The sequence below is a fragment of the Pseudophryne corroboree genome, chromosome 5, assembly GCF_028390025.1.
Source record: "Pseudophryne corroboree isolate aPseCor3 chromosome 5, aPseCor3.hap2, whole genome shotgun sequence".
Lineage (NCBI taxonomy): Eukaryota > Metazoa > Chordata > Amphibia > Anura > Myobatrachidae > Pseudophryne > Pseudophryne corroboree.
In genome coordinates, this window is record NC_086448.1 from 699,721,917 (window position 1) to 700,298,632 (window position 576,716).

At 45.2% G+C, this 576,716-nt stretch overlaps 2 protein-coding genes and 1 long non-coding RNA gene across 6 annotated transcripts; 1 reads left to right on the forward strand and 2 right to left on the reverse strand.

Annotated features, from left to right (window-relative positions):
• Nucleotides 1–41,617: 41,617 nt before the first annotated feature.
• LOC134929350 (uncharacterized) lies at nt 41,618–72,496 on the reverse strand. The gene is made up of 3 exons (XR_010178499.1): nt 72,243–72,496; nt 70,909–70,981; nt 41,618–41,716 (listed from the first exon to the last, which is right to left on the reverse strand). It is a non-coding gene; the product is annotated as an uncharacterized LOC134929350 (long non-coding RNA).
• Nucleotides 72,497–72,973: 477 nt separating this feature from the next.
• Nucleotides 72,974–223,331, forward strand: SULF1 (sulfatase 1). Of its 3 annotated transcripts, XM_063923883.1 has the most exons (21): nt 72,974–73,295; nt 97,776–97,871; nt 141,444–141,690; nt 144,040–144,279; nt 147,036–147,187; nt 164,592–164,761; nt 169,441–169,591; nt 171,463–171,638; nt 175,278–175,406; nt 176,626–176,682; nt 178,007–178,136; nt 188,206–188,422; nt 197,976–198,252; nt 200,123–200,219; nt 201,075–201,169; nt 202,998–203,063; nt 204,560–204,732; nt 210,026–210,168; nt 212,959–213,082; nt 213,869–213,902; nt 221,447–221,563. In XM_063923883.1, exons 3-21 carry the CDS (start codon nt 141,519–141,521, stop codon nt 221,475–221,477), a joined length of 2,634 nt encoding a protein of 877 aa, XP_063779953.1. In that variant the 5' UTR covers nt 72,974–73,295; nt 97,776–97,871; nt 141,444–141,518; the 3' UTR covers nt 221,478–221,563. The 3 variants fall into 3 exon arrangements, with proteins under 3 accessions (XP_063779953.1, XP_063779951.1, XP_063779952.1); XM_063923881.1 differs by lacking the exon at nt 213,869–213,902 and having other exon boundaries at nt 221,447–223,331; XM_063923882.1 differs by lacking the exons at nt 72,974–73,295; nt 97,776–97,871; nt 213,869–213,902 and having other exon boundaries at nt 141,603–141,690; nt 144,051–144,279; nt 221,447–223,331.
• Nucleotides 223,332–227,023: 3,692 nt separating this feature from the next.
• SLCO5A1 (solute carrier organic anion transporter family member 5A1) lies at nt 227,024–478,083 on the reverse strand. Of its 2 annotated transcripts, none has more exons than XM_063923884.1 (10): nt 477,830–478,083; nt 441,881–443,307; nt 344,989–345,121; nt 341,829–342,055; nt 338,967–339,131; nt 311,179–311,377; nt 279,771–279,930; nt 267,046–267,287; nt 247,943–248,007; nt 227,024–237,751 (listed from the first exon to the last, which is right to left on the reverse strand). In XM_063923884.1, exons 2-10 carry the CDS (start codon nt 442,863–442,865, stop codon nt 237,294–237,296), a joined length of 2,634 nt encoding a protein of 877 aa, XP_063779954.1. In that variant the 5' UTR covers nt 442,866–443,307; nt 477,830–478,083; the 3' UTR covers nt 227,024–237,293. The 2 variants fall into 2 exon arrangements, with proteins under 2 accessions (XP_063779954.1, XP_063779955.1); XM_063923885.1 differs by lacking the exon at nt 477,830–478,083 and adding an exon at nt 464,532–464,637.
• Nucleotides 478,084–576,716: the final 98,633 nt, after the last annotated feature.

Below are 576,716 nucleotides of genomic sequence, written 5' to 3' on the forward strand. Positions count from 1 at the left end.
ACTAAAGTGTGTGCTGTGTCCCCCCCTCTAACTAAAGTGTGTGCAGTGTCCCCCCCTCTAACTAAAGTGTGTGCCATGTCCTCCCCCAGGCACATAAAGATGGGATCCAGACCCAGCCCACAGTCAAGAGCTTTGCCGGTGGTGAGCGGAAACCACACTATCAGCTCCGAGTTCTGTCCTGCACAAATACTGATAGAGACCCACGTGTGACAGACTGAAGAAGTGAGGAGGCACTGCACATATCTGGTAAGTGACGGTTGGGGGGATTTAGAGCATTTGTTTATTCTAATCTATTTTTTAGGCCCCTGTCCTCACCCTCCCTGTAACTCCCTCTTCAGTACTACTGCCCTTACCCTCCCTATAACTCGCCCCTCATGATTCCTCTAACTCCCTGTCAGCGTCCCTACCCTCACCCTTCCTCTAACACACAGTCAGCGTCCATGTACTTACTCTCCCTATAATACCCCATGAGCGTCCCTGCCCTCACCCTCCCCATCAGCATTCCTACCCTCACTCTCCCCGTAACTCGTCCCTCATGATTCCTCTAACTCCCTGTCAGCGTCCCTACCCTCACCCTTCCTCTAACACGCAGTCAGCATCCATGCACTTACTCTTCCTATAACACCCCATGAGCGTCCATGCCCGCACCCTCCCTGTAACTCCCTCTCAGCATCTCTACCCTCACTTGCCCTCTAACTCCCCGTCAGCATCCCTGCCCTCACCCTCCCTGTATCTTCCCCTCAGCGTCCCTGCCCTCACCCTCCCTGTATCTCCCCCTAAGCGTCCCTGCCCTCACCCTCCCTGTATCTCCCCCTCAGCGTCCCTGCCCTCACCCTCCCCATCAGCTTTCCTGCCCTCACCCTCCCTGTATCTCCCCCTCAGCGTCCCTGCCCTCACCCTCCCCGTCAGCTTTCCTGCCCTCACCCTCCCTGTATCTCCCCCTCAGCGTCCCTGCCCTCACCCTCCCCGTCAGCTTTCCTGCCCTCACCCTCCCTGTATCTCCCCCTCAGCGTCCCTGCCTGCATAAAGTGTAATGTGAATAAGATTGCACTACAGTGTGGCGTAATTTGAATTGGAGGTACTGTTCTCAGGTGCTATTGTGTTCACGCCCCTTCCTTGGGAGACCACACCCCTCTTTTGTGATGCACGCTGTCCCTTTATGAGTTAAGGGAGGAAGGTGCAGAACACCCTTGCACCGGCCCTGAGCGGCACCTACACTCTGGCCTGCACACACATCTCAAGTGAGAGAGGGGGCAGATGGAGATATATATGTGCCTCCCCAGCCAAAGACCTCACCGCACGTCACTGCCTTTAGCTATGTCCAGGGACACTGTGTCATATGCTGCAGAGGATTTCTCCTCCCGGGATGATCCCATTCCATGTAATCAGGATAGCACTAGTTTAGCACAGATACCAGCAAGGGAACCAGAGTGGTTTTCCTCTATCAAATCTTGGATTTCTCAGATTTCTGACAGGGTTGCATCTTGCAAGTAATGAATCTGCAACTCAGGTGTTACAGAGCTCTATGGCAGTATGGCCTGGTTCTGGAACCTCAGGTCACCCCGTTATATACTCCCACAAACGTGCGCTTGTGCATGTCACACAAGACGACACGGATACCGATTCTGACACTACAGATGGTGATGGGGATGTGTTGCGGGGGTCCGCATCTCTTGCAAAGGGGGTGCAATTGTTGATAGAGGCTATCAGGGATGGGTTAAATGGTAATGATACCACACCTGAGCAGGTTGAGGAGGCTTTTTTCACTGAAAATAAAAAAGCCTCGCTAACCTTCCCTGCGTCAAAGTAATTGAAAGCTATATTTGAAAAAATTCCAGATCCCTAAAAGGGTCCAGGTGGCATTTCCTTTCCCTGAGGAGGATAGGAAAAAATGGGAAAACCCACCGATTGTTGACGCCTCTGTGTCCAGACTCTCAAAGAAGGTGGTTTTACCTGTTCCAGGATCTACCGCCTTAAAGGAGCCGTTTGGTAGGAAAATTGATAACACGCTTAAATCAATGTATACTGCTTCAGGGGCCATATTATGGTGGTCATTCCGAGTTGTTCGCTCGTTAGCTGCTTTTAGCAGCATTGCACACGCTAGGCCGCCGCCCTCTGAGAGTGTATCTTCGCTTAGCAGAATTGCGAATAAATAATTCTTAGCAGTTTCTGAGTAGCTCGAGACTTACTTCTACACTGCGATCAGCTCAGCCCGTTTCGTTCCTGGTTTGACGTCACAAACACGCCCTGCGTTCGGCCAGCCACTCCCCCGTTTCTCCAGACACTCCTGCGTTTTATCCTGGCACGCCTGCGTTTTTCCACACACTCCCAGAAAACGGTCAGTTTCCGCCCAGAAACACCCACTTCCTGTCAATCACACTCCGAACACTTCAACAATGAAAATTCTTCGTTCGGAGGTGAGTAAATCTACTAAGTTTTGTGCTAAATTACTTAGCACATGCGCACTGCGTACCATGCGCATGCGCATTTTTTCCTTAATCGCTCCGTTGCGAAAATCGGCAACGAGCGAACAACTCGCAATGACCACCTATGTCCCACTATTGCTACTGCATGGATTGCAAAGGTAATAGTAAAGTGGTCAGCTACCTTACTTGAGGATTTGGATACGATGGATAGGGATGACGTTGCATTGTATTTACGCAACATACATGATTCTGCAGGTTTTATGGTAGAATCCATTAAATGCCTGGGTTCCATGGCTGCGGGAATATCTTCCACGTCTGTTTCAGCTCGTCGGGGACTGTGGCTGCGCCAGTGGCCGGCCGACGTGGAATCCAGAAGAAGTGTTGAGTCCCTACCCTGTACAGGTCAGGCTCTCTTTGGGGAAGCTCTAGATGCGTGGATATCCACCGCTACAGCGGGTATGTCTCCGTTTCTTCCCTCAGCAGCACCTGCTCTGAAGAAATCTTTCTCTTCATCTGCAACGCAGTCCTTTAGGTAACAAGCCTACAAAGGTCAATACTTCCAATACCTTCTTTAGGGGAGGTCGGGTTAAGTCCAAGAAATCTGCCGCTGCAGGTTCCCAGGAACAAAAGCCTGCTTCGGGTACGCCAAAGTCCTCTGCATGATGGTGGACTGCACGCCCCGGTGGTGGGGCCAGTGGGAAGACACTTCAGTCATGTCTGGGTATCGTCCGGCCTGGATCCCTGGGTGGTAGATGTTGTGTCTCAGGGATACAGGCTGGAATTTCAAAGTCTCCCTCCTCATCGCTTTTTCAAGTCAGGCTTGCCAACTCTGTCGGAAAACAGCACTGTACTACAAGACGCTGTCCAAAAGCTGGTAGAGGCACAGGTCATTGTGCCAGTACCACCTTACATGCTGAACAATGGTTACTATTCAAACCTTTTCATGGTACCAAAACCTGATGGTTCGGTCAGGCCCATTTTGCACCTAAAATCATTGAACCCCTTTCTAAAGGAGTTCAAGTTCAAGATGGAGTCTCTCAGGGCGGTGATATCGGGTCTGGAAGAAGGGGAATTCCTGGTATCCCTGGATATCAAGGATGCATACCTCCACATTCCGATCTGGCAGCCGCATCAGGCTTATCTCTGCTTCGCATTACTGGACTGTCATTTCCATTTCCAGGCACTGCCATTCGGCCTCTCCACAGCACCGAGGGTGTTTACCAAGGTGATGGCGGAAATGATGACTCTCCTCCGCAAGCAGGATGTGAATATCATTCCATATCTGGATGACCTGTTGATAAAGGCATCGTCCAAGGAGAGGCTGCGGCAGTCCATTGTTCTCACAACGCGACTGCTCCAGAGTCACGGCTGGATTCTGAACCTTCCAAAGTCACATTTGGAACCAACCCAGAGGTTATTTCTGGGAATGATCCTGGATACGGAAGTGCAGAGGGTGTTTCTTCTGCAGGAAAAGGCGTTGGTGATACAAGCCATGGTCCGGGATGTCCTGAAGCCACCCCGGGTGTTGGTTCATCAATGCATTCGCCTATTGGGAAAGATGGTGGCCTCTTACGAGGCTCTCCAGTACGGGAGGTTCCACGCTCGGACCTTCCAACTGGATCTCCTGGACATTGGTTGGGATCTCACCTCCACATGCACCACAGAATTCGTCTGTCGCCAAAGGCCAGGATTTCACTCCTCTGGTGGCTCCAATTGCCTCCCCTTCTGGAGGAACTCAGGTTCGGGATTCAGGGCTGGGTCCTTCTAACCACGGATGCGAGCCATCGGGGCTGGGGAGCAGTCACTCAAGGAGTAACCTTCCAAAGACGGTGGTCAAGCCTGGAAGCCAGCCTGCCCATCAACATCCTGGAACTAAGAGCCGTCTACAACGGACTTCTTCAGACGGCCCCTCTTCTCAGAAATCAGGCCATTCAAGTGCAGTCGGTCAACGTAACAACAGTGGCTTACATAAACCGACAAGGTGGAACAAAGAGCAGAGCGGCAATGTCAGAGGTGACAAGAATACTCCTCTGGACAGAAAAGCATGCGTTAGCACTGTCAGCCATCTTCATTCTGGGAGTAGACAACTGGGAAGCAGAGTTCCTCAGCAGACACGATCTCCATCCAGGAGAGTGGGGACTCCATCCGGAGGTGTTCAAGGAAATAACAGATCTTTGGGGTTTACCCCAAATAGACATGATGGCCTCTCGTCTCAACATGAAGCTTCAACGTTATTGTTCTAGGTCGAGGGACCCATAGGCAGTGGCAGTGGACGCCCTGGTATCTCCGTGGGTGTTCCAGTCAGTGTACGTGTTTCCACGACTGCCGTTCATCCCAAGAATCCTAAAGCTCATAAGGATAACAAGGGTTCAAGCGATCCTCATTGCCCCAGACTAGCCAAGAAGGGCTTGGTACGCGGACCTTCTGAATCTACTGCAAGAAGAGCCGAGGCCTCTTCCTCTTCGGGAGGACCTGCTGCAGCAGGGGCCATTCGCCTACCAAGACTTACCGCGGCTACGTTTGACGGCATGGAAGTTGAGCGCCTGATTCTTGCTCGGAAGGGCATTCCGAAGAAGGTTATTCCTACCCTCATACAGGCTACGAAAGGGGTAACGTCTAAACATTATCATCGTATTTGGAAGAAATGTGGTCTCTTGGTGTGAGTCAAAGAAGTTTCATATGGTGGAGTTTCAACTGGGACGTTTCCTCCTCTTCCTGCAAGCAGGAGTGGATATGGGCCTGAGTTTGGGTTCTGTGAAGGTCCAGATTTCAGCCCTATCCATTTTCTTTCAGAAACAATTGGCTGCCCTCAATGAGGTTCAGACCTTTTTGAAGGGAGTTCTGCATATCCAACCTCCCTTTGTACCGCCTACGGCGCCTTGGGACCTTAACGTGGTGTTGTAGTTCCTCCAGTCAGATTGGTTTGAACCTCTACAGGAGGTAGAGGTCAAATTTCTTACATGGAAGGCGGTCACTTTGTTGGCCTTGGCTTCTGCTAGATGTGTGTCCGAGCTGGGGGCTTTATCCTGTAAAAGCCCTTACTTGATCTTCCACGAAGATAGAACTGAGCTCCGGACTCGTCAGCAGTTTCTTCCGAAGGTTGTGTCGGCATTTCATATCAACCAACCTATTGGGGTGCCAGTGGCTATTGACTCCTCAATTACATCAAAGTCCCTGGATGTTGTAAGGGCTCTGAAGATATATGTGAAGAGAACTTCTCGTCACAGAAAGTCAGACTCTCTGTTTGTCCTCTAAGATCCCAAGAAAATTGGGTGTCCTGCTTCTAAGTAGACTATTTCTCGCTGGATTAGGTTCACTATCCAGCACGCTTATTCTACGGCAGGGCTGCCATGTCCAAAATCTGTTAAGGCCCACTCTACTCGTAAGGTGGGGTCTTCCTGGGCAGCTGCCAGGGGTGTCTCGGCAGTGCAACTTTGCCGAGGTGCAACTTGGTCTGGGTCGAACACATTTGGAAAGTTTTACAAGTTCGATAGTTTGGCCTCTGATGATCTGAAGTTCAGTCAATCAGTTCTGCAGGAGCCTCAGTGTTCTCCCTCCCATTCTGGGAGCTTTGGTACATCCCCATGGTACTAATGTGGACCCCAGCATCCACTAGGACGTAAGAGAAAATAGGATTTTGGTTACCTACCGGTAAATCCTTTTCTCGTAGTCCGTAGAGGATGCAGGGCGCCCGCCCTGCGCTTCGTTCTCCTGCAAATATTATTTGGTTGAGTACAACTTCATTTTAGTTGAGTACTGCATTGTTACTTGGTCAATAATGTTTCAACTGTTGCTGAGTAGTTCAAGCTAGTTGACTTGACGTGCCTTGTATGTGTGAGCTGGTATGAATCTCACCACTATCTGTGTATAATCCTTCTCTCGAAGTATGTTTTCTCCTCGGGCACAGTTTCTAGACTGAGTCTGGTGGGAGGGGCATAGAGGGAGGAGCCAACCCACAGTCTCAAATTCTTAAAGTGCCAATGGCTCCTGGTGGACTCGTCTATACCCCATGGTACGAATGTGGACCCCAGCATCCTCTACGGACTACGAGAAAAGGTTTTACCGGTAGGCAACCAAAATCCTATTTTCTGTTACTCATGTGCTGTGGCTGCCCCACAGCTCCTGGCTCCTCCAGTGTGCGCACAGACAAGTGTGCCTCATGTGACTTCCTGTTCTAATCAAGAAGCAAGCTCAGCAGAATTTCGGGATTCGGAGGTGGCTAACCGGCTTCTGCCTTGAGCATAGTGCAGAGGCAGGGACAGACAGATGGAGTTGCCTGTCTGTTATCCAGATTGACAGGGCAGTGGGGAGGAGCAGGTAGGAGAGAGAAGGGGGAGCGCCCAACATGTGATCATCAGACTGGAGGAAAAGGTGTCTTTAATCTGCTGGCGCCCCGGCGCTGCCTGTCATACCTGCCTGTGACAGGAGCAGGCTGCGGCAGTGTAACACTGCACAACAGCTTAGCAAGGTGGCAGAGCGGGGAGAGTGCGTCTCTAGCCCAGCGCCAGTGCCGTAACTAGACATTTTTGCGCTGTGTGCAAGAAACCGCATCGGCGCCCCCCCCTCCCCCCAATATTCAAAACAGAGCCAGTGCGCATCGTAGGTGTGCGCCAAAAATGTAGGGGTGGCTTCATGAGGAAGGGACGTGACCACAAAATAATACCAATTCATATTACGTTGCACAGTAGACTCCATTATTCAAATTACGCCAAACAGTAGTGCCACTTACACACATTACAGCAGGTAGAATCCCCTCTAACACATTATGGTGTATATTTAACCAACACTCCCCCCTGAAATGGCCTGCATTTGCCCCTGTGCCTGCCCACCTTCCCCCCTCTTCCATGCTGTGCTGCTTGTTTATGCTGATTTTACCTTTTGTCCTGAACTGGGCGGCTCCTCAGCTATAAGTCCCTTCAGCCTGTCACAGCAGGAGCCGGGGGAGAAGGCGTATCTCATCTGCCACGGCCCATGGGCACTGCAGCACAGATCATCACTCTGCACAAGGGAGTCTCCCAGCGCAGCTGTTAGCGCCTGCGGGTGGGGGGTTCGGGGGTTGCGCAGCTCAGTGTAACTATGATGAGGGGATGGGGGGTGGAGGACGGACATTGATCACAGCTTTCCGCGCGGCTGTACTATAAGTTACAGCTTGGCTGGGAGAGGAGGCGGAGATTATTGCGGCTCTGTGTTGGCGGGGGGCGGGCATTACTCGCGCCTTCATCCATCTGATAGCTCCGGCTTTGGGGTGGGGGGAGGCGGAGCTGACAGTTGCTCATCACCTGAGTAGATTGTGCGGCCGGCTGATTGCGCCCCAGGTCATCCTGCGTTGTGTGCAAGGTACACAGCGCACATACCTAGTTACGGCACTGCCCAGCGCCTCCCTTCTTTGCAGACCTTGCTGAGCGGTAAGTGCCAGGCCTGCATGTACATACATGAGAGATTTCCCATGGGTACATTATGGGCATGTAGCCAGAGTTTTCACCTGTCCTGGGTCGTCTTAACAACATTATAGGTCCTGGGCAAAGCAATGCACTGGGGCCCCTACACACTCATTCATGGCAACCAATAAGTAAAAATGATTACATGCCCCTCCATCTCTCCACATGCTTCCACAGGGGCACCGACAGCTCTTGTGGGTAGCATTTGTGGAGAAGTAGGCAGCGGTGGGGGAAGGTGTGCGGGTACGATCGCTCCTATCCCTCGCACATCACGCAGGGTGAGAGAGGACTGACTGCTTCTGCAACTGCTTCTCTCCCCAGCACACAGCAGCGTGGGATATGTGCTGGGTTGGGGATATAGACTGCTGCAGCAGCAGTCATACCTCTCTCTCTCCTGCACAAAGTGCCAGTCAGCATGCTGACAGCCATTCACTTTCTGGCTGCAGGCTGGGAGGCAGATAGAGACTGCTGCCTCACAGCTCTGATTGTGTGACCACCACCCACCCCTGCTCAGAAGCCCCTAGAATTGTGAGGCCCTGGGCAGCTGCCTAGTGTGCCTATACGTTTCGATGGTCCTGATTCTGAGTTTTGCATTTGGGATGGGCAAGTCATTTTTTGTCACATCTTCTGCACTGGATGTAGTTATGTGACCAGCGGTCGGGATACTGATCATCACGATCCCGGCTGCCGGTAACCCATACCCAACCCTTCTGCACTTAGTATGGAGTAGGTGTAAATGCCATTACTAGTGATGCCGGCTGCTCTCACGGCCACAGGTGGCTGTTTGATTGCATAGATGTGTCAGACTGCATAGCTGCATAGGACTTAAGGTGGGTACACACTGGCCGATATATCGCGGGTCCACTGGCAAGTGTGTACGGGCGATATGTCTGTGAACTCCGTCTACCGATATATTGGCGCATCGCTGTGTGTCAGCGATATATTGGCGCATCACCAGCCGGCCACCCGTACACATGCTGCGGCGGCCGGCGGTGATTGATAGTTCATGACGTCAGTCCCCAACGGATCCGGCAGTGTGTATGCACAGCACACTGCCCGATCCGTCCATAGATATATCTGCAGATCAATTGATCTGCAGATATATCTAGCAGTGTGTACCCACCTTTACACTCGATGTACTGTATTTGTCTAAAATTGCGACCACGTTATGTGCAAATCAGGCCCATGGAAATGACCACTCAAACAGGAAATTAGTTATAAGAAATAAACATGTCCTCTTTTATTTGAGTCACTTTTTTCTTGATGCGATAAGGCTAAGCTCCCATCCACATCTTCGTTATTCTGAATAGACTTTCCCAATGCTCGCTGCAGGTCTCCTGCTGCAATAAGTGAGCTACAGCAGCATCCGCAGCCAGAACAGAGAAACAAATTGTGTCTCTTTACCATTAGTCAGTTCTGCTTTGTCAAAGTTCAGATCCTATGATTTCAAAGCATCTGTAAGATGCTCAAGGACAACCCAAAACAAATAGACCCCTATGCAGGTACTGGTACAAACAACATTTATCTTAAGCAACATCAAAGAACGTTGTAATGCAAAGAATGACATCATAAAATGGAATATTCTTTTATGTAGTATTCAGCCCTGCAATCCAGGATCCAACACAGTCTTTCCACACCAGTTTAACAAAAAGTTAATATACAGTGATTAGAAAGTGTTATTATGCTTTTCCCTGGTGTCAGGATTTTAAGGATAACTAAAGCCCAAAATAGGAATTTTCCAATATGAACCACGGAAATAAAAGACAGTGTTATCCTGGGTATTCCATTTCAAGCCCTGCTAATAGGACCTGGTACAAATAGAAGAGACTTCAATAATTGCAGCTCTGTGATATCATCCGTGGTCCTGCCCCTGCATAGACATCTACCAATGGGGGTCATTCCGAGTTGTTTGCTCGTTATTTTTTTGTCGCAACGGAGCGAATAGTCGCTAATGCGCATGCGCAATGTCCGCAGTGCGACTGCGCCAAGTAAATTTGCTATGCAGCTAGAAATTTTACTCACGGCATTACGAGGTTTTTTCTTCATTCTGGTGATCGTAATGTGATTGACAGGAAGTGGGTTTTTCTGGCCGGAAACAGGCCGTTTTATGGGTGTGTGCGAAAAAACGCTACCGTTTCTGGGAAAAACGCGGGAGTGGCTGGAGAAACGGAGGAGTGTCTGGGTGAATGCTGGGTGTGTTTGTGACGTCAAACCAGGAACGACAAGCACTGAACTGATCGCAGATGCCGAGTAAGTTTGGAGCTACTCAAAAACTGCTAAGAAGTGTCTATTCGCAATTCTGCTAATCTTTCGTTCGCAATTTTAATATGCTAAGATTCACTCCCAGTAGGCGGCGGCTTAGCGTGTGCAAAGCTGCTAAAAGCAGCTTGCGAGCGAACAACTCGGAATGACCCCCATTATACACAGTGCCTTTCTACAGAGTAGACCTGAGAAGCCATTAATGTTATATTGTGGCTTTACTGCTCCTTTGCACCTAAACCAGGGCACAACAAAGTGAACATCTAATCTTTGGAAACACCTGGGCTAATAAGAATGTGTCTATTAAAAGCACATAATGAAATGGAGAGGAATATCCTTAAAATTCCTCCATCATACTTTCCTGCTCTTCCTAAACATCTGGGGAACTCTCCAATTCTTGGGGAGTCACACAGACTAGTATAAGAGTAGATGACCACGCTGAATCCCACCCACTTCCTATTGAAATGGACAGGAAGGTGGGATTGCAATGACGCGATTGTCATAGAGTAGTGTCTTCTTCACCCTGCCTCCTCTCCTGACCCCCCACCCCCTTTCTTATGCTGCCCCAGGATTGCCTAGCAAAGCCCTTGTCATTAGAGCTTACAGTCTATCAGCAATTCCGACTTGTCGTAAACATGTGGATCGGCGGATTAGCCGCGGATCCACGTGTTTTGTTGAATTAGCGGCCAATTCCGACAAGTCAGATCAGCATTGTCGGAAAAGGGCAAAACTCGTCAGCTAATTGGATACTGCACTGTCGAACATGATTCCACATATGGCCTAATTCAGATCTAATCGCAGCAGCAAATTTGTTAGCTAATGGGTAAAATCAAGTTCCATTACTTGTCTCAATCTAGAATCATGTTCTTCCTTTGTAGATCCCCAGACAATAATGTCATCCATCATTGTTTCAACACCTGGAATATGTTCAAAAATCATGTGTATCTTTTTGTGATATACTTCTGGAGCAGACAATATTCCATATGGTAGTCGAAGAAATCTGTATCGACCTTCTGGTGTATTAAATGTACAAAGCTTTGAGCTGGCCTCATCTAGATTCATTTGCCAGAATTCTGAAGATGCGACCAATTTACTGAACCATTTTGCTCCCGCAAATTGCGACATGATTTAATCTCTGGTTGGTAGTTTGAAATGTTCTCGTTTAATAGCTTTGTTTAAATCTCTGGGGTCTAGACATATTCTGAGTTGTCCATTTTTCTTTTCAACAATTACTAAGGAGCTTACCCATTCAGTAGGCTCATCAACTTTCTGTATCACACCCAAGGCTTCCATGCGATTTAACTCTTGTTTCAGTTTTTCTCTCAGCGCAAACAACACTTTTCTACAGGGGTGTATCACTGAAGAAACTTGCATGTCTATATTTGTTTTATGCTCTCCAGGCATACAACCTAGACCTTCAAACAAGTCTCTGTATTCTGTAAACATCGATTTGCAGTCATCTTCTACTTGTGATGTCACCATAAAAACTTTCTTTAGCAAGCTTAGTTTCTCACAGGAACTTAATCCTAGAATCGGTTGCACATTTTTATCCACAATCAGTAGAGATGTTTTAAACTGTTGTCCCTTATATTTCAGTGTCACTGAGCATGTACCTTTCACAGGAATTTCCTCCCCAGTGTACCCTGTAACTTTCACTTTGGCTGGATGAATTTTAGGTTTTACTCTAAAAGTCTTATAGTCTTGAAATGATATTAAATTCACCTGCGCACCAGTATCAAGCATAAAGAGAATGACAATCTCGTTCACAGTTAAAGGGACAATCCATTCTTTATTATCTGCACTGCAAAGTTCAATGCAATCCACAAAGAATTCCTCTGTTTGTTTAACAGCATGCACTTTGGTTGTTTCACTTTTCATTTTACAGCATTTGGAAAAGTGATTTAGTCTACCACATTTCATACAGGTTTTACCATAAGCAGGGCACATTTCAGGATTGTGAGCATTTCTACATCTACTACAAATTTCCTTATTTGACTGTGGCTTAGACGGCTTCATTCTTGAGAATGGAGGTTTGCTTGGCTCTGTTTTCTGCACTACATGTACAGCACCATCAACTTCCTTGTGTAACATTTTGGCTTGAAATCTAGTTATTTCTGCAGATCTGCACATAGTCACTGCCTTATCTAGTGTTAGGTCTTGCTCTCTCAGCAGTCTCTCTCTGAGTCCACTATCAGGTATTCCACAGACAATACGATCTCTAATCAGTGAATCCTTTAAATCACCAAACTCACAGGTTTTACTGAGTGATTGCAGCTCTGTAACATACTGATCAAATCCATCTTCAGACTTCTGATCACATGTGAAAAACTTATATCTTTCATATGTCACATTTTTCCTTGGCACAAAGTAATCTTCAAACTTTTGCATTATAGAAGATAGCACCATATTCTGCCCCTCATCAAACTGAAAACTATTATAAATGTCCAGCACATCCTCTCCTATCACATGGAGGAAAATGGATGCCTTAGTTTTGTCAGCCTCTGTATCAGCTCCACAAGATATATATTAAACCTTTGCTTAAATCTTTTCCAGTTTTCAGACAAGTTACCACACATCAGCATGCCGGTTGGAGGAGCCAGTTTATCCATGGTTACTCACTGTTTGAAGAGAGGAGCACACGGCAGGCTTTGCAGACACGGAGTATCACAGCCTTACAGACTGCTGCAAGATTCTTTCACACTCTGAGAGCACTAGCAGTCCAAGTTAAACTTCTTCTGACACCATGTTTTGTTCACATGTTTGTAAATCCAGTCATAAGAACACAGAGACATGCGAGTTAATTGCTGTGCTGTTTTATTCCATCACAACTCCAGGCACACTGCACACTGGACCACCCACTTCCCAGCATCCCTCTGGTCCTAGGGACCATCACTGAAGATTCAGTCTTATACATATTAGTAAGGGAGTGTCTACAAATATTAAGCATTCTAATGCACTAACATAACACAGACCTACTCCTAGATTGAGATCACTGCAGACTGTTTGGTTCCTGGTTTGACGTCACAAACACGCCCTGCGTACGGCCAGCCACTCCCCCTTTTTCCCAGCCACTCCTGCGTTTTTGGCTGGCACGCCTGCATTTTTTAGCACACTCCCGGAAATCGCTCAGTTACCACCCAGAAACACCCACTTCCTGTCAATCACTCACCGATCAGCAGAGCGACTGAAAATCGTCGCTCGGCCCTGTGTAAAATTGCATCGTTTTGTGTAAAAGTACTTAGTGCGTGCGCCCTGCGGCCCATACGCATGCGCAGAACTGTCGGTTTTTAGCCTGATCGCAATTCTGCTAAAAACGTCAGCGAGCGAACAACTCGGAATGACCCCCATAGTCATGGGTTAAAGTGAGCTGGAATGGGGCGGAACTGCGTTCCGTCAATTCCACTTGGAGACGGAATGCAGTTCTGCCTCCTCCAGCTCACCTAACCCGATGTGTGCTCGGTGCCGCAGGGAGATTCCTGGCGCCCGCTGAGATTGTGTTACCAGCAGGCGCCCGGCTCTCTCTCCACAGCAGAAGCCGGCGGCAGGAGCTAACTACTGAGCTTCGGCTTCCGGCTCCCGGCTCTTTCAGTGCGCGCTATGGGAGAGACGTCATGACGTCTCTCTCATAGTGCTGGTGAGCCGGACGCCAGGAGGATCACAGCGGACGGACGCGGGAGCGGGGCTTGGTAAGTACGGTGTTTTGTTTTTTTAAAGTCTGTTAGTGGCGCGTCTACTGGGGGCAAACTACAGGGGTGAATTACTACTAGGGGCATAACTACAGGGGCTAAACTACTGGGGCATTACTATTTGGGGGCTAAACTGTAGGGGGGCTAAACTGTAGGGGGGCTAAAATACAAGGGGGCAAACTACAAGGGGGCTAAACTACTGGGGGCATTACTACTTGGGGCAAGCTACAGGGGCAAGCTACTGGGGGCAAACTACAAGGGGGAAAATACAGGGGGCATTACTACAAGGGGGCTAAACTACTGGGGGCATTACTACTTGGGGCAAGCTACAGGGGCTAACTAATGGGGGCAAGCGACTGGGGGCAAACTACAAGGGGGCAAACTACAGGGGCGCATTACTACTTGGGGAAAACTACTGGGGGCATAACTACAGGGGCTAAACCACCAGGGGCATTACTACTTGGGGGCTAATCTACAGGAGGGCTAAATTCTAAGGGGGCAAACTACAGGGGGCATTACTACTGGGGGCTAAACTACAAGGGGGCTAAACTATTAGGGGCTAAATTACTGAGGGCATTACTACTGGGGGCATAACTACAGGGGCACATTACTACTGGGGGCATAACTACAGGGGCATTACTACTGGGGGCATAACTACAGGGGCATTACTACATGGGGGCTAAACTACAAGGGGGAAACTAGAGGGGGGCATAATTATAGGGGCTAAACTACTTGGGGCATTACTACTTGGGGCAAACAACATGGGGCTTAACTACAGGGGCTAAACTACTAGGGGGCTAAACTACTGGGGGCATAACTGCAGAGGCTAAACTATAGGGGGCCTTACCAATGGGGGCTTAACTACATGGGGCAAACTACTTGAGGACTAAACTACAGGGGCTAAACCACTGAGGGCATTACCACTAGGAGGCTAAACTACTGTGGGCATTATTACTGTTGTGTGACCACGCCCCTTTCTTTTTTAGACCATGCCCCTTTTTGGGAGAGCGCGCCTACGGCGCACGCAATACTTTTATTGCATGGGCGCCGGGGGAGGGGGGGTGAGTTCCACCACCTCTCTAGGACCACTTTAAGCACTGCATATAGTATTCTACTGCTTCACAGATTCCGAAATTCACATACGTAATTCGATTTTATTTGCTCCTTTTAGTTTTGTTTCAGTGCTTCAGCTTTTTACTTGTAAATTCCAAACTTCATCACACTAAGATGCCTATTTGTCAATTTGTCATGGAACTAGGTGATTCATCGCGCCCTACGGGCGCTCTTCACACCGTCATGAGGGGCTATGCCCCCTTAACTCTTGCACGCACTTGTGGCGTGCAATAGTTGTATTACATGGAGTATTACCTCCAATCATAATTGTGTGAGTGGTTAAATACTGCACGGACAAAGGGTGTGCGATGGATAAGGGGCCCCTTGCAACGGCGTGAACAGCACACACAGGGCCTGATGAATCACCTAGTAGGTGCTTTGGTTGGGGGAGTGGCGGGTGCGGGGAAGACGCAGATGGGGGAGGGGGGCCGGGTATGCTGCGGGTGGGGGTGGTGTGGGTGCGGGAGGGGCTGGTGCGGTGGTGGGGGAGGGGAGGGGAGGGTGCCGCGGGTGGGGGTCCAGAACCACAGCAGCTGCGGGGGTGCTGAGGGTGGGGGAGAGGGTCCGGAGCCACTGTGGGTGGTAGAGGGCAGAGCCGGCCCTAACCATTATGATGCCCTAGGCAAGATTTGGTCTGGTGCCCCCTAGCACCACCGCTATTTCCGCCTCTGACACTGTACCCCTTTCCCAGCACCATCACCCCTCACCCATAGCATTCCTCATTTTGGTGTTCCTACCCCCTATATTTAAAATAGAAACAGTGTGCATATTCGGCGCGGCGCAAAGAGGGATGTGTTTTGCTGGCAAGGGGCTTTGGCACACAATAGTAACCTCAATTCAAATTATGCCACACAGTAGTGCAACTTTATTCGCATTTTATTATGCAATAGTGTCCCTTATACACGTTACATCACACCGTAGTACCACTTTACAATATATACGTTACTCCACACAGTAGTGCCCTTTATTTACATTACACCACACTGAATTGCTCCTTATTCACATTACACCACATCATATTGCTATTTATTCACATTAGACCACACAGTACTGCCCTTTCTATACATTATGCCACACATTAGAGCACTTTATACACATAATGCCACACATTAGTAATGCATTATTACACATAATACCACACAGTAATGCCCCTTACACATGACACACATTATTAATGTCCTTATAAACATAATGCGCCTTACACATTCTACCAACCTTTACTAATGCCCTTATACACATTATGCCCCTTACACATTTGCTGCACATTATTAATGCATTTATACACATGACACGCATAATGCCTCTTATGCCGAACACTATTGCACAATCAACCTACCTGCACACAGCATTTACATGGCTGCTAACACTGTGACCTCTGCCTCTGCTTGGATACAAATGTGTCCTCATACATCTTGCTTCAATGCGCCATGCAGCAGGAGATGCCTTGTGTGAGTCAGTTGGCAGCTCTGCTAACATTGGGCACCTTTTTTTTAATGAAAATGCATCTTATTTGCATTTCTGTATGGCTAGGATGCACAAGCAGCTTCTGCTGAATAAAATGATATGCAGCATGCCTATATACTGTGTGCGACTGTGGCTGTATCTGCATACAAAATGCTATACACAGAATATAGGCATGCCGCATATCATTTTAATCAGCAGAAGCTGCTGGTGCCTCTAGGCATACCAAATGCCCTAGGCATTTGCCTAGTTTGTCTATGCCTAGGGCCGGCTCTGGTGGAGGGTGTGTGCGCGGGTGCCGCGGATGGGGCCCGGAGGTACTGCGAGTGGGGGAGGGGCGGAGACAGAGGTGATCGCTATGCAATGACAGCCGTCGGCTGTCAGCCATGTGCCGGCGCACTGCGGCGCCAGCGCATGAGCAGTTCTGACCTGATTGCTGCACTGCGATGAACTGCAGCGAACGATCAGGTCAGAATGACCACCGAAGGATGCTGCAGTAAAAGGATTTTTTTTCCCCTATCTACAGTGCAGAGACTTGCTGCAGATGCAATGGCATACCCAGTAGCGCACGCAGGGGGGGGTTCTGGTTGCACAGAAACCCCCCCTGATGGGCTGAATTTGCTTTTTAGAGACGGAGACAGCTGTGTCTCCGTCTGAAGAAAAGCCGTGACCGTGATCGCATTCGCTCTTGCCAGCAGTCTCCCTACAACGTCAGTCAGTAAGAGGGAGCTGCTGCTCATGCACATATGTCCTCCTGGGGGTGGCTCCCTGGTAAGTTAGCTCTCTGTCTGGAAATGTTTTAGTATTGACCTTTATCATGAGGCGTACTGTGACAAATTACATGGCCCAATGTGGGCACTGCTATTAAGTAGTTAGGACTGCTGTATCAGAGAAGCCGTGAAGTGGCCAGCAGCTTAAACATGTGTTTGCAAACATTTGTGACAAATTCTCTGAATTTTATTACCAGATAGATTCAGGGATGGTTACAGGTAATTTTCAGTGTGCGGAAGGGAATTTGGGGGTGGGGATTTGCACCCCCCTTCCTCTTTGTTTGTTTGTCTACATATGTCCTCCTCACTGTGTCCTCTGCAGCTTCCAGGTACCATATGTATACTATTGTGAATCTTTTTATATATATATATATATATATATATATATATACAACAGTCCTCACCATGAGGCTCCAGCCGGGGCTATGGTTAGGAAGAACCAGCACTCCATGCAGCAAATTGAGGGTAGCTTTTAATGTCCTTATTCTTTAGACAAGTCACATATGAGCAAACGTGAAATATGTACAACTACTTATCAGCCTTGAAGCTCGACATAACCTGGGGAATGCAATCCTGACCAGGGGTGACTCCCAACAGCCGTTTCGGGCAACGCCGTCATCTGGGGAGAATCCAACATACTAACCACATGTGCATCCTTATCTACCTTTACTAATTACCCCCACACTATGATCACCTGTAGTCTGGTGCTCCGAAACTTCCCGCCACCAAACTTACCACTCGTACTCCACAGCCGCCTGCAGCCCCGGGGCGCATCGCGATGACGTCACTGACACGCGACGCTCATGATGGTATCCCCGCGTTGCTAGGCAACCCGTGGTGAGCCTCCCATCTGCACTATGCACCACGGCATCCGGCCTCGCCGTCATCACGCTGTGACATGGCGGCGCCGGCACCCGCGATGCCAGGCAACAGGCACGCTCAATACGACATGGAGCGTCACATATGTAAACAGTGACGCTGGAGGTTACCTCCTCTTGTTGCTTAGCAACGAGGACTCGCTCCCCCCTGTCGGTGTTACGGAAAGGATCAGTGCAAAGCAGTAATATAATCTAACAATTTAAAAAAACACCACATAAAATCCACAAACTACCTGATACTCCCTAACACCACATGAAACAAAGGTCATTGGTTTTAATGTTCTATCTATTAGCCCCATCCTCAACCATCAGTGACAAGAGTAAATCGGGGTATGTGTACATTGTCTGAATTAGACCAGAGGTGCACAGTAATGTACTTACATCTAATTTAGCCACAGATAACACAACGGTATTAGTTGACACTGTGCAACTCTGGTACCAATTCACGACATGTCTATTATGCTAAATAAACATAACATATATAAAACCACAACATATAAAAAAACAGCACATCATGAAATACATAGCTACATGACAACCAGATAAGAGACACAAAATAATCTATATAATATAAAGCCGACTATATACACTAGTCTCTTCATTATACCGGGCCCGGATCAATCAAAGCACCCACCACACAGCTAACCTATAAATAAGATGTCAACAGAAACTCCTCATTTAGGCCTTCCGGAGCAAGTGATTTCAGTTGGTAAATCCATCTACTTTCTTGCCTTAGCAAGATCTTGCCTCTGTCAGCTCCTCTCCTCAAGGGCGGAATATGGTCCAGAGGTATACATTTGAAGTCTTTCATAGTATGTCCACTCAAAGCAAAATGTTTAGCTACCGGAGGAGTGCTTGGTTCTATTTTTACTATAGCCTTCTTGATCGAGGATCGATGCATTGATATTCGCTCCTTGAGCATGCGTATTGTCTTGCCGACATACAATTTCTTGCAAGGACATACGATGGCATATGTGACAAATTTCATCTCGCAAGTCATTCTGTGCTGCTGTGAGTATACATCACCCCTGGTCGGATGAACAAAATTCTTCTCTGTCATCATATAACAGCAATTGGCACAAGAGCCGCACTTGTATGATCCTACTTGTAGATTGAGCCAGCCCGCATTGGTTACCACCCTCGGGCTAATGTCGGAATATGCTATTCGTTCCTTGAGGTTCTTACTCCTCTTGTAACTGAACAAGGGAGTCCTCTCACATACTCCGCTCAGCGCCGGATCAGTTCGCAAGATGTGCCAATGCTTCAATATTGACTTCTTAACCAACCCAGAAGTGATGGCATACGTGCTGGAAAATACCAAACGGTCCACTTCCTTGTCCCTCTTGCGAGGTAACAGTAGGTCCTCACGCTTCTGTTCTAAGCATCTCGTGACCGCATGCTGTACTTCTTGTTGGCCATAGCCCCGATCAATGAAGGTCTGCCCCATCTTTGCCAGAGCCTCAGGTAACTTAGTGACGTCAGATGTAATACGTGCTACTCTCATTAATTGAGAGAATGGCAGTCCTTTTTTCAAAGGCTGCGGATGGAAGCTGGATGCCAACAAAAGTGTATTTTTATCTGTTGGTTTCTTAAAAATGTCCGTGGTAAATTTATCATTATCAATTCCCACTAATACATCTAAATAATCAATTTGCGTATCACTGTATTTGTGAGTGAACTTGATTGATCCAGGACCAGCATTGAGCTTATTAACAAATTCATTGAGTAGCTTTTCACCACCAGTCCACAACAAAAACAAATCATCTATGAATCGAACATAAAAATTAATGTATTTTGAAAAAACGGAATCCTGCATAATCTTATTACGTTCAAAATCGTACATAAATAAATTGGCATATGATGGGGCCATGTTTGACCCCATTGCTGTTCCATTTAACTGCAAAAAAAATGAATTATTGAACAAAAAATAATTTTTATGCAAAATTAATTCAATCAACAAAAGGAGAAAGTCTACAGGTGGACCCGAATAATGTGGGCTGGTGGTGATCGCCTGTCTCACTGCCTCCACCCCCTCACAATGCTTGATACTGGTGTATAGACTGGTGACATCAAGGGTCACCAGTAAACTACCACCTGGTGGAGGCCCAAAACCATTTAATTTGGTGATGAAATCTGATGTGTCCTTTATGAAATATGGAGTGTTCTGTACTACCGGTTGAAGGTAGTAGTCCACAAATTGGGACAGGGGCTGGCCCAATGAACCATTAGAAGAAATAATGGGCCTACCCGGAGGATCCACCAAGCTCTTGTGAACCTTTGGCAGGATATACAAGAGCGGAATCCTCGGGTAGTCCTGTATAAGAAAGTTCACCGTTTGATCATTGATCCAGCCATTAGTCAAACCCAGATTGATGACAGAATCTATTTCTCTCTTAAATTTATCAGTAGGGTCAAATGTAAGTTTCTTATAGCACGTCTCATCTGCCAGCTGTCTCATAACTTCCCTTACATAATCAGTTCTATTTAATATCACTATCCCCCCACCTTTATCGGCGGGGCGGACAACTATATTGGTGTTATCATGTAAAGACTTGATCGCTGCAACTTCATCCTTGATCAAATTAGAGTGATGAATCCTGGTTTTGTGAAGTAATGGCAGCGTGTCCAGACGGACTAATCTCATGAATGTTTCAATAGACGCATTTGACGAAGGTGGATCAAATGTACTGGGAACTCTAAATGGGGTACCCTCCTGATTACTAGTGATACTACTGGACATGTTGGCTCTTTTATTAAAGAAATCTTTCAAGCGTAATTGCCTATGAAATTTATATAGTTCAATTTTAAAGTCAAATGGTTTCTGTTGATGTGTCTGTACAAATGATAAACCTCTGGTTAATACGCTTTTTTCAGATTCAGTTAACATGTATGTAGAGAGATTATAAATCACTATTTCCAACCCCCCTTGGCCCCTTTTGGATTTTTTGTGTTTGATCCCCCCTCTCCTGCTGTGCTTTCTGAATCTTTGTCTGATGTTTTCTTGCTGCGAGTATACACTTTTGCCCCTAAAAAATGCTGTTTCTGTTTTCCTGAACAATCTGAATCACTTTGAGATGTATTGGATTCAATGTCAGTGAACTGTCTTATGGGTCGCCTCCATTGACCTTGACCTACTCTCCATTGTTTTCTATTAGTTGGTCCAAACAGCCAGGGATAAACCTTCAAATCCCTATAGTCCTCTTTTTCCTTTCTATACTTCACTTTCTTAAAGGACAACAGATCAGATTTAAACGTGGACAGGCTCTCATCAAGTTTTGATAACCAATCAGTGCTGGTATCTGCTTTTACAATCTCCAAACCAGCTGTTTCACAACTCCTAATTTATTTTTCTAAATTTTTCATATCAGTATTTACTTGTGGTGTTTTTTTAAATTGTTAGATTATATTACTGCTTTGCACTTATCCATTCCGTAACACCGACAGGGGGGAGCAAGTCCTCGTTGCTAAGCAACAAGAGGAGGTAACCTCCAGCGTCACTGTTTACATATGTGACGCTCCACGTCGTATTGAGCGTGCCTGTTGCCTGGCATCGCGGGTGCCGGCGCCGCCACGTCACAGCGTGATGACGGCGAGGCCGGATGCCGTGGTGCATAGTGCAGATGGAAGGCTCACCACGGGTTGCCTAGCAACGTGGGGATACCATCATGAGCGTTGCGTGTCAGTGACATAATCATGATGCGCCCCAGGGCTGCAGGCGGCTGTGGAGTACGAGTGGTAAGTTTGGTGGCGGGAAGTTTCGGAGCACCAAACAACAGGTGATCATAGTGTGGGGGTAATTAGTAAAGGTAGATAAGGATGCACATGTGGTTAGTATGTTGGATTCTCCCCTGATGATGGCGTTGCCCGAAACGGCTGTTGGGAGTCACCCCTGGTCAGGATTGCATTCCCCAGGTTATGTCGAGCTTCAAGGCTGATAAGTAGTTGTACATATTTCATGTTTGCTCATATGTGACTTGACTAAAGAATAAGGACATTAAAAGCTACCTCAATTTGCTGCATGAAGTGCTGGTTCTTCCTAACCATAGCCCCGGCTGGAGCCTCATGGTGAGGACTGTTGTGTATTCAATTGTGCTAACCGAGCACCCACGGACTAATAGAAAATACTTGGTGTTTGTGCGGTTCATTCACAAATATATTATTATCCTGGAAACTGGATTCGACCGCACCACGGTTTTAACATTTTTTTTTTATTTGTTTGTGTGTATTTGTGGTTTTTTGTGACTTGTGTATTGTTTTCACACTGTGATCTCATGATGGAATTCAATGCTGCTGACATATCTGGGACCAAGCGGTTCTTAGATAAGGATATATCTAAAATATTGTTTACAAATACTGAACAGTTGGCGTTTGACAAAGATAGCCCTGGTGAAATTAATGATGATTTATTGAGACTACGGAAATGGTTCATTGAGCTTGAACTACATGGGCTAACATTATCGCAGTATCATAAGGATGGTCTCATCCCCCGTGGGTTTAGGATTAAGAACCAACCCACTTTGGGACGCAACTGCAAAGAATTTTGTAAACAATGGTGCCTTATATTGAACCAATGTAGTTTTGATTTAATGTTATTGGTGATTCAACAAGTAAATACTGATATGAAAAATTTAGAAAAAGAAATTAGGAGTTGTGAAACAGCTAGTTTGGAGATTGTAAAAGCAGATACCAGCACTGATTGGTTATCAAAACTTGATGAGAGCCTGGCCACGTTTAAATTTGATCTGTTGTCCTTTAAGAAAGTGAAGTATAGAAAGGTAAAAGAGGACTATAGGGATTTGAAGGTTTATCCCTGGCTGTTTGGACCAACTAATAGAAAACAATGGAGAGTAGGACAAGGTCAACGGAGGCGACCCATAAGACAGTTCACTGACATTGAATCCAATACATCTCAAAGTGATTCAGATTGTTCAGGAAAACAGAAACAGCATTTTTTAGGGGCAAAAGTGTATACTCGCAGCAAGAAAACATCAGACAAAGATTCAGAAAGCACAGCAGGAGAGGGGGGATCAAACACAAAAAATCCAAAAGGGGCCAAGGGGGGTCAGAAATAGTGATTTATAATCTCTCTACATACATGTTAACTGAATCTGAAAAAAAGCTTATTAACCAGAGGTTTAACATTTGTACAGACACATCAACAGAAACCATTTGACTTTGAAATTGAACTATATAAATTTCATAGGCAATTACGCTTGAAAGATTTCTTTAATAAAAGAGCCAACATGTCCAGTAGTATCACTAGTAATCAGGAGGGTACCCCATTTAGAGTTCCCAGTACATTTGATCCACCTTCGTCAAATGCGTCTATTGAAACATTCATGAGATTAGTCCGTCTGGACACGCTGCCATTACTTCACAAAACCAGGATTCATCACTCTAATTTGAGCAAGGATGAAGTTGCAGCGATCAAGTCTTTACATGATAACACCAATATAGTTGTCCGCCCCGCCGATAAAGGCGGGGGGATAGTGATATTAAATAGAACTGATTATGTAAGGGAAGTTATGAGACAGCTGGCAGATGAGACGTGCTATAAGAAACTTACATTTGACCCCACTGATAAATTTAAGAGAGAAATAGATTCTGTCATCAATCTGGGTTTGACTAATGGCTGGATCAATGATCAAACGGTGAACTTTCTTATACAGGACTACCCGAGGATTCCGCTCTTGTATATCCTGCCAAAGGTTCACAAGAGCTTGGTGGATCCTCCGGGTAGGCCCATTATTTCTTCTAATGGTTCATTGGGCCAGCCCCTGTCCTAATTTGTGGACTACTACCTTCAACCGGTAGTACAGAACACTCCATATTTCATAAAGGACACATCAGATGTCATCACCAAATTAAATGGTTGTGGGCCTCCACCAGGTGGTAGTTTACTGGTGACCCTTGATGTCACCAGTCTATACACCAGTATCAAGCATTGTGAGGGGGTGGAGGCAGTGAGACAGGCGATCACCACCAGCCCACATTATTCGGGTCCACCTGTAGACTTTCTCCTGTTGTTGATTGAATTAATTTTGCATAAAAAATGTTTTTTGTTCAATAATTCATTTTTTTTGCAGTTAAATGGAACAGCAATGGGGTCAAACATGGCCCCATCATATGCCAATTTATTTATGTACGATTTGAACGTAATAAGATTATGCAGGATTCCGTTTTTTCAAAATACAGAAATTTTTATGTTCGATTCATAGATGATTTGTTTTTGTTGTGGACTGGTGGTGAAAAGCTACTCAATGAATTTGTTAATAAGCTCAATGCTGGTCCTGGATCAATCAAGTTCACTCACAAATACAGTGATACGCAAATTGATTATTTAGATGTATTAGTGGGAATTGATAATGATAAATTTACCACGGACATTTTTAAGAAACCAACAGATAAAAATACACTTTTGTTGGCATCCAGCTTCCATCCACAGCCTTTGAAAAAAGGACTGCCATTCTCTCAATTAATGAGAGTAGCACGTATTACATCTGACGTCACTAAGTTACCTGAGGCTCTGGCAAAGATGGGGCAGACCTTCATTGATCGGGGCTATGGCCAACAAGAAGTACAGCATGCGGTCATGAGATGCTTAGAACAGAAGCGTGAGGATCTACTGTTACCTCGCAAGAGGGACAAGGAAGTGGAAGTGGTATTTTCCAGCACGTATGCCATCACTTCTGGGTTGGTTAAGAAGTCAATATTGAAGCATTGGCACATCTTGCGAACTGATCCGGCGCTGAGCGGAGTATGTGAGAGGACTCCCTTGTTCAGTTACAAGAGGAGTAAGAACCTCAAGGAACGAATAGCATATTCCGACATTAGCCCGAGGGTGGTAACCAATGCGGGCTGGCTCAATCTACAAGTAGGATCATACAAGTGCGGCTCTTGTGCCAATTGCTGTTATATGATGACGGGGAAGAATTTTGTTCATCCGACCACGGGTGATGTATACTCACTGCGGCACAGAATGACTTGCGAGATGAAATTTGTCACATATGCTATCGTATGTCCTTGCAAGAAATTGTATGTCGGCAAGACAATACGCATGCTCAAGGAGCGAACATCAATGCATCAATCCTCGATCAAGAAGGCTATAGTAAAAATAGAACCAAGCACTCCTCCGGTAGCTAAACATTTTGCTTTGAGTGGATTACTGTGAAAGACTTCAAATGTATACCTCTGGACCATGTTCCGCCCTTGAGGAGAGGAGCTGACAGAGGCAAGATCTTGCTAAGGCAAGAAAGTAGATGGATTTACCAACTGAAATCACTTGCTCCGGAAGGCCTAAATGAGGAGTTTCTGTTGACATCTTATTTATAGGTTAGCTGTGTGGTGGATGCTTTGATTGATCCGGGCCCGGTATAATGAAGAGACTAGTGTATATAGTCGGCTTTATATTATATAGATTATTTTGTGTCTCTTATCTGGTTGTCATGTAGCTATGTATTTCATGATGTGCTGTTTTTTTATATGTTGTGTTTTTATATATGTTATGTTTATTTAGCATAATAGACATGTCGTGAATTGGTACCAGAGTTGCACAGTGTCAACTAATACCGTTGTGTTATCTGTGGCTAAATTAGATGTAAGTACATTACTGTGCACCTCTGGTCTAATTCAGACAATGTACACATACCCCGATTTACTCTTGTCACTGATGGTTGAGGATGGGGCTAATAGATAGAACATTAAAACCAATGCCCTTTGTTTCATGTGGTGTTAGGGAGTATCAGGTAGTTTGTGGATTTTATGTGGTGTTTTTTTAAATTGTTAGATTATATTACTGCTTTGCACTGATCCTTTCCGTAACACCGACAAGGGGGAGCGAGTCCTCGTTGCTAAGCAACAAGAGGAGGTAACCTCCAGCGTCACTGTTTACATATGTGACGCTCCACGTCGTATTGAGCGTGCCTGTTGCCTGGCATCGCGGGTGCCGGCGCCGCCATGTCACAGCGTGATGACGGCGAGGCCGGATGCCGTGGTGCATAGTGCAGATGGGAGGCTCACCACGGGTTGCCTAGCAACTAGAGATGAGCGGGTTCGGTTTCTCTGAATCCGAACCCGCACGAACTTCATGTTTTTTTCACGGGTCCGAGCAGACTCGGATCCTCCCGCCTTGCTCGGTTAACCCGAGCGCGCCCGAACGTCATCATGACGCTGTCGGATTCTCGCGAGACTCGGATTCTATATAAGGAGCCGCGCGTCGCCGCCATTTTCACACGTGCATTGAGATTGATAGGGAGAGGACGTGGCTGGCGTCCTCTCCATTTAGATTAGGGTTGAGAGAGAGAGAGAGAGATTGACCTGAGGCTGTGATACTGTAGAAGAGAGTGCAGAGTTTAGTGACTGACGACCACAGTGACCACCAGACAGTGCAGTTGTTTGTTTTATTTAATATATCCGTTCTCTGCCTGAAAAAAACGATACACACAGTGACTCAGTCACATACCATATCTGTGTGCACTGCTCAGCCCAGTGTGCTGCATCAATGTATATATATATATCTGACTGTGCTCAGCTCACACAGCTTATAATTGTGGGGGAGACTGGGGAGCACTGCAGTGCCAGTTATAGGTTATAGCAAGAGCCAGGAGTACATAATATTATATTAAAATTAAACAGTGCACACTTTTGCTGCAGGAGTGCCACTGCCAGTGTGACTAGTGACCAGTGACCTGACCACCAGTATATATAATATTAGTAGTATACTATCTCTTTATCAACCAGTCTATATTAGCAGCAGACACAGTACAGTGCGGTAGTTCACGGCTGTGGCTACCTCTGTGTCGGCACTCGGCAGCCCGTCCATAATTGTATATACCACCTAACCGTGGTTTTTTTTCTTTCTTTATAGTCATACTAGTTACGAGTATACTATCTCTTTATCAACCAGTCTATATTAGCAGCAGACACAGTACAGTGCGGTAGTTCACGGCTGTGGCTACCTCTGTGTCGGCACTCGGCAGCCCGTCCATAATTGTATATACCACCTAACCGTGGTTTTTTTTTTCTTTCTTTATACATACATACTAGTTACGAGTATACTATCTCTTTATCAACCAGTCTATATTAGCAGCAGACACAGTACAGTGCGGTAGTTCACGGCTGTGGCTACCTCTGTGTCGGCACTCGGCAGCCCGTCCATAATTGTATATACCACCTAACCGTGGTTTTTTTTTTCTTTCTTTATACATACATACTAGTTACGAGTATACTATCTCTTTATCAACCAGTCTATATATTAGCAGCAGACACAGTACAGTGCGGTAGTTCACGGCTGTGGCTACCTCTGTGTCGGCACTCGGCAGCCCGTCCATAATTGTATATACCACCTAACCGTGGTTTTTTTTTTTCTTTCTTTATACATACATACTAGTTACGAGTATACTATCTCTTTATCAACCAGTCTATATATTAGCAGCAGACACAGTACAGTGCGGTAGTTCACGGCTGTGGCTACCTCTGTGTCGGCACTCGGCAGCCCGTCCATAATTGTATATACCACCTAACCGTGGTTTTTTTTTCTTTCTTTATACATACATACTAGTTACGAGTATACTATCTCTTTATCAACCAGTCTATATTAGCAGCAGACACAGTACAGTGCGGTAGTTCACGGCTGTGGCTACCTCTGTGTCGGCACTCGGCAGCCCGTCCATAATTGTATATACCACCTAACCGTGGTTTTTTTTTCTTTCTTTATACATACATACTAGTTACGAGTATACTATCTCTTTATCAACCAGTCTATATATTAGCAGCAGACACAGTACAGTGCGGTAGTTCACGGCTGTGGCTACCTCTGAGTCGGCACTCGGCAGCCCGTCCATAATTGTATATACCACCTAACCGTGGTTTTTTTTTCTTTCTTTATAGTCATACTAGTTACGAGTATACTATCTCTTTATCAACCAGTCTATATTAGCAGCAGACACAGTACAGTGCGGTAGTTCACGGCTGTGGCTACCTCTGTGTCGGCACTCGGCAGCCCGTCCATAATTGTATATACCACCTAACCGTGGTTTTTTTTTTCTTTCTTTATACATACATACTAGTTACGAGTATACTATCTCTTTATCAACCAGTCTATATTAGCAGCAGACACAGTACAGTGCGGTAGTTCACGGCTGTGGCTACCTCTGTGTCGGCACTCGGCAGCCCGTCCATAATTGTATATACCACCTAACCGTGGTTTTTTTTTCTTTCTTTATACATACATACTAGTTACGAGTATACTATCTCTTTATCAACCAGTCTATATATTAGCAGCAGACACAGTACAGTGCGGTAGTTCACGGCTGTGGCTACCTCTGTGTCGGCACTCGGCAGCCCGTCCATAATTGTATATACCACCTAACCGTGGTTTTTTTTTCTTTCTTTATACATACATACTAGTTACGAGTATACTATCTCTTTATCAACCAGTCTATATATTAGCAGCAGACACAGTACAGTGCGGTAGTTCACGGCTGTGGCTACCTCTGTGTCGGCACTCGGCAGCCCGTCCATAATTGTATACTAGTATCCAATCCATCCATCTCCATTGTTTACCTGAGGTGCCTTTTAGTTGTGCCTATTAAAATATGGAGAACAAAAATGTTGAGGTTCCAAAATTAGGGAAAGATCAAGATCCACTTCCACCTCGTGCTGAAGCTGCTGCCACTAGTCATGGCCGAGACGATGAAATGCCAGCAACGTCGTCTGCCAAGGCCGATGCCCAATGTCATAGTACAGAGCATGTCAAATCCAAAACACCAAATATCAGTAAAAAAAGGACTCCAAAACCTAAAATAAAATTGTCGGAGGAGAAGCGTAAACTTGCCAATATGCCATTTACCACACGGAGTGGCAAGGAACGGCTGAGGCCCTGGCCTATGTTCATGGCTAGTGGTTCAGCTTCACATGAGGATGGAAACACTCAGCCTCTCGCTAGAAAAATGAAAAGACTAAAGCTGGCAAAAGCAGTAGCACCGCAAAGAACTGTGCGTTCTTCGAAATCCCAAATCCACAAGGAGAGTCCGACTCCAATTGTGTCGGTTGCGATGCCTGACCTTCCCAACACTGGACGTGAAGAGCATGCGCCTTCCACCATTTGCACGCCCCCTGCAAGTGATGGAAGGAGCACCCGCAGTCCAGTTCCTGATAGTCAGATTGAAGATGTCAGTGTTGAAGTACACCAGGATGAGGAGGATATGGGTGTTGCTGGCGCTGGGGAGGAAATTGACCAGGAGGATTCTGATGGTGAGGTGGTTTGTTTAAGTCAGGCACCCGGGGAGACACCTGTTGTCCGTGGTAGGAATATGGCCGTTGACATGCCTGGTGAAAATACAAAAAAAATCAGCTCTTCGGTGTGGAAGTATTTCACCAGAAATGCGGACAACAGGTGTCAAGCCGTGTGTTCCCTTTGTCAAGCTGTAATAAGTAGGGGTAAGGACGTTAACCACCTCGGAACATCCTCCCTTATACGTCACCTGCAGCGCATTCATAATAAGTCAGTGACAAGTTCAAAAACTTTGAGTGACAGCGGAAGCAGTCCACTGACCAGTAAATCCCTTCCTCTTGTAACCAAGCTCACGCAAACCACCCCACCAACTCCCTCAGTGTCAATTTCCTCCTTCCCCAGGAATGCCAATAGTCCTGCAGGCAATGTCACTGGCAATTCTGACGAGTCCTCTCCTGCCTGGGATTCCTCCGATGCATCCTTGCGTGTAACGCCTACTGCTGCTGGCGCTGCTGTTGTTGCTGCTCGGAGTCGATGGTCATCCCAGAGGGGAAGTCGTAAGCCCACTTGTACTACTTCCAGTAAGCAATTGACTGTTCAACAGTCCTTTGCGAGGAAGATGAAATATCACAGCAGTCATCCTGCTGCAAAGCGGATAACTGAGGCCTTGACAACTATGTTGGTGTTAGACGTGCGTCCGGTATCCGCCGTTAGTTCACAGGGAACTAGACAATTTATTGAGGCAGTGTGCCCCCGTTACCAAATACCATCTAGGTTCCACTTCTCTAGGCAGGCGATACCGAGAATGTACACGGACGTCAGAAAAAGACTCACCAGTGTCCTAAAAAATGCAGTTGTACCCAATGTCCACTTAACCACGGACATGTGGACAAGTGGAGCAGGGCAGGGTCAGGACTATATGACTGTGACAGCCCACTGGGTAGATGTATGGACTCCCGCCGCAAGAACAGCAGCGGCGGCACCAGTAGCAGCATCTCGCAAACGCCAACTCTTTCCTAGGCAGGCTACGCTTTGTATCACCGCTTTCCAGAATACGCACACAGCTGAAAACCTCTTACGGCAACTGAGGAAGATCATCGCGGAATGGCTTACCCCAATTGGACTCTCCTGTGGATTTGTGGCATCGGACAACGCCAGCAATATTGTGTGTGCATTAAATATGGGCAAATTCCAGCACGTCCCATGTTTTGCACATACCTTGAATTTGGTGGTGCAGAATTTTTTAAAAAACGACAGGGGCGTGCAAGAGATGCTGTCGGTGGCCAGAAGAATTGCGGGACACTTTCGGCGTACAGGCACCATGTACAGAAGACTGGAGCACCACCAAAAACTACTGGACCTGCCCTGCCATCATCTGAAGCAAGAAGTGGTAACGAGGTGGAATTCAACCCTCTATATGCTTCAGAGGTTGGAGGAGCAGCAAAAGGCCATTCAAGCCTATACAATTGAGCACGATATAGTAGGTGGAATGCACCTGTCTCAAGCGCAGTGGAGAATGATTTCAACGTTGTGCAAGGTTCTGATGCCCTTTGAACTTGCCACACGTGAAGTCAGTTCAGACACTGCCAGCCTGAGTCAGGTCATTCCCCTCATCAGGCTTTTGCAGAAGAAGCTGGAGACATTGAAGGAGGAGCTAACACGGAGCGATTCCGCTAGGCATGTGGGACTTGTGGATGGAGCCCTTAATTCGCTTAACAAGGATTCACGGGTGGTCAATCTGTTGAAATCAGAGCACTACATTTTGGCCACCGTGCTCGATCCTAGATTTAAAGCCTACCTTGGATCTCTCTTTCCGGCAGACACAAGTCTGCTGGGGTTGAAAGACCTGCTGGTGACAAAATTGTCAAGTCAAGCGGAACGCGACCTGTCAACATCTCCTCCTTCACATTCTCCCGCAACTGGGGGTGCGAGGAAAAGGCTCAGAATTCCGAGCCCACCCGCTGGCGGTGATGCAGGGCAGTCTGGAGCGACTGCTGATGCTGACATCTGGTCCGGACTGAAGGACCTGACAACGATTACGGACATGTCGTCTACTGTCACTGCATATGATTCTCTCAACATTGATAGAATGGTGGAGGATTATATGAGTGACCGCATCCAAGTAGGCACGTCACACAGTCCGTACTTATACTGGCAGGAAAAAGAGGCAATTTGGAGGCCCTTGCACAAACTGGCTTTATTCTACCTAAGTTGCCCTCCCACAAGTGTGTACTCCGAAAGAGTGTTTAGTGCCGCCGCTCACCTTGTCAGCAATCGGCGTACGAGGTTACATCCAGAAAATGTGGAGAAGATGATGTTCATTAAAATGAATTATAATCAATTCCTCCGCGGAGACATTGACCAGCAGCAATTGCCTCCACAAAGTACACAGGGAGCTGAGATGGTGGATTCCAGTGGGGACGAATTGATAATCTGTGAGGAGGGGGATGTACACGGTGATATATCGGAGGGTGATGATGAGGTGGACATCTTGCCTCTGTAGAGCCAGTTTGTGCAAGGAGAGATTAATTGCTTCTTTTTTGGGGGGGGTCCAAACCAACCCGTCATATCAGTCACAGTCGTGTGGCAGACCCTGTCACTGAAATGATGGGTTGGTTAAAGTGTGCATGTCCTGTTTTGTTTATACAACATAAGGGTGGGTGGGAGGGCCCAAGGACAATTCCATCTTGCACCTCTTTTTTCTTTTCTTTTTCTTTGCGTCATGTGCTGTTTGGGGAGGGTTTTTTGGAAGGGACATCCTGCGTGACACTGCAGTGCCACTCCTAGATGGGCCCGGTGTTTGTGTCGGCCACTAGGGTCGCTTATCTTACTCACACAGCTACCTCATTGCGCCTCTTTTTTTCTTTGCGTCATGTGCTGTTTGGGGAGGGTTTTTTGGAAGGGACATCCTGCGTGACACTGCAGTGACACTCCTAGATGGGCCCGGTGTTTGTGTCGGCCACTAGGGTCGCTTATCTTACTCACACAGCTACCTCATTGCGCCTCTTTTTTTCTTTGCGTCATGTGCTGTTTGGGGAGGGTTTTTTGGAAGGGACATCCTGCGTGACACTGCAGTGCCACTCCTAGATGGGCCCGGTGTTTGTGTCGGCCACTAGGGTCGCTAATCTTACTCACACAGCTACCTCATTGCGCCTCTTTTTTTCTTTGCGTCATGTGCTGTTTGGGGAGGGTTTTTTGGAAGGGCCATCCTGCGTGACACTGCAGTGCCACTCCTAGATGGGCCCGGTGTTTGTGTCGGCCACTAGGGTCGCTTATCTTACTCACACAGCGACCTCGGTGCAAATTTTAGGACTAAAAATAATATTGTGAGGTGTGAGGTATTCAGAATAGACTGAAAATGAGTGGAAATTATGGTTTTTGAGGTTAATAATACTTTGGGATCAAAATGACCGCCAAATTCTATGATTTAAGCTGTTTTCTAGGTTTTTTGGAAAAAAACACCCGAATCCAAAACACACCCGAATCCGACAAAAAAAATTCGGTGAGGTTTTGCCAAAACGCGGTCGAACCCAAAACACGGCCGCGGAACTGAACCCAAAACCAAAACACAAAACCCGAAAAATTTCCGGCGCTCATCTCTACTAGCAACGCGGGGATACCATCATGAGCGTCGCGTGTCAGTGACGTCATCGCGATGCGCCCCGGGGCTGCAGGCGGCTGTGGAGTACGAGTGGTAAGTTTGGTGGCGGGAAGTTTCGGAGCACCAGACAACAGGTGATCATAGTGTGGGGGTAATTAGTAAAGGTAGATAAGGATGCACATGTGGTTAGTATGTTGGATTCTCCCCTGATGACGGCGTTGCCCGAAACGGCTGTTGGGAGTCATCCCTGGTCAGGATTGCATTCCCCAGGTTATGTCGAGCTTCAAGGCTGATAAGTAGTTGTACATATTTCATGTTTTCTCATATGTGACTTGTCTAAAGAATAAGGACATTAAAAGCTACCTCAATTTGCTGCATGGAGTGCTGGTTCTTCCTAACCATAGCCCCGGCTGGAGCCTCATGGTGAGGACTGTTGTGTATTCAATTGTGCTAACCGAGCACCCACGGACTAATAGAAAATACTTGGTGTTTGTGCGGTTCATTCACAAATATATATATATATATATATATATATATATACACGTATATATTTGTCTATATATATATATTTATATATATATACACACGCACACACACACACACATATATATATATATATATATATATATATATATATACAGGTTGAGTATCCCATATCCAAATATTCCGAAATACGGAATATTCCGAAATACGGACTTTTTTGAGTGAGAGTGAAATGGTGAAACCTTTGTTTTTTGATGGCTCAATGTACACAAACTTTGTTTAATACACAAAGTTAGTAAAAATATTGTATTAAATGACCTTCAGGCTGTGTGTATAAGGTGTATATGAAACATAAATGAATTGTGTGAATGTAGACACACTTTGTTTAATGCACAAAGTTATAAAAAATATTGGCTAAAATGACCTTCAGGCTGTGTGTATAAGGTGTATATGACACATAAATAAATTCTGTGCTTAGATTTAGGTCCCATCACCATGATATCTCATTATGGTATGCAATTATTCCAAAATACGGAAAAATCCGATATCCAAAATACCTCTGGTCCCAAGCATTTTGGATAAGGGATACTCAACCTGTATATGTGTGTGTGTGTGTGTGTGTGTGTGTGTGTGTGTGTGTGTGTGTGTGTGTGTGTGTGTGTGTGTGTATGTATATATATATATATATTTATTTATGTATATGTACATATATATATATTTATGCATATGTATATGTAATATGTATGTGTGTGTGTGTGTGTGTGTGTGTGTGTGTGTGTGTGTGTGTGTATATATATATATATGTATGCATGTATATGTGTGTGTGTATGTATATATATATATATATATATATATATATAAAATATAGAAACCCCCCACAGTAAATCCTGTATATTTATGTATATGTAATATGTATATGTGTGTGTGTGTGTGTGTGTGTGTGTGTGTGTGTGTGTGTGTGTGTGTGTGTGTGTATATATATGTATATACATATATGTATGTATATGTGTGTGTGTGTATGTATATATATATATATATATATATATATAAACACGTGGAACTCTCCTAACAGAGAGAGTAAGAAGCGGCACTGCAGGTTTTTCAAATGCAAAAGTTTACAACCCGGGTTGAGGTTCAGATGTGAGAACATCAGACATTCATTGAAAGACATTATTGGATGAATTCATTTAGAATTTTTATGTCAGGTTGTGTATCAAAGTCTGTATTTTAAACTTTGTCAGGTACACATTACTCACTGCAAATGTACTGTTCAAGGACAATATGTGAATAAATTTATTTTAATGATTCTGTGGTCAAATAATCTTGGAAAAGAACCTACATCTAAAGTTACAATTACACAGCTCCCTTAGACATTTTTTTGTTTCATATATATATATATATATATATATATATATATATATAAAAATAAAATATAGAAACCCCCCACAGTAAATCCTGCGTTTGCCCCTGATACCCTCCAGCTGCACCTTTTTGGCAGGTACAGTACCTTTTTTTATGGTGTGTACCGATGTTTGGCTCTCCAAACGTCCAATGAAAGTATAGGAAAAGAGGCGTGGCTACGCCACTGTACCTGTTGCCACGCCCCTTTTTGAATTTGTAGTGATTTTTATGTGTAAATTGTTGGAGGGTATGTTGCTGCAGATGCAGTGGGCCTATTTTGGGGTGTGGAGCTGGAGCTGCAGCTCCATCAGCCCCACTGTTAAACCTGCTCTGAGAACACACAGCAGCCAAAGGACAGAGCCTCCTATTGGATGTAACCTGTGTGGGAGGGCGTTTCTCGCCCAATCAGCTGTGGACTGGGTGTGATAGACCTGCTGCTAACCCAATGACAGCTCCTAGCCACGCCCAGGGCCGGATTAATAATGGGGCTGATGAAGCTGCAGCTCCAGGCCCACACCCCAAAATAGGCCTTACAGTTTCTGCTGCAGCAAGTCTGTGCTGTGTCTTAGGCCCTGCTGTCAGTCCGCCCTGCCCGTCCAGCATTAATAACACCCACTCTCCGGCCGTGGCGCCAGTCTAACTAAAGCTGCTGTGGCCGCTGGCATATACGTTTATGATAGCGGCGCAGCGGAACGCTTTTATAGCCCTCCCTGCACCGCATACTCACTGGGACTCTGGCCGGCGCCTCCTCTGCGTGCTTGATGTCACATGGTGCCTCCCTGCCATTGGTGCGCCCATATCCCCTGACTCCACACTACAGCACCTGCCGCCTGGAAGCCCAGAGATGGGGAAGGGACGACCAGAGTGTATGAAGCTGCAGGAGGCAAAGCCGTAACTAGACTTTTTGGTGCCCTGTGGCAGAGAGAGAATTTGCGCCCCCCCCCCCCATTTTTCTAATAGGGGCATGAGGCACATGCCTCGTGAGGAATGGTCATGACAAGACTGATCCCAGAGAAAGCCCATGCTGTGATGCCCCTTCCCACAATATAAATAAATATATATATATATATATATATATATATATATATATATACTGTATATATGTATATATAGAATACGCACACATTTATAGGCCACTGCAAGAAAATGGATTTGGACACAAATCCTCTTTATTCCACATGCATACACTTAAATTGAGAACTTATTGTTATTCAGTTACAGTACCCTTTATTAAGTAACACATTTCAATATACTGCAATACCTATGATTCAAACCTGTAACCTGTTGAAGTCTAATCAAACAACCTACTCATTGAGCTATTTGATCCTGCATAAAAATTATGAACACTATATGAAGCTACTTGTACTTTATAAAAAAAAAATGGCATTGTAATTGAGCAGATCTAAGTAGTGTGCAGCCACACACCCAATCTTTTGCAGCCACACACTACATAGATCTGCTCAGCCGAAATGCTGATTTTTTCACAAAGTACAAGGTAAGTTTCATATAGAATTATCTAGCTTAAAAATATCTACCTTTCTATGCAAGGGCAGATAGCTCAATTAATAGATTATCTGACTGCAATGCCACAGGCGATGGGTTAGAATCCTGGGTGCGTCAGCATCTTGAAATGTAATAGAGGACAGTGTGATTGAATAACAAAGAAATCTCAAGTTGAGTTCATGAATGTTGCATAGGTATTAGCGACAGAAGGGGTCAGGGTAAGAGACAGGGGCTATCAGGAGATGTTGGGCTACAAAAAGGAGGAAGCTGCAAATGAAAGTAATTAAAACAGATAATTGACAAATGGCGCCAACAGCGCCCCCTAGCCTGCAGCGCTATGTGCGGTGCCCCCTCCGCACACACCTAGTTACGTCCCTGGCAGGAGGTAATGCCTGGATGCTGCACACATTTTACAGGTGAGTGTGCTCCACTGTGCAGTGTCCGGTGCAAGCTAGGGGCTATCACCTCCCTTCCCCCCAGCCCAGTGATGTGTGTGTGATCAGGGTGTCACCACTTCGCGCTGGTCACATCCACCGGGACCCCCATAGTTTAAGGGGCAGTGCACTGCCCTATCTATCCTCTTTTCTGTTAACTATGTCTCCACTCCCAGAGTCCACCTCCTCTCTCAACTCCTCACTATGGACTTTTGTCAGGCACACATCCCAACAAAAATACTGCATCTCTAAATCTCTATATTCCCATCTCTCTATGCCCTCCCTACCACACCACGTCTCTCTATGCCCTCCCTATCACCCTGCATCTCTATGCCCTCCCTGCCGCACAGCGTCTCTCTATACCCTCCCTATCACCCCGCGTCTCTATGCCCTCCCTACCACGTCTCTCTATGCCCTCCCTACCACACCGCGTCTCTATGCCCTCCCTACCGCACCGCGTCTCTAGGCCCTCCCTACCGCACCGTGTCTCAATGCCCTCTCTATCACCCCGCGTCTCTCTATGCCTTCTCTACCGCACCGCATCTCTCTATGCCCTCCCTACCGCCCGTGTCTCTCTATGCCCTCCCTATCACCCCGCGTCTCTATGCCCTCCCTACCGCATGCGTCTTTCTATGCCCTCCCTATCATCCCGCGTCTCTCTAGGCCCTCCCTATCACCCCGTGTCTCTATGTCCTCCCTACCGCACCGCGTCTCTCTATGCCCTCCCTACCGCCTGGTGTCTCTATACCCTCCCTGCCACCCCACGTCTCTCTATGCCCTCCTTACCACTTTGCGTCTCTCTGTCCCCTCCCTACATCTCTTTATTCCCTCATTACCACCCTGCATCTCTATAATCCCTGCTTACTATCCTGCATCATTATATTCCCTCCCTATCACCCTGCGTGGGTCCTTTTACATGCCAGAGGCAGCGTGGCCTGTGGGAAAGAGTGCGCGGCCTCACGGCAGTGCCGCAATCATGAGCCACACCCCTATTTTACGTTACTGTGGGGGCATGCCCAATGCTCTGTGAGATGCTGGCATGCCCCCAGTATCCCCTGTCTCCCATGAATAGGATGCACACCACGTTTAATCACCATGGCTCTGCTAACAGAGCAGCAAGTGGCAGGAGCCTCCCAACTGTTCCCACCCCCCCCCCCCCCCACCCCACCACCACCGCGGGACACTGCTGCCTGCGGGTGGGACAGCGGGACAGTCCCAAAAAAGGGACTGTCCCACAAAAATCGGGACAGTCGGGTGGTATCTAATAGGCCCTGCAGAAATTTGAGCTCCAGGCCATTGAGAACCTTAATCTGGCACTGGCCACGCCCAGCGTTAGCCACACAGTCACAGAGTGACAGATCTGGGCAATTATATAGTAGATATTTGCAGCATATAACCCAAAAACATCCGGTTTCAGGGGATACTCACAAATATTAAGGATCCTACAAATGTATGAAGGAGGGACTGTAGCAAATATCACCAATATCTGCTGTAGTCCCTGCATTTCCGATAGCAGCCACAGCCCCCATAGGTTTGTAGGGGGCACAGATCTGCGTCACAGTTACACAGCTATGCTCACCTATCAACTATTTTACTGTAAGCAGATGATTGTTTAAGTGTATGGTGGTACCCATGAGCCAGGAACCATGAGGAAGTTTATGTAGTTTATTAAAGCATGCTTTAATCCATGCTCTCATTATCTCCCGCATTGATTATTACAATAGTCTTCTTACTGGTCTTATCAAAAAGAGACTGTCACCAATACAATCCATTTTGAATGTAGCTACGAGGCTAAAGGCCCGTACACACTGGTCGATGTATCGGCCGTTCTCTTGAACGGCCGATACATCGCGGGACCGTCGGCCAGTGTGTACGGGCGATACGTCTGTGAACTCCGTCGTTCACAGACGTATCGCGTCGGCCGCGCAGCACAGCCGACAGCCAATATATCTAACGATATATTGGCCCGTCGCTGTGTGTGTACGGGGCGGTCGTCCGACCGCCCGTACATATGCTGCGGCGGCCGGCGGTGATTGACAGGTGAACTGGGCGGGCGCGAGCGCCCGCCCGCCCAGTTCATGACGTCAGTCCCCCGACGGGTCGGGTTGTGTGTATGCACAGCACACTGCCCGATCCGTACATAGATATATCTGCAGATCAATTGATCTGCAGATATATCTAATAGTGTGTACCCACCTTAAGCTTCCTCACTAGACATTCTTCGACTGCAAATCCACTCTGTCAGTCCCTCCATTGGTTACCTGTATTTTACTATATTCAATATAAAATACTTTTACTCACACACAAGGCTATTAACCAAACTGCACCTATGTACATTGCTTCACTTATCTCAAAATATCTCCAAACCCGACCTCTCCGCTCTTCACAAGATCTATGTCATTCACGCTCATTTGTTCCCATTCACGATTGCAGGACTTTCTTCGGACAGCACCCACTCTGTGGAATGCCATACCACCCACAATAAGAATCTCCCCTAGTCTCCAAACCTTCAAGGGTTCCCTGAAAACTCACCTCTTCAGGCAAGCCTATCAAATTCCAGAACCACTCACTCAACCTTCATAAGCTTTCCTATCCCTCCTCTGTACAGTCCACACATATCCTCACATATCTACGTTTTCTTCCCTTTGCCATCCTCCTGACCCAAGGCCAACATCACTCTGTGACCTTATCATACAGCCCACCAAGAACCTTTGCAATCTGGTGGACAAGTATGCAATAGTTAGCACCTATCCTTGTGTATCAATGCCTATTTCCCAATAGATTGTAAGCTTGCGAGCAGGGCCCTCCTACCTCTATGACTGTTTGTTATCACCCAGTTTTGTTTAATCGTTGTTCCAATTGTAAAGCGCAACAGAATACGATGTGCTATATATTAGAAACTGTTAATACATAAATAAATAAAGTATACAAAGAAAATCAACTTCAATGATCTATCTACAGTATGGTTAAAGCAACCCACAACACATGGAGACCATAGAGAATTGCCTTTAGATGTGCCCTGGGATATGAAGGGCCCATCAGGGAATGCAGTGAGAGGGGCCCATACTTAGGGCTGTGGCCCGAGGCTTGGATAACCATTAGAGTCAGAGTAGGTTTCGCCGAGGGTGAGAGTTTCCTTTGGCGCCCCCTCATTCAAAACAGTATGCGCTGAAGTCGAGCTGCAAAAAATAGGGATGTGGCTTCATGGGGAAGGGGCGTGTCCAACGAATTCACATTACACTGCACAGTAGTGTCCATCAGTTACATTACACCACACAGTAGTTCCCCTTATACACGTTACACCAGGTAAAGCCCCTTATACAACACAGGATAAACAAAAGCACGGGAAAAAAACAGATTTATGACCTTTACATTATTTGTCATTTTCCTCATATCAATGCCCCTTACATATTATGCCACACATCGTAATGCCCATTTCACATTATGCCACACACCTTAATGCCCGTTCCACATTATGCCACACACAGTAACACCCATTACACGTTATGCCACACACCATACAACTTATGGCACACATCGTAATGCCCATTATACATTATGCCCCACACCATGATGCATAATACATCTTATGCCCCACACCGTAATGCCCATTACACATTATGCCACACACCATAACGCCTATTACAACTTATGCCACACACCATAATGCCCATTACACATTAATAATAATAATAATAATTTTATTTATATAGCGCTCTTTCTCCAACAGGACAGTGCCAAACACTGTAATGCCAATTACATATTATGACCCACAGTAATGCCCATTACATGTTATGCCACATACTGTAATGCCCATTACATGTTATGCCACACCGTAATAATTATTACAACTTATGAAACACACCGTAATGCCCATTACACACTATGCCCGGCATCATTTTATGCTCCACACATAATAATGTCCCTTACAAACGATGCCCCACAGTAAGGCTTCTAATTACTTTTAAATTACCTGCTTGATGCCAGGGATCTCATGTTCATTGACAGGGATCTCATGCTTGTTGGTGCTTCCTGCTTTGGGTTCCATGCTCTTTGCCAGGGGTTTCCTGCTCATTGCCATGGGTCTTTTGCTCGTTGCAAAATGGTTTCATGCTCATTGTCAGAGGTATCATGCTTTGGGTTCCATGCTCATTGCCAGGGGTTTCCTGTTCGTTTCCAGAGGGTTTGTGCTTGTTGTCAGGGGTTTACATAGGAGAAGATGCATTTCTGCATCTTCTCCCACCACCAGCATTCCCGGAGCTATCAGATCTCCCTACTGTCCTCCAGAGTCCAGGCGCTAAAGGTCAAGTAAGACCACTAGCGTCTGTCTGTCTTCTTCCTTGTTGTCGGCTGCAGCAGGTGCCCACGCAGCCCCCCTGTGCCTGCTTCAGCCATTTTTGGTGTGCCGGCTGACAGCGGTCGCGTGTTCAGGCCACAGCGCCCCAGGCACCCACCCTGCTAGCCCACACCTAATGCTGCTCCTGATTAGAGTGTGCATGACCTGGGCCTCTTTATAAATCTACAGTGTGTGTGTGTGTGTGTGTGTGTGTGTGTGTGTGTGTGTATATATATATATATATATATATATATATATATATATAGTAAATACTGTTGGTGATGTATGAACATGTACGTACTTAATAACAGGAATGCCCTGTAGAAAACACAAGTCCTGTGCAGTATCATGTACCATATGTATAATGTTTAATTCAAGTGCATAGCCTGTATCCTGATTCCTGTAGGAGGGGGTGGTCTCTTAGGCAGTGGCGCCCACCGGGGAGTACCTCTGTGGTCCTTTGGGCCACTCCGATCCTGGCTGGAAATTGGCAACATTTTATCATTTTAATCCCCATCATTTAATGGTTATAGGCTATTTTCACATGAATACATTTCTATAAGTTACACAATACCCACCTGCTCACCTTACTCATTTATGAGTCGCTTCCACAGACCCCTTCTTGTGGATTATTGGTGTTCATGAGTCTATCCATTTGTAAAGTGCAATGGAATATGCTGCGCTATATAAGAATCTGTAAATAAATAAATAAATAAATTAATTAATTAATTAATAAAGATTGGCCAGAGGTGTAAGAAGACAGAAATCCGGGCTATACTGTATTTCTCATATGTCCTAGAGGATGCTGGGGACGACATCAAGACCATGGGGTATAGATGGGATCCGCAGGAGACATGGGCACTCCAAAGACTTTTCATTGGGTGTGATCTGGCTCCTTTCTCTATGCCCCTCCTCCAGACCTCAGTTTTAGAAATGTGCCCAGGTCGACTGGATGCACTCTGAGGAGCTCTACTGAGTTTCTCTGAAAAGACTTGTGTTAGGTTTTTTATTTTCAGGGAGATCTGCTGGCATCAGACTCCCTGCTTCATGGGACTGAGGGGGCAGAAGCAGACCCAACTTCCTCAGAGTTTCATGGCTCTGCTTCTGGCTGACAGGACACCATTAGCTCCTGAAGGGAACTGAACGCTAGCCGTGTCTAGATGCTCACTCCCAGAGCACGCCGTTACCCCCCTCACAGAGCCAGAAGTCAGAAGACAGGTGAGTATGAGAAGAATGATCTTCAATCAAGTAAGTGATGGCTGAAGTGCAGCGCGGCTGGCGGGAGCGCAGCGCGCCATTGCTGCCCACACACACAGGCACTGCAGGGTGCAGGGCGTGGGGGGGGGGCACCCTGGGCAGCAAGAAAAATACCTCAAACTGGCTAAAAGGGGGCATAAGATGCCCAGGCACAGCCCTACCCCCGCCAGTATAAATATTATAAAAAGTTTCTGAGGTAAAAAGGGCGGAGCTTCTTCCTCAGGCAGCCAGCACACTACTCAGCACCATTTTCTCTCTCTCCTCAGGCTGCAGAGAACACGCTGGTCCTCTCCTCCACTTCTGACAAGTAAAGGGTGCTATAAAGGGGGGGCACAAAGCGATTGTGGTGCATTTGATAGTGTATATTACTATTTAAAAGCGCTTTTGGGCTGTGGACATACTGTGTTCACAGGCAATACTGGCGCTGGGTTTGTGAACTGGCTGCTCCTATCTTGTGTCCCTCTGACAGATTTTACTGTGGGTCTGTCCCCAAAATAAGTCCCAGTGTGTCTGTGAGTGTGGTGTACACGTGTGAGGCATGTCTGAGGCAGGGAATTCCTCCCCGGAGGAAGCCATTTTAGGGACACAGAGTTGTAATGTGGTGGCGCTACCGGCACACCAAGAGCCTGCATGGGTGAAAGAGCTATGTGACAGTATGCATCTGATTAACCGTAGATTGGATAAGTCTGAATCTAAGGCTGCATGCTGGAGAAAATCTGTGGAAGATGTGATTTTTCAGGATGCTGTTATTCCTTATGCGGGCGGCCCCTCTGGGTCACATAAGAGACCATTTGCAAATGTTGTAAACACTGATACCAACACGGATTCTGATTCTTGTGTCGACAATAGTGAATCCAGAGAGATAGATCATAAATTGGCAAAAAGTATACAATATATGATTGTGGCTATAAGGGACGTGTTGGAGGTTACAGAAAGCACTCCTGTACCTCAGGAGAAAGCTTATTTATGTAAGGAAAAGAAATCCAAAGTCACGTTCCCTCCTTCACACAAACTGAATGCTCTGTTTGAAGGGATGTGGGTGAAACCTGATAAAAAAAAATTGTATTCCCAAAAGGATTCACATAGCTTATCCTTTCCCGGTTGAAGACAGGAAAAAATGGGAGTCACCCAATGTGTTAGACAGTGCACTTTCCAGGTTGACAAATAAGGTAATTCTCCCTGCTCCTGGCACGGCTTCTCTTAAAGGCAGACCGCAAAATGGAAACAACATTGAAATCCATTTATGTTACCAATGGTACACTGCTCAGGCCCACTATTGCCTGCGCATGGGTGAGTTGCGCTATTGAAAAATGGTCAGAAAGTGTGTCATCAGAAATTGACATGATTGATAAAGATGAGATACTCCTTAAATTAGGGAATATCAAGGACGCTGCCGCCTACATGCTGGAAGCAATGAAGGATATTGGACTCTTGAGTTCACAAGCCGCTACCATGGCAGTATCGGCTAGGCGGGCATTATGGGTTCGCCAGTGGAACGCGGATGCAGATTCCAAAAGAAACATGGAGGCATATAAAGGTGAGGCCTTATTTGGCGATGGCCTGGATGCGTTAGTCTCGGCGGCTACCGCAGGTAAGTCAACATTTTTGCCCTCTGCGCCTGCACCGGCAAAAAAGACCTATCACCCGCAAATGCAGTCCTTTCGGCCCAATAAATACAAAAAGACAAGAGGTTCCCCCTTCTTTGTAGGAAGGGGAAGGGGAAAGAAGCCCACACCGGCTCCAGGTTCACAAGAGCAAACGTCTACCCCTAATTCTGCCAAATCCCCAGCATGACGCTGGAACTCCCTTGCGGGAGGCCGCTCGGGTGGGGGCACATCTCAAACTCTTCAGCCAGGATTGGATTATGTCTGGCCTGGACCCCTGGGTGTTGCAAATAGTATCCCAGTGATACAAACTAGAGTTTCAAGATGTTCCCCCATGCTGATTTTTCAAATCGACCTTGCCAGCTTCTCCGCCAGAGAGAGAAGCAGTAACAGCGGCAATCCAAAAAATTGTCAAGACCAGGTCATAGTCCTGGTACCATTGTCACAACAAGGGAGGGGTTTTTATTCAAGCCTTTTTGTTGTTCCGAAGGCGGGCGGCTCGGTCAGACCGATTCTAAATCTAAAAAATCAGAATTTCTTCCTGAAAAGGTTCAAGTTCAAGATGGAATCACTTCGGGCGGTGATTGCCAGTCTAGAGGAGGGGGACTACTTGGTGTCGGTGGACATAAAGGATGCTTACCTGCATGTTCCCATTTATCCTCCTCACCAGGCTTATCTGAGATTCGCGATTCAGGATTGCCATTACCAATTCCAGACGTTACCTTTCGGTCTCTCCACGGCGCCGAGGGTATTCACCAAGGTGATGGCGGAGATGATGGTCCTCCTTCGTCAGAAAGGAGTCAATATAATCCCTTATCGGGACGACCTCCTGATAAAGGTGAGATCCAGGGAGCAGTTATTACAAAACATATCCCTCTCCCTGTCAATACTCCAACAACACGGGTGGATCATAAATTACCCAAAGTCACAGTTGCAACCGACGACAAGGTTGTCTTTCCTTGGGAGGATTCTGGACACAGAAGTTCAGAGAGTATTTCTTCCACTGGAAAAGGCTCTGGAAATCCAGAAAATGGTAAAACAGATATTGAAACCATCAAGTGTGTCGATCCATCAGTGCATTCGGTTGTTGGGGAAGATGGTAGCGGCCTACGAGGCCATACAGTTTGGCAGGTTCCATGCCAGAGTATTCCAGTGGGACCTGTTGGACAAGTGGTCGGGGTCACACCTACACATGCACAGAAAGATAATCCTGTCGTCAAAAACCAGGATTTCGCTCCTGTGGTGGTTGCACAGCTCTCACGTGCTAGAGGGACGCAGGTTCGGCATTCAGGACTGGGTCCTAGTAACCACGGATGCAAGTCTCCGAGGCTGGGGAGCAGTCTCTCAGGGAGAAAACTTCCAGGGACGTTGGTCACATCAGGAAGCCTGCCTTCACATAAATGTGCTGGAGCTAAGAGCCATTTACAACGGCCTTCAACAAGCGGTACATCTTCTTCAAGACCGTCCCGTGCAGATCCAGGCTGACAATGTAACAGCAGTCACATACATAAACAGGCAGAGCGGAACAAAAAGCAGAGCCGCCATGGCAGAGGCAACAAAAATCCTCCACTTGGCAGAAAAACATCTACAAGCTCTGTCGGCAATATTCATTTCGGGAGTAGACAACTGGGGAGCAGACTTCCTCAGCAGACACGATCTCCATCTAGGAGAGTGGGGCTTCCACCAAGAAGTCTTCGCAGAGGTGACAAGTCTTTGGGGAGTTCCTCAAATAGACATGATGGCGTCTCGTCTCAACAAGAAGCTTCAGAGATACTGTTCCAGGTCGAGAGACCCTCAAGCAGTAGCAGTGGATGCACTGGTGACCCAGTGGGTGTTTCCATCAGTGTATGTTTTCCCTCCACTTCCGCTGATCCCAAAAGTACTCAGGATCATAAGAAAGACAAGGGTTCAAGCAATCTTCATTGCCCCAGACTGGCCAAGAAGGGCTTGGTACCCAGATCTTCAGCAGTTACTCATAGGAGATCCTCGGCCTCTTTATCCTCGGGAGTACCTGCTGCATCAGGGGCCGTGTATGTACCAAGACTTACCGCGGCTACGTTTGACGGCATGGCTGTTGAGCGCCGTATCCTAGCCAGGAAGCGTATTCCTAAGGAGGTCATCCCCACCCTTATTCAGGCCAGATTGGGAGTAACGTCAAAACATTACCACCGTATTTGGAGAAAATATGTGTCTTGGTGTGAATCTAAGAAAGCTTCTACGGAAGAGTTTCACTTAGGACGTTTTCTCCATTTTTTGCAGGATGGTGTGGAGACGGGCCGGCGATTGGGATCAATCAAGGTCCAAATTTCGGCCTTGTCGGTGTTCTTACAAAAACAAGTGGCCTCTCTTCCAGAGGTTCAGACCTTTGTGAAAGGGGTGCTGCACATCCAGCCTCCATTCGTGCCTCCAGTGGCACCATGGGACCTTAACGTGGTATTGCAGTTCCTTCAATCGGATTGGTTTGAGCCTCTACAAGAGATAGAGTTGAAGTTTCTCACTTGGAAAGTGGTGATGCTTTTGGCATTGGCATCCGCAAGGCAGGTGTCGGAATTGGGGGCCTTGTCTCACAAGAGCCCTTACCTGATTTTCCATGAAGATAGGGCAGAGTTGCGAACTCGCCAAAATTTTCTTCCAAAGGTGGTTTCTGCTTTTCACATAAACCAACCTATTGTGGTGCCAGTAGTTACTGATACATTCACTGATTCAAAGTCTCTAGATGTGGTTAGAGCTTTGAAAATCTATGTTGCTAGAATAGCTTGTATACAGAAAACAGAGGCTCTGTTTGTCCTGTATGATCACAACAAGATTGGCTGTCCTGCTTCCAAGCAGACTATTGCATGTTCAGAGGCAGAACTCTGGGAGGCAATGGAGTCAACTGCCGCCAGGCTCCTGCTTTGAAGGGGGCACCTCTCCTCCTGTTCCGTGTGTTCAGCGACATTAATCAATTAAGTTAAATGACAGCAGCCAGTATCTCTTCCGTAGCCGACTACCCCACTAGTCACTACACCTTATTAATCACACCCTCTTTATTACAGATACACAGGAAGCAGACACCTTACTGATGAAGCTATTTGCTCCTATAAAGGAAGCATGAGAATTCTAACTATATGAAGTTATTTCTCTGACAATTACACGTAACTTCATATAGTTAGAATTCTCACACTTCCTATGCAAGAGCAGATATCTCCATCAGTAAGGTGCATGCTTCCAGTGTAATAGGTTGTGGGTTCTAATCCTGGATATGACACTTGCAAATTAATTGTCAGAGAAATAATCAGCATTGTGAGTGACTGAGCAGATCTATGTAGTGTGTGGCTGGACCCCTACATAGATCTGCCTAGTTGCAACGGTTTTGTAGTAGCTTCATATAGTTAGAATCTGCAGGCTAGGTATGCAGGAGCAAATATGTGTATATATATATATATATATATATATATATATAGGGGCACCAATATTTTTCTTGCCTCCGGGCAACTTGGACAAACTTACGCCACTGTGCACGTTGGATTAGAAATACGATTCAGCAAGCTCATACTACGGCTGGATTGCCGTTACCGACGTCGGTAAAGGCCCACTCCACTAGGAAGGTGGGCTCATCCTGGGCGACTGCCCGGGGGGGTCTCGGCATTACAACTTTGCTGAGCAGCTACTTGGTCAGGGTCAAACACATTTGCTAAGTTCTACAAGTTTGACACCTTGGCCGATGAGGACCTAAAGTTTGGTCAATCGGTGCTGCAGGGTCATCCGCACTCTCCTGCCCGTACTGGAGCTTTGGTATAGACCCCATGGTCTTGATGTCATCCCCAGCATCCTCTAGGACGTATGAGAAAATAGGATTTTGATAACCTACCGGTACATCCTTTTCTCCTAGTCCATAGAGGATGCTGGGCGCCCGTCCCAGTGCGTACTTTACCTGCAGTTTAGTTATTACAGTTACACAAGTTGTGTTATCTTGGTTTCAGCATGTTGCTGCAATTAGTTCATGCCTGTTGGCGTGTGTTATGTTGAATGCCATGTGTGCGGCATGGTTGAGGGTGTGAGTTGGTAGATATCTTACCACTAGTTAAGTAATTCCTTTCCTCGAAATGTCAGTCTCCCTGGGCACAGTTCATACAACTGAGGTCTGGAGGAGGGGCATAGAGGGAGGAGCCAGTTCACACCCAATGAAAAGTCTTTGGAGTGCCCATGTCTCCTGTGGATCCCGTCTATACCCCCATGGTCTTGATGTCGTCCCCAGCATCCTCTACGGACTAGAAGAAAAGGATTTACCGGTAGGTTATCAAAATCCTATTATCTACACTGCCTATTACTAATATTATGAAAGATTACACCTGAAAAGACACAATTAAAGGTCAGAAAGCATATCCAATATAGGACACATCTTGCTTCCAACCTGACCCTTAATTGAAGTAAGGGAAAGCAAGGTGGTAGTGGGTATTATAAAACTGATCAGCCTTTAACAAGCTTGAACACATGTGCATTTCAAATGTTCCATGTATATTTACTTGTAAAACAAAAAAAAATGAATAGATTATGAGAAATACATTCAATATGGTATCCGTTCACATGGTCGACCATGTTATGGTCGACAGTCATTAGGTCGACCACTATTTGTCGACATTGACATGGTCGACATGGACACATGGTCGACGCATGAAAATGGTCGACACATAAAAAGGTCGACATGAGTTTTTTAACTTTTTTTTCTTTTGGGGAACTTTTCCATACTTTACGATCCACGTGGACTACGATTGGAACGGTAATCTTAGCCGAGCGAAGCGGTAGCGGAGCGAAGGCACCATGCCCGAAGCATGGCGAGCGAAGCGAGCCATGCGAGGGGACGCGGTGCACTAATTGGGGTTCCCAGTCACTTTACGCAAAAAAACGACACCAAAAAAAGTAAAAAAAATCATGTCGACCATGTTCATGTGTCGACCATGTGTCCATGTCGACCATGTCAATGTCAACCAATAGTGGTCGACCTAATGACTGTCGACCATAACATGGTCGACCATTCATACCGGAACCATTCAATATACAGGATACCTGAAATTGCACTTAATATACAGACTAACAGTTTCAATATTGAACAATATGAACCTTCCTATGGACCACAATTTTAGGGGACAAATTCTTAGACCTTGTTACTGAAATTCAGGGACAGTTGACTATGACAATGTAATTGTGCTTGAAGCTTGCATGCATAGTGATCCAAATACTGGCAGTAATATAAACAAATATAACAAAATATTTTAATGCAAAATCTGCATTTATTTATATCCCATACTGGCTTTGTGATATTCAACATTATGGTATGTAGAGGACTGTTATTGTTTTTAATATAATTGTTAACATACAATGAACTGCTTTGTAGAGAACTCATAGAAATCAGTATACATCATCATATATCATATCTTAACCCTTACTAAAAAAAAAAAAAGATATTAAAGCACTTTTTGTAAAAAAAAACAACAACAATTGTTACATTCTGAAAACTGAAAATTCATATCAACCTATGGTACTTAAATTATACAGCCTCACCCTTTGCTGAATGGCAGCTGCCATCTAAATCTCTCTGCAGGCAAATAGGGAAAACAATTGTATTTATCATGTACAATAATCTTTATACATTTGCTTTATAATACACGAAAGTTGCTATTCGGACAACTCCGCCCTGTCTGGTGCATTGTATTAGGACAGTAATACGTACAATTTGTGTGTTGCCCATCTCCAAACAATAAAGAAAAGGGTAAAGTAATGCAATCCACAAAAAATCCAATCAACAAAAAAGTGTGATTTTGTGAACTAATCCTGGAGGTATGTCGTTTAACTTTATTATTCATCTTTTCAGTTTATGCCCAAAATATTCCTTCTTCAACTTTGGATTTCATTTAATTAATCTTGTTCTAAAATCAATGTTATTTTATTTTGTATGTGGGTGCATAACTAGGCACATTCATACCTCTACACTGCACTTAGTAAGTTAGATAGAACCCCCCATGATGCAGGGGCAAAGCTAGTCTTTCTTTCACCTCCTACCCTACTAATACTCCATGCCTCTCTCGTTGCCTCCTCCATAGCCTTCTCCTCTTTCTTTTGTCTTTCCCTACATATCTATCATTGCTCTTACAGCTCTCATTGCCCCTCCATATCTCTGTCATTGCCCTATCCCTCCAAATCACCCACTGCCCCTCCATATCTCTGTCATTGCCCTATCCCTCCAAATCACCCACTGCCCCTCCATATCTCTGTCATTGCCCTATCCCTCCAAATCACTCACTGCCCCTCCATATCTCTGTCATTGCCATATCCCTCCAGATCACTCACTGCCCCTCCATATCTCTGTCATTGCCCTATCCCTCCAAATCACTCACTGCTCCTCCATATCTCTGTCATTGCCCTATCTCTCCAAATCACTCACTGCCCCTCCATATCTCTGTCATTGCCCTATCCCTCCAAATCACCCACTGCCCCTCCATATCTCTGTCATTGCCCTATCCCTCCAAATCACTCACTGCTCCTCCATATCTCTGTCATTGCCCTATCCCTCCAAATCACCCACTGCCCCTCCATATCTGTCATTGCCCTATCCCTCCAAATCACTCACTGCCCCTCCATATCTCTGTCATTGCCCTATCTCTCCAAATCACTCACTGCCCCTCCATATCTCTGTCATTGCCCTATCCCTCCAAATCACCCACTGCCCCTCCATATCTCTGTCATTGCCCTATCCCTCCAAATCACTCACTGCCCCTCCATATCTCTGTCATTGCCCTATCCCTCCAAATCACCCACTGCCCCTCCATATCTGTCATTGCCCTAGCCCTCCAAATCACTCACTGCCCCTCCATATCTCTGTCATTGCCCTATCCCTCCAAATCACTCACTGCCCCTCCATATCTCTGTCATTGCCCTATCCCTCCAAATCACTCACTGCCCCTCCATATCTCTGTCATTGCCCTATCCCTCCAAATCACTCACTGCCCCTCCATATCTCTGTCATTGCCCTATCCCTCCAAATCACTCACTGCCCCTCCATATCTCTGTCATTGTCCTTATCCCTCCAAATCACTCACTGCCCCTCCATATCTCTGTCATTGCCCTTATCCCTCCAAATCACTCACTGCCCCTCCATATCTCTGTCATTGTCCTTATCCCTCCAAATCACTCACTGCCCCTCCATATCTCTGTCATTGTCCTATCCCTCCAAATCACTCACTGCCCCTCCATATCTTTGTCATTGCCCTATCCCTCCAAATCACTCACTGCCCCTCCATATCTCTGTCATTGCCCTATCCCTCCAAATCACTCACTGCCCCTCCATATCTCTGTCATTGCCCTATCCCTCCAAATCACTCACTGCCCCTCCATATCTCTGTCATTGCCCTATCCCTCCAAATCACCCACTGCCCCTCCATATCTGTCATTGCCCTAGCCCTCCAAATCACTCACTGCCCCTCCATATCTCTGTCATTGCCCTATCCCTCCAAATCACTCACTGCCCCCTCCATATCTCTGTCATTGCCCTATCCCTCCAAATCACTCACTGCCCCTCCATATCTCTGTCATTGTCCTTATCCCTCCAAATCACTCACTGCCCCTCCATATCTCTGTCATTGTCCTTATCCCTCCAAATCACTCACTGCCCCTCCATATCTCTGTCATTGCCCTTATCCCTCCAAATCACACACTGCCCCTCCATATCTCTGTCATTGTCCTATCCCTCCAAATCACTCACTGCCCATCCATATCTTTGATATTGCCCTATCCCTCCAAGTCACTCACTGCCCCTCCATATCTCTGTCATTGCCCTATCCCTCCAAATCACTCACTGCCCCTCCATATCTCTGTCATTGCCCTATCCCTCCAAATCACTCACTGCCCCTCCATATCTCTGTCATTGCCCTATCCCTCCAAATCACTCACAGCCCCTGCATAGCTCTGTCATTGCCCTATCCCTCCAAATCACTCACTGCCCCTCCATATCTCTGTCATTGCCCTATCCCTCCAAATCACTCACTGCCCCTCCATAGCTCTGTCATTGCCCTATCCCTCCAAATCACTCACTGCCCCTCCATATCACTCACTGCCCCTCCATATCTCTGTCATTGCCATATCTCTCCAAATCACTCACTGCCCCTCCATATCTCTGTCATTGCCCTATCCCTCCAAATCACTCACTGCCCCTCCATATCTGTCATTGCCCTATCCCTCCAAATCACTCACTGCCCCTCCATATCTCTGTCATTGTCCTATCCCTCCAAATCACTCACTGCCCCTCCATAGCTCTGTCATTGCCCTTATCCCTCCAAATCACTCACTGCCCCTCCATATCTCTGTCATTGCCATATCCCTCCAAATCACTCACTGCCCCTCCATATCTCTGTCATTGCCATATTCCTCCAAATCACCCACTGCCCCTCCATATCTGTCATTGTCCTTATCCCTCCAAATCACTCAATGCCCCTCCATAGCTCTGTCATTGTCCTTATCCCTCCAAATCACTCACTGCCCCTCCATATCTCTGTCATTGCCCTATCCCTCCAAATCACTCACTGCCCCTCCATAGCTCTGTCATTGCCCTATCCCTCCAAATCACTCACTGCCCCTCCATATCTCTGTCATTGCCCTATCCCTCCAAATCACTCACTGCCCCTCCATATCTCTGTCATTGCCATATCTCTCCAAATCACTCACTGCCCCTCCATATCTCTGTCATTGCCCTATCCCTCCAAATCACTCAATGCCCCTCCATATCTCTGTCATTGCCCTATCCCTCCAAATCACTCACTGCCCCTCCATATCTCTGTCATTGTCCTATCCCTCCAAATCACTCACTGCCCCTCCATAGCTCTGTCATTGCCCTTATCCCTCCAAATCACTCACTGCCCCTCCATATCTCTGTCATTGCCCTATCCCTTCAAATCACTCACTGCCCCTCCATATCTCTGTCATTGCCATATTCCTCCAAATCACCCACTGCCCCTCCATATATGTCATTGTCCTTATCCCTCCAAATCACTCAATGCCCCTCCATAGCTCTGTCATTGTCCTTATCCCTCCAAATCACTCACTGCCCCTCAATATCTCTGTCATTGCCCTTATCCCTCCAAATCACTCACTGCCCCTCCATATCTCTGTCATTGTCCTATCCCTCCAAATCACTCACTGCCCATCCGTATCTTTGACATTGCCCTATCCCTCCAAATCACTCACTGCCCCTCCATATCTCTGTCATTGCCCTATCCCTCCAAATCACTCACTGCCCCTCCATATCTCTGTCATTGCCCTATCCCTCCAAATCACTCACTGCCCCTCCATATCTCTGTCATTGCCCTATCCCTCCAAATCACTCACAGCCCCTGCATAGCTCTGTCATTGCCCTATCCCTCCAAATCACTCACTGCCCCTCCATATCTCTGTCATTGCCCTATCCCCCCAAATCACTCACTGCCCCTCCATAGCTCTGTCATTGCCCTATCCCTCCAAATCACTCACTGCCCCTCCATATCTCTGTCATTGCCCTATACCTCCAAATCACTCACTGCCCCTCCATATCTCTGTCATTGCCATATCTCTCCAAATCACTCACTGCCCCTCCATATCTCTGTCATTGCCCTATCCCTCCAAATCACTCACTGCCCCTCCATATCTCTGTCATTGCCCTATCCCTCCAAATCACTCACTGCCCCTCCATATCTCTGTCATTGTCCTATCCCTCCAAATCACTCACTGCCCCTCCATAGCTCTGTCATTGCCCTTATCCCTCCAAATCACTCACTGCCCCTCCATATCTCTGTCATTGCCCTATCCCTCCAAATCACTCACTGCCCCTCCATATCTCTGTCATTGCCATATTCCTCCAAATCACCCACTGCCCCTCCATATCTGTCATTGTCCTTATCCCTCCAAATCACTCAATGCCCCTCCATAGCTCTGTCATTGTCTTATCCCTCCAAATCACTCACTGCCCCTCCATATCTCTGTCATTGCCCTATCCCTCCAAATCACTCACTGCCCCTCCATAGCTCTGTCATTGCCCTATCCCTCCAAATCACTCACTGCCCCTCCATATCTCTGTAATAGCCCTATCCCTCCAAATCACTCACTGCCCCTCCATATCTCTGTCATTGCCATATCTCTCCAAATCACTCACTGCCCCTCCATATCTCTGTCATTGCCCTATCCCTCCAAATCACTCACTGCCCCTCCATATCTCTGTCATTGCCCTATCCCTCCAAATCACTCACTGCCCCTCCATATCTCTGTCATTGTCCTATCCCTCCAAATCACTCACTGCCCCTCCATAGCTCTGTCATTGCCCTTATCCCTCCAAATCACTCACTGCCCCTCCATATCTCTGTCATTGCCCTATCCCTCCAAATCACTCACTGCCCCTCCATATCTCTGTCATTGCCCTATCCCTCCAAATCACTCACTGCCCCTCCATATCTCTGTCATTGCCCTATCCCTACAAATCACTCACTGCCCCTCCATATCTCTGTCATTGTCCTTATCCCTCCAAATCACTCACTGCCCCTCCATATCTCTGTCATTGCCCTTATCCCTCCAAATCACTCACTGCCCCTCCATATCTCTGTCATTGTCCTTATCCCTCCAAATCACTTACAGCCCCTCCATATCTCTGTCATTGCCCTTATCCCTCCAAATCACTCACTGCCCCTCCATATCTCTGTCATTGTCCTATCCCTCCAAATCACTCACTGCCCCTCCATATCTTTGTCATTGCCCTATCCCTCCAAATCACTCACTGCCCCTCCATATCTCTGTCATTGCCCTATCCCTCCAAATCACTCACTGCCCCTCCATATCTCTGTCATTGCCCTATCCCTCCAAATCACTCACTGCCCCTCCATATCTCTGTCATTGCCCTATCCCTCCAAATCACTCACAGCCCCTGCATAGCTCTGTCATTGCCCTATCCCTCCAAATCACTCACTGCCCCTCCATATCTCTGTCATTGCCCTATCTCTCCAAATCACTCACTGCCCCTCCATATCTCTGTCATTGTCCTATCTCTCCAAATCACTCACGCCCCTCCATATCTCTGTCATTGCCCTATCCCTCCAAATCACTCACAGCCCCTGCATAGCTCTGTCATTGCCCTATCCCTCCAAATCACTCACTGCCCCTCCATATCTCTGTCATTGCCATATCCCTCCAAATCACTCACTGCCCCTCCATATCTCTGTCATTGCCCTATCCCTCCAAATCACTCACTGCCCCTCCATAGCTCTGTCATTGCCCTATCCCTCCAAATCACTCACTGCCCCTCCATATCTCTGTCATTGCCCTATCCCTCCAAATCACTCACTGCCCCTCCATATCTCTGTCATTGCCATATCTCTCCAAATCACTCACTGCCCCTCCATATCTCTGTCATTGCCCTATCCCTCCAAATCACTCACTGCCCCTCCATATCTCTGTCATTGCCCTATCCCTCCAAATCACTCACTGCCCCTCCATATCTCTGTCATTGTCCTATCCCTCCAAATCACTCACTGCCCCTCCATAGCTCTGTCATTGCCCTTATCCCTCCAAATCACTCACTGCCCCTCCATATCTCTGTCATTGCCCTATCCCTCCAAATCACTCACTGCCCCTCCATATCTCTGTCATTGCCATATTCCTCCAAATCACCCACTGCCCCTCCATATCTGTCATTGTCCTTATCCCTCCAAATCACTCACTGCCCCTCCATAGCTCTGTCATTGTCCTTATCCCTCCAAATCACTCACTGCCCCTCCATAGCTCTGTCATTGCCCTATCCCTCCAAATCACTCACTGCCCCTCCATATCTCTGTCATTGCCCTATCCCTCCAAATCACTCACTGCCCCTCCATATCTTTGTCATTGCCCTATCCCTCCAAATCACTCACTGCCCCTCCATAGCTCTGTCATTGCCCTATCCCTCCAAATCACTCACTGCCCCTCCATATCTCTGTCATTGCCCTATCCCTCCAAATCACTCACTGCCCCTCCATATCTCTGTCATTGCCATATTCCTCCAAATCACCCACTGCCCCTCCATATCTGTCATTGTCCTTATCCCTCCAAATCACTCAATGCCCCTCCATAGCTCTGTCATTGTCCTTATCCCTCCAAATCACTCACTGCCCCTCCATATCTCTGTCATTGCCCTATCCCTCCAAATCACTCACTGCCCCTCCATATCTCTGTCATTGCCCTATCCCTCCAAATCACTCACTGCCCCTCCATATCTCTGTCATTGCCCTATCCCTCCAAATCACTCACTGCCTCTCCATATCTCTGTCATTGCCCTATCCCTACAAATCACTCACTGCCCCTCCATATCTCTGTCATTGTCCTTATCCCTCCAAATCACTCACTGCCCCTCCATATCTCTGTCATTGCCCTTATCCCTCCAAATCACTCACTGCCCCTCCATATCTCTGTCATTGTCCTTATCCCTCCAAATCACTTACAGCCCCTCCATATCTCTGTCATTGCCCTTATCCCTCCAAATCACTCACTGCCCCTCCATATCTCTGTCATTGTCCTATCCCTCCAAATCACTCACTGCCCCTCCATATCTCTGTCATTGCCCTATCCCTCCAAATCACTCACTGCCCCTCCATATCTCTGTCATTGCCATATTCCTCCAAATCACCCACTGCCCCTCCATATCTGTCATTGTCCTTATCCCTCCAAATCACTCAATGCCCCTCCATAGCTCTGTCATTGTCCTTATCCCTCCAAATCACTCACTGCCCCTCCATATCTCTGTCATTGCCCTATCCCTCCAAATCACTTACTGCCCCTCCATAGCTCTGTCATTGCCCTATCCCTCCAAATCACTCACTGCCCCTCCATATCTCTGTAATAGCCCTATCCCTCCAAATCACTCACTGCCCCTCCATATCTCTGTCATTGCCATATCTCTCCAAATCACTCACTGCACCTCCATATCTCTGTCATTGCCCTATCCCTCCAAATCACTCACTGCCCCTCCATATCTCTGTCATTGCCCTATCCCTCCAAATCACTCACTGCCCCTCCATATCTCTGTCATTGTCCTATCCCTCCAAATCACTCACTGCCCCTCCATAGCTCTGTCATTGCCCTTATCCCTCAAATCACTCACTGCCCCTCCATATCTCTGTCATTGCCCTATCCCTCCAAATCACTCACTGCCCCTCCATATCTCTGTCATTGCCATATTCCTCCAAATCACCCACTGCCCCTCCATATCTGTCATTGTCCTTATCCCTCCAAATCACTCAATGCCCCTCCATAGCTCTGGCATTGTCCTTATCCCTCCAAATCACTCACTGCCCCTCCATATCTCTGTCATTGCCCTATCCCTCCAAATCACTCACTGCCCCTCCATATCTCTGTCATTGCCCTATCCCTCCAAATCACTCACTGCCCCTCCATATCTCTGTCATTGCCCTATCCCTCCAAATCACTCACTGCCCCTCCATATCTCTGTCATTGCCCTATCCCTACAAATCACTCACTGCCCCTCCATATCTCTGTCATTGTCCTTATCCCTCCAAATCACTCACTGCCCCTCCATATCTCTGTCATTGCCCTTATCCCTCCAAATCACTCACTGCCCCTCCATATCTCTGTCATTGTCCTTATCCCTCCAAATCACTTACAGCCCCTCCATATCTCTGTCATTGCCCTTATCCCTCCAAATCACTCACTGCCCCTCCATATCTCTGTCATTGTCCTATCCCTCCAAATCACTCACTGCCCCTCCATATCTTTGTCATTGCCCTATCCCTCCAAATCACTCACTGCCCCTCCATATCTCTGTCATTGCCCTATCCCTCCAAATCACTCACTGCCCCTCCATATCTCAGTCATTGCCCTATCCCTCCAAATCACTCACTGCCCCTCCATATCTCTGTCATTGCCCTATCCCTCCAAATCACTCACAGCCCCTGCATAGCTCTGTCATTGCCCTATCCCTCCAAATCACTCACTGCCCCTCCTTATCTCTGTCATTGCCCTATCTCTCCAAATCACTCACTGCCCCTCCATATCTCTGTCATTGTCCTATCTCTCCAAATCACTCACGCCCCTCCATATCTCTGTCATTGCCCTATCCCTCCAAATCACTCACAGCCCCTGCATAGCTCTGTCATTGCCCTATCCCTCCAAATCACTCACTGCCCCTCCATATCTCTGTCATTGCCATATCTCTCCAAATCACTCACTGCCCCTCCATATCTCTGTCATTGCCCTATCCCTCCAAATCACTCACTGCCCCTCCATAGCTCTGTCATTGCCCTATCCCTCCAAATCACTCACTGCCCCTCCATATCTCTGTCATTGCCCTATCCCTCCAAATCACTCACTGCCCCTCCATATCTCTGTCATTGCCATATCTCTCCAAATCACTCACTGCCCCTCCATATCTCTGTCATTGCCCTATCCCTCCAAATCACTCACTGCCCCTCCATATCTCTGTCATTGCCCTATCCCTCCAAATCACTCACTGCCCCTCCATATCTCTGTCATTGTCCTATCCCTCCAAATCACTCACTGCCCCTCCATAGCTCTGTCATTGCCCTTATCCCTCCAAATCACTCACTGCCCCTCCATATCTCTGTCATTGCCCTATCCCTCCAAATCACTCACTGCCCCTCCATATCTCTGTCATTGCCATATTCCTCCAAATCACCCACTGCCCCTCCATATCTGTCATTGTCCTTATCCCTCCAAATCACTCACTGCCCCTCCATAGCTCTGTCATTGTCCTTATCCCTCCAAATCACTCACTGCCCCTCCATAGCTCTGTCATTGCCCTATCCCTCCAAATCACTCACTGCCCCTCCATATCTCTGTCATTGCCCTATCCCTCCAAATCACTCACTGCCCCTCCATATCTTTGTCATTGCCCTATCCCTCCAAATCACTCACTGCCCCTCCATAGCTCTGTCATTGCCCTATCCCTCCAAATCACTCACTGCCCCTCCATATCTCTGTCATTGCCCTATCTCTCCAAATCACTCACTGCCCTCCATATCTTTGTCATTGTCCTATCCCTCCAAATCACTCACTGCCCCTTCATATCTCTGTCATTGCCCTATCCCTCCAAATCACTCACTGCCCCTCCATATCTCTGTCATTGCCCTATCCCTCCAAATCACTCACTGCCCCTCCATATCTCTGTCATTGCCCTATCCCTCCAAATCACTCACTGCCCCTCCATATCTCTGTCATTGCCCTATCCCTCCAAATCACTCACTGCACCTCCTATCTCTGTCATTGCCATATTCCTCCAAATCACTCACTGCCCCTCCATATCTGTCATTGCCCTATCCCTCCAAATCACTCACTGCCCCTCCATATCTCTGTCATTGCCCTATCCCTCCAAATCACTCACTGCCCCTCCATAGCTCTGTCATTGCCCTATCTCTCCAAATCACCCACTGCCCCTCCATATCTCTGTCATTGCCATATCTCTCCAAATCACTCACTGCCCCTCCATAGCTCTGTCATTGCCCTATCCCTACAAATCACTCACTGCCCCTCCATATCTCTGTCATTGCCCTATCCCTCCAAATCACTCACTGCCCCTCCATATCTCTGTCATTGCCCTATCCCTCCAAATCACTCACTGCCCCTCCATATCTCTGTCATTGCCCTATCCCTCCAAATCACTCACAGCCCCTGCATAGCTCTGTCATTTCCCTATCCCTCCAAATCACTCACTGCCCCTCCATATCTCTGTCATTGCCCTATCTCTCCAAATCACTCACTGCCCCTCCATATCTCTGTCATTGTCCTATCTCTCCAAATCACTCACGCCCCTCCATATCTCTGTCATTGCCCTATCCCTCCAAATCACTCACAGCCCCTGCATAGCTCTGTCATTGCCCTATCCCTCCAAATCACTCACTGCCCCTCCATATCTCTGTCATTGCCATATCCCTCCAAATCACTCACTGCCCCTCCATATCTCTGTCATTGCCCTATCCCTCCAAATCACTCACTGCCCCTCCATAGCTCTGTCATTGCCCTATCCCTCCAAATCACTCACTGCCCCTCCATATCTCTGTCATTGCCCTATCCCTCCAAATCACTCACTGCCCCTCCATATCTCTGTCATTGCCATATCTCTCCAAATCACTCACTGCCCCTCCATATCTCTGTCATTGCCCTATCCCTCCAAATCACTCACTGCCCCTCCATATCTCTGTCATTGCCCTATCCCTCCAAATCACTCACTGCCCCTCCATATCTCTGTCATTGTCCTATCCCTCCAAATCACTCACTGCCCCTCCATAGCTCTGTCATTGCCCTTATCCCTCCAAATCACTCACTGCCCCTCCATATCTCTGTCATTGCCCTATCCCTCCAAATCACTCACTGCCCCTCCATATCTCTGTCATTGCCATATTCCTCCAAATCACCCACTGCCCCTCCATATCTGTCATTGTCCTTATCCCTCCAAATCACTCACTGCCCCTCCATAGCTCTGTCATTGTCCTTATCCCTCCAAATCACTCACTGCCCCTCCATAGCTCTGTCATTGCCCTATCCCTCCAAATCACTCACTGCCCCTCCATATCTCTGTCATTGCCCTATCCCTCCAAATCACTCACTGCCCCTCCATATCTTTGTCATTGCCCTATCCCTCCAAATCACTCACTGCCCCTCCATAGCTCTGTCATTGCCCTATCCCTCCAAATCACTCACTGCCCCTCCATATCTCTGTCATTGCCCTATCCCTCCAAATCACTCACTGCCCCTCCATATCTCTGTCATTGCCATATTCCTCCAAATCACCCACTGCCCCTCCATATCTGTCATTGTCCTTATCCCTCCAAATCACTCAATGCCCCTCCATAGCTCTGTCATTGTCCTTATCCCTCCAAATCACTCACTGCCCCTCCATATCTCTGTCATTGCCCTATCCCTCCAAATCACTCACTGCCCCTCCATATCTCTGTCATTGCCCTATCCCTCCAAATCACTCACTGCCCCTCCATATCTCTGTCATTGCCCTATCCCTCCAAATCACTCACTGCCTCTCCATATCTCTGTCATTGCCCTATCCCTACAAATCACTCACTGCCCCTCCATATCTCTGTCATTGTCCTTATCCCTCCAAATCACTCACTGCCCCTCCATATCTCTGTCATTGCCCTTATCCCTCCAAATCACTCACTGCCCCTCCATATCTCTGTCATTGTCCTTATCCCTCCAAATCACTTACAGCCCCTCCATATCTCTGTCATTGCCCTTATCCCTCCAAATCACTCACTGCCCCTCCATATCTCTGTCATTGTCCTATCCCTCCAAATCACTCACTGCCCCTCCATATCTCTGTCATTGCCCTATCCCTCCAAATCACTCACTGCCCCTCCATATCTCTGTCATTGCCATATTCCTCCAAATCACCCACTGCCCCTCCATATCTGTCATTGTCCTTATCCCTCCAAATCACTCAATGCCCCTCCATAGCTCTGTCATTGTCCTTATCCCTCCAAATCACTCACTGCCCCTCCATATCTCTGTCATTGCCCTATCCCTCCAAATCACTTACTGCCCCTCCATAGCTCTGTCATTGCCCTATCCCTCCAAATCACTCACTGCCCCTCCATATCTCTGTAATAGCCCTATCCCTCCAAATCACTCACTGCCCCTCCATATCTCTGTCATTGCCATATCTCTCCAAATCACTCACTGCCCCTCCATATCTCTGTCATTGCCCTATCCCTCCAAATCACTCACTGCCCCTCCATATCTCTGTCATTGCCCTATCCCTCCAAATCACTCACTGCCCCTCCATATCTCTGTCATTGTCCTATCCCTCCAAATCACTCACTGCCCCTCCATAGCTCTGTCATTGCCCTTATCCCTCAAATCACTCACTGCCCCTCCATATCTCTGTCATTGCCCTATCCCTCCAAATCACTCACTGCCCCTCCATATCTCTGTCATTGCCATATTCCTCCAAATCACCCACTGCCCCTCCATATCTGTCATTGTCCTTATCCCTCCAAATCACTCAATGCCCCTCCATAGCTCTGGCATTGTCCTTATCCCTCCAAATCACTCACTGCCCCTCCATATCTCTGTCATTGCCCTATCCCTCCAAATCACTCACTGCCCCTCCATATCTCTGTCATTGCCCTATCCCTCCAAATCACTCACTGCCCCTCCATATCTCTGTCATTGCCCTATCCCTCCAAATCACTCACTGCCCCTCCATATCTCTGTCATTGCCCTATCCCTACAAATCACTCACTGCCCCTCCATATCTCTGTCATTGTCCTTATCCCTCCAAATCACTCACTGCCCCTCCATATCTCTGTCATTGCCCTTATCCCTCCAAATCACTCACTGCCCCTCCATATCTCTGTCATTGTCCTTATCCCTCCAAATCACTTACAGCCCCTCCATATCTCTGTCATTGCCCTTATCCCTCCAAATCACTCACTGCCCCTCCATATCTCTGTCATTGTCCTATCCCTCCAAATCACTCACTGCCCCTCCATATCTTTGTCATTGCCCTATCCCTCCAAATCACTCACTGCCCCTCCATATCTCTGTCATTGCCCTATCCCTCCAAATCACTCACTGCCCCTCCATATCTCAGTCATTGCCCTATCCCTCCAAATCACTCACTGCCCCTCCATATCTCTGTCATTGCCCTATCCCTCCAAATCACTCACAGCCCCTGCATAGCTCTGTCATTGCCCTATCCCTCCAAATCACTCACTGCCCCTCCATATCTCTGTCATTGCCCTATCTCTCCAAATCACTCACTGCCCCTCCATATCTCTGTCATTGTCCTATCTCTCCAAATCACTCACGCCCCTCCATATCTCTGTCATTGCCCTATCCCTCCAAATCACTCACAGCCCCTGCATAGCTCTGTCATTGCCCTATCCCTCCAAATCACTCACTGCCCCTCCATATCTCTGTCATTGCCATATCTCTCCAAATCACTCACTGCCCCTCCATATCTCTGTCATTGCCCTATCCCTCCAAATCACTCACTGCCCCTCCATAGCTCTGTCATTGCCCTATCCCTCCAAATCACTCACTGCCCCTCCATATCTCTGTCATTGCCCTATCCCTCCAAATCACTCACTGCCCCTCCATATCTCTGTCATTGCCATATCTCTCCAAATCACTCACTGCCCCTCCATATCTCTGTCATTGCCCTATCCCTCCAAATCACTCACTGCCCCTCCATATCTCTGTCATTGCCCTATCCCTCCAAATCACTCACTGCCCCTCCATATCTCTGTCATTGTCCTATCCCTCCAAATCACTCACTGCCCCTCCATAGCTCTGTCATTGCCCTTATCCCTCCAAATCACTCACTGCCCCTCCATATCTCTGTCATTGCCCTATCCCTCCAAATCACTCACTGCCCCTCCATATCTCTGTCATTGCCATATTCCTCCAAATCACCCACTGCCCCTCCATATCTGTCATTGTCCTTATCCCTCCAAATCACTCACTGCCCCTCCATAGCTCTGTCATTGTCCTTATCCCTCCAAATCACTCACTGCCCCTCCATAGCTCTGTCATTGCCCTATCCCTCCAAATCACTCACTGCCCCTCCATATCTCTGTCATTGCCCTATCCCTCCAAATCACTCACTGCCCCTCCATATCTTTGTCATTGCCCTATCCCTCCAAATCACTCACTGCCCCTCCATAGCTCTGTCATTGCCCTATCCCTCCAAATCACTCACTGCCCCTCCATATCTCTGTCATTGCCCTATCTCTCCAAATCACTCACTGCCCTCCATATCTTTGTCATTGTCCTATCCCTCCAAATCACTCACTGCCCCTTCATATCTCTGTCATTGCCCTATCCCTCCAAATCACTCACTGCCCCTCCATATCTCTGTCATTGCCCTATCCCTCCAAATCACTCACTGCCCCTCCATATCTCTGTCATTGCCCTATCCCTCCAAATCACTCACTGCCCCTCCATATCTCTGTCATTGCCCTATCCCTCCAAATCACTCACTGCACCTCCTATCTCTGTCATTGCCATATTCCTCCAAATCACTCACTGCCCCTCCATATCTGTCATTGCCCTATCCCTCCAAATCACTCACTGCCCCTCCATATCTCTGTCATTGCCCTATCCCTCCAAATCACTCACTGCCCCTCCATAGCTCTGTCATTGCCCTATCTCTCCAAATCACCCACTGCCCCTCCATATCTCTGTCATTGCCATATCTCTCCAAATCACTCACTGCCCCTCCATAGCTCTGTCATTGCCCTATCCCTACAAATCACTCACTGCCCCTCCATATCTCTGTCATTGCCCTATCCCTCCAAATCACTCACTGCCCCTCCATATCTCTGTCATTGCCCTATCCCTCCAAATCACTCACTGCCCCTCCATATCTCTGTCATTGTCCTATCCCTCCAAATCACTCACTGCCCCTCCATAGCTCTGTCATTGCCCTTATCCCTCCAAATCACTCACTGCCCCTCCATATCTCTGTCATTGCCCTATCCCTCCAAATCACTCACTGCCCCTCCATATCTCTGTCATTGCCATATTCCTCCAAATCACCCACTGCCCCTCCATATCTGTCATTGTCCTTATCCCTCCAAATCACTCACTGCCCCTCCATAGCTCTGTCAGTGTCCTTATCCCTCCAAATCACTCACTGCCCCTCCATATCTCTGTCATTGCCCTATCCCTCCAAATCACTCACAGCCCCTCCATATCTCTGTCATTGCCCTATCCCTCCAAATCACCCACTGCCCCTTCATATCTGTCATTGCCCTAGCCCTCCAAATCACTCACTGCCCCTCCATATCTCTGTCATTGCCCTATCCCTCCAAATCACTCACTGCCCCTCCATATCTCTATCATTGCCCTATCCCTCCAAATCACTCACTGCCCCTCCATATCTCTGTCATTGTCCTTATCCCTCCAAATCACTCACTGCCCCTCCATATCTCTGTCATTGCCCTTATCCCTCCAAATCACTCACTGCCCCTCCATATCTCTGTCATTGTCCTTATCCCTCCAAATCACTCACTGCCCCTCCATATCTCTGTCATTGCCCTTATCCCTCCAAATCACTCACTGCCCCTCCATATCTCTGTCATTGTCCTATCTCTCCAAATCACTCACTGCCCCTCCATATCTCTGTCATTGCCCTATCCCTCCAAATCACTCACAGCCCCTGCATAGCTCTGTCATTGCCCTATCCCTCCAAATCACTCACTGCCCCTCCATATCTGTCATTGCCCTAGCCCTCCAAATCACTCACTGCCCCTCCATATCTCTGTCATTGCCCTATCCCTCCAAATCACTCACTGCCCCTCCATATCTCTGTCATTGCCCTATCCCTCCAAATCACTCACTGCCCCTCCATATCTCTGTCATTGTCCTTATCCCTCCAAATCACTCACTGCCCCTCCATATCTCTGTCATTGCCCTTATCCCTCCAAATCACTCACTGCCCCTCCATATCTCTGTCATTGCCCTATCCCTCCAAATCACTCACTGCCCCTCCATATCTCTGTCATTGCCCTATCCCTCCAAATCACTCACTGCCCCTCCATATCTCTGTCATTGCCCTATCCCTCCAAATCACTCACAGCCCCTGCATAGCTCTGTCATTGCCCTATCCCTCCAAATCACTCACTGCCCCTCCATATCTCTGTCATTGCCCTATCTCTCCAAATCACTCACTGCCCCTCCATATCTCTGTCATTGTCCTATCTCTCCAAATCACTCACTGCCCCTCCATATCTCTGTCATTGCCCTATCCCTCCAAATCACTCACTGCCCCTCCATATCTCTGTCATTGTCCTTATCCCTCCAAATCACTCACTGCCCCTCCATATCTCTGTCATTGCCCTATCCCTCCAAATAACTCACTGCCCCTCCATATCTCTGTCATTGTCTTATCCCTCCAAATCACTCACTGCCCCTCCATATCTTTGTCATTGCCCTATCCCTCCAAATCACTCACTGCCCCTCCATATCTCTGTCATTGCCCTATCCCTCCAAATCACTCACTGCCCCTCCATATCTCTGTCATTGCCCTATTCCTCCAAATCACTCACTGCCCCTCCATATCTCTGTCATTGCCCTATCCCTCCAAATCACTCACTGCCTCTCCATATCTCTGTCATTGTCCTATCTCTCCAAATCACTCACGCCCCTCCATATCTCTGTCATTGTCCTATCTCTCCAAATCACTCACGCCCCTCCATATCTCTGTCATTGCCCTATCCCTCCAAATCACTCACAGCCCCTGCATAGCTCTGTCATTGCCCTATCCCTCCAAATCACTCACTGCCCCTCCATATCTCTGTCATTGCCCTATCTCTCCAAATCACTCACTGCCCCTCCATATCTCTGTCATTGTCCTATCTCTCCAAATCACTCACGCCCCTCCATATCTCTGTCATTGTCCTATCTCTCCAAATCACTCACGCCCCTCCATATCTCTGTCATTGCCCTATCCCTCCAAATCACTCACAGCCCCTGCATAGCTCTGTCATTGCCCTATCCCTCCAAATCACTCACTGCCCCTCCATATCTCTGTCATTGCCCTATCTCTCCAAATCACTCACTGCCCCTCCATATCTCTGTCATTGTCCTATCTCTCCAAATCACTCACGCCCCTCCATATCTCTGTCATTGCCCTATCCCTCCAAATCACTCACAGCCCCTGCATATCTGTCATTGCCCTATCCCTCCAAATCACTCACTGCCCCTCCATATCTCTGTCATTGCCATATCTCTCCAAATCACTCACTGCCCCTCCATATCTCTGTCATAGCCCTATCCCTCCAAATCACTCACTGCCCCTCCATATCTCTGTTATTGCCCTATCCCTCCAAATCACTCACTGCCCCTCCATATCTTTGTCATTGCCCTATCCCTCCAAATCACTCACTGCCCCTCCATAGCTCTGTCATTGCCCTATCCCTCCAAATCACTCACTGCCCCTCCATATCTCTGTCATTGCCCTATCCCTCCAAATCACACACTGCCCCTCCCTAGCTCTGTCATTGCCCTATCCCTCCAAATCACTCACTGCCCCTCCATAGCTCTGTCATTGCCCTATCCCTCCAAATCACTCACTGCCCCTCCATATCTCTGTCATTGCCCTATCCCTCCAAATCACTCACTGCCCCTCCATATCTCTGTCATTGCCCTATCCCTCCAAATCACTCACTGCCCCTCCATATCTCTGTCATTGCCCTATCTCTCCAAATCACTCACTGCCCCTCCATATATCTGTCATTGTCCTTATACCTCCAAATCACTCACTGCCCCTCCATATCTCTGTCATTGCCCTATCCCTCCAAATCACTCACTGCCCCTCCATATCTCTGTCATTGCCCTATCCCTCCAAATCACTCACTGCCCCTCCATATCTCTGTCATTGCCCTATCTCTCCAAATCACTCACTGCCCCTCCATATATCTGTCATTGTCCTATCCCTCCAAATCACTCACTGCCCCTCCATATCTCTGTCATTGCCCTATCCCTCCAAATCACTCACTGCCCCTCCATATCTCTGTCATTGCCCTATCTCTCCAAATCACTCACTGCCCCTCCATATCTCTGTCATTGCCATATCTCTCAAAATCACTCACTGCCCCTCCATAGCTCTGTCATTGCCCTATCCCTCCAAATCACTCACTGCCCCTCCATATCTCTGTCATTGCCCTATCCCTACAAATCACTCACTGCCTCTCCATATCTCTGTCATTGCCCTATCCCTCCAAATCTCTCACTGCCCCTCCATATCTCTGTCATTGCCCTATCCCTCCAAATCACTCACTGCCCCTCCATATCTCTGTCATTGCCCTATCCCTCCAAATCACTGACTGCCCCTCCATATCTCTGTCATTGCCCTATCCCTCCAAATCACTCACTGCCCCTCCATTTCTCTGTCATTGCCCTATCCCTACAAATCACTCACTGCCCCTCCATAGCTCTGTCATTGCCCTATCCCTCCAAATCACTCACTGCCCCTCCATATCTCTGTCATTGGCCTTATCCCTCCAAATCACTCACTGCCCCTCCATATCTCTGTCATTGTCCTATCCCTTCAAATCACTCACTGCCCCTCCATAGCTCTGTCATTGCCCTATCCCTCCAAATCATTCACTGCCCCTCCATAGCTTTCTCATTGCCCCCATATCACTCACTGCACTCCATAGCTCTCTCACTGCCCCTAAATATCTATCTCATTGTCCCCTCTATATTGGATACCCCTCCATAACTTTCTCTGCGCTCCCTCCATATCTCTATCACTGTCCCTACACATCTCTCAATGCCCCCCCCCCCCCATATTACTCGCTCTTGCTGAGCACACTTCCTCTGTGACCACACAAGCTGATAACTTTCTGTGCAGCCTTCCAACATCCTTAGCCAAGGACACAAGCCCAGCCAGCCACATTAGTTTTGCAGCCTTTCCCTCCTCCGGTGCTCCGCTGCCCGCTCCCATATCGCTGCTCCCTGCAGCACCTCCTCTGTTGCTCGCTCACACATTGCCTCTCCATACAACAGAGGTCAGCTCAAGGGGCCCCACACACAGCAGACTCGTGCTATACACTCCTGTCCATTTTGAGGGGGGAGGTTCTGTATGTCTGTGCATTTCGAGGGGATTGGGGGGTTGTCAGCTATTTTAGTAGTGGGGGCCCCTATAATCTTGTTGCCCCTGGGCCCCCACTAGCCTTAAATCCGCCCTGCATGTGCTTTATTTTAAGAGAAGACACTGTCATGCAAATACATGTACAGCTGGGATAAGCACTGTATGCAGGCACATTTTGCACTTCATAAATTATCTTCATTGATACAAATATTGGAGCAGATGTTTCAAGCCTGGAGAAATGATAAAGCAGTAATAAAGCAGTTATAAGTGGAAGGTGATAACGCACCAGCCAATCGGCTCCTAACTGTAATTTTTCAAACCCGCAATGATTGGCTGTTGCGTTATCACCTTTCACATATCACCGCTTTTTCACTTCTCCAGGCTTAGTACATCTGCCCCATTGTACTTTTAGCTTCCTATAAGTGCTGCAGATTGTACTATAGGACAGTTTCTGCATGTCTACAGTTACAAATAACTGATCATTTACAAGTTTAAACTTGCTAGGGACGCAACTGTTAAGCTTAATACACACTATACAATGTAACAAACATTGCAACAATCATTCCAATTTCACTAATCCAAAACCCATAATACAGAGCAGGCATTTCCAACCTCAGTCTACAGGGCACACTAGCAGTCCAAGTTTTAGTGATATCCATACTTGAGCACAGGTGATTTATTTAGCACCTCAGTTAGTTTGACATAACCATCTGTGCTGAAGCCTTGATATCACTGAAATCTGCACTTGTCTTCCTCCATTGCCCACTCCTCCCCTGTGACAGGAGCCGGACGCTGCAGGGGAATGCCACACTGCAGCGCTGTCTCCCTGTCACTGTGGAGGAACCAGCATTTTTGTGTCATTCCCTCCGAGGGTGACACGGATGCAGTCCACACATCCCACACCCCCATAGTGATATGTTGCACTCAATTAATTGGTGCTCCTGTACACACCATGCACGCATCATGTACAACAGTCAGGTCCGGCGACAGGGTGGCGGGGGGGCGTCAAAAGGGGACACCTGTACCGGGCCCCAAGACTGAGGGGCCTCAAGGATATGCCACTTAGTGGCCGGCAGTGATGTAAGCCGTCTTCTCCAAATAGGGCAGAGAGCTGTAGGCGGAGTGTCAGGAGCCTCTCACACACAGTGACTGTGCGGCGCGAGTGTGCACCCACTCTTCTGGATCCAGCTCAGTTATGGGACATGGCAGCCCCCCTGGACAGGATTCCGGTACCCTGCGCTGGCCTCTTCTGGTGGGGTGTTAGGGCTGCATGGTATCTGCTGTGCGGTGTTCAGTTCTAGGTACTGGGGAGTGCAGCGCAGGTGAGTCTTTCCCCATGTTAAGAGTGGCTTATATATCAGGGGGGGACCCAGAGATATCACTGTACCGGGCCCCAAGATTTCTGTTGCCGGCCCTGACAACAGTCCAACATATTGTATTTTTGTGTGGTTCTGCGTACACAATGTTCACCATATCATACATCGCCTCATCCCATCTGACGTGCAACACATCAGATAGGACAATGCAATGAATGATGGGTTAAAATAATGAACCGAGAAAAGATAATAATCATTCCGATCCTCCTTGAGATGATATACCTGTATTGAATGACAGTTCGTATAGTGTGTACCCAACATTAGGTATATATTGGACAATATATCGTTCCAACATGGATCGGAATGATGTATCACGCATGACGCACAGCGTTTACTGGTGAGTGCTTGCTTCTGGCCATTGTCAGTGAGGTCATCTCATCTAATGTGTTGCACGTTAGATTGGCCAGCCCCTCTGACGACAGCATGCAGGTGAATGTGGCAGGCAATGATATATCGCACAGTCGTACACTGGATTGTGCAGTGTGTACAGCCGTGCAATATATCGGTCATTGGGTCGGCTGGGACACACATTGTTCTGATGTGTACCCAGGGAATACATATGATTTACCGGCGGACGGGATGCCAGCTGTCAATATCCCAACAGAATGCTGGCAGCGGGGTGAACGCTGAGTCCCCTTGCTGTGCTCGCCACAGGATCTATTCCCACTCTATAGGTGTCGTGGACACCCACTAGTGGGAATAGCCCTGGTGTGCTCGGATTCCAGCTTTCATTATTGTCGGCTGTTGGGATTTCGTCGTCGGTATCCTGAACGCCGGGATCCCGACAGCCGGCATTTTAAATGCAACCCATAACCAGCCTAAGTTTGGTTTTGCTGTAACATTAACATCCTGGGTTTTTATCATTGCTGCGTGTTAGGTACATCTCAGGGTTTCAAAATCTTATGATTCATCCACGAGTCCTTTGCTGTTATTTACCATTTAGATTTATTAACATTTAGCGTCAGCATACTTCACAGTGCTTTACACATGGGAACAAACACAGTAATAAAACAAAACTGCCCATTAAAATACTTACAGTTGTATTGTCAAAGGTTGGTCCTCTAGCTGCACCACCAGTAGCTATAGCTGACTGGAACACTTGCCATGGCCTATAATAGATACATGATCCGGCTCAGAATACTGGCACAAGCCACGTGCATGCACAGCGCATTACATCTGGCGCATCATGCGTATTTATGCAAAGAAAATGCACTGTTCAACTATAAATAATCCAGACGCTAATTATAGACACTTACAGTAAAATTGGATATAGGCTTATAATAATTTAGGCAAAGTCACCAACCAGGGTCTATTATGTACCCCACAATATTTTAAGCTTATCTAAATTCCAAATGATCAAAGATACATTTCAACAAAAGTCTAGTAAATGGCCTGGACACCACTATATATACGTGGATGGTGTCAGTTAGATAGATATGAAAGTGTGTGTGTGTATGTATGTACGTATGTACATATGTATGTAACTGTGTGTGTGTGTATGTGTGTGTGTGTGTGTGTGTGTGTGTGTGTGTGTGTGTTGGGCCTAATTCAGACCTGATCGCTAGCAGGCGATTTTTGCACTGCTGCGATCAGATAGTCGCCGCCTACAGGGGGAGTGTATTTAGCTGTGCAAGTGTGAGAACGCATGTGTAGTAGAGCTGTACAAACAGATCTTGTGCAGTCTCTGCGCAGCCCAGGATTTACTCAGCCGCTGCGATCACATCATGCTGTTCGGGACAGGAATTGATGTCAGGAACCCTCCCTGCAAACGCATGGACACGCCTGCGTTTTTCCAGACACTCCCTGAAAACGGTCAGTTGCCACCCACAAACGCCTTCTTCCTGTCACTCTCCTTGCGATCGCCCGTGCAAACAGATACTTTGCACAAACCCATCGCTGAGCGGCGTTCCGCTTTGTACCCATGCGACGTGCCTGCGCAGTGCGGTGCATACTCATGGGCAGTTTGGACCTGCTTGTCCGCTTTGCGAAAACGCACAGCAGTGATCAGGTCTGAATTACCCCCATGTACAGGTGTGTGTGTGTGTGTGTGTGTGTGTGTGTGTGTGTGTGTGTGTGTGTGTGTGTGTGTGTGTTAAGAAACAACTTGCGTCCATATGTACTTGCAGCATTACAGTGAGTATATAGCACTTGCATCACATCACAGTGTGAGTCTTCCATATAGCTATGGGACTATGACATTATAATAAAACTACACATAAGCAGCTTCTAAACAAGGGGGACCAATGTCAGCTTTGAAGTAGTGGCAAAAAAAAAAACCCTATAGAAATTGAGAGAAAAGCAATGATTGAATTGGGGTGATGTGAGATCCCAGGATGTCCAGCCCGCACACATCACCCAGAGACCACTCACATCTTCATCGCTGCTTGGGCATGCTGCACAGGGACAGCAGACAATAGCAGACAGCGGGATCCCATGTAACAACACATGGCCGGTGTATGCAAGTTCACAGTTCAGCTCTTTGAAATGATGGGGGAGTTTTCATTTTTCCAGAGACAAAGGTGCAGGGCTCCTAGCCTATAAGCGGCGATTTCCTCGAGTCCTGAGGGATGCACCAATTTCCAATCTAGGTCCCCATGACATAACACATTGATTGGAGAAGCAGCCAGACCATGTCACAGGGCACTTTCCCTTCATCTGCTACAAAATAAATACACAGTACTTTCATTTCCCCAGGAATGCTGGTAGCAGTAACCCGGGGAGAAGGGGAGGTGGTGCTGGGCTGCAGAAATACTCAGCACTGCTCTGCAAACTACTTGTACATTAGCACTTTATCAGCCCCACTTTAAAATAATAAATAAATGAATTGTCTCCTTTAGAAAGCGTGTCCCCACAGGAAATGGCCCTCCATGGCAATAAAAGCATTATTTGTAAATGGGATCTTTCTTATGTGTATCCCCCACTGTGTGTGAAGGTCCTAGTGGCCCCTGGGGATTGCAAGAGGGTTGCTGCTGTAAGAATTAGCAGCACAAGTGGTCATCAGATCTGATCACACCCTCTCCACCTTCCCTTCCCCAGCAGCCCAGCACCTCCCACTTGTACTCTTTTTATAGAGCTCCCCTCTCAAAATCTCAGGTTACTCGGGTAAGAGTTTGCAGACCTGCAGCTTCTTTCTTTTTACTTTTTTTTTTCTTTTTTTTTAAATATTTTTTCTTCCTGTGCCTGCAGCCTGTGCAGAGACATCCAGCCCCAGCCATTGGATTGGGCAGCCTGTCCTGACACACAGCACTGTGCTGAGTGCTGCGGGACGTGTTGCAACAGATGGTTGGGGTTAGAGTGTGTCATCACATTGGAGTGGGGATTAGGGCAGAAAGGCTGCATTGCTGGAGCTGTGTGGTCTCCTGCGAGTGATCTGCGAGGAAGAGGAGCAAAGGGGGACAACAAGGGTTCCTCTTGTCTGTTCAGGTATAGTCAATATGATACTATTCTGCTTGCTTGCTTGCATGTATGTGTGTATGCTTGTCAGTGACTGCTGCCTTATCAATGCTGTTATTGTGCCTGATAGATAACACTGAGGTCTCACTGGATGTTGCTCTGCAGTCTGCATGAGAGACAGAGAGTGAGAAAGACAGACAGAGAGAGAGAGAGAGAGAGAGAGAGAGAGAGAGAGAGAGAGAGAGAGAGAGGTGCTGAATAAACCCTCACTTTGGTGAGCATAGACTCGCATTAACTTTCCCCTGCTTTCTCAGAAGCTGCAAGGTTAGCTTTAAACTGAGCCTGGGTTTACCTGCTCCCATCCTGTGACATACCTCTCATCCAGCAGCTGGAGAGTTAATTCAGGATACTGTACTGGAGTGTCTGATCTGATTTTTAAGGGGTTAAAGAAGCACTTGTTTCAATTGGAAACGTTGTATCCAGGAAGAAATGATTTGCTGTGGATGTATCCGTTGCTTTCTCAGAAGACTTTCTAGGAAAAACTGTACCTTACCTTGATGCATGGTTGGAATACTCACTGTAAATGCAAGATCAGATCTATAGCATAAGGAGAATTAGTGCTTAATTGTAGTACACATTTTAGAAAACTCTAAATAAAATTTTAGCAGAGGTATTGAAAATGCTGGACAGGTATTAGAAGCATTAAACTATGCATGGAATGACACGATCCACTGAGCTTACACTCTATTTTATTGCTATGTAGTTTGGTATAGGTGTTGGATTGTAGTTTACATCTTAAATGACTATTTCTTCTCTATAAAGAAAGTTTACAGTTAAATTCATCCAGCAGTGACACTTGGATGGAGAGGAAATAGTTGCTGGTGTTTAGGCATTGCACATCATTAATAGTATTATGTTCCAGACCACAAATAACTAGACACAATTGGCGTTACTGCTAAGTAGTCATCATGTATTTATTTTTTCCTGTATAGCACAAACAAGCTCTATTACAATGTCAGATGCCTGTTTCCTAATTTGATATCAGTAATTGGGGCTCTCATATCCTTGATTGCTAAGGTGATTGGATTGCTTTGATGGTCAAATGTATTGTATGCATTGTCACGCTGTAACAATGTTACCTGACTTAATTAATTTTAAAAGACAGTGTTTACATTAAGCTGGTGTCTTGCTAGTCAGGATATGTCTTTGTGGGGATAGTGGTATTTATAATCCCTAAGGTTTCATTATCCAAAAATAACATTGTATGAACAAATGGACCGTAGCACATTACCTAAGCTTTGTAGGTAATCCAGCTGTATTATTTATGCCTGTCATTGGATATCCCTGCTTGTGCTTCTTTCTGTTTGTCAGGGCTTGTTTCACTATTGCTTAGGGGCTACTTCTGATTGCAGTGCAAGTAAAGATGAAAAAAAAAAATGTTATTAGTGTTTTAAAACAATATTATAAAATGAATTCTCTGTATTAGGAAGAGAAAAGTGATCCACTAATGTTGTCAGTTGTGGTCACTTTATTTTTTCTAACATGATATGTGTATAATGCAATTCACATGAAAATTCAATATCATTTCTTGTGAGTTTCAATACTGTGTAATGTAATCTAGGAGGAGGAGGATGGTTCTTACCCCGAAGTGCTAGCTATCACTATTGTGTTATTGCAGAATTATATGCTTGCCTCACTAATGTTAAATATTGTGTGTTTCTGTGAGGTGCTACTGAATGCAGTACTGACCACTAATTATAAGTAGTCTAATGGCTGCTGTTCTTGCAAAGTGAGCCCAGGTGTTTATTATCCTCCAATAGATCTGTACAATTTTGGATATACACAATGTAGGTAGTCACATACTTGTGCACTTAGACCCTGGATGTAGGTGGCTAATATTAGATGTAGTTGAGCCATACACTGTAAAGTGTATGAGTGTTAAACTGTGCCTATCCTATATGTTGTATATATGAAAGTGTGCACCTACACAGAACCCGATATTTACAAAAATATAGGTGGCCAAACCAATATTTACAAAAATACAGCCTATATTATTATTATTATTATTACCACCACCAGTGTAACACTTTTTAACACTCTAATTATTACCTCTCATCTATGTAACACTCTGATTATTCATTATTAGCTTCTTAATAATATAACCTTTTTTAACACTAAAAACTCTCACTAGTGTGATGTCTTGGGGCGATGGGCTTGTGCTTGGCTGGGGGGGTCCCGTGCACTGGAGTAGAACCTTAAGGGGGGTACACATGAAGAGATCTGTGCTTAAATTCTAAGCAATCTGACTAGACACAATTGGCGAAACGCTATCGCCGGTGCTAGATTGGCCTGCAGGCACAATCTAGCAGGTCGCTTATTTCACCGCTGTGTGAAATGAGCGCCCCCCCCCCCCCATCTCCCTCGCTCAGCACTGCCCGTGTGTACTGGCCTTATGTCTTAGGGACCCACCAGATGAGGTCAACTGGTTGTAGTTAGTGAACCCTTATTTTTTGCCTAAAATTACGCTAAGTACCTCAAATTGACTCTATGTGCAGAGTTTATTATAATTATTCTGATTAGTAGTGTTTAGTATTATATTTAGAGTGTGCACCTGCATTTTCTCTTTTTTTTCTGTGTGGCACTACAAACCTCACCATCATAGCACATCTCATTATATTTAGAATTAAGGTGCAAGCCCCCCCGCCCCCCTCACCCACACACACTCCATACAAAAATACGGCATATCAAGTTGCTAAGGACTTGTACCATATTTAAGGCACTTCAAATTAGTGACAGCACTGAGGCAAAGTGCCTTATGCCTCAGTACTAAAAACATTTCCTAGTGACTTAATGAATATTTGTTCCGCATTCAAAATAGCTACCACCTCCGCTGCATGTACAGTAATCCATGGGCACATTGTGAAATGATTGCATAGTAAATGTATCTTAACTGATATTAGACATATTGTGCGTGTCTGAAAGTACTTTATGAGTTCTTCCACTTGTTGCTGCAGTACAACCCCACATTCCATCCCAGTTAGCTCTGTTACATACTGTGCTCACCAAAGCAAGGCTAGGAAGCCTGCCAGCAGGAATGATTTTGATTGATATTTAAAAGTGTGTGGATTTGTCGATGAATTAAAAAAAGAACAGATACATTTACAGACAAATATTTAAACTCTCATTAAAACAAAGATCTGAACTTGAGTTATCACTGGTAATCATACCCCTGCATAGCTGCTAAATCCCAGACCACAGAGAACTGTCAGGTACTTATATGCTGATTTAATGGAGTTTGTTTTAAAGTGTAATTAGAAGCTTAGATTACTACACAATCTTCACGTTTCCACATCAGGAATAGAAGATCAACTATTACTCAAGATCATTACTACATCTCTTATTTTTGGCTATATACAGAATTATCATGTATTTTGTTACTGCAGTTATTTGCAGATATAAAGTACACATTATAAAGTACACAGACATCAGTAATCAAAAGATATAATTATCAGTTTCTGTGGTATTTCAATTCGTGATATGGCATTATTATAGGTTAAGTCTCTGTCAGTCATACTTAAGAAGCACAGATTGGGTTTCAGAAAGCGCCCTGCAGTTCACAGACACTGATATATGACACAAAATATGGATATGCATAGCATGAAGATCAGGAAGATTATGTATTTAATACTACAAAACACTTCAGGATTCTATTTATGCCTTAAGTGAAATGTTTTCAACACGACTTTTGGGCTGTGCTGTATAAATGCATTTAACACAACTGCTACATTACTGTGTCGATCAAATATGCAGTTCATACAATTTGTAATTGAATGTGTGTAAAATTCTGAATGGTATGTTTAATTCATAACTGCCATCCTGGAATGCTTAAATGCCACTGACAATGTGCAAGGGCTACTAGCAAATAACACCTAGTAGAAGCTAGCATGGATGGAAGATTATTTCTCATGTATTTTCCACATTTGACTACTTCAAAAAGTTCCAATGAGATTCTGTTGAAGATCTGTGCTGGTCTACTCAGTGTTCTTTTTAGCTGAAATCTCAAATATCAATGTGCAATTGTTGTTTTCCTACATGTATTTGTGTGCAATTTATTATGAACACAAAGAGATTGCCAGTGGACCCCAAAAACAGATTCTGGGACAATAGCAGTCCATTTCATTAGTTTGGACACCACAGCCTTAAATTGTGGCCAATATTGTATTACAGAAACATCAGCAAGTGCACTGTGCGAGATTTCCCTGTTAGCTGCTTGCATAGCAACTAACAGGGAAATCTCGCACAATGCACTTGCTGGTGTTTCTGCAATACAATATTCTTTGGAGGTAATGCATATGTGGAATTAACCATTATAACCAATCATCAATCTACCCCAAGTTATAACATGAGGGCTAGTTCCTACACACATATGCACTGGGAAAATGGTTAAATAATACTTACGAAAACTACTGTGCAGTTAATGATGTAGTTAAAAGTCATTTCCCATGCTCTATTAATTAACTCCTAAATTGCTTCTTTACCAATAGATGCTTTGTTCTAGTAGTGCACCCTAACACATGAGTAATAGGGCGTGCTGATTTTTAACACGCGGTTCTCAAATTTTAGACCTCAATGATGGGAATGGCAGAGATTACTTCTATTTTTCATATTCTTTTTTGGCTTTTATAAATGTGTGAATAGTGCAAAACTTCCCTAAATGGAAATGCCTGTCTAATTACTAGGGTTTTTGTTTTTTTTTTTACATTTTGCACTGATTTATGGTATTCTGCTAAAGCTGGACATGAGAACCTGAAAAACATGCACAAGACTGTAAGTGTAAGAGTGATCTAGGCTGTAACACGTTTTGCAGGTCTGTTTTAGTCACAGTGTATAATAATAATAATATTATTATTATAATAATAATAATAATAATAATAATAGGGAATTAAAAAAAACTGTTCATGAAGCACTTGGAACCTTAGGATAGGTTGGCCAGTAGTATGAGTCCATTAGCAGGACTGACATGGCATAGGCATTGATTGATATTTTCGCTGACATGTGGGTGCAGTGGTCTTACATTCTCTTATGTTCCTTTTGAGATTAAAAGATCAGACCATATGAACCATTGAATATCCTTACAAAGAATTAAGGTTCAAAAAGGGTTGAGATTGCCTAAAGGATAAAAAAAGGGGCAGACTAGATGGGTTCTTATCTGCCGTCAAATTCTATGTTTCAAATTCTGTGTAACCATGGATGAATTGCAATGCCCCTGCTATCCCCCCTCTCAGCACCCCTGGCTGTAAGATAGATATGGACAAAGAAGCGCAGATGCCTATATCCAGCCCAATATACTTGTGAAACTCTACATATTTTATTGTGATCTCATTTGGGCAGGGCAAACAGTACCCTCAGCCCAACGGTGTGGTACTGGGGGTGTCTGTATCAAGCCTTTCTAAAGAATTGAGAAAAGGAGAAGTGGAAGCAGGGCTGTTTCTAGCCAATTTGGCTCCCAGTGCGAGATTTAAAAATGTGCCCCCCCATGACATAAAAAAATGTGTGTCCCCCCACACACACACCTAGATAAAAAAAAAAAACATGCGCGCGCACCCGGCAAGGGGGCGTTGCCTCATCTAAATGGGTGTGGCCTCATTTAAATGGGCATGGCCTCATCTGAAAAGACTACCTCACAATCCCGTTTTTGACCCTGCTCCAACAGATCACGACCACCACAGGAAAAATTCTACCATATTAAGCCCCACACAGTAATGCCCCCTGCACCATATTTGGCCACACACCGCAATGCCCTTGATACATTAAATCCCCACACTACGGCAGGCAAGAGTCCCCATTTCACACATTACGGCATGTGTCCCCATTTTACACATTGATAGAGAGAGAATACTTACAGAGGCGATTACCGCTCTTCGGCCCGCCTCACCAGTCGCTCCTCGCGCCGGCATTTCCCTCTTCCTAACTTGGATCCCCCTCTGTACTCCGCTCGGGGGGAGGGGGGTTTCGCGGAGTGATGGGGTTGCGTCGTGACGTAACGGCGCAACCGCGTCATTCCGTGAAACTCCACCCAACGAACGGGTTACTTGGGGAGAAATAGAAGGGGGAAGCAGGGAGCCACAGTTAGTGCCGTGGCGGGCACCCAGTGCGGTTGCACTGCTTGCCTGCCCCAAGAAACGGCCCTGAGTGGAGGCGTTGCCAGTAGCAACCTATCAGCTTCCACCTATTATTTTATAGAATGTACTTGATAAATGCTAGCTGTAAGCTGATTGGTTTTCTGTGGGCAACTTCTCCACTTCTCCACGCTTGCTACAACTCCCACTTAGGAAATCTATATGCAACGTGGTAGTGCTTTCTAACTAACTAACTAAATAGAATTTCCACATTTTGTTGATGTCTCCAGTATGGGCTGTACTAGAGGTGTGTGAGTGGTGCTGTCACCCATGTCGCAGGGCACTGGAGGTGGCACAATTGCTGCTCCCACAACTTGCATTTGGCTTCCAAGGATGCCAGGAACAGTACCCTGCAGCCAGTAACATTGCTGCAGAGCCACATGGAGCGTTCAGAGGACACTCTGGGCACACACCCCGCAGTCAGTACAGCTGTCCGGTCCGGAGCATCCTAAGGATGTTGTGGGCAGTGCTCTCCCTCCCAGTGTTGGTGGCCCTGTCTCCTAGGCATGACATCATGATGATGATGATGATGATGATGCTGGTTCGGGAGTGGGGCTAGCATAGAACCCTTCTCTGGACTCGCCCGGTATACAGTGAGGAAAGCAAGATGACCACTAAAGCGGATTATTAAGAATAAAGGCAGCATAAGGGAGCGGATGAACTATTACATTTTCTGGGGGTAAAAAGCTGGAGAAATTTGTGTGGTGTATGGGCTACAAAAGGTTCTGTAGGTGGTCACAAAATAAGAATGTGAGGAGTTGTGTGCCTCAGACCATGAAATGAGTGAGGGCAGAAATAACTGTGTATGTGAAGCTACATCAGTACACTGGCAGCCATTTACATTTAGTTCTGGGATAAAAGCCTCAAGGCAACAGAGAGGGCAAAGAAGGATGGGTTATGCTAATTTACCAGCATTGTTGTTGCTGTGCAAATGTTCTCTTAACAAGGCTAATAAGACCAGGGGGTAAATGTAATGGGGTGTGAGAAGTTTGTGTGAGAATGCCTGTATTTTGAAAGCGCCAATCATTTACAAGGCAAAACCAATGATTGCTGCTTTAAAAATACAGGCAACTCTTGCACGTCCCCATATACATGGTCGTAGACAGTGAGGCCGGGCTCAGGTATATGGAGTGTGTGGTCTGATGTAAAGGGGCGTGGTCATGCCACCTCATCATTTTTTTAAATTAAAAATAGTAATTAAGGCACTGCACGCACCAAAGAGGGGCGCAGTTGTGCACCCCAGCCAAGAGCAGATCAGGAAGGGGGCGCGATCAGTGCGATCTCTACTCCCCCTCTCCCCGCACAGACACAGGAGGCAGCCCAGGGTGAGAGGTACAGGGGGGTGAGCGGGCAAGTGGCAGATTCAGTCCCCACCGTGCCCCTCCATCAGGCCCGGGCATGGGTAAATAGTACCTGCTCCCCCTCCCTTCTCGGTGCCACTGCCCATATATATATATATATATATATATATATATATATATATATTATCTGTTTATAGTTGGGTAGATTAGGAGCTGCCAATGAATTTCATAGGACCTTTGCAGTTCGCACACTGAGTCAATGTTTCCTAGGTTCCGTACCCAGGTGAAAGGACGCATTCCACCAGGCTCACTGTCTGTTACTCTGCTGACATCAAGAGGGAGCCAAATGGAGACTAATGTGGAAAATGTACAGTTTAGCAGCTTGTCAGCTAGATAAAAGCATATATACAGTATATAAAAGAGAAAAATGATGAGGGTGTTTCCATTTTATCTTTCTATAAATGATAAGAAAACTGTAAGGCATAAGTTATTTTTTGCAGAGAACCACATACTTCTTTGAATGTAATCTCTCTAGTGAGAACTAACAATTGAACTAAAAGTTCCAATGCAAATCAAGTTTTTTTTTATTCCATAGCTCTTCATATTACATATTATAGGCAGGGCTGAGGACTTGCAGTCAGTAGAAAAAATGTACCAGTTCTGGCCCCAGCTGTAAAATAAAAAGTTTTAATAAATATTATTGATATCAGTAATGCATGTACAGTTGTCTATGATACATCATTCTCCATTTCCCAGTCACTGCCTTGGATCAGCCTAAAGGTGCATACACACTGAGCGCTCCCCCCCCCCCCCCCCCCCCCTGCCCAGCAATGTCAGCGGGGGTGAACGGCTTTCCATAGCTGGACGCAATGGAAAGCCGCTCACCCCGCCGTTCATCTACTGGTAATACCAGTAGATGAGCGGCGGACGCTGGCGATGAAGCAGGAGCGCGCACCAGCGCTCATCGCTTGTGCATACACACTGGGCGGCTTTAAGCTGAAAGCAGCTCAACACGCCAAAAGTGAGCTGCTTTCAGCTCATAATCGCCCAGTGTGTATGGGCCTTTATGCATCTCTATAACCGAGCCTGAACATTATGTTGCAGAAAACAATAAGCTAAATGGCAGGAGGAAATAGATCAGTGGTTCCCACACTCCGACCTCAAGGCATCCTAACAGTCCAGGTTTTAAGGATATCCATGGCTGAGCAAGGTGGTTTAATCAAATTGACTGAGGTACTAATTAAGTCACTTGTACCAAGCATGGTTATCCTTAAAGCCTGAACTGTTTGAAGACTAAGTTTCGTAACCTCTGAAAATAGAGTGTAGTTGACCAAAACCAAAACCAAAAAAAAAAGACTAGCACAGCAGCATTTGTCCTCTCTTCTGAAAACAATAAAGTTTAGTTCAAAACAGTTAAAAAACACTATCCTTTCTGTTAAATCCATCTTTTCAATTTATTAAATACATAGCTTGTTGCATATTTAATATCATTGGAATTTAGCAAAGTTATATTTGTTTATAAAATTTAATTAGAGGAATATATTTTATGTTCATTCATTGTAAGTAGCCAGACAATTTAGGCAGTGGTGATGTAAATGCCTTGTGCAACCCTTTAACTACATTAAATTTGTTTTTATACATTTGACACTTATGAAGGAGATGAGGTTGGACAGTAGTAAAATAGAGAGGTCAGCGTCAAAGGTTTCCAATTTCACACAGTCCTGTTTATAGCGCTAAAGTAAAATGAACTATACTCAATAGCCTTTAATGCAACAGCAGCACCTCTATTGGCCGGATTTGTATGGCAAATAGAACAACAGACGTAGATGTATATGTGAATGATAATATATAATTAGTACATTTTTTACATCTTTTATTTTTTATTTTCAATTGACACAAGTGGGCCAAATAGTTGAAATCAGCATATTTAAAAGATCAAACAGGGTTAAACGGCCTGTGTTTACCACATACTGTAATATACTTTAACTTTGCATGTAATATAACAGTGAAGTTATACTGTTTCCAAGTAACTGTTCTAAAATGGTATTGTTATTAACACATGTCCCCCATAATGTAGCAGTGAACTCATATCCAGTTTCAAGGCCTGCAAGGAAAACAAAAAAGGAACTTATATGAGTTTTATTAATAGAATTACAGTAAAGTTGTGTGAACTTAAAAGAAATCAAGTAATTGTCCTCTGTGCAATAAATAGAGCAGTTAAATACCTCTCTGCCCCTGGGGAAGACCAGCTTGTTGTCAAAGTGTAATTTACTGTTCCAGGTGGTGAACACTCAGGCAAAATATTTATGGTGGGTTCAGCATTCCTTACATGTGTTACATGTGCTACTGCTGGCAAGTGTGTAAAATGGCCTATGCACATGTACATAAAATGGTATTTTGATTTCATTATAGTAAAAGGTCCCTAAACACATTTTCATTTTGTATTTCAATTACTATTTACATTGTCATGTAAATAAATGATCAAAGGCTTAGATGCCTGTAGATTCCACAGACTGGCACTTACAAGTGATTGACAGGCCCAGGGGCAAGCTTGTCAGGGAGAGCTGAATACTAGCTAGCAGCACTCTATCCTAGTTCATTCAGCCGCTGGTCACATCTAGCTGGGTGGCTCTAGTCTGTGTGACGGATGGCTCTTAGGACTGGGTAGAAGGACACATCACATGACCTGACAGCTCATTGTAAAAATAGCAAGAGGACATTAAAAAGAGAATCATTTTATAGGCACCACTGTTGCTGCAGTGTAAGGTTAACTGAACTTAAACATGTTTGCAGTGTCTCTTTAGGACAGCATGGTGTAAGTACGTTAAGGGAAATAGGGCCTAATTCAGAGCTGATCGCTACTCTGCGTTTTTTTTGTATAGTTCTTGCATCAGATAGCCTCCGCCCATAGAGAGTGAAGTGTGCAAGTGTGCAAATGCATGCGTACGCTGGCCGAAAACTTTTCCAGAGAGCGGACATCTGCAAATCCGTTCGCAACTCACTCCCCATCAAATGATTTTTCCAGTCTGTGCAGTCTGTGTGTAGCCCAGGACTTACTCCTACATTGCCATAGAATCAGGCTGTTCAGGGGATGGCGCTGACAAACCCACCCTGAAAATGCTTGGGAACACCTGCGTTTTTCCTGACACTCCCAGAAAACGGGCAGTTACCATCCACAAACATCTGCTTCTGTCAATCAACTTGCGTACGCCTAGCGATCAAAATTTTTGCACCATTCTGTCGCTGTTTGGGCTCGCGCGTGCATATTGCGCTGCATGCGCAGTCATTTCATAATCGCCCGCTGTGCGATTTCACACAACAGCGATCAGATCTTAATTAGGCCCATAGGCACAGAGATGGAAGGGGTTAATGATGTGAGATGAAGACGAGATCATGATATTATGGAGGAAATTGTAGCTTAAGTTAGGTGGCTAGTTGAGAAAGGAGAAAGATGTAGGTGGCACTTCTTAAAAATTTGTGGAATGGCACTACAGTAGTTATTTATATCCGTTAAAATAAAGCAGCATATTATTAAGCTGATTAGTCAAAGAGGAAATCTAAGTAGTCATTAAAATCACTACGGCCATATACATACCTGTCACATCGACTCATTTGATTTCCTAGAACGAGTGAGTATTGTCCTCATAGATGATGCAGTGTGTCATTTACGGGTATGGGTCGTTGGATAGACACAACTTAGGTTGACAGTCATTAGGTCGACCATGGAAGGTCGACGTGCATTAGGTCGACAGGGACAATAGGTCGACATGGTCATTAGGTCGACAGGTCAAAAGGTTGACATGAGGTTTTTGACTGTTTTTGTGTCGTTTTCTCCGTAAAGTGATGGTGAACCACAATTAGTGCACCGTGTCCCCTCGCATGTCCCCTCGCATGGGCAAGTGCCTCACTCCACTACCGCTTCGCTCAGCACAGATTACCGTTCCAATCGTAGTCCACGTGGATCGTTAAGTATGATTAAAAAATTTTTTTGAAAAATTCATGTCGACCTAGTACATGTCGACCTAATGGCCATGTCGACCTAATGGCATTGTCGACCTTCAGTGGTCGACCTAATGAGTGTCGACCTAAGTTGTAACGACCGTAACCCATCATTTATTTATTTGCTTAGGTAGTTTAGTTTCTTTCTGATTTGAAAATTATTAACCAATAGTATAATTGCATGTATGCTATAAAGTATATGACAGTGGGCTTGGATATGGCTTTATCCGTTTATATATTGTATGGATGTGTGCGGAGTCTCGTGTCTTGGTTTTGGTTCTAATTTCATTGCCATGTTTTGGGTTCAGATTTGGTTTTACAAAACTCCCTCTGTTTTGGTTTGGAATTTGGAATTTAAAAATCTGAATTATGAAACGCGGGAAGTTCCGAATCGGTACTCTGTTTGTTTAGATCTGCAAAATTCAGGTGGATTCAGATTACTAAAGAGCCAAACCATGTACGCCTCTAATTTACGGTACATGATAGATACTTTGAAAATATACACATAAGTTACAGAGAAAAATTACATTTACAGATTACTTTAGAGCTTGTTGTCATATTCATGTTACCTGTGATAGGTGGTTCAGTTATACAGTGGTCTACAAAATAACACAGAATAAGGGTGGTCATTCCGAGTTGATCGCTCGTTATTTTTTTTCCGCAACGGAGCGATTAGTCGCTAATGCGCATGCGCAAAGTCTGCAGTGCGACTGCGCCAAGTAAATTTGCTATTAAGTTAGGTATTTTACTCACGGCATTACGAGTTTGAAGTGGGTGTTTCTGGGCGGAAACTGGCCGTTTTATGGGTGTGTGCGAAAAAACGCTGCCATTTCTGGGAAAAACGCGGGAGTGGCTGGAGAAACGGGGGAGTGTCTGGGCGAACGCTGGGTGTGTTTGTGACGTCAAACCAGGAACGAAACTGACTGAACTGATCGCAGTGGCAGAGTAAGTCTTGAGCTACTCAGAAACTGCTAAGAACTGTCTATTCGCAAATCTGCTAATCTTTCGTTCGCAAATCTACTATGCTAAGATTTACTCCCAGTAGGCGGCGGCTTAGCGTGTGCAATGCTGCTAAAAGCAGCTTGCGAGCGAACAACTTGGAATGACCACCATGGTCTATTGATCCCACTGAGCCGTTGGCTTTGTTTATGGTTGTGTCTTGTGTAAGACTGTTATACTAATGATGAAACTGTGTGCCTAATGCAGACCTGAAACTTGTTAGCAGATGGGCAAAACCATGTGCACTGCAGGGGGGGTGGGGGGTGGGGGGGGCAGATATAACATTTGCAAAGAGAGTTAGATTTGGATGTGTTTATATTGTTTCTGTGCAGGGTAAATACTGCCTGCTTTATTTTTACACTGCAATTTAGATTTCAGTTTGAACACACCCCACCCAAATCTAACTCTCTCTGCACATGTTATATCTGCGCCCCCATTCCGAGTTGATCGCTCGCTAGCTATTTTTTGCAGCACTGCAAACAGATAGTCGCCGCCTATAGGGGAGTGTATGTTTGCTTTGCAAGTGTGCGAACGCATGTGCAGCCGATCGGTACAAAAAAGTTTTGCGCAGTTTTGGAGTAGCTCAGAACTTACTCAGCTGCTGCGATCACTTCAGCCTGTCCGGGGCCAGAATTGACGTCAGACACCCGCCCTGCAAAGGCTTGAACATGCCTGCGTTTTTCCAAACACTCCCAGAAAATGGTCAGTTGACACCCACAAACGCCCTCTTTCTGTCAATCTCCTTGCGATCGGCTGTGCAAATGGATTCTTCGTAAAATCCATCGCTCAGCAACGATCCGCTTTGTACCTGTATGCATGCGCAGTTGTGACCTGATTGCAGCGCAGCGAAAAATCCTAGCTTGCGATCAGGTCGGAATGACCCCCAAAGTTGCTGCTACGATCAGGTCTGAATTAGGCCCAGTGTGTGGCAGCAGTTGGATTGCATGTGCTTGGTATTGTGCAGTATACCAATTATGCAGGTGTACCTAGTTCTCTGTAGACGCACATGGGTTAGCAGGTCAACAATGGTGAAAAAGTTTGTTGACTGGCCCATGGGAAGAGTTGCTTGCAATATTAGTGTTCATTTAGAACCAATGCAATAATGAGATTTTGTTTTGCAAAGCAATATTACTAAAATATGATTAAGGATGAAAGGGGTATTTTAGAGGTGTTCCATTCATTGCATAAGAGTTGCTATATTAAGTGTATGTGTGCATGTGGATGGAAGATCCCCAATATTCAGAGCGCTCTTGCCACACATTACACAACATCACACAAATTTTGTTGTTTTTGAGGTCCCATGCTGCGGACCAGTGTGTTCCAGCCTGCAGTTCATTGAAGCTCCTTAACTGGGACATTCTCCCCCTCCATCTCCCCTCTCTACCTTCACATGACCTGCTGGCAGTCTAAGACCCTATGGGCTTTATTTAAGAAAAAGCCACCTCTTCCCGGCAAGTTGGAGGTGAATATTTAAACCCATTCACAGGTAGATTGCCGCAGGCTAATTGATCCCCTCGGCCTATCCAGTTAGCTTCAAAGCCAGCAGTTATCTGGGATTTATTTTGTACTTGCCTCAGCTGGTCGAAAAAAAAATCCTTGATAACCCGGGGATTAATGGGTGCCACGACTACGTCAAAGCACGAATTCGTGAACTGTTCACGGATTCTGTGTGTTAACACTGGATAACCCATGTTAATGCCTATTGACACGCTACTTTTTTGGACGTTAACTAGGCTATTGGGGGAATTTAGGACTCCAACTGAATAGCCCTGGGTGTTAAAGCCCGAAGCTACCTCTCGTTTTCACCTGTGGTAATTTACCATTGGTAATTTAATTCCCCACTTAGGGGGTAATTCCAAGTTGATCGCAGCAGGAAATTTTTTAGCAGTTGGGCAAAACCATGTGTACTGCAGGAGGGGCAGATATAACATGTGCAGAGAGAGTTAGATTTGGGTGTGGTGAGTTCAATCTGCAATCTAAATTGCAGTGTAAAAATAAAGCAGCCAGTATTTACCCTGCACAGAAACAAAATAACCCACCCAAATCTAACTCTCTCTGCAAATGTTATATCTGCCCCCCCCCCCCCCCCCCCTGTAGTGCACACGGATTTGCCCAACTGCTAAAAAATTTCCTGCTGCGATCAACTTGGAATTACCCCCTTAGTGTAAATCCCAAACATGCTTTACACTGTAAGTGCCACTTTAGATTTTTCTCTTCCAACTCACTTCATAAATCTAGCCCTATAGGGGGAATTCAATTGACAGTGAAACGTTTTCACGAGTGAAAAAGAGAGGTAGATTCAAGCTTTATCACCCGTGGCTATTCAATTGCACTCCTTTTTTTAACCCAACAGCCTTGTTAATGCCCATTAAATTAGCGTGTCAATAGGCCTTGGGTTATCTATTGTTAACACACAGAATCCATGAAAAGTTCACGGATCGTGTGTTATAAGGGTCGTGGCACCTGTTAAACCGTTAGTTATCAAGGATTTTTTTCAAGTCACCAAGACTGGTGAAAAATCCTTGATTAGCCCATGGTAATATACTGCTGCTAATTGAATTCTCCCCTTTGCCTGTGTAACAGTATGAGTGTGTCTGGCAGCCAAACGGGGATTCATGCAAAAGGTGTCAAGATGAACAAACCAGCATGATTTTTTCCAAGGTTCTCACTACATTTAAATAAAAATGTTGCCTTATAATTGATTGCTGAACAAAAATTACACTGTTTTGTGTCTGCACTGTGACATATTTTCCTGCTTCTCACCCCTCTGCTGTCATTGAGCTGTGACTCTGTGGCAGCCATATTTGATTGCTCACCAGAATTGAACTGAAAAGGAGAACATTGGGCCTGATTCTGGTGCAGTTGTTCTTGCTGCTGCTGTTGCTATCTTTTGCCAAACGCAATTGTGATTATATGCTAAGTTGGGCAGAAGCTAACCTGAGCATAGGGCTGTCCACTGCTCTCACATCATTTCCAACTGTGTATAAGTGCTGATACATCAGTACAATCGTCGCAAATTGGAACATGTCGCAGGGTCTGAGTGCCTCTGTAGACGCGCAGGCTGAGCTGCTCTCCTAGGACGCAGAGGGCTCTCCATTAGCAAGTAAGAACCATATGCATTTCTATAATGGGTGCAGTGTGTGCGGTGCACACGGGCTCCTAGGTCCGGGGCTGGGGGGGGCCCACACCACACACATTGCACCCATATTGTATACTTACCCCTCCGGAGTCCCGCGGTGGCGTACAAGCAGTGCGGGCACAAATCACTTGAAAAATGGAAGCCACAGCCATTTTCCGAGTGATTTGCCTATGCGTACTGGAGATGCCCTTGGGAACAAGTTGCGGGCGCCATGTTCCCGGAGACCTGCGCATCTGCAGTTCACAAACTGCCAGAGAGGATGGGGCCCGAAACAGTGGCTGCAAGTGGGTCCCCTTCTCTCTTGAAATGCTCCTGGTAAGATCGCAAATGCTAATTTATGGTCGCCCAGAAAACGCTGTCTGAACGGCCATGACACTCCTGCGTTTGGCCGACGACACCCTGTTACCACTGTCTTCCCGTCACTCACTTTCCAACTAATTCCTGGTGTGACTGCAATCACAATTCTGAATCAGACCCATTATCTGTAGAAAGATAACTAAAAAAATAATGATAAAAAAAAAGGCTACTTAAAACCACTTAACTGGCGTCGTCATATTTCATGTAACTGCGTCGTCCCACCCTGTCCACCCGTTTTTGACGAGGAGATCCGTTCTGCAGATGTGCATAATGTAATGTTTAAATATTTAAAAAAATACTTTTTTCAACTTTATTAAATAAAATACATTTTAAAAAACAATGTTGTTAACGCTTTTGAAGGGAAAAATCGTCAGTTAAGTGGTTAAAGCCACTGGAACACTACCAATTTCATAATGTCTAGTTTAGTGAATATGATAAGTTTGCTTTTTTCAATTGAAAATACTACTTTTTTGATAAATATAATTTCTGAAGCCTAGAGAAAGAATACAACATATTATAACAAATACGTTTAACATAACAGAAAAGTAGGAACATTTGTAAGGACCTATCATCCAACCCTGGAACTGTCCCTAGATTTTATGGGCAGGTGGTAACTAAATTTATATCTACAACTGTGAAAATGTAAAAAAAAAATATCTGAATTTTCTTCACCACATATACATACTGGTTATATACAGCACAGTATTGCTATAGCACTTCCTCGTGATAGTTCAGGGTAGGGCTCCAAAGATTAGAAATGCACACAGATATTTTATATGCTAAGATATGATATTTGCTTTCTGTCGTCAGTTATAATGTAAAAAGGTTTTTAAAAGATTCTCGCACAGCAATAGTAAATAGTATTGTCGCATGAACAGGTTAATAGTTACATATATGTCATAAGGATTTAGCAGTACTTGGATAAAGCAAGGATTTTTGTCTCTCTCGATTACAACAGGATTGTTGCCTGGCAATGCATCATTAAAAAGTTGTTTACACTGATGCTTTAATGCTTAGTATCACTAAGCCCTTGATCTCTTTCCATAGTTTGTACAGTGTCTTTGGTCATTTGGGAAAATGTCTTTCCCTTTTTAATAATTCTAAATCTCAGACCATTTATTTGTCATAGCCGACAGCCAAAACTGAAGCTGAATTTCACTTGAAACAAATTAAATTGGACTACATGGGTATCACTTTATTTAACTCCTGTAAATTGCTGTAAACATTGAACTGCAGCTTTCTATTGTGACACTTATACTTAGACCTTGAGCATTAGAGCAAATATATTGATGCATTTACACAAACCAACTGTGAGTTCCTCTAAAAAGTGGTGTACCTTTAAAGTATGTCCATTTTTGTCACTGCACTGTAGACTTAGCCACCTTTGCACCATAGCAGTCTCTGTGTCCTCTAGTGAGAATAATTGATCACCTTTGTTTCACCTTCAAGTATTTACAGGAGTTTTTAGTAGACCCTATTATCTATCCAAACTTAATCAAATTCAGTTTTCCCAGCTAGATAATCATATAAAAAAAAACCTTCTTCAGAATTTTTTGAAACCCTTCAGATTAAATAATATAACTCCTTTATCAGGTATCTTAAGACACTTAGCAGGAAATGTATGAAAACTTGGAGAGAGATTATTGGACAGAGATCAAGTACCAGCCAATCAACTACTGTCATTTTACAGGCTGTGCTTGAAAAATGACTGTTAAGAGCTGATTGGTTGGTACTATATCTCTCTCCAAGCTTTGATAAATCTTCCAATTATTCCATAAGCCACTCCTCGGGTAACTGAATGCATATTCCACTCTCTGGGAGCTTCTAGAGCATAGGAAGACTAACCCTAACACTAAACCTAACATTTCCGTGATTGGCTGGGTAGGGGCCTCAGTGCATTGCTTTGCCTAATGCCTACAATGCTGTTAAGACGGCCCTGAATATGTAGGCTATCCTGTTACCTAATCCCTCCTTGGATAGCCCATTGTGTACCCAATAACGTCTATACTTGCTTTAGAGGCAGCTGGACAGTGGTGGTATTCTCCAGATCTGGTGGTATTCTCTATACTAGGGACAATAGATTGTGGGTTTGAATGCTCCAAATGCTCTTTTCTTTTTTTTAACATCAAAACAACAGTGTTGATTTATGAACCTTAGATTCAAATTGTCATCAAATACAGACCGCATGCACTTCTGGTGCATCTCTCACCATTTAGCGAACCATTACAGTGGTTGGGAGACCTCAACGTGGAACATTAATGATGTATACAGGGATCAGTTTTAAATGGCCATTGAATGCTTTTAATGAAGCATTTTCATCAGGACACCATGGTGTTCTGATGAAAATGCTTCATTAAAACTAAAGCATTGAAATGTTGACAGTGAATCTGCTGCTGAGAGCTGTTTTTAAGCCTGGAGTGACGCACCTTCGTTTTAGATATCCATGATTTCTGTGGGGGCAACCAGCTAAGTATACATTTTAACATGGTGTGCCAGACTTGTGATTGATTGATTATATATATATATATATATATGTATGTATATAATGTATATTCCATTCATGGATCGTACCATTGTCTCCATTCCCTATATATTATACATATACATTTTTATTTCAGAACTCTCTCTCTCTATATATATATATCTAGAGAGAGAGAGAGAGAGAGAGAGTTTTGAAATAAAAATGTGTGTACTGTCTTTTATTTTAAATCACACATTTCTTAGCAGTCATACCTAGAATTAGAAGCCATGACCTGTTACACTGACAGCAGACAGTTTACTGATAGAGATATTTGCTCCTGTATGGAAAGCATGGGAATTCAAACTATATGAAGTTACTTGTAATTGTCAGAGAAGTAACTTCATGTAGTTAGAATTCTCATATTTCCTATACAGAAGCAAATAGCTTCATTAGTAAGGCGTCTGCTTCAAATGTAAGTAAGGTAGTAGGTTCTAATCCTGGGTATGGCACTTGTAAAATGTGTATCTATAATAAAAAGGGTGTGATTTGTATGGTGCAGGAACCAGTGAGGAAGTCGGCCACTGAAGAGATAGCAGTGGCTATCCATTAACTTAATTGAATGGTGTCACAGAATGGGAGGAGAAGTACCCCCCTTCAGAGCAGGAGCCCGGCGGCAGATGACTCCGTTGCCTCCAAGAGTTATGCCTCTGCCTATATATATATATATATATATATATATATATATATTGGGGGCTAAAAAGCTCATTATGTTTGAATTTGATTTTCAGCTATTTGGTAGCTAATTTATATTTAATTTTTTATTATTATATCCTTTGAAAACCTATGAAAGCACCCTGGAAAAACTAAGATGTTAGCAATTTGTCATTTTTTTTTTTCTTTCTTAACTGGTATATTTCCTACTTGTAGCCTACAAGTCTACAGATTTTGTCATCATTGTTATCTCTTCCAAGACAGCTGTTATGACAGCAACATCTGAAGGCTATAAGGAAGTTCTATAATCCACCAAGTTATACTGATGGAACAAAATTATACAAACTATGATTTACGTTTTTTAATTAAGTTTCTTTTTGAAAAATATTATTTTAATTCAACATATTAAAATATTTTGTTGAGTTTTCCTCTCAGGTAATTGTTTTGAAATATTACAATTGTTCATACATGATTGATTATCAGTTTTATTTTTGCCTGTTATACATCAAATAATGATTTACCATCAAAGTAGATTTGATTATAAAAATAGAGGAATTATTTCACTAACATTTATCATAACGTGTGGCATATTTATACATCCATGTAGGAGGTATATATTTTCAAGGAAAACTGCTAAGTGCAACTTACAAACATTACTTAAATATTTATTTTGGCTATACTAACTCTAGAGAGAACTAGTAGAATTATAAACAGATTCATATAATTAAAATCCAGACATCCTTTTTACAGCAGAGTGCCCTTGTTTGTTTCACAGTTTACTGCTGGTACGGAATTTATTAACAGTATATGTGGATGTTTAAAGAAATACTCTCAGCAATTGCCAATTTTTAATTTGAGAAAAATTGTCTGCTCCTGTTATAATTTTTGTTTTTGTTTTTTTTTAATCCCATTATTTGTTAATATGAGGATACTAAAATGCAGCTTGCAATTAGACAATGCGCTCTTCTATAAGCATAGTGCCAGCATTATTGCACTATGTCAAATATCTATGATTCCCAGTCTCTATAAATGTCCTTGTATTTCAGTATTGACCAACTGCATAACAGACTTCCTCTGTTCCTACCTCTTAGATGCAATTCATATAACTTACTCTATGTCCAGTCTTACATAAATCAATATTTATTGAAGAGGTGTAATTATTAAATAATATAACCATATATTATAATACAAATGAGGAAACCTGAAATGGCAGGGATTGTAGAACCAAGAGGTCTGCTGAGACAGTACGCCTGTGACGGGCTTCAGTTCCCTGGCTGTACGACAAAGCGTCTATGGAAAGTTTGGAAACTATTTGAAAATGTTTGCAACTATGTTAATGATAAATGTAAATTATTTTTTCATGTCAGATAATTATTTCTAAACATGTTCAATTTAACTTGAAGACTGAAGAGAGTTTAACTTTTCCTCAACTTTCAGGATTTTCCTAAGATCACTGTAAACAAAGGGCAGCACTTAATCATGGTAAAGTGGATCTCCTGGATTTTCCATAACAGTCCCTGGTATTGCCAATAATATTTACAAACTTAGAATGTTCACTTCACTGTAAAGGCCCATACACACTTGACGATAAAATGAGCGACGTCGTTCATTTCAGCCCTCATCAACGACGTCGCTCATTATATCGTCAAGTGTGTATGCATCCGACGACCACCGATGCGCGGCCCCGCGGGACGTTAACGACCCTCGCTTATCTGTGGAGCATGTATGCTCAATTTCCACTATGGTCGTTACCGACCAGAGACTTCGTTGAATGTGTATGGTGTGAACGACCAACGACCAAGCCACTGTTCACCAGCCCTGTTCCCAGCTCATTATTTTAATAAACTGTTCAGCTTGGATGCTTCAACGATGAATGATCTTTGGTCGTTGGTAGTGTGTATGCTCATGTCGTTTGCTCAGCTGTTCAAGGGAAGTTCAAGGGAAGTCGTTAATGACGGTCGTTAACGACGTGTGTATCGTCAAGTGTGTATGGGCCTTTACTCAGACTACACAAAATTGTTAGATTAAAAATATATTGGATTGATTCACATAACATTTTTGGTGCATGTGGTATTAAAATAAATAAATAAACATTATGTCAATGCTTTAGTAGTAAATAAACCAGAGATAAAGCTTTATTTCCTCCTTGCCTGATACATCTAATGACCCATACACATGGTGAGATTCGGGCTATGCCCGATTCTCACTATGCGACAGGGGCTAGGTCGGCACATAGTCAGTATCGCAAAAACAATCATTCTGTGCTTGCGATACGGACTATGTGCGATTTTGGCTAAGTGTCAATTTTGACTATCTCTTCTATAGAGATAGTCAAAATTGACTTGCCTGCACAGTCTATCTATTCTTGCGATGCCATCCACGCGGGACCGCGCATCGGCATCGAATCGGCATCACAAGGCGACTTTCACCTTGCCATCTGCACCAACTTTTCTTATGATTTTGACTATATAGTCAAAATCGTAAGAAAAAATCTCACCGTGTGTACACGCCATAACACCACTTTAGGATGGACTAGACTAGAATCTAAATAAAAATATTTATTAGTGCAATTGGTTCATTTCTCCACCCCAGAAAGCTTTTTTTTTTTTTATCTTGAGGATAAAAGCATTTAGGAATTGCTTCCAGACTCCTGACAGAGTACAATTAGAGAAAAGAGTATATGATTCTTCATCAGCCGTCAGGTTATAATAAGTAATCTTAAGGAGAGCAAAATCAACAGTGAATGGGATGCATCCCTGATGTCGTCAAATTGGTGGTGCACACAGAGTCAGTAATTATAACTGGGTTACAAGAGGAGAAGAAAAAGGAAGACTCTTTTTTTGAGTGCACTCTTAGAAAATGAAGGTTAATAAATTGGTAGAAATTAAGACGTAACTTTGAAATCATATCAATTAATAAATATCAGTGTATCCAAAAATACAAACAATACAAACAGTACTATAGCATTATTTGTATTGTTGTCTTTTTGGAATGCGGTCACATTGCCGGCAGTTGGGATGCCGGCGGTCAAGATACCAACGCCGGAATCACGACCACTGAAAATTCCGGGATCCTGGCTAACGGGCTATTCCCGCTCGTGGGTGTCCACGACACCTATAAAGGGGGGGTTTGTTGCGCTCGCCCCCTGCCGGTATGGCCACCGGCATACCATACCCAATGCATCTTTTTGTATACACTGATATTAATTATTTAATATGAATTAAAAGTTATGTCTTAATTTTTACCAATTTGGTAACCTTCATTTTCTTGACAGAGTACACCAGCCTCTCAAATCCACCCAGTTCCCGAGAGACACTTCTCGATGACTTGATTTGCGATGAATTGCATCATACTATAAATTGAGGATGCGGTGATGCAATTTGCATCACCACGGCCCCACACCACCCATCTGGGCCTGTGGCATCTTCTGGGTGGCTTGTGTAAAAAGTCAGTAAGAATGAGTAAAAGAAAAGAACAGAAGTTATGCATTAAATACCTACTAATATATACAAATTAAATGTATGTTCGTTGCTCAAACATGCCCAAACTGTTAAATTGACTGACTTGACATTTGGCGTAATAATAGTTTATTGGCAGGGTTAGAACATAGGAAATGTGTTTTTCCATACCTCCAACTTACATTTCTAGTATTTAGGGACTGGCGTCCCAACTCCAGCACACATGCCTTGCTCAGAAACCACCGTGCACAGCACATAATAGGGAGATCAGTAATGCAGTTAGCTTGTATAAGAGAGATACTAAGCTCAAGTTAAAAATATATACAAAACAAATACACAGTTTTCACACAATGTGCTGCAGAGCAGTTACTGTAAGTTAGTCTTAATTCAGAACTTTTGTATGGAGTAGCTGCACGTAGAAAAATCCACAATGTTTGTAGCTTCTAGTATGTTAGTGTTTTTGGTCAGAATGTATAGGAGTCTGCTACAACAAACATGTTATAGACCAGAAAACAAAAGGAAGTTATCTTAGAGATGTGCGCAAGAAAAAAGGAGCTTTAACGTGAATAATCCCCCTTAAGGGTGTCACCACACCCAATCAAGACAAATACAACAATATTGGCGGGAGAAAATCCTCGTATAAGCGCTCATTAATAGACAAATAGATGATACATTCCTTATATGTCCACAGTGATGTTCTTTTAATCCTCAGTCTTCAGTGTTGTCGAGGGAAATGTTTCCAATCCAATTCCAATGTATAAAACACAGAAAAAGCAAACAATGTGTAGAAATGCTTCAAGTATGTTCTAATGCAAATAGTTCACTGGACACACACAACGGGGATATTTCGTTAGAGACTATTTCGTACCCCAACTCACAATCAAGTATTGTCTATTGTACACGTAGCAGTTTCTTGATCTTAAGTCTCACTTTTGAAGCTTGTACCCTTCCTCTGTTGAAGTGAGTTGGGTACGCATCCGTTTATAAATAGTTGGGTAGATGTCCCATGTCAATCTCTTATTCGATATAAATTTTGGGAGATACTAGTACAAGTCGGGGACCCGATGGTAAAGGGTACACGAGACTTAAGATCAAGAAACTGCTACGTGTACAATAGACAATACTTGATTGTGAGTTGGGGTACGAAATAGTCTCTAACGAAATATCCCCGTTGTGTGTGTCCAGTGAACTATTTGCATTAGAACATACTTGAAGCATTTCTACACATTGTTTGCTTTTTCTGTGTTTTATACATTGGAATTGGATTGGAAACATTTCCCTCAACAACACTGAAGACTGAGGATTAAAAGAACATCACTGTGGACATATAAGGAATGTATCATCTATTTGTCTATTAATGAGCGCTTATACGAGGATTTTCTCCCGCCAATATTGTTGAACAAACATGTTATGTCTACTGAGTGCTGTTAATTATAGATAATCTGCAATCACAAATGAACTTTGCGATACTGTCTGAGACCGCTGTTCATAGCAGCTGGCAGACCTCACAATGCAGATAACTTGAAAGCGGCTCTAATTACACAGAAATCCTTAGGAGATGTTAGGATCTGTTTTAGAAAAACTGTTGACACAGTCCTGGTATTTTAAGGACTGCCGACTGGCAGATTACTTGCAGCTGCAGTCTAACACTATTCTGTTATCCAGGCTTGCTGCTCACATTGAATTTTGGAGGTATTGGTGTACCAACTTCAGTACACATGCGCAAATCCAACCCAGTCTTATCCTGTTCAATTTTAAATTCAGATTCAGATTGGAACTTATATTTTACATGTGTTTAAGCTAAATTATGTTCATTCGACCATTCTTCATAATATGTGAATATATCCATGTCTGCATTCTGTGTTCTGATATATACTTTTTTTTTTATTTTTTTTTATTTCTCTAGGAAAACATTCTACTCATTTGGGGATTTACTTGAGCCAATGGTTATACAAAAATCATGATTTTGTTTTAAAGCGTTCACTTGTCAGTGGGCAACCAGGTAAGTCTCATAGCTTTTATTGTCTACAATTATAATTAAGATGCTTTCTTCCATTGAATATTGAGAAAATATCTATACAGATGTGTCATATGGAGCCACATATTGGATGTGTGCAGGTATCTTGTGGGGTGGTCTTCAGTATGCCGACTGTCGGGATCCCGGCGCACAGTATACCGGCGCCGGAATCCCGACAGCCAGCATACCAACACTTTTTCTCCCTCGTGGGGGTCGACGACCCCCCTGGAGGCAGAATAAAATAGCGTGGTAAAGCAGAAGAGAATCTTGTCCCTCACCACATAACTCACCCTAAGGATGACATATAAACACAATTTACTTAATTTAATATTTTTTTCTGAATTTCTCAATAAGAAATTTTTGGTCTTGGGGAGCCCTGAAAAATATTCTGGGTGCCGTGATTAAAAAAGTTTGGTAACCACTCTACTAGGAGTAGCTAGGTGTTTACGTAAGGTGCCAGTGTGTAGGAGGTGTTTAAAACACTAAGGGGCATACTGAGTTGTGCACTCATTTGTGAAAAACCCTGCGGCGCAAGGTGTTCCCCTCAGTTGCCGGGTTGGACAGGAAATGAACCGCTTCTTTTTAGAAAAAATCAGTGGGACTTGCTCTGGAACTCCAAATGACTAATACCCCTTTTCCACTAGCTCTTTTAAACACGGGTAAATGCGCGGGGGCTCGCATTTACCCGTGTTTTTCCCTAGTGGAAACGGGTCCCCCGTAAAATTCCCAGATCAAGTGATCCGGGAATCCTACCCTGGTAGCTAGCCGGGTTGAACACGTTTTCAACCCGGCTAGCTGTCTAGTGTGAACGGGAGCCGTGTCGAGGCGACACGGCTCCCATTCACAGTGCATAGGGAGGGCGGCGCTGGGAGATCATGTGATCTCCCAGCGCCGCCCCTGCCGCCTCACTAGCGCGTCACCAACCCGACAATTGCCGGGTTGGTGAGTGCTGTCTGCAGGGGGCTGTAGCACGGGTCGCAGCCGTGTCAGACGACACGGCTGCGACCCGTGCTACGCTAGTGTAAAAGGGGTATAATTAAGCAATTGGAAGTTTCCAATCCGCTTAATTAGTCCTTAATTACTCATCCTTCTGAAATGGTGTCTTCTTCCTCCAGCCTGTCGGGATCCGGTCTTCTGCAGCAGGGGTGTGTGTGAGTATGTGTGAGACCACTGTCAGGTGTGTAATTGTGTGTGTGACCTCCCCATGTGTGTGTGACCCCCCCATGTGTGTCTGGAGGCAGCAGCAGGGAGAACCACATCTCCCAGCAGCCACCTCCCCTTACCAGCAGCCCTCTCACCCTCCAGCAAGCCACCTCCCCAGTGGAAAGCTGGAGGGGAGATGACAGAGAGCTGCAGTGACCAGCGGACCGCTAAGTATCTGACTTTTGTAGGGGGGCATGAGGTCCGTAATAAATTTTTATTGCAGGCAACACCACTTAATTGCAAGCTGGCAGCCTCTTAATTATAAAGCTGACGTCTGGACCCCCCTTCCCCATGTTTGCAGTGGGCCACTGGTGTGGTGCTGGGCTATGGTGTTACTGGAAGGGGAGGGGCATCTAGTGAGACAAGACAACCTGCCCTTGCCCTATTAACCAATGTGAAACTTTAACTTGGAATGTTGGAATGTCTTGAATCCTAGTAAGAAGGGGGTTTGAGTAAATGGTGTCATAAAAGTTTTGCCTAATCCCAGATTAAAAGTGGCATAAGCGGGGTATCTGTACCCTGATTTACAGCGCTGGCACTGCTGATGTTCACATGGTTGAGTTACTGTTTTTGTACTGTGCGTCCATAAAAATCCCTTAAAACTCCTCCGGTGAATGCATTACACAGAGTGTCCGCACAAAGATGCTGCTGCAATTGAGACGAACAGCATCAGATGTGTCCTGGAAAAGTCCTGAGTGTTTCCTAGGTGACTGGAAAATGGTAAACAGACGTATGGAGATGATCCGTGTTGTGGGCATGTTATAGTAGTGTCATGGGCGTGTTGTGTACACAGATGCTCAGCAGCTTACCTGGTAAGCCATACTCGGACAGAGAACCTGCACTAGCTATAGGGCTAGTATAAGCTTCAATGGTGCAACCAATGGTATGTCTCAAGACGCACCAAGTGGTATTTCAATGCCAATGGACACTGACAGTGAGCTTCTTAGTCTTTGCTCATTTGTATGCACGGGTGTTCACTAGGGAGGGACTTTGTGGCAGCATTGCAGATGGATGATCACCAATAGACTCTGCCGTGTCTGCCTCCACCTGTGTATTATCCCCTCTTCTCTTGGTTAGTTGTCTGACACATGATACAATCCAAACCTGTATCATATATTATACATCACATATTTATGTCTGTAGCATAATAAAAGCAAATACGCCCCATCTCAGAACTTCTCCCTGACTGAGCAATGTGTGTCTACATTTCATTTCTCTAGTTGTATAAGTCAGCGTTATATGATTAATATATGTTGAAGAGCTATAGCCGGGAGTACAGAAAGGGGAAGACCTAGTGATGGATTACCAGTTACTGGATTACACCAGTCTCTGGCATCCCCATGTCATGCTTACCTACAGTGAGCTAAAGGTCAGTCTAGTGAAAACAGGAATGAAATTGGCAAAAAGCAGAAGTATTGATAATGATATCAGCAGAACATAAGAGAGATGGCTGTTGGTTTTGTCATGGAAGAATAAAGCTTATTGTATTTGGACATCTCATTATGTGCGGGTGTGTATCAAGTTACTGGCGGCCCAGATCCTGGTGGTCAGCATCCTGACACTGGTGGGGGGGGGCGAGCGCAACAAGCCCCTTGTGGGCTCAGTTCTGTTCCTGAGTGGGAATAGTCCCTGTTGGTCGACCGTCGGGATAGTGAGGGGGCGGGATGTAGGGGGAGGTTTTGTGACCACCGGTCTCATAACTGTAACCCTTATGTGCATAATGTAAGGTGTTTTATATATTCACAAAATGTAACATTTCCATGTACCATTTATTGGACTAAAAATGTATCTCACATTAAAACATTACCCTTTGGGAATCTTTATTTGCTATATTTGTTTTAGATGAACATTATGTTTCTCTTATATATTGTGTTGTTTGGTCTCTGTACCAGTGGCAGGACACTTTTCTCTTGTCCATCTACTAGGATCCTCCGATTAGTAAGAAAGCCAAGAAATAAAACAAGGGGCACATATTAAAAAATCTACCCACAAATGAGTTCTAATTGAAAAGACCGCTCATAAGCCAGACCATAAATAATCTGAATGAAAATGGATTTATGTCCAAAAGATCGTTAAAGCTGTGCTACCACCAAAATTGTGCCAACTTGCTGGTTACCCTAGCCATGGAGGATGAGTCATTTGTTCCAGAGCTCAGTGGTTCCTCACACAGTGCCGGCTGTATGCCATTGCAGAGTGTAGGATTTGGTGAGCTTTATGGACCAAAGTTTGGAGACACAGTTAAAGTGGTCCACATTCGGGTCAGTACTTCCAACAACTAGGCCATATAGTCAATTAGAATCCAAATTGGGCATGATTTGGCCATTTAGCGCACAGCCCAAACATCTGGATAACATCTGGCTTCACTGACGCCTTTTAGTTTGTCCGGGAGCTGACTACAGGATAACAGTGATTATCTTCTGAATGCATTTTCTAACATCACTGTCTTCATTATTGACCAAGCTTGGGCCACATGTGCTACAATACCTGTGGCTATCTTTAGACAGCATGACAAAAGTAAATATTAAACACTCTGGGTAATTAATATTTATGCAGCATGTAGTTGCAATGTCTCTACTAAGGGTTAAGCATCTTTCGGGAGACAACATTACTTTCATAATCAGCAGAGTTATGGCTGTCTGTGATTTTATGAATACATTTTCTTGTTAGGGCTTTCCATGTATGTTAGTGGAGTCAGACTGCGTTGTTCTTCAGACAGATTTGTGAATGTTAAGGTCTAAATACTACTGTTAAATAAGGATAAATTGCGGCTTTTTAAAAATATGGTGCATGAAACAAAAAATGTCCTGTTAAGTTAACATGAGTCATGGGAACTTTTCTCCTTGGCTATATCCCAATATATTCCCAATATAGCTAGTTCTGCCAAGATCAAGAACGGGATGAAAAGTTGGTTGTGGGAAATACGATTTGGGATGCCCTTACTAATGCAGTGTGTTTTTTTGGTTTCTGTGGTTATGATGACTCCTTCTAGCCCATTGGAAGAGAGGATAATAATTGGAAAACAAAAATAGTTAGTCAGTATCTTCCTGCATTATCGATTATCCCTTTTTCACACTTGTTTTTATTTTTCTTGAGTCAAACAACAGGGATGCCCAAAGTTCAAATATATTTCTGACGAAGCAGTAATGTGAGATGAATTGCTTGAGTTGTTTTAGACAATGTATTGTTTCATGCCTGCGTAAAGCTAGGCATCTTCTGGCCAGCTCTAAATACATGGATGAATTGACACGAGATTGAACATCCAATATATCGGCAAGACCATTCTCACTGCCCACACCCTCAACTGATTCAAATAATGTCTAATGCATGTATGACACAGAGTGGGGGACCGAAACATTTTTAGAGAATAAGCATCCTAAACCTAACCATCCCCTCCCAACAGCATAACCCTAACCCCTCGTCTAGGGATGCCTAACCCTAACCCTCCCTTCCCCGCAGCCTCACCCTAACCCTCCCTTCCCTGCAGCCTAATCCTAACCCTCCCAGGGGGTGCCTAACCCTCCCTTCCCTGCAGCCTAACGCTAACCCTAAAGAAACAAAAAATGAGCGCTGTTCGTGAGGCTATTTTCATTAAAAAAAGTTATTTTATTTTTAACAAAAAACTCACATACCACATATATGAAGTGAAATTACAATTATTTAAAAACAGTTCTCACAGAATGTACATACATATAACACAATAAAACAACATACATAAATAAGTCGTTAGACGGTTGCAGTTTTAAATGCAATTTAAGCCACTAATTTGAAGGATTCTTCTTTAAACCTGAATGCTTTTAGCACATTGATACTTTTGCTCTCACATTCCGTTCATTAGATACATTGTCGCTTATTTTGGAAATGCTCCAAAGTAATGGAATAAATGTGGCAATGTGATTGTTATACATGTAGCCAGCTGATAAGTATCATGGAATGTTATAACAAAGTCACATAAAGTTTAAAGCACAGTCTCAGTATCGCTGTAACCCTAACCCTCCCCAGGGGTGCCTAACCCTCCCTTCTCTGTAGCCTAACCCTAACCCTCCCTTCCCCACAGCCTAATCCAAACCCTCCCTGGGAGTGCCTAACCCCAACCCTCCCTTCCCCACATCCTAATCCTCTTTGGAAGTGCCTAACCCTAACCTTCCCTTCCCCGCAGCCTAACCCTAACCTTCCCCCGCAGATTAAACCTAACCTCCCGCTCCCCACGGATAAAATGTAGGAGTCTCCGGTATTTTACGTTTGGGATGCCAGCGGTCGGGATTCCAAGTGTTGTCGGAGTTCCAGCGCTGTGATTTTGGCCATGTATCAGGGTGTCAGCGCCGTTATTTTGACCGCTGGCATCCTAACCACATACCCACTGCACATGTGCTGTAAAACAACACGGGATTTAGAATTATGATTAAAATGCAGTTGCAGTCCCTACTGACATGGACACGTACATACACTTTTCCCCTGGAGATGTGGCCTGTTCAGTTTAGAGATAAATAGAAACTACTTAAGGCTTTCTGTATAGGGACACGCTTATGATGATGATGATGATGATGATGATCAGCACCAGCACGTGCCTTTACTAGTAAAAATCTGCTGCCCAATTCCAGTCCCTCCTTTCTCCTCTCCTTCCTTCCCTGTTCACCAGTGAGTTGCCACTAATAAGGGGACAAACAGTGTGATGTCCCTGCACAGAAGCCACAGCCAGCAGCGGTCTATGTTAGGACCTCCTTATCTTCTATCCTGAAGTAATCCATTGGCAAAAATAAAAACCCTGTTAGATGATACAGGATTTACACCTAATTATACAAATGAATGTGAAGGTGTTTGGTTGCTTCTGATTGGCTAGGTGCAGGGCCATCTTAGCGTATGTGTACACTGGGTATCCAGGGCCTCACAATTTTGTGTATATTGTAGGTGGTAGTGCAGCTTTAACAGAAAGTTATTGGTAAGGGGTCAGACAACATCTCACTGATACTGATAGCTCCATGATACTTTATGACTTGCCCAGCCCTTGTGTGTTTCTGTTACAGTACAAAGGTTTCCATGCTGATCTTGAGTCATTGTAAGCGTATCACTCAGGGGCAAACGCAGGATTTCTAGAGGAAGGTTTCCAACAGAGATGTGCACCGGCCCATTTTTGTTGGTTTTGGGTTTGGTTCTAATTTGTTGGAGGGTTTTGGTTTTGCATAAACCTCCTCTCAAGTTATTTGTTTTGTTTTTGTTTTGTTTTTTATTATTTTTTTTTTTAAATGATACAGACAGCTAAAATCATGTTATTTTTGCAATCCAAACCAAATCCAAAACCCGAAATTCAGATTTAAAATCTGAACTCCGAACTGCGGGAAGATTCAAAACCAGTACTCGGATCTTTCCAGGGTTTTGGTTTGGTACGAATCCACAAAATTTGGGTTGCTATGGATTTCCGGAGAACCGAACCGCACATCTCTGGTTTCCAAATACATGATTTTACAGCAAGCGTGGACAGCACATGATGGTATCATGCTTTGCACATCATACAGTGCAGTGTATGTAATATTTCTGACATACCCAGGGCCAGTGATTACAGTAAGCCATTAGCTGTGACAGTAGAGCAAGCAATCTTGAGATTAATGTTTTATTTTCCGGGTGTGGGCACTGTTCCACAACCCAAGTTCCCTGCAATTGGAAACCCCCCCCCCCCCCCCCCCGTGTGTTTGCCTATGTCACTTGCATGTTTCAGGTATCTAAAAATCAGATAAAGGACTAGGCAGTATTGCTTGTGGACACCCCTCTAGTATCAACTAAAGACTAGCAGTCCCAGAGACTTGTCTAACCTGGCAGCCTATAAAAAGCAAACAGAATTCATTCAATCAAGAGAACAATAAAATAGAAAAGAAAGTGATGAAATAACTTCTGATTTAGAGAGTGACCTTGTATAATGTCTCCCACTGTTTATACTACTGTCAGAGTTAGCGATGCCCAATAAATACTTAGTAATAAAGAGTTAATCTTGACTTTGCAACAACAGGATGCGTTATTGAATGAAAGGATTTTCTATAAAGAAATTTCTTAAGGTTTTCTAAGTTTAAACATGTTTCTTTTTAATCTGAAAATACAGAGATAACATGTAGTTTTGTCAGAATGTTACTATTATCATGTGTATTCATCTTTCTGTGCTACTGACGGAAGGATACTATTTGTTTGCACATGTTTAAGTAGTTTTTGCTGGTTAATCTGTGCATAGACTTTGATAGCAGTTTCTAAATATGTGTTTTCTTTGCATCAGAATGACAAGTTGGTTTTGTGCTTGTGACTCAGCTGAATAGTGTCTATGGCGCTCTGGGTTAGAATGTCTCCCATTCATGACTTGTTACATAGTGTACTGAAGTTCTCTAATTAGGGAGCAATTAGCGATTTTGCAACAACCTAAAGCCATTTAAGGGCATATGTGTAGCCACAATGATATGGGATATGTACAATTATTGTACAGTATAGATCATTTTGTATATTTACTGTTGAGCGCACTCTTGAAGCTAAATTAGTGTTTGGTAGAAATATTCTCATGCGGTGTTCCAAGTGGGCCTAATTCTCTGTAATACGCATGTACGATTACTTCTCCCCCCCACTGGTTATCTCTCTGCAGATGCAGGTGAAATGTCAACGTTAGGCTTATTGTCAGAATGTCAACATTAGGCTTATTCCACGGATGGGATAGTTAGGATTAGGCTGCGGAAAAGGCTAGGGTTAGTCTGTGGGGGGGGGGGGGGGGTAGGATTAAGCGATGGGCAGGAATGTTACGGTTAGACTGCTGGGAAAACATTAGGATTAGTCTGTGGGGAGGGGAAGGTTAGGGTTAGGCTGTGGGCGGGAGGGTAAGGCTGCGGGTGGGAGAGTTAGGCTGTGGGGGGGTTAGGGTTAGGCTGCGGATTGGAGGGTTAGGGTTAGACTGCGTGGAAAGGTTAGGATTAGTCTGTGGGGGGGGGAGGTTAGGGTTAGGCTGTGGTCGGGAGGGTTAGGCTGCAGGCAGGAGGCTTAGGCTGCAGAGAAAGTATAAGGTTAGGCTGGTGGGGTAGGGTTATGCATAAGAGGGAAGATTAGGGTTAGGGATAGTGGAGAAATACCAGAATGAGGTCTGACCTGGAACTGATGATCACATGCAGCATCTAGGATAGGTATGTCATCACTGGGACACCAGGGACAATATGTCGACGTTCTAGCATGTCGGCATTTCACCACTGTCGACATGTTCAACATTATGACTATGTTGACATTCTCATGTCGGAATACTGAATGCTGACATTGTGGGTTGGGTATGCTATGTGGATATAGCATACCCAACTCATTTTAAGATGCCCACATCAAGAGTAAGCAATGTACTTTATTTACATAGAATGGGTTTAATTCAAGTTGCTTATGTATCAGACCAAGCTAATGTATTAATATTAGTTAACATGAGGTTAAAAGGTTTCTTGTGAATAAATGGGCAGCTTAATCTGCCAGCAACTACAAGAACGGATTTGTGATTGTACAGACCCTACCTTCTGGATTAATGTTTGTGTCAGTCGGATTCTGTGCAAAGTACATTCAGTGTAGCTGTGGGTCTGTAAGGTGCTATTCACCAGAAGCTAAGGTCACATGACTCCAGACCCTGACAGTGCATGCAGTGACAAGTTGCTTCTCTGTTGAGTAAAGGACTTTGTAGCATTCATCCAATAAAGCTGGCAAACTATCGTGCCTGCCCTGAGCAGCAGTATCCCTCCGAGCATTCTGCACAGGGGTTTGTGTAACCACCAGGCTTCAAATCTATAGCTTTATTTAGTCCAGACCCCTAAGGGAATCCTGCCTGCTGCTGCCCTAACTAGCAAAAATCTTTCGTTGACCACATGGATGACGGCTGTTTTCCCACAGATTTGTTAATGTATTGCAGAACATAATGACGGTAATGTTGATTATACAAAGCTAATGTACTGTCTAGTCAATGCTGATATGCAAAATCCATGTGTTTTTTTCTGATGACTTATTTATTTTGTTACTTTGACAATGAAACTGTTCAGTAGGGCTTTTATTCTTTGTAGGTGTGCTTGTTAGGGTCAAAACGCCTATTGTAATCATAAGAAAATTTGGTTCAGATATTTCCAACTATTGCAGACTTGCTTCTGGAATTCAAGAAATTAATTAACAATGTCTTCTGTGTTGTCCCTAATGCTATTAAAAGACCGTGGAGTTTCTTTTTCTGATTTTTGGATTTAAATTACAAATGTATAATCCCTCATAAACACTTTTATCAGTTTTTATAACACTTCCACAACAAGGTCAAGAACCAATTTCCCAGTTGACCACTGACCACATTTGAATCACTATATTTCAGGCAAGCATTGCCCAAAGGGCTGATGTCCACTTTATATGCAGAGCTAAAATATTCTGAATCTACCCCGTGGACCCTCCCAAGTTAGCATGGGAGTCAGAACTGGGAGAATCTTTGGATCATGAGATTTGGCAAGAAGTTAAAAAAAAACCTCTCTTCCAGCATAAATACACTTTTCCAGTTTAAATACAATTATTATTATTATTAATATTATCATTTATTCTATGGCGCCCCAAGTGTTCCCAGCTTAAATACAATTGTGATTGTTTATTTCTATGGCTCCACAAGTTTTCCGCATTGCCTACATACTGTACTACATGCTACTGGTACTATGGGCCTAATTCAGACCTGATCACAACAGCAAACTTTTTCTCTAATGGGCAAAACCATGTGCAGTGCAGGTGGGGCAGATGTAACATGTGCAGAGAGAGTTAGATTTGGGTGGGGTGTGTTCAAACTGAAATCTAAATTGCAGTGTAAAAATAAAGCAGCCAGTATTTACCCTGCAGAGAAACAATATAACCCACCCAAATAGTGAGGGCTAACCGATACGCTACCGTGGAGCAGCTCACCGTCAAATTGAACCTAGGGGCTACCAGACGTGTCCGAAATGACAGTTCAGCCTGTCTAGCTGCTGTCCGTGCTGCACACGGCGGTTACTCTGGCTATTTACCTGGTGGTCATAATAATGTGAATCGACTGTGTATATATTTTAAATGCAGTCACTCAGCATCACCTTGATATGTAAGGGTGCCAGATGCTCAGAGATCTTTCATCTAACCTAAACCCCTAATGCAACTCTAATCTCTAACCCTAAAAACCGCACCCTAAAAGGGCAGACAAGATGGGCCAAATGGTTCTAACCTGCTGTCAAATTCTATGTACTGTTTCTATCTATGTATGATAACCTATCACTAATGACAGAAAGGGTGTGTGGCTTCATCAGAATATTGGAATAGGAATGGCCATCGGTGGGTTATCCACTGATGGTCACTAACGATGGTACTATTGATGAAGAACATCGATGGTATAAACCCATCTGTCAAGGAAGCATTGATGGTTTCCCCCACAGATGGTCATCCCTGCTTTACTATGGAATGGGCTGCGGGCCAATCAGCTAATGGGGACAGATCTTCACAAGTGTCAGGGGCATGGCTGTGCCCCATGTCACAGCACATTGTACAAAGAAAATAATATCTGGTTGTTCTTTACCATCTGGTCCTTGGCATGGAAGGGAACATGGTAAAGTTTGGGTGGCTTGTATTTTGGGTACATGGTTTATTTTTGCCCCAATATTTACAATTGTGCTTCTTTTCAATATTGGAAAGTGTAATTTACAGGATTTGACTCCAGGTTCAGGTTGTGAATCCTAAAACATCATAGGACTGCAGACACTCTTAGGGAGAAGTAAAAACTGTTAAGTGCTTTAAACAGAATCTTTTTACATGTAAATATTTATTTATTTATGATTATCTTATTCTTGGATTTGTGTGGAAATATATCTTTCCTTACCATACTTGATACACAATTTATTTTATTTTGCAATAACAGGATCTGAGTGTGAATTTAAACTCGGCCTCCAAATCAAGACTTTGAAAACAAAATTGGGAAACCACATTCTTTTCCATTTTTTTTGTTATTTTTAAACAAAATACCAGAACCCAGGGGCTTCTAATTTATGTGGAGTTTCCAGTTCCTGACACTTGTTGTGTACACTGTAAACATGTTCCGAGTGAAAAGATTTGTTTGCAGACCCCCAGGGTCTACTGAGGGGGCATAATGAACTGGGGACATGCTCAGTTGGCAAGTAGCTTACCAATGTATATAACGCAGCAAGTTGCTATATAAATTCTTTGCCCACTGAATTCCTGGCTTTGATCATTCCAGGGCTGGTGGAAAGTAGGAATACAAAACAAATGTGGGCGCATTCAGCTTTAAGAAACATGTTGCGGCCTTTCCAGTTACTGATGTTGTTTTTGAATTGTCTCATCTTTATGCATGAGTTCGGCTTGGGCCTTGTGCAGACACAACCTATGTGCAACTCAATGACCCTACAAGGAAACTCTCTACACAAAGGAAACTGGGCTAGTTTATACATATATTACATGTTTTGTGAATGACTCTTCCCTTCCTTGGCCTCTTCATGGTTGTTTCACAATAAAGAGTGCAAAATGTGTCTCTTTAATCCTTCATTATTCTTGAAATACACCTAAATAACTTTCCTCTAAACCTAAACATTGGTATCACATGGAATGTGCATTCAGAAGCAGATGAGTTTGATAATAATTGGACAGAAAAAAACACACTATTGGTCGGATGTAATGACGCCCGAGTTGGGCGGTCGTGCAAGATGCCGGCAAACTATGCCTTGTAAGTGATTGCCCTTTAAAAAAACATCTGAGTTCTGCCGGCATCCCATACGACCGCCCAACTCGGGCATCATTACATCTGGCCCCATGTGTCAGTCACAAAAGCTGGGTACACACTTTTGCGATCACTCGATCAGCTGAGTAGTGTGTACCCAGCTTGACTCCCTGTGAACCCCATATGGTCTTCTATGTGATCGGGAGATCAGGTTCCTAGAATATTAAGATACGCATAAAATGCGAACTCCCAATCTGACAGTTGCAGGAATGATGCAGAAGAGTTTTAAGCCATTTATTGTGTGATCGGCCTATAGATTGTATAGGTGTGTACCTTACTTAAAGGTTTATGGTGAGGAGGAAAAATTGTAAGGCAAATCAAGGAGCTATCTTCTATTAGAGGCACCAAGCATGTTCCAAAAAGGATATAGTTCAGGTACCATGGGATAAGTACACTACAGACACAATTTAAATAATCCACAGTATGCCTAAAAGCAGGGGTTAAAGTGAGCCGGAACGGGGTGGAACTGCGTTCAGTCAGTTCCATTTGGACCGCGTCCTCCGGCTCACCTAACCCGATGTGTGCCCGGTGATGCAGGGAGATGCCGGGCGCCCGCTGGGATTGTGTTACCAGCGGACGCCCAGCTCTCTCTCCATGAAAGCCGGAGGCAGGAGCTCAATCCTGAGCTCTGGCAGCGTGCACTATGGGAGAGACATCATGACGTCTCTCCCGTAGTGCAGAGGAGCGGACGCCAGGAGGACTGCAGCTGTCAGATGTGGGTGCGGGGCTTGGTGAGTATTGTGTTTTTTTTTAAATGTTAATATGTAAGCGGCACGTCTACTGGGGGCTAACTACACTACATGGGGGCTAACTACTGGTGGTAAACTACACTACATAGAGGCTAACTACTGGGGCAAACTGCATTGGGGCTAACTACTGGAAGCAAACTACATAGGGGCTAACTACTGGGGCAAACTGCATGTGGGCTAAACTGGATGTGGGCTAAACTACAGGGGGGCTAATCTACTGGGGGCATAACTACAGGGGCAAAACTACTGGGGGCATTACCACTCGGGGGCTAAACTACAGGGGGTGGGGCTAAACTACTGTGGGTATAACTACAGCGGCTATAACTGCAGGGGCATTACCACTGGGGGCATAACTACTAGGGGCATTACCACTGGGGCTACACTACAGGGGACTAAATGACTGGGGGCATTACTACATGCGGCATCACTGCTGGGGGCAGTACTACACAGGGGCATTACCACTAAGGACATTACTACTGGGGGCATTGTATAAGGGGCACCGCTACTATGGGCTCTACATAAGGAGCACTACAGTGGACATTGCATAAGGAGCACTACTACTGTGGGAATTGTATAAGAGTCGCCACTGCTGTGGGTATTATGTGTATTAGGGGTGCTACTACTGTGGGTATTAGGGGTGCTACTACTGTGGGCATTATGTGTATTAGGGCCCTCCTTCCGAGTTGATCGTTAGCTGCCGTTGTTCGCAGCGCAGCGATCAGACTAAAAATCTGCATTTCTGCGCATGCGTATGGTGCGCACTGCGCATGCGTATGGTGCGCACTGCGCACGTGCGTCGTACTTTCACAAAAGCTGACGTAGTTTCACACCAGGTCTAGCGATGCTTTTCAGTCGCACTGCTGACCGCAGAGTGATTGACAAGAAATGGGTGTTTCTGGGTGGTAACAGACCATTTTCGGGGAGTGTGTGTAAAAACGCAGGCGTGTAAGATACAAACGCGGGCGTGCCTGGAAAAACGCAGGCGTGGCTGCCCGAACGCAGGGCGTGTTTGTGACATCAAAACTGGAACTAAACAGTCTGAAGTGATCGCTAGCTAGGAGTATGTCTCGAGCTACTCAGAAACTGCACAATCTTTTTTTGTATCAGCGCTGCGATCCTTTCGTTCGCACTTCTGCTAAGCTAAGATACACTCCCTGAGGGCGGCGGCTTAGCGTTTGCACTGCTGCTAAAAGCAGCTAGCGAGCGAACAACTCGAAATGAGGGCCTAGGGGTGCTGCTACTGTGGGCTTTGTGTATAAGGGACACTAATGTGTGTTATAATTAGAGATGAGCGGGTTCGGTTCCTCGGAATCCGAACCCGCCCGAACTTCATTTTTTTTTACACGGGGCCGAGCGACTCGGATCTTCCCGCCTTGCTCGGTTAACCCGAGCGCGCCCGAACGTCATCATCCCGCTGTCGGATTCTCGCGAGGCTCGGATTCTATCGCGAGACTCGGATTCTATATAAGGAGCCGCGCGTCGCCGCCATTTTCACACGTGCATTGAGATTCATAGGGAGAGGACGTGGCTGGCGTCCTCTCCGTTTATAGAGAAGAGAGTGAGACTAGAGTAGAGAGAGACACAGTAGTAATTTTGGGGAGCATTAGGAGGAGTCCTACTACTTGCTGAAGTGATAGATAGATAGATAGATAGTGTGACTGTATAATGTATATCTGACTTGTGGGGGAGACACTGACAGTGGGGAGCAGTTAGAGTCTGAGAGCAGGACTCAGGAGTACATATAACGTACAGTGCACTCTTTTGCTGCCAGAGTGCCACACTGCCATTGTGACCACACTGACCACCAGTATAATATATATTGTGATTGTCTGCTTAGGAGTACTACTTGCAAGTTGCTGATAGTGTGACCAGTGACCTGACCACCAGTTTAATAATCACCTCCAGTTTAATATATATATATATATATATATATATATATATAATTGTATATAATATATATATAATATTGTATACCACCTACCCGTTTTTTTTTCTTTTCTTTCTTCTTCTTTATACATACTACTATAGTAGCTTACTGTAGCAGTCTGCGGTGCTGCTGAGCTGACAGTGTCCAGCAGGTCCGTCATCAGTCATTACATAATAAATATATATACCTGTCCGGCTGCAGTACTAGTGATATTATATATATATATATATATTGATTTCATCTCATTATCATCCAGTCTATATTAGCAGCAGACACAGTACGGTAGTCCACGGCTGTAGCTACCTCTGTGTCGGCAGTCGCTCGTCCATCCATAATTGTATACCACCTACCCGTGGTTTGTTTTTTTTTTCTTCTTTATACATACTACTATAGTAGCTTACTGTAGCAGTCTGCGGTGCTGCTGAGCTGACAGTGTCCAGCAGGTCCGTCATCAGTCATTACATAATAAATATATCTACCTGTCCGGCTGCAGTACTAGTGTGATATTATATATATATATATTGATTTCATCTCATTATCATCCAGTCTATATTAGCAGCAGACACAGTACGGTAGTCCACGGCTGTAGCTACCTCTGTGTCGGCAGTCGCTCGTCCATCCATAATTGTATACCACCTACCCGTGGTTTTTTTTTTTCTTTCTTCTTTATACATACTACTATAGTAGCTTACTGTAGCAGTCTGTGGTGCTGCTGAGCTGACAGTGTCCAGCAGGTCCGTCATCAGTCATTACATAATAAATATATCTACCTGTCCGGCTGCAGTACTAGTGTGATATTATATATATATATATTGATTTCATCTTATTATTATCCAGTCTATATTAGCAGCAGACACAGTACGGTAGTCCACGGCTGTAGCTACCTCTGTGTCGGCAGTCGCTCGTCCATCCATAATTGTATACCACCTACCCGTGGTTTTTTTTTTTTCTTTCTTCTTTATACATACTACTATAGTAGCTTACTGTAGCAGTCTGCGGTGCTGCTGAGCTGACAGTGTCCAGCAGGTCCGTCATCAGTCATTACATAATAAATATATCTACCTGTCCGGCTGCAGTACTAGTGTGATATTATATATATATATATATATTGATTTCATCTCATTATCATCCAGTCTATATTAGCAGCAGACACAGTACGGTAGTCCACGGCTGTAGCTACCTCTGTGTCGGCAGTCGCTCGTCGATCCATAATTGTATACCACCTACCCGTGGTTTTTTTTTTTTCTTTCTTCTTTATACATACTACTATAGTAGCTTACTGTAGCAGTCTGCGGTGCTGCTGAGCTGACAGTGTCCAGCAGGTCCGTCATCAGTCATTACATAATAAATATATCTACCTGTCCGGCTGCAGTACTAGTGTGATATTATATATATATATTGATTTCATCTCATTATCGTCATGTGCTGTTTGGGGAGTGTTTTTTGGAAGGGCCATCCTGCGTGACACTGCAGTGCCACTCCTAGATGGGCCAGGTGTTTGTGTCGGACACTAGGGTCGCTTAGCTTACTCACACAGCTACCTCATTGCGCCTCTTTTTTTCTTTGCGTCATGTGCTGTTTGGGGAGTGTTTTTTGGAAGGGCCATCCTGCGTGACACTGCAGTGCCACTCCTAGATGGGCCCGGTGTTTGTGTCGGCCACTAGGGTCGCTTATCTTACTCACACAGCTACCTCATTGTGCCTCTTTTTTTCTTTGCGTCATGTGCTGTTTGGGGAGTGTTTTTTGGAAGGGCCATCCTGCGTGACACTGCAGTGCCACTCCTAGATGGGCCAGGTGTTTGTGTCGGCCACTAGGGTCGCTTAGCTTACTCACACAGCTACCTCATTGCGCCTCTTTTTTTCTTTGCGTCATGTGCTGTTTGGGGAGTGTTTTTTGGAAGGGCCATCCTGCGTGACACTGCAGTGCCACTCCTAGATGGGCCCGGTGTTTGTGTCGGCCACTAGGGTCGCTTATCTTACTCACACAGCTACCTCATTGCGCCTCTTTTTTTCTTTGCGTCATGTGCTGTTTGGGGAGTGTTTTTTGGAAGGGCCATCCTGCGTGACACTGCAGTGCCACTCCTAGATGGGCCCGGTGTTTGTGTCGGCCACTAGGGTCGCTTAGCTTAGTCATCCAGCGACCTCGGTGCAAATTTTAGGACTAAAAATAATATTGTGAGGTGTGAGGTATTCAGAATAGACTGAAAATGAGTGGAAATTATGGTTTTTGAGGTTAATAATACTTTGGGATCAAAATGACCCCCAAATTCTATGATTTAAGCTGTTTTTTAGTGTTTTTTGAAAAAAACACCCGAATCCAAAACACACCCGAATCCGACAAAAAAAATTCGGTGAGGTTTTGCCAAAACGCGGTCGAACCCAAAACACGGCCTCGGAACCGAACCCAAAACCAAAACACAAAACCCGAAAAATTTCAAGTGCACATCTCTAGTTATAATAACATGAATAAGGGACACTACTATGTGGTGTAATGTGAATAAGATTGTGCTACTGTGTGGCATAATTTTAATTGGGGATACTATTGCATGACCATGCCCCTTTCTTTATGAGACCACGCCCCTTTTTGGAGGTGGTACGCCTACGGCGTGCGCAAACCCTTTATTACATGGGCGCTGGTGGGGAGGGGGGGTGAGTTCTACCACCTTTCTAGGACCACTTTAAGCACTGCCTACAAGTAAATAAAAACTTTCACTCCAGACATAGGTGTTTTTGCCACTTCTCAGATGCACTCCCTTGTGAAGCAATGTATGCTCAGTAGTGACCAAAATTTGTGAGAACTGGGAACATCCAAATTTTTTGGAGGTGTTTGGAGATTGGGATTGTTATATTTCACCTTTGGGTGTTGTAAGCTTTTACATACAGACCCTGTTAGTTCTAAAAAAAAAAAAAGCAAAAATACACCGCAAACACTTAGCTCTATTTTCTCTAGACTATTAATACTTAAGTTTATAGTGTATCTTTTTTTTTCCCTGTAAAGCACTATGGGGGAATCCAATTGTGGGCGCAGTTCTCCCATCCACAAGTTAGCACGGGTCGGGTATGTTATCCCTGCAGTCGGGATACTGGCAGTCACAAGAGCAACAGCGACATCCCAACACTGACAATCCCGACACTGGACAGGGTAATTATTCTGCCTGTCCCCTACCCTGACCCTCCTGGGGTAGCAGCTATGGCTAATCTTGCGGGGGATGGCGGCTACAGCTAACCCTCGGGGGGTAGCAGCTATGGCTAACCACCCCCCTTCTGCCTAACCCTAACCCCCCTAAAGCCTAACCCTAAATCTCCCACACACACACACACACACACACACACACCCAGGGCCCTAACCCCTACTCTGCTACTCACCTTCGGAATTTTGGCTGTCGTTGTTCCGGTGTGATTGGTGTCAGGATTCCGGCTCCAGTCACATGATCGTTGGCATCCTGACCACCGTGATGCTGAATAGATTCCATTAGTGCGGCAACATCCACATTTTAGGGAGCCTTGTACTTGCACAGAACTGCAGGTCTACGAGTAAACATTAGCAAATTCCAGTTGAGATCAGACGGCAAGGGATGCGAGATGCAGGGACGTTGCCAGCGTTTTAACTCCGCTGCAATGGAAAACTCGCACCCTTCGCCCACAATTGGATTCCCCTTTGAGTCCTATTGGGAGAAAAATGCTATATAAATAATATTAGTAGGAAGAGTAGGAGTAGTAGTCCATAGAAAACCTTTTGTTGAAAGATATCATCCATTCTTTCTTACCATCAACTTTACAAGTATGTACTGTATGCTGACTTTCAGAAGTATAATTAAAATTACTTAAATTGCTTTGCAATAACAATCTATCGTAAAGTTCACTAGTGTGCCAATAATATTTAAATATGAAATTACAGCAGAACCTGGACTTTTTATAATCTCCTCTATAACATGAGGCTTTAATAAGCCTACGTTTGGTGGCCACATGTTCCTGAGACAGCCAGGAAACCAAATCAGTGCAAAGAAGGGATTACCTCAGATTCCTCTGAAATATGCATTGTTTGAAATGGCCTCTGGTGACCAGCATTCATGAATGGCTGATTTTACTTCAGTGACAAATCATCTGTTTTAATTATATCAGCCTCTTTTATGTGACAAGTATATTTTTAGCTGAATATGAGATGTGGAGTTTAACCAGGTGCACAAACTAATGCAAAAATAACGTGTAAATCATGACTCCATGCATGATAAGTAATTTACTGTAGGACAGCCTTTATATTTCTTAGTGTAACACTGACACATGCACTGCAATAAATGAATAATTCTTTCTGTAATTAGCAAGCTTCCTATTTTCTTAGCGTGTAATGCCAATTAGACATTAATGACACTGCAGTGAAATTTTATCCAAATCAATTTCCATGGCAGAACGGGTAATTTTGCAGAATTTTAAAGTTCCAGTGATGTGATCTTCAGTTTCAAGTAATAATGGTAATAATAACAATAATAATAATGTTTATTAGTATAGCACTTTTCTCCAAAAGCACTCAAAGCGTTTCACATTTTTTGGAAAGAAACAAATTATATAGAAGGCAGCCATCTTGGGGACATTCTAATAGTTACAGTGGGTGACAACATGTGAAATACAAAGTACAAGATACTCCCAGAATCCTCTGCTCCACATTCATCTTATCTACAAAAGTATAAGATGCATGGCTGTAACTAGGGGTGTGCAAAAGATGTCATCACCCAAGGCACAGGGTTGTAGTTGTGGTACCGACGTTGCCCCATGACACCAGTATATGGCTTGCAGGGTGAGTAGCATGGCACTCAGCATCCAGTAGGGCTGCTGCCCAGACTGTATAAAAGATGTACCGAGCAGTGTTATACTTACTAGTTCTGTCAGTCCCACTCCCCTGCTATAGGGTTGCTAAATGTAAAAAATAAAAAAGGGACAAATTTGTGGGGATCCCACTGGCTCAGTCAAACTGCACCTCACCCAATTATAATATCATAATATGGGTATTATATTACTGTCAAGGCAAAATACAGGCTACACAGGGGCAAACACAGTATTTTTGGAGGGGGGTTTCAAATGTTTGATTTTTGAGCGATGATCGCCAGCCCAAGAAGAATGCATAGTTAGCATGTAACAAACTATAGTCTGCCCCAAACAATGTGCAGACCCAATGATCACCTAAAGCCATTTACTAGATTCTCTTTCTGGTGCGATAATTGAGCACTAAGATCCACAGACACACACAGCAGATGTGGTAGGAAAATCTGCTGCCACTGGGCATGTGTAGCAGCTCCATTTTGACATTTATACTGCATGTAGTGGTCGCTGGCCAGGCTGCAGGGAAGAGGGGTTCCTGGCAACTGGAAACTCTCCCTGTGTTTGCCTATGCTATATATAGAGTTTGGACATTCAAAACACATTTTAATTCCACATTTTATGCTGACTTTATGCATTTTCAATAAGTTAAAGAGGTGCAAGTTTGTGTTCCTTGATTTCAAATGGTCTGTAATGTCAGACCTTCCACCATGGACATTTGTACACAGCACTGTACACTGAGCATAACTCAGCTTCACTGTCGTTCTCTCTCTTTCTTAATAAAAGGAAAGTAATTACACAATTTATCAGTTAACTAACATTTTCTCTTTGGTGTTGGCATTCTTAAATAATTAGAAATTATAACTATGAGCTTAAACACAATATAGGGTTAATATAAATGAGAGACAGTTTTTAAAGTCAGAAGACCCAAGACCAATTTGAACTACAAAGAAAAGTTGTTGATTTTTTTATCGTGCAGGGTAATACTGTACTTTATATTTACTAGAATATGGAATGTTTTTCATTGCACTTTGTAGGGTGAAAATGATTTACTAGACTCAGAGTAAAATTATGTAAGCCAAATATAACTTGAAATACAAACAAAAAAAACCTTTTATTTTATCCCTTATATTTTTCGGGGTAATATTGTACTTTATATTTACTATATGGAGTATTTTGTAGGGGACTAGCAGACTATGGGGTCTATTTACTAAGCCTCAGGTGGAGATAAAGTGGACGGATATAAATTACTAGTCAATCACAGCCTGTCATTTTTCAAACCCAACCTGTGACATGGCAGTCAAGAGCTGTTTTACTGGTACTTTATCTCCGGTCACTTGATCTCCACCAGAGGCTTAGTAAATAGACCCCTATATAATACAGTATTCAGATTAGTCTGTGTTGTTGACTCTGTTTTTAATTTTTCTATCTATCCTCTCTGTCTTTCTATCCTCTGTCTCTTTATCCTCTCTGTCTCTTTATCCTCTCTGTCTCTTTATCCTCTCTGTCTCTCTATCCTCTCTGTCTCTCTGTGCTCTCTATTTCCCTGTACTCTATGTATCTCTGTCTCCCTGTGCTCTCTGTCTCCCTGTGCTGTCTGCCTCTCTATGCTCTCTGTCTCTCTATCCTCTCTGTCTCTCTATCCTCTCTGTCTCTCTATCCTCTCTGTGCTCTCTTCCTCTTTATCCTCACTGTCTCTCTATCCTCTCTGTCTCTCTATCCTCTCTGTGCTCTCTATCCTCTCTGTGCTCTCTATTTCCATGTGCTCTATGTATCTCTGTCTCCCTGTGCTCTCTGTCTCCCTGTGCTGTCTGCCTCTCTATGCTCTCTTCCTCTTTATCCTCACTGTCTCTTTATCCTCTCTGTCTTTCTATCCTCTCTGTCTTTCTATCCTCTCTGTCTCTCTATCCTCTCTGTCTCTCTGTGCTCTCTATCTCTTTGTACTCTATCTCCCTGTGCTCTATGTATCTCTGTCTCACTGTGCTCTCTGTCTCCCTGTGCTGTCTGCCTCTCTATGCTCTCTGTCTCTCTATGCTCTCTTCCTCTTTATCCTCTCTGTCTTTCTATCCTCTCTGTCTCTTTATCCTCTCTGTCTCTCTATCCTCTCTGTCTCTCTGTGCTCTCTATCTCTTTGTTCTCTATCTCCCTGTACTCTATGTATCTCTGTCTCCCTGTGCTCTGTGTCTCCCTGTGCTGTCTGTCTCTCTATGCTCTCTGTCTCTCTATGCTCTCTTCCTCTTTATCCTCTCTGTCTCTCTATCCTCTCTGTCTCTCTGTGCTCTCTATCTCTTTGTTCTCTATCTCCCTGTGCTCTATGTATCTCTGTCTCCCTGTGCTCTGTGTCTCCCTGTGCTCTCTGTCTCTCTATGCTCTCTGTCTCTCTATGCTCTCTTCCTCTTTATCCTCTCTGTCTCTCTATCCTCTCTGTCTCTCTGTGCTCTCTATCTCTTTGTTCTCTATCTCCCTGTGCTCTATGTATCTCTGTCTCCCTGTGCTCTGTGTCTCCCTGTGCTGTCTGCCTCTCTATGCTCTCTGTCTCTTTATCCTCACTGTCTCTCTGTGCTCTCTATCTCTTTGTTCTCTATCTCCCTGTACTCTATGTATCTCTGTCTCCCTGTGCTCTGTGTCTCCCTGTGCTGTCTGTCTCTCTATGCTCTCTTCCTCTTTATCCTCTCTGTCTCTCTATCCTCTCTGTCTCTCTGTGCTCTCTATCTCTTTGTTCTCTATCTCCCTGTGCTCTATGTATCTCTGTCTCCCTGTGCTCTGTGTCTCCCTGTGCTCTCTGTCTCTCTATGCTCTCTGTCTCTCTATGCTCTCTTCCTCTGCTACTCCTCTCTGTCTCTCTATGCTCTCTTCCTCTGCTACTCCTCCACTTCCAGTAACCGGGACATTTGTTTGTCCCGAAGACAGTTGATTCCGGGACGGCATTCCTACCCTGGTGTGTCACCATGATGACAGATGCTCAGGGTGCAGGCCAGGGCTGGTGGGGCCCAGTACACATCATACAAGCAGGGCCAACACCTACATGACTCAACTGGGAACACTACATAGGTTGCAGTGGTTGGGATAGGCAAAATGTGGTGATGTGATTACACTTTGGGGAGATACAGAATCATATGTCCCATGGTTTGTTTAGCCTTCCTGATTTTTGTTATCCATTTTAAATGTTGATGCAAATAAATAGGCAATATTTGTTTGTCTATATAAATCTATTGTCTTCCTGAATATTATTTATTTATTTATTTATTACCAGTTATTTATATAGCGCACACATATTCCGCAGCGCTTTACAGAGAATATTTTGGCCATTCACATCAGTCCCTGCCCCAGTGGAGCTTACAATCTATATTTCCTACCACGTGTACACACACACACACATTCATGCTAGGGTTAATTTTGTTGGGAGCCAATGAACCTGCCAGTATATTTTTGGATTGTGGGAGGAAACCGGAGTACCCGGAGGAAACCCACGCAAGTACGGGGAGAATATACAAACTCCACACAGTTAGGGCCATGGTGGGAATCGAACCCATGACCTTAGTGCTGTGAGGCAGTAATGCTAACCATTACACCATCCGTACTGATGACTAATTAGACAATTGGGTGCAGGTGTGGGTTGCCAGCTAAAACTCGGATTTTTTTTTAAAGTGCCAATCATTTACAAGGCATGGTTTTGCTTTGTAAATGAATGCCATTTAAAAAAAAAAAAAGTCCCAGTTCGGCCAGGTACCCGCACCTTCGGCCAACTCAGACGTCCTTACATCTCGCCGTTGACCCTGTTACTGATTGCGGTCTATGGCTTACACTTGTACTTTATCCCTACATTGGTGATTACCTGCTCCGAGCATAAGTTTGTGTATCCAGTTAATTGATATAGAAAGAGTCGTTTTTCCTTTATTGCCTATGAGATATATGGGTTCGGAATGTTTTACCAGCAAACAGGATGCTGGCTGTCAGTATACTGAGAAATATACATTCTAATGTAATCATAGCTTTAACCTCACACATTGGAACACGCCAGTTACTGTATATGTAGATAACTATCTATAGATAACGATTCAGCCGTGGGCCATATTAATGCTGAAATTGCTGCCGTCATGGACATACATATTAGGATAACTACTATTTTATGAATATACTCTTTTGTATCTGTATCTTTCATATCAGATAGAGCAGTGGTTCTCAAACTCGGTCCTCAGGACCCCACACTGTTCACGTTTTCCATGTAACTCAGTAGGTGCACTGTGTATCACCAACTGTCACATTTTAAAGATCTACATGTGACCTGCAAAACATGAACCGTGTGGGGTCCGGAGGACCGAGTTTGAGAACCTGTGAGATAGAGCTATGGCCTAAGAACTAGGAAAGATTAAAGAAATCATACAGCTTTGGGTGATTTATATTTAGTTACATAGGATGCAGTTAAATGATAGGGAACTCCATAAGTAAGATCTTTATTTTTATGGGCAGCACAGTGGACAGCCTTGTTGCCTCACAGTACTGGGGTCATGGGTTTGATTCCGACCAAAGACCTATTGGTGTGTAAGTAGTCAAAGTCAAGGACAAGAGAGAAAAAACTTGCTGTAACAAATGTTAAAGAATTTAAGAGATAAATGTCATTACTCGCAGATAGTTATTTTACATGAGGACAGTGAGCGTTGTTTCATTTCATGTTCTCTTTACAGTGTGCTTGGAATCTATGAAAATTGTATAAGAGGACAAGTTCCTGGTTTACTCATGGTATACATTTACTGCACTCTCTAGCCTTCTGCCTGCACACTGGAAATCCTCCCGGAAATTGAACTAGGATTTGTTTCCATTACTTTGGATGTTCTCAGGGCCATCCTTAATCTCCTGTGGTTTAGTCCACAGTTATTAAGCCTATGTCAGTATATTTTTCTATGTGACAAAACACAGCACATTATTCTGATACCTGGCACTTATATGTGGCATAATAAAAGTTGTTTTTTATCTATATTGTCCAGATTAATATATTATTTATTGTAGCCAGATGTCCTGTACACAATGTTATAGATATAACATTTCAAGTGAAAGGCTAATTCCACCTAATGCTAAAACTAGAAAATCTATTTTGGGTGGAATCAGGTAACCTTAAATCAAATACAAAGTTTGGGGGGGGTGATTTAATTGACGGCGGGAAATATAAAAAAATCTTGCAGTGGCGGGTTTTGCTATTCTATTTTTTTATTTTTGCTATTGCTATTTGCTATTTGCAGGACTGAAAATGAGGCTCAGTGGTTTCTTTAGAAATCACTGCATCTTTTTTCGCGCATCTCCAAATCAAGTCTGATTTTTCCTAATATTGTTAATTTTAAGAAAAATCACTGGGACCTGCTCTGGCACACCAGTGGCCATTCTTAGCACCCAGCTAGCCATCATGTCTCTTCAATGTGCGAGACGGCACAGCCTTGGCAAGGAGCACGGGGCACCGATTATGTATGGGAGCGGAGGTGGAAGAGGGGGATTTAGATGAAGCAGTGACAGGGAGGAAAAGGAGGTGGATGACACCAGAGAGGGAGGCAGTGCAGAGCGGGGTGCGTGGAGACTTCTGTGACCCAGCAGCAGTTACCCTAGAGTATACAGTGTATATATATATATATATATATATATACGCAGCACACATATTTACTTATACATACACAAGCAGACATCAAAGCAGTATTCACCTTTGTGCTGCAGTAGTGGCTCTGGGTCCGGTCGGTCTTACTGGTTGGTGGCTGCAGTGCTGGGGCTGGCTGGGGCTTGCTGGGACTGGGCGCATCAGCAGACCCTGTCACTCCCTGGCCTCTCCCCTTGGTGTCTGCAGGCTCTGGGACCGCAGGTACGGTGCGTGACATCATGACGCACGTGATATCTGCCGCACCCGCAGTGCTCCTCTGGGAACGGAACTAGGGCGAGAATTTATTGGGGTGAGTCCATGGGCGAGGTTGCCTTGCCGGAAATCCAGCCTCGTGCCAGCACTGCGCCCCCCCCCCTCCCCCCCCAGGACCCAGCTCTCCAAGGTGCAGCCTGATTATTATTATTATTACATTTTATTTATAGGGCGCCACAAGTGTTTCGCAGCGCCGTACAAAGGACAGTACAGGGAGACAAAACTTAGCATAACAGTAAATAAATAACAAAAATGGAGTGCAGGTAACAAAGAGCAACACAGTTCTCAAAACATAATACAGCTTAGACGTAAGTAGCGAAGGAGTAATCATTGTACTACTTGGGGCTGGCGGCCATAGATAGAGATGAGCCTTTACCAGCAGGAGAGAAAGCAGGTAAAGATGGTCGCTGAGTGAAATGTGTCAAGAAGAGGGTTTAGACAAGAGGAAAGAGGGCCCTGCTCTAAGAGCTAACAATCTAGTGGGGAGGGGCAACAGACAGATGACATGAGGTGCAAGCAAGCAGGTAGAAGCCTGATGGTGGTATGCGAGCAAAGCAGAGATGTCCAAGGCATAGGGCAGGGGGATGGAGGAGCAGCCTAAGGACTAGGTTATGCATTGGAGGGGTACGCTTTGATAAATAGGTGGGTTTTCAATGTCTGTTTGAAGCTTTGCAAGGTCGGGGAGAGTCTAATGGAGCGGGGGAGCGCATTCCACTGAAGGGGTGCAGCACGGGCAAAATCCTGAACTCGTGCATGGGAAGCAGTGACCAAGGCAGAGGAGAGGCGACGGTCATCAGCCGACCGTAGTGGGTGGGAGGGAGTATGAAGGGAGAGGAGGTTGGAGATGTAGGGAGCAGTGGAATTAGAGATGGCCTTGTATGTGAGGGTGAGGAGTTTGAAGAGGATCCTGATCAGCCTATTGGTTGATCAGGCCCTGCTAGGTTGACTACCTAAAGGTTAAAAAAAGGGGGCAGACTAGATGGGCCAAGTGGTTCTTATCTGCCATCAAATTCTATGTTTCTAGTCGCCATCATCAGTGCGTACTTGCACCTGTGCTTTTCTATGTGCAAAAGAAATGCCTCCAAGCAGGCGTATTTATGCTTATGTTCATCTCTATATTCTGCCTCTGCGTCAGCCTCTATTTGGCACATTAATCCAAATTTGCAGATGTATCAATCCAAGAATGGACAAGTGGAGAACCAACCAATCAGCTCCTACTTGTCCTTTTATTGACTGTACTTAATTAATGCTAGCTAGAATCTGATTGGTAGCTGTGGACAACTTCTCCACTCCAAGAGGTTTGATACATCTCCTCAAAATGCAATGATGAGTCCTCCTTTAATTTTTATGTACGTACAATATAATTTCTAATAGTAAGTATAATGTTACAGCATTTCCAAGATTTGTATTTGCATTGTCACATGAGTGAAAGTCTAATAATGTGAAACGGAAAAACGTTACCATAAGTAACCGTATCCTACAAAACAATAACACAAAGTAAAGAGACAACAGCAACATCCTCAAAAAGAGTGAACTTCAAAAAATCTACCAACTTAAAAAGAATAAACTGGGTCATTGTGTTTCTTAATTATCTATAATGTTTCCCATTTCCCATTTTTTTTTAACATGTGGTCAAAACTCCATGAATTCTATGATACAGCTGAGGATTTTGTAGGATCTTGCCAATATTCTAGAGCAAGCATTACATTATTGTCTTACTCATCAAGTACTGCATTATTCCTGCCACCCGTTCCCTGGAAATCAGACCCGGAAGTCAGGGTGCAAGTGAGACAAAAGGTCGTAGCGACATAAAGAATTAACTGTATAAAAAATTTATACAGTTCCTGGAATTGTAGAATGAGCAACTTGTAGGAATGTCCCCGAATTTAGCACCATGTTCTGAGAAGAAAAAAAAAGTATTGTTCAGTGATCATTTAGAATTCTATGCTGTAATATCCTGCTTATATTAACACAAACATATATACAGTTCGCAATATGCTCATGCACTAACTAGAGTCATTACTGTCACCGTACGGAAAAGTCAAGAGAGTCACGTCTGCACCATAATGAAGTTACATGCTTGAATGCCTATTATTATATGTGAAAATGTTAGACGATAAATGCTGCTTAGTGACTTTAAACTTGGTAATAAAGGTGACAAACCAGACACATTTTACAGGTCAGTTTTCTGATGTTTTTTTGGAGACTCCTGTGATATTCTTCATTAGCAAAGAGAAACCTCGGCTATACAGTATACAGAGCAAAAGCGTAATATCCATGCTTTCAATTTAATGAAAAGGCAATGCAACTACGGATCAATTTACTAAGTGTACTAGGCACATGTCATCAGCAGCAGCTTCAATCAGTGTGCATGAGTCACTGCTGTCTTGCAGCACTTGATTGGAATACACTGTACATGGAGATCTAGGAAGGATGTAACAGATAAGTTATACATTTGGCCTGGTATATATGTTTATGCTCCCAACATCCGATTAGGAGGACACTTTTAGCAATTTACATTTTCTCCTAACCCTGTTGGAAAAAGAACAGGTACGTCATGCCAGATGTGAAGAATTCAGTGTCCTTTGCCTATGTGGAGTGCCTGGCAAAGTGTACTGTGTCTGGCTTGATAGACTGGACAGATGCCAGGCTTACTTGAGTAATCTTTTTAACAAGCCGCAAAAAGTCATATACTAGGCTTTGGAGAGAGATAAAGTGGACGGAGATAAAGTACCAGCCAATCAGCTCCTAACTGTCAATTTTCAAACATAGACTGTAAAATGACAGAAGCTGATTGGTTAGGCCTACTTTATCTCTATCCACTTTATCACCTATATTGGAGGCTGCAGTCCCAACAAACTACTCTGTCATCCACAACCCAAGACTGGACCGCAGGGGTGGCGGGGTAGTAATCTGCTTCAAAAAGACCTTAAACTTAGGGTCCACCCTATTGAAATTACTCGCTAATTCGAGTGCATTGCTGCCCGGAGTTCGACAGAATTAGGTTTCAGAGTACTTCTCATTCACCGATCCCCTGGAGATGGAAAGATATTTCTATAAGAAATTGCAGACACTGTTGCTGGCCTGGTTCTGGAACATCAAAGATGGCTCATCCTCGGAGATTTCAATGCATGGGTGGATGATGAGCTCTCATGCCTTGGCCAAGACCTCCTGTGCACAATGAATGGTCTGGGCTTCACACAGGTCATTCCTTCTGCCACACATAAAAGTGGTCACTCTCTTGATCTTGTCTTTCAGATTGGATTAGAAGTCACTGACCTAAAAATAAACCCAATCATCTGGTCAGACCACCACTCCCTTTGGTTCTCAGTTGCAACCCCTCAAATAAAATCTCTGCCCGTGGAGTTGACAAGGTATCGTCCAAGGAGGGGTATGACTCCCCAGGCTCTAACAGCAAATCTGGATCTCTCTGCTATACTGGGTGCCTGTGAAGATCCCTCTTCCCTAGTCCGTTATTATAATAGGGATGTTATGGCTGCAATTGATATTATCGCCCCTGTGCGTATAAGACCTCGTAAACCACAATGTCGAGCTCCCTGGTTCGACAACAGTGTTAGTGAGCTCAAGAAAAGGGGGCGTAGACTGGAAAGACGATGGAGGAAGACTAATCTAGTGGATGACAAAATAAAACTAATAAAGCATAATGAAGAATATCAATCAACAATCACCCGTAAGAAATCACAGTTTCTGTCAAATGAGATCACGGCAGCAAACAATAGGCCAGCTCAACTTTTCCACACAGTGGAGATGCTTTGCAAGCCAGCATGCCTGCAGACTGATGAAACCCTCTCCCAGGCAAGATGCAACGAGTTTGCAAACTTCTTTGCAGATAAAATATCCACCATTCGGGCTGGAATCTCCACAGTGCCATCAAAGGAATGTCAAACTACAAAACCTGCCAATATAAGCCACCTGCCTTCATGTACCAGCTTTAACCCAGTGGATGTAAAGGACATTGCTGAAATTGCTCGGATTTTGCGTCCCACCACCTGTGATCTGGACCCTGCCTCAACCAAGCTTCTAATAGGTTGTATGGATATAATTGGTCCTGTCTTTGCAAAAATTGTTCAATGCTCTTTGCAGACAGGCATAGTTCCTGGACCCCTAAAGGAAGCAATTGTTAGACCTCTTCTTAAAAAACCTAATTTAGATCCCGACTGCATGACCAACTACAGACCGGTATCAAACCTTCCTTTCCTAGGAAAGGTTATTAAGAAAGTGGCTGCAAATCAACTGGAAACCCGCCTGACAACCCATGATATCTATGATCCATTCCAATCAGGATTCAGGAGAAGACATAGCACTGAAACAGCCCTGGTGTGTGTGTTAAATGATCTTCTGGTGGCCAGAGACATAGGTGACTGTTCAATATTAATCCTTCTGGATCTCTCTGCAGCATTTGATACCGTGGACCATGGGCTTCTGATTGAACGACTGATACATTTTTGTGGACTGGATGGCACAGTCCTAAGCTGGTTCAAATCATTTCTCACAGGCAGGTCACAGGGAGTATCATCTGGATTATACTCATCACCACCAGTGCCATTGCCATGTGGTGTCCCACAAGGTTCTATACTATCCCCCATCCTTTTTGCAGTATACATGCTCCCGCTAGGTGAAATAATCAGGCGCCGTGGGCTAGTTTACCACTGCTATGCAGATGATACACAACTGTACTTGTCCTTTGCTCCGGGCACTGATAACCCAATAGTAACCCTAAATGGCTGTCTAGCTGAATTCCAGGAGTGGATGAGTGCCAGTTGGCTGCGACTGAACCCGGATAAAACAGAGGTCTTTATGATAGGACCGCAACATCGAAGGACAAGACTGCAGCATAGCCAACCAACTGGACTTACACTCGGGGATTCAGAATTACAAACCACTGATCGTGTGCGGAATCTTGGCGTTGTCCTGGATGGTGGCTTGACACTTAAACATCAGATATCAGCCACAATCAAATCCTCATTCTTTCACCTGAGGAACATAGCCAAAATCAATCACTTAATTCCCTCAGATGATCTGCCAAAAGTCATCCATGCATTTGTATCATCTCGATTAGACTACTGTAATGCCCTCTACCTTGGTCTCCCAGCAAAAGAATTGCACCGCTTACAGCTGGTGCAAAACACAGCTCCCACCTGTTAACCGACCAGCCCTGTTCTAGCCACATAACACCCATACTCTAGTCCCTTCACTGGCTGCCTGTAAGATGGCGAATCATCTTCAAGATTAGCTTACTGAGTTTCAAAGCACTACATGACCAGTGCCCAAGGTACCTGAAGCAGCTACTGACCCCATACTGCCCCACTCGATTACTGCGATCTGTAGATGAAGGACTTTTAGCAGTACCTAGAATCTCCCGTAATTCATCTGGGGGTCGAGCTTTTAGTCATGCGGCTTTGACTCTTTGGAACTCACTTTCCCGCACAGTGCGAGAAGCCCCAACTATAGAATCCTTCAAAAGTAGACTAAAGACTTTCCTTTTTACTTAAGCATTCCCATAAATGTCCCTTTAGTATCTACATGCTCCTGTATTTTATGAAAAGCTGTTCTGTACTTCATTATTTTCTGTACTATATTATGCTATGTATCTGTTAAGCGCCTTGAGTCCTATTGGAGAAAGAGTGTTATATAAATAAAATTATTATTATTATTATTATTATTATCTCTTTCCAAGCTTTGATAAATCTCCCCCTAGCTTTTCGAGGCTAGCTTATGCATCACAAATGGGACCACAGAATTCAGAAAGGCTATTCTGGATCCCTTCTGGGACAAAGCACTATGCCCATGGGTGGACATTAGCCCGCATGCGCATGGTTTAACCCTTCCTAGTGACAGGGAGATATTTGTGGACATAGTAAATTGCAGGAGTAACATTAGTGTCATCGTAAATGGACCCGAGACAGTATGCACCTTTATAGTAATATCTTAATAAACATAAACCAAACTGTTCCATCAATTAATGAACTATAAACAATACAGTTAAACCCCCTGTACAACATGTTATCCAGCTTTGCTTGTGCTTCAAATATCATCATTAGCTAAAAGTTCTTTTGTTAAACATGATTCCTTGATCCAATTGTAAGTAGATGTAACAATGAAAAGCGATGAGAACTAGAATATAATTATTTCTTCAGACGGTGAGTTTTGAAATGTAATAGTATAATTAACAAGTTGTATGGTAAGGGAACTTAACAACATAATTAGAGTGTGCTTCTGTGAGCACTGATTGTGGAATAGAAGAGAGGGAGAATATATTTAGCAGTTGTGGTAGATGGGTGTGAATTTTATTAACACTGAGGTGTAATTGTCAGCTGTCTCATACGTGGGGGGGTTATTCAAACACTCTCCTGCCAATGTTTGCTCAATGCAGTCAGGATGACTGCACTTTCTGGGTCAACAATGTCTGAAAAGTTTTTTCAGAACTGTGTAACAGAAAAAAAATGGTGTGGGACGTTCCACATGCAGTTTTACTGAGGTGAGTTAAACTCTTAACTTTTCCTGTGGGAATAATATACACTGTGTTTACTTTAAAATGTGAACGATGTTGTGGGAGATGTATATGAAGTGACTTTTTGGCTTCTTCGTGTGAAGCCTTAACGTCTTTAAATTCTGCTGAGTTTATTATATTTTATAGAGCATCAAAGCAGCTTAGGTTTGTAACGTGACTAACATATCCCGGGATGGCTTTTACAAGTAGAGCACAGGCAGCTAAAAGTTCCTGTTAATGTCTGTGCAGGCCCAGAGCAGATCTCTGGCAATTAATCAGGAATATACAGTATGGTAGAGAATGTTGTTTCTCTGACTTCTTCCTTTTTAGAAGTACAATATTCTATGTAAAAGAATTCTGAAGAAGTGTTTGATGTTGACCCAGCATTATGATTACCCTTCTCTTAAATCTGCTTGTGTGATGTTAAATAAATAATTGGCAAGCATGATTCAAAGAGAGACATTTATCAAAAATTGTAGCACACTGTACATTTGCTTACCGCAACACTGCTAAACTGTCCCGGCCACTTTGATCAGTGTTTCTTGCGCCTTGTCCACACTGACTTTTTTCCAGTCATTTTAAAATACGATGTGTGATGCGTAACTTCTTTTACATCTTGACAATCCAGTGTTGCCAGCTGGCCCCTCAAACAGGACATCACAGGGCACTTGGGTCCTGCAGGGGGGGCCACACGGCACACCCTAAACCCATGTTTTTTAATACTTAACTCTCAGCAGTCCCATGGCGAAACCACTATTCCTGCACAAATCATATGGAAAATGGTGCATCAGACATTTTCCAGGCGGCACAGCGCCAGAGTCTTCTCGCTTGTGCCGCTAGCTAGAGACTCCACATTGCTGCCCCCCCCGCCGCCGCCTCAATTAATATGCTCCTGGGAGAAACATAATAAAAACGTGCAACTGGGCAGTGTAAAAAGTACATATTTCATGCTACATGGACCCGGGGTTCTGCTATTATGGGTATGGGGCCCCTGATTACTTGCAGACCTTTACCCTCTGCTTCTTCTTGTTTAGAAGTCCTCTAAGTCACTTTTTAGGCAGAACCGATTTGGAATTCTTCCCTTATTTACCCTTACTATTGTATATTCTTTGCCCTTCAACTCAACTTCATCCCCTTCTGTGTTTTCTCTACACATTTTTGTGCTCAATAACTGTTTGGGACTTAACTTGACTTGCCTCAAATTTTAATTTATAGCGACTTTCATTTAGAAGCCAGTTGATTGTAATTATTACTATGTAATTGGTCTGAATATTTTAACTCTCCCCACCACCCACTCTTTTTCCATTATTGTATCCCTGCCCCAAAGATGTGTTCAAGATTCTTAATAAATTGTATTTTTTTAAGTAAATACAGTAAAGGCTCACTCGATCAATCAATAGATCTATTGCTCAAGCTTAGTTCAGAAGAGTAGTATAACTGATTTGGTGTTTTAGTCGAAGTTACATTTTGAATTACTGCCATCTGAGCATGAATATTTTAAGCATAGGGATGAAAAGGGATGTTGCCTACTTAATCAATTACAGGTTCCCCAGCTGAGTTAAGCTAATCTTCCTTGCAGTGTTGGACTGTGTACCATACCTAGTGCTTCAATATAATTCTGTTGAATACCTACCATGGAGCTTCAGGTAACTATTTTCTATAGGTGGGTGGTATGTTTCAACATCTGCCTTTAATCTTGGAAAGGACCACTTACATAGAAGCATAGAATTTGACGGCAGGCATGGACCACTCGGCCCATCTAGTCTGCCCAGTTTATGTTTTTTATTTAACCTTGTAAGACATGTAAATGTTGAATAGATAATATTTTAGCTACATTTATTGTTCTTGATATATAGAAGGGCCAGTCGTAGATCAGATAGAGCCTAATAAGTCCAGTGTTGCTGTTGCCAGCTAGACCCCAAAAACAGCTGTGTTCTTTGCTTCCCTTAAAAACAAATTCTATATGAGAGAGGATAAATGCCTGGGTGCCCTCCTAGTGATAATGCAGTAGTGAATCCTTCCAAACCTGTGGCTCAGGTGTTAGCAGCAAAGGAATAGAGGCGGCACTCCAAGGACTTGTAAAAAACTTGTATTCAAATCATGGTGACAAGATGGGCAAACGTGCTCATAATAAAAAAAATGCAGGTTGCTTACAAAGTTTCAAGGCATAGCAGCCTTTTCATCAGGTAAGAATAACCCTATGCAGTGGAAAACAAGTGATAAAGAACTAAACCAGAATGTGAAGCACTCACCTGTTAAGTAGCGTGCAGGAGAAGGTGTTCCCGGCGTCTGTGATTGGGACTTCCGGGTGGGTCAAGTGAGCCGCTCATAGGTGATGTATTAGTTGCTAGGCAACGAGTGCGCTAGATCGCAGGCACCGGGGAGACCTGTCAGTGAAAGTGTATGAATTGAAAACAAAGTGTTTAAGGCATGTGATATGCATGCGAAGACCCCGTAGAGTGCAAACAGCTTATGTGTAATAGTGAAACGACGAATTTAAAAGGTTTGTGATGAAGTTAAAAAGTTACTGATGAACAGCTGAAGAATATCTATTATAGTGGACAGTATCTGTAAAGTAGAGAATATACTAGCTACAACAGCATACAGTAAACATAATAAATTCAAAATAATGAGGCACATATCAATGGCGGATAACCAAATCTAACAAATATATGGAGAGTGGTATTTAGATGTTAAATGGTCACCAGATAGGTTACACCTCATCAAAGGAGGAGAAAAAATAAAAAACGAGTGGGGAGGAAAGGGAGGGAGAAAAAAGAAGGAAGGAAAAACAGAATTGGAAAGGACAGAAAAGAAGGGGGGACAAGATCGGAAAGCACAACTAATATAGTAGCCATATTAAAGAAAAACATTCCAAGTAAACTTTTAATTTAGTCCTTTGGGTGACAATGCATCTAATAAGAAGATCCATTTGGATTCACATTTGGATAAAGCTCATTGTCTATCACCACCTCTCGCAGAAATCGGGATGTGGTCGATAATTTTATATCGAAGGCTAGATAACGGATGGCCACTCTGTTTGGGTAGTTTCTGTTGTCATTATGATTTAAAAAGAGTAAACACAGTTGTTTGGCAATAAATGGCTTCACCCAACCACTAACCATGAGTGAAAGAAAAGTTTGTGAGTTATCATTTATATTCTCTGACAAATGGCCAGAAAATCACAAATTCTGCTAAGGTATATCAACTTATGAGCACAACTGTATATCACAAAATGCCGGCACTCCGTGGTATAAATTCTTACATGTCTTGGTGCCCTCCCGGGTCAGTCAGTCCCCATACGTAAAAATGCGTAGAGGGCAACATTTCGGTGTTGCCACCTTTATCAAGAACATGTTCTTGATAAAGGTGGCAACACCAAAACATTGGACAAGTGAACGGACTCAGTAGTCAATTATTTGTTTGTATGAAGACCCGTGAGTGCCACCCTCTACATAAATATATAAATACACAGTATGTATATATACTTGTTTTTTTCTGCGTACTACATAAAAATACACCTTTCCTATATGGTGGTTTCTCTGTAACGGGGAACCTCTGAGGAAATGTATCCTCCATGGACAGAACGTGAATTCAGTCCGTATTCACTATTCGGGCAGTAGATCACATGGTCTAGAAGATGCCTGTTGTGTAGGAAATAGGAATATAACCAATGTCATCATCATGCAAAAGAGGTTCAGCCAGACTTGTGCCCCCTGTGTCACCTCCTGCCCTGTATACTATCCAGCCTCCTGCCCCCTCTGTCTCTACAGCTTCCTGAGCCCTGTTACTCCAACCTCCCGCCCTCTGTCACTCCAGCTTCCTGTCCTCTATCACTCCAGCTTCCTGTGTCACCTTAAGATATAACCCCCTCCAATTTACCTTCGTTTCAACCTTTAACAAATGCTGATACATCATATTTTCCAAATATGCATACAGTATATTGACAAAATACATTGTATGCATAACCATAAAAGGCTACTAACATGTATTTATTACATCTCTAAAAATTAGCATAGGATGTTAGCACCATATAATTCACAACATTGACCAGATTTGTTAAAACTAAATAGGCTTTTTATTAAATCTTATAACCTACTACTTTATTAAGAAAATAACAACTAAAAAAACTCAGATAATACACTAAAGTGTCACAATAAGTATATGAATTAACATTATTTTAGCAGTACTGCTAAATGGGGGCATATGGGGATGGGGACTAATGATCCAATTTACATCAAGTGGGCGAAGCATATTATGGTGCATCACTACTTATACACAAATAAATGTAAAAATACACACACAAATCATGATAATAATAATAATTTTATATAGCGCTCTTTTTACAACAGTACTCAAGGCACTATAAGGTTTATTTAAAAATAACTTTTGTCACAGGTCAAGTCTGACAGACTGGTATGTAAAATGATAATGACGTGTTTCTCCTTAAATTGAAGATTTTAGACTGGGCTACAGCATGGAACCTGCTGTTTGAGCTACTATGTATGTGAGAAAATGCTGGTGCTTTCATTTAATGCAAAGATAACATTATAAATGTATGCTGAATGTAGATGGTGGGAGTTGCATCATTGCCATCCACAAGTTATACAACAAGTGTTTGTTTTACAGGAAGTGCCTCTGCAGCCATTGTTCAGTATAACTGCAGCTAGTAAAGACACACTTGTGCAGCCCTCCAGAGTCCTGTGGGGTTATGCACGCCAGGTTCCACTTTACAAACATGCATGAAGCCCTACATATGGGGCCAAGGGACGCTTTTGAAGGCCCCTTAAAAAATTATGTTGCCCAACTCTGAGTAAGAATGATTAGTATGTCAGTACCCAGTGTGTAGCAGTCTATGGCCCTCATTCCGAGTTGTTTGCTCGTTGCCGAATTTCACTATATTGCGATTAGTCGCTTACTGCGCATGCGCAATGTTCGCAGAGCGCATGCGCTTAGTTATTTTACTCAAAAGTTAGGTATTTTACTCACGGCATTACGAGGATTTTTCTTCGTTCTGGTGATCGGAGTGTGATTGACAGGAAGTGGGTGTTTCTGGGCGGAAACTGGCCGTTTTATGGGTGTGTGTGAAAAAACGCTGCCGTTTCTGGGAAAAACGCGGGAGTGGCTGGAGAAACGGGGGAGTGCCTGGGCGAACGCTGGGTGTGTTTGTGACGTCAAACCAGGAACGAAACTGACTGAACTGATCGCAGTGGCAGAGTAAGTGTCGAGCTACTCGGAAACTGCTAAGAAATTTCTATTCGCAATTTTGCAAATCTTTCGTTCGCAATTCTGCTATGCTAAGATACACTCCCAGAGGGCGGCGGCCTAGCGTGTGCAATGCTGCTAAAAGCAGCTAGCGAGCGAACAACTCGGAATGAGGGCCTATGTACTAAGCAGAGGAGAGGGAGAAAGTACCAGTCAGTCAACTCCTTACTGATATTTTGCAAACACAGACAGTAACATGGCAGTTAGGAGCTGATTGGCTGGTACTTTATCTCTCTCCACTTTATTTATCACGAATTCTACAGTTTGAATCTATTATAATAAGATACCAGATGAAAAGGAATAAATACATTTTACTTACACAGCTCCGTCAGTTTCCAAAACACCTATGCTGGGGAAGCTAAATTCACTGACCCCAAACAAGCTCTGTTATGTTTTTTGCACAAAATGCGTCTATGGGGCCGATTTCTCACAATCCATATCTGAGGACGCGGATGTGTTTTGATAAAATCTGCCCAATTCGCAATGCGATTATTGACTACATTGCATGGATGTATCAATAATTGCATGCAGGGACAGAGCTTGCAAGGAACCTCTGTCACCATTTTTCACATTATTTTAGTAAAGAAGTGAATAAATCTGCCCCTATGTGAATGTATTATATACGGGTGGTCTTCAGTTTGCCGGCTGTTGGGATCCCGGCGCACAGTATACCGACACCGGAATCCCGACACCCGGCATACCGACAGCTTTTCTCCCTCTTGGGGGTCCACGTCCCCCCTGGAGGGATAATAGATAGCGTGGTGCTCGTAGCGCACCACCATGCCCGCAGCGCAGCAAGCCCGCAAGGGGCTCATTTGCGCTTGCCCAGCTGTCAGTATGCCGGCGGTTGGGATTCCGGTGCCGGTATGCTGGCCGCCGGGAGCCCGGCCGCCGGCATTCCATACTACACCCATTATATACTATGTATAACATGCATTTTACAAAACCATCATTCCCCTTCTAACCTTAGTTAAGATAGGATTGGAATGTGAATGAACAGTGCTCCCATCCAGAACTGCTTGTATCTAGAGACATACAATGCCTAGCAGCAGCTTTCTCCAGGATTAGATGAAGCGGTGGGAGGTTCATTGATGTGGCCAAGCAGTTTGAGAGGATTATCTTATTTTTAATGAGTGAAACCTGGCTTTTATGTGTGAGTGAAACCTTTGAGTATTATAGCAATCTTCTTATGGCCCTCTCTGTTAATTCTGTGGTTCTCACCGTTGAGTTGTGCTAATATTTACATTGAGAACCTTGTGGCTCATACACACAGGTACTTGCTGCAGCTCTTATGGTACCTGACACACGAATTCTGATTTGTTCAGTGAATGCTGCCAGCAACAGTGCTGCTTTATTAGGAATCAGTGCTGAATTAAAAACAGGGTGGCCGAGGTTGTTCCCAGGGGCCCTCACACATCACTAAATCACCAGTGTGGGGGGCAAGGTGGTATAATGTGACCTTGCAGGGACTACAGTGTGTTTAACACATTTGCATCACTAGGAGAATGTCAACTATATATTTTTAATAACATTGCCAGTATATAATTTTGACAATTTTATTGGTAAGGGCCACAATAAGTTAGTTTCCCCGGGGCCCCCCAAGTCATGCTATGGTCTATCAGGGATTCAGCACTTGCTGCCTGTTCGGAGCAGGAAAACGCAGTGCAGAGTTGCCTAGTCGTTATATATATATATATATATATATATATATTTATTTATTTATTAGCAGTTTCTTATATAGCGCAGCATATTCCGTTGCGCTTTACAATTAGAACAACAATTATAGAACAAAACTGGGCAAAGACAGACAGACAGACAGACAGACAGACAGACAGAGGTAGGAAGGCCCTGCTCGCAAGCTTACAATCTATAGGGAAATAGGCATTGATACACAAGGATAGATGCTACCTATCACATAATGGTTCCCCAGGTTGCAAGGTTCTTAATGGGTTGTATATGATATGATCACCCAGCAATGTTGGAAGACAAAATGTGAGTTTATGTGGACTGTACAGAGGGGATGTAACTTGATAGAGAAGCTGTGAAGGTTATGTGTGTGGGTCTGAAATTTGGTAGGCTTGTCTGAAGAGATGAGTTTTCAGAGAACGTTTAAAGGTTTGGAAACTAGAGGAGAGTCTTATTGTGCGTATATATATATATATATATATATGTGTGTATATTAATAAATATATATGTTATAGGTTCTGTGGCTGATTTTAATCCAGGTCAAATGCAGACTTGGTCAGCCAGCCACAGAACCTGTGTAATTTATTAGTGTCCCAGTTTGAAGGGATAGTATTTTAAGCCTAAACATAGATCATACTTACCTACTTTCTGGCAGCCCTCTCCGGGAGAGAGCTGCCAGGTCGGCTCAGTGGAGGGGCTGTCCGGGACAATGACGAGAGGAGGGGGCGGGGAGAAGGCGGAATGGGGCGTGGTGGAGGAGGGTCGGAGGTGGTACGAGGGTGGGGTTACATTGACACCGCGTTTAAGCCACGCCCCCGCTCTGTAATGCCGCTATAACCATCATTTTACAGCAGGGGGGGCGTGACGACGATGACGCGATTCTTGTTGAATCGCGTCATCGAGTGTCCGGACCACCCACTTTACTCTCAAAGTGGGCGGCCGGGCAGGTGGGAAGTGAAAAGTCGGGAGACTTGTCTGCTCTTCCGGGGGGACGGGAGGGTCACCCAATTTTCGGGAGCCTCCCGGCCATTCCGAGAGAGTAGGCAAGTATGACATAGATATGACGTTGGCCTTAATGCCCTGAAACTCACCTGACACCCTACGGTCTTGTGTGGGCTAGTTTAGGCCTCTCTACAGTGTATGAAAGCAAATTGTGAATTTATAAAATTATTTTTGTTAGTCAGCTGTGGTGATTAATATATTTGTGTTAAGTAATTTATATTTAACAATAAAGATTTCCTTTTACACAAAAAGAAAAAGAAAAAATAAATAAATTTACATTTCATGCCTTTCTTCAAATTTAGGTTATTACTTAATTTAAACTAATTTAAGGAATTAAGGAAGTTTTAGGAAGACGCTTTTATTTTTAGATTTGTATTTCTTTGGCCCTGTTTTATTTTATTTTCTTTCTTTTGTCATCTCACTGACAGAAATCACCCACACTGATTCCTAACCCACACTGTCTAATAGTGATGGATATTTCTCACTTAATTAGTTCTGCTTGCTTGTCTGATTCAGGTTAATGTTGCATGTCTAAACACTGCTTTGCTGAATGTTCCAGGTGCCAAACTGCTGATCATATAATGAACACTGGGCAGTTTCTTTTTTAAAGGCGGAGGTAGACTATAATGTATTTCTCATAACATTTCTCCACGCTTCATATACACATATAAAGTGTGCTAGCTGAAGCAAGATATTCCAGATACAGGCTTATAACTATTGTATTTTTTTCTTACATATCTTTTGCAATGTGGAAGAATTATTTTCTATGAACTGTCTCTAACACGTACATTTAGCTAACCACCGTGTCCAAGATTTTCTTGTCACATCAGATTATAAATCTTCTTGAATGACAAGCACCACAGAATCTCGGGAGGGAAATGACGGGTTTGTATAGACAGCAGAGAGAGACTTGGGATCATATGCGGCTCAGTAGATTATGAATAGAGCGGAGTTTCTGCCAATGCTGATTGATGAGAAGCAGCTCTGGAACTTTGAGCTTCATACAGTGCTAAACCTGATCATCGATACTGTCAGTCAGTGCAAGGGCCGCACTCGCAGCTTTTCAACACAGGCATAGAATTAAATTGGCAGAATTTTTTCCCCCTTCTCTGAGTCGTTCAAATGTAATAGCTACCTACCCACTGGAGGTCATTCCGAGTTGTTCACTCGGTAAATTTTTTCGCATCGCAGCAATTTTCCGCTTAGTGCGCATGCGCAATGTCCGCACTGCGACTGCGCCAAGTAAATTTGCTATGCAGTTAGGAATTTTACTCACGGCTTTTTCTTCGTTCTGGTGGTCGTAATGTGATTGACAGGAAGTGGGTGTTTCTGGGTGGAAACAGGCCGTTTTATGGGTGTGTGGGAAAAAACGCTACCGTTTCTGTGAAAAACGCGGGAGTGGCTGGAGAAACGGAGGAGTGTCTGGGCGAACGCTGGGTGTGTTTGTGACGTCAAACCAGGAACGACACTGACTGAACTGATCGCAGATGCCGAGTAAGTCTTGAGCTACTCAGAAACTGCACAGAGATGTATTTTCGCAATAATGCAAATCTTTCGTTCGCAATTTTAAGAAGCTAAGATTCACTCCCAGTAGGCGGCGGCTTAGCGTGTGCAAAGCTGCTAAAAGCAGCTTGCGAGCGAACAACTCGGAATGACCCCCTCTGTAATTATAGTTGCTTATTTCCTTAACTAAGCATTTCTTTATTTATATCTAAAGTGAGCCCTCAATTGAAAACTAATTAACAAAAAAAATTGATTTGTGCATTGTGGAATTTGTTTTTTGTTTTTTTGGGGTTGGTTACACCGGATGTAAGGATTATGTATCACCATAGAAGTTTAAAGTGTTTGGGGCCGATTACTGAATGCAAAAGAAAAATTGTGCTTTCACCAGAACTGACATACTGGGGGGAATTCAAATAATTGAAAAGTCAGTTGAGTGTCTGTTTTTTCCTATCTAATAGACATGAAAAAAACAGACACCCAACCGACGTTTCAAACATTTGAATTCCCCCCACTGTATGTTTGCTTCACTTTATGAACTACCCTAGAAAAATGTTAGACCCCCTGATTACTATGGGTTGCAGCAACTTTCTTGTGCATCAGTTTTCATCAATGTTCCCAGTATGTACTGCTTAAGTGCATATGTTAAATAGGAGGCGGGGTCACCAGCAGAAAATAGTGTATAGCTGCCTGGATGCTCCAGATGGCTCTGCACACTGCAGGATGCATGCCTGGAGTATCCTGAATGCTTGGGGCAGCAGTAAAGCAGCACTACTGGTCACAGGGAACCATTCCAGGCACCCTACTAACCAGCTGCAAGGACCATTGGCCAGTGACAGTGCCAACCCAAGGGTCCTGCGCCCTTGGCAATGGCACCACTCGCACACCGCTCCCAATGGTCACACCCCTCCCAACGGTTCTGGGTAAGTGCTGATAATATAATAGTGATGACACCTACTCTATACCCCTTTCACATCGCCAAAACAATACCCCTTTCACACCTCACAAATAACCCGGTATCGACCCGGCATATTGCCGTGTCGACACGGGTCAGCGGGCGCTGTGAAAGTGCCATAGCCAAAATCCCGGGTCGCCTGACCCGGCAATTCAACTGGGGAATAAATCAGTGTTATTCCTGGGTTGAATACTGGGTCAGTGGCAGCGTAAAGGGGCTCCCGGGTCAATGCAACCTGGGACCCATTCACTGCAACAGGTAGAGGCGGCGCGAAGATGATCTCATCTCCCAGCTCCGCCTCCGCCCCTGCTGTCGGCCCACCCCCGCCACTATGGCAACCCACCCGGCATATTGCCGTGTCAGGGAAGCCAACACTAGTATTCAATGCCGGATCCCACGTGATAAGGACCCGTTTCCAATTCCCGGGTGGTATCCGGCATTGGCGATGTGAAAGGGGTATAAGTGAATAAGCCTGGTCGAGCAATCCTGCATTTCAACCCGGGTTAAAAGAAGGGTTAAACAAGTGTCGGACCCGGGGTCGTTGTGCAGTGTGAAAGCCTCTGACCCGGGATATTCAACCTGTGTCTCAGAAAAAGGTGCTGATTGGCTGTGTATATGTCTGCTCAGAGCAGCCCCTCCTTTTATTTCCTTTGAAACCTCATCAATGTGAGCCAGAAAAGTCCATTTTAAATCACATCACAGTGTTTAACATAGGTGATCCGGGTTCAGTGTGAAAGGCACTAACCCGGGAATAATCCGGGTCGAAACTGCAATATGAAAGGGTCTGAGCCTGCTCGGACCCAGGTCGGACCAGGGTTTAAAAGCCTGGTCCGACCTGGGTTTTTTATCTGAATGCGGTACAAGTGTACTAAGGGGTGGTTCAGTCGCAGAGAGCTGTGCAGATACTTCGTTAGACTTCTATTTTCAACTGGCGCACTGCATTTTGGGAGAGTTGCGTGCGGCTCAGAATCAGGTTATCTACACTTTCTTCGGAATCAAGTGACCCGTCTGCTCCCAGTTCTCTTTATAAATTTGTTTCTACAGATACATCATATAAAATATTAGTCTATGAAAATATATATTCTACTTGTGAATGTTATGTTCTCATGTTTTGTTGTGCTTGTTTCCCTTACTCCCCATTGTGTAAGCTATGCCTCTAGCTAACCATTGCAGATAATTATTTACTGGCCTGCTCTGGTGCAGTTCATTTATGCTTCATCGTAATGCATGTAAATTTATGCTGGTATTAATAGGCATATTAAAGCATGAAATGACTTTCTAATAATTTTGTTGCAGCCACGGGATTGCCTACAAATAGCAGAAGCGACACTGGCCCCATCTGTTTGCGGGGAAGACACCGGCAGACCGACAATGAAGTATTACTGTTTCACACTCGTTTTCTTATTACTGGATATAGAACTGCCTGCAAGTTATTGTTCAACTCTAAAAGCAGCCAGATTCAGAGGACGTATACCACCGGACAGGAAGAATATTAGGCCGAATATAATTCTGGTTCTCACAGATGATCAGGATGTGGAGCTAGGTGAGGTGTAAACATTTAGAAAAAGTGTGTGCATCAGGTCTGGTCACTCCTTATATTGTTCTGACAATCACAGCTAACGAACATTTCTGAGAGCTCATTTTGAATGAATGATTTCATCATACATGTGTACAGGCACTTTAGTGTTTTGTATATTGTTTTAGGTATTTCTAGTGTAGTTCTATAGTGTTTTGTACAGTGTAATGTTTTGTATACTCACAAATAAATGCAATAAAAGGGACTAAAATACTTTTACTGACATACTTTTTTTAATGTAATAACAATATCGCATACATTTTGTTAACATCTGTAAAATGTTATAAAACGTTCCTTTACTATATTTTACATTGTATTTTATTGTCCTTGGAGAGTTGAGCATATTTTTAAGTATACAACATACTGACCAACAATATAGCAAAGGTGATCAATCATCATATCAAATTAATGCATGAGATCCACAGTGGGCCTTTATAATACAGTCTGATGATTAGTGTTTTGTTGTTGCATCTATATATAGATGTGTACTCTTACATCCTTGCTGCAGTCACGCTAAACAGCACCTCAATTCGCGCCATGCAGCGCCTTTTATTGTGTATTTTTCTGCAAAAATGCGTATTAGCCACAAAATAATGCAATAGGATACACAAGCAGCTCCTGCTAATTAATATGATATGCGGCATGCCTATAAAAAATAGCAAAAAAAGACATTCAGAGCTACCGAGTCACATGGCACTCATGCGTTATGTGTAACGTGACTTGTAGCGCACAGAACAAAGATATAAGAGGACACATCTGTACAGTATTTGCAAAATAATAGTCCATTTTGTGTTTAGTGCGCATGCTGAAACTCCACCATTCACTTGCAATTTCCACCATGAAATATGGTTTCAGATAATCTCCACAATGCTTAAAGCTTCGGTCATTTCTAGTGTTCCCCTATTCTATCATTGTATTGATGTGGTCCATAGGATACATGTCAAAGGTTTAACATTTTAATATACTACAGGTTGAGTCTCCCTTATCCAAAATGCTTGGGACCAGAGGTATTTTGGATATGGGATTTTTCCGTATTTTGGAATAATTGCATACCATAATGAGATATCATGGTGATGGAACCCAAGTCTAAGCACAAAATTTATTTATGTTTCATATACACCTTATACACACAGCCTGCAGGTCATTTAATACAATATTTTTAATAACTTTGTGTATTAAACAAAGTTTGTGTACATTGAGCCATCAAAAAACAAAGGTTTCACTATCTCACTCTCACTCAAAAAATTCCGTATTTCGGAATATTTGGATATGGGATACTCAACCTGTATTTATTTTCTCAAATTTTTTATCCTTCCAATTGGAAACTGATAAAAAAAAAATTCCAACTTTGAATCTGCACCCAAAATATTAGTAAAAAAAGATAATTGGTAATTAAACAGTTTCTGCATATTCGGTATGTAATCGAAAATGATTTCTTTTATTGGAATTAATTTATTATTATGTACTTCTGTCTTTAAGTTATTAGAGAGGGTTTTTACCAAGATAGAGATTTATGACTTTAATTTTAGAGGAAATGGGCCACCTGCAAAAATCCACAGATTGGAAAATTGGGAAACTTTATTTGATGCCCCTGGTATACCCAATTCACTTGCAATGTTCCTCAGCCATTTCAAACCAAAGGTTACATCCTTTTTATCCACTGAAAATCAAGACTTTAACAGTTATGCAGCTTTCTCATTGGCTAAATTGTTCTTCTTAATAGGTGATCATCCTTAAGGAGCTGCTAACTTGTAATGCTTATATATAACTTAATTTTACTGTCAATTTTCCTCAGGGTCCTTCCCACAGAAATACCAGAATCAGGCATATCGTTCAAAAAATCCTCCAGTGTGTACCTAGCTTTAGCCCTGCCTACACCCCTTCTTGCATGTGATGTTACTGGGCCATTACATATACAGTATATCTGAATGTGGGTAAACCAGAAGGCCCATGTAAGCTGGCAGTTGTTCAGTCTGTGTTGTGCTACTTGTGATACTTGGTTCCTGTAAAACAAATACTGGAAGCTATTAGTACAAATTCTATTAATCTGGGAGCAACAGGAGTCTATTAACAGCTCAGTGTTACCAATTTCTTTCAAGAAAAATAGGGACTGTCCAGGGATAAAAAGGACAATGAGAACCCTAGTAGTCAGACAATTGGTAGGAAAATTGAAGAAACTGAAGGGAACGCATACATATACGCTTTTTTGAAAGATAGAATTATGCTTAGGTAAAGTTATTTATTAATCTGGGGGAGTGGGGGGGGGGGTTGCACGTGAATGACTTAAACATTAGCAAAGAGTATTATTTATTTCAGGTTCGTTGCAGGTGATGAACAAGACCAGGAAAATTATGGAGGAAGGAGGTGCTAATTTTGTCAATGCCTTTGTGACCACTCCTATGTGTTGTCCGTCCCGCTCATCGATGCTAACTGGGAAATATGTCCACAACCACAACATTTACACAAACAACGAAAACTGCTCCTCTCCGTCTTGGCAAGCCATGCACGAACCACGCACCTTTGCAGTATATCTTAATAATACAGGATACAGGACAGGTCAGAGGCTTTATTCAATCTACTATTGATATTGGTTTGTAAGCATGACTGTATAAAAATATGTCATTTGTATGATCATAATTGATAAGAATAATGGTCTCTACTTTACTTTTCATTGGTGGATTGGGACTGCAATTTCCCCTAGCGAATGGGACTTGCCTCCCCGACTGATGGGGACAACCCTGCCCTCAAATCGGGGCTATCTCATGAAAATTGGGATAGTTGGGAGCTACTGTATACTACAGTGTGATGCCCTTTGGCAGTCATTTTGTCTACAAAATACTGCAGGCAATTGTTATTACCAAACTGGAGAAAACTATTATCACTGGAGAAGTGATAAAGAAGTGATAAGTGGAAAGTGATAACGCACCAGCCAGTTAGCTCCTGTCATTTTTTAAACCCGAAATGATTGGCTGGTGAGTTATCACCTTCCACATATCACTTCTTTATCGCTTCTCCAGGCTTAATACATCTGTCCAATTGGGTCATATAGTAACTTATATGATCACCTATAAATGAACCAAAGTTAACTATTTGTAAACTGCAACTAATCCCCCCAATTCATTATCCTGCTAAATGTAATCTGAAGTCATAACTAAATAAGGAAGCAACTTGTGCATCCACTGAGCTTGTCTGCAAAATCCCTTGTCCCCCACTGTCTCCGTCTTGTCCTGAACTTTGAACCCACCACAGAGCTTTCATTCTTGAAGAGATAACATTCATCAGCGAAATCTGCATTCTGTCATTTATTGCATCAATGGTTCCCTTGGTACAATATTGCAAGGGGCATTAAATAGACCACTAAGTATTTTCACTGCTGAATAAAACAGGAAATTCCTTGCTAATTGCAAATGGATTTACATGGTTTAGGCCAGCATATGTTGTGATCTAAGCCGGTATTCATATAATATTGTTTGTATTTCATTGGATTCGGTTTAAAATACTTGAATTAAAAAATATGATAAGGAGTCAGTCTTTGTAATATTTATAGAAAATAGCTTTCTTTTAGATAATCTCTAGGGGCCTTTGCCAAAAGTGTTTAGCGGAAGATTTATTTAAAAAGGAACAAGTTTATTTAAGCATTAGAGAACGCCACTGTCCTGTGAGCTTTTAGGGATGAATTATTATTATTATTTTTGTTTGCGATGATTTAAATGAGTAAAATGCTTAAAATCCCATCAAATCTGGAACATAGGCCACTTTATTTTAAGACACAGTGAAGGCTTTCATAAATATATATTCAACAGTGACCAAACTTGGGAAAGTTTTGGGTGTTTAATATTGTATCTACATTTACCATGCAGAAGTAGAAGCTGTGTTTATGCTATCCGTCCTTTCAGATTATTAGGTAGTACATAATAACCTGGTTCTGAGTCGCACACATAATCTAATGCAGCAGCGTCTATTAGGGGCTGCCCGGCTGCGAGTTTATGTGAATGATATACAAACACCAACCCAGATCCCGATTAAGGCTATGGGGGGACCGGTGCACTTCAGCCCTAAAGAGGTAGATTCATTTTATATATATATATATATATATATATATATTATATACACACACACACACACACACACACACACACACACACACACACACACACATATATATTTATAAACAATGCAATATAGCCAGCCTTGCTTGCCCAGGCTGCTGTCTGCTGAGACAGGAGATTGAGAGCTCATTCCTCTGCCTCTGGTCTCCTCTAAGCACCAGGCAGCCTCTGCTGGCTCCACATGCTGCCAGGGATCAGTCTTTTCCTCCTTCCTGCAGCCTGCGTGCACAGCCAATGACTGAACCGCAGGCTGCAGTTTTAACCGCTGTTGGCGCTGCGGGGAGAAGGGAGCGCATCAGCACCGCAGAGCGGATCGTAAAAGCGATCCGTTCTGTGGAAGGAGGCCCATTTTAGAAAGGGGGGCCATTTTTAGCGTCCGTACACACTGCAATACTGATTGATGCCATCTTATACGCCATCTTTAGTGGCAGCATTGAAAACTGCACTAGCCTTATGACGGGTGCAGTTTCTCTGTCTGACTGTGGCTTCCTATTGTGGTGGCCGAGCTGATGTGAATGCAGCTGCTTACATTGAAACTCCTGTAATACGCCCACTGAACAGATCATTTTTCCATGCACTACTACTAGCCACCTCCCAGGAATGCATACTACTTTTCTGCCACACTTCTGATGGCATCTGCATTGATTGTAACAGCTCCTTGTCTGTACATTCAGAGCTATGCGTGTGCTGTAGAAGGTTTCAGAACTTTTCACACAGTTGCAAATAATCACTCCTTTACATCAACCTGGGCATTCATGTGGGTGTGCCTTACTGAATCAGGCCCTATAGGATTCCAATGAGAAGGTCTGGGAGCAAACACTAAATAGTATGAGAACCCACTGGGTCTTGGGCATGAGTAAAGAACCCCATGTAAAGGTTCATATACTCTGATATTGGTTACCAATCCATGAGTAGTCCACCTTATTGGCTACTGTGTTTCCTGGTGCTCAATCTTTAACATAATTTTTTTTTAAATATATTATTATTTATTACTATTATTATTATTACAGAATTAAATATTGCACTGCACTATCTAATGATATAACATATACACAGGGATTTCACCTACCCCAAATGGTGTATAACCACTGAAGAGCATGAAATGTAATGTGATCACTATTTTACTTTAATGGGATTCTGGCCTGTGAAGAGGAGCATGTTCTTACCCCTTGTTTATATAGTGTATGCCTTTCCTTTGTGCAGCATTTTTTGGAAAATACCTGAATGAGTATAATGGAAGTTATATTCCCCCTGGATGGAGAGAATGGCTTGGGTTGATCAAGAACTCCCGCTTCTATAACTATACTATGTGCAGGAACGGATACAAGGAAAAGCATGGATTTGAGTATGAAAAGGTAATTCATTTGCCATTGGCAGTTTATTTGGGTGAAAACTTGGTTGCTGTACAGTCATACAGAAAATCTCACAATCATAAAGGAAATGTCATTGTGTCCGAAACAAGATAATTGTATATGGGGTTGCATTGAGTTCATAGCATACTTACTTACTCTCCTGGAATGTCCAGGAGACTCTCAAACCTCCAGTGGTTTTCCCAGGCCCTGGGAAGCTTAGGGAAGTCTCAGGGCCCCACTGGCCACCCCCGTCCAGTGAAATGCTAGTCCGGACAGCTTGATGATGGGATTCCCTCTGAATCCAGTGTGAACCCATCCCCCACTCTACAGTTCCAAGTAATTTCATCATTATGGTGCCTTACCCATTACATTGCCCACTGGGCTGCGCAACACCTCACACACCATATGTATGATGGGGTGTCATGGCAAATCCCGGCGGTTGGGGTGACCTACCCCGACATCCCAAATTTTAGAATGCCGACAGGGGACGGGATAATTAATTTACCCCTCTCCTGCCACCTACCCTAACCCGTCCGGGGTGGCGGCTTGGGCAAAGATAGTGGGGGTGGTGGGTACGGCTAAGTCACAGGGGTTGGCGGCTAGGGCTAAGATTTGGGGGGTTGCGGCTACAGCTAACCCCCCCTCTATTGCCTAACCCTAACACCCCCCCTATCCTGGGCCCTATCCCTACCAGTCACGCCTAATACTTGCCTTCGGGATGTCGGCTCGGCAGTCGGTGTTCCGGCTGGGGAATGGTGGCACACTGCATGCTGTATCAGGACAGACAGGCCATCCTCAATTATCATATAGATATTTTTGTGTGAGTATAATAAGTGCTCTAATGGGTGTTTTTTTTCTCTTCACTAAGTGGTAAAAACCTGAAGCAGGGAAAAGTATGTGAAGAATGTATGTGAAGTGGAAAGCAGTGGCCTGTGATATAACACCTCCACATTTTCATAGTTAAATGATTCTCAAAGTAACTAAAGACTAATATTTAATGATACATCATACATACAGAATTGTTGTTCATCATTGTCTAGTATGTCTTCATAAAATGTAACTGGTGTTAATAATACAAAGAATAAACTATAGTGTACAGTAATGATTTCTAATTATATATTTATTTTAAGATCTTTACTTTAGATACAATCCAGAAGATATTTCTTTACTTTGCTCTCAGGAAACACTTATAAGTCAGGGGTATGGGATCTCTGTTATACACAGCCTCTTTGTGTATATAACTAACAGTGTGACAGATGCTTCTCCAAAATCTTTCCATACAGGTCATAAGTCCCAGAAAACCTCTGCTGCAGGGGTGGTTAATGGTGGCCTAGGGGTCACATGAGGTCATCAGTAATGTGTCCTTAATCTTCCTAGAAGCAGCAGCATATAGCATTTGTAGATATTTTGAATTAGTTAAAATGTATACAATCCTATCTGATAGTAATCTGCATATTCAGAGAAACCTGAAGTCTGAGGCTCTAAAATATATCACCTTGTGAACAAGATACCACTGAATTATGTGGGGCGGCCCATACATCTATGGCCCTGATTCCCCATTCTGCCGATCCAATCTGCTGAATAGCAGAATCGCTGAGTCTAGGAAATCCAACATGTTGGATTTCTGCGATCCCCCAAGCCAGCTGTCGACACCAATTAGTCACAGATATATGGGTTCCATTAGTTGGCTGATATTTTTCTACATGTGTGGGAGTCCACTACAACATGACATTTATTGTAGTCCGTAAATGAATGCACTTTCAGATATGGGGTGTCTATAAACATAGGGAAATAAAGAGTAAAGCTGTCCATTTACACTCGTTCCTCCATATTTGTCTCCTCTTTAACACTTTGTGAGATCTTCAGTCGGGGGTGTGCTTGGATAAGGAGTCTGAGTGGACTCCTGTTACAAATGGTAACAAGAATAACCATTAGTGTTACCACCATGTGGACAGTACTCCCTCCCCCACTCTGCAAAAAATTCATGAGCTCTGCTATAACTTTATAACAAAGCTGTATTGTATGCAATAATCAAATATTATAAATGACGCCACTCAGCTACAAAAACAGAGCATTGTAAATTGCTATCTGTACATTAGTACATAGAGCCATAGAAACCATCTGGGTTTCCTGTTTTATCTGTATAACTCTAATCCAATTTATTGAGGAGATTACAAGCTAATTATTATTATTATTATTATTATTATTATTATTTATTATCTGGTCAGTTTGGTGGGTTATTTTAACTGGATGGATGCACAGACTCACATTTTCCATTAATATAATTAACATCAGGCCGGTCTATGTTACATGTTGGATACCAGGGTGGTTGCATGGGAAACATGGCTTTATTGCCCACTCCTTAATGTTTTTATATATTAGATTATATATATTTCCAATTCAGTTCAATGCTGTTGACATGTGACCCCATGCTAACATGGCATGTCTGTAATGCAATGAATAGGTAGTAGAAAGCCAATACAATCTATATACACAAGAGGACGACACAGAACAGGGAATGATACATACAGCATAGGCAAACGCAGGGGGGATTCTGGTTGCCTGGAAACCCCCATTCTCTTGGCAAGTGGCTGAAATTATGACAACAATAGCAATGGTATATAATACGATTACTAGAGCTGCTGCCACATCATGCAGGTTTAGAGGCAGAACTGCTGCAAATGCCCAGTGGTAGCAGCTTCTTCTACCAAGTTTGCTGTGTGTGGTTCTGAGTCCTCAATCAGTGCACTGGACCCGAGAGTAGCTACCAGGAAGAAGAGACAGGAGCCTTACCATGAGGTAAGAGAATGCTTAGAAAGTGCAGTAGAAAGTGCAGTACTGGTTCCATTATGTTTGTGTATTTATTTATTTATTATAATATGTTTAACTTGTTCCTGACCACTTATCTTATTTATATTATTTAAATATGTTTGATACAGTTTACACTATAGACCATATTCTATAGTAGGGGTGGGCAAAATACCGCCCGCGGGCCGGATGCGGCCCGCAAACCGATCCTGCTCGGCCCACTGCCTCCCACCAGCAAGCAATGACAAGCGGCCCGACCAGCTGAGCTGCTTGTCATTGCTCTGCACTGCAGTACCTCCAAGCTGCCAGCGGCGCCTCTCTCCCCTGCTGCTCCTGCTGCTGCGTTGTAGCAGCTTCCTCCTCCCGCCTCCAGACTCCCCAGTGACAACGGCTGTGTTCAGCCGAAAAGGGGGCGGGGCTACGTGCCGATGAAGGGGCGGGGCTACACGGGACCTCAGGGGGCGGAGCTACACGGACAAGAGCCAGACTGCTACAGATCCATCCTTCCTGCCACTGCCAGCCAGATCAGTAAGTTACTGGGAAAAGTGAGTGAGAGAAAGTGTGTGTGTGTGTGTGTGTGTGTGTGTGTGTGTGTGTGTGTGTGTGTGTGTGTGTGTGTGTACTTGTGTGTGCGGGCAGTGGCGTCAGACTGTTTTTAGGTTGGGGGGAGAGATCTTTAGCTCTCGCTATACCAAACCCTCCTGTGTTCTGTCACCATGTCACCCCCCCCCCGTGTTCTGTCACTGTGTCACACCCCCCGTGTTCTGTCACCGTGTCACACCCCCCGTGTGCTGTCACCGTGTCACCCCCACCGTGTTCTGTCAATGTGTTACACCCCCCGTGTTCTGTCACTGTCACCCCCCCGTGTTCTGTCACTGTCACCCCCCCGTGTTCTGTCACTGTGTAACCCCCCCGTGTTCTGTCACTGTGTCACACCCCCGTGTTCTGTCACTGTGTCACCCACCTGTGTTGTGTCACTGTGTAACCCCCCCGTGTTCTGTCACTGTGTCACCCCCGTGTTCTGTCACTGTGTCACACCCCCCGTGTTCTGTCACTGTCACCCCCCGTGTGCTGTCACCGTGTCACCCCCCGTGTGCTGTCACCCCCACCGTGTTCTGTCACTGTGTCACCCCCCCATGTTCTGTCACTGCGTCACACCCCCCGTGTTCTGTCACCATGTCACCCCCATGGTGTTCTGTCACTGTCAACCCCACCGTGTTCTGTCACCGTGTCGCCCAGAGGCGTCACCGGGTGTGGTGACACCCGGAGCGCACTCTGTACTATTACCCCCCCCCCCCCGCTCAAGCCGTGTGGTGCCCAAAAAGGGGGTGCGGCTTAATTTAAAAGGGGCGTGGCCTGGTGGGTCTTTTCTCTTTCGCTCCGGGGGCATGTCCAGCTTCCCCGAAGATGCTGGCTTCCCTCGGAGACTGGACTGTGTGTGTGCCGACTCTTATCTGTGACCCCTCGCGTTCTGTCACTGTGTCACACCTTTCCACAGGGGCCATAAGACACTGGATAATTTGCTTGCTGCGCAATAATTATCCTAAATAAAATGTTAATGTGTAAAAGGGGACTCTACCTGCTTTAATGTGTAAAAGGGGGCTCTACCTTCCGTACTGTGTAAAAGGGAGCTCTACCTGCTGTAATGTGTGTAAGTGGTGCAATTTGAATAATGGAGACTATTGTGCAGCCTAATACAAATCTGTATTATTTTTTGTCCACACTCCTTCCACATGAAGCCACGTCCCTATATTTTTGGCAAGTGGGGGGAGCTGCTATTTTGTGTGTGGCCCTCGGATACTGACAGGAAATGTCAAGTGGCCCCTCAGCTGAAATAATTGCCCACCCCTGTTCTATAGTGTTACTTATTAATACTGTATTCCATGTTCTGCAGAGTAGGAGATTGTGGATCACAGTCGGAAACCCCCCTCTATAAATCCTGCGTTTGCCACTGTATAGTAACTTCCACACTGGTGTCACAATGCTCTGTGGATTAAGGGGGATTATAACTCTCCTGTAGATTGTAACAATATATAGATACAAACCATAAAGTCTGTAATAATGTTAATGATGTTAATGTGCATTCATAAATTACATTTCTCTTACGTCCTAGAGGATGCTGGGGACTCCGTAAGGACCATGGGATAGACGGGCTCCGCAGGAGACATGGGCACTTTAAGAAAGACTTTAGATCTGGTGTGCACTGGCTCCTCCCTCTATACCCCTCCTCCAGACCTCAGTTTGATACTGTGCCCAGAGTAGATGGGTGCACTTCAGGGAGCTCTCCTGAGCTTCCTGACAGAAACTATATTTGTTAGGTTTTTTATTTTCAGGGAGCCTGCTGGCAACAGACTCCATGCATCGAGGGACTGAGGGGAGAGAAGCGGACCTACTTCTGTAAGTTTCAAGGCTCTGCTTTTTAGGCTACTGGACACCATTAGCTCCAGAGGGAGCCAGAACACAGGTCTCACCCTGGAGTTCGTCCCGGAGCCGCGCCGCCGTCCTCCTCACAGAGCCGGAAAATAGAAGCCGGGTGAGTATGAGAAGAAAAAGAAGACTTCAGAGGAGGCAGAAGACTTCATGATCTTCACTGAGGTAACGCACAGCAGTGCAGCTGTGCGCCATTGCTCCCACACACCTCACACACGGCAGTCACTGTAAGGGTGCAGGGCGCAGAGGGGGCGCCCTGGGCAGCAATATAAACCTCATTTCTGGCAAAAGAGATATATATACAGCTAGGCACTGTATATATAAAGAGCCCCCGCCAGTTTTTATTATATTTAAGCGGGACAGAAGCCCGCCGCCGAGGGGGCGGTGCTTCTCCCTCAGCACTCACCAGCGCCATTTTCTCCACAGCACAGCTGAGAGGAAGCTCCCCGGACTCTCCCCTGCTTATCCACGGTGAAAGGGGGTTTCAGAGAAGAGGGGGGGGCACATAATTGGCAGCAAATAATAGTATTACAGCGCTACTGGGTAAACACATTGTGTGTTTTTCCTGGGGTATTAGCGCTGAGTGTGTGCTGGCATACTCTCTCTCTCTCTCTCTCTCTCCAAAGGGCCTTGTGGGGGAACTGTCTTCAGATAAGAGGATTCCCTGAGTGTGTGCTGTGTCGGTACGTGTGTGTCGACATGTCTGAGGTAAAAGTCTCTTCTAAAGAGGAGATGGAGCAAATGTGTGTGTGTGGTGTCTCCGTCGACAACGCCGACACCTGACTGGATATGTGGAATTAAGTGCTGAGGTAAATTTATTACACAAAAGATTAGAGAACAGACAGGGAATCTACCCATGTCTGTCCCTATGTCGCAGGGACCTTCAGAGTCTCAAAACGCCCACTATCCAAAATAATAGACACTGATACCGACACAGAGTCTGACTCCAGTGTCGACTACGATGATGCAAAGTTACAGCCAAAACTGGCAGAAAAGTATTCAATATATGATTATTGTAATAAAAGATGTTTTGCATATCACTGATGACCCATCTGTCCCTGACACGAGGGTACATATGTTTAAGGGGAAGAAAGCTGAGATAACATTTCCCCCCTCTCATGAACCAAATGAATTGTGTGAAAAAGAGCGGGAATATCCAGACAAGAAACTGCAGTTTCCCAAAAGAATTCTCATGGCGTAACCTTTCCCTGCTAGTGCCAGGATACGATGGGAATCCTCCCCTAGGGTGGACAATGCGTTGACACGTTTACCCAAAAGGTAGCGCTGACATACCAAGATACAGCTACCCTCAGGGATCCTGTAGATAGCATGCAGAAAAGTACTTTGAAGTCCATTTACACACATTCTGGTACACTACTCAGACCGGCGATTGTGTTGGCAGGGGTTTATAGCGCTGTAGCAGCGTGGACAGATACCTTATCAGCGGAGATTGAAACCCTAGATAAGGATACCATGTTATTGACCCTATGATATATAAAAGATGCTGTCTTATATATAAGACATGCTCAAAGAGACATTAGTCAACTGGGTTCTAGAGTCAACGCTATCTCGATTTCTGCTAGACGTGTCCTGTGGAACATGCAATGGACAGGTGATGCCGACTAAAAGAGGCATATGGAGGTTTTACCTTACAAGGGTGAGGAATTGTGTGGAGAAGGGCTCTCGGACCTGGTCTCCACAGCTATAGCTGGTAAATCTGATCTTTTGCCTTATATTCCCTCACAGCCTAAGAAAGCACGACATTATCAAATGCAGTCCTTTCGGTCGCAGAAAAACAAGAAAGTACGAGTAGCGTCCTTTCTTACCAGAGGTAAGGGCGCAGGGCACAGCTAGTTTCCAGGAACAGAAGTCCTCCCCGGCCTCTACTAAATCCACCGCATGACGCTGGGGCTCCGCTAAGGGAGTCCGCCCCAGTGGGAGCATGTCTGCGACTCTTCAGCCACATCTGAGTTCACTCACAGGTGGATCCCTGGGCAATAGAAATTGTTTCTCAGGGTTACAAGCTGGAATTCGAAGAGGTGCCTCCTCGACGGTTTTCCTTATCGGCCCTACCGGCTTCTCCCCCAGAAAGGGAGATAATATTAAATACAATTCACACATTGTATCTCCAACAGGTGGTGCTCAAGGTTCCCCTCCTTCAACAAGGAAGGGGATATTACTCAACCTTGGCTGTAGTCCCGAAACCGGACGGTTCGGTCAGACCTATTTTAAAATTAAAATCTCTGAACCTATACTTGAAAAGGTTCAAATTCAAGGTGGAATCGCTCAGAGCGATCATCGCTAGCCTGGAAGGGGGGATTTTATGGTGTATCTAGACATAAAGGCTGCATACCTTCATGTTCCCATTTATCCACCCCATCAGGCGTACCTGAGAATTACGGTACAGTATTGTCATTACCAATTTCAGGGTAATTGGCGGAAATGATGGTGCTCCTACGCAAGCAAGGAGTCACAATTATCCCATACTTGGACGATCTCATAATAAGGGCGAGATCAAAAGAGCAGTTGTTGAACAGCGTGTCACTTTCGCTGAAGGTGTCACAGCAACTCGGCTGGATTCTCAATATCCCGAAGTCACAGTTGGTTCCTATAACTCGTCTGCCCTTCTTGGGTATGATTCTGAATACGGACCAGAAATGGGTTTATCTTCCGATAGAGAAGGCCCAGGAACTAATTACTCTGGTAAAAAACCTATTAAAGCCAAAACAGGTGTCAGTGCATCACTGCACTTGGGTCCTGGGAAAGATGGTGGCATCTTACAGGGCCATTCCCTTCGGCAGGTTCCATGCGAGGACTTTCCAATGGGATCTATGGAACAAGTGGTCCGGATCACATCTACAGATGCATCAGTTCATCACCCTGTCCCATAGGGCCAGGGTGTCTCTCCTATGGTGGCTGCAAAGTTCTCACCTTCGCAGGTTCGCCATCCAGTACTGGATTCTGGTAGCCACGGACGTGAGCCTCCGAGGTGGGGGAGCAGTCACACAGGGAAGAAACTTCGAAGGTCTTTGGGTCAAGTCAAAAAACTTGTATTCAAATCAACATCCTGGAGCTGAGGGCCATATACAACTCCCTTCGGCAAGCGGAAACATTGCTTTGCGACCTACCGGTTTTGCTCCAGTCAGACAACATCACCGCAGTGGCACAAAGAGCAGAGTGGAAATGGCAGAAGTCACCAGGATTCTCCGCTGGGCGGAAAATCATGTAAGCGCATTTTCAGCAGTTCACTCCGGGAGTGGACAACTGAGAAGCAGACTTCCTCAGCAAACACGACCTGCATCCAAGAGAGGACTACTTTAGGAAGCCTTCGCACAGATTGCAAGTCAGTGGGAACTGCCACAGATAGACATGATGGCGTCCCGCCTCAACAAGAAGCTACAGAGGTATTGCACCAGGTCAAGAGACCCTCAGGCAGTAGCTGTAGATGCCCTAGTGACACCGTGGGTGTTCCAGTCGGTCTATGTATTTCCCCCTCTTCCTCTCATACCCAAGGTGTTGAGAATGGTAGGAGGGAGAGGAATGAGAACAATCCTCATTGTTCCAGATTGGCCACAAAGGACCTGGTATCTGGATCTTGTCACAACTGAGGGCTGAAGACCGTGACTGGGAGCCTCAGTTGTAGGGGTTGACGGGTACCTGAATGTTGGAGGAGCGATGGGACTCCTGGACATGCGTAAAGACAGTAGCAAGGATGCCCGAAGGCGTGACCACGACAACTGGAAATATCTTTCAGTGATTTTATTAAATGAAAGTCATAAAACGTGCAAAAACAACAGAAAGTCACAAGTGGAAATTTAGGTGTGCAACTGGTTAATACCAGTAACCTGGAATGTAGAGAAAAGTTCTGTAAACTGTAAATGATGCTAGGGTTCGCTGGAAAATTGAAATAGAAGCTGGAGTGCGCTGGAAAACTGTAATTGTTGAAGAGTGGCTGCTGGAAAGCCGGAATACAGACACAGGTGAGTAAGGTGATGTTGTAGAGGGTTAATCACAGTGGTGTCGTGTTACACCACAGAGTGTAACACAGAGGAGTCAGGCTTGAATGCAGGAGAGTTCACTGAAGAATCTGTAGAAGACTGCACACAGGAACCACTGGAGACAAATGAAGCACTGACATCTTTTGGGAGCTGGGACCGGATATTTATACCTGCTGCATAGCAGGGATTGGCTGAGCAATTATGACAAGGCTCCAGCACCGTGGATAGGAGGAATAATGTCATGTGACTGGAGTCTAACATGGCTGCGCCCATGAACAAACAAAGAAGGGGAATTAAGTACTACAGGAAAGGTGTAACACTGACGATGTAGGCCGCAGTAGCAGAATAACATGCGCCCAGCGGCGCGCGGCGGTCAGCGAGACAGGAGTGGCAGCAGAGGCCCATGGAGGACGTACATCCAGAAGGGAAAATGGTGTCTCAGTATCCGGATCGTGACAGATCTGCAGGAAATGCTCACAGAAGATCAGTGGCTTCTTCCTCTAAGACAGGACCGGCAGCAACAGGGGCCATGTCTATTCCAAGACTTACCGCGGCTGCGTTGGACGGCATGGCGGTTGAACGCCGGATCCTAGCGTTTAAGAGTATTCCGGATGAGGTCATTCCTACGCTAATACAGACCCTCCAACATGACCCGCCCCACTAGGTACAAAATGCTCTGTTCCTGGACTTCCCTCTTAATTTATGATTTCCATCACCTGTGTAGAACTAGTTAAACGATAAGAAAGCTGTTTCAGCACAGGTGATGGAAATCATAAATTAAGAGGGAAGTCCAGAAACAGAGCATTTTGTACCTAGTGGGGCGGGTCATGTTGGAGGGTATGCTAATAAAGGCTAGGAAGGACATGACATCTAAACATTATCACCGTATATGGCGAAAATATGTTTCTTGGTGTGAGGCCAGGAATGCTCCTACGGAAGAATTCCATCTGGGCTGTTTCCTTCACTTCCTGCAAACTGGAGTGAATTTCGGCCTAAAATTAGGATCTATTAAGGTTCAGATTTCGGCCTTATCCATTTTCTTTCAAAAGGAATTGGCCTCTCTCCCTGAAGTACAAACTTTTGTGAAGGGAGTACTGCATATTCAGCCTCCTTTTGTACCTCCGGTGACGCCTTGGGACCTTAACGTGGTGTTAAGTTTCATTAAGTCACACTGGTTTGAACCACTTAAAACGGTGGAGTTGAAAAATCTCACTTGGAAGGTGGTCATGTTATTAGCCTTGGCTTCGGCTAGGCGAGTTTTCGAATTAGCGGCTTTATCACATAAAAGCCCCTATCTGGTTTTCCATATGGATAGAGCGGAATTGCGGACCCGTCCTCAATTCCTGCCAAAAGTGTTTTCATCCTTTCATATGAACTATTGTGGTGCCTGTGGCTACGCGTGACTTGGAGGATCCCGAGTCCCTTGATGTGGTCAGGGCTTTGAAAATTTACGTGGCCAGATCGGCTACAGTCAGAAAAACAGAAGCACTGTTTGTCATGTATGCAACCAACAAGATTGGTGCCCTTGCTTCAAAGTAGACTATTGCTCGCTGGATCTGTAACACGATTCAGCAGGCGCATTCTACGGCGGGATTGCCGTTACCTAAATCGGTCAAGGCCCATTCCACTAGGAAGGTGGGCTCTTCTTGGGCGGCTGCCAGAGGGGTCTCGGCGCTACAGCCGTGCCGAGCTACTACTTGGTCGGGTTCAAACTCCTTTGCAAAGTTCTATAAGTTTGATACCCTGGCTGAGGAGGACCTCCTGTTTGCTCAATCGGTGCTGCAGAGTCATCCGCACTCTCCCGCCTGTTTGGGAGCTTTGGTATAATCCCCATGGTCCTTACAGAGTCCCCAGCATCCTCTAGGACGTAAGAGAAAATAAGATTTTAAACCTACCGGTAAATCTTTTTCTCGTAGTCCGTAGAGGATGCAGGGCGCCCGTCCCAAGTGCGGACTACTTCTGCAAGACTTGTATATAGTTATTGCTTAAATAAGGGTTATATTATAGTCTCATCGGTCTTGGACTGATACTATGTCGTTTTCATACTGTTAACTGGATAGCATATCACAAGTTATACGGTGTGATTGGTGTGGCTGGTATGAATCTTGCCCTTGGATTAACAAAAATCCTTTCCTCGTACTGTCCGTCTCCTCTGGGCACAGTTTCTCTAACTGAGGTCTGGAGGAGGGGCATAGAGGGAGGAGCCAGTGCACACCAGATCTAAAGTCTTTCTTAAAGTGCCCATGTCTCCTGCGGAGCCCGTCTATCCCATGGTCCTTACGGAGTCCCCAGCATCCTCTACAGACTACGAGAAAAAGATTTTCCGGTAGGTTTAAAATCTTATTTTTTTCTTGCAAGGTTTGAACTTCTTTGATGTAATTGATGTGCTTAACGCCCCCTCTTTATATTTTACCAGATGTTGCTAAATCTCCGTCATAGATGTCTACTTGGAATGTAATATTTTTAGAATGTTTGTTGTCATTAAGTAAGTTCATTTCAGTTGTGAAAGTCCTGGCCCATTCTGACGTCTGGAGAAAAAGGTTTCTGAGAAACTTCACTCAGAAGAGAAAGGAGCGGGCAACATATGGTGTCCTCTGCAACTGTAATCCCATGATAAATGATGTTACTATGTATTTCCATCTATAAAACGCATAAACAGGACCTCAGCCTGTGCTGTTTTATATTATGTTTTGGAAAAAATAGTGCTCTGCACTGTCAACTCTCAGGGTAGTACAATTGGAATGGATGTGTAAGAAATAACAGGGTTTTGGGAAGACTTTTGAAACTTAGAATTCGCTCCTAACAATAGCGAGGAATGTGCGCCAAGGTGACCTGCCCTCAGCTGTGAGATTTCACAGAGGCACTAACTGCTGCAGACCATGAGCCCTTTCTTTGTGATTATTGCATGCTGGGATGCCGACAGAAAGCCGTCAGCCTGTGACACAGACGTTCCAGTTATGGCATTTGACCCATGTAATGGGATTGCACATAAGATTACAAGTTTAGTGGTGCTCATCCCCTTAGGTCCTGAAAGATATATGGCTTTAAAATAATTCAGCATAACCTAGTGTTTCGTGATGTCTCTTATACATCATTTCATGTTTGGTTCTTCTGTTTTTTGTTTTGTTTTTAAATATAGTTAGACCAACTTCACTCATTCACCTCTTTGAATTCCTCCCTTAGTTTGATGAAGTTAAGTGGTTCTCTTCCACATTTTTCATTTTTGAAGGGAGTATTTTTGTTTGTTACAGGAACTAATCATAGTGGCTAGAGATGTTCAAAAATGTTAGACTAGAAGTAGAACTGCTTGAATGGCGACAAATATATTTGCAACATAATTGGCAATAAACCTGGAGTAGAAATTGCAGATCAGTTTTTTGTAGCACAGTTCAAAGTTTGTGGTTCACTACTCACATTTGAGATTAGCATTTGCGGTTGGTCCACTCTACCTAAAGACCAGGAGAACTCTACAGAACTTGGGAGACTCCTGGATATTCTCTGCTGAAGAATGGATATTTGCACCTCTACTAAATTAAATGCACCTGAGTGCCCCAGCCTGAACCACAATGCCCTTTGATCTGTGCAGTCTGCTGCTCCTCTTACGAGTGAAACTATATTCCTCTGCAAATCAGCGCACTTAACACTTGGCGTGATGTCAGTGAAGCCCATTGTATACTGTGATAAGCTGACAGAGTTATGTCTCTTGCAAACTAATAGTTTGACTGTCCGCAGAAACTCTGGAATGGTGAAAAGTTACTGTCCACATGTGCCCAACATGCAGATTGTGGAAGCCCTTGCACTTATGAATAGCTTGAAAGTGATAATTGTACTTTGGTGATAAAGTGTGAGCTTTTAGTTATTGTGGGCGCACTGTCAATCTACAGTAAGTAGTATAGTTTTACATTCATTAATTTATAGCAAATATAAAGGGGCCTATTTTAGAAAAATATTCTTCCCCTAAACTTATGCGGAAATGACAGAATGATTTAAGTATGTCTTTAATCTAACAAATGCCTAATGTTGGAGATAGTTTGGAAGACTTAGGGGTCTATTTACTAAGCCTTGGATGGAGATAAAGTCGATGGAGATGAAGTACCAGCCAACCAGCTCATAACTGTCATTTTTCAACCCCAACCTGTGAAATGTCAGTAAGGAGCGGATTGGCTGGTACTTTATCTCCGCTGAATTTATCTCCATCCAAAGTTTAGTAAATAGACCACTTAGAGTCCAAAAAGGAGGGAGGATGTCTCATAATAGCTGCTCACTGTGCAGTAAGAGTGGTGTATGTCTCATCCTATAGCCACATACTGTGCAGTTAGTATGGTGCATGGCTTGTCCTATAGCAGCACAGTGTGCAGTAAATGGGCTGTATGTGGCATTCTATAGCAGCACACTGTGCAGGAGAAAGGTGTACAGTATGTGTCAGTCTATAGCAGCCTATTGTACTGTGCAGTGAGCTCGGTGTACATGTCACCCAGGTGTGGATCCAGAACAAAATGACAGGGAGGACACCACGATAGGGGTAGGGTGTGGCCCTCATCTTCATAACGCTGTGGGCATGAAGTGCATACAATAACCAATGCAACTACCAATGGAGCCAGCTCCCATAGCAGCATACTGTGCAGGAGAATGGCGAATGCCTCAAAAATATATATTTTTGCCTATTTTTTACAATATAATATTTACATAAAATAGAGTGACCATATTGTCCCTTTTACCTGAGACGCTCATGGATTACACAGTTTCTGTGGCTGGCTGACTTCAAGTTCCGGGCTGATTAAAACCAGCTGAAATGTAGGCTTGAAGTCAGCCAGCCACAGAACCTGTGTAATCCATGATCGTCCTAGGTAAAAGGGATAATATGGTCACCCTACATAAAAAAAGGTTAGTAACTAAAAAAAAGTGTATTATCCTAAGAATAAACCATTTTTATTCATCTTCTACCGTTCTGGTCAGTCTGAGACAGAAGCATGGGGAAGCTGCTTGTTGCTGTCTTGACCCAATGAACCTTAGTGATTTTTGCCCTTTAATAAATAGACCTCAGAATGAGTTATGTCCTCTAAGGTTTTGATAACCAATAGGGGGGGAAATGCATGGATACATTGGAATGCAGGAGACCATTCTCCCTGTCACTCCCACCTACCATTATGGATACAAGGAAGGATCCACATGAAGCATATAGTTTGGGAATTAATGTAAATGGCAGGAGTGTGATATCTGCATTTTTACACATTTCAAATGTTCACAAACCAAAATAAGTGTTTGCAAATTTCAAATATTATTATGCTTTCATTTACATCAGAAATAGTGATATATATTTTTTAGCAGAAGGGGGAGTTTTATATCGGTGATTATCTCTATTAATAAGTAATTATCCTCCAAATGCAAACATTGCAGTGACTATGGGCCGGGGTTGATTCCGGCTTGGAAGCAAGTAACTATTTGTATCTAGAACAAACCATTATTAAATTTAATATTACCAGTTTCTTATATAGGACAGCAAATTCTGTTGCGCTTTACATTTGGAAACAACAGTGATAGAACAAAACTGGGTAATATTAGACCGTAATAGTAGTAGGAGGAAGGCCCTGCTCGCAAGCTTACAATCTATAGGGAAATGGGCATTGATACACAAGGATAGGTCTTATCTATTGCACAATGGTCGGGTGTAGTATGGTTACCGACGCCGGGATCCCGGCAGCATACGGGTTCTATTCCCACTCTATGGGTGTCGTGGACACCCACGAGTGGAAATAGTCCCTGTTGGTCGGCATGCCGACCATCGGGATACTGAGCTGGCGGGATGGTGGAGGAGGTCATGTGACTGTCGGTCAGCAGGCCGCCGGTCACATGAATACCACCCCAATGGTCTACCAGATTGCAAAGATTCTTGTTGGCCTGTATGATATTGTCACACAGCAATGTTGTCCTGGGAGGATGGGAAAGTGAAGAAAGAGAACATATGTGAGCATATGTGTGGACTGTACAGTGGGCATGTAATTGGATGGGAAAGTTTGTGAAGGCTACGTGGACGATATAACCATGCAAGAGGTGAAATACATTTTTTTTTTTTGCATACACCGTAAATACTGTCCGCTTTTGCATCTGGCCCCAAAATACTGGACAGCTTAATTTTTCCACTGCATTTTAGTTTGCAGTTTAGATACACCGGTCGCAAACCTAAATGTCTCTCCACATTTTAAATATGCCCCACCTGTAATGCAGCATGGTTTGCTTCGGGTACAGTACAAAGTTACTTGCTCTTTTGCTGTATTCCAAACTCTGAAACAGCAGCCCCCATTGGCACATTTCCAAAGCAAACTGACATGTGAGCAAATAAAATGATAAAAGTATTTTAACTTGATGATTTTATAGTGTTCACAAAATGTCATTTAGTCCTATACGATTCTGGCCGAATAGTAGCTGTGGCAGCTTTGTATTATAAAAACACCTGGCTCACGGAATACAGCAGTAGAAGAGAAATCCTGTTTCCTTGGCTCTGCTTTTGCAGCTGTTGTGAGCAATAAGCACACATCATGCGACCACTTGTGTTTTGCCGGCTTCCAAATGAGGCTTGCATGAGACTGCCGTCCAGCAGTAGTAGCAGGTGGTTTAATTTAAAAGTTCATCTTCATTCCCAACCTCCTCCTCTTTTGTTCCATTTCCTCAATTTCCCTGAGCCACACAATTTCCGTGAGCCATCTTGGCTACGGGTTAAGTCCACTTATTTGCAAATCAGCTTTCCCTTTAATGTGAGCACTGCAGCTGCGTGAACCCAATGATCGTGCCGGCCTTAACGATCTTAACTCGCACACTAGTGGCGCTTTTACAAGTCCCATTGGTACTGCTGAGGTTAAAAATCCAATTATCCCTAGCTATTTAAACCGTTAAATCTGAAAATCATAAAAAATATATATAAAGCTGCTATATAAATATATTAGTTTAGTGCTAGCATAAAGTATATATAGATGAGTGTATGTTGGTTTTTTCTGTTTTGTTAAATCCGCTGCACTTGCTTTTATACTGTTGCTGACTATAACTAAGACTAAGGCATAAGCCTATATCCTGTGTGCTTTGTTTTTTTAATATATCATATTTTGGATTAGTTTTCATTTAATTACAATGGAAACTATATTGTTTGCCATTAATTGATAATCCTTTCTGCAGATTAAATTGCTGTATGCTAGAGCAGTTTATAACATTTGTAATCTTGTGACGTGTGCGCCCTAATCCTGGGAGAGCCTCATGTAAGGCAGGTTATTTTGGTCTGAGAACTTTGCTGAAAATGCTTTTAGAAAGTAGGGCTGAATGAAAGAAGAAACTATTGTGACCATTAATCAACCAGCATTTCACTGACAACTTTTAAGCATTCTTTATAGCACTTTGCAGGATATCAAAGGTTTGTCTTGGCACATTATGTAGGTGTTGCCCGGAAAGGTATCTGGAAGCCATCAGGGTGGCATACATCCTCTCTCGTTAGTGATATCATTACACTCATTTGTATAAATAAGTAGCAGTGTTTTGCCATTTTGATGCCATTTTTAAAGTGAAAGCAAATGGATAAAAGTGTTTTGATGTTTCTAGAGAAGATTGAGGTGTGATATTTTACATTTAATGCAGTGGTTCTCAAACTGTGTGTCTAGGCACCCTGGGGTGCCGTGGGGAATTTGCAGGGGTGCTTTGGATTCATGCTACAGGGCCAATGCTAATTATTTATGGTCAATGTAATAGTCAAAACCAGTGCTGGTGGCTGTCAATCATAAAATATGACAATTGAACCCAAGGATGGCATATAAATTATAAACCCAATTTGCTTAATTTAATATTTCTTTCTAAATTTCTCAATAAGAAACTTTTGGCCTAGGGCTGCCGTGAAACAAATTCTGATACTCTAGGGCGCCATGATAAAAACAAATTTGGGAACCACTGATTTAATGGAATGAGAAAACAACTACTTCATACTATTTAAAAGCTACAAGTTTTGCAGTGAAGTGGGTGATTGAATGTGCCACTCCCTCTGCAGTTGCCCCTGGAATCACCCCCTCCAGGTCTTTTATGGTGGAATCCCACAAAATAAGTTGTCAGCTATTTATTTACTAATTTTGGACTGTTTTGTGATTCTTTTATAAACCCATAAAGGTATTCTTTATGTTTTTTTCCCTATATTCTAGGATTATTTCACAGATCTAATTACCAATGACAGCATTAGTTACTTTAAACTATCAAAGAAGTTGTACCCTCATAGGCCAATAATGATGGTCATCAGCCACGCAGCTCCACATGGTCCTGAGGATTCTGCTCCACAGTTTTCTGAGCTCTTCCCAAATGCTTCCCAACACATGTGAGTAGAATGCTGGAACTAAATACTGACTTTTACCATCCAAAGAAGTTTGGAAATGAATTTCCTGGAACAAATGTTTTGATTCCTTCAAGTATTTTTTTTTATTCTTCACTGAAACCAGTTGTTTGTAAATTGTAGAATTGTTTTAAATGAGTCCTAGAGATAATGTATGTATTAAAATATGTTGTTAAGACTTATTATCACTGTGATACTACTCTATCTCCATAATTTATTATTAAATCTTTCCAAGGTAACTGAGAGATATTCCGCTGCCTCGGAAATACCACTTTGCCAGCCCAGTCTAAGGTCAATGTTCGTGTATGATCCACAATCTTTTGCCATTGCCAGGAAGACCCAATGACTCTTACCACTGAAGGGGATAAACCGTTGATGTGTAGGGTGAAGGCATATCACTTGGTGCACAGCTGATGCTTTACAAATAGGAGGTGTGATCATGCCACGTTGGGGGTGTGCAGGGTGCTTACCAATCACTAGACCATTCCCAATTAACTTCCACTGAAAAGAGTAGAACCCTTGAAAAGGTGGGATAGAACCTCCCCAATTTGGGACTTAGGGGGTATGATATTGTTGTGCAATGTGCACTGAGAGCAATTCTGGAGTCTGTTTCATTAATTCAGAGGTTCTTGAAGAGAGATAGAAATAATATTCTATTCATATTCACTTTATGCTTAGAAAAGATTCCTTTTCAATGTACCTGTCCCCTACACAATGTGGAATCAGCGAATATATGGAGCCTAGCAATTCACAAAAAACTATCCTGAGTTCCTTATTACTGGCTCTTAGTAAGTTGACAGGCTTCTCCCCTTGAATAATCGTTCAGCCCACACTGAGGCATCCTCCATTGTTAGCTGAGTGATATACTTAGTTGAGGTGCCAGAAACACACAAGATCTTAAACAGTATGGGCCAAATGTATGTTACAGCCTGCGAATTACGGCAAGTGTCAAGAGTTTGGCAGTTTGGCCACTAAATCGCCCAAATCTCCGTACTTGCAGTATGTCACAGGCTGCTCCATATGGCTCCATGTCTGCCAACATTACTACAAGAGAATACTTTCTAGGTGAGGTGGTTAGTACTAGAAAATAGGACCTTTCCAGGGATGGTAAGAAAATATGCTAGTTTTGTCATGTTTTTAAAACATACATGTATCAATAAATGACATTTACATTAACTCACCATTTAAAAATTGTGCTTTGAAGACGGCCTATGGAATGTCAAGCAAGTTACATCTATATGAGAAGTTGTATGTAGTAGATGTGGCACTTGTCTAACATGCATGTCCTAGACATTTGCTAACTTAGCCAATTACAGAACATCATTAACATGAGCATACATACTGTAACTACCAATATCTTAAATTATATTTGCATGGGAACTTTTCCATAAATAACATATAAGATGATTTTTCATATTAAATCACTGTATATTTTACATTTTCTGTCCCTTTAAAATATTTGATACTAAAATAATACTTCTCTATCGTCTATATAGATTTCATAAGATTTATAAAAATTATCCGTCACAAGTCATGATGTATAAAGGGGTGACAGCAGCAGATAACAGATTTATATGCAAAGTCCCTCCATTTTCGCTATACTGTATGTGACAATTGCTCCATTTAGAGAGTTGTTAATAAACTTGTACTTCTGTTGAAAAATGTGCACTTTAGTTCTACTATTTAAATATAATTTGATAAATGCAAAGCTCGCTGTTGAATTTTCTAATCAAAGTTTTAAGTTCTTTGAATAATTTCAATCAATCCAAATAGCCACGATTCACTATCAAAGGGCTAAGTGCGGCTGTATGTCGCACTTAGGGTTCCGCTGAATTTGCTGATTTTTGGGTGCAGCCCCGTAGAGCTGTGTACATAAATTCAAGATCCTGGGATAGCCCCGCTAGGGGGGTGACTTCCGATGCCGTGTATGGGGCGAATTAATTGGACTGAGTCCAGAGAGTCAATTGTGTAAGTCAGTTTTTATAACTATTTTGACTTTTGATTACAAAAGACGTTCTTCCATATGAGCCGTGTTATTTTTTTTATTGTGAGATTAAAAAATAAATAAATATATTTTAAATGTCATTGGCTCAAAAAAACAGGAAAGAAATAAAAAAAAATAGTTTCCAAGAACGCTTGTCCAAATAAATAATGTATTTGGAATCCTGTGGTGCGGGTGGAACCACTTCAGGGTTCCAAAAGATGTTCCCTTTCGATTGTTAAAACAAGCACATTTTTAAGATGTTCTCATTTATTCTGCAGGGTGATCTCCAATTTTCTCAATTGAACTTGCAGATTATTATTCTTTTCACCAAGGCAACAAGGTTTACATCATTTAATGTTTCGTATCAGCCATACTCCCTAATATTTCTGTACTCGCTGCTCAGGACATTTGAAATGTGCTTTGGGCAATATGAGAACAGCTTTTAACAAGCTTATTTTATTAAGCGTTTGGGCTACTCCTACGACAAGGAGCTGGCTTTCTGTGCACAATGTATAATGTCGGGGAGTTGGACATTGTTTGTGTTATGTTCAGTTACATGAACGTCTCTACAGAAAGGTTGTTTGTTCTGATATATATTTTATTATAGTTTTCCAACTTGACATCAGCAAGTACAGTTTTTAAGTTTGCCTTCATCAACATAATGAGTGAACATTGATTTAATGAAATGTGTTATGTAACGTTCAAGGCTCACCTGCTTTCCATCCATCATTAAATTAAAACTTTCTGTGGCAGCATAGAAACCAGATATAGGAGAATATTCTTTAATTTAACAAAGAATATATTTGATGTGTCAGGCTATCTCTCATCAATACCGGTTCCTAACACTATAGGATTTATGATTTTGCCAAATATAGGAAAATGTACTGTGTATTACTTCTTCTGTAGGTCTGTAGCCAAAGACATCTAATAGATCTGTAAATATGTACTTAACAAACAGTTTTCATTAATGGTTCCTTATGGGAAAGTGCACTTGGCTTTGAACACTTTGGGCTGAACTAGGAGTAAAAAAAAAAAAGATGTATTTTGCCACCTATCCTGGGTTTACAGCAGATGTGAATTGAGGTCAACAGTAATTAGGAAGCAAATGGGACACCCTCCCTATTTAGATAGCAGAAGCATATGCGCCGGGAATATGATAGGAGTGGTCACTTATCTGTGAGTACAAAAGATACTTACAATCACACAATGCATACACATTACAGTAAACACAATGCATACACATAAAAGGGTGGAGAGAGTGTAGATAATAAGCCCCTGGTTCGATTGGAGTATGTGAGATGCTAATGGAACTCATCACACATATACAATTGAATCAACCCTAATGGACATACAGTATATGAAGCATCCCCTACCCAAACAGAGTAGGAAGCATAACTGAATTTTGAAAGCGAGTCTTCACTAAAATGTAATATTGCTTCTTAAACACTTGAACTGCAGCACTTGAACTTAATTTGCATTTATGGGGTGACTTAGACACATTTGACAATCAGATGAGGGCTGCAGCCATATCAGCTTGCGTTTTGCACCAGGGTTGCAGCACCTGTAAATCCCGTCCCTAGAGACACACAATTGGATCTTTTCATCCGCAATTTTGGCCATCAACCATAACGTCCTTACTGTACTTAGGGGGCTATTCAGAGATGACACAGTGTCCCGAAAATCGCAAATGGGAGATTTTTATGACACTGCACACGCATGGCCCCGCAACGCATGTGCACGACCCTTCACTATCCCAGAAAGGATGCGATCACATAGTGATTGACAAGCGGTGGGCATTCTGGGGCGGCGACATAGTGGTGGGGGGGAGGAGAGCAGGAAACACATTCATGTCATGGCCATTTTAGGGGCTGGCCGATGACATCACCGATGACGGTGCCCTTGCCTACACAGCCATACGTATGCAGGGGTCAACCTTTATTTGAGGTTTTTGTGATGCGACCACAATTCAATTGCGATTGCATAGTGGGGCCTGTGAATTTAGTGGTCGCAGATTTTTCTAAAATAGCAAAATCTGCGACCAACTCTGAATAACCGCCATAGGCCACATCTACATGTCCCTTCCAAACCCCCGACGCTGTGACATACAGAGAGGCAAATGCAAGTTTCCAGACGCACAGAGTAAAAGACGCATATGACGACTGAGAAACAGTAAGTTGTGGCTGAAAACAACTCACGTTTACATCCAATTCTCAATAAGGCCCTTGGTGTGTTTATATTTTAATATATCATTTTGTTACCTTACCCAATACTAAAAACCCAAACACAAAAGGTGTAGCGCCATGGTACAGAAGATAGTGGACTGTTTAAGTAATGAATGCACACTTCAGCACCAATTAAGGGAAAAATGTAACAATTTTGATATAGCAATAAATTCCAAAATGACCATGTGAGTCATAGAAACTCCTATGGAAATAAAACCAATAACAAAAAACAGAACTACAGTAGAAATATGGAATAAGCCAGTCATTCTGTATAGCTGTATATGTTGCCTGGGTGAAGAAAGACTTTGTGTATTGCACAAGGTCACAAGAATCTGAGGCTAGGGTCTCTAGCTGTTCTCTGTGCTTCTGTGTAATGAAAACATAGTACTTCTCCAGTAAACCTTTCATATAAAAAAATCTGTTTAAATGACAAATGTTTATTTTGCATTGTTCCTCAGAACTCCCAGCTATAACTATGCACCCAACATGGACAAACATTGGATTATGCAGTACACGGGAGCCATGCTACCTATACACATGGAGTTCACAAATGTGCTTCACAGGAAGAGGCTGCAGACACTCATGTCTGTGGATGACTCCATGGAGAAGGTAATGTTTTCCTTTAAAATAATAATTTACCTCCCATCATCATCTCCATTGTGGCATGTGTTCTGTAGGGGATGCGGTTACGATCCCGTAGGTTGGGATCCTGGCGGTCAGTATACCGACGCCGGGATCCCAGACGCCTGTACATTATCTGTGGTGGTGGGGCAGCAGGGACTGTATACTGTACATTATCTGTGGTGGTGGTGGGGCAGCATGGACTGTATAGTGTACATTATCTGTGGTGGTGGGGCAGCAGGGACTGTATACTGTACATTATCTGTGGTGGTGGGGCAGCAGGGACTGTATAGTGTACATTATCTGTGGTGGAGGGGCAGCAGGGACTGTATACTGTACATTATCTGTGGTGGTGGTGGGGCAGCAGGGACTGTATACTGTACATTATCTGTGGTGGTGGTGGTGGGGCAGCAGGGACTGTATAGTGTACATTATCTGTTGTGGTGGGGCAGCAGGGACTGTATAGTGTACATTATCTGTTGTGGTGGGGCAGCAGGGACTGTATACTGTACATTTTCTGTGGTGGTGGGGCAGCAGGGACTGTATAGTGTACATTATCTGTTGTGGTGGGGCAGCAGGGACTGTATACTGTACATTATCTGTGGTGGTGGGGCAGCAGTGACTGTATACCGTACAGTATCTGTGGTGGTGGTGGTGGTGGGGCAGCAGGGACTGTATACTGTACATTATCTGTGGTGGTGGGGCAGCAGGGACTGTATACTGTACATTATCTGTGGTGGTGAGGCAGCAGGGACTGTATACTGTACAGTATCTGTGGTGGTAGTGGTGGGGCAGCAGCGACTGTATACTGTACATTATCTGTGGTGGTGGGGCAGCAGGGACTGTATACTGTACATTATCTGTGGTGGTGGGGCATCAGGGACTGTATACTGTACATTTTCTGGGATGGTGGAGCAGCAGGGACTGTATACTGTACATTATCTGTGGTGGTGGGGCAGCAGTGACTGTATACTGTACAGTATCTGTGGTGGTGGTGGTGGGGCAGCAGGGACTGTATACTGTACATTATCTGTGGTGGTGGTGGGGCAGCAAGGACTGTATACTAGTGATGGGAGGAAATCTGTGAATCACTTGCAGTGAGGGACGAGAGAGGAGAGACACTGCTGCCTGTCTGCAGTGCTAAACCAGCCAGGCGGTCATATGACCAAATGGGGCATCCCCACTTTTAGAATTCCAACAGAATTAATTTACCCCTCCCTGGGCCCCTACCCTAACCGGCATGGGCTAAGATAGTGGCGGTGTTGGCTACGGCTAAGTCACAGGGGATGGCTTCTAGGGCTAAGACTTGGGGGCTGGTGGGTACGGCTACCCTCCCTCTGTACTGCCTAACCCTAACCCCCCACCCCAGTCCTAACCTCACCCCAATACTTACCTTCGGGATGTTCTTGTCGGCGTTCTGTCGCTGGGATTCCATGTGGTGTTGGGATTCCGGCGTCAGTCACATATGACAGCTAGCATCCAGGCAGTCGGAATGCTGACCGCATCCCTGTTATGCATTAATAGAAGTAAGAGCAGGGTAAAAATACAAGCACAGCAGCCGTCAGTACTAAGTAGAATAATTCTTGTGCTGGCGACCACAATAGCGCCCCCCAGGAGTGCGCCCCTAGGCAACTGTCTAAAGCTGCCTAATGGTAGCTCAGCCCTGAACACATACAATTCTAAATTACAATAATGTGTATGCAAGTGAATAAAATGTTCAGGAGTTTCAAAGAGGCTTATACACAATCAAGTGATTAATCTGATATTCTGCTTGGAGATTTTTGTAAACCAGACAGTTTGGGAATAATGATGTTGCATTATAATAATCTAATGCCTGCATTTAATTTTCTCTTTACCAGCTTTACAACATGCTGGTTGAAACTGGAGAATTAGACAACACGTATGTTATCTACACAGCTGACCACGGCTACCACATAGGACAGTTTGGGCTGGTGAAAGGAAAGTCCATGCCGTATGACTTCGATATCCGGGTCCCCTTCTTTGTGCGTGGTCCAAATGTGGAGCCAGGATCAATGTAGGTTCTCCCATCTATTTCCCAGCGGGTGTGATATGCTAGATAGACTAGACTTAGGTTGACAGTGTCTAGGTCGACCACTATTGGTTGACAGTAAGTAGGTCGTCATGGTTTCTATGTCGACAGGGACTCTAGCTCGACATGTACTAAGTTGACATGAAAAAAGGTCGACATGAGTTTTAAAAAAAATTGGTGTCATTTTCTTCGTAGCGTGACGGGGACCCTAATTAGTGCACCATATACCCTCGCATTGCGAGCGAACTTCGGGCACAGGTTACCATTCCAAATTGTAGTCCACGTGGATCGTAAAGTATGAAAAAGTTCAAAAAATTCAAAAGAATGTGAAAAACTCATGTCAACCTTTTGTCATGTCGACCTAGTACATGTCGACATAGAGTCCCTGTCAACCTAGAAACCATGTCGACCTACTTACTGTCGATCAATAGCGGTCGACCTAGAGAATGGATCACGTTCCCAGCTGTAGCATGGATGTCCATTCTCTGTCCTGGACTTTATCAGCAAAAGGTTAAAATGAGCAAATAATATAAACCATGAGGTCTGGGAGCTCACGGTGTCCGTGGTATAGACACAGCTGAGTCCGTATACTGAAACATGGATGGTTGAGAACATTGCATCAATGGATTTTAGTTACATTACCAGGGTTGTTTTCAAGATAAATAGCTACTGAATGTAGCCAGCCTCTCGGAGTAAAACATATGTTCACATTGATTAGTTTGCAGATTATTCTGTTTGTTTCTTCACTTTCCAGCTGGCCCCCAACTTAACTGTCCTGAGTGTGTATGTTCCACGGTTGTATATAATTTGTTGCTTTGCAGGAATGTGTTCAGCTTGTATGAAGGAAACAGATAGTGATGGACAATTTGGAAGTATTTTAACTTGCTGGCACTTGTGGGAATTGTCATTCGGGGAACTGTAGTACGGGTGTATTTCTTCTAATGAGCACAATAAATATCGGAGTAAGCCGCTATTGATATTTTGCTAATTCCAGTAGAAGAGAAGTTGGGATCAATTGTAGAAGCTCTATGCTCGGGGGATGTATATCATTGAGGCTGTTTTATGCAATTTTTAATACCACCATCAATCAGATGCAGATCTACAAACAGAAACCCCAGTATTTTTTAATCTGTGATTTGCGTAAAGTCCCGTTCAATGTTTTTAAAAGAGATGGTTTAGACACTACATGCAAAACGAATAGCAGGCAAAAACCGTCCGCTCCACCATTAAGTCTTTGCTAACATGTATGTTAAAGATACTCCTTTTAAAGGGCATCACTTTATGCATCATGCTGATTAGTGGTGATTATCACATCTGTGTTCTGGATTCACAGGATATGTACAGTATGAAGATGTATAATATAATAAGTATAGCGATCATCTGTAAATGAATCATGTTTGTATTCGCATCATACACAAAATGCATGTCTTTTCACCAGTCTCATGACTGAAAGGTTTCTGCGTGGTTTTTATAAACCTCCACTTGGTACTTTGCACCATTTGTATAGATCCCAGGTCACAAAAACGGCTGTGCCTTTTCCCACTTGTCAGTTGTGATGTGTGGATGTTCCCTTGATAAGTCTCAGGGTTTGAAAATCACTCAAAAAAGATGTATTTTAAATTGTTGCTTTAGAAAAAACACACTTTTATAATTTCTACTTAATGTCGTTAGATAAGTAAGAACTGTGCTGTCCTATAGGAATAACTAATCCTGAGCAGGACATTTTCAGGAAAAAGGACAACTATCCCTTGAACTTAAAGAACATGATGGTTTGAAACATGTAACATAAACTTGAAGGAATAGTGTGATATTATTATTTAAATAAATTGGATGTTGAGTTATGCATGACATACTGAGATAATGTAGGTGCTTGTTTCTAAGACCCAGAAGGAGTAATGTTTAATATCAGCATACATTGCCATTACAAATTTTCAATGTGGTGAAACAATTAGATTGTACTTTATTGGGCGATCTTCAGTATTCCAACTACTGCTTACTTGCTGTGGATTACAATTGTAATTCACAAAAATATGGTGGTTACCTTTACATGACTACTGTTGCAGACCCTTTGAAAAGAATTGTCATTTATCATAGTGCAAGGTAATGTAGTGTACTTAGCGCCACTAATACTTTAAGCAAGACATAGGGCTGTATTCAAGTGTCGGAAGCGACAGTCTTGTCGGAAAAACAGCAGCTTCCGACAGATTTAGGTCGGAAGGGGTTCCGACCTATTCATTAGGGCCCCATTTCTTCCAACAAGTCGGGAAATCTGACTTGTCGGAAGCCTGTCGGAATACACGCGGATCGGCGGCTGCAGCCGCCGAGCCATGTGTATTGTCGGAATCGCAGACAAACCCGACAGGTTTTAGCCCCATTTCCGACAGTGTCAATCCGACTTTAAAAAAAGTCAGACTGGTAGTGTCAGGAATGGGCCAAACCTGTCGGGTTTGGCCGCGGCACTGAATACTGACTTGTAGGATCCTTTCCGTCAGAAAGGATCTGACAGGTATTGAATATACCCCATAATGTCAAACACGATTCACTTTGTTGACATAGTATATAATACAATATATGTACAGTATGCTGGGGTCACATTCTAATAAACCAACATGACATCAACTTTAAGAAGGGCTCCGCTCTACACTATAGGCATGCCATGGTCCGGGCATGTTTAGAGCTGCAGGACAAGCACATCCATACCACAGAAAATAGCAAGAACTATATTAATGAACTGTATGTATGTACTGGTCATATGTAACTTTAGAGGGAATTATAACAAATGCTATGCAGTTATTCTCCATTATGAAAACAAAAGAATGTCAGCTTACAGTATGGACTATAAAGCCCAAATAAAATAGCTGACCTTGTAAGCACTGTTGTGCTGCATATGAAATTACCATTTTAAACAACAAGCCTCTCTAACTTATCCATAATAATTAATCGCAAACCTTTTTCTCAACATTAATACACAAAATGCTAGATGCTCAAATCAGTTTATTGGTCCATCCTAAGTGCATGTAAGAGAGGGTTTAATGTAGACTACGGGGGACGTGTACTAAGCAGTGATAAAAGTGGAGAAGTGAGCCAGTAAAGAAGTTGCCCATGGCAACCAATCAGCTGCTCTGTATACTTTTATAGTATGCAAATTATAAATGTTACGTCAGTGCTGATTGGTTGCCATGGGCAATTCTCCACTGGCTAACTTTTCATTTTTATCACTGGTTAGTACATCTCCCTCTAAAATACAAATTTCCCCAGCACACCATAATGGACCAACAATAGAAACATACATCCTACATGATAATAGAAATGCAGAGATCTCAGTAACTTACACTTGCAAACATATGGTAAGCCACCAGCCATAGCAAGGCATAACTGCTTTGGTGGTCCTATGTTACGTGATAATATTACCTACTTTGGGTCATACATTTATGTATTTCACATTTAGAGCCAAATCATCTTGTAACCACAGTATGTAGATTTTTTTTTAGATAAGTAATGATATTCAATTTCAATATAACAATGTACTGTGTAAGGAAATAGAAGAGAGTAGTCAGCAAATATACTTGTATGCCTCATTTTAGCATACAATGATATCACATAACATCTTCTTTATATTTGCAGTGTGCCTCAGATTGTGCTGAACTTGGATATTGCGCCAACTATTCTGGATATTGCTGGGTTGGACACGCCTCCAGACATGGATGGGAAGTCAGTCCTTGCTTTGATGGATATAGAGAGGCCAGGAAACAGGTTGTTCTCTATTCTTATTCCAAAGATGTCATCTGTGTTGTAATTGTGCTGATTCTGAGTCGGTGGCATCTGTGTCTACTTATCTGGACAGCCAGAGAGGCCTGCTTACTAGTTTATGCTAATACAAAATCCCACCCGTGTATGCAGAAAGTCCATTCAACCACATGTGGAAGCCTATCTCTGCCCACTGTTTTTTCTGTGTGCAGCCTTTATTATTAGTATGTGGACTTGCTAGGTTCAAAAGATCCTTCAGAAGCAGGCGTTCCACATCTAGCTTCATGCTACGATTGAAGGTCGGCCTACACAGCCACGACACTGCCATGACTCTCCCACGAGATGGAACAAATCCTTGCATACAAAGGTCGCTGCTCAGAAATGCCTATTTCACAAATAGTGTGATATGTCGAAGGACAGATCAATCTGTACAGACAAACAATCTCCATCCTTGTGCTTAAGTCTGGTTTTCCACATGTGTAGCTGCCAATGTCTTTTTTTGGAGCATACGCATTGTGCTGAAATCGGCTAGATCCATCCACGTTACCACTTGTGTCCGACTCAGATTCAGACCCATTGTAAGGCTGCCAGGGAAGCGGATTGGTCATCGGACACTACTTGTCCTGTTAGCTTTTTTGACAAGGTTGCAGATTACATTAAAGTTTACCTTGTGCTCTAGCCTGGGAAATGCACCAAGAGCTGCCCCAGCAGGGGTGATTACCACTTAAGACACTGAGGTGGAAATAAGAACATTAACTAGATTTTTCATTTTAATACGTATTTTTACATTTCTAATTCCGGTGTTCTCCATGAAGAGAGTACATTATGTGATATGGACAGCGAGTTATAGAGATGACAGATGGACCATGTATGGGAAGGGAGGTGTTGCTGACTCTCCTATTAATCACGGATCATTTACAGGAGTGACAGGGTGAATAGAGAGGGTAAGCCACTCCAGAGCAAATTATTAGGAAGTGATGCAGGGAATAAGTGCTGTGGTATGTTGCGGCCCGTACATGACGGCCTGTGACGGCCCGTGGCAGGCAATAGGGAACAATAGCAATGGTAAACATGTGATTGTTGCAAGATAATCTCTCATTACCACTATGTTATAGAGAAACATAATAAATGGGTCAGAATACAACAGGCTGTCACACACTATACTTTACTAATATGATCCAAAGAGCACCTGGTTCTCACTTGCACAATCTCCGCTTTATTTCAGATTACGGACAAGTAAGAAACACAAGATTTGGAGAGATACGTTCCTTGTGGAAAGAGGGTAACCTGCTATTTTTGGAATTTTGCATTTTGTTTTATGCTGTGACTGACATTCATTTTAACATAAGTCAACAATAAACATGTCATTTTAAAATATGGCATCTGGCACCAGGTCAGGGAGTAGATTATTGACGCTTTCTGATATAACTTTTTTTTTTACCTATGCCATGCAAGCACATTTTTAAGCTTACAAAATGCCAGTTAAAGAGTTGCAGGGCCGATCCCCACCATTAGGTGAGCCCAGCTGTTTGCCCCAGGCATCTTGAGTTACGGAGGTTCAGTGATTACGGCCACCTGGATTCAGATCTGTCTTAACAGCATTGCTTTGCTTTGCAGTCCTGTGTGGTCTCTCCACATGCTTCCATACACTGACTGTCTGTCAGCACTCTGATTGGTGGATAGGTTCAGGCATCCACCAATCAGCATGCTGACAGCCATTCACTGTCTGGCTGCAGGCTCGGAGGCAGGTAGAAAGTGCTGCACTCTGATTGGTGGATAGCTCCAGCCATCCATGCCATCCACCAATCAGAATGTTGGCAGCCATTCACTGTCTGGTTGCATGTCGATGACAGGTAGAAAATGATGCCTATCCACTCTAAAGGCACCAGCCCACCCCTGCTCGAAGGCCTCTAGAATCATGGGGCTGCCCAGTGTGCACTTATGTTAAGATGGCCCTTCCTGGATTTAAATTATATGCCCTCCTTCCTTATTGGCTGACAGTAGAGGAGAAGGGAATATATTTTTCAGCCCTGTCCTCAACTCCTCTCATCTGCCCTTTCTTACATTGTAAAGCAGAATGGACAGACGAGGGGAAGGATACATCACACTGTGCCTTCTCAGTGCCAGTGATAGGCTGGTGTTGTTACAGCGCAGTACCGCAAAGGGGGAGATGAAGTCAGGAGTCCTGGCCGGTGGTGGTACCACCTCTGGAGAGGCGCAACATGTGAAAACAGCATGAATTAAAATAACTACAGTACTTAGAAGCCTGCTGATAAAATCCTACATAACATCCCACAACAATACAAAATCAAATGAGTAATTTTAATGTAAAAATCTCAAATGCATAAAGAATACATAGCTTTCCAGTTTAATTTTGCCTATACAAATGTGCCATGGCTTATTTACTGTAAATGTATTCACTTTTGTTAAACTTTATATATATATAGTATCTTGCCATTGTTGCGGTTAATTATCACTTGCCTAAAATGGTAACTTTTAGTCCCAGAATATAATAAACTATTCCTTCAGACCATGGAACCAAAGTATTTCCCAATCCTTCAATAATGCACAGTCCTTTATTCCATCTCAACTTTTCTGCCTCACAGAAAGTTTATCAGAAAAAAAGAGGAACCAAGTAAAAGTACTCCGCAGTCCAACCACTTGCCAAAGTATGAGCGTGTGAAGGAGCTGTGCCAACAGGCCCGATACCAGACTGCGTGTGAGCAGCCAGGGCAGGTAAGGAAACAATGTGTTCTCTCTCTTTTATTGTCGTGCTGGTTGTGTTATCCTCATCAGTATGGAAAAAAAAATTCCTTTCCCCAATATCAATAGTAAACGTGCCAAGATCACAGAAATGTAAACCTCCGTGACAAGAAGCCATTGAACGTCTTCCCGTAAAGGACGTTGCTTGTTTTATAGCATATTCACATGCATGCTACCCATATGTGAACTATAGCCCACAATGAACTATATAGAAAGTGATGGAATACAAATATTCTGCATAATGTGTGTGAGATCCAATTGTACCATAAGAAATATGGTTGGGAATGAAGCAATGGTCAGCAACAGTAATCCAGTAAACAATGATCCCTTTGGGAAGCAAAACATAACACTGTGGTCTGATTGATGCCATGCCTGGATTTATATATGTCACTTATGTCACATATATACTGTAAGCACACAAAGGACTGGGTGCGGACCCTAAAAAGTCTGTAAGTCAGCCATAGGCACTGCTAAGATGCCAGACAGGTAAGCATCATACAGGATCAAGCTATTTGGGGCTCTTCATTTTACAGTAATCTCAGTAATAAACAATGGAAAAGAGTAAGGAGGTTTTTCCGGTACTAAACTAGTGACATCATGCGAATAAGTACGTAATTCCGCAAACAGGCCTTCCAATCCCTTGGTATTCAGAAGTATGAATGACACAGGCAACTACAGCTGCGGAATTCCACCTAGAGGCAGACTGTTTCACCCTTTCTTGGGCTCAGCATTGTGTTGCGTTACGTAAGTGTTCACAAGGCCTCACTCATAAAACTATTGTTGTATTTTTTGTTTATTTGATTAGTATAGATTCTACACAGCAGCTGCTCTTTCCTCTATGGATGAGGGGTGCTGCCGCTACCCATGCTGCCTGCAGTAGGAGGAAAGAAGGACTGGCCTACCAGCCTGGTCCCGGCACCTGTGCAATGGATCTGGCAGATGCAGGGACCAGCGCATGCGCATAAGCAGCCATAGGACACTGGCTTCTATGGACTGCATCAGCTGGAGCTCATAGATGCCAGGTAGGGCTACCTAAAAGGCAGGGAGTGGCTTCCTACAGGAAGCACGCTCTCTGTTAATTGCAGCCTGTACTGGCAGTCCCAGAGGGTGAAAACACCAATGGGAAGTCACTGCCAGTCCTAGTGTAGCCACTGCAATTGTGGACTGCAACTGGCTCACTGAGACGGCGACTGTTACAGGGCTGCAGCCCCTAGGTAAAATCCACCGCGGATTCTACATTAATGTTATGAGAATGCAATTTTTTAATGAGCTACATTGTTTTTTGCTGACAGAATAAAAAGTTATTTGTTAGCAAGTTTACTGCAATTGCCAGTCCTGCCCACAGATATGTATGTGTTATGTGTACGTGCTGTCTGAAATGTAATATACACCCACATAAACAGGACGTTATTCAGCAGCAACAATCTCACAGTAACTGATTGTTACAAATTAGGTAACGGCTGATGTAATACACTGTTTCAAAGGAAAGCATAGATTTATATTCTTGAGAATATTAATACAGGGCCAGAAACTATTATTTGGAACGTTTGGTTATTGATTTGAAGCATCGTACCTAAAATATACAAAATTACATTTAAAATTCCCCTCACTGCCAATGCATTTCCATCCATTAATGGGGAGTTTTTGCAGTGCTCTCAAATGATCATATCTCTGTGCATGAAATTGGGGAGAACAATTTTTATAGATCAATGGGTAACTTCTTCATTCGTCATCTTTCGAAGGTTTAGTACATCTTCCCCTTTAACAGATTAAAAGAAAAAAAAAGAAAAGAAAAACACCAGTAATCTGTAAACTCTCGAAAATGAAGTTTTACTTATTGAAAATAGTTTCCAGCTGCAGCATCTAATTTCAGGTTGCTGTATAGTCTGACATACACCATTATTAATATTTCCAGCTTTTCCTTGTTCTTATAAATTCCTCTGCAGATTAACATAGGATTGCATTCCAGTGGCCAATCGTAAACTTATTGCTGGGCGCAAATCTCCTAGCAAAGAATTTCCTACCTGCCACACAACTGATTAGTTGTTAATCTCTGCGAAAGTGCATACAGGGCAATTTCTTGCTAAACCTGAGAGATACATGTGAGCTTTGCTGAGTACAGGTTTCCTCTGATGATTGACCCCTATTGGCAGTGGAATTCTGCAGGATACAAAAATACTTCTCAATACATACTATGAGATTACCAGTACCTGGGAGTGGGAAATAAATGACATGTTACATTTAACATGACTTAGGGGCATGTATGCGTACATATATTGGAACATACCTGTTAACTGGTAAAAGAATTTACTTAGATTTTGTTAGTAGTTGACTTGTAAAAATACCAATCCCCACAGGTATTATCAGCCACGCACGTTTCACCCTATTAGGGTTTGCATTTGACATCAAACTATCAATCTCAAAAACGTGACTGTCACATTTATTGCACTGAGATTTTGCATATTTGTGCCAGCCTTAAACGTAACACTAATTACCGTGACATTCGCGGAATGCCACGGATGTGCACACCCTGACTCCATTTACTGCCATCCCCCTTTTAGCTACAATTAGATGCTCCCACGCTAGATGAGCCTGACACCATTGTGTGATGGTAAATAATAGCATATTATTAAAACTGGAATGTTCCCCATGAAAGGTAAGGCATTGGTATGTACTGCATGAATGCCTGTGGAAAGTGTCTATCCTATTCTTTGCTGTTGTATAAAATGGAACTTTTCCCCGTCATACAAAGCTCTGAATAATGTAAGGCTGGGCACTGATGTTGCTCAGTGGATTTTCACTTCAGCAGAGAAACGTGGTCTTTCTAATAATTCTGACAAAAGCTAATGCAGTCTGGTTTGGCTCAGCAATATGATTTTCTCATAAAATAAACATCTTTCCAACCATACATTTGTAAACTTCCAGTCTACGGCCAGCTGTGGATTCTGAATAAAACCACACACGTCTGGGACTGCGAGGTGGAGGTGTCAGATGGTGAAGCAGATACTGACAGCCAAATACCAGACATATATTCCGGTCTTATCATGACTGTGATTGATCCTGTACAGAACTGGTTGTCTCTGATCCGTTTACTTTTGTTTTAAATTTGAATAAATCTTTAAAAATAAAAAAAATAGGCTCACGTTTTACTTCTGATTCTCTTGTGCCATTTATGATGTCTGGTTATTCATCTCTTGCAAAGAGAATCTTTGTTTCTCATTGGACCTGTCTAAATAAATATTAATAATAATACATGGCACATTGTGGGGGAGATTTATCAAAGCTTGATGAGAGATAAAGTGGAGAGAAATAATGGGCTTTATTCAGGTCCTAAGAAAAGCAAAAAATCACACTAATGGACAAAACCATGATGCACTGCAGGTGGGGCAGATGTATCATGCAGAGAGATTAGATTTGGGTAGGGTGTGTGTTCAAACTGAAATCCAAATGACAGTGTAAACATAAAGCTGCCTAACTTTTGTGGGCTACATGCAAAAACAGCCAGTATTTACCAGGCACAGAAACAATATAACCCAACCAAATCAAAAGCTGGGTACACACTAGATGATATGCTGAAAGAGCGATATCTTCAGTGTTTGCCCCAGTGACGTCATCCTGCCTCCACCCCAAACATGCAGTTTCAGATGATATGGTTAAAATTGACCAGCATTGTATAGATGACAGAAGCCCTTGTCAACGCGCATCGTTGACAAAGCCGTTCATACACACTGGACGATATCTTTCAGAAATGTCACTATCATCCATATTGTTAAAAAAAATCACCTAGTGTCTACCCAGCTTAACTCTCTCTGCACGTTACATCTCCCCCACCGGCAGTGCATGGTTTTGCATTGTGTGTGCTTTTTTGCTTTGCTTACAAACTTGAATCAGGTCCCATGTACAAACTAGCTTCTAATTGCCATATTAGAGGCTAGTTTGAAAAAAATGAAATAGAAGCTGATTGGTTGGAAATCTTGCTTATAAATCTCCCAGCAGACAGACCTCTGCAGGAGGAAGGGAGGAGATTTAGCTTAAACTAAACTTGAAAGTTGGTAAAACAGAACAATGTTTCCATTTTTTCTGTTTTTGTAAAATACTGTAAAAAGAAAAGGTGAGTTCTGAAAAAGAAACACAAAAGTTTATTAAAATCTAAAATATCAAAATATAAAGGAGATGCAGAAACATTACAAGAGCTGCACTTAAATGTCTAATCAGGGCTGTTTCTAGCCAATTTGGCTCCCAGTGCGAGATTTCAAAATGCGCCCCACCCCCCCCAATTGACATTAAAAAAAATGCGCCCCCCCCTAGATATAAAAAAAAAAAAACATGGACGTGGTCAATTAAAATGGGCGTGGCCTCATCTGATATCATCACGGCCACCACAGGGGGGGGGAAAAAGTCCCCATTTTACACATTACGCAGGCAAGAGTCCCCATTTTACACATTGCGGCAGGCACGTGTCCCCATTTTACACATTACGCAGGCAAGAGTCCCCATTTTACACATTACGGCAGGCAAGAGTCCCCATTTTACACATTACGTTAGGCACGTGTCCCCATTTTACACATTACGCAGGCAAGAGTCCCCATTTTACACATTACGGCAGGCACGTGTCCCCATTTTACACATTACGCAGGCAAGAGTCCCCATTTTACACATTACGGCAGGCACGTGTCCCCATTTTACACATTACGCAGGCAAGAGTCCCCATTTTACACATTACGGCAGGCACGTGTCCCCATTTTACACATTACGCAGGCAAGAGTCCCCATTTTACACATTGCGGCAGGCAAGTGTCCCCATTTTACACATTACGCAGGCAAGAGTCCCCATTTTGCACAGTACGGCAGGCAAGAGTCCCCATTTTACACAGTACGGCAGGCAAGTGTCCCCAATTTACACAGTACGGCAGGCAAGTGTCTCCAATTTACACAGTACGGCAGGCAAGTGTCTCCAATTTACACAGTACGGCAGGCAAGTGTCCCCAATTTACACAGTACGGCAGGCAAGTGTCCCCAATTTACACAGTACGGCAGGCAAGTGTCAAGTGGGGGGGAAGGAAGAGAGAGAGACACAACTTAGATATGAAGGATCTTCCCGCTCTTCGGGTCGGCCGCCTCTCCTTCCGCGCGCCTCCTCCTTCCAGCTTCCTCGCGCCACCTCCTTCCAGCCCTCCTCCGTCTTCCCGAGTACTCCTGCTCGGGGGGCGGAGTTTTGCGGAATGACGCGATTGCGTGGTGATGTCACGACGCAGCCGCGTCGTTCCGCGAAACTCCGCCCCCCGAGCAGGAGTACTCGGGAAGACGGAGGACAGGGAAACAGGGACCAGCAAAGTGCCGCGGCGGGTGCCCCGTGCGGTTGCACGGCTCACCCGCCGCAAGAAACGGCACTGCGTGTAATCACCGGCCCTCTCAGCAGGTCCACTTTCACTAAAAGAATCTTTTCGTTTTCTCATAAAACTTACCACTAGGTTTAGTGTTTTTATGGGTTTATTTAATTATGAGGGTGTGTGGATGTTGGTGACTGTCTATACTACATGGGGCTAGGGACATTATTGTTTGCTTCTACAGATACGCTGACTGGAGCTTCGCTTCCCTTCCCTGGCTGACCCGGATCCCTCAAACCAGGCCACTGCCTAGAATGTGAAGAGATAGTACTATGGGGCTAATTCAGCAAGGATAGCAAATTCTGCTAATCAGCAGAATTTGCAATCATATTGGTGGCATGCTGTGGGTCGTCTCCCCCCCCCCCCCCCCCCTCCGCCTTCAACAAGTAGTAATTGCGATTGCTTCGCAATTTCTGCTTGTCAGCAGAAACTAAGGATGGCTCCTGCCGGCGCAGCATGGCTGCGCCCACAGGAGTCCCGGCACCATCTTACCCATCGTGGCAGCTGTGTGTGACATCACACGATCATGCGATCACGCCCCCGACACACCACACCACCCACTGTTTGCATTGCCCTTCCCCGCAACGCTCTGTCTCCTCCCTGGCAGAGGCAATCACATGTTCTGCACCCCCCGCCGAAAATGCGGGCGCATGCGCAGGATGGGCGCTACACATGCACCCGCATCTTTTCAGCAAACAGTCAGGCAGAGGCGTTCGTGGGGCGGGAGGGGGGTGGTGCAATCGCAGTGGGTGGGTTGTGGGCTGGGTGGCCTTACCCTGCGATGGGCGGCCCCCAGCATGTGAGCATAAGGATTGTAATTTCTGCTGTTTACAGAATTTACAATCCTTACTGAATAGGGTCCTTAGATCGCAGCTGCTGTCAGAAGACATGTCATTCATTCAGATGCCTCCTGCAGCAATTGCATTTTATCTGATTGTATCTGATTTGCAAATCTGAATCATGCCCCTAGTGTACATATCCACATTAAGTTAGTATGTGTGGAAACGTGGCACCTAGATTACAATCTGCTGTGATCTTTTTCCTATATTACAATTTATTTTTCTTCTATTTTTTTGGGTGGTGTTTATGTTTACACATTTTCTAAGAAATCTGTCTGTTTCAAAGAATGTGTCCTGTAGCCTGCGGTCTCACAGACATCTGTCCGACGGACAGAGTGTATTCTGTAATTCATTCGTCTTTATCGCACTCCCAAGGTGTAGCAGAGGAATAACTTCCATCCTCACCAAATGTTTCATTTTCCTCTATCAGACTATTAAATGCAAAACTCCGTAGCCTGGTTCCCAAAGCTGGGATAAGTTTAGATAAGATGTATCATTTCCGGCACTCTGTCTAGTTAACACACACTTCTGGGAAGCGCCATGAAAGCTGGGCTGTATACATGTAATGTGAGGCATGAGGATTCCTACGCTGAGTCATATTCCCCACCTTTCATAGACATCCGGTTACTAGACTCAGGTCTTTTTTACAAAACCCACATAGATTCTGATCGCTTGGTTTTCAAAAACTTTCTCTTCAACGCTGATCAATCTCTGTTGCTAGTTCAAATCTGGAAAAATAAGATGCTATTAACAGCTGATTTGCTGCAAGCAGAATGTTGTACATGTTAATCTGTCCATCAGATAAATGTGTCAGCTGTTGAGGTGACTGTCCCTTTCTTAAACACCATAGATAAATATATCATGACTGGCCAACACTTGATCTTAATGTGGTAACATGATACTGAGCTGGAAGAGACACTTTATCTGGTGTAGTGTACGGTAAGCTGATATTCCCTCTGTCACATCTATTTAGGAAACATCTGAAGGTATGCACGCCATTAATAAGATGTGACATGGAAGTCAAGGCACTTCTCTTTACATGTATGGTGTTTAATATACTATATGCCTACATGTATAGAATATATATACATACATAGTCACACAAACATTATATTAAAGAGAAACTGGCTATGTGTTTTTATTTTTCTATTATTGTCTGATCTGAGTGAGATGTTGCACTGAGGTACCATTGTGCTTTACTGCAAACATTATGGAGGAACTTGTTTATTGTTTACTTTGGGACTTATTCAGAGATGAGCGCAGTGTACACAGCATCTGTGCTTTTGCAGCAGTTATGCTAAAATATGCTAGTGTCGCAGGAGGCACCCTGTGTGAATAGACGCCTCCTGCCGGCATCTGCGATCCACTGCTGCATCCGAAGACGCAACATCGGATTACGCCTCCGTTTTCTGAAACCCTGGCCGTCGCCACCATTTCCCCGCCCCCAAATAGCTGCAGCCTGTCAATCAGGTTGTGGCTTAGGGGGCACGTTGAGTGATCTCGGAGATGTATATTTATTTATTTATTAAGTTTCTTATATAGCGCAGCAAATTCCGTTGCGCCTTACAATTGGAAATAACAATGATATAACAAAACAATGATATAACAAAACTGGGTAATAACAAACAGTCATAGAGGTAGGGCCCTGCTCGCAAGCTTACAATCTATAGGGAAGTAGGCATGGATACACATGGATAGGTGCTATCTAATTGCATAGTTGTCCACCAGATTGCAAAGGTTCTTGGTGGGCTGTATGTTATGGTCATACAGCAATGATGAACCGGGGTCGAGAGGAAGGATGAGAAGACATGTGAGGACATGTGAGGATATGTGTGGACTGTGCAGAGTGGATGCAACTTGATAGGAAGGTTTATGAAAGTTATGTGGGCGGTTCTGGAATTTGATACGCTTGCCGGAAGAGGTGAGTTTTCAGGGAACGCTTGAAGGTTTGGAGACTAGAGGAAAGTCTTATTTACGGGGTAGGGCATTCCACAGAGTGGGTGCAGCCCAATGAAAGTCCTGCAATCGTGAGTGGGAGCGAGTAATGAGTGTGGATGAGAGACGCAGATCTTGTGAAGAGCGAAGAGGTCGGGTTTGGAGATATTTTGAGATCAGCGAAGTGATGTACGTTGGTGTAGTTTGGTTAATGGCCTTGTGTGTGAGTAAAAATATTTTATATTGAATACGGTAGCATGTGCTGATCTGAAAACATCAGAGATGTCCACAAACCATCGGGTTTCTGTACATCTCTAAATCTGGCCCTTCTTCGATACTTGCGTATTGGTACAAAATGTCTGGGAGACTCTTCAATTTAGGCGGTTCTCCTGGACTTCTCCTCCATTGAAGTGGTCAGTTCAGGTGCCCGATGCAGTGTGATGCCGCCAGGGCTGCCATCAGAAATTGCAGAGGGCTCCTCTAGTATCTTAAATAACTGTCTCCTCTGTGGCGGTGGCCATTTTGGGAGGGAAGTTTTCAATACAGAGCTGCTGGAGCGTCGGAGGACAGCGGCAGAACAGCGGGGACGACCGCGGTACAGAGCGGACGGCGGCGGGCGGGCAGGTGGCAGCATGAGCATCCCGAGCCCTCCTCTCTCTGTCAGAGAGGCTGGGCCCGGGACAGCAGTGCCCCCAGCACCCCCCTGATGGCGGCCCTGGATGCCGCTATTCATGCCATTGTGCCACCGAGGCAGAGCTTTCATAAGTAGAATTGTACACCCAGCACCCGAATTGGACCTCCATTTTGAGAACTGCAGGAGGGGAGTCAGAAAGCATGGTTTTGTCTGTTATATTAATTTTATTTGTACTACCACATACAAATGCACTGTATTTGCTGGCCACATTGGTAATGTGATATATTAAATTATTAACCAGTTAACACTGTGTGCCACAAAGAGACAAGGGACCAAGTGGTCTATGCACTAAGCCTTGGAGAGAGATCAAGTGGACGGAGATAAAGTAGCAATCAACCAGCTCCTAACTATCATTTTTCCAACACAGCCTGTAACATGGCTGTTAGGAGCTGATTGGCCGGTACTTTGGGGTCTGTTTACTATGTCTTGGAGAGAGATAAGTTGGATGGAGATAAAGTACCGGCCAATCAGTTCCTAACTCCATGTTACAGGCTGGGTTTGACAAATTAATGGAGCTGGTTGGTACTTTATCTCTGTCCACTTTATCTCTCTCCATGGCTTAGTACATAAGTGTGCTCTATCCAAGTCTTGACTTTGAGACATCAGGGTAGATAGACTAAAATTCCAAAAGAGGAAAATGTGAGGTGTTTCCCATAGCAACCAATCAGATAAAGAATATACTACTAGCAGGGGCATTTTAAGAGAGGAGGGGGTACGTGTGCAGACTCCGGGTGGGCCCCTACTCTCCACGGCGCTGTAGGCTTTGTGCCGGAGTCTACCGCGCATGTGCAGGTCTCCAGAAACATGGTGCCCGCCATATTCCGAAGACAAAATTCATACTGCGCGGCGGCCATTATGGAAGTGATTTTTTTCCTGCAACGGAGAGGTGAGTATTAAAATATTGGTGCAATGTGTGTGGTGCGGGGGCCCCCCTGGACCCAGGAGCCCATACACCCATGATAGAAACGCCTATGACTACGAGATAAATAAGAGAATCTGATTGGTGCGGACGACCTTTACTTTTTAGAATTTTTAGAAATGTTAGTAAATCTTCCCCTTGTACTTGGTTTTACCAGCACTGTAGCATTATACAGTGGCCTGGATGTGCAGGGGGACCTGTAACAATATCCATTGACAATATTTGTAACGGACATCTAAATATTCCTTTTTTTTTTTCATTCCTCATAGAAATGGCAGTGTATTGAAGATGTGTCTGGAAAACTACGGATTCATAAGTGCAAACCATCCACAGACATTGTGTCACTGAAGAAGAGAACGCGAAGCATAAACTCAAGGGGCTATGGGAATAAGCACAAAGACTGTATCTGCCCCGATACGGATTATAGACCAATTAGGAATCACAGGAAGAAACAGAGGATTTTCTTGAGAACTCCTAACTCTAAAAGTAAGTGCTTTCTTTAACTTACTGAAGGTAATCTCTTACAGGTCTATTCATGAAGCAATGAAAAGAGTGGAGAAGTGGGCTAGTGGAGAAGTTGCTTATGGCAACCAATGAGCTTTTAAGTAACATTTATCAAGTGCCTTCTATAACATACGTAGCGGCTGATTGGTTGCCATTGGCAACTACTCCACTGGCTCACTTTTCCACACATTTCACTGCTTCCTGAATAGACCCCTTACTGTCTTATAGAGCTATTTGTTCAAATTGCTTCATAGCTTAATTAAAAATTTATAGAAATAATTTGACTTAAAAGCGTAGTAGTTAGTGTAGATTAGTGTGAGACTAATACACGGCAGGTTGCATGAGTGCTGCATAATGTGACTTTACTCAAGCATCACTAACTGCAGGGCCGTCTTTTCGTATGGGCTCAATGGGCTCTTGCCCAAGGGCCCCAGGAGTATAAGGGCCCTAGGCTGATAGCTGAGGGTCCCCTCTTTCCAAGGGTACCAGATTTTTGAAAATCGGCCCTGGGGAACCGGAGATATCTGACCTCAAAGTAGTGGTCCCCATCCAAGCCTGTTAATTGCTCTTTCCAGCCAGATATCTTGGGTTCTGTCTGATTTAGAGTTTTTCTGAGGGTATAATCCAAAATCTGTGATTCTCTCCTTTTGGTGGACATAGCAGCTTGTCTCTACTATGCCCAGAACCAGAAATATCAGCCTTCAAGCAGCTGGTCCCTGCTCCAGCTCCACACACCTAATATGCAGTTTTAGGTTTTCATTGGTGAATTGCTCTGGCACCTGAAATCTGAGCCCTAACTCCCCAGTACCTTGTGAAAAGTGGGACTCTCTAGTTTTTTATCCCGTTGAAAGCAGAGAAATCTATTTTCAGGAACTTGAGATATCTGTAGTCAAGCAAGCTGTCCTCTCACTGGAAAATGATAAATATTAAGCCCACTACACTATCCACTCCTCCCCTACATATTAAACACCCCCTACCACCCTAAAAGTCATGTACCAGGGCTTCTCCATTTAGCCCAATGCCCCCTTCCACAGTTTAGCCCCATCTGTGCAGTAAAGGAGTAATTAGCAGAAATCACTGCTCCAGGTCCTACATGCTGAGCGGAAGATAGACAACCCCCTACCACACACGGGACTTCAAAGCTGCCGCTGATAGCACCCCCTACCCCTACCACTGGAGGATGGGTAGGGGGCCCAGTGCATTGCTGTGCCAGGGGCCTACACTGCTGTTAAGATGGCCCTGACTAACTGTAACTAACTGCCTAATATGGGCACCAGCATACTTCCAGAAACAGTGGTGGCTGGCGTGATGCAGCTTCCGCCAACCAGTGTGTCGTACAGTTATCAAGCCTAGTTAGTAGGATAACTTAATTGTGTTTACATATGATCTGGCTACTTTGTTTTATGGACAATTAATCTACACATGTAGAAAGCCAAGCTGCTCAGATCTTGCTTCTTAGGCAATAGGTCCTCCTCACCATGAATAACAGAAATGCATATTTGCCCTCTATAAAGATTGGCATAGGCAAGATGGCGCTGCTTCTCACCAGAATACAGTGATAGGTGTGCAAAGCCATGTTCGATGACAATTACCGCATGACACTTCTTAATGCATTTTTAATAGTTTAGAGTTGCCACGTACAGTTTATGATGCAAACCAGAGGTCTCTGAATATTTACATAGATTTGTATGAGCAGATCTATGGTTGATAGTACAAAATAAAATTGAATTATATTCATAGGGGCCAATTATATTCTGAGCAATGATGCCAAGCTGTGCACATTATCAATTAATATCCAAGCTAATCTTTGTTCTTTTTCCTGCAATCAGGGAAGTGTGAGGGAAAATTAGGTGTGTGTGTGTGTGTGTGTGTGTGTGTGTGTGTGTGTGTGTGTGTGTGTGTGTGTGTGTGTGTGTGTTTGTGCATGTGTAAACTACTAGAACTAAAATTTCACACACTGTTTCTCCTAATGCATTGTGTACACATAACTGTTAAATTATCGTATTGGAAAAGTGTTCTAGAAATGAGACATGAATGTGAGAGATTTAACATTAATTTATTACAGATGTATTGGTTTAAAAATAAGCCTTATTTGTGTTTCCTTTTATATTTCTTTATTGCTGCATCTTAAAAATACATTTCGTAAATCCCATAAATTTATTGTGGCGTTGTTATATATTAACCCAATTAATCTGTAATACTCTGGGAGTCCATAATCACCAACGTGCTAAAGTCTTTGGTTAAATGAATTAAATCTGGAAGGAATAGCACAAAATACTGAATGTGTTCGAGAACCACATATTATACCACAGCAGCCCCTAGTGGATATGTGGAAATTAGTAAGTTAAGAATAATTAACATTTTCTCTTAAAAAATGTAAATGTTAATTTAAAAAAAAAAATAGCGGGCTTGTCATTATCCACAGAACACATTGCAATAGGCCAGATGTACTAAGCCTTGAAAAATGATAAATATCACGGTGATAAGGTACCAGCCAATCGGCTCCTGTCATTTTTCAAACACAGCCAGTGACATGGCAGGAGCTGATTGGCTGGTTCTTTATCACCATGAAATGTATCACTTTTCAGGCTTAGTACATATCCCCCATTCTCTTCTTCATATATACTGATATGGATTTTTTTTAAAAAGTTAAATATATCTTGGAGTGCTGGCGGAGAATTCCTTTTCATCTACTGTGTACTTAACCTGACAAACAGCAGACCATAGGAATGTTGATTTCTAAATACGTAGATTCTTAAGATGAATGGTAAAATTTTTGTATACTGTACATTAAGGCTGAAGTGTTACAAATTTATATCTATCAATAATCTATCTGGATGTGATTATATACAGTTTTTACCATTCAAGACGTAAATATTATACACAGTGCATTTTTTGGGGACTATTTATGTTTGCATCAGCGCCACGCCATGGCATATGTCTTGTGATATTGGTTTAGCTTATATTGGTACATTTGCTACATCTTCTATAAAGGAAAGTGGAGGTTTTTCCCAGAGCCAGAGGCGTAGCGTGGAGACATGACACCCGGAGCAGGGTCATGTTACGGCGCCCCCACCCACCACCACACACACATATATACATATGTACATACATAGATTCACACACATTTAGGCACAGACATACATAAACACACAAATACTGTATACACAGATATATAAACACACATATACACACACAGATATACACAGACATACACATATACACACAGACTTACATAAACATACACATATACTCACACATACTGTATACAAAGATATATATACACAAACACACACATACATGTATACACATTAGCACACAGACATATACACACACATTTACACACAAACACAGACATATACACATAAACACACAGTAAACACAGACATAAACACACAGTAATTCTCACCAAGAGCCCAGCAGCAGAGCAGCTCCTCGTTCCAGCCTGGAGAGGCGGAGCTTCGATGTGATTGACACTGACAGGCTGGACCTCCGTGGGTAGAAGGAAAGGACCGAGGAAAGGGAAGGGGTGGCTACCACACTGCCTGCATGTTCCCGATCACTGACTGCAGATTCCTGACAGCCAGGAAAGTTCTTCTGACAAGCCTTCAAACCTCCCCTCTTCCCTAACAACACACCACACTGTACTGCACTGCACTGGACTCTCTGCACTGTGCAATCAGTGATCTGCAACATGCAGGCAGTGTGGTGGCCACCCCTTCCCTCTCGTCTAGTCATTTCCTCCTACCCCTGCCCGAGATCCCGGCTCTCAGCTGTGCAGTGAGCCGGCGCCTTCTGTCCCTAGCGGCGCCTGGAGCTCGAGCTTCACTTGTTCCACCCTCCCTACGTCCCTGCCCATAGCAACCAAACAGATTCTAGCTACCATTTTAGAATGTACCAGAGAATGAAAGCTAGACTCTGATTGGCTGCTATATGCAAAACCTCCACTTTTCCTTGTAGGAAAATCTACTCCATAGTGTTTGCCTTTTTGTAGTGAAATATATGGTTTTAAATATCCACAATCTGGACTGAACCTATATTATAGCAGAGTGCAAGCTACTGCTGTTCTTGTTTTTTCCGTCTATGTGTAAACTGCTATGAAATGGGTTTGTCACTCAGAGGCAGATGTATTAAGCCTGGAGAAGTGATAAAGCAGTGATAAAGCAGTGATAAATGCAAGGTGATAACGCACCAGCCAATCATTACGGGTTTCAAAAATGACATTTAGGAGTTGATTGGCTCGTACGTTATCACCTTGAACTTATCACTTCTTTATCCCTGCTTTATCACTTCTCCAGGCTTAATACATATGCCCCTTAGTGTAATAGAACCACCAGAGAAATTTTTCTAGCTCTGATTATGGGGGTGTCTAGATTAGAACCAGTCAGGGTGCGAGCCTAAAGTCATCAATCACTACTTATAATGTTATCATGTTAACCCAGACACATCTTAAGTTATTTAAGTTAACCGTAACCACATAGCGCTTACCCCTGACACAGCTCTTCTGCCTCACACAGCTCTTCCCCCTTATGTATCTTATATTCCCTTATATGGCTCCCCTCACTCTCATGCAGCTTATCTTCCCTCTTCCCTCTTCCCTCATGTGTCCCCCCCCCCCTCCCCCACACACACACACACAGTTATGCAGCTTATCATCCCCCATGTGGCTCCCCCACCTCATACAGTTTATCTCCCCTTATGTGGCTCACCCCTTATGCAGCTTATCATCCCTCATGTGTCCCCTCCACCTCATACAGCTTATCTCTCCTTATGTGGCTCCCCCCTCATGCAGCTTATCATCCCCCGTGTGGTTCCCCCACCTCATACAGCTTATCTCCCCTTATGTGGCTCCCCCCTCATGCTGTGTATAGAACAATTATAATTATTGGATGGAAATATGTAAAACCTATAGTGTAGCAGATCACACTTCATATAATTGTTCAAAACTTGCATTGAAATACTTCAAAACCTCTCAATACATATAGAAAGCTTTATTAATACTTCCTTTAACCAATCATTTCTAGGTACTGTAATCTTATCCACCAGGATATCTATAAAGGTGGTTGATCAATGAAACAGAGCTTGCTCACGCCTATCCAAATTAATGATATTGAAAAGAGTGGAGAAGTGAACAAGTGGAATGGTTGCTCATAGCAACCAATCAGTGTTAAAGTAACATTTACAAAGTGCATTCTATACAATTATATGTAGCAGCTTCTCCACTAAAACCGAATGGTTTGTTACAGGCCTATTCCCACCGCTGTGTTCTAACATTTTAAGACTGTGTTTAAAATACTAAATTCCAACACAACCTATATCTAATACTCCACTGCATACTACTGGTACATTATATTGTAGTGATAAGAATGCAAGGAAGATATATTAAACATATGTGTAAAATGTGTCTAAAAAACATAGGGGGTAATTCAGATCTGATCACTGCTGTGCATTTTCGCACAGCGGGCGATCAGGTCCAAACTGCGCATGCGTATGCACCGCAATGCGCAGGCATGTCGGACAGCTACAAAGGGCATCGCCGGTCAGCGACGGGATGGTGCGAAGGATCCATTCGCACGGGCGTACGCAAGGTGATTGACAGGAAGAGGCCGTTTGTGGGTGGCAACTGACCATTTACAGGGAGTGTCCGGAAAATTGTAGGTGTGTCCAAGCGTTCTGAGGGAGTGTGTCTGACGTCAGCTCGGCCCCGATCAGCAGGATTCAATCGCACTGGAAGAGTAAGTCCTGGGCTGCGCAGAGACTGTACAAACTGATTTTTAGCAGCTCTGCTAACACATAGGAACGCACACTTGCACAGCGAAAATACACTCCCTCTGTAGGCGGAGACTATCTGATCGCAGGACAGCAAAAAACGCAGCCCAGCGATCAGATCTGAATTACCCCCATAGACTTTGGGCATATTTAGCCATTCTCCCAGTGCCTACATGAGAATGAGCCCTTAACTAAAGGAGAAATATTTGTATCTACCACAACCTGCCCTACGGTACACAGATTCCTCAGAAATTCATATCCTATGTGATGGAGAGAGAAAAAGTGAGGACGAAGGTGAACTTGAAACGTTTTCTCTGTTCTCACTGTTCAGTTTCCCATGTTTGTCTTTCCTCTTACAGCTGACACCATAAATCACAGTAGGTCTTTACATTAGACACATAAAACTGTGTTTTATTGCAGCTATTTTTCAATTAGTGTAATTGCCCCTTCTGATGTTTAGAGCATGGATGGGTACAAAGTTTGGCCTGGCTAATGACAGGGCGACAGATGTTCTACATTACAGATTTTATGTATACAGCATGTGAAATACTGGCACAAGTAGGCAGATGGAAACGAATGACTTCAATTAACCTATTCTACTACACATAAGGCTCTGCCAATATATTGTATACTTTTAATATTTATTATTTTTGTTTATGGTTAGATCCATTAGTATTCAAAAGAGGACAAATTGTGAAAGTATGGTTTCCTTCAAAAGTTTGGCCAAATGTGTTGGACTTTTTTACAAATAAATTGGCATGTTAGTGTCTTACCTAGTGTATTTTAATATTTTTTTTTTTAATCGACAGTATAAAAAACGTATTATGTGCCCGTTTATAACCTCCACTCAATGTCTATTGGACTTAAAACGTTTTACCAAGTTTTACCAAGTTTTAGTCTAGTGATCTGCCATTTAATTGTCAGACAGGGGTTTATTAAATAAAGTGCAGATTTTTGGTTTTGGGAGCAATATTTATGAAGGCAGAATTCGGCATGTTTTATTTTTGAACATGTTTGGTTTTGCCTATAAAATATTGCATCTTTATATCCTGCCATTGTTAGATAAACCACATAAAGTTACTGATGTGATTTTCGAAGCGCACTTCTTGCGCACTGCAGATGGTTTTAGGTTTTCATATTGCTTCCCTGTGCATGCTAACTCTGCATTCTTAGTGGGCGCACATTTAAATATAAGCAGAGGCGTAAAGTTCTGACGAGGTGCGAACTTTGCTAAACTGTAACACATAATGGTTCAGCCCACTATAATACTATCCCTTTCATTGAAATAAACATTTCTGTTTTTCTCTTAATATACTGCTCCTTAGTCTATTTAGCCTACTTTGTGGTTTAAATTAATCATGAAATTAGTAGAATATTGGAACTTTGTGCCTGATTCAGAGAAGTATGCAAAGCCTATGTTCCACGGCAGTGTCGGACTTGGGCATGAAGGGCCCACCGGGGAATGCAGTGGTAGGGGCCCATGTTTAGGGGTATGGTCAGTCTCCAGAGGGGGTGTGGCCAGCCGATACAACCATTAGTGAGTGCATGGGCTGGGCCCCTTGACAAATATATAAATACTGCTAGTGCGTGCATGATAATGTACCAGATAAATATTGGCAATGCACTGTAGAGAATACACCATAGTCCTGTGCAGTATAAGGTAACATATGTATAATGTATAATTCAAAAACACAGTCTGGAACCTGATAACTAGAGGATGAGGAGGGGCCCCAGGCAGTGGGGCCCACAGGTGGTTTCCCCTGTACCCCTGTGGGCCAGTCCGACTCTGTTCCATGGAACTGGGCGATTATTGGTGTACTGTGCATGTGCTGCATTTGCATTGCGCATGCGTCAAGGTGGCACAGCCAACCCACACGCAATGAGGATTGCTTCGCAAAGTGATTGACAGGAAGTGACCATTTGGGGGTGTTAACATGGTGTTAGTGGGGAGTGGTTGTTAAAACACAGGCGTGTCATGGCAGTTTTCAGGGCATGTATCTGACGTCAGCTGCGAGTGCTACCATACAAAAACATGGCACCTGCGTGACTACTGCTGTGTCCAGTCCACGCAGCCATAGGTCTACTATTAAGCCTGATGTTCCTTATTCTTGCGTATAGGCTAAGTATGTGTATATAATTGCAAATGAGTTGCAGTGTCGAATGGCTTCTGTTAAAAGAAATAACCCTAGCTTGTGCCACACACTTGGGAATATAGGATTGGGAATATAGATTGAAAGCTCACTGGAGCAGGGACTGATGCAAATGACTGAAATATTTTCTGTAAAGTGCTGTGGAAAATATATGCGCTATATAAATCCTTATTGCAGAATAGGAATGACAGTGTGCCCCCTATGCACGGCTTCCCCCCCTAGTAAAATTAATTTCCACCACCTCTAGCTCCTAATGTCAGTTAAAAGAATTCTTAGGTGTTCTCCAAAACTAGGCGCACCAGTGCTCGTTCCCCCAAAGCCTGTGCAAACTGTTACTGCTTTGTAAATGCTGTCACCTCTTTCACAAAACTGTGTTGGTGTGCTTGTGCAAACCGAGGCGCATAGTTTTAGTGCCTCAAGCTTGTCAGAAGAATGATGAACTCTTTAGTAAGGGTAAATAGACGTTTGAGGGTGTTGTAGCTGGAAACTAGAGTTACAGTCCCAGTCGTGACTTTTATATTTGTCTTCTACAATGTTTCATTAATGTTTACATAGTGCTAACAAAAATGTGTCAATCCCTCCCCGGTATGATGATCTAAATGTATAATACCATCTACAGTACTATCACTGGGCCTGATTCAGTTAATGTTAAAATAGCGGCAGATACCGTAAAGCACCGATGTTTGGAACCTCGTGCATGTGCTGGATCCATACTGCACATGTGCAATATGGGTCTGCGACATTCCACACAGTTCAGCAGCAGAATGTCAGTGATTGAAAGTCTGCTGCCGTTTGGGAGTGGGGAGGGGGCGACGATGTTCTCTCTTACCCATAATGGAGGCATGTCACCGCCGTTGTGGGGGAGGGACGAAGCCAGGATCTCCGTCAGAAGATGGAGATATCCTGGCCGTTTGGTAGGACCTGTGCTGCCGACTTGCACGACCCCATGAGTCACACAGCCAGCCAATAGTGTTGCAGAAGATCTAAGCTGTGTCCTAGGACACAGCTCAGAGCACTAATGCTAGTAGAAGGCGTGATGCCCCCTGCTGCATTACCATATTAGTGCTATCGCTGCTGCTTCTATGTAAGCAGCAGCGACAGCAGCTCAAACCACATGTGAAGCAGGCCCAGTGTCATCAAAATATATGCCTCACTAAAGCCAGAATACCGTATAGCATGTATACCATCGCAGCAGCAGTTATATAGTCAGTTTGAGATTTATGCTAATTGATGGAGAAGAGGGAAAATTCTGCTGTAATATCTTATGTGCAGATCATATCAACCTATTATTTTTTTGTGCACTTTGGATTTTAATAACAAAGTGTATTTAATTCATCAACGCTTAGGGAACATACTCCCCTTAATGATGGGGAGTATGTCCCTGAAACATTGATGAGTTAAATACACTTTGTTATTCAGTTATAATTTAGTCCCTGAGTGCCACCTTTCTTAGATGTGTGAACAGCAAGGGTGCAGTGCCCTCAGTAGGGAACCAGAGCAAGTGCCGGAGCACTTGGTTGCAGTATACAAGTTATATATATATAGATAGATATTTATATGTACATGTCTATGAGAATGTCATTTTTATTTTAATACATTTATGTTACTTCATACAGAATTAAACCCTCGTTTTGTTCACACCCGTCAAGCCCGCTCCCTGGCTGTTGAGTTTGAAGGGGAGATTTATGATATAAATCTAGAAGATGAGGAAAATGTGCAGACCCCGCACACAAGAGTTATCACCAAGAGACATTATACCTCTGAAGAGGAGCTAGGAGAGGATATGGATGAAGACTACAACGATATGTTTTCTTCCCCGGATGGAGATGAAATAATGTTGGGTGATGGAGTGATTGGAAGCAGCCATTCAGCATCCCTCAGAGTCACACATAAGTAATTCTCAGTTTTTTGTCTCTTGCCTTTCATGTGAATAAAACTTATAGAGGTCTATTTATCACCATCCGCATCATATGATGCGGCTAACAGGTGATAAACTAGACCAAACTCACACTGCGATAATTAAGTACATCGCATGGATATATCAATTATCACATGCAGGGACAGAGCTTGCGGGCAAGTTCTGTCCCTGCGATGCCTCTCCGCAGCATCATCGGGGTATTTTTTGGAAAAAATACCCCATTGTCCTGCTGTGCATGCGCCCTGCCCCTCGCTATCACTGGCGTCGGGTTACCCCACACCACATCGCGACTACCCCCGCGCTGGATAAAGCACCCCCCTCTCCCCCCCCCCCCCCCTCCCCGGATTCATACATACCAGTCCCAGGAGCCGGTGCCCACTGATCCAGGAGGCTGCCAGGCACCAGGTCCTTCTTCTGCACTTTACAGCACCGGGGTCACAGTGCAGTATATGGAGGTCCCGGCACCCGGCAGCCAGCACCAGAGCACCGATCACAGGCTCCTGGACGGGTAAGTAGGTTTTATTTTTTTACTTGTTTTTTTTTTTAACACTGTGATCAGCTTGTGTGTCCATCGAACACGCATAGCTTATCACACTGCCGGGTCCCTGCACAGCTTTCTCTGCTAGGGGGCAGAGAAAGCTAAGCAAATGGGTGTACATCGTAGTGATCTCGCCAGCCTGAGCTACGGTGTTTTTTTACAATTTTTTTTAGTAAATTCGCCCACATCGCATTTTCCATAATAAATATGGTGAAAGCGATGTGGGTTACTAAAAAAAAATGATAATTAAAGGGTTTGGAGCAGTTTTTTATGAAAACTGCTCCAAATGCCCTTTAATACATTCAGGTAATACATAAATAATGTGAAATAGGTGTGAAAACTAAATAGGCCCCATAATCTGGATTCCATTTATAATTGAAAATTAGTGTTTTGTTTTTAATTGTTTTTGTCTTGGAAATAATTTGGTCTGTTAAAACTCAATTTCCAAGTACTTTTGAAGGTGAAATATGGTAATTCCAAAGATCATTAACAGACTAGTTTCTTTGCCACCACAGTGCCCACCCTGTATGCTACACAGTGCTGCCCACCCCTCCAGTGCTCCTGAGTACTCGTGTTGTGTGGCCGGATCCAAGTCTTAAATACTGACCTCTCTTTGTTCTGCACGCACAGTGCATACTTTGCAGAGCAGCTCTGGAGTCCCCTCATCAGCATTATAGATGTAATCATGATGCTGGTGAGCAGACTCGGGAGTGAGCCACACCCGCAATGCCGCAGTGCAGTGGCACCCCCTCCTACCCTGGTACCTGGAGTCAGTGGACCTGATTCAGAGTTGTACGCTATGCTGATATTCTTCACAATTGATCAATTATTGGTAACTGTGCCTATGTCACTGCCACAGAATGCTCGCTCGCAGCTATTGATTAGCAATTACACTCGCAGTGATTAACTGGAAGTGGTCATTCTGTGGGAGGTAACAGGGAGTGGCAGAAAACATGCGGGAGTGTCAGGATCATATTGGGGCGTGTATCGTGATCCTGTATGCAGGGATCACGTCTCCCGTGTCTCTGAGTTACAGTGGCTATTCTGAGTGACCAGAGACCATAGACAGGGAGTGGATGCTGAAAATGTGCATGCAGTTGCGGGCAGCTGCGGAGACTCTGGTGGGCATCTGAATAAAAACCGTGGCGGCTATTACAGTAGCATATTTTCTCACATCCTCAGTCAAACATGGCATCTGCGGCAGCATTAATGTACAACTCTGAGTCAGACCAAATGTGTCCATATTGGTGTCTGCTAGATATCACTAATTTACATATGAAATTCATCAGATTATTTGTCTCACGCAGGTGTTATATTCTTTCCAATGACACTGTGCATTGTGAGAGGGAACTGTATCATTCAAGCAGAGCCTGGAAGGACCATAAAGCTTACATTGACAAAGAGGTAAACTGACTCCTGTGTCCTATTCCTTTCTGTTTCCATCTGTATTTACTCTCACACCCCGATGTATGTATGTCAGTATGATACTGGTTGTTACCTGTGTTTGTGACTGAGGCCGTCTACGCCTGCACCTAACTCTATGCACATATGTCCATTACACTCACACCATCCCTCTAGCATGGCCCTACATACCGTATTTTTCGGACCATAAGACGCACTTTTTCTCCCCAAAAATGTGGGGGGAAAAGTATGTGCGTCTTATGGAGCGAATAAGACGTTTTGCAGGGAGCGCCGGTGGTCGGCGGGTAGCGACGGGTCCTGGCTGCTGCTGCTGCGCCGTCATCAGCAGAGCGCCCGCATCTCAGAGCCCATTTCAGCAGCAGAGCCGGCATCATGTGACTCCCCCGCTCCCCCCCCTCCTCCCTCCTCAGGAGTGCACCGCAGGCAGCGTTAGCTGAGAGCCTGGATGCGGGGAACCACTGGTACTGTCAGTGTGTGTGTGTGTGTGTGTGTGTGTGTGTGTGTGTGTGTGTGTCTATGTGTATGCTGGCTCTGATGTGTGTGTGTCTCTGTATGCTGGCTCTGACAGAAGGCTGTACTGTACAGAATCTTTGTAGGAGTCTGAGAAATCACACAAAAATATCTCTTAGAGGTTGGTGAAAGCTAGGGAGGCAGCGCAAGGATGATAAAGCAGAAATGGTTCAGAATATTTTTTTCCCAGTTTTCCTACTCTAAAAACTAGGTGCGTCTTATGGTCAGGTGCGTCTTATGGTCCGAAAAATACGGTATATGTTTTCTGTCACCACAAATGCAGTGCACACTTTAATATGTACCTACTTGTTTTTCTTGCATTGTCAGATTGAAGCGTTACAGGACAAGATAAAGAATTTAAGGGAAGTGAGGGGGCATCTGAAAAGGAGGAAGCCAGATGAATGTGACTGCAGCAAATCTGGGTGAGTGATCATTTCCCAATCTAGCAAAGAAGGAGACATTACAACTACCTGAAGGCTATAAGGTTTAGTTTATCACATTATACTGTACAACTGTATAGTTCAGAAATATAGTATAATAGAGTGTAATATATATAATAGAATAGAGTGTTAGTTCTGATCAAGAAACCAGTAAAATTGTGAATTTGTAACTTGTTCAGACTTGTTCAGCTGTGAGTACATTGCGATGAATATACAGTATGAGTCTGGGGGAGATGTATCAAAGCTTTGAGAGAGATACAGTGGAGAGAGAGAGAGAGATAAAGTGCTGGATGTAATAAAGTCCAAATTGGCCAGAGGTGCGGGTTGCCGGACAAACGGTGAAATTTTTTTAAAGCTGCAATCATGTACAAGGCACAACCATGCCTTGTAAATGATTGTCGCTTTAAAAAAAGTCTGAGTTCGGCCGGGAACCCGCACCTTCGGCCAACTCGTTACATCCGGCCCATTTTATTAACCAATCAGCTGATTGGTGCTTTATCTTTCCAAAATTTGATAAATTTCCCCCTTATTGAGGCGTGCATGAACACAGGGTTGAATGCTATATCAGGGAAGGCTAGGAATCCTGGGCACCAGTGGCCGAATTAATGCCGTTGTGGCTAGGGGGCCCAGAGGTCTAGTCGGGGGGCAGGGGTGCTTCTAGAGAGGAGGAGGCCCATGTGCAAACTCCATCTGGGCCCCTTTTAAGCCAGCAGCGATGTAGATCTGGGCACTAGGGTCACAAGGGGATCCTAGCGCTGACCCAGAGTTACTGCGCATGCGCAGTGCTCTGGGAAAATGGTGCGGTGGCCATTTTCCCATTGATTTTCTTATCGCGCATGCGTAAACTGCTGGGAAAATGGCCACCACACCATTTTCCTGGTGATTACTGCAGCGCTGATGCTGCCGACCCGGAGGGCAAGTATTGAAATAAATGGGTGAAGTGTGTACAGTATGGGCCGGACACACTGCACCTACTTTAAATACACCAGTGTCGGTGGGCCAGTATCACAAGCCCCTGTTCTCCTAGTAGTATAGCCTCTGAATGGAAGAGCACAGTTAGGGCCATGGGGACTGGTGTAGGGGAGATGAACCGGGCTATTTTCCAATATTTTACTATGGGTTTGGCTTTGCATTATTACGTCTCGGCTGAGCGCACTTACTGTGTGTACACTTAGAGCAAAACCACCAGTTTCCCCAATAATGCCAAATCCACCTGCATCTCATTAGTTTTAGAATTTGAGGAACCTTATGTGCCCCTTTTTGTCCATTTGAAATGTTTGGAGGCATGTGTTGTTATGAAGTGTATTATGTGTATGATGTAAGTGTGTGCGGTCAGTCAATGGAAATAATTCAGAAGGTGCACATAATGTACAGAGCAAACCACTGTAGTGTGCATGGCTTAGTTACCTAGCACACTTTAAAGACCACATCTACCCGCTGCTCTCGGGAGATGCCCCCGCAGCCTAAGGTGCACATAGGGATGCAGCGAGGTGGAAAGTTATACAGGAGTACACAATGCACTAGTAAACATTACATGAAAGTCCAACCTCACTCCATTTACTACCACCCTCTTCATTAAAATAATTGTAATTCCTCTACTTGGTTTTAGCCTAATTTATTAAACCTAAAAGTGACGTTTTCACACAACAGTAATAAACAATAGAAAATTCTGCCTTATTGATTCATGTTGCATCGGAAAATATGTTATAGGTAAAGTGGAAATCCTGTAGCATATACTGTACACTACATATACTTCTGCAGTTACTAGGACTAGAAACCTATTGTTATATAATGTTTACCTGTCTTCCAGGTTTTATAAGAAGGAGAAAGGCGTGAGGGTTCAGGATAAGATAAAGAGTCACATTCACCCATTCAAGTAAGCATTGTTGATGTATTCTATATATTATTTCACCTGTTATTGCATCAAAATAGCATTTCAAATGTTTTACATTTTATTTCTGGATACATGTTTAATATGGTGTAATTTCTCCTCAGTGCCTCTACTGCAGGCACTTTCCATTATGTAGAAAATAATATGCAGCCCTCAGGGGCATAACCAGAACTTTGTGGGCCCCATAGTAACATATTCAAGGGGCCCCTATGCCAATGCCTCTAGAGAGACACCTCTCTCGCAGCAGTTGTTCTGTTATGCCTCATAATAGTGACCTAGTTAATATTATGCCCCATAGTAGTCCCCTAGTTTATTTTCTGAACCATCATAGTTCCCTAGTTCACATTATGTTACATTGTAGGGCTGTCAGTACACATTATGCCACACAGTACCCCCGATTCACGTTATATCATACAGTGTCCACAGTTCACATTATGCCACATTACAGTGCCCCCTGTTCATACTGTGCCACATTAGAGCGCCTTACAGTTCACATTATGCCACATTAAAGTGCCCCAGTTCTTATCATGTAACATAGTGCCCTCCACATTACAATGAGCAGATCAGAGTATGACACATTACAGTGCCCTCCAGTTCATATTGTGTCATATTACAGTGCCCCCTTATAACATCCACGAAACACTCCCCCACTGAAAATGTAAAGTCACACAATTCAGGCTGGGCAATAGATTATACCCAACTACTTAGCAGGCAAATCTGGAAAATTGGTATGCAACTTTATAACCTGAGTCCAGGCCACCCTAAGCCTCTGGCCCTAGAACAATAGCACCCCTTACACCAACTATAGTTACACCCATGGTAGCAGTCCAGTCAATAAATTTTAGCTGGTAAGGGGTTACTCTCTGCATTTGACCAATGACTACACTGAGGTAGGAATAATTACATACCATGGCCCCTCAGCTTTGCTCTCGTGGGGAAGGGAAAATGTGAAACGTTGAAATAAACAAAGGAAATGGCATATCCTTTTGTTCAATTTTTATTTAGAACATTATGTCACATGACGCTACCACACTGGTGTTTTTATAATTGGTGCAGTGTGTGCGGTGCACACGAGCCCCTGGGGTCCAGGGGGGCCCACACTGCACACCTTGCACCCATTATTTTTAATACTCACCCTCCAGAGTCCCGTGGCGCAGCAGCAGCAGCGCTGCAGGAATCACTGGGAAAATGGTGCAGCACCACTTTCCCAGTGTTTCACGCAAGCAAAATCACTGGGTAGATGGCCAATGCGCCATTTTCCTGTAGATCCACGCATGCACTCTAGGCTCCGGGACAGCGCTGGACCATAGTGCCCAGAGCTCTACTGCGCTTCCGGCTAGAGAGGGGGGGGGGGGCCCAGACAGAGCTTGCACACGGGCCTCCTCCTCTCTAGATACGCCCCTGCACTACCCTGCAGATTCTGGCCATATGCAAAGCTTTAGATTCCTGCCTCTATGTAAAGATTGCTTTTCTTCTCACAGAGAAGGTGCTCAAGAGGTGGACAACAAGTTGCAGATCTTTAAAGAGAACCGTAGACGGAAAAAGGAAAGAAAGGAAAAGAAGAGGCATAAGAAGGGAGAAGAGTGCAGCCTTCCTGGACTCACTTGTTTCACTCATGATAACAACCATTGGCAGACGGCTCCCTTCTGGAACTGTAAGAGCATACGAACAGCTGTTATTGAACCATTCACCATCCTAACTTACAGTAGTCACCAGTCTGCTGAGGATTACATGAACCTAGAAAAACCTGCTATGTTTACATATTAATAACACAACTATAAATATCTATATAAACAGTTGTACTTGTTAGGGACACAGACAAATTACAAAAATGATTACCCATTATATGTTGCAGATTTCTGTTTCCTTGTTATATGATCACAGAACTCTGTGGTGACTTGTAGTATACATAAGGGGTATTCAATTAAGTGCCTTTTTTTCGACTGATCCAGTGGCGTAACTAGAAATTTTTCTCCCCCAAGCCAAAAAATTCTTCGGCGCCCCCCCCCCCCTTCATGCTCCATAATTGGGAGCAAGAAAGGGATAAATATGTGAGCGCCGAAGGCGCGCGCGCCAAAAAGGGGCGTGGTTTCGTTGGAATGGGCGTGGTTTCGCATAAAGGGGCGTGGCATTGCAGGAAAAGACTACCTTATACCCCAGTTTTGCAACCTGCACGCCCATACGTTGGCCACCACAGGAAAGAAAAATAATCCTGATTCATGCCCCTTACATTATTTGTCATTTTTCCTCCTTATAGTAATGCCCAGTATACATTATGCCACATACTGCAATGGCCCTTAGACATTATGCCGCACACAATAATGCACATGACACAATATGCACACACTGTAATGCCCCCGACACATTATGCCACACAACGTAATGCCTGTGACACATTATGCCACACACCGTAATGCCTGTGACACATTATGACAGGAATCGCAATGCCCGTTATACATTATGCTACACACTGCAATGCCCCTGATACATTATAGCACATACAATGTCTGTGACACATTATGACACACACCGCAATGTCCGTGATACATTATGCCACACACTGCAATGACCCTGAGACATTATACCACATATCACAATGCCCGCGATATAGTATACCATACACCGTAATGCCTGTGACACATTGTGACACACACCGCAATGTCCGTGATACGTTATGCCACACACCGTAATGCCCATTACACATTAAGTCCTACAGTAAGGCTTCTAATTACTTTTCAATTACCTGCTCGTTGTCAGGGGTTTCATGCACTGGGTGTCATGCTCGTTGCCAGGGGTTTCATGCTCTTGGTTCCATGCACGGTGCCAGGGGTTTTCATGCTCAGAATGTCATGCTCGTTGCCAGGGGTTTCATGCACTGGGTGTCATGCTCGTTGCCAGGTGTTTCATGCACTGGGTGTCATGCTCGTTGCCAGGTGTTTCATGCACTGGGTGTTATGCTCGTTGCTAGGAGGTAGTCCTTGTTGCTTGGGCTGTGCTCCCAGTGCCACATATGTCCCCAGTGCCAGATATTCCCCCACGGTGCCAGGTACTCACATGCCCCAGAGCCAAATATAGCCCCCCCCCCCATGTGCCAGGTACACATATACCCCCCCAGTGCCACATATGCCCCCAGTGCCAGATATTCCCCCCCAGTGCCAGATATGCCCCCAGTGCCAGATATGCCCCCAGTGCCATATATTCCCCCCCAGTGCCATATATGCCCCCAGTGCCATATATGCCCCCAGTGCCATATATGCCCCCAGTGCCATATATGCCCCCAGTGCCAGATATTCCCCCCGTGCCATATATGCCCCCAGTGCCAGATATTCCCCCCCCAGTGCCATATATGCCCCCAGTGCCAGATATTCCCCCCCAGTGCCACATATGCCCCCCAGTGCCACATATGCCCACAGTGCCATATATTCCCCCCCAGTGCCAAATATGCCCCCAGTGCCAGATATTCCCCCCCAGTGCCATATATGCCCCCAGTGCCAGATATTCCCCCCCAGTGCCATATATGCCCCAGTGCCAGATATTCCCCCCCCAGTGCCAGATATTCCCCCCCAGTGCCATATATGCCCCCAGTGCCAGATATTCCCCCCCAGTGCCATATATGCCCCAGTGCCAGATATTCCCCCCAGTGCCATATATGCCCCAGTGCCAGATATCCCCCCCCCCCCTTCCCGCTTTATGGAGGGACACGGAGGGCACAGCTCACCTCTCCTGTGTCCCTCCTGCTGCATCATCTCCGGCGGCCGCGGGTCTAATAGGGGGAAGTGCCGGTTCGTGAGCCAATTAGAGCTCACGGACGGCACTTTCCCCTATTAGACCCGCGGCCGCCGGAGATGATGCAGCAGGAGGGACACAGGGAGGCGCGCTGTGCCCTCTGTGTCCCTCCAAAAAGCGGCGGAGGGAAGGAGACTGCAGACTGACATGCGGACGCTCGTCCGCATGTCAGTCTGCTGTAAATCAGTGGCGCCCCCGCAGCCAATCGCCCCCAAGCCACCGCGAGGGCTGCGGGGGCAGTAGTTACGCCACTGGACTGATCGAAAAAACGTCACAAATTCGACACAGGGTATTCAAGTGCTTGTATAATCAATCTATTTTTTTCCATGCCGTTTCACTTTTTTTTTGTCTAATCGGCATGGGTGAAAATTGCCCCAAAAATGGTAGAAAACACCCATGAATTTGCCAAAATAAGTGTATCATCAGCGAATTCGCTGATACACGTGGCTTTCGCCATTGGCAGGTTTTTCGACCAGTCAAAAAAACGGCATGGGCATTGAATAGGTTGAATGTAAATTCGACCTAAAAATGGGTGAAAAGTGCCAGACGAAAAAATGGCACTAATTGAATACCCTCCTTAACTACTTATAGTTTACATAAATGCTGAGTTTATTAATTATTATTAATTATACAATAAATATATGATGCAGGCACTTCTCAAGTGTAGAATGTTAGCTACCCAGCCTAGGCTGTAAAGCACAGTGATCCATTACACTGATCTCATGTCTTTTTGGCTAAGCTCTTCCTTAATTAAATACAGCAGAACTTGTCAGATTAAAATGACTTGTGACAGGCTTTTCCAGAAGTAAATCAGGTTATACAAAGTTTGTGTGCTTTACATGAGCTTAATTAAATAAGAAATTAATGCAGTATAATTACATTTGAATTTAATACTTAATATCTTTATTAAAATCAATATTAAAAGGAAGATTAATATTTGTCTATGCCAGATTTGGTTACTATTTATTGACTTTCTAGTGGAGTGATCTCTATACCCTTATTTTTAAGACTGCTTTGTACATATTTTACTGCTTGGTCTTATAATTACTCAAAGTCCCCAGCTTTGTAATGTGTTGGGACTGACGCGTTTCACTTTTTGATGATATCTACACATGACATGACATAGTGTACATGACATAGTGTGTGATGATAGCAAAATACATTGTGGCAAGGAATTAAATATAATCTTTAAATTATTGTTTACTAGCAATGTTGGGCCATCAACTTAATTACAACTTTTTGATTGCTTTTCTAAAAATTCTGATAATTAGAGCCTATTTTATGTCCTGAATCATGAACGCAGGACATTTTAATTTCCACAAGTGTTAAGCTGGGTACACATTGGAGCGACGGGCATGTGTTCTGACATTGGAATGCATGCCCTTGAGCCCAGATTAAGTGTACACACTGGAACAACTTTAGTGAAGGACGGAAGGATCATGTTCCGTCCTTCATTAGCATAAACAAGGTCGCTAGCGATATCGCTAGGTTTGACGTGCAGCACATGAAACGTAGCTTCCGTTGCTAGAGACCGCAAGAGCGTGCAAATCACCCGTACACACTGAGCGATGTGGCAATTTGGCAAATTAGTCCGACATCTCTCCAGTGTGTAACCAGTTTTACAGTTTTAATTGTGATGATTTATTTGCATTTTCTAACCTTATATCATTTACATCCCATTAAAATAATTGCATCTAGAAGGTGTATAGGTATCCCATTTTAAGTAGTGAATAACATCTGATTACTTCCTACTTAGCCATGTATAACATCAGATTGTTTTGCAGGCACTAAAAAGGTTCTGGAAACATCTACTGTATTTGCTTACTCCATATACCTTAAAAATCATTAGGATATCTCTTCCAGCTCGATAGCATCCCTTGCACTTGTGTAGGTGTATTACTGTGGTTTGCATTAATGGAATTCCTATACACCCATTTCTGGCCAGCTCCTATTGTGCTAAAACTGAGATTATTGTAGCATAACATGTGATCCTTGCACCGTATGACCTGTGTCCAATATAATGGTCATAATCGGGCTAAGGCTGGCAAGTAAATATTGTAGAGGATCCTTCAGCAAGCCCTACGCCCATTGGGGTCCTCGTGACATAATAATATAAGAACTACATAGAAAATCTGAGTAATTTGCCCTCTGATTATTGGGTTTTCTGCTATAATAGGCGTCATCAAACATATTGTTTAAGACTCTTGGGGGGACATTTACTAAGCAGTGATAAGAGCGGAGAAGTGAGCCAGTGGAGAAGTTGCCCATGGCAACCAATCAGCACTGAAGTAACATCTATAATTTGCATACTATAAAATATTACAGAGCTGCTGATTGGTTGATGGGGCAACTTCTCCACTGACGCACTTCTCCACTCTTATCACTGCTTAGTAAATTTCCACCTTGGTTCCTTATAGCTTGTGTTTATTTAGGTGGGACATGGAAGCCAAAGTCACATATTTATCATAACTTATTCACACTTGCTCTGGATAATTGAATTATCTTGCATTGGTTGCATTGCTCTGAGTATGCACCAGAGTAGTGTGGATTAGGTATAGTGTAAATAGTGGGGGAGATTTATCAAAGCTTGGAGAGAGATGGAAGGTATTAACCAGTCAGCTTCTAACTGCCATGTTACAGACTGTGGGGTCTATTTACTAAGACTTGGATGGAGATAAAGTGGATGGAGATAAAGTACCAGGCAATCAGCTTCCAACTGCCATGTCACAGGCTGGGTTTGAAAAATGACAGTTAGGAGCCGATTGGCTGGTACTTTATCTCCGTGATATTTATCATTTTTCAAGGCTTAGTACATCCAAGGCTTAGGGTGGGCATGTACTAAGCAGTGATAAAAGTGGAGAAGTGAGCCAGTGGAAAAGTAGCCCATGGCAACCAATCAGCATTGACGTAACATTTATAATTTGCATACTATAAACATATACGGAGCAGCTGATTGGTTGCCATGGGCAACTTCTCCACTGGCTCACTTCTCCACTTTTATCACTGCATAGTACATGTCCCCCTTAGTAAATAGAACCCTGTGTTTGAAAAATGACAGGAGCTGATTGGTTGGTACTTTATCTCTCCATGCTTTGATACATCTTCCGATAGTTTTTTGCAATATCACTTTTTCTGCTTACAGTTGTTTTCTTCCTTCACAGTGGGGTCTTTCTGTGCCTGTACCAGCTCCAATAACAACACATACTGGTGCCTAAGAACCGTGAATGAGACCCACAATTTTCTTTTTTGTGAATTTGCCACGGGCTTCTTGGAATATTTTGACATGAACCTCGACCCATATCAGGTAACGTATAGTTTCTGAGTTGTACGTAATGCGATCATAATTCCTGCAGCCTACAGCGATCATAAAGGCTTCTGCGGCTATCCACCTGTATCCTGAGTAGTCTGTATCTATGTGGTCACACCGACCCCAGCCCCCAGCCATGAGAGCAGCAGCATCACTAATAATTGCCACTTACATTTACCCCATACTTGGGGCAGAAGATGGAACTGAGAATGGAGTGCACTGTACTTACAGACGGCATCTATGATACTCCTACAGGTCATTTCTCTTACTGTAAATGCCCCAATCTCCACCCTGTAACGCGCATTCAGCCCTTGGTGAGAGAGGACTGAGATACATACAAACCAGAATTGCTCATACCGCCTATAAGATGTGTACGCCAGGTGCAGTGCATGCAGAAAGGCTTATAACATGGTACTGTACATCTAACACAAATGTACTGTATTATCCATTCAGATAATTGCTTTCATTACTCAGCTAGCGTTGTCCAATAAGATATTTGCTTTCACTAGTACTAGTTGACTAGTGCTAGCAAGGTCTTGTTTTATTTTGTCCAATGAGATGTTTGCTTTTACTAGTCACCTGATTAATACAAGACTAACCAAGGTTAATTTTACATGCGCTACCACTGTAGTTCATATATTTAATGTGCTATTCAAGTTTTGGTTTATGCAGGGCGGGATGTACTAAAAGGAAAATGTAACCAAAAATCCCAAAACTGGCATTTTTGGAATTTGGCTGCATTCCCATATGTACCAAGCTCCAGAATGCGATACATTCCAGAGCATGGACCCAGTGTGTAATGCCACCTTTATGCAGCGTTACCCAATAGAAGCCTATGGTCACCTCTCCACAATTCCCTCAGAGAGGATCCAATTGGATCCCTCCCAGCACCCCATAACTCTATGCTCCAGGGTCCTAAAGTCTTTCTATTGCAAAGGGCAGCTCTTATGGGGAGTTCTGTACTTTGTGCATTTCTAGGTACATTAATAATGTCAGTATGTACCCGATGAGTGGCGGGAAGTAGGTGTTACTTGTTTGGTGATGGTACAATGGGGGTAATTCCAAGTTGATCGCAGCAGGATTTTTGTTAGCAATTGGGCAAAACCATGTGCACTGCAGGGGAGGCAGATATAACATGTGCAGAGAGAGTTAGATTTGGGTGTGGTGTGTTCAATCTGCAATCTAAATTGCAGTGTAAAAATAAAGCAGCCAGTATTTACCCTGCACAGAAACAAAATAACCCACCCAAATCTAACTCTTTCTGCACATGTTATATCTGCCTCCCCTGCAGTGCACATGGTTTTGCCCAATTGCTATCAAAAATCCTGCTGCGATCAACTTGGAATTACCACCATTATGTGGTGGGTGTTGTGAGGGGATTACCAGCTCCTATATTGCAAAGGCGTTTAGCTATATTCTGATAAAATTCGGTATTGTATAGCCACACAACACACACACACACACACACACACACACACACACACACACACACACACACACACACACACTTTTAAGCACATCATCAGTGTATTTAATCCTGTTGTATGTCTTTGAGTTTAACACACCATCAATATTTTTCGTACTCTTAAAGGTAAAAAGCCATAACATAGTCAGGAATTAAGGGTCTAATATCAATACATCCCGCACTTTGGCTTGTTTTCCATTACACATGAGAATAGCCACCCTCTTTGTATGTTGTTGCAGTATGGGTCACTGACACTTGTCTCTCTGCTTTCTTGATACATATCACATGCATCAAGCAAGAAAACATGCCATGAATAACACCTGTTAGTTCTATATTTAAAACAAACAATCAGGAAATTAGTAGGTAATTGGGATTGACTGTAATGCTGTGATTGATGCTGGTTCTCCTGGGGTGCAGAGTTACTAGCAGGCATTGGAGTTTGCCGAAAGGCAGCCACCTGTCATGGCCCCAGGATCGCGCACCTAGGCAGCTCAAGACAGACTGAAGAGGGAGAGAGTGATACACAGACACATGCAGAAACCAGGCAGAGGTTAGGTCAGGCAACACAGGTGGGAAGTCTAACAAGCCAAAAATCAGGATTACAGGCAGGCAGGGAGCTTGTAGAGAAAGCTGAAAGACAAACAGATGGCAAACATTAGGATGGCAGAAGCAGCATGGGTCTGAAACAACAATGGGAATACAAATTATAGAGCCATAGACGCTCAGTGTGGCTGTTGCTCAGGCACTGAGCTGGCATTTTAAATACAGCATTCATCTAGACTAAGAGAAGAGAGAAGGTATGGGCACATGTCTCGGAATGTAACAGGCCTGGTAGTATGGAAAGCCCTGTTGGGCACATGTCTCGGTATGTAACAGGCCTGGTAGTATGGAAAGCCCTGTTGGGCACATGTCTCGGTATGTAACAGGCCTGGTAGGATGGAAAGCCATGTACGTACCACGACCAACTGTTGTACTGTATGTTATGTAACTCCCCTCAATAAAAATAGAGCTTGTTGTACAGGAGGGTTTTTCTCCATATCATATCCCAGTCTAATTTCATATCAAGTTAAACTTTCTTAATAAACTTTCCCTCAAAAAGAGACAATTTATAGAGGCAACAAAAGCCATTTTGACAAATTGGAAAATAGAACTGCAACCAAGAGCTTTATATGTTTATTATAATAAATGTGGTTATTTAGAACAATGATAAAGGTACAATCTATAATACATATTAATAGTAAACTGCAGGAAATGTTTCAGAGCAATAGAACTATTTTATTGTTGTCTCTGCAATGTTCATTCTCGTTTATTTTTGTACACAGTTATCGAATGCTGTACATACTGTAGACAGAGGAGTACTGAATCAGCTTCATTTACAACTGATGGACTTGAGAAGCTGTCAGGGGCACCGTCAATGCAACCCAAAGCCGAAAGGACTAGAAACAGGTAACCTGATTGCACCAGCAAGTAAATTCTGTTACCAACATTTGTTGTAGCAATATCACCCATGTTCGTTCTAGAGCACCTCAGTGTCCTTGAGATGGTTTTAGGTTTTATACTGTAGATATTGTAACTGAGTGCTTGAGGAAATTGCTGAGTGGAGGACAAGATGGCACACTTCATGTGCCTACTGCTGCTGGGTAATAAAAACCATGAAATCATTAATTGCTGGGCTTACCAATTCTTCCTTACAGGTTTCATAACAAAAGGTCTTCACGGACGTAGACAACAGAGCTTACCTTCAGCATTGGCTTATTAGCTAACCACTACTAGGCTGAATAGCCAGGGGCTGCCAACTAACCCGCTGACACCTGTGTACAGTGCAATGTGCCCTTTTCAAAACATTGACCATAAGATATTATTATTTTAGTAAGCAGTACTTTGCTGGTCTCCATAATCATGTTTGGATTATCAATTTGTCAGTAAACATTAACACATATCCCTTACTTTACAAACGACACAGTTTAAGCTATTACAATCCAAATTACTCCCTTTGTCACGTTAAAGTGTACCTGTGACCTACACAGCAGAGGCCGCAATATCATCGATGAGCCAATAATGCCACAGTGGGTTTGTGTGGAACCAGTGAATTGCTGGTACATGAATATTGGTCTGTGAATAGGCAGCAGGTACACTACTAAACCCATCTTTTTAGAAGACTTGGCAATCTACTTTTTGTGAATGATTTCTCTTTAAGTTAACAAACGTTACTCTTGTATTTTCCTATATCAGGAAATAAAGATGGAGGAACCTATGATCCACACAGGTATATGTCATTTTTCTTATTTATCCTTCTCAGTGGCTTCTATCCAAATAATTGCATGATCCAGCCCATTCTGACTAATGTTTGTATCCTGTCCTGTGGCACACGGCATAGGTTACGGTGCATGCAGTTCTAACCGTGGTTCCCTCTTACATTGGTCAGGGGTTTCAGGCCTGCCGTTATTCACTTCTCATCTTCACAGCAAGACCTCGTGCATCTCATTCCATGCTTGTGACTTGTGGTTTCTCAACATAGGGTTCATATAATTATTTGAAACTTATATGACTGATGCATTGTGTTATGTGTTTGCACTTATTATACATCTCATATTTTGTATTTGTGATGTTTTATCATGTCATATGTTTGTATGGTACAAAATATTGCAATAGAAATGTTTATTTACTAAAGGCACTTAAACCCAGCTCTGTGAGACTACAAAGCTTAAGCTGTCCGTACATAGGGGGTAATTCTGAGTTGATCGCAGCAGGAACTTGGGTGGTCATTCCGAGTTGTTCGCTCGTTGCCGATTTTCGCTATATTGCGATTAGTCGCTTAATGCGCAAGGTTCGCAGAGCGCATGCGCTTAGGTATTTTACACATAAGTTAGGTATTTTACTCACGGCATAACGAGGAATTTTCATCGTTCTGGTGATCGTACTGTGATTGACAGGAAGTGGGTGGTTTCTGGGCGGAAACTGGACGTTTTCTGGGCGTGTGCAAAAAAACACTGGCGTTTCTGGGAAAAACGCGGGAGTGTCTGAAGAAACGGGGGAGTGTCTGGGCGAACGCTGAGAGTGTTTGTGACGTCAAACCAGGAACGAAACTGACTGAACTGATCGCAATGGCTGAGTAAGTCTGGAGCTACTCAGAAACTGCTAAGAAGTGTCTATTCGCAATTCTGCTAATCTTTTGTTCGCAATTCTGCTAAGCTAAGATACACTCCCAGAGGGCGGCGGCCTAGCGTGTGCAATGCTGCTAAAAGCAGCTAGCGAGCGAACAACTCGGAATGAGGGCCTTTGTTAGCAGTTGGGCAAAACCATGTGCACTGCAGGGGAGGCAGATATAACATGTGCAGAGAGAGTTAGATTTGGGTGTGTTATTTTGTTTCTGTGCAGAGTAAATACTGGCTAGTTTATTGTTACACTGCAATTTAGATTGCAGATTGAACACACCACACCCAAATCTAACTCTCTCTGCACATGTTATATCTGCCTCCCCTGCAGTGCATATGGGTGGTCATTCCGAGTTGTTCGCTCGTTATTTTTTTGTCGCAACGGAGCGATTAGTCGCTAATGCACATGCGCAATGTCCGCAGTGCGACTGCGCCAAGTAAATTTGCTATGCAGTTAGGTATTTTACTCACGGCATTACGAGGTTTTTTCTTCGTTCTGGTGATCGTAATGTGATTGACAGGAAGTGGGTGTTTCTGGGCGGAAACTGCCGTTTTATGGGTGTGTGTGAAAAAACGCTACCGTTTCTGGGAAAAAAGCGGGAGTGGCTGGAGAAACGGGGGAGTGTCTGGCTGAATGCTGGGTGTGTTTGTGACGTCAAACCAGGAACGAAACTGACTGAACTGATCGCAGTTGCCGAGTAAGTCTGGAGCTACTCAGAAACTGCTAAGAAGTGTCTATTCGCAATTCTGCTAATCTTTCGTTCGCAATTTTGATAAGCTAAGATTCACTCCCAGTAGGCGGCGGCTTAGCGTGTGCAATACTGCTAAAAGCAGCTTGCGAGCGAACAACTCGGAATGAGGGCCATGGTTTTGCCCAACTGCTAACAAAGTTCCTGCTGCGATCAACTCAGAATTACCCCTATAAGCAGACCAATCACCCAGCTCACCAACTGGATCCAGATCAGTGTGAACAATGTATGAACAGCTGCGGTTACCAAATAGGGGTAGATTTATTAATGTTCGATCATTGGTCGATTTGGGTTTTTTGGTGTATTTGTATTTGATTTTGCAACTTGTAGTTTTATTAAAGGCAAAATATTGGTACTTTTACACGAATATACCTGTAGGATCCCCTAATTTACTAACATTCGATTTGAAAATCGAACACAAAATCGACATACAAATCGCAGACAGGCGATTTGAGCTTCTAGACAACATTGTATTATCTAAACCAGAGGTTTTCAAACTCGGTCCTCAGGACCCCACACAGTGCATGTTTTCCAGGTCTCCTCACAGAATCACAAGTGAAATAATTAGCTCCACCTGCGGACCTTTTAAAATGTGTCAGTGAGTAATTAATACACCTGTGCACCTGCTGGGTTACCTGCAAAACATGCACTGTGTGGGCTCCCGAGGACCGAGTTTGAGAACCTCTGATCTAAACCTTCATTATGAGGCCTATAAAAGTAGAGATGACGGATGGTATGCCAATGTTTTTACAAATGAGCGATTGTTGGTAAATTGCACATGCATAGGCTACACACTGCACATGCACCCAAGTCTAATAGCGATGCCACTCGCATCGCTTACCTTTACGCAGAGTGATTGACAGGCAAGCACCATTTGTGGGTGTTGACGGGTGAGTGGTTCCAAGAATGCAGGCATGTCACAACCATTTTATGGGTGTGTCACTGGGTGTGCCTGCGATTCCATAATCAAGCAGGGTGACCGTTGATATAATCGAGCAGCCGATTATCAATGGATGTGCTACACACGTGCTGTGCCTTTGCGATTGCTCCGCTGGGCGCCTCTGCACTATTCAGGGCTACTGTTTTTTTTGTTTTGAAATAACTTTGCACATCCTCAACGTCAGGGGTTAAAGTGGGGGGGACGAGGTGGAACTGAGTTCCACCACCTGTAATGGTAGGGGGAACTAGTTCCATCTCCATTGCCCTGCACAGTAATTCCAACAGAAATGCCTGCCCCATCATCTGCGTCAATCGATGATACAGGCGGCACTAAAGTTGCTGATGAGCTGCAGCCACCTACTCCTTCCTCAGGTCCTGATGCCTCCATGGTCCTCCTCTATGAGTTCCACCACGTCTCCAGGACCACTTTAAGCCCTGCTCAACATGCACAATCGCAGCTGCAGTTGCCATAGTGTCCGTCAATTAATCAGACCAGATATTAATAATACTGTAAGGCTGTATGTGACAGCTCCATATAACATTATTTTAGATGTTTTTATCAATTTTAAAAGAAAAAACACTTGAGGATCTGCAGACATCTCTAATAAAAAGGGACCCAAACCTGTGGTTAACTGTAGCTGTAGGAATTATGGGCCTCATTCAGAGTTGGACCCAGTGTATATCGCTCCTGCATCTTAGGATTCCCTTACCCCAAACGGTGACAGGCTGCAGCTTCGGGGGCACTGTGTGCGATGATGCAGGACCTGTTCTGCACACCATCCGAGATGTACAGATGTAGTCACACTCAGCTTTGTATGATGTGTAGGTATCGTGGCATAGCTGGTGCGACTATTGTGCCCGCGAATAGGATGCACCCGTACATATGCACGCGCACGTACATAGGAATGAATGGAGTGATCGTCAGCTGCGAATAGTTGCAGCTTGGCACGCTATGCAGCAAGCCGCGATGCACATGCTGTATTGACAAACACCAGCGCAGTCGCCCCACCTTCAGAGATGCTCACAAACCAGAATTAGAGGAACCACAGCAGCATCTTGCATGTGATATGTTTTGTCCATCGGAATATGAGTCCATAAAGAAGTGTTTGATGGTTATTATTCTATTTCATTTGATTTTATATTCGATTTTATAGGTGGTTTTATGTTTGATTTTGAAATGGACTTTCAAAACGAACAAGAAACCACTAGTGCAAATCGACACGCATAAAATCGAATACAAAATTGGTAATTAGCAAATATAACCGATAATTACTAACCCCACTAGTCTTCATCGACACCCTGAAGACCTCATCTTATATGGGAGGTTTTATTAAGAATTTCTTGGTCCTTGGGATACCTTTTTATTTTATTGGAATAGAATGCATATGCAGGGATTTTGCCATTGCAAAAACTTTTCATTGTTGACAACACTGCCCTCTATTGGCTAGATGAAACTAAGGCACGCCATTAAAATTTAACCCAAAATGAGGAACATAACAATTAGGCATTTTCTTTTTATAAAATAAATTCAAATATTTTCAGTATTCACCTACACTTTTATTTCTCATATCAATATATTCTGCCAGCTTATTTTAATGTCTTTATGCCAATATATCTCGCCAATATTGGGTGCCATAAGTTATAGAAAAAAAAATCATGGTTCTTATATTGGTTATATTTCTAGCTTTTTAATTATTATTAATAATCATAATAATAATAATAATAATAATAATTATTATTATTATTATTATCATCTTTTATATATAACGTGCCACTAGTGTTCTAAAGCGCCGCACCTAGGGCATAGATCCCATAATGTAAGACCATTAGACAGTTATAGACAGGTTTACAGTTCTAAGTACACATATTTATATGATTACAACCCGCAAGCTGAAGAGACAAGAGAGAGGACCCTGCTCATGTGAGCTTACAATGAGGGTGTTTACTAGAGAAATGATAATATTGCCACCTAGACCCATTTTTACCTACCAGTCTGGCACAATACCAGATAGGAGACAGCCTGACCAGATTAGCACCTTCCCCACCCCTGAGTTTTCTTCTGTCACTTAAGGCCTAAAGTCTTCTGGCTCCGTATTTGTGTTAAAAAATGCATGTAAGGATGCCAATGCAATGTAAATGTGCCCGCGTGCATTTGTTACTAGCGTTTGTGAGATCATTGGAGGCCAAGTCAGCTCCCCCAAAGCATTCAGTAACACAACCGAATGCAACACGGTTTGAAAATGTGCGCCCAATCACAACACAGCTGAATGCCAGTGGCTATAGGGTCACTGAAAACATTTTTTTTTATTCTTAGACCTCATTACATTAGCATTAAAACCAACACCAGTAATACACATATAACTAACGTCAGTGAGTTTGAGGCTGAAAGTTTGGTTTTTCGACACAGATATGGTAGGTTTAGGAAGACTTTCATTTTATGCAGATTTCATGTCCTGGGTTTTCATGTTAATGTTCTTAGAGTCCAACATTCACCAGATTCCTCAGGAATGGATCTTTTACCAGCAACAAAAATATGCATTGCCTAATTTGGTGGCAGCAATGAAATGTATCTTTATTTCAAAAGCTGCTAATCACCTTATGATTGCTATTTATTCTATCACCTCCCTCATCATTGGCATCCTACTGGTATCACCTTCCTTATGATCACTATTCTAGCAAACTCAGGATTACAAAAACTATAGAACTTTTTAACCTCTTTCCTACAGGAGATCCCAGAGAAGGGGATGAAGTGGGAGCTTTAGGGGTGTAGTGCTGCAAATTGAGTAATTATTGCCACCTCTGCTGTGCAATGTCACAATTTGTGCCGTGACGCACATGGGCTGCAATTAACTACAAATTGTCTTGTTAAGCCCCCTGTCACTAGAGATGGTGGGTTACTTCCTGAACTCAGAAGTGTCTGGTAGACAGTCGTGGATCTGCTGAAGGAGTGTTTGTGTGTGTGTCTGTGTGTGATCCTTCTTGGATTCGCGACTGTCTACTATTCTACTACCGCTGGACTCTGTATACCAGGGTAGCAGCACTTCAGGCTGAGAGTAACAACATGCAATAAATCGCACCAACCAATCAATTCCATTTAGTAGTCTTAGTTAAAACCCACAACAATTAAAGCTCAAATGAGATTGGTTACTCCGGGCTGAAGTATTTTTATAGCTTTCATAAACACCGCTTTTAAATAAGCATGGTCTACATCACTGCACCGCGTGCATTCCTGTAAGTATAGTCTTGTATGAGATATGGTGTTCAAACAAGATGCAGGAGAGTGATCAAATAATAATGTACTTATTTGATGAAGAAGAACTAATGCTTTTAAAATGACACATGAATGTTAGATGCTGCACCAGTAGGGTCTCATTCTGAGTAGAACAGTGATGCTGACAATGGTTTCTCCATTCACAGCACTGAAAAGTCCACTTGTGAGGGACATTAGCGACACTTAAACAGGAAAGTAAATTGTCTTTTCTGGAAAAAAAAAACTGCAACAAATGAAGGGAAAAATTTGCAAACAGCAATTACCAAACAGACCGTCACTGGGGAGAGAAAGAAATGCTCTAAGGGGCCAATTTAGCAGTCTTCACAAAATTTTGACCCAATTTCCAAATTGGTCCAGGGGAACAAAAAGCGGTTTATTGCTTTCATTATCACTGTTCCGGCTGTGGGTCTCGGCAGTACAACTACACATGCACATAGAGAAACTCGTGTGAAGAGGAAGGGGAGGAGCTCCAAATCACTGTGGAGGGATCAAAGTGGATGTTCATGGCTTTACAGACTTTCAAAAAAACATGTGTCCCTAAATATAGTATAACTTATTATACACAGAATATAATTTCACAAATTGTCTTTCTCTTGGTAAGTTTAAGATATTAAGGGGGAATTCAGTTCACTGCGACATACTGCCACGATATTCTGCTGCACACACTAACTTTATGCCATTAGCAAACATTGCTCATTTTTCTGCAAAGCAAAATTGGTGATGATACTGGTAGCGAACTAGTTTTGCCGGCCCGCTCCAAATGCACTTTGCGGCCATCTTGCTGAATAGAATCCCCCCCCCCCCCCCGAATATTGCTTAATTCTGTCCATAACACTATAAGCATTGTTTAAGTATAAATTATATGGATAAGGGGCCCACCAAACATTTCTAAAATACTGATCTGGGATGGAGAAAAAACAAATTAAAAAATACAACGCTTCACCTGATTCATATTCGCCCTTTTATCCAAGTTCTCTATTTATTAGTTTTTTTTTTTTTTTTATATTAATAAACATCAGAAAACTTTAAAAGTTTTCTTATTAAAGGTGCACTACCAAATAAATAGGACAAGATTTTACTATGGTTTCCCTTCCGCTAGCTGTAGCTTCATTGGTTGCTCCCTTCCCCTTAGAGCCCAAGTAGACTACAGCTTCTGATTGGTCGGCATGCTTACAACCGGCAGCAGTACCCTAGGAGAAGTGGTTGCAGGTAACATCACTTTAGTAAAAACAAATGTAGGGGTATATTTGTTAAAGTGCAGGTTTATAGAAGTTGAGAGGTTGTCCATAGCAACCAATCAGATTCTACTTATTATCTTATAGAAGGTGCTAGATAAATTAGTAGAATTTGATTGGTCCACTTCTATAAACCCACACTTCAGTAAATGTACCCCTAATCTAAGTTGTAATGCAGCTTTATTCCTGACTTAATGTTGTTACATATTTTTAGAAAGGTGGGTTCTTATTAGTGTGTATTAAGATTGCATTTTGATTGTTATTATTTTGTACCAGGTTTCATTATATATATATCCATAATTGAGAACAAAAAATGTAATTACTATTTTACATTTAATTTTGTCTTTTCATTTTTACCATGTCCCCCCCCCCCCCACTTCCATAATGATACACATCTAGATAGCCATGTAGAAGCGTAGAAGCATAACAGAAACTCACTAATAAAATTTGTGTTGTTACAGAGGACAACTATGGGACGGATGGGAAGGTTAACCTGCCAAATTTCACAGAGGATGTAGACTTTAAAAGACTGGAAGATTTGTACAGCGTAAATGAAAGTTTTTATGGCTACAGAGACAACTATAGGCTTAGTCCGGATGACTGGGCTAATTACTTGAAGGATGTAGATAGAGTTTTTGCACTGCTGAACAGTATCCCTAAAAAAGTTTCCAGAAATACAATTGCAGTTGCACCAACTTCTGAGTCTTCTGATACTCCAGCTCTGATGGGAATATCCTCTGGTGACTCCGAAGATGAATTTAGTGGTGTAGTTGCAGAAGAAAGGGAACCTAAAATGGCAGCAAACTTTGGTGTCTTGAATTTGAGCACAGTAATATTTAATCACAAGAAAAAACTTGAAAGAAACAACGATATTCCTGAGGGAAAAATAATTAACCAGGCACACTGGAGCTACAGAGATACAGAAAGACGGACTGACCGTGTCCCTTTAGATACCTATGAAATGGACTTCAGTGGCAATGGGTTCATGGAATTGGAGTCCAAGAATACTTTAAATATTCAGACTATTAGCTATGTCTCTAAAGAAACTCAAAAACATCATAGTAGTCATACAAGCGAAGATATTTTTGAAGATCAGATTTACCTTCCCATAGACTCCGTGACTCAGCAGTTAAAAAAAATCTCCATTACAGATCAGTCCTATGACTCTGAAGACCAAGAAAGCACAATAGTCATATCTACAGAGGATTCTCCAGGCGAGACTAACACAGACTTTGATGTAGAAGGCAGTGCCTCGCTCCTGATCTCTTCTAAATAAACCAATATACACGACAATAAAAGAAAACAAACCCATAACTGTGGCACTTGACATTCCAGATTTGGCGCAGTTACACCTTCTCGTTAGTTGATCCGAGTTTATGCTAATGGTCTTTGCATATCATTTACCATATAATACTTGATGATTACATTAACACATCACAAAGTTTGGCATGGTGTTAACACATCGTTTTTTTTTTTGTTTTGTTTGTTTTTTACATTTCCTTCTCTTCACTGTTTGGGCTCATGCGCTTTTGTTTCTTTAAACACAGATGATTATATCCCCACTATTTTTTGTTATTTTATTTTCTAACCACTGGAATTTCTTAAGTAAACTAATATTGCACTTTTTAAAGCATTTTAAGCGTGACCACCATGTATATCCCTTTACTTTCCATTCTAAATCCTGCAGGTGTTGCGCACAGATGTGCCTTATCAATTTGAAATTACATTTTGAGATATATATATATATATATACACACACATTGATAATTAAGAGATAAATGGTAACCAATATTAATTAACTGTTTATTAATATTGAGCTAAGTCAGGTAGTTATTTTCAGTAGCAAATGTGGCACATATTTAAATAAAATAAAAAACATGCAGTAATTAGGGCAGGCTATATTGTTGTACTTCATTTACTGGCCTGAATAAATATACACATTTACCAAATACCTCAAAAAAATGTTTTATTAACCCTTACAGGAGAAAATCTTTTTTTTTCGGGTTTTTGTCAAACTGTGTTGTCAGTGCAGTTAGATCTTCATCACAATCGTCCTGACGTGGTCTATGTACATATGCTAAAGTTACTTGTTGTTGTGCACGTCATGTATGTGACGACAGTATTTATGGTCATGAAGGCCATTTTTTTTTTTTATTGTAAATAGATTTCAGATTAATAGGATTTGTTTTGTGTTTTTTTTAATCATGTATAGTATTCTGTTATACTTTTATAGAACAACTCTGACTTCAGGAAAGTCACGAAGCAACATTTCTTCAAATAAAAAATGGGCTTTAATTTTACAAATTCAAAACTGTATTATAGTGGTTTTATTGTGTTGTTTTTCAAATTGATGCGTTTATATACACATTCATTTTTGTTATAAACAGTACGGTATTACTGAATAAAGCTGTTATTTTCAGAGAAACCTGCAATCTTCATCAGTGCTGACTGGAATGGTCTATATAATGTACCGTCATCTACAAGTCCATGGGGATCATTCCGAGTTGATCGCTCGCTGCCGATTTTCGCTGCACAGCGATCAGGTAAAAAAATGACAAAACTGCGCATGCGTATGCACCGCAATGCGCACACGCGCCATACGGGTACAAAGGGCATCGTTGCTGTGCAATGCTTCTAGCGACGAATCTATTCGCACAGCCGATCGCAAGGAGATTGACAGGAAGAGGGCGTTTATGGGTGTCAACGGACCGTTTTCTGGGAGTTATTGGGCAAACGCAGGTGTGTCCAGGCATTTGCAGGGCGGGTATCTGACGTTAATTTCGGGACCTCCGTCGCTAGAATCATCGCACAGGATAAGTAACTACAGGGCTGGTCTTGTTTTGCACAAAATGTGTTTGTGTTGCTCGGCTGCACATGCGATCGCCCACTTGCAAAGCGAAAATACACTCCCCCGTGGGGGGCAACAATGTGTTTGCACGGCTGCTAAAAGTAGCTAGCGAGCAATCAACTCGGAATGAGGGCCCATGCCTTACACTGGAAGGTGCTAATTACTATGCCATGTTAATCTCTGCTTCTGTTTAGCAAGTGGAATACACTGCAGAGATCACCATGAGACGCGGTCCATCTTTGCTTATTACTAGGTGACAGTCTACCAGCCCTGCTATTCCCACTTCTTTTTTAATTGCAGAACCATAATTTGGATTAAAAAAAGAAAAATAGTTCTAACACACATATGAAAATGTGTTTTAACTCCATTTTGATTTTTTGATCCAGAATGTTGTGCTGCAAGCTAGATTTAGAGCCTGATTCTGAGATAAATTCTGAAAACTCCTATGACGCACGCATTACCTGTGTGTAAGCACAAACGTCTGACTGTTATCGGGGGCACGATACATCAAGCATCGTATTTTGCATGATACATCCTGTAACTCATTGCAAGCATAGCGGCATTTACTAATGCCATATGCCTGAATACAATCACAAAGGGCAGCTTTCCCGATAAGAGCTATTGGCCACACCATCTAAAATACCAATGGCATGTATATACAAGGTGATTCAGAAGTTGCAGTACACCCCTTTGTTTCAAAAACTGTGCAGGAAATGGGAAAGCTGAAAATCCAGTAAGGTATGGGTGAGGTGGGCTTTCTTTTAGGGTATGTACCGAATCAGAATTTGCTGAAAAGTTTATTGCTGCAAACATTTGAAATAGCAGTTATGGTTCAAAAGTTACAACACTTTTTTTTGTTGTGCTGCATTGTGGGCTCTTCATGAAGGATGCCAAAACCATTGTTGAGGTTGTCTCGTCAGTAGCACTTTTTGGATGACCACTCCGTAACTTGTCAGCCACAGTCCCATTTTCTTGGAATTTGGAAATTAGGCACCTGACAGTGTTATGTGAAATTGGAGGTCTTTCTGGGTGCCAGTTGTTAAAATCTGCAGCTATGACATGTTAAACTTTGTTCTCCAGACATCAAATGACCTCCATTCTCTCCTCTTTTGTCAAAGCCATCTTCAGTTACCTGCAACAAAAAAGTGTTGTAACGTTTGAACCATAACTGCTATTTCAAATCTTTTTGAAGCAATAAACTTTTCAGCAAATTTGGATGTTGTTTGACATGTTACACGACCCCCTTTCCATTTGAAAAAACGGACTTAGATTCAAGATGGCTGATTTCAAGATGGCGCCCATGTTCGGTACATACCCTAAATGGTAGCCCACCTCACTCATACCTTACTGGAGTATTCAGTTTTTCCATTTCCTGCAGTTTCTGAAACAAAAGGGCGTACTGTGACATTTGAATCTCCCTGCAGTATTAATAGGTGCCACGACTTGCACAGGGAAGATCCAGGGGGAGAGGGCAGTCTTTTTTTTTTTTTCACAAAGAGACAATGACAAAAAACTGCTATAAAGCGCCTCAAATTCTAATAACAAAGTATGTGGATGTTATAATTGGAATTGCTCTGCCACTTGCGCTGCCACAGAACACTGTGTAAGTGTTCAATTAGAGATAAGTATAAAAAGGAAAAGAAATGGCTGCGCAATGTGTTAGGGCAATATAAATAAGAGCTGACGTGTAGGCAATAAGAAATGATTTATTATACTAATAACATTGGATTTAACACATTAAAATCAATAATCCAACTGATGCAAGAATTGTTAAAAAAACAGATTGTGGATGCAAATCACCTTGATGTTATAAATATATAAGCTGGAGGTTAAAACTTAGTATTGATGAGGAAACAAGTCCAATATCATCTCCATATAAATGTCCACAGTCAAATAAGCGGCTGATCAATAAATGTCTGATGTTAAATGCCGTAATTACGATCTCAGTGCAGCAATGGAAACTACTGCTGTATAAGTAAATGTATACCTCTTCGAGAGCTGGTCCCGACCGAGCGTCCTCGGTCGTATGTTCCTGCAATGCCCAATACTGATTAGTGCAGTGGAGGGATGGACGTGCTGTCACCGGATTGATGTATGAGGTTTATCAACGGCGTGTTGATGAAAAGTCGCCGGCGGCAATTGAAGAAGCCGGGATGGGAGCCAAGAAGTAGATGGCTCAGTCAGTAAGGTGTGCAGGGAGGCGCCTCCCTGCACACCTTGATTCTGCTAATTGCACTGGTAGCAAGCTGCTGACTGAGCCATCTACATCTTGGCTCCCATCCCGGCTTCTTCAATTGCCGCCGGCGACTTTTCATCAACACGCCGTTGATAAACCTCATACATCAATCCGGTGACAGCACGTCCATCCCTCCCCTGCACTAATCAGTATTGGGCATTGCAGGAACATACGACCGAGGACGCTCGGTCGGGACCAGCTCTCGAAGAGGTATACATTTACTTATACAGCAGTAGTTTCCATTGCTGCACTGAGATCGTAAATACGGGATTTAACATCAGACATTTATTGATCAGCCGCTTATTTGACTGTGGACATTTATATGGAGATGATATTGGACTTGTTTCCTCATCAATACTAAGTTTTAACCTCCAGCTTATATATTTATAACATCAAGGTGATTTGCATCCACAATCTGTTTTTTTAATAATTCTTGCATCAGTTGGATTATTGATTTTAATGTGTTAAATCCAATGTTATTAGTATAATAAATCATTTCTTATTGCCTACATGTCAGCTCTTATTTATATTGCCCTAACACATTGCGCAGCCATTTCTTTTCCTTTTTTTTTTGTTTTGTCTGAGGCACTGTTATCTGTGCCCTGGGGCTCCAATGGTTTAAGGCACTTTCTGATTCTGATTCTTTGCACTCGCACATAAGCAGGCACACTTGTAGTCTGCCAAGGTTTGTTTTGAGGCAATGAGAGAGGGCTACCACTGGGCTGCCAGTATATTTGTGTAGTGTGGGAGGAAACCAGATTAACTGGAGAAATCCATGAAAGCATTTGGTGAATATACAAACTCTGCAGTTAGGGCCGTGGTGGGAATTGAACCAAAGTCATCAGTGCTGTGAGGAAGCAATGCTAACCGTTAAACCAACTGTGCTGCCCAAGACTGCTTACCCTCCTCGATACGCAATGCATAATATTAAAAGACACAAGTAAAACACACACACAGTATAAAGAGTTTCTCCTTTATTATCATCTACCAATTATTGAAAGGCTTGTAAACAAACATTTTCAATAAGATTAAATTGAACACACCACTGTGACCTTTTATAAAATGATTTCAAGGTCATCATAGAAATAAATATCAAGTAAAACAAACTTAGGCAAAAACAAGATTTGCACTACAACTTAAATACATTGATGGGAACAGTCTCTCAGGCCATACCCAATGTGATAATACTTATCCTTTATCACTGAAAAGCGCCAACAAATTGCACAATCAAAATAATGGCATTAAATTGAATAGTGTCAGCAATTATGTACTGTACCTGGAAATAGAATTGACACAAGCATTCAGCCATACACACAGTAAACTAAAATGTGTGTACAACATACGTTCCAAAGTATATATGTAGAATTATAAAACTCACTCTGCAGTCCATTCGTCACAAGCTCATATTTATTTCTACCTTAAATGTATACGATTGCTTTTGGTAGATGCATAGTATTTTATATATGGCCATGTCCACTGTAATTCATGACACCATTTCTCAGTGTAGTCCACTGTTAAGAATTGTTTCTGCCCAGAAAATCACCTTTGGAACTAAGTATGGACCTCCCATGTAACTGTACGTTCTTTGGCCTCTATATGGATCAGTGATACTTAGGGCTCTATTAACTAAGCCTTGGCTGGAGATAAAGTACTGTACCAGCCAATCAGCTACTAACTGACATGTCACAGGCTGTGTTTGAAAAATGACAGTTAGGATCTCATTGGCTCTTACTTTATCTCCATGCCCTTTATCTCCATCCAAGGCTTAGTAAATAGGGGCCTTAGTGAGAAAAGGAAAGTTTTATTTTTTATAAAACTCACAACCAAGCGTGATCCACAGTAATGTTTCTCTAGGGTATGTTAGTTGTGAAGTTTTAAATATTTGTAACGGTGTTACAAAAAAACCGCTCCTACATACAGCTGCATCCTCATTCATCTAGCCGCAATACGCCATGCAGCACAAGGTATTTGGCCTGAGTGAGCCACCAGGACCTGTGCAACTCTGCTAACGTCAGGAGTCTTTTTTTGCAGAAAATGCATCTTAGTCGTAACACAACTAGGACACACGAGGAGACTGTGTTAATTTGTACTATCATTCACTCCTACATGTGACATATATATCAGAGAAAATATGTACAGCCAAGTAACCTAACTTCTCTTTAATTAGTAAAATGCTAATTCTACTCCAGATTTTAGCCCCTAATCTAAAGCATAAATTATACTTAGAGTAGTGACGCACATGTGCGTTTAGAGCTTAAGAATCGCTGATACTTTCATATTGACTGGAAAAACGCAGCGTTATTATAACTCAAAGCTTGTAATACGTGGTAGACGCACTGCGTGTCATGAGGACTGCTACACTACGTATGATGGATTTTTCGTCAAGGGCTTTGTACACTTGTCAAAAATGCTATAAACATGTTAAAATCAAACAACTGAAGGTGCTGTATGGTGTGAATCCTGCATCAAACTAATCTTTAAAATGCACTTATTCAGCTAGAAGCTATTAGGTGCTGCACTTTGAAAATTTGACACCATTCCTTCATTTATTAAGAAGTGCTAACAAGTACCTGTAATAAGATCCCAAAATGATGTAATATCTCTAGAAAATATTTCTCTAGAAAAAATAAATAAAATAATTACATCCCCCCATCCCTACACACACAGCTACCTGTACCACTAAGTTGAGTACATTGGAAATAGTGTTAGCATATATAAATTAAAAGAAATACGTTATACAGAGTTGTGCTGAACAGTAGATTTTCATGTCTTATTTCCAGTGCCCATCTTAAACACTGATCCCTTATGATATTATCACTGCCATCCCATAACTACCATAACATGGCCAATGAGACTAATAAAATAATCAGCTTCTAAAGTTACTTGTGCCAAATGAGCGGTCCTAATCCAGAATCCTTATTCTGTAAACTATCCTTAATTCCAGTTACAAACGTCACTTAGCTTTTTATGTATTATCACTTGGTTTTACTTAATATTCTATAACTGAATAGTTGAAAATTCTTAATAACAATGTATTTATTAACTTATGTTTCTGTTAAGTGGTAGGTTCTATGTTTCAGAGTTTATTATCTTATCATATACAAAATGAAGTATAAACTGTTAATTGCTTAATACTGGAACATGAGAAATACTATGGAATAGTATAGACCAACTATCTCCTAAATTTACATTTAATTAAAATGTAAGATTATAATGATTTCAATTTTATTCATACATGAGTGCAATAAATGTATTTTCATGCAACATTGCCAAGTAACCATGCCTTACCTCTTATGGTTTTAAATATGTGATGAGTGAAAAGCATTCTATATGTTGTGTTTTTATTATTAAACTCTTGAGAGTAGTTTAGAATTTATTAACAATGTCATGTTATATTCATCTACACAATTGTAAGCAGCAATTGCAATACATGCTGTTGAAATAGTAAAGAATATGTTATTTGAAATGGTAAAAAAGTGTTGGGGAGATGTACAGTACTAAGCATTAGAGAGAGAGATAAAGTGGAAAGAGATAAAGTACCAGCCAATCAGCTCCCAACTGCCATGTGACAGGCTGTGTTTGAAAAATGCCAGGAGCTGATTGGTTGGTAGCTTATCTCTCTACACTTTTTCACTCTCCAATGCTAGTTTGTTATGTAGAACAAGCCATTTTAAGTTTTAACTTTTTTTTTTTTATTAACTATCGCAACCTCATAATTTATTCATTTTTGAGTCAAAAACTCAGATTTGATTTAGAATCCAGATTTATTTCCAGGAAACACTGCATATCTCCCAACGTTTGGTAAGTGAATACAGGTTGAGTATCCCTTATCCAAAATGCTTGGGACCAGAGGTATTTTGGATATCGGATTTTTCCGTATTTTGGAATAATTGCATACCATAATGAGATAACATGGCGATGGGACCTAAGTCTAAGCACAGAATGCATTTATGTTTCATATACACTTTATACACACAGCCTGATGGTAATTTTAGCTAATATTTTTCATAACTTTGTGCATTAAACAAAGTGTGTGTACATTCACACAATTCATTTATGTTTCATGTACACCTTATACACACAGCCTGAAGGACAATTAATACAATATTTTTAATAACTTTGTGTATTAAACAAAGTTTGTGTACATTGAGCCATCAGAAAACAAAGGTTTCACTATCTCACTCTCACTCAACAAAGTCCGTATTTCGGAATATTCCGTATTTCGGAATATTTGGATATGGGATACTCAACCTGTAGTACACTACGGGCCTGATATGGAACTAATTTAGAAAAGGAACAATTTGCTCCAGAGACAAACCATGTAGCAATACCAGGACGGCATGTAATAATCTTTTTTTTTTTTGCTTGCAGAGATAATACTGGACAGCTTTATTTTTACACATAAGTTTTGGATGAAGTTAGGACACGCCCCTCCCAAATCTAAATCTCTCTGCACATTTTAAATCTGCTCCATCTACCGTGCAACATGGTTTTTCCAAGGTGCAAATTGCAATAGTTTTTTTTATTTGCTCCTAATTCTGAATTGAGCCCTGCATGAGTTAGTGCTCTATGTACTAAGCCTTGGAGAGAGATAAAGTGGATTGAGATAATGTACCAGCCAATCAGCTCCATGTTACAGGTTGTGTTTGAAAAATGAAAGGAGCTGGTTGGTTGGTACTTTATCTCTGTCCACTTTATCTCTCTCCAAGGTCTTCACCTGTGGTCCCCCACTGCTTCCTGCTTTAGTATCAGATTTATTATAGACTGTAACACTTGTTTAACATTCCTAGTAATATGTTATTACAGATAGGTGTCTCTTTCTTTGATTAAATACAGTTTCAACTTATTACTATGATTAGGGATGAAGTCAGACAACCACTCTTGCAGCCCCTGAATTGTATCAGGCTACATGTCATTGCTCTAAGGGGGTCATTCTGACCTGTTCGCTCGCTGTGTTTGAACGCAGCAGAGCGAACGGGTCCCTACTGCGCATGCGCCAGCGCATGACAGACGGCCGAAGGCCGTAGCAGGGCAGCGGTCGCCTCTGCCTGATTGACAGGCAGAGGAAATCGCTGGGCGGGAGGGGGCGGAATGGCTGCGTTTGGCTGCCGTTTCGTGGGTGCGGTCCGGCCAACGCAGACGTGGCCAGACTGAATGGGGGGCGGGCCGCAGCGGCTGCGTGACATCACACGCAGCCACTGCGGGCCGAGGAGCGATGAGTAACTCCCGGCCAGCACGCTAAACTGCGCTGGCCGGGAGCTATTCTTGAAGTGCAAAGGCATCGCCGCTGTGTGATGCCTTTGCACTTCTGCGGGGGGGGGAGGGGGGGCGGATTGACCTGCGGGGCGGACTAGCCCTGTGCTGGGCGTCCCCCCGCATGTCAGGGAAGATGATCGTAGCTGTGCTAAATTTAGCACAGCTACGATCAATTCGGAATGACCCCCCAAGTGCTTAAGATGCGCTCTACCTACAGTTTCCCCTCCCGGGGTGGCCTCACTAATGATCTCGCACAGTGACATCATGCCGCAGCCAGCATGGAGCATGCAATTTTGGACGATGAGTCACTCTAAATTGAGCTGCATGCCTGGCTGACACCACGGGGCCGTACATCGTTCATAGTCATCGGCATACATACTGGACGCTCAGGAAGGGTCAAAATGAGCGACGTTGTTTACTTTATCGCTGAGTGTGTATACACCTTTACACTACAGTGTGTATTGTATTCCAATGGATATCAATAGACTTTTTCAAGAGTAGTGACATGCTTTGCACAAACTGAAACTGAATAAACAGCGCCTAAAAAACTGCCACAGCAGCCACACATATTACTGCAAATTTGTATAGACATGAAATATAATTTATTTTACAAGTGTTTGCATGCGCTGCACTTGCATTACAAAATGCTAAATGGAGGCAGTGTTTAAACACCAGTGGGTCTCTTCAAAAGGAAATATACAAAGCTAGCTAATTCTAAACATCTGTTCATATGACAAAAGATATCCTATTGTGTTATTCCTATGCTCCATTTTTTCTTAATGAGTGTTATCATTCTGCGCGCTGTTCAGATTCTTGGGGACATTTTACAAACTGGATAATATACAAATCCAACAAACAAACACCATATGAGCATCCACACAGGATCCCCACCCTATTTCAATCAATTAAAAATCTTCTTGAATTCAAAAAGGGTCGGGCAACACGGCATGTGAGAAAAAAAACAAATGCCATTAATATTTGTCCTATAATGGGATAAACATTGTGCGGAGTGCGGGGTGGGGGTGGGGGGGGGGGTGTTTGGCGGTGCTTCCCTGAGTCAGTGCAAGACGATTGAGAAATGTCTTGTACATTTCTCCATAATATACAAATCCCTAAGCTATATCATGTCATACTTGTACAGTACTTGTGTAACAAAATGCTCTTGCATAGTACACTTACAATTCGATATAGTGGAACCAGTGTCAAATACAGTGTATATGGAACCAGTGGCTGCTTAGTGGAATCAGTGTTTATATATAAAACCAGTGGCTATTCAGTGGAATCAGTGTTTATAAAAGGAACCAGTAGCTACTCAATGGAATCAGTGTTTATATAGGGAACCAGTGGCTACTCAGTGGAATCAGTGTTTATATAGGGAACCAGTGGATACTCAGTTGAATCAGTGTTTATAAATGGAACCAGTAGCTACTCAATGGAATCAGTGTTTATATAGGGAACCAGTGGCTACTCAGTGGAATCAGTGTTTATATAGGGAACCAGTGGCTACTCAGTAGAATCAGTGTTTATATAGGGAACCAGTGGCTTCTCAGTGGAATCAGTGTTTATATAGGGAACCAGGGGCTACTCACTGCAATCAGTGTTTATATAGGGAACCAGGGGCTACTCACTGCAATCAGTGTTTATATACAGAACCAGTGGCTACTCAGTGGAGTCAGTGTTTTTATAGGGAACCATTGGCTACTAAGTGGAATCAGTGTTTATATATAGAATTGGTGGCTACTCAGTGGAATCAGTGTTCATATAGGGAACCATTGGCTACTCAGTGGAATCAGTGTTTATATATAGAATCAGTGGCTACTCAGTGGAATCAGTGTTTATATATAGAAACAGTGGCTACTCAGTGGAATCAGTGTTTATGTATGAAACAAGTGGCTTCTCAGTGGAATCAGTGTTTATATATGGAACCTGGCAAAACTCAGTGGAACCAGTGTTTATATATTGACCAGTGGCTACTCAGTGTTTATATATAGAACCAGTGACTCCTCATGATTGAAGGCTTTTGCCAGACATGAGTAGATAAGTGGTATGCATTGATAATGTGGGTTAGCCACAGTGATGAGCTTGCTTCTTTGCACAAATACTGTAACATTTGACTTTCGAGGACGGGGATATTTTAAAGTTGAGGTTTAATGAACCAAAGTAAAGTGATGATAACTGAGCCTTTGCCACTGTTTTAAGGGGGATATGTGTCTTGTTGTCAACCAAAATTCTGACACGTATTATAGGGACCCAGTAAAGCAGGCATGGCAACATTGCCAATACTACTGTAAACTTTGTGGTAGTATATCATGTTTCCAGTTGTAATGCTGGCGGGTGTAATATGCTGTAAGCTTACACTTGCTGTAAGTGTGGCGTCTGCCTTCTGGGGTCCCCATGTTTGGTGACAAGCTCACTGCATCCCTTATCAGGAGTCACCGCTTGAGCCATGTACTGTACATAGGGACATTTCAGAAATTAAAGTAAAAAAAAAAGTTGTTCTAGGACCCCAAAAGAAGCAGTTCCCAATGGAATGTAATACATTTCTGAACGATTACCCAAAATGCAGTCACAGGTCCCAACAAACATTTGGTCACCTCTAGCTTAGGTGATACTTTACCTTTGTAGATATGTATGTTATGGAGAAGTAACAGAAAATGTCACTACGCATTAATGGCGAGATATAATATAGCAAGTATTGGATAGTGTAAAATGATCCAACACAGCGTACTATAATCTAATGACAGGCACCTCACCATAACAGCTGATTTTCTGCCTAAATGTCTGAGCATTTGCATTTTGTCCAGTTTGTAAATGACCCTCTAAGTGAAGACTTACAATATACATATACTGAATAGCAAAGCTGCACATTACCTAGGAAGAGATGTGTCCGATCAGATTATGGGATTAATGTATGATGATATCACACAGTTCAAAGTTTACTTTACATCAGGCCATTCGTTCAAAGACTAACCCGCTAGATAGGTCAGTCTAACACTAGTTAGGGTTGCAACATTGCTAACAACTAGTCAAATAAATTATCCGATGATATTATTTAGATTTGTTTAAATCATTAACAACTAAAAATACATAATAAGATGCCTTAGTGATAGGACACCCTGTAGTAAGTAAAACACAGAATTATGTATAGCTTGATGAGTGGTAAATCAATACTCATTCTAACTGAGGGATATCCGCATACAGAGAAACACGTAACAAACAGCTCTTGTACAGCACAATCCCAGCTCAGTACACTGGAAGCAGGTCCTGGTTAGCTTTGTGCAAGGGGAGTAACAATATTATATAGGGCAGTGTATACTACGAGGTAGAGGTCAGGGAAATTATTTTCGTCTAGGAAATCTATAAATGATTCACATCATAATTTGCACAACAACTTCACACTAGTTACATGAATAAAAAACAGTGATTCATTTAGTAATGGATTTACATTCACACCACGGGTTATATTTATGAAAAGGCTGCTTTAGTAAGCCTCCACTTATTGGCATGGTGGAGCTGAAGATTTATAGTGCCACAAACAGTTGCCCAAACTTGATCGTCAAGGCACCATAACAATCCAGGTTTTCAGGATATACATGCTTAAGCACAGGTGGCTTAATTAGTGCTGCAATCAATTTGATTTAACCATCTGTGCTCAAGCTTGGATATCCTTAAAACCTAGACTGTTAGGGTGCCTTGGGGACCGAGTTTGTGAACCACTGAATTAGTGTAAAGCATACCAGGCTTTACACTGAATGTTAGCGCCACTCCAAGTTTTCAGTTCCAATCCGCCGAGAATCAGCGACTTATTAGGAAATATGGCCCCACATCACACGTAATGGCAATGCTGCCATACAGTATATTTAAAAGTAAAAAAATAATTTACAAGTTATTTCAGGAAATGGTACTTTTAACAATGTAAATAGGTAAATCATTGCTATGTAGGAAAAAAAAGTTTTATTCCATATTTAAAACATATTGTATATAGGGTAAACATATTTTTGTGGCGGTACATATCATCACCTTCAATTTCTCAGCAGTAAATGTGGAATAAAAGTTACTTATTTTACAGTTCAGTTTTGAATGTTATAGACTGCTATGTCATGGGACCATAGTTTTTACTATTATCAATATTATTTAATATTATCTGTCTATATAATGTTATCTGTTTATATGGCAATGAAGATTTTCCCACTTCTAACACCATACATGACTGAACCAACCAATCAGATATCAGCTTTTCTAGTGTAACCACTTTAGTCGTTGTGTGCACTACTTGCAATGTTTTTATTCAACAAGCCCCCATGTGTCAAAATTTTAACATGAACCTACAGAAAAATATTAAACATCTTCCCTGAGGTTTGTGCTCTGGTTTGCATTCTAGATGCTTGTTTGTGTTATATTGGTGTTTCTAGATCACATTAGATGAAGGTTTCTAGATGGTTTGGAGAAGCAAAGAATGTCTTGTCCATGGTCAGTTTGATAACTTTCAGACATTTAACATGGATACCATGACTCTTCCATGATTTTTAAGGACTAAAATAAAACTCATTAAAAAGACACATTTGTACTGGTAAGGTGAGGAAACAAACTTGCACCTATATGAAGACACAAAGTTGATCAAACTAAAATAAAAGTTATTTCTGTGGCCAGTACAATTGCTAAAATACATTTTTTAACAAACCTGTTTCCTACACTGTATAGACTTTAGAGGAAAATGTATTAACCTAGCTGATATTATGTACATGTTAAACACTGTGTATGCAGTTAATGTATCAATGCGCACAGCAAAACATTTGCTGTTTTATATAACTATAACCTTGCCTGATAGGTACATTTAGTATGGCTTGCATAATTATCTATTCTCTTGCTTTGCTAAGTATTCTACCATGCTTCCATTGCAATTCTCCATAATGCAGTTGCATAGTTTAAGCTAATTTAGTTGTGCTTTAACACGTAACTCACAGTTTATAGTGTACACTGTAACCTATTATTATGGATAGTTCATCGCAAATCAAAAGCACATCATCAGTTAGATCAGGTTTATGCAACCTGTGGCTCTTCAGGTATTGTGGAACTACAAGACCCAGGATACCATGCCATCCAGTGGCCATACAGGAATGTGTAGTTCAAGAATAACTGGTAAGATGCAGATTGCCAGTCGCCAAGATAGATGGACTACTACTTGGTTATAATTACCTGAATGCTCCTTGAACTTGAAGTAAAGACTAATGCTGAAAAATCAAAAATATAATATTTAAAACTGCACGCTTAAAGGCGCTCACTGCACTTTCCCTCTCAATTCTAGCTCCTAATGAATTATATACACTGCACTGCCTTCTCTGTAGTGATCCATATTGTGTATGAAGTTATGCCCAAGGATTGCACCAGTGAGTGGTTGACGGTGAGTGTTTATAGGGAAGATATTGAAGTCATTTCTAACTCTCTGCATTTCCTCTCCAGCAACCATCTGTCACTTGTTCCATTACCATGGAGAACACAAGGTAGCTTCTTGCACTGAGCAGCTGATATTTCTTTCCAGTAAACATTTACGGTCAACTCAAGCCATTCGTGCAATACAGCAGTTACCAGACACAAAGTGGAGCTACCGTATATGGAGAAGCAGTCAGAGGACAACCAGGACCACAAAACTCTCTAAGAGTAGGCTATAATTCACAGGTCAAGGAGCACCAAGTGACATTACATTGTTTGGCTTCAATATTCCTTTAAGAAGCCATTCAATGTTGCACCAATGCATATGGGTTTGGAGCACAGATGTATCAATAACAATTTAAAACTCTTATGATGGAGGATAAAATTATTTTGAGGTTACCAGCCCTCAATAACCCTGTAGCTACTGATTAAAATGTGTTGTCATTATTTTCCATATGCATGCAGCTCACAAAAAAGGCACGTGTTGAAAAAGGCGCCATTTTGAACTTGGCCAACAAAATAACTTTGAGCATCTGCTCTACGTGTCAGCTGGGATCTCTTCATGAGAATTCTCAAAGGACGAATTTATTGCTTCCAGGAAAGGCCCAGGGTAGGTTTGTGCTAAGTGCTGGATTCTTTTATCCATATTGCTGTCTTCATTTGGCTCTTCCTTGGCGCCAAAGGCTGGGCAGGATCTGGTTCGTGCATAATTTGGATCAGCTCTGGTGCTGCCGACCATCTCGCTGACTGTGCTTATTGGCGATGCCTGCCACCTTCTCTTCTGCAACTGATCTTCTTTGTGTTTTATGGAATACCAAGCCAAAAATATAAAAATGAATCCTAAGAATTTCAGACCAGCTGCCAGTCCAAAATAAACGAAACGAAATGATGTCACGTTGTATTCCCAGCAAGACCCTTGTACGCCACAGTCCTGTTGCCAAAGCATGCAAGTTGTATCAATAACAGCCCCAAAGTAGATTGGTGTAGGAATGTAAGCTGCAAAAACAAAGAAACATTGGATACTTTAGAAATCTACATATTTTCACACAACAAATAACTTGTTTAAATTGTAGGTTGCCAGTGTAATTACACAGTCTTAAAGGGAAACAGTGTTGCAGTTTGCAAGATCCTTTTTTATCCAAGATATATACAGATTTATTTAATTTCATATACTGGGTGGATTAACATATGGGTCATAAACTAAAACATGGGCCATAATAAGTTAATTGCTATTGTTGTAATCAGTGGCGTAACTAGGGGCCCGTAGGCCCTGCGAGCGCTTGGGGGTGCGCAGGGCTGCGGGGCGCCCTAGCCGCCGCCACTGATTTCTGCTGGGAAGGAGGGACACGGAGGGCACAGCGTGCGCCTCTCCTGTGTGTCCCTCCTGGGTCTCCGGCGGCAGCGGCGTGTCTGTTAAATGAAGTGCCCGGCACTTCCTTTAACAGACACGCCGCTGCCGCCGGAGACCAGGAGGGACACACAGGAGAGGCATGCGCTGTGCCCTCTGTGTCCCTCCCTCTCGAATCGCAATGCAGCAGGAGAGCAGCGCGGTAGCCCGGGGGGGGGGGGGGGGGAGATGTAACTGGTGGCACCAGGGGAGCATATTTGGCACGGGGGGGGGGGGGGGGAGGGGAGGGGGTGTACCTGGCACTGGGGGAGCATATTTAGCATGGGGGGGGGGTGTACCTGGCACTGGGGGGAGCATATTTAGCACGGGGGGGGGGGGTGTACCTGGCACTGGGGGAGCATATTTAGCATGGGGGGGGGGGTGTACCTGGCACTGGGGGAGCATATTTAGCACTGGGGGGGGGGGCATATTTGGTACTGGGGATGGGCATATTTGGCACAGGGGATGGGCATATTTGGCACTGGGGAGGGCATATTTGGCACTTGGGGGCATGTTTGGTACTGGGGGAGCATATTTGGCACTGGGGGGTATATGTGTACCTGCCTGGCACTGGGGGGGGGGGGGTATATTTGGCACTGGGGGCATATGTGTACCTGGCACTGGGGATGGGCATATTTGGCACAGGGGATGGGCATATTTGACACTGGGGAGGGCATATTTGGCACTTGGGGGCATGTTTGGTACTGGGGGAGCATATTTGGCACTGGGGGGTATATGTGTACCTGCCTGGCACTGGGGGTGGGGTGGTATATTTGGCACTGGGGGCATATGTGTACCTGGCACTGAGGGGGCATATTTGGCACTGGTGGCATATCTGGCACTGGGAACACAGCTCTAAAACAAGCATTACCCCCTGGTTACAAGCACAGCACCCAGCTCATGAAATCCCTGGCAACAAGCATTACCCCCTAGCAACGAGCATGACACCCAGTGCATGAAACCCCTGGCTACGAATATTACCACCTGGTAACAAGCTTGAAACCCAGCACATGATACCTCTGGCAATGAGCATAACACCTACCGCATGAAACACCTGGCAACGAGCATGACACCCTGAGCATGAAAACCTACAGGCACCGTGCATGGAACCAAGAGCATGAAACCTCTGGCAACGAGCAGGTAATTTAAAAGTAATTAGAAGCCTTACTGTAGGACTTAATGTGTAATGGGCATTGCGGTGTGTGGCCTAATGTATCACGGATATTGCGGTGTGTGGCATAATGTATCACGGACATTGCGGTGTGTGTCATAATGTGTCACAGGCATTACAGTGTGTGGTATACTATATTACGGGCATTGTGGTATGTGGTATAATGTCTCAGGGTCATTGCAATATGTGGCATAATGTATCACGGACATTGCAGTGTGTGGCATAATGTATCACGGACATTGCGGTGTGTGTCTTAGTGTGTCACAGGCATTGTATGTGCTATAATGTATCAGGGGCATTGCAGTGTGCAGCATAATGTATAACGGGCATTGCGATTCCTGTCATAATGTGTCACAGGCATTACGGTGTGTGGCATAATGTGTCACAGGCATTACGGTGTGTGGCATAATGTGTCGGTGGCATTATGGTGTGTGGCATAATGTCTAAGGGCCATTGCAGTATGTGGCATAATGTATACTGGGCATTACTATAAGGAGGAAAAATGACAAATAATGTAAGGGGCATGAATCAGGATTTTTTTTTTTCCTGTGGTGACCAACGTCTGGGAGTGCAGGTTGCAAAACTGGGGTATAAGGTAGTCTTTTCCTGTAATGCCAGGCCCCTATATGCAAAGCCACACCCATTTCAGCAAGACCACGCCCCTTTTGCGGCGCACACAGATTCATCACTTTGCTAGTGCCAATTATTGGGGGGGCGCCAGAGAATTTTTTGGCTTGGGGGAGAAAAATTTCTAGTTACGTCACTGGTTGTAATAATAAGAATTTACTTACCGATAATTCTATTTCTCGGAGTCCGTAGTGGATGCTGGGGTTCCTGAAAGGACCATGGGGAATAGCGGCTCCGCAGGAGACAGGGCACAAAAAGTAAAGCTTTTACAGGTCAGGTGGTGTGCACTGGCTCCTCCCCCTATGACCCTCCTCCAGACTCCAGTTAGGTACCGTGCCCGGACGAGCGTACACAATAAGGGAGGATTTTGAATCCCGGGTAAGACTCATACCAGCCACACCAATCACACCGTACAACTTGTGATCTAAACCCAGTTAACAGTATGATAACAGAGGAGCCTCTGAAAGATGGCTCCCTAAACAAAATAACCCGAAATAGTTAACAATAACTATGTACAAGTCTTGCAGATAATCCGCACTTGGGATGGGCGCCCAGCATCCACTACGGACTCCGAGAAATAGAATTATCGGTAAGTAAATTCTTATTTTCTCTATCGTCCTAAGTGGATGCTGGGGTTCCTGAAAGGACCATGGGGATTATACCAAAGCTCCCAAACGGGCGGGAGAGTGCGGATGACTCTGCAGCACCGAATGAGAGAACTCCAGGTCCTCTTTTGCCAGGGTATCAAATTTGTAAAATTTTACAAACGTGTTCTCCCCTGACCACGTAGCTGCTCGGCAGAGTTGTAATGCCGAGACCCCTCGGGCAGCCGCCCAGGATGAGCCCACCTTCCTTGTGGAATGGGCCTTAACAGAATTAGGCTGTGGTAGGCCTGCCACAGAATGTGCAAGTTGAATCGTGTTACAAATCCAACGAGCAATCGACTGCTTAGAAGCAGGTGCACCCAACTTGTTGGGTGCATACAGTATAAACAGCGAGTCAGATTTTCTGACTCCAGCCGTCCTTGAAATGTATATCTTTAAAGCTCTGACAACGTCCAACAACTTGGAGTCTTCCAAGTCGTTTGTAGCCGCAGGCACTACAATAGGCTGGTTCAGGTGAAACGCTGACACCACCTTCGGGAGAAAATGCGGACGCGTCCGCAGCTCTGCCCTATCTGAATGGCAACTTAAATAAGGACTTTTATAAGATAAAGCCGCCAGTTCTGATACTCTCCTGGCCGAAGCCAGGGCCAGTAACATAGTCACTTTCCATGTGAGATATTTCAAATCCACCTTCTTAAGTGGTTCAAACCAATGGGATTTGAGGAAATCTAAAACTACATTTAGATCCCACGGTGCCACCGGAGGCACCACAGGAGGCTGTATATGCAGTACTCCTTTGACAAAAGTCTGGACCTCAGGAACTGAGGCCAATTCTTTTTGGAAGAATATAGACAGGGCCGAAATTTGAACCTTAATAGATCCCAATTTGAGACCCATAGACAATCCTGATTGCAGGAAATGTAGGAAACGACCCAGTTGAAATTCCTTCGTCGGAGCATTCCGACCCTCGCACCATGCCACATATTTCCGCCAAATGCGGTGATAATGCTTTGCGGTGACTTCTTTCCTTGCCTTAATCAAGGTAGGAATGACTTCTTCAGGAATGCCTTTTTCTTTTAGAATCTGGCGTTCAACCGCCATGCCGTCAAACGCAGCCGCGGTAAGTCTTGAAAAAGACAAGGACCCTGCTGAGGCAGGTCCCTTCTCAGAGGTAGAGGCCACGGATCGTCCGTGACCATCTCTTGAAGTTCCGGGTACCAAGTCCTTCTTGGCCAATCCGGAGCCACTAGTATCGTTCTTACTCCTCTTTGCCGTATAATCCTCAATACCTTTGGTATGAGAGGCAGAGGAGGAAACACATATACCGACTGGTACACCCAAGGTGTTACCAGCGCATCCACAGCTATTGCCTGCGGATCTCTTGACCTGGCGCAATACCTGTCCAGTTTTTTGTTGAGGCGAGACGCCATCATGTCCACCATTGGTTTTTCCCAACGGTTTATTATCATGAGGAAAACTTCTGAATGAAGTCCCCACTCTCCCGGGTGAAGATCGTGTCTGCTGAGGAAGTCTGCTTCCCAGTTGTCCACGTCCGGGATGAATACTGCTGACAATGCTATCACGTGATTCTCCGCCCAGCGAAGGATCCTGGCAGCTTCTGCCATTGCACTCCTGCTTCTTGTGCCGCCCTGTCTGTTTACATGGGCGACTGCCGTGATGTTGTCCGACTGGATCAACACCGGTCTTCCTTGAAGCAGAGGTTCCGCCTGGTTTAGAGCATTGTAGATTGCTCTTAGTTCCAGAATGTTTATGTGAAGAGACTTTTCCAGGCTCGTCCACACTCCCTGGAAGTTTCTTCCCTGTGTGACTGCTCCCCAGCCTCTCAGGCTGGCGTCCGTGGTCACCAGGATCCAATCCTGTATGCCGAATCTGCGGCCCTCCAGTAGATGAGCCTCCTGCAACCACCACAGAAGAGATACCCTTGTCCTTGGAGACAGGGTTATCCGCTGATGCATCTGAAGATGCGATCCGGACCATTCGTCCAGCAAATCTCCCTGAAAATGTTTTGCGTGAGATCTGCCGAATGGAATCGCTTCGTAAGAAGCCACCATTTTTCCCAGGCCTCCTGTGCATTAATGCACTGATACTTGGCCTGGTTTTAGGAGGTTTCTGACTAGGTCGGATAACTCCCTGGCTTTCCCCTCCAGGAGAAATACCTTTTTCTGGACTATGCCCAGAATCATTCCTGGGAACAGCAGACGTATCATCGGAAAACACAGCTGCGATTTTTGGAATATTTAGAATCCACTCGTGCTATCGTAGAACTACTTTAGATAGTTCTTTTCCGACCTCCAACTGTTCTCTGGAACTTGCCCCTTTCAGGATATCGTCCAAGTAAGGGATAATTAAGATGCCCTTTTCTTTGAAGAGAGTCATCTTTTCGGCCATTACCTTGGTAAAGGCCCGGGGTGCCGTGGATAATTCAACGGCAACTTTTGAAACTGATATTGACAGTTCTGTATCACGAACCCGATGTACCCCTGTTGAGAAGGGCAAATTTGGACATGGAGGTAATCCTTGATGTCCAGGGACACCATATAGTCCCCTTCTTTCCGGTTCGCTATCACTGCTCTGAGTGACTCCATCTTGATTTGAACCTTTATGTAAGAGTTCAAAGATTTCAGATTTAGACTATGTCTCACCAAGCCGTCTGGCTTCAGTACCACCATATAGTGTGGAAGACTAATACCCTTTTCCTTGTTGTAGGAGGGGTACTTTGATTATCACCTGCTGGAAATACAGCTTGTGAATTTTTCCCAATACTGCCTCCCTGTTGGAGGGAGCCGTTGGTAACGCAGACTTCAGGAACCTGCGAGGAAAAGATGTCTCGACTCTCCAATCTGTACCCCTGGGATAATACTAGTACGATCCAGGGGTCAACTTGCGAGTGATCCCACTGCGCGTTGAGACTCTTGAGACTACACCCCCACCTAACCTGAGTCCGCTTACACGGCCCCAGCGTCATGCTGGGGACTTGGCAGACGCGGTGGAAGGCTTCCTTTCCTGGGAAGGAGCTGTCTGCTGCAGTCTACTTCCCTTTCCTCTATGTCTGGGCAGATATGACTGGCCTTTTGCCCGCTTGCCCTCATGGGAACGGAAGGATTGAGGCTGAAAAGACGGTGTCTGTTTCTGCTGAGATGTAACTTGGGGTAAAAAGGTTGGATTTCCAGCTGTTGCCGAGACCCCCAGGTCCGTTGGACCGACCCCAAATAACTCTTTCCCTTTATACGGCCATACTTCCATGTGTCGTATGGGATATGTATCACCTGACCACTGTCGTGTCCATGACATCTTCTGGGAGATATGGATCACGCACTTATTTTGATGCCAGAGTGCACATATCCCTCTGTGCATCTCGCATACATAAATATATAATGCATCCTATTAAATGCTCTATATCAATCAAATATTTTCAGTCAGGGAAACCGACCAAGCCAACCCAGCACTGCATCTCCAGGCTGATGGCGATCGCTGGTCGCAGTATAACCACCTTATGTGTGTATATACTTTTTAGGATATTTTTCCAGCTGCCTATCAGCTGGCTCCTTGAGGGCGGCCGTATCTGGCGACGGTAACGCCACTTGATAAGCGTGTGAGCGCCTTATTCATTCCCAACGCGCCCTAACTTCTGGCGGGAAAGGGTATAACGCCAATATTTGCTATCGGGGTAAACCCACGCATCATCACACACTTTATTTTATTTTATCTGATTCAGGAAAAACTACAGGTAGTTTTTTCACTCCCACATAATACCCTTTTTTGTGGTACTTGTAGTATCAGAAATATGTAACACCTCCTTCATTGCCCTTAACGTGTGGCCCTAATAAGGAATACGTTTGTTTATTCACCGTCGACACTGGATTCAGTGTCGGTGTCTGTGTCTGTGTCGACCGACTGAGGTAAATGGGCGTTATTAAAAACCCCTGACGGTGTTTCTGAGACGCCTGGACCGGTACTAATTGTTTGTCGGCCGTCTCATGTCGTCAACCGACCTTGCAGCGTGTTGACATTCTCACGTAATTCCCTAAATAAGCCATCCATACCGGTGTCGACTCCCTAGAGAGTGACATCACCATCATAGGCAATTGCTCCGCCTCCTCCAACATCGTCCTCATACATGTCGACACACACGTACCGACACACAGCACACACACCGGGAATGCTCTGACAGAGGACAGGACCCCACTAGCCCTTTGGAGAGACAGAGGGAGAGTTTGCCAGCACATACCAAAAAAACGCTATAATTACATAGGGACAACCTTATATAAGTGTTTCTCCCTTATAGCATCTTTAATATATTTATGTCGCCAATTTAGTGCCCCCCCTCTCTGTTTAAACCCTGTTTCTGTAGTGCAGTGCAGGGGAGAGCCTGGGAGCCTTCTCTCCAGCCTTTCTGTGAGAGAAAATGGCGCTGTGTGCTGAGGAGATAGGCCCCGCCCCTTTTTCGGCGGGCTCGTCTCCCGCTATTTATTGTATTTAGGCAGGGGTTAAATATCTCCATATAGCCTCTGGGGGCTATATGTGAGGTATTTTTAGCCTTATATAGGTTTACATTTGCCTCCCAGGGCGCCCCCCCCCAGCGCCCTGCACCCTCAGTGACTGCCGTGTGAAGTGTGCTGAGAGGAAAATGGCGCACAGCTGCAGTGCTGTGCGCTACCTTTAGAAGACTGCAGGAGTCTTCAGCCGCCGATTCTGGACCTCTTCTTGCTTCAGCATCTGCGAGGGGGCCGGCGGCGAGGCTCCGGTGACCATCCAGGCTGTACCTGTGATCGTCCCTCTGGAGCTTCATGTCCAGTAGCCAAGAAGCCAATCCATCCTGCACGCAGGTGAGTTCACTTCTTCTCCCCTCTGTCCCTCGTTGCAGTGATCCTGTTGCCAGCAGGAATCACTGTAAAATAAAAAACCTAAGCTAAACTTCTCTAAGCAGCTCTTTATGAGAGCCACCTAGAATTGCACCCTTCTCGGCCGGGCACAAAAATCTAACTGGAGTCTGGAGGAGGGTCATAGGGGGAGGAGCCAGTGCACACCACCTGACCTGTAAAAGCTTTACTTTTTGTGCCCTGTCTCCTGCGGAGCCGCTATTCCCCATGGTCCTTTCAGGAACCCCAGCATCCACTTAGGACGATAGAGAAATTATTATTATTATTATTATTATTATTCTTCACAGTATGTTTTCACAATAATAATTGTACGCATATGTAATAAAAACTGATTTACAAGATTTTCACTTTGGAACCACCATAAATGGGGGCCTAACTAGAAATTTGTAAGCTTCATGGCAACATCCTATTGCAGTCTGCTTCTCCACTTCACACAGCTCTGCGCATCCTGTGCAGAGTTCCTTCCCTGCTGAGTACAGTTTAATGGTGAAGCCTGAGGATGCTGTATTGGGCACACAGTATTAGGGCTTCATATGCCTAGGTGTGTCAGATGCCCTATTAAGGTACCTACTAATCGTGGACACCACTCAATGCAGTGCAGAGCTTGAAGTCGATGACCAAGCAAAGTAAGGCCTGAAATATGTATAGCAGCAAGTACAGGCCGCCTCCGCACCTCAGCTCCTTACACTCATGGTCACAACACTTGCTCTATATAATGGTTATCTTTAAGTAATATTCCCTCTCTATCTCTCGTTCTCTCTCTCTCTGTTTCAAAGGACAAGTATAACATTGGGCCTGATCCAGATGTGGTTGGAGTGCTATGGCTGTTGCTTACATGGCAATATGGCAATGCAGCAGCTGGCATCACACCTCCTGCTTGCATTAGTGATCTGAGCTATGTCCTAGGACGCAGCACTGGAGAATCTGCGACGCCATCGGCTGACTGCGTGATTCATGGGTGTGTTATGGGAGTGCGATGGGCGTGTTATGGGAGTGCCATGGGCGTGTTATGGGAGTGCCATGGGCGTGTTATGGGAGTGCCATGGGCGTGCTTTGGAAGTGCCATGGGCATGTCATGGGAGTGCTAAGGGCATGCTATCGGAGTGCCATGGGCATGTTATGGCTGTGCCATGAGTGTGTTATTGGAGTGCCATTGTAATGCTATGGGAGTGCCATGGGCGTGTTTCGGCATGCGGAAGGGATCTCTTTCTCAGCACCACAGCCACAGTGGCCATATTTTGGGAAAGTTACAGGGGAGGCTGCTACCAAAGGTGCGTTGATGGTGCAGCGATCGGGTCTACCAATGCAGCTGAGTATTGCTCAGATATACAAAGTGGGTGTTGCAGGGTTTGCTCTGTCCGGCACATGAAAGTACACAGGACAAATGCTGAAGATGACGGTTACATATTTTTGCACTTGCGAATCCGAGAGAAATCCCAGCTCCGCGCGATTTTCGTGTACTTATGAATCAGACCCACTATACCGTGAAGTGACCTGAGCAGCAAAGCCAAGGTAATTCTAATTCTGTGTTAGTACAGTTTGGGAATTTCGGTGTTTATGCAGTGTCAGCATGAATCTGAAAAAGAAATCAATTTTTTGCAGCTTAAGTGCTGTCTGCTTGCACAAATTGTGATAGGACATCAGACAGATATGTTGTTCCTGGGACTACTTCCTTCAGACACAAGTTTTTTTATACATTTTATATATCAACATCTAATTAATGAAACTAAGTATACAACAATAATTTTAATAAATTTGGGGTGGATAGAGGCAGCCCCAGAATTGGAACTGTGTGAGGTATAGTAACATAAATGTATGTCATGGTGGTGAGGCATTTTATATGTGCACGGGGCTTTTAGGACTTTGCTGCCTGTCATACAGAGCCTCAATGATCCTCATATAGGATTCCAGTGTTGTTCTTCTCAAATGACCTACAGTATAACAGTTCTTTTTTTGTCAACAGGTCTGGGACCTAGAAATGCAGCCCCCTCAGACACAATACAGTAACTTAACACAATTTTTCTACATAAATTTGCGCAGCCGCTGCATACAAAGATGGCGGTGCTATTAGCATCCTTGTCTGTATCAGCCACACAGAACGCAAACCTGGGCCTGGATGCAATATCATATTTGATACAGATGAGAAAAATTTTCAGACTTGTTTTACAAAATATTTGTGTCACTGCACTTTCGGCCATAAAATGTAACATGTTTCTGCGGTAGCATCTGGTAGCAACGTCCTTCATTCTACCACAACCATGCCACACAGCAGAAATAAATGACAATATTGTCCCAGCTTAAAGCACAGACTATAAATACCGTAAAATGCTGAATTACAAATAGCAGAATGGTAAACCAAATGTAGAAGCTGATCATATTACCAGAACATCATACCTCTGCGTACAGGCCTGCCATGAAAATCAATTCGTCTACTACCTTAGCTATTTTGGATTATATATTTACATAAAGCAGTATTATGGAGTATAAGTTACTTACCAAGAGTCCTCAATAAAACAAACTGCATTCCTAATGCAAAAGGTCTCTCTCCTTCTTCCACTGACCTGGAAAACATGGCAAAAGCGGGTCACAGGCAAATCAGTGGCAAGCCTAGTAATGTACATGGCATAGTGGTTACTTTATAATTGTCACTCGTTATTTCCATCCTTGTGATACTGCACATGCTGCGACAACAATCACATTGCCACTCTTGCACATAGCGCCTAATTCAAGGTTGATCGCAAAAGGAAAATCTTCCTCTAATGGACAAAACCATGTGCGCTGCAGGTGGGGCAGATATAACATGTGCAGAGAGAGTTAGATTTGGGTGGGGTGAGTTCAAACTGAAATCTAAATTGCAGTGTAAAAATAAAGCAGACAGTATTTACCCTGCACAGAAACAAAATAACCCACCCAAATCTAACTCTCTCTGCACATGTTATATCTGCTCCCCCTGCAGTGCACATGAATTTGCCCATTAGAGGAAGATTTTGCTTTTGCAATCAACCCTGAATTCGGCCCACAGTGCACAACCAAATACATAAACTTGGCTGGATCAGGTATCAGTTTAATGATCCAAGATAAAATGGTTTTATTTCAAAACATATGAATAAACGACTGTAGAAAAAAAGAAAATAAAGGGGGTCATTCTGAGTTGATCGGTAGCTGCCGTTGTTCGCAGCGCAGCGATCAGGCTAAAAATTGGCACTTTTGCGCATGCGTATGGCGCGCAGTGCGCACATGCGACGTACTTTCACAAAAGCCAATGTAATTTTACACAAGCTCTAGCGACGCTTTTCAGTCGCACTGCTGATCGTTCAGTGATTGACAGGAAGTGGGTGTTTCTGGGTGGTAACTGACCATTTTCGGGGAGTGTGTGTAAAAACGCAGGCGTGCCCGATAAAAACGCAAGAGTGGCTGAGGAAACGGGGGAGTGGCTGGCCGAACGCAGGGCATGTTTGTGACGTCAAAACAGGAACTAAACAGTCTGCAGTGATCGCTAGTTAGGAGTAGGTCTCGAGCTACTCTGAAACTGCACAATCTTTTTTTGTAGCAATGCTGCGATCCTTTCGTTCGCACTTCTGCTAAGCAAAGATACACTCCCAGAGGGCGGCGGCTTAGCGTTTGCACTGCTGCTAAAAGCAGCTAGCGAGCGATCAACTCGGAATGAGGGCCAAAGAACGAAAAAATTTATATTCCCATACCTGTACCTGAGATACACATCGGCAGCATATACACCTGGTTTATAACAATGCATATTTGTACTGCCCTACAGCAGATTCTTCAGCTCTGAGCCACTGTTACTGTACTCGGCGCAAGTTAGACCGCCATTTTCCCCAGCCCTCCTCTCCCAGGCGTGCGCTCATGGTGGAACTGTGCAAATCTGAGCAGAGCAAAAATGACTCCTATGTGTTCACAGGCCACACATTAATAGAACAATCGGAGTCTATGACACTTTCAGGCACCTGGGGACCACAATGTCTCTAGAGTACCATATCTATGGGTCCACACCTATAGGACATGTATACAGTAGCTGTCTATAGGACACCAGTTAGCAACATTCCTCACGTCGACAGTTAAAAAGGCAGCATGGTCATTGAGTATGTTGAACTGTTCATTATGTTGACATTTATGTCGGCACTGATGTAATGTTGAAATTGTCAGAATGTCGACACAGCATTTTTATTGTGTCTATTCCAAGCCCTAAAATGAGCCCTGACCCTATCCCTAACCCCAACAGTAACGCTAATGGTAAATCTAACCCTAATGTATATCTAATACTCATATCAACAGTTTCACAATGTTAAACTTTCATGTCAACATTCTATAAATGTCAACAATTTGAAGGAGTCAACACTTGTGAAGGTCGACAAAACTAATGTCGACCTTCTGTTATCAACACTCTAAATGCTGACATTGTCACTGTTGACCATTAAGTTCATGAACTTGTCAGATACGAAATTATTGGCTCACAATTATGTTTTAATGGGCACAAAATTTAGATTAATCTATGCTATACTTGCTATTCTCTTTAGTTACTCTCTGTGAGGCGAGGTCTAGCTAGGAGGAGCGAGGTGTGCATGGCCTCATGAATCCAGTCATTGCAGCCTTTCCCATAGCTGTGCAATCCGTGAATCATACTATGGGCCTGATTCATGTTTGTAAGTAAAGCAAAATAGCAAGCAGCTGGGCATAACCATGTTGCCTTGCAGCAGGTGCGTCAGATGTAACATGTGCAGGGAGAGTTAGATTTGGGTGGGGTGTGTTCAAACTGAAATCTAAATTGCAACCTTGCACGACAACACGGGGCCTAATTCAGAACTGATCACTGCAACGGCAGCGATCGCAGCCTGAAGCCCTTTTGGTTGTGCGAGTGCGCAGTGCCCGCATTGCGCATGCGCTCACAGTGAGATGCGAAAGCATTTCACTGCTGCGATCATCTCTGCCTGACAGGCAGAGACGGTCACTGGGCGGGAGGGGGCATGCCAACGGCGTTAGAACGCAGGCGTGTCTGGATCTTTGCTGGGGCAGGCAGCGGCCGCTGTGTGACGTCACATACAGCCGCTGCGACCCAGAACGTGGCGGGGGGGGGGGGGGGGGGAGGGTTGAGGTAGGGCCTGACATGCGGCTGAGCGTCCCCCCGCATTGGAGAATCTGCTCATAGGTGTGCTAAATTTAGTATATCTACGATCAGATCTGAATTACCCCCCTGGTTTATTATAGGCACAAAATTCAGTGCTTTTTTTTGCTTTGCCTAAAAACATGTATATCAGGCCCCATGTGCCACGATGATGCAATTCACCACGAGTTTCATCATCAAGCCCCAGGACAGCCCACCTGCATGAGGCTGGTTGACCTCATGGGAGTCCAGTAGAGCATCCCAAAATTCTGAAGTTTCCTGATTACTCCATGAGAGTAGGGAAGTATGAATTGCAGAGCCAGCCCTAGGAATAGGCATTGTAGGCAAATGCCAACATGTTTTGAGATAGGAGCCTTGACAAAGAGAAAGCCTATCTCGATACATGTTGGCATAGAGCAGCACGCTGAGACACCGCACAGACCTGGTTGGAAAAAAAGGTTAGTTCGTACACACTTCATTTACAATACCCTATTTGGATCATTGGTTTTGTGTATTGGAGTGCGTGGGGGGGCTGACTTTTCACCTTGGTCCTGTGCATTTTTTTTAGATGTATGAGTAAAACCTGTTTCTATCAATGCTGGGATACCACTTTTTGGAGGACAAAGATACCTTTACGCACACAAGACCCAGCAACCCACCATGAGTACGGAATTGCACCGCCACTTTTATCAGGCGGAAACATAAAAATACTGTACCTTTATAGGTTTTGAATCTGATTTGGAATTGTGAGTCAGTGTACACGTTTTAGAACCCGATGCTATCTAAGGATTAACAATAATGTGACTGATTGGTCAAACGGAATTTAAAGATACCCCTATGGGCTTGCACATTAATCATATTATAACCTTATCTGAGGATAAAGAACATTGTGACGAATTGGTCAGACAGAATTTAAAGATACCTTGATGGGCCTGCACCTTGACCATATAATGTGAGTCAGGGTACTCATTACTGAGATTTGTTTTCTATTTGGGACCAGGAGGTGGCGTGACTTGCCAGTTAAAGATACCTTTTATATATCTGAAACTACCTTTCCGCTAGTGAGTTGGGGTACGCAATCCCCTGGTTAATTTTTACTCCTATGGGATATTTATGAGTTACGATCATTTCAAAGATTGACAATATTACACACTGTCCGCCCTATTTTTCTTTTTCATCATATTCCAATACATCTGGTTTTCGTTGGGAGGGACTACCAAGCGTTAGTTCCACCTACTGCAGAGGACAGGCTACACAGAACATTTACCAACTGACAGGAACGTATTATTTTATCATATATTTTTTTCTCTCTATAGGGTGGGATGTACTAAGCTTAGAAAAGTGATAATTTCACTGTGATAAAGTACCAGCCAATCAGCTCATAACTGCCATGTCACAGGCTGGGTTTGAAAAATGACAGGAGGTGATTGGCTGGTACTTTATCACAGTGAAATTATCACTTCTCAAGGCTTAGTACATCCCGCCTATATCTGCTATTGGCTGTTTAAATCACACTCAAATTAGACTAACCAGTCCCAAAGGGGTTTTTGTCAAGCCCCTTTTTCCATTACAGTGTGCTGGAAGAAAAGCCAGGGCCACTTACTGTGTCTGCCCCCTAGACTGGAAGTTGCTAGCCAGCACCTGGAGAGGAGTGCTAGGTGACAAGTACTGACATGCTGTGCTGGAAAAGGGGGGCTGTGCTGGGTGCTGTTGCTGTGATCTTTGCTGCTGGGTGAGGGGTACTATGCTGTGCTGGTAGAGGGTTACTGACATGCTGTGCTGGGAGAAGGGTTCTGGGTTAGGGATGCTGGGTGAGGGGTGCTGCTGCTGTGCTGGGTGAGGGGTCCTGACATGCTGTGCTAGGAGAAGGGTTCTGGTATAGGGATGCTGGGTTAGGGGTGCTGCTGCTGTGCTGGGAGTGGTGCTGACATGCTGGGTGAGGGATTCTGGCATGCTGTTCTGGGAGAATGGTGCTGGGTGAGGGGTGCAGCTGCTGTAATCTGTGCTGTTGGGTGAAGGGTGCTATGCTTTTCTGGGAGAGGTGCTGGGTGAAGGGTGATAACATGCTGTGCTGGGTGAAGGGTGCTGACATACTGAGCTGGGAGAGGGATGCTAACATGCTGTGCTGGGAGAAGGGTGCTGCTGCTGTGATCTGTGCTGCTGGGTGAAGGATGCTATGCTTCGCTGGGGGAGGTGCTGGGTGAGGGGTACTAACATGCTGGGTGAGGGGTGCAGTCAGGGAAGGCAGTGCCTCCCCTGTCATTAATGATTAAAATAATACAAAGAAGATACTTATGACACATATTCTGTGTCATTTAAGTATTTCCTTTATTTCTCATACGTCCTAGAGGATGCTGGGGTCCACTTCAGTACCATGGGGTATAGACGGTTCCGCAGGAGTCATGGGCACTTTAAGACTTTTCAAGGGTGTGAACTGGCTCCTCCCTCTATGCCCCTCCTCCAGACCTCAGTTTAGAAAATGTGCCCAGGCAGACTGGATGCACTCCAGGGAGCTCTACTGAGTTTCTCTGAAAGACTTTATGTTAGGTTTTTTATTTTCAGGGAGGACTGCTGGCAACAGTCTTCCTGCTTCATGGGACTTAGGGGGCAGAAGTAGGAACCAACTTCCTGAATAGTTTCATGGCTCTGCTTCTGGCTGACAGGACACCATTAGCTCATGAAGGGTACTGAACGCTAGCTGCGGCTATGTGCTCACTCCCACAGCACGCCGTCACCCCCCTTACAGAGCCAGAAGTCAGAAGTCAGGTGAATGTACAAGAAGAAGGATCTTCATCGTGACGGCTAAAAGGTACCACACAGCGGGCAGGAACGCTGCGCGCCATGCTACCCAGTAACACAGGCACAGCAGGGTGCAGGGCGTGGGGGGGCGCCCTGGGCAGCATGAAACCTACTCAAAACTGGCAGATAAGGGGACATAAGATGCTGAGGCACAGCATCATTAAAAAACCTGAGAGGAAACGCGCCATTACGGGGGCGGGGATTCCTCCTCAGGCAGCCAGTACACTGCTCAGCGCCATTTTCTCTCCTAGCAAGCTGCAGAGAAGAACGCTGGTCCTCCCCCACTTCTGAACCAAGTATCAGGGTGAAAAGCAGGGGGGGGCACAGTGTCATTTGGTGCTATATTGTGAATTTATCAATTTAAAAGTGCTATAGGTCTGTGGGCATTTTGTGTTTCACAGGATTTTTATAACTGGCGCTGGGTTGTGAACTGGCAAATTCTATCTGTGTCCTTCTAACAGATTTTACTGTGGGTCTGTCCCCTATAAGTCCCGGAGTGTCTGTGGTGTGGTTGTGCATGTGTGTGACATGTCTGAGGCAGGGAGCTCTTCCCCTGAGGGAGCCATTTTAGGGACACAGAGTTGTAATGTGGTGGCGCTACCGGCACACCACGAGCCTGAATGGGTGAAAGAATTACGTGATAGTGTGAATCATATCAGTAAGAGATTGGATAAGTCTGAGTCTCATGCAGAAAACTGGAGAAAATCAGTGGAAGATGTGATTTTTCATAGTTCTGCCTTTTCATCCACTGGAGACCCCTCTGGGTCACATAAGAGACCAGGGTGGTCATTCTGAGTTGTTTGCTCGCTGCTATTTTTAGCAGAATTGCTAATAGGCTAAAATCCGGCAGTTCTGCGCATGCGTATGTACAGCAGGGCGCATGCGCTAAGCAATTTTACACAAAACTATGCTATTTTACTCACGGGCGAACAAAGCTTTTCAGTCGCTCTGTTGATCGGAGAATGATTGACAGGAAGTGGGTGTTTCTGGGTGGTAACTGAGCGTTGGTGAGCAGGTGTGCCAGCAGAAAACGCAGGAGTGGCTGGAGAAACGGGGGAGTGGCTGGCCGGACGCTGGGCGTGTTTGTGACGTCAAACCAGGAACTAAACGGACTGAGGTGATCGCAATCTAGGAGTAGGTCTGGAGCTACTCAGAAACTGCAAGGAAATACTTAATAGCAGAATTGCTAATCTTCAATTCTGCTATGCTAAGATACACTCCCAGAGGGCGGCGGCTTTGTGTTTGCATTTCTGCTAAAAGTAGCTAGCGAGCGAACAACTCGGAATGACCAACCATTTGCATAAATAGTACAAACCGATACCGACACGGACTCTGATTCCTGTGTCGACACTAGTGATTCCAGGGGAATAGATCCTAAATTGGCAAAAAGCATTCAATACATGATTGTTGCTATAAAGGAGGTCTTAGAAGTTACGGAAGCCCCTCCTTTACCTCAGGAGAAGGCTTATTTTTATAAAATAAATTAAATTGTAACTTTCCCTCCTTCTCACGAACTAAATACTCTCTTTGAGGGAGTTTGGGCAAACCCTGAAAAGAAGTTTCAGATTCCTAAAAGAATTCAGGTTGCTTATCCTTTCCCGGCAGAGGACAGGAAAAGATGGGAGTCACCCCCAGTTTTAGACAGTGCTCTGTCACGATTAACTAAAAAGGTGATTCTTCCTGCATCTGGGACGGCTTCACTACAGGAGCCGGCAGACCGCAAGTTAGAGACTACGTTAAAATCTATTTATGTGCCCAATGGTACGCTACTCAGGCCCACCATTGCTTGTGCATGGGTGAGTAGTGCTATTGAGAAATGGTCGGACAATTTGTCATATGAAATTGACACAATAGATAGAGACGAGATACTCCTAATGTTAGGTCATATCAAAGACGCTGCTGCATACATGCTAGAAGCCATGAAAGATATTGGGCTCTTGGGTTCAAAAGCCGCTACCATGGCTGTCTCAGCTCGAAGTGCGTTGTGGATTCGCCAATGGAATGCTGACGAAGAATCCAAAAGAAATATGGAGGCTCTCCCATATAAAGGTGAGGCCTTGTTTGGAGATGGGCTGGATGCGTTAGTCTCTGCGGCTACCGCAGGTAAGTTGACATTCTTGCCTTATGCTCCTGCGCCGGCGAAAAAGTCACATCACTCTCAGATGCAGTCCTTTCAGCCCAACAGATACAAAAAGGGTAAAGGTTCCCCTTTCTTTGCAGGTAGAGTGAGGGGAAGAGAAAAGAAATCTGCAGCGTCTCCAGGATCGCAGGAGCAGAAATCAACCCCTGCTTCTGCCAAATCTGCAGCATGACGCTGGGGCTCCCTTGCGGGAGTCCGATCGGGTGGGAGCACGTCTGAAACTTTTCAGTCAGCTCTGGGTTCAATCGGGCCTGGACCCATGGGTCTTGCAAATAGTGTCCCATGGATACAAACTGGAGTTTCAAGACGTCCCCCCATGCCGATTATTCAAATCGACCTTGCCAGCTTCTCTTCCGGACAGAGAAGTAGTTTCAGCTGCAATTCAAAAATTATGTCAGGATCAAGTCATTGTACTGGTACCCTTGTCGCAACAGAGGTAATGGTTTTATTCAAGCCTCTTCGTAGTTCCGAAGCCGGACGGCTCGGTCAGACCGATTTTAAACCTGAAATCTCTGAATCTTTACCTAAAAAGGTTCAAGTTCAAGATGGAATATCTGAGAGCAGTGATTTCCAGTCTGGAGGAAGGGGACTTCATGGTATCGGTAGACATAAAAGATGCTTACTTACATGTTCCCATTTATCCTCCTCATCAAGAGTATCTGAGATTCGCAGTACAGGATTGCCATTACCAGTTCCAGATGTTGCCTTTCGGACTCTCCACGGCACCGAGGGTATTCACCAAGGTGATGGCAGAGATGATGGTCCTCCTTCGACAACAAGGAGTCAATATAATTCCTTACCTGGACGTTCTCCTAATAAAAGCGAGATCCAGGGAATGGTTGGTGCAGAACACTGCACTCTCACTATCAGTACTCCAACAACACGGTTGGATCATGAATTATCCAAAGTCACAGTTGGAACCGACGACAAGATTGTCCTTTCTGGGGATGATACTGGACACGGAAGGACAGAGGGTATTTCTTCCAGTGGAAAAGGCTCTGGAAATCCAGAGAATGGTCAAGCAAATTTTGAAACCATCAAGAGTGTCGATCCATCAATGCATTCGGTTGTTGGGAAAGATGGTAGCGGCCTACGAGGCCATACAGTTTGGCCGATTCCATGCCAGAGTATTCCAGTGGGACCTGTTGGACAAATGGTCCGGATCCCACCTACACATGCGCCAGAAGATAATCCTGTCCTCCAAAACCAGGATTTCGCTCCTGTGGTGGCTGCACAGTTTTCCCCTGTTAGAGGGACGCCGGTTAGGGATTCAGGACTGGGTCCTAGTAACCATGGATGCAAGTCTCCGAGGCTGGGGAGCAGTCACACAGGGAAAAAGCTTCCAAGGTAAATGGTCAAGTCTGGAAACCTGTCTTCATATAAACGTTCTGGCATTGAGAGCCATTTACAATGGCCTTCTACAAGTGGTGCATCTACTTCAAGATCAACCCGTGCAGATACAGTCGAACAATGTAACAGCAGTCGCGTACATAAACCGTCAAGGCGGAATGAAAAGCAGAGCGGCAATGGCAGAGGTGACAAAGATCCTCCTCTGGGCAGAAAGACATGTAAGAGCTCTGTCAGCAATTTTCATTCCAGGAGTGGACAACTGGGAAGCAGACTTCCTCAGCAGACACGATCTCCATCCAGGAGAGTGGGGCCTCCACCAAGAAGTCTTCGCAGAGGTGACAAGTCTTTGGGGAGTTCCTCAAGTAGACATGATGGCATCTCGTCTCAACAAGAAGCTTCAGAGATATTGTTCAAGGTCGAGAGACCCTCAAGCAATAGCAGTGGATGCACTGGTGACCCAGTGGGTGTTTCGGTCGGTATATGTCTTCCCTCCACTTCCACTAATATCAAAAGTTCTCAAAATAATAAGAACAAGGGTTCGAGCAATCCTCATTGCACCAGACTGGCCAAGGAGGGCTTGGTATCCAGATCTTCAGGAGTTGCTCGTAGAAGATCCTCGGCCTCTTCCTCCTCGCGAGGACCTGCTGCAGCAGGGGCCGTGCGTGTATCAAGACTTACCGTGGCTACGTTTGACGGCATGGCTGTTGAGCGCCGTCTCCTAACCTGAAAGGCTATTCCCAAGGAAGTAATTCCCACTCTTATTCAGGCCAGGAAAGGAGTAACGTCTAAACATTACCACCGTATTTGGAGAAAATATGTGTCTTGGTGTGAATCCAAGAAGGCTCCTACGGAAGAGTTTCAGTTAGGACGTTTTCTCAATTTTCTGCAGGCAGGTGTGGATGCGGGCCTAAGATTGGGTTCAGTCAAGGTCCAGATTTCGGCCTTGTCAGTTTTCTTTCAAAAACAATTGGCCTCCCTTCCAGAAGTTCAGACGTTCATGAAAGGGGTGCTGCACATCCAACCTCCATTTGTGCCTCCGGTGGCACCTTGGGACCTTAATGTGGTGTTGCAGTTCCTTCAATCAGATTGGTTTGAACCTCTGCAAGAGATAGAATTGAAGTTTCTCACTTGGAAAATGGTGATGCTCTTGGCCTTGGCATCCGCAAGGCGGGTGTCTGAATTGGGGGCCTTGTCTCACAAGAAGATAGGTCTTCCATGAAGATAGGGCAGAGTTGAGAACTCGCCAACAATTTCTTCCAAAGGTGGTTTCGTCTTTCCATATAAACCAACCTATTGTGGTGCCAGTGGCTACTGACACCTTCACTGTATCAAAGTTTCTTGATGTGGTTAGAGCTTTGAAAATTTATGTCGCAAGAACAGCTCGGATACGGAAAACAGAGGCTCGGTTTGTCCTGTATGCTCCCAACAAGATTGGGTGTCCTGCTTCTAAGCAGACCATTGCGCGCTGGATCAGAGGGACGATTCAGCGCGCTCATTCCACGGCAGGATTGCTGATACCGAAGTCGGTAAATGCCCATTCTACTAGAAAGGTGGGCTCATCCTGGGCGGCTGCCCGGGGGGTCTCGGCATTACAACTTTGCCGAGTAGCTACTTGGTCAGGGGCAAACACGTTTGCAAAGTTTTACAAGTTTGACACCTTGGCTGATGAGGACCTCAAGTTTGGTCAATCGGTGCTGCAGGGTCATCCACACTCTCCCGCCCGTACTGGAGCTTTGGTATAACCCCATGGTAGTGAAGTGGACCCTAGCATCCTCTAGGACGTATGAGAAAACAGGATTTTAATACCTACCGGTAAATCCTTTTCTCCTAGTCCGTAGTGGATGCTGGGCGCCCGACCCAGTGCGTACTTTACCTGCAGTTGTTAGTTTGTAGTTACACAAGTGTTGTGTTACGGTTATTTTTCTGCATGTTGCTGCAAGTTGTTCATGCCCGTTGGCATGTGTTATGTTGAATGCGGCATGGTTGAGGTGTGAGCTGGTATGAATCTCACCGCTAAAGTAAATGTAAATCCTTTCCTCGAAATGTCCGTCTCCCTGGGCACAGTTCCTATACTGAGGTCTGGAGGAAGGGCATAGAGGGAGGAGCCAGTTCACACCCTTGAAAAGTCTTAAAGTGCCCATGGCTCCTGCGGAACCGTCTATACCCCATGGTACTGAAGTGGACCCAAGCATCCTCTATGGACTAGGAGAAAAGGATTTAACGGTAGGTATTAAAATCCTGTTTATTCTAATCATTATCACAGTGTAAAATGCGTTTGGGAGGCACCGATCGTGCCTTCCGTTGTGAATGGGGAAAGGTGTGGGAGCGGGGGGCGGGGCCTAGCCATGGGCAGTAAAAGCCCATTGAAATTACATAGGAAAGCGGCACCATTAGAGGTGCCTCTTTCATACAGGGATGTGCTTTCAACCCATGAAAGCACGCCCCTGTGAGTGAGGCCACAGTGATTGGCCAGCGGATCCGTCACTGGATCCGCTGTCATCACTTGATGGGCTCGGTGGCAGAGGTGCGGGCAGCGGGATGCGGCGGAGGTGCGGGCGGCGGGACGCCATAGTATTACCTGGATTCTGCAGAGTTTGGCAGCAGAGCGGCACCAGTTTAAAAAATGGCACCTCAGCGTAATTTTTGAAATTACGGCTCGCCACGTCATCGCCCTGCCCGCTCCCGCTGACTTATATAAGTCAGCGCGAGGCAGCGGCGTCAGTCCGACGGCGGAGGAGGCGCAGTGAAGAGCTCCTGAAGAAAGAAGACGCCGTGGAAGTCCTGGATGGGCGGGGGCTATGCAAAAGAGCTTAACAGCCGCCGCCCACCAGGCGAGGACACTGGAAGCCCTGGGAAGGCGGCGGCCATGCAAAAGAGCTGAAAGGCCGCCTCCTCCCAGGTGAAGATGCCTGAAGCCCTGGGGAAGCTGCGCCCCCCCAGGCGAAGACGCCAGAAGCCCTGGGAAGGCGGCGGCCACGCAAAAGAGTTTAAAGGCCGCCGCCCCCAGGTGAAGAACCTGAGTAACTTTTTTTAAAGACAGTGTTGTGTTTTTTTATATTTTCTTTACAGGTGGATTACAAGTGCCAGCGGGCCCATTATGTCCGGGCATGCTGGCACTTGTGGTTCTCCATGTGCCAGCATGCTGGGGCAGGCTTGCTTGGACCTGTAGGCCACCTGTAAAGAACAATATTAACATACAATGAACCCCGCACCCACCGCCACTAAGGGGTGCGGGGCATAGCACTGGGCACTGGAACCCATTTTCATTTTTTGGGGGCCCCGCTTTCCGAGGAATTCCAGCCCTGGGCTGACTAGCTTGGGGGGCACTTTAATGGCATGGCAGGGGGACCCCACACTGAGTGTCTCCCCTGCTGTGGCATTATCCCCCCTGGCTGGTTCTGCCTGGTGCTGGTTTTAGTGGTGTGTGGGGGTACTGCCCTATTCTTTTCTTTTCCCTCAATGGGGGGGAGGTGTGTTTAGCTGCCAGTGCCTCCCCTACCACTGACCTCACTGCACGTCACTGGTGCAGCCATGATGTGCTGGGTGAAGGGTGCTGCTGCTGTGATCTGTGTTGCTGGGTGAAGGGTGCTTTGCTTTCCTGGGGGAGGTGCTGGGTGAGGGGTGCAGACATGCCGTGTTGGGAGAGGGGTGCTGCTGCTGCGGTGATCTGTGCTGCTGGGTGAAGGGTGCTATGTTTTGCTGGGGGAGGTGCTGGGTGAGGGGTCCTGACATGCTGTGCTGGGTTAGGGAGGCTGGGAGAGGGGTGCTGGCATGCAGTATTGGGAGAGGAGTGCGGTACTGGATGAGGGGTGATGGGTGCTGCTGTGATCTGTGCTATGCTGCTGGGTGATTGGTGCTGACATGCTGTGCTGGGTGCTGACATGCTGTGCTGGGTGAAGGGTGCTGACATGCTGTGCTGGGTGAAGGGTGCTGACATGCTGTGCTGGGTGAGGGGTCCTGACATGCTGTGCTGAGTGAGGGGTCCTGACATGCTGTGCTGAGTGAAGGGTTTTGACATGCTGTGCTGAGTGAAGGGGTTTGACATGCTGTGCTGGGTGAAGGGTGCTGACATGCTGTGCTGGGTGAAGGGAACTGACATGCTGTGCTGGGTGAAGGGTGCTGACATGCTGTGCTGGGTGAAGGGTGCTGACTTTCTGTGCTGGGTGAGGGGTCCTGACATGCTGTGCTGAGTGAGGGGTCCTGACATGCTGTGCTGGGTGAAGGGTACTGACATGCTGTGCTGGGAGAAGGGTGCTGACATGCTGTGCTGGGTGAGGGGTACTGACAATCATGCTGTGCTGGGTGAAGGGTGCGGACATGCTGTGCTGGGTGAAGGGTGCTGACATGCTGTGCTGGGTGAGGGGTACTGACAATCATGCTGTGCTGGGAGAAGGGTTCTGGGTTAGGGATGCTGTGAGAGGGGTGCTGGCATGCAGTACTGGGAGAGGAGTGCGGTACTGGATGAGGGGTGATGGGTGCTGCTGTGATCTGTGCTATGCTGCTGGGTGAGGGGTGCTGACATGCTGTGCTGGGTTAGGGATGCTGTGAGAGGGGTGCTGGCATGCAGTACTGGGAGAGGAGTGCGGTACTGGATGAGGGGTGATGGGTGCTGCTGTGATCTGTGCTATGCTGCTGGGTGAGGGGTGCTGACATGCTGTGCTGGGTTAGGGATGCTGGGAGAGGGGTGCTGGCATGCAGTACTGGGAGAGGAGTGCGGTACTGGATGAGGGGTCATGGGTGCTGCTGTGATCTGTGCTATGCTGCTGGGTGAGGGGTGCTGACATGCTGTGCTGGGTTAGGGATGCTGGGAGAGGGGTGCTGGCATGCAGTACTGGGAGAGGAGTGCGGTACTGGATGAGGGGTCATGGGTGCTGCTGTGATCTGTGCTATGCTGCTGGGTGAGGGGTGCTGACATGCTGTGCTGGGTTAGGGATGCTGGGAGAGGGGTGCTGGCATGCAATACTGGGAGAGGAGTGCGGTACTGGATGAGGGGTCATGGGTGCTGCTGTGATCTGTGCTATGCTGCTGGGTGAGGGGTGCAGACATGCTGTGCTGGGTTAGGGATGCTGGGAGAGGGGTGCTGGCATGCAGTACTGGGAGAGGAGTGCTGTACTGGATGAGGGGTGATGGGTGCTGCTGTGATCTGTGCTATGCTGCTGGGTGAGGGGTGCAGACATGCTGTGCTGGATGGTAAAATAATCTGTTATAGGGCACCAGCCAATATCTTGCCTACAGCAGGTCAGCAAATTGGTTAGGGTCGGTTCTGATGATTTGTATTATTTCCAAACTATTGAAAAGGACCCAAACCAACCTAGAAGACACAATTCAAATAGTAGAAACCTTTAATAAAAGCAAAATATTTAAGGGAAGACGTCTCTTAATTAATAAGCCTGGGGTATTTTATACCTTTCGGCCAGTCCATAATGAAGAGGGGATATAATATTCTATGAAACTTAAGTTTTAAATATCGTTTTAATGTAAAGTCCAAATAGCAGTGAATAATGTGCTTTGCCTTCGTAGTCTCTTTGTATGGAATTGTGGATTTCTGGGCTTTGTAATGTTCTATAAGAATGAGCGTTGTCTGGTATTCAGCTCAGCAGTACATAGGATTTGCTATATACATAAATGTCCTGAGGTTTTATTTATTTAAAGTGAAGAGATCGGTGCATAAAAAACCTCAGGCTGCACTTACTGTACACAAACTAAAAAGTCTGTGATATTTAGTCAAGTTCACCCCAGGACACTGGTGAGGAAGCAAATGACGCAGATTGGTAATGTACTGTGTATGCAGGCTATGTAATTTGTATCTTCCGTAGCTGAAGGCAAGCATCGCTTTGTGCCTCTAAATCTACAAATGTCAGTTTCCAATTCTGTAAGCAATTGCTCAGACTGTCCACTTAATAACCAACTAATAACACACAACTATACCAATGCTTTCACAGTAACAAACTAAAAACTAAATATTTTGTAAGCTACAGCAGTGGTTCACAAACTTTTTTGAGTCACGGCGCCAGAGTATCAGAGATTTTTTTATGGCACCCCTAGGTCACAGGTTTCTTAATGAAAAATTCAGAAAAAAATATTAAACTAAGTAAATAGTGTTTATACTGTATGTCATCCTAGGGTCAGTTATGTGGTGAGGGGCAGGATTCACTTCTGTTTGTCCACATATTTTATGCCTGGAAGCCACAAGCACTGGTTGTGTCTATTACATTCACTGTAAATGGTAAATGAATTGGTCCTGGACCACCAACCTAGGCACCCCTGCAAGTACCCCGAGGCACCCCAGGGTGCCATGGCACACAGTTTGAGAACCATTGAGATACAGTATAATAAAAAAGGCAATTGTTCAACCCAAAAACAAAATCCTGTCCAGCTTTAACATTTCAGATGTAAGAGACATCTACGGGGTAAATTTACTAAAGCTTCTACAACAGAGAATTGGTGATGTTGCACATAGCAACCAATCAGATGCTTTCTATCATTTCTCTATTGCGTTTTAGAAAATTATAAACAGAACCTGTTTGGTTGCTATGGGCAACATCACCAATTTTGTTTGAGAAAGTTTAGTAAATTTACCCCTACGTGTCTGTGGGGATGCGATTATGTGACCGGCGGTCACAACACCTCCCCTACATCCCGCCCCCTGAAAATCCAGACGGTCAGCATGCTGACCAACAGGGACTATTCCCACTCGTGGGTATCCATGACACCCATAGAGTGGAACAGAACCTGTTGCGACTGCTGGTTGCCACCGAGCCCGCAGGCATTCCGCTGCCGGGATCCCGGCGGAGGTATGCTGACCGGTGGGCTCCTGACTGGCGGTCAGGCATACCCAACCATGTCTGTGTTGTGTGCAGTCAGTAAATAGGAAAATCACTTTTTCTGCATTACGTTTGGACACGTCTGACTAAAGGGCTCCATATACTAGAACGATAATGCCCGATTTCATCCGATTTCGGCCATTCGTGCCAGTATCGGATGAAATTGGGCATTTCGGATGCATTCCCGTGAGCATCGGATCGGATCCCCTAGGTTGACTGCACTCGTGATATGTCGGACCCACAGGCATGGCTGGGATTGCACAAGATACATCGTAAGCAAGAGGACCGCATACGATGTATCTTATGCGATCCTGCCCCCCCGGGAGGCTGCCGGGGTGATCGCCTGTGACATGAGTGTCCGAAATGTTGCATTCGTTTATGCCATTAACACATTTCAAGGTGTACGCCTACTTTCTGGGCCTTGAAACTCCACCTGGTAAATCATTCTGCACCTGACTGCAGGTGTGCACATGACTGAAAGAGTAAAATATCACATGACGCTTAAACCTGCTATTGCCTGGACTGGTATCCGGATGATAGCTAGGGTGACAATCATTAGGTCGATACCATATGATCGACATGTACAAAAGGTTCACAGATTCAAACGGTTGGCATAAAAAAGGTCGACCAAGTTTTCTGCTTACTATCCACGTGAACATATATTGGGAATAGTAACCTGTAGCGAGTGAAGTGAGCCACCAGGCCCGAAGTGTGGCGAGTGAAGTGAGCCCGCGAGGGTACGTTTCCACTAATTTAGCTTAAATATAGTTAACCACTAGCTTGGCATGGTCGCATCAGATGCGACCACACCAGGCAATGTTTTATCTGACCTGGCCGCACAGGATGTGACCAGTCAGATAAAGAGTGCTAGCAGTGGCAGGGAAGGGAAACTTCCCTCCGCTGCTACCACCCTGCACGCTCCCCTCAGCATTGCTGTGCTGCCGATCATTGCAGAATTCCCCCCCCAGCAGCTGCAGACAATAGCAGCCGCCCGGGTGGCCGGTGGCTGTCCGGGCTCTAAAAGGTAAAATCGCGATAGTCGCAATGTTACCGATGTGCCGATGTTCGTGATGTTCCTGACCCATGTTTCCATGTTTAAAAAATGTTAATAAATAAAAAGTGTCTTTTTTTTTTTTTTTACTAAAATCATTTTGCAGAGGGTTAAGTTCATGTTCTTCATCTAATTCACTCATAAAAACCCCTAACAATGTCTGAGCTTTTTTTGGGGGAAAAAATCGTCAGTTAAGTGCTTAAACATACAAAATGACATAAAAAGAACAAAAAAAACCTTGTGTCAACCATTTTTATGTCGACCATTTCATGTCAAAATTTTGACCCTGTCAACCTTTTGTGCTGTCTACCTTTTTACCCTGTCAACCTAATGCATGTCAACCTGTTGACTGTCGACCTATTAATTGTTGATCTGTTAATCCACACCTCAAAAGGTCAACATGGAAAGGGTAGACAGTAGAAAAGGTCAAAAGGTGCATAAAGTCGACAGGGTCAAAAGGTCAACATGGAAGTGATCGACATTAAAAAGGTCGACCCACTTGTTTTTAGGTGTCATTTTCTAGGTTTCATCATATGTGACCACAATTATTGCAAATCTCGCGGAGAGCGAGGCAAAGTGCTTCACTCCACTGCGCTGCACAGGTTACTATTCCCAATCATAATCCGCATGGATGGTAAATCAAGCAAAAGTAGAAAAATATGTGAAACCCCCCCCCCATAAACTTGTGTCGATCGTATGTGTGTCAACCATTTTCATGTCGACCTTTTGAACCTGTTGACCTTAAGCACTACATTTTACTTGTCGACCTAATGCATGTCAACCATATGCTATCTATCTAGACACTGTCGACCTATCACCCGGATACCATCAAGGAGCTCAAAAAAAGTTAAGCCTTTGAAGTCTTGAAAAAAATTGGCTATAGAGCTCTATGGGGGTTATTCAGAGTTAGTCGCAGTTTTTTGCTAAAATAACAAACACTGCTATGGATAAATTTGTATGCTGGGGGCTGCCAAGCACAGGGCAAGGCCGCCCAGCATGTGTAGCGCTGCATAGCGCTGCGATCACAATACAGTTGCATTCGCATTGCTAAAACCTCAACAGAGGTTGACCCCTGCAGGCACACTGCCGCCATGTTTGCGATCGCAGGAAACACAAGTGATGTCATCGAGCTGCCACGAAAACGGCCTTGACAGACCTGCTTTTTGTGGTCTACTCCTTCCTAACGGACACCCGCCTGTCAATCATAATGCGATCGCATCCTTCCATGATGCGATCACATTATGATTTGTTGCGCACCATTTGCGCAATCGCAACATTTGCATCCATCTCTGAATAAGGCCCTATGTGGCCAGCAATACTCAGCGGATACTATAGAAATCAGTGTTTTCTCTGGCAATAACCCTTTAATAAATTTTGGAAAGCAAAAAATAAACTGAGGCTCCATGGTCTCTGTTTCTACTCTGTTTTTTTTCCTAACCTTGAGGAAAGATTTGCCTGAACCTGATCTGTATTTTTCCTTAACTTAGTGAACCCCAATCTCACCCACCCTCCTTATAGGTCACCTTGCCCCTTTACTTTAGTTTGTAAACGAATACATGCTTACTCTTTGAACTTATTTAGGGTTTGCACTGCTAGTTCAGCATATTGTTAAGTGCAGAGACACAAGTGTCCACATTCTGGTGGAATCAGCTCCCTCCAAGGAAGAGAAAAACAAGACCTGCAGCTGTAATGGAAAATCAAAGTGGGAAAAGAGAAATCCTGGTCTTCTAACCCACCCAGAGACAACAGGAAGTCAACTGTAGGAGGGGGGTGTTAAAAAATCCAAACACACACTGCACTGGGCGCTGATGCCTATTAGGGGCCAGTGAGCAGTGATCAGTTTGCAGCGCCAGGGACGAGAAGTGCTAGGACTTTTTATGTTTGTGTTATTACTTATCTGTTTGTACCTGTGTGACCAGGCCAACGATGACAAGTTTGTATTCCATCATTAATCAGTTTCAAAGTAAGTCATGTGACAGACAGAAGTGACTTTGCCATTGGTCAAATAATGTATACTTTATACTGAATACGACTGTTGACACAACTCTCTAAATATAAGCAACTACTAACTATATTTTACAGGGTACTGTATATGCATTCTTGTTACATGTATTAATAATACACACAAACACACACTAAACATATTTTAGGGAAAAAAGATAGCAATGTAGGATAAAGCAGTGGATTGTAGACTGTAATTTAGAATATAACACATGGAATCTGAATACTGTGCTTTTACTGGACTCAGATAAGTGTTCCAAGAGCATATCCTTATAAGCCATGCTACATATGTAAAAAAAAAAAAATCTATCTCCTTACCTGAGAGTCACTATGATCGCTGAGGGTTGTGCACATGCTGTGATGAGAGTAACAATGAAAAGAAATATCAGGAATGGGATGAGCGTGTTACAAGTTCGATCGCACTTCCCTGACACAGCATAGCCATTTTCATGCAGATATGTCTTAACAATCACCACTCGGAGTTGGCTGCGCTGACCGACCGTGGGTGGAGTGATAACCTGTCGACTTTGGACACAGGCACATTCAGTATAATTTCTCACCTACAACAGAAACAAAGACCTGCAGTTATATTTGAAGGGATGAGGATATGGGTTGTATCTAAGGTGACCAATTCCGAGCCATTTTTTCACTCCCGGGTATCGGGATTGAAAAAAGGGTCAATTTCAGGATTCCCGGGATTGTCTTTTTTCCTGTGTGTCCGGACCCCTCTCACATATAACTCACCATACTACAGGGTCAGGAGGGTAGGACACATCCTTCGGGCTCGGCGGCGGGTGACTGCGGACGGCTACCTGTGCAGCGTAACCTGTGACTTCATGTCACACTGCACAGGGGGAGCAAGGAGCCGGGCAGCGTCTGAGCATCCTCAGGACGCTCAACGCTGCCCAGCTTTAAAAACACAAAGGGCTGCCTGATCCCGCAATCCCCAGGATTGGAGTTTCCAATCCCGGGATTGAATCCCTGTCAATTATTGGCCTAAATTCTGGGATCCCAGCGGATCCATATCCCGGGATTGGCCACCCTAGGTGTATCAAGCCTTGGGGAGAGATAAAGTGGATAGGTTTCCCAAAGCAACCAATCAGATTCCGTAATCTGTCTTTGAAATGTCAATGAAATGACAACTACTCTACTTGATCTCTCGCCAAAGCTTGATACAGCTCCCCTTACCTGTTTTCTAACACACAACAAAACAACTCTGATTAGCTACCAACTGATAACTATATGAAGTGGATACCCGCTGCTACAATAGAGTCACAGCGAACTAAGGAATACAGTATATACAATTGATTTATGTTTACGGTAAAACAATAGCCTGTAAAAGTGTGATGGTTGGGGTTAAATGATAATAACTAAACTACAAAATCAGGTAAAATATTCTATAGCAGATCTTAAATGTGGCCTTCACACATTCCCTACAAAAATAAGTAGCCCAACCAGTAGTCAATGTGTCTAAGGTTATACAAGTTGATGACAGGTTATGTCTCTTTGGTTTCAATTTGTCACGCAGCCTACGGCCCTGATGAGTTCCGTCTATAACTCTATATAAATAAATGCCAGTAACTAATTGGAAACAAGATCCCCGTTCCAATGTTCAAGATTAAAGCCAGGCCAGCTGAACTGAATTACTTTAAAGAAAACGTAACAGCAGATTTTAGGATAACAAATTAACCAATTTAAAAATCTCCTCTCAATAGCAAATCAGGTCCACACACGCTAAGGGGATACATAGATAAGAGCAACTGGCATATAATATTATGATAGAGCGCATAATGTAATAATCACAAACATGAAAAAAAATATATATAAAGCTGAGCATAGGGTACAGTTCTCATGAGTCTCTGCAGTGACCTTCAGACGCAGGAAGACACAATGCCACAGTGGCACCCAGGGCTCTCATGTTGCACTGACTCAGCTTTGAAAGGCTGGAATGCCAACATGCCATGGATTTGCATCCTGCAAACTGAGATCACTTTCCCAGTCCAAAAACTGACAGCACGTCTGAGCAGCTTCTCGTCCCTGGCCAGCTTCCAGCTTGCATGTAATTCTAATGTAGCTTTACATTGTAATTCTGCAGTCTTTTCATATTGTGGGCAGCTATTGTGCATATAAAAGCAAAGTTACATGGAAGAAACCTTCTGCCCATATGCAAAGTCAGACACGCCCTGCATAGACAGCATATGCGTACGCAAAGTCCTCATGTGTGTTCCTGCAGGTTTGCATTTGCATGGGCACGCCCTTGCTGCACACAGTCTATGTCAGATTGCCGCTGTTGCGCCTCTCCAGCCGTAAGGAGTCATAAGTGGCGAATACGCCAGGTCTGCAATCACACAAATCTGCATGCATTGGCTTTATGGGTGTGCACAGAAGGGATTTCATTCAAGTTATGCCCCTATGAAGATTATTACTATAATAAAAATATGCTGACCCATAGCAGTCAGTCAACTGAGATAGTGCATGATAGCTAGTGTCTGACTTATCATGTGTTAACGCAGGGGTGGGGAACCTTTGGCCCTCCAGCTGTTGTTGAACTACACATACCAGCATGCCTTGCTACAGTTTTGCTATTTGGCCATGCTAAAACTGTTGCAGGGCATGCTGGGATGTGTAGTTCAACAGCAGCTGGAGGGCCGAAGGTTCCCCATCCCTGTGTTAACGGATCAGAATGAAGCACTTACATAGCACAAATCCGTGCAACTAGGGAAAGCTCACCAGCAGCGGCCACCACATCACTATGGCTACTCTAGAAACATTTAAAATGTAAACTTCTTTTTTTGTGGTGGAACCGGCAGAAAAGTACTCTCCGTCCGATTCAGAGGTGGTCGCTGTCGCATACAAGTGGCCGATGTTTTATGTCTGCGCTTGCGGCCCGATGGTTAACGCTCAAAAACGCATAATGAAATCTGGATGCAGGGAAAGTGGATTTCAGTTGGCGTTCCTGGGAGATAACAGGGGGGCGGCTGGCAAGACGCGGGTGTGTTGCAGAAATCGCTGCATCTAAAGATGCAGAACCGCTCACACGGGACACCCTGGTCCAACGGAGAAACTGTGTCTGCCAGGCTGGTGCAAGTTTCCATGGTGATACCGAAGGTGCGTCTAGAGATGCAGAGATGGATTTGCACTGCTGCAAGTAGGCATCTCACATTGAACAAAATCGGCTGCAGTTTTGGCATGGAGATGCGGCTGCTGCAAAAGACAAAGCCTATGTCCGATTCAGAATCAGCCCTTATGTTTGGGGCAGCTGATTTAACCCTCTTTGCTATAGAGTGCAGCAATATTCTGCTCCGTTTTAAAGCAATTTATGGGTGTTGTCAGGAGCGGAACACTACATAGCACCCTAGCAAAACGTAGAGGGGAACCCTGGTGATGCAGTCCATCCCTCTCTGGATCCCAATGCAGTCATTTAAGCATGCATAATGAAGACTTGTTTCGGGTTCACTGCATGTGTGCTGACATAAGAGCGGTGGCAGGCAATGTCCCCTGCTCGTCTCTTCGCCCCATAGTCACTGTTCCCCCTGCAACTGTGGAACTGCTGCTACCGGCTGGTGTCACACAGAGGCTTCTGAGTGTCAATGCCTAATTTCTAATGTCTTTTCATTGCATTTGGAAAGTGCAGCAATGTAAGCATACTATGACACAGGCACTTTAGAGAGTCAGCACTTTCCCAGCTAAACCGCAGCAGCATTCATATAGCCAAAACTGCTTAGTGCTACACATTGCAGTGATTGTTACATTTTCCAAGTGTAAGCAATAACATATTACTCTGAGTGCTATGAATGCAGGCTTTTTTTCCTAGTTGTGAAAGCAATAGTGCTCTCAGCCGCTTTGTGACACTACCTGTACATCTCACATGTGACACTACCTGTACATCCCACATGTGACACTACCTGTACAGCTCACATCTTACATGTGACACTACCTGTACATCCCACATGTGACACTACCTGTACAGCTCACATCTTACATGTGACACTACCTGTACATCTCACATGTGACACTACCTGTACATCCCACATGTGACACTACCTGTACAGCTCACATCTTACATGTGACACTACCTGTACATCTCACATGTGACACTACCTGTACATCTCACATGTGACACTACCTGTACATCTCACATGTGACACTACCTGTACATCTCACATGTGACACTACCTGTACAGCTCACATCTTACATGTGACACTACCTGTACATATAATATCTCACATGTGACACTACCTGTGCATCTCATATCTCACATGTGACACTACCTGTGCATCTCACATGTGACAGTACCTGTACATCTAATATCTGACATGTGACACTACCTGTACATCTCATATCTCACATGTGACACTACCTGTACATCTCATATCTCACATGTGACACTACCTGTATATCTCACGTGACACTACCTGTACATCTAATATCTCACATGTGACACTACGGGGTATATTTACTAAGCTCCCGATTTTGACCGAGATGCCGTTTTTTCTTCAAAGTGTCATCTCGGTTAATCTCGGTCATTTACTAAACACTAATCACGGCAGTGATGAGGGCATTCGTAATTTTTTGCTAGTTCAGGTAAAAAATTACGAATGAATACACCATCGGTCAAATTACGCCTGTTTAGATATGAATCTCGGTCATTTACTAAGAAGTGCAAAGCAAAAAAACACAAAACACTGCCGTGAAAAATTACAACTCGTAAAAAAGTCCTAAAAAAAACAGACCTGCTTTTTTTTTTCCGTGATTTGAGATGCATGCAGGGATCCATGAGATCCGTGCATGTATATCAGTGGGAAAGTGCTTATTTTTGCCAAAAAAATTGCGTGGGGTCCCCCCTCCTAAGCATAACCAGCCTCGGGCTCTTTGAGCCGATCCTGGTTGCAGAAATATGGGGAAAAAAATGACAGGGGTTCCCCCATATTTAAGCAACCAGCATCGGGCTCTGCGCCTGGTCCTGGTTCCAAAAATACGGGGGACAAAAAGAGTAGGGGTCCCCCGTATTTTTAAAACCAGCACCGGGCTCCACTAGCTGGACAGATAATGCCACAGCCGGGGGTCACTTTTATACAGTGCCCTGCGGCCGTGGCATCAAAAATCCAACTAGTCACCCCTGGCCGGGGTACCCTGGGGGAGTGGGGACCCCTTCAATCAAGGGGTCCCCCCCCCCAGCCACCCAAGGGCCAGGGGTGAAGCCCGAGGCTGTCCCCCCCCCCATCCAATGGGCTGCGGATGGGGAGGCTGATAGCCATTTGTGATAATGAAAAGATATTGTTTTTAGTAGCAGTACTACAAGTCCCTGCAAGCCTCCCCCGCATGCTGGTACTTGGAGAACCACAAGTACCAGCATGCGGCGGAAAAACGGGCCCGCTGGTACCTGTAGTACTACCACTAAAAAAATACCCAAAAAAACACAAGACACACACACCGTGAAAGTATAATTTTATTACATACATACACACATACATACATACTTACCTTATGTTCTCACGCAGGTCGGTCCTCTTCTCCAGTAGAATCCAAGGGCTACCTGTTGAAGAAATTCTACTCACCAGATCCATGGGTCCAGGCTCCTCGGCAAATCCAGGGTTAATCCACGTACTTGAATAAATAAAAAAAAACGGTGTCCCGACCACGAACTGAAAGGGGACCCATGTTTGCACATGGGTCACCTTCCCACGAATGCCAGAAACCCACTTTGACTTCTGTCTAAGTGGGTTTCTTCAGCCAATCAGGGAGTGCCACGTTGTAGCACTCTCCTGATCAGCTGTGTGCTGCTGTCCTCACTGACAGGCAGCACGCGGCAGTGTTACAATGTAGCGCCTATGCGCTCCATTGTAACCAATGCTGGGAACTTTCTGCTCAGCGGTGACGTCACTTTAGGTCAACCGCAGGGCAGAAAGTTCCCATCATTGGTTACAATGTAGCGCATAGGCGCTACATTGTAACACTGCCGCGTGCTGCCTGTCAGTGAGGACAGCAGCACACAGCTGATCAGGAGAGTGCTACAACGTGGCACTCCCTGATTGGCTGAAGAAACCCACTTAGACAGAAGTCAAAGTGGGTTTCTGGCATTCGTGGGAAGGTGACCCATGTGCAAACATGGGTCCCCTTTCAGTTCGTGGTCGGGACACCGTTTTTTTTTATTTATTCAAGTACGTGGATTAACCCTGGATTTGCCGAGGAGCCTGGACCCATGGATCTGGTGAGTAGAATTTCTTCAACAGGTAGCCCTTGGATTCTACTGGAGAAGAGGACCGACCTGCGTGAGAACATAAGGTAAGTATGTATGTATGTGTGTATGTATGTAATAAAATTATACTTTCACGGTGTGTGTGTCTTGTGTTTTTTTGGGTATTTTTTTAGTGGTAGTACTACAGGTACCAGCGGGCCCGTTTTTCCGCCGCATGCTGGTACTTGTGGTTCTCCAAGTACCAGCATGCGGGGGAGGCTTGCTGGGACTTGTAGTACTGCTACTAAAAACAATATCTTTTCATTATCACAAATGGCTATCAGCCTCCCCATCCGCAGCCCATTGGATGGGGGGGGACAGCCTCGGGCTTCACCCCTGGCCCTTGGGTGGCTGGGGGGGGGGGACCCCTTGATTGAAGGGGTCCCCACTCCCCCAGGGTACCCCGGCCAGGGGTGACTAGTTGGATTTTTGATGCCACGGCCGCAGGGCACTGTATAAAAGTGACCCCCGGCTGTGGCATTATCTGTCCAGCTAGTGGAGCCCGGTGCTGGTTTTAAAAATACGGGGGACCCCTACTCTTTTTGTCCCCCGTATTTTTGGAACCAGGACCAGGCGCAGAGCCCGATGCTGGTTGCTTAAATATGGGGGAACCCCTGTCAATTTTTCCCCCATATTTCTGCAACCAGGATCGGCTCAAAGAGCCCGAGGCTGGTTATGCTTAGGAGGGGGGACCCCACGCATTTTTTTGGGGGATTTTACATTGTTTAATAAAAAAAAAAAAAAAATAAGAACCCCAGCACGGATCACACAGATCCGGCCGAGATTGATTGTAAAAAAAAACGGCAGTGTTTTGCTAATCACTGCCGTAAAAATAGGTAAAAAAAAACGAATGACATCGACATCGGAAGAAAAGAAAAACCCGAATACGACAGCTTAGTAAATCCATCGTAATCAATTCAAAAAGTTGCAGTTTTACACTGTCGATGTCATTCGTGATTGAACTTTGACCTTTTTACGGAAATTACGAATCTTAGTAAATTTACCCCTACGTGTACATCTCATATCTCACATGTGACACTACCTGTACATCTAATATCTCACATGTGACACTACCTGTGCATCTCATATCTCACATGTGACACTAACTGTACATCTCATATCTCACATGTGACACTACCTGTACATCTCATATCTCACATGTGACACTACCTGTGCATCTCATATCTCACATGTAACACTACCTGTACATCTCATATCTCACATGTGACACTACCTGTACATCTAATATCTCACATGTGACACTACCTGTACATCTAATATCTCACATGTGACACTACGTGTACATCTCATATCTCACATGTGACAGTACCTGTACATCTAGTATCTCACATGTGACACTACCTGTGCATCTAATATCTCACATGTGACACTACCTGTGCATCTCATATCTCACATGTGACACTACCTGTACATCTCATATCTCACATGTAACACTACCTGTACATCTCATATCTCACATGTGACACTACCTGTACATCTAATATCTCACATGTGACACTACCTGTGCATCTCATATCTCACATGTAACACTACCTGTACATCTAATATTTCACATGTGACACCTGTGCATCTCATATCTCACATGTGACACTACCTGTGCATCTCATATCTCACATGTGACACTACCTGTGCATCTCATATCTCACATGTGACACTACCTGTACATCTAATATCTCACATGTGATACTACCTGTAAATCTTACATGTGACACTACCTGTACATCTCACATCTCACATGTGACACTACCTGTACATCTCACATGTGACCCTACCTGTACATCTCACGTGACACTACCTGTACATCTCACGTGACACTACCTGTACATCTCATATGTGACAATACCTGTACATCTCACGTGACACTACCTGTACATCTCATATCTCACATGTGACACTACCTGTACATCTCACATCTTACATGTGACACTACCTGTACATCTCACATGTGACACTGCCTGTACATCTCACATTGTACATGTGACAATACCTGTACATCTCATATTTCACATGTGACACTACCTGTACATCTCACATCTTACATGTGACACGGCCTGTACATCTCACATGTGACACTACCTGTACATCTCATATTTCACATGTGACACTACCTGTACATCTCACATGTGACACTACCTGTACATCTCATATCTCACATGTGATACTACCTGTACATCTCACATCTTACATGTGACACTACCTGTACATCTCACATGTGACACTGCCTGTACATCTCATATCTCACATGTGACACTACCTGTACATCTCACATGTGACACTACTTGTACATCTCACATGTGACACTACCTGTACATCTGATATCTCACATGTGACACTACCTGTACATCTCACATGTGACAATGCCTGTACATCTCATATCTCAGATGTAACACTACCTGTACATCTCACAAGTGACACTACCTGTACATCTCATATCTCACATGTGATACTACCTATACATCTCATATCTCACATGTGACACTACCTGTACATCTCACGTGACACTACCTGTACATCTCATATCTCACATGTGACACTACCTGTACATCTCACATGTGACACTACCTGTAACATCTCACATCGTACATGTGACACTACCTGTACATCTCATATTTCACATGTGACACTACCTGTACATCTCACATCTGACATGTGACACTGCCTGTACATCTCACATGTGACACTACCTGTACATCTCACATGTGACACTACCTGTACATCTCACATCTTACATGTGACACTGCCTGTACATCTCACATGTGACACTACCTGTACATCTTACATGTGACACTACCTGTACATCTCATATTTCACATGTGACACTACCTGTACATCTCACATGTGACACTACCTGTACATCTCATATCTCAGATGTGACACTACCTGTACATCTCATATCTCACATGTGACACTACCTGTACATCTCACATCTTACATTTGACACTACCTGTACATCTCACATCTGACACGGCCTGTACATCTCATATCTCACATGTGACACTACCTGTACATCTCACATATGACACTATCTGTACATCTGATATCTCACATGTGACACTACCTGTACATCTCACATGTGACAATGCCTGTACATCTCATATCTCACATGTGACACTACCTGTACATCTCACAATTGACACTACCTGTACATCTCATATCTCACACGTGACACTACCTATACATCTCATATCTCACATGTGACACTACCTGTACATCTCACATCTTACAGTGAGCACTTACAGCACTCTGGGCCTAATGGAGAATTGGATGCACGTGTCATTTGTTAGCAAAAATATTAATTTTCGGACTGCGCATGCGCACAATAAATGATGTTCTTCCATCTGTATGCAGCTTTCGTCACACTGGGTACTTAAAACTCCTTACACTTAGAAAGAGAGGGGACACACAAGTGTAGGCTGACAACAGTACGGATTGTTCATGTAAATGCAACTTAGGGCGAGATACAATGGAGTTCGAGTTCGCCCGACATGCCAGATGCCGGCCAAACTCTGAGGTTTTTTTTAAGGGGCAGTCATTTACAAGGCATAACTATAATTGTAAATGATTGCCCCTTTAAAAAAATGTCCAAACGTCGGGCGAACTGGGACTCCATTACATCCCACCCTTAGAACCAAATTAGAACACAGATGCGTATGTGCTTGCACCTGGTGCAAAATACTGATGATGCCATACGGCCTCAACTATTACTATTATTATTCTGGCTGCTGCAATCTATTCCTATTTCACATCTGTATTGTCCATGGCAGTAATCAAGATTCCCAATTGATTTTAAAAAGGGAAAAATAACAGCATTTATAATTACGTGAGCACACTGGGGTATATTTACTAAGCTCCCGATTTTGACCGAGATGCCGTTTTTTCTTCAAAGTGTCATCTCGGTTAATCTCGGTCATTTACTAAACACTAATCACGGCAGTGATGAGGGCATTCGTAATTTTTTGCTAGTTCAGGTAAAAAATTACGAATGAATACACCATCGGTCAAAACGCGGCTGTTTAAGTATGAATCTCGGTCATTTACTAAGAAGTGCAAAGCAAAAAAAGAACAAACACTGCCGTGAAAAATTACAACTCGTAAAAAAGTGCTAAAAAAAAACAGAACTTTTTTTTTTATTCGTGTTTGGATAGGCATGCACGGATCCATGAGATCCGTGCATGTATATCAGTGGGAAGGGGTGGGAAAGTGCTTATTTTTACAAAAAAAATTGCGTAGGGTCCCCCCTCCTAAGCATAACCAGCCTCGGGCTCTTTGAGCCGATCCTGGTTGCAGAAATATGGTGAAAAAAATGACAGGGGTTCCCCCATATTTAAGCAACCAGCATCGGGCTCTGCGCCTGGTCCTGGTCCCAAAAATACGGGGGACAAAAAGAGTAGGGGTCCCCCGTATTTTTAAAACCAGCACCGGGCTCCACTAGCTGGACAGATAATGCCACAGCCGGGGGTCACTTTTATATAGTGCCCTGCGGCCGTGGCATCAAAAATCCAACTAGTCACCCCTGGCCGGGGTACCCTGGGGGAGTGGGAACCCCTTCAATCAAGGGGTCCCCCCCCCCCAGCCACCCAAGGGCCAGGGGTGAAGCCCGAGGCTGTCCCCCCCCATCCAATGGGCTGCGGATGGGAGGGCTGATAGCCTTTGTTGTAAAATAAAAGATATTGTTTTTAGTAGCAGTACTACAAGTCCCAGCAAGCCTCCCCCGCATGCTGGTACTTGGAGAACCACAAGTACCAGCATGCGGCGGAAAAACGGGCCCGCTGGTACCTGTAGTACTACCACTAAAAAAATACCCAAAAAAACACAAGACACACACACCGTGAAAGTATAATTTTATTACATACATACACACATACATACATACTTACCTTATGTTCCCACGCAGGTCGGTCCTCTTCTCCAGTAGAATCCAAGGGGTACCTGTTGAATAAATTCTACTCACCAGATCCCGGGTCCAGGCTCCTCGGCAAATCCAGGGATAATCCACGTACTTGAATAAAACAAAAAAACGGTTGCCCGACCACGAACTGAAAGGTGACCCATGTTTGCACATGGGTCACCTTCCCACGAATGCCAGAAACCCACTTTGCCTTCTGGCTAAGTGGGTTTCTTCAGCCAATCAGGGAGTGCCACGTTGTAGCACTCTCCTGATCAGCTGTGTGGTCCTGTCCTCACTGACAGGCAGCACACGGCAGTGTTACAATGTAGCGCCTATGCGCTACATTGTAACCAATGATGGGAACTTTCTGCTCAGCGGTGACGTCACTTTAGGTCAACCGCAGGGCAGAAAGTTCCCATCATTGGTTACAATGTAGCGCATAGGCGCTACATTGTAACACTGCCGTGTGCTGCCTGTCAGTGAAGACAGGAGCACACAGCTGATCAGGAGAGTGCTACAACGTGGCACTCCCTGATTGGCTGAAGAAACCCACTTAGCCAGAAGGCAAAGTGGGTTTCTGGCATTCGTGGGAAGGTGACCCATGTGCAAACATGGGTCACCTTTCAGTTCGTGGTCGGGCAACCGTTTTTTTGTTTTATTCAAGTACGTGGATTATCCCTGGATTTCCCGAGGAGCCTGGACCCCTGGATCTCGTGAGTATAATTTTTTCAACAGGTACCCCTTGGATTCTACTGGAGAAGAGGACCGACCTGCGTGAGAACATAAGGTAAGTATGTATGTATGTATGTGTGTATGTATGTAATAAAATTATACTTTCACGGTGTGTGTGTCTTGTGTTTTTTTGGGTATTTTTTTAGTGGTAGTACTACAGGTACCAGCGGGCCCGTTTTTCCGCCGCATGCTGGTACTTGTGGTTCTCCAAGTACCAGCATGCGGGGGAGGCTTGCTGGGACTTGTAGTACTGCTACTAAAAACAATATCTTTTATTTTACAACAAAGGCTATCAGCCCTCCCATCCGCAGCCCATTGGATGGGGGGGGACAGCCTCGGGCTTCACCCCTGGCCCTTGGGTGGCTGGGGGGGGGGGACCCCTTGATTGAAGGGGTCCCCACTCCCCCAGGGTACCCCGGCCAGGGGTGACTAGTTGGATTTTTGATGCCACGGCCGCAGGGCACTATATAAAAGTGACCCCCGGCTGTGGCATTATCTGTCCAGCTAGTGGAGCCCGGTGCTGGTTTTAAAAATACGGGGGACCCCTACTCTTTTTGTCCCCCGTATTTTTGGGACCAGGACCAGGCGCAGAGCCCGATGCTGGTTGCTTAAATATGGGGGAACCCCTGTCATTTTTTTCCCCATATTTCTGCAACCAGGATCGGCTCAAAGAGCCCGAGGCTGGTTATGCTTAGGAGGGGGGACCCCACGCAATTTTTTTGGGGATTTTACATTGTTTAATTAAAAAAAAAAAAAAAAAAGAACCCCAGCACGGATCACACAGATCCGGCCGAGATTGATTGTAAAAAAAAAAAGGCAGTGTTTTGCTAATCACTGCCGTAAAATTAGGTAAAAAAAAAACGAATGACATCGACATCGGAAGAAAAGAAAAACACGAATACGACAGCTTAGTAAATCCATCGTAATAAATTCAAAAAGTTGCAGTTTTACACTGTCGATGTCATTCGTGATTGAACTTTGACCTATTTTCGGGAATTACGAATGTTAGTAAATGTACCCCACTGTATTTATTAAGATGTGCGGTGTAAAATACCATTTACTGACTCTTCTTACAGATGTACAATGACAATAAGAGCACAGGCCACTCTGACATAAATATGTGTCTTCGCCAAGAGTCAGAAAGAGGAGAATGCTGTACTTACTGCTATGGTCTGATTTCCCACACTGATGCATCCAGCGAGACAAGGATTAAAGTAGGTAATTCCATCTGATCCACACACTGGCTCGTATTCATGAATTTTACAACCACAATTAACATTACAGCCACCTGTTAGATTCCTGTGCGCCATCGTTAGTGTGGGACTGGGGAGGAAGGGGAAACAGAATAGTTTCAAATAACTCAGCCCAAAATAAAATAAACTTTAAAAAAAAAATCACATATCTTGTATTTACACAAAGCTTAGACAACATGTGGCTCTCTACCTGCCAAAACGCCCGTCATAATCAAACATTGATCATGCCTGGAATATTAACTTCTTTGCTCTAGAATGATAAAATAAATCTACATAAAAGTAGTGTGTATGTGGTACAAATGAACTGGGCACTCTCCTAGCCCCGGTGCTCTCATCCTGTATGATTAGACGAAAGCATGGATTCCACAGTTGATAAAGGGGTTACAGATCCTTCCTAAAGATGTTCTCTGTGTAACAACGGATGACCGATCATCTATGCAGTCATTCTTAGTAAGATTCCACAACCTCTTTGTCAGGGCTATAACTAGGTGTGTGCTGATGGTGCTTTGACCACAGCGCAACTGCACTGAAGGTGCACCATCATGCAGCACACCCCCAAGTACGACCGTTTTAGTGAGTGATGGAGTAGTGAGAGTTCTGCTGGCCACTGGCGCCTGTGTCCCGCCGCCACCTCTGTAAGGAACGGGGAGCGGTGGCGCAGGCCATTTGGTGTTACATAGCACAGCCCCCTGTGCGGTAATGCCGCCTGTGAACCCGTCGCCGCCATTGCTAAGGAGAGGGAGTGTGAGTGCAAGTGTAGCCGCCAGCTCCAGAATATGAGCCGCCTCTGCTGATTCTGCCTGTGAGACCCGCTGGTGCATTAGCAATGAAGCAGGAGTGGGAGCGCTAGTGTCTGCGCCTGGAAGGTCTGGATGCTGGATCGCCCCAACAGGTGACCACACACACATAGACACAAATGCCTAATGTGACACACACACACAGTCTGTGCCTCTGGGCAGAATACATACAGTCAGTGTCAATCAGCTGCAGGGGACAGTGACTGCAAAACATCTTAAAGCCCAGATCTGCCCAACATTTAAAGTTATGTGTAAATCATATAGCTGAATGGACTTTCCACTGTATAAAACCAAATTTTAATGTATTAAACCCCCCCCCCCCCCAACACCACCACCACCACCATCCCCGCTTCATCAGAAATGGCACCAGTACCTTGCACAATTCTCAGCCAGTTGATATAGGGAAAAAGGTGCAAATGGCAAAGCACATCGTGTCAGTTATGCTATTTGTGAAAGCATGGGTTTGGTGTACGCATCTGTCAGTAAGCAGTGAGGTAATGAGTAATCCCTCAGATTCAATGATTCTCTGCCATGCTTTTTATTTCCAGTTTTTCCAGTGTTCTCTAATGGACATTGTTTGCTTGGGAACCCATTGTTGTGACCTCTCTGCTTTCTTTCCCAGGCATGCTTCACATATTATTACACAAGATGACAAAGCAGCTGCAAGCTCTGAAGAGAATGTGATGCATGGATACAGTGGCATATACCTGTAACACATTTGCAATATATATTAAATATATTATTTAGCTGGCACACTTTGGGCGGGATTTATATGTTTTATTGCCCCCGATCTCCCATCTAAAGTGACAGGAGATCGCGTGGCGATATTCTATTGAACCCGTTATCGCGCTTATCGCGCCCAAAAGAGATGGGTTTAGCCGCGTAAAGTGGCTAAACCTGACTAAAGTCAAGGGCCGATCGCAGAAAGTCCCGTTGGGCGTCCAAACGGGTCACTTTTCGCGTATTTCAGCTCACCACCCTTGGGGGTGGCGAGCTGAAATGCTGATATCGCACCCATCGGCAGCAACATTTGAATACTGCCGGCGGGGGTGATGGGGGCGGGAGGGAGGAACAGAAGATTTGAATCCCGCCCTATATATTTAGTAGGTGCTTTTATGTGTGGGATAAATAATCTGCAGTAACGATGATTCTTTGGGTATCTTGTATCACGTCTTTGAACTTCATATAAATGTTGCCGCTGTAACCTTTGTAGTGCGCCAAAGATGGCTGCCGCTTTTGCTATACATTTTTGCTGCATATGTAAAGTGCTTTGGGGAGATTCAATTGCTTTTGGACGCCCGACGGAGCAATTCAGTTGTTGCTGCAGTCAAGCGCGAATGTCACGTACGCCGATACTTCTGCTCGCGCAATCCTGAGGTGGCGAACAGAAATCAGTGAAACGTCCATGTTTTGGGCACCCTAACCAGTGGTTTAGGTGGGTTACATGGCTTAACCTGGTGCTTTTGGGCTGACAAGCACAACAAGTAATGGGCGTCTGCGGCAGTCGTGCCCCATAGGAGCAACAATTGAATAGCTGTGTCGGACCCCATTACTTAGAGTGCCATTCAAAACAATTGAATCTCCCTCTTTGAGTCTTCTCATAGAAAAGAGTTATATAAATAAACATTATTATTATTATTATTATTATTATTATTATTAATTTGTAAAAGTAGTAGTCTGAAAAAAATAAGAATTTACTCACCTTTCTCGTAGTCCGTAGTGGATGCTGGGAACTCCGTAAGGACCATGGGGAATAGCGGCTCCGAAGGAGACTGGGCACTCTAAGAAAGAATTAGGACTACCTGGTGTGCACTGGCTCCTCCCTCTATGCCCCTCCTCCAGACCTCAGTTAGGGAAACTGTGGCCCTCATTCCGAGTTGATCGGTCGGTATTTTTCATCGCATCGCAATGAAAATCCGCTTAGTACGCATGCGCAATATTCGCACTGCGCCAAGTAATTTAACAATGAAGATAGTATTTTTACTCACGGCTTTTTCATCGCTCCGGCGATCGTAATGTGATTGACAGGAAATGGGTGTTACTGGGCGGAAACACGGCGTTTTATGGGCGTGTGGATGAAAACGCTACCGTTTCCGGAAAAAACGCAGGAGTGGCTGGAGAAACGGGGGAGTGTCTGAGCGAACGCTGGGTGTGTTTGTGACGTCAAACCAGGAACGACAAGCACTGAACTGATCGCACAGGCAGAGTAAGGTTGAAGTTACTCAGAAACTGCAAAGTAGTTTGTAATCGCAATATTGCGAATACATCGGTCGCAATTTTAAGAAGCTAAGATACACTCCCAGTAGGCGTAGGCTTAGCGTGTGTAACTCTGCTAAATTCGCCTTGCGACCGATCAACTCGGAATGAGGGCCTGTGCCCGGAAGAGCTGACACAATAAGGAAAGGATTTGGAATCCCGGGTAAGACTCATACCAGCCACACCAATCACACCGTACAACTCGTGATACTATACCCAGTGAACAGTATGAACAACAACTGAGCCTCTCGAATAGATGGCTCCAAACAATAACCCTTTAGTTAGGCAATAACTATATACAAGTATTGCAGACAATCCGCACTTGGGATGGGCGCCCAGCATCCACTACGGACTACGAGAAATAGAATTACCGGTGAGTAAATTCTTATTTTCTCTGACGTCCTAGTGGATGCTGGGAACTCCGTAAGGACCATGGGGATTATACCAAAGCTCCCAAACGGGCGGGAGAGTGCGGATGACTCTGCAGCACCGAATGAGCAAACTCAAGGTCCTCCTCAGCCAGGGTATCAAACTTGTAGAATTTTGCAAACGTGTTTGAACCCGACCAAGTAGCAGCTCGGCAAAGTTGTAAAGCCGAGACCCCTCGGGCAGCCGCCCAAGAAGAGCCCACCTTCCTCGTGGAATGGGCTTTTACAGATTTAGGCTGCGGCAGTCCAGCCGCCGAATGTGCAAGTTGAATCGTGCTACAGATCTAGCGAGCAATAGTCTGCTTTGAAGCAGGAGCACCCAGCTTGTTGGGTGCATACAGGATAAATAGCGAGTCAGTTTTTCTGACTCTAGCCGTCCTGGAAACATATATTTTCAGGGCCCTGACTACGTTCAGCAACTTGGAATCCTCCAAGTCCCGAGTAGCCGCAGGCACCACAATAGGTTGGTTCACATAAAAAGCTGATACCACCTTAGGAAGGAATTGGGAACGAGTTCTCAATTCCGCCCTATCCATATGAAAAATCAGATAAGGGCTTTTACATGACAAAGCCACCAATTCTGATACACGCCTGGCCGACGCCAAGGCCAACAGCATGACCACCTTCCACGTGAGGAACTTTATCTCCACGGTTTTAAGTGGCTCAAACCAATGCGACTTTAGGAAATCCAACACCACGTTGAGATCCCAAGGTGCCACTGGGGGCACAAAAGGGGGCTGAATATGCAGCACTCCTTTTACAAAAGTCTGAACTTCAGGCAGTGAAGCCAGTTCTTTTTGGAAGAAAATCGACAGAGCCGAAATCTGGACCTTAATGGAACCCAATTTTAGGCCCATAGTCACCACTGACTGTAGGAAGTGCAGAAATCGACCTAGCTGAAATTCCTCCGTTGGGGCCTTCCTGGCCTCACACCAAGCAACATATTTCCGCCATATGCGGTGATAATGTTTTGCGGTCACATCTTTCCTAGCTTTAATCAGTGTAGGAATGACTTCCTCCGGAATGCCCTTTTCTTTTAGGATCCGGTGTTCAACCGCCATGCCGTCAAACGCAGCCGCGGTAAGTCTTGGAACAGACAGGGCCCCTGCTGCAGCAGGTCCTGTCTGAGCGGCAGAGGCCATGGGTCCTCTGAGATCATTTCTTGAAGTTCTGGGTACCAAGCTCTTCTTGGCCAATCCGGAACCACGAGTATAGTTCTTACTCCTCTCCTTCTTATTATTCTCAGTACCTTGGATATGAGAGGCAGAGGAGGGAACACATAAACCGACTGGTACACCCACGGTGTCACTAGAGCGTCCACAGCTATCGCCTGAGGGTCCCTTGACCTGGCGCAATATCTTTTTAGTTTTTTGTTGAGGCGGGACGCCATCATGTCCACCTGTGGCCTTTCTCAACGGTTTACAATCTTTTTGAAGACTTCTGGATGAAGTCCCCACTCTCCCGGGTGGAGGTCGTGTCTGCTGAGGAAGTCTGCTTCCCAGTTGTCCACTCCCGGAATGAACACTGCTGACAGTGCTATCACGTGATTTTCCGCCCATCGGAGAATCCTTGTGGCTTCTGCCATCGCCAACCTGCTTCTTGTGCCGCCCTGTCGGTTTACATGGGCTACCGCCGTGATGTTGTCTGACTGGATCAGCACCGGCTGGTGTTGAAGCAGGGGTCTTGCCTGACTTAGGGCATTGTAAATGGCCCTTAGTTCCAGAATATTTATGTGTAGGGAAGTCTCCTGGCTTGACCATAGTCCTTGGAAGTTTCTTCCCTGTGTGACTGCCCCCCAGCCTCGAAGGCTGGCATCCGTGGTCACCAGGACCCAGTCCTGTATGCCAAATCTGCGGCCCTCTAGAAGATGAGCACTCTGCAGCCACCACAGCAGAGACACCCTGGTCCTTGGAGACAGGGTTATCAGCCGATGCATCTGAAGATGCGTTCCGGACCACTTGTCCAACAGATCCCACTGAAAGATCCTTGCATGGAACCTGCCAAATGGAATTGCTTCGTAGGAAGCTACCATCTTTCCCAGGACTCGCGTGCAGTGATGCACCGACACCTGTTTTGGTTTCAGGAGGTCTCTGACTAGAGATGACAACTCCTTGGCTTTCTCTTCCGGGAGAAACACTTTTTTCTGGTCTGTGTCCAGAACCATCCCCAGGAACAGTAGGCGCGTTGTAGGAACCAGCTGCGACTTTGGAATATTCAGAATCCAGCCGTGCTGTTGTAGCACTTCCCGAGATAGTGCTACGCCGACCAACAACTGCTCCCTGGACCTCGCCTTTATAAGGAGATCGTCCAAGTATGGGATAATTAAAACTCCCTTTTTCCGAAGGAGTATCATCATTTCGGCCATTACCTTGGTAAATACCCTCGGTGCCGTGGACAGACCAAACGGCAATGTCTGGAATTGGTAATGACAGTCCTGTACCACAAATCTGAGGTACTCCTGGTGAGGAGGGTAAATGGGGACATGCAGGTAAGCATCCTTGATGTCCAGTGATACCATGTAATCCCCTTCGTCTAGGCTTGCAATAACCGCCCTGAGCGATTCCATTTTGAACTTGAACCTTCTTATATAAGTGTTCAAGGATTTCAAATTTAAAATGGGTCTCACCGAACCGTCCGGTTTCGGTACCACAAACATTGTGGAATAGTAACCCCGTCCTTGTTGAAGGAGGGGTACCTTGATTATCACCTGCTGAGAATACAGCTTGTGAATCGCCTCCAGCACTGCCTCCCTGTCTGGGGGAGCTGTTGGCAAGGCTGATTTGAGGAAACGGCGAGGGGGAGACGTCTCGAATTCCAGCTTGTACCCCTGAGATACCACTTGTAGAATCCAGGGATCCACCCGTGAGCGAGCCCACTGGTCGCTGAAGTTCCGGAGACGGGCCCCCACCGCACCTGGCTCCGCCTGTGGAGCCCCAGCGTCATGCGGTGGACTTAGAGGAAGCGGGAGAGGACTTTTGTTCTTGGGAAGTGGCTGTATGGTGCAGCTTTTTCCCTCTACCTCTGCCTCTGGGCAGAAAGGACGCGCCTTTAACCCGCTTGCCTTTCTGGGGCCGAAAGGACTGTACCTGATAATACGGTGCTTTCTTTGGCTGTGAGGGAACATGGGGTAAAAATGTCGACTTCCCAGCTGTTGCTGTGGAAACGAGGTCCGAGAGACCGTCCCCAAACAATTCCTCACCTTTGTAAGGCAAAACCTCCATGTGCCTTTTAGAATCTGCATCACCTGTCCACTGCCGAGTCCACAATCCTCTCCTGGCAGAAATGGACATTGCATTAATTCTAGATGCCAGCCGGCAAATATCCTTCTGTGCATCTCTCATGTATAAGACTGCGTCTTTAATATGCTCTATGGTTAGCAATATAGTGTCCCTGTCTAGGGTATCAATGTTATCAGACAGGGAATCTGACCACGCAGCAGCAGCACTGCACATCCATGCTGAAGCAATAGCCGGTCTCAGTATAATTCCTGAGTGTGTATATACAGACTTCAGGATAGCCTCCTGCTTTCTATCCGCAGGCTCCTTTAAGGCGGCCGTATCCTGAGACGGTAGTGCCACCTTCTTTGACAAGCGTGTGAGCGCTTTATCCACCCTAGGGGATGTCTCCCAACGTACCCTGTCCTCTGGCGGGAAAGGGTACGCCATTACCAACTTTTTAGAAATCACTAATTTCTTATCGGGGGAAGCCCACGCTTCTTCACACCAGTGGCGGATTTAGCGGGGGGCGATTAGGGCGAACGCCCCCCCTACACATACCGGCACCGGGATGGAGGCCGGGTCCCGCCGCGGTGTTGGGAACGAGGTGGAGAGCGGTGCAGCGCGGCGGGGAAAGGGGAGAGAGAGAGAGCGTCCTGACGCGCATACAGCGGCTGAGCGGCCTCTGTTCTGACCACGCCCCCTCCTTCCTGTACGCGCGTCAGAACGCTCTCTCTCTCTCCCCGTCCCCCGCCGCGCTGCACCGCTCTCCACCTCGTTCCCAATGCCGCGGCGGCACCCAGCCTCCATCCGACTCCTCATGCTGCTGGCTGCCGCAGGTGTCACTGCCAGTGTATGCCATGTCTCCTACCCTCCAAACTAAAGTAAGTGTGTGTGTGTGCCCCCTCTGTGTTCCATGTCTCCCCCCTCCGCTCCTAGCTAAAGTGTATATGTCCCTGCATTATTTTGGCTCATTCAGTGTACTGTAATGTGAATTTCGGCTCATTCTACATGCTGTAATGTGAATTTCGGCTCATACATTGTGCTGTAATGTGAATTTCGGCCCAGTCAGTGTACTATAATGTGAATTTTGACTCATTCTGCGTGCTATAACGTGAATTTTGGCTCATTCTGCGTGCAATAACGTGAATTTTGGCTCATTCTGCGTGCTATAATGTTAATTTCGGCTCATACAGTGTGCTATAATGTGAATTTTGGATCATACTGTGTGCTACAATGTGAATTTCGGCTCATTCAGTGTGCTATAATGTGAATTTCATCTCATTCAGTGTGCTATAACGTGAATTTCGGCTCATTCAGTGTGCTATAACGTGAATTTTGGCTCATTCTGCGTGCTATAACGTGAATTTTGGCTCATTCTGCGTGCAATAACGTGAATTTTGGCTCATTCTGCGTGCAATAACGTGAATTTTGGCTCATTCTGCGTGCTATAATGTGCATTTCGGCTCATTCTGCGTGCTATGATGTGCATTTCGGCTCATTCTGCATGCTATGATGTGCATTTCGGCTCATTCTGCGTGCTATGATGTGCATTTCGGCTCATTCAGTGTGCTATGATGTGCATTTCGGCTCATTCAGTGTGCTATGATGTGAATTTTGGCTCATTCTGCGTGCTATAACGTGAATTTTGGCTCATTCTGCGTGCTATAATGTGAATTTTGGCTCATTCTGCGTGCTATAATGTGAATTTCGGCTCATACAGTGTGCTATAATGTGAATTTCGGCTCATTCAGTGTGCTATAATGTGAATTTTGGCTCATTCTGCGTGCTATAACGTGAATTTTGGCTCATTCTGCGTGCTATAATGTGAATTTTGGCTCATTCTGCGTGCTATAATGTGAATTTCGGCTCATACAGTGTGCTATAATGTGAATTTCGGCTCATTCAGTGTGCTATAATGTGAATTTTGGCTCATTCTGCGTGCTAGAACGTGAATTTTGGCTCATTCTGCGTGCTATAATGTGAATTTCGGCTCATACAGTGTGCTATAATGTGAATTTTGGATCATACTGTGTGCTACAATGTGAATTTCGGCTCATTCAGTGTGCTATAATGTGAATTTTGGATCATACTGTGTGCTACAATGTGAATTTCAGCTCATACAGTGTGCTATAATGTGAATTTCGGCTCATTCTGCGTGCTGTAGAAACAGAATTTGTCGGCAGATAAGAACCACTTGGCCCATCTAGTCTGCCCCCTTTTTTTTTTTTTTACATTATTTTTTATCTTTAACCTTATCTGATCCTTATTTCTTTGTAAGAATATCCTTATGTCTATCCCATGCATGTTTAAATTGCCCTATTGTCTTAGCCTCTACCACCCCTGATGGAAGGAATGGCGATTCGCCAGTCTGTATCACCAGTGCGCAGGGTTCTCTCCACTAACTGGCAACATTTTATTAGTAATGGCAACAATAGGAAATTTAGAAGCGAACAGGAAAGGCATTACTAAGTGGGAGGGGCTATGATTAGGGGGAGGAGTCATAATTCTTAAAAAAAAAAAACCCCCTAAAAGTTAAGTCTAGATCCGCCACTGCTTCACACACTTCATTCAACTCATCAGATGGGGGAAAAACCACTGGTTGCTTTTTCTCCCCAAACATAATACCCTTTTTTGTGGTACCTGGGTTAATGTCAGAAATGTGCAACACATTTTTCATTGCCGTAATCATGTAACGGGTGGCTCTGTTGGAATGTACACTAGTCTCATCATCGTCGACACTGGAGTCAGTATCCGTGTCGACATCTGTGTCAGCCATCTGAGGTAGTGGGCGTTTTTGAGCCCCTGATGGCTTTTGAGACGCCTGGGCAAGCACGGGCTGAGAAGCCGTCTGTCCCACATCTGCTATGTCGTCAAACCTTTTATGTAAGGAGTTGACACTGTCGCATAATTCCTTCCACATATCCATCCACTCAGGTGTCGACCCCGCAGGGGGTGACATCACATTTATCGGCACTTGCTCCGCCTCCACATAAGCCTCCTCATCAAACATGTCGACACAGCCGTACCGACACACCGCACACACACAGGGAATGCTCTGACTGAGGACAGGACCCCACAAAGTCCTTTGGGGAGACAGAGAGAGAGTATGCCAGCACACACCACAGCGCTATATAATGCAGGGAGTTACACTACACAAGTGATTTACCCTATAGCCGCTATATATATAGTATTTGCGCCTAAATTTAGTGCCCCCCCTCTCTTTTTTACCCTACTGAGCCTGGAAACTGCAGGGGAGAGCCTGGGGAGTGTCCTTCCAGAGGAGCTGTGAGAGGAAATGGCGCCAGTGTGCTGAGGGAGATAGCCCCGCCCCTTTTTCGGCGGACTTCTCCCGCTTTTATAATAATAATGAGGCAGGGGTATTTTACACATATATAGCTTCTTAGGCTATATTATGTGTGATTAGCCACTTTAAGGTACTCTAATTGCTGCCCAGGGCGCCCCCCCCCCCCCCCCCCCCAGCGCCCTGCACCCATCAGTGACCGGAGTATGTGGTGTGCACAGGGAGCAATGGCGCACAGCTGCAGTGCTGTGCGCTACCTTAATGAAGACCGGAGTCTTCAGCCGCCGATTTCCGTGAAGATCTTCATGCTTCTGGCTCTGCAAGCGGGACGGCGGCGCGGCTCCGGGACCGGACGACCGAGGCTGGGCCTGTGTTCAATCCCTCTGGAGCTAACGGTGTCCAGTAGCCTAGAAGCCCAAGCTAGCTGCAAGCAGGTAGGTTCGCTTCTCTCCCCTAAGTCCCTCGTTGCAGTGAGTCTGTTGCCAGCAGATCTCACTGAAAATAAAAAACCTAATAAATACTTTCTTTACTAGAAGCTCAGGAGAGCCCCTAGTGTGCAACCAGCTCGAGCCGGGCACAGATTCTAACTGAGGTCTGGAGGAGGGGCATAGAGGGAGGAGCCAGTGCACACCAGGTAGTCCTAATTCTTTCTTAGAGTGCCCAGTCTCCTTCGGAGCCCGCTATTCCCCATGGTCCTTACGGAGTTCCCAGCATCCACTAGGACGTCAGAGAAATAAAGAGCTATAATTTACTGACCAGTACAGTCCAGAAATCATTTTAGTGAAATTGGCTGACTCCTGTTGTGTCTACCTATACGAGTGCTGATATAATAGTTTCAACCAGTTCTCACTAGTTCTGTTATAAGGTGTTGTGCTATATTGTTGTAGAAAGAGATCATTCCTTAAGAAATTTTACATTTGTTGATCACATTCCTTTAGCAATGTGCTAAAAGAGGAGAGAATAACAGAGGCACCCCATATTATACAGTAGATCATCATTTTGCAGGTGAAGTTATGCCGAATTATGTGAATTTGAGGTGTAAATTATATGAGCAAGTCAGGCAGGATCCCAGCCTGAAATTATCTATCCAGCCAATCAGCAGGGACTTATGTGACCTCATCCAAGCTGTGATACTTTGCTGATAAAAGGCATGACTGACCACCTACTGTTTTGGGTTCTGACCCTGGAGAATCTATGCCTGGCATGGATGTTTGCAACCAGCAGTCTCTGCAGTTTCCTTCCATTTCTTCCGGGACAAAGTACAGTAGCTGCGTGTTACCTCTGTAAAGGATTATCATTTTGATTGCTTGCCTGCATGTACTGTGTAGCCGTTTCCGAATGACATTCTTCTCTAAATAAGCACTGTCCCTTTTTGTAAATAAAGTTTTTCTCTGTTTAGGTAGAACCCAACTCTTTGAAGAGGTTGTGAGATGCTATAATATGCTATATAATGAGAAAAAGTCTGTCTGTCTGTCTGCCCCTTATGCACGGCCAGATATTTGTTATTCATGAGTTTCCAGGTATACGGGGATTGTATGGTAAACCCAGAGGCGTAAGTTATTATAAGACGCCCAGAGGCGAAAAAGTTTACATTGCCCCCCCCCCCCGCGGCCCAGTCCAGGTATACACTCACAGCCACATATACACGCACTCACATCTATACAAATACACACCCAACCAATCTACATACTCACAGTCACATACACATCTATACAAATACACACATACACACACACACACACACACACACACACACACACACACACACAGCCACATTGACACACACACTGTCCCCCACCCTGACAATTTCCTCCATCAGATACCTCTTCTCACCTGCCTCAGTGTCAGCATGCAGGAGCTGGGCAGCGGTGTTGTGCGGCAGGAGCTGAAGCCGGGAAGCTGTGCTGTGGTGGTGCAGGAGCCGGGGCCGGATAGCTGCACTGTGGGGCGGGAGCTGGCCAGCCGTGATGTCATCAGGCTGAAGCCGGAGCTGGGTAGCTGCGCTATCGGGGGCGGGAGCTGAAGAGACGCGGTATCATCATCCTGGAGCCGGGCAGCCCGCACTTCTCAGGTTGCAGGAGCCGGGGTATCAATCGGGAGACGGGAGCCACAGCCGGACAACCACACTGTCGGAGGCAATGGTAAAGGTGCCCCCTTCATTGCTGGAGCACGGCGGCATCCGACTCCATTGCCTCCCAGACTTCCGCCACTGGGTAAACCTATAACATACTCTCACACTTTATGTATAATACACACACAGTGTAACAATCTCATGCATAATACACACACTGTCATACTATATATATATATATATATATATATATATATACACTTTATGAATACGTTAGTACGCAAATATCTTCCACAGCTGCCAAGGTGAAGCTGACAAATCTTACACAGTTATGATGTATGGAAAAATGAAGCTATTAGACCACAGAGCGACAACGTGACACTGAGACAAAGCGACAAATATTGAAAACATAATTTTTTTGGTCGTAAACAATTGCGTGACTGAGGGAAGGAAATCTCTAATCAGAGCTTTCGGATATTTTCTACATTTTTGGTCTTTTTACCAAATACATTGCTTATACTGTATGTAACAACTGCTACATAATACAAATCAGACCCGCACAGCGCCGGATGATACTGCTTGTCTTCCTATATAAAAGTAACACTCCAAAAAACAAGTCTTCTTTTATCTAGTGTTAGTTCAACAAAATAATTCCTAAGGTGAATATCTGATTACTAGTTACCAACAACACAACAGCAATGTCAAAACCGGCAGCTGTGCGCGCCCAAACAGCCACAATTGAATTGCTCTGTTGGGTGAGATCTAGTGGCCACCGGCGCACACACTTGAATTCCCCACCCATAGAGCTGAGGTGCAGCGTTAGCCTTTCTTTTAGAGGATTAATTTAACTCTCAGCAAAAAAAAAAGTAAAAAAAAAGATGTGAGTTTCTAGAGAATGATGTGACCTATAACAGAGATGCCGCTAATACAGTAACTTTACACAGAAGTCCAGCTCTGTTTGTGCTACAGGCAAGTGAGGAGAACGTCAGTGATAATTACAACGAGCTGCAGAAAACTAAACATCGCTGCAAATGATTACGTTATACGCTGGAGCTTATGAATTAGGTTTTGCAGACAGGTGAGTAATGTGGGAATGAGCAGATATCAGGGGAAGCTGTGACATTAGCAATGGGACAGAGATGGTGGGGATTTACCACGCGTCACTACTGCACCGCCACAGTCCCGATATACAGACCTCACGCTGCTTGTGGGGTAGCTGGTGGGGCTTTGTTATAAAGATTGTTGACATAATATGTACACAGGGGTGTATCTAGGGGTCTGAGCGCCACTGGCAAAGTAAGGGGTTGGCGCCCCCCCCCTACACACATTTGGAATAAGGTGTGAGTATTGGAAATGGGGCATGGTTTTGTGGGGGAAGGGTGTGGACACAATAGTACTTCCGATCCAAATTATGCCACACAGTAGTGTCCCTCATTCACATTACACCGCACAGAAGTGTCTCGTATTCACGTTACACCATCCCTCCCCCCTAACCCACCTTTCACACAGCCTGACCTTAACCTATACCCCCCCAAAAGCCTCTTCAGTGGGGCCTAACCCTAACCCACCCTTCCTAATCTCCCTCCATACAGCCTAACCCTAAACTTCCCACGTGGCTTGCCAGTGGAGACTTTAGCACAAACTCTATCCGGATTTTGGCATTCTGCATCGCTATCTATGTTGGAATGCCAGCATCAGCATTCCGAGCAGTATCGGGATGCTGGCATGAGCTATCCGACCGCCGGGATGTCAAACGCCGGCATCTTGACTGCATCCTGAATGAAATGCTAATGAGCTGCTGTGAGATGAGCCTCAAATGGACCCAGCCATTAACCAAACACCATTAGTTGGATGGTAGAAGTGCTTCCTGTTAGAAAAAAACCATCAGATTGCCATCGCTTCCAAGATAAAATGATCAATTATACAATTAATTGACACACATTTCCTTGAACATGGCCTTGAAATAGGTAAGATTTGTATTTTCTTTATTACACTCAACGAATTAAAGTTTTAGTTTACTTACTACTTCCTTACATCTAACATGCATGAAAATCGTGTAGTTTTCCAGGTACTACAGTCCCTTCTCCCAAACACTGACACTTTTTTATTATCTTCAACAACAAATAGATCTATAGCACTGTGCTATATAACAATTGCTGTGTACCTGGTGAGAGTCTGTTACTGCCGGCGCGGCGCCGGTGTCCGTCAGCACCGCACTGCACTAGTGATCAGACTAGTGTCCAGTAGCACCGCACTTGTAATCAGACTCACAATAAACTACAGTTCCCTGCAGCCCTTGCTGCCGGGAGCTCCCAGCAACAAGGGCTGCTGGGAGCTGTAGTTTATTTTGAGTCTGATTACAAATGCGGTGCTGCCGGACACCTGCGCCGCTCCAGCAGTAACAGACTCTCGCCTGGTACAGTCTGACAGTACTACTTTTCTATCCTTTGGCCGCGGGTGGCACAGCCAAGCATCGCCCCCTCCTTGCCAGGCGCCCCTGGCGAGTGCCATCCTGGCCAATAGGTAGATACACCCCTGTATGTACACTAGTCAGAAGCAATAGCCAGACCCATTCATGGAAGTACAGATACTCTGCAGCTGGATTCCTCCACCTTGGTCTCAGTGATGTCACTATGCACCACAATGGCCTATGGGCAGGAATAAAATCCCAGAACACAGGACCATCAGGGGCATTTCTTCAGTTCCTGAATTGGAAGCTGAGCGTTCTCGGTTGTTTCATTAGTCATTTTCTGACAATATGAGTAGGAGAGAACTGCATCGCCTAATGGAGGATGAGAGAGAATGGTATGGAGATGGATCTGATGAGATTCCGGAGGAGAGTCTACGCGCAGAACGCAGACGTCATCGTGCGGAAGCCAGGGAAGGGGAGAGGGCTTGTTCCAGGAGTCCTCCACTTGCTCTGTGGGATGAGGTTGAAGAACCACCAATAGCCAATGTCCACGTTGGACGTCCCCACCAGAGAGCAGGCTTCATCAGGGTCAGTGCAAGTGACAGACTACCAAGTTACCGTTACCAGAGGGGTGAAACATCAGACCCAAGCTACATCTGCTTCGGTAGCTACAGAAATGGTAACATAGTGTCTCAGCTGCCCTGCAGCCATATGTTTCACAATTCCTGCCTGGCACGCTGGGTAGAGATGAACCCTACCTGCCCTCTGTGCAGAAGCCCGTGCTTCACTCCACGCACACTGCCTGGTTTCCAAGCGCTACAAGACCCTCCATGAAACAAAGTGGAGAGCTGGGGATTAGGGCTACTGGCGACACCCCTAGTAAAAAAAAAACTGGAGATCTGGAGATTATGGCTACTGGAGACACCCCAAGTTAAAAAAAAAACTGGAGATCTGGGGATTAGGGCTACTGGCGACACCCCAAGAAAAAAAAAAAACTGGGAGCTGGGGATTAGGGCTACTGGCGACACCCCAAGTAATAAAAAACTGGAAGCTGGGGATTAGGGCTACTGGCGACACCCCAAGTAAAAAAAAAAAAGATTTTACTTACCGATAAATCTATTTCTCGTAGTCCGTAGTGGATGCTGGGACTCCGTAAGGACCATGGGGAACAGCGGCTCCGCAGGAGACAGGGCACAAAATAAAAGCTTAAGGATCAGGTGGTGTGCACTGGCTCCTCCCCCTATGACCCTCCTCCAAGCCTCAGTTAGGATACTGTGCCCGGACGAGCGTACATAATAAGGAAGGATATTGAATCCCGGGTAAGACTCATACCAGCCACACCAATCACACCGTACAACTTGTGATCTGAACCCAGTTAACAGTATGATAAACGCAAAGGAGCCTCTGAAAAGATGGCTCAACAATAATAACCCGAATCTTTGTAACAATAACTATATACAAGTATTGCAGACAATCCGCACTAGGGATGGGCGCCCAGCATCCACTACGGACTACGAGAAATAGATTTATCGGTAAGTAAAATCTTATTTTCTCTGACGTCCTAGTGGATGCTGGGACTCCGTAAGGACCATGGGGATTATACCAAAGCTCCCAAACGGGCGGGAGAGTGCGGATGACTCTGCAGCACCGAATGAGAGAACTCCAGGTCCTCCTCAGCCAGGGTATCAAATTTGTAGAATTTAGCAAACGTGTTTGCCCCTGACCAAGTAGCTGCTCGGCAAAGTTGTAAAGCCGAGACCCCTCGGGCAGCCGCCCAAGATGAGCCCACTTTCCTTGTGGAATGGGCTTTTACTGATTTTGGCTGTGGCAATCCTGCCACATAATGTGCAAGCTGAATTGTACTACAAATCCAACGAGCAATCGTCTGCTTAGAAGCAGGAGCACCCAGCTTGTTGGGTGCATACAGGATAAACAGCGAGTCAGATTTTCTGACTCCAGCCGTCCTGGAAACATATATTTTCAAGGCCCTGACAACGTCAAGCAACTTAGAGTCCTCTAAGTCCCTGGTAGCCGCAGGTACCACAATAGGTTGGTTCATGTGAAATGCAGAAACCACCTTAGGTAGAAATTGAGGACGAGTCCTCAATTCCGCCCTGTCAGAATGAAAAATTAAGTAAGGGCTTTTATATGATAAAGCCGCCAATTCTGACACACGCCTGGCTGAAGCCAAGGCTAACAGCATCGACACCTTCCATGTGAGATATTTTAAGTCCACAGTGGAAAGTGGTTCAAACCAATGTGACTTTAGAAAACTCAACACCACATTGAGATCCCAAGGTGCCACTGGAGGCACAAAAGGAGGCTGTATGTGCAGCACCCCTTTTACAAATGTCTGAACTTCAGGTACTGAAGCCAGTTCTTTCTGGAAGAAAATCGACAGGGCCGAAATTTGAACCTTAATGGACCCTAATTTTAGGCCCATAGACAGTCCTGTTTGCAGGAAATGAAGGAAACGACCCAGTTGAAATTCCTCTGTAGGGGCCTTCTTGGCCTCACACCACGCAACATATTTACGCCAAATGCGGTGATAATGTTTTGCGGTTACGTCCTTCCTGGCTTTGACCAGAGTAGGGATGACTTCTTCTGGAATGCCTTTTTCCCTCAGGATCCGGCGTTCAACCGCCATGCCGTCAAACGCAGCCGCGGTAAGTCCTGGAACAGACAAGGCCCCTGCAGTAGCAGGTCCTTTCTTAGAGGTAGAGGCCACGGTTCGTCCGTGAGCATCTCTTGAAGTTCCGGGTACCAAGTCCGTCTTGGCCAATCCGGAACCACGAGTATAGTTCTTACTCCTCTCCTTCTTATGATTCTCAGTACTTTTGGTATGAGAGGCAGAGGAGGGAACACATACACTGACTGGTACACCCACGGCGTTACCAGAGCGTCCACTGCTATTGCCTGAGGGTCCCTTGACCTGGCGCAATATCTGTCCAGTTTTTTGTTTAGACGTAACGCCATCATGTCCACCTTTGGTTTTTCCCAACGGTTTACAATCAGGTGGAAGACTTCTGGGTGAAGTCCCCACTCTCCCGGGTGAAGGTCGTGTCTGCTGAGGAAGTCTGCTTCCCAGTTGTCCACTCCCGGAATGAATACTGCTGACAGTGCTATCACATGATTTTCCGCCCAGCGAAGAATCCTTGCAGCTTCTGCCATTGCCCTCCTGCTTCTCGTGCCGCCCTGTCTGTTTACGTGGGCGACTGACGTGATGTTGTCCGATTGGATCAACACCGCCTGACCCTGAAGCAGAGGTTTTGCTTGACTTAGGGCATTGTAAATGGCCCTTAGTTCCAGAATGTTTATATGAAGAGACGTTTCCAAGCTTGACCACAGGCCCTGGAAATTCCTTCCCTGTGTGACTGCTCCCCAGCCTCTCAGGCTGGCATCCGTGGTTACCAGGATCCAATCCTGAATGCCAAATCTGCGGCCCTCTAGTAGATGAGCACTCTGCAGCCACCACAGGAGAGACACCCTTGTCCTTGGCGACAGGGTTATCCGCTGATGCATCTGCAGATGCGATCCGGACCATTTGTCCAGTAGATCCCACTGAAATGTTCTTGCATGGAATCTTCCGAATGGAATCGCTTCGTAAGAAGCCACCATTTTCCCCAGGACCCTCGTGCACTGATGCACTGAGACCTGTCCTGGTTTTAGGAGGTTCCTGACTAGCTCGGATAACTCCCTGGCCTTCTCCTCCGGGAGAAACACCTTCTTCTGGACTGTGTCCAGAATCATTCCTAGGAACAGTAGACGTGTCGTTGGAATCAGCTGCGATTTTGGAATATTTAGAATCCACCCGTGCTGACGTAACACTACCTGAGATAGTGCTACTCCGACTTCTAACTGTTCCCTGGATCTTGCCCTTATCAGGAGATCGTCCAAGTAAGGGATAATTAAAATGCCTTTTCTTCGTAGAAGAATCATCATTTCGGCCATTACCTTGGTAAAGACCCGAGGTGCCGTGGACAATCCAAACGGCAGCGTCTGAAACTGATAATGACAGTTTTGTACTACAAACCTGAGGTACCCTTGGTGAGAAGGGTATATCGGGACGTGGAGATAAGCATCTTTGATGTCCAGAGACACCATATAGTCCCCTTCTTCCAGGTTTGCTATCACTGCTCTGAGTGACTCCATCTTGAATTTGAACCTTTTTATGTAAGTGTTCAAGGATTTCAGATTTAAAATTGGTCTCACCGAGCCGTCCGGCTTCGGTACCACAAACAGCGTGGAATAATACCCCTTTCCTTGTTGCAGGAGGGGTACCTTGATTATCACCTGCTGGGAATACAGCTTGTGAATGGCTTCCAAAACTGCCTCCCTGTCGGAGGGAGACTTTGGTAAAGCAGACTTCAGGAAACGACGAGGGGGAAACGCCTCGAATTCCAGTTTGTACCCCTGCGATACTACCTGTAGAATCCAGGGATCCACTTGCGAGTGAGCCCACTGCGCGTTGAAATTCTTGAGACGGGCCCCCACCATATCTGAGTCTGCTTGTAAAGCCCCAGCGTCATGCTGAAGACTTGGCAGAAGCAGGGGAGGGCTTCTGCTCCTGTGAAGCGGCTGCATGGTGCAGTCTTTTTCCTCTTCCTCTGCCCCGGGGCAGAAAAGAATGGCCTTTTGCTCGCTTGTACTTATGGGAACGAAAGGACTGAGTTTGAAAAGACGGTGTCTTTTTCTGCTGATGTGGAGTGACCTGGGGTAAAAAGGTGGATTTTCCAGCCGTTGCCGTGGCCACCAGGTCCGATAGACCAGCCCCAAATAACTCCTCCCCTTTATACGGCAATACTTCCATGTGCCGTTTGGAATCCGCATCCCCTGACCACTGTCGCGTCCATAACGCTCTTCTGGCAGAGATGGACATAGCACTTACTCTTGATGCCAGGGTGCAAATATCCCTCTGTGCATCACGCATATATAGTAATGCATCCTTTAAATGTTCTATAGTTAACAAAATATTGTCCCTATCCAGGGTATCAATATTCTCGGTCAGGGAATCCGACCATGCGACTCCAGCACTGCACATCCAGGCTGAGGCGATTGCTGGTCGCAGTATAACACCAGTATGTGTGTATATACTTTTTAGGATATTTTCCAGCCTTCTATCAGCTGGTTCTTTGAGGGTAGCCGTATCAGGAGACGGTAACGCTACTTGTTTTGATAAACGTGTGAGCGCCTTATCTACCCTAGGGGGTGTTTCCCAACGCGCCCTAACCTCTGGCGGGAAAGGATATAATGCTAATAATTTTTTAGAAATTAGCTGTTTTTTATCGGGGAAAACCCACGCTTTTTCACACACCTCATTTATTTCCTCTGACTCAGGAAAAAATATTGGTAGTTTTTTCTCACCCCACATAATACCCTTCTTTTTGGTACTTGTAGTGTCAGAAAGGTTCAATGCCTCTTTCATTGCCGTGATCATGTAACGTGTGGCCCTACTGGACATTACGTTTGTCTCGTCACCGTCGACACTAGACTCAGTATCTGTGTCAGGGTCTGTGTCGACCCACTGAGGTAACGGGCGTTTTAGCGCCCCTGACGGTGTCCGAGACGCCTGGACAGGCACTAATTGATTTGCCGGCTGTCTCATGTCGTCAACAGTTTTTTGCAAATTGCTGACATTATCACTTAATTGTTTAAATACAATCATCCAGTCAGGTGTCGACTCCCTAGGGGGTGACATCACCAACACAGGCAACTGCTCCGCCTCCACATAATTTTCCTCCTCATACATGTCGACACACGCGTACCGACACACAGCACACACACCGGGAATGCTCTGATAGAGGACAGGACCCCACTTAGCCCTTTGGAGAGACAGAGGGAGAGTCTGCCAGCACACACCCAGCGCTATATATATATACAGGGATAACCTTATATAAGTGTTACTCCCTTATAGCTGCTGTTAATATATTTATTTGCTGCCAAACGTGCCCCCCCTTCTCTTTTTTACCCTGATTCTGAAGCAGGACTGCAGGGGAGAGTCAGGGAGCCGTCCTTCCAGCGGAGCTGTGAGGGAAAATGGCGCTTGTGTGCTGAGGAGATAGGCTCCGCCCCTTCACGACGTCCTTATCTCCCGCTTTTTTGTGTAAAATGGCAGGGGATTAAAATACATCCATATAGCCCAGGAGCTATATGTGATGTATTCTGTTTTGCCACCTAAGGTATTCTGTTATATTGCGTCTCAGGGCGCTCCCCCCCCAGCGCCCTGCACCCTCAGTGACCGGAGTGTGAAGTGTGCTGAGAGCAATGGCGCACAGCTGCGGTGCTGTGCGCTACCTTAGTCTGAAGACAGGATGTCTTCTGCCGCCGATTTCACCGGACCTCTTCGTCTCTTCTGGCTCTGTAAGGGGGACGGCGGCGCGGCTCCGGTGACCCATCCAGGCTGAACCTGTGATCGTCCCTCTGGAGCTAGTGTCCAGTAGCCTAAGAAACCCGATCCACTCTGCACTCAGGTGAGTCCGTTTCTTCTCCCCTTAGTCCCACGATGCAGTGAGCCTGTTGCCAGCAGGACTCACTGAAAATAAAAAAACCTAACTAAACTTTTATTCTAAGCAGCTCAGGAGAGCCACCTAGATTGCACCCTTCTCGGCCGGGCACAAAAATCTAACTGGGGCTTGGAGGAGGGTCATAGGGAGAGGAGCCAGTGCACACCACCTGATCCTTAAGCTTTTATTTTGTGCCCTGTCTCCTGCGGAGCCGCTGTTCCCCATGGTCCTTACGGAGTCCCAGCATCCACTAGGACGTCAGAGAAAAATGGAAAGCTGGGGATTAGGGCTACTGGCGACACCTCAAGAAAAAAAGAAAGAAAAAAAAACCACACTGGGCAGCCACATCATGGGTGTGTTGGAAGAGCTGCTAAACTGTTAATTATTTTTAAAATGTTACATCTGACTCATTGCTAACTTTATAACTGGATGACTTAGATCCGGACAACACTGAGTACTCAGCTAGTATATAATATACACACTGTCACACTCATGTATATTATACACATATTGTCACACTCTCAGGCATAATATACACATAATGTCACACTCTCAGGCATAATATACACATACTGTCACACTCATGTATATTATACACATATTGCCTCAGGCATAATATACACATACTGTCACACTCTCAGGCATAATATACACATACTGTCACACTCATGTATATTATACACATACTGTCACACTTTCAGGCATAATATACACACTGTCACACTTACGTATATTATACACATAATGTCACACTCTCAAGCATAATATACACATACTGTCACACTCATGTATATTATACACATACTGTCACACTCTCAGGCATAATATACACATACTGTCAAACTCATGTATATTTTACACATAATGTCACAGTCTCAGGCATAATATACACATACTGTCACAGCCTTCGGCAATACTGGGGACAACTGCTACACTCTCACTGTGTTATGATTCCCGTACTCCAGACCAGAGGAGATCGTATGGCTGAGGTCAGAGTACTGGGAAGATATGCTGGTTGTGGGAGCAGGAAAGCCTAGTAACCCCTGGCGCCCTAACTCCGTTGTCTCGCCCGTGTTATCAGAAATCCCCTGCGAGACTATGGTTGCTTGAGCCCATGGCAGCCGCGTTCGAAGGGCGGATTATGTCTGCCCAACCCCGATGCCCCCTCAGGTCTTAATGGGAGACAAAGGGAAATCCGAGACAGGGTGATAACAAGGGGCCCTCTGACTAAGCAACCAGGCCAGGGGTTACAAGCTAACTAACTAAATCAAAAGGTATGTGCGGACTAGCCGCCAGAGAAAAGGACAACCAAAGATCCACTGATCCGTTACTCCTATCCAGCACCGCTGGATACCAGAGTGGATCAGGGAGAGCGGAATCCTCCGCAAAAGCTCCAGGACACAAATATACTAAATAATAAACAGTAAGCGGACAAGCCGCAACACACGGCTGCGCCGTGACTCACGAACACCACAGGATGTTAAAGGTGCTCAGTCAGACTCCAGGAAAAGATGACAAATCTCTGAGTACAGGACCACTGAGGACAGGAACAACCGGCTTGAGCAGGACTGGATACTTTCTGCAACTGACATAGGCAAACAGGAAGCTGCCGACACCGACTTTCAGAACTGGAGGACAGGCAGAATCCACTGGAACTCAGGGTAGGACACGGGATCAGACACAGGGACTGACACAGGAATCAACACAGGGACTGACACAGGAATCCACACAGGGACTGACAGGAACCAGCTCAAACTTAAAGCAGACTGCAAACCAAGGAATATCATCAGCATCTGCTAACTGCAGTGAGCCAGCATATATCAGAGAGGCCTAATTAATTATCTCTTGCAGCTGGCCTGCTGCACGACTAAGCTGACAAGATGCAATCAGCAGCCAGATGAGGCTGAACACATGGGAACAAGCTGCAATTGCACAGACTCACCAGCGGCAGCAGACAAGAGTAATCCAAAACAGAGCAATGGGAAATCCTGGCATGCAAGACAACTAAATAAACATAAAATAGGAATGAACCACTACCTGTGGTTCATAACAGTATCCCCTCCTTAAGGGTGAGCTCCGAGCACCCCATGACACCCACGGGGAACATAAACAGAAGTATAACATGAAATACAGAACAAAACTGCAAAACAGGAATGAGCCACAGCCGTGGCTCATAACAGTACCCCCCCCTTGAGGAGGGGTCAAAAGACCCCAAAATTCAGACTATCCAGAACAAGGGATACAAAAAAAACCTGACACATTGGTCTAACAGACACGAAAACAGAAACAAGCTGCAACCACAGCTTGTAACAGTGCCCTCCCCTTGATGGTGGCCACTGGACACAAGACAAGGGAAAAAAAATCTTTTTTTTTTTTTTTATCAAGGCAAGAGTCAAAAAATTATTTCTTTTTCTTCTTCTTCTTTTTACAAAGCTCTTTAGGTCTGACCAAGGTAATTCCCCAAACATTGTCTGAACTGATGGTACCACCCAGCAAGGCTGCGTTCAAATCAGAGACAGGTCTCTTACCCTTGGGAGCTGAACTTTCTGGTAAAGTACTATTATTAGAAGAAGTAGTCAGAAAAGCACATCCTGCAGTCACAACAACGGGCTGAGACTCCTGTGCCGAGTTTACAGTATTTTGTGGATTCTCAGCAGACAAGACGGGTGACTTAGAGGAACCTGAACCAATTTCTTTGGAACCATATCTTTTAATAATTGCATCACTGAATGCTGGGGGATCCTGAAGAATGGGATCTTCAGCTTTCATTAGGCTGGTCGCCCACTCAAAAGGCTCTCCTCTAAAAGAATAAATAAGATAGAGCACAAGGTTCTCTGGAGTGATGCCCAGAAATGGTCTAGACAACATAATAATGTAATAGTGTTTGTAAAGCGCCAGAAATTGGGCTAAGTCCCCATCAAAGATTATGGATGTTGAGATATCAGAGTCAGGATCTGTTTCCTTCTCATCTGACTGACGAGTGCTTTGCTAGGACCTGGTCACTATTGACCTTACTCGAGGCTGAGACTCTCTGAACCCCACCCGGGGCTGAGACTCTCTGAACCCCACCCGGGGCTGAGACTTTCTGAACCCCACCCGGGGCAGTGACTTTCTGAACCCCACCCGGGGCAGTGACTTTCTGAACCCCACCCGGGGCAGTGACTTTCTGAACCCCACCCGGGGCAGTGACTTTCTGAACCCCACCCGGGGCAGTGACTTTCTGAACCCCACCCGGGGCAGTGACTTTCCGAACCCCACCCGGGGCAGTGACTTTCTGAACCCCACCCGGGGCAGTGACTTTCTGAACCCCACCCGGGGCAGTGGCCTCCGGGAACCCCGCTGGGGCAGTGGCCTCCGGGAACCCCGCTGGGGCAGTGGCCTCCGGGAACCCCGCTGGGGCAGTGGCCTCCGGGAACCCCGCTGGGGCCAGCACCTCGGATTCTTTTACTGGGATCGGGCCGTCGGCCTCCCTCTCTGAGTCGATAATAATCGAAAGTTCTCCCGGGACTATGACTTCCGGGACTTTTGCTGAAGCAATAACGTTCAGATCCTCCACTAATGCTATGCTTCTTAAGTTCTTTCCTGGGGAAGCGACTTCTAGACCCTTCTTTGGGGCTGCGTCTCTCGAGACCCCACTTGGGGATATTACTTCAAAGATCCCTTCTGGGGTTTTGCTTCTCGAGTTCCCTTCAAGAACTATGGTTTTAGATACCCTTTCTGAGGTTGCGCTCCTCAAGTCCCTACCTGGGGTAACAGCTTCTGAGACCCCTTCTGGTATGGAAACCTGAGCTACAATATTTGATGTCCCTCTATAAGCTTGGGCATCGGGTACCGCTCCAGCACTCTGGGCATCGGGTACCGCTCCAGCACTCTGGGCATCGGGTACCGCTCCAGCACTCTGGGCATCGGGTACCGCTCCAGCACTCTGGGCATCGGGTACCGCTCCAGCACTCTGGGCATCGGGTACCGCTCCAGCACTCTGGGCTACGGGCACCACTCCAGGACCCTGGGCTACGGGCACCACTCCAGGACCCTGGGCTACGGGCACCACTCCAGGACCCTGGGCTACGGGCACCACTCCAGGACCCTGGGCTACGGGCACCACTCCAGGACCCTGGGCTACGGGCACCACTCCAGGACCCTGGGCTACGGGCACCACTCCAGGACCCTGGGCTACGGGCACCACTCCAGGGACTTGCAACTCCGCTTCCACAGGAACCTCAAGAGAGGAGAGAAACATTCTCTTTTGATTCCTGAATCTATAATGGGGCTCCCTTGCCCAAGGACCCCAATTATAGGACAGAGAGCTTTTTTGTGTGGGTTGTGTGACAAGTACCTCTGCCACAGTAGAGACAGGAGTAGGTCTTGTATCATGACTCAACTTGGCCAGAGGGCAAGACTCGTCACCACACTTTGGCTTGCGCAACTCACAGGTCTGCAGATAATGGCCTAAACCCCCACAATATAGGCATAAGTTTAAGTTTCTGCGACGCAGACGCTCCTCTTCTGAGAGCCTGGGCCGCAGAAAACTTTTAAACTTTTTCTCTTCAATTAAACCAGAGGATTCTCTTGTCACCATACTGTGAACAAGAGTCTCTTTAGAGATAGATGTACTCTCAACGACTTCTGGCAAAATAAGCAAGATTTTAGTCAGAAGGTTTTGCAGTTGCTTTAGGGATTGCTGCAAAACTTCTAGTCGCTCTGGTCTCAAAGCACTGAATACAGAGTTCAGGGCTGCGAGAGATGCCTGCAGGGCTTGCATAGTAGACATAGGAGGATTTACAACTAGACAAGACAAGACAAGGCAAGACAAGGCAAGACTAAATTTTGCTAAACAAAACAAGACTTTTTTTTTTTTTTTTTTTTAAACACCGGACTGGATTCTAAACACTGGACTGGATTCTAAACACTGGATTGGATACTAAACACCAAATTCTAGACAGGACTGGATTCTTGACACCGGATTGGATTCTGCACACTGAATTCTAGACAAGACTGGATTCTAAACACCGGATTGGATTCAGCACACTGAATTCTAGACAGGACTGGATTCTAGACTAGACACTGGACTGGGCCAAAAAAAAAAAAAAAAAAAAGTTTTATTTCTTTTTTGTGGTATGGCTGATGATAATGTTATGATTCCCGTACTCCAGACCAGAGGAGATCGTATGGCTGAGGTCAGAGTACTGGGAAGATATGCTGGTTGTGGGAGCAGGAAAGCCTAGTAACCCCTGGCGCCCTAACTCCGTTGTCTCGCCCGTGTTATCAGAAATCCCCTGCGAGACTATGGTTGCTTGAGCCCATGGCAGCCGCGTTCGAAGGGCGGATTATGTCTGCCCAACCCCGATGCCCCCTCAGGTCTTAATGGGAGACAAAGGGAAATCCGAGACAGGGTGATAACAAGGGGCCCTCTGACTAAGCAACCAGGCCAGGGGTTACAAGCTAACTAACTAAATCAAAAGGTATGTGCGGACTAGCCGCCAGGGAAAAGGACAACCAAAGATCCACTGATCCGTTACTCCTATCCAGCACCGCTGGATACCAGAGTGGATCAGGGAGAGCGGAATCCTCCGCAAAAGCTCCAGGACACAAATATACTAAATAATAAACAGTAAGCGGACAAGCCGCAACACACGGCTGCGCCGTGACTCACGAACACCACAGGATGTTAAAGGTGCTCAGTCAGACTCCAGGAAAAGATGACAAATCTCTGAGTACAGGACCACTGAGGACAGGAACAACCGGCTTGAGCAGGACTGGATACTTTCTGCAACTGACATAGGCAAACAGGAAGCTGCCGACACCGACTTTCAGAACTGGAGGACAGGCAGAATCCACTGGAACTCAGGGTAGGACACGGGATCAGACACAGGGACTGACACAGGAATCAACACAGGGACTGACACAGGAATCCACACAGGGACTGACACAGGAATCCACACAGGGACTGACAGGAACCAGCTCAAACTTAAAGCAGACTGCAAACCAAGGAATATCATCAGCATCTGCTAACTGCAGTGAGCCAGCATATATCAGAGAGGCCTAATTAATTATCTCTTGCAGCTGGCCTGCTGCACGACTAAGCTGACAAGATGCAATCAGCAGCCAGATGAGGCTGAACACATGGGAACAAGCTGCAATTGCACAGACTCACCAGCGGCAGCAGACAAGAGTAATCCAAAACAGAGCAATGGGAAATCCTGGCATGCAAGACAACTAAATAAACATAAAATAGGAATGAACCACTACCTGTGGTTCATAACAGTATCCCCTCCTTAAGGGTGAGCTCCGAGCACCCCATGACACCCACGGGGAACATAAACAGAAGTATAACATGAAATACAGAACAAAACTGCAAAACAGGAATGAGCCACAGCCGTGGCTCATAACACACTGATGGATGATGGGGTACAACCATAAAGGCTACAGCTGATGATTATAAATAAATGATGCAGTTAGCTGTGTGTAAGCAGAGCAATCCTGTGTCCCAATCCCAACAGCCCCGTAGTGTTGCTAGCTCTGCAGCAATACAACAAAAGAAATTTGGAGTGTCAAACAGTGCGCAATTAAGGCTGCTAGTCATACAGTGTACCACCAGAGGCTTTTCCCACCTCTAATATAAAATGCAATAGAAAAAAAGGTACGTGGAACACCGCTCGACCAGCGCCTCACTCTACGTCAGTAGAGCCTTAGTCATGCCCGGCTCTCAGATCCATAACATCCTTCAGACGTATTATACAGGAACAGACTCTCAGTGTGGATCACAGGAATTTTACTGGAAAGAGAGATAATGGGCAACCATAGTGTGATATTGTTTAAAAATGTAATACATCACACAAGACAACATGACAATTAAAAACAATCCTAAAATACAAAAACCACACAATGGTGGTGCAGACATTCACTGGTAGGGCTGACACCCCGGGCAACAACAGTAAAAATGGCTGATTACCGGCTAGAAGTAAGAACTGGCTCACGTCAGTTCTAAAGGCATGAATGACACAGAGTATATCACCAGGCTGCAGCAAGGGATTCCCCAGTCCCAGGACTCCTTCAGACACCGGCTCAGTCCACACTCGTCGTTCACATTCAGGAGGTCAGTCCAATTGCTCATTGCTCATTTTTGCTTTGATATACGCTTTGGTAATCAAGTTTAGAAATAGTGAGTTAAAGTCTAAACGATTGTTAGACTGTGAAAGAATGTTTTCAGAGGATATATCTCAGGATCTAACACATGCTGTTCCTGATCTCCACGGACAATAGGAGGCTGCAGCAGTCGATGAAAACTCACTTCCTGAGTTTAGACTTTAACTCACTATTTCTAAACATGATTACCAAAGCGTATTTCAAAGCAAAAATGAGCAATGAGCAATTGGACTGACCTCCTGAATGTGAACGACGAGTGAGGACTGAGCCGGTGTCTGAAGGAGTCCTGGGACTGGGGAATCCCTTGCTGCAGCCTGGTGATTTACTCTGTGTCATTCATGCTTGTAGAACTGACGTGAGCCAGTTCTTACTTCTAGCCGGTAATCAGCCATTTCTACTGTTGTTGCCCAGGGTGTCAGCCCTACCAGTGAATGTCTGCACCACCATTGTGTGGTTTTTGTATTTTAGGATTGTTTTTAATTGTCATGTTGTCTTGTGTGATGTATTACATTTTTAAACAATATCACACTATGGTTGCCCATTATCTCTCTTTCCAGTAAAATTCCTGTGATCCACACTGAGAGTCTGTTCCTGTATAATACGTCTGAAGGATGTTATGGATCTTAGAGCCGGGCATGACTAAGGCTCTACTGACGTAGAGTGAGGCGCAGCTCTGCAGCAATAGTTACTACAAAACTCTGTAATCAGCCATCTCTACCACAGTGCTGCTATATCACTTTCCCAGCAGCCGCATACATGACATCCGGAATTAGTCGTTTCTCATGTGACCATATATATTAGTCAGCCTTCTGTGTCTGCCATTAAATAGTGAACATTATCATCATGTAACTCACTGTCTGATCTTACAGGTCACCCTGCAGGCACTGATATATACAGCAGCCCCCGGGGGTCTTAGCAGAGCGCCTGGCAGGCTCATGAGAGACATTCAAACTGTGGAAGATCACTGGAATGGGGTTATAGGCGAGGACAATATAAAGCAATCATGGCTGCAGGTGTACTACAGGGCCCAGCATTCAACCCGGGCAACGCCGGGTATCCCAGCTAGTTATATACACAAGTGCTCGTTACTACTCATATGCAGAATAGATCATATTGCGGAGTGACTTGGAGTCATTGTTAGGGCAGAAGACAGGCTTCCACAGGGGTGTAATAAATAGAAGGGGATGCCCCATATTTTGGGAAGCTTTACACTCACGAACACTCCTCATGACACACAAAGGGCTATGGGAAGGGGCAAATCAATCTTGTCATGCCCCTTCCCCAGGTTGCATGCACTTTATGTCCCTCTTGGAAAAGTGTGTGGGGGGGGGGGAGGGGCACCAATTCTCTCTCTGGCACAGGGCACCAAAAAGTCTAGTTACGGCTCTGCTCTTTATACACTTCTGTTACAGCTCCAGAATCCTCTAGTTCCAGAGAGAAGGACAGCAGTGGGGTTATCATGGACGACACAGCACAGGTGTATACTCACCTTTATATAGATGATTTTGGGCCCGATTCTGACCTGATCGCTGCTGTGCGTTTTCGCACAGTGGACGATTATCGATTGACTGCGCAAGCATATGCACCGCAATGCGCGTGCGTCGCCAAACAGTGACAAGCTGGTGTGAAAATGTTGATCGCACAGCCATTCACATGCTGATTGACAGGAAGAGGCCGTTTGGGGGTAGTAACTGGGCATTTTCTGGAAGTGTCAGGGAAAATGCAGGCATTCCCAAGCGTTTTCTGGGAGGGTGAGTGACGTCAGCTCTGGACCCGATCAGCCTGTTCTTTTTTGCACTGTAGGAGTAAGTCCTGGGCTGCACACAGACTGCACACACTGGAAAAAACATTCAATGGTGAGTGAGCTGCGCTCGGATTTGTAGCTGACCGCTGACTGAGGGACTTTTCACACGGTGTACACATGCACGGGGTGAATTTACACTCCCCCTTGGGCGGCGACTATCTGATTGCAGGACATCAAAATTAGCCGCACAGAGATCAGGTCTGAATCGGGCCCTTCTGCAGCAAGGTTTTTGTGGCAGTTTTGGGAAGCCACTTAAAAATACTGTAACTAACCAGACTTGTGAAGTATTGTTTAGTGGTAAGGGGTGGGGGGGGGGGTCAAAGAACGCACAGCACACATCTCTCCCCCTGCTCAGCACACAGCGTGATGTGTGCTGAGCGAGGGGGGGGGGGGGTCAAAGAACGCACAGCACACATCTCTCCCCCTGCTCAGCACACAGCGTGATGTGTGCTGAGCGAGGGGGGGGGGGGGGGGGTCAAAGAACGCACAGCACACATCTCTCCCCCTGCTCAGCACACAGCGTGATGTGTGCTGAGCGAGGGGGGGGGGGGGGGGGGGGGACGCTCACTTCACCCAGCTGTGAAGTGAGCGATGTAACTATCGCTATGGGGCATCGCTATGGGGCATACACATGGAGAGATCCGTGCTTAATTTCTAGGCAATCTAGTCAGATTGCTTAGAAATTAAGCATAAATCTCACCATGTGTACCACCCTGTAGTTCTTATAATGTACAGTGACAATCAGGATGATATTAATATTATATTTCCCTCTAGACTGCAAGCTCTCATCAGTAGAGAGCAGTTTACCCTCTGTCTAACATCTGTATTTCCTTCCAGGGGAGCACAGAGGGGGAGTGCGTTTAAAGTACTCAGGCCTGGACCTGTCTGAGTTCCTCTGTGCTGTTGTTTCCACAGGAAACCTAGTCGCAGACAAAATCAAATTGTGACTTGTGAATGGTCCTCCTGCGTGCACTCTCCATCCGTTGACATTACAAGTAGCGGATAAAAAAAGATTTGCAGCATCAGGCCATCAAGATTACAATGTCCACACTCCTCCAGCAGCCCAACCCCCGCACCTCTAACAGGGGTTTAATATGCCCAATGAGATGTGGCCATACCCCCAAAACCTTGGCCACTCCCCATAAACACACAAACACCCTACATTTTTCATGGCAGCCTACTTCATCAGGATTGCAAGTACTTGTTGCTTTTATGTCTGTGGTGAGATCTGTCAGTCTGACTGTCCGGCACTGCAGTTGTGTAGCACCTTGCACATAAATAATGATGTTTTTATGAACAAGGACATTAGGACGATCTATTATAGGTGCTTACACACAATGAAAATTATACATTAATTTCATTAAAATGTAGGGTATATACTTACCCAGTAGTGTATGGTATATTAATCCCACCAAGATTAATACTTTCACACCCCACAATGAAGAGGGTGGAGAAGCAAAGCAAGGAAACTCCGCTACAGATCATGGCTAACTTGGCTGATTCCCTGGCACTCAACTTCAGCTTCTTGATGATGTAACCACCCAGCACAATACCAACACCGGCACTTGGGACAATAATCAGCCCTAAAATATAGAATAAATATAATAATTTAATATTACAGTTTCAAATGTACCGTAGCAGATTACTCAACACAAATCAACACTTGATTATTTTATAACGTTACAAGTTCAGATGAAAAATGGGCACATTGTAAAACATAAATACATTTGTATAAAATAAATACATCTTATATTCATATGAGAGGTAAAATAACTTTTTAAAGATGTACAAATTAAGTGTTGTAATGACAATAGTATCCCACAAGACTACTATGCTTCCTAGAGGTATAGGCGGTCTGATATAAGTCAGTGCTACTGAAGTAAAGTCTGTGTCAGTACATAGGGGGCCATTCCGAGTTGATCGCTAGCTGCATTTGTTCGCAGCGCAGCGATCAGGCTAATTAACGGCAGTTCTGCGCATGCGGCGCAATGCACACGCGTGACGTACGGGCACAACGAATGATGTTGTTTTGCACAGGGTCTAGCGATGCATTTCAGTCGCACTGGTTGCCACAGAGTGATTAACATGAAGTGGGCGTTTCTGGGTGGCAACTGACCGTTTTAAGGGAATGTTTGGGAAAACGCAGGTGTGCCAGAAAAAACACAGACGTGGCTGAGCGAACGCTGGGCAGGTTTGTGACGTCAAATCCGGAACTGAATAGGCTGAAGTGATCGCAAGCAATGAGTAGATTTTGAACTACTCTGAAACGACACTAAAATTTTTTGCAGGCGCTCTGCAATACATTCATTCGCACTTCTGCTAAGCTAAAATACACTCCCAGTGGGCGGCGGCATAACGTTTGCACGGCTGCTAAAAACTGCTAGCGAGTGATCAACTCGGAATGACCCCCATAGTACAAGAGATAAAGAATCTGCCCAGCTGAGTCTGAAACTTAAAGGGCCCTACACAGTTGGAATATTGAAGGATGATATGAACGTCATCGTTTTAAAAATGAACGATAAATCGTTCATATCATTCAGTGTGGATGCATCAACGATGAACGATGCACGTCCTCGCAGTCATTCATCGTTGGTCCATCATCGTTTATTCATTCAAGCCAATTTGGACGATATCTATGTAATGTAATGTCATATCATCCAAATCGCCCATAGAATTCGTTCAGTGTGTACTGTATGTAAAAATTGTTAATGAAAAATCGGTCAACGATAATATCGTTGGTCGTCAAAATCGGCAAGTGTGTAGGGCCCTTAAGGATATGGGCTGCTCTGTGCAGTCAATTCTACAGGGATCTTCCGTTCCTCTAACAGCCACAGAAAACTATAATTGTGATTTGTGATTGGTCCTCCTGCTCGCTCTCTTCCTCTGCAACATTTTAAGTGGCAAATGAAAAGGATTTGCAGATTTTGTATTACAGGCCTGGAAGTGATAACATGGCTATACAGTATGTAGCAGCACCCAGAGCTCTGTGCATGGGCAGGAGAACTTATAGTCAAATCTGTATTTTCTCCATTCTGTTTTAGACAGGAAAGCAGAAAAGAGATGGAAGCAGATGATGGGCTAAATGTAACAGCCTGCCAGCTGCCACTGGTGCGGGACTTTGTGCGAGTCTGTCTGTATTTTTAAAGTAGCAATCATTTACAAAGCAAAAACAACCTGGTTTTGCCTTGGAAATGATTGCCGCTTTAAAAATACAGGCAGACTCGCACAAAGTCCTACACCTCCGACACCTTGAAGGCTATTATATTTAGCCCGATAGGCCAGAGGTTTGTGAGAGCTCTCCTACATTCAGCTGTCAAAAACAGAAGGGGAAATGAAAGATGGAATTAAAACAATACTTGCGTTCCCAAGTCGTTTACGAGACTTCTAGAGCATAAGATCAGCCATTTCTTGGAATGAGTACCTGCATGTGTGTCTGTCAGCTTTTCTTAAGCTCGGTACACACCCAGCTAACCCGCACCCTATCTGACAACTGGTAAGTGCACACACACTTATCAATCATCCGCCTGAAGTGTTGTGCCTGACTTCACAACTGGGCGAGCATTTAAATGTACCCACCCAGTTGAGATGTCAGTCACTGGCGGTCCCTACATACACACAGTCAATGCCATCAGAATCAGATATAGAGGGCAACACAATATATTGGGTGAACAACATTGTTCACAGACATATCGGGTGTACACACCCGTCGACAAGCTTGTGATATATCTGCCAATGTGTACCTAGCTTTTGAGGCAGAGCCTCTCCTGTAAGACTCCGGACTTGACTATAGATATGATTAGCATATACAAAGGAGACATTTATAACTTATCAATATCTTTTTTGTATTATTCTGATCGTTTTTAATGGACAAAACTTCCCAAAATTGCAGCAGTCTCTGGAAATAAAAGGAGAGACGAGAGGTGAGCAGTAATGAGCTCAGCCTCACCAGTGATAGACACTGCCTTGAGCTGCGAGCAGAGCCATGCAGTAGCCAATAATGCCACAGAGAAAAAGAGCCAGGGTAGGCATGCCTCACTGTGGCCGGGGACATGCCTTGAGCTCTGATAGGACACCTCTGACGATCAGGTGACCAGTCCTGGAAGTGATCAGACACCGGTGCTCAGCAACAGCACTGAGGAGGGCAACTCAAGCACAAGGAATATGCAGAGGAAACACATGAAGGAGAGCAAGGGGAGGAGGGTCTGCTGTGGAAAACGGGACACTGTCTGGGGGCTTGTAAATCACTGTAACAGGATAGGGGGTTTCCCTGCAAACTCCAGTGGCTGGCACCTCGTCACTATGCAGACTGTCCCCGTCTGTGTAAGGGCTGGGGGATCTTCTCTACTAGGGGGAGATCTGTGTGTGTTTGGCGGGAGGGGGGGGGGAATCTTGTGCTAGGGGGATCTTCTGTGCTAGTGGGAGATCTGTGTGAGGGGGGTAGGGTTTCTTTACAGGGGAGATCTGTGTGAGGGGAGATTTTCTGTACTGGGGAGATTTGTGTGTGTGTGTGTGGGGGGGGGGGGATCTGTATTTGGAGGGAAGACCTGTGCAAGTGCGTCTGCTTTATATATGTGTGTGTGCATGCCTCCGAATATTTTAGAATGCAGAAGAGGGACTTCCGCAGGCGTGACCGAAAAGAAGGCGTGGCCTAAATGAAAGGGGGGCATGGCCTTGCGGCAGTGCCGCGATCGTGAGTCACGTCCCTGTTTACTGTCACTAAAGGGGGCATGACCTGCGCTCTGAGAGCTGCTGGCATGCCCCCAGTCCCTCTGTCTTCACCGAATAGACGCTGTGCACATGCGGACAGCATCTATTCACCGCTGCACTAGCCTGAGCAGTGACTGACAGGAGCCTCCCAACTGCCCCTCTACCCAACCGTGGGACATTGCGGCCTGTGGGTGGGACAGCGGGACAGTCCTACAAAAACGTGACTGTCCCGCGAAAATCTGGACAGTTGGGAGGTATGTTGTGTGTGTAAATCTGGCTCTGATACTAGCCAGTGCCTTCCACACAGCTACTGACTGTAGTGGCGGAGTTCGGGAAACTGCGCCACTGCTGCAGTCAATAGCCATATCAGTCCAATTTTGCAAGCCATATCTGCATACAAATTAGAAAGTGACAGTGTCATTGAGTGGTTAGGACCAGCCAATGTGTGGCTAACTTAACGTTCACACATCTCCTTTAGAATAATGGGCCCAACACACTGGCCATTTTCCGCCGAGGTGCATGACGGTCTATACGGCCGACGGACAACCCGGCAGCGGGGGGGCAGGGGTTCTGACGGGGAGAGTGAAATTTCTTCACTCAGTGACGTCACCCGGCCCCGTAGCCCTGCATGCTAACATGAGCGATATTGTCCATATTGGCTTGCATGTATAAACGAACCAGCACCAACGATAAACGGCCGCGGGGCTGTGATTCGTTCATCGTTGGTACCTACCCACTGAAAGATAGGAACAATTCCTTGTTCATTACTGAACGAGATTGTTCATATCGGCCGTACACATCAGCCAGTGTGTAGGGCCTATTAGTAATTATTCAGTATAATTTCCTAATCTGAAACTATCCTAGTCAAAGGGAGATCAGCTGTACATGTCCCTCTCATGGCACTGTGTTCTCCTAGTAGGGAGTTATGTAATACTAGTCTCCCAGACATACTTCATGTATAAATAGAAGACCCATTACACTAGGACATGATAACACACTAGGATTATGCAGACATATTTTTCAAGGACAAATCTTTCCCATCTGAAGGAGACTGCATCACTAGGCAGCCCAGTCTTTGCTTCTGCTAACATAATTACACAAACTCAGAAAAGTCAAATTTTGCCAAAAATAATACATGTTAACAAACAATAGGTTATTTAGTGCGTCATTCTGTGACTCTATATCTACTTTCTAGAAAGGTCTCCGTTTATTTATAGCTTTAATATGGAATCCACTAAAAGCTTTCATTGTGCATTAGTCTTTTAAAGCACTGCATTAAGGAGCTTACAGTCGTCGCTGGCACAGAAACCACAAAGTAAAATAAAAATCATTGATTTACCATAAGTCACCGACATGTACGAAACAATAGATCTATTGTTACATTATTACCAACAGCAAGAGCGAACAAATAACCAGCACTATTATTTAATAATTTACACTTCTTGTGCACTATCCTACTTTGGTCATGAGTAAAATATTAATGTGTAGAATACTTGAGCAGATAATGTATGGTCACAGCATATGCAGCTACAGCAGATTTTTCCGGGCCTGCATAGTATATGTAATGCATTACGTGATTTCTCATAGACTGTCTGCATGCAGTCGCTCAGTGGTCAGTAGCTGCCAAAATAGAGGTGTAAGGAGATTGTTGTAATTTCCCAGCCATTCATTTTATTGCAATCTCAATCCAATGAACTGTTATGAGTTGCTGCTGCGGCTCATTTCTGTTTGTGTTTCTCAACAAAGAAAAAATTCACTGCTTTGAAGCGCCAATGTAGGAATCAATAGTATTGCTGGTCCCTCATTCGCTGCTATAAAGGTGGTGTATATACCTTTAAAACAGAGATTACAGAGAGGGAAATAATAGTAGCGCTCGTGGGAGCAGCAATATAGTATCAAAACAGATGGAGAGCTGAAATGAATATAAAATATTTATTAGATGTCACAATATATAAGCATAAAAATACATGAACATGAAAATGCATTAATAGCACTCAATTAATAAAAAAAAAATATATATATAAAAGATTGGGGTAATGGTTAGTATTACTGCCTCACAGCACTGAGGTCATGGGTTCGATTCCCACCATGGCCCTAACTGTGTGGAGTTTGTATATTCTCCCCGTACTTGCGTGGGTTTCCTCCGGGTACTCAGGTTTCCTCCCACAAACCAAAAATATATACTGGTAGGTTAATTGGTTTCCAACAAAATTAACCCTAGCGTGAATGTGTGTGCATGTACATGTGATAGGGAATACAGATTGTAAGCTCCCCTGGGGCAGCGACTGATGTGAATGGCCAAATATCCTCTCTGTAAAGCACTGTGGAATATGTGTGCGCTATATAAATAACTGGTAATAATAATAAGATTGGTTAGTGTACTTTGTTCACCGGATTACCGCAATGAAAAGGTAATGGGAGAGGAGTCCAAAAACCAGTTCACAAAAGATTGAAGCTGTAATAGTCAACTGACGTGATAGAGCCCAGAATGGAATGAAGGGCTGATTACAATGTTCATATGGCAACTGTAACAAACGAAAATGGTGGTAGAGGAAGTTGAATGAATTTTGTTACAGAGTATTACAAGAGTTACTGTGTACACAGGTGTGCCTGGTTATCAATTAAATAGCGGTGCTCCCGAATGGCAGTATGAGTAGCAGTAATTTGTTCACTGTATAGCTACAGCGTGCCACAGCCGATGTCTCGTGCAGTGAAAAACGGGCATGTTTTTCACCTCTCCGGTGAGCTGGTAAATCCGAGCGTCCTCGGGTAGATCCACTGTGCTGCTCACTCCTGTATGTTGGAGAAATCACCACATGGCTAGTTGGCTGAAATGAGCCGCGAGAGTCCCGCTGTAAGTAAAGCTGTCCTCTCCCGGTAGTATGGTCAGACCGCTTCAGTATTGAGAGGAGAGATGCGGGTGTTGAGGCCATGGGAGCCGTGCGGTAGGTCCAATGATATTGGGGGAGGAGTGCTGATGCGTTTTGTCACGGATCACGTGACTTTTTCAAAGGTGATACTCTGTGTTTCTGGCTGTCCCTTAGCAACCTGGAAGTTGACTATTATGTGTAGCAGCACACCTGTTTGGGAATGCTTCATTACCTGACTCCAGTATGTTTCTTGTGAAAGTCAGTACCCTGGTGGATGTGCAACAGCACAGCTGCAGAGAGTTGTTAATTAGGGGAGGCTGGCTGTGCTGTGACTCTCATTGGCTCTAGTCTCCTATATATGTGTTGTCTGTCTCTCACTCCTTGCTGGTCATAGTTCCTGGTTGTAGCGGGAGCTTTTGTCTCTAGGTTCTAGTTTTAGTTGTGGAAACCTTTGTCTGGTTATTCTGTTACTGTCCTCTGCAGTATTCCTGTGTTCAGTTCTGTGGCAGTTGCATTGTCATCAGCACCCAATTCAGTTATACCTGTGTCTAGCTATGTATCAGTTATGTAATTATCAGCATCCAACTCAGTATTCCTGTGTCCAGCCCAGTGTCAGTATATAATCATCAGCATCCTACTCTGTGTCAGTTGCATTATCTGTCTTTAATGCTTTTGTTATTTCTGCTTAAAGTGCTCCTCATCTTCTTGCTATACTGCCTTGTGTCTCCTTAGTTATATATCTCACCTGCATACCCTCAGTACTCCCCAAGGCTCTGTCTCCTCATTGTTTTGGTCTAACTTCTTTCTGTAGTGTGTTGTCTGTGTGCATACTTTATATTCTCTCCTCGCCTGGAAGCGGTCCAGAGTTTGGGAGAGTTCTGTTTTTAAGTGTCTATTGTTTTGTTCTACAGTCTATTCTTAGAGAAGCTCCTATCCTCTTTTGGTCTTTCGCTCCATCTGCATTGATTCAGGTCACTCAGGGGTTGAGCTCATACTACCGCCAGTGGCGTAAGTCCTAGTGGGCATCCCCGTACTGGTAGGCGCATCAAGCCTTATGGGAAAAGCGGCTCTTATAGGCATGAAGACCTGCTGATAGGTTCTTTGAGTCTCAACCCCGGGTGTACAGGGGTCACTTCCAGGAGACCTTCAGGAGACGCAGACCCTTTGGAGAAGAGGATCCTTCAGTTATGTAACATGAACAAGATAAAATAAAGCAAAATTCCCTCTGGTTCTTATACATCTACATTAGGCAACCACTATGAGGTGATCATACCCCCTGTGTGCTGTATCCACGCACCCCATACTGAATTAACTTTAAGTTAATGTTGAGATAAATGATTTGGTCTTTACCAACTTTGCATGTCTGGACATGGTCCTTTTCACTTCTTCTTCAAGCAATAGTGCTTGAGTTCTATTAGTTGGATGGGACCTTTGATGTACAGTCATTTTTAATCATTCCAAAGATTCTCATTGGGATTGATATTAAGACCACTCCAGGACAGTGCCATAGCAGGGCGCAGGAGGAATAATTCAGGAACAAGAAGGGCAGAGCCACGAGTGTCTTTGCAGTGGACTGCTTCTCCAGGCATCCTGCATGGTAAAATAGGGTGACATCAGGGTATAATTATATTGTCTCTGTGGCCTTGAACCCAGTCACACAGTCCTCACTATGTTGCTGGTTCAACATGAAGTTTTTTAGGATTTAAGCTATTACCAATGTGCCTATTGTTGTGTACTGTGGACCAATGTACTGGTGGAACATAAACTCATGCTAAGCGCTACAGTTCAACAGAATTTCCTTTCAAGATTTGCCAATGTCTTGCTCCATCCAGATCGCCCTGTATTTTGACTAGTTTTCCAGTTCTTAAAGCAGAAAAGCATCTTAGTCTGGCCACCAATCCTTCACAGTAGAGGCAATACTCTTTGGGAACCACAAAACAAGAAAAACTCGATAGCCGCTGTTATGAGTAAATGGAAAATTAAAAAAGGATTTAAATTACAGATGAAGCATACATCCAAAAATGCCATTTGCAAAAACAGGCCTGTATTGAAAAGAAAAAAAACTGAACTAGATCAACCAGACCAGCAGTGCAGTAGGCATGTGTGTGTGTACCAATTAAAAAAACATGCACAGTTCAGTAAACAGGACTGTATAACAGTGCGTGAAAACAAAGTAAAAAGACATTTATTAATTAAAATTATACATTAGGCCTGATTCAAAAGCAGTGGCGATGTCACATGCAGTGGAGTGATCGGCCATTTTCCCAGTAATTTCCCTGCGCATGCACAAAACTCCGGGAAAATGTCCACCGCGCCATTTTCCTGGTGATTTCTGCAGTGCTGCTGCTGTCGATGCGGGACTCCAGAGGGTAACTATTGAAAAAAAATGGGTGTGGTGTGGGCACCCCTGGACACGGATTGAACCACACACCATTAATCCTGACCAAAAAACTCCATTTGCTGAAATGCAGCCCCAAACATGCAAGGAACCTCCACCATGTTTCACTGTTGCCTGCAGACACTCATTATTGTACCTCTCTCCAGCCCTTCAGCAAACAAACTGCCTTCTGTTACAGCCAAATATTAAACATTTTGACTCATCAGTCCAGAGCACCTGCTGACATATTTCTTCACCCCAGTTCCTATGTTTTCGTGCATAGTTGAGTCGCTTGGCTTTGTTTCCATGTCGAAGGTATGGCTTTTTGGGTGTAATTCTGCCATGAAGACCACTTCTGGCTAGACTTCTTCGAACGGTAGATGGGTGCACCGGGTCCCACTGATTTCTGCCAGTTCTGAGCTGATGGCAATGCTTTTCTGAATAGCTCCAGACCTACTCCTAGATTGCGATCAGTGTAGACTGTTTGGTTCCTGGTTTGACGTCACAAACACGCCCTGCGTTCGGCCAGCCACTCCCCCGTTTCCCCAGCCACTCTAGCGTTTTTGGCTGGCACGCCTGTGTTTTTTAGCACACTCCCGGAAAACGCTCAGTTACCACCAAGAAACACCCACTTCCTGTCAATCACTCACCGATCAGCAGAGCGACTGAAAAGCATCGCTCGGCCCTGTGTAAAATTGCATAGTTTTGTGTAAAAGTACTTAGCGCGTGCGCCCTGCGGCCCATACGCATGCATAGAACTGCCGGTTTTTAGCCTGATCGCAATTCTGCTAAAAACGGCAGCGAGCGTTTTTAGCAGAATGACCCCCCCATAATCCTACAAAATCCCCTAGAAGAATTGATGCCGTTTCAAAGCTGACTGGGGTTTAAAGATGTGCTGTTCAAGCACTTTCCAATAGTTTGAACAGCACAGCTGTAGTGTGGTTGCAAATCTGGATACCTACAGTGGATTTTTGCACGTGAACATGCATCAATACAGGATTTCTATATGTGTGAATGCAAACAACCCGGTCCACGACTCTGCTCCCAACCAGGGTCACGGAGGTGTGAACCGGACATTTGCCGGATTGCTAGACCCACCAAATTTCTTCGGTCATATGTCTGAAAGCGGTATGTCCTATAGGCATCTTTGCAAACACATTGCCCAAAGCACTTCAGCTGTGAGACCAGCTGTCATCACTATCAATGACACTTACACCTGACCTACCCAATACTAGGTGCAGAAGATGCAACTGAAATTGTCAGGCGTTGTGGACACACAGGACTCAGAATAGCGCACAATTCTGGCTACACGCCCATGACATGCTCATGGCTCATTTCTGTTACATACAAGCGTCCAGTGACACCTACAGTATTTAGCTGTCGCAGAGGAAAGATAGCGGAGCTTTTGAGTCAGTATTGCTTGCGAGTATTTTTAGATGCCTCTGCAGCCAGTGAAGTATGGAGAGTGTGCTGGAAATCATGAGAAGCCACTCAGAATCTGGTCCTATATGTCTAACTATTCTATATAAGTCAGTGTTTCTCAAACAGTAAGACAGCTGCTAACACACATTATTCATTTTTTCTGGCACACCTAAAATGGGATAGGTATGTGATCCCGGCAGATGGGATGCCGGCAGTCAGAATACCGATGCCGGCACCACGATGGTCACGAACCCGACAGGGGTGAGGTAAGTATTCTACCTCACCTCCCCTACCCCTCCCTTACCGCAGCCTAACCCTAACCTCCCCTCTTAATGCCTATCCCTAAACTCCCCCTTAGTGCCTAAACCTAATCCCCCCTCTCCCCAGCCTAACCCTAACATACACATCCCCGGATGGTACCTTAACATAACGTGTCGCCACCCTCTGCAGTCAACTCCTAACCCTCCCGGCTATACTTACCTTCGGGATCCTGGCTGTCTGTACTCCGGCATCGCGATGCTGACCTAGTTGGTATTCCGGTGTCAGCGTTCTGACGGGTGTCAGGATTCTGGCATCGTTATTTTGGATTCTGACAGCTGGGATCTTTAACGTATACCCTTACAATAAATGTTCAAATTCTACAATATATACAATCAAATGTATAAATAGATGACTCACAACAAACACAATAAATAGTTTTTGCAATTTAGGCATGTTATAAAAAAAAATATTATGTGGCAGAGGTGGTCAAAATGGTAAATTCATAAGCCAGGCATTTGTTTACATGACTAGTGCACTCTAGGCCAGTGCGGGAAATGACACCCCAAGGCCTGACCATAGGACCGACGCCGGGATCCTATGCAATGAGATGGCCGGCGGGGGGCGAGCCCAAAGAAGCCTATTGCGGGCGGGCTGAGCTCGGCACAGGTTCTATTACCACTCTGAGAGTCGTGAACATCCACGAGTGGGAATAGTCCCTGTTAAGTCGGCATGCAGACTGTCGGGATTGTGAGGGGGTGGGATGTAGGTGCCTGTATTGTGACCGGCACTCTCCTGACCGCCAATCACATAACTACATCCCAAATGGAACATAAGGGCTGCAACTTCACTAACGTATAGTTATAGGGCCTAATTCAGACCTGATCGTAGCAGCAAATTTGTTAGCGAATGGGCAGAACCATGCGCACTGCAGGGGGGGGGGGGGGGGGGGTTGGGCAGATATAACATGTGCAGAGAGAGTTAGATTTGGTTGGGGTGTGTTAAAACTGAAATCTAAATTGCAATGTAAAACTATAGCAGCCAGTATTTACCAAGCACAGAAACAACATAACCCAGAAGAAACTGTTCCGGAACCTAAGGAATTTCAGTTGTTTGGTGAACAGGAAAATTCTTCTGTAGTGTTTCCATTTTCACAACAGTTACACGATCATTTATCTACAGCTTGGAAACAGCCGGACAAGCGTTTCCAGCTACCAAAGAGGTTTCTTTCTCATTACCCTTTTCAGCCCTCAATGACAGGTAAATTGGAAACTCCTCCACTGGTGGATACTTCGGTATCTCAACTTTCCAAAAAGACAACCCTTCCGGTACCGGGGGCTGCTACTCTCAAAAGATTCCTCTGATCGTAGACCAGAGGCTACCCTTAAGTCTATCTACACAGCAGCGGGAGCCCTGCTCAGACCAACTCTGGTGAGTGCGTGGGTAAACACTGCCATTGTAAGGTGGGCAGAGGAGTTGGGGAACGGGTTAGTTTCCGGTTCTCCGAGGTCTGATCTCAAGGTCATTGCTGAACACATCCACGAATCAGCAAGTTTTCTAGCTTCGACTGCAAAAGAGATCAGTTTGATTCGTTCTCGAGTCTCTGCTTCTGCTGTCACTAATCGTAGAACACTATAGGTACGTTCATGGCATACAGAGGGCGGTTGAGGCTCTTCCATTCACAGGCGATATACTGTTTGGGCCAGAATTAGACAAGTGGATTTCTCAGGCTACTGGGGGCAATTCCACATTTCTACCATCACACTTCCACCTGCCAGACGAATCTATACAGGTCCATCTTTTCAGTCCTTTCGTCATCAGCGGTCCTTTCATGGAAGAGGCACTTCTTTCTTCGCCCCAAAGTCATGCCTACTGAAAAACTCGTGGCATGATGGTGTTCCTTCCCACCTGGGGGGGTCCGCTGGTGGGTGCTCGTCTGCTTTCATTTCATCACGTTTGGGAACTAACATCCTCGGACACTTGGATTGACCATTTGATATTGTCAGGGTACAAAATAGATTTTGCAGTTTTCCCACCGAATCGATTCTTCACAACAGGTCTACCACCGTCTCCAAACAGGACCGCGGTTCTGCAAGAGGCCATTCAGTCCCCTCTCTTTTCAAAGGTTCCGATTCCAGATCCACAGAACCAAAGAAGTCAGGGATTCTACTCCAACCATTTTTTGGTTACAAAACCAGATGTGTCAGTCAGGCCGATTCTAAATCTGAAATCGTTAAACAAATACCTCACGTTTTATCGCTTCAAGATGGAATCCCTTCAATTAATAATAGCTAATTTTGAACCAGCAGTATTCTTAATCTCCATGGACATAAAGGATGCGTACCTGCACATCCCAATTTGGAAACCACATCAGGCCTATCTGCATTTTGCCATTTTGCAGGAACACTATCAGTTTCGGGCCCTGCCATGCGGGTTATCACTGGCACCCGTGTCTTCACCAAGGTCATGTCGGTGATGATCGCTCATCTTCGGTCATAGGGGGTCATCGCTGTTCCTTATCTGGATGACCTTTTGATCAAAGCACTGAGGGAATCAATCCTTTTGGAACATGCGTTGTTAACACACCAGACAGTGGGGCTGATGTATTAACCTGGAGAAGGCATAAGGAAGTGATAAACCTGTGATAAATGCAAGGTGAAAAACGCACCAGACAATCAGCTTCAATATGTAAATTAACAATTAGGAGTTGATTGGTTGGTGCGTTTATCACCTTGCATTTATCACTGGTTTATCACTTCCTTGTGCCTTCTCCAGGTTAATACATCTGCCCCACTGATTCATCACGGATGGATAATCAATTTCGAGAAATCTCGATTCCGACTCAGCGTCTTATATTTCTAGGTCTGGTCCTCGATACTGAACTCCAGAAGGTCTTTCTGCCATTAGACAAGGCACGGGACATTCGTCAGATGGTCCAGGAGGTCTTAAAGCCGAAATGGGAATCCTTGTATCTTTGCATTCGCCTGCTAGGCAATACAGTAGCAGCTTTCGAGGTATTGCAACTAGGACGGTTCCACTCCAGACCCTTTCAGTTAGACCTTCTGTCTCAGTGGTTGGGTTCCCACCTACAACTGCATCAACTTCAGCTATCTCCTCAGACGAGACTATCGCTTCTCTGGTGGCTTCAAATCAGCATCCTATTGACGGGTCACCGGTTCGGAATCTGGGATTGGATTATACTGACAATGGATGCAAGCCTCAGGGGTTGGGGTGCAGTGGTTGTGGATTCTCACTGTCAAGGAAGGTGGTCATTACAGGAAAGCCTGTTACCCATCAACGTTTTAGAAAAACGCACTGATATCAGCGTTTAATCTACTTCGCTCGCATCCGGTTTGGATCCAATCAGACAATGCGACTGCGGTTGCATACATCAAACAGACAAGGTGGAACCCGCAGTCGCATGGTGATGCGGGAGGCGTCTCAGATTCTCCACTGGTCAGAGAAGAATCAGGTGATTCTGTCTGCCGTATTCATCCCAGTAGTAGAAAACAGATAGAAAACAGATTACCTCAGTCATCAAAAATGGGCACTACACCCGGAGGTGTTCCAGGCCCTCGTTCATCGTTGGGGATGCCCTCAGATCGACCTCATGGCATCTCGGCTAAACCACCAACTACCCAGGATATGTGTCCAGAACTTGAGATCCGGCTGCAGAAGCAGTGGATGCACTTACAATCGCATGGGATTGCGATCTGGCGTACATATTTCCACCCATACCGCTTCTACCTCGAGTTCTCAAACATATCAAACGCGAGGCGGTCAGGGTCATTCTGGTAGCACCGAATTGGCCCCGAAGAAGCTGGTTTTCCGATCTTCAACTTCTTCTAGCAGACAAACCATGAACTCTTCTGCTCCGGACAGATCTTCTCAGTAAAGGTCCGTTTCTCCACCCCAATTTACAGCAATTACGTTTGACGGAGTGGCTGTTGAGACCGCTATTCTGAGGAATAGGGGTATTCCAAAGTCCGTTATTCCTACTATGCATAGGGCTAGGAAGCCGGTTTTGGCGGCTCATTATCATCCTATTTGGCGCTCCTATATTTCCTGGTGCCAGGGTCGACGACTTCCTTCCAGTTCTTTTCGTCTTCCCGAGTTGCTGCTCTTCCTTCAACACGGATTGGACGCTGGTCTCCGCATCGTTTCCTTGAAAGTCCAGATTTTCGGCTCTCTCCATTTTCTTCCAACGTCGGCTAACACTTCTACCAGAAGTTCTCACGTAAATCGAACACGTTTGTTTTTTATGATGCTGCCCGGAGGGGATGGCCGGATTCAAAACAAACTTTGGCTAAATGTACTCGCTTGACCATCTATCAAGCATATATTAGCCGGGCTTTGCAGCCTCCTTCATCCATTACAGCACACTCCACCAGATCGGTGGGTACATCTTGGGCAGCCCGTCGGGGTGCGTCCACCCTACAACTTTGCTGCACGGCCGCTTGGTATTCGTCAAATTTTCCAGGTTTGACACATTTGCAGCTTTGGCCTCTCGTTTTGGTCAGTTAGTTCTGCAGGTTCCTCAGAACTCTCCCGTCCGTGGGATAAACTTTGGGAAGTCCCCAGCGTAAGCTTCAAGTGTCCCCTAGTGGATGAAAGAGAAAACAGGATTTTGGTACCTACCGGTAAATCCTTTTCTCTGATTCCACAGGGAACACTGGATGCCCTCCACAGCTCTTTCACCTGGCTTTTTTTGTAAGTTATTGTGTTTTGACCTGGTCGTTGTGCTTCTGCGTTTATGTGTTCTTGTTACCACCTCATGTGTTCCCTCTCCTATCAGCATACATTTTCCTAACTGGGGGATGATAGGTACTAGAGGGAGAGGAGTTTCACCTTTTTTTTTTAATTAATATTGTGCCAACTCCCAGTAACTAGCCCTCTTTACCCCAGCGTAAACTTCAAGTGTCCCCTGTGGTATCAGAGAAAACAATCCTGTTTTCTGACAACAACCTCTAAAAGATTATCAAGACAACAGAGCAAAAATAGCCGAATTTACCTCCCCTTCAAAGAGCTAAACCATCCAGCGTAATAAGAAAGATATTATGTATATGGCCCTACACACAGCTATGGAAAACCAACTTGACACTATGGGACCTATGCTCCTGGCCTACTGTATATTTAGGTAAACTGTATTTTGAAACTCATTGATCCACCCAGCTGGAAGTATATTTTGCAGTATGAGCATGCATGTATTCTATCAGGTAAAAGTTTTGCTACAAAGAGATTGAAGGGATTGTCACTGTGGGTCCAAGCACACGTGTGTCACTGTTGAGCTGAATGCACGCGTGTTACTGTGGGACATAATGCACGTGTGTTACTATTATGCTGAATGCCTTTACTGCTACTGAATTCTCCACTAGTACAGAAATGTATCCGGTACAAGGAAGTGTAGCCAAGTATATGCTGGTGTAGCTTTGCCATGGAAGAGGGTGTTGCCACACTATCTTGTATAACATCCTTCCTTTTTGGCATCCCTGTTCTTTGCCACACTCAACCAAACTTTCCCACACCAGTCACTCTTTAAAAGCTCTCTGAAATTCCATTTCATTATCAGAGCTTACTGTCATTACCCCCGCTCAGAGTAACACTCACTCCTGTCGCATAAGCTCTGCCTTTATCCCACTAGATTGTAAACTCTCTCATAAGCGGGACCCTCCCTACCCTTGGTTTTCATATTTGCATCTATTTGCTCTACATTCTATGACCCTGTTTTATGTATGTGCTGTTTTCGCAACTTCAGTCGCTGTGGCCCACTGTGGTACCGAACAAATCAACAACAATATATAATAATAATACAGGTTGAGTATCCCATATCCAACTATTCAGAAATACGGAATATTCCGAAATACAGACTTTTTTGAGTGAGACTGAGATAGTGAAACCTTTGTTTTTTGATGGCTCAATGTACACATACTTTGTTTAATACACAAAGTTATAAAAAATATTGTATTAAATGACCTTCAGGCTGTGTGTAAGGTGTATATGAAACATAAATGAATTGTGTGAATGTACACACACTTTGTTTAATGCACAAAGTTATAAAAAATATTGTCTAAAATTACTTTCAGACAATACTTTCAGACAATACTATATTACTGTGTGTATACGGTGTATATGTAACATAAATGCATTCTGTGCTTATATTTAGGTTCCATCACCATGATATCTCATTATGGTATGCAATTATTCCAAAATACGGAAAAATCCGATATCCAAAATACTTTTGGTCCCAAGCATTTTGGATAAGGGATACTCAACCTGTAATTAAAAGCTTATGTGCTCCTCAGATAAAGAAAAACACTGCACAATAATGGGATAACTAGGAGCATTGTGTAAAGTGAGCTGCCAACATTTTATAATTGCATCTAATTAATGCGTTACATTACTGCAAATAATTTCAGTTATGCCATAAACAGGACTCGTTATAGATAAAACAAGGATACACTCAGGGTGGAGTACATATACACCCACAAAAGCTATGAAAGGCTGGGTGGGTCGCACTACACAGCAGAGAGAGCCACAGCATGGATTCCGACTTTAATAATGTGGAACCAACCTGGTGGTCAACATGAGGATGAATTCCCTAGCAATCCCGAGCCCACCAATAAAGAGCAGGTTTCACTCTCTGAAACTGGGATTCTTCCTGGCAAAGACATAACTAGCAGGAAGTGTTTCTGCTACTGGGTCCGGGCTGCCTCCAGGACCTGTCACTCCCCCTGCACCCAGTCATGGGTTGGCTTTGCCTTGTAAACATTTGCTGCTTAAAAAAAAACTACGAGTTCGGCTGGAGTCTCAGAGCTCTGACTGTCTTGCAAGCCATTACATCCGGCCCAAAGAGTCTGTTTGAAGTTCTGTAGAGAGGTGGATAGTCTGATAGGGAGCAGGAGAGAATTCCAGAGGTAGGAAGCACCACGGACAAAATCTTAGAGGCAGAAAAGAGAGTAAGTAATCAGTTGTAAGGCGAGGCGGCATTAAATTGAGGAGCGAAGACGACAGGCGGAGAGTGAAGGGAGATGAGGTCAATGGAACTGGAATGGGTGAGGGCTTTGTGAGAAGCTTGAATTAGTTTCTAAAGGGAAGGGGAGCCATCGTAGGGCTTGTAGGATAGATGACACAGATGCAGTAAGTTTGGAGAGGAAGATGAGCCGGCCAACAGATTGGAGTGGAGAGAGGCGGACGTCAGGGAGATCAAAGAACAGGAGGTTACAGTAGTCCAGTGCAGTAGATGAGGGTCTTAGTATCATCTAGGGTGATAAAGGGTCTGATCTTGGACATATTTTTGAGATCGAAATGGCGGGAATGCGACAGGTACTGAATGTATGGTTTCAAGGAGAGTGAGGAGTCAAGGAAAACTCCAAGACAGTGCATTTGGGGGCTAGAGGATATGGTTGTGCTGTTAATAGATAATGAAATTGTGGGAAGTGAGGTTATACAGGTAAGACATGTTTAGTTTAAGAAAGTGCTGGGACATCCAGGAAGAGATAGCAGAGAGACAGATGGAGATATGAATGAGAAGAGAAGCGGTGAGGTTTAGCAAGAAAAGATAGATATGAGTTTCATCAGCGTAGAGATGATACTGGATGTCAACAGAGCTGATGAGCACATCTAAAGAGGATGTATAGTTGGAGAAAAGAAGTCCAAGAACAGAACCGTGGGGGACACCAAGGGCTGGATGTAATGATGCCCGAGAATGCCGGTTATGCGAAATGCTGGCTGATCACGGGCATGTTTTTTAAAGGAAACGTACAGTATGTATTAGCAATTGTGTAAGAGAGCCATGGTGTCTGAAATCTAATATTAACGGAAATATCTATTCTGCTAAATGGATGTAGATTAACACAAAATATCAATCTGTATGGTGTGAACAAAATGAGAACATGCAGTTTGTAGTAGTTATAGTATATAAAGTACAGAAGAAACACAGCAACGGAAATTATCGCTCTTTACTCAGTATCAAACAATAATACAAATTGTTATTCATAAAATATAAGCAATATAAACAATACTGATACAAAATTGGATGACTAATTACTGTTCAGGTATTGCAGATCGTATGTGTGGGGAGATAGAGCAGTTAGTCCAGTAATAATGGGAAAAGTACAGGAGGGTGGGTGTTTTGTAATGGTAGGTGTATGCTGACCGCAAAATACTGACGGACTAATTCAGACCTGATCTAAACTGCCAATGCGTATGCACCACAATGCGCAGGCGCGTCGCACGAGTACAAAGCGGATCACCGCTCAGCGATGGATTTGTGCGAATGATCCATTTGCACGTGCGTTCGCAAGGAGATTGACAGGAAGAAGGCGTTTGTGGGTGGCAACTGTTTTCTGGGAGTGTTTGCAAAAACGCAGGGGTTCCCAAGCGTTTGCAGGGCGGGTGCCTGACGTCAATTCCGGTCCCGAACAGGCTGAAGTGTTCGCAGCTGCTGTGTAAGTCCTGGGTTACTCAGAGACTACACAAAATCTGTTTGTACAGCTCTGCTACACATGCGATTGCACACTTGCACAGCTAAAATACACTCCCCTCTGGGCGGCAACTATGCGAACACAGGACTGCAGTAAAATCCTAGCGAGCCATCAGGGCTGAATTAGCCCCTGAGTGCGGTAAGGTAGCTACAGAAACGATAGCATCAATGTTTCTATTAGTTATGGTGGCCTTAGGAGCCAGTGGTGGGGAAGAAGAGAGGGATAAGTTAAAAGAGATTAGGGGATGGTCTGAGAGGGAGAATGGGAAATTGGTGTAGTCAGAAATATCACACCAGTGGGTGAAAACCAGATCAAGTGAGTGCCTACTCATATGATATGAGAGGCTAAGGGGGTCCATTGGGAGAGACCAACTGAAGATGTGAGAGTTTGAAGGCAGAGAATTCTGTGTGGGGGATAATGGAAGGAAGATCTGAGAGAGGAAGTGAGGGATCCAGGAAGCAAAGTTGTCAAGGAATGTGGAGGGATTGTCAGGGGGGCGGTAAATGACAGCTACTCTAAGGTGAACAGGTTGGAAGAGGCAATAGCATAAACCTCAATTGTAGAGAATGTAAGAGACAGATCTGGTGGTATGGGTTGGTGGGAGTAACCAGAGGACAGAATGACCCCCAACACCACCACCAAGGCGACTCCCAGGCCAGGAGGTGTGAGAGAATATGAGGCTACCAGAGGAGAGAGCAGCAGGAAAAGTGGTGTCAGCGGGGGTAATCAAAGTTTCAGTAATGGCTAGGAGGTTTAGGGAGGTGAAGACGACGCGGTCATAGGGGAGGACCATACAGACAAATCTGGCATTCCAGAGGGCATAGGAGAGAGGGACAGCGTTTGTACTAAAGATGTGAAAGAGATAATTAGGTTTGCTGTAGCATTGAGCAAGGCCATCTTTGCATATGGGCTCAATGGGCAGGTGCCTAAGGGCCCCAAGAGTCTAAGGGCCCTGATAGCTGAGAGTCCCCTCTTTCCAGTGGTACCAGATTTGAAAATCAGCCCCGGAGAACAAGAGATATTCAACTTCAAAGCAGTGGTCACATCCGAGCCTGTTAATTGCTCTTCTCAGCCTGATATCTCGGGTTCTGTCTAACTTATTTCTGAGAGTATACCCGAAAAGCTGGGACCCTCCCCTTTTGATTGGCACTGGTAGCTTGTTGTTACTATGCCCAAGACCTGATATCAGCCTTCCAGCAGCTGGTCCATGCTTCAGCTTCACACGCCTGGTATACAGTTTCATATTTTCATTAGGGGAATGCTCTGGCTCCTGAACCCTGATCCCCAAGTCCCAATTACCTTGTGAAAGGTGGAACTATGTAGTTTTTTATCCCATTGAAAGCAAATAAATCTATTTCCAGGAACTGGAGATATCTGCAGTTATGCAAGCGGCCCTCCCACCGGAAAATGATGAATATTAAGCCCACTCCACTATCCACCCCACCCCTGCATATTAAACATCCCCTACCACCCTGAAAGTCATGTATCAGGGCACATTTATTCAGCACAATGCCCCCTTCTACAGTTTAGTGTTCTCCCTCCAGCCCCATCTCCCACCATCTGTGCAGCACAGTAGTACTTAGCAGAAATTACTGAGGGGAAGATGGAACCCCCTACCGCCAGCAGGACTTCAAAGCTGCCACTGATAGCACCCCCCACACCTACCATTGGAGGATGGGTAGGAGTAGTGCATTGCTTTGCCTAGGGGCCTACACTGCTGTTAAGATGGCCCTGGCATTGAGGAGAGATTCATTTGGCAGGCAGAGACAATGTGTAGAGACGGTGGAGGTTCCTGAGCAAGAAAGGGCACCTGCAGGTGGTGGGGAGGGAGGGCATATAGTGCGATACAGATGGAGGTGAGATAACAGGGAGAGGTAGGAGAGAGCAGGGCTTAGTGACGGGGGAAGTAAAACCATGTTATGGGAGAAGTGAATAAAAATAAGAATTTACTTACCGATAATTCTATTTCTCATAGTCCGTAGTGGATGCTGGGGACTCCGAAAGGACCATGGGGAATAGCGGCTCCGCAGGAGACTGGGCACAAAAGTAAAAAGCTTTAGGACTACCTGGTGTGCACTGGCTCCTCCCCCTATGACCCTCCTCCAAGCCTCAGTTAAGATACTGTGCCCGGACGAGCGTACACAATAAGGAAGGATCTTGAATCCCGGGTAAGACTCATACCAGCCACACCAATCACACCGTACAACTTGTGATCTGAACCCAGTTAACAGTATGATAACAGAAGGAGCCTCTGAAAAGATGGCTCACAACAACAAAAACCCGATTTTTGTAACAATAACTATGTACAAGTAATGCCGACAATCCGCACTTGGGATGGGCGCCCAGCATCCACTACGGACTATGAGAAATAGAATTATCGGTAAGTAAATTCTTATTTTCTCTAACGTCCTAGTGGATGCTGGGGACTCCGAAAGGACCATGGGGATTATACCAAAGCTCCCAAACGGGCGGGAGAGTGCGGATGACTCTGCAGCACCGAATGAGAGAACTCCAGGTCCTCCTCAGCCAGGGTATCAAATTTGTAGAATTTAGCAAACGTGTTTGCCCCTGACCAAGTAGCTGCTCGGCAAAGTTGTAAAGCCGAGACCCCTCGGGCAGCCGCCCAAGATGAGCCCACTTTCCTTGTGGAATGGGCTTTTACAGATTTTGGCTGTGGCAGGCCTGCCACAGAATGTGCAAGCTGAATTGTACTACAAATCCAACGAGCAATAGTCTGCTTAGAAGCAGGAGCACCCAGCTTGTTGGGTGCATACAGGATAAACAGCGAGTCAGATTTTCTGACTCCAGCCGTCCTGGAAACATATATTTTCAGGGCCCTGACTACGTCCAGCAACTTGGAATCCTCCAAGTCCCTAGTAGCCGCAGGCACCACAATAGGTTGGTTTAAGTAAAATGCTGAAACCACCTTAGGTAGAAATTGAGGACGAGTCCTCAATTCTGCCCTGTCCGTATGAAAAATTAGGTACGGGCTTTTATAGGATAAAGCCGCCAATTCTGATACACGCCTGGCTGAAGCCAGGGCTAACAGCATCACCACTTTCCATGTGAGATATTTCAAGTCCACAGTGGTGAGTGGTTCAAACCAATGTGATTTTAGGAATCCCAAAACTACATTGAGATCCCAAGGTGCCACTGGAGGCACAAAAGGAGGCTGTATATGCAGTACTCCCTTGACAAACGTCTGAACCTCAGGAACAGAAGTTAGTTCTTTTTGGAAGAATATCGACAGGGCCGAAATTTGAACCTTAATGGACCCTAATTTGAGGCCCATAGACAGTCCTGTTTGCAGGAAATGCAGGAATCGACCCAGTTGAAATTCCTCTGTAGGGGCCTTCCTGGCCTCGCACCACGCAACATATTTACGCCAAATACGGTGATAATGTTGTACGGTTACATCCTTCCTGGCTTTGATCAGGGTAGGGATGACTTCATCCGGAATGCCTTTTTCCTTCAGGATCCGGCGTTCAACCGCCATGCCGTCAAACGCAGCCGCGGTAAGTCTTGGAACAGACATGGTCCCTGCTGGAGCAGGTCCTGTCTTAGAGGTAGAGGCCACGGTTCTTCCGTGAGCATCTCTTGAATTTCCGGGTACCAAGTCCTTCTTGGCCAATCCGGAGCCACGAGTATAGTCTTTACTCCTCTCCTTCTTATGATTCTCAGTACTTTTGGTATGAGAGGAAGAGGAGGGAACACATACACTGACCGGTACACCCACGGTGTTACCAGAGCGTCCACAGCTATTGCCTGAGGGTCCCTTGACCTGGAGCAATATCTGTCCAGTTTTTTGTTGAGGCGAGACGCCATCATGTCCACCTTTGGTTTTTCCCAACGGTTTACAATCATGTGGAAGACTTCTGGGTGAAGTCCCCACTCCCCCGGGTGGAGATCGTGTCTGCTGAGGAAGTCTGCTTCCCAGTTGTCCACTCCCGGAATGAACACTGCTGACAGTGCTATCACATGATTTTCCGCCCAGCGAAGAATCCTTGCCACTTCCGTCATTGCCCTCCTGCTTCTTGTGCCGCCCTGTCTGTTTACGTGGGCGACTGCCGTGATGTTGTCCGACTGGATCAATACTGGCTGACCCTGAAGCAGAGGCCTTGCCTGACTTAGGGCATTGTAAATGGCCCTTAGTTCCAGGATATTTATGTGAAGTGACGTTTCCATGCTTGACCACAAGCCCTGGAAATTTTTTCCCTGTGTGACTGCTCCCCAGCCTCTCAGGCTGGCATCCGTGGTCACCAGGACCCAATCCTGAATGCCGAATCTGCGGCCCTCTAGGAGATGAGCACTCTGTAACCACCACAGGAGAGACACCCTTGTCCTTGGAGACAGGGTTATCCGCTGATGCATTTGAAGATGCGATCCGGACCATTTGTCTAGCAGATCCAACTGAAAAGTTCTTGCGTGGAATCTGCCGAATGGAATCGCTTCGTAAGAAGCCACCATCTTTCCCAGGACCCTTGTGCACTGATGCACTGACACCAGGCCTGGTCTTAGGAGCTTCCTGACTAGGTCGGATAACTCCTTGGCTTTCTCTTCCGGGAGAAACACCTTTTTCTGTACTGTGTCCAGAATCATCCCTAGGAACAGCAGACGTGTCGTCGGAATCAGCTGCGATTTTGGAATATTTAGAATCCATCCGTGCTGTCGTAGTACTATTTGAGATAGTGCTACTCCGACCTCTAACTGTTCTCTGGACCTTGCCCTTATCAGGAGATCGTCCAAGTAAGGGATAATTAAGACGCCTTTTCTTCGAAGAAGAATCATCATTTTGGCCATTACCTTGGTAAAGACCCGGGGTGCCGTGGACAATCCAAACGGCAGCGTCTGAAACGGATAGTGACAGTTCTGTACCACAAACCTGAGGTACCCTTGGTGAGAAGGGCAAATTGGGACATGGAGGTAAGCATCCTTGATGTCCAGAGACACCATGTAGTCCCCTTCTTCCAGGTTCGCTATCACTGCTCTGAGTGACTCCATCTTGAACTTGAACCTTTTTATGTAAGTGTTCAAGGCTTTCAGATTTAAAATGGGTCTCACCGAGCCGTCCGGCTTCGGTACCACAAACAGCGTGGAGTAATACCCCTTTCCCTGTTGTAGGAGGGGTACCTTGATTATCACTTGCTGGGAATACAGCTTGTGAATGGCTTCCAATACCGCCTCCCTGTCGGGGGTAGACGTTGGTAAAGCAGACTTCAGGAACCGGCGAGGGGGAGACGTCTCGAATTCCAATTTGTACCCCTGAGATACTACCTGCAGGATCCAGGGGTCCACTTGCGAGTGAGCCCACTGCGCGCTGAAAATCTTGAGACAAGCCCCCACCGTGCCTGAGTCCGCTTTTAAGGCCCCAGCGTCATGCTGAGGACTTGGCAGAAGCGGGGGAGGGCTTCTGTTCGTGGGAAGATGCTGTCTGTTGCAGTCTTTTTTTTCCCTTCCTCTGCCCCGGGGCAGATATGAGTGGCCTTTTGCCCGCTTGCCCTTATGGGGACGAAAGGACTGAGCCTGAAAAGACGGTATCTTTTTCTGCTGCGAGGTGACTTGGGGTAAAAAGGTGGATTTTCCAGCCGTTGCCGTGGCCACCAGGTCCGATAGACCGCCCCCAAATAACTCCTCCCCTTTATACGGCAATACTTCCATATGCCGTTTGGAATCCGCATCCCCTGACCACTGTCGCGTCCATAATCCTCTTCTGGCAGAAATGGACATCGCACTTACTCTTGATGCCAGAGTGCAAATGTCTCTCTGTGCATCTCGCATATATAGGAATGCATCCTTTAAATGCTCTATAGTCAATAATATATTGTCCCTGTCCAGGGTATCAATATTTTCAGTCAGGGAATCCGACCAAGCCACCCCAGCACTGCACATCCAGGCTGAGGCGATTGCTGGTCGTAGTATAATACCAGTATGTGTGTATATACTCTTAAGGATATTTTCCAGCTTTCTATCAGCTGGTTCCTTTAGGGCGGCCGTATCAGGAGACGGTAACGCCACTTGTTTTGATAAGCGTGTGAGCGCCTTATCCACTCTAGGGGGTGTTTCCCAACGCGCCCTAACCTCTGGCGGGAAAGGGTATAATGCCAATAATTTTTTAGAAATTAGCAGTTTCTTATCGGGGGAAACCCACGCTTCATCACACACCTCATTCAATTCATCTGATTCGGGAAAAACTACGGGTAGTTTTTTTCACACCCCACATAATACCCTTTTTTGTGGTATTTGTAGTATCAGAAATGTTCAAAACCTCCTTCATTGCCGTGATCATGTAACGTGTGGCCCTACTGGAAAATACGTTTGTTTCCTCACCGTCGACACTGGAGTCAGTGTCCGTGTCTGTGTCTGTATCGACCTGAGGTAACGGGCGCTTTATAGCCCCTGACGGTGTTTGAGACGCCTGTACAGGTATTAACTGATTTGCCGGCTGTCTCATGTCGTCAACAGTCTTTTGTAAAGTGCTGACACTATCACGTAAATCTTTCCATAAGACCATCCAGTCAGGTGTCGACTCCCTAGGGGGTGACATCACTAACACAGGCAATTGCTCCGCCTCCACACCATTTTCCTCCTCATACATGTCGACACAACGTACCGACACACAGCACACACACAGGGAATGCTCTGATAGAGGACAGGACCCCACTAGCCCTTTGGGGAGACAGAGGGAGAGTTTGCCAGCACACACCAGAGCGCTATATATATACAGGGATAACCTTATATAAGTGTTTTTCCCTAATATAGCTGCTGTATATATTTCTATGCCAATTTAGTGCCCCCCTCTCTTTGTTTTACCCTGTTCCTGTAGTGCAGGACTGCAGGGGAGAGTCAGGGAGCCTTCCTCCAACGGAGCTGTGAGGAAAAATGGCGCCAGTGTGCTGAGGAGATAGGCTCCGCCCCCTTCACGGCGGCCTTTCTCCCGCTTTTCTATGGAAATTTGGCAGGGGTTAAATGCATCCATATAGCCCAGGAGCTATATGTGATGTATTTTTTGCCAACAAAAAGGTGTTTTATTGCGTCTCAGGGCGCCCCCCCCCAGCGCCCTGCACCCTCAGTGACCGGAGTGTGAAGTGTGCATGAGAGCAATGGCGCACAGCTGCGGTGCTGTGCGCTACCTTATAGAAGACAGGACGTCTTCTGCCGCCGATTTTCCGGACCTCTTCAGTCTTCTGGCTCTGTAAGGGGGCCGGCGGCGCGGCTCCGGGACCCATCCATGGCTGGGCCTGTGATCGTCCCTCTGGAGCTAATGTCCAGTAGCCTAAGAAGCCCAATCCACTCTGCACGCAGGTGAGTTCGCTTCTCTCCCCTTAGTCCCTCGATGCAGTGAGCCTGTTGCCAGCAGGTCTCACTGAAAAACAAAAACCTACTTTAAACATTTCCACTAAGCAGCTCAGGAAAGCCCCTTAGCCTGCACCCGTCTCATTCGGGCACAAAAATCTAACTGAGGCTTGGAGGAGGGTCATAGGGGGAGGAGCCAGTGCACACCAGGTAGTCCTAAAGCTTTTTACTTTTGTGCCCAGTCTCCTGCGGAGCCGCTATTCCCCATGGTCCTTTCGGAGTCCCCAGCATCCACTAGGACGTTAGAGAAAGTGGTGTAACGGGAGAGGAGAGGGCGGGTAGCAGATGGGTTGAAGGTAGACCGAGGAGGAGAAAGAGGGGGAGAAATGAAGTGGAGAAGATTAGGGGGTGAGAATAGTGGAGGTAATAGGGGGCATAATAAAGGAATAGGTAGATGGATGGAGCTGAAGAAAACATGGGGCCTAATTCAGATCTGATCGCAGCAGCAAATTTGTTAGCAGTTGGGAAAAACCATGGGCACTGCAGATATAACATGTGCAGAGAGAGTATAAAAATAAAGCAGCCAGTGTTTACCCTGCACAGAAACAAAATAACCTACCGAAATCTAACTCTCTCTCTCTCTGGACATCTTATATCTGCCCCCCCTCCTGCAGTGCACATGGTTTTGCCCGTTAGCTAACAAATTTGCTGCTGCGATCAGATCTGAATTAGGTCCATGGTCATGTTGTGAACTAGAATGAGGGAAACTAGAAGTAGGAGTGGTTGCTGTATGAAAGATATAGTACAGAAGATATTCAGAAATGCAGATGAAATTACAATGGTAAATGCTTATGCATAAAAACAGTGGTTGATTATTTGGTGTAATAAAAGTGGAAATTTTATGGGCGCAAATTTTTTAAAAAAAGGTAATTCAGACAGGACTTTTAAGGGTATAAATACAAAATGACATTGGTACAGATATAAAATTCAGATATTTGTGAAAATCCGCAAGTTAGAACAAATATGTGCTAGTGAAATGGTAAGTTCTTGCAGTGTCCAAAGAAGAAGTTCAGTATTGAATGGCCAAATTATACAATCTGCAGGTTTCAGTTATGGGAACAGAATTCACATTTGTAGTTTCAAAGCAGTCTATCTGTAGAAGCATTAGGTGTTAGATGGCTCTCCTTCAGTTTTTGTCCAGTTTAAGTCCAGCATAAGTCAGTTTTCGTCATCAAATCCTAATAACACTTATAATCTAAACATTTTGAATCTTAACACTGACTATAGCAGCCAATGGCTATGCAGCCTGCTATACACTAATGGTTATGTACAATAATTTAAAGGACACCTTAATAAACCTAGCCCTACAACTATCCCACTAACTATATCACTGATTAAAACAAGCAAGCAAGTTTCTTGGAAGCTTCACTGGCAGATTCTTTTACTTACATTTTCTATACTTATCACACTATCAAAAAAGAAAAGAAAAATAAATAGAGCAGAAAATTTTCTTGATCAAAGGAGGTCACCTAATAACCTAGTGTGTCGGGAAACATTCTTAGCTGCAGCTTTATAAGCATATTCATGTTGATATTTAGTACAACTTTCACATATTACCTTCAAATACAATCATATTTTTACTTACCTTTTACATGTACTGTCCTTTACAGCATTTTAGTGGAGTCTGCCTCAAAAAATCATTATAATAAAAATGCCCTATACCTGCAGTAACTCAGATCTACTATTAGCATGGTGCTCTTACCAGTGTAGATGCTGGCACTGGAAGCTGGGATGCCAAACTGTGACTCGATGAACTTGGGAATGAAGGTAATAAAAGCGGTGACAATGGCACTCTCAGCTGTGTATGACAAACTCACAAAAAGGAATGTCATGTTGCTTAAAATTCTGATTGCTGCTCTTGGAAGGTCTAAAAATGACAAGAGATGAATTTTAAAAACAATAAATGGAAAAAAGAAAACAATATATGCTGGGTCCTTGAAATGAACAGCATGTAATGGATTTCCTACTAGGGATGTATAACCCATGAAGTGTCCATCGTTGTCCTGTACTGTTGTCCTGTGCTACGTCATGTCCTGCATTTTGGTGCACCGCAAATAAACTATAGATTTCAAAACGTACCCAAATAACTCTCTATCTCCCTATCTTATCAAAGCTTGGAAAGAGATAAAGGGGGGAAGCAACCAATCAGTTCCTTAAGCTGGGTACCCACTAATATATATATTGCATGTTCCATTGAATGGGCGATATATCTTTAGTGCACTGGCGGTTTGTATACCCGATATGTCTGTGAAGGTTTAGGATTAGGCTGCGGGAGGGGAGGTTATGTTTCAGAAGTGGTGGGTTAGTAACAGGGGTAGGGTTAAAATATTTACAGGGATCTGTCTGGTTTTTGACTATCAGGATGCCGCTGTCAGCATCCTCACTCTCGGGGGTTGTGACTGCCGGGATTTTTGTACCCAATCCAAATCTGTCTGCAGATTCACTGACTATCTATAGGGAGCATGCTAAGAAATTTTATCAATGAAGTCATATTTCCAATATTCCTGCCCAACTGCTCCATCTAACAGCTTGTACATAGCTACACAGTATGGGCACTGGATATAGTGCCCCAAGAATCCTGCATGAAAGAACCCATATCCACTACAAAAATCCTACATGACCCAACAGGTGTCTGGTTTTCCACCAGCCCCATTACATAAAATAAATAAAAATATGACTACTAGTAAATGCCCATTAGAGTCTAAAGCTGGGTACATATTATACAATATATTGGAAGATGTTGGGACCTACAACGGATCACAAAACAACCATCGTACTGTGTGTATCCTCAAACAATGAATTGGGTGGTCACACTGTCCCATCTGATGTGCTGCACATCAGATGGGACGACGTGCGCATGTAACGATATATCGCGTTGTCGTACAATGGTTCTTGTTATAAGGCGATGCAATATATCGTTGCATCACATTGATGCGTCTCACCATCATTCAGATGTGTACCCAGCTGAACTTTCCTTTTTGTGGCAGTCAGCACCATTTGATACGTAAGCATTTGTTAATGTAATAGCAGTTGCACAATCGCACTCTTGCACGGGTGTAGTATGGTATGCCGGCGGCCAGCATACCGGCGCCGGGATCCCGACCGTCGGCATACCGGCAGCTGGGCGAGCGCAAATGAGCCCCTTGCGGGCACGCTGCGCTCGCAACGCTGCGGGCACAGTGACTATTCTCCTTCCAGGGGGGTCGTGGACCCCCAAGAGGAAGAATAGATGTCGGTATGCCGGGTGTCGGGATTCTGGCGCCGGTATACTGAGCGCCGGGATCCCAACAGCCGGCATACTGAATACCACTCCTCTTGCACACCTTCACTGATACAATGTAAGAATAGGCAAGAACACTCAACCTCTCAGAGTATACACACAGTAAGAGGGTGGATAAAATTCTAAAGCCTGCTATCCTAATTAAATAAAAAGGTAGTGGGGAGCCACTAATGATATTCCACTACAGATGTGACCATTAACATGTCTATCTTTAAATGTTATAGAGCTGTTAGTGCTATATATACATGTTTGGGATCTATTATCCCAAACGCTTGGCATTTGGGGTCTCCTAGATAAGGTTCTTTCCATGATTTAGAGGGCTATAGTATTCCTAAATCACATGTAAAAATGATTCCAGTTTTCTCCACACTGCCTTTGGTATCAAACTCCTCTTTAGATCATTTATCAGAGTTCCTCTTTAGTACCTGTAGGAGAAATCTTTGGTTATCAAGTCTGAATGCATTACATCATTTACTTTTCTCTTCCATTATGGATTACTAAGCTTCCCGGATAATGGTTTCTACATAGCAGATAACAATCCAGCATACAGATGTGTCCTCATACATCTTGCCTCATTACGCCACGAAGTAGGAGATGCCTAGCGTGAGTGAGATGACAGGACTCGTGCCACTCCATTAGCGTTGGGCGTCTGCTGATAAAAATATGTGGCATGCCTATATTCTGTGTGCGACCATGCCTGTATCTGCATACGAAATGCTACATTACAGTGTTTTCCTAGTATCTGCATTTCGTATGCAGATACAGTCGCGGTCGCACACAGAATATAGGCATGCCATATATCATTTTAATCAGCATTAAATCTGCTCATGCGTCTTGTTCACATGGTTTTGCGAATAAGATGCATTTTAATGGAAAAGGTCGCAGAAAAAGATTTTCTGCGCCACCAAGTCACGCTACGGCATGGCATGACTAGAAGGGCTGTTTAATGTGCAGGGAGGCTAGATGTATGTGGAAACATCTGTATGTCCTATATTCCTGGTCGACTGTACATCTAACCGCTAACAAGGTTCCAGCCTTAAATATTCCAAGATAGGAAAACAACATAGAAATGAAATAGCTTAGTGGCGTATCGTTCAGTAAAGTATTACAGGTATACTGCGTGTGAGCGGGAGGACCAGTAACAGGTCCCAGGGCTGCAGCGACGTGGTAGTGCAGCTGTAAACGAGCAGCCCACCATAATACTGTGCTTTACGTCTAATTTATAAATGCTTAGTAGACGTACCCATGCCCATTTGCTATTTGTCAGCAGAACATATTATTTACCTCTAAAATTCTTCCCGAACCCTATGGATGGGCCGACACCATTATCTACTGTTACTTTGTTGCTGGATTTCTCCTTTATCACATCGTCGTCACTGGAGACGTCATACGAGTTACTCTTTTTTTTCTTCTTTTTCTTCTTCTGTCGAGGGGGTAGCTTTTTTGGGAAAGTAAACATTGGAAAAATGACAAGTAGCATCGCCAGAGCGCAGAGCAGAAACCCACTCCACCTGCAAGCAAGACACAGAGCAGAACAAAGCTTGTTAGAGTGAGAGAGGAAGAGAGCAACATAAGCACAGAGCTGCAAAATACAAGCACTGGCCAAACATATAACATAGCAGACACAGACAGGATTACAAGCTACATAAAGGCTACTAACACATGAATAGCATAATTAAACAAAAAATGGGAAAAGCCAATCGGCCTCAATGCTTAACATCTCAATGCAACATTATGGCAGCGGTCACATTGCAGAATGAAAAGGGGTGAATAGGATTAGCAGTGGCTGCAGCGCCCCAAATTCCTGTGAAACTAGCCAATGGGAGCCCAGGTGCGGGCTTAGAAGCACTGTGATGCCTTAAGTTGAGTCCTGGGTGCAGCAACGGTGCCTGATGCACACAGCACTATCGATCCCTGGGGGAACCAGCCAGCACATACATTACATACATCAGAACATGTATGTTTATATGTGCTAAGTGGTTCCCCGATCCACTATATGGTCAGTGCTGCAGCCACCACTGAATAGGATTACTATATTCTACCTGTTATTGCCATTGTTTTAATCAATGCTCACAAACTATATCCCCTAGCACATTAGCATGTACCCTAGGGTTCATTATCTGTCAGAAGCCAAATAAACTACTACAGTAGTATGTTTTTGGAGTGTTGATCTGGAGCACCCAGAGGAAACACACATAAACACGAGTAGAACATATAAAATACACACAAATAGTGCCCTGGTCAGGATTTCAACTCATGACTGTGAGGCAGTAATGCTAACCACTTTGCCAATCGTGCTGTGCATATTTATTAAGTCCTTAAAAAATCCTAGAGGATGTGTATGTTATGTTAAATATAAAATGCTTTAGAGCTTCAACATTGTATGGCTTGCTGTGAAAATAAGTTTGACTAGAAATTAAATTTGATGACTTCGTTTAAATCGTTAATGTAACCTTAAAATTCTAGGTTCCTGCCAATGATGCTTGCCGCTGACTCACTGCAAGGGGAAGAGATAATAAAGCCTTTTTCTACTTGCCTGAAGAGATACTGACAATACACAAATATAAGATGACAGGTTCCAGAGGAGATGGTATTAAGTAGCTGATTGTTATTCTCAGCTACAGCTATTCAATAGCGCACTTGCCAGTAGTTCGTCACTATTTATATAACGATGCTCAACTGCAGCATGATATTAACTGTGAGCAGTGGCAGAGCAGCAGGGGTTGCAGAATGTGTATTGCTGACTAGGCAGAGTACCCCAAAAGACCCTGGGCTCCCCCTCATATAACTGTGCGGGCCCTTCTATAAACTCACCCAAATATCCCCAATCTCTTGTGCTGCTGCCTTGTTACAGGAACAGGACCACCCACCACTGCAGTAATAGTAATTGTAGTACTAATAAGCAACCAGTCACCTCACTGATTGCTTATTAGGGCTGCTTCTCCATCAGTAAAAGCCAAGGTAGTAGCCAGAAGTAACCATAGCATTAAATACATGCATTATTAGTAGTAGTGAAGTCCAAGTTCAGCGGCCGTGCGGGATGCTGGCTGAACTCGGACGATTTTTTAAAGGGACAATCATTTACAAAGCCTGGTTTAGCCTTGTAAATGATTGCCCCCTTAAAAAAACGTCCGAGTTCAGCCGGCATCCTGCGCGGTCGCTGAACTCAGACTTTATTACATCCCGCTCTAAAAGGCAGCAGATAGGATGGGGAGGATGGAAACTTACGCAATGCTGTATATTGGGGGCTGTATTACATGCTGGACAATTGTGGGTTGCTTACCTGCTGTATAACTGAAGGATACATTATAAATGGACAATTGTGAGCAATAAACTGTAATAGTCTGGTGTGTATGGTGATGAATGTAGGGTGGGACTTCAAGGTGTCTAAGAGTTAGGGGTAAATTTAGTAAGGTGGGAGGTTTTTTTTAGAACTGGTGATGTTGCCCATAGCAACCAATCAGATTATATCTATTATCTTCTAGAAGCAACTAGATAAATGTAGATTCTGATTGGTTGCTACAGGCAACATCACCAGTTCTAAAAAAACTCCCATCTTAGTAAATTTACCCAGTAGAGTCTGAGTGCCTGATTCACAGGTGCATGCAGTACTGATGTTTGCGCAGCTGGGCGATTACTTGCTACTGCACATGCGCAAAAACTCTAGGAAGCCATCACAGGGCATACACGAACCTAGATGTGCAAAGGTGGGGGGGGGGGGGGGGGGGGGGTTGGAGGATGGCAAGGCCTGCTGCATATTACTAGGCCCCATCCCCAAAATGTTGCGATTCGTGGGTCCACCGGTAGGGGCGGGATTACATTATGTGATTTGACACCATTTAGCCCCGCCCCTCCACAGTGCACTGCAATTCCCTGCCCCCAAAAATCGTCAGAGTAGGTAAATATGAGTTGAGCATTGCTCAGATACGCAAAATTGGCGTTATAGGGTATGCTGAGTCCGTCGCACGGAAGTACACAAGCTCACATTTGCATATTTTCATGTGCGGCTGCGATTAATCCATGATTAATTGCAGCAGCACATGATTTGCATCCACATCTGAATCGGACCCTGTGTCATCTTGTGCCTGGGGTAATGGACTGACTGTTATACATATGTAATATAGCAAAACTGATTACTGTAAGTATTGTGGATATTCTCAGTTGACACTAACAACTATCATGTTGGTGTCATTATGAGACTTATAATTTCACTAGCTGGTATCTGACCAGAAGGCCTTGCTTGTAGGAATACTAGTGATACAAATACACTGCATTTACTAATGAGAAATAATCTAAAAATAATTCTACTCACTGTATGTGTCACTGTATGTGCTCCTGCTGCTTAGCTACTAGTGTAGTTATAGTAACCAGAATACTAGTAAAGCAAACTATACATTCTCATCACTGCTGCTACGGTTTGGAGTTTAAACATATGTGAACTTACCAGTTGCCGATAAAACGGGGGTCACTCTGCTCAATGTTGACAATGGTTCGGGGATCAACATAAAATCCAATAAGAACTCCTCCTAACAAATATCCTGCGGCTGGACCCAGGGCTCCCATGACGTACATGATTGCTGTGAAAATGCAAGCAATAAAAACAGTGTAAGAGAATGCAAGCCATAAACACAGTGTAAAGGGCCCTACACACTGGGCGATGTGTAGGGCGATATGAACGATCTCATTCAGTAATGAACGATAAATCGTTCATATCGCTCAGTGTGTATGTATCAACGATGAACGATGCGCGGCCCCGCGATTGGTCATCGTTGATCTATTGTCGTTTAAACATGAAAGTCAATTTGGACGATATAGATGTAAAGTACTCTCATATCGTCCAAACTTACCATCAATATCGTTCAGTGTGTAGGCAAAATCGACCATCGATAGTATCGTTGGACGATATATCCTTGGTTGATTACATCGCCCAGTGTGTAGGGGGTTTAAGAAAATGCAAGCCATAAACATAAACACAGTGTAAGAGAAAGCAAAATAATGAGAAATGTGAGCTGAGTGCTTGTGAGCTCATAGCTTGGGTCTGAATGTGAGTCACACACAATCTGTACTGTACGCAGTGCTGATGTTCGTGTAGCCAGGGTCCGGTAAAAAGGGAGGCATGGGCAAATATTTGTGAGGCGTGACCACGACCCCCCCCCCCCCCAAAAAAAAAAAAATACTATGTGCCTTCAAAGGGGGCGCTGCGAGCTGCAGAGGGGGATACTTGTACCCCTCAGCAGTGTTGCCTGAGCAACTGACCCAGGTCACCATGCGCAGTGCCCTGCAACGGGGGTTGATTGTAAAGAGTACCCACCTCGCCCCCTCACTGTGCCCTGCATGTAGTTTAGTGATTATTTGCAACTGCGCATGCGTAAAAATGTCTGAAATGCCCTAAGGTGCATGTGCTATAGAGTGTACACACAAAGGTGTTGTTACAATCAATTACAATCAATTCAGATGGTATCAGAAAGGTGGCGGTTAGTGATGGGCGTTCCTAGCCAGTGACTATTAAGTGCAGCAGAGCCGGCCCTAGCCAATATGATGCCCTAGGCAAGATTTTGGCTGGTGCCCCCTAGCCAAAATCCGCTGGTTCCGCCTCTGACCTTGCACCTCTTTCCCAGCACCATCACCCCTCATCCATAGCAGTCCTTATTTTGGGGTTTGTACCCCCTATATTTTAAATAGGAACAGTTTGCCCATTTGGCGCACAGCCCAAAAAGGGGTGTGTTTTTGCTGGCAAGGGGCATGGCCACACAATAGTAACCCCAATTCCAATTACACCACTCAGTACTGCAACTTTATTCACATTTGATCATGCGATAGTGTCCATAATTCATATTACATCCCACAGTAGTATCACTTTACCTTATAAACGTTACTCCTCACAGTAGAGCCCCTTATTCACATTACATCACACTGAATTGCTCCTTATTCACATTACACCACACCCTATTGCTCTTTATTCACATTCGATGACACAGTAGTGCCCTTTCTATACGCAACGCCACATAGTAGAGCACCTTATACACATAATGCGACACAGTAATGCCCCTTACACATATGAGACACATTTTTAATGTCCTTATAAACATAATGCACCTTACACATTATGACAACCTTTATTAATGTCCTTTTACACGTAATGTCCCTTACACATATGCCGCACATTATTAATGCCCTTATACACATAATGACACACATAGTGCCCTCTACACACTTGCTGCACATTATTAGTGCCCCTATACGCATAATGACACACATACAGTAGTACCCTGTTACACATATGCCGCACATTATTAATGCCCTTATACACATAATGACACACATAGTGCCCCTTACACATATGTTGCACATTATTAATGCATTTTTACATGACACACATAATGCTCCTTACACATATTCCGAACACTACAGCACAACCAACCTACTCACATGCACACAACACTCAAACTAACACTGTGACCTCTGTCTCTGCTTGAATACAGATGTGTCCTCATAAATCTTGCCTCAATGCTAAAGTCGGGCACATTTGTTTTAATGAAAATGCATCTTATTTGCATTGCTATGTCGCTAGGATGCACAATCAGCTTCTGCTGATTAAAATGATATGCAACATGCATATATACTGTGTGAGACTGCTGTTTCTGCATATGACATGATGCTACACACAGAATATAGGCATGCCGCATATCATTTTAATCAGCAGAAGCTGCTGATGCCCCTAGGCATATCAAATGCCCTAGGCAATTGCCTAGTTTGCCTATGCCTATGGCCGGCTCTGAAGTGCAGAAATGGGCCGTTCCCTAGGTGTACTAAGGACCCACCAATCAGTATTACAGCACACATTAAACATGGGCGTCTCACTCCTTGCACATTCAGCTGCATGAATGTGCACTAAGGAAGGAGTCTGTATGCCATTTGCATAGACTGGCAGAATCAGGCCCCTTGTGTGCACTTGTACAGTCTCACACCATAAGCGGGAATTCAGGTCTGCTCTGGGAGAGGTACCGGTCTTCCTGTACATAGTCACAATGTACTGAACCTGTATGGCTTTATGTATACTATGGGGGGGAGGGGGGCTTGTGTATGTTTATAAACAATAACAATTATTTAGAGTAGTCTAGGAACAATGCTGCCGATATGTTACAGGCCCTTGCCTAGAAGAACTGTGAATAAATGAATTACTCTTTCATGTGTATGTGAAACAGAATAATTTCATATTTAAAATGCTTACATGAATTAGCATCAAAAGAATGTTGTTAGTAAATAGAGCTGATTAAAGAACATCATTGTATGAATATAATTATGAATCATGATAAATTTAAAGTGGTACAATCACTTACGCGCAGTCACTTAGTGCCTGATGCAAGTTTACATAGGGTAAAATAGCGGTTTTTGTAATGCGCTCAACCACAAAGCAATCTGCACACGTGTGTATACAGATTTATACACATCTAGTGCAGTTCCAGGCTGTTCCCGCGCACATTATGCCATGTCATCACAGATGAGGAGAAGGGGAGCAGGAACGCCATAAGGTAGAGACAGGTCTTGCTGTGGCAGCACTGTGCTGTCCCCTTGGCTATTTTAGCGTACATTTGGCTATATTATTTATCACACATACTACAGTATGTCCAATATGCAGGGACGTGCAGTCAGGGGAGGCAGTGCCTCCCTTGTCATCAATGATTCAAATAATACAAAGAAGATACTTATGACACATATTCTGTGCCACAAGTATCTGCTTTAGCCTTTGTATTATGTTAATAATTTTTTACCAACTAAAAAACAGTGTCAGTGTGTTTTGGAGGCACCGCTCGTGGTGCCTCCCGCTGTCAGTGATGAAGGTCTGGAAGCGGGGGGCGGGGCCAAGCATCGGACAGTCATAACCCATTGAGAAAAAAACCTGTAAGCGGCACCTCAAGAAGTGCCGCTTTGACAGGGGCGTGCTGACAGCCCTTATCATGCAAGCACGCCCCTGTCACTGATCTCATGTGATTGGCCGATTCCGGGGGCAGCGGGAGCACTAATAATTATTATTTACATTATTTTATTATGCGCCTGCCCGTCCCCCAGTAACGCACAGCTGCTGCCAAGTGCAGTCCGACCTGAGGGGGAGGAACGGCCGCGATTCCTTCTCCTCTCACATGCAACTGCCATACCTGAGCTGCGGTGACAGAAGAGGACCTCACTGGGTGCCGGGGTGTCTGTGCTGTACTCCCCCAGTGACCCAGAGCACAGAAGCAGCAGCAGCCTCTCAGCCTCCCTGGCTCTGAGTTCCCAGTTCCCCCAGTCTGCAGCAGGCGGCTGGGGATCAGAGACAGCGGGTAGGTGGGCGTCCGGCACTTAGCACCAGACTCCGGCCGCAGCACCAGTGCCGGATTTAAAGCAGGACGTGTAGGGATCAATGTGCTCGGTACTCTACTCCCATGCCTGGGGGCTCTGCTCCATACTCTTCTAGCCCAGCCCAGGCTGCTGGCTGACTGCAGCTTCGGCAGAATTAAGATGGTGGCTGAGGGCATGATCCTCCACATCACAACAGGGGGCACTGACAGGTAAGGCACTAGCTTTTGGCCCTCTACAGTATGTTTGTGTAAGTTGTAACTGTGTGTGCACACTTTGCCCTCCCATGCCTGTTACAATGACAGCGGCTGTGATGGGGTGCTGCAGCTGGCCTGGCACCCTGGCACTTCAAGATGGCACATGGCTTCACAGAGGCCACCCTCCCTTGTCCCACTGCCCCATGTACCCCGCAAATCATGCCTGCCATGTTTATCTCCGCGCTTCCCACTTCCGTGTAATTAAACTAGACCACAACTCCAGGGAGCCTGAGAGCCTGATCACCCGCACTGAGGACACCATCTGCAACAGCGGCCTGGGTGCCACAGGGTCCTCCAGGGTGCATGTACCTTACAGTGTCGACTCGGTGATCAGGCAGCCCACCCTTAGCAATTTGTCACGGAGCATCAGCAGCCCATAGATGGAGAGGCAGCAGTGGTGGTGTCTGAGAGTGCCGGCAATCCATGTATCCTGCAGCCCCCATCCCAGCTGCTGCTGCAGGGCCAGTCCTGTATACCCACACAGTGTTCTGCAGAGTGGGCATAATTGCCCTGTGCCCATTGCCCTATCACCTATGTCTACCAGCAGGGCCACACTGGTCATCTGGCAGTCTGGTCCAGTTAAGCAGCAGATACACCTCCTGGCGATGCGCTCTGTGGGTGCGGGTTTTGTACAATTTGGCTGTGTCATGACGTCACTTTGCACAGCAACATATTTGGTAACACACTGGGTTGAGGAGCTGAGGAGTTGTGAGTGACATTACAGCTCTCCTGGTGCTGCCTTCTCCTGCTCTCCCGTCTCCCACTATTCCTCTTCTCTACCTCTCCCACTATTCCTCCTCTCTACCTCTCCCATCTCCCACTATTCCTCCTCTCTATCTCTCCCATCTCCCACTATTCCTCCTCTCTATCTCTCCCATCTCCCACTATTCCTCCTCTCTACCTCTCCCATCTCCCAGTATTCCTCCTCTCTACCTCTCCCATCTCCCACTATTCTTTCTCTCTACCTCTCCCATCTCCCAGTATTCCTCCTCTCTCCCGTCTCCACTATTCCTCCTCTCTCCTGTCTCCTCTCTACCTCTCCCATCTCCCACTATTCCTCCTCTCTACTTCTCCCATCTCCCACTTTTCCTCCTCTCTACCTCTCCCATCTCCCGCTATTTCTCCTCTCTACCTCTCCCATCTCCCACTATTCCTCCTCTCTACCTCTCCCATCTCCCACTATTCCTCCTCTCTCCCGTCTCCACTATTCCTCCTCTCTCCTGTCTCCCGCTATTCCTCCTCTCTACCTCTCCCATCTCCCACTATTCCTCCTCTCTACCTCTCCCATCTCCCGCTATTTCTCCTCTCTACCTCTCCCATCTCCCACTATTCCTCCTCTCTACTTCTCCCATCTCCCACTATTCCTCCTCTATACCTCTCCCATCTCCCACTATTCCTCCTCTCTACCTCTCCCACTAGTCCTCCTCTCTACCTCTTCCATCTCCCACTATTCCTCCTCTCTACCTCTCCCATCTCCCACTATTCCTCCTCTCTATCTCTCCCACTATTCCTCCTCTACCACTACCATCTCCCACTATTCCTCCTCTCTACCTCTCCCACTATTCCTCCTCTCTACCACTACCATCTCCCACTATTCCTCCTCTCTACCTCTCCCATCTCCCGCTATTTCTCCTCTCTACCTCTCCCATCTCCCACTATTCCTCCTCTCTCCCGTCTCCACTATTCCTCCTCTCTCCTGTCTCCCGCTATTCCTCCTCTCTACCTCTCCCATCTCCCACTATTCCTCCTCTCTACCTCTCCCATCTCCCGCTATTTCTCCTCTCTACCATCTCCCACTATTCCTCCTCTCTACTTCTCCCATCTCCCACTATTCCTCCTCTATACCTCTCCCATCTCCCACTATTCCTCCTCTCTACCTCTCCCACTAGTCCTCCTCTCTACCTCTTCCATCTCCCACTATTCCTCCTCTCTACCTCTCCCATCTCCCACTATTCCTCCTCTCTATCTCTCCCACTATTCCTCCTCTACCACTACCATCTCCCACTATTCCTCCTCTCTACCACTACCATCTCCCACTATTCCTCCTCTCTACCTCTCCCATCTCCCACTATTCCTCCTCTCTACCTCTCCCATCTCCCACTATTCCTCCTCTCTACCTCTCCCATCTCCCAGTATTCCTCCTCTCTCCTGTCTCCACTATTCCTCCTCTCTCCTGTCTCCCGCTATTCCTCCTCTCTACCTTTCCCATCTCCCAGTATTTATCCTCTCTACCTCTCCCATCTCCCAGTATTCCTCCTCTCTACCTTTCCCATCTCCCAGTATTCCTCCTCTCTACCTCTCCCATCTCCCACTATTCCTCCTCTCTACCTCTCCCATCTCCCACTATTCCTCCTCTCTATCTCTCCCACTATTCCTCCTCTCTACCACTATCATCTCCCACTATTCCTCCTCTCTACCTCTCCCATCTCCCACTATTCCTCCTCTCTATCTCTCCCACTATTCCTCCTCTCTACCACTATCATCTCCCACTATTCCTCCTCTCTACCTCTCCCATCTCCCACTATTCTTCCTCTCTATCTCTCCTATCTCCCAGTATTCCTCCTCTCTATCTCTCCCACTATTCCTCCTCTCTACCACCATCATCTCCCACTATTCCTCCTCTCTACCTCTCCTATCTCCCACTATTACTCCTCTCTACCTCTCCCATCTCCCACTATTCCTCCCCTCTATCTCTCCCGCTATTCCTCCTCTCTACCACCATCATCTCCCACTATTCCTCCTCTCTACCTCTCCATCTCCCACTATTCCTCCTCTCTAGCTCTCCCACTATTCCTCCTCTCTACCACTATCATCTCCCACTATTCCTCCTCTCTATCTCTCCCATCTCCCACTATTCCTCCTCTCTATCTCTCCCATCTCCCACTATTCCTCCTCTCTATCTCTCCCATCTCCCACTATTCCTCCTCTCTATCTCTCCCATCTCCCACTATTCCTCCTCTCTATCTCTCCCATCTCCCACTATTCCTCCCCTCTATCTCTCCCGCTATTCCTCCTCTCTACCACCATCATCTCCCACTATTCCTCCTCTCTACCTCTCCATCTCCCACTATTCCTCCTCTCTAGCTCTCCCACTATTCCTCCTCTCTACCACTATCATCTCCCACTATTCCTCCTCTCTATCTCTCCCATCTCCCACTATTCCTCCTCTCTATCTCTCCCATCTCCCACTATTCCTCCTCTCTATCTCTCCCATCTCCCACTATTCCTCCTCTCTATCTCTCCCATCTCCCACTATTCCTCCTCTCTATCTCTCCCATCTCCCACTATTCCTCCTCTCTATCTCTCCCATCTCCCACTATTCCTCCTCTCTATCTCTCCCATCTCCCACTATTCCTCCTCTCTATCTCTCCCATCTCCCACTATTCCTCCTCTCTATCTCTCCCATCTCCCACTATTCCTCCTCTCTATCTCTCCCATCTCCCACTATTCCTCCTCTCTATCTCTCCCATCTCCCACTATTCCTCCTCTCTATCTCTCCCATCTCCCACTATTCCTCCTCTCTATCTCTCCCATCTCCCACTATTCCTCCTCTCTATCTCTCCCATCTCCCACTATTCCTCCTCTCTATCTCTCCCATCTCCCACTATTCCTCCTCTCTATCTCTCCCATCTCCCACTATTCCTCCTCTCTATCTCTCCCATCTCCCACTATTCCTCCTCTCTATCTCTCCCATCTCCCACTATTCCTCCTCTCTATCTCTCCCATCTCCCACTATTCCTCCTCTCTATCTCTCCCATTCTTCCCACTATTCCTCCTCTCTATCTCTCCCATCTCCCACTATTCCTCCTCTCTATCTCTCCCATCTCCCACTATTCCTCCTCTCTATCTCTCCCATCTCCCACTATTCCTCCTCTCTATCTCTCCCATCTCCCACTATTCCTCCTCTCTATCTCTCCCATCTCCCACTATTCCTCCTCTCTATCTCTCCCATCTCCCACTATTCCTCCTCTCTATCTCTCCCATCTCCCACTATTCCTCCTCTCTATCTCTCCCATCTCCCACTATTCCTCCTCTCTATCTCTCCCATCTCCCACTATTCCTCCTCTCTATCTCTCCCATCTCCCACTATTCCTCCTCTCTATCTCTCCCATCTCCCACTATTCCTCCTCTCTATCTCTCCCATCTCCCACTATTCCTCCTCTCTATCTCTCCCATCTCCCACTATTCCTCCTCTCTATCTCTCCCATCTCCCACTATTCCTCCTCTCTATCTCTCCCATCTCCCACTATTCCTCCTCTCTATCTCTCCCATCTCCCACTATTCCTCCTCTCTATCTCTCCCATCTCCCACTATTCCTCCTCTCTATCTCTCCCATCTCCCACTATTCCTCCTCTCTATCTCTCCCATCTCCCACTATTCCTCCTCTCTATCTCTCCCATCTCCCACTATTCCTCCTCTCTATCTCTCCCATCTCCCACTATTCCTCCTCTCTATCTCTCCCATCTCCCACTATTCCTCCTCTCTATCTCTCCCATCTCCCACTATTCCTCCTCTCTATCTCTCCCATCTCCCACTATTCCTCCTCTCTATCTCTCCCATCTCCCACTATTCCTCCTCTCTATCTCTCCCATCTCCCACTATTCCTCCTCTCTATCTCTCCCATCTCCCACTATTCCTCCTCTCTATCTCTCCCATCTCCCACTATTCCTCCTCTCTATCTCTCCCATACTATTCCTCCTCTCTATCTCTCCCATCTCCCACTATTCCTCCTCTCTATCTCTCCCATCTCCCACTATTCCTCCTCTCTATCTCTCCCATCTCCCACTATTCCTCCTCTCTATCTCTCCCATCTCCCACTATTCCTCCTCTCTATCTCTCCCATCTCCCACTATTCCTCCTCTCTATCTCTCCCATCTCCCACTATTCCTCCTCTCTATCTCTCCCATCTCCCACTATTCCTCCTCTCTATCTCTCCCATCTCCCACTATTCCTCCTCTCTATCTCTCCCATCTCCCACTATTCCTCCTCTCTATCTCTCCCATCTCCCACTATTCCTCCTCTCTATCTCTCCCATCTCCCACTATTCCTCCTCTCTATCTCTCCCATCTCCCACTATTCCTCCTCTCTATCTCTCCCATCTCCCACTATTCCTCCTCTCTATCTCTCCCATCTCCCACTATTCCTCCTCTCTATCTCTCCCATCTCCCACTATTCCTCCTCTCTATCTCTCCCATCTCCCACTATTCCTCCTCTCTATCTCTCCCATCTCCCACTATTCCTCCTCTCTATCTCTCCCATCTCCCACTATTCCTCCTCTCTATCTCTCCCATCTCCCACTATTCCTCCTCTCTATCTCTCCCATCTCCCACTATTCCTCCTCTCTATCTCTCCCATCTCCCACTATTCCTCCTCTCTATCTCTCCCATCTCCCACTATTCCTCCTCTCTATCTCTCCCATCTCCCACTATTCCTCCTCTCTATCTCTCCCATCTCCCACTATTCCTCCTCTCTATCTCTCCCATCTCCCACTATTCCTCCTCTCTATCTCTCCCATCTCCCACTATTCCTCCTCTCTATCTCTCCCATCTCCCACTATTCCTCCTCTCTATCTCTCCCATCTCCCACTATTCCTCCTCTCTATCTCTCCCATCTCCCACTATTCCTCCTCTCTATCTCTCCCATCTCCCACTATTCCTCCTCTCTATCTCTCCCATCTCCCACTATTCCTCCTCTCTATCTCTCCCATCTCCCACTATTCCTCCTCTCTATCTCTCCCATCTCCCACTATTCCTCCTCTCTATCTCTCCCATCTCCCACTATTCTTCCTCTCTATCTCTCCCATCTCCCACTATTCCTCCTCTCTATCTCTCCCATCTCCCACTATTCCTCCTCTCTATCTCTCCCATCTCCCACTATTCCTCCTCTCTATCTCTCCCATCTCCCACTATTCCTCCTCTCTATCTCTCCCATCTCCCACTATTCTCCTCTCTATCTCTCCCATCTCCCACTATTCTTCCTCTCTATCTCTCCCATCTCCCACTATTCCTCCTCTCTATCTCTCCCATCTCCCACTATTCCTCCTCTCTATCTCTCCCATCTCCCACTATTCCTCCTCTCTATCTCTCCCATCTCCCACTATTCCTCCTCTCTATCTCTCCCATCTCCCACTATTCCTCCTCTCTATCTCTCCCATCTCCCACTATTCCTCCTCTCTATCTCTCCCATCTCCCACTATTCCTCCTCTCTACCACATCCATCTCCCACTATTCCTCCTCTCTATCTCTCCCATCTCCCACTATTCCTCCTCTCTATCTCTCCCATCTCCACTATTCCTCCTCTCTATCTCTCCCATCTCCCACTATTCCTCCTCTCTATCTCTCCCATCTCCCACTATTCCTCCTCTCTATCTCTCCCATCTCCCACTATTCCTCCTCTCTATCTCTCCCATCTCCCACTATTCTCCTCTCTATCTCCATCCCACTATTCCTCCTCTCTACCACTCTCATCTCCCACTATTCCTCCTCTCTATCTCTCCCATCTCCCACTATTCCTCCTCTCTATCTCTCCCATCTCCCACTATTCCTCCTCTCTATCTCTCCCATCTCCCACTATTCCTCCTCTCTATCTCTCCCATCTCCCACTATTCCTCCTCTCTATCTCTCCCATCTCCCACTATTCCTCCTCTCTATCTCTCCATCTCCACTATTCCTCCTCTCTATCTCTCCCATCTCCCACTATTCCTCCTCTCTATCTCTCCCATCTCCCACTATTCCTCCTCTCTATCTCTCCCATCTCCCACTATTCCTCCTCTCTATCTCTCCCATCTCCCACTATTCCTCCTCTCTATCTCTCCCATCTCCCACTATTCCTCCTCTCTATCTCTCCCATCTCCCACTATTCCTCCTCTCTATCTCTCCCATCTCCCACTATTCCTCCTCTCTATCTCTCCCATCTCCCACTATTCCTCCTCTCTATCTCTCCCATCTCCCACTATTCCTCCTCTCTATCTCTCCCATCTCCCACTATTCCTCCTCTCTATCTCTCCCATCTCCCACTATTCCTCCTCTCTATCTCTCCCCTATTCCTCCTCTCTACCACATCATCTCCCACTATTCCTCCTCTCTATCTCTCCCATCTCCCACTATTCCTCCTCTCTATCTCTCCCATCTCCCACTATTCTCTCTCTATCTCTCCCATCTCTCCCACTATTCCTCCTCTCTATCTCTCCCATCTCCCACTATTCCTCCTCTCTATCTCTCCCATCTCCCACTATTCCTCCTCTCTATCTCTCCCATCTCCCACTATTCCTCCTCTCTATCTCTCCCATCTCCCACTATTCCTCCTCTCTATCTCTCCCATCTCCCACTATTCCTCCTCTCTATCTCTCCCATCTCCCACTATTCTCCTCCTCTCATATCTCTCCCATCTCCCACTATTCTCTCTCTCTCACTCTATCTCTCTCCATCTCCCAGTATTCCTCCTCTCTATCTCTCCCATTTCCCGCTATTCCTCCTCTCTACCACCATCATCTCCCACTATTCCTCCTCTCTATCTCTCCCATCTCCCACTATTCCTCCTCTCTATCTCTCCCATCTCCCACTATTCCTCCTCTCTATCTCTCCCATCTCCCACTATTCCTCCTCTCTATCTCTCCCATCTCCCACTATTCCTCCTCTCTATCTCTCCCATCTCCCACTATTCCTCCTCTCTATCTCTCCCATCTCCCACTATTCCTCCTCTCTATCTCTCCCATCTCCCACTATTCTTCCTCTCTATCTCTCCTATCTCCCAGTATTCCTCCTCTCTATCTCTCCCATTTCCCGCTATTCCTCCTCTCTACCACCATCATCTCCCACTATTCCTCCTCTCTACCTCTCCCATCTCCCACTATTCCTCCTCTCTATCTCTCCCACTATTCCTCCTCTCTACCACTATCATCTCCCACTATTCCTCCTCTCTACCTCTCCCATCTCCCACTATTCTTCCTCTCTACCTCTCCTATCTCCCAGTATTCCTCCTCTTTACCTCTCCCATCTCCCAGTATTCCTCCTCTCTACCTCTCCCATCTCCCACTATTCCTCCTCTCTCCCGTCTCCACTATTCCTTCTCTCTCCTGTCTTCCGCTATTCCTTCTCTCTACTTTAATTTTACATACCAGCACTTCTATTTACTAACATCAATGACTGATTTACCCCAAATATAAGTGGGATGTGCATTTGCTATACCATTTGGCATAACAACTTTAGGAGGACATTGTGTGTTTACAGCAGACATGTGGGACCATATCCCCACTCCCCTACCTTTCCGCACCAGCAACTGAGCTTCCCCAGCTGCAGTGCCTCACCAGCCACTGACCTCACCGCACGCCACTGCCAATATGTGTCTATCCATGTCCCTTAATGTTCTAAAAATCTGCACCTGAAACCCACGATGTTCATACAGAAGCAATGCTGTAATGTAACCTCAAAGACTGTCCTACATACGCCAAAATCAGTTCTCATTATTTATTTTATCTATAAGCAGCCTGCATATTCCATAGCATTGTGCACAAGACAAACATAAGACTATGGGGGTCATTCCAAGTTGTTTGCTAGTTGCCGATTTTCGCTATGCTGCGATTTGTTGCTAACTGCGCATGCGCATGGTACGCAGCGTGCATGCGCTAAGTTATTTAACACAAAACTTAGTAGATTTGCTGGTGTTCGTACGACGCTTTTCAGTCGCGCTGCTGTTCGGTAAATGATTGACAGGATAGGGGCGTTTCTGGGCGGCAACTCAGCGTTTTCACGGCGTTGGCTAAAAAATGCAGGCGTGTCAAGGAAAAACGCGGGAGTGTCTGGAGAAACGGGAGTGGCTGGCCGAACGTAGGGCGTGTTTGTGACGTCAAACCAGGAACTAAACGGACTGAGCTGATCGCAATCTAGTAGTAGGTCTGGAGCTACTCAGAAACTGCAAGAAAATATTTAGTAGCAGTTCTGCTAATCTTTCTTTCGCTATTCTGCTAAACTAAGATACACTCCCAGAGGGCGGCGGCCTAGCGTTTGCAATGCTGCTAAAAGCAGCTAGCGAGCGAACAACTCGGAATGAGGGCCTATAAGACATAACATGAGACAGCAGAGAATGAGAGCCCTCCTTGCATTAACTTACATTAACTTATGATAGAAAAGGCAGAAGTTTATATTAAAAGTTCTTGTCACATTTGCATTAATGCTACTTTTCCCTTTAAGCATCATTTGTAAAAACAGTACTACATGAGCACAGAAATAAAGTGCTCAGGGATTGACCTGAAGGTTATAGAAGATATTAATTGTGAGGGTTTATTTAAATTATTTTTACTATCAGTGTTCTTAGTGCTAAAGGCCAGTACTCACTGGCCTATGTGGGAGAGATGTGTGCTGAGCGAATCGCTCAGCACACATCTCTCCCGCCGCTCAGCACAGCGCGATGTGTGCTGAGCGTGCGGGGGGAGACGGGGGGGCGCTCATTTCACCCAGCGGATGAAATGAGCGACCTGCTAGATTGGCCTGCATGCAGGCCAATCTAGCACCAGCAATCTAGCACCAGCGCATCGCTATCGCTGTGGGGGGTACACACGGAGCGATCGCTGCTTAAAATCGGAGCGATCGCTGCTTAAAATATAAGCAATCTAGTCAGATTGCTTAGATTTTAAGCAGCGATCGCTCTGTGAGTTCCCCCCTTAAGAGTGTGCATCTGCATCTCTCTTCCTCTAGCATAGTATTAGAAGCCTCAGCATGATAACACCTCTTGATATCTTTAGTAATAGGATGTGCAGTCCAGGTCCCCCTCTCTTTCCACTATATTTGTGTATATATTGTACACTGGGGGTCATTCCGAGTTGTTCGCTCGTTATTTTTTTTCGCTACGGAGCGATTAGTCGCAAACTGCGCATGCTCAATGTACGCAGTGCGCCTGCGCCAAGTAAATTTGCAAAAAAGTTTGGTATTTTACTCACGGCGTAACAAAGTTTTTTCATCGTTCTGCTGATCGGAGTGTGATTGACAGGAAGTGGGTGTTTCTGGGCGGAAACTGACCGTTTTCTGGGAGTGTGCGGAAAAACGCTGCCGTTTCAGGGAAAAACGCAGGAAAGTAGCTGGAGAAACGGGGGAGTGTCCGGCCGAACGCTGGGTGTGTTCGTGACGTCAAACCAGGAACGAAACGGACTGAACTGATCGCAGTGTAGGAGTAAGTCTCGAGCTACTCAGAAACTGCTAAGAAATTTCTATTCGCAATCCTGCTAATCTTTCGTTCGCAATTCTGCTATGCTAAGATACACTCCCAGAGGGCGGCGGCTTAGCGTGTGCAATGCTGCTAAAAGCAGCTAGCGAGCGAACAACTCGGAATGAGGGCCACTGGAAGACAAGGCTTCCTTCCTCTGGTATTGGCACTCCTTCCATTCACCGTCAGGTGTTTTAATTAGCTGGGTTCCAGCACTTCAGATCACACATTGATAAGGCCCTATTTAGAGGTAAGTCCTGAATAAATTTATAGAATGTGATAGTATTAGGAATGTTAGGGACCCATGTGATGAAGTCACCTGGCTGCGGTACATGGGCCCGCATATTTGCGCAAATGTGTACTAAGAACGTCAATTATACTCCATGTTAATTGTAAGGGTTTATTTTAATTATTTTTACTATCAGTGTTCTTAGTGCTATGAGTGTGCATCTGCATCTCTCTTCCTCCAGCATAGTATTAGAAGCCTCAGCATGATAGCACCTCTTGATATCTTTAGTAATAGGATGTGCAGTGCAGGTCCCCCCCTCTAGGTTATAGAAGATTACAGAATTAGTACTGAGACTGTCGTTTGTGTGATGTGTACAGTGAAGTAAAGAATGTCAGATAACAGCAGTGGTGCAAGTAAAAATATTTTCTTAGTGGTACTGAGTGCAGAAAAATGGGCGTGGTCATGCGGTGTCAGGGTGTGTGGTCACATGCCACTAGTGGGAGTGGCTACATGACACTAGCGGCGTGGCCACACGACACAGCCCCTTATCTTTGAACTCTAGAGAAATATATAGTATTGCTCCCAGTATAATAGAAATATATATAGTAATGCCCCAATTTAATAACCATATATAATAATGCCTCCATTATAACAGGAATATATACTTTAGTAGTTCCCCTTGGTATAATAGAAATATATAGTATTGCCCTCATAATAATATACATATATAGTAGTGTCCACATTATATTAGAAATTAATGACCCCACACAGTGACGCCAGAGACATGCCCAGTAGCCCAAAAGTCACTCAGTGCAGATGCGTCACACAAGCTGAGTGAATGGAAACAGCTGCACTGCTGCTCCCAGCAAGGGAGGCTGTGGGAAAGTACAACCAGGCTCCTCTCTTCACGCCAGCCACAGCCGCCAGAGGAGGAATCGTGATGTGATGTCACCATTGCGGTCTCAGTAACCCTAAGTGGGAGGCGCCGTCATGCTGCCAAGCACCACGGTCTTGTTGCTTTGTGGCGCATTATAATTGTGGTAATGGAGGTCACAGGTGCAAAGTGTGTGGCCGGTGGTACTGCGTACCCGCTGCCAATTTCTTAAGGGTACTCCGTACCCGAGCGTACCCGCATACTTGCACCACTGGATAACAGTAGGCAAGGAATGTGATCATAGATGAGTTTGCAGGGACCCCTTACGTTTGATAGGATGGCACAGGCGTTTTGTAAATTAGAAGATATGACAAAGGATAATTAAAGGTGTAAACCCTTGGCAGAACACAGGTAGCTTGAGCTAAGAGAGAAGAGCACAGTTAGTTAATCTGTAGAGAGGGAGCACATGTACAGTAGCTTGGTCTACAGAGGGAGAAAACAAGGCCGCTCTGTAGAAGAACAGCATGTTCTATGGATGAAGAGCAGAGGTTGTTTGTTCTATAGATAAGGAGCACAAGTCTATGAGAGATACACTCAGTTCTTTATTATTATGTGTCAGCAATGTTCTGGCTGTGACTGTTAATTCCAAGCTGGGTTGCGGTTGGGAGGCGGACTCTCCAGGATGGAAGTGGCATGAAGGGTTAAAGTTCTTAGCGGCCCCTGAGGTGACAACTGTAACTGAGACCTCTGAACAGAGTTCCAATTGGGAGCCGGTCTCTCCGGGATGGAAACGAGCTGGTTGAATAAAATTCCTTCACATCAAGTGCTTGAATTGAAGACAAGGATAATGATGAAAATAAGATTTTACTTACCGGTAAATCTATTTCTCGTAGTCTGTAGAGGATGCTGGGGACTCCGTAAGGACCATGGGGAATAGACGGGCTCCGCAGGAGATAGGGCACTTTAAGAAAGACTTTAGGATTCTGGGTGTGCACTGGCTCCTTCCTCTATGTCTCCTCCAGACCTCAGTTAGGGAAACTGTGCCCAGAGGATACGGACAGTGCGAAGAAAGGATTTTCGTTAATCCAAGGGCAAGATTCATACCAGCCACACCAATCACAACGTATAACTTGTGATAAACTACCCAGTTAACAGTATGAAAAAACAACATAGCATCAGTACATGACCGATGCAACCATAACATAACCCTTATTGAAGCAATAACTATATACAAGTATTGCAGAAGTAGTCCGCACTTGGGACGGGCGCCCACAATCCTCTACGGACTACGAGAAATAGATTTACCGGTAAGTAAAATCTTATTTTCTCTAACGTCCTAGAGGATGCTGGGGACTCCGTAAGGACCATGGGGATTATACCAAAGCTCCCAAACGGGCGGGAGAGTGCGGATGACTCTGCAGCACCGATTGAGCAAACAGGAGGTCCTCCTCAGCCAGGGTATCAAACTTATAGAACTTTGCAAAGGTGTTTGACCCCGACCAAGTAGCTGCTCGGCACAACTGTAATGCCGAGACCCCTCGGGCAGCCGCCCAAGAAGAGCCCACCTTCCTAGTGGAATGGGCCTTAACCGATTTAGGCAATGGTAATCCTGCCGTAGAATGCGCCTGCTGAATCGTGTTACAGATCCAGCTAGCAATAGTCTGCTTGGAAGCAGGAGCGCCAACCTTGTTGGCCGCATACAGAACAAACAGAGCTTCAGTCTTCCTGATCCTAGCTGTTCTGGACACATAAATCTTCAAAGTCCTGACCACATCCAGGGACTCGGAATCCCCCAAGTCCCCCGTAGCCACAGGCACGACAATAGGTTGGTTCATATGAAAAGATGAGACCACCTTTGGCAGAAATTGAGGACGAGTCCTCAATTCTGCCCTATCCACATGAAAAACCAGGTAGGGGCTTTTATACGACAAAGCCGCCAATTCTGAAACACGCCTTGCAGAAGCCAAGGCCAATAACATAACCACTTTCCAAGTGAGATATTTCAATTCCACCGTCTTGAGTGGTTCAAACCAAGGTGACTTGAGGAAACTTAATACCACGTTAAGATCCCAAGGTGCCACCGGAGGTACAAAGGGAGGCTGAATATGCAGTACCCCCTTCACAAATGTCTGTACTTCAGGAAGAGAAGCCAATTATTTTTGGAAGAAAATGGATAAGGCCGAAATTTGGACCTTTATGGACCCTAATTTTAGGTTCAAATTCACTCCCGTTTGCAAGAAGTGAAGCAGACGGCCCAAATGGAACTCCTCCGTAGGAGCAGTTCTGGCCTCATACCAAGACACATATTTTCGCCATATATGGTGATAATGTTTCAATGTCACGTCCTTCCTAGCCTTGATCAGGGTAGGAATGACCTCCTCCGGAATACCTTTTACCGCTAGGATCCGGCGTTCAACCGCCATGCCATCAAATGCAGCCGCGGTAAGTCTTGGAACAGACAGGGTCCCTGCTGCAGCAGATCCTGCCTTAGGGGAAGAGGCCACGGATCTTCTGTGAGCAACTCTTGCAGATCCGGATACCAAGTCCTTCGTGGCCAATCCGGAACAATGAGGATCGTTCTGACTCCTCTTAGCCTTATTATTCTCAACACCTTGGGTATGAGAGGTAGAGGAGGGAACACATAGACCGATCTGAACACCCAAGGTGTCACTAGAGCGTCTACCGCTACCGCCTGAGGGTCCCTGGACCTGGCGCAATACCGCTTTAGCTTTTTGTTGAGACGAGACGCCATCATGTCTATCTGAGGCAGTCCCCACCAACCCACGATCTGTGCGAAGACTTCTGGATGAAGTCCCCACTCTCCCGGATGCAGGTTGTGTCTGCTGAGGAAGTACGCTTCCCAGTTGTCCACCCCCGGGATGAATACTGCTGATAGGGCGCTTACATGGCCTTCCGCCCAGCGAAGAATCCTGGTCGCTTCTGCCATGGCCACTCTGCTCCTTGTGCCGCCTTGGCGGTTTACATGAGCCACTGCCGTGACATTGTCTGACTGAATCAGAACCGGTTTGTCCCGAAGCAATGCCTCCGCTTGGCGTAGGGCGCTGTATATGGCCCTCAACTCCAGGACGTTGATGTGGAGACCAGTCTCCAGATTTGACCAGAGACCTTGGAAATTTCTTCCCAGTGTGACCGCTCTCCAACCTCGGAGGCTTGCGTCCATGGTCACCAGGATCCAGTCCTGATTCCGAACCTGCGGCCTTCTAGGAGGTGAGCACTGTGCAGCCACCACAGGAGAGATACCCTGGCTCTGGGAGACAGGGTGATCCTTTCATGCATTTGTAAATGAGACCCGGACCATTTGTCCGGTAGATCCCATTGAAAGGTCCTCGCATGGAACCTGCCGATGGGGATGGCCTCGTACGATGCCACCATCTTCCCCAGGACACATGTGCAATGATGCACTGAAACCATTTTTAGCTTTAATAGGTTCCTGACCAGGGCCATGAGCTCCTGAGCAGTTTCCATCGGAAGAAAAACCTTTTTCTGGTCTGTGTCTAGAATCAGACCCAGAAAGGTCAGGCGTGTTGTAGGGACTAGCTGGGACTTCGGTAAATTGAGAATCCAGCCGTGCCCCTGCAACATCCTCACCGACAGCGACACGCTGTCCAGCAACTTCTCCCGAGATCTCGCCTTTATGAGGAGATCGTCCAAGTATGGGATAATTGTGACCCCCTGCTTGCGCAGGAGCACCATCATTTCCGCCATTACCTTGGTGAAAATTCTCGGGGCTGTGGAAAGCCCAAACGGCAACGTCTGAAATTGGTAATGACAGTCCTGTACTGCAAATCTCATGAACGCCTGATGAGGAGGGAAAATCGGAACATGAAGGTATGCATCCTTTATGTCCAGGGACACCATCCAATCCCCCCCCCCCCTCCAGGCTGGCGATGACCGCTCTAAGCGATTCCATCTTGAACTTTAACTTTTTCAAGTACAAGTTCAGGGATTTTAGATTCAAAATGGGCCTGACCGAACCGTCCGGTTTCGGGACCACAAACAGGGTTGAGTATTACCCCTTTTCTTGCTGGAGAAGAGGAACTTTGACTATCACCTGTTGAAGATACAATTTTTGAATCGCAGTCAACACTAACTCCCTCTCTGACGGGGAAGCGGCGAGGAGACACGTCTTCGAATTCCAGCCTGTATCCCTGAGAAACAATCTCTATAGCCCAGGGATCCACCTGTGAGTGAACCCAGACCTGGCTGAAAAATCAAAGACGCGCCCCCACTTGAGCTGACTCCCCCCGGGAAGCCCCAGCGTCATGCGGTGGACTTTGCAAATGTAGGGGAGGACTTCTGCTCCTGGGAACTAGCTGCATGCAGCTTTTTTCCCTTGCCTTTTCCTCTGGCAAGGCAGGACGATCCCCGTACCTTCTTGCTTCTATTGGAACGAAAGGACTGCATTTGATAATGAGATGCCTTTTAAGTATGCTGCGGGGGGACATAAGGTAAGAAATTCGATTTACCGGCCGTAGCAGTAGAGACAAGGTCCGAGAGGCCTTCTCCAAACAACTCCTCCTTCTTGTAAGGCAACGACTCCATATGCCGCTTTGAGTCGGCATCCCCCGTCCACTGTCGGGTCCACAGGAGTCGCCTAGCAGAAATAGACATAGCATTTATTCTGGAGCTTAGTAAACAAATGTCTCTTTGAGCATCCCTCATATGCAAAGCAGCATCTTTGATATGCTTTAGGGTCATTAGAATGGAATCCTTATCTAGGGTTTTAAGTTCCGTAGATAAGGAATCTGTCCATGCTGCGATAGCACTACACACCCAGGCCGATGCCATAGCCGGTCTAATGATAGTACCGGAATGTGTGTAAATGTGTTTCATGGTAACCTCCTGCTTACGATCAGCAGGATCCTTGAGGGAAGCTGTATCCTGAGAAGGCAGTGCCACCTTCTTGGATAAGCGTGTCAGCGCCTTGTATACCTTCGGCGAAGATTCCCATCGTATCCTGTCCTTTTGTGGAAAGGGATACGCCATAAGAATCCTTTTGGGAACTTGTAGTCTCCTATCTGGAGATTCCCAAGCCTTTTCGCACAAGTCGCTTAGTTCAAATGAGGACGGAAAAGTGACCTCAGGCTTTTTCCCTTTATACATGTGTACCCTCGTGTCAGGGACAGGGGGTTCCTCAGTGATATGCAAAGCCTCTTTAATGGCCATAATCATGTAACGAATACCTTTCGCCACCTTTGGCTGTAATTTTGCATCCTCATAGTCGACACTAGAGTCAGTCTCTGTGTCGGTATCTGTGTCAGTGATCTAGGATATGGTGCGTTTTTGAGACCCGAAGGTCCTGGTGCCACAGGGACAGGCATGGTCTGACTACCTGACTGATCCCTAGCTTCAGCCTTGTCTAATCGTTTATGTAGTAAATTTACATTTGCATTCAAGACATTCCACATATCCACCCAGTCCGGTGTCGGCGTTGCCGACGGCGACCTGACCATCATGCACTCCCCCTCCTCCTTAGGTGAGCCTTCCTCGTCAAACATGTCGACACACACGTACCGACACACTTCACACACACAGGGAATCTCTTTTCTGAAGACAGGTTCCCCCTGAGGCCCTTTGGAGAGACAGAGAGAGAGTATGCCAGCACACACCCCAGCGCTATATGTCCCTGGAGAAAAACACAGAATATTTACCCAGTAGCGCTGCTGTAGTGTATAAACGCCAATAATGTGCCCCCCCTCTACTTTAAAACCCCCTTTCACCGTGTGTCAAGCAGGGGAGAGTCCGGGGAGCTTCCTCTCAGCGGTGCTGTGTAGAGAAAATGGCGCTGGTGAGTGCTGAGGGTGAAGCCCCGCCCCCTCGGCGGCAGGCTTCTATCCCGCTCAAACTTATTAAAAAATGGCGGGGGCTCTTTTATATACATGTACAGTGCCCACCTGTACATGTATATCCACTTTTGCCATAGGAGAGGTGTTTTATTGCTGCCCAGGGCGCCCCCCCTGCGCCCTGCACCCTTACAGTGACCGGAGTGTGTGAAGTGTAGCGGAGCAATGACGGCACAGCTGCAGTGCTGTGCGTTACCTCTGTGAACTACCGAAGGCTTCTGCCGCCTGAGACGTCTTCTGTCTTCGTTTCTTCTGGCTCTGTGAGGAGAACAGCGGCGCGGCTCTGGGGTGAACGCCCAGGACGAACCTGTGTTCATTCCCTCTGGAGCTAATGGTGTCCAGTAGCCGAGGAAGCAGAGCCTAACATTTAAGTAGGTCTGCTCCTCTCTCCTCAGTCCCTCGATGCAGGGAGCCTGTTGCCAGCAGTGCTCCCTGAAAAAGAGAAAAAATCTTAACAAAAAAGCTTTCTAAGCAGGAAACTCAGGAGAGCTCCCTGCAGTGCACCCATTCTCCTCTGGGCACAGTCTAAAACTGAGGTCAGGAGGAGGGGCATAGAGGGAGGAGCCAGTGCACACCCAGAATCCTAAAGTCTTTCTTAAAGTGCCCTATCTCCTGCGGAGCCCGTCTATTCCCTATGGTCCTTACGGAGTCCCCAGCATCCTCTAGGACGTTAGAGAAAAGAAGAATGACACGGGTACTGATGATACGAAGACAAGATCCTTGGAGGACTGCAGACAACGGTATACCGTGATCTGGAGATGGATCACCGCCTCGCAGGTTGGAGCGGTGACGGAGACGAATGTAGCGGAGACGAAGTCGGCAGTTGGACTTACATGATGCCGGTACTGGTCAGGGAGCATGAGAGCTTAGACAGATGGAGACTCTAAAAATGAAGCTGTAATTAACAACAGGAACCAGGTGCGAGAGCATACTCTGGAAACTGGGAGCACAGAGCACTAGCATGCAGACTAGGCGGCGTAAGATATTGCACTGGCGTCAGACTGCCCCAGAATGCTCCCAGCCGCATAGAGCTCCATTTGCTGCCTGCTCATCCCCTCCTGTCACCCTCTCCTTCAGCCATACTCCAGTCGCCCACTCCCGCCAGCCGTTTTCCGCCTGCCGCGGCGCTGCCAAGAGAGAGCCCACAGCCCCCGGACCGGTAAGCGCCGGCTCCTGGCATACCCACTACCGCTGGATGTGACATTTGGTTTATTTCTTTTTATGTAAACATTAAGCAGGCGATTCAATTGTTTTTTAGGGTATCCATTACTTTGGGCACCTATCAGAGCAATTCAACAATTGCTCTGATCAGGTGTCAATTACTTTCTAAGATCCCAAATAGATGGAGTTTACCCGTAATTAGCAAGTAATCCAGTTTAAAGTAGTCCCCACAACGCGAAACGTCCCCTTTAGGGACACTTTTCATACAATTCTGCTCGCAACCTCAAGAGGCTGCGAGTAGAAATGTCGGTGACAGCAGTTATCACGCCCAAACGGTAGAACAACTGAATTGATGACGTTGGGCACAACTTGGTGGCCGCTGCATGAAAAACAATTGAATCTCCCCCTAAATTGTAAACGTTAAATCCACCAACAGAGGGGCAGATTTGGTAAGTATACACACTAACCAATTGGTCACATGATATGTTAAATAAGACGGGCGGGCATTTTAATTTGCCCGTCCTGTTGCATACCTGCCAACTGTCCCGATTTCCGCCGGACAGTTCTGCTTTTTAGGGGCTGTCCCGCTGTCCCACCTGCAGGTCACAGTGTCCCGCGGTGGAGGAGGGGGGGAAGAGGCAGTTGGGAGAACCCCTGTCAGTCACTGCTCTGCATAGCAGAAAAGCAGGGAATAGACACTGTGTGCATGCGCACAACGTCTATTCACAGGATACATACAGATGTAGCCACCTTTATCTTGAGTGGCTGAGGCGTTTGTCCCGATCAAGCATACGCAGCATACTGGGGGGGCGTAGGGAGGCGCGCCTAGTCACAGAGAGGCTATCCAACCGCACGGAGACAGACGTTTGGCATTTGGCGTTACCTTTAACGTGTAATACCTGCGATCATCCACCAGATGTCGCTTTTTACAATCACCTCGCAGTGCATGCGTGTGGGCTCCTGTAAAATATAATACAGGTTGAGTCTCCCTTATCCAAAATGCTTGGGACCAGAGGTATTTTGGATATGGGATTTTTCCGTATTTTGGAATAATTGCATACCATAATGAGATATCATGGTGATGGGACCTAAGTCTAAGCACAGAATGCATTTATGTTACATATACACGTTATACACACAGCCTGAAGGTAATTTTAGCCAATATTTTTTATAACTTTGTGCATTAAACAAAGTGTGTGTACATTCACACAATTAATATATGTTTCATAAACACCTTATACACACAGCCTGAAGGTCATTTAATACAATATTTTTAATAACTTTGTGTATTAAACAAAGTTTGTGTACATTGAGCCATCAGAAAACAAAGGTTTCACTATCTCACTCTCACTCAAAGAAGTCCGTATTTCGGAATATTCCGTATTTCGGAATATTTGGATATGGGATACTCAACCTGTACTGAAATACTGTATACTGTATAGTAAGGACTACTTTACTAGTGGGTCTCGTTACGCTGAATCCCGCAGACAAAGCAACATAAAACCAGTAGTGTACACTGACGCAAATGGACGTGTTAGAAGTTCATTATTGCCTAATGATATTAGGAATATTGTACAGTATGTTAGCATCCTAATCCCGTAGCCATTATGGCTTAATCAAAACTAATGGATTTATTCATCTGTCTGCGGCGAAGTGGTGAAGTGTTCCGCTTCCTATACTCAGAGTCCCGTGTTCGATTCCTAAAGTACTGTACAGTACGAACGCATGTTAGTTTTTTCCAGACACTTTATAATTTTTTTTATTCACATAAACCAGGGCAAAGCTGCAGCAGATGTACTGTTAAGGTTCTATGCACCATGTAGGGGCTGGGGGCATGCCAGCAGCTCATAGAGCGCTGGGCATGCCCTCTCAGTGAGGTAAATGGGAGGCGTGGCAGGTGGTCGCGGAATTCCCACAAAGCCACCCCCCTTTTGCCGAGGTCACACCCCTTTTTGGGAGGGCGCGACTTCGACGCGCAGAGGAGTCCTGATTCACCTCCACTGAAAGCTGGGAGGTATGCTGTTGTGATGTCATTGTGGCCCACATATGGGATGGTTGGTGGGTCACTCGAACAAACTATGGGGGTCATTCAGACCTGATCGCACGCTAGTTTTTTTTGCAGCGGTGCGATCGGGTCTGAACTGCGCATGCGTATGCTCTGCAATGCACAGGCACATCGGCCGCTGGCGACGGGAATCGCTGGACAGCGACGGAATTAACGAAGAAAGCGGTCGCATGGGCGATCGCAAGAAGATTGACAGGAAGAGGCCGTTTGAGGGTGTCAACTGACCGTTTCTAGGGAGTGTCCGGAAAAACGCAGGCGTGCCCAGCCGTTTGGAGGGAGGGTCCCTGACGTCATCTCCTGGCCGGATCGTCGCAGCGGCTGAGTAAGTCCTGAGCTGTGCAGAGACTGCACAAATTTTTGTTTGTGCAGCTCTCTGCACAAGCGATCGCACACCTGCACAGAGATTACCCCCTCCCCCTGTAGGCGGCAACTACCTGATCGCAGCACTGCAAAAAAACGCCTGCATGCAATCAGGTCTGAATCACCCCCTATATACAATATCTTTCTAGTGTGTATCTAGGCTCCGGTGATGATAAAGTAATCCCGAAGATTGATTTCTCTCACTACTGACGTTTTACATTTCCATCACTCACCAGAAATTCATTATTTATATAAAAATCTCAGCTATTTTGCCATTCATTTCAATGGGCTTCCAGCATGTGCACTACATACAGATACCCTATTGAAATAGACTTTCCACTGAATTTAATGGGAAAATCTCTTTACTGTAGATGCTTTAACAGTTTTAATTCATTATTTTTTTTATCTCATTGGTGTCAAACGTTGATTTTCCTTTATAAATTTCAATAAACAGCAAATAGTCAGAAATCACTAATAAAAAGCAATTTTTACCACTAATTCTGTAAAGCGATTTGAAAAGACCTTGTCTTAAGGGTGTAGTCAGCCGGGCACTACTATAGTTCCTTAGTGGTCTATGTACTAAGCCATGGAGAGAGATAAAGTGGACGGAGATAAAGTACCAGCAAATCGGCCCCTAACTGTCATGTTACAGGCTGTGTTTGAAAAAATAAGATTTTACTCACCGGTAAATCTATTTCTCGTAGTCCGTAGTGGATGCTGGGAACTCCGAAAGGACCATGGGGAATAGCGGCTCCGCAGGAGACTGGGCACAACTAAAGAAAGCTTTAGGTCACCTGGTGTGCACTGGCTCCTCCCTCTATGATCCTCCTCCAGACCTCAGTTAGGATACTGTGCCCGGAAGAGCTGACACAATAAGGAAGGATTTTGAATCCCGGGTAAGACTCATACCAGCCACACCAATCACACCGTATAACTCGTGATACCATACCCAGTTAACAGTATGAAAACACTGAGCCTCTCAACTGATGGCTCAACAATAACCCTTTTGTTAACAATAACTATGTACAAGTATTGCAGACAATCAGCACTTGGGATGGGCGCCCAGCATCCACTACGGACTACGAGAAATAGATTTACCGGTGAGTAAAATCTTATTTTCTCTGACGTCCTAGTGGATGCTGGGAACTCCGTAAGGACCATGGGGATTATACCAAAGCTCCCAAATGGGCGGGAGAGTGCGGATGACTCTGCAGCACCGAATGAGAGAACTCAAGGTCCTCCTCAGCCAGGGTATCAAATTTGTAAAATCTAGCAAACGTGTTTGCCCCTGACCAAGTTGCAGCTCGGCAAATTTGTAAAGCCGAGACCCCTCGGGCAGCCGCCCAAGATGAGCCCACTTTCCTTGTGGAATGGGCTTTTACTGATTTAGGATGCGGCAATCCAGCCGCAGAATGCGCCAGCTGAATTGTGCTACAAATCCAGCGAGCAATAGTCTGCTTAGAAGCAGGAGCACCTATTTTGTTGGGCGCATACAGGATAAAAAGCGAGTCAGTTTTCCTGACTCCAGCCGTCCTGGAAACATAAATTTTCAAGGCCCTGACTACGTCCAGTAACTTGGAATCTTCCAAGTCCCTAGTAGCCGCAGGCACTACAATAGGTTGGTTCAAGTGAAAAGCTGATACCACCATAGGGAGAAACTGGGGACGAGTCCTCAATTCTGCCCTATCCATATGGAAAATCAGATAAGGGCTTTTACATGACAAAGCCGCCAATTCTGACACACGCCTGGCCGAAGCCAAGGCCAATAACATGACCACTTTTCCACGTGAGATATTTCAAATCCACAGTTTTAAGTGGCTCAAACCAATGTGATTTCAGGAAACTCAACACCACGTTGAAATCCCAAGGTGCCATAGGAGGCACAAAAGGGGGCTGAACATGTAGCACTCCCTTTACAAATGTCTGAACTTCAGGCAGTGAAGCCAGTTCTTTCTGGAAGAAAATCGACAGAGCCGAAATCTGGACCTTAATGGAACCCAATTTTAGGCCCATAGTCACTCCTGACTGTAGGAAGTGCAGAAATCGACCCAGCTGAAATTCCTCCGTTGGGGCCTTCCTGGCCTCACACCACGCAACATATTTTCGCCAATACGGTGATAATGGTTTGCGGTTACTTCTTTCCTAGCTTTAATCAGCGTAGGAATGACTTCCTCCGGAATGCCCTTTTCCTTTAGGATCCGGTGTTCAACCGCCATGCCGTCAAACGCAGTCGCGGTAAGTCTTGGAACAGACAGGGCCCCTGCTGTAGCAGATCCTGTCTGAGCGGTAGAGGCCATGGGTCCTCTGATATCATTTCTTGAAGTTCTGGGTACCAAGCTCTTCTTGGCCAATCCGGAACCACGAGTATCGTTCTTACTCCTCGCCTTCTTATTATTCTCAGTACCTTTGGTATGAGAGGCAGAGGGGGAACACATAAACCGACTGGTACACCCACGGTGTCACTAGAGCGTCCACAGCTATTGCCTGAGGGTCTCTTGACCTGGCGCAATATTTATCTAGTTTTTTGTTTAAGCGGGACGCCATCATGTCCACCTGTGGCCTTTCCCAACGGTTTACCATCAGTTGGAAGACTTCTGGATGAAGTCCCCACTCTCCCGGGTGTAGATCGTGTCTGCTGAGGAAGTCTGCTTCCCAGTTATCCACTCCCGGAATGAACACTGCTGACAGTGCTAACACGTGATTTTCCGCCCATCGGAGAATCCTTGTGGCTTCTGCCATCGCCATCCTGCTTCTTGTGCCGCCCTGTCGGTTTACATGGGCGACTGCCGTGATGTTGTCTGATTGGATCAGTACCGGCTGGTTTTGAAGCAGAGGCCTTGCCTGACTCAGGGCATTGTAAATGGCCCTCAGTTCCCGAATATTTATGTGTAGGGAAGTCTCCTGACTTGACCAAAGTCCCTGGAAGTTTCTTCCCTGTGTGACTGCCCCCCAGCCTCAAAGGCTGGCATCCGTGGTCACCAGGACCCAGCCCTGTATGCGGAACCTGCGGCCCTCTTGAAGATGGGCACTCTGCAGCCACCACAGTAGCGATACCCTGGTCCTTGGAGACAGGGTTATCAGCCGATGCATCTGAAGATGCGATCCGGACCACTTGTCCAACAGGTCCCACTGAAAAGTTCTTGCATGGAACCTGCCGAATGGGATTGCTTCGTAGGAAGCTACCATTTTTCCCAGGACTCGCGTGCAATGATGCACCGATACCTGTTTCGGCTTCAGGAGGTCTCTGACTAGAGATGACAGCTCCTTGGCTTTCTCCTCCGGGAGAAACACTTTTTTCTGGTCTGTGTCCAGAACCATCCCCAGGAACAGTAGACGTGTCGTAGGAACCAGCTGTGACTTTGGAATGTTTAGAATCCAACCGTGCTGTTGTAGCACTTTCCGAGATAGTGCTACCCCGACTAACAACTGCTCCTTGGACCTCGCCTTTATAAGGAGATCGTCCAAGTACGGGATAATTAAAACTCCCTTTTTTCGAAGGAGTATCATCATTTCGGCCATTACCTTGGTAAACACCCTCGGTGCCGTGTACAGTCCAAACGGCAGTGTCTGGACTTGGTAATGGCAATCCTGTACCACAATCTGAGGTACTCCTGGTGAGGATGGTAAATGGGGACATTCAGGTAAGCATCCTTGATGTCCAGGGATACCATGTAATCCCCCTCGTCCAGGCTAGCAATAACCGCCCTGAGCGATTCCATCTTGAACTTGAATTTTTTATGTATGTGTTCAAGGATTTTAAATATAAAATGGGTCACACCGAACCGTGCGGTTTCGGTACCCCAAACAGTGTGGAATAGTAACCCCATCCTTGTTGAAGTAGGGGCACCTTGACTATCACCTGCTGGGAATACAGCTTGTGAATTGCCTCTAGCACAGCCTCCCTGCCTAAGGGAGTTGTCGGCAAGGCAGATTTGAGGAAACGGCGGGGGGAAGACATCTCGAATTCCAGCTTGTACCCCTGAGATACTACTTGAAGGAAACAGGGATCCACCTGTGAGCGAGCCCACTGATCGCTGAAATTTTTGAGGCGGCCCCCCACCGTACCTGGCTACGCCTGTGGAGCCCCCGCGTCATGCGGTGGACTCAGAGGAAGCGGTAGAAGAAGAATTTTGATTCTGGGAACTGGCTGACTGGTGCAGCTTTTTCCCTCTTCCCTTGTCTCTATGCAGAAAGGAAGCGCCTTTGATCCGCTTGCTTTTCTGAAGCCGAAAGGACTGTACCTGATAATACAGTGCTTTCTTAGTCTGTGAGGAAACCTGAGGTAAAAAAATTTCTTCCCAGCTGTTGCTGTGGATACGAGGTCCCAGAGACCATCCCCAAATAATTCCTCACCCTTATAAGGCAGAATCTCTATGCGCCTTTTAAAGTCAGGATCACCTGTCCAGTGACAGGTCTCTAACACCCTCCTGACAGAATGGACATTACATTAATTTTGGATGCCAGCCGGCAAAATATCCCTCTGTGCATCCCTCATATATAAGACGACGTCTTTAATATGTTCATATGTTAGTAGTATCCCTGTTTGACAGGGTCACCGACCACGCTGCAGCAGCACGATCTGCAGGTCTCAGTCTAGTACCTGAGCGTGTAAATACAGACTTCAGGATAGCCTCCTGCTTTTTATCAACAGGTACCTTCAAAATGGCCGTATCCTAAGACGGCAGTGCCACCTTTTTTGACAACCGTGTGAGCGCCTTATCCACCCTAGGGGATATCTCCCAGCGTAACTTATCCTCTGGCGGGAAAGGGTACGCCATCAGTAACTTTTTAGAAATTACCAGTTTCTTATCGGGGGAACCCACGCTTTTTCACACACTTCATTCACTCATCTGATGGGGGAACAAAACACTGCCTGCTTTTTCTCCCCAAACATAAAACCCATTTTTAGAGGTACTTGGGTTAATGTCAGAAATGTGTAACACATTTTTTATTGCCGGGATCAAGTCACGGATGTTCCTAGTGGATTGTGTATATGTCTCAACCTTGTCGACACTGGAGTCAAGACTCCGTGTCGACATCTGTGTCTGCCATCTGAGGGAGCGGGCGTTTTTGAGCCCCTGATGGCCTTTGAGGCGCCTGGGCAGGCGCGGGCTGAGAAGCCGTCTGTCCCACAGCTGTTACGTCATCCAGCCTTTTATGTAAGGAGTTGACACTGTCGGTTAATACCTTCCACCTATCCATCCACTCTGGTGTCGGCCCCACAGGGGGCGACATCACATTTATCGGCATCTGCTCCGTCACCACATAAGCCTCCTCATCAAACATGTCGACACAGCCGTACCGACACACCGCACACACACAGGGAATGCTCTGACTGAGGACAGGACCCCACAAAGCCCTTTGGGGAGACAGAGAGAGAGTATGCCAGCACACACCAGAGCGCTATATAATGTGGGGATTAACACTATAACTGAGTGAATATTCCCCAATAGCTGCTTGTATATACAATATTGCGCCTAAATTTAGTGCCCCCCCTCTCTTTTTAACCCTTTGAGCCTGAAAACTACAGGGGAGAGCCTGGGGAGCTGTCTTCCAGCTGCACTGTGAAGAGAAAATGGCGCCAGTGTGCTGAGGGAGATAGCTCCGCCCCTTTTTCGCGGACTTTTCTCCCGCTTTTTTATGGATTCTGGCAGGGGTATTTATCACATATATAGCTTCTGGGACTATATATTGTGATTATTTTGCCAGCCAAGGTCTTATTATTGCTGCTCAGGGCGCCCCCCCCCCCCAGCGCCCTGCACCCTCAGTGACCGGAGTGTGAAGTGTGTATGAGGAGCAATGGCGCACAGCTGCAGTGCTGTGCGCTACCTTGGTGAAGACTGATGTCTTCTGCCGCCGATTTTCCGGACCTCTTCTTGCTTCTGGCTCTGTAAGGGGGACGGCGGCGCGGCTCCGGGACCGAACACCAAGGACGGGCCTGCGGTCGATCCCTCTGGAGCTAATGGTGTCCAGTAGCCTAAGAAGCCCAAGCTAGCTGCAAGCAGGTAGGTTCGCTTCTTCTCCCCTTAGTCCCTCGGTGCAGTGAGCCTGTTGCCAGCAGGTCTCACTGTAAAATAAAAAACCTAACATATACTTTCTTTCTAGAAGCTCAGGAGAGCCCCTAGTGTGCATCCAGCTCGGCCGGGCACAAAGATCTAACTGAGGCTTGGAGGAGGGTCATAGTGGGAGGAGCCAGTGCACACCAGGTGACCTAAAGCTTTCTTTAGTTGTGCCCAGTCTCCTGCGGAGCCGCTATTCCCCATGGTCCTTTCGGAGTTCCCAGCATCCACTAGGACGTTAGAGAAATGACAGTTGGGAGCTGACATTTATCTCCGTCCACTTTGTCTCTATCCAAGGCTTAGTAAATAGACCCCTTAGTTGCTACAGTTGAAAACAAACAACAGTTCATAAAACTCAATCATTCATACATTCTATCTATGCAGTAATTGCCAGTTCCTGTACTCAAAATTATTGTGTATTGCATCTCTGATGCGATGCTTAGTATATCCCACCCATAGGGGCCTATTTATCAAATAATATTATCAGTATACTGCTTAAAAAAGAGTTATCGTAGACTTACCTTTGTTAACGCTCTTTCTTCGAGGTCCACAGGGATAACATTGGGGAGGATCGGTATGAAATGCCGGCGTTCGGGATCTCGTCTGTCATGATCCCGACAGCGTGATCCCACCCCCTGTAATGCTGGCAGCGGGGAGAGTGCTAGAAAGCCCCTTGCAGGCATTTTACCGCTAGTCGGGATCCCAACGTCGGCATTGTGGCCGCCGGGATCCTGACTAGCGGTATTTTAACTGCCTTCCAATCGGGGTTATAGGTGGTAGGATCAGCTCTGGGCACAATACAGTTAAGCCTTTCGAGATATCCCAGGATGCTCTGGTCCCTCTCCCTATAACCCCGCCCCTTTGCTCAGGCAGGTCAGTTTTGGCAACAAGCCCAAAGCAGGTAGCGGAAGCAGAGAGTAGATAGACATGGTACACATAAGAACACACTCTCACAGACAGGAGAAGGGAACCAGTGACCAAAGCATCAAACCATATAGACATGGTGCAACAGGGTGGATGCCCTGTGAACCCTATGGACCTCGAAGAAAGAGAGTTAAAGGTAAGTGTGCCATAACTCTCCTTATCTTCTTCAGGTTTCATAGGGCTCCACAGGGATAATATGTCCTAAAGCAGTACTTCAAGGGTGGGGACGCTCCTGAGTGGATAGTAGTATTATCCGGCGCCCATAAGGGTCCTACAGATCGAGTAAAATGAGCAGAGACAGAAGTTGGGACCAGCTTGAGAGTATGCTTGTGCAATTGCCATTCTAATCCATCGGGCCAGAAATCTGTTTGTTAGCTGGCCAACGTTTGTGAAAACCATAGATGATAAAGAGGGAATCCGATCTCCTTATGGAACTGGTTCGATCCACATAGATACGGAGTGCACTAACCACATCCAAAGAACACTCTGCAGGTCAGAGATCAAAGGATACGAATGCTGGAACCAGAATGTCCTCATTCAAATGAAAACCGGAGACCACCTTGGGTAGGTAACACGGTCTGGTATGAAGTACAGTTCTGTCCTGATGAAAAATCAGGAAATGAGGCCAGAGGAAATAAGGTTTTGGTCGTTAGCCATTTGAGGTCCACCGAGTCCAAGGGTTCAAAAGGAGTCTGTTGAAGAGCATCCAGAAATACAGAAAAATCCCACGGAGTTACAGGGGGGACGTAGGGAGGTTGTATCTGGAGAACGCCCTGGAGAAAGGTGTGGACATCCGGCAGCGGGGCAATCCTGCTTTGAAACCAGACAGACAAAGCAGAAATGTGCACTTTGAGGGAAGCCAAGCAAAGGGCAAGGCTCAGTCCCCATTGTAGGAAGGCCAGAAGTCTGGAAATCTGGAAGACAGTAGGGTCATAGCATCTGGAAGGGCACAACTGGAAGTATGCCATCTTCGGTAGTAGATGCATGCAGAGACCAGCTTATGGGCTTTAAGCATGGTTTGCACTACGGGGTGAGAAAAGCCTTTCGTCCTTAATATGGAAGTTTCAAAAGCCACGCCGTCAAAGACAGACGTGACAGGTCGGGGTGCAGACACGGCCCCTGAGACAAGAGGTCTTGGTGTAGAGGAAGAAGAAGGGGAACTCCCACTGATAGAACTTGCAGGTATGAGAACCAATGGCGTCTGGGCCACGCTGGGGCTACTATAATGAGGTTGCCTCCTTCCTGTTTCAGTTTCTGTAGAACCCTTAGCAAAAGGGACACTGGAGGAAAAATGTATATGAGGCAGAAGGCCCACTTCATGGAAAGAGCGTCCACGAATGCTGGATGGTGATGTTCTGCCCAACTGAGAATGCGGGCCACTTTGTGCATTGCTATCTGGCTGCGAGTGCCGCCTTGGTGATTGAGATAAGCCACTGCTGTGGCGTTGTCAGACAGAACCTGAACAGGCCTGCCGTGAAGAACCTTTTTCGCCAGAGTTAAGGCTTTGTAAACAGCTCGCAGTTCCAGGACATTGATTGGTAGGCGGGAATCTGACAGCATCCAATGCCCCTGAAATAAGTGTAATTACGTTACTGCCCTCCCTACCGCAGAGGCTGGCTTTTGTAGTGAGCAGTGCCCAGTCCGGAATCCAGAAGGGTGGGTCTTTGTCCAAGTGGGTCGTGTGGAGTCACCAAGTGAGGGACAAGCGAACCTACTGAGTGAGAATCATCATTTGTGATCTGATCAGATGAGGTTGGCCATTCCACTTGATCAGTATCAAATGTTGTAGAGGACGAGAGTGAAACTGAGCATACTCTACCATATCTAAGGTCGAGACCATCACTTTGAGGACCTGGATGGCTGCGTGAATGAACACGCGGCATGGCCGGAGCAGTACGTAAACCTTGTCTTGTAGTTTGGAGATTTTTTCTGTTGGCAGAAATAGACGCTTAAGGGCCCTACACACTGGCCAATAGCACTAAACGATATGAACGTTCTCGTTCATTAATGAACGAGAACTCGTTCATATTGTTTAGCGTGGAGGCACCAACGATGAACTATGCGCGGCCCCGCACTCGTTCATTGTTGGTGTCACATCGCTTGTGCATGCAGTCCAAACTGGACGATCTCGTCCATATTTGCATGCACTGCTATGGAACCGGGTGACGGGGGAGTGAAGAAACTTCACTCCCCCCGTCACCTCCCCCCCACCGCCGGGTCGCCCGTCTGCCGTAGCGGCCGTCGGGCAGCTCGGCGGCGGGTCGACCAATGTGTAGGGCCCTTAACTCACAGAGTCCAGTATTGCTCCCAAGTGTGACATTTGCTGGGACAGGGTGATGGAAGACTTCTTCCAATTAATGATCCAACCATGTATCTGAAGGAAGGTCATCATGAGTTGACGATGGCTGTGCAATTCTTTTGGTGAAGTAACCAGCAGCAGTAAGTCATCCAGATACGGGAGCATTCTGACCTCCTGATGACGCAGCCGTGCTGCCATGACTGCCATAACTTTGGTGAAAATTCTGGGTACCATAGACAGGCTAAACGGCAGTGCCCAGAATTGATAATGTTGACTGCCTATAGCAAAACATAGGTATTGCTGATATGAGGGAGCAATAGTAATATGCAGATAGGCATCCTGTATATCCAGGGATACCATAAAATCCCCCGGTTCCATAGCAAGTACTACGGATCGAAGGGTCCCCATGTGGAATTTGGGGACCTTGACAAATTTGTTGAGGGATTTGAGGTTGAGAATGGGGCGGTGTGACCCGTTTGGCTTGGGTACTAGAAACAGGGAGAAATAATAGCCCTTTTCCCGTTGAGAAGGAGGTACCGGTATTATCACTGCTGATTGAAGTAGTGATTGCACAACCTGGTGCAGAATTAGAGCCTTTTGGGGTCTGAGGGAAGGCCTGTGCAAAAGAACTGTGGAGGGGGGCATTTCTTGAATGAGACAGCGTACCCGCAAGAGATCACTTCTTGCACCCAGGCGTCTGAAGTGGTCAGAGTCCAGACATGCGTGAAGAAGACGGCCTCCCACGCTGGGGTCCTCCAAGGGGAGGCCCGCCCCTTCAGGCTGCGGGCTTGTCAGGTTTTGTAGAAGGTTGACATGCAGCCCAGGGTTGCTTGGCCTTGGCATTTGCTTTAGTTGCGGACTCTTGTCTGGGGAAAGTCTGACCCTTCACTTTACCTTGAAGGTGTAAGGTTTGAAAATTAGCACTCCGAGCACATGGTGTTGGTGTGGACGGAAAAAATGCTGTTTTAGCCGCAGCTAATGCAGTGACAATTTTGTCCAATATAGCCCCAAACACAAGTAAAAGGCAGAAATTCCAACGTTTTCTTGGAATCCAGGTCAGCCTTCCAGGAACGGAGCCAGAAAATGCACCGTGCCAGAATGGAAGTGGTAAATGCTTTAGCTGCCAATACTCCACCATTGGATAGGGCTTCTCGTATGTAAGCAGCTGCCTGCCGCATAAGAGTCAAAAATTACATGCAGTCCTCAGATATATCTGAGGACAATTCCTCCTCTAAGGTTTGTAACCATGATTCAATGGCTTTAGCAGCCCAGGAGGCAGCTGCAGTTGGTCTTTTGACAGCACTGGTGAGGCAGAAAATAGACTTGAAACTATTTTCTATCAGTGGGCTATTTCAGTGAGGAAAGAGTAGTGACAGATAGAAGGGAAAGGAAGGAGGAGAGACTCCCAATTAGCACAATCCTCTGCGGGAATAGGGTAATGGGAGGCCAAGCGTTTAGAGACAGGGAACTTCTTATCCGGAGTTTTCCAGAGTTCCTGTCTTATTTCCATGAGATGATCTGAATGAGAGAATTCAGACTTAATTATCTTTTGTCACTTAAAAACATCCGTTTTCTTAGCAACAGGCTCAGGTGAGTTGAAGGATGTGTTTAATAGCCTCAATTAAAGGAGCCACCTCCACTATGCCAGGAGAATCCTCTGCAATGATGCAGCAATCAGTGACAGATTGTGTGTCCTCCCCTTCCTCAGCCGACGACTCGTTGGAGTCTGATATAGCAGTGTACTGAGGAGAAGGGGTGCGAGTAGTGGAGCTAGAGAACGGTTTTGCCCCGGGTAACATCCGTTGTAATAACAGAGATGTTTGTGCTAAGCTCTGAACTGTTGTGTTCAGTGTATCCAACCATGGTGGGTTAGCCACAGGGACAACAGCAGATGGTGCTAACATAGGGGGAGTTAACTGATCCACTAAGGTACCCAGTAACTAAGTGAAAGAAGCCCATGGGGGTTCTTGAGTAGGTGCTTGTGTTAGGTGCCGCGGGCCGCTGCGCCGCTCGGTCTGCTTCCGGGCGACGCTCACGGCCGCCGCACCTCCCTCGCTGCCCGCCCGGCGCCTAGCAACGCCAGGACGCCGTGCGTACTGTAGCCGCCGGGTCCCTGGCAACACTAGGACGCCGGGCGTCCTCAGCCGCCGGGTCCATGGCAACGGGGACGCCATTGGCGGACCGCGTTCCCCGTTGCCAGTTAAGACTGATTAGTTGTTCGTGCAGCAGGGCAGTTGCACGACAACTATTAATTAGGGTCTGGGGGCTGGTCTTGCTGGACCTCCTGTCATTGGCCAGCAGGGCCTTTTTATGGGAGCCAGCACACTGCAGCCTCGCCGGTGATAGCTTCCTGTACGCTGTTCCTGCCTTGCAAAGTTTGTTCCTGGTCTGCTGTATCTGGTCGATCCTGCTCCCCGTGCTCCTGAGTTCTGGAGTTCTGAAGCCGGTCCTGGGAATCCTTCCAGTCTAAGTGAACCTGTTGCAGTCATCTGGGGGTTCTTGCTGATTGGGGTTCTCTCCCGGTTCCGTGAGTAGCGGCTTCTGCCGCGTGTTGCGGCCTAGGCCGCTTAATCCTAGCGTTTGTTTTGTACTGGTGTTTTTGCGGAGGTTTCCGCTTTTCACTGTCCTCCCCGGTATACGACGGTGCCGTGTGGGGTGTGGGGTGTGGACAGTGGTATCTTTTGTTGTTCTTTTCCTTTGGCGGCGTGCCGCACATATATTTAGTTTTAGGGTAGTTAGTAGCCCCTAGCCTTCTGTTTGCTTTAGTTAGAGGTCCCCTTGTTATTATCCTGTCTCGGTTCACGCCTTGTCTCACTCTAAGACCTGGGGGCATCGGAGTTGGGCAGACCTAATCCGCCCTTCAAACGCGGCTGCCGTGGGCCCAAGAAACCATAGTCACGCAGGCGTGAATGGACCACACGGGTGAAACAATGGAGGTAGGGTGCTAGGGGCTATTTCCATACCACACCTTATTTCAGCGTCACGTCCTGGTGCTCTGGACTCACTACGCAACATCTCTCCTGTTCTGAGCACCAGGAACATAACAGCTTGTGATGTGGACTGGCCAGGAAGAGCATAGCAGTTTACACAGAGCCCATCTTGAACCACATCCTACGCAGTTAATCCTGCAGAGCGCAATCTACATGATTGTAATAATGGGGTGTCAGGCTGCTTGCGAACCCTTAGCTTTGGTACATAGCTGTAATAATATGGAGTCACCCACACACACAATAGTATACACACAAGGGTGTGGTCGCCTAATATTGTATGGGAGCACCTTTGTTGATCACAGGACAGAGAAAAAGATCAGGGACAGAGAAAATCTATGTAAAGCTGAAGAGAGAAAATCAGACAGCAGAAACTAACACAAGTCATATACAATGCAGGAAATACAATGATATAACTGGAATGAGCACTTTATCAACTACTCAGCTTTGTTTAGTAGCAGGTAGGATGCAAGTGAATGTAAAAACCTGGCTCCTTGGAGACGTTTTTACAGGGAGACTGAACCCAGCGTTCCTGGAGACCTGCCTGGTATGGCATCCGGATTCTCTGCGGGCAGGAGAGTGTGGTGCTCCAGCTAATAGCGGGAGGTTCACGGTGGACAGGCGCCCAAAGCCCCGCCAAAAGTGCCCATCTTGGCAGAGGCCGTGCAGGAGTTTTGACGCCGGTGAGGCCTGTTGGAGCCTGTGTGCTGGAGTCTAATAGACATCCAGCACTAATGGTGCCCATACACTTGTGAGATAATCGGTGCTAACCTTCGATTTCGACTGGATCTGTGAGAGAAATCGAAGGATTGTATGCACAGTTTAGGTGTCTTGCGACGCGATGCGCGGGCACGCCGGTCGAATCTCGCATCTCAAGATAGTATGTGCTGCACTTAATATTTATCGAATCGCAGTGCGATCGCATGTGTTTTATGTCGCGTCGCGGGGCATCGTACAAGTGTATGGGCACCATTACAGGCTCAGTTGAAAAATAGTGAAAAAACAAATAAAGAAAAAAATGCCAGAGGTGCTTCCAGCTTCGTGCTGGCATCATAAAAAAACTGACATGCCTGAGCAAAGGGTGGGGTTATAGGGAAAGGGACTGGAGCATCCTGGGACATCTCAAAAGGTTTAACTGTATGGTGCCCAGAGCTGATCCTACCACCTATAACCCCGATGTTATCCCTGTGCAACCCTATGGAACCCGAAGAAGCAAACAATAATATAAATCTATATAACCACAAGAAGAGAGGAAGCACTGTACGCCTATACTTGTAGGAATGATGCAGTTGCAGCGTGTGAGCTATGTGCATTGGCCCTCATTCCGAGTTGTTCGCTCGGTATTTTTCATCGCATCGCAATGAAAATCCGCTTAGTACGCATGCGCAATGTTCGCACTGCGACTGCGCCAAGTAACTTTGCTATGTAGAAAGTAATTTTACTCACGGCTTTTTCATCGCTCCGGCGATCGTAATGTGATTGACAGGAAATGGGTGTTACTGGGCGGAAACACGGCGTTTTAGGGGCGTGTGGCTGAAAACGCTACCGTTTCCGGAAAAAACGCAGGAGTGGCCGGAGAAACGGTGGGAGTGCCTGGGCGAACGCTGGGTGTGTTTGTGACGTCAACCAGGAACGACAAGCACTGAACTGATCGCACAGGCAGAGTAAGTCTGAAGCTACTCTGAAACTGCTAAGTAGTTTGTAATCGCAATATTGCGAATACATCGTTCGCAATTTTAAGAAGCTAAGATTCACTCCCAGTAGGCGGCGGCTTAGCGTGTGTAACTCTGCTACATTCGCATTGCGACCGATCAACTCGGAATGAGGGCCATTGTGTATTCCATGTGCTCGGTTTTTTGACTGACCTAGCAGTATTACCCACAGCTGCTACTACTCAGTACCCAACTGAATAAAAAAGGTTTATCACCAAATGCTATACAAAAGGAAAATACATGCAGTGACCATAAGACTGAGCGATGTATTGCTGCGCTGTCTGACCTCCTAGTAATGCAAAAATGATTAAACACACACTAGCTCTAGTCGTCATGGCAATCTGCTGACTTAAGTTGTTGAGAGGACCTGCGGCAGTATCATGCTATGCTATAAACATCTACACAATCAATTGCATACGAAGCTGCACTATTCACTGGTAATATACTGCTCAGGGAGAAGAGCTTATGTATAATAGGAATCCAAGCTGCTTTGTACAGTACAGTACAGTACATACAGTAGTAATACAGAATAAGAGAAACTGGACTGACAGTCAGAGATATATACAAGAAGACAATTTAGAGGGCTCAAATCTAGAAGACCTGAGACTGTGTGCAGCACCTTCTAGTGAAAATCATGCTGATAGCACTGGGGCAAATCCCAACCTCCCTGGTGTTAGCTGGTGGTTGGGGTAATATGTGAAATATAAAAGAATAGCATTAGGCACTATAGGTCCCAGCAAGCTCTGGCTACCATTAGCTTTTTATTCATGCTGGGCATTATAAGACTACAAGTGCCAGCATGCCTGAGGCAGCCAGCACCTGTTAGAGCAGGGGTGGCCAACCAGTCAGAGACAAAGAGCCAAAAAACCTTGTTAGGTACGTCAAAGAGCCGACATCGGGCCAATGGCGCACATGCAAAAATGGAATGTGGCCTTGTGCCTGCTAGACCACACCCCTGGTATAAAATACATTGAAAAAGCCAGAACGACATAAAACAAAAATTTTTAAGCCAGATCCATTGAAAAAGCCACTTTCACATAAAATCATTGAAAAACCCAGATTCACATAATAAACTTCAGCTCCCCCATGTGTCACTCCAGTCAACACCCTCCTGTCACTCCAGCCAGCTACCCCATGTGTCACTCCTGCTAGCACTCCAGCTACTCCATGTGTCACTCCTGCTGACCCCATGTGTCACTCCTGTCACTCCAGCCAGCTCCCCCATGTCACTCCAGCCAGCTCTCCCATGTGTCACTACTGCCAAGACCCTGCTGTGTCACTCCAGCCAGCTCTCCCGACCCTGCTGTGTCCCTCCAGCCAGGTCTCCCATGTGTCACTACTGCCAAGACCCTGCTGTGTCACTCCAGCCAGCTCTTCCATGTGTCACTCCTGCCAACACCCTCCTGTCACTCCAGCCAGCTCTTCCAAGTGTCACTCCTGCTAGCACCCTCCTATGTCACTCCAGCCAGCTCCCCCATGTAACTCCAGCCAGGTCTCCCATGTGTCAATACTGCCAAGACCCTGCTGTGTCACTCCAGCCAGGTCTCCCATGTGTCACTACTTCCAGCACCCTCCTGCCAGGACCCTCCTGTGTCTCTCCAGCCAGCTCTCCCATGTGTCACTACTGCCAAGACCCTCCTGTCACTCCAGCCAGCTCTTCCATGTGTCACTCCTGCCAACACCCTACTGTCACTCCAGCCAGCTCTTCCAAGTGTCACTCCTGCTAGCACCCTCCTATGTCATTCCAGCCAGCTCCTCCATGTAACTCCAGCCAGGTCTCCCATGTGTCACTACTGCCAAGACCCTGCTGTGTCACTCCAGCCAGCTCTCCCGACCCTGCTGTGTCACTCCAGCCAGGTCTCCCATGTGTCACTACTGCCAAGACCCTGCTGTGTCACTCCAGCCAGCTCTCCCGACCCTGCTGTGTCACTCCAGCCAGGTCTCCCATGTGTCACTACTGCCAAGATCCTGCTGTGTCACTCCAGCCAGGTCTCCCATGTGTCACTACTTCTAGCACCCTCCCGCGTCCCTCCTGCCAGGACCCTCCTGTGTCTCTCCAGCCAGCTCTCCCATGTGTCACTACTGCCAAGACCCTCCTGTCACTCCAGCCAGCTCCCCCATGTGTCACTCCTGCCAACACCCTCCTGTCTCTCCAGCCAGCTCTCCCATGTGTCACTACTGCCAAGACCCTGCTGTGTCACTCCAGCCAGCTCTCCCGACCCTGCTGTGTCCCTCCAGCCAGGTCTCCCATGTGTCACTACAGCCAAGACCCTGCTGTGTCACTCCAGCCAGCTCTTCCATGTGTCACTCCTGCCAACACCCTCCTGTCACTCCAGCCAGCTCTTCCAAGTGTCACTCCTGCTAGCACCCTCCTATGTCACTCCAGCCAGCTCCCCCATGTAACTCCAGCCAGGTCTCCCATGTGTCACTACTGCCAAGACCCTGCTGTGTCACTCCAGCCAGGTCTCCCATGTGTCACTACTTCCAGCACCCTCCTGCGTCCCTCCTGCCAGGACCCTCCTGTGTCTCTCCAGCCAGCTCTCCCATGTGTCACTACTGCCAAGACCCTCCTGTCACTCCAGCCAGCTCTTCCATGTGTCACTCCTGCCAACACCCTCCTGTCACTCCAGCCAGCTCTTCCAAGTGTCACTCCTGCTAGCACCCTCCTATGTCATTCCAGCCAGCTCCCCCATGTAACTCCAGCCAGGTCTCCCATGAGTCACTACTGCCAAGACCCTGCTGTGTCACTCCAGCCAGCTCTCCCGACCCTGCTGTGTCACTCCAGCCAGGTCTCCCATGTGTCACTACTGCCAAGACCCTGCTGTGTCACTCCAGCCAGCTCTCCCGACCCTGCTGTGTCACTCCAGCCAGGTCTCCCATGTGTCACTACTGCCAAGACCCTGCTGTGTCACTCCAGCCAGGTCTCCCATGTGTCACTACTTCTAGCACCCTCCCGCGTCCCTCCTGCCAGGACCCTCCTGTGTCTCTCCAGCCAGCTCTCCCATGTGTCACTACTGCCAAGACCCTCCTGTCACTCCAGCCAGCTCCCCCGTGTGTCACTCCTGCCAACACCCTCCTGTCACTCCAGCCAGCTCTTCCATGTGTCACTCCTGCTAGCACCCTCCTATGTCACTCCAGCCAGCTCTCCTATGTGTAACTACTGCCAAGACCCTGCTGTGTCACTCCAGCCAGGTCTCCCATGTGTCACTCTAGCCAACACCCTCCTGTCACTCCAGCCAGTTCTCCCATGTGTCACTACTGCTACCATCCTCCTATGTCATTCCAGCCAGCTCTCCCATGTGTCACTACTTCCAGCTCCCCCATGTGTCACTACTGCTACCATCCTCCTATGTCTTTCCAGCCAGCTCTTCCATGTGTCACTACTTCCAGCACCCTCCCGCGTCACTCCTGCCAGGACCCTCCTGTGTCTTTCCAGCCAGCTCTGCCACGTGTCACTCTAGCCCACCCTCATGTATCACTACAGCCCCCCCCCCCCATATCAACTCATGCCACTGCAGCAGTCCCTAATGTGTCCTCTGTTTGCTGGTTGGTGTCTCACCTCTAGTATCCGACTCCTTCAGTTTTCAGTCCCTGTAGTGCTGCTGCGTGTCTGGCTGGAGTGCAGCGGTTTCTGTATCTGTTGTGGTCACATGATTTAGAGTGTTGGGAGCCACATTTGAATAAAGAAAGAGCCACATGAGGCTCAAGAGCCACAGGTTGGCCACCGCTGTGCTAGAGCTATAAGCACTAACCTTAATCTAATACTAAGGGGGAGATTTGTCAGACCTTGTGAAAAGGAAAAGTGGAGGAGTTACAACATCAACCAGTCAGATTCTATCATTTATCTTGAACGTTCTAGAAAGTAAAAGCTAGAATCTGATTGGCTGCTACAGGTAACAATTCCATTTTAGAATGCTTGATAAAGCTCTTCTTAGATTTCCTTAAGGGGTCTATTTACTAAGCCTTGAAGAGAGATAAAGTGGAGAGAGATAAAGTACCAATACTGATATTTTAGAAGGCTACCGAGGAGCACCTGATAGGAGTCAGCCAGTGGGTCATGGCCGTAGAGTCACGGGTTCCACTATAGCTCAGCAGACTGTGAAAGTTTTGTTGTCCTCAGGAGGAGAAACAAGAAGATTTTCCTTGTTGGGGGAGCAGATGTTATTATGGAGAATTTTAGGAAGCCTGGCATAGACAGGTTATACTACAGAAGGGGAAAAGAAGGGGGCTAGCAGCATCACGCCCAGCTACAATGACATATAAAATCAGACGGATGCTCATCTCCCCTTCTTTCAAATAGAACACGTGGAAGCATCTCTTCACTGCTCCATTCTATTAGCATCAAGTAAAAAGGGCATATACAGTAGCATGTTGTTATAGTGTATCAATGACTGCATTGTATAATGTTATGTAAGCGTTATTTATTTCAAAAGAAAGAGGACCAACATGAAAAAAATGAGCAAAGCGATGCATTTGCATGTAGAGTAAATTTGCAGTGGGCGTGTCCAAGGCCCACTGCAAAATATGGAATAAACAATAAAATACAAATATTTTTATTTATATTGGGCTTTTGTCCAATAAAATGCAATAAAAAAAAAGAATAATCGATTTAACATAGTAAAGAATTTAGATACAGTATTCATGTGATGTGTTAGGTCGACAGATGTTGAACCATGGAAAAACCAAAATTAGTTCTATTCCTAATCATAGTCCACATGGATGGTTCAGTATGAGAAAGTTTGTAAAAAAAAAAAAAGAAACACTTGCCATTTCAAGCTGTCAACCATAAGCACTGTCAACCTTTTACATGTCAATCTTTTGACCCTGTCAACCTAATGCATGTCGACCATATGGGGTCGACCTATTAACTGTCGACCTGGCATTCGGATACCCTTGGTGTTTGGTTACCTTCTGGAATCAAATTCTTTTTAAAATATTTGAATTTTAACGAACCAATTCCATGCTGAATCAATGTGCATCTAATATTTTTACCTCCTCGAAAACTAAAATAAAAATAACTGTTAAACTTCTATCTACCCACAACTCATATATTCCTCTGAATTTATATATATCCCAATCGTGTAGCCTTTCACGTATAAAATTCACACCAGCCAAAGACTGCTTAAGATTAAAAATAAGCAAATGAATAATTTCTGAAGAAAGTGAAGTTTGAAGCCTTATGTCAAGTCCATGTTGTGAACACCACTGATGGAAAATTCTCTAAGAATATTTTTTATTACAGCGGAAAATCAACAAACTGTGTCAACATGCCACGTCCTCCGAGAGCAGTGAAATCACTAGGCCTAGATAATTACTAGTTGGGTAAATTCGCAACAGCATAGAACAAAATTGTGAACCAGACAGAACTAACATTTACTACAAGAGACATTAAGGCAGATTTAACAACAAGTGATATTCTTATTACTCATCTTTAATGCAGCTCCTGTTTGGTGTTTGAAAAATAGCAGTTAGCTGCTGATTGGCTGGAGCACCATTTAAGATCATTAACAAGTAATTACAAGAATATCACTCGTTATTAAATCTGCCCTATTGCTTGGATCTTAACTACATTGATTTTTGTGTTGGACGGACCCACACATTTTTAGAAAAGTGCACATTCAGGAGTGGTTTAAGGGAGGAGGGGGCTCGTGTGCACTCTGTGCGGGCCCCCTCTTCTCTATGGCGCAGTACTCTGTGCATGAGCCGGTCTCCAAAAAATGGCGCCCGCCATGTTCCAGGCAGTTAATCTATATTGTGCATGTGCGAATCAGCCCGAAAATTCCTGCAGCACCATTTTCCAAGTGATCTCTGCTACAGTAGCAGCACCGATACAGTACTCCGGAGAGGTAAGTAATTGAACATGTGTGCAGAGTGTACGTTGTGGGGCCAGTGTGCACCACACACTCTGCACCCATTATAGATACGCCTATGTGTACATACATCCACAGCATACTCATCCTAAAGTATTGATAAGCAATTCTGAGTTATATGCATCTCAGTGGATTCTTACTTGGAGCTGATGAGCATTACAGGGTGACCATGGGGCATTTGCACGTAGAATAAATTTGCTGTTGGATGTGTACACAGAGATGGATCCTATACAGAGGTGAGCGTATGTAGAGATCAGTCAGATCTCAGTTGGATCTCCTGCACAAAGGACAAGACTGGTGTAAATGGTGATAATAGTAATGACAGCTTAGCTCAGAAGTGGTGGGCAGGGCCGGTGTAGTCTCACAGATGCCCCCCATTGGGCAAACAAAATGTAATAGTTTGGGATGTGTCCATTTCACCAGGACTAGCTTCTGTTTCATTTTCTTTTTCAGTTAACCAAATAAAATTTTAGCATTTTAGAATATCTGCTCCATAAGAGAGAAAATAACATTTGCCAGCATATTGAGATAAATATATATTTTTAAAGACCATAATATAGGGAAAAATAAAATCAACTTTTCAAGATTTTGCTTTTCTGTAATTTCTGTCAGTCCATTCATTTACTTAAAAATGTTATCAGCTAGTTTTCCCATGATTAGCAAGGCATGTTATAAGTAAAGATGTGTGATTCGGTTCTTTAGAAATCCAAACCAAACCGAATTTTGTTGATGGGAACTGAACCGAAACCCGGTTTACGTCTCCCGAGTTCTGGTTCAGATCTTTCCACGGTTTGGAATCCTTATTTTAAATACAAATTTCTTATTTTGGAATGCAAAAATTACAGGATTTTAGCTGTTTTTAATCTAAATTTCAAGATATCAAAAAACCCAAGATTTAGATTTAAAATCCAAAATCTGAATCAAAACACTTGAGGGTTGTTTTGAAAAACCCAAACCAAAACACAATGAAATTAGAACCAAAATGCAAGGCTCCCTGCACATGTATGGTGGCCAATCCCGGATTTGGAGCCAAAATTACTGTGATTTGAATCCCAGGATTGCAGGTTCCAGTCTGCGGGACTCGGGAGGAGGAAGGAGCCCTGCTGTTGCAGACCAGTACCACAAAGGCCAGCCCTGCCCCAGTGAGACAGTGCCACTGCCTAACCCTGTTGCTTCTCTTAGATGGGAGAAGAGGAGGACTGTGTGAGTCTATTTGTTATTTTATTGGACGGTGGGGGTGGGGGGTTAGGGGTGGTGACTATGGGGGTAATTCTGAGTTGATCGCAGCAGCAAATTTGTTAGCAGTTGGGCATAATCATGTGCTCTGCAGGGGGCCCAGATATAACATTTGCAGAGAGAGAGAGATTTGGGTAGGTTATATTGCTTCTGTGCAGGGTAAATACTGCCTGCTTTATTTATACACTGCAATTAAGATTTCAGATTGAACACACCCCACCCAAATCTAACTCTCTCTGCACATGTTATATCTGCCCACCCTGCAGTGCACATAGGCCCTCATTCCGAGTTGATCGCTCGTTATTTTTCATCGCATCGCAGTGAAATTTCGCTTAGTGCGCATGCGCAATAGTCGCACTGCGACTGCGCCAAGTAACTTTGCTATGAAGATAGTTTTTTTACTCACGGCTTTTTCTTCGCTCCGGCGATCGTAGTGTGATTGACAGGAAATGGGTGTTACTGGGCGGAAACACGGCGTTTTAGGGGCGTGTGGATGAAAACGCTACCGTTTCCGGAAAAAACGCAGGAGTGGCCGGAGAAACGGGGGAGTGTCTGAGCGAACGCTGGGTGTGTTTCTGACGTCAATCCAGGAACGACAAGCACTGAACTGATCGCACAGGCAGAGTAAGTGTGGAGCTACTCTAAAACTGCTAAGTAGTTTGTGATCGCAATAATGCGAATACATCGGTCGCAATTTTAGGATGCTAAGATACACTCCCAGTAGGCGTAGGCTTAGCGTGTGTAACTCTGCTAAATTCGCCTTGCGACCGATCAACTCGGAATGAGGGCCATAGTTTTGCCCAACTGCTAACAAATTTGCTGCTGCGATCAACTCTGAATTACCCCCTATATACATATTATTATGTATATTTTATTTGATTATTTCAGTGTTGTGTGTGGGGGGCTGGGGTGGCGGGCTTGTGCTGAGCAATTATTGTTATATATTTTATACCTGTGGTGTCGGGGCCCTAGCTGATCCCTTACATAACACAATAGGAATAAAATAACATTCCTGTCCCAGCACAGGCCCACAGGAAAAATAATAGTTTTATTTTTTACCTGTGGGCCTGTGCTGCTGGGCCATGATAAAAAAATAAATATTTTCGGGGGCGTGGCTTGGCTGTTGGAGTGAGCAGCCACGTTTGAGTTGAGCTCCGGATCTCCCTTATTGTGGATCGCCGTGTTTCCTGCCCTGATCATCCCTTCTCTCCCCCTGATCCTCTGTGACTTGCCTGAGCCCCCTGGTGAGTTCGGGTGCACGCCACGGAATCGGGGAGCGCGTCCCGGGGCTCCCGCGGTGTTAGGCGCCGGGGTCCGCTTTTCTGCGCGGCCCGGCGCCTAGCAACTAGAGACGCCGTGCGCGTACAGCCGCCGGGTCCCTAGCAACGCTAGACGCCGGGCGTGCTGAGCCGCACGGACCCTAGCAACGGGGACGCCACTAGCGGACCGCGTTCCCCGTTGCTAGGCTTTAGGAAATTAAGATATTCACCTGCTCTCTGGCCGTGCAGCAAGGCAGCTGCACGGCATTTATTCTAATCAGCCTTTAGCAGCTGATTGGAGGACTCCTTGTTAAATACACTCCCAGGGCTTCTCACAGACGCCGGTAATAGCTTCCTGCATGCTGCCTTTGTTTGCTGAGAGTCTGTTTCCAGTCCTGCTGTATCCGGTCATTCCAGTCCTCAGAAGTCCGGTATTCGGGAGTTGTCATCTCATCCCAAGAGGTCGTTTGGTTCCCTGGAGTCCTGACTGATCACCGTTTTATATCCAGTGGTGTTCGTGAGTTGCGGCTCTGCCGTGTGTTGCGGCTCAGCCGCTTTACCTTTTATATTTTGTGTTTGGAGCATTTGCGGAGGGTTCCACTTCCACAAGTCTTCTCTGGTACTCGGCGGTGCCGGGTAGGAGAATTGGACAAGTGGATATTTTGGTTGTCCTTTTCCCTGGCGGTTTCTCCGCACATATTATAGTTTTGAGTTTGCTTAGCCCCTGGCCTGGTTGTTTAGTTAGAGGGCCTCTTGTTATCACCCTGTCTCGGGTTTTCCTTTGTCTCTCATTAAGACCGGGGGGCATCGAAGTTGGGCAGACATAATCCGCCCTTCAAACGCGGCTGCCAAGGGCTCAAGAAACCATAGTCTCGCAGGGGATTTCTGACAACACGGGTGAGACAACAGAGTTAGGGCGCCAGGGGCTATTTTCCTGTCCTGCTCCCTTCCCCAGCATTCCGTTCCAGTGCTCCGGTCCTTGCCATAAGATCTCCTCTGAGCAGAGTGCTGGAATCATAACACGCGGATTGTGGCCTACCTGAGACTCCCAGGCCGGGATCTCAATTTCCGGCTTGGTCCGCCGGAGCCGCCGCTTCCTAACTGATCCTGTGTCTGGCAGTGACCTAGCTGCCGCAATGCGGGCGCTTCCGCTGGGGCCCTTGCTTTGCTTCTTCTGCCGGGAGCCAGAGGTGCACGCTGGAGAGATCTGGCCGGGTGCACTAGCGGACCTGCGATACGCCCGGCGGCCATCTTCACTCCCCCGATCACTCCCAGGCAGCGGTAACAGCTATTATTAGAGCCAGGAAGCTCATAGTGGGTCCGAGCTTGCAGGGCTCAGCTGATGTTAATAAGCTATCTTTTGAAAGGAGACGCTGGGGGGACAGTCACACATTGCCTCAACCTTGTGTTTCCTCTAGGCTGCTGTAATTTGGCCCAGGAAGGCGGCCACCATTTTAGAAGTCAGCAGCTCCTGTGCCCTATCATTGCCTCCTGCTACACCTTAATCACTTCTGTCTCATAGTGAATGTGCTTTATTTATTAAAAAAAGAAGAAGCAGGAAACCTGTTTGTTTCAATTGCCTGAGGCTTCTTAATCACATCACTGCTGCACCATTATACCTGATACTATTTTCAATCCCCCTAGCCATTGTACAATGTGAATGCCCTGCTTCCCTCTCACTGCCACTCATGTTTGCCTAATTTACATGGACGACCCTCGGGCATTATCCAGTGACCACTATCAGTACCTACAACTCTATTGTAGCCCAGTGGGGTTTTACGCTTCTCTCTGCACTGCTACCTGATTGCTATAATTTGTATTGCAATTTATCCCCTGGTCTGTACATATAGGGATCATATAGGGATTTATAGTTAGAGTTACAGTTAAAGAGTTAATTCCTAGCTTTGCAAGATTTCACTATATCCTGCCGGGCTGATCAGGTTGAGACAAAGTGATAGCCTGACAGCCTGCTCATATTCCTCATGCCTTGAATTCTACACTCGAGCTGAGCCATGACCCCCTGAGCCACCCAAACGCTATGGGGCTTGGTGGTTGATGGCGTAGACCAGGATACCCTTCACGCAACGGAGGCTCCATCACTTAGAGATGGGATGCTGATAATCTAATATTGTCTTTCCCCTGTTTCACTGTATATCATTACGAATCTCATCTGCTGATGGGGAAAACTAAGAAAGGGGGACAAACTCCTGCAGCCAAGAAATCTGGCGACAAATCTCTACAATCTAATCTGTTTCGATATCTTCAACCAAAAATAGATAGCGAGGCCACCCGTTCATCATCCTCGGTGTCCGGTTCTCCTGAAGACGCCATGAAGATGGCTGGGACTTAACCTACTTGCGTTCTCTTCCTACTAAAAAAGACTTACCTACTGTACCAAAAGAGACTTTCTGGATTTGGAACGAAAGATACGCGACACTGTCAAATCTGAAATTTCCGTCCTCCAGGCTAATATTTCTCAAATATCCCATCAAGTTTCGGATGTGGAGGATCAGGTGGACGAAGTCTCCTCATTCCAACAGAAACTCTGTGACACCGTCGCCATTCAGGCTCAGGAATTGAAGGCGTTATGGTGGCGTCAAGATGACCTTGACAACAGAGGTAGGAGAACAACTTACGTGTTCAGGGGTTACCAGAGGACATACAAGGCTCAGGAATAATTGACACCCTCACTAAGATATTTAATGAGATTATTGACGCTAAACCTGACAATGTTCTACTATTCGATAGGGCTCACAGAGCGCTATGGCCGAAAAGGTCTTCCTTTTGAGGCTCCTAGAGACGTTATTTGCCGCCTTCATTATTATCATATAAAAGAGGAGATACTTGCTAAAGCCCACAAATTGGAGCGACTAGAATTCAACGATACCGTGATTCATATCTTCCCTGATTTGTCATGGCATACACTCCAGCAGCATAGATCTCTCAAGTCCCTTACAGATGTTCTCAATAAGAAAGGTATACGATTTCGCTGGGGCTTCCCCTTCAATATACAAGCTTCTTATGAAGGTCGACAGGTTATACTACATACGCCAGAAGACTTAGACAATTTTTGTTCTACCTTGTCTATACCTAAACCTGTCTTAACGGATTGAACACAATCGCACCACTTTTTGATCCTCCGACACCTCCTGCTCCCCGTGCATCATGGACCCCAGTCAGCAACAGGAAATGGGGTACGACACGGGCACCGCCGGATCGTATTGATGCTGGGTCTTAACTTATACTGCTCTTTGTTATACAGCTGTCAGGTAGAGCACAGTTTTGTGGGTCTTGTCTGGTCCTTAGACGTCTGGCAAAGTCTCGTTGGAGGCTCAACGCCACATACCTGGACCTCTCTTGCACCTAAGATGCTATTTTAGAGTTGAATTGCTTAGTATTATTGCTTAACAATGATTACACCCCCCCCCCCTCCTCTCTCCATCCCCCCTTTTTTCCATTATTAGGATTACTGCTTGGATTTGATGCATTCTACAGCCTATTCTATGTTTCTGATTGGATGGAGTTGTTTGTCCCCGTTGCTTTAATTATGATATGGGGATACTTCTATTATATAATATTATAGTCAACTGTTTTGTTTTGTTTTTTGTATCTCCTTAGTTATATGTTGTTTTATTCATGTTCCTGGGTTGTACTGTCGCTACCGGGGCCCCAGTTGGGTCTGACCGCCTGCCTGTTTTGGCTTTTAAGACGTAGGTATAAGTTCCTTACGGCTTAACAGCGGTGAACTTACCATTTTGCAAGACATATTGATATTGCTATATAATTTAATGTTTTTTTGTATTGGATCTTCTTTTTTGGTCCTTCTCTTTTTTGCTATTTTTCTCTTTCCTTTGTTCTCCCGCTTCTCACCATCACAGCCCGGTGTTTCCACCATGGCCTGACCATGGGCCCTCCTCACATGTTCGGTAAGTCGAGGTTGACTCTAATATTCACTAAAAGATGTAAACTCACATTTTTCAATGTCTTCTGACCTTAGGTTATGCTCCTTCAACGTAAAGGGGCTTAATATCCCTGAAAAAAGGTCTACCTTATTACGAGAGCTCCGGGCTGAACGCATAGATATTGCTTTTATCCAAGAGACCCAATTCAAATGTCAGGCCTCTCCTAAGTTGGGAAATTACTATTGCCCACAGGTATTTTGCAACAATAACCCTCTCAGTAAGTCCCTAGGGCAGGCATGTCCAAACTGCGGCCCTTCAGCTGTTGAGAAACTACACATCCCAGCATGCCCTGACACAGCTTTAGCATTCTCTGACAGCAAAACTGTGTCAGGGCATGCTGGGATATGTAGTTTGAGGGGTTGAGATCTTATTTTCACGTCGGCTCCCGATTACGGATATTTCTCATGTAGTTCTGGAAGAAGGTCGATGTCAGGTTCTTTTATGTACAATCAGGGCCGGTTCTAGGGATTTTTGTGCCCCGGGCAGGAAATAGGGCATGGCTTCATACAGGGGGCGTGGTAAGTTACGCCCCCTGTACAGTAGTAGCACCGCTGAAATGCTGTGCGGTGCGCGATGACATCATCGCGCACCGCACAGCAAAGGTCCTCTCCACGAAGGGAAACTAGACGCGTAGCGTCTAGTTCCCTTCGTGGAGAGGACCTTTGCTGTGTGGTGCGCAATGACGTCATCGCGCACCGCACAGTAAAGGTCCTCTCCACGAAGGGAAACTAGACGCTGCACGTCTAGTTCCCTTCACAGCGGACAGCGGGCAATGGCAGCGGGGGGCACAGTATCAGCGTATCTTGCCATGGTGCAGCGCCCTCCAGAAGGCGGGGCCCTCCGGAAGGCGGAGCCCCGGGCAAAAGTCCTGCTTGCCCGTGGCAAGATCCGCTACTGTGTACAATTTATAACCAGGTTTATACTCTTGTTAATCTCTACGCCCCTAATCAAAACTAAAGACCTTTTTTATCAAGATACTGCGACAATTAGAACCCATTAAAGAGGGATGTCTGATCTTGGGTGGTGACTTTAACTGGTCATTAGACCCTGGGATTGACTGTTTCCCTTCATCGACTGACACGTGACCACCGCCGATTTAGCCGACTTCTTTGTGAGTTCCAGTTGATGGATTTATGGAGAACTCAACATCCGACAGAAAATGATTACACCTTCTTTTCCACCCCTCGCACTATGTACTCACGTCTGGACTATTATCTAGTTGAGCATAGATTTCTACACCCTTTTCCCTCAAACACGATCGGTCATATCACATGGTTGGACCATGCTCCAGTGTATGTTTCTGTTGATCTTGCTTCGGCCCCTACAAAACCATGGTCGTGGTGGTTTAATAATTCACTGATCCAAGATCCTCGCTTAAAGGTGGATCTCGCTTCCTCCATCTCTAATTATATTGTAACAAATGACACTCCCGATGTTAGTGCAGTCACAATCTGGGAGGCACATAAATGTGTGATTCGTGGTAGATGTATACAGCTTGGCTCTCAACTCAAAAAGGAGCGAATGGCACAGAGACTGCAGCTCATCGAAAGAATAGCGACCCTGGAGGCCTCGCATCAATCTTCCCTTGATGCTGGGGTTTTTCTAGAACTAACTGAAGCCCGCCAAGCCCTTAATAAATTTTTATGGGATAAAACTAAATTAGGAATGACTAAATGTCGTCATAAATTTTACCTTTGGGGTAACAAACCCGGCACTATGCTTGCTCGGGCGTTGAGGGCCCAGAGAGTGCAGTACTATGTTCTATCCATGAGGCGGGAGGACAAATTACATATACACTACCTCAGATTGCTCATTCTTTTCAAAAATATTATGATTCTCTTTATAATCTTAGAAAAGGTCAATCTCCCCAAACTACCTGTGATTTAAAGGTACTGATACAGAGATACCTTGCAGAGGTTGATTTTCCAAGATTTACTGATGCAGATCTGGATGCTCTGGATCAGCCCTTTACCATTGAAGATCTTGAAACAGCGCTGGCAGCAACGCCAACTGGAAAAAGTCCGGGCCCAGATGACTTTTTCAGTCGGCTACTATAAAGCCTTTAAACAATCTTTACTACCTCTTTTCTTGAAAGCGTGTAATTCCATTTCTGCCGAGACAGGATTCTCTCCGCAGGTCCTTGAAGCACATATAACTGTGATTCCAAAGGAGGGTAAGGACCCCACCCAGTGCTTGAGTTACAGACCTATTTCCCTTCTGAATTGTGATGTCAAGCTTTTTGCTAAATTGCTTGCAGGTTGCTTAGACCGCCTTCTCCCGTCGGTGGTGCATGGGGACCAGGTGGGATTTGTCTTAGGACGAGAGGCTAAGGATAATACATCAAAAGTCACTGATCTTATTCATCTTGCTCAGACCGGGTCCTCCCATATGGTCCTTCTGTCCACCGACGCGGAGAAGGCTTTTGATAGGATCGATTGGCAATTCATGGAGGGTCTTCTTGGGCACATGGGTCTGGGTCCGACCTGCATTAGTCATATTTTAACTCTCTACAGATCTCCATCGGCTAGGGTCCGAGTAAACGGTGCCCTCTCCGATCCCTTTCTGATACGAAATGGCAAGAGACAAGGATACCCCTTGTCCCCGCTTATATTTGTTCTCTGTATGGAGGCACTGGCGAGAGCTATTTGGGCCAATCCGATCATTCATGGGGTGCGGGCTGCAAATCAGGAACATAAATTGGTATCATATGCAGACAACCTTTTGGCCACCCTGACGGACCCAGTAACTTCCCTCCCGGCTCTCTTGCAAGAATTCCATAGGTTTAACTTGCTATCCAATTTAAAGATTAACTGCACCAAATTGGTTGCCTTGAATATTTCTACCCCTACCCGAGTAATCGAAGGAATCAGAGATTTGTTCCCGTTTCAGTGGCATCAGCTAAAGTATTTGGGAGATCTTTTGACTAAAGAAATCACTGATTTATATTGTTTACATTTTCTCCCTTTGCTACATAAGGTTACCACAGACTTTACTAAATGGTCTGCATTTCAACTTACTTGGTTGGGTAGGATTAATACGGTAAAGATGACAATTCTCCCTAAAGTTTTATATTTACTCCAAACTTTACCTATATCAGTACCTACTTCCTTTTTTACCACATTGCAGTCATCTTTGGTCATTCTATTTGGGGACGAAAAGGACACCGACTTTCTCAATCCACATTGACCCGTACTCGCACTAAAGGTGCAACTACCTCATTTTATCAGTTACTACCACGCCGTACATTTGTCCAGAGTTATTGAAATGTCTAGATTCCCCTCCACTAAGCAATGGCCACTAATCGCTGAAGCATCTGCAGGCTCCTCACACATTCTCCCCTGGCATCAAAAAATTCTACATGTGCAACATCCTACCCTTGACCCAACCCTTAAGATATGGAAGAAATATAGAAATATAGACATACTGTATGGACCTTTTTAGCCCAGGCCCTTCATTGCTGACCCCTTTACTATTAACCCGGACCTGTCTTCGAACCCCCTTTCCTTATCTCCTCTATCAGTTTGGGCTAAAGCTGTGATATCTCGTCTAAGCCACCTGATAGGTTCGGACGGAATCCACTCCTTCGCAGACTTACAACAAACCTATGGTTTACCGCCCAACTCTTTCTGGGCCTATTTACAAATTCGGCATTATTTAGCTACATTGCCGACCCGTGCGATTGGGTGGAAGCCGACGACTTTTGAATCATTATGTCTTTCTGAAAATTCGCCACGACACCTAATATCTTTACTGTACAGACAATGTCTTCTAGTACTCCTTCCCAACCCCTAGCATATGTTACGTCTTGGCATGTGCATATGGGCAAAGAGTTGACCACTGAACAATGGTCCCGTATCTTTCAGTTTACTTTTGCTAGCTCACCTTCACTCCAAGTACAGGTTGAGTATCCCATATCCAAATATTCCGAAATACGGACTTTTTTGAGTGAGAGTGAGATAGTGAAACCTTTGTTTTTTGATGGCTCAATGTACACAAACTTTGTTTAATACACAAAGTTATTAAAAATATTGTATTAAATGACCTTCAGGCTGTGTGTATAAGGTGTATATGAAACATAAATGAATTGTGTGAATGGAGACACACTTTGTTTAATGCACAAAGTTATAAAAAATATTGGCTAAAATTACCTTCAGGCTGTGTGTATAAGGTGTATATGTAACTTAAATGCATTCTGTGCTTAGATTTAGGTCCCATCACCATGATATCTATTATGGTATGCAATTATTCCAAAATACGGAAAAATTCGATATCCAAAATACCTCTGGTCCCAAGCATTTTGGATAAGGGATACTCAACCTGTACTAGAAACACAGTATAAGATTGTTTCGAGATGGTATCGATGTCTGGACCGGGTTCACCAAATGTTTCCGAGTATATCTGAGCTTTGTTGGAGGTGTAGCCAATCTCGTGGCACTCCTTGCCATATTCGATGGCGGTGCCTGGGGTTGACTACCTTCTGGCAGCAAGTCCAGTCTATCACTAGGCGCATTACAGGACTCCCAGTTCCAGAGACTCTTGAGTTCTGGTTACTTAACTTAATGGATCTCCCCTTATCCCAGTTCAAAAACTCTCTATTGCGGCACTTAATGAACGCTGCTAGGGCTACCATTTCGTGCTTTTGGAGGTCTCACATACAACCTACTATTTCTAAATGGTTTCAAAGACTCGACTTCTACATGGCAATGGAAGACTTAACATCATCTTCCGAACAATCCGCGTCTCGGTTCACAGCCACCTGGTTCGAATGGCTTCAATTTAAGGAAACACAGGAATATAGGTCCTATATGTTACCCTCTCCCTCTACAACACATTAGGGTTGTGATGGTAATAGAAGTTCTCCTCTTTTCTTTTTCCCTTCTTTTGCTTCCTCTACGTTCTATTCTTCTTCTTCTTATTATTATTATTATTATTATTATTAATATTACAGATACAGATTAATGTCTCAAGTTAAATAGACTAAAGATAATATACAGTGTCTTCATTATCTGTATTATTAGACAACTATTGCACTGTCAGTTCTTATTGTTACAATTCTTGTATTGTACGATATGATCTTGAGCTGTACACTGTTATTTCTTTATGAATAAAACAGAATTTGCATTAAAATAAATTATAATAATATTTTCATTGGCCAGCTCAATCCTGAGATCCCAGGAATTCCAGGATTGAGAGTTTTTCAATCCCGGTACTTGGGATTGAAAAAACAGGCCGAGATTGGCCTCCGTAGTGCACATCTCTAATGATAAGTGACAAGAAAATGATAAGGCAATTGAAGTGGAAATTTAGAAGTACATTTATATATGTATGAAAACTGTAAGTGCATGTATATTTATGTAATAGATATACCACTCTTGGGTGTGCGGTCACGCTCTGATATACGGTGCGGTCACAGTTTTGGTGTGCAACTGCACAAACAGTGGTATATCTATCTTATAAAATGGCCACTGACAAAATAGGGTGAAATAGATACAGAACAGGATGAAAAAGTTGTTCACAATAGGCTGTTTAATGGGAACTATTTTTAATGAATAAACATGTAACATATAGCGCAGCTGTGCCGCTGTCAGTGAGGCAGGATGTGCCGCTGTCAGTGAGGCGGGGATGTGCCGCTGTCAGTGAGGCGGGGATGTGCCGCTGTCAGTGAGGCGGGGATGTGCCGCTGTCAGTGATGCGGGGATGCGCCGCTGTTAGTGATGCGGGGATGTGCTGCTGTCAGTGAGGCGGGGATGTGCTGCTATCAGTGAGGCGGGGATGTGCTGCTGTCAGTGAGGCAGGGATGTGCCGCTGTCTGTGAGGCTGGGATGTGCTGCTATCAGTGAGGCGGGGATGTGCCGCTGTCAATAAGGCTGGAATGTGCGGCTATCAGTGAGGCGGGGATGTGCTGCTATCAGTGAGGCGGGGATGTGCCGCTGTCAATAAGACTGGAATGTGCGGCTATCAGTGAGGCGGGGATGTGCTGCTGTCAGTGAGGTGGGGATGTGCCGCTGTCAGTGAGGCGGGGATGTGCCGCTGTCAGTGAGGCGGTGATGTGCCGCTATCAGTGAGGCGGGGATGTGCCGCTATCAGTGAGGCGGGGATGTGCCACTGTCAGTGAGGCGGGGATGTGCCGCTGTCAGTAAGGCGGGCATGTGCCGCTGTCAGTGAGGCAGGGATGCGCCGCTGTCAGTGATGCGGGGATGTGCTGCTGTCAGTGAGGCGGGGATGTGCTGCTGTCAATGAGGCAGGGATGCGTTGCTTTTCTGTAAAGAGTCTTTCTGTATTGTTTACAAGTGGGTTTGTTAACAGTGACACAACACACCAGCCAACACAAGGATACCTACAAAGCCTCCACTGTGGTCACGTGATGCACCAACCTGGAAGTCCTGAACACCAGAGACGCCGGGTGCACACACTGCTGTATGAAGGCGGCGAAGAGACAGAAAACAGCAGTGGTAGAAGTATCAGGTGAATCAATGTAGTGGAGGGGATGCCCAAGCCAAAACATCCCCTCACCAGGCTGCGACAGACTTGTGGGATGAAAGCCTCAGGAGACGCCTAGATAAGGGCACACCGCTAGTTGCAGGTCTCTCAGCAAGGAAGGTCATTCCGTAGCTCCTGCAAAAACTCTCACAGCCCAGCTCCTATCCTGCTGTACAAGAGGAAACCCTGGGCAACAACAATCAGGCTGACCGGTTCACAAACAAGGTGCATGAACACACAACCAACTGTAGACTAGCAAGATGCCGCTGTCTAAGGGTACCGTGACTACCCCTTTACCAATTTTGCTTAACTTTAACTTTTATCACATCGGAACATTATCCAAAGATATAAACAATTTCCGGGTGACCACCAGGTTGCCCTGACGAAGCGGGACTTTGGGAAGTGCACGCTGGCTCCTAAGCTGTGTGTTGGCGCTGCCTGCATTACCCCTATTAATAAAACATTTTATTTATAATGTGATATTCAATGTGATATTACCCATGTGCGCATCTTACGCCATACAGTTACACAGAGTGTCAGTGCCTGTGTATGTCATCCTGGACTAAGAACACTGCAGCCCAGCTAGCATATGTTATAACACCTGATCATGCTAGTATATGATCTGAATGTGTTACAGGATGTGTACAATATCAGACACTGTGATAAAAATATATCAAGACTAATACTAGCATAGCAGTTTAACCTAACACACTGGGGCATTAACCAATTCTTTACTGATGGGACTGTGAGATAGGAGAAATCCTTCAACGTTTTTATAGTTCCAATCAGCACAGTAATAATTTGTGGTACAGTGGTTTACATACTGCACAAAACGCATCTCGACTATTCAGCCATTCTTGAGACTGCAACCTATCAACTGACTATGAAATAATAGTGGACAAAAAAATGGAAATACCTGATTAAAAAAAGAGAGAGTGTAAACAAGCAAATTGAAAGACATCAGTAACGGGAAGCGGTTACCGTACCACTAGTCGGGATCCTGGACGTCACAATGCCGACGCTGGAATCCCGACTAGCATGGAAATACCGACGCCAGAATCCCGGCACCACAGCCTTTCCTCCCTCTATGGGTGTCCACACCGGTGGCCGGGATCCCGCTGTCGGTATACTGACAGCCGGGATCCCGCCCACCGGTTTTACATACCAATCCCTCAGTAACTACAGTATGAAAGATAGGTGATTATTCGGCAGCAGTGACCAAGACTCAACTTGCTAATGGGTAACAAGCAACAATTGGGTCTATTCAAAGAGCAAAGAAAAGCAAAACAGGGCTTTTCTCTGCTCACTGCCATTCACAGACCAGGTTTCTGTTGGGAAATGTAATACTACCGCTCTCTGCCCGGCACCCGGTACTTGCTCTGCTCCCTTGAGATCACAGCAGACCCTGCAGCCTCCCCTGAACTCTGTCGGCACATGGCAAAACAGACCTGACTGCTAACTCCATCCTTCACAGAGGACCGCAGCTGGCCAGAGCCCTGGATACCGGACCACCTTGCTGGAAAGGTAAGTATCCATAGAACTGATGCAATCTATAGTTGTAAGTAACAATTCTGTAACGGACATTTTCATTAATACTGTAGACCCCAGTGTCTGCAATGTGCATCAGTGATTGTAATACAATATCCACAGATCACTGTAAAGTTCACAGGACAGTATATCACAGCCATGCAGCAGTGCATAAACTGCTTAACACACTTGCAAGTGGACACATACAAGTTCAGTGATGCAAACAGCATGGGCAGTGAACTACTGCAAATAGCATGTTCTTGGCAAATGGAAAAGTGTACGTGTGGCGCCATCCTAAAGACATTTGCAGCCCTGAGGTGTCGTCACCCAGCAACCTATTAACTGACTTAATAGAAGTGCTTCAAAATTTCTTATCCAGTACATTTACATTTCATGATGATGATGGCGAATCTGGAAACAAATCACTAAATAACAAAACTTTTTTTTATTGTGAAAGGATGTGTGGTATTAAGGAAAGATCTATGAAAATCTGGTAATGGAGGAGAGGAAATGACAGTCGGCCATTTGTTCCCAAACACTGGAAAATGGAGAAAACCTGTTGTTCCTACAAATTGGAAAACGGGACAAAATCCGTAATATAACCAGTGTTTGGGAGCAAATGGTCGATTGTCATTTGCTCTCCTCCATTACCAGATTTTCATTCCAACCAGCTACATCTGGATGATCTGCTAGATAATTGTATAGTTTATGTCGAGCTTAAGAAACAGTGACATCACTGAGGCATGAGGTAAGGTACAGCGCTGTGGAAATAATGATGCTTCTCAAATGTAGGATAGTAATAATAAAGGGAGGCACAGAACCCTAGGGGTAAATTTACCAAAGCTTCTAAAACAGAGAATTGGTGATGTTGCCCGTCTATCATTTCTCTACTGCCTCTTAGAAAATGATAGACAGCATTTGATTGGTTGCTATGGGCAACATCACCAATTCTTTGTTTTAGAAGCTTTAGTAAATGCACCCCTTAGAAAGACAGGCTATTATAGTGCCCAAAAAATGAGCAACAACTTGTGTGTGCTTTCAAACCAAGAACATTTTGTAATTTGTAGACCACTTCACAATAACTAAAACAAATTGATGACCAAAAGGGCAGTTTCATATCTGTTCTCGGTTACTAGATATATTTTATATAAAGCTAATATAATATAAAAATGTGCCTGCATAAGGAAACGCCAAATGGGAATAACATAAATACGATTTAGCCCATGTTCCAAATGGATAAAATGAAGAGTGTTCAGCTTATATTGCTGGCAAGACCCAAGATTAGTCACATACAAACACTTGTGTAAATCATTAAAACTGCTTTCACATCTACTGTATGCATAAGAGTGAAGATCAGCGCATTTATTTTAGAGTCCCTTTTGACACGTACTAACGGACAGATCCGATGACCAGAGAGCTCACATAGCTACAGACTTCTTGTGTAGCTATTTGATTTGGCATCTGAGAAAGAAATGTGATCTGACCCAGAAGGGTTCGTCATTCTCTCTAGCATTCCCTGGAGCAGTCACAATGACATTTTCAAAATACCACCAGTGGCTGAGTTCTGTACTGGCTCCGATCAGCCTTAATATGTAACTGTATGCTATTAATGCTCTGCACTGCTGAGATAATATGACATTGTTTTGGGAAGTTCAGAAACAAAAATCTATAGTAATACCATCTTATCTCTAACCAGAAAACAAAAAAAAAAAATAGAAATTTGGTGTCACACCCTATTCTCCTCTGTTTATGGTCATCCAATCAGTGTCCACTGACGGGTTCCAGCCTAACAGTTCCAATCATTAAAACCTATAGCTTCCATATCAAGTAATATAAAAGCCACATTCACAACAGAAACAAACACACTTGACAGCTGTGTAATACACCAGGAGTGGACCAAACAAAGTAGAAACACAAAGCCAATCTGTCAAATCTAGGAACCAGCAAGAGATTTTAAGTATCCAGGCAAGATCCATTTAAATGGCCCTCAAATGTAGGTACTGGCAATTCTGTTCCAGGTGCACTAAACATCCAGCTCCTGGGATTTGTCAAACCTGGTATTACATGATGGTAAGTGTAACGTAAGACTTTAATGGGTTTATTTATCAATATGCAGCGTTTACAAAGATTTTCTATTGACACTCGTCGTAGCATCATAAAATCTCTTCTAATCACAATTTAGTAAGAGCTATACTGTGCTACATGGCAATGCTGGCTATTATATATCTTTGAAGACATGGAAGTGGGGTATTCCTGCACTGCTATGAGAAATATGTATAAAGTATATATGTAACCAACATATGGTAAATAACCTGGAATGATTTCTTAAATAATTAGTGGTGTTGGCGGTGCTCCCCCGAGGAAATGACAGATACAATCACTGGGGGTTTTTTTGTCCCGGGAAGGAACCACGGAACCAAAGAAGAAAACCTCTTTGTGGGGGCACTCATTTAAAGATTATTGTTTAAAAGTTAATTTAATTAATTTCATTAAAAATGTTTGTACGTGAAAATTCCATATGCTACACCTCTATAAAGGTTAGCAGACAAAAGACATCTAACAAAACAATGTAACAAGTGGCACTTCCTATAGAATTAGAAAATAATTAGAAAATAATAATAATAATTTACCTTCTATTTGTTGAAGAGGACTGTATTTCTTTATGCATCTTTCAGGAAAATCCGTTTCTGTTATAGTTTGTCTTAATACAACGGTATTCCAGCATGTATAGTAATTGGATAGCAATTAGTAATCCACACTATGTTTTTTATGAGGGTGTGTAATTACTTAAAGTTCAATCAAAGAGATCTTTAGGAAGTGGATACTCACAGCCCGGTGAATAAATATGTGAATTAAATCAATTGTGTGGTGTTAAGAATTTGCATGAGAGATTGTTAGGCAATAATACCACGTCGGGCATTTGTATAGAGAAATACCGCTATTCCAGTAGTGTACTTTATATAGATCTAAAAATAGGTATAGAAGGTCAGACCAGGGCCGGGGGTCCGCCGACTTCTACTGCCTTCCCATGTGTGGAACTCCACAGTGAATGGGAGGTGAGAGGGTCAGGCGGCCGGCGCTGGTGTGAAGAAAGCAGAGGGTGCTTGCTGCTGTTGATAGCCGCGGGTCACAGAGTCTCTGGTAGCCCGACGGTCATTGCAGAGAGACGAGTCCCGCAGCTTGTCAATGAGAGAGCACCGGAATACCTGTATATGGTGTTCTTGTGTGCGGTCGCCGCTGTAATAGGGCTTGTGTATCTCTTGCCGCCCGTGATCGGAGCCGTGTTCTCTGCACGGAGATTCCGAATGACGTCACCGTGACGTCTATAAGTTGTATGTACGTTTCACCCAGGGCAGGGCTTGTTCACCCTGGGTGAAACGTACGTACCGTGAATTGGGACCAGCGAGGATTTCTTCTAATTGAAGAACTAACCGTGGGCTTGTAGGAAGCTTACCATCATTTACAGATGACTAAGGAGGACATCATGGGGTTTGCCAGAATCAGCAAGTCGTCCATATATACGGCAGAATCCTGACTCAATGGCGACGGAAATGGGCCGTCATTACGACCATGTCCTTGGTGAAGATCCAAGTAGCCGTAGCCAGTCCAAATGGCAGAGCCTGGAACTGATAGTGGAGGTTTCCAATAGCAAACCGCAGATACTGCTGATGCGACATGGCAATAGGAATATGCATCCTGTATATCCAGGGATACCATATAGTCTCCGGGTTCCATGGCCAGGACAATTGAGCGCAGTGTTTCCATACAGAACTTGGACACTCTCACAAACTTGTTCAGTGGTTTTAGGTTGAGTATAGGCTGGAAGAACCATTGGGTTTCGGAACTAGAAACAAGGTTGAGTAGTAACCTCTGCCTCTCTGGGACAGAGGTACCGGCACTACCACTCCTGTATTCAAGAGAGAACTCACAACCTTTTGCAGAGCTTGCACCTTTAACGGATCCGAAGGGATAACCGTGGTGCAAAACTGGCAAGGGGGTCGTCTCTTGAAGTAGACTGCGTACCCGTGAGAGACAACTTCTCGCACTCAAGCATCTGAAGTGGTCTTTAACCAGACCTGGGTAAACTGCAGAAGTCGGCCTCCCACCCTGGGGTCCTCCACGGGGAGGCCCGCCCCGTCATGCAGCAGGCTTGTCTTGTTTAGAAGCAGGCTGATGGGCCGACCAGGACTGCTTTGCCTTGGGCTTAGTGGTTTTGGGAGCATGAGATTGTCTCGGGTATGCCTGAACTTTTGCTTTCCCTTGAGGCAGAAAGGAATGAAAAGTGGTACCTTTAGCCTTCTATGCAGAAGGAATAGTATTAGGGAGAAAGGCCATATTGGCAGCCGCCAATTCAGACACAAGTTTATTTAGGTCTTCCCCAAACAAAATGTCCCCCTTAAAAGGGAGTACCTCCAAGGTCTTTTTGGAGTCTAGGTCCACCTTCCATGACCTCAACCACAGAATACGGCGAGCCAGGATAGACGTAGACAATACCTTGGCTGCCAACACACCCGCCTCAGAGGCGGCGGTGGTAATGTGAGACAGGTATTGTCTGGCATTGTCAGATATATCCTCGGGCAGCTCTTCCTCTAATGCCTGAACCCATGCTTCAATCCCTTTTGCAGCCTAAGAGGCTGCAATAGTGGGTCTATGTACAGCACCTGTAAGGGAGTAAATAGACTTCAGACATCCCTCCACACACTTATCTGTCGGTTCCTTCAGTGAAGTGACAGTAGTGACAGGCAGAACGGACGACACCACTAGGCGGGTGACATGAGAATCCACCGGCTGTAAATTTTCCCACTTGTTACATAACTCTGCAGGGAGAGGATAGCGAGCCAAGGCCCGTTTAGACAGAGGGAATTTCTTCCCTGTACTAGACTACGGTTCCTGCCTGATGACCACCAAATGATCCTAATGGGGTAATAGATTTTTAACCACTTTCTGCCGTTTAAACATATCAGTTTTCTTAGCCACGGCAGTGGAATCCTCATCAGTGATTTGTAGGATTTGCTTAATAGCAACCACTAAGGCAGGGACATCAATTTGCAATGGAGAATCCTCGTCAGAAACACCTAATTCAGTGTCTGATAGGACAGTATGCTCCCCCTCCTCTTCAGATGAAACATCTGAGATATTCGTGGATTGTGAGGAGGAAGTAGCCCACTTAGATGACCCAGAGACACGGGAATAACCTGGAGTAGATTTTTGTCTAACCAAGGATTGATTTAATTGCTGCAACTGGGTAGACAAATTTTCCGCCCAAGTTGGATTAACCATAGGGACAATTTGTGGCTGTAATGGCCCAGGTGATCCCATAGAGGGCATAAGGCGTTCCACCAGAGTACCCAGTAGGTTTGAGAACGCAGACCAGAGTGGCTCGTGATTGGTTACAGGAGCTGCAGACTGACTGGGAGATGTATGACACGTTGTATACAGACCATCATACACAACTTCCCCCTCTAGTAAATCTTTGGCGCATGCTCTGCATGATGCAGGAGCGTCCACAGACTTAAATTGCCCATCTACTGACTGGTTCAGACGCTGAGAGTGAGCAGTCCGGGGAGCCGGAACCAGAAGTGACGAACAGGAGCGCGAGCACGAGCGCGCGCGCAAACGTAGGTGACAGCGGGACGGAGCGGCTGCACCAACTGTAAGGTTGCAGGGAGCCGGAGGAGCAGTGCGGGGGAGTTCGGGGAGCAGTGCGGCCAGGCAGAAGAGAGACTGAGAGCCGGGCAGAGAGAGACTGAGAGCCGGGCAGAGAGAGACTGAGAGCCGGGGAGCAGTGCGGCCGCGCAGAGAGAGCCAGTAACAGAGAGCCGGGGAGCAGTGCGGCCGGGCAGAGAGAGCCAGAGACTGAGAGCCGGGGAGCAGTGAAAGCTGAGCAGGGAGCAGTGCCAGAGGCTGAGTTTCTGCAGATTACTGGGGGGAGAAAGGGAGCAGATAAGTATTAACTTTGTGTATAACCAATTGTTTCCCTTGTCCATTACTGTATTTTTTACACTTTAATTTATACCTAATTTACTTAATTTGTATTATATTTATCCTTTATTGTCCTTTTGGTCCCTTATAGGTTATCCCTCTCTCTCTTTAATTTTTCTCTTGTCTCTTACTTAATTTTTCCTATAATTGTCCTTTTTAATTTATTGTCCTTATAAAGACTATTCCTCTCTCTTTAATTTTCGGAGGATAATAGGGAGTTAGCGCATATTAAATATGGGTGGGGCCGTGATTGAGGATCTCACTCAGTGCATGTCGTGCATGATGTATGTGCACCTGGAACAACAGTCTGAGTGCGGGTACATCTGTGTGAGATGTGAGCGAATGGCTGCCCTGGAAGCCCAGGGAACTGATCTAGAGCGGACCGTTAAGCGACTGAGGTATATTCACAATCTCAAGCAAAGTTTAGATAGAACGGTGGAGGAGTTGCAGGGGGGATCACTGGTAGATGAGGAAGATCAGGTAGACAGCTGGGTCACGGTTAGAAGGAAGAAGAAGAGGGGGAGGGGGAGACAGGACATCTCCGATCTACCAAACCCCAACAAATTCGCCCGATTGGACGAAGATTCTGAGGTTGGCAGTGAGGAAATTACGGAACTGGAGGAGACTGTTCCCTCTAGCAACCAGAAGAGTGGTCCCCCCGGTACTAATGGGAAAAAAGATAGTGAGATACATAGTGAGATTGTGGTGGTAGGGGATTCTATTATCAGGAGGACAGACAGGGCAATCTGCTACCGGGACAGTTATCGCCGTACAGTCTGCTGTCTTCCGGGTGCTCGGGTACAGCACATCGCTGACTGGGTTGATAGATTGTTGGGAGGGGCTGGTAAAGGCCCGGCGGTCTTGGTGCATGTTGGCACCAATGACAAAGTTAGTGGTAGGTGGGATGTCCTTAAGAAAGGCTATAGGGAATTAGGCAAGAAAATTAAGACAAGGACATCTAGGGTAATATTCTCCTAAATATTACCAGTGCCACGCGCTTGCCCAAGGAGGCAGAGGGAGATTAGGGAGGTAAATGTGTGGCTAAGGGATTGGTGCAGGAAAGAGGGGTTTGTGTTCTTGGAAAACTGGGCGGACTTCTCAGTCAGACGCCATCTTTTTTGTCGCAATGGATTGCACCTGAATGAGGAGGGGGCTGCGGTGCTGGGGGGGTAGGATGGTTAAAAGGTTGGAGGAGCTTTTAAAACTAGGTGCCTGGGGGGAGGGTTTAGTTAGAAGCTACGGGTCAAACAGTAAGAACAGGAAAGATGGGGGTAGTGAACAAATTGGGGGAGGAGGAGGGGGGAGTGAAAGATCAGCCGGCAAGGCCAAGGGTACCTGCATGGGTATTGATACCGGAATTACTGACACGGGTATTGCCCAAATTTATTACATACTGATGATTATTGTACAACAATACAGTATATAGAAAGTGATGATACTAACATCAGTAGGAGAGGTTTAGAAAGTAGTAAGGAAGGCTGTATTAAGTATGAAGGGGGTGAAAATGGAGGGAGGAGATTAACAGTCGGTATGAGTAATTCTAGAAATGTACTTGTAAATATAGATAAGATACCATTAAATCAAACGGCCAAGGGAGATGCTAAACTAAGAGGCTTCTTGCGTTCGCAAGCATAAATATCGGGTAAAATGGGGGAATTGGAATGGCTTGCATGAAAGTCTATGTATGATATTATAGGTATTATGGAAACTTGGTGGGACGACTCTCACGACTGGGTTGCGAATTTGGAGGGGTATTCTCTTTTTAGGAGGGACAGGGCTACCAAAAGGGGAGGAGGGGTATGTCTCTTTGTTAAACCATCTCTAAAATCAAAATTAATAGAGGGTATTTTCGAGGGGGCAGGAGATAACGTGGAGTCGCTATGGGTTGAGATCCCAAGTGAGGGCACTGAAGCAAAAAAACGAATCATTGGCACGTGCTACAAGCAACCGGATATTAGCGTACATGATGAGGAACAACTCTTACACCAAATTGAAAAAGTATCAGGAATGGGGGACATCCAGGTGTTGGGGGACTTCAACTGTCCTGCTATAAACTGAAGTAACGATTCATGTGTAAAAACTAGGAGCAACAGGTTTTTAAATATATTGAGGGATCAATTCTTTACTCAAGTAGTTGAGGACCCAACTAGAGGTAAAACTATTCTGGACCTAGTTATTACCAATAATGTGGACAGTATATCAAACACCAAAGTTGGGGAGACCCTGGGAAATAGTGATCACTACATGATCACATTCAACATCAGTTTTAAGAAACATAGCTATAAGGGATCGACCAAAGCAGTTAACTTTAGAAAAGCTAACTCCAATATGTTGAGACAGGCACTAAATGACATTGACTGGGAAGCTTTGTTTCAAGGCAAGGACACATCGGAAATGTGGGAGGCTTTTAAAGGGTTGCTTGAAAACAATATTCACAAATTCATTCCCATCAGCAGTAAATGCAGGAGTACTAAACAAAAACCAATGTGGCTTAATAAGGAGGTCAAGTAAGCAATGGCTAATAAGAGGCGTGCTTTCAAAACATTTAAATCTAATGGAGGGGAGGAGTCATTCCGGTATCACAAGGAATGCAATAAAAAATGTAAAAGAGCGATAAGGGCAGCTAAAATTATAAACGAAAAAAAATCGCTATAGAGAGTAAAACCAATCCTAAAAAGTTTTATAAATATATAAACAGTAAAAAGTTAAAGAAGGAGAACTTAGGCCCTTTAAAAGATGAATTGGGAGCTTTGATAAATGATGACAAATTAAAAGCGGAAATATTGAACCATTTTTTTTCATCAGTATTTACCAAGGAGGATGAGCTGGTGACATTAGTGCATAACGACAGTGAGGGTAATGACTCTTGGCTTGATGCTTGTTTAAGTGAGAAAGTAGTCCTGGAGAGACTAGGTAACGTGAAAATTAATAAATCACCAGGGCCAGACGGTATTCACCCTAGGGTTATTATGGAGCAAAACCGCTATACTTGATTTTCCATAGTTCAATTAGATCAGGCATGGTACCAAGGGTTTGGCGCATAGCGGAGGTAGTGCCTTTATTTAAAAAGGGAAATAAAAATGATTCTGGAAACTATAGACCAGTTAGTTTGACCTCTATAGTGGGTAAAATATTGGAAGGCATTTCGAGAGATAGCATAGGGGATCACCTACAGGCCACAAAGTTTATTAGTAAAAGTCAGCATGGGTTTGTAAGGGACAGATCATGCCAAACCAACTTAATTAGCTTCTACGAGGAAGTGACCAATAATCTTGACCATGGAAAAGCAGTGGACGTGGTGTATTTAGATTTTGCGAAAGCCTTCGATACAGAGCCTCATAGGAGACTGATCAACAAATTACGGGGACTTGGTCTAGGTTATATTATTTGTACATGGATAGGTAATTGGCTGGATAACAGAGTGCAACGAGTAGTGGTCAGTAGGCACCAGTAGGCACCAGTAGTCAGTGGAATACCACAAGGGTCAGTTCTTGGCCCACTGCTCTTCACTATATTTATCAATGATCTAGGAATAGGCCTGGAAAGCACAGTGTCAATCTTTGCAGATGATACTAAACTGTGTAAGGTAATTAATTCAGTAGGCAATGTGGAGTCTTTACAGAATGACTTAGTTAAACTGGAAACCTGGGCGTCTAAATGGGGAATGAGGTTTAATACAGACAAATGCAAAGATATGCATTTTGGGGGGAAAAACGCACATGCATCCTACACTCTGGCCGGGAAAAATATAGGGGTAACTATGGTGAAAAAAGATTTGGGGGTGCTTATAGATAATAGGCTTAATAACAGTACACAAAGTCAAAGTGCAGCAAAGAAGGCAAGTAAGGTGCTTGCGTGCATTAAACGGGGCATAGAAAGGGATGAGGATGTAATCCTGCCACTGTACAAATCATTGGTACATCCGCACCTGGAATATTGTGTTCAGTTCTGGGCACCGTATTATAAAAAAGATATCGGGGAACTAGAAAGAGTTCAAAGAAGAGTTACTAAACTGATAAAAGGGTTAGAGTCTCTGGAGTACGAGGAAAGGCTTGCTAGGTTAAACATGTATACACTAGAAAAGAGGCGTCTAAGAGGAAACATTATTAATATCTTCAAATATGTAAAGGGTAATTACAAGGAGCTAGCAGCGGATTTGTTTATTAAAAGAACTCTATATAGGACGCGTGGGCACTCCCTTAGGTTAAAGGAGAGGAAATTCCGTACACAACATAGGAAAGGGTTCTTCACGGTAAGGGCAATAAAGATTTGGAACTCCCTGCCGGAGAGGGTAATAATGGCAGACTCTGTAAATGTATTTAAAAGCGGATTGGACAAATTCCTAACTGGTAAATGTATCCAGGGCTATAGCATATAACATATTGACATTACATTATCTGGGAGAGGTATGAATCATTGTTTTCATTTAATACTAAGCCATTACTTCAGCAGGCACATAATAATATGTAAAGATTAACACAGAATACAGGTTGAACCCAATGGGCAGTTTGCCTCTTTTCAACCTCACTGACTATGTAACTATGCAATGCCCTTCTTGTTAGACATTGCCCCTAATTCAGAGTTGATTGCAGCGGGTGGTCTTCAGTATGCCGAATGTCGGGATCCCGGCGCACAGTATACCGGCGCCGGATTCCCGACACCCGGCATACCGACAGATATTCTCCCTCGTGGGGGTTCACGACCCCCCTGAGGGAGAATAAATAGCGTGGCGTGCGTAGCGCACCACCGTGCCCGCAGCGTGGCGAGCGCGGCGAGCCCGCAAGGGGCTCCTTTGCGCTCACCACGCTGTCGGTATGCCGGCGGTCGGGCTCCCGGCGCCGGTATGCTGATCGCCGGGAGCCCGGCCGCCGCATACCATACTACACCCGATTGCAGCAGCAAATTTGTTAGCAGTTGGGAAAAACCATGTGCACTGGGGAGCGGGGGTGTCAGATATAGCATGTGCAGAGAGAGTTAGGTTTGGGTGGGGTGTGTTCAAACTGAAATCTAAATTACAGTGTAAAAATAAAGCAGCCAGTATTTAGTACCCTGCACAGAAACAAAATAACCCACCCAAATCCAACTCTTTGCACATGTTTATCTGCCACACCTGCAGTGCACATGGTTTTGCCCAAGTGCTAACAAATTTGCTGCTGCAATCAACTCTGAATTACCCCCATTGTACACAAATGCAACAACAGAGCAACTTAGGGGGTCATTCCGAGTTGATCGCTCGCTTGCAGTTTTTAGCAAACCGTGCAAACGCTATGCCGCCGCCCACTTGGAAGTGTATTTTAGCTTAGCAGAAGTGCGAACGCATGTGCAGCCGAGCTCTGCAAAAAACAGTTTATGCAGTTTCCGAGTAGCTCTGAACCTACTCACCGCTTGCGATCACTTCAGCCTATTCGAGTCCGGATTTGACGTCATACACCCGCCCAGCGAACGCCCAGCCACGCCTGCATTTTTTCAAACACTCCCTGAAAACGGTCAGTTGACACCCAGAAACGCCCCCTTTCTGTAAATCTTCTTGCGGCATCAGTGCGAAGGAAAACTTCGCTAGAACCTGAGCACAACCACAAAGAGCTTTGTACCCGTACGTCGCGCGTGCGCATTGCGGCCCATACGCATGCGCATAAATGCAGTTTTTTCTCCTGATCGCTGCGCTGCGAAAATCGTCAGCGAGCGATCAACTCGGAATGACCCCCTTAGTACGATAAAGACAGAGTACAATACCTGTAAATAAATTCGTTAGTATGTGACTGAACACACAGGCCCTTTTTCCGAGTTGATCGCACCAAGTAACTTTTTGCTGCTGAGCGATCAACTAATCTCCGCCTATGGGGGAGTATATTTTAGCATAGCAGGGCTGTGTACGCTTGTGGAGCCCTGCTATGCTAAATATTTTTCCTGCAAAACAGACCAGCCCTGGACATACTTACCCTGTGCGACGGATCCAGCGATGATGGGCTCGGATTTGACGTCAGACATCCGTCCTCCGTTCGCCTGGACACACCTGCGTTTTTCTTACCACTCCCCTAAAACGGTCTGCAACGGTCAGTTGATGCCCCGGAACGCCTTCCTGCAGTCAATCTTCCTGCAATCGCCGCTGCGACCGCTTTTTCCGCGGACAGCAACGACACGCATGCGTATTACGGCCAGGTTGCAGCTGTGCGAACGAAAGCACGCTGCGATCGGGTCGGAATGACCCCCACAGTACACAACACCTGCGAATAAATCCGGTATTATGTGACTGAGTTCACAGTAGAATACACGTAATGGATAAATACTGTGACGTACTATATATATGACCCAGACGCACCTAGTCCCTTAGGGTTTAGAATATAGTGATAGATATATCTGGGAAACACTGAAAGTGAAACCACACAGCAGATACAGGCTCACACAGTCACAGGCAATGCAGATAATTATTATGACAATAAAACTGCACTGGACTAGTATATGTACAGAGATATATAACACAGTACGGTCCTAGACTGGAGGTATACAGGTTGAGTATCCCATATCCAAATATTCTAAAACACGGAATATTCCGAAATACGGAATTTTTTGAGTGAGAGTGAGATAGTGAAACCTTTGTTTTCTGATGGCTCAATGTACGCAAACTTTAATACACAAAGTTATTAAAAATATTGTATTAAATGACCTTCAGGCTGTGTGTATAAGGTGTATATGAAACATAAATGAATTCTATGAATGTACACACTTTGTTTAATGCACAAAGCTATTAAAAATATTGGCTAAAATTACCTTCAGTCTGTGTGTATAAGGTGTATATGAAACAAAAATGCATTCTGTGCTTAGATTTAGGTCCCGTCGCCATGATATCTTATTATGGTATGCAATTATTCCAATATATGGAAAAATCTGTTATCCAAAATACTTCCGGTCCCAAGCGTTTTGGATAAGGGATACTCAACCTGTATATCAGAATACTCCTACAATATATCCTGTAATAGGTACAATTTTTCTTAACGAACGCTGTCTGTATAAAGACATGTAGAATACTTAAGTGTTTGTAAAGTCACAGCGCTGTATACAGGTGGCGTTACAAGGGAGACCTTGCCCTGCAGTCCCCGGAGACCAGCCGCAGCTATGTTTAGAAGATGACGCCCAGCGTCTCAGTCAGGGAGTGAGGGAGAGTGTGAAGCAGCTCCAGGGTGGGAAAATCTGCAGTAGATGGCACCCTTGGCCGAGGGAGGGGCTACAGGTCAAGCGCTCCCTCCCCTATGCTGGACTTCCACCCCGGGTACTGTGAGCGTTATTAAATGGGGTGTTAGTACACCCGACCTGTACTCAATACGCCCTGGTGGTCTAGTGGGGTCCCTGCTCGATGACAGTGTCCACCCCAGCACCGCGACCCATCTCCCTAGGGCGCGGACGGGACACGATTTAATGGCAGGTCCCGCCTGGGGTACCCTCTTACCTCCTCCCTGTAGCAGCCACGCAAACCAGGAGAGCGTCTGCGACCGTGTGCCCAAAGCCAGAGCGTTTCCGCCGCAAGTACCCGGAAACAGGCAGTGGGAGTATGCAACGCCACTTGGGAGGTGATGGAGCCGCAGCACTGAATGTCACACTGACATATCAGCGCAGCAGCCCTTTTCAGAGCTGCCCAGTGCAGTTCCCCTGTTAAGTGCTGTCTGCATGCACCAACTCGAAACTGAGCTCACAGTGCCTGGAAGCGGGGTTATAGAGGAGGCCCCAAAGCAACCTGGGACAGCCTAAAGCTTTAACATGTTGGTGCCTATGGATCAAGATCCACTCTACACCCCGATGTTTCCCTGTGGAATCCAATGTAACCTGCTACAGAAAATTATCTTCCTTGCTTAAACAATGTTAGCTGGCTCTGTCTAATGCATTCATGCCCACTCTCGCAGAACTACCAGGAGACTCCCAATTTTAAGGTGGAGACTCTTTGTTTTTGTGTGAGGCGGAAGAGAAAGATTAAGGAAAACTGTGCTTTCATCAATCACATGTAAATGTGTTCTCCAAAAGATAAAACATCACAAGGATTGTGAGCTGTCCTCTGCACACATCTAGCCTCACTGCTGCATGGTCTGCCAACCACAGCTTTCTCTGCTTGGAACTTCTAAAGACAGAGTGCAAGCGGTCAGATGTAATCAGAGAACAGCATGATGCCGCTACCTATGAAGCATATCCAGATAATGTTAATAAGTTTATTTAACCAATGCCAAAAAATAAGATACTAGTTATAATACAAAATTAAACCTAAGTAAAAGATAATGAAACAGTGTAGGAACAGATAATACATATCTATCTGTAGGGTAAATTGGATTAGATTCACACTGAGAGCTACATACTGTATAAACAGAAGGGCCGGCTCTAGGCATGTTCAACCCGTGCGCCCACGTGGGGTGTCACCTATATTGGGCGCACAGATTTTTCACCACTATATTGCCTTCGAGTCCTCCCTCTGCCTGGTGCTGCTGTTGCTGTGTGTGTGTCTGTGTGTGTGTGTGTCTGTGTCTGTCTGTCCGTAGCTGCCCACCCCAACTCCTAGCCACTTCCCGCCCACACTACTACTGACTCAGAGTCACACACTGACAGTGACTGACAGTGGCTGGGATCCAATCAGGGGCCGGGCAGCGCTGCCGGTAGGCTGTGGCAAGGCTTATAAAGAGCGGTGGGTGGTGTCTAGCGTGCATGCCATATCATAAGCCGACGCCGTCCCTGCCCACACACAGTGCCAATGAGTCACTGAAGGGTTACCTCTTCTGTCTTGGTACATATTACTTTTTATATGATCAATTTCCTTATAATAAGTATAGTGTAAAAGTGAATATTTCTACCTCCCTAATGAAGGGTTAAACATGCTATATGAATTGTTATGTGTTTGAATAGACACGTACGCACTCTCTACAAGATGCCTTTGTCTGTTCATATAATATAAGGCTTGTGTGTGTCTTATCTTCAAGGACAATTACATACCAGATCAAAACTGTTACTTCTGTGTGTTACTAAAATATCCTGCATGTAATGTCGTATGCTACTTCTATTTATCCAATCATATGCTTGCACATATTGTATACACCCATGTTTCTTTTCTATATAGTACTCTGTAATTTATTAAATAAACAGTGTGAATTTTTACTGCTTGTGTTGTGCATGTAACTGATAGCGTAAAGGTTTACACTCCCAGACGTCTGAGAGGCCATCACATCGAGGGTTAAAGAATATAAGGGCAGATCCTTTCAGCTGGGGGCTATGTCCAGAATTCAGTGATCGTCCCTGAATGGTAAAAATAGAGAATTTATTGTCTGTCTTTGCCATACAGGATTGCGGTCATACACTGAAGCTGAATCCGTGTCAGTGTTCCGGGAACACGTGACAAGGTAATATTTAAGTCCGGGACTTAATATTACGAAGTTTTATGTAAAAGCATAAAACAGGTATCAGGGATACCATAGAATCTTTAATGTCTGGGACTTAAAGATACGTCTGAGAAAGGACCAGGCGTCCAAGCGCAATTCTCCAAAGACGTTAGTATCTGGGATACTTAAAAAAAAAAAAATAGACTTGGGGTCTATACATAACGTAGATTATACCTCGATCTGATCGTCTATATATATATTCTTGTATGTTGTAGTGAGATAAGTTCTTATATTTGGTTCAGACGGCTGGTAAGTTTTCGTCTGCCAGATATCTTTACTCAAACACTTTTCTTGCTTCCTGTTTAAAACGCTGTATTTTTCTGACATCTTGTACGAATGGTAAGCGTACCCGTCAAAAGATTTCATGTTCTCATTATACAGATAATATTGTGATATTGTCAATGACTAATTAACTGGTGTTAGCTAATGCATGCATAGAAAGTTTTTGTAAATTGCATTTTTTGTTGTGAAATTGCATAGAAGGTTTTTTTTTTTTGTAAACTGCATTTTTGTTGTGATATTGCATAGACAGTTGTTGTAAGTTGTTGTGGAAATTGCGTAGAAAGCTGGTGTAGATTGCATTTACTATGGGAGGGGGTCAGAGTAAGACAGTCATTTATCCCCCGCCCCTCCCTGGTGAGACATGCAAGATGTATGTCGCCCGCAACTCTACCTCAGAGTATTACTTAGTTAACCCATGGGTGGATAATTTAGCGGGATGGACAGAGAAAGCAGGACAGGACCCATTCCTACGGGAAGGCAGTAATTACCCTTTCTATATGGAGATTTAAGAAAAAATGTCAGTTTAGCACAGAAGCGAAACTGCAGAGAACTGTAAATCTTTTAAAATCCCTCTCGCCTCCCCCCCTTGCATTCCAATGTATCCTGCGCTCAGAGACACAAATCTCTTGGCAGCAGTAACCCTTTCACACTAGATGGGATCGCCTCCAACTTCACTGCTGGAGGGTGCGTCCACTAGCTCTATCCCTAGCACCAATAACCCAGAGTTTAGATAATAGTAAAACACTGTCCCAAGCCCACCATTACCCTCGATGGCTGTATATCTTATTTGCGCAAAGCTTGCAAAGGACGCAGCTATACACATATGAAGGAGGTCTTTAAAACCCGTGCTCCTTTGCCTGTGCTTTTTTGCCTGTCGCTGTAGCTTGTAAACAGAAACCTTCATAGTCTGTTACTGCGTTTTGGAAAAGGTTTAAGGACTGCTGGACAGATGACGCTGGCTTACCTTTGCTTAACTCAGAAAGCTTACTCATTTCCCCACCCACTCATGCCTATCAGAGCTCCGGACGCTTTGACAGACAGAGCCAACCCCGCAGTCAGGGAAGATTCCAAAGACCCCGCGCACTGACGGGGCCCGGAGGAGGGTATCCCAGCCTTTATTCAACTCTCCCGTCATAGTAAAGATTCACCTCTGCTGCCACTTATTATAAATGGAAGTAAAATTCCCTTTTTAGTGGACAGCGGTGCAACAACCAGTGTTTTGTGTTCTGACTTATGCAGTATCCCCTCTCACCAGAAAAGATAGAAGGTCTCCGCCCCGTGATACAGCAATTCTTACAACAGGGTATTCTCAGACATATTGTATCACCATACTGTACTCCTGTGAACCCTGTTGCCAAAGCTGATGGCAGTATAAGATTTGTACAGAATCTCAGAGCGATCAATCAGCTAATTGTCCCAATTGCACCAATTGTTCCAGATGTAAACTCACTCATTTCTGCAATCCCTGCAGATGCTGCGTTCTTCTCTGTAATTGATTTGAAGAATGCCTTTTTTTCAGCATACCTGTAGATTCACAGACACAATTACTTTTTGCCTTTTCTTTTGAGGGTAAACAACTTACCTGGTGCAGATTAATGACGCACCTGTTGTCTCCAGGCCACATTGAGGCCCTGGCAACCTCACCATGGTTCAGTCCTGCTACAGTATGCAGATGATCTGCTGCTCTGTAGTAAAACTGAGGAGGCCTGCCGAGAGGATGGTGTTTCATTACTAAACTGGCTTTGTGAATGTGGACACAAGGTGTCCAAAATAAAAATGCAATGGTGTAAAAAGCATGTTGATTACTTGGGTTTTGTGCTCACTCAGGGAGAGAGGAAGGTCAGTCCGCGGCGCATACAGTCTGTATTGGGCCTGGTCACCCCAACTACCCAGAAGGAACTACTGTCCTTCCTGGGTATGGTAAATTACTGCAGACAGTGGATATCTGATTGCTCTTATTATGATAACATTTTGAGACAAGCCACACTGAAGGACAAGCCTAAAACTGTACAATGGTCACAAGAAATGTTAACTGCATATGAAAGTTTAAAATGTATGTTGATAAAAAGTCCGGCACTTGGCCTCCCCAGTTATGTGCTACCTTTCCATCTATATGCAAGGGACAATTGTAAAACCATGGCGGGGGTGCTCACACAGTTTCATGGAGGGAAGTTGCGCCCCGTGCATTTTTTTCCAAAGTCATGCCAGTGTCTGTGCAAGGTATGCCTGCCTGCCTCAGGGCTTTGGCAGCCTGTGCAATGGTTGCAGAAATGGCCACTACCCTCACTTTAGGCCACATCACAGTACTCCACACCACACATGATGTCCTGGCAATACTTAAAGGCTTACACACACAGTACATGTCAGCACAACGCCTTAGTGGATATGAAGTACTCCTTTTGAGTAACCCTACCCTTACCATTAAGTACACTGCTAGTTCTTCTGGCCCTGCACCCATTCTCAATGCCCTTTTAGGCTTGAAAGGTCCCGAGGATGAACCACCCGACCTACATGACTGTGCTGCTTCCATTGAAGCTGAAACTTCTCCCAGACTTGACATGTCTCCCGTTCCCATACCAGGCGCAGACGTAGTTTTTGTTGACGGCTCATGTAGTAGGCCCAATGACAATACATACCAGGCTGGCTATGCCATTGTCACCCTCCCTGATACTGTGTTGGAAACCCTACCAATACCTTATCAGTCCGCGCAAGCTGCAGAACTCGTTGCACTCACTAGAGCATGTCCCTCCCTTGACAACGTCCATCTGCTCACTCAACTTCAAGCTGCTGCGACTAATGCTGATCTCTCCGACTGAACTTACCCAATTCTGCAGAAAAAATCCTAAATCAGGATTAATCTGCAAAGAGGGGAAACCCTGTGTGCCCCAGTCCAGTGCCCCTTTGCTCGTTGCCCAGTGCCGTGGTGTTGGTCACCGTGGTGAAGCCACAACACTCCTCCTACTAACCAATGATTTTTATGTTACTAATGCCAAATCACTTGTGGACCAGTATGTTAGCAGATGCATCACTTGCCTCAGGAACAACCCTAATAAAGCTAAACACCAGCATCTTGAATACCCCACAGAAAACTCTAGGATACTCACCCTTTGAAATACTAATGGGTAGACCCTTTTCCTACACCCTGGGCTAAGAAACCACTAGTAATACAGGAAGGAGATCTAGAACTCATCAGAGAAGAGTATGTCAGGTCCCTGATAACAAAACTGAATGAAATTGAACATGAGGTTGTTTGTAAAAACCCTTTGAATCCACAGGAACCTACACACCCCTTTAAAGTCAGAGACAGAGTCGTGGTGAAGGTGCTCCCCAGGAACAAGAGCCCAGGAGACTTCACCTATGGTCCAGAGACAGAGGTCGTAGCAGTTACCCGAACAGCAGTCCTGACAGAGGAAAGTCCTGCCTGGATCCATGCATCCCGAGTAAAAAAGGTTCCTAGACCAGACCTAGAGAGGGAAGCAAGTGATTCCAGTGAGGTACGAACCGGGGCAGACAGCCCTGACCTCCCACCTAGCGAAGAAAGAAGAACAGAAGAAGATGAGGAACCTGTCCCCTATCTTTATCCTGGGGACTACCTTGATAGCCCTACTGGCCCTCACTCACCACACAATATGTGAGGTTGATATTACACACACTAATGGGATCCCCACCTTGTGGTATAATTCCTCTAACACACACGTAGCCACATATATCCTTGACTATTTTATGTTATATACAACAAAGAAGGAAATCAGGAATGTCTGAGACAGTATATATTTGTGTTACTGACGAATGGTACTATGACATTAGATATTATGGATCTAATTGTAATTCCTGGGAATATGTGGGGTGGAATACAGGAGTAGATTGGAAATATGGCCCATCATTTGCAAAAAAAATAGATGGAGCAAATATGGAGTACCCCTACTTTCTAGACTATCCATTCATAAGATGGATGAAGGCCCAAATTCATACAGGTTTAGACTAAACATAGTGAACCCTAGCAGAAGCGACAATGAGACTTATGTACTTGGTATATGGTGGCTATTACTAACCCTACCTTTGAAGACACCCTAGCTATTGAAACTGGTTTCCCTGACATTAATTTTTGGTTGGAATGGATGAAGTATAGTGCTAACAAACACAATAAAAGCAACTGTTATGTCTGTGGCAAATCTAGGCCCCACCTAGGTACAGTGCCCCTTAATATACCCCTAGAACAGGAAAATTGTTTTTTCAGCCTTTTTAATGATCACCGATGACCCCACTCCTCCCTCTAATACTCCTGCTAATCGAAAGAAAAGAGCACTCCCAGGAGGTAGCTTTGACCCCCACGTATACATTGATGCTATAGGGGTCCCAAGAGGTGTTCCAAATGAGTTCAAAGCTAGAGATGAGGTGGCTGCGGGTTTTGAGTCATTATTTCCTATAGTAACTGTAAATAAAAACGTAGCCTGGATTAATTATATATATTATAATCAACAAAGATTTGTTAATGATACCAAAGATGCTCTTAAAGGTATAGCTGAACAGCTAGAAGCCACTTCCCAAATGACATTTCAAAATAGAATGGCCCTTGACATGATCCTAGCAGAAAAAGGCGGTACATGTGTTTACATTAGTAAGGTGGAAGGCTGTTGTACATATATTCCTGACAACACTGGTCCCAATGGTAAGGTTACTTTAGCCATAAACGAGTTAGAAACCTTATCCATAGAACTTAAGAAAAATTCAGGTATTGATAACCCATGGAGCCAATATTTTGGATGGTTTGAAAATTGGAAACAGGCTCTTGTGCAAATAAGCATATTCATACTTGTAACTTTAATTCTTGTAGGCATTATAGTTTATTGTGTAATCCCCTGTGGAAAGAAACTTACCTCCAAAGGCATTGATAAGGCCCTGATGTACTATGATATAACCACCAGTCCTGTCACCTCCTCTGATAGTAAGGGACCCGACGATTATGTCCAATATCTCAAGAACTGGAGGAACAAGAAAGGAGCCTCACTCAAGAATCATGTCATATAATAATCATGATTCTAAGAGGGGATTGAAGGGTTACCTCTTCTGTCTTGGTACATATTACTTTTTATATGATCAATTTCCTTATAATAAGTATAGTGTAAAAGTGAATATTTCTACCTCCCTAATGAAGGGTTAAACATGCTATATGAATTGTTATGTGTTTGAATAGACACGTACGCACTCTCTACAAGATGCCTTTGTCTGTTCATATAATATAAGGCTTGTGTGTGTCTTATCTTCAAGGACAATTACATACCAGATCAAAACTGTTACTTCTGTGTGTTACTAAAATATCCTGCATGTAATGTCGTATGCTACTTCTATTTATCCAATCATATGCTTGCACATATTGTATACACCCATGTTTCTTTTCTATATAGTACTCTGTAATTTATTAAATAAACAGTGTGAATTTTTACTGCTTGTGTTGTGCATGTAACTGATAGCGTAAAGGTTTACACTCCCAGACGTCTGAGAGGCCATCACATCGAGGGTTAAAGAATATAAGGGCAGATCCTTTCAGTCACCCATCTCACGAATCACACATTCGTCAGCTGCAGAGTGGTGGTGAGTGCATACCCTCCAACCGTACCTTTTTAATAGGTACAGTACCTTTTTTTTATGGTCTGTACCGATTTTTGGTTTTCCAAACTTCCATTAAAAATATTGGAAAAGGGACGTGGCCACGCCCCCTTTTCTGATTTGTACTGATTTTTATGTGTAAAATGTTGGAGGGTATGTGAGTGACAGGTGGCCTATCTCGGACTATTATTCATTATGATTCAAGACATGACATGTGGTGAACTGAATAGATGTGATTGTCACTGGCTGCACTGCACACAGTTGGGCTCTGGCAGCACTGCCTGGGACATGTTACAGACTTGCCTACCCTCCCGCATTCAGCGGGAGGCTCCCGGTTTTGACCTCAACCTCCCGCTGCCCCGCAAATGTGCCCGATTCTCCTGTTTTTTAAACTATTTTTTTGAGACTATGCGGACTGCGCATGCGCCAGTTGTGAAGTACCGTGGGCGGGGCCTGGATGTTGCTTAATTGCTGGCCACCGCAGGGTTATCGTGCACAGCTGCCAGGGAGGCTGTGTGCGCGGCGGCTGCAGAGTCCCCAGCAGTGGAGGCAGCGGAGACCCCAGCAGCGGCTGCTGCAGAGACCTCATCACCAGTGGCGGCAACAGCACAAAATGTGAGATAACCAAAAAAGCCAGCCTGCGTCTTGGATGGGGTCCATGTGGCTGGGGTGGGGAGAGCAGGGCAGGGCTGAAGAAAATTAACAAAGTGGGTACTGAGTGATGGGTGCTGAGTGATTACATGTTATTTCATGTAATCATGTTATTGCTGCTTGCAAGCCCAAGCTATCACTCATCCTAGGGGGAGCACTGACAGTATTATAGGAACAGGGACAGTGTTACAGGGATAGTGTCAGAGTTATAGGGATAGTGTCAGCGTTATAGAGTCAGAGTTATAGGGACTGGGTCAGAGTTACAGGGGGAGGGTCAGTGTTATAGTATAGGGTCAGTGGTATAGTATAGGGTCAGAGTTATAGGGTCAGGGACAGCGTTATAGGGCCAGGGTCAGCGTTATAAGAGTCAGAGTTACAGGGATAGGGTCAGTGTTTCAGGGATATGGTCAGCGTTACAGGGATAGGGTCAGCGTTATAGTATAGTATAGCGTCAGCGTTATAGGGATAGGGTCAGTGTTACAGGGATATGGTCAATGTTGTAGTATAGTATAGTGTCAGCGGTATAGGGATAGTGTCAGTGTTATAGGGATAGTGTCAGTGTTATAGGGATAGGGTCAGTGCTATAGGGATAGTGTCAGCGTTATAGGTATAGGGATAGTGTCAGCGTTATAGGGATAGAGTCAGTGTTATAGGGATAGGGTAAGTGTTATAGGGATAGTGTCGGAGTTATAGGGATAGTGTCAGAGTTATAGGGATAGGGTCAGCGTTATAGTATAGTATAGTGTCAGCGTTATAGGGATAGTGTCAGTGTTATAGAGTCAGAGTTATAGGGACTGGGTCAGAGTTACAGGAGGAGGGTCAGTGTTATACTATAGGGTCAGTGGTATAGTATAGGGTCAGAGTTATAGGGTCAGGGACATCGTTATAGAGTCAGAGTTACAGGGATAGGGTCAGTGTTTCAGGGATATGGTCAGCGTTACAGGGATAGGGTCAGCGTTATAGTATAGTATAGCGTCAGCGTTATAGGGATAGGGTCAGTGCTATAGGGATAGTGTCAGCGTTATAGGTACAGGGTCAGTGTTATAGGGATAGTGTCAGCGTTATAGGGATAGAGTCAGTGTTATAGGGATAGGGTCAGTGTTATAGGGATAGTGTCGGAGTTATAGGGATAGTGTCGGAGTTATAGGGATAGTGTCAGAGTTATAGGGATAGGGTTAGTGTTATAGGGATAGGGTCAGCGTTATAGTATAGTATAGTGTCAGCGTTATAGGGATCGTGTCAGCGTTATAGAGTCAGAGTTATAGGGACTGGGTCAGAGTTACAGGGGGAGGGTCAGTGTTATAGTATAGGGTCAGTGTTATAGTATAGGGTCAGAGTTATAGGGTCAGGGACAGCGTTATAGGGCCAGGGTCAGCGTTATAGAGTCAGAGTTATAGGGACAGGGTCAAAGTTATAGGGATAGTGTCAGCGTTATAGAGTCAGAGTTATAGGGACTGGGTCAGAGTTATAGGGATAGTGTCAGCATTATAGAGTCAGAGTTATAGGGACTGGGTCAGAGGTACAGGGGGAGGGTCAGTGTTATAGTATAGGGTCAGAGTTATAGGGTCAGGGACAGCGTTATAGGGCCAGGGTCAGCGTTATAGAGTCAGAGTTACAGGGACAGGGTCAGTGTTACAGGGATAAGGACAGGGTTACAGGGATAGGGACAGCGTTATAGGGCCAGGGTCAGTGTTATAGAGTCAGAGTTACAGGGACAGGGTCAGTGTTACAGGGATAGGGACAGCGTTATAGGGCCAGGGACAGCGTTATAGGGCCAGGGTCAGCGTTATAGAGTCAGAGTTACAGGGACAGGGTCAGTGTTACAGGGATAGGGACAGCGTTATAGGGCCAGGGTCAGCGTTACAAGGATATGGTCAGTGTTATAGTATAGTGTCAGCATTATAGGGATAGGGTTAACGATATAGGGATAAGGTCAGTGTTACAGGGATATGGTCAGTGTTACAGGGATAGGGTCAGCATTACAGTATAGTATAGCGTCAGCGTTATAGGGATAGGGTCAGTGTTACAGGGATATGGTCAATGTTGTAGTATAGTATAGGGTCAGCGTTATAGGGATAGGGTCAGCGTTATAGTATAGAATAGTGTCAGCGTTATAGGTACAGGGTCAGTGTTATAGGGATAGTGTCAGTGTTATAGGGACAGGGTCAGTGTTATAGGGATAGTGTCAGCGTTATAGGGATAGGGTCAGTGTTATAGGGATAGTGTCAGCGTTATAGGGATAGGGTCAGCGTTATAGGGATAGGGTTATAGTATAGAATAGTGTCAGCGTTATAGGTACAGGGTCAGTGTTATAGGGATAGTGTCAGTGTTATAGGTACAGGGTCAGTGTTATAGGGATAGTGTCAGTGTTATAGGTACAGGGTCAGTGTTATAGGGATAGTGTCAGCGTTATAGGGATAGGGTCAGTGTTATAGGGATAGTGTCAGCGTTATAGGGATAGGGTCAGTGTTATAGGGATAGTGTCAGCGTTATAGGGATAGGGTCAGTGTTATAGGGATAGGGTCAGCGTTATAGGGATAGGGTCAGTGTTATAGGGATAGTGTCAGCGTTATAGGGATAGGGTCAGTGTTATAGGGATAGTGTCAGCATTATAGGGATAGGGTCAGTGTTATAGGGATAGGGTCAGCGTTATAGGGATAGGGTCAGCGTTATAGTATAGAATACTGAATAGTGTCAGCGTTATAGGTACAGGGTCAGTGTTATAGGGATAGTGTCAGTGTTATAGGGACAGGGTCAGCGTTATAGGTACAGGGTCAGCGTTATAGGGATAGGGTCAGTGTTATAGGGATAGGGTCAGCGTTATAGTATAGTATAGTGTCAGCGTTATAGGGATAGTGTCAGCGTTATAGGGATAGTGTCAGCGGTATAGGGATAGTGTCAGTGTTATAGGGATAGGGTCAGCGTTATAGGGATAATGTCAGCGTTATAGGGATAATGTCAGCGTTATAGAGATAGTGTCAGCGTTATAGAGATAGTGTCAGCGTTATAGGGATAGTGTCAGCGTTATAGGGATAGGGTCAGCTTTATAGGGATAGGGTCAGTGTTATTGGGATAGTGAATAAATTATGAAAGCGCTGTCCAATAACAAAGAGTATTTATTAAACAATTAAGATCAACCATAAAATCACATTGAAAACCACATATACTCAATATTTATTTTACTTAACACTCTCTTTCAGAGATCATACAAGACAATAATAGCACTTCATGTAACAATTTCAGCTGTACGGTGTGGATACACTTGCAATATCAGCATACTATGTTGCAATTATTTAAACTGAATGTATCCACACCAATACAATTCTCCACAATATGCGTTAGGATAATTCTGCGGTCTCCTGTGACTAATGAATATTACATTTTAAATGATAGTTCCAATCAATTCCAGAGGATAGCAATATTGATATGCCCCAATCTTTGGGATATATTCTTGAATTTAGCTCCCCCTGCTGGAAGAGTTCTTATTACAGTCACTATATGAAAGTTCTGCACGCTTACCAGTCACAGTTGAAACTTGGATACGCTTACCGAATGACTAGCTCTTCTGCTTTGGAGAGGCAGGTCCAGTTCCAATTGATGGTACGGACGGCGTCCCCTTCGGAGGCAATCGGCTGGCGTGCCGTTCCTGGTCCTACTACTTTGTGCACTCCCCGGCTTCACTGCACTAGGGATGACTACAAGAGTAGCTGATTCGGCAATATGTAATTGGCGGCCGCGCCCTTAGCTGGGCGCTCGTCTCCGTCGCACAGATTTTCCGGTAGCTCTGGTGTGCAGGATTTTACAGACCACCTCCCTGTACTTATATTAACATAGGGACTGCAGGAGTAACTAGTTCAGCAATATGTTAATGCGGCCGTGCCTTTGGCTGGGCGCTCGTCTCCGTCGCACAGCGTCTATTCACTGGAGATAAGAGAGGGGGCATGCCAGCAGCTCACAGAGCGCTGGGCATGCACCCTCAGTGACGAAAATGGGGTGCGGATCACGTTTGCGGGTCCTCCCGCGAAGCCACGCCCCTTTAATAGGCCACACCCCTTTTCGCGAGCGCAGATGTCACTCTTTCAAAGGGACAAAAGTTGGGAGATATCTCCATCACTGGAGTGAGCGCCTAACAATGAAGGACACTCCCCATTGTGGCAATAGACACACCCATAGGTGGAGTTAGACACACCCTTTGGGTCGAGCATGACACAAAGCATTCTGCTTACACCTACAATCTCCCTGAAACTAGTTTTCAAAAGTAGGCAAGTATGACATGTTATTCATTATTTTTTTTTACCTCATTTGTGGTGGTAATGTTTACATAGTGGGTCATTCCGAGATGATCGCTCGCTAGAAGATTTTAGCAGCATTGCACACGCTAGGCCGCCGCCCTCTGGGAGTGTATCTTTGCTTAGCAGAATTGCGAACGAAAGATTAGCAGAATTGCAAATAGAAAATTCTTAGCAGTTTCTGAGTAGCTCGAGACTTACTCCTACACTGCGATCAGCTCAGCCCGTTTCGTTCCTGGTCTGACATCACAAACACGCCCTGCGTTCGGCCAGCCACTCCCCCGTTTCTCCAGACACTCCCGTGTTTTATGCTGGCACGCCTGCGTTTTTCCGCACACTCCCAGAAAACGGTCAGTTTCCGTCCAGAAACACCCACTTCCTGTCAATCACACTCTGATCACTTCAACAATGAAAATTCTTTGTTCGGACGTGAGTAAATCTACTAAGTTTTGTGCTAAAATACTTAGCGCATGCGCACTGCGTACCATGGAGGTCATTCCGAGTTGTTCGCTCGGTAAAAATCTTCGCATCGCAGCGATTTTCCGCTTAATGCGCATACGAAATGTCCGCACTGCGACTGCGCCAAGTAAATTTGCTATGCAGTTAGGATTTTTACTCACGGCTTTTTCATCGTTCTGGCGATCGTAATGTGATTGACAGGAAATGGGTGTTACTGGGCGGAAACAGGCCGTTTTATGGGCGTGTGGGAAAAAACGCTACCGTTTCCGGAAAAAACGCAGGAGTGGGCGGAGAAACGGAGGAGTGTCTGGGCGAACGCTGGGTGTGTTTGTGACGTCAAACCAGGAACGACAAGCACTGAAATGATCGCAGATGCCGAGTAAGGTTGAAGTTACTCAGAAACTGCTACGAGGTGTGTAATCGCAATATTGCTATTACTTCGTTCGCAATTTTAAGATGCTAAGATTCACTCCCAGTAGGCGGTGGCTTAGCATGAGCAAATTTGCTAAAATCCGCTTGCGAGCGAACAACTCGGAATGACCTCCCATGTGCATGCGCATTTTTGCCTTAATCGCTCCGTTGCGAAAATCAACGAACGATCAACTCGGAATGACCCCCATAATCCGTTCTGCTCTTTGTAATGAGCAAGAACTCTCCCACACAAATATAATACACTCCATATATATCTACCTATATCTCCTGCCTGTGTCCACCCCCTCTACACTACAGCCTACCCGGGCTCCCCGCAAAAGTCCTGCTTAGTGGGTTCTAAAAAAAAAAATTGTAGGGGGCATTCTCTATTGACAATGGCAGCTGTGGAACTAAGATGCCACCTCCACGCTCTCTGTCTCGCTGGCTCTGCTAAACAGTACTTGAATTTATGCTAATAAGTGCTACAGAAAGCAAATTTAGCCTATCCTACATTACATAAGGTGGATCATGGGCGGATCCAAATGACAGCGGGGCACCATGGAAGGGGCATGTACATTTGTGCGCGCCTTAGGCGCATGCGCTTCCAGATAATGGGTTTGGCCCTGCTACAAGGAGCGTGGCCTCACAAGACAGGGAGAAAGTGACTGGCAGTAGGTGACAGGAAGTGACTGACAGTGGGTGATAGGCAATGGGTTACAGGGAGAGTGACTGGCAGTGAGTGACAGGGAGAAGGTGACAGGGAGAGGGAGCCTGGCAGTGAGTGACAGGCAATGGTTGACTGGCAGTGGGTGACAGGGAGAGGATGCCAGGCAATGGATGACAGGGAGACTGGCAGTGGGTGCAGGGCCGAAACTAGGGTTTTCATCACACGGGCAAGGCAGTAATTTGCAGCTCCCCTTCCCCCCCCCCCCCCCCCCAAAAAAAAAAAAAGACAACAACCATAAAGCAAACAAACAAACCCTGTCAGACTAAAATAATCAGATTATCAAAACTTTTGGGGAGAAAAGGGGATACTATTGGACAATATTCCCCTATGTTCCCCAACTGCCCTAAGTATCACATACCCTCTAGCAGCGTGTTACACTACATGCCCCCATCTGTCCCCACACATTGCACTATATCACTGCACTACATTCCCATAACCACTGCACTACATCACTATACTACATCCCCTACACACTGAACTACATCACTACAATACAGCGTGTCCTCTCAATGGTTGGTGCAGGACAGGCAGGCGGAATCATAGCCTGCTTAAAAACACAGCACCAACAGCTCGCTTCTATAGCTTGCATGGTGCACCGCACGCTAGTCGCAGCACTGCATGGCAAAGAAGAGAGTTTAAGATAGTAGCCAGCATAGAAGAGATCCCAGGTACTGGAGCTCATCTGCACAGCGTCGGAGCCAGCTGTGGGCAGACAGGTGGGTCAGGGACACTGCCCCGGGAGCCATCTCCTGTCTCACTGGAGCAGCACAGCACTGCTGGTAAAAAAAAAAAAAAACCCTGTTTCTCTGTAACTCCACAGGGTGGCCCTTGATATGCCGGCTGTCGGGATCCCGGCGCTCAGCATACTGGCACCGGAATCCCGACAGTCGGCATACCAACAACTATTTTCCCTACACGACACGTCCACGACACCCCTGGAGGGAGTATAAATAGCGTGGCGAGCGCAGCGAGGGGCTCTTTTGTGCTCACCCCACTGCCGGTATACCGGCGCCGGTATACTGGGCGCTGGGATCACGAGCGTCAGCATACCGTAGTAGACCCACTCCTCGGTGCCTCCTCAAATCCTGCACCCGGGGCGCATGCCCTCTTCCCTAGTTGCGGCCCTGGTGGATGACAGGGAGAGAGTGACATATTAGTCAGTGTGATGCGGGCCGCTTTGACACATATAAAAGAGGAGAGGGAAAGGGGCACAATTAAGAAAAAAAGTTTTAATTTTTTTATACAAAAAAAGGCTGTCATCATTATGCAATGATATAACACACACCATACACACACACACACACACACACACACACACACAACACACACATCAGGACATCAATGGCAGCTCCCTCTGGCCGGAGTTCTATTATGCACAATGATAGGAGGTTGGGGAGAACAGTGGATAATTCTCCCCCAGCACTGTGTGCATTCCCGCCAACTCCAGTAATGCTCCCCATTCACCAGCGTGACAAGTCCACGGAATCGGGAGTGGTTCTGTGCACACAACAGCACCTCGCCAGATTAGCAGTATGGTGGCAGCAGGCAGACCCCGGATCCCCTAGGACTACTGCCCTAGACCCGCCGATTCTGTAAGGTACAGCTAGCAGCAGAGCTGATGCTGCTCACCGATTAAAAAGAAAAAAGTGCCACAAATGATGGGGGGAAGGTGATTGGGAAGGGTGTTGTTGGACACGGGTCCACATTTCACTGCAATTTCCCCCGGATACACCACTGAGGTGGATCCTATGATCATGTCTTGACCATGATGACAGAGTATACCCAATGTACAAATGAAAAAACAGCATAATGCTCAAGTTATTGAACTATGGAATTTACCCAGGACATGGGTGTAGTATGAGTGGCTGGCGGCCGGGATCCCGGGGGCCAGCATACCCGCGCCGGGATCCCTACCACGACATGCCGACAGCTGGGCAAGCGCTAATGAGCCCATTGCGGGCTCGCTGCGCTTGCCATGCTGTGCTCGCCACACTGTGGGCACGGTGGCGCGCTATGCGCACCACGCTAATTATTCTCCCTCCAGGGGGGTCGTGGACCCCCAAGGGGGAGAATATGTGTCGGTATGCCAGCGGACGGGATCCCGGCCGGTGGTATACTGCAGACCACCCCAGGACATAATGTATGTCTTTTTCCACATCCAAATACAAAGAATAACTGTAAAACATCCGCCAGCATGTGAAACCAGTTCTAATGATTAACTTCTCACTTCTTTTTCACCTCTGTTCACCACTAAGGGGTTGATTCATGAAGTGGTGAAAAAAGTGGAGATGTAAGCCAGTGAAGTTGCCCATGGCAACCAATCAGCTTTGAAGTAACATTTATCAAGTGCATTCTATAAGAGTATAGGTAGCAGCTGATTGGTTGCCATGGCCAACTTTGCCACTGGCTCACTTCTCCACTCTTTTCACTGTTTCATGAATCTACCCCTAAGTCACACTTGCTGACTATTAGACTGTCCCACACGGATTAGGAGCATTATAAAACTGGGAGGTGGGGCCAAAGTAACGCGATTCTGTGCGATTGCTGCCTTGCTCAGGAAATGGGCAATGCCAGGCAGGACTTTGGAAGACTTGGATACCTGGGAGGCTCTCGGATGTTCTGGGAGAATACACAAGTATGCACTAAGTTATAACAAATGAGTGAATGAACATCTGTAAGAGTTGTGTGTTGAGTGGGAAAAGATTTGGGGAATGATTGAGCGTTACATACAATTCCATCTACATACAGAACTCACAATTTAGAACACTTCACACAGCTACTTCTACTCTAGCTGGATTACATGAAGTATGCAAAGGTCTCTCACTTTAACATCTGCAGTATAGTCAATGTTCTTACCAAATTTTATTTTTCTAATATACAATATATAACTCATCTCTAAGTACAGCTGCAAAATGAAAGGAAATAAAGTATTTTCCCTTTCCTGCATTTCGCCCCCACATAGCGGCATAAACACATTCTGTAACAAAACAATCCTTACAAATAAATCACAGACCTCTTATATTAGCAATAACCATAACGGATATAAAAACTATCTGGTCACATGGTCAACAGCAACCGTGTCTACATTCATAGTGTCATCACAACAATGTGGCGGGTAGAAAGTCAACATGGTTCAGCATGTTGCAGGCATCATGTTGACATTCTCATAATGTCAACATGTTCACAGTGTCGATGAGTGAAATGGTGACTTTCTGAGGACAACAATGGTTAGAGTTAGGCTCCATGTGAAGGGAAGGGTTTGTGTGGAGGTTTGGGTTAGGCTTCGTTTGTAGAGTTAGGGGTAGGTTCTGCGGGAGGGTTAGGGTTAGGCTCAGGGAGGTAGGAGGTTAGGGTTAGGCACTAGGGGGAGGGTTAGGGAACAGGGTTAGAGAGAGTGGGGAAAATACTCCCCAAAACACTGCTAATACATCACTACCAAAAATGCTCCTCACGTGAGGAGCTGCTGGTGCTACCACGGGAAGGCAAGACATCACTAGACCACCAGAGACGGTTTGTCGATCGTTCCTCATATTGACGTATCATCCGTGTAGACATAATGAATGTCAACATGGTCACTGTCGACATGCCAAGCATGTCGATAGTTCAACCATGTTGACATTCTCATGTCAACCTGATGACTGTCAACAAGATAACTGTCAAAGTGAAATAAGCAGTATGCTGCAGGACTGCCCCTTGAACCACAGCCTACACTGTAAGACTAGCGGGTGGTAGTGTTCACTCCAGCACCCTGCATCTAATCAGTGAGGAGAGCATTTTTTCATTTTTAAGGGTAAAACTGTATATGTGATGTATCATACTACAGCTACAGTAGCTGTAGCAATACACTGAGTGTAAAATGTTGCTCTTCAAAATTAAAATATGCCCTCTCCACTGATTAGGTGCCGGGTGCTAGAGTGAACACTAGGTGGGGTGATAACCAGAAACATTGCTACATTGTAAGGTTGTAAACATAAAGCTTCATCATTGCTCTGTGAGGTGATAATCATAAAGCTGCATCTATGCAATGTGAGGTGATAAGCAGAAAGCTGCATCACTGCTCTGTGGGGTCATAAGCAGAAAGCAGCCTCACGGCTCTTTGGGGTGATAAGCAGAAAGCTGCATCATCGCAATGTGGGGCAATAAGCAGAAAGCAGCCTCACGGCTCTGTGGGGTGATAAGCAGAAAGCTGCATCACTGCAATGTGGGGTGATAAGCAGAAAGCTCCATCACTGCTCTGTGGGGTGATAAACATAAAGCTGCATCACTGCTCTGTGGGGTGATAAGCAGAAAGCTGCATCACTGCTCTGTGGGGTCATAAGCAGAAAGCAGCCCAACGCCTCTATGGGGTGAGAATCATCACTGCGCTTTGCAGTGAGAAGCACCGCTGCTCTGTGGGGTGAGAAACAGAAAGCTGCATCACTGCTCTTTAGAGTGGGACACATTATGATGAATCACTGTATTTTTATTATCACTCTATCCATTTATACATTTGTTTTTTGTATTCATTTTTGCCAATGAGATATAATCCCTGCAGCCACAAGACATGACCTTCCTGCTATTTTGTCTTTTAAGCCAGGATCTATTGAATTAGTGATCAATATTTTAAGAGATAATGTGTTGTAACAAATGGATGTCAAGGAAGAGCATAAGAAATCTGATATTGTACTTGTACATCCTAGTGCCAAAAATAAAAATAACTGGCACAGGGTATGTGATTCGTACAAGATATACCACTGGAAGAGTGCTTGCAAATTTAGTATTGTCATGTATTATATATAGTAGGAAATCTAAATATTATTATTATTATTATCATCATTATTATTATTATTATTATTGTTATTAATTTTGGTAGTGCAAGGGGCAACAAACTCACCTTTGCCATTACCACATGTATGATAAAGTTAACATTAAAAGTTTAAGAGAATCGGGATAGTCGGTGGAAACCCTTCAATTTGCTGCATCTAAGGGTTACACAACCAATTTGATATATAAAAAGAATTACTGTGGACAGAAAGTCCCCTAACCCTTTGTAGAACAGAGGTGATTTACAAGCTTGTGGGCCTGATTCTGAGGTGGAAGTAAAGCAAAAAAGAGCAATTAAATGGGCACACCATGTTGCAGTGCAAGGGGTGCAAATACATTCATTTTTTGTATGCACGGTAAACACGTATCCGATAACATGGTTGACAGTTACCATGACACCACAATGTCTACATTAGATTGTCGACGGGCATAATGTTGACATCATCTGAATGTACATATCTCATGTCAACATAACAACATGTCTATTTTTAGATGTCGACACTCCAGTGAAATCACTTCCCATGCTATTGCACTGTTCAGCTTGTTCAGATTGTAATCTTGCAAGCAGGGCCCTCTAACCGCTTTGTCTTAGGGCCCGATTTAGCATGGAACGCAGGTGCGATTGCGTTCGCATGCTGGGGCCTTTTGGAGTGTGCACACGTGCAGAAGCCACACTGCGCGTGTGCACACTGTGAAATGCAATGGAAGGCGTTCGCGGGGCAGGAGGGGGATTGACAGGCAGAGGCATTTGCGGGGCGGGAGGGGCAGGAGGGGCTTTGATGTAGCAGGCGTGTGGGGACCTTTGTGGGACGGGCCGCGGTGGCTGCATGACGCAACAGCTGCTACCCAAAACATGGCCTGTCTTTGCATCTAGGCTGTGTAGGCAGAGGGTTACCCTAAACATGGGAAAGCATCACCGCCGTGCAATGCTTTCGCATGTGTGCAGGGTGTCAGGGCCCAGCATGCGGGGCGTACATGCCCTGTACCGTTCGTCCCCCTACACGTCAGAGTAATTTAAAATGTAAGCGGTCACGAGCAGGGCCCTCTTCCCTCGTGCTTATCCTTTTCTTACTTTAATAATTTTCAACTGTGCCAAATCCCGTGGTCTTCTGCCACCTGATACTTATTCCAGTGTCATCTGCTGATGTTACTATGTTTATTTACCCTGTACTTGTCCTATACTGTCATCAACTGTAAGTCACTGCTTTCCTGTTTTGATTATTTGTTTATGTACTCTATAATTCCGCGCTGCGGAACCCTAGTGGCGCCACATAAATAAAGGATAATAATAATAATAATATCACCATGGGTAGCGAGCTGAAATTATGTCAGCGAGCCCGTCTTCAGAAACAACCGAATAGCTGGTGCGCACAGGTGCGGTACATGAGGGGAACAATTGAATACCACCCAAAGTGTATTTATCTTGCTATCTAGCCACTCTGAAGTGAAGTTAACCGTATGTCAAAAAAACTGAAGGTTTTTTTTTTTGTACACCATGGGGATAATTTGGAGTCGGACACAGCGGCAATATTTTTTGTATGCGCGTGCATCTGAGTCACACCACACGTGCATCTGAGTCACACCACGCGTGCATCTCGAGGTGGTAGTAAATAGACCCCAGAGTCACAGTACAGATTTGGATGCACGGTATCAGAGATGTGTGGACAGCGTTCCTGGACAGTGACTTCCTGGTGACAGGGGGGTGGCTAAGCAGAGAGCTGTTGCGTCTTGTGGGAGAGCCGCAGGCGTCACCAAAAGTGGCTGGGTCCAGAGATGCTAACCCGCTCACATAGGAGGTCATACTCACAGATTAACTGCACATGCCATAGGAGACGCATCAATTGGCAGTACAGCATCAACAGACACTGACAGTGGGCATCTCAGTCCTTGCACATTCGGACGCATGGATATACCCCCACGAAGGACTTTGTAGCGGCATTAGCCACATCTGCGCCTGACTCAGAATCAGCCCCCATAGTCCATATGTTTTTTTTACACTAATATGCCATGAAGGTATCTTATTTTATAGACTAACCACCTGAAATAGGTTATAAAAAGTATAACCTAGCCTGATGGCAAATAGCCCATCAGTTCCTGGTGGCTAGTATAGAAAACAGAACACTATCTGGTGCCAATCAAAACAATATTTTTGATTGGCACCAGATAGTGTTCTGTTTTCTATACTAGCCACCAGGAACTGATGGGCTATTTGCCATCAGGCTAGGTTATACTTTTTATACCAGTTTTGTATTCTGAATAATCCATGTTTAATTGGATAGCCTCATGATAATAATCTGCTTTGTCTTCGGGTCAGCAGAATGGGTCCTGCTTTATATCAAGGCCACTAGAATCACACTGTATTTTAAACATTAGCCCCCAGAATGAGCGTGTATCTGTTGGACGGCCCTGCCCAAATAGAGTTTACAATCTAAAAGGCATATGGAACAACTGATATAGATGTTAGTGAAATAACATTTGTAAATTGATAACTATAATATACTGGACAGGGCATATTTTTTTGAATACAGCTGGGTGTAATATGCTATGTTACTATAATGTTCAGCACATATACTGTATGTGCCCTTTTACGGTCGCTTTAATATACAAAAATACCATTGCCGTTCATTTACATAGACACTCCGCAAAGAAACAATCTTCTGTTTTTATCCATTATTATGCGGAAAGTTTCCTTACAAATTAGATAAAATGTTCCCGGTTTCTTCCCCCCCCCCACCCCCACAAAAAATGGGTAAATTGAATTAAACGGTATCTCACTGAGACACTTCACATCGAAGCTCCTATAGGATCTAGCCCTTAACCCTTTAGGATCCCAGTCTATTTAAATTGACTTTATTTAAAAAATATTATTATTATTATTATTATTAATAATAATAATAATATTAATCATTCATTTAATAATATTTTAATGTAATAATAATGTAATCATTAAATTACAATTTAATAAAAAATGATTACATCATTTAAAAATATATATATATTTTTGGGTAGTTACTTGGGGCCTCATTCATCTACTTTGCCAGTGTCATCACTGGGACACACCAAAAACATGCAATGGATCATTAAGGGTTAACTGAATCACCCTTATATATTCTCTAGATTTCCTCCCAGAATCACAAGTGAAATTTGTGAATCTTTTAGAATATACTCTAAGTTAAAAACAGGTCTGAAAGCAGGGTTGGGGCTGGGAGACCAGCGCTGAGGATCCTGGCAGTCAGCATACTGACCCTGGTATCCTGGCAGCAGAATGCCGGCAGGGGGGCGCTGCGCTCGCCACACAGCATGTTCTATTCCCACTCTATGGGTGTCATGGACACCCACGAGTGGGAATAGTGACTGTGGGTCGTTATTCTGTGTGCTGGCATTTTGATTGTTCGGAATCCCGGCGTCAGCATGGTGACCACCGGGATCCCGAGCGCCAGTCACAAGACCGTATCCCTGAAAGCATGCTTACAAACCAACTGATGTAAACTATAAGGTGCATTGTATAAAAAAATTATTTATCTTTGAACTTAGGGAGTAATTCAGCTTCAGTTATAGTTTTGCGAAAAATCGCAAAACTACAACTCTTTTCTATAACATGTGGTGGGCAGCTCAGCACAGGGCAGTGCCACCCCGCATGCCGAGTGTCCCCCCCTACCTCTGTGCAAACATGCAAGCTCATCGCTGCTTGCATGATTAAGGTAGCCCCCTGCCTTTGCAGCCTAGCTGCGTAAGCATTCGGAGGGCCGCCATCTTTTGAATCACAGCGGCTGCGTGTGACATCATCCAGCCATCGCAGCCCGCCCCTCCAATGGTCCAGACACGCCTCCATTGTCCAGACCCCTCCTCTAAAACAGAGTATCAACGACCCATTCCCGGGTCTTAGACGGACCTTGCACATGCTCGTACCATGAGTCTGAACCTTAACGTTGCTGCAGATATCAATCAACTATTATCATTCTAAAATATGAAGTAACATATAAAAGACATCTTAGTGATGAAAACAGTATAATCTATATATTTAATGAGCTAAGCTATTTTTTTGTGAGAGCTACTACTCTGAAATGCCAACACTGATTTTGATGGTTCAGGTGTCATTCGATAAGGTGTGTGATAAGGTGTCATACTTTTGTTACGTGGTCAGGTTGTGGAGGAATAAAGCATCAAAGTCGTGTTTAATTCCCATAGAAAAAGCATTGCGTGGGGGGGGGGGCGCTTTTTCCCTTTGGGCTGTAAATTGCAGCGAAGCCTTTGTCAATTGTTTTTGCCCTACATTCAGTTCATATAATTCTAACACTTTCGGTATACAGTAAACTGTCGGGATACAGTAACTTTAGATGAACGCATTGTAGAACACAATAAAAACAAATTGATTTCAACAACGCGGTTTACTAGTTAACATTATAATTAACAATAAATAAGGTATCAGACAACATTGAGCATTAATATTATTATTATTACTACATTTTATTTATAAGGCGCCACAAGTGTTTTGCAGCGCTGTACATACAAGCATTAGATTGTAACCAGAATAATGATATAAGGTACATTTAATACGGGATGTAGTCATGTTACCGACCCCGGCATCCCAACCACCACACATCCCGACAGTCGGCATGCCGACTAACAGGGACTATTCCTATTTGTAGGTGTCCACGACAGCCATAGAGTGGGAATAGAACCTGTGCGAGCGCATTGAGCCACCGAGCCCGCAAGGGGCTTCATTGCGCCCGCTCCCCTGCCGGCAAACTGACAGCCGGGTTCCCTGCGTCAGGATGCTGACCGTCGGGATCCCAACAGTGTGTAACGCAATCCCAACCCTTTAATACATGATTTTGTAATGCACATAATAAAATATATGCTCTTTCTATTTGAAGATAACACCAGCTTGTTTAACACTTTCCAGGTATAGCGGGACCCTTTCATTTACCAGATATTACACAATTTTTCCCATGTCTACAGTTCCGCCTAAAAGCTTTTATGAGCATTAAGTGTAATCTTAATAAATACAAAATATCAACACAAACCAAATAACTTTATGCTGCAAGCCACTTACCTAGGTAGAGGGAAGCATTGTCCTTCTTGACATTGTCATCTAAGTAAGTTGGACCCAGAGTGTATATGGGTGTGGATCCCATGCCAATGAGAATCTGAGCACAGATGAACAAAGCTACATAGAGGGAATGGTCTTTCCCACTGGAGTCTCTAGGGCACATTGATGACTCTAAGGGATCTTTGGCAGTAGAGTTGCCATTCATGCACAACCCTTCGTTTGAAATGGAAGAGTTCAGCTCCTGGATTTGATATGGCGGAGAAATGAAATGAGGTAAAGAGAACAAAGCAGCTCCCACGGCAATAAACAACCCGCCTATTGCAAGCCAACGTGGTCTACGTCCTCGTCCACCAAAGTAACTGATGAAAACCACTACTAAGAGGCTACCAATGTCGAAACAGCTCACCAGAAGACCAGACTCTGAGCTCTTTAGGCTAAACCTCCGCTCAATAGTGGTAATGACACTGCTTAAATAACCAGACACCATTAATGACTGGATGAAAGTCAAAAAGCACATGCAGACAAGGAAACACCGTGAATCTGTTAATGCAATGCCAAGACATCGACTGCTTTTTATTGTAGAAAGTGTCACTGATTGAGAAATGCCTTTTTTACTGTTTATGCTGCTATTGATTTCTACTCTCTCTGTGTTTCCTGCAATTTGAAAACTGGACGCTGCAAAAGGAAAGACTGCCCTAGTGGAAGGTCCGCAACTTTGAGAAGACAGGTTCCGGTGATGGCCAATTTTCAAGCCTGATTCTCTTTGATGACTATGCAAAAAACTTCTTGCTCCAATGACTGCTGTTTGAGATGTATCCACTACTTCTGGCTGGAATTCTTGACCGTTTGCCTTACAACAACCATTTAAGACGGGCAAACTTAGCGACCTGTCATTTTTTTCCATGAGCTCTCTTTGCCCTTCCTGATGACTGGCCTCACAGTGATAAGTGACACTGAACAACTGCAGATCGGGGTCTTCTAAAGCCATGGTCAAAAAATGTCCCTTGCTAAAATGAATAAAATATCAAACTATATAAAAATCTACCAGACATAACCGATTCCATTTCAAATGACTTTCCATTTTGGCAGGTTTGTATCTGTCTATAGAAAATCAGAGATTCTGCAACAAGTTGCTACTATCCGTAAATGTATAACTATGAACTTAATAGTCTTTACAATAAATGTCTCCTCTGCTAACAGAAAAACAGCCAAGCAGCTGTTCCTGTACTGATTCCCTGTAAACTGTTCCATCCGGATAAGATGTTGATCAACAAAGAAGAGGCATTAGAAAAGAGGAGGCCTCAGCATGTGATACAGTACACTGCCATTGTGCAATCTCCATCATCTTTCACAGCCCTGGTTCCACCACAGACAGCAGTTCTTTCGTCCCCATTGTCTCCAGTAAAGTCTCCACCGGCAATTATGCTGATCTGTAATGTAGAGAGAGAAAAGAAGGTCAGCAGACTGCTTCTGTCAGCAAAGCACGGTAGTAGCTCAAGGCAAACCTAACTGCTACTTGTGCACACTCCTTTATCTTACTTTCTTCTTTCTCACTGATGTTCCATAATATAACATACTGTACGACTCCATATGCTGTCAAAATGAAATATTATTTTAACGTATTTGACATTAATTTGTATAAAATGTGATACAATGAAGGTACTGGGGGGCTAATTTACTTTTCTAACTCCCCACTTCTCGGCATGTTTAGGCCCCACATGTAAAGGGCAATGATTTTAAATTTGAGGATTAAACACGACGGGAAGCGGTTACTTACATAAGTATAACGCAGTCCGCAATGTTTTGCAGGCACTTTTGTGAACAGCCGGAAGCTTGACTGTGCTCTTAAGGGTGTCCACAGGAGGATAGATGCGGTCAGGACAATTGCCCTGGACTGCATTCACTGGGTGGAATTCAAATGTTTGAAAAGTCGGTTGGGTGTCTGTTTTCTCCTGTCTATTAGATAGGAAAAAAACAGACTCCCAACTGACTTTTCAAACATTTGAATCTCCCCATATGTATTGTAAAATTGCTGCCAAAAAGTGAATCTTATGGACATACCTGGAGAGGGTCCCAATCCAATTCAGTGACAAATAGGAGTGAGAAACCTTATGGTTATGAATGATAAGGTTAACATTCATTTAATGTTTATTTGTGGCATTGAACTCATGAATTTTATGACATTTTTATGTTTTTTAATTATGGTACATTAATTGTGAATACCCACATATATTCTAACCGTCCAGCATTTTAAATGTTTAATTATTAACTAAATGTATTACTATTTTGTACAGCAAGCGCTGGTATAGATATATATATTAAAATGATTTAACTAGCATTACAACAGCGACGGCATAATGTCACTAGCAGAAGACAGTCCCAATGGCTCATTATTAGTAACCCAAGAAGTAGAAAAGTGATGTTGCTAGTTCCTAGTGAAGTGGAAATTGGTGAATACATTCAGCAATGGTTTGGCTGGATCTGGGTCAGTAAACTAATCTGCCATCCCGTCACAACTTGTGCTCTTTCTCTCAGTCCCTTTGCTATTGTAGTCCAGACTACTGACAATAAAGCACTTCTCTGCGGGCTAGGTAAATGTGATATCAGCGGCTCTGGCAAGCTCCGGAAAGCTGAATAAAATTAGTAAGGTACAGTAATGTGACACGGAACCATAGCACAGAACGCGGAGAGCAAAGGCATCTGGGGGGCTAAACTTAGGAGGACACTAAAACTATTTCCATTGTCACAGTGCCCTAATGTGAGCAGATTTTGATAGAATACTTGCTCCAGGTCAGTGTATAGAATTATTTCTCTATTGTGACGTTATCATCATCATCATCATCATTAATTACCATCAAAGTTAGACTTCCTTAGCCTTCCTCTTATATACATATCATTAGTATTTGGTAGCTTCTCTGTTTCAAGGCATGGATCAATTCAACTCATGGAAAAATAAAGAGATATACTGTATATTCTTTGTGTGTTTTGGTCTATGTTTTATTAGTGCATATTTCCATGGGACCAATTCAATTCTGAGCAATAGGCCTGATTCTGATTTGTAAGGTATTGCACAGCTACAGGGAAGCGTCTGCAGGAGATATATGCCCTGCATGCATATGTGAGATCTGAGTGTTGCATCCAAGGGTGTAGTATGTTATGCGTGGCATGCCAGCAGCTGGGCGAGCGACCCCCAAGAGGGAGAATAGTTGTCGATATGCCGGGTGTCGGGATTCTGGTGCTGGTATACTGAGCGCCGGGATCCCAACAGCCGGCATACTGAATACCACGCGCATCCAAGGCTTACTCAAACTGGCTGGACAAATGGTATATCGCTAGTGGATCAGCGGGAGTGTACAGCCAATATGGCTGTGAGTGACATAGTTTACAGACATATTACGTCGGCTCTGTAGCACAGTTGATGAATGCGTCCCACCGACCGACCTGTTAGGCGGTCCCAGGAACCGCTAACAATTACATCACAACTGGGCATGCAAATTTAAATGCCAACCTAGTTCTGATGTCTGGTTAGACATATCAAGCAGCCACTGGTAAGTGTGAATAGCTTACCAAACCGCCTACTTGATTGGTGGGTTCATTTGTCTGGGGGTCCATAGTTTAAGTGAAAATTCCAGGCGCTATGATTTATACAAATGCGTAAGCAGCTCTCTCAGGGGCAATTGGTATTTCGCCCCTGAAATAGAAACAAACAGACCAAAAAAATGAGAAAGCGCTATTCACATTTGATGTGGATTTTATTTATCCTTAAAAATCAATTTTCACTAAAAAGGAAATATCAAGATTATTATTACTGAGTTTATTGTAATATTTTTATATTTACTGTTTGTGCATTGCCGGCCGGCATTTAAATTGAATACATACTATGTGCTTTTTAGTGAAAATTGATTTTTAAGGATAAATAAAATCCACATCAAATGTGAATAGCGCTTTCTCATTTTTTTGGTCTGTTTGTCCATAGTTTAAGTGTGTACCCAGCCTAAGTGGTCAATTCAATTTGCTGTAAGCGGGGCGAGTAGCTGTTGCAACTGTGTAGAATCATGAGCAACAGCAACTGAACTCGCCCCTTCGCGGCAGAATCTTGCCCCAGGCACTAATAAAAATGATAAAACGTGTGTGTGTGCGTGTATTTTATTTTATATATATATATATATTTTATATATTTTATATATATATTTATTGACAATAGAATAACCAAATTGCACTTCAATAAACCACCTTAAGTACAATAGTCCTTAGGGGAATCAGCTGCTAATCCCCAAAACAAGTCATCTTGCCAATTGAGAACTAGTAGTTTAATGTTGTATATGGATGTCAGGGGAGCGCTCGGAAGAAAGTTAATGTCTCTTTGCAGTATTTCCAAGGATACTCCCTCAATTTGAATATAGTCGCAGAATGGTAGATGTTTCTGGAAAAAACCCTCTCACCAGAATCACCCAGACAGCAGAAATCACTCGTTAGCTTGTATCCTTTATAAAAATTTAATAAAAATTTGATAAAAATCTTTTGTACAAGAGTTTTATAACTCTTTCATTTATCTTGACATTCATGGGAATATGGATCTTATACGGACTTGCTGTCCACCCCAGCCGGGGAGGAGCTCCTAAGACAGCCTGTCCTCCCACTATGTCTAAGATATTCACCCAACACATTTCATCTATACAGACTTCCTCAGGGGTGTTTTCTATGTGTAAGAGTGATGTCTTAACTGAAGATTTTGAAAAAATCTGAAAGATCCCATATGGGCCCAACTAGTAATCTAAAAATGCATTCCCATATACTTGGAGTGCTGCAAATGAGTAGTCCTTAATTTTCAAATGTGCAAAACTTTCCAGGACCCAGCATTAGGTTTTCTGAAATCTGCAAACTTGAGCTGGTGTCCTCAATGATAGCCGCAAACTTGAGTTTGGACAGCACTGAGGACACCAAGAGATTCTGGTGAGAGGGTTTTTTCCAGAAACATCTACCATTCTGCGACTATATTCAAATTGAAGGAGTATCCTTGGAAATACTGCAAAGAGACATTAACTTTCTTCCGAGCGCTCCCCTGACATCCATATACATATATATATCTCCTATATAATAGCCCAGATCTGTGACTTTGTGATTCATTTGCCAACGCTGGGCGGAGTCACAACACTGGGCAGAGTTAGTCAAATGAGTCACAGATCTGGCCAAATCTATAGGAGACTAGGAGCAGAAGCAGATAGTATGGGCATGGCACAGGCAGGGGTGCATACCTCCCAGCTTTCTGCAGGAGCTTTCTTCAGGCAGAAGGAGGGACACACACTCGGCGAAAAGGGGGCGTAGCTTCACGGGAGGGCCCCCGTTTTCGTCAATGAGGGGGCATGCCCAGTGCTCTGTGAGCTGCTGGCATGCCCCCAGGGGCTGATTATGAGTCCGGGGGGCCCATGGCACTTGTGACAGGGGAGCCCTATCTCATAGCTGTGCCTGCTGTGGGTTGGGGGCGTGGCCTAATCGCGGGACGTGAGGCCACGCCCCCTTACGCAAATTCCGGGGGTTTTTTGTTTTTGTTTTTTTACATGGAATTTTGGCCCCTCAGCTAGGGGTAAATCCAGAGGGGGTGGTCGCTCCCCTCTACACACCCGCACAGGCAGAAGAAAGCAGGGAGACTGCTGCCTCCCTGCAACACCACAGACCTGCCAATACGCAGCAGCGTGTGCTGACAGTAGCACAATGCTGCCGTTGTTGCTGGCAGGACAGGGGGGGGGGGGGAGCTTCTGAGCTGGGACAGAGCTACTCGAGCCGGGGTGCCCCCTAAAACTGTGGGGCCAACGGTACGTACCCCCTGCCCCCCCCCCCCTTAATCCGGCTCTGCTGCTGGAACCCCCCCTTAATCCATACCCCCTGATGCCCCCTCTCCCTCTGTCTCCACTATTCACCTCTGCTCTGCTAAGCAGAACAGCGAGTACAGGAGCTTTCCAACTGACCCCCCCGTTACCGCGGAACACTGCGACCCGCGGGTGGGACAGCGGGACAGACCCAAAAAAATGGGACAGTCCCGCGAAAATCGGGACATTTGGGAGGTATGGGGGTGTGTGAGGGGGTATGCCGTACAGACAGACGGGCACCGGCTCACTGTGTGCTTGACCCTCCCCCCCCCCTCTCTGGCGCGGAGGAGCGTCACTTTCTGGCACACTCCACGCTTCTTAGCTGCAGTTTTGTGGGGCACCTGCCGCTGTGCAGGTTCCATACTGCCTCTGTTATCTCCAGCCCCGGCAACCCCACCGCTAGCTGCAGCGCTGCCACCCACAGTGAGGTGTGCCCAGCTCCTCCACACACTTTAGCCGGCGGGTAACGCTGCAGAAGTCCGAGCTGCTTGCAGGCTCCGACCCCCTCCTCCCTCCAGCCGCAGCATCTCCTGGGGGCTAACCAGACTCCCAGTCTCCCCTTACCACAGTGCCCGGCAGCTGCGCGAGGTCTGCGGTGTGTGACTGAGGAGGGGGGGAGGGATGCGGACGGGCAGAGGAAGCAGGACTCCAGCCTAAGAGAGTCAGCCATGCCAAGTCTCCACCAGCAGCAGATCCCAACAGGTTGGAGTGGAACAGCAGCAGCCAGCAGCAGTGACTCCGGTAAGACACATCTGTCTGTCACCACTGTTTTGTCCCTAATACCAATCTCTCCCGTGCCCTGTGTTCTGTCATGTCCCTGGCCTTGCCCTGCCACCCTTATCCTGGCCCTTTTACCCTTATCCTGGCCCTGTCACCCTTATGCTGGCCCTGTTACCCCGATCCTGGCCCTGTTACCCCTGTGCTTGCCCTGTCAACCCTATACTGGCCCTGTCACCCCTGTCCTGTTCCTGCCACCCCTACCCTGGCCTGTCACCCCTATCCTGTCCCTGTCATTTCTGTCCTGGCCCCGTCGCCCCTGTCCTGGCCCTGTCACCCCTTTTCTGACCCTGTCACCCCTGTCCTGGCCCCGTCAACCCTGTTCTGACCCTGTCACCCCTGTCCTGGCCCTGTTACTGCATACCCTCCAACTACCTTTTTGGCAGGTACAGTACCCGCAGCGCCTCCAGACCTCTCCCCAATGCACCACACCTCCGCATCTTCCCCTCCACCACATGCGGCACTCCACCCCTCCCCCACACGCTGTGCCTCCAGACCCCCTACACCACCCACGGCTCCCACTCCTCCGCCCCTTCACCACCCACAGCACCTCCAGGCCCCCTCCACCATCCACCCCCTTTATATGTCTCCCCCCACACCTGCCCCCCTCCACCCGCAGCATCTGTAGACACCCTCCTCCATCCGCGGTCCCCCCCTCCCCCACCCCTCCCCCACCAATGGCACCACCGCACCTGCCCCTCCACCACCAGCAGCACCTCCGGACCTCCTTCCCTATGCGCCGCACCACCCGTACCTGCCCCTCCCCTACCCATGGCGCCTGCGGACCCCTACCCCACCCCCGGCACTCCCGCCCCTTCCCATCCCACAGCACCTCCGGAACCCTTCACCCATCCACAACATCCCCACACCTGCCCCTCTCCCACTCATGGCACCCCTGCCCCTCCCCCACCTGCAGTGCCTCCGGACCCCTCCCCAATCTGCATCCCCCACTCCTCTGTCCCTCCCCCACCCGCAGCACCTCCCGACTCTTCCCCATCCGGGCCCCACCCCCACTTTTGCCCCCCCCCCCTCCACCTGCAGCATCTACAGACACCATCCGCAGTCCCCCCCGCACCCGCTACATTCTGTACATCGTGCCCTGCAGGTGCTGTTCACGCCGTCGCAAGGGGCTGCGCCTCCTTCACCATCGCACGCCCTTTCATTGTGCAATATTTAACCACTAACAAAGGAATGCAGGTAATACTTTATATAATACAAATATTGAACCCCAGAAAGGCATGCAAGGGTTAAGGGGGCGTAGCCCCTTGCGACGGTGTGAAGAGCGCCCGGAGGGTGCGATGAAGCACCTAGTATATATATATATATATAGTCTGATGAAAGTGCCGTGACAATAATAAAGTGGCACTGAAACTTTACTGTCTACGCCAGCATACTGTCTGAGCTCAGGAGTGCCGCACCAGGAATATATATATATATATATATATATATATATATCCACACACCACTCGGCGGCACTCCGGACAAATAAAATGAAGACTACAAAGTCATCTTGGATTAAATCGACGTTTCAGTGCTCGGCGGCACTTTTATCAAGATTATCAGACAGCATAAGAAACCATTGTGTATACACCATATATATAGCATCAGTGAAACCACACATTGCACGTCAGGACCCACCCCACTACCAATCAATGTGGTGTCGGGCGTGGCGTGCAGGCAGCTGAATCAAGTTCACAATTACAAGAAATGCACATTATAAACATCACAGTGATCAAAAATGTATAAATCACAGAACTCACACATACATATGAAAAAACATCTAGATAAAAAAGGTGAAAAAATTAACATATTAAAAACCAACAACAAGCACTAGACTTTTTAGAACAAGTATTTCCTCATGTAGCTATATACAAAAGTAGCTACATATCCAACAGAACGGAATGCCTGTGCTAATAAACACTCCATAGTCTAAGACAATTCCTTACCTGGAGATAGCTTATAAAGTAACATGCTGTGTGTCCATCTATAATAATGTATTAAAGATGCAACAATCTTATTATCACAAGAAACAGTGTAACCCTAGTGATTCATTTAACCCTCGAGGGGAAAGTGTACCAAGCCTTTCAATCCACTGTGTCTCCCGCTGTAACAGCAGTTTTTTTCTATCACCTCCTCTACTAAGGACAGGAATATGATCGATCATTCTATATTTAATTGCTGTTAAGCTATGTTTAGCAGTAGCATAGTGGCGAGCTAAAGGCTGATCACTAGTGCCTTTGAGAATTGCGGCTTTAATCGCCGATCTATGAAGTGCCATTCTCTCTTTAAATTGGCGCTCCGTTTTCCCCACATATTGTAAAGAGCAAGGGCAAGTGATCACATAAATCACATATTGGCTTGAACAGGTAAGGTGGTGTCTAATAAAAAACTTTTTTCCAGAATAGGGATGATTGAATACAGCACCTGTTTGTAAAAAACCACACGTCGTGCAGTTCGGGCAACGAAAACAGCCATGTTTAGGGGATCCCCAAAAGGTTGTGCCCCGTACTGTATCACCTCCCATACCTGTAATATCCGTCCGAACCAGAAAGTTTTTAAGATTCTTGCCCCTGCGATAACAAGGCATTAATGAAGAATCAGACAGATTTAAATCCCTGTCAGTCTGGACAAGAGGCCAAAGTTTCTTGGCAGTTTTAGTCACAAAAGGACTTAAATGAGTATATGTGTTGGGCCACGCAAAGGGTTTAGTGGCCTTAGTTGCCTTCTTATTGCCCACTAGTAGCTTATCAATAGGTACTGCTAAAGCTTTACGTGTTGTGGGGGAACAGAGACACCTGCACTCATCACAGCGATTAAGCACTTCTGCACTTTTTGGAATTGTTCTACACTGACCTGTGCAACTTAAAGGATGTTTATGCTGTAATTCCTACCTGGCTTGTTTTTGTGACACAGTGAAAATGTCCAGCAATAAACCAGAGAAACCTGAAGTGGCTCATCAGCGTGTAGTACTAACACCCGGTAAGCTGTTTAGCTTTTCAGAATCGGAAGCGGAGAATATTCTTTTTACTGATAATGGGGAAGTTCATACAGGTAAAGCCAATACACAAGATCTTTACAGAGACCTTTTCAAATTGAAAAAACGTGAATTAGATTTTTTCTTTCACGGGTTAACACTTTCTAATTATTATCGTGATAAACGCATTCCACGGGGCTTTAGAATTAAAAACATTCCTACGATTGGAAGATATGACCCAGATTTTTGTATTAAATGGACATCAATTTTGAACAAATGTTCTTTTGACCTTTTACTTTTGGTCATAGAAGAAGCTAGACGGGAGATGGAATTGGCTAAAAGTAAAATTAAAATCTTTGAAGAGGCACATTTAGAGAAACTTTCTGGTGATAAGGATGGTGATTGGATCAATAAATTGGAGAAAGATGTTGAGAATTATAAACAAGATCTTATTAAATATAAAAAGGAGAAACGTGTGAAAGTCGATTTGGACTATGATCAACAGAGGGTCTATGGTTGGCTAACAGGGTCTTATGGGGATGAGCGAAGCAAACCACATTTTAGAAAACGCTTCACCAAAAGGGGTAATAAATTCCAGTCAGATTTAGCCACGACTGGGAGCGATAGTGATTCCTATAATGAAGGGGCTTTTTCCAGACGTCTCCCTTTAGGGATGCAGACGAGAGCTCAACTCCAAAACCCAAATGGGGATACACCCGCCGCGGCAGGCAAAACACGCGGCAGGGGAAGAACAAACAACAAAAAGCCACCAGTCAAACGCAGGACTTAATTTTTAATTTATCGTCACGTTCATTTTCTGAAGATGAAATGAACGTTCTGCAGAAAGGTTTATCCTTCGTCCCCACTACTCCTTTTGACAATTTGCAATGGAAGGTTGATCTGTTTAAACTTAACAGAAATATTAAACTTAAAGAACACTTTGGTAAAAAGACTCCTTCTTCTGAAGCAAGTATGTTACCACCCCACCTTATGACATTCAGAACACGCTCTAAATTTGACCCCATCAGTAATAATCCATCTTTAAAGACATTTACCAGGTTACTTAACCATGAGGTAATGAGTAATCCAGGAGCGTTTAAACCTAATTATTGGAATTTACATAAAAATGAAAAATTGGCTCTAAAAACACTTTCCTCCTATGATGACATCATCATTCGTCAGTCGGACAAAGGTGGTTCTATTGTCATACAGGACCTTTCGTCATATCGGGCTGAGATCTACCGACAATTGTCGGACACTGACACTTACAAATTGTTGACGCAGGACCCGACGGCTATATTCAAGAAAGAACTGGATTCTGTCTTGGACAATGCTGTAAAAGAGAATTTAATTTCTGACCAAGTTAGGAAGTGTTTAGTGACTACCTGTCCCATTAAACCGATTCTATACACGTTGCCTAAGGTGCATAAGCACCCCACTAGACCACCGGGGCGACCTATCATATCTGCACGGGGATCGATCTTCCAGCCGGTATCAGTTTATTTAGATGGTTTTCTGCAGCCACTAATTCAATCTAAACCTACTTTTCTGAAAGATACCACGTCATTGCTTATGTCGTTGAGAAAGTTACCCTCATTACCTACTGATTTGTTGCTTATTTCTGTTGATGTATGTAATTTATACACATGTATTCCCCATACACAGGGGCTGTTGGCTGTGAGGTTGCTGCTGGCTAATAATGTGAAATATGTGGGTCCAGATATAGAGTTATTTATGTCTTTGTTAGAAATGATTTTATCCAAAAATTATTTCTATTTTGATGGGAAATATTACCTGCAGACATCCGGTGTGGCGATGGGGTCCTCAGTGGCTCCGTCGCCAGCAAATTCTTTTATGTTTATGATCGAGCAGGATGTATTTTTCACCAACCCCACAGTTGCTAGTAAAATATTTGCATATTTTCGCTATATAGATGACGTGCTCATTTTGTGGCAGGGTTTGGAATGTGAATTTGTGGCTTTAATTGAAGAACATAACCAGTCTAACAGCCCTGTTAAATTTACTTACCAGATTAGCAGAGATACAGTCAATTATCTCGATGTAACCATCACAAGAAAGGGTGACGTTTTGGATACGTCATTATTTACTAAATCCACTGACAGAAATAATCTTTTGTTGGCTTCTAGTGCACACCCTAAGGCGTTAAAAGATTCTTTGCCTTATAGTCAATTTTTAAGGGTGTTACGTATTTCCAGCAATAGAACTGAAGCTCTGATGCAGGTAGATCTAATGTATAAAAAATTCTTGGAGAGAGGTTATTGTCCCAAGAACCTTGAGTTAATGAAACGTAAAGCTTTAGCAGTACCTATTGATAAGCTACTAGTGGGCAATAAGAAGGCAACTAAGGCCACTAAACCCTTTGCGTGGCCCAACACATATACTCATTTAAGTCCTTTTGTGACTAAAACTGCCAAGAAACTTTGGCCTCTTGTCCAGACTGACAGGGATTTAAATCTGTCTGATTCTTCATTAATGCCTTGTTATCGCAGGGGCAAGAATCTTAAAAACTTTCTGGTTCGGACGGATATTACAGGTATGGGAGGTGATACAGTACGGGGCACAACCTTTTGGGGATCCCCTAAACATGGCTGTTTTCGTTGCCCGAACTGCACGACGTGTGGTTTTTTACAAACAGGTGCTGTATTCAATCATCCCTATTCTGGAAAAAAGTTTTTTATTAGACACCACCTTACCTGTTCAAGCCAATATGTGATTTATGTGATCACTTGCCCTTGCTCTTTACAATATGTGGGGAAAACGGAGCGCCAATTTAAAGAGAGAATGGCACTTCATAGATCGGCGATTAAAGCCGCAATTCTCAAAGGCACTAGTGATCAGCCTTTAGCTCGCCACTATGCTACTGCTAAACATAGCTTAACAGCAATTAAATATAGAATGATCGATCATATTCCTGTCCTTAGTAGAGGAGGTGATAGAAAAAAACTGCTGTTACAGCGGGAGACACAGTGGATTGAAAGGCTTGGTACACTTTCCCCTCGAGGGTTAAATGAATCACTAGGGTTACACTGTTTCTTGTGATAATAAGATTGTTGCATCTTTAATACATTATTATAGATGGACACACAGCATGTTACTTTATAAGCTATCTCCAGGTAAGGAATTGTCTTAGACTATGGAGTGTTTATTAGCACAGGCATTCCGTTCTGTTGGATATGTAGCTACTTTTGTATATAGCTACATGAGGAAATACTTGTTCTAAAAAGTCTAGTGCTTGTTGTTGGTTTTTAATATGTTAATTTTTTCACCTTTTTTATCTAGATGTTTTTTCATATGTATGTGTGAGTTCTGTGATTTATACATTTTTGATCACTGTGATGTTTATAATGTGCATTTCTTGTAATTGTGAACTTGATTCAGCTGCCTGCACGCCACGCCCGACACCACATTGATTGGTAGTGGGGTGGGTCCTGACGTGCAATGTGTGGTTTCACTGATGCTATATATATGGTGCATACACAATGGTTTCTTATGCTGTCTGATAATCTTGATAAAAGTGCCGCCGAGCACTGAAACGTCGATTTAATCCAAGATGACTTTGTAGTCTTCATTTTATTTGTCCGGAGTGCCGCCGAGTGGTGTGTGGATATTGTGGGCCGTTGCAACACGGCCGTCACGGAGGGCACCTGGCAAGTTTCTACACTGGGACAATAGGAGTGCCGGATCTGGTGGATGTATATATATATATATATAGGAGCGGTAAAACAAACAGCGGCACTCGGGGTCTTTAGCATTAAAAGTGTATTGAAATCACTTCATAGATCCCAACGTTTCGGGACACGCAAGTCCCTTTGTCCAGGTGAATGGATCCAACTCCATTTTATTATTATATGTTAAAGGTGACAGTGACAGAATAAGTAACAATTAGATTTTGAACTCTTTGTTGGAATGCACAACAGAAGGAAACCTTGAAATAAGCTGGCGTTGTCTCAGCATAACACAGTCTTATATAACCAGCAATAACAATAGGCAGGTGAGTTGCGGAAACAGGTAAGCAAGCTGGCGTTGTCTTTATAATAGCACAGTCTCGTATAACCAGCAATAATAATAGACAGGTGACTTACGGGAACAGGTAAGCAAGCTGGCTTTGTCTTTATAATAGCACAGTCTCATAAAAACAGCAATAACAATAGGCAGGTGAGTTGCGGAAACAGGTAAGCAAGCTGGCGTTGTCTTTATAATAGCACAGTCTCATAAAAACAGCAATAATAATAGACAGGTGACTTACGGGAACAGATAAGCAAGCTGGCGTTGTCCTTATAATAGCACAGTCTCGTATAACCAGTAATAACAATAGGCAGGTTAGTTGCGAGATCAGATAAGCAAGTTGGCATTGTCTTTATAATAGCACAGTCTCGTATAACCAGCAATAACAATAGGCAGGTGAGTTGTGGGAACAGGTAAGCAAGCTGGCGCTGTCTTTATAATAGCACAGTCTCGTATAACCAGCAATAACAATAGGCAGGTGAGTTGTGGGAACAGGTAAGCAAGCTGGCGCTGTCTTTATAATAGCACAGTCTCGTATAACCAGCAATAACAATAGGCAGGTGAGTAGTGGGAACAGGTAAGCAAGCTGGCGCTGTCTTTATAATAGCACAGTCTCGTATAACCAGCAATAACAATAGGCAGGTGAGTTGTGGAAACAGGTAAGCAAGCTGGCGTTGTCTTTATAATAGCACAGTCAATCCTAAACCCACCTTGGAAGTAAATATGCACATAGGTATAATAGCTTTAAGAGACACTGCTGGGCGGAGCCTGCATAACACAGTCAATGATAACCCCGCCTTTGAAGTAGTAAACACATAGGTATAATAGCTTTAACAGGCACTGCTGGGCGGAGCTTGCATAAAACAGTCACTAATAGCCCGCCTTTGAAGTAAGAAGCACACAAAAATATAAGTTGTAACAGGCACTGCTGGGCGGAGCTTGCATAAACAGTCTCTAATGCACCAGCAGTAGCAGAGTAGCAGTCACACTCTATACCAAATTGTGCAATGACTATGAGCAACCTACTGCATTAACCTATCAGCCTTACCATCCACTCGGTCAAAATCATTAGCATAAAACATACCCCTTTACAAACAATTCCTCAGCATTACCACAGTGTCAGCGAATAGCACACATTAGAATAAGACATGAAGCCTTTTGAGAGCACACCTCCACAATTCACATAACAGCAATACATTTGCTTCCGGCTTTGCCGACACATTTGCATTGAATAACATATTTTACACTTGGGAAGCCTGCAGGGCTACCACAACGGGATGGGAGGAGGCAAGGAGAATTTAGCCCAGTATCGCTAGTATGCTGGGTACCCAAGTTGAGGGAAGCCGTCCCCCCCGTTGGCTTGTACTGGGGCATAGAGTGATAGGAGTCTAACACCTTTATTTTAACTAGTACTGTGGGGCACTAACAAGGGGAGCCTAACCCCTTTACTAACAGTAAGTGCCGTGTAACTAGAGGGCCTACCCCCTTTACTGTTACTTAAGCAGAGTTGTTGCAGCGGAAGTGTTGCAGGGGCAGAGGGTGGCAGCGAAAGGGTTACAGATTGCTCACCACCGTTGCGGCGCTTCTGCCACCTCAGACCCAGCTCCGTCTTCGGTGCCACCCGGGATGCAAGGCACCGCACCGGGGATGCACCCTTGTAGTGAAGTCTACTGTGCGCCAGGGGTCTTCTCTCTTGCTGCAGGCTCTGGTCCGCGCCGTCCTCTTTCCAGCCACCAGGGGTCTTCTTTCCAGGGTCGTCCTTGCTCCTCAGAGTAGGGTGTCCTACGTGGTGCTTGCGCTCTCCGTCATTGGCCGCCCACTGTCGCTCCTCGGGATCCTGGGAACTGGGGTCCTCCACGGCCTAGCTGGTCTGGCGGTCACCCACTGGCTTGGCACTGCAGCCTCCTCTCCAGCAGAGGCTCAGTCCAGTGTTCCGTCCCGACAGGCAGTGACACGGGCAGCATTTCTCCCACAGGGGTTTCCTTGGTCCTCCCAGCGCTGCCATCTCCGCTCCTTGGCACGCTGCTGGCTGCGGTGGTCAGATCTCCCCCTCCGCTTCTCTCAGCGCAGATGGTCCTCACGATCCTGGCGGCGGTTCAGCTGGGAAGCAGGCAGACTTCAGCGGGGGGGCCCCGTACTTCTGACTCCCGGCGACTACATGCTGACAACTCTTCCAGGTAACCTTCCCATCCCCGGCCCCCTTTCTCGCGCTGGGGACCTGTTTTTAAGGGTCTCTCACTCTCTGGACCTCCCCCGTGCAGCACTGTCACTGGCTCCCGGGGCCCCAGCAACCGACCGCCCCAGGTGCCTTCTGCCCTGCAACCTGGGGGGCCCAATCAACAGGGGACAAACTTCCCGGGCTTGGCTGTTGTTGGCCAGGAGGGAGAATAGTTCTAATTTTAGTGGCGCCAAATCATCCCTGCCAGAGCTGACAGGGTCAGATAAAGTTCAACAAGAGCCCTGCCACACGGCTCTATAGGGACAGTACTGCAGTTTTCTATAATAATAAAAAAAACAGGGGGTCCCCAATTTTGTAATACTCCGGGGTATAGCACTATATTTAAAACATAAAGATAATGTAGAATGTAAGTCAACATACAAATAATAACACTAATCAAATGCACATATGTACTCTTATCGTACAAATGCATGCAAACTTCAGGAATAAAATATATCTATATGACAGTTGCCGACATTCTGGCAGCCAGTTCGACACAGTGGGAGGCGGGGGTTGGGGGCTTGCTAAAGATGGCAGTGTGGGGTGTGATGCTGCAAAGTGGTGGTGCAGGGGTGTGATTGCAAGTTGCATCATCAAGGCCACGCCCCCGCAATACAATGCCGTTATTACTGCCATTGTACAGCGGGGGGGGGGCATGGCTACGATGATGCAATTCAGCGTGCCTTGCATCATTGGCCGCTTGATCCTCTCACTTTACTCAGTTAGTGGGCAGTTGGGTGGAAGTAGCGGAGGGCTCCGGGAGACTTGCCCACTCTTCCGGGTGGCCAGAAATACCCATGATTTTCGGAAGCATCCCAACCACTCTGGGAGAGTAGGCAAGTATGATCTTTATCATATGTAAAACACCCCAATTGCAGACAAAAAATTATAATATAATTAGGGTTTCAACTATAAGAAATTTAGATAATCTGTAATCAAAAAGTGGAGCTTCACAAGAAAAGGAAAAAAAATCTGATTCCGGACACAATTAGTGCCGTGCCCGTGAAAAATGGGTGTTTTGCATTTTTTATCACCCACATCCAATTAGTTTGTGTGAAAAACAACCGTTTTTCATGCGAAAATACATACTGTAGGTCCTGCGAAAAGCCACAGACCTATATATTTTTCACTGCACTTATCGTGGGTCTAAGGGGCACTTATTGCGGATTATGCTTCCCAAGTGCATAATCCCTGATAAGTGCTGGTGGGGATAAGATCCATCTTATCGGGGCTAATTGGATAGCCCCCCGGCGAATTACAGCGGCTAATTTCATACCGCCTGTAGATGCCCCTTTCTGGACTGAGGCCCAAATTTATCAAGCCTTAGAAAGTGATAAATTGCACGGTGATAAAGGGCCTAATTCAGACCTGATTATCAAATGACTTTGCATGCATATGCACTGCAATGCATGTGCGCGACGCCAAACAGCGACAGGATGGTGCGAAAATTTGTATCGCTAGGCGTTCGCAAGGTGATTGACAGGAAGGAGACGTTTGTGGGTGGTAACTGGCCCTTTTCTGGGAGTCTCAGGAAAAACGCAGGGGGTTTTCTGGGAAGATGTGTGATGTCAGCTCCGGACCCAAACAGCTCCTGGGTTACGCACAGACTGCACACACTGGAAAAATCATTTGATGGTGAGTGAGTTGCGAACGGATTTGCTAATGTCTACTGACAGGCAAAGTTTTCGCACGACATACTGTACACATGCATTCGCACACCTGCACGGGGCGGGTTTTCACTGTCTCAGGGTAGCGACTATCCGATCACAGATCTCTGCAAATTTGCAGAGGAGCGATCAGGTCTGAATTAGGCCCAAAGTACTAACCAATCAGCTCTTAACTGTCATTTTTCAAATGCAGCCTGTAACATGGGGGTTCAGTATGATTTACAGATGGTTGGGATGCCAGCCATCAGTATACCGACAACATCATCCCAGCCACCAGTACGCCGGCAGCGGGGCGAGCACAAAAAGTTTCCTTGCGGGCTTGTTGGCTCGCTACGCTCGCCACAGGTTCTATTCATACTCTATGGGTATCGTGGACACTCACGAGTGGGAATAGTCCCTGTGAACCAGCATTCCAGCTGTCGGTATTGTCAGCAGTCGGGATTCCAGTGTCGGTATCCTGACCGACAGGATCCCGACTGCCGGCAAATTCATTGCATCCCGTCAGGAGCTCGTTGGTTGGTACTTTATCACCATGCAATTTATCACTCTCCAAGGTTTGATAAATCTGGGTCTGAGCATTGCTGCTGGAGACTCTTGCACACCTTTACCACAGCAAAGAGAGTTAGATCTGGGTGGGGTGTGGTTAAACTGAAATCTAAATTGCAGTGTAAAAAAATAAACAGCCAATATTTACAATTTACAGAAACAATAAAACCCACCCAAATCTAACTCTCTCTACATGTTACATCTGCCCCACCTTTGTTAAGCCAAGATCCTTGATTTCTTCTATCACATCTGTAATATTGGATAATGGGGGTCATTCCGACCCGATCGCTCGCTGCAGTTTCTCGCAGCACAGCGATCGGGCCGGAACTGCGCCGGCGCATGCCAGCCGTCGTTGCCTAGCGATCGCCTCTGAGGCAGAGGCGGTCGCTGGGCAGGAGGGGGCTGGATGGCAGCGGCAAGCCGCCGTTTGGGGGGGGGGCGCGGTCCGGCCAACACAGGCGTGGCCGGACCGTTGGGGGGGCGGGCCGCGGCTGCTGCATGACGTCACACGTAGCCGCTGCGGGCCGGGGAGCGATGAGTAGCTTCCGGACAGCACGCTAAAGCTGCGCTGGTCGGGAGCTACTCTTGAAGTGCAAAGGCATCGCCGCTGTGCGATGCCTTTGCACTTCTGTGGGAAGGGGGGGGGGTGGCACTGACATGCGGGGCGGACTAGCCCTGTGCTGGGCGTCCCCCGGCATGTCAGTGTGAATGATCGTAAATTTAGCACAGCTACGATCAACTCAGAATGACCCCCAATGTTCCAGGGAACAATACACGGCAATGTCTGTAGCGCTTTTTGTTCCTTTAGAACAGTCTTGGTCCATTATGTGCCCATAATTAAAGTTTCCCTATTCAGAGCTGTCTATAGCTGTAGGTGGAATGGCATCAAATGTATACTAATCAAAGCATGGGGAGAAGGATTATTAGGGAAAAACAATTCTAAAATCAGCCAATACGTGAAAATATGGCGCCGTACAAGGTAAATGAATGAAAAAGTACCAATAAATGAATAACTAAGAGAAACCTAAAATCAAACTTTTTTATTTTTTTTATCTTTGTTCAAACTAAAAAAAAACAACAACGAACTAACCTTAAATTTTAATTGAGAAATCAAAAGATTACGCCCTTCGCTTAAAAGAGCAGGAAATGTGCGTAACCGTCTCAGCAGCAATGTCATGGAACATTGTGAGAGCACTGTGGGTGAAAGCAATTCCTCCAGGACGTCAGTTCAGTTTCATCTTCAGCTTTTACCAAGAGGAAAAATACAAATTTGAAAGTACAAATTTAGGGGGTCATTCCGAGTTGTTTGCTCGCAAGCTGCTTTTAGCAGCTTTGCACACGCTAAGCCGCCGCCTACTGGGAGTGAATCTTAGCTTATCAAAATTGCGAACGAAAGATTCGCAATATTGCGATAAGACATCTCTGTGCAGTTTCTGAGTAACTCGAGACTTACTCGGCATCTGCGATCAGTTCAGTGCTTGTCGTTCCTGGTTTGACGTCACAAACACACCCAGCGTTCGCCCAGACACTCCTCCGTTTCTCCAGCCACTCCCGCGTTTTTCCCAGAAACGGTAGCGTTTTTTCACACACACCCATAAAACGGCCAGTTTCCGCCCAGAAACACCCACTTCCTGTCAATCACATTACGATCACCAGAACGAGGAAAAAATCGTGAGTAAAATTCCTAACTGCATAGCAAATTTACTTGGCGCAGTCGCAGTGCGGACATTGCGCATGCGCACTAAGCGGAAAATCGCTGCGATGCGAAGAAATTTACAGAGCGAACAACTCGGAATGACCCCCTTAGTTTTCTCTTATTCATTTGTTGGTACGTATACATGCGTTTTTCCTTGTACCGCACCATGTTTAACGGTCAGCAGATTTTGGAACTACAGTACATTTATTTTCACAGCATATTCTCTCAATAGTATACTTACTAAATTTGGTGACATTCTGCCTATTATTTACAGCTCCAGACAGGGAAACTTTCATTATGGCCACGCTGTATATTATATATACACACACATACACACATACACTGTGTGTTGCTGTGAAAGAATATCTCAGGATAAGGTAAGCTTATTTAAATCTAAATGTTATATGAAAAATAATGTAAAAAATAACAATGGACACACGTTTGTGGTATGGATATATATATATTAATTTTTTAAAATATTTTGCTCAATACATTAGTAAAAGTTGTATCAATAGTGGATAAGTAACAGAGCAAACAACACGTCAATATTTTAACTTATATTGTAACACATTCATCCTAAAGGGAAAACTCACAAATAATTAGGCATAAACATAGGGGTGTATTCAATAGCTGTCGGAAGCTGCCGTCTTGTCCGACAGATTTCGGTCAGAAGGGGCTCCGACTTATTCAAAAAGTGCAGTTGCGGAAATTCCTGACCTGTCGGAAAACACGTGGATCGGCAGAATAGCCGCCGATCTGCGTGCTTCTGTCGGAAACTGGGCCAAATCCGACAGGTTTTGGCCCCCTTTCCGACAATCTCAATCTGACTTTAAAAAAGTCGGATTGAGGCGAAGAGACGGGGAGTGGTGCGGCGGGCTACGGGAAGCAGGGATGAGCCTTGATGACCGTCCCCCGGCCAGGCACCTCTCTCCCTGCAGTGCGGCCGTGATGTGCGGCTCCAGCAGCTCCCTGTGTTCTCACACAGGGGGAGCTGCTGACAGCCGCACCAACACCGGCCAAATCCGACAGTCAGATTTGGCCACTCTATTGAATAGGGATTGTCGGATCCATTCCGACAAATGCATGTCAGAATGGAGGAATGGAGCCAACTCTTATTGAATATACCCCATAAACTTAAATACAGTGAAGTTTAGAGCCTCTATTATGTTGCTCAGGAACATAAAACTGTAAGTGCGTGGCTTGAAACCTTATATCATAGATGCCACCATAGCAACCGTTTATGCCAAGGGGCAATATGCCCTAACATAACATGCATACTCAGGGCCTAATTCAGATTTGTATGTAAACCTGATGGTTGTGGGGTTGCTCAGGTGCAAGACCCATTCTGTGCATGTGCACAACGGGTGTTATAATAACGCGCGCAGGCCCGTCAGCCGCAGCATGATTGACATACTGTGGAATTTGGGGGTAGGAACTGGGGCAGCAGCCGTCACGCCTGTTATGTAGCCATGACAGGTCCAGGGTCTGTGTTGGACGCAGACTAACTATACCCATGTGTCCGGATCTGACGGCCAGCTTACACAGGCAGACCAGTGCCTAAAAACATTGCACCATGGTCAGATCACCGATGGTCGCCATGGTGATACGAGGCAGCATTCTCAGGCGCAGCACTCGGTTCTCGCAAATGCATGCAGGACGTGTCTATCTCCTCCAGACACCTGCTGCTGCATTTGAATTTTAATTACATGGAACTCCTTACAAATATGAACTAAGACCTCAGTGACTTTGCATTCAGGCACATGTACAGTAATTCCTCAAGCTGGATTTTGCCATCCCAATTAACAAAGCTCAGATGTAGCCCTTCAAAGTACCTGGGTTACCTTGAGGAAGCCGTGATTCTTATATAGAAAGGATGTCCGGTCTCTAGAAGAAAACGACACCCCAAAATAAAAAAAAACCTCATGTCGACCTTTTGACCTGTCGACCTAGAAACCCTGTCGACCTAGTTACTGTCTACCAATACTGGTCGACCTAGACACTGTTGATCTAAGTGTGGTCGACCCTCCATACCACACCCGTAGAAAGTTGTGTACTGACTGACTGAAAGCCACCAACAAACAGAACCACAACACCCTTACTCCTACTGGAAGAACCAACAAAATTGTCTGCAACTGGGAGTAGAAATGTAAAAAAATTCCAAATATTTAATTTGAAACCCGTCTATATGAAAAGCAACATATCTACTATAATCCTACTCAGAAATGTATTAATATCCTTTAATTTAATATCCTTTAAATATATGGCGCTACAAGGGGTCTGTGTGCCTTACAAAGTACATAAACGCAAACAATAGACAAAGCAAGAAAAAAGTGCCTTACAGTACGGAGCATTGCAGAACCTGGACATGGTTTATAAACATTGCTACATCAGTGATCATAATACTCTAAGCAGCAGGGCACCAGAACCCAAGGGGTAGGTGCTGTATGTAGTGGGGGGAGATGATGGTACAGGTTCCTTATCCAGAATTCAAAATCCCACATTTTTGGGTCCCCTACTGAGATAATGATATATATATTATATATTATGTGTATATATAGATATATAATATAATATTTAAATATATGTGTCATTATCTCAGTAGGGGAACCAAAAATGTGAGATTTAGAATTTTGGATAAGGGATACTCAACCTGTATAAGTAAAGGAAGGAAAAGCATATGCGGGATGAGAACCCTGCTCATGAGAGCTTACATTGTAAAGGGGATGAGTGTATGTAACAGGTCGGGTACGATATCTAGGAGTCATGTCAAAGTTCAAATGGAAATCTCAGGTAAGAAAATATGCATTTCCATATTAGAAACATGGAAATAAAATAGGAGTATGCAGGTATCCATATGCACATTAGCTAATTTTTCACACTTACGACTTCTTATGACTGTAGAGGCCGAATGAGTGATAGAAGGTACAGGCAAGCATAGGCCAAGTACACTAAGAGCATGTCCGCATAACAGTCACTGACGTAGACATGTACGTAGATGCATATACAACTGTAAGGAGCTGTATCTATAGCCGATGCTGGTGGGTTGGTGCAAAAATACACAATCATGGCGAAGACAATCAGCAGCTCTGTGGAATGGAATTATTATTATTATTATTATTATCCTTTATTTATATGGCGCCACAAGGGTTCCGCAGCGCCCAATTACAGAGTACATAAATAATCAAACAGGAAAACAGCAACTTACAGTTGATGACAGTATAGGACAAGTACAGGGTAAATAAACATAGTAACATCAGCAGATGACACTGGAATAAGTATCAGGTGGCAGAAGACTGCTGGAGTTGATGCAGTTAAAGATTATTAAAGTAAGAAAGGATAAGCACATGAGGGAAGAGGGCCCTGCTCGTGAGAGCTTACATTCTTACATTCTAAAGGGGAGGGGTAGACAGACAGGGGTGACTCAGATGGGGTACATAGAGAGTGTAGAACAGAACAGAGGGTTAGGATGAGATTTGACTGGGTTTGGTGAAGAAGTGGGTCTTGAGAGCCCGTTTGAAGTTTTGTAGAGAGGTGAAGAGTAAGAGGGGGAGAGGTAGGGAATTCCAGGGAAGTGGTGCAGCACGCGAAAAATCTTGGAGCTAGGAGTGGGAGGAGGTAATCCGTAGGCAGGAGAGTCGGCGTGCATTAGCAGAGCGAAGAGGACGGGTGGGAGTGTAAAGGGAGATAAGATCAGAGATGTAGATGGGAGAGGAGTGGGTGAGGGCTTTGTAAGCGAGTGTGAGAAGCTTGAAATGGATTCTGAAAGGGAAGGGGAGCCAGTGAAGGTCTAGTAAGAGAGGAGAGGTAGACGTAGTGCGTGGTTCCGGTATGAATGGTCGACCATGTTATGGTCGACAGTCATTAGGTCGACCACTATTGGTCGACATTGACATGGTCGACATGGACACATGGTCGACACATGAAAATGGTCGACACGTGAAAGGTCGACATATGAAAAGGTCGACATGAGTTTTTTTACTTTTTTGTGTCGTTTTTTGCGTAAAGTGACTGGGAACCCCAATTAGTGCACCGCTTCGCTCGCCATGCTTCGGGCATGGTGCCTTCGCTTCGCTACCACTTCGCTAGGCACACTTTACCGTTCCAATCGTAGTCCATGCGGATCGTAAAGTATGGAAAATATCCCCAAAAGAAAAAAAAGTTTAAAAAACTCATGTCGACCTTTTCATGTGTCGACCTTTCATGTGTCGACCATTTTCATGTGTCGACCATGTTTCCATGTCGACCATGTCAATGTCGACCAATAGTGGTCGACCTAATGACTGTCGACCATAACATGGTCGACCATGTGAACGGATACCGTAGTGCGTTTGGTGAGGAAAATGAGCTGGGCAGCAGCATTGAGGATAGATTGGAGTGGAGAGAGGTGTTTGTCAGGAATGCCAGTCAGGAGGAGATTACAGTAATCCAGTCTGGAGATGACCAGTGAGTGGATAAGAGTCTTAGTAGCATCCTGGGTCAGAAAGGGTCTGATCCTGGAAATATTTTTTAGATGAAAACGGCAGGTTTGTGAGAGGTGCTGAATGTGCACTTGGGGGCTAGAGGAGATAGTAGTGCCATCAATAGATAATGAGATTGCAGGAGGTGAGGTTATACGGGAGGGAGGAAAGATGATCAGCTCGGTCTTAGACATGTTAAGTTTAAGAAAGCGCTGGGACATCCAGGAAGAGGTAGCAGAGAGACAGTTGGAGATACGAGTGAGGAGAGCAGGGGAGAGGTCTGGAGAGGAAAGATAGATTTGGGTGTCATCAGCATAGAGATGATATTGGAAACCAAAAGAACTAATGAGCTTACCTAGTGAGGACGTATAGAGAGAGAAGAGGAGAGGACCAAGGACAGAACCTTGGGGTACACCTACAGTTAGTGGAAGTGAGGGGGAGGAGGAGTCATGGGAAGAGACAGAGAATGAACAGTCAGAGAGGTAGGAAGACAGCCAAGAGAGGGCAGTGTCGCGCAGATCAATGGAATGAAGGATTTGCAGTAGGAGAGGATGGTCCACAGTGTCAAAAGCAGCAGAGAGATCAAGTAGAATAAGTAGAGAGTAGTGTCCCTTAGATTTAGCAGCATGGAGGTCATTGCATACTTTTGTAAGGGCAGTTTCAGTTGAGTGGAGAGGACGGAAGCCAGACTGGAATGGGTCAAGTAGTGAGTGTGAGAAAAGAAAGGAAGTAAGGCGGTTGTAGACAATACGCTCAAGGAGTTTGGAGGCAAAAGGGAGGAGAGAGATGGGTCAGTAGTTGGAGAGAGTGTTTGGATCAAGGGTAGGTTTTTTAAGAATAGGAGAGATGCGTGCATGCTTGAAGGCAGAGGGGACAGTGCCTGATGAGAGGGAGAGATTGAGAAGGTGGGAAAGATGGGAACAAGTAGAAGGAGAGAGGTAGCGGAGGAGGCGGGAGGGGATAGAGTCAAGTGGAGAGGTGGTGAGGGGACAGGAACGAATGAGGGCCATGACTTCCTCTCCAGTTGCATGGGAGAAAGAGGTCAGAGTAGGTGGGAGGGATGGGGAGGGGTGGTAAGGGATGGAAGAAAGCTGGTTACTGATGGTCTGGTGTGATGTGATGTCCTTACGTTTGGAGTCAATTTTGGATGTGAAGTAAGTGGCAAAGTCAAGAGCAGAGAGTGAGGAAGGGAGACGAGGTGGAGGTGGGCAGAGGAGTGAGTTGAGAGTGGCAAAGAGGCGCGGGGGTTGGAAGACTGGGAGGAGATGAGGTTCTTGAAGTATGACTGGTTAGCAAGAGAAAGGGCAGCACTGAAGGATGAGAGCATAAGTTTGAAATGGAGGAAGTCTGCCTTAGAGCGTGATTTCCTCCAGTGTCGCTCAGCAGTGCGTGAGCATTTTTGCAGATATCTGGTGCATTTGGTGTGCCAGGGTTGAGGTGTTAATTTGCGAGGGTGAATAGTGGTTGGTGGACCAACAGAGTCAAGAGCAGAAGTAAGGGATGCATTGTATATGGAAGTGGCTTGTTCAGGGCATGAGAGAGAGAGAATAGGAGAGAGGAGTGAGTCAAACAGGGAGGAAAGGAATGTGGTGTCAATAGCCTCAATGTTACGCTTAGTGATGGTAGCCTTGGGAGGTAGAGATGGGGAAGTCGAGAGAGATCGGTTAAAGGAGAGCAGGTGGTGGTCAGAGAGTGGAAATGGGAAATTGGAAAAATCAGAAATGTCACAGCGGTGAGTGAAGACCAGATCCAGTGAGCTCCCATTCACATGGGAGGGTGAGGAGGTCCACTGGGAGAGACCAAGTGAAGAGGTGAGGTTAAGGAGTTTTGAGGCAGGGCATTGTGTGGGGATGTCAATAGGGATGTTGAAATCGCCTAGGATAATGGAAGGAATGTCAGAAGTGAGGAAGTGAGGAAGCCAGGAAGCAAAGTTGTCGATGAATTTGGAAGCAACGCCAGGGGGGCGGTAAATGACAGCTACTCTAAGATGGACTGGTTGGAAGAGGCGTATAGTATGGAACTCAAATGTAGAGAATGTAAGAGATGGTTCTGGTGGTATGAGTTGGTAGGAGTAACTAAAATGTAAAAGGACCCCAACACCACCCCCATGGCGACCCCCAGGTCGGGGGGGGGGTGAATGTGAGGCCCCCAGCAGAGAGAGCAGCAGGAGAAGTAGTGTCAGAGGGCGTAATCCAAGTTTCAGTAATGGCTAGTAGGTGTAGGGAGTTGGAAATGAAAAGGTCATGAGTGGGGACCAGTTTGTTACAAACAGATCTGGCATTCCACAGGGCACAGGATAGGGGGTATGAGTTTGTGGGAGAGATGTGAATGAGATTATCAGGGTTGCTGTAGCGATGAGGAGAGATTAACTTTGAGGACAGGGATGATGAGAGAGTAGTGATGGTGCGGTTGCCAGAGCTATGAGGGGAAACTGCAGGAGGTGGGCAGGGAGGGAGGTCAGTGTGATGTGGATGGGGGTGTGGGGAGGTGACAGGGAAGGGAGAGAGGGAGCAGGGCTGAGTTGTGGGGTAGCAGGACCATGGGGCAGACGTGAGTGAAAGTAGGGTAACAGGAAAGGAGGGGAAGAATACAGAGAGATGGAGGGGAGACAGAGGAGGGGAGGGAGGAGGAGGTGTAGGAGACTAGGGGGGAAGGATAAAGACACATGATTAGGTAGACACTGAGTAATGTGGGGAGTATAAGAAAGCCTTGACATAGTGTTTAGTTGGTAAATAGGTTGAGGGAAAGTGGAAGTAGGAGTGGAGACTGTAAGGAATTCAGAGTTGAAGAATTGCAGAAATGTAGATGAGAAAAGCAGTGTCGGCTCAATGGGTGTAGATTTAGTATGAAATGAATCAGAAGCATAGATAAAGTGGGTGTTGAAATGTATTTGGACCGTATGTAATGAAAAGATTGTGAGGTTTAAGATGCAATGGTGGTTCTGTAAGATTTTTTAGGTGTTTGTAGATAAGATTGCATTGGTGCAGCTGTGCATGAAAAACAAAATTCCAATAATACAGATACAAGCATTTGTTGGTAAAAATAAGAATTTACTTACCGATAATTCTATTTCTCGTAGTCCGTAGTGGATGCTGGGGACTCCGTAAGGACCATGGGGAATAGCGGCTCCGCAGGAGACTGGGCACAAAAGTAAAGCTTTAGAACTACCTGGTGTGCACTGGCTCCTCCCCCTATGACCCTCCTCCAAGCCTCAGTTAGGATACTGTGCCCGGACGAGCGTACACAATAAGGAAGGATTTTGAATCCCGTGTAAGACTCATACCAGCCACACCAATCACACCATATAACTTGTGATATAAACCCAGTTAACAGCATGATAACAGAGGAGCCTCTAGAAAAGATGGCTCACTACAGCAATAACCCGATTTTTTGGTAACAATAACTATGTACCAGTATTGCAGACAATCCGCACTTGGGATGGGCGCCCAGCATCCACTACGGACTACAAGAAATAGAATTATCGGTAAGTAAATTCTTATTTTCTCTGACGTCCTAGTGGATGCTGGGGACTCCGTAAGGACCATGGGGATTATACCAAAGCTCCCAAACGGGCGGGAGAGTGCGGATGACTCTGCAGCACCAAATGAGAGAACTCCAGGTCCTCCTCAGCCAGGGTATCAAATTTGTAGAATTTTACAAACGTATTTGCTCCTGACCAAGTAGCTGCTCGGCAAAGTTGTAAAGCCGAGACCCCTCGGGCAGCCGCCCAAGATGAGCCCACCTTCCTTGTGGAATGGGCTTTTACAGATTTTGGCTGTGGCAGGCCTGCCACAGAATGTGCAAGCTGAATTGTACTACAAATCCAACGAGCAATAGTCTGCTTAGAAGCAGGAGCACCCAGCTTGTTGGGTGCATACAGAATAAACAACGAGTCAGATTTTCTGACTCCAGCCGTCCTGGAAACCTATATTTCCAGGGCTCTGACAACGTCTAGCAACTTGGAGTCCTCCAAGTCCCTAGTAGCCGCAGGCACCACAATAGGTTGATTCAGGTGAAACGCTGAAAACCACCTTAGGGAGAAACTGAGGACAAGTCCTCAATTCCGCCCTGTCCGAATGGAAAATCAGATGAGGGCTTTTACAGGATAAAGCCGCCAATTCTGACACGCACCTGGCCCAGGCCAGGGCCAACAGCATGACCACTTTCCATGTGAGATATTTTAACTCCACATATTTAAGTGGTTCAAACCAATGTGACTTTTGGAACCCAAAAACTACATTTAGATCCCAAGGTGCCACTGGAGGCACAAAAGGAGGCTGTATATACAGTACCCCTTTCACAAACGTCTGAACTTCAGGGACTGAAGCTAGTTCTTTTTGGAAGAAAATTGACAGGGCCGAAATTTGAACCTTAATGGACCCCCATTTCAGGCCCATAGACACTCCTGTTTGCAGGAAATGTAGGAATCGACCTAGTTGAAAATTCCTCCGTCGGGGCCTTACTGGCCTCGCACCACGCAACATATTTTCGCCAAATGCGGTGATAATGTTTTGCGGTTATATCTTTCCTGGCTTTGATCAGGATAGGAATAACTTCATCCGGAATGCCTTTCTCCTTCAGGATCCGGCGTTCAATCGCCATGCCGTCAAACGCAGCCGCGGTAAGTCTTGGAACAGACAGGGTCCTTGCTGGAGCAGGTCCCTTCTTAGAGGTAGAGGCCACGGATCCTCCGTGAGCATCTCTTGAAGTTCCGGTTACCAAGTCCTTCTTGGCCAATCCGGAGCCACGAATATAGTGCTTACTCCTCTCCATCTTATAATTCTCAGTACCTTGGGTATGAGAGGCAGAGGAGGGAACACATACACTGACTGGTACACCCACTGTGTTACCAGAGCGTCCACAGCTATTGCCTGAGGGTCCCTTGACCTGGCGCAATACTTGTCGAGTTTTATAAACATGTGGAAGACTTCTGGGTGAAGTCCCCACTCTCCCGGGTGGAGGTCGTGTCTGCTGAGGAAGTCTGCTTCCCAGTTGTCCACTCCCGGAATGAATACTGCTGACAGTGCTATCACATGATTTTCCGCCCAGCGAAGAATCCTTGCAGCTTCTGCCATTGCCCTCCTGCTTCTTGTGTCACCCTGTCTGTTTACGTGGGTGACTGCCGTGATGTTGTCCGAATGGATCAACTCCGGGTGACCTTGAAGCAGAGGTCTTGCTGAGCTTAGAGCATTGTAAATGGCTGTTAGCTTCAGGATATTTATGTGAAGTGATGTCTCCAGGCTTGACCATAAGCTCTGGAAATTCCTTCCCTGTGTGACTGCTCCCCAGCCTCGCAGGCTGGCATCCGTGGTCACCAGGACCCAGTCCTGAATGTGCGGCCCTCTAGAAGATGAGCACTCTGCAACCACCACAGGAGAGACACCCTTGTGCTTGGTGACAGGGTTATCCGCTGATGCATCTGAAGATGCGACCCGGACCATTTGTCCAGCAGGTCCCACTGGAAAGTTCTTGCGTGGAATCTGCCGAATGGGATTGCTTCGTAGGAAGCCACCATTTTTCCCAGAACCATTTCATTGATGTACTGAGACTTGGCTCGGTTATAGGAGGTTCCCGACTAGCTCGGATAACTCCCTGACTTTCTCCTCCGGGAGAAACACCTTTTTCTGGACTGTGTCCAGGATCATCCCTAGGAACAGAAGACGAGTCGTCGGAATCAGCTGCGATTTTGGAATATTGAGAATCCAATCGTGCTGCCGCAACACTACCTGAGATAGTGCTACACCGACCTCCAACTGTTCCCTGGATCTTACCCTTATCAGGGAATCGTCCAAGTAAGGGATAACTAAAATTCCCTTCCTTCGAAGGAGTATCATCATTTCGGCCATTACCTTGGTAAAGACCCGGGGTGCCGTGGACCATCCATACGGCAGCGTCTGAAACTGATAGTGACAGTTCTGTACCATAAACCTGAGGTACCCTTGAGAAGGGTAAATTGGGACATGAAGGTAAGCCTCCTTGATGTCCCGAGACATCATGTAGTCCCCTTCTTCCAGGTTCGCAATCACTGCTCTGAGTGACTCAATCTTGAATTTGAACCTCCGTATGTAAGTGTTCAAGATTTTAGATTTAGAATCGGTCTCACCGAGCCGTCCGGCTTCGGTACCACAACAGTGTGGAATAGTACCCCGTTCCCTGTTGCAGGAGGGGTACCTTGATTATCACCTGCTGGGAATACAGCTTGTGAATGGCTTCCAAAACTGCCTCCCTGTCAGAAGGAGACATCGGTAAAGCCGACTTTAGGAAACGGCGAGGGGGAGACGTCTCGAATTCCAATTTGTACCCCTGAGATATCACCTGAAGGATCCAGGGGTCTACTTGCGAGTGAGCCCACTGCGCGCTGAAATTCATTGAGACGGGCCCCCACCGTGCCTGATTCTGCTTGTAAAGCCCCAGCGTCATACTGAGGGCTTGGCAGAGGCGGGAGAGGGCTTCTGTTCCTGGGAACTGGCTGATTTCTGCAGCCTTTTTCCTCTCCCTCTGTCACGGGGCAGAAATGAGGAACCTTTTGCCCGCTTGCCCACGAAAAGACTGCGCCTGATAATACGGCGTCTTCTTATGTTGAGAGGCGACCTGGGGTACAAACGTGGATTTCCCAGCTGTTGCCGTGGCCACCAGGTCTGAAAGACCGACCCCAAATAACTCCTCCCCTTAATAAGGCAATACTTCCAAATGCCGTTTGGAATCCGCATCACCTGACCACTGTCGTGTCCATAACCCTCTACTGGCAGAAATGGACAACGCACTTAGACTTGATGCCAGTCGGCAAATATTCCGCTGTGCATCACGCATATATAGAAATGCATCTTTTAAATGCTCTATAGGCAATAATATACTGTCCCTATCTAGGGTATCAATATTTTCAGTCAGGGAATCCGACCACGCCAACCCAGCACTGCACATCCAGGCTGAGGCGATTGCTGGTCGCAGTATAACACCAGTATGTGTGTAAATACATTTTAGGATACCCTCCTGCTTCCTATCAGCAGGATCCTTAAGGGCGGCCATCTCAGGAGAGGGTAGAGCCCTTGTTCTTACAAGCGTGTGAGCGCTTTATCCACCCTAGGGGGTGTTTCCCAACGCACCCTAACCTCTGGCGGGAAAGGATATAATGCCAATAACATTTTCAGTTGTTATCGGGGGAAACCCACGCATCATCACACACCTCATTTAATTTCTCAGATTCAGGAAAACTACAGGTAGTTTTTCCTCACCGAACATAATACCCCTTTTTGGTGGTACTCGTATTATCAGAAATGTGTAAAACATTTTTCATTGCCTCAATCATGTAACGTGTGGCCCTACTGGAAGTCACATTTGTCTCTTCACCGTCGACACTGGAGTCAGTATCCGTGTCGGCGTCTATATCTGCCATCTGAGGTAATGGGCGCTTTAGAGCCCCTGACGGCCTATGAGACGTCTGGACAGGCACAAGCTGAGTAGCCGGCTGTCTCATGTCAACCACTGTCTTTTATACAGAGCTGACACTGTCACGTAATTCCTTCCAACAGTTCATCCACTCAGGTGTCGACCCCCTAGGGGGTGACATCACTATTACAGGAAATCTGCTCCGTCTCCACATCATTTTTCTCCTCATACATGTCGACACAAACGTACCGACACACAGCACACACACAGGGAATGCTCTGATAGAGGACAGGACCCCACTAGCCCTTTGGGGAGACAGAGGGAGAGTTTGCCAGCACACACCAGAGCGCTATATATATACAGGGATAACCTTATATAAGTGTTTTTCCCCTTATAGCTGCTGTATTTTTAATACTGCGCGTAATTAGTGCCCCCCTCTCTTTTTTAACCCTTTCTGTAGTGTAGTGACTGCAGGGGAGAGCCAGGGAGCTTCCCTCCAACGGAGCTGTGAGGGAAAATGGCGCCAGTGTGCTGAGGAGATAGGCTCCGCCCCCTTCTCGGCGGCCTTATCTCCCGTTTTTCTGTGTATTCTGGCAGGGGTTAAATTCATCCCTATAGCCCAGGAGCTATATGTGATGCATTTTTTTGCCATCCAAGGTGTTTTTATTGCGTCTCAGGGCGCCCCCCCCCAGCGCCCTGCACCCTCAGTGACCGGAGTGTGAAGTGTGCTGAGAGCAATGGCGCACAGCTGCAGTGCTGTGCGCTACCTTGTTGAAGACAGGACGTCTTCTGCCGCCGATTTTCCGGACCTCTTCTGTCTTCTGGCTCTGTAAGGGGGCCGGCGGCGCGGCTCTGGGACCTATCCATGGCTGGGCCTGTGATCGGTCCCTCTGGAGCTAATGTCCAGTAGCCTAAGAAGCCCAATCCACTCTGCACGCAGGTGAGTTCGCTTCTTCTCCCCTTAGTCCCTCGATGCAGTGAGCCTGTTGCCAGCAGGTCTCACTGAACATAAAAAACCTAAAACTAAACTTTTCACTAAGCAGCTCAGGAGAGCCACCTAGTGTGCACCCTTCTCGTTCGGGCACAAAAATCTAACTGAGGCTTGGAGGAGGGTCATAGGGGGAGGAGCCAGTGCACACCAGGTAGTTCTAAAGCTTTACTTTTGTGCCCAGTCTCCTGCGGAGCCGCTATTCCCCATGGTCCTTACGGAGTCCCCAGCATCCACTAGGACGTCAGAGAAATGGATGTTTTTCTCATGCCCGTAGCGCCCATTTAAAGTGACAGGAGCTATTCAATTGTTTTTGGGCACCCGTCATTTATCACCTAACTTAGGGCTTTTTCGGCGCTTTAACTGTAGCGCGCCCAGCAGTTTGCACAGGAAGAGCAGCATTATGCAGCTGCATTTGGGCGTGAGAATGCGGCACTAGCGACCAGCGCGGGTCTGGGCGCCCAACAACTGAATAGCTCCCATCACGTTGAATTCCCTCCTGTGTAGTTGCTTCTGACTGGCTTAGTGCCTATTGACCACTATAGTTCAAAGCATTTAACTCATTAGTAAGATATATTATATGAAGACGCAGCCATCTATTTGGAATACTTAATATTTCCATTTGTACTTCAGCAAGAAAGATGATTCTAATATCATTTATAATGGGAAAATAACAGGTTTGTATTTTGTTTAATTTCACTTAAATTTACTTTGTATTTGTGTTTGTATGTAAGTAGATTTTAGATAAGAAATAGCATCTGCACAATGTTATTAATAAATGTGACTTTCTTATTAACTGTCCAAACATATTCTCTCTTATGTATATGATACTTCTTGACATCGTTATATTTGTATAAATACAATTAAGATAAAGCGACATAAGCATTTCCTGCTTAAACTGTTAAAATACATTTCTCCCTGCTGTTGTGCATAAATACACATTTGTTGTTCCTGCAGTGATCACGGGGCATACACTAAATGCAACCATGTAGATTTACGTGAATCTGACACTTATGCCTTCATGCGTCTGGAGGGGATCCGGTCTGAAGATCGACAGTGTCTAGGTCGACAATGTTTAGGTCGACCACTATAGGTCGACAGTCACTAGGTCGACATGGATGGAAGGTCGATAGGGTTTCTAGGTCGACATGTGCTAGGTCGACAGGTCTAAAGGTCGACATGAGTTTTTCACTTTTTTTTTTTTTATTTTTTCATACTTAACGATCCACGTGGACTACGATTGGAACGGTAAAGTGTGCCGAGCGAAGCGGTAGCGGAGCGAAGGCACCATGCCCGAAGCATGGCAAGCGAAGCGAGCCATGCGAGGGGACGCGGTGCACTAATTTGGGATCCCGGTCACTCTACGAAGAAAACGACACAAAAAAAAAATCCTCATGTCGACCTTTAGACCTGTCGACCTAGCACATGTCGACCTAGAAACCCTGTCGACCTTCCATCCATGTCGACCTAGTGACTGTCGACCTATAGTGGTCGATAAAACGAACCACACCCGTCTGGAGAGGCAGAGGACGGACTGGGCAAATTAATGTAGGCTGAATACAGTAAGGATAAATTTGTAAGACTGCAAACAGATACAGGCTGGCACAGAGACGCATGACCAGCTGTCCAGGCCGTATCACTCGTAGGTAGATTGTAAGCTTGCGAGCAGGGCCTTCCTACCTCTATGTCTGTCTGTTTTTACCCAGTTTTGTTCCTTTACTGTTCTTCTAATTGTAAAGCGCAACAGAATACGCTGCGCAATATAAGAAACTTAATAAATAAATAAGTATTTGTGAGCATCATGCATTGGCCAGGTGCAAATTTATGATGCTCACGGTGACAATCTACCAGAACTACATTAGCTAGCCTCTATTAATTGAATGATTGCCATTGCACCACCAACACAAGGGAAACTTAAACATAAGTGCATACATACAACTTGGTTGTAGTAGTGATTTTGTTGTTCTCAACTGCACAGCAGCACTGAATGATGGTTACACCATAATGATAGCTACATCATCCCCAGTAGAGTTCCTTTGTTATGTAGCTATTATAGGGGAATCCCTTCTTCAGACAGCAATACTTCCCAGCCTTGTGTGTTTACTTTGTCGGCAGTAGACAATATATCTGCTATGTGCATACCATTTTATCCAGTGACCTTGTTTATAATGGTCATATCCAAAGGTCATAATAATAAAACCTGCAGAAAGATGATGCAATGTAATCTGAATGCTGTATTCCCTTTTTATATTATACAATGGAAATTAAAAGTTCTTCATGCATCCCTATAAATATCCACACTTGAAAAGAATACTCACTGATATACAACAGCGACTTTAAGACCTTCAGCAGGCACTTCAGTACAGCCAATTATATGCATACCTGAGGTTGGACAGCGGTGTCGGAGCGCAAAGACCTTAGGAGTCTATTTACTAAGCTTTGGATGGAGATAAGGTGGAGAAATAAAGTACCAATCAACCAGCTACTAACTGTCATTTATCAAACCCAGCCTGTGACATGGCAGTTAGAAGCTGATTGGCTGGTACTTTATCTCCGCCAACTTAATCTCCACCCAAGGCTTAGTAAATAGACCCATTAGTTGCTATATTTTTAAAAAATATAGGCAATAAACACAAAGTTTGCAACACAACACACATTAGGATACCCAATACATTATTGCACCTGCTAACGCCTTCCCAGTACATATGTTGTGAAAGCTACGTTGTGCATAGCCAAAATAGGAGAGTATTAGCCAGCGAGTGATATGTGTATTTAAATGCAGCAGACTATTTTATTTTTATTCCAACATGAAATGAGATCCTATCAAATGGTTTGACAGGTGCTGCAAAAGGAGATTTAGTGCTAGGGCACAGGAGGACATACCAAGGAAGGGAGAGTAATTTAATAATGTGAATACACAGAGCGTGTTCAGTGGTGCTGCAGATAGGTTACTTCAAGGAAACCTGCTATGCATTATTGTAAGACTTTAGGAAGTGATGTCATGAAATACATATAATAAATTATTACTGCTCAGAGCAGGACACCAGGGAGTAAAAAATACCTTACACTGGGTGCACTTTCCCTTACTGTAAAGTGCCCAGACAATGGATAGATGGCAACACAGCCCACCAGTGTCAGGGCAGCATTCCTGCCTGGCTCCCCTTTGTTCCATGCTCTCTGTAATCCCATCCTCTGCCTTTGTTCCATTCCCCTTACTGGCTGCAGTGCTGAGAGGTAGCAGGGGATACAAAGCCTGGGGCAGGAACAGCACAGCAGACGTCAGGCATAGCAGGGCAGTGCAGTGAGGGTGAGGGGGGATAGCAGGTATGAATCAGAGCTTGGGCACTCACAATGTCTGCCAGGACTCCCTGTGTGTCCTCCTCAGTCACCATGCGTGCTTCCCTGGAGGAAGCCTGCTGCCGCAGCTGCTCTGGGCTGTGCCCTCTGCTTGGTCCCGTTATCCCACTAGACATGTGGGATCTCCCTGTCCGGGCATCCACTCTCTCCTGTCTCCAAGCCCACAGCTCTATACAAGGGGTAGGGAGAGCAGAGCTGTGCCCAATAAGCAGCCGGCATCTGCATTGTCCGTCGCTGCTCGTCGTTCTCCCCCTCCCCACCTGCTGGAAGCGCCGCCCGCCCGCCTTCTGTGCTGCTGTCTGCGCCTCACTCACACTCACTGACTGAGTGACAGGGACTGACAGAGGTCCTCGGGGTGTATCCTTTACTGGGATAGAATTGAACGAATAGAATTGGGCGCTCTCTGCCCATGAGTTAGTCACTAGCCCTGGTGGCAACTAATGTTGCAGTGAGAGAAGCTGGTCATTATGGTAATGCCTTCATATTATTGTCTCTATTCCTGATTTCAGGCTTGATATGTGGTAACAGTGGTGCTGTATTGTACAGGAGAGATACTGTGAAGCAGTGAAAGCAACTTGCTACAATTCCTGGGCAGTACCGTACTCTGAGTCGGCCCTAACCAATATGATGCCCTAGGCAAGATTTCGGCTGGTGCCCCCTAGAACCGCCGTTAGTTCTGCCTGTGATCCGGTACCCCTTTCCCAGCACCATCACCCCTCACTCATAGCAGTCCTCATTTTGGTGTTCCTACCCCCTATATTTTAAATAGGAACAGTGTGCACATTCGGCGCACAGCCCAAAAAGGGGTGTGTTCTTGCTTAAAGGGGTATAGCCACACAATAGTACCCCCATATCAATTTACACCACACAGTCAGTAGTGCAACTTTATTCACATTTTATCATGCGATAATGTCCCTAATTTACGTTACATCACACAGTAGTACTGTACCACTTTACATTATAAACGTTACTCCTCACAGTAGTGCCCCTTATATACACTTTACATCACGCTGCATTGCTCCTTATTCACATTACACAGCACATTACTCTTTTACACATTAGACCACACAGTAGTGCCCTTTCTATATACGTTATGCCGCACAGAGATAAGCACCTTATACACATAATGCCACACAGTAATGCTCCTTACGCATATGACACACATTATTAATGTCCTTATAAACATAATGCACCTTACACATTATGCCAACCTTTATGAATGCCCTAATACACATAATGACACACATAGGGTGGGATGTATTAACATACATCGCCGCACCTCGCCGGTTACCGCAGCGATGTTGATCGCGTATGTACTAACATATGCGATCAACATCGCAATAAGGTGACGGAGGCCCCCCGCGATACCTGTTAGGTGGTCTGCGGGGGGTCTCCGTCACCTCCATGGGGTCCCCACACAGGCTAGATGCCGGGAAGCAGCAGCAGGCTGCCCCCGGCGCCTCCTCCTCCCCCCTGCAGCCGGAAGGACGTCCGGCTGCGTTGCTAGGGGGAGGAGGAGATTACCTTCCGGGTCCGTGGCATCATGGAGGAAGGTAAGCTGGGGGGGAGGGGGGTCGGCGTCTGCGGCGGTGTCGACGGGTTGCGGCGGTCGGCGAAAAGAAGCCCATAGGCTTCTATAGGGTATCGCCATCCAGAGATGGCGATACCCTGGACGCCGAAAACGCGGCGGTAGGGTGTTAGTAAATATGAAAATGCGGTAAAACCCCCGTTTTCGGGGGTTTTACCGCATTTTTGCTTTAGTACATCCCGCCCATAATGTCCCTTTCACATATGACTGCATATTATTAGTGCACTTATACATATAATGACACACATAGTGCCCCATACACATTTGCCGCACATTATTAATGCCTTTATACCAGGGACGTGCAGTCAGGGGAGGCAGTGCCTCCCCTGTCATTAATGATTCAAATAATAGAAAGAAGATACTTATGACACATATTCTGTGTCATAAGTATCTTCTTTTTATTATGGGAATCATGTTAGAGTGTAAATACCTGTGTAAATGTGGTTGTGCGGCACCGAGAACGATGCCTCCCGCTGCCCATTGAAATCGGCCGGAGGCAGGGGCGGGCAGGGGGCGTGACCAAGCTGAGGGCTGTAAAAGCCCATTACAAAAATCAATGGAAGCGGCACCTGTCCAAGTGCCGCAGAGCAGCAGGGACGTGCTCTCAGCCTATCTGAAAGCACGTCCCTGTGACTGTGAGTGACTGCATCCGGCTGTACAGTCAGGGCCGGATTAAGCCTTAAGGGGGACCCTCATGCCTCCAGCTCCGGGTGCTGCTGCCACTCGGCTCTTCCCGGTTCCAGGCGCTGCTGCTCGGCTCTTCCCGGCTCCAGGCGCTGCTGCTGCCGCTCGACTCTCCCCGGCTCCAGGCGTTGTTGCTGCCGCTCGGCTCTCCCCGGCTCCAGGCGCTGCTGCTGCCATTCGGCTCTCTCCGGCTCCGTGCGCTGCTTCTGCCGTTTGGCTCTCTCCGGCTCCGTGCGCTGCTGCTGCCACCACTCACCAGTGTGGGCTGATGCACCTGTCTGAGGTGAGTGCATGTTTAAAGAAGGATGGAAATGTGCCAATAGAGAGTTTGAAGTGCACGGCATGTAGAGCATTTGGAAAGGAATAGGGTTGAGGGGGCAAGTTGTAGTGTGAGATAAGAGACAAGTGCAGATTATATAGGGTAAATGAAATATGTGGTAAGTTACAGGCAGCTCCTAAATTATTAATACAATTTAGATGTAACACAACACCTTCCTGCCCAACCTAGAGCTACACACTTCAATAAGGATCAAGAAAAGATGTCACCTAACGTGTATATTTGAATAAAAGCTTGTGTGGTCGGCAGTGTATCTCACCCTCCCTATCACCCTCTCCCTGGCATCACCCTCCCAGTCACCCTCTCCCTGGCATCACCCTCCCAGTCACCCTCTCCCTGGCGTCACCCTCCCCGTCACCCTCTCCCTGGCATCACCCTCCCAGTCACCCTCTCCCTGGCATCACCCTCCCCGTCACCCTCTCCATGGCATCACCCTCCCCATCACCCTCTCCCTGGCATCACCCTCCCAGTCACCCTCTCCCTGGCATCATCCTCCCCGTCACCCTCTCCCTGGCATCACCCTCCCAGTCACCCTCTCCCTGGCATCACCCTCCCTGTCACCCTCTCCCTGGCATCAACATCCCAGTCACCCTCTCCCTGGCATCACCCACTCCGTCACCCACTGCTGGCTATTTTGTTGTCCAGGACTTCCATTAACTTAACAGCGCCACATCCACGTTGCTATTAAGTTAATGGAAGCCCTGGACAATAAAAATTGCATTCATGTCCTCCTCCCACTCCCTCCCCAGTCCCAAACACTATTTCTCTGACGTCCTAGTGGATGCAGGGAACTCCGTAAGGACCATGGGGAATAGCGGCTCCGCAGGAGACTGGGCAGAAAAGTAAAGCTTTAGGACTACCTGGTGTGCACTGGCTCCTCCCCCTATGACCCTCCTCCAAGCCTCAGTTAGATTTTTGTGCCCGGCCGAGAAGGGTGCACACTAGGGGCTCTCCTGAGCTTCTTAGTGAAAGTTTAGTTTTAGGTTTTTTATTTTCAGTGAGACCTGCTGGCAACAGGCTCACTGCATCGAGGGACTAAGGGGAGAAGAAGCGAACTCACCTGCTTGCAGAGTGGATTGGGCTTCTTAGGCTACTGGACACCATTAGCTCCAGAGGGACCGAACACAGGCCCAGCCTCGGAGTCCGGTCCCAGAGCCGCGCCGCCGGCCCCCTTACAGAGCCAGAAGCAAGAAGAGGTCCGGAAAATCGGCGGCAGAAGACATCCTGTCTTCACCAAGGTAGCGCACAGCACTGCAGCTGTGCGCCATTGCTCCTCAGCACACTTCACACTTCGGTCACTGAGGGTGCAGGGCGCTAGGGGGGGGCGCCCTGAGCAGCAATAAAAACACCTTGGCTGGCGAAAATACATCACATATAGCCCCCAGGGCTATATGGATGAATTTTAACCCCTGCCAGATTCCACATAAAAGCGGGAGAAAAGGCCGCCGAGAAGGGGGCGGAGCCTATCTCCTCAGCACACAGGCGCCATTTTCCCTCACAGCTCCGCTGGAAGGACGTCTCCCTGACTCTCCCCTGCAGTCCTGCACTACAGAAACAGGGTAAAAAAGAGAGGGGGGCACTAATTGGCGTAATATTAACAATATAGCAGCTATAAGGGGGAAAAACACTTATATAAGGTTATCCCTGTATATATATAGCGCTCTGGTGTGTGCTGGCATACTCTCCCTCTGTCTCCCCAAAGGGCTAGTGGGGTCCTGTCCTCTGTCAGAGCATTCCCTGTGTGTGTGCTGTGTGTCGGTGCGTTGTGTCGACATGTATGAGGAGGAAAATGATGTGCAGGCGGAGCAATTGCCTATAATAGAGATGTCACCCCCTAGGGAGTCGACACCTGAGTGGATGAGCTTATGGAAGGAATTACGTGACAGTGTCAGCTCTTTGCAAAAGACAGTTGACGACATGAGACAGCCGGCTACTCAGCTTGTGCCTGTCCAGGCGTCTCAAAAGCCATCAGGGGCTCTAAAACGCCCGTTACCTCAGATGGTAGATACAGACGTCGACACGGATACTGACTCCAGTGTCGACGGGGAAGAGACAAACGTGACTTCCAATAGGGCCACACGTTACATGATTGAGGCAATGAAAAATGTTTTACATATTTCTGATTATACCAGTACCACTAAAAAGGGTATTATGTTCGGTGAGAAAAAACTACCTGTAGTTTTTCCTGAATCTGAGGAATTAAATGAGGTGTGTGATGAAGCGTGGGTTTCCCCCGATAAAAAACTGATAATTTCTAAAAAAATATTGGCATTATATCCTTTCCCGCCAGAGATTAGGGCGCGTTGGGAAACACCCCCTAGGGTGGATAAAGCACTCACACGCTTATCAAAACAGGTGGCTCTACCCTCTCCTGAGACGGCCGCCCTTAAGGATCCTGCTGATAGAAAGCAGGAGGGTATCCTAAAATGTATTTACACACATACTGGTGTTATACTGCGACCAGCAATCGCCTCAGCCTGGATGTGCAGTGCTGGGTTGGCTTGGTCGGATTCCCTGACTGAAAATATTGATACCCTAGACAGGGACAGTATATTACTGACTATAGAGCATTTAAAAGATGCATTTCTATATATGCGTGATGCACAGCGGGATATTTGCCGACTGGCATCAAGAGTAAGTGCGCTGTCCATTTCTGCCAGAAGAGGGTTATGGACGCGACAGTGGTCAGGTGATGCGGATTCCAAACGGCATATGGAAGTATTGCCTTATAAAGGGGAGGAGTTATTTGGGGTAGGTCTTTCAGACCTGGTGGCCACGGCAACGGCTGGGAAATCCACATTTTTACCCCAGGTCGCCTCTCAACATAAGAAGACGCCGTATTATCAGGCGCAGTCCTTTCGTCCCCATAAGGGTAAGCGAGCGAAAGGCTCCTCATTTCTGCCCCGGGGCAGAGGAAGGGGAAAAAGGCTGCAACAGACAGCCAATTCCCAGGAGCAGAAGCCCTCTCCCGCTTCTGCCAAGTCCTCAGCATGACGCTGGGGCTTTACAAGCGGACTTAGGCACGGTGGGGGCACGTCTCAAGAATTTCAACGCGCAGTGGGCTCACTCGCAAGTAGACCCCTGGGTCCTTCAGGTGGTATCTCAGGGGTACAAATTGGAATTCGAGACCTCTCCCCCTCGCCGTTTCCTAAAGTCTGCTTTACCGACGTCTCCCTCCGACAGGGAGGCGGTATTGGAGGCCATTCACAAGCTGTATTCTCAGCAGGTGATAATCAAGGTACCCCTCCTGCAACAGGGCAAGGGGTATTATTCAACGCTGTTTGTGGTACCGAAGCCGGACGGCTCGGTGAGACCTATTTTAAATCTGAAATCCTTGAACACTTACATACAAAGGTTCAAGTTCAAGATGGAGTCACTCAGAGCAGTGATCGCGAACCTGGAAGAAGGGGACTATATGGTGTCTCTGGACATCAAGGATGCTTACCTCCATGTCCCAATTTACCCTTCTCACCAAGGGTACCTCCGGTTTGTGGTACAGAACTGTCACTATCAGTTTCAGACGCTGCCGTTTGGATTGTCCACGGCACCCCGGGTCTTTACCAAGGTAATGGCCGAAATGATGATACTTCTTCGAAGAAAAGGCGTCTTAATTATCCCTTACTTGGACGATCTCCTGATAAGGGCAAGATCCAAGGAACGGTTAGTAGTCGGAGTAGCACTATCTCAAGTAGTGTTACGGCAGCACGGGTGGATTCTAAATATCCCAAAATCACAGCTGATTCCGACGACACGTCTGCTGTTCCTAGGGATGATTCTGGACACAGTCCAGAAAAAGGTGTTTCTCCCGGAGGAGAAAGCCAGGGAGTTATCCGAGTTAGTCAGAAACCTCCTGAAACCAGACCGGGTCTCAGTGCATCAATGCACAAGGGTCCTGGGAAAAATGGTGGCTTCCTACGAAGCGATTCCATTCGGCAGATTCCACGCAAGAACATTTCAGTGGGATCTGCTGGACAAATGGTCCGGATTGCATCTTCACATGCATTAGCGGATAACCCTGTCCCCAAGGACAAGGGTGTCTCTCCTGTGGTGGTTGCAGAGTGCTCATCTTCTAGAGGGCCGCAGATTCGGCATTCAGGACTGGGTCCTGGTGACCACGGATGCCAGCCTGAGAGGCTGGGGAGCAGTCACACAGGGAAGAAATTTCCAGGGCTTGTTGTCAAGCCTGGAAACGTCACTTCACATAAATATCCTGGAACTAAGGGCCATTTACAATGCTCTAAGCCAAGCAAGACCTCTGCTTCAGGGTCAGCCGGTGTTGATCCAGTCAGACAACATCACTGCAGTCGCCCACGTAAACAGACAGGGCGGCACAAGAAGCAGGAGGGCAATGGCAGAAGCTGCAAGGATTCTTCGCTGGGCGGAAAATCATGTGATAGCACTGTCAGCAGTGTTCATTCCGGGAGTGGACAACTGGGAAGCAGACTTCCTCAGCAGACACGACCTCCACCCGGGAGAGTGGGGACTTCATCCAGAAGTCTTCCACATGATTGTAAACCGTTGGGAAAAACCAAAGGTGGACATGATGGCGTTCCGCCTCAACAAAAAACTAGACAGGTATTGCGCCAGGTCAAGGGACCCTCAGGCAATAGCGGTGGACGCACTGGTAACACCGTGGGTGTACTAGTCAGTGTATGTGTTCCCTCCTCTGCCTCTCATACCCAAGGTACTGAGAATTATAAGACGGAGAGGAGTAAGAACTATACTCGTGGCTCCGGATTGGCAAAGAAGGACTTGGTACCCGGAACTTCAAGAGATGCTCACAGAGGACCCATGGCCTCTACCTCTAAGAAGGGACCTGCTCCAGCAGGGACCCTGTCTGTTCCAAGACTTACCGCGGCTGCGTTTGACGGCATGGCGGTTGAACGCCGGATCCTGAAGGAAAAAGGCATTCCGGATGAAGTCATCCCTACCCTGATCAAAGCCAGGAAGGATGTAACCGCACAGCATTATCACCGTATTTGGCGTAAATATGTTGCGTGGTGCGAGGCCAGGAAGGCCCCTACAGAGGAATTTCAACTGGGTCGTTTCCTGCATTTCCTGCAAACAGGACTGTCTATGGGCCTAAAATTAGGGTCCATTAAGGTTCAAATTTCGGCCCTGTCGATTTTCTTCCAGAAAGAACTGGCTTCAGTTCCTGAAGTTCAGACGTTTGTCAAGGGGGTACTGCATATACAGCCTCCTTTTGTGCCTCCAGTGGCAGCCTGGGATCTCAATGTGGTTTTGGGGTTCCTAAAATCACATTGGTTTGAACCACTTACCACTGTGGACTTAAAATATCTCACATGGAAAGTGGTAATGCTGTTGGCCCTGGCTTCAGCCAGGCGCGTGTCAGAATTGGCGGCTTTGTCCTATAAAAGCCCTTACCTGATTTTTCATACGGATAGGGCAGAATTGAGGACTCGTCCTCAGTTTCTCCCTAAGGTGGTTTCAGCGTTTCACCTGAACCAGCCTATTGTGGTACCTGCGGCTACTAGGGACTTGGAGGACTCCAAGTTACTGGACGTAGTCAGGGCTCTGAAAATATATGTTTCCAGGATGGCTGGAGTCAGAAAATCTGACTCGCTGTTTATACTGTATGCACCCAACAAGCTGGGTGCTCCTGCTTCTAAGCAGACTATTGCTCGTTGGATTTGTAGTACAATTCAGCTTGCACATTCTGTGGCAGGCCTGCCGCAGCCTAAATCAGTAAAAGCCCATTCCACAAGGAAGGTGGGCTCATCTTGGGCGGCTGCCCGAGGGGTCTCGGCGTTACAACTTTGCCGAGCAGCTGCTTGGTCAGGGGCAAACACGTTTGCTAAATTCTACAAATTTGATACCCTGGCTGAGGAGGACCTGGAGTTCTCTCTTTCGGTGCTGCAGAGTCATCCGCACTCTCCCGCCCGTTTGGGAGCTTTGGTATAATCCCCATGGTCCTTACGGAGTTCCCAGCATCCACTAGGACGTCAGAGAAAATAAGAATTTACTCACCGGTAATTCTATTTCTCGTAGTCCGTAGTGGATGCTGGGCGCCCATCCCAAGTGCGGATTATCTGCAATACTTGTACATAGTTACTGTTAACTAATCGGGTTATTGTTGTAGTGAGCCATCCTTAGAGAGGCTCCTTTGTTATCATACTGTTAACTGGGTTCAGATCATAAGTTGTACGGTGTGATTGGTGTGGCTGGTATGAGTCTTACCCGGGATTCATAAATCCTTCCTTATTGTGTACGCTCGTCCGGGCACAGTATCCTAACTGAGGCTTGGAGGAGGGTCATAGGGGGAGGAGCCAGTGCACACCAGGTAGTCCTAAAGCTTTACTTTTGTGCCCAGTCTCCTGCGGAGCCGCTATTCCCCATGGTCCTTACGGAGTTCCCAGCATCCACTACGGACTACGAGAAATAGAATTACCGGTGAGTAAATTCTTATTTTTTTTTCCCTATAAAAATGTACAATATATCACAAGTATGATGAGCAGGCAGGCAGGCAGCTGGCATTGGTGGCATCGGGCTGAGATGCAAATGAGTGGCGGAGGGCTGGGTCAGTTGATGGTGGGCAAGTTTGTAAGGCATTGGCGGTGGCAGCGGGCATCGGCTCAGGGGCAGTAGCGGGCATTAGTTCGGCGGCGGTAGGGGTCATCGGCAGGATTCGGCGAACATTATGGCTGCAGTGCCTCACCAGCCACTGACCTCACCGCATGCCACTGCTTTATACATATGACACACATATGCCAAACACTACTGCACAACCAACCCACCCGCACACAGCACTCACATGGCCTCTAACACTGTGACCTCTGCTTCTGCTTGGATACAGATGTGTCCACATACATCTTGACTCAATACGCCATGCAGCAGAAAATTCCTGGCATGAGTCAGCTGGCAGATCTGCTAATGTCAGGTGCTTTTTTTTTTAATGAAAATTCATCTTATTTGCATTACTATGTAGCTAGGATACACAAGCAGCTTCTGCTGATTAAAATTGTATGTGCCATACCTATATTCTGTGTGCAACTGTGACTGTATCTGCATACAAAATGCTACATAACAGGGATTTCCAGGAATACACTGTAACGTAGCATTTAGTATGCAGATACAGCCACAGTACGGCTCTGGCCGTACTGGGCGGCTCTGTAACTTTCAACAGTTCCACACCTTGCTCTTAGGCTGGGTACACCCCTGACAGAAATGCCGGTGGACCTGCCGTTGCCCGAGCAGCCGATCAAGATAAGTGTACACACTTATCGATTGTCCGCTCAAAGTGTTGGTCCCTGTCATGCAGCTGGATGTGCATTATAATTTTCCCGCCCAACTGTGACTTCGGTCCCTGCAGCATCTGTACACACAGCCATATGGACCAATATGTCTGCAGATACATATTATTATTACCAGTTATTTATATAGTGCACACATATTCCACAGCACTTTACAGAGAATATTTGGCCAATCACATCAGTCCCTGCCCCAGTGGAACTTGCAATCTATATTCCCTACCATGTACACGCACACACATTCACACTAGAGTTAATTTTTGTTTGGATCCAATTAACCTAACAGTATATTTTTGGATTTTGGGAGGAAACCGGAGTACCCGGAGGAAAACCACGGAAGTACAGGCATAATGTACAAACTCCACACAGTTAGGGCCATGGTGGGAATCGAACCCATGACCTCAGTGCTGTGAGGCAGTAATGCTAACCATTACACCGTCAGTACTGCCCGTATATCGGGCATCTGCTGTGCTGCAGGACCAACCAGTGGTGGATTTCCAACTAGGCACGTGAGGCACGTTGATTCTTGCCGGTAAGGACAGGTAATTATTTTTTTGCACTACAACTAACTTATTTTTTTAAATATTCTATTTTTCAACTGGTGGGAGTGGGACAATTGGGGTCTGGGTGGTTGTAGTGGGGTGAGATTGGGGCTGCTTTGGCATTCTTGAGGCATCTGGACTGGCCCGGACGTAAGGGGTCAGTGGGGGTTATTCAGATCTGATCGCTGCTGTGTGTTTTCACACAGCAGGCGATCAAGTCATAACTGCGCATGCGTATGCACCAAAATGCGCATGCGCGTCGGACAACAACAACGGGCATCGCCGGTCAGCAACGGGATACTGCGAAAAATCCGATCGCATGGGTGTTCGCAAGGTGATTGACAGGAAGAGGCCGTTTGTGGGCGGTAACTGACTGTTTACTGGGAGTGTCCGGAAAAACGCAGACGTTCCCAAGCGTTTTCAGGGTGGGTGCCACTTGCACGGCAAATTTACACTCCCCCTGGGGACGGCGACTATCTGATTGCAGGACAGCAAAGTTAGCAGCCCAGCGATCAGGTCTGAATCAGCCCCTGTTACATGATAGGGAGGGGTGGCCAATTATGCGTCTAGGGGCGGTCTGACCCATAAATCTGCCGAGGGGCCAACACGATATGCCTGTGAACGACATCGTTCACAGACATATCACGTGTACACACCTGCCGACGGGCTCACGAAATATCAAACAGCAGATATATTGGCCAGTGTGTACTCAGCATTAGGGCCTGATTCTGTACAAACGCAATCCATTTTTTGGTAACTGCGCATGAGGCAAATTTCTGAAAACCCCAACGGCGCATGCACTACATAGAGTGTATGCACAAAGATGCTGTCAGAAATACCCCTTTTCCACTAGCTCAAAAAACCCGGGTTTTTGCACGGGGGCACGTATCTACCCGGGTTTTTTGCTAGTGGAAACGGCTCCCTTTGAAAATTCCCGGGTCAAGTGACCTGGGAATCCTACCCGGGTAGCTACCTGGGTTGGACCCGGGAATGACTCGGGTAAGGGTGTAGTGTAAACGGGTCACCCGGTTCATCCGACCCGGGACCCGTTTACAGCATGTTGAGCCCATACCTCCCTGACCACAGTGTCCCGCGGACGGTCGGGAGGTTGGGGGGACAGCGCATGCTGTCAGCACTGATGTCTGTCCTGCTATGCAGACAGCAGCACTGGCCGGGACAGTGTGTGCCGGAGGCTGGGGGCAGCCCAGCAGCTTCCAGAGTGGGAGGGCAGCATCACATTGGGGGTGTGGCCTAACAGGACCATGGCCATGCTGGGGGTCACGATCTGCCGGTTTTCCCGGTGCTTGGAGATGACGTCATCTCCAAGCGCCGGGTAGAAGACACTGCACCCGGGTGCAGTGTAAACGGTGCCAACCCAGGATATTTCCGGGTCGGCGCCGTTGTGGAAAAGGGGTCCGTCTCGGGTCTGACCTGGCTTGGAACCATGTTCCAAATCCCGGGTCAGACCCAAGACTTCTAGTGGAAAAGGGGTAATAGAGAAACTGCTAGATGGGTGGTGCAGGTTTCGATGGTACAACCAATGGTAGCGAATAAGGACACACCATTCGTTATTATAGCGTGCACAGATGCTAAAAGGGGTGGTCTTCAGTATGCCGGCGGTCGGGCTCCCGACGACCAGCATACCGGCGCCGGGAGCCCGACAGCCGGCATACCGACACTTATTCTCCCTCGTGGGGGTCCACGACCCCCCTGGAGGGAGAATAAAATAGTGTGGCGCGCGTAGCGTGGTGAGCGCAGCGAGCCCGCAAGGGGCTCATTTGCGCTCGCCACACTGTCGGTAAGCCGGCGGCCGGCCTCCCGGCGCCGGTATGCTAGTCGCCGGGAGGCCGGCCGCCGGCAGATCGTAGTGAACCCGCTAAAAGTGGGCTCCTCAGTCCTCGCACATTCAGAAGAACGGATGTATACTGGGAAAGGAGTTTGAAGCTGCATTTGCATAAATTTGCAGACAGGCAACCATCTATAGAAGCTGCTGCGTGCGTTTTTGTGCGCAACTCAAAATCAGGCCCTTCATATCAGCAGCAAGTTAAATTAATACAATCAATGATATGTCATCATCTCGCAAGACTGTTTCTCCAGAGTCCAGACCAGAGCCAAGGCAAAGGGAAAGGCACCTGCTCCCAGACAGTTACAAGGCTGCTGCTGTGCCACTGATTCTGAATGCACAGTGAATATAGAACGGCTTCCATGTACTGGAAGCAGGGCATTTGCACGGGGCACCCGCCGCGACCCCTGCTGGCAGCTGCTGTCCGCAGCTGCCTACTCTCCCGGTGTTTTCTCCCTGCCCCTCCGTGTTACTCCGCTCGCTGGGCAGAGTTTAGCGTTGTGACGTGGTTGCATCGTGGCGTCGTGATGTCACAGCATCAGGAGGAGGAGGCGGCGCTTGGAAGGGTGCAACCCGGGCCTGCGGCAGTGTATCCAGCGGCAGCTGGAACAGGATGGGACCGACGGCAGTCCCACGGTTCCACTCAGACTCTCAGTGAGATCACCGCTGCAGAGTGAGTATTTACTCTATGACGCTGCTGTCTCACAGACTGGGTCTGGTCTGTGTCTTTGTGGGTCTCGCTGTTTCTTTCCACGGAGGGGGTGGGGACATCATGGACAGCAAAGCTAGCTACCAAAGATTGGGGGCTCTGACTTTGCATGGCATATTGGGGGTAATTCCGACTCGATCACACGCTGCGCTTCTTCACAGCCGTGCGATCGGGTTGGAACTGCGCATGCACTGCAGCCGCATTGCGCAGGCGCTCCGTTGCTCGGTGACAGCTGTCGCCGGGCAGTGACGCCGCTAACGAAGAAAGTGGTCGCAGTGTCGCCCGCAAGAAGATTGACAGGAGGAAGGCGGAACCGGGTGTCAACTCACCGTTTTCTGGGCGTGAAGATCCAAATGCAGGCGTGTCGAGGCGTTTGGAGGGCGGATGTCTGACGTCAATTCCGGGACCTGCAACGCTGGATTGATCGCACATGGTAAGTAACTCTTACCCTGGTCTTGTTCTACACAAAACTTTTTTTGCATAGCAGGGCTGCACAAGCGATCGCAGCCCTGCTGTGCTAAAATACACTGCCCCATAGGCAGCGTCTAGTTGATCGCAGGGGCTGCAAAAAGTTGCAGCGTGCGATCAACTCGGAATGACCCCCTTTGTGCGCATAATACTGACAACCTGCACTGTGGCGCGTATTTAATATGGAGGGTCATAATATTAATTCTGGAGGAGGCAATGTGGGGTATAATATTTGCTGGGGGCATAATAATACTGGGTGGGGGGGGGAAGAAGGCAGGTGTCACCCTTCAAGGGGTTGACACCAAAACGCCATCTCCTCCATAGTGACAGGAGCCGGGTGCTGCAGTGTGTCATTATCCTGCAGCACACAGCTCCTGCCACTAAAAATGAGCCAGCAGTACAGCCAGAGTCTCCGTGGATGCTCTGCATGACCCCAGAGTGATGTAACCGGAGGGGGAGGTCAGAAGTCCCACAAGGCCATGCCCCCATAGTGACGCGATCGAGGGCTTACGCAAATAAATGTCCCCTAGCCACAAAGCCACACCCCCTCTTTGACTCTGGTGCCGCCACTGATATTAGGGGTATAATCAGTGGTGCAAGTAGGAAAAATGTCTTATAGGTACTGTGTGCGCGCATGCCCCAAAAAATGGGCGTGACCAAATGCCACATGGGGCGTGGCCAATGAAAATGAGGGCATGATACACATATATGGGGGGGCAAATACACATGACCCCAATAGTGCCAGATACACGTTGCCCCACAGTGCCAGATATACATTGCCCCACAGTGCCAGATACACATTGCCCCACAGTGCCAGATACACATTGCCCCACAGTGCCAGATACACAAATGCCCCCAGAGTGCCAGATATACATTGACTCACAGTGCCAGATACACATTGCCCTACAGTGCCAGATACACATTGCCCCACAGTGCCATATACACAAATGCCCCCAGAGTGCTAGATATACATTGCCTCACAGTGCCAGATACACATTGCCCCACAGTGTCAGATACATAAATGCCCCCAGAGTGCCAGATATACATTGCCTCACACTGCCAGATACACAAATGCCCCCACTGTGTCAGATATACATTGCCCCCCAGTGCCAGATACAGAAATGCCCCCACAGTGCCAGATATGCCCCAGTGCCAGATACAGAAATGCCCCCAGTGCCAGATACAAATGTCCCCACAGTGCCAGATATGCCCCCAGTGCCAGATACAGAAATGCCCCCAGTACCAAATACACATGTCCCCCCAGTGCCAGATACAGAGATGCCCCCAGTGCCAGATATGCCCCCAGTGCCAGATACAGAAATACCCCTAGTGCCAGATACACATGTCCCCGCAGTGCCAGATATGCCCCCAGTGCCAGGTACACATGTCCTCAAAGTGCCCCCCCTTTCCCTGCTGCTTACCGCGCTGCTGCTGTCGTGTGTGTGAGGGGAGGAGAGCACAGCGTGCACCTCTCCTGCCCCTCAGTCTCCAGGGGTGATGCGGGTGTCTACCTTCAATTAGGCACCGATCCGCGAGCCAATCAAAGCTTGCGGTCCGTCAACCAGTCAGGAGCCTTGGCTGCCGGTCCGCGAGCTCTGATTGGCTCACGGGCCAGCGCCGAATTGAAGGTAGACACTGAGGGGCAGGAGAGGCGCACACTGCGCTCTCCTCCCCTCACAGCAGCAGCGCAGTGAGCAGCAGCGGAGGGAGGGAGGGAGCGGTGGCTGAGAGGCGATCGAGCCGCATGCGGCTCGAGTGCAATGAGCGGCGGCCCGGCAGGGGTGGGTACGGATTACCCACGGCTAAATTCTTAAAGGTACGCAGTACCCGCGCGTACCCGCCCACTTGCACCGCTGGGTATAATTGTTACTAGAGGGGGCACTGTGTAGCATAATATTTATACTGGGACCACTATGTGCATAATATTAATACTGGTGGCTTTGTGTGGCACAATCAGGACTGTTTCTAGAGCCAGACGAGCCGTGCAATCACATTTTAACTGTCCGCACTGGAAACCATATTGTCTAGAAACGGCCCTGGGCACAATATTAATACTGGGGGCATCATACTCCCTACAACAGGCACCTAACCGTTGGTTTCTGCCACCCTGATGCTTAAGTGTTCTGATTGCTGATGCAGAAATGTTTATATACCATGTACTTGTCTTGCATTGTGCTGTGCTGTAGGTGACTGTTTTCTTGTTTTGCTCATTTGTTTATGTACTTTGTTTGGCGCTGCGGATACCTTGTGGCGCCATAACAATAAAAGATAATAATAATAATTGTGTGGCATAGGCATACTGTGGGCACTGTTTGGCATAACGTTTATACTGGGGCATAATGTGTTTAATGGGAGCACTGTGTACAAACCTTAATTATGACAACAAAGTAGGAAGGAGTTGGAGGCTGCTAGTTAAGGCTTAGAGGACTGCATGTGGCCCCAGGGCCGCCTGTTGCACATCACTGCTCCAATTTACTTTGTTTTAATGCACAACATTATTTATTTATTTATTAACAATTATTTTTTGGTTATTTTTGTTTAAGTAATTTTATGGGTTTGTTGGTTGTCTTTATTTATTTATATTGGTTTGATGGGAAACAATGTTGTAGCTACGTAGGTAAATGTGGTTTAATTACATTTTTTATTGTGTTTGTTCCAGATTTTCATCATGAAGATATGGAGTACGCTCCTGCAGTAAGTGTTGAACTGCCATACACATAATTGTTTTTTTTGCAATGTGTGTTGTTAATTGATTGTGTTTTAATGTTTCCTACCTTCATTTGAAGTTGGTGATGTCCGTATATGTGCGTGCTGAAGCACTCCCACCCCAACCGGCGGAAGCACTCCCACCCCAACCGGAGGGAGCCCTCCCACCCCAACCGGCTCCTCATCCTCCAAGGCAACGGAGATGTGCAAGGCCACCAATTTTCCGTACCCGTGTCCTCCTTTTTGGGATGCCTAATGATGTGGTTGTGCGCAGATACAGACTGCCACCTCATCTAATTCTAGACACTCTCTCCATAATAGAGAGTGATCTACAACAATCCATTAGGGATCCTACAGCAATACCAGCATTGACACAATTCCTTGCTGTGTTACATTTTTTGGCCACTGGATCATACCCACATGTAGTTGGTGACCTGGTTGGCATGTCGCAGGGCCAGTTAAGTAAGGTCCTACGGCGTGTCAGCCAAGCATTCATAAGCAGAGTTAAGCAATTTATATCAATGCCTTTGGATGCTGGTGCCATGGCTGTGGTGAAGAGGCAATTTCAGGAAGTGGGTAGTCGCTTCCCACACGTTATTGGGGTTGTGGATGGGACACATGTTGCCATTGTTGCACCAAAACATAATGAAGAAATCTATAGAAACAGGAAACTGTTTCATTCTCTGAATGTCATGGTTGTTTGTGGCCCATCCCTCCAGATCCTGTCCCTGAATGCTAAGTTCCCCGGGAACTCCCATGATGCACATGTCATTCGACAATCAGGGATATGGCAAAGATTAAGAACGATGGATGGCCAAGACATGTGGCTATTGGGTGAGTTTTGTTTTAGGTGTTTTTGAACAGTCATATTGTTATAATAATTACATATTTTAATTTTGCTTTTATGCTTTTTCTCTTCTCATATTCTAAAACAGGAGATCGTGGATATCCTTGCACCCCCTGGCTCATGACTCCTTACAGCAAACCCAGGCCAGAACCACAGTCGGCATTTAACTCCGCGCTTACTACCACTAGACAGCAGGTGGAGCGCACGATTGGTGTTCTTTAAGGGCGTTTTCGTGTGCTCCACCGCACTGGTGGCGACATCATGTATTCGCCGGAGTTGGTAAGTAAAATTGTGGTCCTGTGCGCTATACTCCATAATATTGCTGTAAGGAGTCGCGTAGAGCTTCCCAACATGGAGGAATTGCCGGATGAGGAGCCAGGGGTTGGACGGGCCTTCCGTGGGGGGAGTGTGAACCAGCGGGGTCATGCCGTAAGGGCTCAAATTGTACAGGAGTATTTCAGGTATGTTTATGTTATGATAGTAATATCCTTTTTTTGTTATTTTTTAGGCAATCTGTACGTGTAGGATTTGTTTGACTGATGGCATTTAGCTATCTTTGTAAAGTTCTGAGTGTGTTGCTAGTGTATTCTGAGTATTTGATAGTGTCTGAGTACAGATTTTTTCTGTACTGTTCTCCTTATCATGTAAATATTTTAATAATGTTTTATACAATGGTATTACTGTTCCATTCTGATAGATTATATTCAGTTGTGGGCGCGTTAATTTAGTTTTGTTTTTTTTATGTGTAATTGTGTTCTAAAACAAAAATAACAGCACCTTTTTTTTTTTTTTTTTTTTGGTTTGTGCCTCTGTTTACCAAACAAATGCCACAACATCTGTCCAAAAAAAAACCCAACTTTGTGACTTTGTGTAGCTGATTGGTCCCGCAAAATGTGGTGAGTAAACTGATTTTCAAACTAATTTGTTTATTTACTGATCCCCTAAAGATCTATCTAGATATGTGTGTGCATATTTCTGTCTTTCATTCTCTCTCTCTCTCTCTCTAAATATATATATATATATATATATATATATATTTTTGTAGAGAAAGTATAAGACCTTTATCGCGCTATAAGTATAAAGCTACACCAAGGGGAAGTACCCCCTGTTAGACGGGGTACAATGGTTAAGAATGAGAAAGGTAAAGTTTCCCCAGGGAGCTGGTGATTTTCTTTGGTATATCAAAAAATTGTCACTTATAATGAAAATTCATAAGAAGTAGACTTATTTATTTAATAAAATACAGTAAAATGAGCTGTATCACAATAATATGTCCAAAGTGACAATCAACAAAGTTTCATACAGATATTTGTGTTGGTAACAATTCATTTAAGTCACATATCAACATAATGATTGATCTTCCTTGAAGATAAGACAAAAACCGCTGTCTTAAACCAACGCGTTTCGTCCTACGGACTTCATCAGGGGTTATATTTATAATCAAAGAATCACAGTATGGATAAGCAACTTAGAGTATCTTCAAAGATAAATAAAAACACTTAAAAGCGATATCGAACTAGGTCACCACATGGGATATCAACTCAGCAGATAATTAGATATAATTCACTCTACTGAGCCAAATTATGTTTGGAGATTTCTGAGAGCAATTGTATTTAAACCAATTGCGTTGAAAAATAGCTCATAGAGCAGCTTTTCACTTAATCACATCCAACGCGGATTTTACACAAGGCAGAAAACTGTAATTATACCTCTCTGCATTCAGTAATGCTCCTAGCTGCTACACCTTAGCAGCTAGGAGCATTACTGAATGCAGAGAGGTATAATTACAGTTTTCTGCCTTGTGTAAAATCCGCGTTGGATGTGATTAAGTGAAAAGCTGCTCTATGAGCTATTTTTCAACGCAATTGGTTTAAATACAATTGCTCTCAGAAATCTCCAAACATAATTTGGCTCAGTAGAATGAATTACATCTAATTATCTGCTGAATTGATATCCCATGTGGTGACCTAGTTCGATATCGCTTTTAAGTGTTTTTATTTATCTTTGAAGATACGCTAAGTTGCTTATCCATACTGTGATCCTTTGATTATAAATACAACCCCTGATGAAGTCCGTAGGACGAAACGCGTTGGGTTAAGACAGCGGTTTTTGTCTTATCTTCAAGGAAGATCAATCATTATGTTGATATGTGACTTAAATGAATTGTTACCAACACAAATATCTGTATGAAACTTTGTTGATTGTCACTTTGGACATATTATTGTGATACAGCTCATTTTACTGTATTTTATTAAATAAATAAGTCTACTTCTTATGAATTTTCATTATAAGTGACAATTTTTTGATATACCAAAGAAAATCACCAGCTCCCTGGGGAAACTTTACCTTTCTCATATATATATATATATATATATATATATATATATATAATATATGAGAGAGAGAGATATCTCTCTCTCTCTCTCTCTCTCTCTCTCTATATATATATACATGGGCCACATGCACCCCGCCCTGTGAGTGGTAAGTACAGCTGTGTACCCCGCTTCTGTGGTGGAGAGTGCAGTGTTACATGCACCCCACCCTGTGAGTGGTAAGTGCATAGCTGTGCCCCGCTTCTGGTGTGGTGAGTGCTGTGGTTTTTCCTCTGTGTGTATATGAAGGGGTTAATCTATTGTTAGCTCTTATTAACCGTGGCCACTAGCTTTCTCATGCACCCCTGTGTGGACTTTATTATCCTGAACCTGTCTCAGCTGTTCTTTAGCAATCATCTTTGAGCCAGTGCAATAGGTGACTAGTGTGCCTTTAAAAGCCATAAAGTCTGTGGCAGGTACACATTACATCTAGCAGGCAGATGATGCAGCAGTGAAGTAGTCCGGTTTTAAGACTCTGTGATAGTGTAGGACCTGCATGAAGGTGGGGTACCTTGAAAATCGGTATGCAGGCTTCCGTGCATTGGCCAATCCACCAACTAAACCCCCATCATTTATTTATTGAATTGTTGAGGATAAGTGAGTTTACCTTGGTGAGTGCTGGGTTCTCTGTTTGTATATATATATATATATATATATATATAGGTATGCAGCTGGATCGGCACTGTTCACAATTATATGTGCAGTACCTGCGTGCCTTCGTGAAAATCAATAGTCAACCTCCTGGCAGAGAGAGTACTACGCAGCACTGCAGGATTTTTCAAATAGCATAGGTTTATTTCAATAAACCTATGCTATTTGAAAAATCCTGCAGTGCCGCGTAGTACTCTCTCTGCCAGGAGAGTTCCAGGTTGACTATATATATATATATATATATATTTTATATCTGTATATGTAGATGTATATTTTTTATAATTAAAAACTCGATACATCTATTTATCTATCTATATATCTAGCTAGCTATATTGTTAAAAAAAATTGTTTTTTTTTAAAAATGTTTCAACATATAAATATATATATATATATATAATTTTTGTTTTTTTTTTATATATATATATAGTTATATATTTTTTATTTCTTAAAAAATATGTATTTGTATATGTGTGTGTATGTATCTATATAACTATCTAGAGAGAGAGATATAAACATTTTCAACTTAAGAACATTTTGCTTTTAACCAACAAACCTACAATGCTAAAAATTTAGAAGCAGGATTTGTATTTTTAAATATGTGGTGAATAATTGTGTGTGTGTGTGTGTGTGTGTGTGTGTGTGTGTGTGTGTGTGTGTGTGTGTGTGTGTGTGAATATCCGCTGATGCGAACTAAAGGAATTCCAACTTTCCTGTACAATATTGTACACATATCAATAAAGTTAAATAAATATGACACCATGATAATACAGGTTGAGTATCCCTTATCCAAAATGCTTGGGACCAGAGGTATTTTGGATATCGGATTTTTCCGTATTTTGGAATGATTGCATACCATAATGAGATATCATGGTGATGGAACCTAAGTCTAAGCACAGAATACATTTATGTTTCATATACACCTTATACACACAGCCAGAAGGTCATTTTAGCCAATATTTTTTATAACTTTGTACATTAAACAAAGTATGTGTACATTCACGAAAATTCATTTATGTTTCATATACACCTTATACACACAGCCTGAAGGTCATTTAATACAATATTTTTAATAACTTTGTGTATTAAACAAAGTTTGTGTACATTGAGCAAAAAACAAAGGTTTCACTTTCTCACTCTCACTCAAAAAAGTCCGTATTTCGGAATATTCCGTATTTTGGAATATTTGGATATGGGATACTCAACCTGTACAACCAATGAAATGCGACCACACACTATAAATATCTGCCCATGTATGGAAAACGCCATTTGCACCATGCGCGCAGCTGCATTTACACACCGAGAGCTGCGTGTGCTCACAGCGGTGATGGACCGCCGCGTAGGCCGTGCAGGACACTATATCCCTAATCGGGTTATCGGGTTAAGCGCGAGGCCTACGCGGAGGTCCGCCGCATACTGCGCACACGGAACCAGACAAGGCGCACCATAATACAGCTGGAGCGGCGGTGGAGCGACCTCCGCCGACGACAGCCGGAGTTGTTGGTGCAGCTGCGCCAGCAAATCCGCAGATGCCGCAGACACCGTAAGTTAAACGCATTAAAATGAGTACACGTGTATTAAGCTGAGATTAGTAGCAGTAACATAAATACATTTAAACACTGCAAACTTTTGCTAAGATGTGGTAAAGTGAGATTATTAACAGATATAATTAAACTATAGTACCACCAACATACCACACTTAACCAGTTTACAGAGTGTGTCTGGTTAGGGCTTGCAGTACTGACTGGGTAGCAAAGTGCTTAAGAAAAAATGTTTATTGTTGTACTGAGTCGCTACACAGGCTGTAGGCTGAACACATAACTAACTTGGTCTGTGTATTTTAAATTGAACAAAACAATGTAATTTGGAAATGCAGAGGGATATTTATTTGGAAATATTTCAAATTTTAAAATATGTGATTCTAGGGCAAGCACAACGGCAAGCTCGGGAAGGAACCCCGCCAGCCTCATCACCACCACAAATTTCTTCACCCCCTCAAGTCCCTGAACCCCAACAACATATCTCCCCTTCCTCATCCACAACCTCCCCCTCTCCAACCCCCACACCCTCTCTTTCCAAAACCCCCTCTCCGCCCCCTCCCCTCTGTGGCCCAAAGCCCCTCTCCACCCCCCACCCCCTCTCTGACACAAACCCCCTCTTCGCCCCCCTCCCCTTCTGTGGCCCAAACCCCCTCTCCACCCCCTCCCCCTCTCTGACACAAACCCCCTCTCCACCCAACTCCCCTACTGTGGCCCAAACCCCCTCTCCACCCCCCACTTCCTCTCTGACACAAACCCCCTCTTCGCCCCCTCCTCTTCTGTGGCCCAAACCCCCTCTCCACCCCCTCCCCCTCTCTGACACAAACCCCCTCTCCACCCAACTCCCACTCTGTGGCCCAACCCACCTCTCAGCCCCCCTCCCCCTCTGTGCCCCAACCCACCTCTCAGCCCCCTCCCCCTCTGTGCCCCAACCCACCTCTCAACCCACTTCCCCCTCTGTGCCCCAACCCACCTCTCAGTCCCCCTCCCCCTCTGTGCCCCAACCCACCTCTCAGCCCCCCTCCCCCTCTGTGGCCCAACCCCCCTCCCCCCCTCCCCCTCTCAATTAGACCCACCCTCTGTAACCAGCTCCCCCTTCCATCCTCCTTCCCCCATCCAGCCTCCTTCCCCACCCAGTGAATGGGCAGCAGAGGCCCCGGAGGAACTTCAGGGAGGTGCGCATGTGCCAGATGAGAGTAAGTTTTCACACATTTACATTTAATTTGTTACCTACTTTAACTTCACATTCAAATACATGCAGTGTTGTACTGGGGCCAATCTTCGACCAAGGTAAAATGTTTGTCTGCTTCATCATGGTATGGATGTTGCATTTACATTTGTGTGAGGAACATTAGATGTACAGTGTCTACGTCTGCAATGTTTAGGCTGCCCACTCTAGGTGGACACTCATTAGGGCGACAGGGTTGCCTGGACAACAGGGTTTATATGTGCTAGCTTATCAGCGAAACAGTTTTTAAGTGGATTTTGGTATGTTGTTGGACTTTTTAACTTGTGCTTGGGTATTCCAATATTTGCACAGTCAACTTGCATGCTTCACTTTGTTAGCCAGGCTTAGGACACAGTGAGTTTCTACACTACCGCTTACATCGTAAGCATTTCCCATTGCAATTGGAGTACATGTGCCGCATGAAGGGAAAATAAACTTACACATTTGTCATGTAACCATACATAACATGTTGATCTTGTGACATTTGAAATTAGCACATGTCGACCTACAGAGGCTGACGTCCAGCCAAAGCTATATAGAAAATCACTACCTAACAATATTGTGTTGCAAAAACAAACATAAAATATACGGTGTCACATGTAAGGGGTGTGGATCGACAATGTTTAGGCCCAGCAAAATGCAACAGGCAAGACCACACAGTCTGGAACTGGATCCTTAGGCTGCTCATGCATGAAATTTGGCACACTGGTGCTTTCCCCTGTATCCCTGTGTGACAGTTCAAGTCTGGGGACATGTGTTGTTAAAGTGACACTTAAAAAATGTTGTTAAAAATAAACCTGTTTGACCTTATGTAGTAAGGCAGGCTTTCAGGGAGTGTGGGCATGCTAGGTTATGTTGTCCTTCTGAAGATGTTGATATGCAGGGCCAACCCCAAAAAAGACAAGTCTGCTTCACTCCAGATATGAATGAATCCCAGCATGGTGTGGTACACTTTTAACATATTATTTTTCTGAAAAAAACATTGCTGAGCATGCTTGTGTGTTGGTATGCTACTGTTTTATCATTCAAACATCCATGATGTAGTCACTTTGCCATTAAAGTGTGCTTTGTGCCTTGCTTGTATAATAGGTAATGTGAGTAAGTTAGTAATTTTTTTTGGGTGTGGTATTGAAAGTCGACAGTAACTAGGTCGACAATGTCTAGGTCGACCACTATTGGTCGACTGTAACTAGGTCGACAGGGTCTTTAGGTCGACATGTTCTAGGTCGACAGGTCAAAAGGTCGACATGAGTTTTTAATGTTATTTTGGTGTCGTTTTCTTCGTAGAGTGACCGGGAACCCCAATTAGTGCACCGTGTCCCCTCGCATGGCTCGCTTCGTTCGCCATGCTTCGGGCATGGTGCCTTCGCTCCACTACCGCTTCGCTCGGCACAGATTACTGTTCCAATCGTAGTCCACGTGGATCGTTAAGTATGAAAAGGTTAAAAAAAGAAAAAAATTGTGAGAAACTCATGTCGACCTTTTGACCTGTCGACCTAGAGCATGTCGACCTAAAGACCCTGTCGACCTAGACACCCTGTTGACCTAGTTACTGTCGACCAATAGTGGTCGACCTAGACATTGTTGACCTAGTTACTGTCGACTTTCAATCCGGATCCCGCTTTTTTTACCTCTTCATTTCAGATGTTGCAAAAAACCTGGAAAAATTGGAGGCGTTTTTCTAAATAAAAAGAAAAATTGTTTGTTAAAGTTTTTTCAGCCAAAAAAAATATATGGAAACAATAAAAAAAATTGTTGTTGAAGTTAAGTGGGTGTTGTGTTTATTAATGCTATAAAGGAACAGCAGATTGGCATGCAAAAATTGGTGACCTAAAACATTTCACACATCTTACTTAAGAATAGGATTTTTATTTACAAAAATAGACAAATTTAGGACAGTTAGGAGATTATTGTTTAGAAAAACATGTAAACACATTTATTCACACACTACACCTCTACACAAAAAGCAGCAAATTAACATTAGGCCAGGCACAGTTACCACATCTATTTCACTTATTTTAAAAAAAAAAAATGTTGATGGCCAATTATGCCTACAAAGTGCTCTGCAGGTATTCTTTGAAGACTTAATTGGTCATGACCATTATCATTCATTACACTAATTGGAATCGTAATTGAGGAATTCTTGTTGAGTTTGAACTGAAAGGTGTTATTTAACTTTTAAAAAAAACATTGCTGTGCGTTTTTTTGCAAAAGCGTGTGCAATTTTAAGAAGATTGTGTAAATCTATGAGAAGTTTGGATTTTTACGATGGGGTTTGTGGTAATGCGATGGGATCGCATTAGTGCGATGTCATTTGGCATACGCCTACTTTGTGTAATACTGCGTACGAAATAGCAAAAATACGTTGGGGGCGTATATTCACTATTGTGCAACGTGTTTGCAATTTTGCGTATACCTTGTGCGTACGAAAAAAATAGCGAGCAACTCGAAATGACCACCCTGGTTTTGCCCAATTGCTAACAAATTTGCTGCTGCTATAAACTCTGAATTAGGCCCTATATCAGTATCCTCAGACACCAAAATCTATTTCTGCCTTTCATAACTGTTATTAAGGCACCCAGTAGTTTCTCTGGAAGAAAGCTAAATCTGTCAGGATCTCTGGTGATAATGGGGGTAATTCAGACTGCATCGCTGTTGCAGCAGCGATCGCAGTCTGAATTACTATGCGTAGTGCGCATGCGTGGCGGGTGCATAGCGCATGTGCAGCCAGTGAGATGCGAAAGCCACAGTGCGATGCTTTTGTACCTGTGCGGAGTGGGGGGATAGGGCTTGACTTACGGGGTGGACAAGCCCTGTGCTGGGCTCCCCCCGCATGTCAGAGAAACTGATCGTGGATGTACTAAATTTAGCACATCTACGATCAGGTCTGAATTACCCCCAATGATTCTTGGGATTTCATCTGATTCTTACAGGACTTGATCTGCTGAATTTGGCGATTGCAGCAGCAAGGTCTTTGTGCAGAAAGTCACATGCTCAATTAACAAACTAACATCATCAATATCATTGCATCTATACAAACTTGCAGATCTACTTGAAATTATTTTGCTTTCAATGAATACATTCTGTTGATTGTCGCTTGTAATAGAGATCAGCATTTTTTTAACATATAGTGTAACAATTGCATATTGAAAGTAATATCCCATTCCACTACCACCCCATCCACTCTTTAGGGATGGTCATCGGTGGGGCCATCAGTGGTTAATCTTGATGGTATAAAACCATTTACTGGGATATCATCAATGGTTTCACCCACAATGATCATCCATGCTCTATGACTTACTGAGCTGCAGACCAATCAGAGCCTTGAGATGGGGCTTTGTGGGTGTGTTGGGGTGGAGCTAGGCTGCATGTCCCAGCACCTTGTAGGAAAAAAAACATGGGGAGGCTCTGTACCATTGATGGTGGAGAACCATTTGGTTCTCCACCATCGATGAAAAAATCTGACATCGGCTGCTAACCATTGGTCAATAAGAAACCAACATTGAAAAAGCCTTAATACTGTCAAAGGGATGATATGGTCATTATATCCCACACAACTCTGTAAATTTTTAGCTGGATGTGTTAACTACATTTCTAAAACATCAAGGGAAGAGTAAAAATGTGAAAGGCTAAAATCAATGTATTAAATATTCACAGCTCCCCTAGATTATGTGCACAATGAACAGAGAAGAAAAATGGAAACATACCTCAAATTAGAGATGTGCGGCGGACACTTTTCAGGTTTTGTGTTTTGGTTTTGGATCTGGCTCTCCGTTTGTGTTTTGGATCTACATTGGTTTTGCCAAAAACACCCTTTCGGGTTTTGGTGTTGGATTTGAATTATTAAAAAACAAAACACAACAAAACATAAAAACAGCTAAAATCACAGAATTTGGGGGTATTTTTGATCCTATAGTATTATTAACCTCAATAACATTAATTTCCACTAATTTCTAGTCTATTCTGAACACCTCACACCTCACAATATTGTTTTTAGGCCAAAAGGTTGCACTGAGGTAGCTGGATGACTAAGCTAAGTGACACAAGTGGGTGGCACAAACACCTGGCCCATCTAAGAGTGGCACTGCAGTGGCAGACAGGATGGCAGTTTTAAAGACTTGGCCCCAAAGAGCACATCATGCAAAGAAAAAAAAAAGAGGTGCAAGATGGAATTGTCTTGGCCCTCCCACCCACCCATATGTTGTTTAAACAGGACATGCACAGTTTAATAAACCCATCATTTCAGCGACAGGTGGTCCCCCTGGAAAAAGCTTGCCAATTTCTCAGAATCATAGCTAGCTACAAACATACCACCTCCATATTTGATGACCTTTCACATTATGAGATGAGGCAAGAGGAAGAGGATAGTGTCAAGAAGGTGATTAACAATTAGAGAGGCACACGCAATCAGGCACAACACGTGGGCTTTCACCTCCACTCCTACAGTATATTGGTGTGGAACGGAAAAGGACTTCAACCAAGCAAATATATATATAATTACCACATTACTGGACAAACTGAAAAACTAGGGGCCAAAGCCTCCGAATTTGTACCCCCTACTCCATTTTCAGGGATTAAAATAATCTCTGAGTTTATGCTGGGATGCAAATAAACTGGTGTATACCACATGATCAATATTGGATATTTTCCCCTCCATGAAGTCTGGAGACTTATTTTGTGAAAATCTTGTGGGTTTCCTTTTCCCATTTTTATATTGCATTTTTATTTACATATATTGTGGCAGATGCCTTGTTTTCATTTTTCACAGATCCCAGTTACACGCCTGTGAGCATACCCATGTGTCTTGTTTATTTTATTCATATTTTATTTTTAAATAAAGCTGCCCCTTAGATGTTTTAGCAGCCCCTCCTGAGCCCCCACAGCAGCCCCGGATGGGGCAAGTTGAGTTTGGGTGAGTTCGGTAAAGTACTAAGCAAGACTGTGCAGTGAATGTTTTTGTTGTTGAGTCCCTGCTCTAGTGGAGCTTACCACTCTACAGTCGCAATTAATTTCATACTATAAGTAGGACTGTGGGAGGAAGCAATGCTAACATCTGTGCCAACTGCATGCCTCAGCCTGGCAAGCCAGACATCTTCCTGGCTGTAAGTCACCATGAGACTCCATACTGGGCCTTATTCAGTAACTGTGCCTCACAGGAGCTCCTGGCCCATCTAGTGCTGCAGTGCAATGGAAAGCTAATGCAATGCTAGATCACTAAAACTCTTTTCTTCTAACACTGCGAGGTCTTGCAATAACCCTACACAGCCCTTAGGAAATGTACTCTGTACAACAAAATGCACATTTTGTAAAGAAATAATCTCAAAATGTGAACATTAATAATAAATCAAAATTAAGGTTGACTAATTGGAGCCACTCATTTGAGTGAGTCCCTAATATGAAATAATTGAGAAGAACCTCTCTCTAATGCTGGGTACACCAGTGCCGTAACTAGACATTTTAGCGTTGTGTACAAGAAACAGCATTGGCGCCCCCCCATATACAAATAAGGGCCAGTGCACGCCTAAGGCGCGCGGCAAAAATATAGGGCCGTGGCTACATGAGGAAGAGGCATGGCTTCAGAGCTCCCTTTTACAGATTACGGCATGCAGATCTCACTTTTATACATTACGGCAGGTATAGTCCCTCACTTTATTTTTTTACACATTACAACAGCAGAGTCCCCCTTTTTACACATTACAGCAGCAGAGTCCCCCTTTTTACACATTAAGAAGGCAGGGTCACCCTTGTTTTACACATTAGGCAGGCAGATTCCACCTTTTTGACACATTAGACAGGCAGAGTTCTCTATTTTATACATTATGGCAGGCATTCCCCCTTTTTTACACATTATGGCAGGCAGTCCCCCTTTTTTACACATTAGACAGGCAGATTTCCCCCTTTTTTACACATTAGGCAGGCAGAGTTCCCTATTTGACACATTATGGCAGGCAGTCCCCCTTTTTTACACATTAGGCAGGCAGTCCCCCTTTTATGGGAGGGAGAGAGAGAGAGTGAGTGTGAGAGTGTGTGTTATACTCACCCTCGTCTGTGAGCCAGCATCCACAGCAGGCTGTCAATGGCAGAGGAGGCATTGACCTGGGAGCTGGCAGTTACGGCAGCACTCCTGAGTCCCCTGCAGAGGCGATAGTGACGGGATGCAGGCGCCGGCGGGACTCAGAGACCTAAGATCGTGGCTCCGGTGGCCAGCAGGAGAGAGGCAGCTGCACAGGACAGTGTCGCTACATTTTCCAAAATGTATCTTGCTCCTGCCCCCTCGTCACCCCTTCACCTGTCCTGACACGGTAACAGAGTCCTCTACGCTCTACGTGAGGGCAATCAGGTGACCAAACTCCTTTCATCCCTTATACAGCCAGCTCACGGGGCAGGCCCTGCCTGACATATGCTACCGTACGTGCCGCTGTCCTGCTCACCTCAGCCAGGCATCCCCTGGCCTCAGCCTGTCCCCCGGGTGCTGCTCTCAGATGGCCGTTGATGAAGCACTGGACACAGCAGTCTGGCTTGGTGTGACGGGCGGGAGGTTGTGAGTCCGCCTCTGGATGGGTGAAATGCTGTCGGCGGCAATTGGAAGAGGAGATGCTGCCACCAGCGATTGGATGAAGAGACAGGGGCAATGAGGAACCGTATTGGCTGAGACGCACAGGGCAGAGAGAGACAGCGCATCTTACGGGACCCGCTCATTTTCACTGCCTGTAGCGCCACGCGTAAAACTGCTCTATAGCGCTGGCATTGCTGACAGTGGCTGTGGCCATGTGCGGGGTGGAGGTACTGCCGATGGTGCGCCTTCAGTGCATATGCGCTGTGGGCAAGGCACACACCTAGTTATGGCCATGGGGTACACAGTGCACACCAGAAGATGTAGATGAGTGGGTTGAGACAGGGCACCCCTGAAATTATATGGCAAAGATATAGACATAGGTGTGTTTGGAAAATCTAGTTTTCTCTGGCAGTTGCGCTAGATTATGATTCTGTCTCTTCTGAGTCTGACTGACTTTGGCCACAAATGTGGTCGCATTGGAAAACACGTCATCAAAATTGCAATTTCCATGTCCACCTTTGCGGCTATATGTTTTCACAAATCTGTTTGTGATGTTGAAACTTGTTTCATATTCTGCTCTAGGCTTTAATTGAACCTGTATTTTAGGAACAAGTACAGCAGCACCCCTGGAATTATATGGCAACACCCCTGGACTGATAGGGCAGAGGGGCAGCACCCCATATAGGGCAGCACCTCTGGAATGATGAGGCAGACAAAGAAAAGATGTGCAAGATGGAATTGTCCTTGGGCCCTCCCACCCACCCTTATGTTGTATAAACAGGACATGCACACTTTAATCAAACAATCATTTCAGGGACAGGGTCTGCCACACAACTGTGGCTGAAATGACTGGTTTGTTTGGGCCCCCACCAAAAAAAGAGGCAATTAATCTCTGCTTGCACAAATTGGCTCTACAGAGACAAGATGTCGTCCTCATCCTCAGACTCCTCCCCCCCCTTCAGTGGTCACATCCTCATCCTCCCAGAGAAATAATATTCAAACAAACCACATCATATAAGTGTCAGTGGACTGCTTACTCTATTACCCAAAGTTTCTGAACTTGACAATGACTTATGATGAATACGCTGCAGGTGACGTATAAGGGAGTATTTTCCTAAGTGGTTAACGTCCTTACCCCTACTTATTATGGATTGAAAAAGGTAACACATGGCTTGACACCTGTTGTCCGGATTTATGGATAAATAATTCCACACCGAAGGGATGGCTTTTTTGGCATTTTGCCCATGCATGAAAATGGGCTTTTTCATCCCATGGGCAACAACTGTCTCCACTGGTGCCTTATTCAAACAAACCAATCACAATCAGAATCCTCATCGTCAACTTCCTCCTCAGCGCCAACTACACCAATGTCCTTCTCATCTTGGTGTACTTCTACACTGATATCCTCAATCCTCTTACCATACAGTCTTGGGAAGGTCAGGCCTAGACATCGCAACCGCGGACACACTTGGACTCTCCTTGGGGATTTGTGATATCTCTGAATGCACAGTTGTTTTTTCCTGTGCTTTAACAAGCTTTATTTTTTCAATTTTTCGAGAGGGAGGAGGGCTTCCATCTTCATGGGAAGCTCAACCTCCAGTCAAGAACATAGGCCAAGTCCTTAGCCTTTCCTTGCTACTTTGTGTCGTGAATGGCATATTGTCAATTTTACGTTTCTAACCAGATAAAAAAAAAAATTTTTTTGGTTCTTAGTTCGCTCTATGTCATTGGGCATCTGTTATGATTCCAGCACTCTGGTCAGAGGAGATCTTATGGCAAGGACCGGAGCACTGGAACGGAATGCTGGGGAAGGGAGCAGGACAGGAAAATAGCCCCTGGCGCCCTAACTCTGTTGTCTCACCCGTGTTGTCAGAAATCCCCTGCGAGACTATGGTTTCTTGAGCCCTTGGCAGCCGCGTTTGAAGGGCGGATTATGTCTGCCCAACTTTGATGCCCCCCGGTCTTAATGAGAGACAAAGGGAAACCCGAGACAGGGTGATAACAAGAGGCCCTCTAACTAAACAACCAGGCCAGGGGCTAAGCAAACTCAAAACTATAATATGTGCGGAGAAACCGCCAGGGAAAATAACAACCAAAATATCCACTTGTCTAATTCTCCTACCCGGCACCGCCGAGTACCAGAGAGGACTTGTGGAAGCGGAACCCTCCGCAAATGCTCCAAACTCAAAATATAAAAGGTAAAGCGGCTAAGCCGCAACACACGGCAGAGCCGCAACTCACGAACACCACTGGATATAAAACGGTGATCAGTCAGGACTCCAGGGAACCAAACGACCTCTTGGGATGAGATGACAACTCCCGAATACCGGACTTCTGAGGACTGGAATGACCGGATACAGCAGGACTGGAAACAGACTCTCAGCAAACAAAGGCAGCATGCAGGAAGCTATTACCGGCGTCTGTGAGAAGCCCTGGGAGTGTATTTAACAAGGAGTCCTCCAATCAGCTGCTAAAGGCTGATTAGAATAAATGCCGTGCAGCTGCCTTGCTGCACGGCCAGAGAGCAGGTGAATATCTAATTTCCTAAAGCCTAGCAATGGGGAACGCGGTCCGCCAGTGGCGTCCCCGTTGCTAGGGTCCGTGCGGCCCAGCGCGCCCGGCGTCTAGCGTTGCTAGGGAGCCGGCGGCTGTACGTGCACGGCGTCTCTAGTTGCTAGGCGCCGGGCCGCGCAGACCATCAAGCGGACCCCGGCGCCTAACAGTACCCCCCCCCTTGAGGAGGGGTCAAGGAACCCCTAAAGCCAGGTTTCTGAGGAAATTCCCGAAAAAATGCCCTCTTGAGCCTCGGGGCATGAAGATCCTTATCCAGGACCCAAGACCTTTCCTCCGGACCATAGCCTTTCCAGTGAACCAGAAAATACAGTCGATCCCGGGACAATTTGGAATCGAGAACCTTCTCTACCAAGAACTCCTGTTGTCCCTGTACATCCACTGGAGATCTACCCTGAAAGATCTTCTGAGGAAATCTACTGGAAGAAACGTATTGTTTCAACAGGGAACAATGAAACGTATTTCCAATCCTGAGAGATCTTGGTAAACGTAACCGAAAGGCAACTGGGTTGACTCTTTTAATAATAAGAAATGGCCCAATAAATTTGGGTCCCAGTCTAGCCGAGGATTGTCGAAGCCTGAAGTTGCGAGTCGACAACCACACCCTATCTCCCACCTTAAAAGTGCAAGGACGTCGGAGCCTGTCAGAAAATGTCTTCTCTCGAAAGGCCGCTTTTCTGAGAGCAAGGTGCACCTTTTTCCAAATGGCTCTGAGATGGGAGGTTAAGGTAAGCGAGGAGACTGAGGAATGATGAAAAAAAGAATTAGCTCTGGGGTGAAAACCAAAAACTGAAAAGAATGGAGACTCATTAGTGGAGGAATGACAAGAATTATTGTAAGCAAATTCAGCCAACGGAAGAAACTCGGACCAATCATTCTGGAGTTTGGCTGAATACAAGCGCAAATATTGTTTCAATGATTGGTTAACTCGTTCGGTTTGCCCATTGGATTGTGGGTGGTAACCGGATGTTAACGACAATTTCATCTTCAATGAGGCACAAAAACATTTCCAGAATTGTGCGATGAATTGTGGACCCCGATCAGAAACAATATCAGTAGGCAACCCATGAAGCTCTCAAAAACTCAGGGACGTAAAGACGACCAGCAGGAGTAATTCTAGGAGCTTGGTGTTGAAGCTGCTTTAACTGGGTAAATAAATCTTGTGTGAGGCCCGCCCAGATGACTGAAGATGGAAGTATGGGGGTAACAGGATTGTTATTGTGAACCGGAAGAAAGCTACGTGACAGGGCATCAGCCTTAGTATTCTTGGAACCAGGCCTGAAAGTGATTATAAATTTGAAACGCGCAAAAAATAATGCCCAACGTGCCTGCCGGGCATTAAGCCGCTTAGCCGATTCAATGTATTGGAGGTTCTTATGGTCAGTCAATACCGAAATAGTATGTTTTGCTCCCTCCAGCCAATGCCTCCACTCCTCGAAAGCCCACTTTACCGCCAGTAACTCCCGATTACCAACGTCATAGTTGGATTCAGCGGAGGAGAATTTCCTGGACATAAAGGCACAAGGATGTAACTCCAGAGACTCCGGATCCTTTTGAGAAAGGATAGCCCCCACTCCAACCTCCGAGGCATCAACCTCCACCACAAAGGGCAATTCCAGATTAGGATGTCTGAGGACTGGAGCCGAGACAAAGGCTTGTTTCAAGGCCCGGAAGGACAACTCAGCTTCACGCGACCAGTTGGTAGGATCCGCTCCTTTCTTTGTCAGAGCTACAATGGGAGCAACCAGGTCAGAAAAAGAATGAATGAACCTCCTATAATAATTCGCAAACCCTAAAAAGCGCTGAATTGCTTTTAAATTGGTGGGTTGCGCCCAACTAAGGATGGCCTGGAGTTTCTTTGGTTCCATGGAAAATCCCTGAGGGGAAATTATGTACCCTAAAAAAGATACTTCCGTGACATGAAACTCACACTTCTCCAGCTTGGCATATAAATGATTCTCACGTAACTTTTGAAGAACCAGACGCACCTGGGTAACATGTTGTTCCATTGATTCAGAAAAAATCAGGATGTCGTCTAAGTAAATGACCACGAATTTCCCTAGGAAGTCACGGAGCACATCGTTAATGAGGTCTTGAAAAACTGCCGGAGCATTGGACAGGCCGAACGGCATCACCAGGTATTCGTAGTGACACGACTGAGTACTGAAGGCCGTTTTCCACTCATCTCCAGATTTAATTCGGATGAGTTTGTACGCTCCTCTAAGGTCAATTTTAGAAAAAATCACAGCAGAACGTAACTGATCAAAGAGTACAGAAATCAACGGCAAAGGATAGGTGTTTTTAACTGAGATCTTATTCAGGGCTCTAAAATCAATGCAAGGTCTAAGCGAGCCATCCTTTTTCTCCACAAAGAAGAAGCCTGCACTTAAAGGAGATTTTGATGGTCTAATAAATCCTTTCTCAAGGCTCTCCTTTACATAATCATTCATAGCCGCAGTTTTTGGCCCGGATAATGCATATAATCTTCCCTTTGGCAATGCGGCACCAGGAATTAACTCAATAGCACAATCATAAGGCCGATGGGGAGGCAGAATGTCCGCATTGCCTTTGGAGAAAACATCAGCAAACTCCTGGTATTCCACCGGAATGAGTTCTGGAATGATAGCTGCTACTCTGACTGGAAACGTGATACATTCCTTATCACAAAAAGTACCCCAATGTGAAATCTCCCCCGACCGCCAATCAATGGTGGGAATATGAAAGGCCAGCCAAGGGTGACCCAGAACAACTGGAACTGCTGGGCAATGTGTAAGAAAGAACTCGATTTTCTCGGAATGTAGAGCTCCTACTGTAAGTAGTACAGGGGGTGTACGGAGAGAAATAATCCCATTAGACAGCGGACTCCCATCTAAGCCATGCATGGTGACACACCTACCCAAAGGTAACTGAGGAATGCCTAAGGCCTTAGCCCAAGTTAAATCCATAAAGTTTCCTGCAGCTCCACTGTCAACAAAAGCCGACACCGAAGAACTGAGGCTGCCAAAGGAAACTTTAACTGGGACTAAAAGGGAGTTATTCGAGGAGATAAGTGCAGACCTAGGTGAACCCCCTCACAATTCACCTGGTCAAAGCGTTTCCCTACTTGTTCGGACAATTACGAGCAAAATGTCCCTTACCCCCACAGTACAGACAAAGACCAGAATTTTGCCTTCTGGCTCTTTCTTCAGGAGACAGCCGGGAGAGACCCATCTGCATGGGCTCCTCTACGTCTTCAGGAATGGAATATACACACGGACTTGACCTTACAGGTGCTCCTTTTTCAGCCCTCCGCTCTCTGAGACGACGATCAATCTTAATAGAAAGCTCCATGAGTTTATCGAGAGTCTCAGGAGCGGGGTACTGAAGGAGACTGTCTTTTATAGACTCTGATAAGCCGAGGCGAAACTGACTGCGCAGGGCTGGGTCATTCCAGCCACAGTCGTTCGACCAACGGCGAAACTCCGTACAATAAACCTCCGCAGGATTTCTACCCTGTCTGAGAGCGCGCAACTGACTTTCAGCGGACGCCTCTCTATCAGGGTCATCATACAAGAGCCCTAAAGACTCAAAAAAGGCGTCAACAGACAACAATGCCGGATCCTCTGCTCTTAAACCAAATGCCCAGGTCTGAGGATCCCCCTGGAGCAAAGAAATAATAAACCCGACCCGCTGAGATTCAGTACCCGAGGAAGTCGGTCTTAAATGAAAATAAAGTTTACAGGATTCTTTAAAATTAAAAAACTCTTTTCTATCACCAGAAAAACGGTCAGGCAAATGCATCTTTGGTTCAGGGACTACCCTTGGGGAAGCTCGCAAAAGATCTTCCTGCGACTTCACCCGAAGAGAAAGATCCTGAACCATCTGAGTAAGTTCTTGAATCTGGCTGACTAAGATCTGACCAGGATTTGGCCCTAAACCTGTTGGATTCATGAGGCCGATAAACTCTCACAAAACTGAATGAGAAAAAATTAAACCCCGTTCAATTTTAAGTTTTGGTATGGCCGGTAATAATGTTATGATTCCAGCACTCTGGTCAGAGGAGATCTTATGGCAAGGACCGGAGCACTGGAACGGAATGCTGGGGAAGGGAGCAGGACAGGAAAATAGCCCCTGGCGCCCTAACTCTGTTGTCTCACCCGTGTTGTCAGAAATCCCCTGCGAGACTATGGTTTCTTGAGCCCTTGGCAGCCGCGTTTGAAGGGCGGATTATGTCTGCCCAACTTCGATGCCCCCCAGTCTTAATGAGAGACAAAGGGAAACCCGAGACAGGGTGATAACAAGAGGCCCTCTAACTAAACAACCAGGCCAGGGGCTAAGCAAACTCAAAACTATAATATGTGCGGAGAAACCGCCAGGGAAAAGGACAACCAAAATATCCACTTGTTCAATTCTCCTACCCGGCACCGCCGAGTACCAGAGAGGACTTGTGGAAGCGGAACCCTCCGCAAATGCTCCAAACTCAAAATATAAAAGGTAAAGCGGCTAAGCCGCAACACACGGCAGAGCCGCAACTCACGAACACCACTGGATATAAAACGGTGATCAGTCAGGACTCCAGGGAACCAAACGACCTCTTGGGATGAGATGACAACTCCCGAATACCGGACTTCTGAGGACTGGAATGACCGGATACAGCAGGACTGGAAACAGACTCTCAGCAAACAGGCAGCATGCAGGAAGCTATTACCGGCGTCTGTGAGAAGCCCTGGGAGTGTATTTAACAAGGAGTCCTCCAATCAGCTGCTAAAGGCTGATTAGAATAAATGCCGTGCAGCTGCCTTGCTGCACGGCCAGAGAGCAGGTGAATATCTAATTTCCTAAAGCCTAGCAACGGGGAACGCGGTCCGCCAGTGGCGTCCCCGTTGCTAGGGTCCGTGCGGCCCAGCGCGCCCGGCGTCTAGCGTTGCTAGGGAGCCGGCGGCTGTACGTGCACGGCGTCTCTAGTTGCTAGGCGCCGGGCCACGCAGACCATCAAGCGGACCCCGGCGCCTAACAGCATCGGCCTTAGCAGACAACATTGATGGAATTGCATCATCAATGTCATGACTGGTGGCAGCAGTAGCTTCATCACTAGTACTAGGAACTGGAAGTGGTTCCTGATCTTTCACTATTTTTTCATCCAAATTTTTGTTCTCCATTTTATAGGACAGCACCCCTGTATTATTACAGCACACAGAACAGTGCCCCTTTATTTTCACAGCACCCCTGAATTTTTACAGCATGCAAGACAGCGTGAGTGTACATTTATTTTCACAGCACCCCTGTATTTTAACAACACCCCTGTAATTTTACAGCATACAAGACAGGGTCAGCACCCCTTTATATTCACAGCACCCCTGTATATTTACAGCATACAGGACAGTGCCAGCACCCCTGCATTTTCAAAACACCCCTGTAATTTTACAGCATACAAGACAGGGCCAGCACCCCTTTATATTCACAGCGCCCCTGTATTTTTACAGCATACAAGACTGGGCCAGTGTACAATTGTTGTCACAGCACCCCTGTATTTTTACAGCATACAAGACAGCGCAAGTGTACATTTATTTTTACAGCACTCCAGTATCTTTACAGCATACAGGACAGTGCCAGCACCCCTGTATTTTCAAAACACCACTGTAATTTTACAGCATACAAGACAGAGCCAGCACCCCTTTATATTCACAGCACCCCTGTATTTTTACAGCATACAAGACCGGGCCAGTGTACAATTGTTGTCACAGCACCCCTGTATTTTTACAGCATACAGGACAGTGCCAGCACCCCTGTTTTTTCACAACACCCCTGTAATTTTACAGCATACAAGACAGGCCAGCACCCCTGTATTTTTACAGCATACAGGACAGGGCCAGTGTACATTTGTTTTCACAGCACCCCTGATTTTTTACAGCATACAAGACAGAGCCAATGTACATTTATTTTCACCCCTAACAGCACATGAAACACCAGTGACAGCCAGGTTAGCACCCCTAACATCACAGGGACACCAGAGTGACAGGACAGCACCCCTAGAGAGCACACACTGACCCCACCCGACACCACCCCCCCTGTATTTTTACAACACCCTAGTAATTTTACAGCATACAAGACAGGGCCAGCACCCCTTTATATTCACAGCACCTATGTATTTTTACAGTATACAGGACAGGGCCAGTGTACATTTATTTTCACAGCACCCCTGTATTTTTACATCATACATGACAGCACCAGTGTACATTTATTTTCACAGCACCCCTGTATTTTTACAGCATACAGGACAGTTCCAGCACCCCTGTATTTTCACAACACCCCTGTAATTTTACAGCATACAGGACAGGGCCAGTATACATTTATTTTCACAGCACTCCTGTATTTTTACAGCATACAGTACAGTGCCAGCACCCCTGTATTTTCACAACACCCCTGTAATTTTACAGCATACAGCACAGGGCCAGTATACATTTATTTTCACAGCACCCCTGAATTTTTACACATGAAACACCAGTGACAGCCAGGACAGCACCCCTAACATCACAGGGACACCAGAGTGACAGGACAGCACCTCTAGAGAGCACACACTGACCCCACCCGACACCACCACCCACAGAGAGAGACAGAGGTCTTTCTCCCTCACTCTCCAAGTCCAGAGTGAAAATGGCGGTGACGCGCGGCTCTTTATATGGAATCCAAAACTTGCGAGAATCGGACAGCGGAATGATGACGTTTTGCCTCGTTGTGGGATCCGAGTCTGGCGGGAAGTCCCGCGCTGGACTTGGTTCCTGGCTCGGACCATAAAGTTCGGGGGGTTCGGTTCTCTGAGAACCAAACCCACTCATCTCTACCTCAAATATGAATCCCTCACCCTATGTAAATCTTACTTCTTTTTTAAAATTGAGTAGATCTTTGTTTTTTTAGCTAACTGAGCTCCCGATTATGAGCTTTTCAGCACATCTCAGATGCTTTTCACATAATCTGGAAGATGTACTAAGCTTTGGTGAGTGACAAAGTGGAGAGAGATAATGTACTAGCCAATCAGCTCCTAACTACCATGTTACAGGCTGAGCTTACAATATTACAGGAGCTGCTTGGTTGGTACTGTCTCTACTTTATCACTCTCCAAGGATTAGTACATCTGACTTATATGGTTAATGGGTGCTACTGGGTTGCAATGGGGTGACAACACAGTGCTGGCACATAGAAAAAATGTTGCATGGGTGTGTAGTTTCAGGCTATTCAGAGATGAGCATATGCAGAGAACCATCTAATATCAGTCAGATCTCCTGCATCAGGAATAGGGATGGTGATAATAGTGATACAGCTAGTGATAATAGCGGTGCATTCCATAGACGTGGCCGATACAGAAATACCGATTACTAGAATGGGATTGCAACCTCATTAGGTGCAACTCAGAATCAGGCCTTCTATGTTTAGAAAAGAAGCAAACACTACTGTATGGACCATAGCAAATAAAAAATAAAACAATACTATAACAACAGAAATAGGCAAATAAAAAAAAAATATAAAACATATTTTAGTCATTTTTATTTTCGGCAATGGTCATTGTATGGTGTCCATGCTTTTTTTGTCCTTAAATGTTGTATATTACAGAGTGTACTTTGTAAACATTATGTCTCACAGACCTGTTGCTGTAAGCAAATACAGAATTTTATTTTTTTATTTGTGGTAATGTGAAAGCATAATATCATACCATACAGTTAATGCATGCACCTACACACTCTGTTTGAAGTGAATTATTACATTGTCTCATGAAAGGCCTATAATAATCTCTTCCCTGGTACAAACACAGCTAATCCAGACCTGCGGACGATCAGGTCTGAACTGCGCATGCGACGTGATGGTGCGAAAATTCCGAATGCACCAGCAATCACAAGGAGATTGACAGGAAGAGGGCGTTCGTGGGTGGCAACTGACCGTTTTCAAGGAGTGTCCGGAAAAATGCAGGAGGAAAAAGGCATTTGGAGGGAGTGTTTCTGACGTCAGCTCTGGCCCCGATCATCGCCTGGGCTGCGCAGAGACTGCACAAAATTAGTTTGTGCAGCTATGCTACACATCCAAACGCACACTTGCGCAGCTAATTCCCCCTTCCCCTGTAGGCGGCGACTTCCTGATCCCAGGGATGCACCCTAGCGATAAGGTCTGAATTGACCCCACAGAAATAACAAAAGCACACATTGATATAAACCAGTGATTCTTATGTCCAGTCCAACATGTCATTTCTTTAATCATGCACAGGTAGTTAATCTAATTTGCTAATTAACCCACCTGCTTCCGCAGACAAAAATCTTCAAAACATGACATGGGGAAAAATTTACTATCGTTCGATTATGATTTAGAAGGGATTTTGGCATTTTATTTCCATTCAATTTCCATTCAATTTGGATTGAAGAGATTTACTAAAGGCTAAAATGAAATGTCAGATTGATTCTGAAGCAAAATTCAACTCACATCCCAATAGAAACAGAATTTCTTAAAAACAGATGTTTTCCCATAGCCCAACATAGAATCCTCTCATTTACTAAAATTCGATTTGCAAATTGATTTGAAATTGAACTCAAAATCGAACCTCAAATCCCCAAATGTTTAGAATGATGTTAGACATTCGATTTTGGCTTCTAAACACTATTCTAATTGTAGGAAATTGATAGTGATTACTTACCCAAAAGCATGTAGGGTAGTGTGGAAGTACTAATAATATATGTCCAAGGTTATGGTATGTTGTGCACCTACCTGCACAATGCAAATCACCACCTGACTGATATAACCCTGGAGGATCAATCAGAGCACCATCAGCAGCTTCATGAGTTGAATAGTGCACATATTTATACTTATAGACATAGTTATTCCATGAATGTGCAATAGATAACACCAGAGCACAATATTGGGCAATTTGGCTGGATGATATAAAATCATGAGTGTTGTAACTGGCTATCCTGGTTTGTCCCATGATGCCTACATCCTCAGCAATTCATCCCTGTCTGCAAAAATTCTTGTGGGACAAATTTCAGAGGGATGGTTGTTGTGTAAGATACCAGTATGTGCTAATACAGCAGCTGATAGTAATTGTTAATAGTAATTGTTCTAATTTGTTACCCTTCCACCAAAAAAGGTTTTTTACTGTAGGCTATGGCTGTTGTACCTGGCTTCTGACTCCATTGTCAAATCCACAAACTCCTGCTGAGCACAAGTATAAAGAGCCACATATAGCCAGCCAATCCATGAAAGAATGCACCTTTGGTTTATTTAAAAATATATATTCGGAAGACATGTAATTTGGCAAAAGTGTTCGATATTGTGCTCTGCTTCAGTCTATTGCATAATCGCGCATTAAATAAACCACTCCCACAAGATTATTCAATAAACAGGGAGCAGGCAAGGTATTTGGTGTGCACAGAAAGTGGAAGGCAGACATGAAGGCAGATTACAGCTATGCTTATTACCAACTATTTCAGCTGTGTTTGAAAAATAAATAAATCATCAGTTAGCTTTTCATGTAAAGAGAGTGCTTCCCCTTTAATTAGTGTGCATGTGATACATTTGGACCAATAGGAAGCAATAAGGAGGTTCTGTTTGATTTTGATTTCGTTTGGGGATTTTAATGGGGATGTGAGGTTCGATTTTAGAAGGTATTTAATAAATTTAACTCAAAGTCCCTATCAAACATGAATCCACATCGAATTTGATTTAAAAATCGAATGCAGAATCAATTTTTTTTTAGAAAATAAAAAAGAATCAATTTCAATCGATTTCGAAGATTCTAAAATCGTATTTCAGTAAATATACCCCCTGCTGGGAAAACTTGAGGGTTGAGGTTGGGAACCACTAATATATTAATGTACCTTCAGCTACGTAGGACATAGCCTACCCTTGGCACTGCTTCAGTGGTCCGTCCTCAGGCATCATCAGAAATGTCAAATCCTCCTCCACTGTTCTAGCCTTCTGCTCCTCCTCCTCTCGGTCATGTGCTTCTCTGAGTTGTTGTCCTGTAAAACACACAAAATAGTGATTGTAGGTTTTTTTTGCAAACTTATAACTAAGCTGAAAATAGATTGAGATTTTTTATAACATGGTATGATAACTTTTTGGAATTTTTACATGCAGGGTCATCATCTAGAGGTACAAGTGTATGATGATGTTTATGGCCAGTGGTGGCCCCAGTAAAACACCACCTCCAGTCTTTCATTCAGCACAATCATGCTTCTATGTGCTGCACAATCAAACCGCTGGTTGTGCGCATGTGCTGATCCTGGCACCTGCCAGATCCATTGCACAGGTGTGTGGACCCGGTCAGCCTGGAGCTGTCTCTCACTTTCCTTCACTTCGGTCAGCACCAAGGACAGTGGCAGCCCCACTCATTAAAGTAGGAGCCGCTGCTGTTTATGATATTTGGCTTTTGCCTGTCAGAGGGGTGCAGTCACGCCCCCAAGATGGCATGCCATGACCTCTACAGCATGTAAAGATTTATCTGGAATTTGGTATGGGGTGTGGCCAAGCCACCACACACTTGAACATACCCCCAGCACTGGAAGGGTAGATTTAGGTCCACATGGGCCTAGGCCTGGAAATAATCAAATGCCTATTGTGGAGAAGCCCCAGAGGTGTGCCCATGGACAGTGCCATGTAAGTAAGTATACAGCCTACACTATTAACCCTAGAGTATTCTTAAATATGCAAAAGTAGTAAAATTGCAGGCTGATTCTTTTTGGCTAGCTGCTCCAAACTGAAGCAGCCGCAGCTAACTGAAGTCACGGCTGTCTCTGTAGGCTGTAACTATGACAGCGATAGTCAATAGGTGTCAGGCTGATTTGTATTGGTTGAGACTGTGACAGTATGTTATTAATTCATTTGGTAGTCTCAATGATTTCATGATTCAGATAATGTGGCAGCCTGAGAGCTGGGTTGAGGGGGGCTGGGCTGGCTAGGTAGTGCAGTGTGACCTGGTAGGCATGGTGGCTACCGCCCGCCATACTGAAGCTGCTGCTGGACTTGGGAGCTCCTCTCTGACAGATGAGTCAGTATGGGGGAAGGGGGTGACTGAGGAAATTTAATAAAGGTTTAATTTTCTTTGTTGGGTACAGCATATGTGCGTACGTACGTATGTGCGTATGTATGTGCGTGTGTGTGTGTGTGTGTGTGTGTGTGTGTGTGTGTGTGTGTGTGTGTGTGTGTGTGTGTGTGTGTGTGTGTTTTTCCTGTGGGGACAACATGTATGAGTTTTTCCTGTGGAAGAATTTATTTAGATAGACTAGACTAGAGGGGTGATCAAGAGCATGGCAATTACAGTTTAATGCCAAAAAATACAAAATCATGAATTTAGGTCTCAAAAATCCGAAGGCTAAATACAGTATTAATAGCACTATATTGGAAACTAATGAGGAGGAAAGGGACCTAGGACTCCTCCCTGTTTCATGTGACTTAAAGGCAGATAAGCAATGTAACAAAGCAATGAGGAAGGCTAGTCAGATGCTTGGCTGCATTGGCAGAGGAATCAGCAGCAGAAAGAATGAAGTAATAATGCCACTGTATAGGTCATTGGTACAGCTTCATCTAGAATACTGTGTCCAGTTCTGGAGGCTTTATCTCCAGAAGGATATTAATACTGTAGAGACTGTACAAAGAAGGGCAACTAAAATGGTGCATGGCCTACATCCCAAAACTTACCTGGAAAGACAAAAATAAATCTCAATATATATAGTTTGGAGCAGAGAAGGGAAAGGGGGGACATGATAGAAACTTTAAAATATATCAAGGGTTTTAACAAAGTCCATGTGGGAAACATTCACGGAAAGGGTAGTGGATAAGTGGAATAGCCTCCCATCAGAGGTGGTAGAGGCTAAGACAGTAGAGCAATTTAAACATGCATGGGACATAAGGATATCCTTACAAAGAAATAAGGATCAAATATTGTTGGGATGGGAATAGGGTTAAAAAAAAGGGCAGACTAGATGGTCCAAGTGGTACTTATCTGCTATCAAACACTATGTTTATATGTGTTTATTACTGTGGATGCGAATATGTAATTTTGGGCGAGACAGTCCCTACACCTCTTATAGTGAGGTCACACCCTTTTATGTTACTCCACGTACTCTTTTTCATCTGCGCACCTACGGTGCATGCAAATGTGCCACACGGGTAGCTTTTTAGCTTTTAGAGTAGATCACAGACTCCAAAAGTCTGGCCACCCCTGCATATTTTCCATACTGCTGCACTGTGCATTAGGCTTGCAGGATGTGAACCAAAGAATGGTAGCTATTGCTTCCAGCTCTTCACCTTATTGGAGACCATAGGGGTCATTCCGAGTTGATCATAGCTGTGCTAAATTTAGCACAGCTACGATCATGTTCCCAGACATGGGGGGGACGCCCAACACAGGGCTTGTCCACCCCGTATGTCAGTCCGGCCCCCCCTTCCCCCCACACACAAGTACAAAAGCACCGCACAGCAGCGATGCTTTTGTACTTGAAGAGTAACTCCCGGCCAGCGCAGCTCCTGCGGCTGGCCAGAAGTTACTCGTTGCTGCCCCAGGTCGCAGCAGCTGCGTGTGACGTCACGCAGCCACTGCAGCCCGCCCCCCATACGGTCTGGCCACGCCTGCGTTGGCCGGACCACACCCCAAAAACGGCGGCCAAGTGCCGCCGTGCTGCCCCATCTCGCCCAGCAATCGCCTCTGCCTGTCAATCAGGCAGAGGCGATCGCTAGGTAACGACGGCCTTCGGCTGTCTGGCATGCACCGGCACACTGCGGCGCTGGCACATGCGCAGTTCCGACCCGATCGCTGCGCTGTGAACAACTGTAGCGTGCGATCAGGTCAGAATGACCTCCCATGGCATGAGAAATTTGCTAATTTTGAATGAAAATATACATTTTTGCTCTGCCAATTTAAGGCCTGATATTTATGCACTTGGCCGATTGGAACCAGACATTTTAGAATGTAGAAATAAAAAAATAGGAAGAAACAAACATAAGTATAAAAAAAAAAAATTCCCTAATGAAACAATGGACAGATTTCATGAATCTTTTATTTCTGATTTAAGCTAAAGAATTTCATAGGCTAGTGGCTATAGTGAAAACACAGCTGCCAGTGTATGATTTATATAAGTTATATGCTTCATTTAACCAACGTACTTCATATGATTCATATTTAATAGAGTCTCTGTGTCCTTATTTCACTCGGAATGCAGCTAGGAAGGATCAGGGAGAATAGTCAGTGTCAGGGAAAACAGCCTCAGAATCATTGGCTTACACAGAATGTCCCGCAAGCACTTGTGTTTCTTGCCGAGCTCACTGCATCATGTGTTGATTTGTTCTTGTTTAGTTTACTAATCTGCAGAGAATTAAAGTCCAATTGCAATAAAGAAACGGAAGTAACAAAAATCTTACCACACAAGTTAAATAAATGTTCAGTTTTTCATCAGTACTCACAAAGGGCCTCATTAAAGGGGCTAATGTAGAGTTGAACACAAATTGAAGGTAATTAGACCCACATTGCGTGCATGATTTAACTGGATGTTCGTATGTATGCAACCATAACGCCCCCATCCCATAATGCTTGTTTCCATAGCTGCCATTATTATCAGAGCGCATTTGGACCAGCGTTATCCTTGGCGCAGGGAATCCGTCTAAAAGCAAGCATAATTATGTGTACGCACAAATCCCCTACTCACATGCTTGCTGCACCTTGCTGTTGTGCGAACGCCCCATTAGCTTGGCGACGACGAGGGTTGGTGGACAGGCGTAATCTTTGGGACATAAAGTAGGGTTACTTTGATAGGGGGAGGGCACTGTAGAACGATAACAGGCCACATTTGTAATAGAGGAAGTCGGGACTATTGCTTACTTCAGGGGTGGCCAACCAGTCAGAGACAAAGAGCCAAGAAATCTTGTCAGGTACATCAAAGAGCCGACTTCGAGCTGAAGGTGCACTTGCAAAAAAAAAATACATTGAAGAAGCCAGGTCCAACATAAAATACAATGAAAAAGCCACTTCTACATCAAATAATTGAAAAAGCCAGATCTGCATAAAATATATTGAAAAGCCAGATTCACATAATACACTCCAGTTCCCCCATGTGTCACTCCAGCCATCACCCGCCTGTGTCACTTCAGCCAGCACCCAACTGTGTCACTCCAGCCAGCTCACCCATGTGTATTTGGCTCCCTCAGTTCTCAGTCTACGTGGTGCTGCTACATGTCTGGCTGGAGTTCAGCGGTTTACAGATCTCTTGTGGTCACGTGACTTTGAGTGTTGGGAGCCACATTTGAATAAAGAAAGAGCCGCATGTGGCTCAAGAGCCACACGTTGGCCACCACTGGCTTACTTTCTCAGTTGCAAATGTAGCCTGTTATCTTTCTGAGACTTTCTGCATTGGTTCTTGGCTGTCTGGGAGCCTGTTTGCAGCTGGCGCATAGTTGGCCATGCTAGGGTTGGAGTTTTTAATATTGATGATGGGAGTTGGCCTGAACAGCCTCCTCTAGGCCTGCAGTAAGTGTAATGTTGTGTCAAAAGGCTGCTCCATTAGGATAGTACATGATAGTGATAGAAAGAGGGCTACAAATGAGGCTGAGAAAATAATTGGGTTTAGGATATATAGGTACAGCAGTGTGTGCAAGAATTGGGATGCAGTGAGGTTACAGGAGGCAATGTGAGGCTCATGGAATGTAGATTTTGGCTGTAAAGCAGAAAGTACAAGTTGGAGAAGCTGGAGGAGGTGCAAAGATGGGAGAAACTGAAGATCATAGAGTGGCCATCATGATGGGTGAGTGATTATGTCCACTAGGATAGACCAAAGGATGAAGAAAATTAGAGGGGCTCATAGGTGGAAGAGTGTAACGTTTAGTGTATAGGAAGTGAGTGAGCCAGGCTGCAAAGTTGTCATGAAATTAGGAGACTGGACTCAGGAGTCATTGACTGCAACACAATGGGGGAATGGAGAGAAAATAGAGTGAGTGTCCCAGGGTTATGACATTGAAAGAGTAGGAAGCCTACTACCCCACCTTTATGGACAAGTGTGGGTGCCAGAGAAACCACAGAGGAGAAAGTGTATTGGAAGCAGTGTCGTATGGAGAACCAAGTTACAGTCATTTGCAAATAAGATGACAGAATTACAGAGGAATAAGTCATGGATGAGTGTGAGTTTGTTGCAGACAGATCTAACTGTCCAGAGTGCATAGGAAATTTGGAAAGTTAAAAGCAGAGACATATGAATAAGATGGAGAGGGTTTAGGTATTGAGACAGAAATTATTGGTGGGGTTTATGTATGGCAGTTATGTATGTGAGGTTTGTTCCAGTTAGTGTAGGCAGGAGACGATGGTGCAGACAGGGAATAAAGAAAGAAGGCAGTCTAATAAATTAAAGGGTTGAGTTGAAATGTTTAAGAGAGAGAGTACATGGAGGTAACTGGCAGGTTTGTAGATTGATGAATGCAAATATTAGTGAGGGTGTGAGAGAAGTAAATGTGGTATGAGAGGGAAGAGAGAAATGGATTGCACGGGGGTAGCTGAACCAGGCAGTATAGGGCAGTGGCACTGACAGATGTAAATAGTGACAATGCTAATCAAGGGTGACAAAAGGAGTAAGAGAATATACAGTAAATAACACTACTAAACAAGTTTTACAAAATTCTCTGCATCTGGCATGTGAATACAGGTTGAGTATCCCTTATCCAAAATGCTTGGGACCTGAAGTATTTTGGATATTGGAATTTTCCGTATTTTGGAATAATTGCATACCATAATGAGATATCATGGTGAAGGGACCTAAGTCTAAGCAGAGAATGCATTTATGTTACATATACACCTTATACACACAGCCTGAAGGTAATTTTAGCCAATATTTTTAATAACATTATGTATTAAACAAAGTGTATGTATATTCACATAATTCATTTATGTTTCATATATACCTTATACACACAGCCTGAAGGTCATGTAATACAATATTTTTAATAACTTTGTGTATTAAACAAAGTCTGTGTACACTGAGCCATCAGAAAACAAAGGTTTCATTATCTCACTCACAAAATTCCGTATTTCGGAATATTCCGTATTTCGGAATATTTGGATATGGGATACTCAACCTGTATGTGTTTTCGCCTTTTGTAGAGATGCTGAATTCAGTGGAAAAATCTGATTTTCTCTGTCATGTCACATTTATTAAATACACACAAATAACAATGTTAGGGAACTCCAGCACTATTATTGTGAGACCCCTAGAGCCCTCCAGAGGGTCTTCTGCCAATAGCAACCCCCCGCTGTTCCCTTAGTGTTTGATATGCACTCTGTTACTTAGTGGGCCCCTTGGACTTAAACCACCAGCAGAAGGGGCTCACACAATATGCTGGAGACGACAGGATAATGGACTAGAGAATAACGGAGGGTAGAGACACATGGAAGCACAGAGGGCGAACTCAGAGCTGGGTCGGAATCTCAGCCAGGGCAGATGAGGCGCTGCAAGGTTGGTTTAGCAGCACTGAGTAGATGGAGGCTGAGTACTGGGGCACTGGGAAGGTGGACTAAGGGTTAACACACAAGGCCAGAAATGGGTACAGGCAGGCAGGAGTCAGGAACAGATGAGTAGGTAATCCAGAAGAGTATCCACAGAACCAGCAAGGTTTGCAGACAAGGACGAGCCAGCGGCTTACACATGATCACATCCAAAGCACCAGCTATAACCAGTACAGATAGCTGGGCTGACAGACTTATAAGAGTAACATCGTCCAATGGGAAAAGCCGGTCTTTAGCTTAATTGAAAACCCTGTACAGCCCTGTACAGCTCCACTGACAAGGAGCAGGAACTTTACTAGGCAACCAGGGACGCTTTAGCTGAGCGGTGCCCTGGTTGCCTAATGACAGGCGGGGACTGGTGGCCCTTGCAGCCAAAAGACGCGACTTCCCAGTTGCCAGGCCAACTTGTACTCACGAGGAGAACAAGGTGCTCGGCGGTTTGTGACAAACAAAAATAGTAATAGCTAGATTTTAAAATTAAGATAAGTGAAAATTTCAATTACTCTCTATAGATTTGAAATATTCTCATCATATTCATTTATAAAACTACACAAACTAACCGAATTAGCTGTAGTGTAATTGTTACTAAAAGATAAAATGTAAAGTCACTTTGCTTTAGGGAAATAGGATGTTGACACTTTCCATTTGTACAGTGTCTTTATGGTCTCTCTAAAAGAAACCAGCAGTAGCCTCCCATCATTGCAGGGTCCCAGCGTCCTTGGTTGTGATGCTCCAATGTCAGAATGTCTTGGTGAAAATTACTTACACTACCCAGGTTGTCAGGGTAAAAAGCTAATTTTAAGTGACATTCTACAACCCATATTCTTCTAGTTGTAGTCCAATAGTTCGCAGGTTCCCAAACTCAGTCCTCAAGGAGCATTAATGGTCAAGATTTTAAGTATATCTATACTTAGCTAGAGGTGACTTAATTAGTACCTCAGTCAATTTGATTTAACCATCTGTACTGAGCCATGGATGTGTTTAAAACCTGGACATACTGCCGAGTACATACTAGAGTGATAGCGCACAATTTGCTTTATTGGAACAACAAATCATGCATATCGATTAGTGTGTATGCCCAATTGCGCGCTCCTTGGGTCACATGTGACATCTCCTGGTCAGCCGTGCTACACAGCCAACCAAAAGATATTGTATAGAATGCTGTGCATGTTAGTGAAGGACGGAACAAGATGTAGTTCCATCGTTCATTACATCAGGCAGTGTGTACCGGCAATCTTGTATTGTCTGGGACAAAGGGAATTTGTCCCGTCCATAGGCAAGATTGTGGTCCAGTACACCCTTTCCCCTCAAACTCACCGGCAACCACGGCCAACATAGCTGGCTCCCGACTCCTGATTGGTCCGCCGCATCATGCGGTGATGATGCGCCACACCACGTGGGCATGGAGGCGACTTGGGGGCCATACCATGAGGCAGTGTGGCGGGGTATTTAAACTGTTGCACGCGGCCCGCAGCAGCATGTTCTGGGGACAGAGAAAGTGGAGACAGACTGCTGCACCCGGAGGAAGCGTCGGGAGTGCTGGACCAGAGTGGAGTCACAAGCATCCCATCCTCAGAGTAAGACACCCACTGGTCAGCTGACCAGGTAAGCCTTAAGTGAGGCTTTTTTTCCTTTTTAATGTCTATTTGTTCACGGTTATACACCCCTTCACTGTACCACCACTGCATTGGGCACTAGGCCCCCATTATACCCCCACTGGTTAGGCAGGCCACAGGCCTGAGCTGCAAAGAGGAATAGGCCCTGTTCTGTATTGTCAAGCATTGTTTGGTAGCTCCAGTAAGCAAATCCTCCACAGTCAGGCCCCCATGTAAGGTGGACTGTTGGTAGGGTTCACCGGGTGAGCGAGAGATAGGGCCACTAACAACTGTAGCAGTAGACAAGTTATGCATGTGGCTTACGATATGGACCAGCAAGTCTGTAGAGGGCCATTGTGCGGGAGGGCTGTTGTTTGTATTTTCCTCATAAGTGAGGAGAAGAGGACCAGCCTTCCGGCAAGGGGACAAGGTCACCCCTATTGAGCATATTCTGTGTCCACTATGCATCTCCCTTTTCCCTTCCCTTTGAGTGTTTCCATTCAGATTGTACCCCAGTGCCTCTCACTAAAGGGGGCAACCAGTCTGAGGCCAAGAGTACCTATGATGACCATCCACTGACACCCATGGAGGTCATCAACATCTAAGGGGTGAGTTTCCCGAGCATCTGTCTCAGGATCATCGAGTGAAGGTGGGAGTAAGTGGTCAGTAAGGTGCCTGCAAGTCAGGAGACGCATGCCTGCAAGTCAGGAGACGCATGCAACGCACTCTCACAATGCAAAGTCACAAAGAGCATCAAAACTAAAGATAAGATGATGAGTAGTAATATTAGGGAGTATCCAGGCATTGAGCGATGGAAGGTAGAAGTGTAACCTCCTCTTTAATTCCTTCTGTAAAACTAAGTATACTATATTAATCTTAACACATACAGGGAGTGTGCGCAGAAGACACAAACCGCTCATCTGCATCCGACATCAGCAATGCGTTCGACTTAAAATCACCCACACAATTTGTGGCAGCGTATGTCAAATTCCCAAGCCTGGAATGCTTCCTCTTCTGCAAATTTAGAACTATTGCACACACAATGAGCAGCCCATGTCATTAAATAAGTATCTGCACAGCCCAGGCACTGCAGGCCTGCTTGTTAGAGAGAGACTGATAATGACAGTGTAAATGCTAACTGCTATCAGCTATCAGATGCCAAGTGGCAGTAGCTGCGTGAGAGTGTAACACCCAACAAATACAATGCTGGAAACTTAAACTAATTGTGGGGTGCTAATGTCAAAGTCAGAAAAATATCTCTATGCACACTACCATATTTGCACCTCACACAGGTCCGTGCTGCGCATGCGTACGCTCTCCCGTACGTGCGCATACTCACAGTCGCGGGCACCCGCAGGTGCACGGTATGCGTATTTACGGTAGAGTTTATGTGATCGTAGCGTGCGACTCAATCGTTACATATTTTCACTATATAATGTATTTTGTAGATCATGGTCCCTTTGATAGATTCTGAAAGTTTGGTCAATATAGAATGTTCGTGAACAGAGAAATCCCTCTTTGTTTGATACGAAGGGTCAGACAGGAGTAATACAGTGGTGTTTAGTACCCATCGGAAGAGTATTTAATTAGCAATATTCCGGTGTTGGTTTGAAGCGGATTAATCGCTCGTGCGAATAGTTATGGACATAAGAAGTTTATGAACATTTACTGTATTTGCACTTACTTATCCATGCGGCGGGAAACCCAGTTTCCCTCCCACCTGAGCTGTTGGAAATAGTCACGGCCCACCTGTATGAATCAACCTATGACCTTTTGTTATAATGCGAGGAGGAATTCCTGTGTCCAATGAACAATGAGATTGTAGGGACCATTGAATTGTATTGTGTGTGGGGCATAAATAGACAAGCCGATCACATCCAGCTCTCACTCTTCAACGGTTATCATTGCTGAAAATCGGGAGCTGGATGTCCAGAGGCGCATGCGATCGTTTCCTTTGTGCGTAAGTTTTTCTCCGCAACCATATTGATCTTCTTGTTATTGTGGGCCAATCTCTCTCTCTCTCTGTCTCTTCTCCTCTTTCTCTCTTATTTTCCCTTAAATAGTAATTGTATTGTATTTCCTGTGTAGTTATCTGGTTAGGTAGTCTATGTTATATTGTAGTGTATGATTTGTATTTGTATTAATTCTTTTGCAAGTATATCATTCATAATATATATATATTAGGCGTTGGACCCTAAGCCCAGGTATCTGTGTATTTCTTATAGTGTTTAGTATTCTCAGAGCGTCGGTGACGCTCAAACAGCTTTTAAGTTAATAAGGTTACACTAGGTTGCATCTACACCCTATCTCTACACAAAGGTTTTACTGCATATTACATTGTTTATGGTTTAGATATAAAGGTTTAACATTGTGAGCGTCAGCGCCGCTGGTGATCTCCTCGTGGTCCCGAGCGTCCGCTACGCTATAGCGAATCATTACGTTAGTCGGCAGCCAATAGCGTGCCTGCCTGTGATCTCTTGGCCGTGAGCGAACGTGACGCTTGAGCGTCTCGACCACGGCTAAGCGATCGTTACGCAACGAGCGTACCCTTACGGTACTCCATATGTAAATAGCGTACAGTGTTCTTAGACCTCATAAAGGGTTTTATATAAGATAAATATTCAGCTTTATCAATTGGCGGCTCGCCCGTCCTTCACATATCTGCACTAGGTAATTTCAGCAGACATTATCCAGCAGCAAAGGGCGGGAGAGATCATATTCCTCGTAGTGCTGTTTGGATAAGCGTCTGCTTCGCTTAGTAACGGGTGCTGAAGGAATCCGGGACCGGAGGTAAGAACAAAACGATAGTGTCCTTGTAAAACTGTTTATTTCTGTCTTGCGTACACACGCACGCATATCTGCATTTCTTTTCATTCGTGTATTTTCATATATCACTCTCCTGTTTGCCATTGTATAATTGATAAACGTACTAAGAGAGTTGTCGCTATTTCATAGTTAAAGTGTAAAAGTAAAGGGATAAAGTGTAAAGCGCACACGCAACTCTACCTAAAGGTATAAAGAGAGATTGGTGTGGTGCTTGGTAGATGATCGAGGATCATCTACATTGATAAAACGTGTTAGTTGTGTTACGGTGGACATTGGTTTTGTGTACACGTGTCTCTAACAAAGGGCTGAGACTCGCGTACGCAAAGGCCGACGCACGCAGCGTAAATTACGCAACGGAGCGTCTGGGTACGCCCACGTAACTCAAGTCACGCGATAGTGTTGATTTTACAGGCGATAAATAGCGCAATAGGCGATAAATAGCGCAAGTTTATTTTAGTATTCGAAATTTAAATTAATAGATCCTTCTCCTAATTTGTAACACATCTGGTCTAAAGAGAAATTTCTGCGCAGAAATAGAAATAGAAACAAAAGTGTACATGTGGTGAGTGAGTGTTTTTACATACAATTTTGAGGTTGAACCAAAAGAAATCATCGAGTTCTCGTGAGGTACATACGTGTAAGTGACATGCACGGTGGCTAGGGAGGCATCCTTGGTTAAACATAAAATTTGAGCATTAGAGTATAGCAGACCAGGAGGTCATACTGTAACAGACCAGGAGGTCATAGCAGATCAGCAGGTTCAGGTACAGCAGACAAGGAAGTCCGCTATACAGTCCACAGGCACAACACCTAAAAGGGTTGGTGCAACACCCATATAGGCCATACAAGCTCTTGCTGAAGGAATTCGCAGCCGCAATTTTCGATTCCACTGGTCGCTCCGTACATAAGATTAGTTGCTTATGTGCTGAACGATTGTACCGCACGTAATTGTGTGCATTAGTAAACCTGACCGGTACTATTTGTGTACGAAGGTCATAAACGCTATTTGTACATTCTGACGTGATTTGTGTAATTTTTTATTTTTACAAAGGGAAGTTCGCTGGTCACTCAGGAATTATCCAACAACCTCACCTTTACTGGAAAGAGTAAGTGTTCTGCGGATATCCCTCGCATGTTCCAGTAAACAAAGGTTAAATAGGTGCCCTGGGTCGAGTACGCCAGCACCATATCGGTGTGATCAGGTCGTATTGGTCGGCGTGGGCAGAGTGAGTAAGGTGCTCGGTAAACCTTACCGTCAACCTATCGTGAATATCTTGGTTTTTTGTAAGGGTCCGTAACACCTGCAAATTATGGGGGCCAGTTGTTCAGGAAGGGGGCGATCAACCTCGGTTCGGGTTGATTCCATAAACCGTCCAGTCGGGTCGGCAAGGTACGTAATGTGTGAAAAGTACGGAAGTCACACAGAAGCTTTATGTGATGAATGGGAGAGAATGACAGTACATGACGGGGAGAAATTCCCAAGAGTAGGTAGCTTCAGCACAGAAGTGTTAACGAATTTAAGGAGAAGGATATGTCTCATTAAATCAGCAAAGAGACGAATCAAGCATTATGATTATTTACAGTTGTGGCAACAGGAGGGTGACATACAGAGAGGATTGGCTCAGGCGGCGGGATCTGGCTCGATCAGAAAACTGATAGCCACGGCCCCACCGCCACCATACATATCGGGAGAGAAATTGGTTGCGGAGAATGACGCACTAAGGTGTAACACACAAACACTTAGCAACTGTGTAAATGTTAAAGATAATGTTAACCAATTAACCAACGCAAGTATTAACCCGTGCAAGTTGTACCCTGTTTTGAACTTTCCTCAGGAGTGTGATCAAGAGGACGAATCGGCAACAATTTCAGCGCTCTCTCTAGCAGCCACCATAGCAGAGACCACAGTAGGCACAGCTCCACCCCCGAGATTAGTAACAAAGGCCCCTAGCGGAGGGATAGGTGAGGTCGTATCAACGGGTAAGTACGGCACCATACACTATGCTGAAACTATTTCACCACAGCCTGTAGAATCTACACAGAATGAGGTTGTTAGAGTTAATCCTGTTAAGGTAATAGTAGTTCCAAATGGGAAAACAGACACTTCAGGAGTCACTCCTGTTAGGAACATTGCCATGTATAGCCCATTTTCCCGAATGGAATTAAGGACCATAGTGTCTGAATTCCCTGACCCTAGAAAAGACTTAGTTGCCAGCCAAAAATACATCAGAGACCTAGGTAACACGGTAGAGCCCAACAACAAAGACTGGCAGATATTGCTGAGAGCATGTTTACCCTCCAATGTTGACGCAACTCAATTTTTAGCTGACTGTGGATTAGATCAGGATGTACCTCTTACAGATGTGTACAACAAAGACAACGTAAAAAGAATAATTTTACAGTTAAAAGAGTATTTCCCAGCGGTAGTTAAGTGGAACAAGATTTTCTCCATTAGACAGAAAGAGTCAGAAACTGCTGCAGAATATTTTCACAGGGCATTATTAGAAATGGCAAAATACACAGGCATAGAGGACATTAAAACAAACATAAACCATCGAGAAGTAGCAGTATCGGTACTGATGGATGGTTTAAAAGAGTCATTAAAGACTAGGGTACAGACCACACAACCATGTTGGCGAGGTCTGTCTGTGGCTACTTTGAGAGAGGCTGCTATTGATCACGACCGGAATATCACCAGACACAGGGAACAACAAGGTGATAAGTTAATGGCAGTAAGTATACAGGCCTTGACCACAAAACAGCCTGTGTTAATATCACCAAACCCTGTGGGTAAGTCAAATGTGGTAACATGTTATTCTTGTCACAAACAGGGACACTTTGCACGAGACTGTAGATCGAGAAATATACAAAAATCTTATCAACCCCCTAGACAACGACACGATACACGACATTGGGATCAGGGTCCGCAGAAACGGAGTTATGAGCCACATGCAGGGGAAACAAAAAGATATCCCCCGAACAGAGACTGGCAAGCCTCTGGTAGCTCCCAATTAACTCCATCACAAGTAGTTGCTGCCAGCGGGATTCAGGGAGGTCACCATACCCAATAGGGGTGTGGCCATACCTGTAATCTGCAGCCAGTAAAATTGATTGCAAGCCTTGGAAGTGAACCAGAAATTGCAATCAATGTAGCTGGTAAATCATTAAACTTTCTTGTAGACACAGGGGCGGCCAAATCAGTGATAAATTCGACAGTGGGCATGAGAACCACTGGTAAGACAATTCCAGCCATAGGGGTAACGGGAGTAGTCCAGCACTACCCTGTTAGCAAACCAGCCGAGATTACAGTAGGGCCTTTACATACCAAGCATTCCTTTTTGCTGGCTGCATCGGCACCGACTAATCTCCTGGGAAGAGACTTACTGTGTAAAATGGGGTGCGTCATTTATTGTACTCCTGAAGGTGTATTCTTGGACATACCTGAGAATCACGCTCAGGAAGTGCGAGACATGTTAGACTCCCCGTCAAAATTAATGTCACATACCATTATGACAAATAGGACTCCCTCCCAAGTAGAAGAAATGACATCTCAGATACCAGAGTCACTTTGGACTAAAGATGGACAAGACACTGGATTAATGGCAAACGTAGCTCCGGTAGTTGTACAAGTAAAAGATGGTAGGATAGCTCCAAAAATCCCACAGTACCCTCTGAAGCCAGAGGTGGAGTTAGGAGTTTATCCCGTAATAGAGCGCTTGCTACAACAGGGCATTCTGGTAAGAACGTCCAGCACTGCCAATAGTCCCATCTTCCCTGTTAAAAAGAGTGGGGGGAGGGGTTACCGGCTAGTGCAGGATCTAAGGGGGATTAACAAAATAGTTGAGAGTCAGTTCCCCGTAGTGCCAAATCCAGCTGTCATCCTAATGTAAATCCCTCCCACTGCGAAATTTTTCACTGTTATTGACCTCTGCTCCGCTTTCTTTTCGGTACCTCTGCACCCTGACAGTCAATATTTGTTTGCATTTACATACAGAGGAGTCCAATACACATGGACTCGATTACCACAAGGATTCATAGATAGCCCAAGTATATTTTCCCAGGCTTTGCATGATTGTTTACAGTCTTTCCAACCAGTGAGTGGATCAGTATTAATACAGTACGTGGATGATCTACTACTGTGTTCTGATTCATTGGAAGCATCCCTGAAGGATACGAAACAGCTCCTGTTTCATCTTTCAGACACAGGACACAAGGTTTCCAAAGACAAGTTGCAATTATGCCAAACTAAGGTAAAATATTTGGGACACTGTCTAACACAAGGACTGAGACACCTGACCGCTGATAGAATTCAAGCAATTAAAGACATGACTCTGCCACAAACCCAGCAACAGATCAGAACATTTTTAGGAATGTGTGGGTATTGCCGTAACTGGATCCCAGGGTTTTCCATCCTAGCGTTACCCTTGCAGGAGATGGTCTCCTCAAACAAACCTGATCGGATTTCGCATACAGACAAGTCTGAGACAGCATTTGAGAGACTTAAACAGTGCCTAACGCAGGCACCAGCATTAGGTATGCCAGACTATGGGAAACCCTTTGAACTATACGGAACAGAAAGTGCTGGTTGCGCGGCAGGCGTACTAACCCAAAAGCACGGTGATGCCAGCAGGCCAGTAGCATATTACAGCGCTCAGCTAGATACGGTAGCGCGATCCCTCCCCACATGCTTGCGAAGCGTTGCTGCGATAGCATTGCTAGTAACGAAAAGCGAAGACGTCGTGCTAGGTCACAACCTCACAATTCATACACCACATGCAGTGTCAGCCTTGTTAAATTCTGCCCAAACCAGACACGTCTCATCAGCGCGGTTTACAAGATGGGAATTGGCACTAATGGCCCCCGTAAACATCACCATAAGGAGATGCAGTGCATTAAATCCTGCAACATATCTCCCAGGTGTGCCTGGACAGGCACAAAGGGTGGAGGATGAGAGTGGTGGGGAAGGAGAATTTAATACAAAGGAAGACACACATGATTGTATGGAATATTTGACCCAAAATTTTACCGCAAGGCCTGACATCAGTGACAACCCACTGGAAGATGTAGAACTTACGTTCTACACGGACGGTAGTTGTCATAGACAGTCAGACTCGGGAGACTTGTGTACTGGATACGCAGTCGTAGATAACCAAGGCACCATAGAAGCGGAACCGCTAGGCCCACCTCACTCAGCCCAGGTTGCTGAACTGGTCGCCCTAACCAGAGCATGTGAATTGGCTAAGGGCAAATCAGCCAATATCTACACCGATTCTAGATACGCATTCGGGGTAGTCCATGATTTCGGAGCCCTATGGCGCCTCAGAAATTTCATGACGGCAGCTGGTACACCGGTAGCGCATGCAGCTCACATAAAAAGGCTTCTAACAGCGATACAGGAACCCGACAGAGTGGCTGTTATCAAATGTAAAGCACACACATATAGCCAAGACCCAGTATCACTTGGTAACAGCCGAGCAGACGAAGCTGCTAAATTAGCAGCTGCTACCCCCAGACAGACAGACACCACACAACTGATGGTATTTAATACCATCAACACACAGAAGTTGTGTGAGATGCAAAATTTGTGTTCCACACAGGAAAAGGCAGTCTGGAAGGCAAAAGGATATGGCCAGGAGTCCTCAGGACTCTGGACGGATGGACACGGTAAACCAGTGGCCCCCAGAGCATACCTTCCATGTTTAGCTGAGGCAGCTCACGGGCTGACTCATCTGGGCAAGGAAGGGATGTGCAAGTTGGTAAGAGCATATTGGTGTGCCCCAGGATTTTCATCTCATGCGAGTAAAAGAGCAATGTCATGCCTTACCTGTCTGAGAAAGAACATCGGAAAGGCAATACCTACAGAACCATCTCATATCCCACCTGCAGGCGGCCCTTTCCAGGTAATACAGATTGACTTTATTCAATTACCCCCTTGTCGAAATTTGAAATATGTACTTGTTTGTATAGATGTTTTCTCAAATTGGGTCGAAGCATTTCCAGCGGCCACAAATACCGCTATGTTTACTGCTAAGAAAATTGTGCAGGAATTTGTATGTAGATATGGTATCCCTAGAATTATCGAAAGTGATAGGGGTACCCATTTTACAGGTGATGTATTTCAAGGAATGTGTAAATTGATGGGAATTGATAGCAAGCTGCACACTCCATACCGTCCACAGGCGAGTGCGAAAGTGGAAAGAGTGAACAGCACTATTAAAAATAAACTGAGTAAAGTGATGGCAGAGACAGGATTGACATGGCCAGAAGCTTTACCCATTGTACTGTACAGCATCAGAACCACTCCCAGGTCCCCTCTTAATCTGTCTCCCTTTGAAATCTTGTTTGGTCGACAACCGCATGTTATGATTAACCCTCAGGATGATTTGAAGTGTAACAATGAAGTGACTGTAAAATACTTGATTAACATGAGTAAACAGTTGAGGAATCAAAATGATAATCTGAAGTTAGTGATTCCTGATTTACCAGATAGTAATTGTCATGACATTGAACCTGGGGATTATGTAATGATACGAAATTTTCTACGCTCAGGTTGCCTTATTGACAGATGGGAAGGACCATACCAGGTCTTATTGACTAGCACTACAGCATTGAAGGTTGCTGAGAGAGAGACTTGGGTTCATTCGTCCCACTGTAAAAAGGTTGCTGATCCAGAGAGGCCCCGTGATAAGGAACAGACGGTAGAGGTTGTATCACTGGAGTGTCTGTTCCAGGAGGATTGAGGCGGCACCTGAGCATTGAAAATCACAAGACCAAAAGCAGTTGTCGATCCCCTGTTCCCTTTTATTGTTTTTCTCCAACTTCCCATCCCCTCTCCCTCAAATTATTTTTTCCCCCTTCTCATTCTTCTCCGTTTCCTCCTACAAGATGGACTTGCCCCAAGAGACTGTGATCCGGATTTTCCTGTTGACCATGATGTTGACCAGAGCAGTCTGTTCCGGCGAGAGTACCATGGAGGTCGAGAGAGGTTCTGGAATGGGTTTTGATGACAGAGATAGAGGCGTAGTTTTCCAAGAACAACATAATCAACAAGCAAAGGCGAGTATCAGAAAACGATCCGATAGCATTGACCATAGAAGGAATTGTGAAGGATTGTTAGCTGAAGAAAACTGTATCTGTCGGCTCTGTAACAATGTCATTGAGGATGGGTGCATAAAGAAATGCCAATCCAGTTTTAATATCCATATGGACCGGCATCCATTGAGTGACTATCACTCCTTAGTGGGTAGTGTGTTAAATAAAACAGATTGTTGGGTATGCTCTCAAGTACCTCAAGGTCATAGCAAATCAGGGCTAGTACCATTTCCTTTAACGTTAGGGGAGGTACTTGAGTTAAGTGGTGGGAGACCGGTGGACAGGAGGTTTAATATCTCCAGCCCTCCTAGTTTGAAGCTCCACCAATACCATGTGGATAGGTCCCTATTATGTTTTAACATCTCCAATCCCCGAAAGCCGGGAAATTGGGAAGTGTCATGGAGTAATCAAACCATGACCTTTTCGCATAGAGCAGATAGAATGCCTACAGATACAGAGCTTATACGCCACATAGCCAGTAGAGGAAAATCTTTCCGGTATAGGTATACCTTAGGAAATAGGATTACGAGAGTTGGAGAGGTATCACCAGGATACTGTGCACATATCGTACAACCTGATACGTGTACTAAGCAGATGGAAGAATTAGGGTTAGGAGATTTCACATGGAAGGTGTGTAATATGGTTATGTCCTACTCCGTCCCATTTGTTCTCCCCGATGATGCATATTTCATATGCGGGAGAAAGGCGTATAAGTGGCTTGCCCCAAACTCTGAAGGATTGTGTTATATTGGAAAAGTACTGCCTGAAGTAATGACTGTATCACATGACAAAATGAAAGACATACACCGTGTTGCCCAAACTCCTTATACTCACACCCATTACGAGCACGTAGTTAAATGGCACCTGATAGAAAGAACAGAGCATCCGGCCTCTGACATGATCCATGAATCCACCGGGATTCAGTTTCTAATCGCGTTAGACATCACTCGCACCGCCAGAGGAGTGTTGAATTATAAATACATATCTGCGCTTGCCAATTTGTTAGATAATATCACTGAAATGTATGATGACACGTTTAGGTATACTGGAAGGGAACTTCAAGCTTATAAAACAGAACTGGTACAGCATAGAATGGTTCTTAATTACCTCACAGCAGTGACAGGCGGATATTGTGTCACACTGGCAACACAATACGGCGTGAAATGTTGCACATATATTACGAATAGCACCGAGGATCCGGTCGAGGTCATAGACCTAAAGATGGACGATATTCTCCAACTGAAGTGGGAATTTCGCAGGAGACACAATCTCACTCTTGCTGCTGTAGGTAATGAGCTGACTGGTTGGGTGTCATGGTTGAACCCGCGAAATTGGTTCTCTGGTTTAGGAGACTGGGCTCAAGGAGTCATAATGGATGTTGGGAAGTTTCTCCTATGTATCTTAGGTGTTATCATAACGATTGGCTTGATATTTAGATGCGGTCAGGCTTTAATGAAGTGCAATCGTCGTACAAGGGTAATGAGTTTAAGGAGTGAGGAAACTGTAATTCCAATGGACTTGATTTATGACCCAACGGTAGAAACAATGATGTGATGAAAATGCGATTTCTACGGTCCGTTTCTTTCACCTGTTTTTCCGTTTTCTCCAAGGTAAAAAGACCCACTTGGACGAGGAGTTTGATGAGCCGATATACAGACAACAGATGGATTAAAGAAGAAGTTTTGACAACCTGATACACAGATTTTTGATGAACTATGCCATGGATCCCCAGTTTCCCTAGAAATTTTAAAATTACGCTAGCCCAACACTTTTGTAAATCTATGGACATTGACAGCTTTTGCTCGCACCTTATGGGCAAAAGCACAAAGAAGACTGCATTCAACAGACACCAAACAAGACCTCAATCGACGAATGTACATTTACCTGACATAGAATACCACCGCATTTACCGTAATTATGTCTTTACTTCATTTCTACAACCCTCAGGTAATGACACACATAGTCGATAGGGAATACAGGCACAGATATCAGCAATCACATATCTCCCCCATTCATGTATCATCAACTAAAATGTGCTCCCCCATTTTGTTACAACCAAAGCTGAAAAGAGCTCGGTAAAGTTTGACAGCCCATCCACAGACCCGTACCACGGGATAAGAAGGAATTCAAATGTATACTTCGCAATACCTCGAAGCTTGATTTAAAACACGTACGGCACGATGATACATGACCCCCAAGCACGGATTCATACACACATGCTTCTGCTATCTCACTAGGTCATACCCTTTTCCTACCTTCTCCTCTCCTCCCCTACCCAACCATGTAAGTGTATTAACCCCTGACATATATTTTTCTCTTTTTGAAATGTTTTAGAAGGTGGCAGTTATTGTTGACTGCCAAAGGGTGGACTGTCAAAGTCAGAAAAATATCTCTATGCACACTACCATATTTGCACCTCACACAGGTCCGTGCTGCGCATGCGTACGCTCTCCCGTACGTGCGCATACTCACAGTCGCGGGCACCCGCAGGCGCACGGTATGCGTATTTACGGTAGAGTTTATGTGATCGTAGCGTGCGACTCAATCGTTACATATTTTCACTATATAATGTATTTTGTAGATCATGGTCCCTTTGATAGATTCTGAAAGTTTGGTCAATATAGAATGTTCGTGAACAGAGAAATCCCTCTTTGTTTGATACGAAGGGCCAGACAGGAGTAATACAGTGGTGTTTAGTACCCATCGGAAGAGTATTTAATTAGCAATATTCCGGTGTTGGTTTGAAGCGGATTAATCGCTCGTGCGAATAGTTATGGACATAAGAAGTTTATGAACATTTACTGTATTTGCACTTACTTATCCATGCGGCGGGAAACCCAGTTTCCCTCCCACCTGAGCTGTTGGAAATAGTCACGGCCCACCTGTATGAATCAACCTATGACCTTTTGTTATAATGCGAGGAGGAATTCCTGTGTCCAATGAACAATGAGATTGTAGGGACCATTGAATTGTATTGTGTGTGGGGCATAAATAGACAAGCCGATCACATCCAGCTCTCACTCTTCAACGGTTATCATTGCTGAAAATCGGGAGCTGGATGTCCAGAGGCGCATGCGATCGTTTCCTTTGTGCGTAAGTTTTTCTCCGCAACCATATTGATCTTCTTGTTATTGTGGGCCAATCTCTCTCTCTCTCTCTCTTCTCCTCTTTCTCTCTTATTTTCCCTTAAATAGTAATTGTATTGTATTTCCTGTGTAGTTATCTGGTTAGGTAGTCTATGTTATATTGTAGTGTATGATTTGTATTTGTATTAATTCTTTTGCAAGTATATCATTCATAATATATATATATTAGGCGTTGGACCCTAAGCCCAGGTATCTGTGTATTTCTTATAGTGTTTAGTATTCTCAGAGCGTCGGTGACGCTCAAACAGCTTTTAAGTTAATAAGGTTACACTAGGTTGCATCTACACCCTATCTCTACACAAAGGTTTTACTGCATATTACATTGTTTATGGTTTAGATATAAAGGTTTAACATTGTGAGCGTCAGCGCCGCTGGTGATCTCCTCGTGGTCCCGAGCGTCCGCTACGCTATAGCGAATCATTACGTTAGTCGGCAGCCAATAGCGTGCCTGCCTGTGATCTCTTGGCCGTGAGCGAACGTGACGCTTGAGCGTCTCGACCACGGCTAAGCGATCGTTACGCAACGAGCGTACCCTTACGGTACTCCATATGTAAATAGCGTACAGTGTTCTTAGACCTCATAAAGGGTTTTATATAAGATAAATATTCAGCTTTATCACTAATATAAATCAGGCTCGGGTGATCAGAGCAGCAGACCTGTTTTACAACCCTCAGACACAATGACAAACACACATATACAGTATCCAACTCCATTTTATGACACTACCAACATCAACAGGGGTTACTAAGTTAAAGCAACCGTTACTAAAGTGGCTAAGTAAATTATCTCCCTAGGCCAATAAACAGTCTCGTACACCCAGTGTAGACACTTCACTAGGTATTATGCAGGGACAGGTGAGCAAGCTGGTTATTAAATAAAGCACAGTTTCGTACAACCAGCGTGAACACTTCAGCAGGTATGATGCAGGGACAGGTAAGCAAGCTGGTTATTAAATAAAGCAGTCTCGTCCAACCAGCGTGAACACTACAACAGGTATAATGCAGGGACAGGTGAGCAAGCTGGTTATCAAATAAAGCACAGTCTCATACAACCAGCGTGGACACTTCAGCAGGTATGATGCAGGGACAGGTAAGCAAGCTGGTTATTAAATAAAGCACAGTCTCATACAACCAGCGTGAACAGTTCAGCAGGTATGATGCAGGGACAGGTAAGCAAGCTGGTTATTAAATAAAGCACAGTCTCATACAACCGTCGTGGACACTTCAGCAGGTATGATGCAGGGACAGGGATGCAAGCTGGTTATTAAATAAACACAGTCTCGTCCAACCAGCGTGAACACTACAGCAGGTATGATGCAGGCTTGAATATCCCTGCTGGGCGAGGCTTGCATGAATGCACTAGCAGAACCAGTATTCAATAATAGCAGTTAAATGTATTAACCTCAAATTTTACACTGCAAAGCGGAGTTTGCATAAATGAACCATATGTACTAGCATTCCTCAATAGCAGATAAATACATTAACATCGGCCTTTACTCTGCTGGGCGGAGCTTGCATAAGAGAACTATAAGTGCCAGCATTCCTCAATGACAGATAAATACATTCACATCAGCTTTGCAACTGCTGGGCAGAGCTTGCATAAGAGAACTATAAGTGCCAGCATTCCTCAATAAAAGATAAATACTTTCACATCAGCTTTGAAACTGCTGGGCGGAACTTGCATAAGAGAACTATAATTGCCAGCATTCCTCAATAACAGATAACTACATTCACATCAGCTTTGACACTGCTGAGCGGAGCTTGCATAAGAGAACTATAAGTGCCAGCATTCCTCAATAACAGATAAATACATTCACATCAGCTTTGAAACTGCTGGGCGGAGCTTGCATAAGAGAACTGTAAGTGCTAGCATTCATTAATAGCTGATAAATACATTTACATCAGCTTTGAAACTGCTGGGCGGAGCTTGCATAAGAGAACTATAAGTGCCAGCATTCCTCAATAACAGATAAATACATTTACTTCAGCTTTGACACTGCTGAGCGGAGCTTGCATAAGAGAACTATAAGTGCCAGCATTCCTCAATAACAGATAAATACATTTACTTCAGCTTTGACACTGCTGAGTGGAGCTTGCATAAGAGAACTATAAGTGCCAGCATTCCTCAATAACAGATAAATACAGTCACATCTGCTTTGCAGACAGTTGCTTAATTCTATCCTGTATGGCACCAAGGAAGGGGGGCCCATCCCCTTTCAAATCAACATCAATTGCGGGTGACACAGCTATAGGGGAGCCTACCCCCTTTCAATTAACTTTAGCCGGGCGCAGTGGTTTTATTAGGGGAGCCTACCCCCTTACTAAACTAACTTGCCAGGCACACTAGAAATAAGGGGAGCCTATCCCCTTTTTTACACAATGTTCCCAAATTGCAGCGGAGGACATAAATGTACAGGGCAGAGTGTGGCAGCGGAAGGGCTTTCTACCAGTTCTCACCCCTGGCTGTGGCGCTTCTGCCACCTCTGATCCGCATCACTGGGTCTTCGGCGCCACCCGGGATGCCAAGCACCACCCTGGGGATGCGCCCTTGATCTGAGGTCCGCTGTCTTTCCGAGGGTCTTCTCATCCTCAGCTGCCACCGCGCTGTCACCTGGTCTTCGCTCCTCTGCGCTGTCCTCTCTCCTCCTGTGCAGCAGGCTCCGGTCTGCGCCGTCATCTCTGCGCTGGGGTCTTCTCCTCGCCACAGCCTCCGGTCCGCGCTGTCCTCTCCAGCCGCAGGGGTCCTCACGGGTTCTTTGCTCTTTGCGATGGGTGTCCTCCGCAGTGCCTGCTGTCTTCCATCTCTGGTCCTCTTTCTGTCCTCGGCTACCAGCGGTCGCACTGGTCCTCGGCAGCGGGTACTCCTACAGCAGGCTGTATCTTCTCCCGCGGGACACCGGTCCTCAGCACCCGTCCTCCGCTCTGTCTAGCAGCATCACAGGCAGCCCCTCTCTTCGGCGCTGGTCCTCTTTGGGTCTCAGGCTGGCTCCCAAATCCTCTGGCTTTCCAGGCTCCTCTGGCAGCGATCCTCCCAGCGCTGCATATCCCAGTCTTCAGGCTCTGGACACTACATGGCTCCACTTCCCCAGGTACATATTCCCATTCCTCCAGGGGCTCTCTTCTCCCGCGCTGGGGTCCTCATTTTAAGAGGTCTCTCCTGGCAGCCCTCCCCTCTCCTGGGTCCCCACTGGCTCCTACAGCCCCAGAAACAGCCCACCCAGGTTTATTCTGCCCTGCAACCTAGGGGGGCAAATCAGTGGGGGCCCAGTTTCCCGGGCTAAGTTGTTGCTGAGCAGGGGGGAAATCTTCCAACGACAGTGGCGGCAAACTACCCTGTGTAAAGCTGACAGGGAGAGCAAAGTTCAGCCCTGTCCTGCCCTGGGCCTTGTAGTTCCACAATGTAAATATATATATAAAAAAACAAAAGGGGTTCCCGTTTTTTAATTACTTCAGGGTATTACAAGAGTATTAATGCTACTAGCATCAGTTGCCCTGAATAAAAGACTCTATCGCTCCCAAATACTTTCCTCAGAGTCTCTAACTTGTAAGAAGGTGCTTAACCATCATGCAGTAAGTAGACATGGTCCAGGTCATATAAAATAATTGTAGGTACTGTGTTATTATCACTTCAGAGACAGGCAATGAGATTCTAGATGGGTCTAAAATAACAGTGCGGTGTCATCACTTGCACCCCCAATGGATCCTCACCCCTAAGGGCATATTTATTAATACCCCTTTTACACCAAAGAAATATCCTGGGTAATTGCCGGGTAGATCCGCGTCGGACCTTGGTGTAAATGGCCCCTTGAAAAATATCCTGGGTCCTGTGCCCTGCCAATCCATCCCGGGAAATATTGCGGGTTGCACCCGTTAAGGATCTGGGTCCTGTGGCAGTGTAAACAGTCCCTACCTGGAATATTTAACCCAGCTTGTGAAGAGAGCTGCTGATTTGAGCTTCTGTGGCATTGGTGGATGATGTCATCTGTCTCACAGACAGCGCAAGATGACCAATGCAGCAGGACTCTTACTACTAGTGCTGAGCCTGCTGCCTCATCCAAAGCTTCCCCGCTGCCTGACCTGCATCCATAAATGCAGGCTGGCCCACAGCCACATCTGCCTGACACAGTGCCACAGCCAGAACTGCACTCTGCACCACAGCCTGCTCACAGTCTGATCTACACCAAAGAACGCAGACCAAAAATGCGTGACCCTCAGCTTCACCATAAGCCTGAATCTTTGCCATAGCAAGATCGTCACCAGAAGCCTGGCCCACAGCAGCATGTCTGGTAACACCAACTGGACCAATACAGAAATCAAAGAACTATTGCTCATCAGGGAAGAGGAAGAAGATGACCGGCACTGTAAAAGATGCGGTTGTGTACCGTAATATTTCCCGGATGCTGGCGTCCCGAGGAATACACCGGCAACAGCAATAGGTTGTGAACAAATTAAAAGGCTTGCGTAAGCAATTCGGTAAGGTGCATGATCAAAATCGCAAAAAAAAGTGGTGTTGCATTCCAGGAGTGGGTCCATTATGATTTGTGCTTCAGTGCTTTTGGAAACACAGCGCTAACAAATCCAGTAGCACTGCCCTCCTCAATTGGATCATCTTGCTCCAGCCAGATGGAGAATAACCCGGAGACACCTGCGACACAGGTCACCCTGCCGTCCTCACAGTGCTGCCGAACATCACCGCTCCTACTGTCTGAAGACGGTGCCGACAATAGTGGGTTGGATTATTCTCTGAAATCTGACAGCATGCAGGCCACGACAGAGGCGGTAGCCGAGGCAAGCAGTAAAAAGGCGCAACCAAATAAACACCGCCACTACCCTCTAATAGTAAGAAAACGAAATAAAAACACACATTATACACACATTTTTATTCACTGAAATCCAAAAGGTATCTGTTGCAGAGTGCCGCTAGTGTGCAGGTGGGAGAAGGCCACAAGCACATGCATGCAAACACCACTGCTATTTTTATATATACTTATTATTAATTATATTTTTGTTTCTCCCACTTGCAGTCTACAACGTTCCACCCAGGGGAAAAAAAAGACAAACCGGCCCTAGCAAGTGGCTAGAGCAATGATGTCTGTAATAGTCGAACATCTCCGTAAATTGGACTCCGAAATGCAACTGAAGGAGGATGCTCGAATGGAGAGGTTTTGGAAACCGAGAGATAAATGCAGCGGCCATTTCTGTCCCAGTTAATGGATATGCAGAACCAACAAATGGTCTTCTTTGAGCATTTTTGCGTGTGTCGTTTCATGCAGCAACCACAGCATTTACCACAGGCCCTAACCTATCTTGAATACAAATATGGCAATTACAGTAGAGGGCCCAATAACTACGCCCCTAGCACTTCTTTTAGCAACCAGCAAAACCAAGAGCTAACAGACTATAGAGGGCTCAATAACTATGCCCCAAGCATGACTAGAAGCCCGCCACAAAATGAAGAGTCACTAGAATATAGAGTGCCCAATAACTACGCCCCTAGCACTACTACCACCACACAACCAAACCTCAACTCACCAGAGTATTCGGTATACAGGAATTTGCCATAAAAGTGCCTATGTTCACTTTAAAAAGTAGTATTTTATATTGTTACAGATTTTAATAATGTGTATTTTGTGCTTTAGAATGTGTGCGACCGATTCCCAAACTGCGTCCTCAGGGCCGCCAAACAGACAAGGTTTAAAAGGTATCAGGAATATCTCTAATACCTGGGGCAGGAAATAATAGTGTCCGAATTCATCAGCCATGCGTATGCCGGCCGAACTTTGAGGTTTTTTTTAAAGAGACAATCATGTACAAGGACAAACCAGGGGCAAACGCAGGGTTTAGCGAGGGGGGTTTCCGTGGGTCTGTATGTATATAAGAATGTGTGCTATATATATTATATAATATTTATATACATACATATATAGCACACATTCATATATACATACACAAACAAACAAACAAACACATATACACAAACACACATAGATACATACATACTGTACATACACCAACGCGCAAACAAATACACACATAAACAAGACTTCAAAGTTCAAACTTACTGTACATGATCTACCAGGCGCTGGGAGCAGAAGGGCGGCAGTGTGAGAGGATGGAGGGAGCTGCTGTAGCTGAGCATGCGCAGCCAGCAGCTCCCCAGGACATTCTGTAGGCAGAGAGCTACATAGCTCTCTGTGGCTGCTGCAGCTCCGCGATTGCGCCTTTTGCTGAGTACGGAGACAAAGCTGTGTCTGTCTCAAAATTGAAAACTCAGCTTATCAGACGGGAGTTTCCAGGTACTCGGAAACCTCCCCTGCATGCGCCACTGCAAACCATCTAGCCCCTGGTCTGTTGAGCTGCCTTGTGGGCAGAGTTTGGTTAACTGTAGGTATACATTTCAGTTTTTATTTGTATATATTTAAAATGTTTATATGCAGCTATTCCTCAGTTGATGCCCCATGGAGATATTACAAACTTTTATAATGTTTATTGTGCGAGGGAGGTTTACTTTTTATATGTTTTTAAACAAAGCAACATTTTAACGTTGGGAAAAAATAAACCCAAAAACTTTTCACAAAGAACAATTTGTTGTTTATTCTTTCACACCATTGAGGGAAGGTTTGCTGCAATGGTGGCCCGAGTGATCTCGGCGCTGTCATCATAGCCTGCTGCATCACTTGTTGGAGTGGCCCCCACCTCAGTGTCCTGCACATTCCACTCTCTTAGGAAGTGCTCCATTTGGAGTTCACAAATATTATGTAGAATGCAGCAGGCTGCTACTACATGGGGCATTAATTTTAAGTCCACATCATTCCTCTTCATGAGACAGCGCCAACTTAGGGTGTGGGTATAGGTGACCATTTCCGGTGACAACTGTATATGTTGGGTGTAACCCTTCATCAGCCAATGTTGCAAAGGGTATGTCGCATCACCAATGATGTGGACTGGTATCTTTACCCCATTTACGGTCACTGATTTCTAATATAAAATATACAAAGATTTTTTTGGATTAATATAAAATATATATATTGTAACTAAATAATACAGAGGAGGCGTAAGTGTATTCACATTGGGTTCATGTAGGCGAGCAAAATGTCACATATAAACTAGAGATGTGCGGGTTCGGAGTTATCTGGATTTACTGGAATTTACTCCGATCTCAAAACGGCATCTTATTGGCTCTCAGAGGTCACGTGTTTTGGATAGACAATAAGAAAAATCCTGATAAATCTGAACTCGCGTTAATTCTGGCCTTAAGTACCGACTAAATCCAAACCCGCAGATCTCTAATGTAAGCATGTAATTCACTACAATATATATATATATATATATATATATATATATATATATATATATATATGTAGAGAATCATAGGCACTCCAGCGGATTTGTTGAAATACATAGTAACATAGTAACATAGTATCTGAGGTTGAAAAAAGACAATTGTCCATCGAGTTCAACCTATTTGTGGTCTCCTATGCATGATGATTTGACTAAAATTTCTGACTGATGCTGCTGTCAGCCGTTGCATTTTATCCCTATTTATAGTAACTATAACGCATGACTATGCACCATACCCCTGGATATCCTTATCCATTAGGAATTTATCTAACCCATTCTTAAAGGTGTTGACAGATTCCGCCATTACAACTCCCTCGGGCAGGGAATTCCAAACACGTATTGTCCTTACCGTGAAAAAGCCTTTACGACGTATTGTGCGGAATCTCCTCTCCTCTAACCTGAGCGAGTGTCCACGAGTCCTCTGTGTTGATCGAACCAAAAACAGGTCACGCGCAAGCTCTGTGTATTGTCCCCTTATATATTTGTAGATGTTGATCATATGCCCTCTTAGTCTCTGCTTTTCCAATGTAAACATGCCTAGTCTTTCAAGCCTTTCCTTGTATTCCATCGTCTCCATGCCCTTAATTAGTTTGGTCGCCCTCCTCTGTAACTTTTCTAGCTCCAGGATATCCTTTTTGTAGTACGGTGCCCAGAATTGTACACAGTATTCAAGATGTGGCCTCACTAGTGATTTATATAACGGGAGTATAATACTCTCGTCCCTAGCATCAATACCCCATTTTATGCATGCTAATATCTTATTAGCCTTCTTTGCTGCAGTCCTACTTTGGGTACTACTGCTTAGCTTGCTATCTATGAGGACACCTAAGTCCTTTTCCAGTACAGAATCCCCTAATTTTACCCCATTTAGCAGGTAGGTGTAATTTTTGTTCTTGTTACTACAGTGCATTACCTTACACTTGTCTGTGTTGAAGCGCATTCTCAATTTGGCTGCCCATGCTTCTAATTTAACTAAGTCGTTCTGAAGAGACTCGGCATCCTCCTCTGTATTTATAGCCTTACACAATTTGGTATCATCTGCAAAAATTTACACCATGCTCTCTAGACCTTCTGTTAGGTCGTTAATGAAAATATTGAACAATATCGGTCCTAATACTGAGCCTTGCGGCACACCACTTAGCACTTCAGTCCAAGTTGAAAAAGATCCATTAACCACAACGCGCTGCTCCCTATTATCTAACCAGTTTTTGACCCAAGTGCATATTGTGCTTCCTAGCCCTGATTTGTGTAGCTTGTAGATAAGTCTCATGTGTGGTACAGTATCGAACGCTTTGGCAAAGTCTAAAAAGATTACATCCACGTCTTTACCCTGATCTAGGTTTGCGCTTACTGTTTCATAAAAGCCAAGTAAGTTGGTTTGACAGGATCTGTCCTTCATAAACCCATGTTGATTCCTTTTAATGACCTTATTGACTTCAAGGAACTTCTGAATACTATCTCTTAGAATACCTTCCAATACTTTCCCCACTATAGATGTAAGACTAACTGGTCTATAATTACCTGGTTCAGCTTTACTTCCCTTTTTGAATATAGGCACTACTTCCACTATACGCCAGTCTTTGGGAACCATACCTGATATAACTGAATCCTTAAAGATCAAAGATAGCGGTTTTGCCAGTTCAGAGTGAAGCTCCATTAGAACCCTTGGATGAATACCATCGGGCCCTGGTGATTTATTAATCTTTAAATGTTTTAATCGGTCACAGACTACTTCCTCGCTTAAATAAGTACCTATCAGTGGGATATTCTCATTATTGAGATTGTGTGTCAGTCCCTGAATTGGGTCCTCTCTAGTGAATACTGTTGAAAAAAACTCATTTAGTGTGTCCGCTATGTCATTATCATTTTTGCTTAAGACTCCCAACTTGTCTTTTAAAGGGCCTATATTCTCCCTTCTTTAATCTCTTGCTATTAATGTATTTAAATATTTTTTTGGGATTCGCTTTGCTTTCCTTTGCTACTAGTTTTTCAGTTTCTACTTTAGCTGCTCTTATTTCCTTTTTGCAAATTTTGTTACATTCCTTATAGTGCTGAAATGACTCTGCTTCCCCGTCAGGTTTGTATTTTTTAAATGCTCGCCTTTCTTGCCCATAAGTTCCTTAATCTTTTTGTTAAGCCACATCGGTTTATGATTTTTATTCCTTTTTTTGCTGCTCATAGGAATAAATTTGAGTGTATTTTTAGCTAGCAGGAATTTTAGTACCTCCCATTTCTCCGTAGTATTTTTTCCTAAAAACAAACCTTCCCATTCAATATCCCTGAAAAATACCCTCATCGTTTCAAAATTTGCTTTGCTAAAGTTTAGAGTCCTAGTTGAGCCAGTATAGGGCTGTTTATGGAAACTGATATTGAATGTGACCATATTGTGGTCGCTGTTTCCTATGGGTTCCCCTACTATAATACCTGCTACCAAATCCCCATTGTTTGTTAATACCAGGTCTAATATAACACTACAACAACAGTTGCGGTTAAAGCAGCGAGTAGTGCACCACGGTAGCTGATTGCCTTATTGGGAGTGCCGGTCTTTTGCACTATTATATATATATATATATATATATATATAGATATATATAGATATATCTATAGATAGATAGATATATATATATATAGATAGATATATATATGTTTGCAAATAATACCTATCACATATTCTGCAGCTCTTCACACGTAATATTTTGCTCATTTACAAGTTTTACATTAACACACCAAATATAATTAGAATGTCTATTTGGGGTAAAGACAACAATTCTCCCAAGGCTTGGTTATGCTGACGCGGAGGAAATGTTTCAACTGGTAAGTGTAAAAATAATGCTAACCATCAAACTATCACGCTGATACTTCTGGCAACTAGGGGGAGGCGGACATTATTAGGCCTGTACATGACCTGCTTTAACACATGTAAATAGGTTTAGGGGAGATAATGGAAAACAGGACAATATATTTGTACCTCTCTTGGGAAAAGCCATCCACCCCGCTTTTCCACTGCAATGTTGAACAGGTCTGTAAAACTTAAAAAAAGCAAAACATTTTGATTTTTTATGCCTAAGAAGCAAACATTTAAAAAAACAGGATCATTCATTAACCAGCGCTTCTATTCGTTCATAGGTTCCCTTATTCTTTTCAAATCATCTCCATCATTTTGCATGTAAAAACAAGGAGGTAGGAAAGAGAATATAGCGTAATACAATTTTTAATAACAAACAACAACAACATAAAAACAATAAAATCCAGCGGTCTGTGCAAAAGGCATAATTGACAGGTAGGCTTCTCAGTCAGAGTAGATACAATGGAGGTTTACCAGATTTGATGGAACTGTGGTTTAGACAGTTCAAAATCAGCATATAGGTATGGTAGAAATTCCCAGTGGGTCACTCATAATCGTCCCAAATGCTGAACAGGTTCTCCTTCCGTGTATTAGAGCTGAGATGCCTCCTTCACCAACGCGTTTCCTCCCCTACTGGGGTCTTCATCAAGGTGTCAGTATGCCTTACTCCTATTCCTGGTGTTATTTAAACTAACCATATCCAATGAAATGTCTCCGTGTGCAGCTGATCTGCATCAGCACATCATTTTTCCTACAAGTCCCAGCATCCTCCAGGCTGTGCGTCATGTTTCCGCTACGTCACTTCCGCTAATGCAGTACACACATGAACGGTTTCCTACAAGTCCCAGAGTCCTTTGGCCGCGTGTAAAACTCCCACTACGTCACTTCCGGTGGAGCGGGTTGCTATGGTGATATCGGATCTCCTCACCTAATCGCGGGTCCGTTTATCAGTGTGTTATTATCAGCAAATATTCCACTCTCTCAGGCTTAAATAGCTTTGTCCCGGTTATGATAGTATTTTTAGTAAAATCAAACCAGATGGAAATCCCGAAGCGCCACGTCACTTCCGGGAGCGTTCCGGGGCAGGTTGGCTTGTTGTCATGGAAACATAAAAGCAGTTTTAAGATAATTTAAAATATGCACAATTCTTCTTATATAAGATAAAACATTCTAAATCAACAATTAGCAGCAAGAACACTTCAATTTTAAAACCACATAGCAATTAGTAGTAAAAAGACTTAATTCAAAAACCATTTAATTTCAAAATCGGCATTTAAGCCGCCTGGCTTTAAGGTGCCTAGTTCATAAATAGCTTTCATTTCCGCTCTAGCTAGCTGACTTGCCACATCGTTTTTTCTCCAGTGGTTCTTTATGTGTTTAATTCCACAAAATCGCTTAATTCCCGTTATGCTACATTTATGATGGACCCTAAAATGTTCAGACAATGCATGGGTCGTCAGAGCTTTCTTAATGTTTCTAAGGTGCTCACTGATCCTGATTTTGAGGGGTCTCGAGGTTCGACCTATATACCACAGATTACATGTGCATTCAATAGCATAAATCACATTGGCAGTATTACACGTTACAAAATCTGTTATTTTGCAGTTAGTATCGTTAATTACTACCTCTGTTATTTTGCCACCATTGCTTGATATGTTTTTACAACCTATGCATAATCCACATCGAAAGAAACCTTTTGATTTTACAGTACTCATAGGTTTCTTAGCGGGTAATGCACTTTTTACAAGATTTGTTTTCAGGTTGGGAGCCCTCCTGAAAATACATTTAGGTTTTTCTGGCAATAGTGAACCAATAACAGGATCTTTCCTGAGAATCCCCCAATGTTTGTTCAGGGATTTCACTAGGGTTCTGTGTTGGCTATTAAATGAGGTGAGAAAAGCCCAGTCATATTGTGACCCTTTTTCCTTTTCCTCTTTCTTCTTCGGTTGCAAGAGGTTTTTACGGTCCAGCTTCGCCACTTTCTTTTGAGCGCTCTCTATCTTTTCAGTTGAGTACCCTGAAGCTCCAAATTTCATCTTCATCTCTTCTGCTTGAGTCTCATATAGTGCCGAGTTGATACAGTTGCGTTTTAAGCGCGTAAACTGGCTATCCGGGATGGAGTTTAGCCAATTGGCGTGGTGGCAGCAGGTGGCATTAATGTAAGCACCCGAATCTGTCGGCTTAACATAAGTTTTTGTTTCAATTAAATTATTTTCAATAAAAATGGTTATGTCTAAAAAATTAATGGTTTCTTTGCTACTCTCAAATGTTAAAAAAATGTTGTCTGTATTAGAATTGAGGTAGTTAAAAAATTGTTTCAAAGAATCCTCACTTCCCTTCCAAATAAAAAAGATGTCGTCTATGTATCTTTTCCAGGACACCAGGTTCGCTCCATAGGGACAATGGTTCCAGATGGTTACCTCCTCCCATTGTCCCATGAAGATGTTCGCATAACTCGGAGCGAACCTGGTGCCCATGGCGGTGCCGACGTCTTGGAGGTAAAAAGTACCGTCAAAAGAAAAATAGTTATTTTCCAAAATAAAAGACACACCCTTCTTAATAAATTCCTGTAGGTTTCCATTCAATCCACTGTCCTGTAGAGCTTTAGTCACTGCTTCTAGTCCCTTTTGGTGCTCAATAATAGTATACAGAGAGCGTACATCTGCCCCTACCATGATGTAATCTTCCTCCCATTGGATGTCTTCTAATACATTCAGGAAATCTCGGGTATCTTTGAGATGTGAGGGGTATTTGCTTACTAAAGGTTGCAGGTAATAATCCAGGAATTCCGATAGATTAGAAGTAACTGATCCGATACCTGAAACTATCGGTCTTCCTGGAGGATTCTCGGGATCCTTATGGATTTTAGGCAAGACGTATAGAACAGGGATGACTGGTTCTTCAGTCAACAAGAACTTTTGTTCTTTTTCCGTCAGGGTTCCAGTTAAAGAGTATTCTCTCACAATATTTTCAAGTTTATTTGAGATATGTTCTGTGGGGTCTGATTTCAATTTATGATAGGTACACCCATCATTTAATTGTCGGAGGACCTCCTTATTATAATTGTCCCTCGTCATAAGGACAATTCCTCCCCCTTTATCTGACGGTTTTATGATTAGGTCTTCGCATTCCCGTAGTCTTTTCAAGGCTTGACGTTCTTTATACGTTAGGTTGTATTTTGGTAATTTCTTCTCCATTTCCTTGATATCGTCTGCAACCAACCTTGAAAATGTCTCTAGGAAATTCCCCCTCAAAAAGGTAGGGTTAAAAGTCGACTTGAGTTTAAACGGAGTTTCCTCCACTTTTTCCAAACTGGATATTTCCTTATTCAGAAAATTTTTTCTCAAAGTAAGCTTTCTTATAAACTTTTGCAAGTCTATGAAAGTGCTGAACTTATTCAAGGGTATAGATGGGGCAAATTTCAGGCCTTTTTCTAGAAGTGAGATCTCTTCCCTCGCCAAAAGATGATCTGTCAAATTGAAAATCTTAATTTTCCCTTTGTTATTATCATCACTCGTCTGACTTGTTATTATGTTTGGCTTTCCCTTTCTTTTAGACTGTTTCCTAATTTCTTTCTTTTTTAATTTCTTTTTTGCCAGTTTATTTTTCTTTATAGTCCGGAAGTGAGGTTACAAAATCGATTTAAAGATCTGGAGATTGAGAATAATCCCCCCTCCCCGTCTTTTTTTATCCAGAAGGAGAAAACAATACCCCAGAAGATAAGAAATAGAGGATGCAGAGGGGGAAAGAAAAATAAACTGGCAAAAAAGAAATTAAAAAAGAAAGAAATTAGGAAACAGTCTAAAAGAAAGGGAAAGCCAAACATAATAACAAGTCAGACGAGTGATGATAATAACAAAGGGAAAATTAAGATTTTCAATTTGACAGATCATCTTTTGGCGAGGGAAGAGATCTCACTTCTAGAAAAAGGCCTGAAATTTGCCCCATCTATACCCTTGAATAAGTTCAGCACTTTCATAGACTTGCAAAAGTTTATAAGAAAGCTTACTTTGAGAAAAATGTTTCTGAATAAGGAAATATCCAGTTTGGAAAAAGTGGAGGAAACTCCGTTTAAACCCAAGTCGACTTTTAACCCTACTTTTTTGAGGGGGAATTTCCTAGAGACATTTTCAAGGTTGGTTGCAGACGATTTCAAGGAAATGGAGAAGAAATTACCAAAATACAACCTAACGTATAAAGAACGTATAAAGAACGTCAAGCCTTGAAAAGACTACGGGAATGCGAAGACCTGATCATAAAACCGTCAGATAAAGGGGGAGGAATTGTCCTTATGACGAGGGACAATTATAATAAGGAGGTCCTCCGACAATTAAATGATGGGTGTACCTATCATAAATTGAAATCAGACCCCACAGAACATATCTCAAATAAACTTGAAAATATTGTGAGAGAATACTCTTTAACTGGAACCCTGACGGAAAAAGAACAAAAGTTCTTGTTGACTGAAGAACCAGTCATCCCTGTTCTATACGTCTTGCCTAAAATCCATAAGGATCCCGAGAATCCTCCAGGAAGACCGATAGTTTCAGGTATCAGATCAGTTACTTCTAATCTATCGGAATTCCTGGATTATTACCTGCAACCTTTAGTAAGCAAATACCCCTCACATCTCAAAGATACCCGAGATTTCCTGAATGTATTAGAAGACATCCAATGGGAGGAAGATTACATCATGGTAGGGGCAGATGTACGCTCTCTGTATACTATTATTGAGCACCAAAAGGGACTAGAAGCAGTGACTAAAGCTCTACAGGACAGTGGATTGAATGGAAACCTACAGGAATTTATTAAGAAGGGTGTGTCTTTTATTTTGGAAAATAACTATTTTTCTTTTGACGGTACTTTTTACCTCCAAGACGTCGGCACCGCCATGGGCACCAGGTTCGCTCCGAGTTATGCGAACATCTTCATGGGACAATGGGAGGAGGTAACCATCTGGAACCATTGTCCCTATGGAGCGAACCTGGTGTCCTGGAAAAGATACATAGACGACATCTTTTTTATTTGGAAGGGAAGTGAGGATTCTTTGAAACAATTTTTTAACTACCTCAATTCTAATACAGACAACATTTTTTTAACATTTGAGAGTAGCAAAGAAACCATTAAATTTTTAGACATAACCATTTTTATTGAAAATAATTTAATTGAAACAAAAAATAAGAATTTACTTACCGATAATTCTATTTCTCATAGTCCGTAGTGGATGCTGGGGACTCCGTAAGGACCATGGGGAATAGCGGCTCCGCAGGAGACTGGGCACATCTAAAGAAAGCTTTAGGACTATCTGGTGTGCACTGGCTCCTCCCCCCATGACCCTCCTCCAAGCCTCAGTTAGGATACTGTGCCCGGACGAGCGTACACAATAAGGAAGGATTTTGAATCCCGGGTAAGACTCATACCAGCCACACCAATCACACCGTATAACCTGTGATCTGAACCCAGTTAACAGCATGATAACAGAGGAGCCTCTGAAAGATGGCTCACAACAATAATAACCCGATTTTTGTAACAATAACTATGTACAAGTATTGCAGACAATCCGCACTTGGGATGGGCGCCCAGCATCCACTACGGACTATGAGAAATAGAATTATCGGTAAGTAAATTCTTATTTTCTCTAACGTCCTAAGTGGATGCTGGGGACTCCGTAAGGACCATGGGGATTATACCAAAGCTTCCAAACGGGCGGGAGAGTGCGGATGACTCTGCAGCACCGAATGAGAGAACTCCAGGTCCTCCTCAGCCAGGATATCAATTTTGTAGAATTTTACAAACGTATTTGCTCCTGACCAAGTAGCTGCTCGGCAAAGTTGTAAAGCCGAGACCCCTCGGGCAGCCGCCCAAGATGAGCCCACCTTACTTGTGGAGTGGGCATTTACAGATTTTTGGCTGTGGCAGGCCTGCCACAGAATGTGCAAGCTGAATTGTACTACAAATCCAACGAGCAATAGTCTGCTTAGAAGCAGGAGCACCCAGCTTGTTGGGTGCATACAGGATAAACAGCGAGTCAGATTTCCTGACTCCAGCCGTCCTGGAAACATATATTTTCAGGGCACTGACAACGTCTAGCAACTTGGAGGCCTCCAAGTCCCTAGTAGCCGCAGGCACCACCAATAGGTTGGTTCAGGTGAAACGCTGAAACCACCTTGGGGAGAAACTGAGGACGAGTCCTCAATTCCGCCCTGTCCGAATGGAAAATCAGATAAGGGCTTTTTCAGGATAAAGCCGCCAATTCTGACACGCGCCTGGCCCAGGCCAGGGCCAACAGCATGACCACTTTTCATGTGAGATATTTTAACTCCACAGATTTAAGTGGTTCAAACCAATGTGACTTTTGGAACCCAAAACTACATTGAGAACCCAAAGTGCCACTGGAGGCACAAAAGGAGGCTGTATATGCAGTACCCCTTTTACAAACGTCTGAACTTCAGGGACTGAAGCTAGTTCTTTTTTGGAAGAAAATTGACAGGGCCGAAATTTGAACCTTAATGGACCCCAATTTCAGGCCCATAGACACTCCTGTTTGCAGGAAATGTAGGAATCGACCCAGTTGAATTTCCTCCGTCGGGCCTTACTGGCCTCGCACCATGCAACATATTTTCGCCAATTGCGGTGATAATGTTTTTGCGGTTACATCCTTCCTGGCTTTGATCAGGATAGGGATGACTTCATCCGGAATGCCTTTTTTCCTTCAGGATCCGGCGTTCAACCGCCATGCCGTCAAACGCAGCCGCGGTAAGTCTTGGAACAGACAGGGTCCTTGCTGGAGCAGGTCCCTTCTTAGAGGTAGAGGCCACGGATCTTCCGTGAGCATCTCTTGAAGTTCCGGTTACCAAGTTCTTCTTGGCCAATCCGGAACCACGAATATAGAGCTTACTCCTCTCCATCTTATCAATCTCAGTACCTTGGGTATGAGAGGCAGAGGAGGGAACACATACCCTGACTGGTACACCCACGGTGTTACCAGAGCGTCTACAGCTTATTGCCTGAGGGTCCCTGGACCTGGCGCAATACCTGTCGAGTTTTTAATCATGTGGAAGACTTCTGGGTGAAGTCCCCACTCTCCCAGGTGGAGGTCGTGCTGAGGAAGTCTGCTTCCCAGTTGTCCACTCCCGGAATGAATACTGCTGACAGTGCTATCACATGATTTTCCGCCCAGCGAAGAATCCTTGCAGCTTCTGCCATTGCCCTCCTGCTTCTTGTGCCACCCTGTCTGTTTACGTGGGTGACTGCCGTGATGTTGTCCGACTGGATCAACACCGGCTGACCTTGAAGCAGAGGTCTTGCTAAGCTTAGAGCATTGTAAATGTCCCTTAGCTTCAGGATATTTATGTGAAGTGATGTCTCCAGGCTTGACCATAAGCCCTGGATATTCCTTCCCTGTGTGACTGCTCCCCAGCCTCGCAGGCTGGCATCCGTGGTCACCAGGACCCAGTCCTGAATGCCTAATCTGCGGCCCTCTAGAAGATGAGCACTCTGCAACCACCACAGGAGGGACACCCTTATCCTTGGTGACAGGGTTATCCGCTGATGCATCTGAAGATGCGACCCGGACCATTTGTCCAACAGGTCCCACTGGTGCGTGGAATCTGTCGAATGGGATTGCTTCGTAGGAAGCCACCATTTTACCCAGAACCCTTGTGCATTGATGCACTGAGACTTGGCTCGGTTTTAGGAGGTTCCTGACTAGCTCGGATAACTCCCTGGCTTTCTCCTCCGGGAGAAACACCTTTTTCTGGACTGTGTCCAGGATCATCCCTAGGAACAGAAGACACGTCGTCGGAACCAGGTGCGATTTTGGAATATTGAGAATCCAATCGTGCTGCCGCAACACTACCTGAGATAGTGCTATACCGACCTCCAACTGTTCCCTGGATCTTACCCTTATCAGGGAATTGTCCAAGTAAGGGATAACTAAAATTCACTTCCTTCGAAGGAATATCATCATTTCGGCCATTACCTTGGTAAAGACCCGGGGTGCCGTGGACCATCCATACGGCAGCGTCTGAACTGATAGTGACAGTTCTGTACCATAAACCTGAGGTACCCTTGGTGAGAAGGGTAAATTTTGACATGAAGGTAAGCATCCCTGATGTCCCGAGACATCATGTAGTCCCCTTCTTCCAGGTTCGCAATCACTGCTCTGAGTGACTCAATCTTGAATTTGAACCTCTGTATGTAAGTGTTCAAAGATTTTAGATTTAGAATCGGTCTCACCGAGCCGTCCGGCTTCGGTACCACAACAGTGTGGAATAATACCCCGTTCCCTGTTGCAGGAGGGGTATCTTGATTATCACCTGCTGGGAATACAGCTTATGAATGGCTTCCAAAACTGTCTCCCTGTCAGAAGGAGACATCGGTAAAGCCGACTTTAGGAAACGGCGAGGGGGAGACGTCTCGAATTCTAATTTGTACCCCTGAGATATCACCTGAAGGATCCAGGGGTCTACTTGCGAGTGAGCCCACTGCGCGCTGAAATTCATTGAGACGGGCCCCCCACCGTGCCTGATTCTGCTTGTAAAGCCCCAGCGTATACTGAGGGCTTGGCAGAGGCGGGAGAGGGTTTCTGTTCCTGGGAACTGGCTGATTTCTGCAGCCTTTTTCCTCTCCCTCTGTCACGGGGCAGAAATGAGGAACCTTTTGCCCGCTTGTCCACGAAAAGACTGCGCCTGATAATACGGCGTCTTCTCATGTTGAGAGGCGACCTGGGGTACAAACGTGGAATTCCCAGCTGTTGCCGTGGCCACCAGGTCTGAAAGACCGACCCCAAATAACTCCTCCCTTAATAAAGCAATACTTCCAAATGCCGTTTGGAATACGCATCACCTGACCACTGACGTGTCCATAACCCTCTACTGGTAGAAATGGACAACGCGCTTAGACTTGATGCCAGTCAGCAAGTATTCCGCTGTGCATCACGCATATATAGAAATGCATCTTTTAAATGCTCTATGGGCAAAAATATACTGTCCCTATCTAGGGTATCAATATTTTCAGTCAGGGAATCCGACCACGCCAACCCAGCACTGCACATCCAGGCTGAGGCGATTGCTGGTCGCAGTATAACACCAGTATGTGTGTAAATACCTTTTAGGATACCCTCCTGCTTTCTATCAGCAGGATCCTTAAGGGCGGCTATCTCAGGCGAAGGTAGAGCCCTTACAAGCGTGTGAGCGCTTTATCCACCCTAGGGGGTGTTTCCCAACGCACCCTAACCTCTGGCGGGAAAGGATATAATGCCAATAACATTCTAGAAATTATCAGTTGTTATCGGGGGAAACCCACGCATCATCACACACCTCATTTAATTTCTCAGATTCAGGAAAACTACAGGTAGTTTTTCCTCACCGAACATAATACCCCTTTTTTGGTGGTACTCGTATTATCAGAAATGTGTAAAACATTTTTCATTGCCTCAATCATGTAACGTGTGGCCCTACTGGAAGTCACATTCGTCTCTTCACCGTCGACACTGGAGTCAGTATCCGTGTCGGCGTCTATATCTGCCATCTGAGGTAACGGGCGCTTTAGAGCCCCTGACGGCCTATGAGACGTCTGGACAGGCACAAGCTGAGTAGCCGGCTGTCTCATGTCAACCACTGTCTTTTATACAGAGCTGACACTGTCACGTAATTCCTTCCAACAGTTCATCCACTCAGGTGTCGACCCCCTAGGGGGTGACATCACTATTACAGGCAATCTGCTCCGTCTCCACATCATTTTTCTCCTCATACATGTCGACACAAAAGTACCGACATACAGCACACACACAGGGAATGCTCTGATAGAGGACAGGACCCCACTAGCCCTTTGGGGAGACAGAGGGAGAGTTTGCCAGCACACACCAGAGCGCTATATATATACAGGGATAACCTTATATAAGTGTTTTTCCCCTTATAGCTGCTGTATAGTTAATACTGCGCCTAATTAGTGCCCCCCTCTCTTTTTTAACCCTTTCTGTAGTGTAGTGACTGCAGGGGAGAGCCAGGGAGCTTCCCTCCAACGGAGCTGTGAGGGAAAATGGCGCCAGTGTGCTGAGGAGATAGGCTCCGCCCCTTTTTCGTGGACTTTTCTCCTGCTTTTTTATGGATTCTGGCAGGGGTTAAATGCATCCATATAGCCCAGGAGCTATATGTGATGCATTTTTTGCCATCCAAGGTGTTTTTATTGCGTCTCAGGGCGCCCCCCCCCCCAGCGCCCTGCACCCTCAGTGACAGGAGTGTGAAGTGTGCTGAGAGCAATGGCGCACAGCTGCAGTGCTGTGCGCTACCTTGTTGAAGACAGGACGTCTTCTGCCGCCGATTTTCCGGACCTCTTCTGCCTTCTGGCTCTGTAAGGGGGCCGGCGGCGCGGCTCTGGGACCCATCCAAGCTGGGCCTGTGATCGTCCCTCTGGAGCTAATGTCCAGTAGCCTAAGAAGCCCAATCCACTCTGCACGCAGGTGAGTTCGCTTCTTCTCCCCTTAGTCCCTCGATGCAGTGAGCCTGTTGCCAACAGGTCTCACTGAAAATAAAAAACCTAATCTAAAACTTTCACTAAGAAGCTCAGGAGAGCCCCTAGTGTGCACCCTTCTCGTTCGGGCACAGAGATCTAACTGAGGCTTGGAGGAGGGTCATGGGGGGAGGAGCCAGTGCACACCAGATAGTCCTAAAGCTTTCTTTAGATGTGCCCAGTCTCCTGCGGAGCCGCTATTCCCCATGGTCCTTACGGAGTCCCCAGCATCCACTTAGGACGTTAGAGAAACTTATGTTAAGCCGACAGATTCAGGTGCTTACATTAATGCCACTAGCTGCCACCACGCCAATTGGCTAAACTCCATCCCGGATAGCCAGTTTACGCGCTTAAAACGCAACTGTACCAACTCGGCACTATATGAGACTCAAGCAGAAGAGATGAAGATGAAATTTGGAGCTTCAGGGTACTCAACTGAAAAGATAGAGAGCGCTCAAAAGAAAGTGGCGAAGCTGGACCGTAAAAACCTCTTGCAACCGAAGAAGAAAGAGGAAAAGGAAAAAGGGTCACAATATGACTGGGCTTTTCTCACCTCATTTAATAGCCAACACAGAACCCTAGAGAAATCCCTGAACAAACATTGGGGGATTCTCAGGAAAGATCCTGTTATTGGTTCACTATTGCCAGAAAAACCTAAATGTATTTTCAGGAGGGCTCCCAACCTGAAAACAAATCTTGTAAAAAGTGCATTACCCGCTAAGAAACCTATGAGTACTGTAAAATCAAAAGGTTTCTTTCGATGTGGATTATGCATAGGTTGTAAAAACATATCAAGCAATGGTGGCAAAATAACAGAGGTAGTAATTAACGATACTAACTGCAAAATAACAGATTTTGTAACGTGTAATACTGCCAATGTGATTTATGCTATTGAATGCACATGTAATCTGTGGTATATAGGTCGAACCTCGAGACCCCTCAAAATCAGGATCAGTGAGCACCTTAGAAACATTAAGAAAGCTCTGACGACCCATGCATTGTCTGAACATTTTAGGGTCCATCATAAATGTAGCATAACGGGAATTAAGCGATTTTGTGGAATTAAACACATAAAGAACCACTGGAGAAAAAACGATGTGGCAAGTCAGCTAGCTAGAGCGGAAATGAAAGCTATTTATGAACTAGGTACCTTAAAGCCAGGCGGCTTAAATGCCGATTTTGAAATTAAATGGTTTTTGAAATAAGTCTTTTTACTACTAATTGCTATGTGGTTTTAAAATTGAAGTGTTCTTGCTGCTAATTGTTGATTTAGAATGTTTTATCTTATATAAGAAGAATTGTGCATATTTTAAATTATCTTAAAACTGCTTTTATGTTTCCATGACAACAAGCCAACCTGCCCCGGAACGCTCCCGGAAGTGACGTGACGCTTCGGGATTTCCATCTGGTTTGATTTTACTAAAAATACTATCATAACCGGGACAAAGCTATTTAAGCCTGAGAGAGTGGAATATTTGCTGATAATAACACACTGATAAACGGACCCGCGATTAGGTGAGGAGATCCGATATCACCATAGCAACCCGCTCCACCGGAAGTGACGTAGCGGGAGTTTTACACGCGGCCAAAGGACTCTGGGACTTGTAGGAAACCGTTCATGTGTGTACTGCATTAGCGGAAGTGACGTAGCGGAAACATGACGCACAGCCTGGAGGATGCTGGGACTTGTAGGAAAAATGATGTGCTGATGCAGATCAGCTGCACACGGAGACATTTCATTGGATATGGTTAGTTTAAATAACACCAGGAATAGGAGTAAGGCATACTGACACCTTGATGAAGACCCCAGTAGGGGAGGAAACGCGTTGGTGAAGGAGGCATCTCAGCTCTAATACACGGAAGGAGAACCTGTTCAGCATTTGGGACGATTATGAGTGACCCACTGGGAATTTCTACCATACCTATATGCTGATTTTGAACTGTCTAAACCACAGTTCCATCAAATCTGGTAAACCTCCATTGTATCTACTCTGACTGAGAAGCCTACCTGTCTATTATGCCTTTTGCACAGACCGCTGGATTTTATTGTTTTTATGTTGTTGTTTGTTATTAAAAATTGTATTACGCTATATTCTCTTTCCTACCTCCTTGTTTTTACATGCAAAATGATGGAGATGATTTGAAAAGAATAAGGGAACCTCTGAACGAATAGAAGCGCTGGTTAAGTGGTTTTCTTAAAAAAAAATTTTTTATATATATTTGCACTATTGGTGAGGGGTTAAAGGACACCTCTAGAAGTTAACCAGTGACAGGCTGCTTCTTGCGCACGACAAAATTATTTTTATTTTTCTTTAGGATCATTCATTAGTAACAATGGGGCAGATGTATTAACCTGGAGGAGGCATAAGGAAGTGATAAACCAGTGATATGTGCAAGGTGTTAAAGGCACCAGCCAATCAGTTCCAATATGTAAATTAACAGTTAGGATCTGATTGGCTGGTGCCTTTAGCACCTTGCACATATCACTGGTTTATCACTTCCTTATGCCTTCTCCAGGTTCATACATCTGCCCCAATGTACTTACCAGTATTGGTGGTCCACAACAGCCTGAAGTATAATCGAATGCCACCCTTTACAATTTTAATAGTCTGCGGGATTGTCACGGTGGGCAATGATAGGGCTGTGGGTCCCATCTATGGCACCAGCACACTGCGGATACCCAAACCTCCTCCTGTGCAAATATCGGCATTAAGATCTAGCCCTCTACACCAAGAAATGCACCCTAATTAGATGCAACTAATTAGATCCTACCCTGAATATACCTAGCGTACCTGAAATCCTCTGGTTGTCACATAAACTTAACCCACTTCACGTTTTAACAGTATTTTACAAATTTTCAAGAGTACATTTTAGAAAATACAAGGTGCATCATCCCAACTCCTGCACAGTTACTCGGTTTACCCGCATGAGTTGGGGCTCTGAGTTTTACACCAGAAGAGATTAGAAAGGGGGGAGGAATTTTCTAAATCTGCTAAAAGAGAAATGTAGATCTGCTGATGTACCCAAGGGGTATTTTCAGCCCCCCAAAAATGTAACATATATAGGATTGGCATCACGGCTTTCAATAATGATAGAATTCTAATAGTTCAGTCTACTTATTCTGCACAAGGGCATCACAAAAGACAAAGCTTATATTGAGATTAACAACAGAAATTTTCTTTTATGAAAAATGTGCATTCACCCTGGTTTTTTGGGAAGTTAAACTATGTAAATCAGTGCACCCATAAGTATGCATCCTACATTTCCCACCAGCTGACTAGGTATCTGATGGTTATTGGCTTGTTTCTCTCCAGGGGATGATGGGGCCAGTTTGGAGCTCTAGTATATATAACACGATGGGCCAGATTAAGGCAGGTGGGGGTCCCGGGCAATAACCGTGTGGGTGCCCCCACTACTGAAATTGCTGGCAAAACACACATAACTTGCTGCCAAAGATACCCCCAGCGCAAAAGCGCGCACCCACACGCACCTTACTGACAAAGACACCCTCCTCATGCGCGCACACACACACACACTCACTCACCCTAGAAACTATGGAGCAGCATCAGCCTGGCTGGTGACAGCAGCACACGCCAGCGACTCAGTCAGTGTCTCGTGGGATAGTGAAGGGAAATCCCAGAGACACTGACTGAGCCGCTGGCGTGTGCTGTATATGGAGCTCCTCTGCGCCGCGGGAGACTTTTAATTTAAAAAGCAGGGGTCTGTGGGGGCCCTGGAATGGCCGCCCCTGTCGCTGATCCCATAATCCGGCTCTAATAACACTGGTCTTTCAGTTAATGTTGGTTCTAATAATAAATCTATTTTTTTATATTCAACAATTTTTCTGGAGTATAGACAACACTGGGGCAGATGTCTTAAGCCTGGAGAAGAGATAAAGAAGTGATAAGTGGAAGGTGATAACGCAGCAGTCAGTCAGCTCCTAACTGTCATTTTTCAATTCCGTAATGATTGGCTGGTGCGTTATCACCTTCCGCTTATCACTTGTTTATCACTTCTTTATCCCTTCTCCAGGTTAATACATCTGCCCCACAGTTTCTTATGAATCCAGAAAGAAATATAACTGCATAGTAGGGATTCATATTTTTTCTAATAATTTTCAACAATGACCCTTTATCCATTTTTTATATGGGCATTACCATTAGAAATCTTAGGGAGCTAATATACATTGCCTCCTCGCCTAGTCCTTATTACCCTCCTTAACTCCCTTTGATTACCCCCACATGTTTCTCTCCCATTTCTCCATTCAGTTCTCTTTCCCTTTGTACCCTTATGTTCTCTCCTATTGTACCGCATAGCTATCCTTACTATCCACCTCCTCCCCACTTACCACTAGGCAAACCATTCCGCTGTTTCCTTTGCTCCTATGCTACTTAGAGAGGAAGTATGATCTCACACCCATTCAGAGTATTCAGGATTCTGGGGTGTCATTAATTTTAATGTGTTGTCTTAAATTTGTCAGGTGGGTTGAGGGTGAAAGGTTGAAATGGTCTGATGTTTGTGTCCAGGTAATCCGCCCTTGGCACCCAGTCCTTCTCCAAAACAGAAAGCCCTGATCAGGTGTAAGAACATATGGGTAGAAGAAGCTAGTTATGGGTTAATTCTCAGAGGCTTAATTACTCAGGCTAGCTGAACCACCTTGTTGAGGTGAGTGGGTACCCATAGTACTGGGAATAGAACAGGTAGGCAACCCAGAGCTATGGTTTTAGGGGAGAATGGAGTAGAATGGATTAGAAGGGAATTATACCCTTTGGGACCTATGATCAATACAGAGAACCCCTAAAGCCAACTCAGGGTGGGAATTTGGATCCCTTTCATAAGATGGTCAGAGAACACTACAAATATACTACTCAGGGAGACTGGTGTTGAAGTTACGACTTCTGCCAGGTCCACTTATTTGGAGTCCCATGTTCCCTGGCTCCTAAATGATTTTGCTGGAGCATCGAAAGTGGGTAGGAGTCCTGGCACTGGTAATGTTGGTTGTTCTGGGATTGTGGCCAAGAGACTGCTTATTGAATCTGCAGCTTTGATAAGGGGGGTACTCACGGAGCGATATTCTAAGCAATCTGACTAGATTGCTTAGAATATAAGCCTGATCGCTCCGTTTGTACCCCCGCGCATCGCTATCGCTGCTGCTAGATTGGCCTGCCGTGCAGGCCAATCTAGCGGGTCGCTCACTTCACCCGCTGGGTGAAGTGAGCGCCCCTTCCCCCCATCTCCCCCTGCACGCTCAGCACACATCGCGCTGTGCTGAGCGGCGGGAGAGATGTGTGCTGAGCGGTTCGCTCAGCACACATCTCTCCCCGCATCGGCCCGTCTATATGGCCCTTTAATGTATTACATTGTGAATCACGTTGTATTAAATATAATACTATATCTTTCCTTGCTGAGCCAAGAGCCATGATCCTTTCACACCTATTATGTTAATGCACGCTTGAATGCGACTAATTAGATCCTACCCTGAAGATCAAGTATTAAATATAGCAAAATACATAGATAAGAGATATTACTAGAAAGGGAGAGATAATAAAAAGTATCCAGGAGTGGATGAGTGCCAGTTGGCTGCGACTGAACCCAGATAAAACAGAGGTCCTTATGGTAGGACCGTAACATCAAAGGACAAGACTGCAGCATAGCCAACTAACTGGACTTACACTCAGGGATTCAGTACTACAAACCAGGGGTGTATCTAGGGGTCTGAGCTCCCCTGGCAAAGTAAGGTACTGGCGCCCCCCCATCCACGCCATATTTTTTTAATAATATACTTTCACTAACCCCACCGACACCTTCTTCACCATTAACCCTACCCTAGTCTAGCCACACATTAGGGGGGGATGTATGATACTGCCCGGGATTGTGTCGGTATAAGCCTTCCCGCTTCGCCTCTTTACCAAGGCGAAGGAGGCAATAGCGTCAAGATGTAAGAACATCTTTTATGCCAGAGAGTGGGAGTGAAAACTCCCCCCTCCGGCTATCCCTGTCAGGCTCCAGAATGCATCAGTCTCAGTGCCCACCATGGTATTTATTCCCCCAGTACACACAGCGGGATGCAGTTAATATCCCGACGGTCGGGATCTCGGTGCACAACATAACGGAGCCGGAATCCCTACACACAATGGAAGGCCGACGCTGGAATCCCAAAAGGGGACAGGACACTGACGCTGGAACCCCAACCGCCGGGATCCTGAATGTACAGTCACAGACAGCGGGCCACGTAAGTACCACACCTGGGATGGGGGGGGGGGGGGGGGAAAGGTGTAGGTTTAGGCACCACCAGGGGAGTTAGGCTTAGGCTGCGAAGGGGAGACGGTTAGGTTTAGGGTGCTGGCAAGGGCAGTTAGGTTTAGGCACTCCCGTGGGCGTTCAGGGTAGGCACCTAAAAGGTAGGGTTAGAGATAGGGTAGGGGGAGGGTTAGAGTTAGGGTAGGGATTAGACCACTTACCAACCCACATCAGGATTTCGACAAGTGGGATGCTGCCGCTGGCCTCCTGACCACTGGCATCCCGACAGCCGGCATTTCATTCCCAACCCCACACAGCACCCCTATATAAAACCCTAGTATATACAGCACCCCCCATATTACCCCCAGTACACACAGTACCCCATATTAAGCCCAGTACACAGTGTCTCCATTTTACCCTTGCCCGAGTGCACATAGCACTCCCATATTATCTGCAATACATTCAGCACCCCCTTATTGCCCCTCCATACACACTGCACCCCTATATTACCCCAGTACATTAAGCTCCCCCATACTACCCCCCAAAACACAGTGCCCCCCATGGTACCTGTTATTTTCTTTCCTCCTGTAAATAAATGCAGGCAGCCAGGAGAGTGATGAAAGAAAGCCCTTGAGGGTGGCACAGGCTCACAGCCGCATGGCCACCATGGGAGAACAGCAGCGGGACAATGCGCTCAGCCACATCCCGCCCTGTGTGAAGCCGCCAGTGAGGGTTAGTAGGGAGCGGGTCCGGGTGCTGTGGCCATAGAGGCTACGCCACTGCACGCCCGCACGCAGCCCCCCCCCCTCCCCCCGAGGCAGGCCAGACGTCTCCAGCCCCTGCCTCCGCGGCCGTCCACTCAGCAACAACAGGCACAGCTCAGAGAGCAGTGCCCTGTGTACTGCTGATGACAGAGGGTGTCAAGCCAGCATGGCACCGCTGGGCTGCGCCCCCGCCTTGGCAGGCACCCCTGGCGAGTGCCATCCTGGCCAATGCGTAGATACGCCCCTGCTACAAACCACTGATTGTGTGTGGAATCTTGGCGTGGTCCTGGATGGTGGCTTGACACTTAAACATCAGATATCAGCCACAATCAAATCCTAATGTTTTCACCTGAGGAACATAGCCAGAATCAAGCACTTAATTCCCTCAGATGATCTGCCAAAAGTCATACATGCATTTGTATCATCTCGATTAGACTACTGTAATGCCCTCTACCTTGGTCTACCAGCAAAAGAATTGCAGCGCTTATAGCTGGTGCAACACACAGCTGCCAGGCTGTTAACCAACCAGCCCCGCTCTAGCCACATAACACCCATCCTCTACTCCCTTCACTGGCTGCCTGTAAGATGGCGAATCATCTTCAAGATTGGCTTACTGAGTTTCAAAGCACTACATGACCAGGGCCCAAGGTACCTGAAGCAGCTTCTGATCCCATACTGCCCCACTCGATTACTGCGATCTGTAGATGGACTTTTAGCAGTACCTAGAATCTCCCGTAATTCATCTGGGGTCGAGCTTTTAGTCAAGCAGCTCCGACTCTATGGAACTCACTCCCCACACAGTGCGAGAGGCCCCAACTATAGAATCTTTCAAAAGTAGACTCAAGACTTTCCTGTTTACTCAAGCATTCCATAATGTCCCTATAGTATCAACATGCTTCTGTATTTTATAAAAAGCTGTTCTGTACTTCATTATTTTCTGTACTATATTATGCTATGTATCTGTTAAGCGCCTTGAGTCCTATTGGGGAAAGAGCGCTATATAAATAAAATTATTATTATTTATTATTATATAGTCAGATATAGTCATAGAGTGTTAAATTATATAGCAATGCACCATTACACTTTTACAAGACAATGGCGGGAATTCAAATGCTTGAAAAGTCGGTTGGGTGTCTGTTTTTTCCTATTTATTAGATAGGAAAAAACAGACACCCGACTGACTTTTCAATCATTTGAATAACCCCCATCCCCCCCCCATGTCTGTAGGTTTTCCATACAGTGCTATCTCACTATTGACCACTAGATGGCAACATTGTATAATTCTAAATGTAGGATCTACAAGTGGGTTTCATTATAATTTTGTACCTTTGCACAATCGTAAGACATACAGACGGCATTTGTTCAGTGTTGACCTCAAAGAACGCTCCACGTTTGGGCTCTGTCTGTACATAGTAGTGATGTGCACCGGAAATTTTTCGGGTTTTGGTTTTGGATTCGGTTCCGCGGCCGTGTTTTGGATTCGGACGGGTTTTGGCAAAACCTCACCGAAAATTTTTTGTCGGATTCGGGTGTGTTTTGGATTCGGGTGTTTTTTACAAAAAACCCTAACAAACAGCTTAAATCATAGAATTTGGGGGTTATTTTGATCCCATAGTTTTATTAACCTCAATAACCATAATTTCCACTCATTTCCAGTCTATTCTGAACACCTCACAATATTATTTTTAGTCCTAAAATTTGCACCGAGGTCGCTGGATGGCTAAGCTAAGCGACACAAGTGGCCGACACAAACACCTGGCCCATCTAGGAGTGGCACTGCAGTGTCAGGCAGGATGGCACTTCAAAAAAATTGTCCCCAAACAGCACATGATGCAAAGAAAAAAAGAGGCGCACCAAGGTCGCTGTTTGACTAAGCTAAGCGACACAAGTGGCCGACACAAACACCTGGCCCATCTAGGAGTGGCACTGCAGTGTCAGGCAGGATGGCACTTCAAAAAAATTGTCCCCAAACAGCACATGATGCAAAGAAAAAAAGAGGCGCACCAAGGTCGCTGTGTGACTAAGCTAAGCGACACAAGTGGCCAACACAAACACCTGGCCCATCTAGGAGTGGCACTGCAGTGTCAGGCAGGATGGCACTTCAAAAAAATTGTCCCCAAACAGCAAATGATGCAAAGAAAAATGAAAGAAAAAAGAGGTGCAAGATGGAATTGTCCTTGGGCCCTCCCACCCACCCTTATGTTGTATAAACAGGACATGCACACTTTAACGAACCCATCATTTCAGCGACAGGGTCTGCCACACGACTGTGACTGAAATGACTGGTTGGTTTGGGCCCCCACCAAAAAAAGAAGCAATCAATCTCTCCTTGCACAAACTGGCTCTACAGAGGCAAGATGTCCACCTCATCATCATCCTCCGATTCCTCACCCCTTTCACTGTGTACATCCCCCTCCTCACAGATTATTAATTCGTCCCCACTGGAATCCACCATCTCAGGTCCCTGTGTACTTTGTGGAGGCAATTGCTGCTGGTGAATGTCTCCACGGAGGAATTGATTATAATTCATTTTGATGAACATCATCTTCTCCACATTTTCTGGAAGTAACCTCGTACGCCGATTGCTGACAAGGTGAGCGGCTGCACTAAACACTCTTTCAGAGTACACACTGGAGGGAGGGCAACTTAGGTAGAATAAAGCCAGTTTGTGCAAGGGCCTCCAAATTGCCTCTTTTTCCTGCCAGTATACGTACGGACTGTCTGACGTGCCTACTTGGATGCGGTCACTCATATAATCCTCCACCATTCTTTCAATGGTGAGAGAATCATATGCAGTGACAGTAGACGACATGTCAGTAATCGTTGGCAGGTCCTTCAGTCCGGACCAGATGTCAGCACTCGCTCCAGACTGCCCTGCATCACCGCCAGCGGGTGGGCTCGGAATTCTTAGCCTTTTCCTCGCACCCCCAGTTGTGGGAGAATGTGAAGGAGGAGATTTGACGGGTCACTTTCCGCTTGACTTGACAATTTTCTCACCAGCAGGTCTTTGAACCTCTGCAGACTTGTGTCTGCCGGAAAGAGAGATACAACGTAGGTTTTAAATCTAGGATCGAGCACGGTGGCCAAAATGTAGTGCTCTGATTTCAACAGATTGACCACCCGTGAATCCTGGTTAAGCGAATTAAGGGCTCCATCCACAAGTCCCATATGCCTAGCGGAATCGCTCTGTTTTAGCTCCTCCTTCAATGTCTCCAGCTTCTTCTGCAAAAGCCTGATGAGGGGAATGACCTGACTCAGGCTGGCAGTGTCTGAACTGACTTCACGTATGGCAAGTTCAAAGGGTTGCAGAACCTTGCACAACGTTGAAATCATTCTCCACTGCACTTGAGTCAGGTGCATTCCCCCTCCTTTGCCTATATTGTGGGCAGATGTATAGGCTTGAATGGCCTTTTGCTGCTCCTCCATCCTCTGAAGCATATAGAGCAGCGGTGGCCAACCTGTGGCTCTTGAGCCACATGTGGCTCTTTCTTTACTCAAATATGGCTCCCAACACTCAAGTCACGTGACCACAACAGATACAGAAACCGCTGCACTCCAGCCAGACACACATAGCAGCACTACAGGGACTGAAAACTGAGGGAGCCAAATACTATAGGTGAGACATCCACTGCAAATAGAGGACACATAAGGGGCTGCTGCAATCACGAGCTTGGCAACCTTTAGCCTGGTGGGCAGACTCAAGCAAGCGGACCCATTTTTTTTAGGAAATTTGCAGTCAAGTGGCCCTGGAACACTTATATTGCACTGGCCCAGGGGTCAGATGGCACCTTGCCCCCCCTTCCCAGCCAGCTCCTGGGCACAAGTTGGGGGGACTGCAGTGACATATGAGTGTGGGTTGGAGTGACAAGTCGAGGCTGGCTGGAGTGACACAGGAGTGTTCTGGCAGGAGAGACACAATGGGGGGGGGGGCTGTCTAGTGACATACTGTAGGAGGGTGCTGGCTGGAGTGACATATGTTGGAGCTGGTTGGAGCGACACATGGGGGAGCTGAAGTGTATTATGTGAATCTGGCTTTTTCAACATATTTTATATGGATTTGGCTTTTTAAATTATTTTATGTGAAAGTGACTATTTCAATGTATTTTATGCTGGATCTGTCTTTTTCAATGTATTTTATACAAGGGGTGTGTCCTAGCTGGCATAAAGCCACACCCCATTTTTGCACATGCGCCTTTGGCTCAATGTCGGCTCTTTGACGTACCTAACAAGATTTTTTGGCTCTTTGTCTCTGCCTGGTTGGCCACCCCTGATATAGAGGGTTGAATTCCACCTCGTTACCACCTCTTGCTTCAGATGATGGCAGGGCAGGTTCAGGAATGTTGGTGGTGCTCCAGTCTTCTGTATGCGGTGGCTGAATGCCGAAAGTGGCCCGCAATTCTTCGGGCCACCGACAGCATCTCTTGTACGCCCCTATCGTTTTTTAAATAATTCTGCACCACCAAATTTAATGTATGTGCAAAACATGGGACGTGCTGGAATTTGCCCAGATGTAATGCACGCACAATATTGCTGGCGTTGTCCGATGTCACAAATCCCCAGGAGAGTCCAATTGGGGTAAGCCATTCTGCGATGATCTTCCTCAGTTGCCGTAAGAGGTTGTCAGCTGTGTGCCTATTCTGGAAAGCGGTGATACAAAGCATAGCCTGCCTAGGAACGAGTTGGCGTTTGCGAGATGCTGCTACTGGTGCCGCCGCTGCTGTTCTTGCTGCGGGAGGCAATACATCTACCCAGTGGGCTGTCACAGTCATATAGTCCTGAGTCTGCCCTGCTCCACTTGTCCACATGTCCGTGGTTAAGTGGACATTGGGTACAACTGCATTTTTTAGGACACTGGTGAGTCTTTTTCTGAGGTCTGTGTACATTTTCGGTATCGCCTGCCCAGAGAAATGGAACCTAGATGGTATTTGGTACCGGGGACACAGTACCTCAATAAAGTCTCTAGTTGGCTCTGAATTAACGGTGGATACCGGAACCACGTTTCTCACCGCCCAGGCTGCCAAGGCCTGAGTTATCTGCTTTGCAGCAGGATGACTGCTGTGATATTTCATCTTCCTCGCAAAGGACTGTTGGACAGTCAATTGCTTACTGGAAGTAGTACAAGTGGTCTTCCAACTTCCCCTCTGGGATGACGATCGACTCCCAGCAGCTACAACAGCAGCGCCAGCAGCAGTAGGCGTTACACTCAAGGATGCATCGGAGGAATCCCAGGCAGGAGAGGACTCGTCAGACTTGCCAGTGACATGGCCTGCAGGACTATTGGCTTTCTTGGGTAAGGAGGAAATTGACACTGAGGGAGTTGGTGGTGTGGTTTGCAGGAGCTTGGTTACAAGAGGAAGGGATTTAGTGGTCAGTGGACTGCTTCCGCTGTCACCCAAAGTTTTTGAACTTGTCACTGACTTATGATGAATGCGCTGCAGGTGACGTATAAGGGAGGATGTTCAGAGGTGGTTAACGTCCTTACCCCTACTTATTACAGCTTGACAAAGGCAACACACGGCTTGACACCTGTTGTCCGCATTTGTGTTGAAATAATTCCACACCGAAGAGGTGATTTTTTTTGTATTTTGACCAGGCATGTCAATGGCCATATTCGTCCCACGGACAACAGGTGTCTCCCCGGGTGCCTGACTTAAACAAACCACCTCACCATCAGAATCCTCCTTGCCAATTTCCTCCCCAGCGCCAGCAACACCCATATCCTCATCCTGGTGTACTTCAACAGTGACATCTTCAATTTGACTATCAGGAACTGGACTGCGGGTGCTCCTTCCAGCACTTGCAGGGGGCGTGCAAATGGTGAAAGGCGCAAGCTCTTCCCATCCAGTGTTGGGAAGGTTAGGCATCGCAACCGACACAATTGGACTCTCCTTGGGTATTTGTGATTTAGAAGAACGCACAGTTCTTTGCTGTGCTTTTGCCAGCTTAAGTCTTTTCATTTTTCTAGCGAGAGGATGAGTGCTTCCATCCTCATGTGAATCTGAACCACTAGCCATGAACATAGGCCTCAGCCGTTCCTTGCCACTCCGTGTCGTAAATGGCATATTGGCAAGTTTACGCTTATCATCAGACGCTTTCAATTTTGATTTTTGGGTCATTTTACTGAACTTTTGTTTTTTGGATTTTACATGCTCTCTACTATGACATTGGGCATCGGCCTTGGCAGACGACGTTGATGGCATTTCATCGTCTCGGCCATGACTAGTGGCAGCAGCTTCAGCTCGAGGTGGAAGTGGATCTTGATCTTTCCCTATTTTAACCTCCACATTTTTGTTCTCCATTTTTTAATGTGTGGAATTATATGCCAGTATCAATAGCAATGGCCTACTACTATATTTACTGCGCACAACTGAAATGCACCACAGGTATGGATGGATAGTATACTTGACGACACAGAGGTAGGTACAGCAGTGGCCTTCCGTACCGTACTGCTATATATAGTATACTGGTGGTCACTGTGTCAGCAAACTGCAAAACTAAAATGCACCACAGGTATAGAATGTAGATGGATCGTAAACTTAATGAATGACGACACAGAGGTAGGTACAGCAGTGGCCTTCCGTACTACTATATATAGTATACTGGTGGTCACTGTGTCAGCAAACTGCAAAACTAAAATGCACCACAGGTATAGAATGTAGATGGATAGTATACTTAATGAATGACGACACAGAGGTAGGTACAGCAGTGGCCTTCCGTACCGTACTGCTATATATAGTATACTGGTGGTCATTGTATCAGCAAACTGCAAAACTAAAATGCACCACAGGTATAGAATGTAGATGGATAGTATACTTAATGAATGACGACACAAAGGTAGGTACAGCAGTGGCCTTCCGAACTGCTATATATAGTATACTGGTGGTCACTGTGTCAGCAAACTGCAAAACTAAAATGCACCACAGGTATAGAATGTAGATGGATAGTATACTTAATGAATGACGACACAGAGGTAGGTACAGCAGTGGCCTTCCGTACTGCTATATATAGTATACTGGTGGTCACTGTGTCAGCAAACTGCAAAACTAAAATGCACCACAGGTATAGAATGTAGATGGATTGTATACTTAATGAATGACGACACATAGGTAGGTACAGCAGTGGCCTTCCATACCGTACTGCTATATATAGTATGCTGGTGGTCACTGTGTCAGCAAACTGCAAAACTAAAATGCACCACAGGTATAGAATGTAGATGGATAGTATACTTAATGAATGACGACACAGAGGTAGGTACAGCAGTGGCCTTCCGTACTTCTATATATAGTATACTGGTGGTCACTGTGTCAGCAAACTGCAAAACTAAAATGCACCACAGGTATAGAATGTAGATGGATAGTATACTTAATGAATGACGACACAGAGGTAGGTACAGCAGTGGCCTTCCGTACTGCTTTATATAGTATACTGGTGGTCACTTTGTCAGCAAACTGCAAAACTAAAATGCACCACAGGTATAGAATGTAGATGGATAGTATACTTAATGAATGACGACACAGAGGTAGGTACAGCAGTGGCCTTCCGTACCGTACTGCTATATGTAGTATACTGGTGGTCACTGTGTCAGCAAACTGCAAAACTAAAATGCACCACAGGTATAGAATGTAGATGGATAGTATACTTAATGAATGACGACACAGAGGTAGGTACAGCAGTGGCCTTCCGTACTTCTATATATAGTATACTGGTGGTCACTGTGTCAGCAAACTGCAAAACTAAAATGCACCACAGGTATAGAATGTAGATGGATAGTATACTTAATGAATGACGACACAGAGGTAGGTACAGCAGTGGCCTTCCGTACTTCTATATATAGTATACTGGTGGTCACTGTGTCAGCAAACTGCAAAACTAAAATGCACCACAGGTATAGAATGTAGATGGATAGTATACTTAATGAATGACGACACAGAGGTAGGTACAGCAGTGGCCTTCCGTACCGTACTGCTATATATAGTATACTGGTGGTCACTGTGTCAGCAAACTGCAAAACAAAAATGCACCACAGGTATAGAATGTAGATGGATAGTATACTTAATGAATGACGACACAGAGGTAGGTACAGCAGTGGCCTTCCGTACCGTACTGCTATATAT

Coding starts and splice junctions, on each gene's coding strand:
- SULF1 (XM_063923881.1), top strand. CDS start 141,519: ATGAAGTATTACTGTTTCACACTCGTTTTCTTATTACTGGATATAGAA. Junction 147,188..164,591: donor ATGGATTTGAGTATGAAAAG/GTAATTCATTTG, acceptor CCTATATTCTAG/GATTATTTCACAGATCTAAT. Junction 176,683..178,006: donor ACGTTCCTTGTGGAAAGAGG/GTAACCTGCTAT, acceptor TCTGCCTCACAG/AAAGTTTATCAGAAAAAAAG.
- SLCO5A1 (XM_063923884.1), bottom strand. CDS start 442,865: ATGGCTTTAGAAGACCCCGATCTGCAGTTGTTCAGTGTCACTTATCAC. Junction 267,288..279,770: donor TGGGAAATCAGACCATAGCA/GTAAGTACAGCA, acceptor TTTCTGTTGTAG/GTGAGAAATTATACTGAATG. Junction 237,752..247,942: donor TGTTTTATTGAGGACTCTTG/GTAAGTAACTTA, acceptor TTGTTTTTGCAG/CTTACATTCCTACACCAATC.